The sequence below is a fragment of the Triturus cristatus genome, chromosome 7 (assembly GCF_964204655.1).
Source record: "Triturus cristatus chromosome 7, aTriCri1.1, whole genome shotgun sequence".
In the NCBI taxonomy this organism is placed as follows: domain Eukaryota; kingdom Metazoa; phylum Chordata; class Amphibia; order Caudata; family Salamandridae; genus Triturus; species Triturus cristatus.
This window is the reverse complement of record NC_140590.1, coordinates 619,250,543-619,827,258: the sequence shown is the minus strand read 5'-3', so window position 1 is coordinate 619,827,258 and position 576,716 is coordinate 619,250,543. Positions and strand designations below refer to the sequence as shown.

General features: G+C 46.6%; 1 protein-coding gene across 3 annotated transcripts; it reads left to right on the top strand.

Annotated features, from left to right (window-relative positions):
- The first annotated feature begins 95,791 nt into the window (after positions 1-95,791).
- Positions 95,792-517,393, top strand: COPRS (coordinator of PRMT5 and differentiation stimulator). Of its 3 annotated transcripts, XM_085617189.1 has the most exons (5): positions 95,792-95,895; positions 155,476-155,614; positions 244,607-244,697; positions 377,883-378,146; positions 516,169-517,393. In XM_085617189.1, exons 2-5 carry the CDS (start codon positions 155,498-155,500, stop codon positions 516,333-516,335), a joined length of 639 nt encoding a protein of 212 aa, XP_085473315.1. In that variant the 5' UTR covers positions 95,792-95,895; positions 155,476-155,497; the 3' UTR covers positions 516,336-517,393. The 3 variants fall into 3 exon arrangements, with proteins under 3 accessions (XP_085473315.1, XP_085473316.1, XP_085473314.1); XM_085617190.1 differs by lacking the exons at positions 95,792-95,895; positions 155,476-155,614; positions 516,169-517,393 and adding exons at positions 243,537-243,765; positions 407,315-407,658; XM_085617188.1 differs by lacking the exons at positions 95,792-95,895; positions 155,476-155,614 and adding an exon at positions 243,548-243,765.
- Positions 517,394-576,716: the final 59,323 nt, after the last annotated feature.

The following is a 576,716-nucleotide window of genomic DNA, read 5'->3' as shown; positions in this document are numbered from 1 at the left end:
TACTCTAATCTGATATCCATTGTATTTCCATCCAACAAATTCCAAAATAACCCAGTATCAGGCCTACCTCTATAGATGTTCGCCCTTTGATCCAGAGCTCTAGAATAAATAACTGAATTCCACCAGGCATTCCAAGACGGTGGAGCGATCTGACGCCAAAGTTTACATATCTCTCTCCTAGCCAGAAGGATCATATAAAACACCAGCTTATATTGCAATACGTTCCTATCTTGCCTCCCCCCAGGTTCAAGGGATATCCCAAAAAGTATAAGAGATAGGCTTACCTCTACATCTGAACCAAGCACCTTCGAAATACTCTTACCCACGTTTTTCCAATATTCCTGTATCTTAGAGCAGGAGGCAAATATATGAACATCATCCGCATTCAGGGAGCCACACCTAATGCATCTTGCTTCTCCCCCGCTTCTCATTCTTGAAATTTTCAAAGGGGACCAATATAGCCTGTGGATTGTAAAAAAATGGTTCTTTCTGAGTGGAGCAGATTTGACTATCGAATAAAGAGTATCTACTGATACTTGCCATAATTGATCTAACTCCTCTCTCGGCAAGTAGTTTTCCCAGACTCGCATTGGGTTATCGATCTTCCTGTCGGCTGCAGCTAGGAAATACCTGTACCAAAGAGCCACCTCCTTTTTCCTGGGAGCCACATCTTGTAGGTCACTTTCCATTTGACACTCCTCAGAGAGCGGCCAGGATTGATTCTTGCACCAGGAAACCATCTGATAGTATTTAAACCTGGACAGTGCCTCTAGTAATGGAATTCCAATACTCCCATGAGAAGCACTCATTGTTTAGGACAATATCCTTCCAGGTCGTGGCACCAGCTTCAAACAAAGGGCGAGCTAAAGCGTCTAGGAGGCACTCCGGAGTTCCTGGGGATCCCCACACAGGCGCCCACTCGCTATAATATGAGAGGCCGAGATAGTCACGACAGTTTAACTATAGCTTTGCCGCCATTTGTAAAGTCTTCAAACACACTTTTTTGAAGAATTTAGCAGAGCCGAATTTATACATAAATCCGAATGCATCTATGCCCGTTAACATGGCAGAAAACATACTCCCTATTAATGAATTGTCTGGGAAGAGCAGTAGCATCCTACAGTTCTTTAACTGGTAGGCCCAACAATAGAGTTGTAGGTCAGGTAAACCCATACCATAGTTTACGCCTTAGTTTTTCCAGGATAGACGGACCCCCTTACTTGCCCATATAAAAGACGAAATCTTGCCCTGGATTTTAAGCAAATCCGCTTTTGCAAATGCTAAAGGAATGTTATTAAACAGATAGGTAAACTTTGGTGAGGTTCACCCTTCCATAGTGTGAGAAAGGTATACTCTGCCACCTTTTCAACAAAACGTCGACCTCTTTAGAAACCCTATCTGAATTTATTTTTGGGAGTCTCTCCAGGTCATGGGTAATTGTGATTCCTAAGTATCTAAGCTCCCTGACCGGCTTGTTCTCATGGTCTGGGACATTCCATGCCATAACCTCCGTTTTATCTTCATTCACTTCGTACCCTGAGAATTTCCCGAACGCCTGTGCTTCAGCCATAAGCTTAGGAAGTGCAGTAGTAACATTAAGGGACATTAACACCAAGTCATCTGCATAAAGGGCGACTTTCCTCTCAAATCCATTTATAGAAAAGGGAGTTATTTTCTGGTTCTGACGGAGACTTTGGGCAAGAGGCTCAATATATAAGTCAAACAAAATAGGTGACAGAGGACAACCCTGCCTGGTTCCTCTACTTATTTTGACAATTGGGGAAGGGCTTCCATTAACTAGTATCTGGGCATAAGGTGACCTGTATATTTTTTTTAGTACGTCCCTGAACTCATCCGCGAGTCCAAATACCTTCAAGACCCTATCTAAAAAATGTCAATTTACACGGGCAAAGGCTTTGGCAGCATCCACAGTGATGATGGAGAAAGGCATATTCTGGGACACTGCCAATTCAGCTGCCCCAATTAAAGTGTATACCAGTTCTGATATCTGCCGACCAGGAATGAAACCCTTCTGGTCTTCGTGTATAATGGGACCTATAATTTTAGACAAGCGGTTGTTCAATATCCCTGCAAATACTTTATAATCAGTATTTAATAAAGAAATCGGCCGATATGACTGGCATTGAGTCGGGTCCTTCCCTGATTTTTAAAATGAGAGATATGAGTGCTCCATTCCAAGAGTCTGGCAGGGGGGAAGACCACCTAGAATATCATTAAATAGGTTCAGCCAAACTGGAATAATCTGATCTCTTAATATGGAGTAGACTTCAATTGGGATCGAATCTGGGCCGGGTGCCTTTCCCCTCTTAGATTTATCTAATACCGCCAGAATCTCACTTCCAGTTATTTTTGACTTTAGGAAGTTCTGACTATCCTCTGATATTTTCAGGAGTAATTTCTCAGTAAGCCAGTAATCTATATGTTCTTCTGCTATAAAAGAATCTTCCTGAAATAGCTCTTGAAAGAACTGCACAAAAGACTATTCTATCTCATCTTTATCCTCCGTGATATGTGCATGAAATTTTATCCTACTGATGTAGTTAAAGGATCTATCAATTCGGCTCTTTATCGCCAAAAGTTTGCCGCAGTTCTCCCCCTGCTCAAAGTCACACATCTTACTCGCTTCCCCTTTTTGAAGTATTATCTCCTCAGATTTAAGCCTAAAATTCAGCTGTACTTCCTCAAGTCTCCTTACTAAGTCTTCCCTCACTGTAGCAGTTATACTTCTAGACTTAAGCTCTACCTCTTCTTTTTTTATTTGTGACTCTAGGCCGGCCAACTCAGTCTTCTCTGCCCTAGACCAGCCCGCTACTGCCCCTTTTAGAGTTCCCCTCAACCAAGCTTTGTAAGTATCCCAAACATTATGCAGGGAGGTTGATCCGAGATTATCTTGTAAGAAACAGGCGGTTTTAGATTTCAAGAGATCAGGGGTGGAAGACTGCAGTAGAAATCTCCTATTTAGAGTCCATCTCCTCACAGGAGATTTTTGAGGAAGCTCCAAATTGAAAACTATAGCCCTGTGATCAGAGATATGGATGGGCATGTACTCTATGTGGCTTACTTTGTCCATCTCAGAACGCTCCATAAATATATAATCTAACCTAGAAAAGTGTGAATTCTTTTTACTAAAAAAGGAGTACTCTCTCGCCTCACCATTTTGTTTCCGCCATACGTCACATAAATTTAGATTTTTTAGAGTAGTCCTAAGATGAGCTTTGACATGGGGAGCCGCAATCTGTTTCCGAAAGGAAGATCTATCCAGCCCGTTATCCATAAGGACATTAAAATCACCACCCGGGGAGGAGCCAAGATGGCGACCGGGACGGCAGCGTAGACTCCCGGCTCCGTGAACCTCCGTATCCCGCACGGATATCCTGCATTAGATCCTCAGCCTGCGCTATGCGCCCGTGTTTGTGAATGAGAGCGGCAACCGATCGAGTGACTCCGAAGTTTCTGGCGGCCGTACCGCCGGAGAAACGGGTATTTGCAATTTGCGGCCTGTGCGGCCCTGGAGCCGGGACCTCGAGTGGACACCTTGGCCGGGTGGCAGTTTCACAACAGCGGCCTTTGGTGACTGGGTGGAGTCGGACTGCCGGATCGGTGTGACTATCGGCCTACATTTCGCCGTGGTCGCTTCCTATCATTAAGCGGAGCGGAACAAGTGCATGCCCGGGGTGGCAGTTCCACGACTCTCCGGTGATTGCCTCTGCCTTCGACGGTGAGCTGCCCGAACGCCGCCCGTAACTCGCTCTGATTCCTGCGGGCTGCTCCCGGATTTTCGCGGGCGCTGGTCCGTGGTGGGGACGACTGTTGCACGTGACTACATAACGGATACATTTTTGGTCTGCCTCCGGAACCCTGTTTGCCAGCGACATGGACCTTGATGCGCTTGCCCCTGGGTCCCGGTCCCAATACGGGTTGGACCTACCCGGCGGCCATCTTGTCACGATGAAGTCTACTATCCTGTCCACCAGGTCACAGCAGGATCGGGAGTGTGCGACTCTGGGGAGCGTAGCGGAGCGATCGCAGAGAGCTGTGCTGGGGTACCGGGACCTTCTCGAGGCTCTCGGTGCCCTTCATTCCACCTTGCTTCATGGCGTTTGGGTATTGGGGAGTAGGCTTGATGGTGTGGCATCAGCGTTGGGACAGTTGCGGCCTGCCTGTCCTCCGATACACAGGGACTTCCTGCACTGCACTCAGGACGACAACGTCGGGGCCACCCCTGTGCCTAGTGACCAGCTGGAAACTCCAGACAGTCTACTATTGTGTGATCGGCCGGCTGTGGATCTGATCTGTCCCGGAGGTATTGGACCTGAGTGGGGGGGGTGGCCTTGTCCGGTGTGCGGCCTCCGGCGACCCTGGGAAAACTCAAGCAACGGTTGTCTACTCTGGCTGATTCCGCCTTCCTGGACCTTGTGTGCAGTGCAGGTCCTGGGGCAGCACTGGGAAAGACGTTCCTCCATAATGCTGACTGGGTTGGTACTCAGAGACTTCCACCCCACCGGGGTGCGTCGCTTCCTGGTCGTTTTTGGACGCTCCTTTACCGTGTAGCATTGGACATGGCGCCGGGTCGAGGGGTATGCATGGGCGGATTTGCCAAGAGTGGCCAAGGATAAGAATGCTCTTTCAGTGGTGGTCGGCTAATAGGCGGGCGGGCTCGGGGTTGCGTGCTCTCATGGTATAACTGTCGGTATAGTAGGTGCAAAATGCTCCCCATCTTTCCTTGACATGGTCGATTTTGTGTTGCTTACTGTTTGCTTTGGGGGAAACATAATGTGCGGGAGGGAGACGCCGGGGGCATGTTTTGAAGGCCCTCCTCCAGTTTATTAATACTCTCTCTACCCGCCCTTCTGGTGGGGTTCTTTTCTTACTCCTTTTTCCCTGTTTCTTCTATATTTCGGGTCTGGTTCCAGGGCGACAGGCACACTGCTGGGGGGGGGGGGCCGTACTCATCTGCAGAGGTGCAGGGTGGGGGGTTGGGGGAGGGGATTCTTTAGTCTTTAATCTCTTTTTTCCATGGCCTCCTTTTTCTTCTCTGATTCTTCTTGTTTTCTCTTTTCTGGGATCAGCGTGGTACACCTCCTTTGTTGTGAATCGTTGCCTTTTCATGTGTGCCACAATTTCCGGGGTGTTCTCTGGGCTTTAGGGCAGGGGACTGCAGGCGCAGCTGGGCATGATATTCTTCCCTATCCTGAATTTCCTGTGTCTGCGCCATTGATTCAATAGATTGCTGTTTATTGCTTACGTTTATCATACTGCCTGTCTCTTATCGCTGTTGGGAAATTGTTCGGCACCTGATCCTTCTGTCTTTTTCCATTATAAAATGAAAACCCTTTTTATCCTGGTGTCCTACCTGCGCTTTTCACTGGCCAGACTATATTAGCATGAAGATTCTGCTCCCCGAGGTGCTGCCTGTGTTAACATTTGATCTCTGTTGTTCTGACTGCTTAGCGGCCGGCCCCGGGGGGTTGTAGGCCCATACTTGTTATTGATTGAACTGTCAATAAAGGTTTTTAAAAAAAAAAAAAAAAAAAAAAATCACCACCCATTATAAGTGGGGAATCAAAATCAGCCAGGGCAAGACAGAGATTATTTAATGGTCCTATGTCATCTTCATTCGGGCCATAGTAACTAACTATAGTGTATTTAAACGCCTGTGATTTTATTTCGGCTATGACCCAGCGCCCCATTGTGTCTACCTGAGATCTGATAAGTTCAATCCCCACATTTGGTTTCAAAATAATGGCTACCCCTTTCGAACAGCACTGTTGATCTGAAGCAATAATCTTATCTACCCATCTTTCCTTATCAAATAGTGCCCTGCACTCTGATTGTAAAAGATGAGTTTCCTGAATCAAACAAATTGAAGCCGGACTATTTTTTAGATATTGAAGGATCAGACGCTGTCTTCTCTTAATTCTAAGCCCATTGACATTCCAGCATATAAAACCCAAATCCTGTCTTGATCCCTGTAGAGGTCTATCCACCATCATTGTCCTTGTCCTGGTCTCCTCCCCTGCTAAGGCTACTGAGGGTTACTATATCCAAAAGGTTTAACAATTTTTTTATTTTTTTATTTTTTCCCAATGCTCCCCACCAACACATGTGCAACCCCCCCCGCCCCACACCATCCCGACTTAAGTTTAAGGGCTGCCCCTAATAGCTGCTCTTTTAGCAGATAGGATTGGATGCATATTAAGATCTTCCTTGGCTTCTTTCTTGCGGGATTTAGCCTAAAAGGGTCTCTATGGATGCGCTGTATTTCTTTCTCCCCTATTGGTGCTGAAGCAATTTGGGGAAATGCTTTAACAAGCATATCTATAACATATGCTTTCAGATTGTCCCCTTCCAGTCCTTCTTTTAAATCTAATACTCTTATATTGTTTCTTCTAGATACATTTTCAAGTCTCTCATCAACATCCCGCTCTCTCTCTTTTAGCCTGAGCACTTCCTGAGCATTATCCTTGACCTCCTGACCGAGTTCTCACACCTTATTTTCCAATGCCTCCAGCCTTTGTGTTAGTGCATCCAGGTTCTCTTCTAGTCTGGTGCATGTATCCTGTATCCTCCTCTGATTAACCTCCGAGGTAGAAAAACGAGTGCTCATCTCTGCAGATATCTGTCTCAGCATCCCTTGTATTGAGTCCATAGCGGGACTTAACTCCACCCCTTCTGCACTCTGCCTCAAGCCTTCCAAGTTGCGTTCTGTGTCTTCCACCATCGCATCCCCAAGTTCAGTTTGATTTTCATGTCGAACTTCCATAGTGGTAGGGGCTGTACCATTAATCTTTTCTAATACGGAGTATCTATTTGACAAAGGAATGACAGGATTCAGAGCTAAAGCCGAGTCTGCCACTGGGGTCCCCTTACTTAGGTCCCTTTTCCCCTGTGGGTTAGACATAAAGTAGGTCTTTAAAGAGGGCGTTATTTTTGTAAGAGGTTGGATTTGATCTCTTTTCCTGCCTTTCGCAAGCGCTGGCTTCCCTGTCCTAAAGACCGGCTTTTTACACTTATGGCCAGTTATTAAGGCCTCCGTGGGGTGAGGAAGCTACGTAGGCTGTATATACTGTATTGCCTGCGCTGGCTTTTGTACGAGGGGCTCTATCCCAAGAAAGTTTTGTGATCTTAATCTGTACCTCCTTCCCTGAGAAGTGGCAGTACTGGGCGTCTGTATGGTTAAGTTTGGGTCTACCCCTTTGTTCGGCTGTTGCCGTCTCCGTCCCAATAAAGCTGGGTCCTGCTCAGGCTGCAGTTTAACTGCCTCCATGTAGTAGCAAATGTCCTCGTTATTTATTTTAACCACCTCATAGCATATAATATAGGGCTTGCGCTGTTTATATGAAGATTGGGTCCTATATAAGCACTTCCCGGAATGAGTTTTGCCTCTGCCGCAATCTCTGTATATTTGGGGCAGCTTTTCAGGGGATATACATAGCCCACCTAGCGCTCCGAGTGTAGAACAACTAACAAACTGTGCTTGATTATAACACTGCGCACGTCTGCTGATCGATAATGCCCCTGCTGCCCTGAAGAGGGGAAATGTAAGTCTTGCACACATTCAGGCTACCGCCGCAGTCTCTCCAGTGCCCCCCCGGATCTTTACCTGCCTAGGACTGCTTCAACTCTTCATCTGTTAATCTTTTGTTTTCCACCGCAACCATTAAGCTCCTGGTAATGCCTCGGAGGCCGAAAGAGGAGTTCCCAGAACCCCAGCAGCTTCAGTCCCGAACCACCAGCCCAGACGACGCTCCGACGGCAAAAGAATGAGCCCCAGGCAAGAGCAATCAATCTCAAATGCAGGAGGCAGCCCCAGACCAACCACAGGGAGAGAGAACGGGCTGAAGCCGCCCGGTCTGAACGAAACACGAAATGCGCAAAGACCCAGGCACCAGAGCGGCAAAGCCACAAATCGGGATGCAGCGGCACCACTCCCGTAGGAGGCAGCCCCGGACCAACCACGGGGAGAGAGAACGGGCGGGCGGGCGGGCTGCAAGACAGCTGAAGCCGCCCGACCCGAGCGGCACGCGAAATGCACGAAGACCCAAGCTCCGGAGCGGCAAAGTCACAAACCAGGATGCGGCGGTGTCACTCCCACAGTCAGACACACTAGGTGAGCGTTTCCGGCATTAGTGTTGGCGTTAGTCGGTACCAAGAAAGAGGACGGGAGAGCGGACGACTCGCGACCTGCTGATTAGCTGGCCGCCATGTTCCCCATTGATCCCGAGCAAGAAATCTGGAGGATGGTGTCTTGGCGTTTTCTCCAGCTAGGCCCACTTTCTGCAGTTCCGCACCTGCCTACCTTGAACTTTACAGTTGTGGATATTGAAGGTGATGACTGTTCACTAGATTATGGGGTTATTGAGGTTTTTTGTAAGTAGATCAAGGAGCATGTGTTCAAGGACGCAGTGGTTCACCTCTGACACTACTTTGTGTTTCTGCAGGAAAACTCCCTTCCTCTTCTTAAGCCTCAATTTATGACTAGCATCACCTGCCCCTCTCTCACAGTAAGGGCATTTACAAACCCATTCTGCTTGAATGCAAGGATCCTGCAAAAGCTGCTGTTCCCTGCTGCTTGCCCAAGACATATCCATCCACTTGCTGTGTTTGACTCTGAGTTTCCTGAAGTCTCAAAGATTGATTCCCTTGTGCTCAGCTTCACTAGTAAGACCATGGTGGCTAGCGAGGATGCATTTCCTTTGGATTTAAATGAAGAAGAGACATGTAGCATGTAACCTTGCCTTCAAGGCTTAGACCTATGCTCTTACTCTTCCCAATTCCTAATGTGGGATTTACACACACCATTCAAAGTGGCTTTGTTTGATAGTGGTAAGTATTATGATCTCAAAGAGGGATTATCAAGAAGCAGGTTAATTCTCTTTTAAATGTCTCCATTGTTTGTTTGCATGCCGCCTTCACGTCCACTGTGTCTACTATGGCTACCCAGTTGCAGTTCAAGTTTTGGAGTTGGAAATCCAATCTTTCCCAGAAGGTGATACTGTACAAAATGAATAGACCCTTTCTGCAGGAGCTAAACAAGCAGCTCAGGATAATAAGCTGCATGTCCTTTTCTGTCCAAAGGAGAAAGTGGGAAAGGGGGATGGGCAGCTAGTGGCATCATTCCCTCATAATTTTCTGCCTAATCACTTAGGGACGATTTTAAATTTAGGAGCTCCGCCACTCATTAAGATTAGTAATATGTGTGTTTATATATATATATATATATATATATATATATATATATATATATATATATATATATATATATATATATATTCATTGAAAAAACCATAGGTTTCACACACGTTATAGTTAGGAATTAGCATTTAAAAAACCTTGCAAATTCACTGAAAAAAACATAGGTTTCACACAAGTTATAGTTAGCTGTACATTTCACTCGTAAAAAACCAATGAAATTCCACGTTATAGTTAGTGCAGGCAACTATAACTCACGCGACCGCAATCCTCTGCTGATGCTAATACTGTATTTAGACACTTATTTGCCCATGTCTTCTTCCATTAACCCTTTGGGTGCCAGGCCTTTTCCCCCTCCTGTGCCTGGCGATTCCCTAGTGGGTGGGTGTCATGACGAGATAGTCTCGTCATGGGCACAGCGCGACTGTGCTCCATGACGAGACCATCTCGTCATGGGCACAGAAGAGGTTAAATTTTAGCTATACATATATTACAAATATTTTTTTTTCATAAAGACACATATGTCATTAGCAGAGGATTGCGGTCGCGTGAGTTATAGTTGCCTGCACTAACTATAACGTGGAATTTCATTGTTTTTTTACGAGTGAAATGTACAGCTAACTATAACTTGTGTGAAACCTATGGTTTTTTCAGTGAATTTGCAAGGTTTTTAAAATGCTAATTCCTAACTATAACGTGTGTGAAACCTATGGTTTTTTCAGTGAATTTGTACGTTTTTTTTAAATGCTAAGTTACGCCGTTCGTGCCGTGCGCGCCCACTTCACGCAGTTCGTTCCGTGCGCGCACGGTGCGCTTCGCGCACGGTGCGCGCACAGTGAGCACGCGGTGCGCTTCGCGCACCGCGTGCCCACTTAACGCAGTTAGTGCCGTGCACGCACGGTGGGCACGCGGTGCGCTATGCGCACCGCGTGCCCACGTTAGGCTGGATGGGCCATGTACGCACGATGCCCTTCGCGCACCGTCCGCACACGGAGGACATATTATGCGCTTCATTCTGAAAGGTTTTCTGTTAAATGTTCACTGATGAATTATATGCCAAGCACAATAGGTGCCCTGCGGGCACCTTTTGCGCACGGGGGGGGGGGAAATATGGATTTTTTTGTTTTGAATTAATTTTTTACCGTACGCGTACGGTAAGCGTATTCGGCGTTTTTTCGAGAAAAAAAAAAAATTCTTTTTTGGCCTTGGATGGCCTTCTGGCACACCATAACCAAGGCTAGGTGGTTAGGAGCTGTCTAGCCTGCCCCCTTTTTATGATATCCAACTTTGTTTTTCCTCCACCCCTCCGAGTGCGAGAGAGAAAATGGCGGCCGACACTTCCTGGTTTCGACCGATTCGAATGTTTACTAAGATCTAACAGCCAATCAGAATCACGCTCGCGCACGGCACCGTACGCGTACGGTAAGCTTACGGTGCGCGCTCGGAGCGCGCTTACAGATATATATATTGATTTAAATGCTATTTTCTCAGGAACTACTGAACAGATTTACACCAGACCTACAAAAGGCACTTCCTTGACCTGAGGACTACCTCTCTGCCAAATTACAAGTAATTCTGTTCAGCCGTTCGGGCTGTAGCTGTGTCTAAAGGTCCTATGGAAAAATGCATGGGGAAAACGCGTTTTGGGACCCCCCTTTTTTCTCAGCCCCCGCTTGACGAATCCCCCCGAGACTTCCAGGGTAGGAGCGGAGCGTAGCGCCCAATTAGTTTTGAAAATTTCGCGAGGATTCGTCGACCGGCGCCAAAGTTATTCCAAATAGAATGTTGCGGATTTCCTATGGAAACAGGGTCCTAACTATAACTACCTACTGGCGACCGCCAGTAGGTAATATGGCGACAAAGCAATAAAGAATTATGCAAGCACAGAAGTGTGGTCCGTAGACATTTTTTGATGGATAAAAACCTGGAATCGACGGTGGTGGTGATATATATATAGTCCTCTCTCTCGCTCTCTCTCTCTCTCTCTCCCCCCTCCCCCCTCTCTCCCCACTCCCTCTCCCTTCCTTTCCTTTCCTTTCCTTTCTCTTCCCTTCCCTCCCCCCCCGCCTCTCCCAAATGGGGCTGGATTCTCTTGTTACGAGGTACACCCACCTGTTTGTTTCCACCTGGAAGCTGGGGGTGCTGAACTTTGGGCACTAAATAGTGTCCTGTGAGGTCTCCACCATTTTTACAGTTTTGGGGGTCATGATGGTGATAATATCCCTTGAAACGTAAGGCCCTCTGGGGGCACCAGGCACCTTCTTGCCAAGTGGGCCATTGCCCGTGTGCATGCCATGTGTACGCATGAGATACAGGTGTATTTTCTATTCTTTTTCTAACCCCAATGACTTTAGAAGACTTATACCTGATATTCAACTTCAAGTTACTGCTTATATTTACCGTGACAATTTCCTTCTGCATAGAGTCTACCTATCAGATTTCCTCGACTCGTTCATACTTCAGGTTACCAACTGCAATATTCCTGTTCATTCAATTAATTGGAGGTTCTTGTGGTTTGCTGCCCCCAACAGTCAGTACCAGTTTTCAGAGTTTCCTCTTGGCCTCACAACTGCCCTCAGGAGGTTGAGGAAAGTGTTGTCACCCGTAGTGGGTTTGCTGCATTTTCAACGCGTCCCTCTCCATCATTATCTAGAATAATGACTGTTGGTCCATCTAGCCATTAGGAACACTGCCTTGTCTGAGACCTCTTGTGTTCATCATCATTGGATTCCTTCTGAAGTTTGTAAAGCCAAGATGTCACCTTCAATGGGGCCAGGAGTGCTACTGTAGCTGGGAAATAGGTTCTTCCTCCTCCCAGGGATTGGAAACTGCTCTCTTACATCTGTGCCCAAACCCTCAATCTCTTCTACTCCTGTGAGGCAATGGCTGCAGCTTCAGAGGCACATGGTAGCCTCCCCTTCCAGAATAATTTACGTCTAGCTCCATTTGCAGTCCCTAACTCAGCGCATTTTTCCTATTGGTACCCGATATTTCAGGCCTCTCTGTTCCCATTTTATTGACTATTTATCTCAACGTTACTGGGAAGTTGACTTGTCTGTGCCCACCACCACATGGGACTGGATATGTGCACACCTCTAGCGCTGATCTGGAAGCCACCCTGAACTTACCTGGAAAGACTTTTGAGTGAGAGAGAGGACTATATATATATCACCAACAGGGTCTATGTTCTGGATGCTGGCCACTCCTCGACCTTGAGAGAGCTCTTGGGAACTCTTTGTGCCAGCCTGTTCTTTACCCCTCACTTAGAGGGGAAGGTCCTGCTGCTACCCATGGACAATGCGAGTTTCATAGCTATAGTATTAAAGGAACGTCCTGATTTTAATAAAGACACCTAGGTGAATATTATCCTTTCTTAACTCTCTACTTTTATTATAGCAGTCACGAATCACAGAAAACAACACTTCCCACCAAACAATGTGTGTCCAACTATAGGTTGAGGGTATGTGAAACAACCAATCAGTCATGCGCTTAGTCTTTGTATTGCAGTCACAAGGAAGTAACAGCTTCTTTTCTTGTTATGAAAACAAATTAATTCCAATGAATGAAACAGAATAACATCATTAGCAGTAACCCAACATAAACAATAAAGTAACTTCTTTCAAATCACCAGTTGAGTTGAAGCCTTGGGAAGAATCAGGAGCCGGAGCAATTGATGCTGAAAGAAAGAAACAAGATCATTTGTGGAACAGAATCTTTAATGGGAGGAAAATAAAACATCTGACGAGATAAAGACAGTGGAAGTATAATATCCTCCCCTGTGCCTTTACTAAAATCAGGACTTTCCTTCACTATTTTAGCTGGGAAAATCTGTGTTTATTACAGGACATTAGGTTTACTTGGTTGTTTAAAGCCCATTCACTGCTACCAATTAGACATGAGCCGCCAGTGTGCAATAGGTGTGAGTCACCAACCCTGAATGTTGACACTCTGGACCAAACAGTAAATCTAAGAATCTCCTCTAAGCTTGTGTCAGCTATATCGCTCTGGTTCTTTCTCCTCTAGTGGAATGAGCACCAAAGGTTTTGGTATCCCAACTAACTAAAGGAGAATATACAAGGTTGTGGGTTTTAGAAAGGTTAATAAAATCAGCGGTCTTTTAAATCATATTTATTAAGGCAACACTCTATACAACTTTGGATGAGAAGGGAAATAAGGACACTCAACATAACCAGAGGCTTTGTTTATCCGTCTGGTACCAGAAAAGAACACCCCTGAAGGAGAATAATGTCTTGAGAAAAACCTGGAGAACTATCATTTGAGACTCTTTCACTAGGCAATCAAGCACATTTGTGAGGTTAATTGTGCAATGATTGGGGTTCATTGTCAGGCCATGTTTGAAACCATTGTAAACTTAGTTTAACATCCCATGTTAAGGAATACCAGTTTCAGAGTACCACTCCTCATCAGCCAGGCTAGCTTGACTACAGTGGACTGGTGAGCAGGGGACCACGTCCGGGCATACCTGTCCCATTCAGGGTGACAAATGCAAAAAGAACAATTGATGGATGGAATGCTGAACAATGTCAAACATTCACCCCCAGTACAGTGATCTGGGCCTAAATCTGTCATTTTTTAGCTCACTACGCCATTCCAGTTTGGGCTCAACCATATGCAGATCAGTCTTGATCCTGCTCTCCGTGGGAACAGTCCAGCCCGAACTGGCAGTTCAGGCTGAATGTTCTCATGGGGAGCAGGGTCAAGACTGATTTGTATATGGCTAGGTCAACACTGGGGTGGCATGGTGAGTACAACAACAATGGATTTACCCCATATATTTGACTGGGGGCGGAAAATTTCACAATGTTCAATATTGTGTGCACCATCTCTTTGTGTTGCTATAGTTGCCGTAAGTGAGAAGTATATGCCCATATGTGGGTCCCATGCTCACTGTTCCACTGGACTCAAGCTAGCCTGGCTGATGAGAGGCGATACCCCGAAACTGGTCCCACAATGCTTGTTTTTGGTCCCGAGAGGACCTGGCTTGGAAGTTCGGGCTGTACTGTTCCCATGATGAGTAGAATCAAGACTTATTTGTATATGGCTGGGTCCAAACTGGGGTGGCATTGCGAGCAAAAAAACAATGGATTTAACCCAGATCTGTGACTGGGGGTGAATGTTTGACAATATATTTAGCATTCCGTCCATCATCTTTTTGTGTTGCTACAGTAGTCCCTTTATAATGGTCGTCTCACGTAATCAAACGAAAGAGTGGCATTCAGCATGGGGGCTTTTGGTATTGTTTCTTAGTACATTTGTTTTTTGTGGGGGTCTTCTCTGACAGTGCAATAGCTCCAATTGTCCCAGTAGCACCCTCCTGGCATCTGTGGGTCACAGTCATGGGCAACAATTCTGATCTTGTCAGATCCTCTAGGCCACAGCTCCAACAGTCTTTGGTGACCCCTCCTGGCACACTGGAGGTCACAGACATGGACAATGGCCCATAATCTCAGTTGCACTGGATGACAGCCCACACAGTCTCAGTGACAATAGGTGACGACTCCTGTACTCTTCAATGGTCCCCCCTGGCATATGGGAATCACAAACAATGAGATCAGTGACAATTTCAAGGAAGCCACAACAGCGGTTACCGAATACTACCAGAGAGCAGATGGCTCTCTCGCAACACTGGTCCCGATCCCCGCTGGGTTTCACTTCCTCCATGCTCTCTCCTCCTCCTCCTCCTTCTCACAGGATCTACTTGTCTTGGCAGGTCGGCAGGAGCTCTCCTTCTACGCAAAGGGGCCACTTGTTTTAGCATACACGCTGGTTGCTGGTGCTCCAAGAATAGGCCAAGTGTTCTTGGCTCTTAGGTGATGGCCTCCTCACCCAGATGAGAGACTGGTAACCCTTGGATCCCTGTCCTGGTTCTAGCAGCAAGGCAGTCTTGGATATCTTCCCTCTTGTGATAGGACAGTGCTGTTCAACAAATTATGGGACCCATGCTCTCACCTTTATATTCCAAATCTAGGTGCATCTGTGATTTAGCATCTGGCTTTTGAAATTTGTTAGGGTGTGAGAAATTGGGTTGTTAGTTGATGGGGGAGTGAGCCCTGGTCAATCAACAAGCACAATCCTTGTCAGGGTGAGGCACAAGCCAATCCTAAATTAACATGTGCGTGATCCTTTGGTAGCTTGGCACAGAGAAATCAGGCTTAACTTAAAGGCAATGTGTAAAGTATTTGTGCAACACTCCACACAGTAATAAAGTAAATAATACCACACACAAATTATCCCACACCAAGTTAGAAAAATAGAGTAAAATAAAATAAATGAAACAAGACCAAAATGACAAAAATCCAATTAGTAGAACCGGAAACATTAAATTTGAATGATTTTAGTGAAAATAGTGCCAATAAGTCCAAAATGCCCAGTGTAGATATCTAGTTGCGCCAGACTGGGGCAAAGTCACAAGTTCAACCCAACCGTGATGAAGCGCAGGCTGGCTACAGGGACCTAGTTAGGCCTGCTTAACAAAGTACCTTAGATCTTGGTTTGGAGAGCCTTGCGAGGATCTGCGTCAAAGATGTGTCATGCAGCTGAAGCGATGCACCCGTTCCGAGATACGGGTTGGCTGCGATACGAGGGCCTGCATTGTAGTCGAGGATCCTGTCAACGGAGTTTGAGATGTGAAGTCCAGCGTCAAGGATATGATGCACAGTCGGGCGATGCGTCTGTTTCGAAGAGCTGTGAGGCTGCGATATGGAGTCCAACATTATTTTGAGGCTGCCGTCGACGAGGGATGCGGGGGCCTGCACCAAAGATGTGCCGCACATTGGCAATTCTGAAAAGCAATGCAGGTCTTTGAGACGGGCCCAATCCACCCAGGAGCAGAGAAGCATTGGTTGTGCTCAGATTTGTGCCACACAGCAGACAAGATGTGTCGGTTCCATTGGTATCACAGACGGTCCAGGACTGGGGTAGCACCATTTGGCAGGATATGCACACAGATCAGGAGGCCAGCCAACTAGCCCTTGGAGTCACTCTGGGTTCAAGAGATGCATGTCCAGTCATTCTCATCCAGGCAAGACGGCAGCAGGTAGCAGGTCAGCACAGCCGGGCAGCAGTTCCTTTTAGAGCAGCAGTCCAGCAGATTGGTAGTCCTTTCAGCAGCACAGCAGTCTTTCATCCTGGCAGAGTATCCACAGGTCCAGAAATGTACTGAAAAGTTGGTGTCTTAGGTCCATTATTTTTACCCAGTTGTGCCTTTGAAGTCGGGAGAACATGCTAAAGGCATGCCTTTGAAGTGCACAGGTGCCCTGCCTTCATGGCTCTGTCTCCAGCCTAACTACAGGGGGTATGAAGCCCTTTGTGTGGGGACAGGACACAGCCTATTCAAGTGGCTGGGCCCAGCACATCCCTCCCATCCTGCCAGTGATGGCCCATACAGTAACATTCAAGATCCCCATTGTATGGGGCTGTCTAGGAGGAATACATAAAGTGTAAGTGTCACCCACACCCAGTCATGTGACCCAAGAACAGGCTGCAGGCACCAGATGGCTAAGGTAAGAAAATGCCAACTTTCTAAAAGTGGCATTTTCAAAATTCGAATTTAAATCCGACTTCACCGTAAGTTAGGATTTTATATTGTGATTCCAGAAACACCAAACATGAACTGGTTACCTATTACCATTTGGAAATTACACTTATAAAATGTAATAAAGTAAATTCAATGTTATCCTACGGGAGTGGTAGACCTTGAATTTGTGAAAAACGAATTTAAGAGCTTTTTACTACCAGGCTATGTAAAACTTAAAGGTACATATTCTACTTTTTTAATGCACTGCACGCTGCCCTCTGGGGTGTCCAGGAACTACCCTAGGGATGACATATATATTAAAAGGGAAGGTTTGGGCCTGGGAAAAGGTTTATTTTGCCTGGTCAAAATGGCAGTTTAAAACTGAAGACAAAAAGGCTGCAATAGCAGGCCTGCGACATGTTTGAGTTCTTCTTAAGTAGGTGCCACAATCAGTGCTGCAGGCCCACAAATAGCATTTAGTTTACTAGCCCCGGGCACAGGCAGTGCCACTTTATTGGGGACTTCAATTGGGTATAAGCCAATCTAGCATGCTTTAAGGAGAGAGCACAAGCACTTTAGCACTGGTTAGCAGTGGTAAAGTGTACAGAGTCCTAAAGGCAGCATAATGAAGTCCCCGAAAGCAGGAGTTCTGAAGGCAAAACGTTATGGGGAAACCACGCCAAGGATAACAGATCTAACACAGGGGGTGTCAGCTCCTTTGAAGTACTCTCTGCTCAGCCCTTTGTCAAAGGCACAGTCTGCCACGGTAGAAGTGTTTCCAGTTCTGTGTGAGCCTCAACAAAGGCAAGGGAGTAACTGGAGCTCCTAACTGCCTGTCAGCCTCCACTGAAATATGCCCCATTAAGGTTCGAAGGACTAAGCCTTCCTCTCTATCAGATTCCCTGGTAGTGCCAATAGTGCAACCTTATCAGTCCCACCATCTTTCTGACTATGAGCCCAGCCCCTACTGACCAATAACTCCTCTTGGAATCAAAGAGACCTTTAATGTGGACAGATGATGTGCTGCTCCTCTCTCTTCAGTGTGTGGGACCCACCCCAGCATTCAGGAAAGGCAGCAATACACATCTCCTGTCTGTGGGTTTCAGTCCTCACCTCTCCAGGCTCTGCAGGCCCTGGGACCCTGGAACTCACAGTTCTCCATGTTAAACACCATCCACAGGCACACACATGCAACCCAGCACACATACACAAGTGTCACGCTCTGTACAGTGTTACATGCACTCCATGCAGGTCAAGGGTGAGTTAGGTACACAGCCGCTGAACTTTTTACATGAGTGGGCAAGTAGTGCTCACTCCAGTGATGTAGGCAAAAAGGCCTGTTCACTATACTGATTCTACTGAACACAAAAATGGTTTTGCTGCCACCAACATGCTCATGTCACTTAAATCCAGTTAAGGGCAGTAGCCCTCTACCTTCAAGAGGGAGAGCCCCTCCCAGTCTAAACAGACTGTGTTATTCTGCTACAGAAATAGGTCATGGCACACAGGCATGATCCATATTGGCCCATACTCATAAATCAGTACCAGGGATCCAGAGATTTCAGCTGGGCCACTCAGGGTAACGGAGCACGTCCGTCAGTCTGCATAGAACGCTTCTGTCCCAACAAGGCATAAACCAAAGGAAATGATGGACGGAGTGTTGAACATTGCAAGCACTCACCCCCAGTCAACTGATCTGGGTTTAATCCATCACCGTTCTTTAGCCCACTCTGCCACCCCAGTTCAGACATGGCCATATGCAAATCAGTCTGACCCTGTGCCTCATGGGAACAGTCCAGCCCGAACTGCCAAGCCATGTCTTCCCTCGACCGGAAACAAGCTTCCTAGGACCGGTTTCTGGCATTTCAGCCGTCTTCAGCCAGGCTTGCTTGAATCCAGTGGCAAAGTGAGTAAGGGACTCACGTCTGAGCATACCCTGCCAATTTATGGCGAACAAAGCAAAAACCAAAGGAAATGATGGACGGAGTGTTGAACATTGCAAGCACTCACCCCCCGTCAACTGATCTGGGTTTAATCCATCACCGTTCTTTAGCCCACTCTGCCACCCCAGTTCAGACATGGCCATATGCAAATCAGTCTGACCCTGTGCCTCATGGAAACAGTCCAGCCCGAACTGCCAAGCCATGTCTTCCCTGGACCGGAAACAAGCTTCCTAGGACCGGTTTCTGGCATTTCAGCCGTCTTCAGCCAGGCTTGCTTGAATCCAGTGGCAAAGTGAGCAAGGGACTCACGTCTGAGCATACCCTGCCAACTTATGGCGAACAAAGCAAAAACCAAAGGAAATGATGGACGGAGTGTTGAACATTGCAAGCACTTACCCCCAGTCAACTGATCTGGGTTTAATCCATCACCATTCTTTAGCCCACTCTGCCACCCCAGTTCAGACATGGCCATATGCAAATCAGTCTGACCCTGTGCCTCATGGGAACAGTCCAGCCCGAACTGCCAAGCCATGTCTTCCCTGGACCGGAAACAAGCTTCCTAGGACCAGTTTCTGGCATTTCAGCCGCCTTCAGCCAGGCTTGCTTGAATCCAGTGGCAAAGTGAGCAAGGAACTCACGTCTGAGCATACCCTGCCAATTTATGGCGAACAAAGCAAAAACCAAAGGAAATGATGGACGGAGTGTTGAACATTGCAAGCGCTCACTCCCAGTCAACTGATCTGGGTTTAATCCATCACCGTTCTTTAGCCCACTCTGCCACCCCAGTTCAGACATGGCCATATGCAAATCAGTCTGACCCTGTGCCTCATGGCAACAGTCCAGCCCGAACTGCCAAGCCATGTCTTCCCTGGACCGGAAACAAGCTTCCTAGGACCGGTTTCTGGCATTTCAGCCGTCTTCAGCCAGGCTTGCTTGAATCCAGTGGCAAAGTGAGCAAGGGACTCACGTCTGAGCATACCCTGCCAACTTATGGCGAACAAAGCAAAAACCAAAGGAAATGATGGATGGATTGTTGAACATTGCAAGCACTCACCCCCAGTCAACTGATCTGGGTTTAATCCATCACCGTTCTTTAGCCCACTCTGCCACCCCAGTTCAGACATGGCCATATGCAAATCAGTCTGACCCTGTGCCTCGTGGGAACAGTCCAGCCCGAACTGCCAAGCCATGTCTTCCCTGGACCGGAAACAAGCTTCCTAGGACCGGTTTCTGGCATTTCAGCGGTCTTCAGCCAGGCTTGCTTGAATCCAGTGGCAAAGTGAGCAATGGACTCACGTCTGAGCATACCCTGCCAACTTATGGCGAACAAAGCAAAAACCAAAGGAAATGATGGACGGAGTGTTGAACATTGCAAGCACTCACCCCCAGTCAACTGATCTCGGTTTAATACATCACCGCTCTTTAGCCCACTCTGCCACCCCAGTTCAGACATGGCCATATGCAAATCAGTCTGACCCTGTGCCTCATGGGAACAGTCCAGCCCGTCCATCACCACCCCCTTTTGTACTGCTTTGTTTGCCATAAGTTGGCAGGGTATGCTCAGACGTGAGTCCCTTGCTCACTTTGCCACTGGATTCAAGCAAGCATGGCTGAAGACGGCTGAAATGCCAGAAACTGGTCCTAGGAAGCTTGTTTCCGGTCCAGGGAAGGCATGGCTTGGCAGTTCGGGCTGGACTGTTCCCATGAGGCACAGGGTCAGACTGATTTGCATATGACCATGTCTGAACTGGGGTGGCAGAGTGGGCTAAAGAACGGTGATGGATCAAACCCAGATCTGTTGACTGGGTGTGAGTGTTTGATTGGTTCTGATGCTCCGTCCATCACCACCCCCTTTTGTACTGCTTTGTTTGCCATAAGTTGGCAGGGTATGCTCAGACGTGAGTCCCTTGCTCACTTTGCCACTGGATTCAAGCAAGCCTGGCTGAAGACGGCTGAAATGCCAGAAACTGGTCCTAGGAAGCTTGTTTCCGGTCCAGGGAAGGCATGGCTTGGCAGTTCGGGCTGGACTGTTCCCATGAGGCACAGGGTCAGACTGATTTGCATATGGCCATGTCTGAACTGGGGTGGCAGAGTGGGCTAAAGAACGGTGATGGATCAAACCCAGATCTGTTGACTTGGTGTGTGTTTGATTGGTTCTGATGCTCCGTCCATCACCACCCCCTTTTGTACTGCTTTGTTTGCCATAAGTTGGCAGGGTATGCTCAGACGTGAGTCCCTTGCTCACTTTGCCACTGGATTCAAGCAAGCCTGGCTGAAGACGGCTGAAATGCCAGAAACTGGTCCTAGGAAGCTTGTGTCCGGTCCAGGGAAGGCATGGCTTGGCAGTTCAGGCTGGACTGTTCCCATGAGGCACAGGGTCAGACTGATTTGCATATGGCCATGTCTGAACTGCGGTGGCAGAGTGGGCTAAAGAACGGTGATGGATCAAACCCAGATCTGTTGACTGGGTGTGAGTGTTTGATTGGTTCTGATGCTCCGTCCATCACCACCCCCTTTTGTACTGGTTTGTTTGCCATAAGTTGACAGGGTATGCTCAGGCGTGAGTCCCTTGCTCACTTTGCCACTGGATTCAAGCAAGCCTGGCTGAAGACGGCTGAAATGCCAAAAACTGGTCCTAGGAAGCTTGTTTCCAGTCCAGGGAAGGCATGGCTTGGCAGTTCGGGCTGGACTGGTCCCATGAGGCACAGGGTCAGACTGATTTGCATATGGCCATGTCTGAACTGGGGTGGCGGAGTGGGCTAAAGAACGGTGATGGATCAAACCCAGATCTGTTGACTGGGTGTGAGTGTTGGATTGGTTCTGATGCTCCGTCCTTCACCACCCCCTTTGGACTACTCTGTCCCAACAAGGTCATCATCAGACTCACACACAGACGGTATTTAACAGTTGTGATGCTACATCAGGCAAAGGGTCAGTGCAGAATGACACCATCAGGCTTTTTAACGTTCGCAACGCTGTGTCCAAGCAAATGGTCTTCATTGTACATAACGCCTCAGCTGCGCTAAGTGTTCTGAGTGTCTGTCAGTTTAGTGTAACACAACACTGCTTTGTTTCTTGGACAGTGAAGAAATTAGAACGTTATTTCACCATTACCGTTTGTGAAGTTTCTAGTAAATCTATAGCACTGCAGCGGTTTCTCATTTTAAGCACTACTGTATCGACTTTTACATTTAGGTTTGAAGGGCAATTCCATAAAATTTTATTTCAACACATTTTTTTTCTGGAGAAATATTGGGAAAAGCTAAAGATTTGTTTTTGTCAAGCGTAGGGGAAATATTTTGCACCTATAACTTACTAGTGTCATTCTAGTCACTATGGCAAATATTATCTTTCCACCATATTTTTGTAGATGCAATGGGGGACTTGCCTATGGAGTGGAAGCTTTGGTATACAGTGTTTTCGGCACATGAGATACTCAAAGGTGTAGATTGTCTGCCTCAGGGAAAAATATATCTATTAAAATATTGCCAGGAGGTTTTGATCTCAAATAATACAACAGCTTCCCTCATTAGAGAATGCACAAAGTTTGAATATATTTGACTATGCCATCAAGCAAATAAAGACGAGAGTCGATACAGTGATGAGAACATTTAACTTTTATTCTTTTGCTCAGATAGATGATGAATCTATTGAAGTTTATGGACCTGATTCACGAAGTTAACTTACACTTTTCAGTAAGTTTACACTTTTGAGTGAGTTTACTACTTTTTGGTATTCACAAACTACAAGTGTAAGTTACTACTAAAAAAAAGCAGTAATAAGTACAGCCCTACATATAGCCAACCACAGGTACTATAACACCTTCTTCACTGAGTGTACTTTGTATAGTGAAGAAAAGTTTTGGCCTATATCCCCATTTTCTTTGTGAAAAGGTTGCTGAAAAAGGAAACCCTGAGCTGCTGGACTAGTCAGTGAGCTTGCAAGTTAACACAATTTGAAATCTGTATTAAGCAAAGTGACTTTGTGTCTTTCCAATTAAATAAACTCATTGGCATTTCAGAAAAACACCAGGCTAGTTTAGCTGAGTTAGACAAGACAGTCTACTGAATACCTAGACTCCTTGGCTTAATCTGTGCATTCAAAAATGTTATTACATGGATCTTTCACATTTAAAAGCATGTTCTGGCAGAACCCTTAGGCCCTTTCAATACTTTACTTTGTATCACAGAAACAAGCAACCTTTTACATGTTTCGTTCAACATTGAAGATCATTTTAGTGAAACAGACACATGACCATGGAGAAGCCAAGACTATGACCATTAACCTTTAGAATGAGAGGCTTACATCTTAACCTTTAAGGCCACAAGTGACCCTCCCACATTTGTTGAACAAAATGACCATTTCAGAATCTAATATGGGGCAGCTGTAGAAATGGGGTGCTAAATAAGAGATACAGCAAACATAAGATTAACATTAGCATCTGAAATGACTATCCATAGGGCCAGGGGCAATAGACATCTTTTGTCTTTTTGACAGGTCAGGACCAGAGCAGAAAGTAGTGGAATCATTATTTCTGTCACCATCATACATTTGTGAATTTATCAGAACATTAGGTCATTTCTTTGTCTTGCATCCTCCAGACATGAGGATCAAAGGATTAACAGTGTCATTATCTTTGGGTGGGCAAGAACCGCTAATCACAATACCAAAATCACTGAAATAATCCCAGTTAGTTATTTTCTGAATCGGTGGTATCATAATTTCTGATGGATAGATCTGCCTGTGGATTCCTCACCTTATGAATATCCCCCCTGCGCCAGCATTCCGGAAATTTTTCATAGCTCTCTGCGCCAACGAGGTCGTCACATTGTCATGGCTCCGCACGCGACTCCGCATGACGTCACAGGAGCCATAAGAAGACCACGTCGGCATGATGACGTCAGTTCCCTTTTTTCCGCGCTACAAAGCTAACGGATTTTCTGGGACTCTCCTATCTTTCTACTGCTACTTTGTTTCGAGACTTTACTTGTTACTGTTTTCGACTATGTCTGTTCCTAGGAAGTCGGGTTTTAAGCCCTGCAAGGAATGCGGAGGTCACATGTCAATCACTGACCCGCATGATGACTGTCTTTGGTGCCTTTCGAGTGATCACGACATTGAAGGTTGTTCATCCTGCAGAAAGATGAAACCTAAGGCGCTGAAGTAAAGAGAGGTTAAGCTCTACATGTCCAAGGTGAGAAAGGAGAAAAGGGGTCGTAAAAGATCGAAGTCAAGGTCGTCGACTTCGTATGGATCCAAGAGAAGGCACAAGAAGAAGAGGAGACATGGGTCTCGATGTCGTTCGTCCAAGTCTCGAGCTCCGAAGTCGTCTTCTCCAGCTCCTCGACGTCGTGACAAGGACTTTGTTTCTCCTTCACCTTCTGAGTCTCCACAGGCGTCGCCGGGCCGGTCTCCTGATGTGGGTACTCCGGTGCAGTCTACGGCGCTAGTTGATTCTCCGGCTTCGGATGGGGATTCGAATCCAGTGGAAGAAGAGTCTCCTGCTGCTCCTGCTGCTCCTACTGCTCCTGTGGCTCCTGCTGTGACTCCAGCGGATCTGACTCCGGAGACTCCTCGTAAGGAAGTCAAACCGGCGCAGTATCCTTTGTTCCCGGCGCCGGGTTCGGATCCGTCACACTTCATGAATGCGATGTATGGTATTTTTACCAGAGCCACATGCCCCTCTGGAGCACTTTTGGGTCCCATGGGCTCTTTGGCATTTAATATGGGAGTGCCTCAGCATTATCCTCCAGCCCCCTTTATGCCTTATATGCCGATGGCGCCGTCATGGCTGTTTCCGGCGCCAAGGGTGTCGACGCCGTTTGAGCAGTCCCCGGCACCGTCTGGCCTCCCCTCTTCCAGGGTTCGTTCGACGCGGGTCGCTGTCACGGAGCCTCCTTCGACGCCGTAGCTCTCGACGCCGTTGATGGCTCCGCCGACGCTGCTGCCGAGGATGCGTTCTAGAAGAGAAGCTCAAAGGCTGATTGAAGAGGAGCAATATCGGGCTGGTGACATGGAGGAAGGAGGAATTTATGAGTCTGAGGACTTATTGGAAGACTAATGTGAAGTAAGTGGTTTGGATGTCTCTTCAGAAGGGGATTTTGCATTACAGAAGGCTTCTCCTTCGAAGGATGTAGCTCCTTATCATGTTGTCATCAAGAAGGCAGCTGAACTGTTGGATCTGCTGCTTCCTATGGCTGAATATAAGCCCAATCTTCTAACAGAGGTGCTTCATTCTCCTTCTGCTGTGGTGGAACCTCTTTTACCCTTCAATGATGCCCTGACGGAGCCGATATTAGAAGTCTGGAGTAATCCTTTCTAGATCTGTTTCTAGAAGAAAAAGACTGGCACTAGGGGACCCTGAGTTTCTTTCTTCTCACCCGTCACCTCACAGTTTGGTGGTTCAAGCTTCATGTTCAAAACAGTCGGTAGGTTCTTTTCCTAAAGCACCGGCTGATAGAGACTCAAAAAAGCTTGAGCAAGTGGCAAAGAATTTTTTTTCGTCGGCCAGTATGGCATTAAAATCCACCAATGCAACTTGTCTATTGGGTAGATATATTCACGCCCTTATGGACTCTCCTAAGCAGATTCTCCCTAAGCTTTCGGAAGAGGATTGGAGCAATTTAAATGAGGTCTTGATGGACTCTCAGGCGGCTGCTCGTCAAGTAATCAAGTCGGGTCTGGAAACTGCAGATTCGGTGGCAAGGGTGATGGGTTCGTCTGTTGCTACTAGGAGGCATGCATGGTTAAGATCTTCAGGATTTTCACCTGATGTGCAAGATGCTCTTTTGGATCTTCCCTCTGACGGTTCTAAACTCTTCGGGGAAAAAGCTGACTTGGCGTTGCAAAGATTTAAGGACAGTAAAGCCACAGCAAAATCCCTGGGTTTACAGTCTCAGTCAAGAGGGTATGATTACAGAAGATACCGTGGTTTTGGGTAATCTTCCTTTCGTTCCAGTCAGCCTCAGCAACAACAACAACAGCAGCAAAACCCTCTGTATAAATCCTACAGAGGTAAAGGCAGAGGTCACCTTCGTGGAGCTGGATGACATCCCTCTTCCTCCTCCTCCTCTACCTCCCCTCCCCCTCCCGGTAATGCAGGAAAGCAGCCCTAGATCTGCCATCCTAGATCATGTGGGTCCTGTGGGAGGCCGGCTTACCCATTTTCTACAGGACTGGAAATTAATAACTTTGGACCTTTGGGTTCTAGATCTTTCGGAGAATGGGTACGCCCTTCCCTTCAGGGAATTCCCTCCTCCTTACCCTCCTTGCCAAGGGTTTTGCATGGAGGATCATTTGCTTCTCCTTCAGAAGGAGGTTCTCACCCTGTTACAAAAAGGTGCGATAGAGGTGGTTTCAGAGCAGGAAAGGGGTCAGGGATGCTACTCCCGGTATTTCCTGATTCCCAAGAAGGATGGCAGGCTATGTCCTAGCATGGACCTCAGAATCCTGAATCTATTTCTCAAGCAGGAGAGGTTCAATATGCTCACTCTAGCGCAGGTTCTTCAGGCCCTGCAACAAGAGGAATGGATGGTGTCCATCGACTTGCAGGATGCGTATTTCCACATCCCAATCCTGAAGTCGCACAGGAAGTATCTCCGTTTCACGGTTGGGTCGCAACACTACCAGTTTGCGGTCCTTCCGTTTGGTCTTACTACTGCACCTTGAGTCTTCACCAAGGGGATGGCAGTGGTGGCAGCCCATCTCAGAAGGTTGGGGATTCCGGTTTTCCCATGCCTGGACGACTGGCTTCTGAAGGCAGAGTCTCCAGAGATGGTGTACCGTCATCTGCAGGTAACAAACCAGCTGTTGTACAAATTGGGTTTTTCAATAAATTTTCCCAAGTCTCACCTGGTGCCCTCACAGCGCAACCTGTTCATAGGGGCAGTACTGGATACCACTGTGTGACGAGCAGTCCCTCAAAGGATTCTCGACATACAGGAAATGATTCCCTTGTTTTACAATGGAGCGGTTGCTCCAGTTCTGAAGGTCCTTCGCCTGCTCGGTCTGTTCGCTTCCTGCATCCTGTTGGTCAACCATGCACGCTGGCACATGAGGGCGCTCCAGTGGTGTCTCCGCAGGCAGTGGTATCAGCACAACGGAGATCTCAGGGAGTCTGTGAGGATCTCCAGAGAAGCTGCAGCGGATCTGTCTTGGTGGAGCGTGGAGGGCAATCTGTCTCAAGGAAAGCCTTTCCATCTTCCTCCATTGGTGGCCACAGTGATAACGGATGCCTCTACCCTAGGGTGGGGAGTACATCTGGGGGATCTGGAGATCAAGGGTCTTTGGTCTCCAGAAGAAAGGTTGTTTCACATCAACCTTTTGGAATTGCAGGCTATACGTTTGGCGCTGAAGGCCTTTCTCCCTTCCCTTCACGGTCAGTCGGTTCAAGTCCTGACGGACAACACTGCTGCGATGTGGTATGTCAACAAGCAGGGAGGAGTAGGGTCGTACCGCCTCTTCAGAGAGGCTTTGCGACTCTGGTCTTGGGCTCAGGACCATCGGATTTGCTTGATGGCAAATCATTTGGCCGGGGTGCTGAACGTGCGCGCGGACAGTCTAAGTCGGCAGTTTTTTCCGATCACGAATGGAGGCCTCATCCGGAGGCAGTTTAACATATCTTCCTGATGCGGGGAACTCCTCTGGTGGACCTGTTTGCCACTCACGAGAACGCGCACTGCCCGTCATTCTGCAGTCTCCAGTTTCCAGGGCAGGGAGCGTTGGGGGACGCGTTTCAGTTGAGTTTGGGCTCACAACTCCTTTACGTGTTTCCTCCCATACCCTTGATTCCTCGGTTTCTGAGGAAGATTCGCCAAGACCGGGCCCAAGTTATATTGATCGCCCCGGATTGGCCAAGAAGGGTGTGGTACACGGACCTTCTTCACCTCTCGTCACACCCTCCGCTCTGTCTCCCTCTCAGGGTAGACCTCCTCTCTCAGATAGAGGGGCAAGTTCTACATCCCCCACCTCCAGAGCCTGCTCCTTCATGCCTGGAGATTGAACGGGGCAACTTGAATTCTTTTTCTCTCCCGCCTGACGTAGTGGACGTTATATTATCAGCCAGGCGACACTCCACCAAGTCTGTCTATTCATACAGGTGGTCTAAATTTGTTAAGTGGTGCACAGAGAAATCTGTTGATCCCTTAAAAGCTCATCTATCTGATGTTCTTTGTTTTTCTCTTCATTTGGCCCAGCAGGGTTTTGCTGTGGCCACTGTAAAAGGGTATTTGTCGGCTTTGTCGGCATTTTTGTGTTTACCTGATCATCCTTCTTTATTTAAGTCTCCTATAGTCTTAAGATTTATTAAGGGGCTGACAAACATGTTTCCTCCCACTCCTTTCATTATGCCCCAGTGGGACTTGAATTTGGTGTTAACTTTTTTAATGGGTTCGTCATTCGAACCGATGCATAGTTGTCGTTTAAGACTTTTAACTTTTAAAACGGTCTTCCTTTTAGCTATCACCTCGGCCAGGAGGGTGAGTGAACTCCAGGCTTTGAGTTCAAAGCAGCCTTTTCTGACCATATATGCTGAAAGGATGGTACTTAGGACCACGGCTGCTTTTCTGCCTAAGGTGGTGACTCCCTTCCAGCTAGGTCAGTCCATTACCCTTCTTACTTTCTATCCTCCCCCTCACCCTCAGGAGAGACTTCATCGTTTAGATACAAAGAGGGCAATTAGCTTCTATTTGGACAGAACAAAGGACTTCCGTCAGGATGACCAGCTCTTTGTTGGATATGCTGGTCGTATGAAGGACAAGGCTGTGCACAAGCGCACTTTATCAAGATGGATCATCTTGTGCATCAAGATATGCTACTCCCTGGCTGGTAAGGAGCCTCCTGTAGGCATTCGAGCTCATTCCACCAGGTCTAAATCCTCTACTTCTGCATTGTCTAGAGGTGTTCCTGTTTTGGACATCTGTAAGGCTGCAGCTTGGGCCTCCCTCCACACTTTCGCGAAGCATTACTGCTTAGATTCCGAAGTGAGGAGGGATGCCCATTTTGCGCGGTCTGTTTTGCAGGACTTTTTGGTATAGAAGGGTGGACACCCACCTCCGGGCGAGGTACTGCTGTGGGATTCTATTCATAAGGTGAGGAATCCACAGGCAGATGTATCCATCAGAAGAACAAATTACTTACCTTCGGTTACGCTTTTTCTGGTGGATACAGTATCAGCCTGTGGATTCCTCACAGACCCACCCACCTCCTTGTTGTCCACCCTTTTATACCATAACAGCTGAGGTTTTAGTTTTTGGACATATTATGTGTACTCAAGACTTTGTTACCTCTGCTTGTTTACTATTGTCTTGTTTGAAGTGCAAGCTTTCTTCTTTCTGTATACACTGAGTATATTTGCGAGAATTCTGTATACTATGTATACGTTGTCTCTATGTCGGTCCGCCCGTTTTGCCTCTGTGTCACGGAAAAAATGGGTGGAACTGACGTCATCACGCCGACGTGGTCTTCTTATGGCTCCTGTGACGTCATGGGGAGTCGCGTGCGGAGCCATGACAATGTGACGACCTCGTCGGCGCAGAGAGCTATTAAAAATTTACGGAATGCTGGCGCAAGGGGGATATTCATAAGGTGAGGCAGATACTGTATCCACCAGAAAAAGCGTTACCGAAGGTAAGTAACTTGTTCTTATCATGCTTTTATGCATTCTTCAAAACAGTATTATGGTCCCTTCTTCATTTTGTATCCTCTAGACGAGATGGTCAAAGGATTGACTGATGTCAATATCTGTAGGCAGTTGAAAACCATTTATAGCAATACCGACAGAGTCAGAAATCTATTGTATAGAAGGCTCTTAGAGCTTATGAGAATGCACGTATTTAGATGTACCTCTTTTGGCTCAAGTCTGGTTGTAGAGATAGACTCACTAAAACAATGCACAAAACTGCATGCACCTTTAGAATTGAATGTTCACTGCCTTCTCCTACCAGCAGTTGAGAGTCAGGGTTTCAGAAATTGTGGACCCGAAATAGCAAAGGAAGTATATCATTTTTTTCAGTTCCTCCTCTCCAAAACGAGAATCAAATGAAAAAAAACAGGCACTTCATAACTGTTATTATCATAATCCCAAATATACATGAAAACCAGTTGCGACCACACACACACGCACGCACGCACGCACGCACACACACGTTACAAGGCCCGGTTTGACTCTGCAATTTGGGCTGGGCGTTGGGGACTCGAGGGAGTCCGGGACACATCAATAACGAGGTTCACCAACTGCTATAAGGCACCCCTTTTGCTAGGCAATATCAGTGCTCATTTGAGCATTATTTGGACTCTGCTGGCAGTACTTACTCGACCATGGTGCATGCTGGGAGTTGCAGTCCAGTACAGAGACTGCAGCTACTTTGAATGGAGCAGGGTCAGCTGTTCTCCCACCAATGGGAGCGCCACTGAATGTTCAAAGGAGGGTGGAGGTATGACCTCATGGTTAGCAGCATCTGATGAAGGCGAACATGCCGAAATGCATTATGCCACCAGCTGTGAATAAACGGATTTCCTCAAGTTCCCCTCTGTGTCCTCTGATGACTTCAAGCAAGTGATCGTTTTTGTGATATGTTTTGTGTCTGCCAGGAGCACGGTGAGAGGACCCGTCCATTAAGTGTCTGGGGGTTTGCTGGCAAAGTGACTTTTTTCTTCAAGGTATTGAATCACCCCATGACCCCCTCAAGACCAGACCAGGCAAGTGGCAGCTCCTAGATAGCAGCCCGTGACTACACGGGGAAGCGGGGTGACTTCACCTACGTTACACAGCCCGGTTTGACTCTGCAACTTGGGCTGGACGTTGGGGACTCGAGGGAGTCCGGGACACATCAATAACAAGGTTCACCAACTGCTACAAGGCACCCCTTTTGCTAGGCAATATCAGCGCTCATTTGAGCATTATTTGGACTCTGCTGGCAGTACGTACTCGCCCATGGTGCATGCTGGGAGTTGCAGTCCAGTACAGAGACTGCAGCTACTTTGAATAGAGCAGGGTCAGCTGTTTTCCCACCAATGGGACCACCGCTGAATGTTCAAAGGAGGATGAAGGTATGAGGTCACGGTTAGCGGCATCTGATGAAGGCGAACATGCCGAAATGCATTATGCCACCAGCTGTGAATAAATGGATTTCCTCAAGTTCCCCGCTGTATCCTCTGATGACTTCAAGCAAGTGATCGTTTTTGTGACATATATATATATATGTACAATCTGACATTCATATGCCCAATACCATCAACGTTTCCCCTTTCAAGTGTTTTCTCTAATGATCCTCAGAGAGACATGAACAGGCATCCCAAGTGCCGGACATAAATGCATGTTGTTAGCATAACCATGAGGACAGAAAGACTTGAACACTTAATCTTCAGACTGACAGACTCATTGGATCTATAATTAGTCTCATGGAACCTATTATTAGTCAACTGCTCCACAGATGAATCTATTCTACAAAAGTAATGCATGCTGGTCATTATAATGTATGTAAAACAAATTCTCAGTACATGAAATATAGTGTGTCAGTAGCAGGAGCTCAAGTAGCAGCAAAGAGAAAACATTGCCCAAAAACCTACCTCGATAAGTTAAAACAAAGTGAATGAGAAGTACAACAGCGTGAAACGTAGCCCAATCATTACAACATATTATTAGATATGCAATAAAGAACAGAATATAGTAAGAAGTGACATGGAGTATTTAACTTATGTCTGAGCAGCAAGAAAAGAGCATGTTGCTTCTTGTCTATATATTGTTGACTATATATAGACTAAGCTCATTACTGATTGATCACTTCACCTCAACAAGTAGTTTGTGACCCATGGTTTGCTGGAATGTATGTTTTTTTGTGGTTCATGGTTGCTGTAATAAAAGTGGTAAGTTAAGTAAGCATAATATGAGCATCTGATAGAGACATCTAGCCACAAACTTCTTATCTTTGAAATTCCCAGGAGTCACACTGGATCCGGTAGCTTTTCTTTGAGCAATACTCCTGCGTGCCAATAGGTGGTGTCGGTCAGCTCCACGTGACGTCATCTGTGCTGTTGTGAAGTCCATGACACCTATATAGGCACCACCTCAGCGCACTGACGTCAGTTCTTTTCTTTCCACGCCTTCCAGCACAGATCAGTGAAGAGAGCTACACTCTGTCACTTTTTGACAGGCTTTTTTTGACATTTTGTTTTTTGGTGTGTAGGTTTTTGATCATGTCTATGAAGACTTCTAGTTTTAAACCGTGCAGCACCTGTCAACGCACCATGTCGGTGACGGGCCCACACCTTGTTTGCCTCTGGTGCCTGGAGCGCAAACGCGTCTTGAGGTCATGCTCCGACTGACGGGCCATGGCTCTGAAAGCTTTGAGGGAGTGTTCCCTAAAGTTGCTTGCAGCCCGGGTTTCAGCACCACATCGTTCTCCTCCGAGATCTCATTCACACCCCCGGTCAAGTAGAAGATCCGGGAACTGCTCCAGGATTCCTAAGTCTTCATCCTTCCACTCAAAGTCGTCTAGTAGGGCAGGTAAGAAGCACAAAAAACACGAGAAGTTGAAGCTTGGTTCAACTTCTCCCCATCCGCCGGCTGCCGTTACGGAGGAGTCTCTGCATTGTAGGCCTCGTTCTTCTGGCCCTGCGCCTGGGTTGGCTCCCCGCCTTTCCAGGAGCCATAGTGACCCCCACCCAGCTTAAAGAATTTTATGATTCCATGTGCCTCATATTTGAGCAGCCTGCCCTACCGGTACTCCTTCGGGCCCCGGAGGCTGAGAGGGCCCACCATCATGTTCCACGCCTTTGGCTCTGGCATCGATGACTCCCCATGGATCCGGCGATGGTCGTGCCATTGCAACCTTCCCTGGCCCCAACATGAAACTCCCGTTGCCCCCAGCGGCTTCAGCCCCATTCCAGTCTCCGACAACCCAGAGCCTGATCGGCGCCTACCATTGCCAATACCATTGCTGACAGAACCCTTAGGTACTGAAGGGCTAGGAATGGAGGAAGATTGGGAGGAGACCCTGTACCCTTTACAAGACCAGCCTTACCTAGAAATGGCTATTCCCCTAAATTCTGCCCACCTGCTAACTACTCCGGTCTATCCTTCAGCAGAGTATTCTCCAGCGCCAGGAAGCCTGCAAGGTATCAGTCGCGCTCTATAAATACTTAAAATAAATAATAAATAAAATAAATAAATGGACTGATCTGAAGAACTGGGTGAGTCCAGCGGACTGGATACCTCTCCAGATTCCCGCTTACTTTCTCCCCCTACCGTGGCTACGGAGGAGGGATCATCATATGCTATGGTGCGAAGGGCAGCAGAGGTCCTGGACCTTCAGCTCCCTTCCTTGGTGGTCAAAACGAATATCTTGACAGAGGTCCTGTAGCCCGGTCTCTCCTTCTCAGAACCCTTTCTGCCCTTCAACAAGGCCTGAACTGATGTCCTACTGGGAAACTGGTCCACGCCCAGTACAGGGGCTCTTGTGAATAGGACAATTGCCCAGCGTCATCTCCAGGCGACCCATATTTTCTAATCAACCACCCTACCCCGAGAGCTTGGTGGTCCAAGACTAGACCTCCCACGACCCGTTCCCTTCCGCACCCTAAGACAGGGAATCCAAGAGGCTGGACAGTTGGGGTAAGAAAATGTTTTCTTCCGCCAGCCTTGCGTTGCGGGCAGTGAACACTGCATGCTTATTGGGCCGTTATTCCCTTTCCCAGTGGGAAACGGTTGCGCAAGTGCTGCCACAGGTCTCGGAGGAGGCCCGGACCATCCTCTCCGAAGCAGTATCAGACAGGAGAGATGCAGCAAAATTCACCATTCGTGTGAACTTGACATGACTGACTTGCTTGGCAGACAGGTTTCACCGAAGGTGGCTGGTCAACGCAATGCCTGGTTGAGGACTTTTCAAGGGATGTCCAGGCCTCTCTCATGGATATGCTCTTTGATGGCACTCGTCTCTTCGGAGACAAGGAAGACGTGATGCCGGAGTGCTTTAAGGACTCATGGGCTATGGCCAAGTCCTTGGGCCTCTCAGTGGCTACACGTCCCTTTTCGGCCTTTTGCCCCATTCATGGCTACAGAAAGGGGTTTCAACCGTGTCAGCTATACTCCAGCCACAAGTCTGCGCAAGTTCTGCAACCTCCACGCGGCCTTGGTCACGGCTTGTTTCGACCCTGTGGGTTGGGCAACCAGAGGTCATGTCAGACCCCTGCCCCCCAATCCCCCGGCTGCCTCAGCATCCAAACCTTCCTAGTCCAGGCTTTCCAAATCCTAGGTGGCCAGTTGGTGGCAGGATCAGCCACCACCTCCACCACTGGCAGAACATCACTTCAGGTGGGTTCTTCAGATAGTCCTTACGGGCTACTCCCCTTCGAGACTATTCCTCCCTCCATGCCTACAGCTTACTGATGGATGTTGTGCTGATGGAGAATCACCTGACTGTTTCAGGAGGAAGTCAAGACTCTCTTTGCCAAGGGCGCTATAGAGAAGGTTCTGTTGTCAGAAATAGACTGTGTTTGTTATTCCCTCTACTTTCTGGTCCTGAAAAAGGACAAGGATCTTTGCCCTATCCTAGATCTGTGAACCCTCAACTACTTCCTTAAAAAGGAAAAGTTCAGGATCCTCACTCTGGCTCAGGTTTTGCTTGCCCTGTACCTACTGGTGGTAGCGATGGACTTACAGGACACCTATTTTCACATTCCCATCCCGCCTGCACATCAGTGCTACCTGCGGTTCAGTAGCATTTTCAGTTCACTGCGATCCCTTTTGGCCTTTACCGGCTCTCCTAGGGTGTTCATCAAGGTGATGGCGGAGGTCGCAACTCATCTGCGCAGATCAGGGGTGCCAGTCTTCCCCTATCTCGACGGCTGGCTGTTGAAGGTGGGCTCACTCCAGGATGTCGTCTCCCACTTCCAGACTCCAGCGAACCCACTGCATTCGCCGGGGTTAACTATCAATGTGCTGAAGCCACACCTGACTCTCCCTCAGATGCTCCCTTTCATCTGAGCTGTTCTGGACACAGTGCAGTTACAGGCCTAACCTGAACAACGAGTCCACGATACTCAGGCTGTGATACCGATATTTAAGCCTCTATCCCAGATTGTGGTGAGAATTACTCTGAGGATGCTGGGCCTAAAGGCCTCCTGCATCCTGCTAGTGACACATGCCAGATGGCCTATGCAGGCTCTGCAGTGGGGCTCAAAGTTCCAGTGGGCGCAGCATCAGGGAATCTCTCAGACATGGTCCTGATCTCAGAGGGAACTGCATAGGACCTGCAGTGGTTGCTGACCAACCACGATTGGGTCAGAGGCAGACCCCTCTCCCTCTCCCTTCCCCAACCAGGCCACACAGTAGTGACAGATGCATCACTCCTGGGATGGGACTCTGGTCTCTGGCGGAATCTGGACTCCTCATCAACTTGCTGGAGCTCCAAGCGATTTGTTTGGCATTGAAAAACTTTCTTCATTCAATCAAGGGAAAGCTGACTCAACCAGTGGCGGATGGCTCAGGTAACCGCAGTGGGGTGGTGGGACAGGCGGGGCGAGGCGGGGTGGGAAGTCGACAGACGAAGGAATATGTTTAATTAAAAAAGTAATCTGAAAGAGACATGTTAGTGATAGATTCCTTACCTTAGAATATCCCCAGGCATCAGACTGGATCCAGTAAGTTTTCGTCAGCAGTACCCCTGCGCATCGGTAGGCGACGTCGTACGGCTCCGCGTACGTCGCTGGCGTCATAGCCGCAGAGATGACGTCATCGGAGCTACTTAGACGCGCCTACGCGTGCTGACGTCAGTTCTTTCTTTTTCCGCGCAGCAGTGCAGATCCGACAAAGAGCGGTACCCCTAGTTAAAAAAGTTTTAACTTGGTTTCTGACAACTTGTTTTGTCGAGTACTTGACTACTGGTGCAGTAGGGATGCCCGGGTTCAAGTCCTCTAGGGCCTGCTGCCGAAACATGTCAGTAGCGGACCCGCATGACGTGTGTCTCTTTTGCTTGGGGCACACCCATGACCCTGAGGCGTGCCCCGATTGTCGGGCCATGGTGCAGAAAGTTTTGCGGGAGCGTTCCCGAAAGTTGTTGGAGGTCCGGCAATCGGTTCCATGCCGATGGAGGTCTCGAGCCCGTGGGAGGTCGAGGGACCGGTCGCGGAGCCATTAGCATCGCTCGTCAGAATCGGGGACAAGTAAGTCTAGGCGCCATAAAAAGTCAAAGAAGTGACCTCGCTCTTCCTCTTCCCTTCACCGGTCGCAGGACGCGTGGAGGGGGCGGGCGGTCACCTCCCACAGCTCCGTTGGAGCCTCCATTTTTGCCTGCGACCTACCCACCCTTTCCGGGGGTTGCACAAGACTTCGGACGAGGTGCAGGCCTTCGTGTCAGCCTTGCGCCATTTGTGTGCCCCGTCGGGTCCCTACAGAGCGCCTTCGGGCCCCGCGTATCTGTTGGGAGGGTCTGCCTCTGTGCCGCTGCCTTTGGCCTCGGCTACGCCAGCACCATACCCTGCGGCGCCACCGGCTCCGGCCTTGGCGCCAGCTCCGGCCTCGGCGCCGGGTCTGGATTACCCCCCCATTCCATTGCTTGGAGGGGAGTTTATCCCATTTCCCAGGGCACTTCATCCTTACCAGCCTCTTCAACAACCGGTGGACGAAGGGGAGTACTGTGAGGGGTCTGAGGACCCTCTTGCAGCTCAATGCGAGGATGGGCCTGAATGGGAAGGCGATGTGGAGGGTCCGGTAGATCTGGATTTCTTTCCATACCCTGGTACTCTGTCCCCTTCTTCCAAGGCTACGGAGAAGGTTGGGACTTTTTCCAGAGGTGTTGCGTAGGGCGGCTGAGGCTCTTAACCTCGAGCTCCCTTCTGTACCCATCAGGACCAATCTCCTGACTGAGGTGCTGCAGCCGTAGTCCTCTTCTGTGGAGCCGTTACTAACCTTCAATGAAGCGCATACCAGTATCCTGTTGAGCACCTGGAACAAACATAACACAGGAGTTCCTGTAGACGAGGGTGTGGCACACCGCCATAGCCCGGCGCCGGGCGTTCCCAGCTTTCTCACACAACACCCGACGCCAGAGAGTCTGGTTGTCCAGGCTTCTGCCTCGCCAAGTGCGTTCCCTTCTGCTCCTCCGGACAAGGAATCTAGGAAACTGGAGCAATTTGGGAAAAAGATTTTCACTTCTGCCAGCTCCGGGTTGCGGGCGGTGAATACTGCGTACCTGCTAGGCTGCTATTCCCATTCTGTGTGGGACACAGTGGCACAGGTGCTGCCTCAATGCCCTATGGAAGCACGGGCGGTTCTTTCCCAAGCCATTACCGAAGGGAGAGATGCTGCAAAATGTACTATCCATTATGGGCTTGACACGGCCGATTCTCTCGGTAGGGCACTTTCCACAACAGTGGCGCTCCGTCGTTATGCTTGGCTCCGAACTACTGGCTTCTCTGGGGATGTTCAGAACACCTTGTTGGACATGCCCCTCGATGGCACACGCCTCTTTGGTGATAAGGTGGATAGCAACCTGGAACGATTCAAGGACACTCAGGCTACGGCCCGGTCCTTGGGTCTTGCCACAACACGTACTCCCTTGGGGCCCACTTTTCGCTCCTTTCAAGGTCAGGATCGGGGCACCCAGGCGCGTTCCTTTCAGACCCGCAAGCCTGCGCAGCCACAGTCTCAGTGTAGCCGCGAATGTGGGACCTGCCATGGTGGGTCCCGAGGACAGCAGGCGGGTCAATCCACCACCTCCCCTGCCGCCGGCTCCTCTAAACCTTCCTAGTCCGGTGTTTCAGGCCCACCTGATGCCAGTGGGTGGCAGGATCTGCTATCACCTTCCCCACTGGCGCTCCATTACCTCGGACAGGTGGGTTCTGCAAATAGTCCAAAGGGGCTACTCCCTTCCCTTCGAGTCTACCCCTCCAGCCATGCCACCTCAGTACTGCCACATGTCGGGGGATCACTTGTCACTTCTCCAGCAGGAAGTTGCCAAGGGGGCGATCGAGTGTGTCCCGACACCAGAAGTAGGTCGTGGTTTTTATTCTCACTACTTCTTGGTTCCAAAGAAGGACAAGGGCCTGCGGCCTATCTTAGACCTCCGGAACATCAACCGCACAGATCAGGGGTTTCAGTCTTCCCCTATCTACACAACTGGCTGTTGAAGGCGGGCTCGCCCCAGGCAGTCGTCTCCCACCTCCAGACTACGGCCCACCTCCTGCACTTGCTGGGGTTTTCCATCAACGTGTCGAAGTCGCACCAGATTTCCTCTCAGAAGCTCCTCGTCATCGGAGCGGTTCTGGATACGGCGCAGTTTCGGGTTTATCCTCCCGAACAGCGAGTCCGGGACATTTGGGCTATGATTCCGATCTTTTGGTCCTGGGTTTCGGTCAGGAAGACCCTGAGGCGGCTGGGCCTCATGGCCTCCTGCATCCTGCTAATCGATCATGCCAGATGGCATATGCGGGCTCTGCAGTGGGACCTGAAGTTCCAGTGGACGCAGCATCGGGAGAACCTGTCCGACTATGTCCAGATCTCGAAGGGCACTGCACAGGACTTGCAGTGGTGGCTCACGAACCAGTGTTGAGTCAGCGGCAGATCCCTCTCTCTTCCCCAACCGGAGCACACAGTGACGGACGCATCCCTCCTGGGATGAGGCGGCCACATGGGACGTGGCTGGAACGTCAAGGCATTTCCTTGGTGGTTCAACACCTGGCAGGTACCCTGAACGCCAGCGCAGACGAAGTCAGCCGCAGGTGCATGTTGGATCACAAATGGCATCTTCACTCGGAGGTGGTGCAAGGTCTCTTTCAGCAGTGGGGAGAACCTTGGTTAGATCTATTCGCCACCGACGAGAGCGCGCAATGTCAGCAGTTCTGCGTGTTGGAGTTTCCAAGGCGGCACTCGCGAGGTGACGTTTTTCGTCGCGAGTGGAGTTGCGGTCTGTTGTACGCCTTTCTGCTTATACCACTTCTGCCCAGAGTGCTGAAGAAGATCAGGCGCGACCGGGCTCAAGTCATTCTTGTGGCACCGGACTGGGCTCGAAGAGTTTGGTATCCCGAGCTACTCAGTATGAGCGTGGATCCCCGAACTGACTACCTCTTCGGGAGGATCTCCTGTCGCAGCAACAGGGGACGGTCCTCCACCCGAACCTGTCCAGCCTCCACCTCCTTGTGTGGAGATTGAGCAGCGACAGCTGATTTCATTTGACTTGCCTCCTGAAGTCTGTAATGTGATTCTGGCAGCCAGGCGTCCCTCCACTAAAAATGTATACGCCTGTCGGTGGAAAAACTTTGTGGCATGGTGCACAGCGAAATCTGTTGATACTCTTGCTGCCCCTCTTTCTGAGGTCCTATTGTTCCTTCTTTCTTTGGCCCAGCAGGGCTCTGCTCTGGGCACTATCAAGGGTTACCTTTCTGCTCTTTCAGCCTTTCTTAGGCTGCCTGATCAGCCTTCTCTTTTCAAGTCCCCAGCTGCTCAATAGATTTCTCAAAGGCATTACTCACCTTTTCCCTCCTATTCCTTTTGTGATGCCTCAGTGGGACTTGAACCTAGTTCTCACATACTTGATGTGCGCTCCCTTTGAGCCTCCTCCTAACTGTCCTTTGTGGTTATTAACTTTGAAAACTGTCTTCTTGGTGGCCATCACCTCCGCTCGGTGGGTGAGTGAGCTTCAGGCTCTTTCCTGCATACCTCCTTTCCTGGCGATTCATCCGGACAAGGTTGTGCTTCGACCGCGTCCCTCCTTTCTTCCAAAAGTAATCTCGGGCAAACTGTCACTCTGCCCACTTTCTTTCCACCTCCGCACCCTTCAAGAGTAGAGGAGAGGCTCCACCGTCTGGACCCAAAACTTGCGCTTTCGTTCTGTCTCAACCGCACACACCAGTTCCGGGTGGATGACCAGTTCTTTGTTGGCTATGTGGGCGCAAGTAAGGCCAGGCTATGCACAAGTGCACTATCTCCCGATGGGTTGTCTTGTGCATTAAAGGCTGTTACTCTCTGGCTAAAAAGGAACCTTCAGTTGGGCTGCACGCCCATTCTACCAGGGTGACAGCAGCTACTACAGCATTAGGACGCAGTGTCCCCCTGCAAGACATCTGTCAGGTGGTCACTTGGGCCTCGTTGCATACTTTCACCAAGCACAATTGCCTTGACAGTCATGTCCGGAGAGATGGCTTCTTTGGCCGTTCAGTTCTCCGTGACTTTCTGGTGTAATCTCACTTCACAGACCCACCACCGGCGTTGTTATTGCTTGGGTATGTATTCTAAGGTAAGGAATCTATCACTAACGTGTCTCTTTCAGATGCACAGGTTACTTACTTGTGTAACGATATATCTGTAAGAGACATTAGTTAGTGATAGATTCCTTACCGCCCACCCATCCTCCCCATTCTGCGAACTGTTCTCTAGGGTTCAGGTCATCCCTTTTAGGGCCCTAGTTCTATTGCACCAGTAGTCGGCCTCTGGCATGGCTCTGCGCTCCTGGTGCGGAAAAGTTGTGTACAGAACTGACGTCAGCGCGCGGGGGCACGTCTAAGTAGCTTCAACGACGTCATCTCGGCGGCTACGACGCCAGCGACGTACGCGGAGCCGTACGACGATGCCTACCGACACGCAGGGATACTGCTGGCGAAAACTTTCCGGATCCAGTGTGACGCCTGGGGATATTCTAAGGTAAGGAATCTATCACTAACTGATGTCTCTTACAGATATATTGTTACACAAGTAAATAACTTGTGCAATAATACCTATTCTGTCATCTGTCGGCTTCACCCTTGCTGCGCCCTTCCCCACCTCACCACGCTTACCTGTGCCGGCGCCGCTGGATTCAACTGTTCACGGACAACACCACAGCCATGTAGTGCTGCACCAAACATGGCGGGGTGCAGCCGTGGATCCTTTGTCGAGAGGCCCTGTGTCTCTGGACATGGCTGTAACAGCAGGGCATATCACTGGTGGTTCAACATCTGGCAGGTATTCTGAACACCAGGGCAGACAAACTCAGCCGCCGATGCCTAGCGGATCACGAATGGTGTCTCCATCCAGAAGTGGCACAAGGTCTCTTTTAACAGTGGGGAGAGCCTTGGTTAGATTTGGTGGAGCTCAGGCCTCCTGTATGCCTTTCTGCCTATACCAGTCCTGTCCAGAGTGCTCAAGAAGATCAGGAGTGAGTCATTCTTGTGGCTCCTGACTGGGCACAGAGAGTCTGGTATCCTGAGCTTCTCCGATCATGCTGCCTTTCGGAAGGATCTTCTGTCACAGCAGCAGAGTAGGGTCCTCCGCCCAAACCTGTCAACTCTATGCCTTTCTTGCTTGGAGATTGAGCAGCATTAGTTGATAGCATTCAACCTTCCTCACGAAGTTTGCGATGTTATTTTGGCGGCCAAACGGCCATCCACCAAGACCATGTATGCCTGCCGGTGGAACAAATTTGGAAAATATGGTATTGAAAGGTCTATTGATCCTCTTTCTGCTTCCCTCTCTCTAGTTTTACTTTTTATTTTGACCCTTGAACAGCAGGGCTCTGCAATGGGCATTCTCAAAGATCCTCAAAGGCCTTGTACATATGTTCCCACCTTCCCCTTTCCTTATGCCTCTATGGGACCTTAATTTGGTTCTTACCTTCCTGATGTGTGCTCCATTTGAACCTCTGCCTAACTGCAACCTCCAGCTGCTTACCAACAAAACAGCCTTTTTAGTGGCAATCACTTCTGCCAGGAGAAAGAACGAATTGCAGGCTTTGTCATTCAAGCCTCCTTACCTGACAATATTCCCTGATAAATTGGTGCTCCGCACTTGGGCCTCTTTCTTCCTGAAAGTGGTAACACCATTCCATGTGGGGCAAGCTGTCACCTTGTCCACTTTCTATGCTCCTCTGAATCCCTCTAAAGAAGAGGAGCAAGATGGCGGCCGTCCAGGCCAAGCTTACATAGCCTCGACCAGAGTGACCCGGCTCGCACCCTCAGATCTCCCTGGGGTCCAGACATCGCCCCGGCACCGTTGACTGCTGTTGGATGCGGCAGGGGCTCGGGACAGGCAACTCCAGAGCCTGACAGCACTACCGTGATCGAGGCCGCGATCTGCCTAGCGCGGTGCGGTGGGCGGAGCTCGCCCCCGAGTGTTAATGGCAAGGAGTGTGAGGCGCAGCCTGTGTCCATCGACGACGAGTGAGGAGGAGCGGCCTACCTGATGACGTGAGGTGGCACAGTGTCTTGCCCAACTGAGTGGTGAACTGGCGGCGGTCCCTACCGGTGTGGCCAGGTGGTGAGCTACCATTGCAGTGCCCCGATATCCTTTGCGGCGGCCTGCGTCATCCCTGACTCCAGTTTCGGATTCCTCCACTGTGGGACGGCTGAGCCCCAAGCAGCTGTGGCGGGAGGTGACAGGGGCCGGAGCCAAACCCTTGCAGAGTGAGGCCTGGGGGTCTGGGTAGCCCAGAAGTGAGTGAGGCCGGACTGGTTCCCAGAGGGCGGCTGGAGGAAGTTGCACAGCGCCGCACTGTCCTGGAGAGAACCGATTGGGGAAGCCCTGTATCTGCCATGCGGTGAGTGAGTGCCTGGAAGAGACAGCGACGTGTGGATCGAGCACCCCTCCCCACCGCAGCCCTGAGGTCCTCCCCGCTACAGACCCAGGAGGTAGGCCGGATCTGGTGGGCACACCCGGGGCTTGATAATTACTGACCTTGATACTCCTCCATCATCCCTGGGATACCAACGAGGAGGTGGGCCTTCCCTACCCACCGGACATTGGCAACGAGTGCTGGGTGGGGGTACCTTCTACTGCGCGATACACCACGCACAACGCATCCCCCGGGGAGTGCATCCTGAGACTTGCGCTTCATTTCCCCTCGCAACGTGGCCCAGGTACTGGTGGAGCCCTGTTGCAGGCTGGGCTTTGAGGCCTACTTCGCCGAACTAGCTGACACGCGATATCCCTGCACGTGACTCCCTAGCCACAGGCGGGGAGTGGAGGCTCCTACAAATGGCCGCTGCCAGGGCTCGCAAGGACCGAACTGTTAGGGACTTGTTACTTAAGGCAGGTACTGGTGGGGCCGAGACAATGCCGCACTCTGGAGGGGCTGCTGAGCGGAGGGGACTGGAGGATCTCGAGGGGGCCGTCACCCGTAGCATCCTGGAATCCCTCTTCGCGGACCTCACAAGAGAGTTCCACACCATGAAGAAAGACCTCACTGCTGAAATCCACGAGATGCGCAAAGACATAGATTCCGTGGGGGAGCATGTGGACGACCTGGAGAGCTAGACAGCGGCCAGAGATGAAGAGGTTTCCCAGCTCCAACAGGAGGTGCTCCGGCTACGAGATCAGCATCTAGATCTTCAATCCCAGGAGGAGAATCTGGAGAACCGCTCTCGCCGCAATAATATAAGGATCTGGGCGGTACCTCAGGGAGCAGAGGAGCAGGACATCGAGGCCTTTGTCATGGACTTATTCCGTCACATTTTGGGAGGTCCCCCAGACCAGGAGATCCGACTAGACCGAACACACCGAGTGGGCCTTAAGAGATCGCCAACGGCCCCTCCACAAGATATCTTGACATGTGTTCACGATTTTAAACTCAAGGAGCGCATTCTACGCGAGGCACAGTCTGATCACCCCATTGAATTCCGCTCCTGCAGGGCTCTTCTTTTCCAGGACTTGGCGGCTTCCACACTGCAGAAACAACGTGACTTACGCCCCATTACTACATTTCTCCTCTCCAAAGATTTTGCTTACCCCTGGGGACATCCATTTCATCTCATTTTCAAACGGAAGGGCAGACTCCGCCAGTTACGCTCTCTGGTGGAAGCGACCTCTCTCCTTCGGCTCCCGGAGGCCGACCACGCCGGACCGGAGAAACCTACTGCCTCTAACCGCCAAGCTGACAACAACCGCTGGCAGAGAGTCAGAACCTCGCCACTGGGTTCTCGCCCGGATCCAGATGTGATCGCCAAAGAACGCTCGGCAGTTCTTCGGTCCCTGTCAGAAGACTCCAACGCCGCAGACTGACTTATACCTCTGGTGGTGCCGATTTTTGCTTTTCTGTTTGGCTAAATCGGTTGTTATGGCAGTGACGGGGGTGTGGCGGCGGGGGCTCCTGCTATCCATCCCACGTCTCGCCACAGGCAGACCGCCTGGGACATTAGTGGACTATTCACATAAATGTTTCTTCTTTTATGTTCTTTGTTTGGTGCTTTTTCTTTTGGGTTTCCTCCTCCTCCTCCGATGTTTATTGCGGGTTGTACTATGCTATCCCACCATGCCTCCAACCCCTGCAGGGACAGTGCTGTTAAGTATAGTGTGTCTGAGTCCATACCCCTATGTCTCCTGAAGTTCATATGGTGTTCCTGAACGTGAAGGGACTGAATAATCCCACTAAGCGCCGAGCCCTCCTGTCCTACCTTGAGCGCTCAGATGCCCATATTTGCTTACTCCAGGAGACGCATTTGCTCCCTGCTGATACCCACTGGCTGAGGTCAAAGGCGTTCAATCACCAGATGTTCTCCTCCGCCACCTCCAAAACTGCTGGGGATGCTATCTTGGTATCTTCTAGGTTTTTGGGACATGTTGGTAGCAAACAGGCTGAAATTAAAGGGAGGTTCTTAGCTTACACCTTCACCTTAGATGCACGCACATTCTCGATAGCCTCGGTATATGTTCCCAATAGTGGGCAAGAGGGTTTTATTAAAACAGTAATTCAGGAGCTTACAGGTCTGCCAGACAACACGATTTTGCTAGGGGGGGACTTTAATATGGTATTAGATGGAGACATGGACCGCTCTGGGCAAAGATTGGGCCAGACAGGGACTCTGTTTAACACGGTGAAACGTTTACTAACGGAAGCTGGACTTATCGATATATAGAGGATTCTCCATACCAACACCAGGGCATACACATTTTACTCACACCCCGCGAAACATACAACAGAATTGACTATGTCTTTACCTCCGACCCCCTGACGCAACAGGTGCGTGATGTGGAGATCCTCCCCTGTCCCTTGTCTGACCACTCCACGCTGTGGCTCTCTCTGACCTTGCCCCCACGGCGTCCTACCCGCCGCTTCTGGCGCCTTCGTGAGACTATGCTTCAGCGTCCCTCAGTAGTGCAACAGATTCAGAAAAGCATAGTCGACTATTTAGCCACAAACGACACACCTGACATATCCTTGACGACTTTATGGGAGGCGATGAAGGCGGTGATTTGAGGGGTCTTCATTGGCATAGCGTCGGCCGACAACAGAGATAGATGGGAGAAACGGGACCGCTTGATGAGTGAGGTCACTGAGCTGGAGCGCATCCACTAGCGGACTGGTGCTCCCAGAGTCTTGAAGCTTTTAAAGATGGCCCGGGCACAGCTAGCGGGGTTGGATATCGACCGAGCTGAATATGCGGCTCTTCGCCTCAAACTTGTCTTTTATGTTGGAGGAGATCGCTGTGGGGGTCTTCTCGCAAACCGTCTTCAAGCGCAAAGGCATGCTCACAGAGTCTCTGAGGTACGTGACCCCCGGGGGGAGAGTGTGGGGAGTACACGTAGATTGTGGAGGCTTTTAGGCACTTCTACGAAACGCTATACACGGCCCAAGCCCTGCCTGAGATTGAACCGACTCGATACCTCTGTGAAGTAGCTACAGCCAGACTGCTTCCGACCCAGGCAGCTGACCTAGAGGCCCCCATTCGACTGGAGGAGGTCATCTCGGTGATTGCTCGCCTGAAACTTAACAAATCGCCCGGCCCGACTGGTTCACCTCTGGTTTTTATAAAAAGTTCTGTGGGACGTTGGCCCTGCTTTTAGTGCGCGTTTTAACTCAGTCGGGTCGTCACCAGCTTCTTCCTTTCCGCCCTCCATGTTGGAGACTTTAATAACAGTAATTCCAGGTAAAGATAAACGCCTCTGAGGCTCTTACCGCCCGATATCCCTACTCAACGTGGACCTAAGATCTTTACCGGAATATTAGCGGCCAGACTCACTCGCCATCTTCCTGGTCTGATAGACCCGGACCAATCAGGCTTTGTTCCTGGGCGACAGTGCTCCGATTATACCAAACGGCTTTTCCACTTGATGTACTGTTTGGAGCGCTTCCCGGCTGAACGTATGATCCTCTCGGTCGATGCCGAAAAGGCGTTTGACAGGGTTCACTACCCGTACCTCCGAGCGACGTTGGTCCATTTTGGCCTGCCAGACCGCTTTATTGATTGGATCTTCCAGAGCTATGTGAACCCAACAGCTACGGTGTGGGTGAATGGTGTGGCGTCAGCGGCCTTCTCTATTCGTAGGGGAACAAGGCAAGGGTGCCCGCTGTCGCCACTCCTCTGCGCTCTCTAAATGGAGCCTCTAGCTCAAAGAGTCCGAGACGATCCAACCATTAAGGGAGCACGCTTTGGGAGCTCGGAGCACAAACTCTGTCTGTATGCTGATGACGGGGTGGCGACCTTGGAGCATCCCCGGGAATCCTTACCGGCATTTTTAGATGAACTGGCCCGGTTTGCGCTCGCCTCGGGCTTTCAGATCAATGTGCATAAGTCGCAAGCTCTTAATTTATCATTAGAGCCCAAGACGCTGTAACTTCTCCAGCACACCTTTCAGATCCCATGGGTCCGTTATTCTATTACTTATCTAGGCCTTCGGGGGGCTTCCACTATCTCTGCCACTAGACAGTCGAATTACACGGCGCTTTTGAGACAAGTTCGGGATTCCCTCCGCAAGTGGAGACCCCATTCCCTTTCGTGGTTGGGCCGGATCGCGACAGTGAAAATTATGTTACTGTCCCAGATTCTCTACCTATTCCATACTCTTCCACTGATGCCCCCGTTTGGAGTTATACGGACCCTGCAGAGGGACATGGAGCACTTTATCTGGCGGGACCAGAGGGCTCGGTTGCGCCGTAATCTTACATATAGAGACCCGGTGGATGGGGACTAGGCGTTGCCAACCTCTTGGCGTACTGGCGGGCAGCTCAGATGAGAGCGCTGGTGGAGTGGTCACGCCCTGAATCCGAGAAACACTGGTTATTTATGGATAGGTCCCTGGCTGCCCAGTCAATATGGGGAGTCCCTTTTCTCTCACGCAAGGGACGCCCTCGCAACCTGTACCTCTCGGAGGTAACCCGGCCCATATTGCTGGCTTGGGATAGGAATGCTATCACCATGGGGCTCATGGCATTCCCATCTCCTATTACGCCCATTGTACAAAACCCAGACTTTTCACCCGGCCTAGACTATGGGGAATTTCACCATTAGACGACGGAAGCCTGCCGCTCCATAGGACATTTCTTTGACCTTTCCGGACCGCGCCCTTTCGCTGAGTTCCATACAGATCACGGACTTCCCAAAACGTAGCGTTACCGGTACCTACAGATCAGACATTGGGTGCTCCACAGGGAGATAAGGGAGGGTGCGGCGAGACTGCTCACACCATTTGAGAAATGGTTAATCACACGGCGCAGCAATGCACGATTGACATCAGGTCTGTATAAATTCACCCGAAACACCTCCGATACTGGGAAATCCCCTGGTCAACTGCGCTGGGAGGGGGAATTGGGCAGGGAACTCACACCGAAGGAATGGAGGGATATTTATTACCGAGCCCGCCACACGGCCGGCAATGTCGCATCTATCGAAACGGCCACTAAGTTGTCCACCTATTGGTACTTAACTCCAGTGAGGCTTCACAGGGGTTACCCTTCACGTAGCCCGCTGTGCTGGCGAGCCTGCGGCTCACCAGGCACCCTTACCCACTTACTTTGGCACTGCCCCATCCTGGGGACATATTGGCAACAAATTCTGGATGAGGTCGACTCCCACTTTGATACTCAGATCCCGAGATTCCCGGTGTACATTCTCCTGGGCCTCCCCGACGCTATCACCTTCCCGCTTACGTCTAGGAGAGGCAAACAGATAGCGCTAACCTTAGGTGCGGCAGTCCAAAATGTCCTGAGGCACTGGGGCACCGCGACAGTCCCTACGCACCTAGGCTGGCTTCATAAATTATGGTCCATTCTAGGGATGGAGAAGATTTCTCTTTCTTTAACCAACCCTGGGGCTTCCTTTCATGACCTGTGGGCACCCTTCCTCGCGCTATTGACATCTGAATTTACAGAGCTCACCTGTCCCAAATATCTTAGATTGTTAAGATTGGCGGATCCTCCCTCAACACTTGCCTCTGCTACACCCGTCACTCAGTAAACTAAGGGGGATTGGTCATTAGTCCGGCGTGCGTTCCTTTATTTATCGGGTTGGCTTTCCTTTGAGGTGGAGGAGGTGGTGGGGAGGTGTGGGGGGGGTCTGTTTTCCTTTTCGTTATTTTTTTATTCCTGAAATACATGACAGCGATAAGCCGGGTTGTAACCCGAGGATTGTTGAGCACATTGGCTCGTTCGTTCTCTTATTGTGTAAAATCAATAAAAGAAATTTAAACCAAAAAGAAGAGGAGCGACTCCACGTCTGGACCCAAAAAGAGAGTTGCCATTCTACCTTGACCACACTAAAGAGTTCCAGGGGGACAAACAACTCTTCTTGCGGTACGTTGGAATGTAGAAAGTTCAGGTGGTGCAGAAGAGGACTGTCCTCATGATGGGCTGTCCTCTGCATCAAAATTGGCACGGTCTAGCCAAAAAGCAGCCTCCTGAAGGCTTAAGGGCTCATCCACCAGAGCTAAGGCTGCTACCAAGGCATTGCAACATGGAGTTCCAGTCATGGACATTTGTCAGCTAGCAACGTGGGCATCCCTGCACACGTTTCCCAAGCACTACTGCCCAGAAAGTCAATTCTACAGGGACGGCCATTTTGGCCACCCTGTCCTGCAGGACTTTCTGGTCTAAAATTGTCTGCAGTCCCTCCTCCGGGGATGATATTGCTTGGGTATCTATTCAAAGGTAAGGAATCTGTGGCTAGATGTCTCTATCAGATGGGTTATTTACTTACCTTCGGTAGCACCTTATCTGTTAGAAACATGATCTAGCTGCAGATTCCTTACTGGGCCATTCATCCTCCCCGCACTGTGGACAGGTTTCTAGGGTCAGGGCTGATCCCTTTCAGGGCCGTAGTTGTTTAGAAGCACACCAATGTCAGTGCACTGCATGGCTCCGCTCTTCTGGTGTGGAAAGTCGTGAAAAGTAACTGATGTTCTCTGTGCCGAGGTGGGGGCTATATAGGTGACGCGGACATCACAACAGTGCAGATGACACCAACAATATCACGCTGAGCCAACCGGTGTTACCTACCGGCGCACACGGATATTGCTTGAAGAAAAATCTTTTGGATCCAGTCTGATGCTTGGGAGATTCAACGGTAAAGAATCTGCAACTGGATCATGTCTGTACCAGATAAAGCGTTACCGAAGGCAAGTAACTTCCTGTCCTGTAAAATCATTTGGTGTCAAAATGTTATGGATAACACTAAGGGGGCTACAGATCTCCCTCCCTTGTTCAAGTGTTTCTCCTCTGGTCCCGGGTGAATCTGCACCTTTATTCTCTTGCACCATGTATATTCTCTCTCTCTCTCACTCTCTTTCTTTCTTTTTTTTCTTGGATATTTACAGCTAGTTTGGTTCTCCTACCTTGGCTATCTTTACAGCGTCTGACATGTTTCCTTCCTACCTACTGCTCTTGATTGCCTGATAACAATGCTTATGGGGTAAAAACTGCATGCACATAGCACCACCCAATTCTTGAGGGCATTTTGCAGGGTGATGGTGGTGGCAGAGTTGAGGATAATGCCATCTGATTGCCACTAGCCTCACCTCCACCGCTGCCTTTTACTTGGTGGCAGGTGACACTACTTTGGGAAAGGGAGACTGGCTACCACCATGCTCTGCCAAAGTTAAAGTTGAGGATTAAGCACCAGTGGTAAATTCTACTCATTAAAACACCCATCGTTTGCTCGTTGCATCATATTTTTTACTTGAATAAGCCACAGTGATTGTTGTTGGAATCCAACTCACTATCCCCTGTCCCACTTTCACTTTTCCAAGTTTCAGCCCTGCAAATTATTTGGAGTGTTTTTCGAAATATTTGTATTGATTTTAACAATTTGAAATGCATGACTCTTAAAACGTTCAGCTACCATTGTATTGGCAATGCATTATCTCCCTTAAGTCATATATTTCATCTTAACAACTTTAAAGTGATGTATCAAATACAGTCAGTGTTTATGGCATCAGGGAAGACACTGGGCCCTGACGTATTTCCCACAGAGTTCTACAAGACTTATGTGGAGATTCTGGTACCCTGTCTTCATGCGCTCTTTACAGCAGCGCTTGATGATGCCGCCCCCCCCCCCTCTCTTTGCACAGCTAATGTCTCTCTGCTAAAACGTGGCAAAGATCCCACAGCCCTAGGATCCTACAGGCCCCTATCGATCGTAAACACAGACTATAAGATCCTGGCTAAAGCCCTTGCCAATAGGCTGGCCCCCTGCGTTCCCTCCCTGGTACATACGGACCAGAATAGCTTTTTCCCTGCCAGGAACACTGCGCTTAATCTTTGTCACTACTTCCGGGTTGCTGAATATGTCCATATGTCCCCCTGGACTGGCTTCGCTTGGGATGCCTAGTGCTCGATCTGCAGAGGACATTTGACTCCCTGGAGTGGAACTACCTTTTTGCAGTACTGCCAAGGTTTGGCATAAGTCCCTATTTTCTTAGTACGGTGCGGCTAGTATATAAGCGTCTAACAATTTGTGTTAAAGCAGGGCCCTTCATATCAAAATCCATTCGGGTGGGCTGCGGGACTTGCCAGGAATGCCCGCTCTCCCCTCTTCTTTTCTCTTTGGCAGTGGAGCCATTAGCAGCACTTATTTGTGCCCTAGTGGACATGGGCATCCCCTTGGGTGAAAGTACACATTCCATCTCACTATACACCGACGACCTTTTGCTATACGCACAAGATATTCACACTATTCCCCATGCACTGGATTCAGCGCTGTCACAGTTCGGCACAGTATAAGGACTTAAGGTTAATGCAGCGAAGTCGACTCTCTTGCCGTTTTTGTTGTCCACCGCATACCCAGGGGACTCAGTGGGAGGGACACCAGTTTCCTGGTGCACAGGTACATTCCATTATCTGGGTGTCCACATCTACCGCACTAAAACCGACCTATTTGATGGAAACATCACTAGGGCCACTTCCTCTATTTACTCACAGATGGCGGTCTGGGAGACGATCCCACTGTCTATTTCAGGTAGGGTGGCCCTTGCAAAGATGGTGGTTCTCCCGCACCTACTTTACTATTTCGCTACTCTGCTTCTCTACATTCCACCCCCTTATTTTAAAAAACTTGAGGCAAGAGTTCGGGGCTTTCTTTGGGGCACATCTAGGCACAGAGTCTCCATCAGGAAGTTAGATCTTCCGGCTGGACAAGGTAGACTGGCAATGCCTAACTTTGAACATTATTACTTAGCAGCTCAACTGCAATGGATAGCCAGATGGCTAGCATCGCGACACCTAACAGACACCGCCACTCTGCAACCTCCCATGGCCCTTTATGACTTGCTTCAATTGTTTCACACGTGTGCTAGACCCAGGAAACCGGACTCACTGCTGCTCTCCATAGCGTTCCAAAGCTACTGCAGAAGCTTATTCATCACTCGTGCCACCATACCGTATGCCCCTGCCATCCCTTTACTGGGGTCGCCAAAGGGGATATCACACATCACAGAGGCTGACATATGTGTCTGGGAGGCTGCGGACATACATGACGTAGGAGACCTATTTAGGGATGGCGCGCTAATCTACTATGCAGACCTTATCTCAGATGACGGTCTGCCCCCGCGTCATTTCCTGATGCACCGCACCCTCATAGCCTCACTTTCAGCTAGGTGGGGCAACTTAGCAACTGAACCTCCCATACATCACCTATTACAATACCTACATGTAATGGGCAAAGGAGGGCAGCTGATACGTTGGTTCGCTTCCTCACTTCGTCAACACACGGCAATATCACTGATCCCCTTGAAACAATACTTGGAGGAAGTCATACGTCGACCCCTATTAGAGAAGGAATGGGTGGCCATATTTGAAGGCCCCACGAGTATCCCACGCAACCAGCGCTTCTGGCAGATCCAATATTTTATTCTCCATCGTGCGTACCTTTCCCCTACTCAGATAAATAAGCTCTTTCACAGGGAAGACGCTGTATGCCCCAGATGTCACCTGACCAACCCAGACCTCCTCCACATGCTTTGGCGCTGCCGTGCGTGACTACTGGACAGATGTGGCAGCCACCTTGCTTCAATGTACCAAGCGTGTAGTTCTCTTCTCCTGGGTGGTGTACATATTGCATCTCTTCAAAAGGATAAAGACACACAAGGCTGCTATACGATTCTTAGATTTGGGTTTAATTACCACAAAGCGTCTGATCACCAAAAGATGGAAAAATCCTGCGGCGCCCCCGGTGCAGGCCTGGCGACATTCTCTGCTCAATTGGGCCAGGGCGGAGGGCATGGCACTTCAAAGGGAGGACTTACTGGGACTTCACAAGTTCCCACTTGCTACAGATTGGGGGCTATGGTGATCGATTTGCAGAGGTCAATCACACCTACAGCAGGCATGAGGGAAACAGCAGAGGTCACCTTGGTGTCACGTGGATACTCCAATTCCGCTAGCGCGGCGTCATGAACGGGGGGGGTTACCTCATGCGATCCTTGCATATCTCGCCAACACAGGGGGTCTTCATGTGCTGCACATGCAGTTGCTTAGTCGTTGTTACATTTCAGGGTCTTGGGTCACGGGCGGTTCTCCCCTTCCTTTAGTCGAGTTATTTTGTCCTCATTATGTTGCACCCAATTCCCACTGTTCACTATGTTGCAATATTTCGCTCACTTCATCATTGCGATAAGTAGTGCTTTATCTACACATTTGCTCGCACTACTTTTCAAGCGTTTCACAACCGTAGATACCATCGCTACACCATAACAACTATGGTACACTACTGGAATTGTTTTCAGGGAAACCTAAATGATTTACTGCACTGTATTTGTTTTGCAATTGTAGTGTCTGGCATATTGTTGTACCAGAATGTTAAAATACAAATGCCAATAAAGAGATTTAAACAAAAAAATCAAATACAGTCAGTATTTATTTCATGAATGCTCACTATCACGATGTGATGTTCCAACAAATGTAAACGTGTTCATTCTGATAGGATTTTTGGTCACTTTTTGTCATTAGTAACTCCTTGTGGTCTTGAAGTGTTATGTCAAATTAGAACTCAAATTGCATCTTGCCTCTCGTACTTAATTTTTTGTATTATGATCTGTGGTATCGGTTGTCCACGGAACATGGGCATGAGTTGCCTGCAATTCCATTTACTCACTTTCCATTGGTTATGTGCCTGAGTCTTAGTAGTTACTAATTTGCATAGGTGGGGATTTCGTAATTTGTCTTTGCTAGTGTCCCAGACAGGAACTCTTGTGCCTCTCATCCTATGTCTCTGCTGAGTGGAGATTGCTGTGTTCTCACCTTCAGCTCATTTCAGCAGTTATCTATTCCATGTGAAACAAGCATTTGCAATGCAATAGGTTTCGCACTTTCAAAACTTTGACCTATTGGTATTGTAAATGACAATGCCTTTTATTTTTGCAGGTTTTTTAAATACATAAATAAAAGGCATTGTCATTTATAATGCCAATAGTTCAAAATCTTGAAAATTCGCAATTTAGCACGTTTGTATGCCTGCTGTAGAGACCCGATTGCAACTTGCAAGTTACAAGTTATATTTCCTGCAGAGGGGAGACACATGTTCGATTACCACGATAATTTAATGAGTGGATTAATACTGTGATATGATAATAAAGCGCTTAGGTAGATTGTAATACGAAAGAAATGTCAAGCTTATGTATATAAACTAAAGCTAACATTTAGTTCATTCTGAAGCAATTTTTATGTTTTCAGATTTAAAAAATGGAGGCATAAGGAAATAAGATGACGATCAAACAATGCAGTCAAGTTGAGATGCCAGAATCTGCACCCTGGGTCTGCTGGCCCACAAGTCAGTAATGTCATTTTGATTACATAGATTGCCCTCGCACCAGCAGAATCTTGCACTAACATTTAGACCAAGTACCGGTTCATGACGTCATATTTGTGTTTGTCAGTGCACATTTTGGTGTAAATCGGCTTTGTTCTGCCCCTTTGTATCGTAGTAGACGTGGAACGTGATCTGAATTTTCAAATACCTTGAATACAGCCTCACGCACTGAGAGGTGTCGGTTTCAAAGTAATTATGAATGCCTAGAATATATTTCAAAAGATAAACCAAAGGGTGGGAAAAGTAACGGCCTTGACATCATATCAAAACGGAAGCAAAGGTCGATTTGTAGCTGTTAGAAGGAAAGAGCAGCAAGTAATAGCGCCTATGTTGAGGCCTGTATTGCAGGCACATGCAGAGAATACAGGGGTGCGCAGTAGTAAGAAGTTTATGGAGGTGACTGGAGATGGTTCTGGAGGGCTCTGAATGGGCTCTGGAGCCTCTAGAAGTGGAACGTCAGAAACCACATCTCCAGCCTGAACCCACAGAACTACTTGTGAAAGCCGAGCTATTCACACTTGGTTTTGCATGATTAAGCCTCAGAATAAGAGCATGGCCGAGGCACGGCTGTCACATGGGTCAGTCCTCATATCGATTAATTTTTTTCAGCATATACCATGGTGTTTAGTCGAATGCCCAGCAGTCGCAGTATACAAAACAGTGTAAAAGTACAAACGTCTGTCCCCGAAGCTGGATCCGTGGTCTCCCCTCTGCGTCTCGAAGCAAGGGTCGTGGTGAAGTAAATTTGACACAGTTACTCCATGGACCACCAATCAAACGTTACCTTGCACCTGCGAGAGTTCACACACTATAAACTGACTCCATCATATGTAGCACACACTACACACTGACTCGCCTCTAAGCGCTATCTAAGGAAGTACTAATCAAACGCATAGCACACAGTGAAAACTGACTCGCCTCTAAGCTCTACCTCTCCAAGTATTAATCACATACAGCACACACTGCAAACTGACTCGCCTCTAAGCGCTATCTCAGGAAGTACTAATCACAGGTATAGCACACACCGAAGTCTGACTCGCCTCTAAGCTCTACCTCTCGAAGTACTGATCACACGGATAGCGCACACTGCAAACTGACTCGCCTCTAAGCTCTACCTCTCCAAGTACTAATCACATACAGCACACACTGCAAACTGACGCTCCTTTAAGCTCTTCCAGCGATTCAGATCACTAGTTATTCTTTTCAATTTTAAAAGCGCGAACATGACCCAAAGGTATTGGAGCGCTTTTCAAGAGCACCAATTGCATACAGATTTTTTTAGGCAATTAGGATTTTTTTTAGCTTAAGTGACTTGCCCAGAATCAGAGAATGTTTCAGCCGACGCTGGGGCTCGAACCCGGTTCCCCACCGTCAAGGTCGGCCCCTCTTGCAGTTTAACAACCAGCTCTCGTTTTGTGGTCAAATTGATGCAGGAAAAGCGAAAACAAAGGTATCAAGGACAAATGAACGGCTAATAAGGAAAAGTCCAATGTGTGATTGGTGCAGCAAATTTGAAGTTTGCCTGGAGTCAACAGGCTTATTTTCGTGCCATGCCTTGCATTCTGGTACATGCAGTTGTATAGATTCACCCCGAACATAAAAATTCACTGAAAAAAACTAAAGAACAGAGCAGAGTGAAATAATTGCTGATGTGCCTGATAGTTTTTGAATCTCCATCTGTCCGTAAATTGCACAAACGGGCCTGTAATTTTAGCCTGAAGTCCATTATTGACATGATAGCGGACAGCAATTTGTCAGTAGTTGGATACTTTCTTTTTACGGCTTTTTTTTGTTGTTGCAGATTTATATAGCGCGAACTCGACGCAAAGGTATTGGAGCGCTTTACATGAGCACCAGTTATGTCACACAGTCTGCAGTGAAGACCTCCATACATTGAAGGGCCCTGTCTCCACTTTGCTGTGCATACCATATCTGCTGCGTGGAACAATGCTTCTACTTTTGGCCCGGTGTCTGTTCTCCTGTCAGTAGGGGAGTGGCTTCCTCATGTTCCCTGATATGAGGGGGGCAGGTGGGGACTGAAATGGCAGCGCAAGCAGCAGCGGCAGAAGCCCTTTCTCCTGAGGGGCAGAGGAAGGAGGCAACTCGAGTTGCAGAGAAAGCGGCTGTCTGCCATAAACTTCAAGCATGGCATGCCGCTGCATAATAACGTTTAATTTCAATAAAGAAATAATTTAGTGAGCTGCAGCTATCAGAGAGGTGAAGCAGGGTGTTGTGTAAATAGTAAAGTAACAAGGAAGTAGTCCCTAAATGAATAGTTAAGGCTGAGCAGCGGAACTAAACTGTAGTTGGTCAATGCTGCTTCTGGCAAAACGTAATCAAAACGGAAGTGGGGTATCGGACCACCAGCCAATTAATGAGCGAGATAAGAAGAGCAATGTCGGATGTAACCAATGGTAAGTGACAAAACAAATAAAAACATAATGGGTGGAGTTTCACCACTAATACTAATTACTTAATGCCTCGGAGAGGCAGTGCATGCACTGCCCTATGCAAGACCTAAAAATGAGAAGCATTTGATGCTTTCCATATAATGGCTATCTTCCTCTTACCTAACAGAAAATCCTGGTCTACAAATCTACACTCCGACTTTTTTCTTGGACTTGTCAATAGTTCAAGCAGGCATTTGTCAACTTTGTATATGTTAAATCTACCCACCCTCTAATGCATTTATAAAGTCAGAAATTGTTCTCCAATAACTCGCAATCATTGGGCAAGTACCCTGGGTACATTTCATGTAAGTGTGTGTGGAGTAAATATGGCTCAGTGAAATTATAGTGTACCAATATAAAACTTACATTTCTAGGGACTGTGGCAGTTGATAACAGGTACTGTTGTTTTGCAGTAGCACTATTGAAGCTTTTGAACACAGATGCCCTATGCAGGTTAAGAGGGTTACCACAATAAGCAGACCAGTGAGTGAGGAAAAACATCACGTTTATTACATACACCTCAGCCACAGCATACGAACTGCCAATTCCGGAGCACGCAGGTTCCTCACTTTACATTCTAGAACTTCATGGCCACAGATTTCCACTGTTCTAGTCTATTCTACAATGTTCTGGTATTTTCTACAGTGCAAGAGATATGGGTGACAGTCAGATACCACACATCTTCCTTTTTTCACAGAGATATTTTCCTCAGATTCTCATCCCAGAAAGCACATAACAGTGAATATCGTATTTAAAAAAGAAAAGCGAAATATAAAAACAAGTTAAGAAATAATTTCCATTTATGGCTTCACAAAGTTAAAATTAGACATGAGTAGCGCATTACATTTCTAAAGCTAAGGGGAATTTAACAATGTAATAACTGTCACTGTATCAGTTGAAAACAAAACATTTAGGAAATTAGAATATGGAATCTGGGGAGGGTGGTGAAGCATTGCTGGCCTGCACAAAATTGAGAGATGTGAGAACAGCAGTGAAGCAAGGTCAGAAAGTAGACATACAAATTACAGTCTTGTGATTCAAAATGGGGAAAACACTGCGGTTCGAGTTAGTAGTTAGAATCTTCGCAACATTCTCCAAAGAAAATGTCTATCCAGGTCAGCTGCTATGCTGAAAGTTTGGGGGTGATTCGTCAAGCGGGGGCTGAGAAAAAAGGGGGTCCCAAAAAGTGTTTTCTCCATGTTAATTTCTATAGGAAACTTTAGCCAAGGCTACAGCCCGAACTGCTGAACGGAATTACACCAAATTTGGCAAAAAGGTAGCGCTTGTTTCAGAAAGCGACCTTTTTTTTAAATGGTGTAAATCCGTTCAGTAGTTGCTGAGAAATTCAAAAAATGAAAGTCTCAAAATCAATTTTCCATAGGAAACTTTAGCCAAGGCTACAGCCCGAACTGCTGAAAGGAATTACACCAAATTTGGCAAAAAGGTAGTGCTTGGTTCAAAAAGTGACCTTTTTTTTTCAATGGTGTGAATCCGTTCAGTAGTTGCTGAGAAATTGAAAAAAATAAAAGTTTCGATATCTATGGCCGTGGTGGGTTCGCGACCCCTCCCGACCACGAGCTACATTCTAATTGGCTGCCAACACTCCAAACCAGGAAGTGTTGGCAGCCGTTTTGTGACTCAGTAGAACCGAGTCACAAGAAAACAGTAGAAAAAAAGATAAAAAACATCCGAATGCGCTCTGGGAGCTCAAATCCGGATGACTTTTTTTTTTTTAATGCAGCGGGGGGCTCCCCCACTTCATTTAAATGAGCCCCCGGGTGGGACAGGTCCAATCCTATAATTATATTGCGGGGGCCTGCGGGGCCCCCACAGCCCCAGGGACTGCCACCTTCCCGGGGCTATGTAAATTAGGTGCAGGAGGGCACACGGCCCTCCCGCAGCCCCAGGGACCGCCACCTCCCCGGGGCTTGTTTCGTAATTAGTGGGGGGCCTCCGAGGCCCCCCCAGGCCTCGGGGACCGCCACCTCCCCGGGGCTTTGAAAATAGAGGGAGGGGCTCCTCAGTGATGTCACTGACCATGTCATGAATTATGTAATATGTGACGTCATCAGCAGTGCATTGCGGGGGCGAGAGTTATAGGTAGCTGAGCTAACTATAACACCGGAATTTCTAAGGTTTTGTATGAATGAAATGTCCAACTAACTATAACGTTCCTGAAACCTAAGTTTTTTTTGTGAATATATATATATATGCAATCAACAGATGTATTTTTTATTTAAATGATTACAGACACGAGAATATATATATTTATTTTTTTGCCCAAGGGATGCCTCCTGCGCATCCACAGGGTACTGGTCTGTTGCGGTGCATTCATGTCTTCTCTAAAAACAACGCCAAAAGAAAAAAGTGCCTAGAATGACACGTTATGGACCATCTTGCACTACAGGAGCACTCAGTGTGGTATGTCTCCTAGTGGAGCTTCTAGAGCATGGGATCTGTGGAAAGTACTTTACTTGCCAAAATAAAGACATTTACATAATGGCAGTGTGCTTCCAATATACCAATGCGTGCCTGTGTATAAGTGCTCCTAGGAGCTGCACTCCCATATGCAGTGTACACTTTTTCTCGTGAAGGATAGTAGAAGTTCTTTTGCCAATTGACTTGAGTTGAAATGACAATATTTTATACATGAGCAAATAAAATTAAAGTTTAGAAATAATATTTACATCAACAAAACAGTGCATCTCCCTCCTAACTTGTGCCATGTATGCGAGTCCTTACTAGCACTGATTTCTCACAACCAAAAAACAGATGTCAGTAAAAATAGGCATGCTGAAAACTAGAATATCTTTTGTGCGAGGCAAGAAGCTCACAGTATCGGTAGCAGGTATGGACATTGGACAGATAAGTGCTCACCAGTAGCCCAAGTCTGAGTCCTGCACATTTACCAACACAGCGGCAGGGTAGGAGGAAGCTAAAGGGGGTCTACAGCTTGTCCCAGTAAAGAATGCTCAACCCCACATGGCTTACTTTTTTTAAATGGTAGATGTGGTGTCGGGGATTGCACATTCACTACCAGTATGGGAATATCTGTCCTAAACACAGAATTTTCAAATATAAGAAGCTATTTAGAGGTGCTTTAAACAGTGTGCCATCTCTGCCATCATTCAGATGTAGATCAGATTGAACAAATACTCCAGACACATAAATAATATTTAACACTGGAGCCTACTCAAGTGCTGTTATTTGTTGCCAAAGTATTATCAAAGAGGCAGGCCATTTAATTGTCGTTTTTTTCCTTTTATTTTCTTTGCTGTGGCTGTTGCCGACACTCTGAAAAACACATCTGGCAGCCAACACATATTTCGTCTATCAGGACTTTTTCAAGACTGCATCATATATAAAATATAAAATTGTACTGAGTATGTCTCATAATAAAAAAAACAATACTATATATTCTACTCCTATCAAAGCCATAAAACCAAAGTAAACCCAATAATAGATAAGACTGATTCAAGAGCAAACATAATAAGAATTGTGAAAGAAAAGGAAAATATATGTGTGTATGTAACGTTAACCACCACAGGAAACAGTGATAAACACTAAACAGAAAATAAGTACCAGACCCTGTGGCTGGGAAGTGTTGAAGTGGTAGGGGGTTTTAATTTCTCATTAATCAGTGATCTGTGTTGTAGAGCACAGCTTACCTTATGTGCATAGGGACAGACTAACAGCTCCCTTCCTTATAAAATGTCAGCACTAAATTCCTAAACGGGTTAATTTAAACAAGGGTTTACATACAAGAGATTAGATACATATTTTGTGAAAGGGTTTCAGGATTGCTTACTTTTCCCCTATCAGCGCAGTACACTTTGTTAAAAAATAAGTTCAAACATTTTCTTATGCGCCTCACCCTGGAGCTGCCAAACACTGGGGTTGTCTAATACCAAGGCTGCTTAGTCTTGATTCCACTTCACACCTATTTCTTCCACCACTCCATGCTTCCTCTCTCTTTATCTACAATGCTTACTACCAGGTTTAACCGTTTAATCAAAGGAAGCTTCAGGAGAAGTATGAGATAAGAGTTAAAACCGACCATATTCAGACTCGGAGAATCACAAGCACATGATCAAAAGGGGTAGTTAACAGTCAGGCATAACTTCAATGGCATTTAATTCCAGCTCCAACTGGTCTGTCTGTGGGCATCAGTTACTGGGTCATGTAAAGCACTACATGGTGACCCTCACTTGAGTCCAGATGAATTAGTCATTTCAGCGCCAGTCTCAGATGCATGCATTCTGTTGAAAGCAGGGATGGCAAGCCTTGGGAGTGAGCAGTTGTTAGAATTCGGGGTCTCTAGTTGGCAGAGGTAGGTACCTTTGACCAAGGAGGGACCCTTGCTTCTTGTCAGGGTAAGGGGGCTACACTCCTAAAATAACCCCTGCTCACCCCCTTGGTAGCTTGGCACGAGCAGGCAGGCTTATCTCAGAGGCAGTGTGTACAGCATTTGTGAACACATACAGTAATACAGTGAAAACACTACAAATGAACACCGCGCCAGTTTAGAAAAATAAGTAATCTTTACTAGACTTAACAAGACCAAATGACAAATATCCACAATACTGTAATCAAAAATAAAACTTTAAAATGGTAAAATAGCTTAGTTCAATGTAGATGGTAAATGCGACACTTTACTCTCAAAGTACCTTGGATGCGTCACACAATACAACAAAAAGGGTCGCAGGGACGGCGAAGCGTCTGATCCTTGCTTCGGGGGAGGCGATGCGTCTGTTCCTTACTGAAGAGGAGGCGGAGCGTCTGTTTTTTACTGTGATCTGATGCGATGCAACAAGATGGGGCCTCGATGCGATACAACGATCCAGTGCGATGCGACAACGTGGCTGCAATGTGTGCACGCCCGACGGCCTTGCCGTGACTCGGTGAACTCTTGAGCCGCAACAGGCCCTGCGACATGCTTCTCCGGTGATGCAACGGCGACCTCTGCTGTGGCGACACACTTCTCCGGTGATGCGACATGCTTCGTCGGTGATGCGACGGCGAACAACTGCGGCAGCGACACGCTTCTTCAGCGATGGCCAGCAACTGCTGCGGCGGCGACACGCTTCTTACGCGTTGTGTCGCGCTTCCAGCTCCCAGCGACACGCAGTCTCCAGAGGGCCCAAAACCACAGCAGGCACCTCTCTGCAGGCAGAATTTCCAGCAAGGAAATTCAGGGGGAGCTGGGGTGAAGTCTTTGTGTCCCTGAGACTTCAGAACAGGAGGCAAGCTCAACTCAAGCCCTTGCAGGTCTTCCTCAAGATAGTAAAAGTACACATAAAGGGGCATATTATCAAGCCAGGCGATAAAATTATCGCCGCTTTAGCGGCAGAAAACTGCCGCTAAAACGGCGATAATGGGCTTGATAATATGCTCTATGGTATTCCAATTGAAACCCATGTTAGATGTCCTTCACATCTAACATGGGCTTCAATTGGAATTATTATCAAGCCCATTATCGCCGTTTTAGCGGCAGTTTTCTTCCGCTAAAGCTGCGATAATTTTATCGCCTGGCTTGATAATATGCCCCAAAGTTCCTTTTCTCCTTTCGTTGGCAATAAAGTAACCAATGCAGGCCAACCCCAAGCAGCAACCAGCACAGGTGTAGTCTCCTCCTTCAGCTTTCTTGGTTGTTCTCCTTGGCAAAGGATTCGTCTTGATTCCCAGAAGTGCTCTAAAGTTCTGGGGTCTGGGCCCCAATATTTATACTGCAAAATCCTTTGTTCTCTGAAGGCAGAGAGTGTCTGTGCCCAGCCAAAACCAGTTCTGTCCTCCCTGGTGCAGCTTCCTGGCAGGAGGTGAAAACAGCATTGTTGAAAGCAGACCTGGCCCAGGTAGCTGAAAGAAAATCTCCTCCCCCTAAACTCTATTCAATGCAGGTCCTATTCAGCCCAGCCCTGACCCATCAGACTGCTGGAGCCAAGGCCCTCTCCAGTCCCCTGTCATTCACAAGCCAGACATGGAATACACAAACCTAACACAGGCATGCTGGATGGTTAGGCAAGAAAATACCTACTTTCTAAAAGTGGTATTTTCAAACACAGAATGTAAAAATCACCCACACTAAAAGATGTATTTTAACATTTCAGGCACACTAAACTTTATTTTCCTATCTTGTTCCTAGGGTCAGTTAAGATTATAAGATGTTATAATCAAACTGCCAATTCTGGCCTATGGGAAAAGATAGCCTTGCAATAGTGAAAAACTAAATTGGCTGTAATTCAGTACCAGGACATGCCACACACACCAGGGCATGTCCTACCTTTTACATACAATGCACCCTGCCCTTGGGCCTGCCTTATGGGTGACTAATATGTAGAAAGAGGAAGGTTTAGGGACTGGCAATTGGGTGCACTTGCCAAGTCGTCATGGCAGTCCCAGACTGCACACAGGCTCTGTAATGACAGGCATGAGTCACATTTTTCAGGCTGCTTCTGTGGGTGGCACAATCAGTGCTGCAAGCCCACCAGCAGCATTTGATGTACAGGCCCTGGGCACACATGGTGCACTATACTAGGGACTGAAAAGTAAATCAAATAAGCCAATCATGGAGTCACTAATCCATTACCACAATTTACAATAGGGAGCACTTGCACTTTGGCACTGAATAGGAGTGGTAAAGTGCCCAAAGCATCTAGACCATAGCAAACATAGCATAAAACATAGGAGACAACAGTGAAAAACTGGAATGGAGACCCACGCCAATGGTGCCAGGTCTAACACGTGGCCCCTCCAGCTGAAATATGGGGAGAACTACCCACCCTATTGGGAGTTCTCATCAACTAAGGTGGAAAAATCTGGACACACCATCAGCATTGGCGTGTTCTGTACCAGGGCGGTGTTCCACCGTGAAGTCCATCGCCTTTAGGGAAAAGGACCACCTCAACAGCTTTGGATTCTCACCCCTCATGTGCATCAACCATCTGAGGGGCCTGTGGTCTGTCTGAACCCGGAAGTGAGTCCCAAACAAGTATGGTCTCAACGTCTTCAGTGCTCAGACCACAGCAAATGCCTCACGCTCAATTGCACTTCATCTCTGTTCCCGTGGAAGTAACCTCCTACTGATGAAGGCTACAGCTTGGTCTAGGTCCTCCTCATTTATCTGTGAAAGTACAGCCCCTACACCATGCTCTGAAGCGTCTGTCTGCATAATGAATTCTTTAGAGAAGTTGGGCGACTGAAGCATGGTCGCCGTGCACATGGCAGTCTTCAGGGCATCATAAGATTTCTGACAGGTGCCAGTCCAGTTCACTTTCTTGGGCTGCTTCCTGGAAGTCAGCTCTGTCAAGGGTGCAACAATGTTGCCATACCCCTTGACAAACCTCCTGTAGTACCCTGTGAGTCCTAAAAAGGCTCTCACCTCTGTCTGGGTCTTGGGGGTTCCCGAGCCAGAATGGTATCAATCTTGGGCTGTAGGCGTGCCACCTGGCCGCTACCAACCTGGTGTCCCAAGTACACCACGGAACACTGCCTGATCTGGCACTTACTCACCTTGATCGTAAGGCCTGCCCTCCGCAGCGCCATCAATACTTCTCAGAGGTGGCACAGATGTTCTTCCCAACTGGCGCTGAACATTGCAATGTCATCCAGGTAGACAGCACTGAAATCCTCCAGTCCAGCCAACACCTGGTTGACCAACCTCTGAAAGGTGGCAGGGGCATTCTTCATCCCAAAGGGCATAACCCGGAATTGGTAGTTCCCATCTGGTGTGGAGAATGCTGACCTCTCTCTTGCCCTATCAGTTAAGGCGATCTGCCAGTTCCCAGATGTCAAATCAAACGTACTGAGGTACCGGACAGCCCCTAACCGATCAATGAGGTCATCAGCTCTGGGGATGGGGTGCACGTCAGTCCTGGTGACTGAATCGTGCCCTCGGTAGTCCACACAGAAACGGAGTTCTGGCGTGGTACCCGGTGCGGCAGCCTTTGGGACTAAGACTATTGGGCTGGCCCAAGGAGTGTAAGAGGACTCAATCACCCCTAACACAAGCATCTTGGAGACCTCCTCCTTGATGCAAGCTCTCACTCCATCAGTCACTCTGTAAGTTTTGTGCTTTACAGGAGGACTGTCCCCAGTGTCTACATCATGGACACACCAATCAGTGACACTGGGAGTCAGGGAGAACAGATCAGGAAACTGTACCAACAGTTGGCGACAGCCATCTTGCTGCACAGGGGTCTGGGTGGAAGAGAGGTTTACACCATCCACTGACCCATCTTGCTCTGTCGCAGACAGGAGGTCAGGAAGAGGCTCAGTTTCCTCTTCCATTCCATCATCTGTTGCTAGGAGCATGCCCACTTCGGACCTCTCCAAGTGGGGCTTCAGACGGTTTACATGCAGGACCAGCAAAGGGTTCCTAGGAGACCGCAAGTCCACCAGGTAGGTGACATCGCTCTTGCGCTCCACCACCTCAAATGGTCCGGTCCACTTATCCTGGAGTGCACAAGGCTCCACGGGGGTCATGACCCACACTTTCTGACCAGTCTGAAGCTCGATCAGAGTGGCATTCTGATCGTACCACCGCTTCATCTCTTCCTGGCTGGCCTCCAGATTCACCTGAGTGAGTTGTCTGAAACGCCGGGTTTGATTTCTGAAGGCCAGCATGTAGCTATATACATCCTGGGGAGGTTTAGTGGGAGCTTTCTCCCAGCCTTCTTTTACAAAACTCAGAGGTCCTCTTACAGGGTGTCCATACAGCAGTTCAAAGGGGCTAAACCCTAAGGACTTCTGTGGCACCTCTATGTAAGCAAACAGAAGGCATGGCAAGAGGACGTCTCACTTATGCCTTATAGGTTCCTCAAGACCCATAATCATTCCTTTGAGGGTCCGGTTGAATCTCTCAATCAGCTCATTACTTTGGGGTGTTAAGGGGTGGTGAACTTGTAGGTTACACCACACTCCTGCCACAGGGACTTCATATACTTGGATATGAAGTTGGTATCACGGTCTGACACTACCTCTCTGGGGAACCCCACATGGGAGAAAATCTCTATCAACGCACAACCCACCTTGGGGGCCGTCACCGACCGGAGAGGAATGGCTTCCTGGTACCGGGTGGCATGGTCCACCAAGACCAGGATGAACCTGTTGCCCATGGCTGTTTTGGGATCCAGAGGCCCCACAATGTCAATGTCAATGAGCACCCTTTCACAGGGAAAGGCTGGAGAGGAGCCTTTTGCTTCCTCCCACTCTTACCACTTGCCTCGCAAGTCTGACAGGTCCTGCAATGAGTATCTGAACTTTTGCGCATTTGGGGTGTAAGAATGAGATCAGGGGTAGAGATTTAAAATGGGCCAAAGGGGTTAGAAAGATATTATATTCGGAATGTGGGAACTTGCTTGAAGGTGAGAATATGTCAACAGACATTACAAGTAGAAGCTACTAAGAGTGAACTCAGAACTCTAGGGAAGGAACTGTCTAGGAAGGAAGACGGGGAGTATCTGAGAGAGAGAAAATCGGTGTAATTTATGTTAAATAGTTGGCAGAAGGAAGCCTGGTTCCCATACCTGGATACATTGCCAAATTGTTGGCTCCAATGTGAAGTATTAAGATTAATAATTGGTATTAACCCCTGGATGATAAATGAGAAAATAAAAACAGAAATGATGCAACCTGATGGCAAATGTATGACAGACACAAAATTTGATATTTTGCATATATATATATATTTTTTACAACCAGATTTTATTGGTTTTCAAGACATCGTCAATATACATAGACATTGTTCACGTCGTATCTAGCACATAATCATTACTCTCTGGCATGCCTATCTTAACATCCCCTTTCAACAAAACGTTCTCCCATCCCCCCTTGAGTTGTGCTTAAGTGGGCGTTTTGCAATCCCTCTGTGCAGTCGGGTTCTTGTGGGTCAATCTTCTGGTTTCAGTGTGATGCGGTGTTGGCAGTTCCTAATCTAGTTGCTCACCTCACCTGCTCCCCTGCTCTAGCGCCACTAGCTGTGGGGGGCTCGCCCCACTATTATTATCTTGCCTGCTCATCGTCAGTTCACTCACTAGGTTTTGCCACGCTCTGGCCCTGTCTATTTTGCCATCCCTCAGCTGGCTTCCCTGAGCAGCAGTCTACCTTCCGCTTCTGCCCACTTCTCGAGCTCTTTTTTCCAGGAAACTATGCGTGGCCCTCCTGGTTCCTTCCAATTCCTGGCTATTTCTCTCTTGGCCAAGACATAGGCCAGGTCTTGGAACTTCCCAGTCATCTTGTTTTTTACCCTATGGGGGAACCACCCTAGCTGGAAGTGCTCCGGGGTTTGCGGGAGCTCTTTATCAATGAGATCCCCCACCACTTGCCTTATCTCCTCCCAAAAGGATTGTAGCATGGGGCAGTTCCAAAACATATGGATGATATGTACCTCCCTGTCTCCACATCTTAGGCACGCTACTGTGTCTGTACCAAAGTATCTCCTAATTCGCGACGGGGTGAGGTATGCTCTATGCAATATGTAGAAATTAATTAATTTTAAATTGTGCGTTTCTAAATGCATTTGAGGTTCACTCTAGGATACTATCTCACTCTACCTCCGGTATCTGCTTACCCAGATTTTCTTCCCACTGTAATTTTAAGCGATATAGAATCATAATATAGATGTTTAAATATCGATATGCCATAATATGGATGTTTAAATATCGATGTGACACAATATCGACCTGCAAGAATATCGTCAACCACAATATCGACATGCAGGTAAGAAATATTGTTTTTGTTAATATCGAGTTAGTAATATCCTTAGTCAAAATATCGTTGTTAATAATATCGAAATTTATTTTAGTGTTCTGTATTTTAGTATATGTGTTAAAAGTATAGTTTTTTTTCTTTTGTATGTTTGAAATTTTTAGAAGTAATTTTTGCATATTTTAGTTCCTTAGTGGGTTGTGGGTTTATAGGGGAATAGGGTGGGAAGTAATTTAATTATAATATATTTATTAATACATCTTCAGAATTTTTTTATTTTTAAAGAAATTAAATATTGCGTTTTAGTTCCGTAGTGGGTTGTGGGTTTATAGAGGAATAGGGTGGGAAGTAATTTAATTAAAATTAAGAAATAAATAATGTTAATTAATTAATATTTTTGTATTTAATAATTCATATTGTGAATTGTGTTAAATATTTTATTAATTCGTTATTAATTGGATATTATTATTAATAATTAATTGGTAACTATTTTATTTGTGTCTTTTTTTAGGAATGGGTTGTGGGTTTATAGGGGAGTTGGGTGGGAAGTAATTTAATTATAATCAATGAATTCATAATTTTATTAATTAATATTTATGTATTTAATATTTTATGTTGTTAATAGTGTTAAATATGTTGTTAATAATTAGTTATTAATTGGATATTAATTATTAAAAATTAATTTGTAAATACCTTCATTATGTTATTTCTTTGAAGAGCGGGTTATGGGTTTATAGGGGAGTAGGGTGGGAAGTAATTTAATTATAATTCATTCATTAATCATTTTATTAATTAATATTTGTGTATTTAATATTTCATATTGTTAATTGTGTTAAAGAATGTGTTATTTATTAATTAATAATTGGCTATTAATTATTAATAATTAATTGGTAAATATGTTAATTGTGTAATTTCTTTTAAGGAGCGGGTTGTGGGTTGATAGGGGGTAGGGTGGTAAGTAATGTAATTATAATTAATTAATTAATAAGTGTTTTAATTAATATTTATGTATTTAATATTTTGTATTGTTAATCGTGTTAAATAGTTTGTTATTAGTTATTAATTGAATATTAATTATTAATAATTAATTGGTAAATATTTTAATTGTGGTATTTTTGTAAGAGTGGTGACGTCAGATGGCACGGTGGGACTATCTCGCCCCCCCCCCTCCTTTTGTGGATATGACACAGACAATGGCACGGTTTGAGTTTTTAATATTTTTTTGCCAACACAGGATAGTCTGTGTCTTTTCTTCTTATAGGGGAGTAGAGTGGGAAGTAATTGAATTATAGTTCATTAATTAATAATGATTCTTAATTAATATTTGTGTATTTAATATTTCATATTGTTAATTGTGTTAAATAATGTGTTATTTATTAATTATTAATTGGTTATGAGCGAGTTGTGGATATGACACAGACAATGGCACGGTTTGAGTTTTTTAATTTTTTTTGCCAACACAGGATAGTCCGTGTCTTTTCTTCTTATAGGGGAGTAGAGTGGGAAGTAATTGAATTATAGTTCATTAATTAATAATGATTCTTAATTAATATTTGTGTATTTAATATTTCATATTGTTAATTGTGTTAAATAATGTGTTATTTATTAATTAGTAATTGGTTATGAGCGAGTTGTGCATTTAGAGGGGAGTAGTATGGCAAGTAATTAAAAATTAATATAATTTTAAAGTTTTTCAGATAATATTTATTTCTTGTTATTTTATAGTCTTAATAGTATGAATTAATGTATTACTCATTATTTTAAATTGTATTGTTCATTGTTATTGGTTAATTCATTAATTATTAAGCAATTATGTTAATTGTGTCATGTTTTACAATAGTGGTGGTGTTATTTATAGGGGTATTTGGTGAGAGGTAAATTATTTTTTATTATTTAAGTATTTGTTAATTAATGTTTATTATTTTGCTGGAGTGGGAATAGTAATTTTATGCCCTCCGCTATCCAACACTTTCCCTACTGTTGCATTCGTTGGAGTGGAATAGTAATTTTATCCCCTACGCTATCCAACACTTTCCCTACTGTTGCATTCTCTGGAGTGGGAAAAGTAAATGATTCCCCTCCGCTATCCAACACTTTCCCTACTGTTGCATTCGTTGGAGTGGAATAGTAATTTTATCCCCTCCGCTATGCAATACTTTCCCTACTTTTGCACTCTCTGGAGTTGGAATAGTAAATTATTCCCCTCCGCTATCCAACAGTTTCCCTACTGTTGCAGTTGCTGAAGTGGGAATAGTAAATTATTCCCCTCTGCTATCCAACACTTTCCCTACTGTTGCATTCTCTGGAGTGGGAATAGTAAATGATTCCCCTCCGCTATCCAACACTTTCCCTACTGTTGCACTTGCTGGAGTGGGAATAGTAATTTTACCACCTCCGCTATCCAACACTTTCCCTACTGTTGCATTCTCTGGAGTGGGAATAGTAAACGATTCCCCTCCGCTATCCAACACTTTCCCTACTGTTGCATTCGTTGGAGTGGAATAGTAATTCTATCCCCTACGCTATCCAACACTTTCCCTACTGTTGCACTCTGTGGAGTGGGAATAGTAAATTATTCCCCTCCGCTATCCAACACTTTACCTACTGTTGCTATTGTTGGAGTGGGAATAGAAATATTATCCCCTCCGCTATGCAATACTTTCCCTACTTTTGCACTCTCTGGAGTTGGAATAGTAAATTGTTCCCCTCCGCTATCCAACACTTTCCCTACTGTTGCACTTGCTGGAGTGGGAACAGAAATTTTATCCTCTCCGCTATCCAACAGTTTCCCTACTGTTGCAGTTGCTGAAGTGGGAATAGTAAATTATTCCCCTCTGCTATCCAACACTTTCCCTACTGTTGCATTCTCTAGAGTGGGAATAGTAAATTATTCCCATCCGCTATCCAACACTTTCCCTACTGTTGCACTTGCTGGAGTGGGGATAGTAAATTATTCCCCTCCGCTATCCAACACTTCCTACTGTTGCAGTTGCTGGAGTGGGATTAGTAAATTATTCTCCTCTGCTATCAAACACTTTCCCTACTGTTGCACTCCTTGGAGTGGGAATAGACTTGGTCCGCCCGCCACAGTAGCGGTGATCGTGTCCGACCGCCATGCGTGTGGCGGTCCAGCATATGCAATTATGATGGGACCGCCACCGCTGTGGTCGGATTGCGCACCTTTAACATTGCAGCGGTGGCTGCTGACAGCAGCACCGCCGCGATGTCAGAAAGAGCATGTTGTGCATTTCACTGCACTACGTGGCAGGCACTACTCTGTGCCTGCCACTTGGTGCAGTGAAATGTAGGGGGGTACCATGGGTACCCTCCCAGTTCACCCACACCTCCCCCCAACACAAGGGGGGCCCGCAACGGGCCCCTAAAGGCATTCTCCACCAGCCTTTCAATGGCGATCCAACCGCCACGGAAAGGCTGGCTTCCCTCGGCATCATAAATGTGCCGGTGGAGCCTGCTAGGCTCCGCCGCCATTGTAAGTATGCTGACCACTCCGCCAGGCAATCGTGACGATTGCTACCAGCGGAAAAGCGGCGGACGGACTTTCCGTCCACTGCGATACCCACCGCCATCATAATGTGGCGGGGGTAAATCTCATGACGATGGCAAAACGATCGGCACTGCTGGCCCAGCGGTGGCTATTATTCCGCCATTGTAATGAGCCCCTATGTTTTTATTAATTATATTTATTATTTAATTTATTTTATATTATATTTAAGACATTTAAAAAAATATATATTTTGAACAACGATATTTTAAACAACGATATTTTGGTTTCATTATGTTTTTTACTTACCTTTGTATAGATAGGATGTCGATATTTTGTCCATCGATATTGTTAGCATGATATTCTGGTAGGTCGATATTGTTGTCGTTGATATTATGTCAGTGATCCATCTCAAGCGCTCTAGCGGCTTTTGCATGTCTTGCCTCATTGCCTTGTAGAGGCAGGACACTGTCTTGATCCTCCCCTCTGATAGCGCGACATATCTGCACCCTGCTAGCGCCCGTGGCTCCATATCCCCCACGCCCCAGTGTTTCCTAATCCTTCTAGTGAGGTCCTCATGCTTCAGGAAGTGACCTCCCGGGAAGTAATATGCGGCTTGTAGATCTTCAAATGGTAGTAGTGTAGAGTCTTGATACAGGTCCCCCTCACCGTCAGTCCTGCCTCTTCCCAGTCCTCTAGCCCTCCCTAGTGTTCTCCCTGTGGCAGACAGCGCAGCAGTGTGATGGGTATGTCTGGGGAATAGGGGGTCTTAGCGCCCACTCGTCTCGGGTATCTGGCCCAGAAGCTCACCACCACCCTGGTTTTGATTGTGTCTTCTGACGTGTTCCATCGCACTGGTAGCAGGATCTTCGCTTGGGTTGTGGCATCTGGTGCTGCTGGGTATTGTTCCCTTTCCGGGTCGCGATCTGCCGCCAACCATTGGATCAGCCAGAACAGCTGGGCAGCTATATAATAGCCCTCAAAGTCAGGGACCTCTAAGTCACCCTCTGCTGTGGAGTGCCGCAAAGAGGCCAGCGCTACTCTTCTGCGTCCCGCTCCCCAGAGGAATGACGACTAGTGAGTTAAGATCTTTAAATGTTGCTCTAGGGATCCACACCAGAAGAGCCCCAAAGTAGTATAGTAGAGGCGGGAGTGCTACCATCTTCAAGACGGCTACCCGCCCAGCCACAGACAGTGGCAGCGTTCCCCAGAAGTCCATCGCAATCCTCACTGATCTTATCGCTCTACCCACATTACCTTCTAGAAATTCTGCCGGGCTGTGGTATATTTTGACTTTAAGGTACTGCAGGCAGCTAGGTTCCCATTTCAGGTGTTCTAGATTGGGCGGTGGGGGGGCATTGGGCACCATAGAGTATAGGCTGGATTTCCACCAGTTAACTTCGAGGCCGGATACGGTACCAAATCTGGCCAGCATGCCCGCGCTCCTCTGTTCATCCGCCGTATCGCTGAGGAATAGTAAGAGGTCGTCTGCATATAGGGCTATAAAATGCTGCACTGCTCCTGCCCTCAGGCCATTAAAGTCCTGCCCGCTCCTGGCCCTGCATGCCAGTGGCTCCATGACCATTGCAAACAGGAGTGGGGAGAGGGAGCATCCCTGCCTCGTACCTCTCTCCACCCCCTGTCTGGGTGAGACGGTCCTCCCGGTGCGCCCTTGGACCATGGGGGATGTGTACAGTAGCCGTACCCATGCTAGAAATCCTCCTCCCAGGCCCATCCTAGCCAGGACTTCGTAGAGATAGAGCCACTCAAGGCTGTCGAAGGCCTTCTCAATGTCCACTGCAAACACCGCCCCCTCCTGCTTGTCGTACCCGTCGGAGCCCATTACAGCCATTAGCCGCCTAATATTTATGGCTGTGATCCGCCCCGAGATAAACCCCACCTGGTCTGCATGGACCAGATCTGGCATGTGGGGGAGAAGTCGCATCGCTAGGATTTTGTAATCCATGTTCAGCACGGATAGTGGCCTGTGAGCCATATAGTCATGCAGTTCTTTCCCAGGTTTTGGCACCGGGATCTCAAGGGTCTCCCTAGCACTCTCCGGCAGTATGCCCGCTTCCTGGGCCTTCTGATACATTGGGACCAGTCGGGCCAGCTCCTCCACATAGGTTGCGTAGAACTTGGCTGGTAGGCCGTCTGTACCATGGGTCTTGTTCCTTGCCATTCCCTTAATGGCGGCTCGCACCTCCTGCTGTGTAATGTCCATTCCCAGCTCCTCCACCTCCTCAGGTTTCAGCCTCGCCATCCGCAGGTCTGTGGGTTTGCCGTCTCGCAACCTTCTGTATAGCTTCGCATAGTAATGAGCAAAGACTTCATTAATCTTCGCCTGTGTATAGTGTCCTCATCCTCTATTTCCACCAGGGGTAGACCCCTGCTCACTGGGTTTGCAGGCCATGCCAGGAGTGATCCCGATTTGTCCCACTCAGCGTGAGTATTTCTTGTAGTCGAAGCATCTAAGCCTCTCTGTCTGCTTTGCCACTTCCTCCTTGGCCTCTAAGAGTGTCTGCTGGAACTCTGGGTGCTCTGGCCTTCTGCTTTCTAGCCTTCTAAGGGTTTTCTCTGCTCCCTCCACTTCTTCCAGGATGACACGCCTGACCCCTGTGGTACGCTTTATACATTGGCCCCTCAGGACCACCTTCAAGGCGTCCCACTCTGCGTTCGGCAAAGAGGCTGTCCCCGCATTGGCCGCAAAGTAGTGCGCTATTTCCTCCCTAATCTCTTACAAGATGACATGGTTGGTGTCCGGGTGGAGCCTCCATGGAGGGATCGCTGATATAGGGTGTATCCATTTCAAGGATATGACCAGTGGGGTGTGATCTGATATCGTTCGCGTGAGGCATTCCACGGCAATACGTGGCACTGAGTGTCTACTGAGCATAGAAAGGCATGTAGTCACGCATGCACTTCATAAACCACTGAGAAGTAGGAGTAGGCCCTGTCTTGGGGGTGTAAGGTCCTCCTGGCATCTAGCAGTCCCCAGCTCTGTCTGTAGGTGGTGAATGCATGTGAGGCATGCGCTGCTTGGGAGTTTCGCAGTGGAGGGTGGGATCTGTCTAGGAGCATGTTGTCCACACTGTTAAAATCGCCCCCATAAGGGTAGTGCCCATCAGGCACTGTGTCAAGCGGTGAGTCAGTCTCGCGAAGACGGCTGGTTGTTCTGCATTGCGTATGTAGATACTAATTATACTTTTCTCTCGACCCTCTAGTCTCCCCTTTATGGGTATGTATCGACCCTCCGGGTCTACCAGTGAGTCCGTCAGTTGGAATGAAACCCCCACTTGGATCCATATTAGCACCCCCCCGGACATATGCCGAGTAGGTAGTGTAAAAGAGCTGGCCCCTCCACAGCACCTGTAAGGCTTGCCCTTCTTTCTGTGTTAGATGCATCTCTTGTAATAGGGCTATCTGGGCTCCCCTCCGTCAAATTTATGAGAGGATTTTGTGGCGTTTCATCATTGTGTGCATGCCCCTGATATTCCAAGTCATGCATTTGTACTGTTGCTTGTCAACCATTAGAAGATGTTATTATGCCCAGACCACCTCCCTTCTTATGCTTCGACACCTGCCTGTTCTCCCCACTCGATACCGTGTGGGGTCCTGTGTGCTGCAACTCAAGGTGTCCCCCATGTCAACATTAAACATTTCTCCCAAATCCCACTCCCCAGGATAGGCAGGAAATCTCTCTCCATCGAAACTAAAGTTATAAGTCCGCAAGTGACTGCTTGCAGTTCTGTCAGTCAATTGCAAGGGGGGAAGGCCGCTCATCCGCCACTCTCCCAGTCTCTGCGGCTGCCATTCCGTTCCGTAGTCCCAAAGGAACCCCTCGCAGAACTCCCCTCCATTGCTGGGTAGGGTGTGTCCAGTGTTACTTTAAACCTGCTCACAGTAGATCTCTGCCCTCTCAGTCTAGGCGATATCGTCCGCCGTCTGCGTAGTTACATCTGGAAGCACCACACTCTGTGCCTCGGAGTCACTGGATCCATGCTCCGAGCCAGTTTCTGCTGCAGTCTCCCTGTCCTCAGAGGGCACGTGGCTTCTCCCTTTGCCACTGATCAGCGCTACCACTTGCATCATGTTCTGGCGCTAAAGCTGCGCTTCCTCTTGTGTAGTTGCTAGAGTCTCCCTCAAGGCTCGCCTGCCCCTGGAACGGTTCTCTCGTCTTCTTCTCCTCTCCAAGGCACGTAGTGGCACCATCCCTTTGTGCTTTTCCAGCCAGTTTGATGCCTCCAGCGAGGTCCTGAAGAACTCTGTGCCCCTCTCCGTGGTGACTCGTAGCGTGACCGGGTACTGCATCGCGTATTTGTAGTTCAGTTGCTGCTGCCTCTGCTTCACATCCCGATAGAAGCCTCTCTGCCTTTGCACCTCCCGGGGGAAATCTGGGAAGATTCGCACCACTGAGTTGTCCACCTCTATGTCTTCTCTGAGGTGTGCCTGGGTAAGGATGTGATCACTGTCACTGTAATGGAGGAGCTTTGCTATCACCACCCGCGGTGGCGCTCCTGGTATAGGTAGTTTTACAGCGACTCGATGCACCCGCTCTAGGGCAAAGAAATTCGATAGGCCGTCCGGCGCTTCTTCCTCCCATAGCCATTTTCCAGATAGTCTATCATGCTGAGGCCTTCTATTTTCTCCGGCTGGCCTATAATTCTGAGGTTACTACTGCGCGACCTATTTTTGGCCTCTTCGGCCCTGCCTTACAATGTTCGCACCTTCATCTCAATTGCTGCCACTCGCTGCTTCATTATTGCTATGTCCCGCAGAGTCTCGGATAATTGGCCCTCATTTGTCTTGACGCGGTCCACCAACTTTTTGTGGTCTTCCCTGAGTAGGCCCAGATCTAGACTCAGCGAGTTGATTTTGGTATCCAGGCGCTCACTGGAAAAGGTGTTAGCCTGCAGTATGTCTTGCAGTGTGGGGTCTCTGGGGTGCTCCGCCTGCGTTAGGGTCTTCCCCCTTTTCTGTCAGGGCCTCTTCCCTGTCCTTATTTTTGGGGATCTTCCCCATGGCGTCTTCTCGCTCTGTTGCGCTTCTAGTGCTGCGTGTCCTCATGGGTTGCTCCAGGCAGTCCTCGTCCCCCATGAGGTTGTCTCTTCTGGCAGGTGTTCTTCGGTCCCCATGGCACGCTATCGTCATTACAATGAAACTGAAACTTAGTTTCAGTTTCAGTTTCGGTGCTTGTGGGGCTATCTCAGCCCCCTGAGCACCGAAACACATGCGAGAGGTATCATTGGAAAGGGGAGAATCTCCCCTTCCCAATGGTACCCTTCTCTAGTGGATCCCTACTTGGAGATCACCCCAGGAGGGTGATCCCCAAGCAGGGACCCACCCACCAGCACCAGGGAGGGGGGAGCGGCCCCTTGGGCAAGGGCCTTTGCTCCCCCATACATTTTGGCACAGACAGTATTTCTGTCCCCCCTGGGGGGGCAAAAAGCACCTCAGACACCAGGGATTCTTTTTCTATAGGCAAGGGGTGGGGGCTGCTCAAAATTGGCATGCCAGTGCCCCTACCCTACCCCCCAAAAAATGCCACATTCTTTTTGCCCCCCCAGGCGGCAGATGGGGCAGCAGCCCCTGATCTGCCCCGGGCGGGCAGAAAGCCCACAAGGCACCAGGGATTTTTTGTTTTATTATACGTAGGGGTGGGAGCTGTCCAGAATGGGCATACCAATGCCCCCACCCCAAAACAATTGCCACAGTGTTTCCGCCAAGCGTGGGACCAAAAACTCATGTCTTACCCCTTACAAAACCAGGTTGTTTTCGGATACATAGGGAGAATCTGCGTTTTTGGTCCCGGGTTGGCAGCCATCTTGGGAAACCTACTTAACCCACACATTTCTGAAAACTAGACACCTGGGGGAGTCCAGCGAGGTATGGCTTGCGTGGAGCCCCCAACGTTTTTCTACCCAGAATCCCCTGCAAACCTCACATTTAGCTGAAAAAAACACATTTTTCACATATTTTTGTGTGGAATCCCTGTGCCGGCACAAATGTCCTACCCCACAGCGTTTCCGTCAGTCTCCTGAGTAAAAATGATACCTCACTTGTGTGGGTGGGGCAAGTGCCTGTGACTGGGCAGAGCCAAAAACATAGGGATTAAGGGTATAGCACCAGAATTCTAAGCGATGCATTTTTTTAAAAATACGTTTTTAGCCAATTCTACATTGGACACCCACACAAATGAGGTATCATTTTACTCGGGAGACTGAGGGGAACGCTGTCAGGTAGGACATTTGTGTGTCCTTTTTAGGTTGAGCCTGGGCAGCGCATGCACTGCGGCGAGGCATGCAGTAGTGGAGTATGGCTTTGAAGCGCTTCCCACTCCCCGCCCATATTTTTAATTGACTTGTGTCATTGTCCTTCGTAAACTCTGCATTCCGAGTCGTTAGTAGGCTTGTTAGTCCCTCCTTGGTACCGCCTTGTCTGCATTTGTTACCTCCCATAACGACTGGACCTTTTACTGTTGTTGTTACATGGTGTGCTATATCCGTTGGTGAGCACTATTTTCTTTAATGCTCTTCCTCTTTTCCACCCACGACATCGCAGCACACCGCAAGCTTTGACTCCTGTATTTATTTAAATTACTACCGGTCCGCTTTAACTATAACGCCCGCGCTTATTCAATTATTTAATTTATGTCACGGTCCGCTTTCAGTTTAGCGGGCGCATTATTTAATTATTTATTTTACAAGCGGACGCTTTCAAATGAACGGTGCTTATTTATTTTATTTATAGCGCGGACCGCTTTCACTTCCGCGGCCCCGCTGCTGAACGTTTCTAAATTAATTATTTTATTTTGTTTTTGCTTTGTGTGACAGCACACCATGTGTGATTTCATTTCTTTGTTTACTGTAACCTGAATACAGCGAGCAGTGTCTAAAGGAAGGGGTGCGGCCAACATTAAAGTGCTCTCGCATTTGTGAGAGTTTGAGCTATTGGCATTAAAAATAACAATGCCTTTTATATATCTGTTAAAACACATAAATAAAAGGCGCTGCCATTTACGATGCCAATCGCTTAAACGCTTGCAAAAGCGAGGCCTGTTGCATCGAAAATGCTTGTTTGTAGGTAGGAGAGGTTTAGGGGCAAAAAGAGGACTTGATTTATTTGAGTAGGCCCATGAAAAGGTAAAAAACAATTGAAGCATGGACGCTAAATTTAGTAATCTGCACCAGTGGATTCTTAAAACAACTCTTAAAATTTGCAGAAATAATTATAAAATCAATTGTCGAGGTAGTTGCTGCCCATTGGAAAGCTTGAAGCATTTGTCCCTTAGAGGGATGTAATGGATTTATTATAACTAAGTCTCAGATCATGCTGGTTCAAATGGCTGATCAGTAAGAGAGTCAATTACCCCACATATACGCTGATCAGTTCTCCTGCAAATACGTGTATTGAAATCTCCAGCCCATACAATGAAAATCGGTGTGGGATGATTCTAAAGCACATCCTCTAGTGGTTTCTCCACCTCTTTGGCCACTAAAGTATGATTAGCAAAATTATTATTATAGAAATGTATCAACATTAGGTCAGTCTTCCTACAACCAATAGCTACTATGATGTGGAAATATAAAGAACTATTTATGAAGATTACCTTTTCAAATGAAATGGTGTTAGCTATGAGTGTAAGTTGACCCCCTTTTGCTGTACCTGAGTTTAAGGGAGGGCTAGCATGAAGAAAGATCGATAGCCATTTAAAAATATAGGATTCTTTACCCAGGTTTCCTGGAGATAAATAATAATAGAGTTCCTCAAACTCCTTGTACCAATTCAAATGATCTTTTTTATTATCATAACCCACTATGTTCCATGTAAGGAATGTGGTATCCGCATAAGGCTCATGGGAGAAAAGCCCCCCTGGTTGAATTAGAGATAGTACACTAAGGGGGGTTAAGTGGGATATCAATATTTTGTGAGTCTAAAACTAGTAACTGTTCCCTCAAATTAGTTGCAACAGATAGTGCATTTAAACTTTTACACTCCAGTTCATTAAGAGACAGAGGGAAAATAGGAGTAATAGAAAGTAAATCACAAGAGTCCACATCCTCCAGTGGGGCAAACCTGTTAGCAGTGGGAAAAGAATTGTTCACCTGCTGATAAGCAGGGCCGGACTGCAAAAATCGGCCCTGTAACAAAATCGGATCGGACGAAAAACGGCCCTGGCAAAGAGCTCGGCCAGGGCCGGTTTTGGTTCCCAGTACGGCCCTGCTGATAAGGAGTGGTCAGAAATCTGTTTGATGGGTTACTAGGACCACCTGTAATTAGACCATGTATCACTGAAGGCTTATAAAAGAAACCCAATGGGATGGTGTAAATTTGAGAGTGTAATGAAGGCTTAGCCGGAAAGTGCCTTAACAGATCTCTAACAACACATTGCTAAGAATGGCACAATCGTTTTCAAATACTTTTAAGTCTGAGAGGAAGCCGAGCAAGGCATGGACTGTTCAGCCAAAACTGTTCCTTCAGATATTGTTAGTATGCCCTGGTACAGAGGGAGGTCATTAGTTCCCCATCCCGCTCCCACCCCCAATTATTGCCTCCTTTCTGTGAAGGCAATCTCCTTTTCTAGGGCTGTGGGGTTCTGATAAGCTGAACGGTAGTGGTCTGCGGAAGATTGCATTTGCGCTATTCTTGTCGGTTGCGTATTCTGTCATTTTGTAATGGTGCCTTTCTTTCTTTTGTTGTCTTTAATTTCTTTATTACACCTTTAGTTTTTAGTAATTTCCTTTATTTCTACTTTATTTCCTCTTTTTCCTCTTTATTGGGTGTAATTTCCCTTTGTATCCAACTTTTTCCTTCTTTTTTATTATTTTTGGTCTTTGCCTGAGTCCTCAATGGCCGCCTGGCCTTCTCTGGCTTCTCATTGGTTTCCCTGCCTGACTTCAAGATGACCGCCAAGCTCTCGCGATATTTCAGATTGAAATCTACACGCGGGAGGCTTGGGGCTATCTTTGCAGTCGGCGGTCGGCTTTTGTCACAGTCAAGTGCCCTTTTTCTCTCTCCTCACCTCACTTCCGTTGATGCGGCCGGGGTGGGCTCCCGATGTTGCTGCAGGTTCTTACACGCGGACAAGGGTGGGCTCCTGGCTCCGCTTTTCTCGCGATCGGGGTGGGCTCCCGATTTCGCATTTTCTTTCTTTGGGGGCCGACGGACCAGGGTAGGCTCCTGGTTTCGTTTCTCTCGACCAGGTGGACTCCTGACGTCCCGTTTTTGCTTCTTGGTGGTTAACGGACCAGGGCGGGCTCCTGGATCCATTTGGAATGTTGTAAGGGCACGCGCTTCTGGTGGTGACTTCTGATCCCAACTTCTCGTCGCCAGTTGTCGTGTCTTGGTAATGAAGCACGCAGAGACAGGTAGGCGATTCTATGCTTTATTTGTATCTTCTTGTCTGCCTCACATGCACGTCAGTCCCCGTGCCCTCGCTGCCCAGTAGTGTCCTCCCCACTCCCTGACCAGAAGTGGTGTCCGGTTCCTGTCCCCTACCATCAGTTGGGTGCAGGGTCCTAGTGCCCTCTGACCCAGGTCACTACAGATGTAACCCAGCAGCTTGAATACATCTGACGCGTCAAGCAATGGCGTAATAATTGTTAAAAACAAAAGACAGGCAGGCTGTGTACTTGTGCCCCTGGACAGAGCCACAGCTGCGAGAACAATTTTGTGTATGTTCTTTTTCAGAAGCCACAAGGGACAGCCCTGGTAAAAAGTCACCTAAACACATACAGGATTTACAAATCTGTGTGTGTCTGAAACGTACATTCCGACAGCAGGTTTATAATACTGCCAAGCTGCAGAAGCTTTTAGAAATTATTTTTAAAAAGTGCTGTTGTGCTTGGCGTTGGGGGTCATTTCACTGCTGCTGGCTCTCCACAAATGACTAAGTGACGTGTGGAGAAATTCTTGGCAGTTCACACTAATTAGCAACGCCTGTCTGCAGATCCCAGTGCTTGTAGTTCCTCACGAGGAAACTTCTGTTTTATGTTTATTCTAAGTGGGTGAGAGGTGTGGTGCAGTTCGGATCACTAAATTTCCCCCTGCTTCCACGGACAGAATGATTTCTCAGTCACACGCACATACACACATCACAAGCTGGTGGGGCCCATAACACCAACATTCATTCTTTCAAACTATCCGTGCCTACAAAGGGACATCAAATCCAAACCACAGCTGTTCGCTTTGATAGAGGAAACCACCTTTACTGAATCACCCTACCCATTCCTCCATCAGGAGGTCAATCGGATCATTTAGTTGTTATTTAGTTTAAGTATGCTTTTAACTCTCAAATTAATCAATAAACATTTCAAAGAAATAATCACCCGACACAGTAATTCAAATAATGATTTTCTTTATCTAATTCAAATGCAGGTTAAATCCTAATAATGTAATATTATCTTTTGTCATATTTACCTATTCTGGCTAAATGTCGTTCTCTAAGTCAGAACTGGTCCTCAGTAAATTCATCAGAGTTCTAAAGTCACCGTCCTCTTCCGTCAGCATAAGGATCTCTGATCATCGATTCTCCGTCAATAGCTTCGGCACAAAGTGACGTCTAGCGAAGAGCAGCCTCTTCCCTCTCTAGTCTGCTAATATTTATACTAAAATTTACATATAACAGTTACATTTTCTCATTTCCCAGGGCAACGATTGGCTGAATTCAAATATATCTCAATACATTAGGAAACATTTTCAAATTTTCTCATGTGGAAGAAGTCTCAAAGTGAATATATGGGAAAGACTAATCCCGGGTCCAAAATGTATCAGTTCGTTGGTAATAGGTTGAGTTCGATAGTTCACTTTTCCATTAGCAACATTTGCTTCACGTTCAGGGACATTGGCACCTCGCCCAGGGTAGTCTTCATGGGTATGGTCTGACAGGTCACACAAGGGACACGAACGAAGTCAGTGCAGGCGCCTTTCTCCATTGTTCAAATGATGAAGTTATGTACTTTAGTTAGGTTTCAGTCAGCGGCCATCTTTTGGTAGGCCAGAATAGTCAACTTTAAGCAAAGAAACACAAAATTGTAATTAATACATAGAAATGATTAAAACAGTGTTAAACCCTTGCTAATACCCTTATGTGTATGCATTTATCTAGCCATATGCAACATCCAAAGCCGTTAATGCTGGTTTATTTAAGCGCAAATCACAATAACATCACTTCAAGCAACATTTATCATTTTAATATGCATACAAACTTAGTTCACTTATTATTTTAGCCATGCAAATACATTCCCACGTGTATTCTTTCTGTTAATAAGGTTGGTTTAGTACCTTCACATCAAGCTATTAATTATTATAATTAATTATTAATCATTTTAATATAAACTTATATAAATGGATTGGGTATATAAAAAGAAAACATTTTACCCGCTCCATCAGGGGCACACTCCTGGATCCAGTTAAGAGGGCTTGCACCGTGCAAGACCAGGAGAAAAGCTGTGAATGGGGCTGCAATGCCCATACAGGAGGAGGGAGGAGGGATCATCACACGCTGTACTGTGTGATGGCCAAAGTGAATGTTCTCGGAGTGAAATGGCAAGAAAGACAGCTAAACACACGAAAGCGGGACTTTTACAGAAACGCACCAATAAGAAGCCAGCATTTCTAAATGCCACAGATAGTAACCAGTGGCAATTGGTGGGTTTTCCAAACCCCACAGAAGAGATATAACAAGTCGATTGAAGCTCAACCTAAAAATCAGTTGGAGTAGTCGGGTACAGGACCTGCCCACCCTAATGAGTATCGACAATAATGAACCCAACAACTTTTTTTCCCGGTCTCTTGATTGAGACAAGGTCCTTGTGAGCTTAGACATCTTAAACATTTTGGGGGCCATGTGCCCTTCCTGCTCAACTCTTAATCTGTTTAACCATTTTAGGCTCTCTCACGCCCTCAGCAACCACGGTTGGGCCATTGACAACCCTCTTCTTTGGCCAGCCTACTTATGGGCACAATCTTGGAGCAAACACTCTCTTTCGCACAACCAGACAAGCAGAAAGGTTAGAGAACTGAACAAGCCTGCTGCACATGGTGCAGTAGACTTGGGCTTCAAAATTTGGGCTTGTGCATATGAAAGGTGCTTTTTTGTTTTCAGAACTTTAGTTGCTGCTCCATGAGGAACAGGGACTCCGAGTTAGGTTGCACTGGGCTGTGATCGCACCAGTCCTGCAGCTGCTTGATGTCAACAGTGCAATTATGGAGGATGTAAATAATGCTGCTCTGCACTGCATAGAAGCAAATAGCCCTCCCCCAGAAAACTGAAAGACAGCTGTAATTAAACCTGCTGGCAGCAGCTCCACAAGGACGCTGCAGTCAGAGGGACCACACAATATCTAACTTTCATTTGCATAAGTGGTACTTGCTGAATAAAGACAAAAGCCTGTGCAGTTTAGCTGGGCCAGTGCACTTAAAATGGGTAGAGTGCTTGCTGAATATAACCAGACCAAACAGGTTTTTTTTAAAACACATTTTATTAACATGTTTTCAAATATGAAGGCAATCACTTCATTAGCGCATTTTGAGAATGTATGCATTCGTTATCAAAATTATATACTTAATATAAACATAACTAAACTGAAAAACTTCAATGCAGTTGTATATGCACGTTATATACATACTAACTTATCAGACGTCATCGCCAGTGCCGGCAAGACCAGCCCATGGTAGTCCGCCCATCTGCGCCATATTTTAGAAGGTTTCTGTGGGCAGCCGCGAGCCTGGAAGACCCAAATTTTTAATCCCATACAGAAGTCTATACCATTTTTCCATGCTCTAATCGCAGGGGGTTTATCTGATTTCCAGGTGCTGGCAATGTCGCGTTTGGTGATGGTAAGGCAAAGCCAAAGGAGATGGCATTTGTACTTATTGCCGCCTATTGTGTCTGTTATGTGCAGTAGTGCCAGTCTAGGGGATCTGGGTATTTCCAAACCAAGGACTTCAGCCAGCCATGTCAGCACTCTGTTCTAAAATCTGTCTAAAGCTGTACATGTCCAAACTGTGTGTATGAAAGTGCCGTCATCAGATTGACACTTCAGTCACACAAGTGATGCAATCATGTTTGCTCTCCATAGCCTATAACGCGTATAGTACGCCCTATGCATATATTTAAACTGAATAAGACGTAGTCAGGAGGAGATGGCAGCTCCACGGGGAGATCCCAAAGCCTCAGCCCAGTCGCCAGCGTCTAAGGGACCAATTTCGGTTTGCCATGTTTCTTTAAGTTTTTCAAGTGTAGTGGCACTAAGTGTGATGAGGGATTGATATAGTTCTTATGCTCTCCCCTTGAGGAGTTTACCTTCTAATGGATTGAATTCTGGGAATGAGTCAACCTTGTTAATGTCAGGTGTGATAGCATGACGGAACTGCAGATAATTACAGAACTGGGAATTATGTAGGGAGGAGTCATCTTTAAGAGTCTGGTATGATTTAAGTACAGTGCCTTTTATGACATTACCGATGGATGAGATGCCTATGTGATCTCATTCACGGAACTCTTGGAGCCCGGCCAAGTGAGATAATAGGTGATTATATCAAAGCGGTGTTTCCAAGGGAAAGGCAACCCCACCACCCCATGCGCTGTAAGGATTGTCGCCAGGTAAGCAACACCACTCTAGTGGCGGTCAATAGAGAGTGGTGATGTGAGTTACTATATAAGTGAGATGTAAGAGTGGGGTCGTTTAGTATCCATCCCTCAATTGCGTATGCTGGGTCATCACTGGGCCCATAGCACCAGTCATTAATTACCTGGAGGTGTGAGGCCGCGTAATAGGCCCGCATATCTGCGGCTGCAATTCCCCCAAAAACATGTACGAAGTGCCACCCGGGGTGTGCCTCCACCCCATAAGAACTGTCCCAGAGTAGCATTGATCAATCCAGATGAACCTTCGTGGTCAGATGGGGTAGTAGCCTATTCGCAAATATTTTATCGAGGATGTTTGCTTCAGTATCCTTCTAGTGTGATAGGTGTGTTAAGGGATTCTTGTGCATCCTGCGAGATTGTGGAGGGTGGTATGACAAACTAGGAATTTCTTTATCAATGAGACATATATCACCTCTTTTGGTTAGTGTAGTTCTTTATAGAACTGCGCAAAACTATTGGCAATATCGATGGGATCTGTAAGGGTAATCCCTTGTATATCCCGTATAGGGGGAGGGGTATGGATACCGCTGCCTGTTGGCACAGTCGATAAAGTAGCTTTCTAGATTTGTCGCACCATTGATATGTTCAACTCTGGGATCCCAACCACATTTGTCTGTCCTTTTCCATTAACATGCTTTGGTATTGCTGTTGAGCGAGAGTAAGATTCCTGCGTAATATAGGGGTTTTGTGCTTGTGACATTGCTTTTCTTGGGTCATAATTTGTTTTTTTAACTGTTTAAGTTCATGTGTCTTGCATTTCCGGGCTGCGGTGGTGTAGCTTATGTCAACACCACGTACGGTGGGCTTTAGGGCTTTCCATATTACCGTCGGCGAAGATGCGGTGCACTCATTATGACAGAGATAGTCTGCCACCGCATTATTATGTTCCTTATACTTCTGGTTTTGTAGGTGCCATGTGGACATTCTCCACCGGAATGGGCGTCTGTGTATGCCAGTTGTAACTGTTGATGTAATTGGAGAGTGGTCGGATAATCCGCGGGGGAAAATAGAAGTCTCAGCTACTCTCTGAGCATGAGCCCCAGATATAAATAAATAGTCCGGTCGGGAGGATGTGTTGTGAACTGAGGAGTGGCATGTAAATCCTTTGTCGTGAGCGTGGGGCATTCCCCAGGTGTCAACCCAGCCGAGCGTGTTTACAAGAGCTAGTAGTTTAGATTCCCTAGGGTTCACGCAATCCCCCTGGGGACGCCCCCTATCAATGAGTGCATACATGACATCATTCCAGTCGCCACCCATGATTGTGAGACATTTGGGCAGAAGAGTCCTAAAGCTGTCAATAACGTTTGGGATAATAGGGGAAGAGCATATACCCTACCCACCACTATGTGCCCTCCATTGAGGGAACTATGCACTATGATATATCTCCCATGGGCGTCTGTCCAGAGAGCTATGTATGTGAATGATATTCGACAATAAATTATAAGGGCCACACCTCTGGAACCTCGAGTAAATCCAGCATGATACACATGGTCATATAAATAGCAGGCTAAACATGGTGTTTTAGTGACCATGAGGTGTGTTTCCTGTAACATGATAATGTCTATTCTGGATATTTTTGCCTGTCGGAGTACTTCCCCTCGCTTAATCTTGTTGAGTACCCCTCTAACATTCCAGCTCATAGTATGTAGTTGACCCCGTGGGGTCTCAGCCACCGACATCAACATTGTCATGACTGACTGACTGACTGAGATATTTATTAAGCGCACTTATGCCGAGGCGTCTTGGCGCTGTGATAGAAGAGGTGAGGTTGAGCTGGACTAAGATTTGGTGAACAGCCATGTTTTCAAGGCCTTTCTGAACAGGATCATGCTTGTTCCTAATCGAAGTTCTGTTGGTAGGGTGTTCCATAATCTTGCTTCCTGGAAAGAGAAGGCCTTACCTCCCCATCGGGTCCTCTTAAATTTTGATGGGCAAACTAGGCCCATATTGGAGGATCTGAGTGTGCGAGTCATGTACTAGATGATGTATTGTGTAGGTTTGCACAGATGTTTATCTATCGAATATGACATTCTCTAGGCACTGCATATGGAAAACATAACAAAAAACACCCCCCCAACCCAGCCCCGCCCCCACCACAATACCTCATGAAACTTGAAGCATCTGTCGCGGATGGGACACCCGGCTGGCCCCAACGGGTACCAACGGTGTGTTCCTCCAATGGATCCCTAAACACCCAATGGCAACTGTACAATAATATGGGGGGCTGCATTAAGACAAGCCAGCCCGCAACTAGTCCTTAGGTGGCTCATTATTCGAATTATCCACATCCTAACACACTATGCTTTGACTTAAGGATATACTTATATAGTCAATTGTGCTGTGTCGAGGAACTCCCGGCAGAGGCGTCGTTTTGGTCTCCCTCTTGCGCCTTGGAACGCCACGTGGATCTGGAGCGTGCTTCTGCTTTTCCTTCTGCTGTGTCTGGCAGCGATGTGACTCACCCGATGATGAGTCCGAGTCTTGGCGAGGAGGTGTATGAGGTTTTGGATGTGTCTGTTCATCTGTCCAGCTGAAAACGGCATCTGGTGTATTGAAGAAGAGGGTTCGAGAGTTATATATGACACCTAGTCGGGCGGGCAATTGAAGTGAGTACACAATTTTAAGCTCCCGCAATCGTGCCTTGGCCGCCTGGAAAGACTGGCGCTGCTGTAAGACAATCCTTGTGTAGTCCGGGAATATCATGATTCGTTGAGAGTCATAAAAAAGATATCCTTTTATCTCCTTTTATCCTGGCGTGTTTATGTCTCCATCATGATAGTTGAGGATGCATGCTATCATAGGTCGCGGCCGTGCCCCAGGAGGTGGGAGCTGCAACAAGACCCTGTGTGCACGTTCAATGATAAAGCAGGAAGATAGAGCCTCCCCTGGCATCCAGGAGACCAGCCACTCGGACAGGAACTTTCCAATATCTTTACCTTAACAATTCTCTGGGAACCCAACAAAGCGAAGGTTATTTCTATGTGCTCTTCCTTCTGCGTCCTCCACCCGAGTAGCGAGACTCCTAGTGAGTTTCTCCAGAGACAAGACCTGTGTCTGCAGCGTAGTGACAGCATCCTCAGTTCCCGAGACCCTCTTCTCCACCTCCGCTATGCGTTCAACAGTCCCCCTAAGGTCCTGCCTCATCAGCGACACCTCCGAGCCCACCGAGCCTATTTGGGCCTCGAGTGCCATTCGGGTCTGGGTAATGGCCGCCAGGATCACAGAGTTATCCTGCGGAGCTGGGGAGTCTCCTTCAGGGCCCATGGATTTGGCACCCACCCCGGTGAACTTGTCTATGGTGCTTTGTTTGGCGGTGCCGCCAGACACTTTGTCCTTCGTCATGATAGTTAAATAGGATATCACCAACCCTTAATGCAGGCAAATGATCCCCAGCAAGGGGGAGAGGGAAAGGCTCTCCGTAGGTGCCCCCGAGACCCCGACCAGGCCACACACGCGGCCATCGCAGCCGGATCAGTGCAAGTCTCCGCCGGCGAGCCGCCACTCTGTGTCAATACACGGTGGAGTCCTGTGAGGAGTATACACTCGGCCTCACTATAGGGCGTTGTTCAGTCTCTGCAGGGATGAAGGTCTCAACGGTAGTGAGTTCAGAAGGTACGACACATTTACATTTACGTCTGTGCACACCTCGCTATTTCCTCCAGTAGAAAATGTCTGAAGGGTCCCTTCTCCCCTGGAGCCCAAGGGGCAGGTATTAACTATCAGCTGTCAGGCATGGTGTGGCTCAATAACTCGGACTGCCACAAGGGTAGGCCTCAGCTGTGTGTCCGCTCAGGCCCAAGGCCGCAGGTCCGGGATTCTCCACCAGGCTCTGGCCTCACTGCCACAACCCAACTGAGAGCACCCAGCAGGCACCGGGGCCGCCCCCCACTAGGCGATTCTCATTCATCTGCCATCAGGACCCATGTCAGGACCTGGGGCCACAGGCTATCCAGGGATCAAGGGTATATTCTGCACTGCCCCCTCTATGTACGGCCTCTTGTTACCTCACGGCTTCCACGGCACTCCAGGGGAAACTACACGCACCACCGGAATCCCCACGGCCCAGTCGATGGTGGTGAGAGCGCTGGTCGGCAGCGAGACCGGCATCGCACTCCCCCCAGAAGTGGGCCTCTGGTGTTGATTCTGCGCTCGCCGTGGCTGTCTTAGAGGCCCAGCAGCACCGTGTGCGGGTTTGCATTTGTTGCCGCCCTGCAGCCCGGGTGACTGCACCGAGCTGTGGGCTAGATTTGGCAGCCGTCCAGCACTCACTGCATCGAGCCCGCCTCTGGATCGCCGGTCAGCTCTGTCCATTCACGATTCGCCCCTGGATACCTCTGGTGCGTCCCAATCAGCACACCGCTGTGGAGTCTGCACCACCCCCCACCGGGGGTCCGACGTAGAAGTTGAAGACAGCCAGCCAAACTCAGATTACGACGGGTTTTAAACGCGGGCTGGCAAAGCAGATCTAGATTGCGTCTGCCATGTTAGCCTGCCTGGCCACGCCCCCCCCCCCCTCAAACAGGTCTTTTTCTTTAACACCCTTCTTTCCCTTACAGGGCCGGGCTGGCTGGACAGCCTGTGCTGTCTTAAAAAACAAGCATTTGCAATGCAATAGCATGTCTCGAAGAGACAGCGAATGTGCTGCCTAGACGAGACCTAAAAAAAAAGTAAATAAAAAATCAGGCTATTTTTAAACTCCACACACTGACACTTTCCCAACACTTTAAGTGAGGGACTCTTTGAAAGATGGGGCCCCTTGAAATATGGGGCCACGGACCAGTGCCTACTTTGGTTTGCCTTATAATGTCTCTGCCTGTGGGCCTCCAAAGAGGATCACATCACTTGGATCCCTTTTGTGACTGCAATGAAAAGAAGAACAATGCAGTAGAGTCTTTGGTGGAAAGCTGTTTGAATCCCAGAGCATATAGGTAAAGAAAGCCTCTTTAGCTTGGTTGTGAGTTGGCAAGCAAATAAGGTTAGTTATTGGTTATCTTGCTGTAATGGGAAGCAGTGCGACAAGTCTGGCGGCTGCATCTTTTCCCTTGTGATATGTTCAGAATAGGCTATGATCGTATGGAGGAACCAGCTTTTCCCTGAACATGAACACAAGTGCTGTGGGATTGCGTCTAGTCCTCCACGCATGTTCCAGGAGGCATTTATTGGTTTAGCGCTCTTATGTTTATTTAAGAAGCAGCGCTAAAACAGGTAAATGTGTTTTCTTTTGTTGCTTTCTGCTGTGATTATGGGCAAATACTCAAGAAAGACCAAGCACTATCGGGCTTCCGGTCCGGATTCCTTGGAATCCTAACCTAGGATCCCAGAAAGAAGTCCAGGAACCATAGTAGGATTTTGATGATAAATTAGGGCGAATCCTATGCTTTAAATGAAGTCTAAAGGAGGTTGCCAGAGAGAGGGTAGCTTTATTTGACCTTTCATCCGACTCTGAAGATGAGGAGTCTGTCTCTCCTCTGGAACGTAGTGGCAAATATATTGACAGGGAATGTTTGCCTGAGATTCTTTCAAGGATTCAAACGAACCAAAAAAGCAAAGTGTACACAAGGATTTTTCTATTTCCAAAGGTAATAAAACAATACAGGATAGACCAGAGGAGAGTCAACTAGTGGATAAAGAGGATTTGCTTCAAGATGGAGATGTTATAGAAGATTTCCTTTAATTTCTCCAGGTTTATTTTTAGTCACACTGGATGTGATGGACGCTTACTTTCATACAAGTGTAGCAGTGTCTGACTAAAAAATCCAGAGGTTTGCCATTTTTGGGAAGTGTTATCAATTCCAGGTCTTGCCCTATGGGGTCAGATCTGCTTCAAGAGTCTTTTACTAAATTATGGTTCCTCTGGTTCTATGGTTGCATGTGACATGCCTCTTAGGTCTTCCCTCATCTAGACAACTGGCTGTTTGCAAAACACACAAAGATGTTGGTTTTTAATGGGTTGGAGACAATGTTTAACTCTGTATCCAAGCATGGTCTTTATCTTAACTTTTCAAAATGTCATCTTCTACCTTCTCAAGATCAAGTATTCATAGGTGCAATTTTTAGAATGGGTATGGGATTGGTATACTTTCCACAAGAAAGAGGAGACTGAGGAAAACCCTGCCCTCACATTTGTCTCTGGGTCAAGCATCAGCAAGATTGTGTTTAAAGGTTCATGGACACATGGCCAGGTGTGTGTTCCTTGTATCTTAGGCCAGTTTACACCTAAAACCACTTTGATCCATCTGCTAAACTATTGGAGAGCATCATTTTTAGCATCTCTAGAGAGGTGAGCGTCTCCAGTGGGACATCACATTGTACTACACATTCTGTGGTGATTAAAAAGGATTTGTAGACGAGGGGATTTCCTCTAGCATCATATCCTATGCTCATAGTAACAACAGATGCCAGTCTGATAAGCTGGAGTTTTCCTTATGAGGAGCAGGGTTAAGACTGATTTGCACATTACTGGGTGTAAACTCGGGTGGCATGGTGAGCAAAGGAACAATGGATTTAACCCACATCTCTTGACCTGGGGTGAATGTTTGATTTGTTCCGCATTCCGTCCATCATTTGTGTGCCTTTGGCTGCAACGGAACAACAGCAAACATTTGAATTAGAGGGAAATGATTGCAGTCTAGAAAGCTTTGATTCATTTCAAAGGCAGTCTCCAGCACCATCATGTCCTTGTCCGAACAGACAACCATCTTGCAATTCCATATTTGAACAGACAGGTAGTGTCAAGGTCCTATTCCCTAAACTTGGAGGCAATGAAGATACGGAGTTGGTCAGAATCTCATCTGCTGTCTCTCACTGCAAAATATATAAGGGGACTTAAGACACTACATAATCATACATAAGAACCTCATGGCAGACTCTCTAAGCCGCGAATTCTCAATATCACAGAGAATGTGTTTGCCCTCTTCAGTATTGAGGGAGATTTGTCACAGATTTGGGAATCCAGTAATAGACCTAATTGCCTCTCTTCACAACACCCAGTTTAAGAAGTTTTGTTTTTAGTTTCCAACACATGGTGCACGGGAAGGGGATGCTCTAACCATATCTTAGCCTTCTCCTTTTGTCTATGCCTTTCCTCCCTTTTGAGGAAAAAGTTGTATGATATGAACACGAGTTCAGCCTTTTTAGGTCGAGCCTGGGCAGCGCATGCACTACTCTGCGAGGCATTCTGTATTCGTGTATGTACTTGAAGTACTGCCCATTCTCCGCCCATATTTTCATTGGCTTGTGTAGTTGTCCTTTGTAAATGCTGGCTTCTGATTCGTTAATAGGCTTGTTAGTCCCTTCTTAGTAGTGCCTTGTCTTTATTTGTAACCTCCCAGGAGGACTGGCCCTTTTACTTCTGTTGTTACACAGTATGTCTTATTTAGTCTGTAAGCACTATTTTCTGTAACGAGTTTCTCCTACTGCAGGCAGGACATGCTTGCTTTCCTGCAACATTTAGCTGCCATGCCTGCTTTCACTTTCCAAAGCTAGCCTCATAGAGCAATTATAAAATCGGCCTAACTTAATGGATGTCTAAATTAGTGGGTCAAAAGGTACAGAATACTTCTCTTTAAAAAAAATAAAAGGTTTTTCTAGTTTCATAGAACAGGCTAACAACAGTTCAACCGCTCGACGCAGACTTTAGTTGACATGAAAGTTTGTTACCAGACATCAGAAAGCATTAATGAATCTTGGGTTTGTCCGATTCACATATCCGTGTGGGTAGTAATGGAGGGCACGTTTGCTAATTTGTGCATTAACGTGTAACTACTGACCCTGGTGCTTTTCTAAAGGCAGGCACATCCGGTGAATCATGAAAATGCAGACATCCACTTCAAATATTGACTCTAACCCCGTTTGGAAGGAGTCTTACACTGTTGGGACGAGTTCTACTATCGATTTTTTTCGCAGAATGCTTCAAATTGGCAACAGATTGAATCACAGCACCTTGCCTGGGAACCACGCAGTACAGTTTTTACAACGTTCTGAATAAACTGTCATGGCGCACATTTTACAGGAGGACACTGTCATTTTTGTGAACATTACACATGGCAGCGAACTAACTACAATATTGTTGCGCAGTGTGCCGATGATGTCGCAGCTTGTTCACATTCAGCTGTGGCTGTGGTAATATGTTTACAACATGCTCTGGAAATTTTACAGTTTTTCTGGAATCGCACAATCTGATTTCTGCTCTGTCTCATATAAAATGTCTGCGTTGTTTTTGCAAAATTGTTACGTATTTGCCTAATCATAAGAAGTACCCACAATTCAGGCCTATCATTGACGTTAATCAGGTTCCTTGTAAGCTCTAGCGCTTTATGATCCATTTTTCTTTGAGCCTGTTTTTTTTAATTTTTTTAAATATTTGGTGGCCGTCGTCAACATTTGTTAGCAAACTCCTTATAGAACCCTGCATTTTCATGCAGCTCTCCAATGTTTCCCGGTGGCTATCCTGATGTTAATTAGATCGCACACACAAAGGGAAGTAGCTAGAAAATGTAAATACACCCCACTTGAACTATACCTCTAATCACACTGAGCACGTGAAGCAAGCAAACCTAACCCTTTTTGAGAGACTTCCCTTCAGCCTTTCACCAGTCCATCCATCTATCCGTCCATTCATCTGGCCATCTCATCACCTTTCCATCCACCTATCCAACCTTCCACCCATTCATATATAAATGTATCCTTCCAAGCATCCACCCATCGATATATATTCACATAGCCATTTATCCCGGTTTTCACCCTTCCATTCACCTTTCTATGCTTCCTTTTATTTTTTCTTCCTCATTTCCTCATTCTTTTCTTCCTTTCACCCTCCAGTTCTATCATTTTTGCTCTTACCTACCCTTCTTTTGCCTCACCCTTACTTTTTCCTTACCTTTCTCTGTCTTCCTTTTTGTTGTTGTTCACCCCCTCTGTATTTTCCCCTGTTGCCCTCATGTCATACTTTTTATTTTATTTGTTTCCTTCCCTGTACATTTTAGCCCACCTTCCACACCTCTCTGTCATGGTATTCCCTAACAGTGTTATTTATGAGCTTCTTTGTCTGCAGACAGAAGACACCCATAAACAACTAGTTAATGTTTTAGTGGTACCCAATTATCCTGCCCCTGGGGCCCAGGGCCAGTCCTCCCCACTTAAGCTGCTTAAGTGGGGAGTTCCCTACTCCGCAGGCACATACACATTTTGTTTTCTTATAGAGCAAGTTAGGTCTGTGGTGTTATTGCTGTAATTAGGAATACTGTGCTGCTCTTTCCAGATTATTTTTTTTTTTTTCTTATAGAGCAAGTTAGGTCTGTGGTGTTTTTGCTGTAATTAGGAATACTGTGCTGCTCTTTCCAGATATATATATTTTTTTTTTCTTATAGAGCAAGTTAGGTCTGTGGTGTTTTTGCTGTAATTAGGAATACTGTGCTGCTCTTTCTAGATAAAAAAAATATACAGTAGTTAACTACCCTTGACTTGCATCGTTTCCGCAGTGATGCCAATGATTTAAAGGCATCACTAATCTGTTTTTGAAAGAATTGATTTGTTGGAAAGCTTATGGTGTTCCACTGATAGAACTGTTTAGGCAACTCAACAATTCTTTGACAGCATCATCCATTTTCCGCATATGCCTTAGAATTTAATGGACGAGTACTCTATTGAACAGTTAATATTAACCATGTCAATACTAATGTTACATATTAAGAAAAAAATTGAAAACAATGTATATACTGATACTGTCTTACAACAAATAACGTAATTGAAAGGGAAGAGTTACATTAGAAAAGTAACACAACCGTACCTGCCCCCTTTTACCGCAAGTGAAACATCTAAATCTTTGTGCGTGATTATCATTGAACTAAAACGTCTAATATCTTCTGCTACCTTGCTTACAGCTTTCGTAAACTTTATGTAACTGCTAGTTAATTACTTATCAGAGCTGTTAAAACATATTGGACTCCATAATAAGGTCTCCATTAGCCCAGCCTGGAGATAACGGAATTTACTATAGTGGTCGGTATCTCTGTGTGATAGCAGGATTGCAATTTATTTCACCCAGAATGGAGATTAACCCACAGTCCTTGGCATACCGAGTCCAATTCCACATGTTTAGATCGAGCCTGGGCGGCGCATGCGCTGCTCTCCGAGGCATGCTTTATTTTAGTATGTACTTAAAGCCCCACCCACTCCGCACATATTTGTCATTGGCTTGTGTCATTGTCCTTCGTAAATGCTGGTTTCTGATTCGTTAATAGGCTTGTTAAGTCCCTCCTTTGTACTGCCTTGTCTTCATTTGTAACCTTTTACACTTTGCAGTACTCCACTATTATTCTTATCATGATATTTATTGTAAGAAGGGGAGGGAATGAGAGACAAATGTCTTGGAATATCCCTGTGTGAAGCTGTCACAAGTGAAGTGGAATAGGAAAAAACCTTGCTTTTATTTATTTTCCCTCACACACCCTAGTGGTGTCATGCTTCATCATCGGGACACCACGACCCCTATAAGTCGCGGTGGGCTCAACCAATATCTCAGGGAGCACTGATAATATAACAGGTCAGGGGATAAAGATTAAAAATTCACTGTTGGACCCCAGTTTCCCTTTATTCTTGGGTACAACAGGAATATTAAAATTAAAGACAGTAGGGTCGTATGGAGAATTATGGTCCTAAGACCCTAGGGCCAACATATTTCAGTCCTCGTGTGCCCAAAGAATTTGGTGCTTGGACTTTTTTCAGGGCTGTGTTATCCCCTGGTATAAACTGGAACTGGGAATTACCCTATCCTATTTATATAAAGGGCAGGTAGCTGCTCCTTTGTGTAGCATCAATATTTTGAAAGTTACGTTACTCCATCTGTAAAGAGAAATAAACATAACGAAAGAGAAAAAGAAAAAAAGGGTATGTATTAGCGTGCAGTAATCTTTGAACGCTGAACAACACCATGGTGTAAGAGATTCCCTCATGTTGTCCCAGGCTGTGCTCTTATAAATATTATGTCAATTTAAAACTGAGTTTTATCAAGAGCATTGACTTTCTTACATTCATAGTTTTGCAACTTGCCATTATACAGTGTGCCTATAGCCCCAGTGACGAAAACAACAACAAGTGCTTAGATCACACACTACACACTCACTCGTCTTTATATGGATCGCTTTATAGAACAATAAAGTTTTTGTTGAAACTCTGGTAAAATGATCTTACCCCGTTTAGAGGATAGTAATGGTCCGCGTGGACTCACACCTTAACAGGCGTATCCCTGGTTCCAATAATTTAAAAGCCACAATGTATATTCGTCCAACAATACGTTTGTAGTGTTTTGCGAGTTGTATATAAAACACATAGACAAACGAGACAACAACAAAGACAAGAAAAACACAGAAGACCCGTTTCAGGCTGCATATCATGACTGCTGTCTCTCTATTTGGAGTAAACAGTGAAAGAAAATCGTAACGTTTATGTCAAGGCTTTGTATGCGGTACTCGCGGTTTTACTGGTCTCACCCCTCTAAAGACCTATGTGGCGCAGAGTCCATCGGCTTGAACGATGGGACTCCCGCGCATTGCCAGTTTTAAATAACCCAGTCGGCAGAAATAATTTCCGGGTTTTTCACCGAACTATCGCGAGACTACCACGGAGCTCGCCGGCTTGATTAACGTAACAGTACAAAGTAAATAAACAAACAAGGGCTTTATTTTAATTCCTTATAATTTCATGGTGGAGCTATACCTTCACTTTTCTTCCCGTCATGCCGATGTACATTAATTGGCACGGGCATTTAATCATGTAGATGACTTTGTCGCTGTTGCAGTTCGTATGGGTTCTTTGCATGGTGCATGCCCAACTCAATCTCTTTTGTGTGTTTGGTAAATGGACATACCACACATGTCCCGCATGGATAGTGATTGCTGACCGATGGTTGTTGCCAAAGTGTGAGTTGTTTGGAAGTACTTTTTCTCAAGTCTGTATGTATCAAACTGTCTCTTAAGCTTTTATTCCTCTTAAATGAGAACATCAGTTTGTCATAAATGTAATTTGTTTGATGTGAGAATCTGCCATTTCTTGTTGATAATCTTTTTGACAGCATTAGATGATGCATTGTATGTGGTGACACAGATGATAGTGTCTTTGGATTCTTTTTCATTGTTTCCAAAAGGGCAGCTCTGGGTGTATTGCGAGACCTTTTCTTGGCTCTGTCAATGATGCTCTTTCTTGCAGTTTTTTTGCCAGTGACTCAGCTTCGACCTTGTATTCATCTAGATTTTCACAGTTTCTACGAATACGTAAAAATTGACCTACAGGAAGGTTTTCCCATAGGGAACGCGGATGTGCACTTTCAAAATGTAGGAGACTGTTTTTATCAATTGGTTTTGTGTATAAAGAGCTTGAAAGGCCTCCATCTTTAGCTCTGATTTTGACATCAAGGAAGGAGACTTCATTATGATGGTATGTCATGGTAAATTTTAGAAGGGGATCATGTTGATTTAGCCACCCGTAGAAGTTAGTGAGTGTCTCAGTATCTCCCTTCCATATCAACAGGACATCATCGATGTAACGCCACTATTTAAAGATGTTATTGGAGTAGGGGTTGGTTGACCAGATGTGTTGTTCTTCTATCTGGTCAACATACAGAAACGCTATGCTAGGAGCAAAGATGCTACCCATCGAAGTGCCATGGACTTGAAGATAGAGCTGATCTTCAAAGCGGAAAAAGTTTTCTGTTAGTGCTAAGCGCATAAATATGACGATTCAGTTGATTGGAGCATCCCAGATCCATTTTTCTTGTTTAAGCCAGTTTTCAATCATCTCAATGCTTTCCTTTTGTGGAATGCTTGTGTATACTTGTGTATAATGCTTCTACATCCAAGCATACCAGTAGATTATTCGTAGGGTCATATGTAATTTCCGATATTAAATTTAATAGATGTTTGGTGTCTTGTACATAAGACTTGATACATTTGACCAGAGGGCTGAGAAACCAATCCGTATACTGGGAGAGGGGCTCCAACTGGGACCCTACCCCAGACACGATAGGTCTTCCGGGTGGTGGTACTTTGTCTTTATGTATCTTTGGTATTGTATAAAATACCGGAATTCGTGGGTCATCAGGGTTTAGAAACTCGTGTTCTTTTTTTGTTGATCCAGCCACGGTTCAGAGCCTCTGCAGTGATTGTACTGATTGTTTTTTTCAAACGTACTGTGGGATCTTTGCTAATCTTCCTGTAGAATTTTGTATCTGTCAGAAGATTCATTCATGATGTTCTGTACGCAGTGATGTTCTGAATCACGGTTGCTCCGCCTTTATCCGTGGGTTTTATGATGATATCGTTATTCATACTTAAGGTTTTCAATGCACTTCTTTCTCTTGTGCTGAGGTTGTCGTAGGTATCATGTTTAGATGATAGTTCATCAATGTCTTTCTTGACACTTTCTTCAAAGGCAATCACTTCTGGAGGCATGAGAGATGTTGGAGGAAAAAAGTTTGATTTTGGACGCAATGTTGTATGGGAATTATCCATCGCTGGTGTTTCTTTTCCCATAAAAAAGGTTTTTACACGTATTTTTCTGAAGAATTCGCTTAGTTCACAACGCAATTGGAATTTGTCCAGATATGTTGTGGGAACGAAGCCCAGGCCTTTATTTAGAACTGCTATTTCTTCTGGATTTAACGTGTAATCTGAAAGGTTTACCACGAGTCCTTGCTGTTGTTCATTCCCCCTTGTGGTCCTTTTTTTCATGCTCCGTGTGTTCATTGGAGTGTTGTTGTCTTCCCATTGGACCTGTTTGTTTGTATTGGTTCTCCTGCCTCGCCTCCCTCTTCTTCCGCCCTGTCCTAAAAAACGGTTTGGATTGTAATTCGGTTGTAAAAAGGGCGCAGAATGATAGGGGGGGGCATGAAATTGAGGAGGTCCGTGAAACTGTACTGAGCCAAATGGACTTGGCCACGGGTACATTGGAGGTCGTTGAAACCCTTGATTAAAATTGCCTCTTCTTGGTCTTCTCTGTTTTCGTTTCCAGCTTTTAGCGGAACCATCAATTGACCAATCTTCAGGCTCAGACTCAGAATTACTTGAGTCTCCTTGATAGGAAGAGCCGGATTCAGTATTTTTCTGACCTTTATAATCATCTCGTATATACGGATATACCTTTTCATGGGCACATTTTTTAAGGTCTTTCTGTAGTTTTACCTTCCTTTGCATCAAGAAGTCTTTATGCTCTGCAATTTCTTTATTGACCTCCTCTAATTTCTTTTTAGATAGGGTACTCTTAATTTCAGTCATTAGAGCATCTTCGCTTGTTTTAATTTTAACTAGAATTGCTTCAGACAGACGTTTGGCAGTATTTATTATAAGAATTAATCAATCACGTGTACATCGCCACGCGATTAGAGACCATTCTTTTTGAACAGTGGGTCATCTAAGAATATTCTGGAAGCATTAGTTACCAAGAGGCCCCTTGGTGCAGCGTTCCCCCGTAAATATTCCGTAAGAATAGCTCCATGTAGGAGAATTTTCATCTGGGTGCGTTTAAGTTCTTAAAGTTCATCCCAATTTTGGGCTTGGTTCAGACTCTGATTAGTATTGGTGTCAGGAAATAGTGATGGGCCGGCTAAAATTGCTGATGCTATTTCATCTGTATACCCTATCCCTAGGGTTTCTATTTATGTGGAAGGACCAGGAATATTCATGGTGATTAAAAAAAGCGATTTTTTGAAGGCGAATAGAGAGTGTAAAAGGTGAAGAAAGAGGGGCACTAGATGAGGGAACTTCGTATAGAGGTCCCCTCTCAAATAAACCTCAAGAATCCAAAAATTCTCTCGATAACGAGGTTCCAAACAAATAACCCAACAGCTATGCGCTGTACTACACTCGTGATACACTAACTATACAGAACCGGATGGTCCTGTATATTTGAAGGGCCAAGAGGAAAAGAGAAAGTACACCCTCCTGATTCTGAATCTTTTACACTTTGCAGTACTCCATTTGTAACATCCCATTTGTAACCTCCCATGAGGACTGGCCCTTTTACTTCTGTTGTTACACGGTATGTCTTATTAAGTCTGTAAGCACTATTTTCTTTCATGAGTTTCTCCTACTGCAGGCACAACATGATTTCCTGCAACATTCAGTGCACCATGCGCGCTTTCAATTTCCAAGCAGCCCGGAACAATTGCAGCTGCTTCTTTGAAATGCAATAGGTCTCGCAATTGCAAGAGTTTGAGCTATTCGCATTGTAAATGACAATGCCTTTTATTTGTTAATTATCAAAACAGATAAATAAAAGGCATTGTAATTTACAATGTCAATAGCTTAAACTGTCGCAAATGTAAGACCTATTGCATTGCAAATGCTTGTTGTATCCACCCAAAATATTTGTACATCGTTATCTGTGGAGTTTTTCCATAACATTTGCAAATCTTTTGTGTACGTGCATATTCTTGTTCGCCATGCCCTTGGAAAGTACTGAATGGTTGCTAAAATAATTATATCCTGTTAACCATTTGTGCTGATCATAAAATGGAATACCACAAGCTCTTTCCGTACAATTTGCAGTTAGTCAAGCACGGTGAGTTTCTCGCACATTGTTTGCCTTGAAAATGTTGAGTGATCAGCTATTTTCTTCTTTGCATAACTGGAAGGAAATTTCCAATGAATTAGGGGTGACAAGTAGAGTTTGTTATATAGTATAAATATGAAAGGAGAATTGTTTCAAGTGTTCATTTCCTTAATGGACATGCTAATCCCGTGTTGGTTTGTACCAGCTTGAGCGTAAAAAACTGCTTTGTTTTACCTGTACTCTTTGGATTAAAGTATACAAGAGTAGCATTATCCAGGGCGCAAATGTATAATTTCCACAAATGGCACCCCAGATGGGACCTCTACACGAGACATCCAACAGCATTTGAGTCTGTGGCTGAGGTCGCACACCCCGAGACCGACTGATCGTGGGGCCCCCTGCAAGAGGAGACTGGTTTCTCGCAGCTGCCATCTGAAGTCCTGAACTGCTTTCGCTTGGCAACAGGATCTCTCCAGCAGAGGTTCTGAACTGATCAAGCGAAAAGTGGCTGAATTCCAGAGTACAGAGAGTCAGACGTCTTCAATAAACACCTGAGTTGTTTTTTAATAGTTGTATTGGATTATTGAGAATTTAATTGCATTACATTAGTTGGGTCTTAGGTTGGACCCAATAAATAGGCCTGTATTCATCGTATTGGAAAGTTTTCTCATTTAGATGGTCTCTGCCTTTGAAGGACAATGAGCAAACTGAAGAAATGCACTTTTGTGGTGGTGGTAATGCAGTTTCATTAATCCTAGTCTGGATAAGTCCCAATCAGTCCCTGTTGAGGGCAGTCCTGTCTGGAAGATCATGACAGAATATGGAACAGATGTGAACTCGTGGAACAGACTTTGGCATCGATATACTAAGGGAAATGAGGATTTGAGATGGCCACTGGACGGTTCATTTGATTGAAATAAAATTCAATATTTGAAGCAATGTTTATTTGAGAGAGAGGTCAGAAAAGCAATGTAAGAAACTTTCAATAAATGGGAAAAACTTTCTACAATGGAAAGATAAAATAAAAAGAGAGGGAGCGAGAACGGATAAAGGGAGTGTTGCGGAAAGCCAAGGCATAGGACCAACTAAACCAAACTCAAAGTATTGAGTGTATAGACAGAGAGTTTAGAGTAACCACTTACAAGACATATGTGATACAAGAAAAACAACATGAGGACCGGGACGAGGTATTAGAGAGACTACCGGAGAATCACCCACCATATGTCCCCTCAGGTTCCTGTACCTGCCCCACAGGCACAAAATGTACCACTACAGATCGGTCAGCAGGGAAATGCGCCTCTAGAACTTGTTTCAAATGTGCCAATTCTTCCTGCTCTAGTACCAGGTTAGCAATTGCCTGCCCCACCTGGGCCAATACTTAATCCACCCGCTGTTCAACAGCAGTCGCATGCAAAACGTACTTATCAAATATATGACTCAAAGGATAGAGGACTGTTGGACATGGTGTAATAAAAATACCCCACAAGAGGTGTTATGTTTGTGGCGTGATGCGAAAGGCCACATGATAACTTACCCCAGATGTCCCCCGGTCTGTTGAAAATTGTTTGCATTAGGGTGTTAAGTTCAGAAGAAAATATCAAGAAAGGGAAGGGAAATATTCCATGAGGGAAATACACCCCCTTCCTGCACCCCCTTGCTGCTGGCTAGCGTTGCTGCTCAGAACCTCATTCCCCAAATCGGCCATACCCCATGGAGTAGGAATTAATTAATGACAATAAAGAAAGATTTGCCAGACTTTAGGAAAAACTTGTAGGGGTTTTATGAAGCCCAGAGTCAGACACTGAATTCTGTGTAATTACATTCAAAGACTTGGATGTATTTTTTTATGCCCTACTCCCTATAGAAATATGGAAAGGAATGTGCAGACAAGAGGATGCAGTACACTTTGGGTATGCCTTGGGACATTTTTATAAATCTAGATTACGGAGAAGGCCTTGAGACCGACCAGATAAAATTGTACTCGATCTGACTGATTATGTTATTGCTACTAATAATACAGAGAGAAGACATAAATTGGAATAAAATAACAATATGTAAACAAAAGCCTACCGAAGAAATCTCTGACTATTTCACCAGGGTGGAGGAAATATTCAGGGCTCACAGAGATCAGGATTTGGCAACTGTCACGGGTAAAAGAATGTTTGCTGACAAATTTGTGAATAATTTGATTAAAGAATTAGTAGACTTGATTAAAGTGTCCAAGAGCACCTGGCCAACTAAAGAGCCTGCAGACCTTTTGGTAATGGCAATGTGTTATGAGAATTACCAGTAAATTAATAAAGAAAACAATGATAAGAAAATGAAAACATTAAAAACTAAGGTTTGCTACAGCAATCCTTCTCATATAGAAGATGACAAAGGGGTATGGGAAATGTGAGGGGAGGAGGACGTGGAAGAGGGGCTGGCAGAGCCTCATCGGCACCTGCACAGCAACAGAGAGCTTGATTAGGCCAAAATCATTGTTCCTATTGCTTACAGGAAGGTCATTAGAATAGTGAATGGCCAATTCCACAGGGCCAAGCAACTGTGGCGAGAGGAAGAGGTAGTTCGGTGTGAAGGGGTACAGGAAGAGGTGGCATAAATAGGCAAGATTTTAACCAGCGTCAAAATGACAATAGACGTCAGAATTATTTTGATGGCCAACAGGTTGACAGAAGTTTCTATAATGATGATTATTTTGACATTGATTACAATACCTTTGAGTATTCGCAATAGGACAACAGTGGAAAGGGGGTCATGATTCCGGTAGTCAAGCAGGTCGTTTGTCACCATGGGCGTAGAAAGGGGAAGTACGTGACTTCCTTGTTGATATGGGCGCCACTCGCACCTCTGTGGCTCATGACCAATTTCCAGGGGCTCCCCTCTCTGGCAGAAGGAATACATCAGTGGGATTCTCCAGAGCCCCATCTCTAAACCTCTAGATGTTACTATAGTCCCTTCACCACCACTGCCCCATTTATTCTCACTAAAAATTGTGCTGAGAGCTTATTAGGCCTGGACCTATTGAAAAGACTGAATGCTAAACTTTCTTGTTCTCCTGATGGTGTTTATATCTCGATGGCTTCTGATAACTTTAGCAAATGTTTTACAATGACTGATATACTCACCCACCATCTGAATTACAAGCGATTGATAAAACGGTCAGGGCATCAGGAGATAATGATGTTGGTAAAATGGACATCAATCAATCAATCAATCATGGAATTTATATCGCGCACTACTCACCCGGAAGGGTCTCAAGGCGCTTGGGGGAGGGGGTCTGCTACTGCTCGAACAGCCAGGTCTTGAGCTGTTTCCTGAAGGCGAGGTGGTCCTGGGTCAGCCGCAGGTGGACGGGCAGGGAGTTCCATGTCTTAGCCGCCAGGTAGGAGAAGGATCTTCCTCCGGCGGTGGCTCTCTGGATGCGAGGGACGACGGCGAGGGCGAGGTTCGCGGATCGTAGCTGTCGGGTGGGCGTGTAGAAGGTCAGGCGGTCGTTGAGGTACCTTGGGCCCAGGTCGTGGAGGGATTTGTGTGCGTGGGTGAGGAGTCTGAACGTGATCCTCTTGTTGACAGGGAGCCAGTGCAGGTCTCTCAGGTGGCTCGAGATGTGGCTGCGTCGGGGGACGTCCAGGATGAGACGGGCGGAGGCGTTCTGGATACGCTGAAGTCTTTTCTGAAGCTTGGCTGTTGTACCGGCGTAGAGGGTGTTTCCGTAGTCTAGTCTGCTGGTGACGAGGGCCTGGGTGACAGTCTTCCTGGTCTCGGTCGGGATCCATCTGAAGATCTTGCGGAGCATGCGGAGGTTGTGGAAGCAAGATGAGGGGACGGCGTTGACTTGTCTGGTCATCGATAGGGAGGAGTCCAGGATGACGCCCAAGGTGCGTGCGTGGTCCGTTGGCTTGGGTGCGGTGCCCAGGGCCGGGGGCCACCAGGAGTCGTCCCATGCGGAGGGCGACGGTCCCAGGATGAGGACTTCTGTCTTGTCCGTGTTCAACTTCAGGCGGCTGATGTTCATCCATTCGGCGACATCTTTCATCCCTTCGTGTAGGTCGGCTTTGGCGGTGTCGGGGTCTCTGGTGAGGGAGAGAATCAGCTGGGTGTCATCGGCGTAGGAAATGATGTTGAGGTTGTGTTGACGTGCGATGGCAGCGAGGGGTTTCATGTAGATGTTGAAGAGAGTGGGGCTGAGCGATGATCCTTGCGGGACGCCGCAGATGACTTCGGTGGCCTCAGAGCGGAACGGAGGGAGGCGTACTCTCTGTGTTCTGCCGGAGAGGTATGAGATGATCCATTCCAGAGCAATCCCCTGGATGCCGGTGTCGTTGAGGCGTTGGACTAGGGTGCGGTGGCAGACAGTGTCAAATGCTGCGGAGAGGTCAAGGAGGATGAGTGCCGCTGTTTCACCTTTGTCGAGCAGGGCTCGGATGTCGTCGGTGGCTGCGATGAGGGCGGTCTCTGTGCTGTGGTTGGCTCTGAATCCGGATTGCGATGGGTCGAGGGATCCGTTCGAAGGCGGCCAGCTGCTTGTTGACGACCTTCTCGATGACTTTGGCAGGGAATGGAAGGAGCGAGATAGGGCGGAAGTTCTTGAGGTCGGTCGGGTCCGCAGTTGGTTTCTTCAGTAGTGCGCTGAGCTCGGCGTGCTTCCAGCTTTCCGGGAAGGTGGCTGTGTCGAAGGAGGCGTTGATGATGTCTCGGGGGTGGGGTGCGATGGTAGAGGCGGCCTTGTTGAAGACATGGTGGGGGCATGGGTCGGTCGGAGATCCGGAGTGGATGGTGTTCATCATGCGTGTCGTGTCTTCGAGGGTCACTTTGGTCCATGTCTGGAGGATAGCGGCGGGGTGCGTAGGTTCGGTCGATGGGTGCGGGGGTGGAGCGCCGAAGCTGTTGTGGATGTCGGCGATCTTGCGGTGGAAGTACGAGGCGAGGGAGTCACAGAGGTCCTGCGAGGGAGTGATGTCGTTGTTGCCGGTGCTGGGGTTGGAGAACTCCTTGACGATGTTGAAGAGCTCCTTGCTGTCATGGGCGTTCTTGTCCAGTCGTTCCTTCAAAGATTTCTTCTTGATGGTGCGGATGAGCTGGTGATGTCTGCGGGTGGCGAGTTTGAGGGCGGTCATGTTGTCGGTGGTCTTGTCGAGGAGCCAGGCCTTCTCGAGGGTGCGGCAGGCCTTCTTGGAGTCCTTGAGTTCGTCGGTGAACCAGGGGGCCTTCTTGCTTCTGGGCCTGGTGAGTGGGTTCTTCAGTGGGGCGAGGTCGTTGGCACAGGAGGTCAGCCATTGCGTGAGGTCGAGAGCTGCTGTGTTAGGGTCCGTTGTCCTGACCGGTGGGTTCTGGCTGAGGGAGGTGGTGAGCTGGTCGACGGTGATCTTGCTCCAGTTTCTGTGGGGAACCTGCTTCGGGTGGTGGTGGACCGTGTTCTTCTTGAAGCTGAAGTGGACGCAGCTGTGGTCAGTCCAGTGGAGTCCGGTGCAGTGGCTGAAGGTGACGTGCTTGCTGGATGAGAAGAGGGGGTCGAGCGTGTGGCCGGCGTAGTGGGTGGGGGTGTTGACCAGTTGCTGGAGTCCGAGGTTGGCGAGGTTGTCCAGCAGGGTGGTCGTGTTGCGGTCGTTGTTGTTCTCCAGGTGGAAGTTGAGGTCCCCGAGGAGGATGTAGTCGGTGGAGGGGAGGGCATGAGGGCTGATGAAGTCTGTGATGTCTTCGCAGAACTGTGCGCGTGGTCCCGGGGGTCTGTAGATGAGGGTGCCTCTGAGGGTAGTCTTGGGGTCGGTGTGGATCTGGAAGTGCAGGTATTCGGCGGTGTTGAATGCGTCGGTGGAGTCAGTCGAGATGCGAATGGTGCTTTTGTGAGCGATGGCGATGCCCCCTCCGGTCTGGTTGTTGCGATCCCTCCTGATGATCTTGTAGCCGTCCGGGATGGCTATGGCGATGTCGGGGGCTGAGGAGTCGTTCATCCAGGTTTCCGTGAGGAAGGCGACGTCTGGAGATGCGGTGTCGAGGAGGTTCCAGAGTTCCACGGCGTGTCTGTGGATGGAGCGGGTGTTGATCAGGATGCACTTGAGGTGGTTGCTGTTGTCCGTCTTGGTGGGCGTGGTGCTTGTTCGGAGGCAGGAGAAGTTGCAGGATCGGCAGACGAAGGGTCCATGGGTGCGTCGCGGGGACGCTCGGTAGCATCCGGGGGCTCGGGCGGTTTTGAGTGCGATGAGCGTAGCGAAGTCGTAGGTTCTGCGGGGGGGCTGGCGGGCGCGGGGGCCAGGGGGTCTGGCGCTGGGCGCGGTCCAGGCGCGGACGGGCTTACCTTTGGCGCACCTTCGGCGCTCAGTCGGCGCTCCCGCTGCGCGCGTCCGCTGGGCGGTCGCTGGGGGGGCGTCATAAGTAAGGAGCCGGGAGGGAGGGTCCGCTGGGAGGCGGGAGGCTGGGTGGCCAATGGGCAGGGAGGAGAGGCGGGACTGCGGGATCAGCGGCGGGAAACCAGGAAGGCGAGTGACCGGGGCAGCGGCGGCGGAGAGGAGGCGAGGAGAGTGGCCAGCAGCTGCAGGAGGAGAGCGGCGTGAAGCAGAGGTCAGCGCTGGTGAGGAGGGAGCGGCGTGAGCGGGATCGGCACCAGCAGGTAGGCGACAGGCAGCAGCAGTGCGAGGGGAGCGACCGTCTGTGTGGGGCACAGGGGTCACACTGACCAGCCCGCCGCGGTCACCTTAAGTAAGGAGCCGGGAGGGAGGGTCCGCTGGGAGGCGGGAGGCTGGGTGGCCAATGGGCAGGGAGGAGAGGCGGGACTGCGGGGTCAGCGGCGGGAAACCAGGAAGGCGAGTGACCGGGGCAGCGGCGGCGGAGAGGAGGCGAGGAGAGTGGCCAGCAGCAGCAGGAGGAGAGCGGCGTGAAGCAGAGGTCAGCGCTGGTGAGGAGGGAGCGGCGTGAGCGGGATCGGCACCAGCAGGTAGGCGACAGGCAGCAGCAGTGCGAGGGGAGCGACCGTCTGTGTGGGGCACAGGGGACATGGATCCCATAGTAATAATTGGTTCCCTTACCTCGCATTCCTCAATAACAAAATATCCCGGGAGGGAGAGGAAGGTCTCAAAGATGTTATCTCTGATTTAATATATAAGGGTATAATAAAAGAAATGGAAGGTAGCACATGTAACAGTCCTATACTTCCTGTTCTTAAAAAAAGGTGCAGAGGGAATACCTGATAAATATAGATTAGTGATTGATCATTGAGCCATTAACAAAGTTGCAGTACTCCAACATCCTGTTGTTTCTGACATGAATTCTATTTTTACCATGTTCCCGCCTTCAGCAAAATATTTTACAGAGCTTCATTTGAAAAATGAACTTTTTTAGTGTGCCCATTGCTAAAGAAAGTCAATACCTATTCTCATTTTTATTCTGCGGGTTTTCCTTTACCTTCACTAGAGCACCCCAGGGGTATACAGAAAGCCATAGTATAATCAGCCGTGCTTTGAAGAAACAATTAGACCTTTTTACCCCCCTCAAAAGGCTCTGTATTACTCCAATACATTGAAGACCTATTAATTGCCTCAGATACAGAGGAAGGCTGCAAGGAGACAACAGTTCATTTGTTACATCATTTAGCACTCCTAGGACATATAGTGTCCTTTTCTAAAATGCAATATTGTCAACGGGGGTTGCCTATTTAGGTCACCTCCTGTCAACGGGGGGCTAGGAGATTGCACCCACAAAGAATTCATTTGGTACAGAAAATGAATCGTCCCCACCCCCAATCTGATGTTCGCGCCTTTATAGGTCTGACAGAAAATGGATACCTAACTTCTCTTTAATTGCAAAATCTTTGCTTGCTATAACATCTAAGGATATTGGTAACCCACTCCCTTGGACAGATAAGTGTGATCATGCATTTCAACAACGGAAGACTGCTTTATGAAATGTGCCTGCTTTGGGTAACCCTGATTATGCTAAGGAATTCTGCTGTTTGTGCATGAAAAAGATGGATGTGCTTTGTCTGTTGTGACACAATCCCATGGGGGGAGACTAGATCTTGTGCCTATTTTTCCTCCACATTTGATCCAGTAGCAAAGGCGTTGCCAAATTATTTGCGTGCAGTAGCAGCTGCAGCGATCAGACAATCTGAAATGTATGTTCTGGGTTGCAATTTGACATTTATGGTGCCGCATGCTGTGGACGTGCTTCTAAACAAAACTTAGACCCACCACCTGACCAGTGCATGTTTAACAGGATATGAGTTAACACTTTTTGCTTCAAATATCATTCTGAAAAGTTGCACTGTTTTGAACCCCGCCACAGTTCTACCCCTCCCAAGTGATTCAGGGGAAGAACACCATGATTGTGTGTTCACCACTGAAGAAAAGACTAAGGGATGGGTAGACCTAACAGATATTCCCATATCTGACCCACAGGAAAAGTTGTTTGTGGATGGTTCATGTTTCAAGTTACCAGACGGTACAAACACTGCTGCATGTGCTGTCATCACTTTGAAGGCAGTGGTAGTCATGTAAAATACCTCAGATGTCAGTACAAGCGTCAGAAATAATTGCCCTCCCAAGGGCATGTGAATTTTGTAAACATGTGATTATAAATATTTATACAGACAGTCCACACACTCAGTTGGGAAGTTATGGAAAGAGTGTTTTAACGTCTTGTGGTACTAAAATACAGCATGGGGATTTATTTGTGAAATTGTTAAATGCATTAGTTTTACCAAAATGTGTTGCAGTCATTAAATGAAGTGCCCATAAAAAATGTGATTGATGAGATAGGTCAGGGACATGCTTTTGCTGATGAAATAGCCAAGCAAAAAGCTAGATATGAATACAGTCTAATGTATGTTGCAGGACCAGCTAGATGGGTCCCTGAAGTACTGATGTTTAACAATACATTAGAAATTTGTTAGAAAGATACAACAAGAAGCCACCACAGTAGTGTAAGAAACATGGCAGAGGTATGGCAGATTAGACGGATGTTGGATAGACAAGCAGAGATGGATGCTCCCCAATTTTTAAGTCAACGCAGTTGTCGGTATGGCATATAGCCCTGCTCATATCAGCGTGAAAGGAATAACTAAGACCTTAGGTGATGATTGGTGGAATACCTTGATAGCCATAACAGCTGCCTCTTTGGTCAAGAATTGTATGATTTGTGTGATGCACAATGTGGGTAAAGGCGCTGTTGCACCACCAGGACATTTTGCCCCACCAGACCTCCCTTTTGAGAGCCTCCAGATGGAATTCATTGATATGGAACGAATAGGCAAACTGAAGTATGTTTTGGTTGTGGTCTGTGCCTTTAGCAGATGTGTAGAGGCCTATCCCCTGAAGGATAACACAGCCCTGTGTCCCGCAGAGGTGCTCTTCAAGGAGTACTTTCCAAGGTTCGTGTTGCCAAGGGTCCTCTGTGGTGACAATGAGCCACACCTTTTGGAGAAAGAAGTGGAACCGGTCTGTAATGGACTTCAAAAAAAGCAAAAATGTCATGCTGCTAACCATCCACAGCCTGCGGGCCTAGTGGAAAGGTAAATTGGCAAAGAAGTGCCACAAGTAAATTAAAATGACCTGACACCTTAACAGTAGCATTGCTTTCTATTTGCATCCATGCACACTCGAAAATGGGGTTATCTCCCTAAGAAGTAGTCATGGGGAGGCCTGCAAATTTGTGGGGTGTACCTAGACCAAAGAACTTTTCTGAAATTGAATATCCCTTGCTGGTTGACTATTGTGAACAATTGACTAAAGTAGATTTGCATCTCATTAAACAACAGGGCAAGGCCAGTCTCCCACCTCGCCTTGAAGGATCGGGACACGTACTGAGGCCCGGAGATTAGGTCTTGACCCAAAACCTCCAAAGAAAACCCAGCCTTGAGCCTTGCTGGAAAGGCTGGTTGCAATTTGCCACCCAGACTGCTGTAAAGTGTACTGGCCATAAGCAATGGGAACATGTCAGTCACGTGAAGAAAGCTCCACTGCCGTTGCCCGATGATCAATGGGTGAAGTAAGGGATTCCTGATTTTGAATATGAACAAATTCCACAGCAAGTACCTTTTAGTGATGGTGAACTGGTCGAAGAAGTAGTGCATCGATTGATCAACCTCACTCCCGTTAAGCCTGAATTGATACTAATACCCATGTTTGAGCATCCAGATTGTGATTTGTCTAGGTACAATTTGAGACCAAGGGCTGTCAAGAACTATAGACTTTGATTGAAGAATTGAAGAAACTATCTCTGGAGAGATAGCAACCCATACCGGTGGTCAAGACCACCAACATCCAGACCTGTACATAGGCTTGCCAGTGAGACTTTGAAGCAAAGGCCAATGGGAACTCTTGATGTTGTTTGGTAGAGTAGATATTGATTTTTTAGGATGTCTTAGCCATGTTACTTTGTTTTTGATTTGTCTCTTTTGTAAAAAGAAGAGGCATGCAGAAACATCTATCCAAGGAAAGCAAGGGTAGGAAAAAGAACGGTCTGCGCATAAAGACACGTTTTGGGAGAAGCATCAGATGCTCATCAAGAACAGGTATTTGTATGTAATACACAATAAATACATTGTGGGTAAGACTAGGAGTATTGAACTGAGACCGTTTGGGTGGTCACCCTCTGATCTGTGGCAGGAGGGAAAGATTCCAATATCTGGTATCCCTTATAAGTTACAACAAGGAGCGTTGCCCCCCCCCAACCACCATCACTTGTTTAAAACCAGTTTTATTATTGTTTTATTTAGCTTGTGCGGATACATGGGGGCGGGGCTTGGGTGGTGGCAGGCTGGAGAGGGAGTGTTTTTTACTGCCTTGACTGCCCAAGTAGGTTTGGCCGGCCGGACAGCCAAACCCAAATGCGCAGTGAAGCTCTCCAACCCAGCTGCATTGCTGGTTTGGAGAGAGCAGGCACAGACTCGCATTCTCTCCTGGAGTGCAAATCATTGGCGTGCAGGCCAATCCTGAAGCTGCTCTCGCATGAGCAGCTTCAGGATTGACTTCAGGGCAGGCTGAGAACTTGTGCCTGCCTGCAGTTAAGAGGAGCAGAAGAGTGCAACGTGATGCTGGAGGGCAGCAGGTAAGTTTGTTGAATTTTTTTTCTGTTTGTCTCCATCATCCCCCGTTCCTCCCCCACCCGCCTCTTTTCCCCAGTATGAGACACTCCTGGTTTCTATGCCTTCTGATAATATCAGAAATGCTAGGATTATTCTGGTGGTTATACGAAAATCACCCAATTGCCAAGCTAGTGCCATTAGTCACCAAACCAATACCAGAATATCATCACATAACCCTCTCCCCTCATAAGTGTATTGCTTCGCACTCCCAAATAATAGAAAATACAGCTCCCTCACATGGAGGTACACACACGGCGACGCAAGAAAACACCTGGAAAAGGGTTTCGCTCTCGTAAAATGAGGCACATCAAAAGACCGTTTTCAGAATATTGCGTGGGGTTCTATTCGTGCAATTCGTTCTAACAGAATGGTTTTCCCAGATGTCAAATGAAACAAACATATAAATGTATATAGAAATATATATATGTGCCTTCAATAATAACACACTTATAAGTAAGCAAATGTAACTGTTAAATGCACGGAATAAAACACGAGGAATAAAATACAAGTAGATAATGATAATACTGTATGTCCACTGCAAGAAATAAGCACTGTTAAATGCAAATAATCAGACACATGGAATCAAAGGAAAGGATGAAAAGATATATACACTACAAAAAAAACAGATAATTATACCCACTGGAGACTTGAATGTGCACACAGACACAATCACACATCGCAATGCCAATAATCTGAGAAGATACATCACCGGCTGCAATAACTTCATTTTAGCCCACTCCAGACTGTGGGATACACAGCTGGGGTCAAGAGTCTCAGCAAGCCGGGAACTCCTACACTGAATAAGACGCGTCCATCCTTTCAGGTCCAAAAACCTGCTTTCCAAGTCAACAAACCCCAGTTTTATAATCTAAGTGCACTAGTACCTCCTCTGCACCAAGGAAACTCACTGGATTGGCCACTCTCCATGAAAGCATTCCAAGGCAAAGGAGTTCTCATGTATTCTTCTGCGCTTCCACATGTTCCAGCCCCTTATCTTAGCGAAGCTTGAGAAAGTAGAAAATATCTTCAAAAGTACAGAAAACAATCTTGAACATGGATAGCCTAAACAACTTAAGTGATCTGGGGGCCCGCTTGCGTGCCCAAAGCACAAGCTAGACAGAGTCAGAATTTAAGATGACACGAGGGCATGTCAAAGCCAATAGTAAAAACTTAATAAAACTTCCCAATGTACAAGATAAAGCACATTTGCGCACCACTGCCTATAGTATCACACACTTCATATCCCAATGTACAACATAATGCACATTTGAGCACCACTGCATATAACACTACACTCCAAGACAGAGAAGTACATTCCACACCTTTCTCTCTCTCATGCTTTCAAATGCACATCGCACACGTTCTGTTCCTGGCAAGGCTGTTCTACTTTATGAAAATCTACCACTCAAAGGTCATCATGCGGTCCAAATACACTGGAGTGCCTCTGACACTACATTAAGCAAGCACACCGCTTGCATTATGTGAATAATGCATACATTCAGGCTTTACATAATGCCCATCTTGGCTATAATGCTATGGACTGTTGGATATGTGGCTTCCTGCCATCTTCAAGTCAAAACGAAGGTGCCTCTTATTCACCTACCTTTATCCTACAATGGGTGTTGCAGTGCCCAGTGGGAATTGAATTATGCATTCTACATCAAAATAACTCATAAGACTGTACAGAGCCCGCAGCACTAGGAAGGATGCCAAACTCCCGGAAGCATTGCAGGCATGGGGGCTGATGATCCAGGAGATAGGGAGGAGCTCCCCGACTTCGACACAGATAGTGGTGTCTGATATTAGTCAGGTGTGGACTGAATCCCCCAGGCGGGGGGAGAGACGGGAAGATACCCCTGGTTGAGATGTTGGTAGATAAACCTCTAGGTAGGTGGGCCCGGCGGGGGGGGGGGGTAGGGGGAGGGCAGGAGGGGGAATGTTTAGTTGAAAGTTCAAATGATGGTTATTGTTAATGTTCAAGCATATTGCCGGTTCGGTACACACTTCGAAGATCACCATAGATGGACTACCAGTTGCTGGACAGAGACTGGGAGGATTCTTATGCAGAATTGTTTGTAAATTGGAACTGTTTTACTGTGTGTCGTGAACTTCAAAACCGCAATGAAGAAATTAATTTTTTTTTAAAGTCTGTACAGAGCCAGTTTAGGGATCACCTCTATCATCTATACTGGCCAAATGCTGTAAGGATCTATGGCACCATGGAGGAGAGGGAGGAATTCACTGGCTATTATGACTCCTCTATGTTATTATCCTTTAATGAGAGAAAGATGTCCAAGGTGGCTATGCTCCCCATTTCTGTGCATGCCAGTAGAACCCCTTTTTGTGTTCAAGGTGAAGGGCCCCTTGCTGTTGGGAATAGTATTTGCTTCTGTTCAGTGATATTAAATTGCACTAGTTCCCCCATCATTTGTGGCCTCACAAAATATCACATTTCTTCTCCCTCCCACTTACATCGCACCCTGAGATTATCACAAGACATATCGACTAGGAAGCTTGGTTCCGGTCCAGGGAAGACATGGCTTGGCAGTTCGGGCTGGACTGTTCCCATGAGGCACAGGGTCAGACTGATTTGCATATGGCCATGTCTGAAGTGGGGTGGCAGAGTGGGCTAAAGAACGGTGATGGATTAAACCCAGATCAGTTGACTGGGGGCGAGTGCTTGCAATGTTCAACACTCCGTCCATCATTTCCTTTGGTTTTTGCTTTGTTCGCCATAAGTTGGCAGGGTATGCTCAGACGTGAGTCCCTTGATCACTTTGCCACTGGATTCAAGCAAGCCTGGCTGAAGACGGCTGAAATGCCAGAAACCGGTCCTAGGAAGCTTGGTTCCGGTCCAGGGAAGACATGGCTTGGCAGTTCGGGCTGGACTGTTCCCATGAGGCACAGGGTCAGACTGATTTGCATATGGCCATGTCTGAACTGGGGTGGCAGAGTGGGCTAAAGAACAGTGATGGATTAAACCCAGATCAGTTGACTGGGGGCGAGTGCTTGCAATGTTCAACACTCCGTCCATCATTTCCTTTGGTTTTTGCTTTGTTCGCCATAAGTTGGCAGGTTATGCTCAGACGTGAGTCCCTTACTCACTTTGCCACTGGATTCAAGCAAGCCTGGCTGAAGACGGCTGAAATGCCAGAAACCGGTCCTAGGAAGCTTGGTTCCGGTCCAGGGAAGACATGGCTTGGCAGTTCGGGCTGGACTGTTCCCATGAGGCACAGGGTCAGACTGATTTGCATATGGCCATGTCTGAACTGGGGTGGCAGAGTGGGCTAAAGAACAGTGATGGATTAAACCCAGATCAGTTGACTGGGGGCGAGTGCTTGCAATGATCAACACTCCGTCCATCATTTCCTTTGGTTTTTGCTTTGATATCGACTTAATAAACAGGAAGTACATGCTGACCAGACATATACCACTGCAGGGATGTGAAATTTCTATAGCACAACGCCCGGGACATATTGTTTGAGATCAAGGGCAACAAGTTTTCATGTGTATTTTGTCCTTGCCCCCTACAGCACAAACCATTTGGCTGCCAGAATATAGTGTCACATTTTGGATCAGGGAAGGGTATTGTCTGCAGTTAAGGTAATATTTGTGTCCATGTGTTAATGCTGTTCAAACCTGTATTTATGGTTCATTAATACAAAGTCTTTATTATTAGGGTGATGGCTCTAATTAAATGTTGTAAACTCCGACTGCATGACTGACAGTGGTTACAGTATAAAAATGTGTACACACCTTTTCAATGTTTTGCAATATGAGGCTATGTATAATACTCCCAGAATGCTCTATGATTAGATACAAATATTTGCAGAAGCTTGAACGCAAGATTGATGATTCTTTGCTTTCAATATAAAATGTTTACAAAAAAATGCAAAACCATTTCACTAAAGTGCTGTAATATAAGGTACCATTTCTTTGCTGCATTACTTAGTAAAATGTGTTGATGTATGCTAGTATTTCCCAAAAATATTCATACTGGAAAATCAGTGTCATCAGTTTTAATAAGATTATAGGAAACATAAAAAATAAACAAGCATTGGTAAAGCTAGTAGGTTCGAAATTGTTGGTCAGCCTTTTGATTTTGTCAATGCGTGACTTTTGTTGGCATGGCTTTTGTAAATCCTTATTGGTGTGGGAGTTGCCGGGCCCTCACCATTATAACAAACATTGGCAAAATCAAAAATTGTTTTGGTCTCAAAAAGCATTAATTCCCACAGTAGTTCCTGGCAATGAACAAAACATCAGTGTGTCGATATGCTCCTTGTAAAATAAAAGAATGCTGTCACTCACAGTGAAGCTAGCCGATAGACAGACAGAGAGAGAAAGGGACAGAATTTTAATAAACACAAAAGGTCATGGTTAACGCCAAACCTAATTAAATAAAGTCTCAAAAGGGCACCCAGGTCCTTGAATCAAGTGCAGAAATGCGGCTGAATTCACAAGACTTTACAGAAGTAGGCCAAGAAATAGTTCTCCTAGAAAATATTTATGAACTGCATTTTAGCATGAGCAAATATGCAGGTATATATTTGCTCATGCGAAAATCTGAGTTTTTGCAAGTTCACTTTCCCTCCAACCACTTTTTTCCCAACCCTGGAAGAAGTTTTATGTATGACATTGTCAGGGGTAAATTTCCAACCTTTCTCAGTTTGTAAAAGATTAGAGAAGACTTGGTGAAACCCTTAAAACATGCAAGGTAGTAGGTTTGCACAGACTCAAAAGGGCATTCCAACTCTGGAACTGTTGCTTACCATTACCTGCAGCCATAGTATGTAGATCTGTGGAAACGTGGTAATATAAGGGAATTGCTAGTATTCACATCCTACCATGGAAGGAGCCCTGGTATAATCAGAGAGGCTATTTCAGAGCTCTTATATAATGAGATTTGGGCCATAATTTGTTGCCATATCACATGACACAAAAGGGACAAGTGGATTTTGTTACAGGACAAGTAGATTTATGAAGCAACCTGTCCCATGGACAAGTAGATATTTTATTAAATTCTACACCCTTGTACCACCCTGCTGCAATTCACCCATTCAATGAACGGCCTGGTGCCTTTCTGGGGTCACATGGCCAATAGTGTTCAGGTCCGAAGATTGACCAGGGTAGTGGAAGCTGTTATCAATGAGACTGCTGGTGCCCTCGTATGCTTTTAGACATCCTATTGGCAGAAAAGGGGGAACAACCTTTACAACGCAACTTTTACAACGCACTACACTTACAACGCAATTTTTACAACGCAACATCCACTACAACGCATTCCATTACATCGCATGACACTACAACGCATTTTTAAAAACTACCTTTACAACGCATTCCATTACATCGCATACTACCTTTACAACGCATACCATTACAACGCATAATATTACACTACACTATCCAACACTTACCCTACTGTTGCACCCCCTGGAGTTAGAATAGTAATTTTTACCCCTATACTATCCAACACTTACCCTACTGTTGCACCCCCTGGAGTTAGAATAGTAATTTTTACCCCTATGCTATCCAACACTTACCCTACTGTTGCACCCCCTGGAGTTAGAATAGTAATTTTTACCCCTATACTATCCAACACTTACCCTACTGTTGCACCCCCTGGAGTTAGAATAGTAATTTTTACCCCTATACTATCCAACACTTACCCTACTGTTGCACCCCCTGGAGTTAGAATAGTAATTTTTACCCCTATACTATCCAACACTTACCCTACTGTTGCACCCCCTGGAGTTAGAATAGTAATTTTTACCCCTATACTATCCAACACTTACCCTACTGTTGCACCCCCTGGAGTAAGAATAGTAATTTTTACCCCTATACTATCCAACACTTACCCTACTGTTGCACCCCCTGGAGTTAGAATAGTAATTTTTACCCCATACTATCCAACACTTACCCTACTGTCGCACCCCCTGGAGTTAGAATAGTAATTTTTACCCCTATACTATCCAAAACTTACCTTAAATGCAATGTAATATTATGCGTTGTAATTGTATGCGTTGTAAAGGTAGTATCCGATGTAATGGAATGCGTTGTAAAGGTAGTTTTTAAAAATGCGTTGTAGTGTCATGCGCTGTAATGGAATGCGTTGTAGTGGATGTTGCGTTGTAAAAATTGCGTTGTAAGTGCATGCGTTGTAAAAGTATGCGTTGTAACGTCATACATCCGCAGAAAAGGGAAGGGTTGCCGCATAAATGGCAGCTCATTCTGTGTGTACATACCAGATAACGCCCCTAATGTAATTTGACTATTCAAAAGTTTCACAAAATTGCTGCTGAGATACATCAGGATACTGGAGATTGGACTTGGTTTGGTTGGTTTAGAGAAGTACTGCTTACATGGGATTGGAAACTTTTAGTGATAGCCTTGATTATAGGTGGGATTGTTTTAGAATGTTGTTAATGTGTAAATTGTCTTCCCATGTGTTGTACCATGTGCCTTTCAGCCTGCAAGCCCCATCCAATTTCTGTTCCACAACAGAATATGCTTATGATGCAAGATGAAATATGGGATTTAATGAACATGAGTGTTACTGACTTCACACATTAGCCTTCTTACAAAAGCTCATTTGTTTTCCGCCGCAGCGCTGGGGGGGTTTGGGGGGTTTGGGGGGTTTGCGGCGCCGCTATGCTCATGACGGAACCACGCCGTCATGAGTCACGGGCGAGCTGTGCTCATGACGGCGTGGTTCCGTCATGACTCCACCCACTGCGCTAATCGCCCGCACAGACGGGGAATTAGCGCCGCGTGGGAGGAGCGGCCGCCAACGGCCGCAGCATGACGGAACCACTCCGTCATGAGCACACGGCGCCCGTGGCTCATGACGGAGTGGTTCCGTCAAGGGCATGCAAGGGGTTAAAGGACCATTTGAGGAAAAGGATGTATGATATGAACACGAGTTCAGCCATTTGTGTATCTACCCAACATTTCTGTACATCTTTGTCTGTGGAGTTTTTCCATAACATTTGCAGATCTTTTGTGTACATGCTGACTTGTGCATATTCTTGTTCGCCATGCCCTTGGAAAGTACTGAATGATTGCTAAAATAATTATATCCTGTTAATCATTTGTGCTTAAAAAGCAAACACAAGGAGATGATGGACGGAGTGCTGAAACTTTTCAAACACTCACCCCCAGTCACAGATCTGGGTAGAATCCATCATCGTTCTTTAGCTCACTTTGCCACCTCAGTTCAGACCTAGCCATATGCAAATCAGTCTTGACCCTGTGCCTCATGGGAACAGTCCAGCCCGCACTGCCAAGCTATAATCATTTGTGCTTATCATACGATGGAATACCATGGGCTCTTTCGATACAGTTTGCAGTTAGTCAAGCCTTTTGAGTTTCTCTCACATTGCTTGCCTTGAAAATGTAGTGTGATTAGCTATTTTCTTCTTTGCATAACTGGAAGGAAATTTCCAACTGATTAGGGGTGGAGAGAGTGGAGTCTGCACACAGACCTCATTGTCATATAGCATAAATATGAAAGGAGAATTGTTTCAAGTGTTCATTCCATTCACAGACATGCTAATCTCATGTTGGTTTGTGCCCACTCAAGCATAATAAAACTGCTCTGCTTTACCTCCGACTACCTGTAATCCTTTGGATTTAAGTGGACAGGAGTGGTATTATCCACGGCGCAAATGTACGCTTTCCACACTTTCATCAAAACCCTTGTCTGCTGTTGAAAATTCGAAGTGAGGCAGCCGATGTGATCTTGGTTCCCTCTTCTACTCTCCATGGCTTCACTTCCTTCTTGGAAAGGTCCCCTTCTCCATCTTCTATTCTGTTACAGGGGTGTCTTCCCATTTGAAATCCAGTTCTATCATTATTTTTTTGTTTAAATTTCTTTATTAGTTTTACAATTTTTCGGTTTTCCAACAATCAAATTGTTCATTGTAGCAATTCCAATTCCATATTAACCCAACAAGGTAGTGAAAGAAAAAGGTCCCAAAAAAACGGAGGGATGGGCGGGGAGGAAAATCACATCTCTCAAACTTTTCATATCAGATATGGTTGGTGTAGCCATCTCAGTGTTGGTCATATAATTATTCGGCCCTCCCAGAGTCTGCGGTCCCTGTGGTCGTGTCTCAGTATTATGACCTATTGCCTCGGGTGTCTGTCAGGGGCATATGCCTCATGCTCCGATCCCTCATATCCTTCTAGAACTGTTCTCATGGGGGGGAAGAGTAAGTGAGAGAGGGAGGAGGATAGGTGAAAGAAAGGGTGGTGCCAATGTTATTATTGTGCTCTTTCCATGTCATCTCCTGCATTACTCAACACCTGGGATATACCTTGTGTTTCCAAGTGTTCTTGGCATGCCCCCCGGCGGTCTGTGAGAATTGTGTCCCAGGCCTCAGCCAGTGGTGTCTTGCGTATACCTATGGCATCTTCCCACCTTAGGGCCACAACTTCTGACTGTGCCCAACATATCATGGAATGGTACCATGCCGTCTCAGACGGGGGTCAGGTGACTTCCAACGTATAGTGATGAGTCTTTTTTGCCACTATAAGACCTAAATCTATGAATCATGTTGTTACTTTATGCTTTTTGCGCCTGCGATATAGCCACAGTTTACACACCTCCCAACTCCAGTCTATATCTCGCTCTGTGCAGCGCGCCAGGTATGCGGTAATGGTCTCCCAGTAGGTGGTCAGCTTGTTACATGGCCACAGCATATGTATTAGGTCCCCACCTATCAGTTCACAGCGGTGGCAGTGCACGTCAGCTCTATTAAATATTCTATTAATCGACGCCGGTGTCAGATATGCTCGCTGTATTATATAGTAGTGTATGATCTGAAACCGAGCATTCCTCGGTGTGTGAGTGGGGCCTTCCAGTATAGTTGTCCATTCCCTATCCGTGCTTTCCCTTTGTAGGTAAACATCCCAGTGTCTTCTCAGTTTGTTGAGTAGGGCTGCTGCGTGCGTTCGTAGGAACTCCGCTAACCACTTAATAAGATGCCGGCCTGTCCCCATTATATGTAAATACTGTAATGTCAAGTGCATTTTCGGTTCTTCCGACTCATCGCCCCATAGTGACCTCAATGACCGGATGAGTGCTGCATGTAACAGAAATTGGTCCCTCGGTAGATTGAATTCTTCTACAAGGTTGTCAAAGGGGAGCAGTTGACCATCTTGATACAGATCTCCCACTGAGAATGTATGAAGTTACAATGCATACATTTATATCGCGGTACATTACATCGCGGTTTTTACAACGCAAGCCGTTACAACGACTTGCGTTGGAGGGCGCTGGACTTAGGAGTAGTATAATTTACTATTCCAACTCCAGTCTACGTACAGTAGGGAAGGTGTTGGATAGTAAATTATACTATTCCTTGTCCTAGAGCGCCATCTAGCGCAAGTCGTTGTAACGACTTGCGTTGTAAAAACCGCAATGTAATGGCATCGCGATGTAATCCCCGCGTTGTAAACGATGTTCCCCCCCACTGATTGAAGTCCCGCTTCCTCCCAAGTTGTCAATTCCGCCGCTGTGGTTACTCGTTGTTGTCGTGGCGTGCCCAGTAATGGGATAGAGGGTGCATAGATGGTGGTCATTTTGGTAAGTTGCAAGACCTGCCGGAAGCAGACGTACGCTACGCACTCTATTTGCTGAGTTGGATTTGGGCCTCGTCTTCCCGGATGAAATAGGGAGATCACCTGCATCTGGGTGCGGCCTGGTTGTTGCGTGGCTGTGTCATTAAGTTGCTTGCCACTGAGCCAACGGGCCACCCATTGCAGTTGCGCTGCCAAGTAGTAGTGTTCCATGTTTGGGGTTGCCACCCCACCTCTGTCCGTGGGCAGGCAAAGTTTGGCTAGTGCCACTCTTTTCCGGCCTCCATGCCAAATAAACTGCCGCATTTCTCCCTCAAAGATGCGAAACACCGCTGGCCTGATATAGATCGGTAAGTTTACGAAATGGTAAAGGAGCCGTGGAAGTGCTACCATTTTCAGGAGCGCTATTCTGCCCATAGTAGCAATAGGCAGTGTGCACCAAAACCTCATCTGTGATCTGAACGCCGTTACTGTTCTGGTGTAGTTACCTTCAAAGAGGTCCGACGGTTCACGATAGATCCGTATCCCCAGATATCTGAATGCAGATTGCTGCCAGCGCACTTGTGTACCATTTACTGTTAGCATCGAGTTTGGGGTGGTCTCGTTAAAAGGATAGATGCATGGCTTTCCCCAATTAAAGCGGAGCCGAGAGAGTGCCGCAAAATCAGACAGCGCCTTTGCTATAGCATAGCAATGCTGCCAGATATCACGCAGATATATCAGGAGGTCATCTGCATACAGGGAAACCGCGTGCACCCCATCTCCTAGAGGTATCCCCCAGTCCTCTTTTGTGCTGCGCAATGCTGCCATTAGTGGTTCTGTAGATAGAGCAAACAGGAGTGGGGAAAAAGGGCAGCCCTGTCTCGTACCTCGGACAATTGAGATAGGTTTGGATACATAGGGACCTGTCTTTACCTGTGCAGTGGAATTTGTGTAGAGCAGCTTGACTAGCCCTATATATTCGGCGCCTAAGTTATATTTGGTCAACGTGGCGTTAAAAAGTCCCATTCAAGTGTATCAAATGCTTTTTCAAGGTCTAACACCAGACACCCCGCTGTGGCCACTGCTCCCTAGAGTACTGGGCGACCCTGAAGAACCTCCGCAGATTAAAGGACGTAGTGCGTGCTGGGACAAACCCATTTTGGTCTTCATGTACTAACCGAGGAACCACCCAGGCCAATCTATTCACCAATATTTTGGCAAATATCTTATAGTCCGCTTTTAGCAATGCCAAGGGATGGTATGAGCCCAGGAGCTCTGAGTCCCTATCAGGCTTAGGTAGAGAAACTATCAGGGACTCCCGGAGTGATCGGGGCAAGATGGGCTTATCCCGCATACTGGCATATAATGAGAGCAATTTTGGGGCTAGGAGAGCCCGATAAGCTTTATAATATTCCGCCGGCAGCCCGTCAGGGCCTGGCATCCTGTCCGTGGCCAACGATCGAATCGCTAGTTGCATTTCCAGCAGCATTATAGGTTCATTTGACTCCTGTTGCTGTGCGTCATCTACCGTGGGCAGGGGCAATTGGGCCAGGTATGCCTCCAGAACTTCTGGGTCTGCCTGAACCGCTGATTTGTATATTTCACTGTAATGGGTTGTGAATTCATTGTGGATGTCATTTTGCCTCATTAGCAGTTGACCTGTTCTATCCCTCAAGCAGTGCGCTGACTGTTGTGTGCGGTCTGGTTGGATTAGCCTTGCTAATAATCTGCCCGCCCTGTCTGCGGATGCGTGTGTTCTGGCCGAGTGCTCTGCGTAGTTCAGGCAACGCATTCGCTCTATCACCTCTGCATGCTTCTGCCTTTGGTCATCAAGTTCCTGCTGTGTGTTTGCGCCTGTTGTTAAACCCGTCTCAAGAGTATGCAGTGCATCTTCAATGCCTCTAGCTTCCCGGTCCAGTTGTTTGCGGATACTCCAATTCAGGCCCCTGCCTTACCAGCGTCCCACAATGTGCCCTGTTCTGTCACCAAGCCCTCGTTCACTTAAAAATATGTGGCTATGTCCGTGCCCACTGACTCACAAAATGGAGGGTCTTCCAGCACCAACAGCTGCAGCCTCCACAGTTTGGTCACGGGTATCGCATAAGTGCCACCCAACTGTATCACATGCTGGTTGTGGTCTAAGTGTGTGCGTCCCAGATAATCTGTGCCTATGCAATCCACCAGCAGTGTCCCATTACCTACGAATCTATCCAAGCGTACGTGTAGGCCATGGGGTGCAGGGGCGGCTGGTGACATTTGAAAGTGGTGGGACGTAAAATGATTGGTATACTTCACCGTTGTGAGCGAGCGTAGCGAGCGAGCCCGAACCCCTATAAGGAAAATTTTGAAAAAAGAGAAGAGAAATGGTGCATTTTCAAGCAAATTTGAGAAAGCAAGAATGTTAATAAAGCAATTGTGAAAGTGCAGTTATTACATTAATAAAGAGATGTCATATAACATAGGTAGATGCTTATTCAGTATAACCACAGAGCTTCATAAGAGACTTCGAGATATAATGCATTGCTGAGTAATATCAAAGGAAGCATTTTTTTATGAGCCACAGTGCTATACCAAGACTCCAAGATGCAATATAGAAAGAAGAAAAACATGAAAAAGGATCAAGGTGCTGAAAAATAGCCTTGAACATAAGCTTCCCAGCTCAGGACATGAGCTCAGCAGCACCCACATGTTTAACGGGCATACCTGCCTGGCCCAGGGAACTGGAAACCAAACACTGTGGAGTATTAAATGTTTAACACGCCAGAAACCAGCTACCCACCTTCAGTCTTCATGCTGAACAAATCAAACATTCACCCCCAGTCACAGATCTCGGTTAAATTCATTTTTTTTGCATGCCTGAACGTTTATGATCTGGAACAGGCCACTTGAATAAAACAGGTCAATTTCACAAAACATAATACATCCCTTGCACCTGCCTTACAGGTTAAACATATGGCTCACTATACATCATTGCATATCTAAAAATCTAAAAACCAGCCTGAAAAACACAATTACAAGGCAAAATTACAAATTATACGGAGAAAAAAGCTCAATCTTGCTTATAATAGGTGCACACGACAACAGTAATCGCCATATCGGTTGCTGATGCCTGCTCTAGAAAGTAGACTAGGTTCACTAAGTGTGACTGAGTGCCAAAGAGATCAAAGAAATTAGCAAAATCCACAAAAAGGATTTCCATACAGGTAAAACAGATGAATAAAAGAACAAAGAAAACATGGAAGCAATAAGAAGGTCACCAGACACCCCAAATCATCTGCAAAAAAGACCAATACAACAGGTGCCCAATAAAGCCCTTCAAATGTATTGAAGTGAAGGAAGCGTCCGATTTGTAGTGGAGTATTATTTTAATACCAGGGGCAACATCAGAAAAAGCATGGCTGAGACATGAGGATGTTGTATTTTGGAAGTGCCAGTCTTGCTTCTGGTCACTATGGCCACCTGCCAGATTTAAAACCTATTCAACAGGCTAATGTATAACAAGTACTTGTAAGTTAGGCAGCAATGTTCAAACAAAATGCAGGAGTGCAGTGGGAAATATTGCAAATTAAAATCAACATGAGTGGTGAGAGAGAATTTCAGCATGCTTGAGATAAGGCAGGCAAAGCATGAATCCATCCATAGAGACTAACAAACTTTTTTTTGCCAAAGCCATTCATAGAGTTAAACTAGCATTTTTAAATCTTTCACTTTTGCCAAGTCAGCCACTAAATCATATGGGACAATTATCAGCAAATTTCCTCCAACAGGCCCCACACCTGTTGAGGTAATGCAGCTGACAAACTTTAATGCGCCATGCCCGCGCACATTATGTTCACGTAGTGTGTACATCTGGGGGTAAGGGAAAACAAAAGATCTACTGCGTCATGTGGATGTTGCACACCATTATGGTACATAATTACAATCATATTACGTTTCGAATATATTTATATCGGGCACAGGGAGCGTAAATGATTTTCCCAGAATCCCAGGATTTTTATTTAGTTCTTGAAGCTGGCATCAGAACCCAGGGTCCCAGGCTTTAAAGTTAATAGCTTAGCCACTAAACAACACCTCAACATCACTTTCCAAACCTATATTTTAACTTGCAAATTATTGCGCACGTTGAAGTCCTGCAGCCATAAATGCCACAGGACTACGCATGACGCCACGGTGTGAGCTGCACATTCTCAGTAGCAGCATAGCGCAGTAAACAATAACCCTATGGCACTAATTGTATGCATTTGATGAGTCCGTCCAGTGCAATACATTAAAATATATAATAAATACATAAGTGTGTGCCTGCCCATATAACTACAAGCTCTCATTAACCGCCTGCATGCCTGTATGTTTCCTACAGAGAATAATTCTTAAAAATGTGACTAAACTTTGAAAAATGTCTGTCGCGTGCACTCCCCCTTTACCTCTGTGCTTATAATGTGTTGATTATATTACGCTATACCATAGTGGTTCCATTTCTGAGCAATGACTAGCATGTAATGCTAATTAAGAGGTTTAATTGTATGCCAAATGCCGGTAGCTTGTGTTATCTTTCAGCTTTTAAATGTCTGTTGTCACGTAGCATGTGTGCTGAATGCAAGCGGGGGAACATGCTTGCTCCATGGTAGCAGTCTGACTCCTCCATTGTCGTACGATCGACTTTTTAAGCCCTGCACGTCATACACATGAAACAGGATAGGCTTGTGATGTGTGCCCGGCCTCACATCACATTTTAAAAGAATATATGCTTCTTCTACACTCTTTTCAGGTGGGAGATTGCTGTGGCAGACAGGATAGAATTGACTAGAATTGCCTACTTATTCAAGACGTGTGCTCAGTCAGGCTTACGTTTTCAAAGCTCCTTTGCTTTCACTGGAGTTCAGGTGACACTGGGCAACTGGTTTAGTAGGCTAATAAAACGGTTATCTACATCCGTTTTCGGGACCACCGTTTTGATCTTTGTGCTCTTACAGCCAGATTGTTTTTCTGTTTATTTATTGACACTTCACATTGACGGGTCGCTTTATAGTTGGTCGTACACAGTAACATTTTGTGCAGAGAAGACTACTTATAGCGACTGACTGTGCTGTTGACTAGCAATTGGGACACAGGCACCCGGTAACTAAACTAAGCAAGTACCTATAAAACGGGCAACACAGTGTAACACTTTCTTGCAGTAAACCCTCCAAGTCTATATATCACAGTTTCTCGTGTTACGTACACTTCCTTTCAACAGCAGATGACATGTCATTCTAGTATGTCCCTAGTTTGTACCCAACATGTTGGATCCCTGGGTAGGGTTGTGTCTCCGAGGAGACTCGGTATCTCCTGGACGCCTGCCCATTGCTGTCAAATATTTGTCATAGGGGTTGGGGGAAATGCCTTTGCACGAGGCGTTTGTGCCTACTTCCGAAGTATCATGAAGTTCCCCCAACTTGAGTATACACACACGCCGTAATACAATACTAAGAAAAAAAAATACACAACCCCTTGTTTAGGACCGATTTTTGTGTTTCGTTTCAGTTGCGGCTCGCGGGGGGGGGGAGGGGGGGTGTATGTGTCGCGCGGGGGGGGGGTATTGCAGGGGGGGTATCGCACGGGGGTGTTAAAATAAATTTTAAAAAACTAGTTATCCTACCTGAGCTGAGGACTCCTGAGCACGTCCGCACCGCCTCGGGTCATCCGTTGGAATGGCGCCTACTGTACAGCCCCTCTCAGGCTCTCATTGGCTGTCTGGCTGAGTCAGCCAATCCTGGCGCTGCTAGCAGCGCCAGGATTGGCGAGGGCACGGGTTACTGCTCGCCCGCCTGCCCATTAGGGGATCGAGGTTTGAGCCTTTGCTCAACCCTCGGTCTCCTAATGGGCATGCGCCAGCCAGAGCAGACACAAGTGCGCATGGCTGGGCACGGAGCGAAAATTCGCTCCCCTTCCCCAATCATGCGCACTTGTGCTGCTGCCTGTTGCCCCTGCCTGGTCTGTCTGACAATCATGTCAGTCAACATGACGACGGACCGCCCACCCCCGGGTGGGCGGTCCGTCGTCATTCTGACTGACATGATTGTCAGATCTCCTCTTTGATGAACTTAAGTAAACTGATTACTTAAATTCAAAGACGCCGTCGCCGACGCTGCGGGCGGGGGGGCTACGCCCCAATGCCCTAATGGACGCACCGCGCCTGATGGGGTGTGAGTAATATGATTAGAGGCGTAAATGCGGATTCAACGACCTCCAAATATCTACTAATCCCCAGTTACGAAGCCAGTCATTTAGTCCTTTGGCACTGGATGCTGCCGTTGTTTGCTGTAGGGGCGGGAAGGATCTGTCTAATTCTGTGTCCAGCACTGAATTGTAATCTCCACCCTGTAACCAAGGAGTGTCACACCACTGGGATAGCTTCGCTGAGAGTATGTGCCAGAACGGAGTCTGATCAGAATTTGGTGCATAGATTGACCCCAGCCCTATCCGCCTACCATTAAGCCTGCCTTTTGATAGCACAAACCGACCATGTATATCAATCCCCGCTGCCTCCTGTATACAATGTGTGCCTGGCCTTACCCAGATTAGCACACCCCGTTCATATGAGGAGTAACCAGTGGCAACAATCTGTCCCCTCCATCTACTTTGCAACCTAAGTATCTTGGGTTGCAACTTGTGCTTCTTGCAGAACTGCGATGTGGGCTGTATGCCTCTTTAGATATGCATAGGTACTCTACCGGCGCGCTGGCGTGTGCATGCCCCTGACATTCCAGGAAATTATTGTTGTGGGAGGCATCTACTAATCATATAGTAGGTAATTGCGGACCTATTATGTGCTGCTCTGGGAGGAGTTTGAGCAGTGTGTGTAATCGATCGGCTTCTACGCCACCAATCCTTCACTCACGTCGCTCCATACTTTGTGAGTGAGATGCAATGTGGGGGGGAGATAACATTCGGGAGAACTTTGACAGGGCAGAGGGACAACAGGTATCTGCCCAAACTACAAACTTCGACTCTTGGTAACTGTCGGCTATGTGCGCCGTACTTCTTCGGGTGCGAAGGGGGGTAGCCCTCCTTGTGCGTGCACGGAGCAAGTGGAGCTCCGGCCCATGATTCTAAGTGGTTAAGCTGCTGTGCTCCCTGAGCCTTATCTAGTAAAGAGTGCAGCGCTACCCCAGCATGACCCCCTACACTGCCCAAACACAAGTGCTCTACCCTAAATCTTCCCCCAGCATGACCCCCTACACTACATAAACACCACTGCACTACCATAAACCCTAAAACACTACCCCCAGCATGACCACCTACACTACCCAAACACCACTGCACTACCCTATACCCTGAAACACTACCCGCAGCATGACCCCCTACACTACCCAAACACCACTGCACTACCGTATACTCTAAAACACGACCCCCTACACTAAACAAACACCACTGCACTACCCCAAACCCTAAAAAACTACCCCCAGCACGACCCTCTACACTACACAAACACCACTGCTCTACCCTAAACCATAAATCTACCCCCAGCATAACCTGCTACACTACCCGAATACCACTGCACTACCCTAAACCCTAAAACACTATACCCAGCACGACTCCCTACACGAACACCACAGCGCTGCCCTAAACCCTAAAACAGTACCCCCAGCATGACCCCCAACACTACCCAAACACCACTGTGCTGCCTAAACTCTAAATCTATCCCCAGCACGACCCCCTACAATACCCAAACACCACAGCGCTACCCTGAACCCTGAAACACTACCCCCTAAACTACTCTTTCTCAAGGGGACCTCCTTCATGCATGCTTTTCTGCAGATTATGCAGTGCTTGGATGGCAAGTGTCAAAGTTCCATTGTACATATCATTGCCTTGGATGAAAGTGCAGTGGGCAGCACTGATATTTGCGCAGACAGACCCCTCCCTCCAATGCGGTCATTAAGTCAAGCAACACTTAACACACAACTGGTGAGGGGGGGTGCCAAGCTGTCACACATCTTCCTGAGACCAACATCACCCACAAATAAGTACGGTGGCTCTAGGCAGAAGAGGATTAACTGTTTTTGTATTAGGGAACACAAGTGAAAGCCCAATTTGGACATCACAGAATTGCTGCCCACAGGGCCGGCCTGGGGACGAAAACTGGCCCTGGCAAAGTGCTCGGTCGCCCCCCCCCCCGGACTTGGAGGTGCCGCGGAGCTCTTTGCGAGGGCCGGTTGCAAAAACGGCCCTGTAACAAAAACGGCCCCCAGGGGCCCAAAAACGTCTCCCACCCGTGCAGCGCACCGGGGGATTGTCCGGTGCCCGCTACGGCCAGTCCGGCACTGGCTGCCCAAGGAGCGGGCTCGCCTAGGTGGAAAGACACAATCTACCTTTTTGAATATGTGGGACCATAAAGGATATTCTTCCCCTCCTTAAACAGGAAGCCTGTATCCCCTTAAATCTAGGGTCAGTAGATCTACACCTCAACTCAGGTAGGACTCACCGGGGTTTATCTGTTTTTTAGCACTCACTATTCGGAGACCAGGCCACTTTAAAAGGTATTTAGGGATCCTTGCCCCTGAAGAATGCGCCAACCCATTATGGCTATAGAATAAGGCAGAAATATGTTGGCCTAAAATTTGAGTCATTGTCCTCAACAAACCACCTCGCTTCGGTTTTTAGACATACCTGTCGTCCCCATTTAATAAAGGTAATTAACGGGGGAATCACAAGGTATTTTTACTTTATCAATCTGAATTTCGTCTTTGTCCAGTAGCTTTTCATCTAAGAAGTCCCTCCTGGGTGGAGTCCTTCAGGAGACTGAGTTCTCCCTTGTGGCATTGTCCGACCAGGGGGTGAGAGGTTGCTGATGATGAAGCATGACGCAAATGTGTGAGGCTTACTTTTCCATAAGAATTGTCTTCTCTTCCCTTGGAACTTGGACAGTAATTCTGTGATGTCTAAATTGGATTTTCACTTGTGTTCCTAAATAGGAAAACAGTTAATCCTCAGCTGCCTAGAGCTACCATACTTTTGTGTTGCTGATGTCATTAGGGTCAGCACATACTGATCCTGCATTAGCATGAGGCGGCTGGCTCGCATTTCTTTCGTGATCAAATTGAGGCTGAGCTCAGTGCTGTTGATCTTGAGCCTTACCCACTTGGTTATTTTGAGTCAGTGGGCGTTACCTTTTGACTGTAGGGTGAAGAAGGGTATCGATCCCCCTGCCCTCAGCTGTACCTCTGTGAACAGTCTAAACTCTTCTGGGATCCTTGATCCCAGCCAAAATAGCCTGCTGCTCTTTTCTCACGAGCTTGGTGAAGCAAGGTGGTCTTTTTCTTTAACAGGTGCTGGTACAACTCTGTTAGTTATACTCTGGTAATGACCAGGGTCGGGTGTGCACAGTCACTAAGGAGCACAGTTTCCTCCAACCAATTGGGTGTAGGCGTGTTCGCCGCAATGCCAGTGCAAATCATTAAGCATGGAGGTTCCCCACTGCATATCCGAAATGTGCAATATCACAATGCATTTAGCATTTGTGCATTCCTTTTCCTCTAAAACATAAGGAATACAGTGGGGGTTTCTGTACAATCAAGGGTTGACCTTTCCTTTCTAGCCAAGTGTATCCGCCTACCTCGATGTCCCAGATTTACTGACATAGGTTAGCCATACTTTTATTGAACCCTCCCCATGCGGCTGATTCCCCTTTTTATCCCCGAGCTGGACGGCCCTACACAGGACTTCCATGTCAGGAGAATACTTTTTGTTAAAGAAGACCATACCAGATACGCTAAGTGCCACCCTCTGTTCACAGATTGATGCAGGAGCAGACGTGTTTGTACACGGAGTTGGGGATTTGTTACCTCCAAGAATCTCCTTTCTGGGAACTCTTGGTACCAAACAGTGTCTTCTCGGTTTAGATGTCATTGAGTTCAGTGAAGAGGTATACCACTGTTAGGTTCATGTGATATCTGGTCAGGTTTGCAACCACCCCGGTTCTATCTTATTGGTCTGTTTCTTGGCCCTTATCCTGCATAAGTAAAGGTGAATAAGGCATTTGCTTTTTTGGGGGTTAGTTGGGTACCTCTTGGCATAGGTAAAGCCTATCTGTTCCTACCGCATGTTGGATCAGTGAACAGACATAATGTCACCTAGCTGATACTTGGGTGCTGACTGAGGTCATGTGTTGGTACTAAGTGCTATGTAACAGGGCGCAACATAGTGCATGCAGGACGCTAGTGTTTGGTTTAGTATAATTTTAGGTGACATACGAGAGTTCGCTACTCAGGCGCTGTATTTTCCCATTAGAGACTCTTTTGACTCTGCAGTTCTTCAATGGTAAGTAAGTGTAGGATTACCCATAGTAGACAGATGGTACATATGCACAGAAATATACGTAACTTTTGTCATGGTATAGTAGTTAGAGATGTGATTCCCTTTAGTGCCCTCATTGCTTTTCCGGTGGCTGTGTTTCTTCTGCCAATTGTAAAATGTTTGCAGTATTTATTTCATGGGCGTGATCGCCATAGAAGGGCTTCACACACTAGGGTGTTAATCAGGCCATGGATTTTTCCTCCTTTCTTTAGCAGCAATTCAGAAATTGGCCTTTTTCTCTTTCTTTCTGGTGTAAGTTGACATGTTGCATTGGTGTATATTTCTTTGTCTTCTGTTACCTGGTTTTGAAAGAACTTTGTTGATTGCTAACTCTGAAACATTACACATGCTCTGTAATTAATGGTATTTTTACCCTTGGGCGTGAGCTCCCTACTAACTAGTCTTGATCTAGTGTGGCACTGTAAGGTGACCCCTGTTGGGTGTAATTTTGGGGAGCATGGGTGATTAATAATTATCTAGACGGATCAAATATTTTTATAATCCATTGAGCCCCCCTCCAATCCTAACTGAATGCTTAGATTGGTGCTATATGTTTGTGGGGTGGTCTCATGAGTATAGGAAGGCATGGGCTTTAGCTATAGCCCTATGGCGATGGTAGATTTTGTCATGGGCACTTCACCCAGTGCCTAAGGGTCGGGCTGCTGTGCGGCCCCTTCCAGTAGTTTTTTCCTCAGATGGGAGCTACATCTTTTGATACTACCCTCAGTTGCGTTTGCTATGCCCTGTTTAGCTTAGTACCGCTATAGGTGAATGGAACACGTGGGAAGAGGGGGCGTATAGCAGCTGGTGTTGCTATTCGCTACCATGTGCCGTGAGCATGTTTTGGTACACGTGCAGCTCTTTGTTCCCAGCACGTGGTGTTTAACGTGGCGTGTCCCTCCCTCGTGGCTTTCATGTCCCTGTCTTTGGCTGATCTTGACCCAGCCTCTGTATCTGAAGTCTTCTTGTTGGGCTAGCTTTGGGCGGTTTTTCTTTAATTGTGGTTGTTTCCCTGAATCTCGCATAATCTGTTGATTCCCTTGACATGCAGGGGAGAGGGTCAGTGGCTGCACTGGGGCCCTTTTTCCTCTGTTCTATGCCACCTTGTGGTGTCTGAAGCTTGTGCCTACTGGTTTACCTGGATGGTGTCTGCAAAGTTGGAGCACTGTTGGTCACTATGCTTGGTATGGAGGTGAGCGCACCGTGTCCTACATTCGTCTGGAGCCGGAGTGGAGATTTGGGATCCACCCCATCCCGAGCATCCCCCTTTGCCTCGGACCACACCCTGCCACCTCTCAGCATACTGGTGGGCCCGCTGTCCCTAGCCTGTGGCTGGGGTCTCTATTGGTGTGCATTGCCTAATGAACTAGAAAATCTCTGGTAGATTTTTGGAAGGGTGTGGCAGGGTGACCGGACTTTGGAAATCAATAAACTGGACAGTTAACAAAACTTAGAAGGTGACTAGTTAAGTTAGCATTTGGCTTTTAACACCAAAAATTTGACCATGCTGAAAACCCGGGACTTAAATTGCAAAAGTCTGTTGGGTGGCAAAGGAAACTTGAGACTGCCTTAGCAAATCTGGGACGCCTGGTCACCCTGGTGAACCCCCCCCAACTAGAGGCTTGGATTTGATATCATGCTAAGGCCTCACAGCTTATTGGCTTTTCGTGTGTGTCCTGTGTTGTTTCAGGGTTTTATCAGCCAAGGCACAAAGGAAATATGGTTTCTGCCACCAAGGATATCTCCGTTTTAGAACTGAAGGGGGGGGGGGGGCTCCATTGGTGCAGAGGCTTCAAGCTTTTGGGGGCACTGTTGAAACTACACCCCATGAAGGAAACATTGGCCCCAGACATGGTGCCCTAGAATTAGGACCTTTTGACTTGGTGATTGAAATGTATCCCGTTTGACTTTGGATGCAGAACCTGGGTCATGCTTTTTAAACAGTTGTTGGTCACGCCGCCTCGTCAGACTGCCCTGCCAACTGGGCTTAGCCAGCCAACCCCGGCCTGAGGAATCAGCAGCAGCTTGGGGCCCCATGAAATAACTCCTTAACAGCAAGCTTAGTGCTAGCCCCTGATCGACTCAGCTCTTAGCCGCTCTGTCAGCTCTTATAGCCTCGAGTGGAATCCGTGGACCTCTTCAGGATTGGTTCGTTGCTCAAAAGGGTTCCACCTCTTGATCGTTTCCTCTCTGATAGCTATAATAGCACAAGAGACAGAGCGGATCAAGTGAGGGAAGGAAAGGAATGGGACAGCGGGGAGGGAGACCTGTAAAAATGTAAGCACAAGGTTATACACTAGATCTATGAGTAGTTGATACAGTACACATGGAACATGTAAAATGCCTGGAGTTGGTTCAACTACCTGTAAAAGAAAAAAACCAGGAATTTCATTGAATGTCATGAACAGTGCTGAGGTTCAGAGGTTAGCTGCAGCCTAGCTGCTTGTCAGTAATTACTTTCCCCAACTAAGAACCTGCCAAAGTACCAAAAGGATTAACACATCCATGAAAGTTTTGTTACATCCCCTTTTGCTTCTTGCATCACATCCACCGTTTCTCAACACGGCTTCGCCCACGGAAGATTCAGGCACATAGTTGCCGGTTCGCAACCCGGCTTCGTCACTCTGTGCTCCCCAAATTATATACAGTATGTACCGCCTCAAGGCTCAGATGTTTTTGAGTAAGGCGCAAATAGTTAATCCTATTTCCCTATCAGCGGGAATTCTCTCTCTCTCTCTCTCTCATTCACTCGGCACACACTTCGTCTTTATGGCCTAGAGTGATAGTGTTCGTAAGTTCCAAAGACTGTGGCAGCAACAGGAGCAATGCACAACGAACAACAGGATCCCCCCTGTATCATATATTACTCAGCGATTTCCAAAGCAAACATCCCGGTGCGCCAAGCACCCTTACCCCACCGCAACAGCCTCTCGCCAGAACGTACTCCACCTCAGGAACCGTTAGGAATATCCGGCACAGCCTTGCGCGTCCGCTCCCTTCTTCACCTACACGCCGCACTGAAAACGTCATCACGTGCCGGAAGAGCGAAGGCACGTCCCGGGCGCGACGCACAGACTACTGGGTAATGTAGTTTTCCTTCCAAATTTCCGCCGTTCGATCCTGACGACGACCCCACGGAACGGCTTCTAACAGTACATCCCTCCCCCGAGGGACGTCGTCAGGGCTTGGGCTTATCCGGATGCAGCTGATGAAACCGTCGCACTAGTCGCGGAGCGTGGACTGCTTCCGCGGGTTCCCATGAGTCTTCCTCCGGGCCATATCCTTTCCAGGATATCAAGTACCACACCTTCCTCCCTCTCTGCTTGGAGTCCACCACTGCACGTACTTCGTACTCTGGTTCATTGTTAATCAGGATGGGTTTTGGGTGTCTGGGTACTGGATTGTGAGCTGGTTTCAACAACGAGACGTGAAAAACCGGATGTATATGCATATGATTCGGTAATGCCAGTTTCACTGCTACCGGGTTGATGATTTTAATGATCTTAAAAGGACCTATATAGCGAGGGTTGAAGATACTGTAGCGCTGAAAACGTATGTTTCGAGTGGATAACCACACCACCTCTCCTTCTTTGTACCCTGGTTCAGGTCTTCGATGTTTATCGGCTTGTCTTTTGTACGCGGTCTTTGCCTTCTGAATGTTTCTTTGCGTGTGTTTTAGAACCCTTTGGATATTTTTGACCCTCGTTTGTACTTCTGGCACCTTTGTGGCCTCTCTTGGGAGGATAAAGGGTAGAAACCGGGGATGGAAGCCATAGGTGACAAAAAACGGGACTTATTTAGTGGTGCTGTGTTGTGCACTATTGTAGGCTATTTCGGCGAGCCATAACCATTCAACCCACGCTTCGGTATCACCGTGTACGTAAGATCTTAGATATTGTTTCAAGGTTTGGTTTAGCCTTTCCGTTTGTCCATCCGTCTGGGGGTGGAAGCTCGTAGACAGATTTGAATCAATACGTAATTCGGCGCACCACACTCTCCAGAACTGCGACGTGAATTGTGTGCCTCTGTCTGTGACAATCGTCTTTGGAAGGCCATGCAGCCATACTATATGCGTGAGTAGTAGTTGTGCTACTTGTCCAGCAGTAGGTATTCAAGGGCATGCTATGAAGTGGCCCATCTTGGTCAAGCTATCAATCACCACCAATATAGTGGTACATCCTTGGTCTTTCGGCAACCCCACAATGAAGTCCAACGTTATGTGTTCCCAAGGCAGATCAGGTGTGGGTAACGGTCGGAGCAGCCCGTAGGGTTTCCCCCGATCGGGTTTAGTTTGCATACATACGAGGCATGTCTGTATCAGGGAGTGCACATCCTTGGCCATTGTTGGCCACCAGAATTGTCATAAGAGCCTTTCTTGTGTCTTTTCTCTTCCGTTGTGTCCCGGGGTGGGAGAAGCATGACACCATTGTAGAGCTTCCTGCCTTAAGCTCGGGGTAGGTATGAATAACTGTTTCCCTTTCATAGGGAGGCCTTCACGGATTTTCCAATCCGGGTGGTCCACTAACCATTTTTTCCATTTTGGCCTCTCCATTTCGGTCTTTACTTTATTGAGGAATTGTTCGGACTTCACCACACAGATTGCTTGCTCTGGCGGTATAATAGATCGTGCTATAGGTTCCAGAGGCGCTGGAGTGCTTTCTTGTCTTGAGAGGGCATCCGCTTTTTTGTTCGCACTCCCCGGTCTGTAGGTGAGTATAAACCGAAATTCCTCAAAAAACAACATCCACCTGAGTTGTCGGGGGGAGAGGAGGCGAGCTGAGGTCATATATTGCAAATTCCGATGATCGGAATATACTGTAGTGGTATGTTTGGCCCCCATTAAATAGTGCCGCCATTCCTTAAATGCGTCACGTATGGCGAGCAGTTCTTTTTCCGCTATTGTGTAGTTTATTTCTGATCCACTGAGCTTTCGTGACATGAAGGCGATGGGGTGCAAAAGGCCGTTCTGGGGATCTCTCTGGGATAACACCGCCCCGATTGCTACTTCTGAGGCATCCACTTCCACCAAGTATGGCCTTTCCGGATCAGGGTGGGCCAGCACTGGGGCCGTTGTAAATGCCTCTCGGAGCTGGTCAAACGCCTGTTGGGCTTCTGGAGTCCAGGCGAATTTGATATTTTTCCGGAGTAGTTGCGTGATTGGGGCCACTATATCCGAAAAGTGAAGGATAAACCTTCTGTATAAATTGGCAAAGCCAAGAAAGGATTGGACATCCTTGACGTTTGTAGGGATAGGCCACCTCTGCACTGCCTTGATCTTTCTTTCGGCCATGGTTTGTCCTTGTGCTGACAACATAACCCCCAAAAATTCCACCTGGTCAACGTGAAACTCACATTTACTGAGTTTACAGTAAAGTGCATTGGCTCTCAAAGCACCTAACACCTTTCCTACATGTTGTTCATGCTGGTTGACATCTTCTGAGTATATTAAAATGTCATCAATGTACACTATAGCGAATCTATCTAAATACTCCCTTAACACCTCGTTCAGAAAGTACTGAAATGCGGCAGGCGCATTGCATAACCCGAACGGCATTACTTGATACTCAAATAATCCGTATCAGGTGCGAAAAGCCGTTTTCCATTCGTCACCCCTTCTCATGCGAACGAGGTGGTATGCACCTCGGAGATCGAGTTTGGTGTAGATTACAGCCTTTTTTACCTGGTCCAGTAGGACCGATATCAGAGGAAGGGGGTAGCTATTTTTGATGGTCACCTTGTTTAAGGCGCGAAAGTCAATGCAAGTTCTTAACTCTCCATTTGCTTTTGGTATAAAAAAAAGGGGTGACGCAGCTGGGGATTTGGAGGGCCTAATAAACCCATTCTCTTGGTATTCTTCCAAATAGTTTCGCAAATGCTCGTTTTCTTTCTCTGACAGTGCATAAATCCTCCCACAAGGCACTACCGCCCCCGGAACAAGATCTATCTGACAATCGTATGGGCGGTGTGGAGGAAGCTTGTTCGCCTGTCTTTCATTAAATACATCTACGTATTCTCCGTATATTTCAGGTAACACCACATCCTTTTCTGCAGCAGTGGCGATCATGTATTCCTTTCCTACTGACCTGTCTACGGGACTGTGTTCCGGAAGACAATTATGGTCACAGAACGAGGAATCGAAAACTATGCTGTGATCTGCCCAATGTATGGTAGGGTTATGTTTCGTTAACCAGGGTAGTCCTAGTATCACCCCATACGAGGGTGTCTTGATGATATTAAAGGTTAACCATTCAATATGGTTTTCCCCACAGCAGACCTCAAGTGAAGGGGTACAAAAACCAATGGGTCCTGAAACCAGGTTCCTACCGTCTACGGTCAGGACGGTTTCCAAATGTTCTTTAGCTACCTTGGGGATCTCTAACTTCTGCACAACGTCTTCATCCATGAAGATGCCTGTCGCACCAGAATCCAAAAGAGCGTTTACTTCTACTTTTTCTCCTTTGAGACGTAAGTGCAGACTCACAAAAAAATGATCTTTCTCGCCTATCACAGAAGGAATTTCATACAGGCCCTTGGCATTTCCTCCCCCAATCCCTGGGCCTATTAGTTTTCCGCCTTTGGTACGATCGGGGAAGTGGCCCTCGCATACCCTCCTTCTCTAGCCTTGGGTTTAGCCAAGCAGTCTTTTACGTAGTGCCCTTTCTTCCCGCAATACATACATAGGCCTTGCTTTCTCCTCTGTTCCCTTTCTTCCTGTGTAAGGGTCGCCCTTACGGACCCTATTTCCATAGGTTCCGTTACTGAACCAGATCCCCCCACCGGTAAGCGGGGTTTATCGCTCCTCACAAAAGGACGGTCATATTTCTTTCTATCCCCCCTTCTTTCTGACAGACGATGATCCAACCGTCTCGCTAGGTTAATGAGTTCGATACAGGATCGGGGTTGCGGGTCTATTTGGGCTATTACGTCCTTCAACTCTTCCCTCAGACCATGGTGAAAGATGGCTGCTTGTTTATCTTCGGGCCAGTGTGTTTCGGCCACTAAACGCTGAAAAGCGTTCACATACACTAATAATTCCCGATTCCCTTGTCTTAATTCCAACAATTCCCTGTCTACCGAATACGACTGGGTTCGTTGATCAAATACTCGTTCAAACTCATCCCGAAACCCATCCCAGTCGTACAAAAAAGGATCATCTTTCCTTACCAAAGGAACCGCCCATTGCGCTGCATCCCCTGCCAAATATGAGATCAGGAAGGCGACTCTCGCTTGATTTGTACTAAAGACCTTGGGACGACAGGTGAAATGCATCATGATTTGTGTTAAAAATACCTGGACCTTCTTTTCATCCCCATGAAATCTTTCAGGGGCTGCTAAGGGAATGGGCGTGGGAATTTCTACAGTAACAGGAGTGGGTTGCATTGAGGACGAGCCTCCTCCCCATGCACCTCCACCCTAAGCTCTACTCCCTACTGCGTCAAACGGATTACGCTGTAATCGTTCTACGCGCTCCTGCAACGCCGCTGTTTCTACTCTAGAGGCTGCTACCTCGTTTTGCACTATTTGTAAAGCGGCTATGACCTCTTCTAGGGTGGCCATTGTGCCCCGAACCAACCGGGAAGTAAAACTGGTTAAAGGCCGGATATTCTGTCAGCTCTTATAGCCTCGAGTGGAATCCGTGGACCTCTTCAGGATTGGTTCGTTGCTCAAAAGGGTTCCACCCCTTGATCGTTTCCTCTCTGATAGCTATAATAGCACAAGAGACAGAGCAGATCAAGTGAGGGAAGGAAAGGATGGGGACAGCGGGGAGGGAGACCTGTAAAAATGTAAGCACAAGGTTATACACTAGATCTATGAGTAGTTGATACAGTACACATGGAACATGTAAAATGCCTGGATTTGGTTCAACTACCTGTAAAAGAAAAGAACCAGGAATTTCATTGAATGTCATGAACAGTGCTGAGGTTCAGAGGTTAGCTGCAGCCTAGCTGCTTGTCAGTAATTACTTTCCCCAACTAAGAACCTGCCAAAGTACCAAAAGGATTAACACATCCATGAAAGTTTTGTTACATCCCCTTTTGCTTCTTCCATCACATCCACCGTTTCTCAACACGGCTTCGCCCACGGAAGATTCAGGCACATAGTTGCCGGTTCGCAACCCGGCTTCGTCACTCTGTGCTCCCCAAATTATATACAGTATGTATCGCCTCAAGGCTCAGATGTTTTTGAGTAAGGCGCAAATAGTTAATCCTATTTCCCTATCAGCGGGAATTCTCTCTCTCTCTCATTCACTCGGCACACACTTCGTCTTTATGGCCTAGAGTGATAGTGTTCGTAAGTTCCAAAGACTGTGGCAGCAACAGGAGCAATGCACAACGAACAACAGGATCCCCCCTGTATCATATATTACTCAGCGATTTCCAAAGCAAACATCCCGGTGCGCCAAGCACCCTTACCCCACCGCAACAGCCTCTCGCCAGAACGTACTCCACCTCAGGAACCGTTAGGAATATCCGGCACAGCCTTGCGCGTCCGCTCCCTTCTTCACCTACGCGCCGCACTGAAAACGTCATCACGTGCCGGAAGAGCGAAGGCACGTCCCGGGCGCGACGCACAGACTACTGGGTAATGTCGTTTTCCTTCCAAATTTCCGCCGTTCGATCCTGACGACGACCCCACGGAACGGCTTTTAACACGCTCTGAACTTCTGGACACAAGTAAAATATTTGGAACTCCCGCTGATGTATTTTAATCTTTTTCCCCCTTGATCTGGAAGCAGTTTGCGGTAAGTGGGTGCTATTTATTAACCACTGGGTTTTTAAGTAGTTGTGGTAATTGCTACTTGCGCTGGTGGTTTATTTTTACTGCACACACTGTCACTTCTCCATGCATTGGATTTCCTGTCTGTGGCTGCTGCTGCCACATGCTCGCCCAATTGCTGGATACCTGCTGTGGTTGAGTGGCGACCAGCGGATCTCCCTGCGACTGGAAATAGGTTGCATTCTGATTCCCCTGTGCCTGGTGCTTAAGAGGGACATTTGTGGAGTTTTGTTGTGGCTTGCCCTGTCTCATTGATCTCTGCTGCTTTGCTGCTCATGGTATGCCTTTAACCAGCATGTGTCTGCCATGTACCCCAGCCTTTGGCAATAGTAGCACTCCCTAGGGTCTGTTTTCTGCCAACCTCCCTGGCCTCTACTGCCATAGCCTGATTGAAACTCTGGAGTGTTGCGGTCGAACCCCCATAGAGACTGGTGCCAATGGCACAGTTGAGGCCATTGCTGCCCCCTTGAGGCCAGTCTTTTTCAATTTGTGTTGGACCAATTTCATAGTGGCTCTTTGGGCCTGTTCCTTTCCTTTTCCTGCTTCTTTTTGTGGTAATGGAGTATATGAGCTGGTATATCCCGCCAGAGTTTTTTTAATCTAACCCATCTACGCTGTCCAGCCCACTCCGTATCTTGGCGAGTACCCCTTTTAAAGACTTTTGAGGAAAAATTTGACTTGTACGCCTTATCGGTCCACGGCTTTTGTCCCCATTGTTTCCTCATTCTGTTCAGGACCTCGCTTCTACTTTCCTCTGGCTTCATCGTCGCTGCTATTATCCCCCTCTACATCTGAGCGGTCAGGGAATATTTCTCTAAGGGCGGTCCATATCCGGTGTCACTACAAATTACACACAGCCCTGTCATGCTGGGTCTCTGTTAAAGTTATTGCTGTAATATGGCTTGGGCAAACACTGTGTTTGTCTATTTACAATTAGACTGCTTAACAGACTCATAATGTCGCCTATCTCTAGGTTGATTCCTGTGGTGTTCTCGAAGCACGAAATCCATTTTCCTGCCTTGTCCAGCAACAACAGTAACCCAGCAACAACAGTAACTTTGTTTTTAGTCCTTCTGGGCCCATGGCATGTATATAACCCCTGCTGCAGCCTTCTGCAGTAGTGGGGTTTATCCTCGACATAGCGTACCCACTTTGCCAGGCATTGCTTTATGTAGGGTAAATTCAAGTTGGGATTACCTCCTTCATGTGTGATGCAATCCTCCGCTACTGCCATGTCCTCTGGCTCAAATAATTTTTCCCTTGGCCAAGGTTTACATATTGGTCCCTTTCCTCAGTCCATTCTGCTAGTAGGTCGCCAAACAGATGCACAAAACTCTTGCCTTCCTCTTTTGCTATTATCTCCCTGGGTGTAGGTCTGTCTTTGCCTTGCACCTGTGTGGAGCAGCGCATGTCCTCATCGCTGCTCTCCTCGTTATCATGTAAAGATGTTGATTAGAAAGTGCGTCTGACGGACCCTTGCTCCTGGACTCTTGGCCTTGGGCTGTTGTACTGTCTCTGAGCCCACTGTTCGCCGGACCCACTTCACGGGTCCCGCTTCACCGGAATTGCCGCTGGGGAATCTGTGGAGAGGCTGTGCAGTCTGTGTTGTGCTGGGGCTTTTGGTCAGGGCTGCGAGCGTTTCTGCAGGGACTCCGTTTCCCAGGAGTCCCTGCCTGGCCGATTGAGAACACCTGGCCCGCTCTCCCTGTCAGCCCCGCCCCCTGCGCACAGAGTGTGTTAAAGAGCCTGCCTGCCTCTTACCTGCGGGATCCAATGTTGATTAGAAAGTGCGTCTGACGGACCCTTGCTCCTGGACTCTTGGCCTTGGGCTGTTGTACTGTCTCTGAGCCCACTCTTCGCCGGACCCGCTTCGCCTCTCCCTGTCAGCCCCGCCCCCTGCGTGTCACGTCTGACCTATAACAGTGGTGCTTACTTCCGCTGCGCGGGAGCGCGCGGAAGCGTCCGGGAGAAGCCCGGGACAAGGGCGGGACCGTCTGTGGGCGTCAGGGGCTGAAGGAGGCTGGGCTGGGCCCGCTCTTTGACATTGCGCCTTCTGACTACTTGTTACAGTACGTTCCCTGTATCTAGAGATCTCTGGTGTTTGCTTATATAGTATTGTTCTTTTTAAAGCTCGTTGGCTGCAAAGTATGTCTTCTCCTTCAAATACCACTGCCCAGATCTCTACTCAGGCCGAGGTGGGGTCAGCCATCTTGGGTCCTCTAGACAAATACTTTAGTCGGGTAACACAAAATATTGACAAAGAGATCGCTTTGGCGGAGAGGTGCGCCGAGCGTAGGTTATCTATTGAACTCCTTAAAATTCCTTTGGAGAAACGGACACCTCAGGGTTTCCCGGCATTGGTTCCTCCCCTGTCATCCCTAACCCTGCCAGCTGTACTGGAAACGCCTTATGCTTTTCACCCTTCACTAGAGCTGTTGGCTGGCTCGTCTGTGGGTCACGACGTGCCCATTTTGCCTTCTACCTCGTCCACTATACCAACTTGCTTACCTACAGGGCAGGTGACCACTGCCCAACCGAGTGTGTCAACTCACATGGTTAAAACTAAACCAAGTAACAAAAGAAGTGCTGCCCCCAAGAAGTGCTATCTTCCCAAACATCCGAAAAAAATAAGGAAGGTTGGAATATGCCTGCGCCCTTCCTGCGAGCCTATTGGGGCTGGCTCTGGTGGGGTTAAGATTGTCCAGGACGGAGTTGTTCCGGCTAGTCCCGTATCTAACATGAATGACCCCTCAGCGATGGTATTGGCTGAGACCTTATCTTCTGCTCCACCCCTGCTCCTCGAGTTGGAGAGGCTGATGAGGTCTCTCCTGATTCCTATAGAGGAACGAGTTAAAAAATTAGCTGATCGGTTAGATCATATCGAGCAGGCTACTCTAGATAACTTTTTTTCTACCAAATCCCTAATCAAATCCCACCCTAGGACAGGGGATAGCATCAATCTTCTGAAACCAAATGGCCAGGCAAATGGTGTGTCCATCGCTGAGCCTCCTCCCCCGTAGTCAGCATTGCAAGTAGGCCTCAGTCGAAGGGACAAATCCCCATGACTAATTTAGATTTGTCGGACCGTCCAAGTAGTAATATCACTAAAAAAAAACAAGCTGCCTGATACTGTGGCTATGGGTAATAAAGATAGCTCCAAAAGTGGCAATCCTGTATCTAATGGTTCCCAACCCTCACCAAGCATTTCAACACCCCGTCTTGGCGTTCCTGTTAGGGGTAACAAAGACAGTTCCAAAACTAATAACACTGTATTGAATAGTTCCCAACCACCACCAAGCATTCCAACATCCCGTCCTGCTGCTCCTGCCATTAGCCTGCCTAACACCCTCCCGATGAAGGCACCTCGTAGGATACCTCCTATGAATCTCACCCCAGATTCTTATCCTTTCGTGGTTGTCCTCACTAATGTACCACCTTTGTTGGCCGGGCAAAGAGAATCCTTCCAGATGCTAAAAAACAAGGTAATGCACTGGTTAAAGGCAAATAGACCACTGCCCGGGGAAGTGGACGGGCTGATTATTGGAGTGAGAAGGACAGACTGGATAGGTTGTACTCCTAAGCACTTGGGGGGGGGAGTGTATAGTTGTTAATTTCCAAGATCCTAGGGTGGCACGTCTGATTACGAAGCAAAATTGGGGCACAAGCAGTGGTGGAATTGGTGTTGTTGATCTCACATTCTTTTATCCAAGACCAACAGGTGTTCAATTTGGTATGACCAGTGAATTAGGTTGCTATAACAATCTCTCCTCCCCAGGATTTGTTTCTTTCACTGTACCCTTACAACGGGGTAACTTTCATAATGGACCAACGTACAATCGTTTTGAAGTGATGAAAGATCCGGGGTGGGTTCATTGACCAAATTCCGATTATTCCACGAACAGTAGGGAAGGTATGACCCGTTGGGATATATGTGGGAAGCCTGTGTTAACTGTTTTGACTAAAAACGTGGAATCAAATGAAATGAGAACTGGTTGGGAGACTGTGATTTTGGAGGAAACATGTGGGGAGTGTATTCCAATTTCTGGGGACTCTGGAAATGAGGAACTAATTACACTTAGCACTGTTGGTACCCAGGAGGTTGATCACAACACTGAGGATACCATCCAAGAGAGGGAGGGGTATGACGGAATCTTAACAAACGACTTTGGGATGTCCTGTGTAGGAGTAGTACCCATGGACGGCCCCAGTTTAGGGAAGTTTTTTTCATGGAACATCGCGGGGTTGAGTAGCAAGCTGATGTCCCAAAACTGGATGGATTTCGTCAATGGCTTTGAAGTTTGTTTATTCCAGGAGACATGGGCTTGCGACCTTATATTTCTTCCTGGCTACTTAAATTTTTCAATCCCGGCCAGTAGAGGCGCTAGGGGTCGACCGATGGGAGGCCTTACAATCTGGGTAAGGCAATGTCTTCAAATAACAATCAAAGTGGTGGATCTGGGTTGTAAGGACATCCAAATGCTAAGAATAGCCTCAGAAAAGTGGGGAGGGATAGATATATACAACATCTACGCCAGGGGCAGTACCGCTGGGAGTTCACCCATTCTAGAGGCTTTGTCCACTTTTTTGGAATCGCAGTCCCTGGGTAACAAAGTTGTAGTAGCTGGTGACCTAAATAGGACTTTCGAACCATTGGATAGTTCGGATGATCCCCTAGGGCAAGAGGAGGATACGCAATGGGGTGTTCCGACTTTAAATCTGGCTCCTGTTAAGCGGTGGACGAAAGATATGTTACAACTGAATGCCATTTGCCTGGAACATGGGTTGAGAGCCCTAAATGGGAGGACGAAGGGCGATAGGGAAGGTGCCTGTACATTCGACAATGGTCATAACCAAAGTCGGATAGACTATGTCCTTTGCAGCCTCAATTTGTGGCAGTTGGTATGCGACATGAAAATCGAGGGTAGACTGGAAAGTGACCATAATCCCCTCTGTGTGACCCATAACTGGTGGATGGCCATATCAGGGAACCCTCAATCAAGTGACGGCCCAATGCCTACCATAGTCAATGACATGCGCAGACTTAACTGGCCGAGTGTATTGGCGAATGCAGAATCTATGGACTTTATAAGTTCCGAGGTGGATGCTGCAATCGCTGCTATGGAGGCTGCAAACCCCGTAATCCCAGGTTCTAGGGAAATAACGGACATACACAACAAGCTCTTTTCCCTTTTAAAACCGCATTTCTTGAGGTCCCGCAAGATAAATAGGAAACAACCACCCAAACCAGCTAGGTGGTTTAATCATCAGTGCAGGGAAGCCAGGTTAAGCTTGGGAAGAGCAATCAGGAATAGGGACAGGGCAGCGATTAGCGAGGCTAGGAAGCACTACAAGGTTAGCGTATCGCTAGCAAAAAAAACATGGGACGAAAAGTGTTGGGCAGAACTAAAGGAGGCCTCGGGGGCTAAGGATTCCAGGTTATTCTGGAATATTGTCAAGTGGGGTAGAGGTGGAACTCCAAATAAACCCGACAATAATGTCGCTGAGGGTGCCTGGGTGGATTATTTCAAACCCCAATATGCTGAGACTACAGAGTTTAAGGATGTGGAAGTAATTTCAGCTGTATTCCCCACTGGGAATTTATTTTCCCCTAAAGAAACTGAAGTTGCAATATGCACTGCCCAAGGGGGAAGGGCCCCGGGTCTAGATGGGATACCCTCTGATGTTTTCATAAATGATAAGGCGAGGTGGGTTAGGTATGTATTCCTTTTGGGAAACGCTATTGCGAAGGGAACAGCAGTCCCAGAGCTATGGAAGGGAGCAAATATTATACCCATATATAAAAAAGGGGATCGGTCCCTCCCGGCCAATTATAGGCCGATAAGTTTGATTGCCACTATCCAAAAAGTGGTAGGGAGAATGGTGGTAAACCTACTAATGGATTGGGTAGACGAGAACAACGCCCTGTCCCCTTATCAGGCAGGTTTTCGGCGGGCTACAAGCACAGTCGACCAGGTGTTTCGCTTTGCTCTGCTGCAGTGGGGGACGGTGGTGCTCGGCGAGGGCAGCCTGTATGTTGCCTTTGTCGACTTGCGGGCTGCCTTCGACCTGGTCCCAAGGAGAAAGCTCTGGGCAGTTCTGAGCAAAATAGGCCTTCCGGCTGAGTTACTCACCCTGATAATGAGGCTGCATGAGTGTAACTTCACCAAAGTTCAGTGGGGTATGAATGGTGAATCATCTGCCGACTTTCCGATTGAACGCGGAGTACGACAGGGGTGTGCTATGGCCCCCCTGCTTTTTTCCCTATTTATTAACGGAATTGTGGCTCGGATGCTGGATGCTAGTGTCGATGCACCTTCGTTGGCGGGCCTCAGGGTTCCGATCCTGATGTTCGCCGACGATTCGCTGATTTTATCCAAAACACCGGCTGGCTTGCAGCGAGCTTTAAACATCTTCGATCTTTTCTGTGGGGAACATGGCCTGGAAGTTAATGTGGGTAAGACCAAGCTGATGGCCTTCTCACCAAAACGTAGACCCCGGCCTAAAATACTTCTGAACAATTGTGAGCTTGAGGTTGTTACTGTATTTACCTACCTTGGGGTGCAGATAGCAAACAATCTAAAATGGTCCCAACATATAGAAAAGGCGGTCCTGTGGCATCAACAGATTTCGGGGGCACTTCGGGTGGAACACAAAAAGTCTAAATCAAAGCCTATAAAACCAGTCCTGGCAGTATATGATGCCAAGGCTATTGGGTCTGCCCTATATGGGGCAGAGCTGTGGGGTTTCGAGAGGCTTCTCCCCTTGCAAATATCGGAGAATAGGTTCCTCAGGGGAATCACGGGTCTCCCTCAGAGTACACCACTAATCCCGCTTGGTCTTGATTTAGGGAGAAGATCAGTTAGTGACCGAGCGCGATTGCGCCCGATTCTCTATTGGAGACGCCTCTGGACTACCCCAGAGATACGGCATTATGCAGAGGGGTTCCTTGCCATAATTAAAGCTGACACCTTTCATAAAATAGTCTGGTTAAAAAATCTTAGGACTGCTTTAGGTGACCTCGGCCTCTCCAATCTATGGGATAATCCATCTGGGGAACCCTTTCCAAACAAAAACATAATTAAAAGCTTATATTGGGATTGGATAGATGGCAGACTCTGGAGTAGAACGAGATCAGACACAATGGCGGGGCGTTTCTTAGAAATCAAACTGTGTCCTGCATTGGAACTATACTGGGACAGTATTACTAACCCAGGGGATAGGAAGCTTTTCTTCCAGTTAAGACGAGGTGCCCTTCCTCTGAGATCACTGACGGGTAGGTGGAGGAGTTCAACCACCTCGTGCTGCCCGGTTTGTGGTGCAACTGAGGAAAATATAGGTCACTTTCTATTCTTGTGTAAAGCTTATGCCACCCCGAGAAGAGTTTGGTTAGCTCCTGTTTGTAGAAATGTAGGGACATCCAGGGGTGTTGAGGCGCTACGAATTATTTGCACCGCCACTGATATGCCTATTGTTCTAGGAACAGCAAAGTATCTGGGGTGGGCATGGTCCATTAGACGGAGGGCAATTTCTATCAATGTAATATAACTGGGGTATCAAGTCATTAATGTGATGTATTTTAAATGTATGTTTGTGGTTTTATGAGTATATTCCTCGAATAAAGCTTTGAATACAAGTAAAGGTGCCATCTTGTTTTTCCTGCATCGTGGGTGGGTGAGCACCAGACTGCCTTGATCCCGGATTTCTTGGTCAGCCCTTTTTATTTGACGAGCAGATGGTGTAACTGAGTCCTGCTAGTAGCCTTCCATCAACCTCTGTTTCGTACCTATCTAGACTTCCCTCCTCTTGTGGGGGGGCGCGATGTCCTGTGCTCTTGGTCTAAATCCTGGTTGTGTGCACTTTCTCTCTCTCTCTCTCTCTCTCTTGCTCTCTCTCTCTTGCTCTCTCTCTCTGAGAGAGAGAGAGAGAGAGAGAGAGAGAGAGAGCAGGAGCTCACGCCTCTCTTCTTCACGCCTGGGTCCAGGTTTTCCCTAAAGACCAAATTACACCCTGTGTCACACCCTGGGGTCAAGCGTATGCACTGTATCTTTCGTGGCCAGAGGTCCAATTGGCCAACACCTCTCACTGCTTTCAGATATTAATAATGTTAAGAAACCTGTTTAGCACTACAAAATACTTTTTAACTAAACAATTGAGACTGAGGTGCCAACTCCGCCCATACAGAAGATAAATGTAACACAAAAATAGCGTCCTGGGAGCCATAAAGGGCCTTACAATAAATATTCACCTTCCTAGCGTGCTGACTATTGAAAAAAATTGAATTTCGGGGGATCGCCTTCGAGGACACCTATGACTGCTACAGTTGGGACATAAAAAATGCGTAATATACCAGACCCTGTCAGTGGCAGGGCGCTTAGGTTATCTTTTTACGCTTCTCTCTAGTATGCCATAGGCGAACTGCTTTAAAAAGACAATATTTCAGGTTTAGATGTAGTCTCTCTCTGTGATGACTGCTTCAGGATGGACCTCCACCCCACGGATTTAGCAGAATTTACAACAAATTTCGGTGTCTGCCCACCTTTGTCGTATTAACAGTCTTGATAAACAAACTGAGATGTCTTGATTAGAGATGTGTTAATAAGCACTTAATAGATCTAAAGTGGAGAAAACCATGGCGGTTGCTACATTTTACTGATATTGGTGAGCAGAAGGTAATCCATCCATAAACATTTGTTAACTTCTCAAATTAGTGCACTTTCTCAACTTTCCATTCTGTTTACGAGCTAGACCATAGAATGTAACTACTAAACACAATATTGTTCCCGAGCAAGTTGACAGATTAAATGTCCCAAGTCATATCACATCAATTTAATCAGTCCAAAAAAAAAAAAAAATCTTTCAGAATTCCAGTGTTTCTTAAGTTACAAACATCTTTATTTCCTTGTAGTCACATCTGTCGATATATAGATCACCACTTCTTGATGATGAAAAATAAACGGCATCACCAAATGTAGCCAATAGCCAACACGTGTTTCGTCTCGGGATAGATCACCCGATGACTTCCTCAGGGCAAGCGAGATATCAATAGCTAAATACACCACATCCCAGGTAAAACCTGTGTGTGGTCCCAACTATCAGTAATCTCAGTTGGACGATCAGTCTTGTCCAGACAGTTAAAATAGAATTCTAATAAGGGAGAGTACTCCCACCTTCATCTTTGTCCCGTAGATAGAATGTAACTAATCCACTTGATTCAGATATTCTGTTCTCATGCAATCTCTGTAATTCTTCCTTGAGAGAATATCTTAAGGCCAATGGTGCATTCATCAACTTTTGCATCTTAGGTACAGAGCAGTCTTTCAAAACAACACAGAAAGTGAATTCCGCATCCTTTTTGAGCACCTTTGGAAACTCTTGTCTTCACATATGCAGTCACATCGTGGTCAGGAACACTAGAGTGGTGTGAGTAGGGTCAAAAAATGATCCCTAACCTTTCTTGTTGTCTCCAGGCCAGACCACTTTTACCCCTCTTTGGTACATGCTCTACCTTGAGCAGCTCTTCCTTTAAAACCTAACCTTACTTGGAAATACTCTGCTACAGACTGTTTAAGAGCATCCCTCACAATTAGTATACTTTTCATCAAATACACTCCCTTAAATTTAGTGAACCTATCCATGTCAAAATATGTTTATGGTGAACACTGGTCCGTCCACATTTCAAAGCCTTGTAACCTTGGCAAAAATTTAAGGGATTGACACTTGACTCATACTGGGAAATTTTTTATCACACATTTCTTTATTGCTAACTACAAGAACTACAGCATCGCTGTTACTGTTTACCTCATACTCAACGTGCACAATTTTCACACTACCTTAAATCTTGCCTGCACACCCTTAAAACGCCCTATCTTTTTTACATTTGTAACACCTTCCTTTCTCAGCTAGACAGCTGCTTGACATAGCCATATGATTCTTCCCTGTCTATTTGTCTTTCTCTGCTATCCTTAATATATAGTAACTTAAGGAACCTGGGTGTACTCTCAATATACTAAGCAATATTTACTGCTTTCTCGTGGGTGGTTGCTTTCAAACTCATTGTTTCTTGTATTTTTATGCAATTAGTTCTGTTGGTCAACTGAGCTTTTCACATTTCTTCATGAAGATCCTCAGAATTGCACAAGGCTGCTGTGGTTGTTCCTGTTAGTATGTGGTGTGGAACATGGTTAGCTTTATGTGCTGGACCTGCACTGTGAGCTGCACTTCATTCATGTTTTCAGGAGCAAAAGAGGATGGAGGACTGTCCATTGATGTGGGCTCCGTCAGTACAGAAGTCATGTCTTAATGAGAACACTGTGTTTAAACGTGTGGGTAAAGACAAAGTCACCATGTGCTATCTTGAATGTCTACAATATAAGTCCCTTGTGGTCCAGAGCATCTTTAGGCAATTGTGAAACATATTTGCTGCAGGCAGAGCTACTTTAGCATAGAATTATTGTTGCGAAATAAGTATTTCAATAACTAGTTATCTTGAATGTAAGCAGAAGCATACAAAGGTATTGCATGGCACTGAAGGTAGATCAGTTTAGCAAACAATATATAAAGAACTCAGATAGTTGTTCACCTTGTCATACCAACTTAAATTGCATTACAGCTCAGAAGTATCTACATTTAATTTCAGTACAGTGTGGGAATTGCATCATGTCAATAGGTATAATACATATAATACATATAATACGAGCAGTTAATTTTGAAGGTCAGAAGTATAGCCATACTAAATGTCTTCTCTTGTTATATGATATCAGTTTTCATGCAGTACTGATTATGCCCAGCTATGCTGCTAGGCAATTTGACCATATTCAGCATCTTTGTTTCTTCCTCTTGTCTCATTGTCCGTTCACTGGGTCACATAGTCACACTGTGAGGTAGGCTGTAGGTTTTCGTAAGTGTGGAAGTTTCAGTTAGGTTTGTTGGATCTGGATTGAAAGGTTAGTGTGTCCTTTTAAAAAAAAAAGATTTTTTATTGGGATTTTACTGCATTTACATTGCACAAACAGCGTTACCCGTAAGACAGTGCGGTTACATAGGTTCAGCAATCATTTTTCATCATATACGGTTAAGTATCTCTTATACCCACTGCACTGCATCCATCTAGTGGCTAATGCCGTTCCTATAAGTGTAGAGACTGTGTAGGGCAGGGAGTGCTGGAAGCATTCCTATCAGTGTGGTGAGCTCTAATGTGAGGCCGGCCCAGGAGATCCCACAGGTGTACATATTGGGGTCTGGATCAGTGAAGCTGTCCACCAGGCCTTCCCAAGCACAGGCCGTGTCTAAGGTACCTATCCCTCAACTGGCTTCCCTCAGGAGCACTTTCCCCTCACATCCTGCCCACTTCTCCATTTCTCTCCTTCATGCATGTACTTGAGACCCCCAGAAGATTTCCAGTTCTTCGTGATGTCTCACTTAGCCAGTATAAAAGCCAGGTCCTGAGATGTACTCATGACCTTGGTTATAGAAGTGTGTGGGAACCACCCTAGGAGACTATGGCCAGGAGAGCAAGGGATCTCCTTCTCAATAACCTTTGCAATCGAACATGTAATCGCCTTCCAAAAAGTGTGCAGCGAGCGACAGGACCAGAGCAAATGTAAGAGTTTAGCTCCCACCTCCCGCGGCGTGGGCATGCTGCATCAACCACATGGAAATATCTACTGATACGCTCTAAAGTAAAGTATGCTCTGTGGAGGATATTATAGTTAATCAAATTTTATATCTGGCGTTTCTGGATTCCTTCGGTATTCTATCCTGTTTGGAGACCCAACCCCTGTCGGTGAAAGGGATTTCGGATTTTCCTCCCGCTGTGCCCACAGGGGCTCCAGCGGTCAATGCAAATCCTCCTGAATTGCACTTTTAGAAGCACAAAACCTTTTTAATAGTGCCTTGAGAAAGAGCCACATAGTGGCAGCTTTTGAGTGCCCGCAATTCAGAGGAGCCAGTGTTCTAGTGCTTGCGGATCGCCGCGTTGATCACTCAGTGCATTAAGAAGTGACCCTGTGGTAGGTCAAACTCTGAGCGAAATTCTTCAAATGGGAGTAGTTCTGACTCTCTAAATAGGTCTAGCACTGTTGTGGCGCCGGCTGCAGCCCAGACTTCTTGCCCCCCCCCCCACACACCCCCAGTGTCCACCATGCGGTATTTTGTCCAACATAGTGATAGGCAGGGGAATATGGGATTTTGCTATGTGTTTTTTGCAAGCATTGGTTCCAGCATTTAGCTACCACCTGAAATTTCTGGGTGACCCTGGTTGAGGAGTGCCTCAGCCTCATCAGCGCTCTTGTGAAGTCTGGAAGTCCTGGTACAAAGGGTCCTAAGGCTTTATTCGGGTCTAGTATACCTGTCAGCCACTGGACGAACCATTAAAGTTGGGCTGCAAATAATACGCCTTAAAAGTCAGGGACTACCAACCGTCTGGCCATTGTCAGGCGTTGTAAAGCAGACAAAGCCACTCTCCTATGACCCGTTCCCCACAGAAAAGCAATGAGTAAGGAATCAAGTTCCTGGAATATTACCCTAGGGATCCAGATTGGGAGGATCCTGAAGAAGTACAATAGTTGTGAAAGTGCCACGTCTTGAGGGTAGCCCTGCGGCCTGCAACTGACAGCGGTGACGTCTTCCAGAAGTCCATGTGTGAGCGGAGAGATCTGATGGCCAAATTTACATTGCCATCCAGCAGCTTGGCACGATCATGATAGATTTTAACACCCAGATAGGAGAGGCAACAGGGCTCCCATTATAGCTGTGCCAATCCCTCTGGCGGATACCGGTTTGGTGCTGCTGGGAATAACCTGGATTTTTGCCAGTTCTCTTTCAAACCAGACAAGGAACTAAAGTGTTTCAGCATGGCCCTGTCTAAATCCTCTGCTTTATTTGTAAGGAAAATCAGGAAGTCATCCCATATACAAAGCTATGCAGTGATAATGTCCTCTGATTTGCATTTCCGGAGTCCATTCCCCATTCTTGCATAGCTGTCCAATGGCTCCATAGCCAAAGCAAAAATGCAGGGTAGATAGATATCTCGTTCCACGGCCCACTGGGTAACCCTCAGAAATGGTCTGGCCTATGCAGACCTTAGCAACTGCGTCCGTATATCAACTTAGTCCGCGTCAGGAAGTTTCTACCTAGCGGCATATGCGACATCACATCATATAGGTATCTCCATTCCAGGCTGTCAAAGGCTTTTTCTATATCTACAGCAACCACTGCTGCATCTTCATGATCATAATCGCCAGCCTCTAGTAAGGCCAAGAGGCGCCTGATATTAAGCGCCGTATTGCAGCCAGGTATGAATCCTGTCGGATCAGGGTGGACTAATTTAGGCATAATGGGAGGATTCTGGATGCCATGATTCTACTGAAGATTATGTAATAGATGTTTAAAATCGAGAGGGACCTCTTCTTCTTCCATTAAGGTTTTTAAAATCCTACCTTTGACCCTCTAATTACGGTTTAAGATAGCCAATTTACATTTTGCTATAAGTGTCTCCGCCTGCTTTAATTTTTCCTCTCCATGATAGGTTCATAAGGGCTTCTTAAAAACATCAAAGTACCCACAATGGATTTTAGTATCTTAGTATTAATAACTTGACAGTTCGTGTTAACAATAAACCAAGACAGTGCAAGTAGTCATCATTGCCACCGGAGAAGCTTACAAACAAAAATAATGAAAATGGACACAGTTTCCATTGGTCGCCAGATGGATAGAAACACAAGCTCAAAAGCTTGGAGAATTTCTTACATAGAACAGTATTTCATGTATCTCAATGATTAAGTGGTTGCAGCAGAAATATTTCTGTCCCACACCATAATTCACAATACATTACATAGTGGTTCTCTCTTCCTTGGTATCCTAACTTTGGCTGACACCCACAGCACTGGCGACACTCGCATAGCAGTGCCTGCAGCATGTACTCCACTTGTTAAAGACAGGGCCCTTTTCAAGCGCTCCAACTAAATAACACCAAACTCTAAGCCAAAAATGGGCTAAGAAAGAGGGTGCCTGCACATTGGAATTCCTTGTCTCTTCAGACTCTTTCGCTGTTTGCATTGTTTTTGCAGATTTTTTTATAACACCCATTTGTTTGTCCCAGGAGTGTTAATGTTAGCCCATTGGGTGTGACATGCTTGCATCTACATTTGAAAAGTTTTGTCTACCCCCTCGCTCCTGGGCTGTTTAACTCTTGATTGCCCACAAAAAAAATTGGGGTTTTAAGAGACAAGGTTACCCCGATATATGAACCTGGGGTGATAATGAATAGTTAGAACAATGGTTCAAGTATGGCCCAAAAGGGTGCAATAGAAAAGGTGACCCAAGCAGGGTCACTTGTTTTTAAGAGAAGTGAAATCATTTCCGTAGGGAGCAGGAGACAAAGTACGTAAAGGGTCATGTAGGTCAAAAGATGACAGGTATTTATTTAAACAAAGTCAATTTTAGAGTGCTCACATAATATGAAAGCGTGGTGTGAAATAGTGATAGTATTTTTAACAAGACATCGCATTGACAACAATATAGTAGTTGAGTTCCATAATTGATCTTTACAAGTTATAAGGAATTCATGTTGTGGGGTGGTCGACGGCGTTTTGAACCCAATTATTGGGGTTCATCTTCACGACAGTGGTGAGCATGTATTTATGAAGTTAAACTGCCCGTAAAGTTACGGTGTAGTTCCTAGATGCTCCAAAGTGGGAGGCAGGGCCTTCAAAGGTTAATGATTTGAAAACAAGCAATTGTTGGGTAGAGCAGCTTGGCAATACATTCATCAGCCAGCCCCAGCAGCTGCAGGACGTCTCTGACTACTCGGCTTCAGGCTCCCATTCACTGCCCTGTCGCCCCTCAAAAGAAAATTATATTCTCCAGGCGGATCTATGTACTGCCAAGCTGCTCTACCCAACAATTTCTTGTTTTCAAATCATTAATTTGGTTAATAATGGTTAATTCCTAATATCACTACAAATGGCACCAACACGACTGAAGTGAGTACTGTATTTATCACAGTGTCTTCAGCAGCTGATGTCTTTTATACTGATTCACCTTTAGTGGACACTACCAGTTCTTTAACTGTACCTGTGGCTCCTGTTTTTCAATGAACTGCTTCTGATTATTCTGTGTGAACAGATGATTTTTCATCCAATACTTTCGACAGTTTCTCTGTTTTAGACACCCTGCCAACACAAGTCTGTGTTATGAGGCACTCACCTGTGCTCCAGTTTGTTTCACCTTGATGACGCCGTCTTGCCTGGATGATGATAATTCCCCAGACCCTCTATAAACTAGCAGCGTGACAATAAGGATAGATGACTTAGCGTCACACTGAAAGTCTCCAGGGGGAAAGTGGTTGGGACAAAAGAGACAAGAGAAAAAGGAAGATTCCAGAAGTCTTCACCAGTGGGCAGGCATTCCGCTGGACTAAATAGTGCACTGGATATTGGGAACAGGAATGCGACAGGATTTTCAGAAATATCGTGAACCTTTCACAAGGCTCCTAGAATACAGAGAGTTAACAATGTGTACATTTTCAATGAGTCTCTTAAATAATCATTGATTGTGACTACAGTTATTCATTAAGTCTTACCTAATAATTAGTACAGACTTTCTGATTGTGCTACAATCTAGGCATCAGAGAAGCAATCTGGAATAAACAATATGACTATCAATATTCTAATAATAATCTAAAAACAACCATCAATACACATCTATCATAACATATTATTTAAATGATACCTGACTCCTTCAATTGCATAGCCTGGATCAGATGCTACGATTCTTCTTTTGTTTCTTTTCTCAGGGTTAATCAGGATTAATCTAACCCAGAAATAATGAGGATTACATAATAAAGAAAATAATATAACAAATAAATGCAGCAGTACAATTATATCGAAAGTTCAATTGTCCTTGAGGCTGCACTGGCTTCGTGATAGTTATATGATTAACAGTGTTTGTGAAAGCCACAGTTAAAAAAAAGTCACAAGTCTCTGTTTCCTGATGTCAATTATTGTCAGGAAATACGGTAACTCCTCACCGTAATTTGTAAGAACTGGTTTCCTCTTCAAGTTCAAATTTTAAGTCCTTGTAAAAATCTTTTAATTCCAGAGAGAATGCGCGCTTGTCAATAAAATGTTTAAACACTCACCGAGTCTTTGTAGCTTGAAATACCTTGGTTTTAATCTTTTTCTGTGCTCTTCTATTGCAGGATTTATGGAGCGTAAAATGTGATGCCCGGAAGCTGCAGGGGAAACCCTCTGACTGACGACCTTAGCCAGATTCCAGGAAGTACTGAAGCGAAGCCTGAAGGAGCCTGCCCGGGGACTGGAGACAGGAGCTGGAGCCGAGTAAGTATAAGGGAAAAACAAGGCCAAGCACTGAGTGTGAATGAGAGCGGTTCAAATACCCTCTCATTCACGTTGAAGGGAAATTTACATTCACACGTTTTTTGGCAATTAACGCGTGTGGTTTGCTTAGCATATTCATGAGCCCAACGGTCTTCATCAAAACTATTTACAGGGCCCGTGGCTGCACACGTGGGGATGTCTTTGCATATGCATGAGTTCTACTGTTCATTACCAAAGTTTATCTTTACAAGGTCTATGCCAGCACGCGTGCTCACTCCTTTTTGAATATTCATTGAGCACATGTTTAGGCACAGGTTTCAAACTACATTCACATTATGTTCTTTTTGTAAAAGACATTTACAATTAAAATGTGTAGAATGTGAATACATAAACAAACAATATAGAAGTGCTCACCAAAGTAATACCCAAATTCTAATTATACAGGGCCATATGTTTAGGGAGTTTACCACTCAAAGAGGACATCAGGCAAGGCGGGCATGAGAAAGCACTCTCGTAACAGTCTGTGTTTTCTTTTCATACCGGCTTAAACACACTTATCGGGTCCCCCTTGGATATATGTTTGGATAACACTTTCCTTGGTTTTTCTTTTTCTGTAGATTGAATATGGGACTGTTTTCTTCTTTTTGATCAATTGCCAATACCTTCCAGAATGCTCTGTCACAGAACTGATCGAGGAGGTGTTGACACCTCATTCATCTTCACTTAAGCTAAAAAGAGACTTGTCCCGCGTGAACATTTCAGCTGTTCCAGTAACAGATAGAATTGATTGGGATAAAGTACCTTATGATATTTTCAGTCCTACAGAAATACTGCAAATACCTTGTGTTTTTAGGGTTTCTATGGGTGATGTAATTGTACCTGGTTTACATTCTCATGATTGGATGTTGAAACTGTAAATTCCATGCTCTCAATGTGACGTTCCTGTCAAAAGACGAGTGCTCCTCAGGATTTGAGTGATGCAATAAGGGTCCACCCCTTGTTCTCCTCAACTCCTACAATAAATGCACCGAGTATTGGAACGATCAAGTGAGGGAAGGGTAGGAAGGGAACAGCAGGGAGTAGAACCTGAAACACAAATACACACCATTAAATACAAAAAGCATGCAACACTACTCTCATGTAATTCTCACTAAGTATTCCAATTACCTGGGCGGCTATGCTACACACGCAGACTCTGTATTCCTTCTGACCACACGGCATTGCATCATACCTGATACCAAGGAAGATAAAACAAATGTATCAACATTAAACGGAGTAGTGCACCTAAGACTAAGGCTGACCCTATGCCCCTTATGCCCCTACACACCTGTCATGAGCCTATATCCTTATGTGCAGAAAAGCCAAGGTTCGCTGAAGAAGATTCCCATAGGATTAGTAAGATCAAAGTAAGTAGCACTACTGTTCCGGAAAGTAAATAAAGATTAATGATGAGTTGAGCCTTAATGTATTCAGGCTCCGTGTGATGAACCTAAGCAAGGCAACCAGTCGAATCGAATTCCTCTACCATGTCCCTCTCATCCTTCGGGCGTTAATGTCATGTTAAGGAATGGGGGAACTGTAGGCTCACTCATTGTGAACGTGGACTTGGATGAGATCACTCAAACAAATTACAGCTCCTGCCGCAGAGCAGTTGCCAACAAACAAAGTACTGCTCCTACCTCGGAACGGCTGTTAACAAACGAAGTACTGCTCCTACCTCGGAGCGGCTGCTAACAAACGAAGTACTGCTCCTACCTCGGAGCGGCTACAAATAAACAAAATACTGCTCCTACCTCGGAGCGATTGAAGAAGAGAACGGGACGACCTCCTCACACTCGCGGACAGGGATATGCTGCTGGGAGCGCCCGGTCTGGAGATCCGTCCACGGCTAAGAAGGGCAGGTCGTCACGCATACTGCCTCTGTTCTTGCGGCGACAGGCGGGACCAGCCTCACTGTCAAGGAGTCTCTACACGGGAATCCTCAAAGCGATTCCACTTATCCCAGGAACTTGGTGCGTTCAAGAGCAAATCCGACTGGAAACGCCATGAAACCGACTCAACAGGTCCGAATTCAGAATTACGCACGTCTTCCTGTGCGTGTCGCTTCCTGATATGGCTTTGGGTCTGCCTTCTCTCCTGGGGCTTCCTGGGATTTGTAGTTCATGTAGGTGCAACGTGGACTAAAACCTCACACTCAAAGCTGGAATATTATACTCTTTTTGAATCATACGATCTTTACTTAAATTCTGCTAATTGAGGGGAAATGTTCTGTTACCATCACCAGGAGCTAGTGTCCCACGTGCACTTTTTAATTATATACAATGGGAACATTGTCCGACTCCCTCCCAGGGGAGTTCAGAAACCTATAGGGATAAATGTACATATTCTTTCAGGATATGATACTTCTGACCCAAAATCTTTTTATTTTAAACTTGTTCCCACACCACTAAAGAAATATATGCTCAAGCAAACCAAACTAATATATACTGATTGTTTGTCACACAATTAGGGGACGATTCTGATCCTGTAAAAAGACCCTACGAATCGTCGTACGGAGCGTTTTCCCCGTACGACTCGCACCCGGTAAACTGTCCCTACAACCTAGGAAGTACGATTCGTACAAAAAGCCTATTTCCGTACGAATCGTACAAAAGACCGTACGTGGAAAAAATACCTACGATTCTGATCCGGAACAGCTTGTACTCGACGTCCGGATGTATTCAGGCAGCGGTTTCCGGCCCAGCAAGTACGATTCGTCCCTACGTCACTCCGTACGGCTCTTTTTCTATGGGAGTCAAACACAGCCGGAAAAGCAGAGTTCGGCGCGAACCGCTACGCAACGGAGCCCCGGTACGCGATGTACACGCCATGAACCCCATCGTACGTGTCATCCCGGTCCTCTTGGCCTACGACCTGGTGCACCGCACCCGACGCACATGCCGCAGAAGGTGAGAACAACACCCAGGGGCCAGGGTGGGGGTGAGGGGCACGAAACATACCCCATACTCAAACCCAAACCTATAATATGGAGGCCATACATTACCACCAGGGTCTGGTCACTTTGGGGGGCATGTCCAGCAACCCCTGCGTACCGCAACAACGGAAATGGACGTGTACGGTGCATACCACACGTACCCCTATGACACCATTACAACAGTGGCACGGACCATACCCACGCATGAATGCGTGCGTACGGTGCGTACCACACGTACCCCTACAGCACCATGACAACTCAGGTACGGACCGTACCCTGGGTACGGTGAGTACCACACGTACCCCTACGGCACCATGAGAACTCAGGTACGGACCATACCCATGCATGAATGCGTGGGTACGGTGCGTACCACACGTACCCCTACGGCACCATGACAAATCAGGTATGGACCGTACCCTGGGTACGGTGCGTACCACACGTACCCCTACGGCACCATTACAACTCAGGTACGGACTGTACCCACGCATGAATGCGTGGGTACGGTGCGTACCACACGTACCCCAACGGCACCATGCCAACTCAGGTACGGACCGTACCCATGCATGAATGCGTGGGCACGGTGCCTACCACACGTACCCCAACGGCACCAGGCCAATGCAGGTACGGACCGTACCCATGCATGAATGCCGTGGGTACGGTGCGTACCACACGTACCCCATTACGGCAGCAGTAAATTTGGGATAGGATGCGTACACACGCCAGGAATGTGGGCCTAGAGGACTGGCCCAGCATGTTACCTTCATATTGGTGTGAGTGTAGGTCCGGGCCAGCAGTGTACAGCCCCAAGGGGGTGCGTGGGTGGGTGCATATGACTCCCAGCAGCGTCCAGACATATGAGGGGTGGGTGCATATCACTACCAGCAGTGTCCAGACATATGAGGGGTGGGTGCTTATCACTACCAGCAGTGTCCAGACATATGAGGGGTGGGTGCATATCACTCCCAGCAGTGTCCAGACATATGAGGGGTGGGTGCAGAGGACTCCCAGCAGTGGACAGACATATGAGGGGTGGGTGCATATCACTACAAGCAGTGTCCAGACATATGAGGGGTGGGTGCATATCACTACCAGCAGTGTCCAGACATATAAGGGGTGGGTGCATATCACTACCAGCAGTGTCCAGACATATGAGGGGTGGGTGCATATCACTACCAGCAGTGTCCAGACATATGAGGGGTTGGTGCATATCACTACCAACAGTGTCGAGACATATGAGGGGTGGGTGCATATCACTACCAGCAGTGTCCAGACATATGAGGGGTGGGTGCAGAGGACTCCCAGCAGTGTCCAGACATATGAGGGGTGGATGCAGAGGACTCCCAGCAGTGGACAGACATATGAGGGGTGGGTGCATATCACTACCAGCAGTGGACAGACATATGAGGGGTGGGTGCAGAGGACTCCCAGCAGCATCCAGACATATGAGGGGTGGGTGCATATCACTACCAGCAGTGTCCAGACATATGAGGGGTGGGTGCATATCACTACCAGCAGTGGACAGACGTATGAGGGGTGGGTGCAGAGGAGTCCCAGCAGTGGACAGACATATGCAGGGTGGGTGCAGAGGACTCCCAGCAGCGTCCAGACATATGAGGGATGGGTGCATATCACTACCAGCAGTGTCCAGACATATGAGGGGTGGGTGCATATCACTACCAGCAGTGTCCAGACATATGAGGGGTGGGTGCACAGGACTCCCAGCAGTGGACAGACATATGAGGGGTGGGTGCAGAGGACTCCCAGCAGCGTCCAGACATATGAGGGGTGGGTGCATATCACTACCAGCAGTGTCTAGACATATGAGGGGTGGGTGCATATCACTACCAGCAGTGTCCAGACATATGAGGGGTGTGTGCAGAGGACTCCCAGCAGTGTCCCACTCCCAGGAGGATGGATGTATTTCACACACTGCATGACACACCACATGTGGGTGTGAGGACATATAACATATGCATACCCACCCATGGCGGATGCAGCACAATACACACCCTGATTTCATGCCAACAGACTGTATAGTCATGTAACTGCATACAAAACTAAGATAGCCAAAGGGACACACTGTCACGCACATCCCAGGACTGATAGGAATGTCCAGGTGCTGGTCCAGCCACCAAGATGTTGTCTCTTATGGAAGGAATAGCGTTCAATTCCACCAGATACAATGCCCACAATTGTGAGTCAGGTGCCCAAATACCATGCATAACAAGTACCATTTGTGTGGTAGGCCGTGTTTACTCACATGCATAGTGCTGAAAAGGGACAATTTGTCCCTGAAGGCATTCCTACATACCCAAAACACAAGTACAGTGACTAGCAAGGATGGCACAGACGGTTCAGCAGGAGACATCGGTGAGCAGGCATGGCCATTGTTGAAGGGATCCGTCACCAACACAGGTCAGCACAACAATTGTGCAACTGTTTGCAGGGAAGATGTCAGATGCCACAGTGGAAGGAACACTCCTTGGGACAATGTCTCCAAAGAAAAAGAACACACACTACCAATGATTCTTTGCAGAGACATTGTGATGGCACACAGATACCATGGTCCACCTCATGACCATCATACAAAAACATTTCTCAGAACACATTACCAGAACAACAACTCCAGGAGCCTCATCACCAACATCAAGTACCTGAAATGCAATAGTGTTGAAAGTAAAAGAAAAGGCTTTATTCAGCACACAAAAATAATAAATTAAGAAGACTCTATGTACAAAGACCAATGGCCAGTCCTTTTTAATAGTCCAAGGTTGGACGTAGGGGACCGTGTCCACCCCTACCTTGCCTGCACAAAGTAACCTTAAGGTTTGTCGACCGGGGGGGGGGGGAGCATCATCTGTGGCAGGACCAGGCACCGCAGGGACAGGAGGGGGTTGGGTAGGTGTGGTGGGTGCAGGGCTGGACGTCTCCACCACAGGGGGTGGGGCAGCGCCAAAGGTGGAGGTGAGCTCGGCGCTGCACACTGCTGCCAGGGCGTCCAGAGTAACCCCTGCACCTGAAGATGCCCCAGGGCCAACGGAGGGGGGGGGTGGCTGAGGGATGGGGTGCAGCGCTCTTGGGGGAGGGGGTGGACATGGGGGTGGACTCAACTCCCCTGCCCGGGGACTTCCTCGCCCGCTTGCGGGGTGGTGTCACAGTGGGGGTGAGGGCCAGCTCACCCATGTAGAGCTCTTTGGGTGACAGTTTTACAGGGGAGCTAAGGGGAGTGGTTTTGGAGGAACTGGGTTGTGCGGACTGCGGACTCTGACTATGGCTGCGTGTCTGTCGTTTGCCCCCAGACCCAGTGGGTGTGCCTACATCCCCCTGAGTGTGCGTGCCAGGAGGTGTGCGCTGTGCCTTACTTGGGGGTGTGCTGGATGTGTCTGTTGGGGTGCGTGCTCGTGACTGTCTGTGTGTGCGTTGGGCAGGCATGGGAGAGGGCAGTGTGGATGGGTGCGGGGTAGGGGGGGGGACAGAGCGCCGCAGGAGAGAAACTGCTTCCGTCAGTGAAGAGTCCATGGACCGCAGAATCCTGCGTTGCTCAGACATCATTGATGACATGCCCTCCACGAACGACACAAACTGTGTGAGCAGTTTAGTGTGTCCATGGAGGACATGCAGCACTGATGCCTGACCAACCTGCAACTACCGCAGTGTGTCCACAGACTCTTCACTGAGGGCAGCAGGGGTGACAGGGGGAGGGGGTGCGGTGCCTGGTCCAAAGGAGACACGGTGGGACCCTGCACGGACAGAAGGGACGGGAGCAACTGGGAGGGCAGAGATGTCAATGGAGGAGGCGGGTACAGATGGTGGAATGCTGCCAGTTGTTGTTGCATCCTCCGCCTCCTCAGGGAGTTCAGCCTCGGACCCGTCAGCGTCGTAGACGCTCTCGCCTCCAGACAGGTCCTCCGACTGACTCCCCTCGCCCTCCGTGCCACTGGCTCCTTCTGCCTCCACAGCACTGGTGGCACTGTCGCTGTGTCCCACCTCCAGGTCCATGCAAGTGTCTCCCTCACTTGCGGATGATGATGCTGTGGGTAAGGAGAAGAAACCAAAATGCATCAGTCACCTGTATACATCTGACACATGAGCACAAGAACAATTGGTCACAGTGCATATCAGGCAATGCATCATGAGTAACAGCTAGAGTACTCCGCACATATGTAAGCCCTGTACTGCCCAATTGGTAGACCCACCATGCCACTTTGACACCAGGAAAATACATACACAAAAGGCCACAACTTTAATGAGAAATACACTGAGAAGCTAGTGTCTGTGAACCGGTGAGCACAGCAATACAATGAAGTCATGACACCTCTTGTTTAGCATGAAAGAAACAGTAGTGATGCACTCAAGGTAAACTAACACACCTCAATACTCAAGGTGTCACCACATTCAGAGACCTGTAAGTCCTTTGGAACACAAAACAAACAAATGTTGGTACAATACTTTACCCAATCTACATGGTTTGAATGTGCCAATTGGCCATTTCGTGAAAAGAACACTCATGTGGCTGCATGCAATATGTCGCACAAGGCAGTGCACACAAAAGTACATGTACACTGTCATTGAAGAAGCTGGCACCTTTTCTGAGAAGCCACTGTTAGAAATAAATGGTGTTGCAGAAAGTACATATACATGGGCCCACGGAGGTCTTGATGTCTTGAGACTCGTTAGTTTCTATCACCAACAACAAAGGAGTCTCACAAAATCAAGACCACAGTGGGAACATGTATATGGAGAATCTGCAACACCATTTAATTAGAACAGTGGCTTCTTTGAAAAGGTGCCAGTGTGTTCCATGAAAGTTGAAATGTAGTTTGGTGTGCGCTTCCTTGGTAGACTTTTTTCATGCAGGCACATCAGTGTACTTAACACAAATCATCCAATTTCCACATTTAAAACATGAACAACTGTTGACAAGTGCTGTGAGTGCCAAGGTACAATTTTGTAAGTGTAACAACTTTAATTATGTCAGTTGTCACCAGGCCATCCGTCACCTGATTACACAGTTGGCTACACATATGACCTACTGCCTGTCATCTGGAGTGGCACACGTGTCCACACCCAGGACAATGCATAAGCTAATGGGCCTGCAATTGGTTGGTAAAAAAGCCCAGCTGTACTGTGGGGACTCACTCATGGCAAGCCAGAATGTATACACAGATGTCAGCACACAAAGTCCAAAATGCGTTGCAGCAGAACCACACACAGGTGCAAAAAATGTATGATCAGGATTCATGTTGGTAAAAATATGACACAGGCTGCAAAGCACGAACATTGAGCACTGGCCAGCATCACAGGGGCACTGCACAGTGTATTTTTGTACAGGCAATTCTCACTTACAAGTCAGACCTGGCAATGAAAAATCAGGGTTGCACATGTATGCCTCTCCCGCACCCCCCGTCCCCAATACCTGAGTCAATGTGATTGATACAGATCAAGAACTGACACCTCTTATTCTGGGTTACAACAACTATGCTTGAAAAATAGCTTCATTTACACAACATTACCTCATGGGGCTGCAAACACATATTTGTGACAAACAACCATCAACAGACTGTTGTGAATAGCCACACAGGCACTGCCCAGTGTGAGTATGCACAAACAAAATGGAGTATCCCTGTCCAGTGGACACAGGTAGCACACATTAGCAAAATACAAACTAGGCCAGGGAACAATGCCACAGAGGCAGACCTATGCAGAACACACAGAGAAAGTGCACAGTGTTGGAAGACACACATGATTAGGAGGCCAGGGTGTCTAAGGGGACTGTAGTGGGCACACTGCTCCGTGGTCCTGGAATGAGCTGACTGTACCATGTTCAACCGTCATGGCACTATGCATATCTCACACTCATGCACATCATGTCTGAGGCCACAACATTGGTCATGCATGCTGCAAGGGTGTCCAGTTGAAAGCTCACACACCTATGTGGAGAATCAGCATCAGTGACAACTATGGACCCCCAACATAGTGAACAGGTCATGGCACAGGCAAGGTACCAACCGAAGTCACAGACCACCCTCCCACATGATGCAGACAGCAATGTGCACTTAGATTTACTGGCACCCTAGATGACCATGTGCAAATGTGATTACACACAGACCAGGGGACACATGTCAAGGAGGGGAAGGGATCAAAAAGAGCAACAGGTGACATTGGGGAACAGAAAATGCACTGCACATATCAACTCTGGGAGTGTATCCAGGCTACAGAGCACTTCCAAAAGCTTGCCACACATAACACGACAAACAGCCATGTACCTACCCCCTCCTTGCCGCAGTCTCTCCTGTAACTGCCTATCGAAGTCTGGGAAGACCACTGCCAGGACACGTCTCATTTGGGGGGTCAGCTGTCGGCGTCCGCCGGGGGGGCGAAGACTGTCGAGCCACAGCTGGACCCGGGCGATCCGCCGGGTCAAGCACCGGATGTCCTGCCACCTCTTGCGGACCTGTGGCAGCTGGCGATGACGTTCCCCCTCAGATCTCACGGCCCTGACGATGTGGTTCCAGATCACCCCCTTCTCGTAGGCAGTTACCTGTCATGATGACAAAGTGACTCACCATCAATATACCTGCTCCATGTCCCCGAGACACACATTTGAACCTCTTAGAAATGTTGAACAGGGCATAGGATGCAGACAGGAATTACATCATACACAATAAGAAATTGGCCTGTGTGCAAGCCCCAAAGCACTACATGGCATTGAAAGTCAACCGGTTGGCATGAGGGTTCAACACACTCACTGATCATGCCACACACTGTGCAGCACATGCAACAGCAGGCTGATGGCCAGCACGTGCCAAGCAGTCACATGTCCCACTCCACTGATGCACCCTCAGCATACTAGACAGACACACCCAAGCAACTTCAATCTGTATGTCAGACCTCTTGCTGACATTGCTGACAAGGCTGGACTGTCTCTTTTTACATATGCTGACGATTCACAAATAATTTTCTCGCTTTCCAAATCAGACTCCTGTTCCATTTCTGCCCTTCAGTCGGGCTTACGCCAAATTGCTGTCTGGATGAGAAAAAATTACCTGAAACTTAATGCCAATAAGACTGAGGTGCTTATTTTAGACAAGCAGAAAGATCTTTGTGGCTCCTGTCATTGGCCGAATGAGTTAGGTACTCTTCCTCGGCCTGTTGATCATGTTCGCAACTTGGGCTTCTATATCGATGACTCTTTGACAATGCACCATCAAGCAGTCAAAGTTGCGGGTACTTGCTTTACCATCTTGAAATGGTTGCATAAAATTCTCTGGATGCTGCCGAGAGACACGCAAAAAAACGTAGTCCATGCTCTTATTACATCAAGGCTGGACTACGGAAACATTTTGTTCCTGGGTGTTAATAAGGCTGTATCCCGCAGGCTACAACTTGTACAAAACTCTGCTGCCAGACTCCTTTGTGGGGTTCCCAGATGTTCATCTATTTCTGAACATCATCGTGAGCTTCATTGGCTTCGAATTGAAAAGCGGATCGAGTTCAAAGCTCTGACCTTTATGTTTAAAATCAAATGGGTCTAGCACCGGACTACTTACAAACTCTTGTCTGTCCCTATGTTCCGACCCGCCATCTTCGCTCTGCTTCACTTGAAAAATTTCATATTCCTAGGTTTAGATTTTCCAGAATGGGAGGCAGATCCTTTTCCGTCCTGGGTCCTTCTCTCTGGAACTCAATTCCCCTTGCCATTCGTAGGGAAACTTTGTATCCCCAGTTTCGTCGTTCGCTGAAGACTTGGCTTTTTAATCAATAATTTCTCTTTCTCTTTTTCAGTTTAAGTGTCCAGGCGGCGGGAAACCCTTGTTGGGTAGCTGTTGCGCCATATAAATTAATTAAATAAATAAATAAATAAATAAAGCACAGATCACTCGCCTGTCATTGACAACAGCGGATACAACCCTCACTCTGCACATGTGCCACTTGCCAGTGGGGTGTCACAGGTGTCATGCTAGCTATGCAAGTCAGACACACAGCACAGCTTACTTGTCACATCAGATGGGTAGATTGTTGCCACCTCTATGCAGGTGTGGCGCAACACTTCACATAGACACTCACCCACATGTAAAGGAAGATTCACACACATCAATGTCCATGAGGTCGAACACATCATTTGGACACTCTCACCACAGATCCACTCAACTCATACACATCTGTGGGTACAGTCACCTGTCACACCGGGGGGACCACTAAATCACCTCTGGACAATAGGAAAAAAAGCCACCAAGGATTTCACAGGCTGAATGTGTCATGCACTATGCAGTGAAAGTCACAGTAAGCACAATGCAAGTGAGGAGTGCACACAGGAACTACATCAGGCTCTGCATGAGAGACATCAGCATGTCCCCCACCCTGGGACCCACTCTAAACAACATAGCATGTCTGTCCCACCTGGACACAATATTGACAGTCACACAACAGGTGCCTAGGCAAAGGTAGTGGACTCAGCACTCACCTGCTCCTCTGGTCTCCCATACAGCTTGGTGTACTGTGGGAGGAGGACGTCCAGCAAGGCCTGATTCTCCTCCTGGGTGAATGGCTGGGCCCTCTCCACAGTACGCGACATGGTCCAGAGGAAGCAGAGACAGCAGCAATGTTGTCAACTGGAAAGTTGTGCAGGCAAGTGCCCTCTCATGGGTTCTGGCTGCCTTATATCTGTCTTGCTGAGGGGCATTCATTTAGAGGAGTACATAGTGATTGGTCAGACTCATTAGCATCCTATGTTTACTCCAATCCCTTTAAACATGCACCAATGACACCATTCGCATCGTTCAAATTTTGAGCATCATGTCAAGTCAACAACCACTTTGCAACATTGTATTTTGTGGCCAACTGACTGTTCCAGGACACCTGATCGACACTTTCCAACTGAAAACTCTGTCTCCATGACAACCAGCATGCATTTAGGGCCTAATACTTGTCCCTTATGTGTCCCCTATGTAATTTTTAAATCCACACACAGGTACGGTGCGTTTCACACGTACCCCTACGGCACCAGTACAATGGTGAAACGAAGCGTACACACGCAATGATTGTGGGTGTACGGTGCGTTTCACATGTACCTCTACGGCACCAGATGTACAGTGCGTTTGACAGGTACGTGTACTACTAGTGCGTACACGTAAGTGTACTAAGGTAGTACACGTACGGGTACGCACTGTACTACTAGTGCATGCACCGTACGTGTACTACTAGTGCGTACCCGTACGTGTACTACCTAGTACACGTACGTGTACGCACTAGTAGTAGACTATGGGACTATGTCAGGTGTGTGTCATGTGTTCCCATGAGCTTGATGTCAGTGTCCCGTCAACTGCATCTGCTGTTGGTGTATCCGAAAGGGGTCTGTGTGGAGATGGGCATGGAACACATCTACGCACACCATGCCACATGTGGATTCCCACGGCTGTAGGGTCTGTGTGCATCGTGCATCATATTTTCCCAGTCAGACATGTGTGCGTTGTCTCAATGGCTGTGTTTTTTAGTTGTCATGTGTACCCCTTCATCGCAATGTGTTTGTTATGTACATTTGACATTCCATGTGACCTGTGCGTGTGCCTTGCAGTCAGCTGTCTGGATGAGATGACATCCTTCCAATGCAGCTATGTGGATGTGTGTCACTCTGGTGATATCTCTGGCTGTTCACTCAGACTGGCCCCCACCTCATTTCAGGGCATGTCATGTTGACTTGACAATCAACAGATGTATCTGCTTTTTGTAGGAGTGCCAGCAAGCTTGCATATGTGTCCTGCATGTATTGCACACAATCGACTCCATAGTTACCTGATGTGTATTAGCAGTGTAGCATGTGCTATGTTCATTGACATTGATGTTGGCCGACTCTCAATCTTCATTCATCCAAACAATGTCTTGCAGGGCACCACCTGGCCCAAGACTAATGCCAGACTTGGGTGCCATGAGGGAACGTGCCTGCATCCGACGTTACAGATTCACTCAACAGTTGATTGAGGACTTGACCGACAGGCTGGCACCACACCTCCAACCGCGACACAGGTATCCTACTGCACTGACCCCAAAGATGAAGGTGATGGCAGCCCTACATTTTTTTGCCACAGGTACATTTCAATTCACCATAGCTGATGTTGGTGGCATGTCACAGACAATGTTCAGCCGTGTCCTGCGTGATGTTTTAGCAGCCATGTTGGAGCACCTTGATGAATTCATCACATTTCCTACTCCTGAGGAGTTGACAGATATCAAGGGTGATTTCTATGCCCTTGGAGGGATGACCCATGTCATTGGGTCCATTGATGGTACACATGTGGCTTTGGTACCACCACAGGCACAGGAACAAGCCTATCGCAATAGAAAACATTACCACTCGATAAATGCCCTTGTGGTGTGTCTTGCTAACATGCTGATTTCCCATGTCTGTGCACGTTTTCCAGGATCAGCACACGATGCCTACATCATGAGGCGTAGCAGGTGCCACAAATGATGCTGCGGCTGCACAAGGAATGAGCATGTCTTGTTGGTGGGTATACTCTGTTTGTCCTGTGTGTTGCGGTATCTTTGGCTCTTACGGCATCTCCTGACCCTGTTTTTTACATGATGTTTCCATGTAGGGGACTCTGGATATCCCAACATGCCATGGCTAATGACACCTCTCCGCAACCCAAGAACAACTGCAGATCACAGGTACAACGATGCACACGGGCAGACCAGGCGAGTGATTGAGAGGACGTTTGGCCTCCTGAAGAGCCGATTCCGGTGCCTGGACAAGACAGGCGGGTCCCTCCCTTATGCCCCGGAGAAGGTCTGCCGAATCTTCCTCGTGTGCTGCATGCTGCACAACATGGCAGTTGAGAAGGCAGTGCCACTCATCCTGGATCCGGATGAGCAGGAACATCCACCCGTGGAGGATCAAGGGCTTGCTCACGAGGCTGGTGAGGAGGAGGAGGAGGAGGAGGAGGAGGAGGATATCCGGAGTCAGCTCATACGCAACTTCTTCTCATAATGGTGAGTCACTGGGTATGAGTGTGCAAGCTTGTAGCATTGAGTGGCATGTGTTGCAATGTGTGTGTCCAGCTGACTGAATGCAAAGTGACTTGGATGTGTGTTCTGATGTGTCACTAGAGTGATGCTGTCATGCCACACAGTTTTGTGCAGAGACTTTCTTTGAAATTTGCATGTGTCAAACATTGTTCATGTTTGGTAAATATCCATGTGTGCGGTGAGAATTGTTTTAGGTGACTTCTTGTGTGTCTGCCATTCCCAGGTATTTAGCGCCTGTTGTCTGCTCTTGTCATCGTTGTCCTCCTGCTATTCCTCATGAGGATTGCAACATGTGCTGAATCAGCGTTCCATGCACGGACATGTGGAAAGGTCAGTCGTGGTAAGGTTTGCAGCAAGGATTTTTTGTGGTGGTACGTGTTTGGAATGTGTGGGGACTGCTTCTGTGCATGTTGTGGTACCTTGCATACATGTCTTCTCACCATGGAGCATATAACATGTAGCATCACTCCCATGACATGATAGTCACCCTTCTTGACAGTCGTCTGTAGTGGAGTGTGGCGTCTGATGAAGGCATCAATGTGTGTAAACCTTGCCTCTTAAACATTGCAGATGCTACGGGTGGACATAGTGGGGGACATCACAACAACAGGCTCCATGGGGAATTGCAGCCTCTCCCTGTGCAGCATGATGTGTTTGGCTCATCCCCTTAATTTGTGTGCCAGTTCATTGGGATTGACATCATCCATGTTGTGAAGGGGGTGTCCAGCGTATGTCCCACATGCTCTGTCAACTGACCTGTGAGTCTGTTAATATGGATGCATATCCCTTTGTGTGTGTATGTGGAATAAAGGTGTTCAGCACAATCCAAAGTGCCTCATCTCTGTCACTGCAGCTCTCTTGACAGTTTGCATGCGTCATCTACGGCATAATTGTCAAAGATTGAGCATCTGTGTGTATGTGTACTTTGGCAACATGCATGCAGTGCTTTTTGGCTAATGATCTCTATTGTGCATGAAGTACCTTGTTGGGTATGTATTTGTGCAGCTTGCTCCCCACAACGGGACGTCAACGCCTGCTGATGGTGTGTCTCCTTTGCGCATCTCCGCATTTGTTGCCTGATCCAGTGGCTGTAATTCATGGTGATTGTTCATACATTTTCTCGTAGTGACCCATGAGTGACCTGACACTCCTTCCTTTACATACACCTGTTGCACTGTGCCTTTCAGACCTTGTCTTTGTGTGCTACTTCTTGCCTAATTTCTAACCCCTTTGACCTGCTGCTGCCTCACCTGCGGCACCGCCCCACCGAGTGTCCTGATTCTGCAACCCCCACGCCTCCAAAATGCTCTGCCCTTCCCCCTCCACCCATTCGAAATGCAGGCAGCAGCTTTTATGTGCCACTGTAGCCCCAGTGCCGTGCCAAAGGCAGGTACGTCTGCGCCTGCAACATGCACAGTGCACGACCCTCTAGTCTTTGCATGACCCACGTCACACAACAGGCTCATGCTGCAACCACTCTCCAAGCAATGTCATTGTGACAATCATCCTCCTGCTATCAGGCAACCCCTAAGCACACACACGACACCTTCGCATACTGAGTGTGCTACTCCAACTGCCTACACAGCGCTGCCCAGCCTACAAGACCCTGTCATAACAACCAGGTAATGTGCCTCCTACTCCACACTCGCTCCGTCCACCAGCACGCCATTGGACTCTGTTACCTCCTCAACACAACAGCCCCACACATCACCGTCATGACAGTAACCTGGACAAAGGCATCCTCAGCACATGATGTCTTCATTGCCATCTCAGACGGATACAAGACCAACCGCAGGGACGGCAACACCAATCCCGGGGGATGAATTGCTATTTATTCACAAGTACACCCTCAGAGTCACAAATCCGGGTTTGCAACAACTCCATGGCAACCCTCAGTGTAACACTCCTCTACAGATCTGCAGGACTACATCCACTATTCCGCTAAGCCATCAACACGTACATCTGCACGCACGCCCTCACCTCCACAGGCTACATGTGGCTGTGTGCCAGTAACTTCTTGCTGGAGGGGAACAACACCACCATCCATCATTGGTCCATCAACATTTGACTCCACGTCTCCGACAAGCAACACACTGCCCCACACCCCGCTACCGATCCCCCAAAGATGCTTGATGTAAGTCACCACAGACAAGCTGTGTGGGACACTCAAAACAACACCCACGCCACACACTGCAACCTCACGCACTGGATCAGCAACTGATCCAACAATCTTGCCACATTGACAGACTTTCCTGTGAAGCACAACAACAGTTCAGGCACCTGGGACAAGGCAGACCTACTGGACTCCTACAGACTTAGCCGGACTCTTGTGCAAACCTTGCAACACAAATAGCCATCATTTGCCTTACAGCCCTGGAAAACACCACACACAGCCATCACCATACCATCAGCAAGGACAAGTGGAGATACTTCAGATGGTGCCGAGACACCCAAACACACGAGATCAAAGAGCTCATCAGCATTGTGAGTGAACTGACAGCAGATCTCCATCCAAGACACCCCAGCCTTGCAAGGCAGATCACATCCCTTGCAACTTTGTACCACTGCAAGCTCATGGGCATACACGACAGCCTTGGCACACAGACGCAGACAGCACTATTATCCGCAGGACAAACCCCCATCAGGTTATGGACTCCCATCAGCAGCAATGACACAACTTTGCTCATTGCAACGTACACTCTGGCTCTCCATCAGGCCCCTTCCCACACAACATCTAAACCACATCATTCAACATCCTTGAAGCCCACGTCCAGCGCGTCCTGAATCTCTACTTTGAGTTTGCCACATTCCATGGGTGCAGGAGGCATGCAGAGACCCAGGCCCTTCTTAAACAACGTACGGCAGTACCGCAGGATCTCCTGGTACATCACCCTGCTTCCCTACCCAGCAAATGTCATCAGGAAGACACTCAACAAGCAAATTACTATTTTCCTCCATGCAACCTTCTCCAGGCAACCGGCACCAGACCATCTTCCACAGTAATCACACCACTGCAACCGTCAGCATTGCCACCACCAACCACAACTTTGCCATGCTCAACAATGGTGAGGCCACCACCCTTGACTTCTCAATGGCATTCTACACCATGTGCTACCACACTGTCAGCTCACACATCTCCAACACTGGTATCCAGAGGAGGGCCCAGGATTAAATCAGAAAGTCGCTCACCAGCAAGGCCCAGGGAGTCTGCCTCCACCCTGCAACATGTAGTACACTGGGGTCATCTGGCCCATGCCACAGGGCTCTTCTCTCAGCGTGACGATCTTCAATGTCTCCATGACCCCCCTCTCCACCATCACATGCGCACTTGACCTCATCATCATCTCGTATGCCATTGACACCCAGATGCTCCTCCAACTCACCAAAGACCCAGCCATTGCCAGATCCAAACTTCAAGAAGGCATGAGATCCGTTGAGGAATGGCTGAACATCAGCCACCTGAGGCTGGACTTGGACAGGACAGAGGTCATCATCTGAGGATTGTCCCCTTACAGCTGGCTCAACTCCTTGTGTCCCACTGGCCTGTGCACCGCACCAGCACCCAGTGGCCACGCACGCAAGCTGATGTTCATCATGGACCCATCGCTGACAATTACCATGCAACTCACCACCATCTGTACCTCATGATGCAACACCCCCCACATGCTGCAAATGACCCACAGATGGATCTACTCCAAGGCAAGACAGACCGTCCCCCTGGTCCACGACACCAGCCGGCTCAACTACAGCACCGGCCTCTACGAAGGACAACAGCAAAACTGCAGGAGAAGTTGTCCACATCCTGTGTGCATCCGCACACCTCATCTGCAACATCCCCCACCCCAGCCACATCACCGTCCACCTGAGATACGTACAATGGCTCACTGTGTGCTGCAGGATCACCTTCAGACTCCTCAACCACACTCAGGACGCAGTCCACAACCCCAGACCCAACACCGACCTTGGATGTCTGTCATCCAACACCCCGTTGGCCCAACTCCATGCAGCCCACCTTGCCCTGGCCACCATTCATCACATCCACATAAAAACTGCATGCACGAGATAGTTCTCCCACCTCGCAAAACAGACCTGGGACTCCCTCCCCGGGCACATCAACAGGACCCATGACCTCTACACCTTCATGATACTCTTCCAAATTGGTCTGTCTGAGCAGTATTGCAAGCCCCCCCCTCAGCATCTTGAGGCCATCACGTGTGAGTATTGGGCTCCATGTCTGTATTTTGTGATACATTGTGACCCATGTGTGTCCTCGACCGGACTCAGATCCAAGTGTATGGATGGCTGGAGTTTGTTCCACACTCAGGCATACTTCGACATATCCCCACACGTATGTTGTGGAATCATGCTAAATGACTGCAGCATAAAATTTAATGTCTTAATTTTTTATTTATAGCTCTGGGGTGTGATTTTTGCACAGAAAAAGGTGCTATGCAGGGACCATAGAATCCAAAGTTCACAGGGGGAGATGGGATCCTTGGCATTTGAAGTCATCAGAGTCCAGACCACAGTGTTTGGCATCATTGGTCAGACTGTGACCAGCAAGTCCATGTGACAGATGATGTCAGTCAATGAGGTGATGCTGTCGCACATGAAGGCCAGGTGCCAGGCCAGGTGACCTGGGAGATGTGGATGGGCCGCTGCCTCCCATGGTCTTTTCCGTGGACGACCCACCTTCCTCGCGGGACCCTCAGATGCAGGCCTTGACGATGCTTGGGACGCTCCGTCGGACGAATCCTCCTCCTCCTCCCTCCCTGTGGCTGGTAGTGGTCTTCGCCTGGTGGCACAGGGAGGGTTGCCCATGTTGTCGGCGATCCGACGGAGTGAATGGCTTATATCCCTTTGCACCGCCAGGAGCTCAGCCAGTCTTGCCTCCATCCGTCCTTGGTGTTCTTGTTGACTGGCGTGTTGCTCGGCCTGCTGGTTCTTGATCTCTGTGAGGGTCACCACTGCCTGGCTGAACTTGATGTTGTGGATGTGTGACATACCGGTCCCTTCAGCTGGCTGGTCAGGTTCTCGCCTCCGCCGTCCTCCACTCCCAACACCCCTGCCCACATGAGCCTGGCCTGCCGGTGTGGGCACATCGGGTCTACGGGACCCCTGAGTTGGCAGTGTTGGTGTTGTCTGCCTCCTCCTGGGTGCCCGCCGCACCTTGTCCCTCCTGGTCAGACTGGCTCAGTTGTTCACTGCGGGCAGGGCTCCTCGGTGTCTCCTGGGATGTGGCAGGAATGGGGGTGGTGGTTGGCACAGATGGTCCTGAACCAAGTTCTGCAGGGGCTTGGACACCAGAGGGTCCAGGTCAGTCGGGGTCATCCGCGGAGTGTTGAGAGGCATCGCTGCCGGTGGGATCAGGTTCCTCCCAAGCCTGTGACTGTGATTCTTCCCCCCATTGTTGAGGGGATATTCATCACGTTGCCCTGTGTGTGAGAGACAGACAATGTTAATGCTGTTTCATGCAACATGCATGTTTCATACACATTCAAGTTGGCACTGTTCCTCCAGGTAGTTGTATGTGCCTAGCATTCTCCTCAATGTTCACTTGTGGATGGGTATGTTGCGGGGGACAGATTGATATGTTCTCCTGAGTCTTTGACATGTCGATTTGTGGCTTGGATGCTTCTTGGGCTATGCATTGGTCTTGTTGTGTTGCATGTCCATTGTGACAGTGGGTAAATCCATTGCCTGTCCTGGTGATGTCTGCTTGTGTAAGGGGTGTGTGTGACACGGGACAGCTGTGAGATTGAGGGACTCCATAGATACCAGCAGCGTGAGGCAAAAAGCGGAAGGACATACGCATAGTGAATCACGCAGTGTTAGAATTCATAAAACAGGCGTGTGATTCTTGGTTATGTGTTACAGACTCACAGTAGGAGCTAACCAGAAGAGCCTAGAAGAAGTGCAGTTTATCGCATGCAAGAGCTCCAGGGTAAAGGTATACCCACGTTGGGTAGAATCCCGGTAAATGACACGGCTAACACGCTACAAGGGAAACAATACATATTTTCCATTGTGCCCGTTGCCAATTAATGTTGCTATGTGTTGTTGTTTGTCTCTTTATCTCTTGTCTCTTACAGAAGTGTTTTTACTAAAAGACAGGCGGAAATGCAGGGTTAGAAAAAAAAACCACACCCTGAAGAAATTGCCGTGAGTGTACCCAAAGGCAATGAAACATGTCGGCATTTTAATAGGAGTAGACACACAGCATGGAATAAAATTGTAAGCCAGTGTGTTCTAGCTCATATCTGTATATAGTTGTGGGGTTTCCTCGGTGCACATAATTTGGCACTATCTCTTCTTTTACACACACCTAAACACTTTTTGGTTTGTTACCCATTCTTCCTCCTTTACACATATTTTATTTTCGGAACGAGGGCAGCTGATGATGAGACCTTGAGGTAGCAGGCGAGTACCTTCCTGCTTAAACCTCCCTGGTGTTGCTACCGTGAGGCTCCCTCGCTCCTTTCCTACACTTTTTTTACCACTTTTGGGTGTTTAGAGACAGACACTTGGGGGCTACAGAGACCATTGTACCTCGTATGAATTTCTTCATTCTTTTTCTCTTTAAATTGGTGAAATCATACCCATAAGTAGCATAGATGGTGTGACCACATGCTGGATAGATTGTCTTAAAATATATGACAACGGGTATAGATGTTTAAACTGTTTTTTCACCTCGGGAACAGGTCACTTGTTGTATAGAAGTGTGTGTGACAGGGCCTGCTGGTGGGTGTAGTGTGATTTGGTCCTGGGGCTCACAGGTGATGTAGCTGTCCCTCCATGGAGCATGCTGCCATGACAGTGAGTGTGAGTTCCTGTCCTAGATATCTGACCTTGTTGTCTTGGAGTTTGTGTTTGCACTGGTCACAGGAGGGCCTTGTGCTGCCTACACCAGGGCCAAGTGTGAGCTATCTTGTCAGTACTTTCCCAATCCCTGTGTATTGCGCATGGTGCATGGGCATGTAGCTGGGCCATATGGGATGAGGGCAATTGTGTCTGATTTATGATTCAAACATGCGTTTTGTGCCACCCACCCTCCCAGCATACCAGACATCCATTCTTGGGTTGGTGCTTCATGTAGCATGGGACGTAGCATGGCCTTGCTTTCTCAATGGGGCAGCTATAACACTTGTTATTGGCATTAGCGTAGTTTTTGACTGTGGTTCTGGCCGGTGATGCCTTGGGGTAGTTGCGTGCATTTGGTGTAGTTGGGGTGTGGATGCCATTACCCCCATGTTACGTAAGTTGTTTGTGTACTCACCAGGCTCTGCAACTCCTTGGAGTACATGTACTCCCACCTGCGGAAGCATGGCCATCACCTTCTCCTCCCAGGGATGGTAATGTACTGGTCTGTGGGGCGCAGCACCTCCAGTGATGTTGCTCTGGGCGTAGTCCTCATTCATTTTGCACTTGACCGCCCTCCGCATATCGTACCACCTGGCTTGGCATTCATTCCTGGTCCTTCTGATGGGTGCAACAGCCGCTCAGCCCTCCACAGGGCTTGGTCGCCCCACTCACTGCTGCCGCTCCTGCCTGCCTTTGCCGCCTCCTGCCTGCAGATTTCTTCGCTCGCTGCCCGCTGCTCCTGGGAATTTCCCGCTGCCCGCTGCTTCTTGGAATTTCCCGCCGCTGCCTCCCTGCGGCCCCGCCCCCCTGTGATTCCATTCGCCACCCCGCTCCCGCCACCCAGCTGCTCCTCCCTCCCGGCTCCTTACTTAAGGGGACCGTAGGGGACCACATAGTGTGACCGCTCAGCCCTCCACAGGGCTTGTCTGCCCCACTCACTGCTGCCGCTCCTGCCTGCCTTTGCCGCCTCCTGCCTGCAGATTCCTTCGCTCGCTGCCCGCTGCTCCTGGGAATTTCCCGCTGCTCCTGGGAATTTCCCGCTGCTTCTTGGAATTTCCCGCCGCTGCCTCCCTGCGGCCCCGCCCCCCTGTGATTCCATTCGCCGCTCCGCTCCCGCCACCCAGCTGCTCCTCCCTCCCGGCTCCTTACTTATGACGCCCCCAGAGCGACCGCGCAGCGGATGCGTGCAGCGGGAGCGCCGATTGAGCGCCGAAGGTGCGCCAAAGGTAAGCCTGTCTGCGCCCGTCCGCGCCTGGACCGCGCCCAGCGCCAGACCCCCTGGTCCTCGCCCTCGCCAGCACACCCTGCACATCTACGACGCCAAAACCCTCCACGCACTCAACGCCGGCCGAAACACCGCCTGCTACCGAGCCACCCCGAGACGCACCCACGGACCCTTCACCTGCCTGACCTGCCGCTTCACCACCTCCGACCCCACACCGCACCTGCTAAACCGAGCCCCAGCAACAAAAACCTGATGTGCATCCTGCTCAACACCCGCTCCGTTCACAGGCATGCCGTCGAACTCTGGAACCTCCTCGACTCGACAGCACCAGACATCGCCTTCCTGACGGAAACCTGGATGAACGCCTCCTCAGCGCCCAACGTCGCCATCGCCGTCCCAGAAGGCTACAAAATCACCAGGAAGGACCGCGTCAACCAGACAGGAGGAGGCATCGCCATCATCCACAAGAACACCATCCGCATCACGACCAACTCCGATGACACCTTCACCTCCGCCGAACACCTCCACTTCCAGATACACACCGACCCCAAGACCACGCTCAGAGGCACCCTCGTCTACAGACCACCGGGACCACGCACACAGTTCAGCAAAAACATCACAGACTTCGTCAGCCCACACGCCATCAATTCCACCGACTACATCCTCCTGGGGGACCTCAACTTCCACCTGGAGGACAACAAGGACCGCAACACCACTGCTCTGCTGGACAACCTGGCCAACCTCGGACACAAGCAACTGGTAACCACCCCCACCCACTACGCCGGCCACACGCTTGACCCAGTCTTCTCATCCAGCAAATACGTCACCTTCAGCCACTCCACCAATCTCCAGTGGACTGGCCACAGCTGCGTCCACTTCAGCTTCAGTAAAACGACGACCCACCACCACCCTCAACAAGCCCCCCGCAGGAGCTGGAACAAGATCACCGGCGACCAGCTCACCACCTTCCTCAGCCAGAACCCCCCCACCAGCACAACGGACCCCAACGAAGCCGCCAACAACCTCACACAGTGGATCACCAACTGCGCAGACGCCCTCGCACCACTGAAGAAGAACCCCCCCATCAGACGCGGCAGCAAGAAAGCCTCCTGGTTCACCGACGAGCTCATCACCTCCAAGAAGAACTGCCGCTCCCTGGAGAACACCTGGCACACCAACCAGACCACAGACAACATGACGGCCCTCAAACACACCACCCGCAAACACCACCAACTGATCCGCGCCACAAAGAAGACAGCCTTCAAGGAACGACTGGACAACAACACCCACAACAGCAAGGAACTCTTCAGCATCGTCAAAGAGCTCTCCAACCCCGACGCCGGAAACAATGACATCACTCCCTCGCAAGACCTCTGCGACTCCCTCGCAGCCTTCTTCCACGACAATATTGCCAACATTCACAACAGCTTCGGCCCACCAACCACGAACCCCACCACCGAACCGATGCCCCCCACCGCCACCCTCCGCACCTGGACCCCAGTCAGCACCGAAGACACAACACGCACAATGAACACCATCCACTCCGGATCCCCTACGGACCCCTGCCCACACCACATCTTCAACACGGCCGACCACATCATCGCACCCCACCTCCGCGACTTCATCAACGCCTCCTTCAACACCGCCACCTTCCCGGAGTGCTGGAAACACGCCGAGATCAGTGCCCTGCTGAAGAAACCAACTGCAGACCCCTCCGACCTCAAGAACTACCGCCCCATCTCGCTCCTCCCGTTTCCTGCCAAAGGCATCGAAAAGACCATCAACAGACAGCTAGCCGCCTTCCTCGAGACCAACGGATCCCTCGACCACTCGCAATCCGGCTTCCGACCCAACCACAGCACGGAGACCGGCCTCATCGCAGCCACAGACGACATCAGATCCCTAATGGACAACGGGGTAACTGCGGCCCTCATGCTCCTGGACCTCTCCGCAGCGTTCGACACTGTCTGCCACCGCACCCTGGTACAGCGCCTGAACAACACCGGCATCCAGGAGAAGGCCCTGGAGTGGATCACCTCATTCCTCGCCGGAAGAACCCAGAGAGTCCGCCTCCCCCCGTTCCGGTCAGCGGCCACCGAAGTCATCTGCGGCGTTCCACAAGGGTCATCGCTCAGCCCCACCCTCTTCAACGTCTACATGAACCCCCTCGCAACCATCGCACGTCAACACAACCTCAAGATCATCACCTACGCCGACGACACCCAGCTGATCCTCTCCCTCACCAGCGACCCAGACGCCGCCAGAGCCAGCCTACACGAAGGGATGAAAGACGTCGCCGAATGGATGAAGAACAGCCGCCTGAAACTGAACTCAGACAAGACGGAGGTCCTCATCCTGGGATCATCACCCTCCGCCTGGGACGACTCCTGGTGGCCCCCCGCCCTGGGAGCCACCCCCAAGCCAACGAACCACACACGCAACCTAGGCTTCATCCTGGACTCCTCCCTCTCGATGACCAGACAAGTCAACGCCGTCTCGTCTTCATGTTTCAACACCCTGCGCATGCTTCGAAAGATCTTCCGGTGGATCCCCACCGAGACCAGGAAGACGGTCACCCAGGCCCTCGTCACCAGTCAGCTGGACTACGGGAACGCCCTCTACGCCGGCACCGCCGCCAAACTCCAGAAGAAACTCCAACGGATCCAGAACGCCTCAGCACGACTCATCCTGGACATCCCCCGACACAGCCACATCTGCACTGGCTCCCCGTCAACAAAAGAATGACGTTCCGACTCCTCACCCACGCACACAAGGCCCTCCACGACCTGGGCCCCAAGTTCCTCAACAGCCGCCTGACCTTCCACAAGCCCACCCGCCAGCTCCGCTCCGCCAGCCTCGCTCTCGCCACCGTCCCTCGCATCCGCAGAGCCACCGCCGGAGGAAGATCCTTCTCCTACCTGGCAGCCAAGACATGGAACTCCCTCCCCATCCACCTCCGGACAACGCAAGACCATCTCGCCTTCAGGAAGCAACTCAAGACCTGGCTGTTCGAGCAGTAGCGTTCCCCCCCCAGCGCCTTGAGACCCTCCGGGTGAGCAGTGCGCTATACAAATGCCTATGATTGATTGATTGATTGATTGATTGATCATTCACCCTATCGACAATCCTCTGCCAAAGGCGTGATTTTTCAGCTATGCTGGTCTGTCTGACCAATGTTCCAAACAGCTGTGGCTCGACTCTGATGACTTCATTGACAAGGATCTCCAGCTCCTCCCTTGTGAACTTTGGATTCTTGTCTGTGGGCATGGTGTGGGGTGAGCGTGTGGATGGTTGTGGGAGTGTGGGTCTGAATGTGACGGTGTGGGTGTGAATGTGTAGAGGGGGTATGTGTGAAGGAGGTTGTGTGAAGGTGTATATGGTAAGGTGGATGGGTGCAGTTGTTGGTGTGTGCTCTGTAGCTGCAGTGAGTCTGTTGCAAAGGATCATGGTTTGTGTGTGTGGGCCCTTTTTATTGGTCCATTTGTGGGTGTGGCTCAGTTTGAATTTTTGGTGGGTGTGTCATAAGGGGTGGTTGTGAGTTTGCCCCTCTGTTTGCCTGTTTGGATGTGTCCAGGTCAGTCCTTTCCATTTTTTGTGCAATGTAGACGTGTTTTGTGGTGTTGTGCGAGTCGAATAGACCCTCCTTGTGCTGTTTTCCAGTGTCCGTGGTTCAGTATGGTACAGGGGTACGAGTCGTACAGACAGACGCCCCCATGCGTTGTGTATGTACGGTGCTTACACCCCCATCGCTATGTACGGTGCGTACACCCCCCATTGCTATGTACGGTGCGTACACCCCCATCGCTATGTACGGTACGGACACCGACATCGCTATGTACGGTGCGTACACCGCCATTGCTTATGTACGGTGCGTACACCGACATTGCTACTGTACGGTGCGTACACAGACATTGCATTTGTACAAGTCATTCCCCGTGTACGGGACGGACGTTTTCCGTACAAATCGTAAATCGGTAAGCCGGTCCGGATCGTACTAGTACACTCGGACTGCATTTTTACGATTCGTACGGAAAAGTGTCCGGGTACGTCCCGTACAACTTTTCCCGATCTGATTCGTACGGATAGGGCTGATCCGTATGTACATTTTCCCGTACGAATCGTACTTCACGGGTCGGACGTGACTTGTACGATTCGTACGGAAAAAAATACAGATACGAGTCGTACGGGAAAAAAAAATACAGGATCGGAATCGGCCCCTTAATTGTGAAAGGCTCTGAGTATTGGAAGGATACAATTGACGTGAAATCACTTTGGGGTTCTAAATGCTGGCAAGTTCAGGATACAGATACTTTGTTTCAAGCCTGCTTAATTCCCACACAAATGATTTTTCTGTATGATACAGTTCAACGGACTACATGTCTGGGATTGGCAAAAATCTATGATATGAATGCACAAAGCATTCCTTCCATTGCCTGATTTGATAATTGGCAATATTTTACAGAATTTCACATTTGTGTTTAAGGCAAGTAGACCCAACCCTCGTTATTCCCACTCTCAACACTCAGGAATAGTCACCACCTATTCAGTGGGGAATTTGTTTCAACAATGATTGAAACATTTGACACTGACTGCATTAAAACATCTTTCTCTCCTGTTGGAAAACTTGTCTCTGGCTGATTTCTTATTGGGTCCTACGTCTCCACGTTCAAAAAGATTTATTTATGCCACATATAATGAAATGTGGAAAAGATCACAAATGGAAGCTTTCACAAGTTTAAAACCAATTGATCAAGATAATTTGGATAAAGTGCTTGCTGTTGTTGATAATAGTATAAACGTTGTCTTCTTGCATTTACAATCTGAATAATATTGTGTCATCTGTTATTGACATTCTGCAAAGTGACATGTCTGCATTATACCATGGGCAAAGTCAGCTTAGATCCATCATACAGTTTAGCTGGACACTTCAAGCCCTTAAGAATGGCTGCGTGCCATGGCGGTACCTTAATTCTACACAGCTATTTTTGCCTTTCAATCTGACATACAAACAACCACCCATGGCCAAAAAAAGATACCACATATACAATGTGTGGCTTTACAGCAGGGCGCGGTACGGTAGAACAGAACTTGAAGTATATCTACTGATCACTGAATACACTGTTGCCAGGCAGGAGGCATTAATTTGGCCTTCGTGGATTTCTGCTAGGCATTCGACACAGGGGTTAGATCAAAACTGTGGGCCGAGCTGAGGAACATGGGGTTGGATGAGGCCCTCATATCCTTTTTTGCACAATTTGCACTCAGGACTGGAAGTCTCTGTAAGATACTGTCCCAGGGGGAGGGCACATCGCACTTTAAATTGGGTAGTGTGGTGCGACAGGGTTGTATCCTGGTCTGTTGCTTTTTATTCTTTATATCAATCAATTAGAGAAGTTTGTAATTGAATAGATGTGCTGAAGGTAGAATCCAAATTGGTACCTGCATTGTTGTTCACGGATGATTCAGTTTTAATTGAGTGTAAACCTAATAGTCTGCAGTGTATAATGGATCGGTTTTGATTTTATGTATACTTTGGGCCTCAAAATCATTTATTCCAAATCATATATGATGTCATTAGACCCAAAGCAAATTAAATCCAGGGCTCTCTATATTAAGGAACACCATAATGGAAAAATGGACACATTGTTATCTTGGTATCTTGATAGACAGTAAAATGAATTGGGATTCTGTGATGGCTACTTGTGTCCAAAATTTCAACAGGGTTGCCCATAGCATAGATGTTTTGGATACAGTCATATTGAGTCTATTTTACACTGATATAAAGCAAAGTGCATTCCGACTGTGTCATTTGGGAGGACATTTTGGGATACAGGCCTTGTTCCCCAATACAAATAGCAGAAAATAAATGTCTTAGGAGGATATTACGTCTACCCCAATCTGTTCCCTCAGAGACTGTCCATGAGGAGCTTGGGATTGGGTACATATAACATTACGACCCATATTATTATGGTTTCCTGTTTGGATAAAAAGTGATTTCGATTTTATAAGAAAATGTTAATGGACTGTAGGGAAGGGACCATTGTTTATAGATACCGTGGGTCAGGTATATAAAGGCCACGTTTGAGGCACTGGGTAAACCTCAATTGTGTAGTGACCCTGGGGTAATTAAAAAGACAGACGTTGCTTGGGTCAAGATGGGCTTCGCGGCACACAGGCAGGGGGAAAGGGATAAATGAGTCTTGATTAAAAGTGTATATAACTATCATAGAATGGTGTCTTCCCCGAGTTAACTAGAATTGTATCTTACGATAGACTTGCCAGTTTTGCATAGGAGACTTTTAACATATTTCCTATTAAACATGTTTCCTCAACTCCTACAGGGGGGCATAGACCCTCTGATTCCCCAACCTGTTCATGTGATATGGGTGCTGCACTAGGCAGTTTATGCATTATTTTTATCTGTCCAAGGAGGGCAAGTTTACAACATAAGTATACTCGTCCCCTTATTTTACCCTTGAATTTCAAACAAGCTAAGCCGGCATTATATTTGCAGTTTTTAGAGAATTTTAATGTATGTTATTATATTACATGTTTTTTAGCTGTGTGTAACATGCAAATCTATGATTCTTAATGATATGAAATGTCTTTTTTAATGAAATCTGTACTTTTGTGATTTGTTTTGTCAAATCGACTAAAGTTAATTTGTTGATGATGATGAGCCGTCTACAGGTGTTTATAATGGACACAATTAAAAGATCTAGAGTTGAGGCTAAAGCCAGTGCAAATTTCTCGCTGCACCTGTCGGTGGGCCAAAAAGGTGTTGAGAATTTATAGTCAGCCAATCCTTTAGATTGTTTCTAGGGCTCACATTGGGAGCTATTCACAAAGCCAATACTGCTCACTTGTTTTAAGTGTATGTCAATTATTGTGTTATATATCTGGACGCAGTAACAAACTTTTGCAGCATGAATCCTTCTCTGAATTCACATGCTGTGCATCATTCCGCCGTCTAGTGGTTGGATACGTAATAGTCTTTTTTCTTTTCTACTGGGCACATCGACCACCATTTGGTGCAAGGTACGTCCCCTGTGGGACGTTAGACGGCGCCCTGGAAGTTGTTGTGCGTGGTAGCCATCTTTAGGTTCTTTTTTCCACCATTGGGTCTGGAACCAAGAGGAAACACTCCAAAGATTAGGGGAAAATCCCCAATAAGAACTTGAGATTTTGAATAAAAATGCTGATCTCGCAACCGTAGAACACAATTTCCACCTGGGACAACACCACCAAGACTGAAAGCCTCAAGGTTCAACAAATTGCGAGGTAGGGGCCATGAAAAATACCCCTTTAAAATGTTGCCCCGAGTGCGACCACAAATTCGCACAATGTGATCCACATGATGTTTGCAACCTCTGCCTACCCAAGGACCATAAGGACAAGGACTGAGAGGCCTTTGCAGCGTTCCTGCTGAAAGCACTCCGGACTCAGCAGAGAGATGCCCACTACTTAACAATGTCTCATGCACAGAAGACTTCCCTGAAGGACTTAGGCCTCTCCAGCGACAATGAGGACCAAGGAGCTCCAGCGGAATCGACACATAAAGGACCGGATGTCAAAATTCTGTAGGGAGACTCCGGAAAGATCCACGCCCACAAAGGAGGGCGAAGGACACAGAGAAGAAGGATAAGGTAAGACACCACAAACATCCGTCAGAACTGAAGGGCCACGATAATATGGTACAGCCTAAGGCAGCCCCTAAGCCGAAGGAAAAGACGATCGAGGGCCAGCCACGATCCCAAAAAAACCACAGAACCCTACCAAGGGACACCAACGAGGGAAGCTCGCCCAAGGCGCAAAAAACAAGGGTCGAACACGAACCCCCGAAAAGAATTACACCACCCGCAAAGACAGATGCGACTAAGAAGAGAAAATCTCCTGTCTCCGACACAGAAAGAGCCCTCGAGGTCGAAAAGAAAAAGAGATGGCTTGAAGCTGAAATCGCGGCATGTCTCCAGAAGGATAAGCAGTTTGACGCTTCATTCAAGGAATTCCGTATTCCAACGATTCCAGACGCTGACAAGGTCGAAACTGAGGGGATGGAAGATGCTGAAGGAGAAGAAGGGGAGATCCTCGAGTCACCTCCAACTCCCGAACCACGTGATGATGATCAAGAGGAGTACATCGACGCACTAGAGGAAGAGGAAGCCTCTGAAACTTTCGAGGACCAATGAAATGACCTCGAAGCAGAAAGCCCAGAAGAGGAGATATGCTGTTACCCCTCGAAGGCTTCTCCACCAGACGACATAGCCTACTACAATAGCTCAGTCAAGAGAGCAGCTGACACTTTCGGGGTCATCCTCGAGGAACAAAAGGGATACACATGCTTCCTCCTAGAAACATTAGCCCCAGTTAGAAAGAGCACACAATACCTGCCAATGCTCCCAAGCATCCTTGATCAGGGCAAAGAAGCCTTCAAGGAGCCTGCCTCAAGTAAGGGGGTAACACCACCGGTTAAAAAGAAGTACAAACCCTCTTCCAAGGACCCTAAATATACCCAAGGGAATACAGTGCTTGACTCCATTATTGTCATCACAGCAAGAAGGGCAAATGCCAACAGTGGACCACCTCTAGAGAAGGAAAGCAAACGGATGGATATGGTAGACAAGAAAATGGAGAAAGAAGCAGCTACGCAATGGCGCATCGCAAACTCAAATGCCCTACTGAACAGATATGGACGCCAGCAATGGGATACAATCGAGGAGCTCATCAACAAGCTCTCTGAAGATGACAATAAAAGAGAAAAGGCTATTGTCCAGTAAGGCAGCGGACACTGCCAGCAGATAAATGTACATAGGCACCACACTAAGAAGGCATGCCTGGCGTAGAATATTCGGTTTCAAGCAGGAGATTCAAACCTCCATCTTTAATTGAACTTTTACAGGAGACAAACTATTTAGAAAGGAAGTAAATGAGTCCCTCCAACATATTAAAAAAGACAATGAAACTGCAACAGCCATGGGAGCTCTGCAGCAAAGAGGTGCCATCAAAAGAGGAGGTTTTAGCACAAGGAAACCCACAAGATGAGGCACACTTCTGCAAGGACAGCAAATGTCTCATCAACAACAGTACCAGGGAAATGGTCAACAAACAAACCAGCAGGCAGGATACCAAAACTGGCCACAGCAGCCAAAACAGTCATTTCGAGGGAGAGGCAGAGGCCAGCCCGCTAGAGGCAGTGGAAATTGTTCCAACTGACTCCCACACAGGAAAGCACCCCCACGCGGTGAACAGTCTAAATATCGAATTTAAAACATCGAGTTGCCAAAATATCGAATTTTAAATATCGAGTTGCCAAAATATTGACTCACAAAAATATAGAGGTGCAGAATATCAAAATGCAGGTAAGAAATATTGTTTTTAATTATATCAAAGTCATAATATAGTTGTTTTAAGTGTTAGTATAAGTGTTAAAAGTATGTGTTATTTTTGTAATGTATGTTTCAATTTTTTTAAAGTGATGAATTTCATGTTAGTTAATTTTTGCATAATTTAATTCCGTAGCGGGTTGTGGGTTTATAAGGGAATAGGGTGGGAAGTAATTTAATTATAATACATTTTTTTAGAATTATTTAGAAATAATTAATTATATGTTAATTAGTTTTTGAGTAATTAATTCTGTAGAAGGTTGTGGGTTTATAGGGAATAGGGTGGGAAGTAATGTAATTGAAAATCATTCATTAATTATTTTATTAATTAATAATTTAGTATTTAATAATTGTAATTGTTAATTACGTTAATTAATTTATTATTATTTATTTATGAATTGATTAATAATAATTAATATTTAATTGGTAATATGTTAATTGTATTATTTTTTATTAATTAGTAATTACTTTTTTTAGGGGTGGGTTGAGGGTTGATAGGGGAGTAGGGTAGGAAGTACTTTAGTTTTAATGTAATTTTTATAATTTTTTATATTTATTAAAATATATTTTATAGTGTTAATTTTGTGAATTAATTTAGATTTGATGGTTATTCATTTTATTGTTAATTGTAATTAGTTATTTAATTAATTATGAATTAATTATGTTAATTTATTAATATTTTTGAAACAATTATTACTTGTCAATTAATGTTAATTATATTGCAGGAGTGGGTATACTAAATTATTCCCCTACGCTATCCAACACTTTCCCTACTGTTACACTTGGTGGAATGGAAATATTAAATTATTCCCACACGCTATCCAACACTTTCCCTACTGTTGCATATTCTGGGGTGGGAATAGTAATTTTTACCCTCCTGCTATCCAACACTTTCCCTACTGTTGCACTCACTGGAGTGGGAATAGTAATTTTTACCCACCCGCTATCCAAGACTTTCTCTACTGTTCCGCTCGCTGAAGTGGGAATAGTAATTTTTATCCACCCGCTATCCAACACTTTCCCTACTGTACCACTCGTTGGAGTGGAAATAGTTATTTTATCCCCAACGTTTTCAGTATTGTTATATTTAATGTAGTGTAAAATATTATTTAAATAAAAATTATTTATTTTAATGTTTTAAATTATTATATATAACTTATTTTATATTTATATTATAGGTATATATATATATATGAAAAAGGAACCTCCAACCCTTCAGGGCGGCCTCTGGCGGGCACGGAGAGGCCCGTAACTTCATGCCACATGAAAGAACAAACAGAGGCCCATCTCTGAAGACAAGAAAGTTTATTTCAGGACAATGCAAAACATTTGCTCCCAAATATCCAACTAGTTTCGGCGACTGCCTTGATCACGGATTAGGAAGCTGAAAACAAAGTGCATACGTGCAGGCATTTTATAGGTGTATTTCTGATCACATGACCGTAGTGCATATATAAGTTCCAGAATGCATCAGGGACATCACAATAAATGCTGGTGTAACGAACATTCCTCATAAATCAGGCAAAAGTTATTATTTGCTCATGACAGCTGTCCCATGCATCATATTTGAAATAAACACCAAATGGAATACAGTCACGGCAGTTCATATATCAGCTAGTGCTTAATAAACAACTGTCCCGGTCAAAAGCTTCCGTCCCCAGAGCGATTGGTGTCAGAAATCATCTGCACCAAATCCCTTCCAGCGCTGTAATCTTTTTGCATAAATGGCTTTACCTTGTTAGGTTGCGAAATGCAGCGAGTGGGTCATGTTCCTTAATTTAAATCCACAAAGAAACCTCCGAAAAAGGAACCTCCAACCCTTCAGGGCGGCCTCTGGCGGGCACGGAGAGGCCCGTAACTTCATGCCACATGAAAGAACAAACAGAGGCCCATCTCTGAAGACAAGAAGCTTGATTTCAGGACAATGCATGTATATATATATGTAATTATATTTTAAATTATGTTTTTAACATTTTATAATTAAAATATTGATCATTTTTTAATAATATTAAGTTAATATATATAATAATTTACATGACATTTATTATTTATTAATTTTAACGTTTTTTAATTATTTGTAAGTATGTTTTACTTAATTATATTTATTATTTAATTAATTTTATATTACTTTTAAGACATTTTAAAAAGTCGATATTTTAGCAAACTATATGATTAACAACGATATTTAGGATTCAATATTTTTGTACTTACCTGTTTGTAGATAGGAAGTCGATATTCTGTCACTTAATATTTTTACCTAGATATTCTGGCAGCTCGATATTCTTCTCCTCGATATTCTGTCAGTGATCCCCCCCACACAACACCGTGGGAGGCAGGATAGCACAATACCTGCATCAGTGGCAAAGGATCATCACAGACAATTGGATAATGAACTTGATAAAGTACGGGTATTCCATAGAACTGACGAAACCACCACCAGCAAACCCACCAAAGATTTTTAAAAAGTTCCTCAAATCAGAACTGGCACAGTTGAATTCAGAAATAAAGGAAGTTCTTCAAAAACAAGCAATGGAAATTGTGCCAAAGCAAGAACTTTTCAAAGGAAACTACTCACCGTATTTCCAGGTGCCCAAACAAGACCTTTCGCCAAGGCCAATCCTGGACCTACGGTTCATAAAAAAATTCATTTTGACACAATTTTACAAAATGGCTGCACTCCAAGAGATAATACCGCAAATTCAAAGGGGAGATTACATGGCAACAATAGACCTCAAGGATGCCTATCTACACATGCCCAAGAACAAAGGCCACAGAAAATATCTCCAGTTCCTGCACAAAGGAACACACTATCAGTTCAAGGTATTCCCTTTCGGTATAAAATCAGCACCACGTGTCTTCACCAAGTGCCTAGCCGCAGTAGCAGCACACCTGCGAAAAGGAGTTCACGTCTACCCTTATCTAGACGACTGGCTTATAAGGGAAAACACAAGACTCACATGTCTCAACCATGTTTGAAAGGCAATCCACACGCTCCAATAATTAAGATTCTCAATAAATCACAAGAAATCCTACACAAAGCCAGAAAAGGAAACAAGCATTGGCATAGCCAATAGGTCTCGCCTTTGGGACCTTATAAGTGTTTAGCCATGCAACAGTTGCATAACTAAATACTTATAAGGTCCCAAAAGCGAGACCTATTGGCTATGCCAAGCATCCGTGCGGCCACGAAGGTTAAAGTGATCGCGATCGCGATCAAACATCAAAGCGGCAGTCGGGCCGGGAAAGTGAAAATAATGGCGGTAAAGCGCGGCGCGCGTGCCCGCGCACATGCACTGTGGCTCTAGGCTGGCCTGGTAGCACTTTTTGGAGCCCTCTCAATAAGTCTCGCCAGACCAGCGCATGCGCTGGGTCAGGCGAGACCTAAAAACATTCTTAGGAGTAAGCCTCAACTCAAAACTCACACGGGCTTATCCAACACAAAACAGGATACAAGCCATCAAAAAAAAACTTCCCTCTACCAGAGGGATCAATCTCTGACAGTGAGGAGAGTCATGAAACTCATGGGCACGATGGAGTCATGCATCCCACTCATTCCTCATGCTTGCCTACATATGCGCCCCTTCCAGGAATGCCTTGCCAACAACTGGTCACACGCCACAGGGAGTTGGGAGGAGCTAGTGGTTGTTCTTCACAAACTGCAAGCAGAAATACAATGGTTGGCATCCAGGAACATAACACAGGGCAGATCTTTCAAAAATCCATCTCCTACTGTGACAATCACAACAGATGCATCCCTCAACTGATGGGGAGAAGGGGCATAACACAGGCCCCCGCAGCCCCCGCGGTGCGGGGGGGCCGAGCTCCAGGGGACCCCCTAGGCACAGTTCTCGGGTGTGGGGCCGGAGAGCTCCTGATTAATTAATGCGGGCGTCATTAAGAGGCATAGAATTATCCACATCGTTGTTTTTTAAGGGGGAACATTTAGGTCTTTTTCTTAAGTCAACTTGCTGGTTTGAAAATACTTCAGCGCACACTGCAAAACAATTAAACAATAATGATAATTGACCTGCCTGTTAAAAAACACTAAGGTCCTTCACATTGTAGCCATCATCCAGGACGGTGAGACGATTTAGGCAGAGATGCCGGGCCTGCATTGAAGCAAGTAAGTGCACTCTGCATTTTACAAAGTGCTATTTATTTCCTTGTGATTTTCAATCCGGAGCGCAATATATGTGACAACCCTAATCTGTTACTGCAAACGTGTCCCAATTGGGTATTCACACCTGAGGCATGTTTTACAAAATGTATTTTAAATGTATGCGTGTAATTTATTCTCATACACAAGCGCAGCAGATTTTCCACTAATCCTTGATTCACATCATGTTTTATGACGAGGAGTGTTCGTTTGCGGATCTCTCAGCCGAGTCCCACCAATTGGATAAATATATTTGTAAAAAGTATATCTATAAAAACAGCTATTTCCGATCGCCTTACACTTCCCAGTCTCTGGTCTGTTTTTTTGTGTTCGATGTTAGTGCTTAGAAGCAGGCACTCTATGTCGTGCATTATCCACCAGGAAGGTTGAATGCTTCTTTCCCACTCAGCATGTCCTTTGCCCCCTATTTGCTCCCTAAGTGCCCCTCTATTTATGGTGCTTTGCAGCAGTTTTAAAATCTTCTTAAAGTTTCTCATTGCTCAAATTGATTTAATTAATATGTTTCACTTGTCCTAATTGCTTGCCTTTTCACATGGGAAAGTGTCACTCATAGTTGCTGCAATGTCTCTCATAATTCCGCTGAAATTATGAAAATGTCACACATAGCATAGCAATCTGAAACCTTGGCAGCTATGATGCGCTATATAGATGTGGATGGTAATTATAAAAGCAATTACCATTAGCAAAATGGAAAATGGCCTGATGTCATAGCAGTCATGTGCTCTTAACAGTTACACGGTGCATGCTTCTGTGCCTGGTGTATTCTGTTTAGAGCTGTAATTGAGAGGCGATTTCAAGAGTTGCAGCTGGGCCCCATTGAAAGGAAGCACCGTGGACTGTTCTGATAAGACACCAGCACCTGGCAACATGACTACTAGTGACGGGTAAGTGCTTTTAGTCCTCCTTGGGTGTCGAAGTGTCTGCTTCACTTTCCCTCCCTAAACCCCTTCCTCTCTTCCTTTACCCCACTGCCCTTGGCATGTCGCTCTCTCCTTTAACCTCTATTTCCTCTCGAGTAGCAGCAGTTTAAATTAAGTGCTTTAACTGAAGTATCATTGAGCACGTCTCCTGTGCTGTATCCCCAAAACCTGGCAGACAGTGTGCCTTCTGCCTGAAAGAAATGTAAATGGGGCCTACTAGTTAATCTGCAAATGAAAAGGGAAACATCTGCAAATGTAAAGGATGCTTGGGAGTTAGTATGGGTACTGGCTTTAATTGATCAAAGGTTTATGATGGTAAAGACATTCTTTTTGAGTGGTAGTGTAAAGAGTTAACAGGTGAGTTGTGCAGTGAGTCTTTTTAATTGGCATGGTGTTGAAGGGATAGTAATGTAAAAAAAAATACGTACAGTCTTAGTATTATTAAAATATATATTTTGGAAACACCATTTCATCTTAACCTTTTAAGCATTTTGTAGCAGTATATCTTCTACTGTGTGTACTGCAAGTTTAAAAATTGAATGACATAATCTCAGTGCTTTGTCACAGACTGACCTCGTGGCACTAGAAATACACAAGTAACTATTCTCCACTGCACTAAGATGTAATTCTGTGGCTCTCTGGTTAAACACAGACCTCTGCAGTGTATTAACTAATAGACTTTCATAATGTACTACAGTGCATTTGCCACTAGCATTAAAAAAATAAAATAATTTAAGTTGCAAGTTATTTTCTGTGTAGCTACCTGACGGTAAAGCTTTCATAATATTTTGGCTTTTTTAACCGCACCTTTTGTACAACTGATATTCTGAACTCACATATTTAAAAGTGCATGCATACGTGATAATGAAGAAAATTGAGTTTTGGTAAAATAAAATATTTGCCTAAGATAACACCATTTAAGTGGTTTCGCTTTGTACAAATCGGCCACTAAATGAGTATCTATTTGTCATTCATCTTGTTAATGCTATGTTTTCAATCTCTTTTTGCAGTTTTTATATACCGCAAACTCGACCCGAAGTAATAGAGCGCTTTATGAGCACCAGTTACCTAACGCAAGGTCACATTTATTTTTTATAGACCCATGTGAAATTAACTGATATGCCCAGAAATGCAGACAATTCAAGTAGGAATTACACCTGGTTCCCCAGTTCCTAAATAGGCAGCTCTGGCCGTAACATCACATCCTGGATGCAGAAAGGGTGGCAGGCTGAAGCCAGTATTAGAACTCTGGGCCTGATTCAGACAGGGCCTCCACACTGTATGGGGCTTTGGAGCTCGAATATGGAACTGTAAGGCACATCGAAGGATCACAATTAAAAGTCTCTTATAGTTTTGTGGAGATTGTAAATTAAAAAAATCTATGAAGGCCCAGAGTTTTTTTTATACATGTTGCTGCTACACTCGGGCATTTCCTAAAATCTCCCCCAGGCACATATGCTCAGTGTGCATGCCTGTGCATTTCAGAAAGAAATTGCCTTGACTTCAGCCGTGAACATTCAGAAGTCACAGCATCACAGGTATCCCTCCTGTACCATTTTACATTGTCTTTCACACTCAATCTCTGCCATGGCAAACCTCCACCTCCCATCTGCCAAACATCTCGCTGTGTTAAAAATTGCTGCTGGACTGAAATGATTAGGGAGGCAGTGCTCTATAAAACATTTCACACTAAAGCTGAAAATCCCTGCAATGGCACATTTATTCTAGTTCTGATACATGTGCTTTAGGTGGTGTCATGTATCACTTAATGATTTCCTTCCAGGGGCATGCTTGTGTAAAGCTACAGACACATTGGCTCCATTTGGATTTGGTGTCACCAGAACTCCAGGTGTTCCTTGCTTTTCTTGTAGGGTAACTTAGTGGGTTAAAGTATCAGTAGAACACTGCATTAAACCTACAAACTATACTCTGAATACCTTCAGGACAGACTTAGACCTTCATCCTCCCAAGAGTGATAAAATTAGTGTACTGTGTGTGTAAAGGTAACAAATGTTGCAGTCCAATAGCATTTGGCATAAAGAGCTACATGTCACACAATGGTCTATGAGAGTGGACTCCTCCTCCATGGTGCTCCATATGCAGCAAATGTGAGGTTTGCATCCAAAGCTTCATGCTGTCTGCTTTCTTTACAGCTATGAAACCAACCGCTACATGTGGCAAAGCCAGGACCAGGACACTAGACAAGACCTGTGTACACGGCAGGCAACAGCACTACGCTGTTTCATATAACTTAGTTAAACAAATGGATGAGATGAAGCTGACGCAAACCTCTACTGTGCAGTCTCATCCAAACATGACCAAAACTGGAAACGCACATTTTAAAGGCAAGGCACATTGTGGGCATTTTTATTATGCTCCCTTTGTTAAGCATAAATTAACAACCATGTCAGTTCTTGACCATTGCTCATGCTTCTCCACGCCAACCACCCTACATGCTTTCATCTTTGAATTCTATCTACTTTCTTCTCCAGCCACCCTCAACTTTTGACTACATGCATGCCTTTTGTTTAATCTAAAAACCAGTCTTCCTTGAATATTCTCAAAACGTTTTGTCTTTGATCCTGCATCCACACATCTGTTTTTTGCCCACTCTGAATCCCAGTCCTCCTTCCCATCCAATTTATTTATTAAATCTCCCCTCCATTCTCTATTCAACTATTTTCCTTCCATGTTTTTGTCTTCATATCTCTCATGACCTCCTCGACTTGCCACTAGCATCCTTGAACTTTCAACCCTCATTGCTTTTTGTCCTCCACCTTATTTAAACTCCATTTTTTCATATGTTTCATATTTGCATTTATAGGGACATACAGTACTTGTTGATTGGATATACCAATAATGAAATTGCTGTCAGGTAATCCCAGTGCGCATACGTGAATTTGTGTAATTTCTGTTGCTCTCAATATTGTTTTTTCACTAGGTATATTAACACAAATAAGGCTCTTACGCTGCAGTTGCAGGTATGATTATCTCCCCCAACTAAGCCTATCATCTATCAGTCTAACATTAACATCTAACACATGGTTAACTATTCTTGCAGACACAGTGACGTATGGCTTTTAACACTGGCTGCTTCACCCTAACTGGTTGTTTATAAGTAAACTATATTATAGGTAGCTGACTTAGCCACAACCTTACATGCACTCATCACGCTCCATGCCAAAACAGGTAGATAAAAGACATTGTAATTTACAACACCAATAGCTCTAACTCTCGCAAATGCGAGACCTATTGTATTGCAAATGCTTGTTGATTTTAACTGCTGCTTTCACAAATCCACATGTGAAGCAAGCTAAGCGGAAGTTATGGAATCCAATTGTAACATTAGGTCAATGGAAAATGTTAGATATACATTTTTCTACCTGTAAAGTTACTGTACAATTTCAAGCCAGCTCGGTGCTTTATGAAGGGATTTTAGATTTTTCTGGTATGAATCAACTGGGCATTGGGCACGAGTGACGAGACAAGATCAGAGAGAGTGTCTGCTTTAGCACTGATGGCGCCTGGGGCAATATTGTTTGTTGACACAAAAAACTCTTCTCCACAGATTCCCCCCCACTACCACACTGACACTCCAACATTGCCCCTTATCTCTCCATAGCCCTTCTCTCATGCAATTCTGTTTTATACTGCTGTGTGTAGTGTGAACACTGTAGTTGTAGTGTAGGCTAAGGCGACTGCTAAGGCGTTATACATTTCAAAGTGAAGTAAAGCTGAAGACCAATGGTATGTTAACCTATGTATATCCTGCTGTCACAATCATTACAATACCCAGACTCTTAAAGCCCACAACAATGGTTTCAATGCTTAGATGATCAAGTTGTTGCATCAGTTTTGTACACTTTTATATTTCTTGTCTGGATGTGTGACTCCTGCTGTGGTCTTTTGAATGGTGAACTAAATGAGTCCACAATATGCATATCTTCTCTTATTCCACCCCCCCTCATGGCATGGGATTTGCCAGGTAGAATATCATATCACCATCATCACCAGGCAGGCAATACGTTAATCCTAAAATTTCTTCTTGAATGCTGCTAGTTTGTGACCTGTTTAGTTGGTTGTTTGTTAAATAAAAAAAATCTGTGAGGTACTCAGCATTGTATCTCGAAGTCTGTTATGAAGCGCTGTGGTTATACTGAATAAGCAGCTACCTATGTTATTATATGATATCTCTTTATGAATGTAATAACTGCACTTTCACAATTGCTTTATTAACCTTCTAGCTTTCTCAATTTTACTTGAAAATGCACCATTTGCCCACTCATTTTTCAAAATTTTCTCGGGGAAGAACCCCCCACAGACCCTCTCTTAGGTTGTTCGGGCTCGCTCGCTTCGCTCGCCGCGCTGCATTGAAAAAAATAATTTTAAGGCCACCACTGTCAAATGTCACCAGCCGCCGCTACGGGAGGGGGCCCCTCCACATACCTTGCAGGGGGGCCCCCTCAAGTTTCATTACGCCACTGATGGGGAGCACATTACAAACAACTAAAGATACAAGGCCAGTGGAACGACCTCAACTCAATAAAACACATCAATTACCTGGAAATGAGAACAGTATTCCTAGCGCTGAAGGCATTCCAGAAACACATCTGCAAGAAGACGGTCTTGTTTCATACAGACAACACTACCACCATGTTTTACCTCCACTAACAAGGAGCTACAAAATCATACACACTAGGCAAGCTAGCACAACAGATCTGGCAATGGGGAATCTCTCAGAGGATCAATCTCCAAACAATACACCTACCGTGAATATATAACACAACAGCAGATCAGCTGAGCAGGCAGAAGAACTGCGCCCACGAGTGGGAACTGAAGCAGAAGACAATACGGTACATCTTCAAATAATGGGGGACACCAAAAAGACCTGTTTGCTACAATAAAGAACCAGAAATGCCACTTCTTTGTCTTGTTGTTTCCTCACCACCTGTCAAAAGGGAATGCCCTGTCACTCGATTGGTCAGAGACATTTGCATACACCTTTCCATCAATACCTCTAATCCAGAGAGTTCTAGAAAAAGCAAGACAACCAGTAACAAACTTAATTCTCATTGCTCCATAATGTGTCAGACAAACATGGTACTCAAGTCTGCGAGGCTTGTCCAAGACACAAATACTCAGACTCAGAGTGGACAACGACCTACTAACAATTCAACAGGGCCAAATCTTCCACCCTTAGCAAATGACACTACGCCTAGCGGCCTGGCACCTGAATACGTAGAGTTTGGCCACCTAAACTTGCCTGAGCGAACAATGGAAATTCTAAAGGAGGCAAAAAAACAAACAACAAGGCAATGCTATGCTGCAAAATGGAAGCAATACACCACTTGGTGCACAGCAAAAAACTGAATGAGCACAATCAGCACACAAGAAACTGTAATCGTATATCTAACTCACCTCCTACACAGTCACGCCAACTACTCAAGCCTAAAAGTACATCTTGCTGCTATAGTAGCTTACACCAGAGGAAAATCATGCAAAAGTTTCTTTACAAGACCTCTCATAAAAAGGATCCTAGAAGGATCTACAAGAATTGTACCACCGAGAACAGCACCAGCCCCATGTGGAGTCTAAATACAGTCCTCACGCAACTTTTGCCCGAACCCTTTGAGCCCATACATAAGGGAGACCTCAAACATATCACTTTAAAGGCAACTTTTCTAATTACTATTACTTCTTTAAGGAGAGTAAGTGAAGTACAACCGCTAACTATACAAGAACCATACAAGACAAAGTTATCCTAAGAACTAATCCACAATTCTTACCAAAGGTTGTGTACAAGTATCACTGGAATCAATAAATTCTCCTACCAGTCTTCTTCAAAGACCTGCAAACAAAAGGAGGAAGGAGCCTCCATACCCTGATTGTAAGGAGGGCTCTGCTGTATTATCTACAGAAAACAAAAGAGGTTCGAAAGAGCAAACATCTGTTTGTTGCCCACTCACACACAAACACAGGGGTTCCTGTCACAAAAGCAATAATTTCACGGTGGATCATCCAAACCATCTTACTATGCAATGCCACCACAGGGAAAAGCCTAAGTGTACGACCAAAAGCTCACTCAACTAGAAAGAAAGGAGCAACTCTTGCATTCATGGGCAATGTTTCAATAGACACTAGGGGGCCGATTCCGATTCCGGCCGCAAAACGTACCGACTGACATGGACCCGGACCGGAGACCGACCAACACGGACATGCGCCGTATGACCCGTGCAGTCCGATGCAACGCACGTGAATTACAACCAACATGTACAGGATACAAGCCGTATGACAAAAAGTGATTCGGCCGGAAAACTGACGCGAGTTGCACCGACCGTCACGTACCCGGAATGAACCCGACTGACACGTACCCGCGATGTCCGATCTGCGCAGTACGATGCAATGCGTGTAAACCCAGACCGACTAGCACGGAGCCCAAGCCGCATGACCGACACGCACAGAAAACAGGGCCCTCAAGCAATAGAGATCTCCGCGACCAACGGGTATGAAACACAGAAGAAAGTCAATGTGAACGAGGCGGAGAAGCGCTCACAAGCCAACATCAGCGTCCATCTCGGTCAGAAAAACGTCTCCTTCATGCCTAGAAAACCCAAAGGAAAAAAGACAAAAAAAGGACCAAACAAGCAATGACAAAGCCAATAAATATATTTTAAAAAACTGGGACAAAGACACACCCACAACTCTACCTATCTAAAGAACATCAATCACTACCATGATCCTTTGCAAATAGGAGACAACAGCCAGCAGTAAACACCATCACACAGCAATCACAGACACACTCACAACTCACCCATCACACTACTCACACACCATTAGAACCTCACCAAAAGCACACACACATACAACTAGCAAAACCAATACTAACCCACCCTCCCTTGCACCCTCACACACACATCACTCACCACCACCACCCATCACCATGCCCCCAAAGAAGAATCCAAAGTTCACAGATGATGAGTTAGAAGTGCTGGTAGACTAAATCATCAGAGTAGAGCCACATTTGTTTGGTACATTGGTCCAAAGGACCCCCATGTCACAGAAAACCAAGATGTGGGCGAGGATTGTGGACAAGGTGAATGCACAAGCACCAACGTTGCGCACAAAGGACAATATCCAGAACAGGTGGCATGACGTGCGCAGGAGGGTCAAGAAACTCATCGAGAAAGATCACACCTTGAGTCAGCGCACTGGCAGTGGCCCTCCTGCCAAACCAGTCTACTTCAGGACCTGGGAGGATAAGGTGTGGGACATCCTACCACCAGAGAGCGTCCATGGTCTAGCAGACATACCAGAGCCTGGTGAGAACACAAACAACATACCAAATATTGTGTGGCAAGGGGACAGTGAAACCATGTACCGTTAGCAAAGCCACAGCAACCAATAGATAACCATCCCAAGATGTGTATGCTAGTCAGACAAACACAATACCTAATATCTCATAGTGACTTGGAACTATATCATGACATGTACAAACCTACCAACAAATAGAGCAAGGCCGTGGCACACAGCCAAATAAACCCTGTCAGACAGTTTGCCAACACAAACACACTACCTCACAGTGCAGCTGACTGACAGGAAGGAATAGTGGGTATGCAGGTGAAGTGAGTGTATCCAAAAGCATGATGGGGTTTGTAGTCACAGATAATGCTCCCCCTCCAAATTGGCCCATCAAGACCTCTCTGAAACATGCCCCCATCACAGGGAGTGGAAAATGACTGACAAGATGGCTGACACTGTGTCCTGCTGTGGGGAGCACAAGGCCCCGGTAGGGGTTGTGTGCAAATCAGAAGCAGGACACCACTGACTGACATCCTGCAAGACAACTTGCACGCCCTCCAATGGAAGCACGTTTCATGGTGGGATGTCTGGCCGGGGAGAAGAAGGAATGACAGCTCTGACCATACTTACCAGCATGTGGAGACACACACCCCCCTCAACACAAACTCCACACAACTCACCGGGTAGAATGCATTGACCCACACCTCAGTGAGATATCAGTAAAAGATACACCGTACTGGGTGCTGCTGTGTGAAGCACAGGGGCTCTCTTTGGACTTGTAGCCAAACAAACACCAGGATTTCACAGTCAGCCATCTTGCCATTGCTGTCACACCCCCTCACACGGAAGCAGAGTCAAGAGGAAGGAAGTATGGGCATGCTGGGAAGGGGGGTGTAGCCAAGAGCATGATGGGAGTTGCAGTCACAGACAATCCCCAGCCACCCACATGGCCCAGCAAGCTCACACTGAACCATGCTCGCCTCACAGCGAGTGGGAAGAGACTGACAGGATGTCTGACACTGGGCTCTGTTGTGGGGAGCACAAGGCCATGCTGGGAACTGGGCACCAACAAACACCAGGACTTCACAGTCAGCCATCTTGCCATTGCTGTCACACCCCCTCACAGGGAAGCAGAGTCAAGAGGAAGGAAGTATGGGCATGCTGGGAAGGGGGGTGTAGCCCAGAGCATGATGGGAGTTGCAGTCACAGACAATCCCCAGCCACCCACATGGGTCAGCAAGCTCACACTGAACCATGCTCGCATCACAGGGAGTGGGTAGGGACTGACAAGATGTCTGACACTGGGCCTGAGAAATGATGTGGCTAACTATCACACATATGCACTGGCCAAATGAAACCCTGTCGCACACACAGCCATTGCAATCATATGTTCAAAATCATTGTCTGGGGATGCAGTGTCCAGGGGTGCCCCCTGGCCGGACAGGGGAAGGCGTGTCTTGCAGATGACAAATGTGGAGAGCCATATATGGTACATTGCACAAAACACACAGGAACTCAAATATACATCGACAGGGGACATCTGACAGTGAATGGAATGGACACACCAATATAGCCGACACCATAGCATGTTCGCATTCACACTCGGTGCTGTAGTGAGCTGCATTCCACTCCTACATTGTGCTGAAACATAGGCATCCTTCACACAACACACCACTCACTGACATAGACACTGTAGACACAAGGTCAAACCTGGACAGCATTGGAGGAGACATGCTACTCACAGTAGCCAAACTGCAACACACACCACCGGCCCTCACTGTCATGAGCATTGAAAAGCCAGAGTGCTACCTTGCCCAATTCATGTCACCATGGAGAACATTGACAAGTCAAATCACATATGCACGTACAAAACTCAGCAAAAGACTGATTAACGATGGTGACATCATCACTTGTATGAAATGAGATGGGAACTAGGAACACTGTAAAAAAAACACTTCCTCCAAAGAGATCACAGGCATACCGGACTGTGACCATGTCGTGCCAATACACCAATGTGGCACACAAGGACTAGCAAACTCTGCTACCACACATGCCCCAATAGTACAACATATCCCCAATGGAATAGCATGTCCTTGCTAAATCTCACATGTGTACAGGGATGACACACCTGTGTCAGCAACGTGATGGCCCTTGAGTAGTAATGGTCATGTACAGACAAATCTATCCATGAGCTGGGTAGGCACACACTTCGACATGCACATTGAAATGTTTCATTTTGGCTGGGCAATATGCAACAACAATATCAATCTCTGTCCATGACAACCCGGAACAAAGCAGTGTACAGGCAGGCATCCGTTCGTACAGTAGAAAATGTCATGTTTGTGAACCATTGATGCCTGTAGAAACATAATTTACATTGTGTGTCTCTTCCAAACACAGGTGGTGCTGGGGACACAGCACCAAATGAAGAGGATTCCCAGTCCCAGACTCTGGTGGACACTGAGCTCTCTGGTTTGACTCTGTCTCTGTCCTCTTTGGATGATGACGAACAACCTGGCACCTCCGGTGTGAGTCATCATGCAGCACCAACATCTGCACCCCCTGTAACCACGCCTCCAGCATCTGGAAACAGACAGGGCACCCCCACCAACACGGACAGACCAAGGCCACAGAACACCGACAGCACAGGGACACAGGACCACCCGGAAGCTACAGCCAACACCACCAGCAACACCACCCAAGGGGTCCCAGTGTCACCTGTGCGTGCCGCCGCTGGTCCTGCCCGTGTGAATAGGGGTGCTGGGAGGGGTGGGAGGCAGAGGGCGGGCCTTGCAGTGGGGTCTGGACTGCATGATGATCCCCAACTGGCACGCATCATAGATGCGTACCAGGATAGCACCGGAGGATTTGGCCAGGTAGTGGGGATCCTCAAGGACATACAACAGGAGCAGGCTGCCCACCATGCCCGCATGGAGGCAAAGTGGGATGCACTTACTGCTGTGCATCAGGACATTCTCCAATGCCTCCGCCAGATCAGCACAAACATGTCCACACCTCCCTGTGTGGTCACAACATCTGTTGCCACACCATCTGCCAATGCCACAGGGAGGGAGGAGGACTCTGGCGGAGAGTCCCCTGCACCGCAGAGGCCTGCACCTGAGGATCCCCCTCCAAGAAGAAGAGGGGTCGTCTGAAGAAGGACATGTGAGACACAGATGTCCCTGCACATCCCCAGGGCCTCTAAACTTGTTCTGGACAATGTTCTTTGTGCGCAACCCGTTCACCTTGTCCAATCGGACACAACTCGCCCACATGACATGGAGGGTTCATGTTGGGCCAATGAAGCAGATGACTGTGGACTTTACTCTGGACATTTTCATCTACCAACACTTCCAACTCTACTGTGAACTTTGGATTCAAAACCCAATGTACAGCACCCACCATCCTGTGCACTTTCCTCACACATGTTCATAAATAAACTCACCAGTACACCATACTTGCCTCTGTTGTGATTCCAACTTGTCATGTGTCATGGAGATGTTGATCTGCTAAACAACACAGTGCATGCCAAATACTACAACAATGTGACCACTGTTATGTGAGTCAAGGTGATGTGACACATGTGAGGGAGACACACCACTATGACACCACAACACATACTCACCATGGCCATGTTACTCATCCCACACAATGATGTTGACCTGAAACACATTGGTATGCATAGACACAACACCTATCCACAGTCAATGGTAACAAGTCCAAAGGGGAGGTAAACAAATGTCACTGAGATGTGGGAAGACAGACAACGCACCTAACAAAGCATAGCACAGGTTCATTACACATCAGCAACATGTTTATTCTAAAATAGTTGCAAGGCGATTGTACGTTACGGTGGACACATGGTCACAGGCAATTGACTACTCCCACACTGGTGTTAGATTCTGGGTGTTGGGGGTCAGTGTTGACTAAACAACAGGCAAAGTACCCTGGGAAGGACAGACACAAGACACAGTCAAAAGCACAGCAGAACAGAAAAGAAATGCAATACACATGGACAAAACATGTCACAAGAAACCTACACAGAAACAAGTTAGCAGTACTACACTATTGTGGAGTACAGACCACCTGAATCGACACATCACTGCACGCATCCAGTCAAGTGGCACACAGACACACTCAGACAGCAACAGAGCAGCCACAACACATTTCAGGCTAACTCCATACATTGACATAACAACCCTGTAAACTCACATTCAGGTGAAGAAGTTGTTGATGAGCTGTGTGAGGACGTCACCCTCATCATCATCATCACTGGCATCGTGGCCCAGGCCGGGATCCTCCACAGGTGGCGGAGGTCGGTCATCGTCATCCTGGATGAGAGGCACCTTCTTCCGCACTGCCATGTTGTGTAGCATGCAGCATACAAGGATAATTTTGCACATCTTTGCAGGGTCATTTGGGAGGGCCCCTCCGGTCTTGTCCAGGCAGCGGAAGCGGCTTTTCAGGAGACCAAATGTCCGCTCAATCACCCTCCTGCTCTGACCATGTGCCTCATTGTAGCGCATCTCGGCTGGTGTCACAGGGTTCCTGAGGGGTGTCAGCAACCACGGCATGTTGGGATATTCGGAGTCACCTACACACAAGCAATTGAACAATTAGCTGAGTTTTGTAGGAGTGCGGAATACAACATTGCCAAACACACACAATGGTAAACAGTCAGTACACACCGACAAGCCAGGCACGGTGGTCTGGCATCTGTGACATCAGCATTGCAATGCGACTACTCCTCATGATGTAGGCATTGTGCGCAGAACCGGTGAAACGTGCACACATGTGTGATACACATGTCTGCAAGGCATACCATCAGAGCATTGATGGACTGGAAATGTTTCCTGTTCTGGTATGCCTGCTCATGTGCCTGTGGTGGTATCGGGGCCACATGTGTACCATCAATAGATCCGATGACGTTCGCCATCCTCCCCAGTGTATAAAAGGCATCCTTTATTTCAGGAAGTTGAGCTGGGCTAGGGAACTTGGTGTACAGGTCAAGGAAATGCAACATCCCCTCCAAGACATCGCGTAGCACACGACTAAACATAGTTTGCGACATACCACCAGCAGTAGCCACAGTGTACTGGAAGGTACGAGTAGCAAAGAAATGCAGGGCTGCCATCACCTTCACCTCTGGGGTCAGTGCTGTAGGGTATGTCCGGCCAGGTAGCAGATGTGGCGCCAACTGCTCTGCCAACTCCTCAATCAGTGGCCTTGTGAAGCGGTACTGTCGGATGCAGTCGCGTTCCTGCATGGTTTCAAGGTCTGGGAACGGTCTATGGACAGCTGGTGCCCTGCAGAACAGAGATGCACAAAGGAAGATTGTCAGTTCAACCACCCATGTGGCCATGACCAAGCAAAATATCACATGATACATCATGACAGTACACAATGTACTGAGGTGTGTGCTGTTGGGCATGGACACATATGTCACCTACATGGACATCACCTCACATCTCAAGTCCACATATCCACATAAGTCCCATTTAGTGCACCCTACCTATGTATTGCTGTGACGTTACAAACACTCACCACAGTGACAAGTGAGGCCTGATGTCTCCCAGGCATCACAGATCTTTGCCATGCAGATACCCGGGGTCCCTGTATTGCCACATCGACACTGGCATGACATGGCGTATCACATACATGCCACAAGGCAAGCGTGAGTCCCACAGGTAGTGGTCACTGTTGTCTCTGCAGGCCCTACATGTACTTCTCTTAGAGACACACACAACATCAAGGTTGCTGCACAAACCACATGGATGTGGAGACTGTCTCCCATTGGGCACATTTGATCAGCCACATCTGAGACACAACATACACATAGACTGTGGGTGTACATCATAATTGTGGCTACAGGTCTCACTGTGACATACATGCCATCACCCCCAGGACTCAGGGTGTGTGTGACATATCCGAAACATATCCATCCTGCAACTGTGTCCATGACTCATGCCCATAACTGTACAGTTGCACATCACAGTGGTAATGTGCACAACACACAAAGGATTCTGACCCCATGAACACGTGTACAGCCTGGGAGTGGCTGAACAAAAGTGCCACCCAACAAACCAAAGGTTGACGCCCCCCAACACGCAGGGAATGCAGCCTTACATGCCATGGGACACTGTGTGGCCAATGCTGTAGTGTGATAGGTGTGCACATGTGTCCCTGGCAAGTAATTGTGTGTTGAAGCCGTCAAATAGTCACACCAATGAGGTCCAACGCGGGTGACAATGCGTACGTATTGCACAGTTCATGACCGAGCCGTGCGTACGCTTTGCCATTGACTGCAATGAGGCTCGATGCGGGTGACAATGCGAATGCATTGCACGGTTCATGATCGAGCCGTGCGTACACTTTGCCATTGACTGCAGTGAGGTCCGACGTGGGTGACAATGCGTACACATTGCAAGGCTCATGATTGAGCCGTGCGTACGCTTTGCCATTGACTGCAATGAGGTCCGACGCGGGTGACAATGCGTACGCATTGCATGGTTCATGACCGAGCCGTGCGTACGCTTTGCCATTGACTGCAATGAGGTCCGACGCGGGTGACAATGCGTACGCATTGCACGGTTCATGACAGAGCCGTGCGTACGCTTTGCCACTGACTGCAATGAGGTCCGACGCGGGTGACAATGCGTATGCATTGCACGGTTCATGATCGAGCCGTGCGTACGCTTTGCCATTGACTGCAATGAGGTTCGACGCGGGTGACAATGCGTACGCATTGCAAGGCTCATGACTGAGCCGTGCGTACGCTTTGCCATTGACTGCAATGAGGTCCGACGCGGGTGACAATGCGTACGCATTGCATGGTTCATGACCGAGCCGTGCGTACGCTTTGCCATTGACTGCAATGAGGTCCGACGCGGGTGACAATGCGTACGCATTGCATGGTTCATGACCGAGCCGTGCGTACGCTTTGCCATTGACTGCAATGAGGTCCGACGCGGGTGACAATGCGTACGCATTGCACGGTTCATGACCGAGCCGTGCGTACGCTTTGCCACTGACTGCAATGAGGTCCGACGCGGGTGAAAATGAGTACGCATTGCACGGTTCATGACCGAGCCGTGTTGGACCTATCACTGGGGACACATGGCACAGAGTCTGCCTCTGCAGCACAGATATAAGGCTGGCTGTCCCCCAGGGAGCACACTTGCCTGCACTACATGCTACTGGACCACATCCCTGCTACCACTGCTGCTGTCTCTGCATCCTCTGGCTACTGCTATGGCATGTACTTTGGAGAGGGCCCCAGCCTTCACTGAGGAGGAGAACCAGGGCCTGCTGGACGGGCTCCTTCCACAGTACAGCAAGCTGTGTGGGAAACCAGGGGAGCAGGTGAGTGTGCAGTCCACTGCCTTCCTAATTATGCATGTTGTCTGACTAGCAGTACTAGCAGTGTGTACACCAGTGGCAAGCATACTCACTGAGTACTTTCATCCCCCAAATTGTGTAGGTACATGTAATGAACAGGTGTTCTGCAGCTAAAGTGCATTATGCAAGCTTAAACTTCCCAGGCATTGTTAACATGTCAGACATGCAGGGCATTTGCCCTTTTCCATGGATGCACTACCTGTGTTACTCATTTCCCTTTGTGATGATGACATGTATATCCAAATGTGTGCACCACAAATATGGGGCATGTGTGTTAATGGACTTTTAACTTTGTCATCCTCACAGGTTGATGCCCACCAGAAGCAGGAGATATGGCTGACCATAGCCCGTGCAGTTCGTTCGGTGGGAGTCTACAAGCGCCGGATCCGCAACTGCCAGAAGAGGTGGCAGGACCTTCGGGGCTGGACCCGGAGGATCGCAAGGGTCCAGCTGAAGCTGTCGCCTCCTCGCAGGAGGGGCAGACACCGGACACTGACCCCCCACATGCTCTGGATACTGGCGGTGGTCTTCCCGGACCTGGATAGGCAGCTGAAGGCCAGACAGCAGCAAGGAGGGGGTAAGTCCATGCCTAATCTGTGTACTATGTCTGACATGCTAATTGCAGTCTTTTGGCCTGGTCACACTTCCACATTACATAGGTCTTGTAGTCCAATACTCATGTCCCTCAATTGTGTGATGCACCCTCCTCATCTGATCCACAGGTGTGGCCCCTACATTCTGTTACTTGTGTCACTAGGGCACTGTGTCCCTGCAGTCAGCTATGCTTCAGCTTCCGGACAGCATCTGTTCCCGTGACTCTGTTGTGCGTTTCATGGGTGGGTCAATTGTTTACCCAATGCCTGAGATCTGACATGTGATCTGTGTGTGCCCTTGATATGTGTTCCAATTGCTGGTCTGAGTCACCACATGTGGCTGGGGTATTTCAAACAAACCCATGCAGGAGGGGACTTCAATTTGTGTGCCTCAGGAGTATGTATATCAAGTGTGTCACCCTTGCTTAGCCACCTGACTACTGTCCAGGGCTAAACACTGTTTCACGTAGACCTGGGCTGTCATGCCTACTCAAGGGCATTTAGAAACACTCTGTAATCCCACTTCTGTGTATCAATTTACAGGTTGTGCTTAGTGACATGTGCCTTCAGGTGTCTGCCTCTGTGTCATTGTGGTGTGGCTTCCTGTTACATACAACTGGGGTGTTCATGAGTTTGAGGGTCAGCAGGACATCTGAGATGTGACTATGAGAGACAAGACCTGTGTGACATATAGGTGTGTGATCATTTGACAGTGCACAATGGTGTATGCAACTGTGCACTTCAGGCAGCTGGGTTACATGCACAGCAGACTGTGATGTGCTAATGTACAGGGAGTTGTGTTCGCAGAGACTCATATGTCTGATTTGTATGATGTGGGCTCTTCTGGGTCCAGGATATGTTGTTTGCAGATGATGGGCAAGTGCACTTGTCAGCTGCAGAGTTTGCTTTACCCCTGAGCTATGATTGTGACACAGTGCATACTGTTGTTGTCCGGATGCCCTGCCCCTGTGACAGGAGACAGTGTTGAATGACTTTCCAGGCATGCCAGTGCCATGGCATTTAACTTGCTATGAGTGATCAAGTGTGCTCCATGCACCCCATTGGGGCATTGACTATCAGGACATGAGAACATCATAGTGTGTGTTGCTGGCATGCATCACAAGCATGTGAAATGAGTCTCTGCCCATCCCTTTATCCAGACACCTGTACTGAGTCAGTGGCAAGAAATGTGCTGTGTGTATAGTGACATACTCCTACATGTTCACTTGCATGTCCAACAAATGTGTGGGTGGTGCATGTCAGCACATTGGGGTATTAGCATCCAACATGCAATAGACATATGGGTGCAAGTCCTGGAGGGATATGAGTGCCATGGTTGATGGTGAGAATGACAATTGGCTTATTCTAAACAGTGTGAGCGCTTTGAGCAGTGTTCAGCTGATGATGCCAGGGCTTGCCCTGTGATGTGATGTACTCACTGTGGTGTGCGCAGTCAGTGCAGGTGATTGATGTTGTTCTCTTTTTTCCTATTTCTATCCAGATACATCCACGGCCACAGGAGGGGACAGCTCCACGGACTAGGAGGAGCCACAGACCCTGACTGGGACAGAATGCGAGGAGTCAGGGGGACCCAGTGGCACGAAGGGCAAGTGGAACCACACCGAGGAGTCCTCAGCACCATCCACCCCAGCTGAGGGCCACAGCAGCTCGGAAGATGACTCCCTTGTGGAGGCGGGTGTAAGCAGCCACCAAACCCCAGCTAGTGAGGCTGTCCCCGCCACCGCCCCCACCACCACCATCACCACCCTCCCATCGGCTCCCATCCCAGAGGTCCGTGGAGGCTCCCATGTTCGGGAGCATATCTCCTTTGTGCCAGGCACCGCACCCCCTGCCCCTGTGTCCCCTGCTGCCCTGAGTGAGGAGTCTGTGGACTTACTTAGACAGATCCATGTAGAGCAGACATCAATACTGAGTGTCCACCATGCACACACCAGTCTGTTGACACAACTGGTGTCGTTCATGGAGGGCATTTCATCGGACATGTCTGCCCTACAGAGGACCAATCAGTCCGTGGCCTCCTCCCTGATGGCAGCAGAGGCCCTCCTCCAACAGTCCCGCACCCCTCCTACCCCTGCACCACCCACGATTCCTAGCACCCTACCTGTCCCAAGCACACACACACCTGCACATTCTCACAAAGCCACAGACACGGGCAGCACACAAACACCCAAACCAAGGTCTAGACATGCACACAAGCAAGTGCAGGGGACTGATACCACACTCACAGGGGATGGTTTGCAGACACACACACAGTCATCCACAACCACTCCGCAGTCCTCCAATACCTCTCCCTCCCAGCCCCCTTCCCTTGTCTCACCTGCAACCCCATCTCCACAGAAGCTGTGACCTTGGCCTCTTCCCCACTGACCCAGCAGATCCATCTTACAAGGGGAATAGGAAGTCCCCACACACACAGGGGAGTGCCCCTCAGACACGGATACCCTCCCCCAGGCGCAGTCAGACTGAGGCCCCCACCCGCAAGTCCCCCTGGAGCCAGAAGAGCAAGATCCCACCCCCGCAGCTCCACGGCAAAGTCTCCGTCCTCCATCCCCCAGGCCACCACTCCAGAGGTTCCCCCGCCACACCCTGCCCCACATTCCCCCGCCACACCCTGCCCCACGTTCTCCCACCCACAGTTACACCATCCCCAAAATGCTGAGGCCCTCCCCCCTACCACTTGCTCTTACACCCCCAGTCAGACAGTTAGTGCCACTGTCCTGCCGACCTCACCTGAACCCCATTCCACTCCCATTGAGTTAGGCACTGCAGTGGAGTCCACAACCATCCCGTCTGACTTGGGCACTGCAGTGGGGACCCAATCCACTCCATCTGACCTGCCCACTGCAGTTGTGCCGGCACCCACCCCATCTGACTTGTGCCCCACAGTTGTGACTGCACTCACTACTTCAGTCAGCTCCACTGCAGTTGCCAATGACTCTCCTGCATCCACCACCCCTTCACTGCCTCCTTCTGCTGCGCCCTGATCCTGTCCCTGCGGTGCCTGGCCTGCCCCCATGTGTGCCCCTCTGAGGGGATGTCCCCTGTCCTTAGCAGTGCAGGCAAGCAACGTGTGACAGTTGTCACTCAAGTTCACTTCTTGTCATTTGATAATGGACTGGCCATTGGCCTTTGTTTTGAACGGACTTTTAATTTTTAATATGCTGAACAAAGCTTTTTTCTTTATCCTTGTGAATTTGATTTAGCTGTACATTATGTTGATGATGTTTAGCATGAACTGGCAGTTGTAATGCTGTATTTCAAATGTTGAATACTGAGGTGTTGATGTGAGGTACTCCATGTGGTCCATGAAATGTGTATCCTATTCTGCTCGTTATCCATATCATCCTTTGCAGCTAAATGGGTGTGTCATGATTAGCAATTAGTGGACACTCTGTAAACATTTCATTTGCATGATCACATCTGTGGCTTGCACACATGCACATATGATGTGCTTCCCATTGTCTAATTTGTCTATTCCCCTGACTGTGGGTGCATCTCTACTGGACATGTACGTGTGAGCATCATTGTTGTAGGAGCAACTGGGTCCTCTGTGCAACTTGCTGGACATATGTATTGAGTATGTGCAGATGACTTAAAGGACACTGCCGTACCCAGGCTGTTGTGACCAGAGCCTTCATTGTGTGGTAGCTGATGGTTGACTGATCAAGTGTTCTGCTGACATGACTGAGACCTGCTGGGGCTATGTTTGGCACAGCTGAGCTTCCACAGGAGTTGAGTCCCCTCAAGTAAGGGTGTTGTTCCGTTACATTGCCAGGGCCCATGTTGTGTGTTGTGTGGGCATGTGTGTGTGTGTCCACATCCCTTTTCATACACAGGCAGTGTTCCCTTGATATGTTCCTGTTGTTGATGCATGCTGAGTGGTACTGTGTTCATCCCACAACTTTGCCATGGGCTACCAGATGTGTGGGTGCATGACACACTACTGTTAATTTGTGTTTCATCATTGGGATTTGTCAGTTCTGAGTGGTGATGATGTTGTCAGACGCAGATGGGACACAGTCAGTGGTCCCCAAGGCACTTGTTTGTTCGCAATATCATTTAGTTGTCCCTAGGCGGTACCTTTCAGTGATTGAGACATGTGTATGTGTGTGTAACTGCTCCCACTTGTCCGGTTCAGGACTGCAATGTTTACAGGTGTCAGCATGTGTGCCTTGTGGTTCTCCTTGGCTTCTGCATTGTCCTGGGACTGTGGCAGGTATTCCGCAGGTTACGTGAGCTTTGACGTCATGGCCATGTACCGCATACTGTGCAGTATGTCTGTCATTCACCAGGGTTGTAAACTATCCTTGCGTGATGAGTCTGTGCACCTTAGTTCCTCCCAACATTACTGTGTTTGTCATGGGTGCATGTGCAATGTCACCTGTCCATGTGGTCTTCACAGATGCACATTGGTGCAGTTCAGGGTGTGTGGTGTTGAGGGTGGACTGATGTAAATGTTTGCATGGATGGGCCCCTAGCTCCCTTTTGTCCAAGGATGACGGGCCATGCTGAGTGATTGTGTTTGGGTAGGTAGGATGTACGTTTGTGGCACAGGACACATGTTTGGGTTTCACAGTTTGTACGACATCTACCTTTGTCAGCACAGTGGACGTGTCATGCATGCTTGTGTCACCCCAATGTCTGGTCCCTAGGGGTAGTGCTGTTGTGTGTCATTCTCTTGCTGTGTTAGTTGCTGTTCATTCCAGCTTGTGTCACATGTGTCTGTTGTGCTCCCTCTCATCTCACAATGCCTGATTGCCCACTAAGAGGGGCCCATTGATGGGTTACTTTTGTATGGCACTGTGTCCACATCTGTCTCACTGTGGTTCAGCCCCCCTCATGTGTTGTGTAGTTGCCTGGGGATACTGAGACACACACACATGTTGTGTCAGATGTGCAGTGTGAGGTTGCCTGTTTGTGTTAGTGCATCTGCACCAGTGCATTGGTATTGATGTTGTGGGCCATTGTCTGGATGTTGTTTTTGTGATTTACCCTGCTGTCCCTGTGAGTCATATCACATCATTGTGCACATTCATCCTGGTTGTCAGGTGCCATTGCTGGCATGGAATCGGAGTTTGTGACCTGACACCTACAGCCTACACAGGTTGTTTTGATCAGTGTGTCTATTTTCGAGATGTGTGTATGCTTTGTGATGGTCACTTCTGCTTTTGTGTCATTGTACACTGTATGCATAGTCAGCCCCCATGGGTGGTGCTTGTCTGCACATGGCCGAGAGTATGTTAGGTTATCACAGCACTGTTAGCCTCATCACATCTCTGTGGGTATGGGACACAACCACTACTTTGCCCCAAAAGTGTTTCATGTGTTGGGACCAGAAATCATACCTGCTGTTTGGCATTTGCAGCTTTGTCCATGACGATACTTACCTTTTGTTCACTGTGATGAGGGGTGTTTTGGACCCCATCACCACAATGCTATGAGTGGGGGTGGCAGGAGTGATGAGCAACATAAGCCCTATGATTGGGGGTGGCAGTAGTGATGGGCAACAGGTCCCCTATGGGTGGGGGTGGCAGGAGTGCTGGGCAACAGGTCCCCTATGGGTGGGGGAGGCAGTAGTGATGGGAAACAGATCCCCTATGGGTGGGGGTGGAAGGAGTGATGGGCAACATAAGCCCTATGAGTGGGGGTGGCAGGAGTGATGGGCAACAGTTCCCCTATGGGTGGGGGTGGCAGGAGTGATGGGCAACAGGTCCCCTATGGGTGGGGGTGGCAGGGGTGATGGGCAACATAAGCCCTATGAGTGGGGGTGACAGTAGTGATGGGCAACAGGTCCCCTATGGGTGGGGGTGGCAGTAATGATGGGCAACAGGTCCCCTATGGGTGGGGGTGGCAGTAGTGATGGGCAACATAAGCCCTATGAGTGGGATGACAGTAGTGATGGGCAACATAAGCCCTATGAGTGGGGGTGGCAGGAGTGATGGGCAACAGGTCCCCTATGGGTGGGGGTGGCAGGAGTGATGGGCAACATAAGCCCTATGAGTGGGGGTGGCGGGAGTGATGGGCAACAGGTTCCCTATGGGTGGTGGTGGTAGTAGTGATGGGTAACAGGTCCACTATGGGTGGGGGTGACAGGAGTGATGGGCAACATAAGCCCTATGAGTGGGGGTGGCAGGAGTGATGGGCAGCATAAGCCCTATGAGTGGGGGTGGCAGGAGTGATGGGCAACAGGTCCCCTATGGGAGGGGATGGCAGGAGTGATGGGCAACATAAGCCCTATGAGTGGGGGTTGCAGTAGTGATGGGCAACAGGTCCCCTATGGGTGGGGGTGGCAGGAGTGCTGGGCAACAGGTCCACTATGGGTGGGGGTGGCAGGAGTGCTGGGCAACATAAGCCCTATGAGTGGGGGTGGCAGTAGTGATGGGCAACAGGTTCCCTGTGGGTGGGGGTGGCAGTAGTGATGGGCAACAGGTCCTCTATGGGTGGGGGTGGCAGGAGTGCTGGGCAACAGGTCCACTAGGGGTGGGGGTGGCAAGAGTGCTGGGCAACATAAGCCCTATGAGTGGGGGTGGCAGTAGTGATGGGCAACAGGTCCCCTATGGGTGGGGCTAGCAGTAGTGATGGGCAACAAGTCCCCTATGGGTGGGGGTGGCAGGAGTGCTGGGCAACAGGTCCCCTATGGGTGGGGGTGGTAGGAGTGCTGGGCAACAGGTCCCCTATGGGTGGGGATGGCAGTAGTGATGGCCAACAGGTCCCCTATGGGTGGGGGTGGCAGGAGTGATGGGCAACATAAGCCCTATGAGTGGGGGTGGCAGGAGTGATGGGCAACAGGTCCCCTATGGGTGGGGGTGGCAGTAGTGATGGGCAACAGGTCCCCTATGAATGGGGGTGGCAGGAGTGTTGGGCAAAATAAGCCCTATGATTGGGGGTGGCAGTAGTGATGGGCAACATAAGCCCTATGAGTGGGGGTGGCAGGAGTGATGGGCAACAGGTCCCCTATGGGTGGGGGTGGCAGGAGTGATGGGCAACATAAGCCCTATGAGTGGGGGTGGCAGTAGTGATGGGCAACAGGTCCCCTATGGGTGGGGGGTGACAGTAGTGATGGGCAACAGGTCCACTATGGGTGTGGGTAGCAGGAGTGCTGGGCAACAGGCCCACTATGGGTGGGGGTGACAGGAGTGCTGGGCAACATAAGCTCTATGAGTGGGGGTGGCAGTAGTGATGGGCAACAGGTCCCCTATGGGTGGGGGTGACAGTAGTGATGGGCAACGGGTCCCCTATGGGTGGGGTGGCAGGAGTGCTGGGCAACAGGTCCACTATGCGTGGGGGTGGCAGGAGTGCTGGGCAACAGGTCCCCTATGGGTGGGGGTGGCAGGAGTGATGGGCAACATAAGCCCTATGAGTGGGGGTGGCAGTAGTGATGGGCAACAGGTCCACTATGGGTGGGGGTGGCAGGAGTGCTGGGCAACAGGCCCACTATGGGTGGGGGTGACAGGAGTGCTGGGCAACATAAGCCCTATGAGTGGGGGTGGCAGTAGTGATGGGCAACAGGTCCCCTTTGGGTGGGGGTGGCAGTAGTGATGGGCAACAGGTCCCCTATGGGTGGGGTGGCAGGAGTGCTGGGCAACAGGTCCACTATGGGTAGTGGTGGCAGGAGTGCTGGGCAACATGAGCCCTATGAGTTGGGGTGGCAGTAGTGGGGGTGGCAGTAGTGATGGGCAACATAGTCCTTATGGGTGGGGGTGGCAGTAGTGATGGGCAACATAAGCCCTATGGGTGGGGGTGGCAGGAGTGATGGGCAAAAGGTCCCCTATGGGTGGGGGTGGCAGTAGTGATGGTCAACATGAGCCCTATGGGTGTGGGTGGTAGTGGTGCTGACAAAGTGACAGGACAAAAAACCTGAGAATAGTGTGCACTGTTCACAGGAACATAATGTTCAAAATTTAAAACATGATGTAAAGTTTAACACACAGTAAGATAAACCATCATTTTATCTTGTTGAAATATTATAATTGATCAAACAGTTGTAAATAATATAATTCTTCTGAACACAACCGTTCTGTTTGACAATGTTTCAATTCACAAGAATTGCGTATGCGGGCACATGTTTGGACGTCTCCATGGTTGCCATGGGAGTTCTCTCCGTACGGTGTTTTTTCCATACGGTTGTGCATTCGGACGGGACGGATCGTACTTGCGTGCTCAGACTTCAGTTTACCGATTCGTACGTAAAACTGTCCGGGGACGTGTCAGACACTTTTTCCGACCCGAGGACGTGTCGGGGAATTTTCCCAATGCGATTCGTATGGATTTTTTAACATACGAATCGTACTTGCCAGTTTGTACGGGACTTGTACGATTCGTACGTAAAAAAATCCGGATACGATTCGTACGGGGAATTTTTTTAACGGATCGGAATCGGCACCTAAGTGTATTATGGGTGTTGTGGTTCAAAGCTGGTGTAAGATTGTCCGCAACTGACTGGCAATCTACTCAATAAAGATACAAAAATGTATCTTGAAGGCTGAACCCAAATACTTATACATAGAAACGCTAAAAAATATGTTGATACTGATGGAACTCAGAAATGCTCAATAATGTTCGGTAATGATGGTGTTGACTAACGACAAGGAATGGTGAGATAATACTAGATAGTGGTGGTATTGTGATAAAACATTCATCTGATTTAGACGGAATATACTGGAAGCAAACCGTGATGAATATGTGTGTTGTGGATAAAAAGGACCAGAATTGAACAGACTGTGTAGAAAGAAACAGAGAGAAATAAAGAGAAAAATAAAGAGAGACTCAGAAAACCTTTCTTTTATAAAAAAACAGGCTATAACAAAATACCATGCAGCTCAAACAACTATCTAATTACAAATAACAACTCATATCAATTCTGTCATTCAACCCCCTAGGGGATAGTGTTTGTAAAAAATCAAGCCAGAAAATCTCTCTTTGTAGTAGTTTTTGGTTATTATCTACTCCTTCTTTTTTGGGAATTACCTCAACGATCTGTGCTCTTAGTTGTGATATATTGTGGTGTGCTTCAAGCCAATGTGTGGCTACACTTGAGGTGATATTTTTGGTGCGTATTGTACTTTGTGTTCAGTTAAACGTGTTTTGAGATTGCGTTCAGTTTTGCCTATGTATGCTTTCCCACATGGACATTTCAAGCAGTATATTATATTTGTGGTATTGCAGTCTGAAGTATGTCTCAATTTTATTCTTGCGCCAGAGACCAGATGAGTTAGTATATCACCGCAAGTGATGTTACTAGAGTGCGTGCAGTTATGGCATTTGTTTGTACCTTTAAAGATTTGTGTTATTGCAGGTCTCTCAGACTTTTTTATTAATTCCTGAAGGTAATCGTGTAGCACCCTTTTTGAAAAATTCCCCCTTTTTGAAATATTCTTTATATAAATTTGAGTTTAGACAACCGAGAGTGCACCTCTATATCTCTCTCTATATATATCATGGTAGTGGTGCTGGCCATACAACCCCTATGGTGGCCTGTTGTTAGTGGCCAGGATATGGATCCCCTGTGTGTGTGTGACAGTTTGTGGGTACGTGGCGTTTGTTTGGGTGGTGGGTGTCTGACTTACCATCTGCGCTGTCCGCATCTGTTTCTGATCCGGTCACAGATGTAGAGTACTGGTATGACCTGCGCGATGGGATTCATGATGTGTTTGTCTCGTACGCGCTGCTTGTTGCTCCGTCTCGTACCCATTGCAAGCTGGTCTGTCTCGAAGCCGTGGATTGAGTTGTGGCGCGAATCGTACCTGATATGCTTCTTTTCCAGATGCTGTGATGTGCCGTACGTGGCGACCCATCCGGCGCGTAGGAAGTACGCATCGTACTTGTCCGGGCGGAAACTGCTATGGATACTGCTTCCAGGCGACTCGGTTGGACGTTAGGAGTTACGGCTCGGACGGAGAATGAAGCTTGAATCACAGCCTACGTGTCGGTCTGATTTTTGACAGTTATGTGCATCATACTTCATCAACTGGACGGACCGGCTCCGGGTACGGGTCAATCGCAAGGTAAGGCTACGAACAGCTCTCGGAGAGCTGTCCGACCCGGATCGGAATCGACCCCTAGATGTGCTGCAGCAACATTGGCATCTCCACACACTTTTACCAAACATTATTGTGTGGACATACAAATAAATAAAGAAGCACAAATAGGACAAAGGGTATTTCAACACCTGTTCGCAAAATCTTCCTTTAACCACAACCTCCAGAAGAATGGAGAAACCGCTACGTAATCAAATGCACAGCATGTGAATCCAGAAAAGGATTCACGCTGCAAAACAAAATGGTTACTTACCAGTAGGAGTAGTTTTGCAGCTTGAAGACCCACCCATCCTCCCCTACAAAGAATACAAACAGATGGGGAAGCATGTCTAATCTTTCACAAAGATACCATCTAAAGGACTAAAAGACTAAAACATTACAGAGAAAAAAGAATCAGAAGTTGGCTACACACACAACTTCCAGGGTGTCGTCTGTCATTCAGGGGACATACCTGTGGTGGTCAACGACGCCAAGAAAAAAACGGCGGAATAATGCACAGCATGTGAAACCAGAAAACTCTTCAAGCTGCAAAACTACTACTCCTGGTAGGTTACCATTTTGGTCAGAGAGACACCAAAATACTGGTCAGGTGGCACAATATGGGAATCATAGAAATTTAGTTTACATGGTTAAGCTACACCTATAACTACAAAGGTCATGCCCCTTTTATCGACGCCCCCCCCCCCCCAATGTTTTTTCATCCCACTTAAATCTCTGATCGGAAGTAGAGAAACATGGTTCAGAGAAACCGAGCTTAGGCATCTCAATCGCTAGCGATGGTGCTACAATTTATGTTGGAAAGTAATGCCCTGTCAAGACTTAGTGCTGCTTTGTGTCACTGTGTGACTTGCGGCAGTGCAAAGTCTTGATAAACCTGCCTCTTTGTCTTGAAGAATAAAAACTCCCCGCAGAGTTGTGCTTTAAAACTTGAGTGTATTTTATGTGTAACTATTTCCACAAGACCTCATCATCTTTAGTAAGTTTAGCCATGCATGAGACCATATCAGGTGACTGATCAATCCATGCTTGGCTTTGCAAACTGGGACATGAAGGCACTTTATCATCCTAACATGAAATGTAAAACAAAGCCATGTAGAAAACTAAAGGTCCAAACTGGTTTATTTGTTACTCAGGGTTGCTATATTGAAATGCTGCCATGGTGCGCTAGTCAGTGTTACTTCCTTCCTTTATAGCAGATTGTGATGATTGTGCATTTTCCACCTGCGCAGTGGTATCGATCCTTATCTCCGCCTGCAATCAGAGATAGATGTTTAAACTCTGAGACTGTGAATTATGCCTGCTCTGCTACTACAGTCAAATGGTGCATAATAAATAGGTACAATTGTATGAGGCCACTTGTACTTAAGTGAAATACTTCTCTTTAGGACTGGTGTGAACAAAGACATTTCTATGTTACTAAAGATAGATGTATTTCAGTCAACCCTTTTCATCCATTGGTCTATAATTGTGTCATTCACATTTTTGTTTTGTCCCGCACTACATCATGGGACGATGGGGGAACCACCTTCACTGTGAAGTTTTCCCTTTGACAAGTAGCGTACACACACATGCAAAATAGCTCTTTTGTTTGTCATTTTGTTGACGGAGGTGCCAAACAGTTTCCCCCGCAAAAATGTTTGCAAAATCCATCACGAAATGAGAATTGACCACCAATTTTATGGCGGGCAACATAGCTTTGCCAGTGCTTGTTGACTTTGATATCTGGTAGTTGAATGTCTGCATTTAAAATGAAAATAGTTTGGTGAGCACCTTCAATGTAAAAGCAATTCAAATTTGTTTCTCTCCACTTTTTCCATCCCTTATTATTCTCATCAAATGCAAGCAACTGCTGATTTCCGGATCAAAGCTCTTAAGGGGTTTGTCACTAATTAATTCATTGATTTCACCTCAAAAGTTGTGGAAATCGAAAATAATTGCTGTTAGCATGAGCTGAAGCCATCTTGTTTGCAGCATCCATTCTGTTAGCCTTGTGATTCTGCCGTCTTTACTGTTGCCTGCCTTTCTATTCTGCTTGGGTCATCAGCTTTAGTTAACTCCTATTCTAAGCTCAAGCAATGTATGAGCTCAGAAAGGCCTCTAGCTGCTAGAATGCACCTGTTTGAGAATGTGACTGTCTATCATATCCTACTGATGTAAGCAGTTCTGTTCCCCCTCCCACTTTGCTGACTAAGTGACCACTCATCTGCCCATGTCTGGCTGAAACTATTCCTGTGTATGCTTGTACCTTCTATTTGTAACTACATGCTTACCAGTGCAGTAAACACAGTATATAAGCACCATGGTCTTTGTATTCAAGCCACTACCTCCTGGAACACTTGAGGGTGTTGTATGGACGTGGTCTCACTCATGAGTGAATACACTTGTTATTTTGAATTTCAGCTTCAGTGCCAATCTCTACTTTGTTAGTCTAAGGACCCGTGGACAGAGAAGGGTGACCCCTGCACGGGTGTGCCCCTTAAAAAGGCACATTTCCACAGTTTGGTGCCCGACTCGTGGGGCTCATCTGAGACGCTGCCGCCCAAAGGAGGGGTCTTGACGGAGGAATGGAATCTTACTGAGGAGACGTCCTGCATGAGGAGACCCTTGTCTCTGCAGACCGAAGTGACTTTTCCGGTTTTCCCGATTTGACCCTCCAGATGGTGGCCGGTCCCAACTGAGATCTCCTTTGGCGCCAGTTTTGCAACGACCATTAGGTCGACCAAGAGATTGGCAGTTGGAGGTTGGAGACTTTTGTTTGGTAAGGTCGCTGAAGCGGCACTCTTGATTTTGGATTTGCTTGGCCAAGATTCTGGTTTTGTTTGTATGTTTATCTGTTGCAATAGATGAAGGCAGGTAATGTGGGGATTTTTCTCCTTATGATATTTGTTTGAATGGGTATACTTGGAAGAACATCCCTGCATTTAGTAAAATTCGTAAGTAGTGATATGTAGCGATCTTGAGAGTTCCGCCAGGCCAATTGGTAATTCGGTCTCTTCTTGTAAAGGCTTGGGGGTTTTACCCTATCTTGTTTTGGCTGGGTCGGTGGACCCCTGTGATAGGCATGCCTTCTGGAATAAGTATGATTTGGTAAAGACACAGAGTGTTTGCGAACACTCTGCCAGACCAACCGGTAATTCGGCATATTTTGGAAAAGGTCAGGGGCTTGAGCCTGTCTTCTTGAACATGGAACAGTCTTTGTGCTGTTTACTTGTCTTGGTGCAGTCTCTAGACTGCTTTTGAGAGCTCTTTTGTTTCTAAATATGATTTACAATTGGTTTGGTTTGAGTGCAGTCTGTGGGCTGCCTTTTGTTTTTGTCCTGGTGTTGATTTGTGGTTTGATTGTGTGTTTGAGTGTCTATGAGGTTTGTGGACTGACACCAGTGGAGATGCTTGTAAAGTACTTGTTTGAGTGAGAAGTGACTTTGCTCTTTGTGTAAGGTTGGATTGCCTTAGCAAGCTGTGTTGTGTGTTATGAGTGTGTGGCCCCTTCTTGAAAATGTCTGGAATGAGCTCAGTTCGGTTTGTTGTCCTCATTGTGTTCTGCAGATGCCATTGGAAGAATTACACTTTACATTTTGAAGAATGAATAAATAATAATACATAAATAAAAATATGGTTTGATCAGAAATACTAGTAACAATGTACATTCGTTTTGACATAGGAAAAGTGCAACTTTTGAAAAATGTAAAGAAGAATGCGTGTTTAAATTAAACAGTTTATTTCTACGCTTAAAAAGACACGTATTTTAAAAGTGCATGTAGGAATGTGCTCTCCCTCTCTATGAAAAAGAATGAGGGTTTGTTTCTAGCAGGCTTGCTCTGGTACTTCGACCTTGGAAGACATTCCGAAGGAGGGGGCCAGAGCATAGAGAGAGAGGGGAGGCTCTGCTTATTATTTTTGGCAAAAGACCAGGCAGGTTCTATGAAGCCATAAGAGAGAAGGAGGGGCAGCAGCGTCTGTGGGCCATGTGCAGCTTCTCACACAGAGAGTAGCTCTGCCATGCATACAGAATAATGGTTTCAATTTAAGGTTGCTGTGCCAGGGCCAGATGAGAAGGCAATAAAATAAAGTTTGCATTAATGCACCATCATGTTGAACAGCACAATAGCTAAAGGAATTGGTAGTTGGTCATTGGTTTAATGTTTTCTACTTAGCTCAATGTGCTTGTACAGCAAAATGTACAAAGTGGTACAGTCCAGTAGTATTGGACATGGCCTCCTTGGTGTGGTTTACCCTAGCTATTTACCTTCTACAAGTCTCTTCGTGCCCAGCTGCCAAAGGGGGTAAGTATTGTCGATAGGAGGTCACCTGCTTAGGTTACCTACTGTCGAAGGGGGGTAGGAGACTAGCTCCTGGGCAAATTAAGGGTAAGCAAAATTAAGTAACACACTGTGTTTTTTGTTTGTTTTTGTGCTTAGTATATGTATTATTGTGTCCTTTTTTCTTGGTTTATGTGCCTATTATGTGCATTAGTGTGAGCTATTCTGCGTGGAAAGTACGCAGGGCAGCTTTTTGTTGTGTACTCTCTCTCTCTCTCGAGCCTGCCTGAGCTGTCCAGGAATGGCCATGAGACAATCGGTTGGGCTTGCTTTAGTCAGGTTTCAGGTTTCAGGTTTCATACGTCTTTATTTCTATTGTTATATCATAAAAGACAATTGCATAAAAAGATATTAAGATCAATAAATCATACATGCAAATTATTTAAAACACCATATTAGTGCATAGCAATGCACGATTTAAGAAAGAATTAAACAGTATTTAAAGACGCAGTATAAAGTGGAGTAAAACCCAATGTTGAAATTGAAAAACCAGGATAATTAAGAGTGTCTGGCTCTAATAACCCAAGCCCACCCTAGGTACTTTGCTACCCCAATTACAACCAATTCTGAGGTGTTAGTTCTTAGGGCCCACAATGCCTCTATGCATCTACTGATGTTCATCCGTTGGAAGATGGGCCTAATCCATTTGTACCTTGGGGCATGATAAGCGGGACAAGCAAAGAAGAAGTGGCCCACACTCTCCTTTTGATCGTTACACCAGGGGCAGTACTCATTCGAACTACCAGCCCATTTTTGGGAAAAAGACCTTACTGGCAAACAACCTACTCTAAACTGGTGGTATAATTTTTTGTCCCGACTCTTGGTGATAACATGCCAGTAATTCTCCAGAGAGGGATCTAATTTATGCACCAGAAATCTGCCAGAAAGGGAAGCGCCATCGGAACGCACAACGGATTGATGTCTAACTGATGCCCAGTACAGTGACTTGAAGGCTTGCTTGGAAGGGAAAACAGAACTCCCCAGGGAATCCCACAGTTGGATAAGACCCATTTCATCCAGGATTTTTTTCACTTTTCACTTCACGGAACCAAGGGATGTTGCTAGAACCCAGGATAGATCTTACTTCCGCAAGTTCAGTAGCAAAGAGACTTAGATCCGGCGATATCCAAATCCGTCTCCACAACGCAACCAACCGATATCGTGCCATCTCTTTGATAGACTTACAACCCATGTCCAACAAGAGAGGTTTGATTGGGGTGGATTGGGGTAGTCCTACCAAATTACGCAAAAATTTGTTTTGGACTGTTACCAAATGGGATAGGTCCAAAAAACCCCACAGGTCAGCCCCATACAGTATAGCTGAACTAATTTTTGCATCATAGATCTTAAGTGCCGGTATTACCCTTTTGGTAAGAGACGTTTTTTGCTCCTGGATCAAACAGCCCGTGAGGCATGCAAATTTTAAGCGAAGAACATCAACCTGGGGCTTCCAACGTAGCCGAGAGTCTAGAGTTACTCCTAAATAAGTCATAACCTCCACCTGTTCCAGACCCACACCATTCATGCTTACACAACTCTTTATGGGGCGATTTTTTGTTAGAACCATAAATTTAGTCTTGTTCACATTTATTTGCAGATCGTTTAATTTACAAAAATCCTCAAATCTGTTTAGGGACGTTTGGAGGCCCTTACGCGTCTTTGATAGGATTAAAGTGTCATCTGCAAAGATGAGCAAGGGAAATTTAGTCCCACCCAGGGTCGGTGCATCAGTAGGAGTGTCTGCAAAGAACTTCACCACCTGGTCAATAAACAGTAAAAAGAGGGTTGGTGCTAAAACGCACCCCTGGCGGACACCCCGTGTTACGGGGAAACTATCCGTCACCTGCCCTTGACCTCCCCACCTCACCCTAGCAAAATTGCCCTCGTGTAATCTTACCAGGAGTTCAAGGAGTTCTTGTGGCATTCCTAAGGTGCCCAGAACAGCCCACAATTTTGCCCTGGGCACCAGATCGAAGGCGGACTTTAGGATCACAAAGTAGGCGTAGATAGACCCGCCGCCCAACAGCACCACCTTCCAGTATATCAGAATAAATCTGAAGACCTGGTCAATGGTGCTGGTACCTGATCTAAAGCCAGCCTGCATCGGAGAAAGGATGCTCTCCGACTCCATCCACCCCTGAACCCTGGCGAGGACCATCCTGGCAACAATTATTTGGAGGGACTCAATCAGACTGATGGGGCGGTAGTTTCCGGGAGCCGAGCGGTCCCCCTTTTTAAATATAGGAAGAATTTCCGCCCCCTTCCAGGACTCAGGGATCCTAGCCCCCTTAGCAATGGCATTTGCAAGCTGAGTAACGTAGGGAACCCAAAGGTGGGGGTCGATTTTAAGTAAGTCTGCCGGGATGCAATCCATCCCAGGGGCTTTTCCCGCTTGAACCGAACAAAGTGCAGTCTTGGAGTCATCATTCGTAAACACCAGGGGATGACAGGGGTGGTGGCAAAGGCGCGCAGATCCCCGGGTCAACAAGAGGTTTATAGTCTGGGTCCCTAAACTGGGTTGAATAAAAGTCCACCCATGCTTCTACTGGTACATGATTTGCAGGGGTTTGGGAGTCGGGGTTCCTGCCCCATTTCACGACTTCCCAAAACTTAGTCTGGTTAGACGAAAGGCAAGCCTCAAGCAAGTTTGTCCAGTGGGCTTCGTCCCACTCCCTCTTCGCCTCCCACTGGACCTTTTTATACCGTTGGCGAGCCATTTTAATATCGGTGGTCACCCTAGACTTGATGGCTTTTATTAGCCCACTATGAGCTTCCCTGCATTTTTTATTATACCATTTCCTACTAGAACTGGGAGTTTTTAGTTTCCCTAGCTTAGGTGGTAAGGTAAGGAGGGCCTTGAGTTTAATAAAACACTGCTTGTGCAAATCACTAATCCGGTGGATAACACCCTCGTTCGGAGATAGGTTCGCAATGGCATTCAAGGTAGATGATACTTCCAATGATATGCCGTTAAGCAGGGTGGGGTCCTCCACAACCCTGCTCCATTTAACCCTTCTTCTATCATTGGTTAGGATAGCCTCAGCAGTGATGCACATGGCTACAGGGGATCTAACAAGTCCACCAGGGAGCTTTATACTTAAGGACAAGGGGTTATGATCACTCTCGGGACGGTCAATGACAGCCATGTCTTCCAAGAGAGACCAGTACTCTATTTTAACCAGAATGTAATCAATTCTACTTTGGCTAACCCCATTGTCAAATGTGGATTTACCAGCCTTGTCAGATATCGTGCGACCATTAGCCGCTCTCAGACCCCACTCCAAACACAGCCCTGCCCAATGCAGAGCTGCTTCTGTGGCCTTTTTGATATTATTTAATGACAGGGATGGGATATTCCACACAGCATCCTCCTCAGACCCCAAATCCTCATCATCGCTTAACAGGGGTTCTAAAGTACAGTTTAGTTTCCCCCCAATAAGTATTAATTTATCCCTCCCAATAAGTTCAAGGTAAGAATCAAGCTCCTCTAAGATGACCGGACATCGCCCACCGGGATGTCCTCGAGCGTATATATTAAAAACAATGATTTCCCGATGTTTCTCCTTGATTAACTTAATTCCCAGAAGATCGAGGTTATTAACCAAAATTTCCACTGGTCTATAACTAATGGACTGCTTAACCCAGATTACCAGGCCCCCGGAAGCTCTACCCTTGATTGCTGGTTTAAAAAAATTAAGAAAGCCTTCCCGAAATATCGGTTCAGGGGCCCAACTCTCTTGAAATAATAAGATATCATAGTTGTCTATGAAATCTGTCCAGTCTTCTGAGCCAATTCGTCCCTTTAGGCCAGTGATATTCCATGAGGCTATTTTAAGTGAAGAGTCCAGCATGGTTGGAGCAGCTCGATTCATGTCCCCATGCTCTGATATTGTCTCTCCACCCTCGGGTGGTGGAAAACCAACCGACGAACTACCCCCTAGCACTCGCTCGGGGACCTTGACCGGCTCATAAAGCCCATCACCCTCACTGGATAGGCATGCAACCCCAATAGTGGGGATGCTACAATGACTCCCTCTGCCAGGTTCGGGACTAAGTCAATCGATACCCTCCAGGCCAGAGAGTGGTTCGAAACGGTTGTGTAACGGGGGGAGAAAAGGTGAGTATGGAAGCCTAACAACCGGTACACTCCCAACATTTCTTCTGGACATTAGGAGGTTGAAAAAGGGCACTGTGTTTCTTTTGGGATTAAAATAACTGAGGCCTAAAGACTGCACATCGCCCATCCTCCCAAATCTAGCATCCCTACGTATATGGTCCACCACCCAAGGGTCCCTGAAATTTATCACAATGCAATCCCCCTCCAGGTCCTTCGGACAGTGCCCCACCCAGTGTACTCTCCTCACACTCAATATTTCTGTGCCAGAGGACGGGGGAAGGGGTCTGTTTTTATTTAACCAAAAGACCACCTTGTTTTTAAGATCCTCATAGGATTCAGTTGTATCTTCCCTTGGGGGTGAGACGCCTGTTAAGACGATCGTATAAGGAGTGGCCTCAGGGGGTAAATCAGTGCAGGGGGGACCCTGTTTGTTAAGCTTCTGTGGGGCCACAGTGGGGTTAGTTTGATTGTTATGATGACTCCCCTGTACTCTATTGCTTGACTTAGTATGTGAGATCGACTTGGGACCACCCCTTGAAGAATTCAAAGCAGGGGCAGCAGCAGTGGATTTGGAGGTGCTTGGTTTGGGCAATGTGGTAGGTTTGGAGCTAACCTTCATGGTGGGCAAGACTTGTGCAGCAACACCTGCTTTGCTATTAGATGTTATATTAGTATTTGAGCTCCCTCCCCTAGGGGCCACGCCTGCAAAGTTGGTTAAAACAGTTCGGGTATTAGATTGTTTAGCAGAGCTGGAAGGGACTGCTTGATAGTACCTACGGCTCCTTGGGGGTTTAGAAGATCAGATAAAGTGGATGATACCTTTTGTGCATTTATTAGCTTGTTTAACATGCCCATATTACCATTAACCAGGTTCTCAAGAGCGTCCAGTTTCGAGTTCATAAGTCTAGTGCGCTCTAATAGTGGAAGCATAAGTGTTTTTAATAATATTTCTATTTTGCTTATAAGGCCATCATCTTTACAATTGTTACTGGAACTGGTAGCCAAGTTCCTAGGTGATTCATAGGGGGAAATAGGAGAATTGCTTATGATCATACGGGACTGATGACAGGTAATAGTTTCCGGAGCACTGGTGGGCTGGAGTGTACTATTTGCTTTCGGGATTTTTTTTTTAGTTGCACCCCCCCTCTGGCGGCCCTTCCTTCTCTTTCTCTTTCCAGGTATGTTCATCTGTGAGTCCCCGTTAGTAGAGTCCAGTAAGGCTGGGCTTGCTGATAGCACACTAACCCTCCCCCACTACCAGGCGAAACACTGGTGTGGGAGTTGCTAACTGATGAATTCAAAAACTTCCCCTCCACCACGGGATGAACATCCACCAGAACGGGAACCGATAACTGGGTGGCGCTCATAGCGGGTGCTTGGGGGCTTGGCGCTAAGGCAATGCGACCTAGAGATGAGCGTTTCCCAGTAATAAGATCTAGAGAAAGCCGTTTCTCCGCAAAGGCTATCTCCTTTTCCAAAATGCCCGTTGCTCTAATTAGAAAGGCATCTAGAGGGCCAGATACCACCCCACTAGATGTCTGCAAATTCACAGAACGTTCTTTCCCTGAACGTAAGGGCATGTTTTATAGGGGGGCTAAAACACCCAAGGATGGTAAAATACAAACAAAACCAGCAAAAATCCACAATACCACCCCATAGACAAAATGAGGCTATGGTACAAACACAACAAAACAGATCGAGGGGGGTGGGCCAACCCAACCACAACCGACCACGGACGGCCACAGACGGTCCCGCCCTTGTCCCGGGCTTCTCCCGGGACGCTCCCGCACGCTCTCGCGCAGCGGAAGCAGACGCTACTAATATAGAAAGTATGTGACGTGCAGGGGGCGGGGCTAGCCGGGAGAGCGGGCCAGGTGATGCAGATTGGCCAGGCAGGGACTCCTGGGAGATGGAGTCCCTGCAGAGACGCTCGCAGCCCTGCAGCGATGCCCCAAGACTCCCAAGTCGTCACAGCCACTGCACAAGCACAAGTCCCCCGCCGACTTCCTCTGCGATGCGGGACCCGCGAAGCGGGTCCGGCGAGCAGTGGGGCAGCAAACTAAACAACAGCCCAGTACAGGATTCCAAAAGGCAAAGGTCCGTGTAGCAGAAGGTCCAGGCAGCAAGAGGTCCCGCAGATGTAGGGGTAGGAAAGCTCTTTAACAACGACATGTGCGCAGGGGGCGGGGCTAGCCGGGAGAGCGGGCCAGGTGATGCAGATTGGCCAGGCAGGGACTCCTGGGAGATGGAGTCCCTGCAGAGACACTCGCAGCCCTGCAGCGATGCCCCAAGACTCCCCAGTCGTCACAGCCACTGCACAAGCACAGGTCCCCCGCCGACTTCCTCTGCGATGCGGGACCCGCGAAGCGGGTCCGGCGAGCAGTGGGGCAGCAAACTAAACAACAGCCCAGTACAGGATTCCAAAAGGCAAAGGTCCGTGTAGCAGAAGGTCCAGTCATTCATTTCACAGATTGCTGTAAATATGTTCTTGAATAAATAGAGACAAAGCACCTCACAAGTGCACGTCTAATTGGCTATTAAGTAATACTGTTTGAACAAATTGTTAGAATTAACTAAATGAATAAATAAATATGCCATGTTACTGCCCTTCTTTCTGTAAACTGATGAAATTGGAATTGGATAAGGATGAAAGGGTAGGTAGAATAGACTGATGTTCCCTTATTTGACCTTTAAGGGGAACTATATGTTGGTGGTTTTTGTTCCAAATTTCCAGGTGGCAACACTATTATTGTTTATGTTATTACAGCACTACATAAGTCGCAGAGGCACCACGAGCCCCTCATCAGTTAGTCTATGTAATCGAGCTAACAGCCCTTGCTAGAGCTGGTGAATAGGTTTCTCCCCTGAATATATTACATGGCCGGGATCGTGAAAAGTATGATGCATATGGTTCAAAATGCTAGGAAAGATGCCCATATGCCCTTAGCACACATTTTTAAGAACAAAATGTTCTTTTGCTTGTTTTCTTGTCTGCCACAAACAAGTTCTGCTGGAAACTTCATGTACCTACTAGGTTGTGTTTAATTATTCAGTTATTCATGTATTATGGATCTCTGTTACATTCACAGTTTTAGAGTTTCCCGCTACACCTATAATATGAGAGCATGGTCATAAGCGCAAAACATGGTTGTTCTTATGCAAGGAAAATAATTTTAGAGGTGTCTGCAGTTTTGCACAATAGTGAAGGTTCACAAAGTAGAAGCTGTATCGTGATTTCTATGACTTATTAAGTACAAGTTTGTTAAAAAGAATTGTTGTTTTGAAATTCCTGTTTTTTTAGGTTCTTCAGATAAATAATATAGGGGCATTTCTGAGATTGAATATCCTCTTTTGATTGATTATTTGTATGTTGTGTCTAAAGATTTCCGTTCTGTCCACTAACAGATATCTGCTGCCCTACAACCATTGCCAGAAGGACCAGGATATCAGATCCAACCAGGGGACTAAGCGCAAGTCTAATTTGTAGCCGAGGTGAAGGGACCCAACACAGGTGTTGCTGGCCATTACAACAGCGGTGAAGGTGGAAGGCCGGAAGAAACGTGTACCCCTACAACTGCCAGATAATTCTTGGGTGAAAGACGGGGTCACAAATCAGGACGGAGAGCTGATTCCTCGCTTTGTTCCTTTTTTTTTATGCCTAGCTAAGAGAGGCACAGAGCGATAACAAGATCAAGGAGGTTTTGCCTGAGGGGACCCCCTCAGAAACAAGGGTTGCTTCAGATACTCCAGTTTCCGTGCATCAGGCCTCTGAGACCCGGTCCCCAAGTGAATGCAAGTCTGCACCTTTGTTTGTTGATAAGGAGGTGCCTCGGCACACTAGGTACAATCTGCGGCCCCGACGAAAGAGCAGTGCGCCAGCAGGGCAACACAGGAGTTAGGGAAGGACTAGAGTTTAGGTTACAGGTGCTGTGTCTCTGGTGCCTGTTAGATTAGTGTGAAAAATACTGGTGCACTGGCTGAGACACTGATCAGGATCATTGAGGGTGATTGCCCTATCCTGAAAGAAATACTTTTCCTTAAACCTGGGCCGCGATTGTTTTTCTGGGTTGTAAGTTGTGCAGCTCCACCGTGGGAGAGTCAATACTTGATGAACTATAAGAGCCTGCCTGTGAGGCTCAGACGGGCACAGGGAGAAGACTCCCCTCTGGCTAGTTGTACAGTGGCTTCAATTCCCAAAGTATTTTATTTTTGTTTGTTAGCAATGTACCCCTTTGGTCGTCCCATTTTTGAGGAGGAGCAGCCCTTTGCAGCTCCTCGTCCAAATTCCCATGGCCCCGTTTGGTCCTCCTGGTCCCCCAAAACAAAAGATTGTTTTTGTGACAATTATTGTACTCGCTTTAATATTCGTATTTGGAATACTGTTTTTTCTGCAAGAAAAATATCTTGTGCACACTTTGATAAGTACTACTCCGCCCCACTGAACATATCATTGGTACTCTAGCCCTAAAAAGAAGAACACCGGAAGGTATACCAAGATAATGTTTTTATTTAGACATTGCATCAGACATGTACTATTGGTTATTTCTAAACTACATAAGATAACCACTGAAATCCATCAGGATTCAGGAACATGGACTTTGACTGGATGGCTATGACTATGTTTACTGAATGGGGCTGGAAAATATCGTCAGCCCTATGTATAATTTTTGCTATTCTCTTTATTGGTTGCCCATGTATTCAATGTGGCCCAATGCTCTGTTCCCTGTGTATTTCTGCCTGTACCTCATGTATACCGACTAAACAAAATGCCAAGAATGAAATGCCCACCTAGCAATGGATCAGGAAATAGATGAATTTATGAGAATAGATGTGCAGGATAACTTTCATGCTCCTTCCAAATCATAAAGATGTCTTCAGCTAACGCTAAAAGGGCAGTCTGTGTAAATCGAAAATAATTGCTGTTAGCATGAGCTGAAGCCATCTTGTTTGCAGCATCCAATTTGTTAGCTTTGTGATTCTGCCATCTTCACTGTTGCCTGCCTTTCTATTCTGCTTGAGTCATCAGCTTTAGTTAACTCCTTCTATTCTAAGCTCAAGCAATGTATGAGCTCAGAAAGGCCTGTAGCTGCTAGAATGCACCTGTTTGAGAATGTAACTGTCTATCATATCCTACTGATATAAGCAGTTCTGTTCCCCCTCCCACTTTGCTGAGTAAGTAATTACTCATCTGCCCATGTCTGGCTGTGGCTATTCCTGTTTATCCTCGTACCTTCTATTTGCAACTACATGCTTACCAGTGCAGAAAGCACAATATATAAGCACCATGGTCAGTGTATTCAAGCCACTACCCCCTTGCACACTTGAGGGTGTTGTATGGACGTGGTCTCACTCATGAGTGAATAAACCTGTTATTTTGAATTCCAGCTTCAGTGCCAATCTCTACTTTGTTAGTCTAAGGACCCGTGGACAGAGAAGGGTGACCCCTGCACCGGTGTGCCCCTTAAAAAGGCACATTTCCACAAAGTGCTGCTACATTTTTTGTTCAGGTGGAACTGAACATGTATTTAATTATTTGCCTTAAGTCATATATGAGACTGTCAAAATGTAAACCCTATCTTAAGTGATAGTCTGCCAAATCTACAAAGGAACAAAAAAGGAACTTGGGCCATTAAGACTGGTTATAAATGGTGTTGTTGCAATGCTTCTGACAGTCCTTTTCTAGGCTTTAGATGCCAGCATCTTAGCTTATGGCATAAATATGTCACAGATTGACCCCAGTTGTATGCTTGTCAATCTACGTCCCCTCAAGCCATTCAGAGCCTTTATAAAATTGTTATCATGTTTTTCCATGTCTGCTCCAGTAACCAATATAGTATCTTGTAAGCATGGAAACAGCTGCTTGGAGTAATATATGCTGTTAGGAGTCTGGAGGCACAGTGTAGCAGAATATTTGGTGCTGTTGTACTGAACTATTTAACCCCCTTTACTTCTACCTACAGTTCTCCTGTTGCAGGGTAGGGAAGTGATCTGCCCAAACGTTTAATTTACACATTTGAGGCACATGGTCTCATTATGCCATGTCAACTAAATGTCCACTTCTTCTCTAATTACCAAAGGAACAGCCTCATCTTATTTGATGTGGGTTCCACAGCATCCTACAAATATATTTTGTTAATAAATCCTTTTAGCTTCCCAATTTCTCATTTAGATGCATTTATTTTATTCAATGCATAGCAAACGTTTTCATTAATTCAAAAACCTGCTCTGTGCTATTAGGATGTACAACTAATATTTAATTTACCTTAATCTCTCCAGCTTAAAACTGATGGACCTCGCCCAAATGTATTTAACTTTCCCTGCACACATCATCAAGGAAGAAGAGATGTCGGTAAACACAGCCACATAAGTTATTTTCATATCTGTTCAGCAAACCGATTTTCAAATCTCTCGTGACACTTTATTATGTGGGGATCCCAAGCGTGCTTCTGTTCTCTTCTTGATACCATGTAGGAAGTCCTTTACCACTGGAAGGGCGAACTCATGTAAGCACTCCTATGCGAAAAAGATCGCTTTATACAGTCAACTCTCCATTTGTCATATTTCACATTAGTTTATTCAACAGCATATTCTAATAGTGAAATATCCATGCATTTACATAATTGTATTCTCCATTGTAGATAAGTGTCTTAATGTATGAAATCATCCATTGTTTAATTCACAGGAATTTCAACAACATCCCGATGCATTTTGGGTCTAACCCTTCTTCATCCCTATAAAGAAAGATAAAGTACTCTGAATGATCCTAGAGCAGAATGCGTAATTAGTTACAACATAGGGGCCGATTCCGATCCGGGTCGGAAGGGCACCAAACGCGATCTGGCCGGAAAAACTACGAGCCATACGCTTGTTTTCCGCCCGACTCATACAGCTGTACGAGCGAGCAAGTACGATGCGAGCTACGTGAAATTCACCGACTGAGTCGTTTCCAGGTCCGAACCACTCCATACGTCTCGGTCGTAAGCTAACCATGGCGTGTAATCGATGCAATTTACCACCGAGCCAATACGATGCACGCGTCGGACAGCCTGTGCAAGCCGGAGTGTCCGGCTCGCAAAACGTCCGGGTGGTTGCCTTTGGGGGTCCGCGTCGGTCCCCCTGACACCCGCAGCCCTATGACTCGGACACAGGGGGAGACCCAAGGGTCCCCCCAACACAGGCATGTACGATGCGGATGGCACTGACGAGTACCCACTGTAGGGGGGGCCCTTGCGCGAGACGTACCCATTCAGTCAATGGGAGCCCATGTACACGTCATACGACCGGCTCCCATTGACTTCAATGGGAGTCCGACCGAACCGAGTCCGGCAGCATACGGCCGCATCGTACTCGCTCGGTTGGACTGCAGGACTCCGGCTCGGTCGGAAAATATTCCGGATCCGGCTCGGTCAGAATGCTTTCCGACCCGGATCGGAATCGGCACAATAGCGTAGATCAAAAATGAGAATGCAAAAATAACAAAAGTGCTCAATGAACAAAACGGAGTGCGACCGTTCCCTCATTCTTATTGATATATTTGCTGCTGATCCCTACGGTCTGCACCCACAAGAAGAATGTCTTATGAAGAGATTGCAAACATTACTGGAAACAAAGCCGACACATTTGGTTTTTCATCAGAAGACACAAATCGCATTTACTCATTGATCCAAGAACCAGAATGTGTTTCCTCAAGCACAGGATCAGTACAATCAAACATCAAGCAGCTATTGTTCGCAGCCAAAAGAGAAATCAATCAGAGACTTCACACCAGTACACTAATACGTAATCATAAAGTCCAAAGGATAGCAAGAGGCTTGCGGATACCCTTAAAATCTACTTCGTGCAAAAATAATACACGTTTCACCGAAAGATGGTGCGGTATTTTAAATAAATGCTCACTCGACCTAATCCTTTTAATCATTGAGGAGTTGTTTAGAGCATTAGAAGAACTCGAGAAAGCAGTCACACAACTGAAACAAGAACTAAGTGATAAATTGTCTGTAGAAGAATGGAATAAAACCCTCAAAAATATCAATTCCCAACTAGATAAATATACCACAGAGATTAATTAAAGAAAACTCCGCAAATTCAAGTGGGATACTGTGGATTATAAATTGGGAGAGGTTTACAGTTGGGCTGAGGTTTATGCCTCTCGGAGACAACAAAGACCTTTCGGTAATTGATCCACAGAAGAAACATCCTCGTCTGACGAATCTCAATCTAGAACACACCAACGAGGACCTCCACCCAGAAACACCAACTTTGAGAAAGATAGTAGACCTTCCACTTCAAACACAGGAAATACAGCTACGGTTCCTTTTTTAGGGAGAGGCCGAGGTACGCCCGTCGAACCAGGAGGGCAAAGTTCAACAGAAACAGACTTGCCAATAGCCAAATCTACCAGAAGCCAGAGAGTTTAGTAATCAACATCTTTAAAACTCAATTATCTACATTTCAAACTCAAACTTTACAAAAAGGCATGTTTTACGTTGCTACATATGAGTCTAATGAATTGGAAACTCAGATTTGCCTATTCAATTTCATGAGAACTTTATGCCTCAAACATTTCTTCAGGAATATAATTGAACCTAAACCAACAGAAGACAAAGGGACACTAATGGATTTAAGAGCGAAAGTACATTTCTGGCACCGGTGAGCCATAAAGTCCTTGACTCATTTGAGACTGTTATACAGAAGGCGCTGCACGACACATTTAAAACTAATGGAACAAGAAGACCCAACTTAACATTCAAGGAACGCAAAGTAATATCACGTTTGGCTAACAATGAGACAATTACGTGTTGTAAAGCACACAAAGGTGGAGCACTTGTTATTCTAGATACAGAGTTTTACCTAGAAAGTGTACAAACACATGTCGCCAACAAAACCATTTACATGGAACTGAACTCAAATCCTACCCAAGAATTTACCAGGGTGTTGAAAATTATCAATGACAACGCACCAAACATGAGAACCATCAATGAACATGACAAGAAATTTTTAATCAAAGAGAATCCAAGCACACCTTACCTATACAGGATCCCAAAAATTCACAGAAGTCTGGAAAAACCTCAGTTTAGACCTATCGTGAGTACCAGAAATTCAATACACAAGCCCATAGGCAAATACATTGACCAACATCTACAATCCAGTGTTCAAAAGATGTCAACATATCTGCAAGACATTACTGACTTTTTAGTCAAACTTGAGAAGATTAAGCTTAGTGAGGACATAGAACCATTATTGTGTACCATCGACGTCTTGTATACCTCTATCCCACATGATTTGGGTTTACAAGCGATGGAATCCTTCCTTATCGAAAGTGAGAAAAATGAAGACCTCAAAATATTCTTGTTAGAACTCATGCATTTTACATTATACCATAGCTATTTCACCTGGCAAGACCAGTTTTATACCCAACTATCAGGTACATCTATGGGCAATTGCGCAGCTCCTGCATACGCAAACCTCTTTATGCATCGGTTCGAACTAGACCATATTTTATCCAAGACCGTTAGGAAAGATAATCTGATCACCTATTACAGGTACATAGATGATATATTTTTAATTTGGAAAGGATTAGAAAGTGATCTACTCCAGGCCATTAGTGAGATCAATATCATCGATGAACAAATCCAGTTCACACACACCTTGGATAAGAAAAGAATTTCCTTTCTAGATGTTGACATCATAATACAAGATCACAAACTGATTACGTCTGTGTTCAGCAAGCCAACTGATCAAACAATTTCCTACATTTTTCCAGTTTCCATCAAATGAGTTTGAAAAAACATCTCCCATATTCACAATTACTTAGGGCAAAACGTATTTCGTCACCTGAGGAATTATATCATGAGAACAAAGAAAAAAACAATATTGAAATTCAAACACAAAGAATACCCAGAGCTTATCCTACAACAAGCAGAAGAAAGAGCTAAACAGAAAGACAGGGCAGAACTGTTTAAACTTAAAACTCGTACAGAGAAAAATGAAGAAAGAATGGCATTTGTGTCAAAATACTCAACCAGGAGTTTTAAAATCAAACAAATTATTCGGAAATATTGGCCTTTACTACAGGTGGAAACTGATTTTAAGGGTATATTTCAACAATTCCACATCTTTGCCTATCAACGCACAAACAATTTGCAACAACTCTTACATAGAAATACGAACACTACTGATCACATTCACACAGGAACTATCCCGTGCCACAATTGTGGGAGTTGTAACAACATAATAAGGGGCACCACTTTGATGCATCCCACTCAAGGGACTCCAATCAAATTGCAAGTGACAGCTACTTGTGATACCAGCAACGTAGGATATTTACTTAAATGCCCATGTGGGTTACCCTACGTAGGGAAGACAGAACGGAAAATTAAAACTCGTCTTGTTGAACATAAAAGTAACATACGTTTGAAGAATCCCAAGTCAACAGTTGCCGCACAATATTCTGACAAGAATCATAACATCAGCCAATTAAGATACTTGATCTTGGAACAAGTAGTCATTAAGGAAGGAAGAGACAACAAAAAATTCTTGCTACAATGTGAATTTTACTGGATACACAAACTTAATTCACTGTGCCATAAGGGTTTAAATGAACGTTTAGAATTCAGTTGCTATTTATAATTATTTGCTATTGTACTGTGAACACATAGTGATGAATAATTTTTTCACTGTTTTCTAACATTATTTTATTTTACATTTTTCCACGTATCAAAGTACTGCAGTTTGACTCATTGAGTTAGTGGTTCTTTTATAATGATGACAAGTACTTTATGACCCATATAAGCGCTAATGTACATTCACAAGGTTTTTCATTGTTTTTCTTTAATTAACCACTTTTACTTATTCACTATAAGCTTGATTTTTTCAGCACACACACACTGGTGTTGTTTGACAATTTAGACTTGTATCACAGTATTGATTGGGGCAGCAGATTTCCTTTACGGATAGCATCGGTTTTACTTCGCACACAAGTCTGCTTTCTAACATTTACGGTCCACTGATTGTCTGTTTTCACTGGTTTCTTTTTGTTTAGAATTCTAAATCACCAGTTCTTCAAGATCACCTCGTGCATTACTATACTACGACGTGCACCGAGTCACCACCTCTTGCAGTTTTTTTCATTGAGCACTTTTGTTATTTTTGCACTGTCATTTTTGAACTACGCTATGTTGTAACTCATTACGCATTCTGCTCTAGGATCATTCATAGTACTTTATCTTTCTTTATAGGGTTTACCCCCTGAAGAAGGGTTAGACCAAAATGCATCGAGATGTTGTTGAAATTCCTGTGAATTGAACAATGGATGATTTCATACGTTAAAACACTTATCCGCAATGGAGAATACGATTATGTAAATGCATGGATATTTCACTATTGGAATATGCTGTTAAATAAACTAATGTGAAATACGACAATTGGAGAGTTGACTGTATAAAGCGATCTTTTTCGCATAGGAGTGCGTACATGAGTTCGCCCTTCCAGTGGTGAAGGACTTCCTACATCGTATCAAATTCACACACCTCAAGATCAGGAGGTGATACTCCATAGCACCCACACACTTGGAAACGTTGTTTCAATTATTACCTCTTTTTTTAAAACGGAGTGCGACCGTTCCCTCATTCTCTTCTTGATAGCACCAGTATATACCGTGCACATCGGTGACTTCTTTCTTTATTGTCTATCATCTGTGTTTAACTTTAAACTACTTCCTTCCACGTTTTGTTTTTGTAAGAGCAAATTAAATGATCCTCGTTTTTAGGTCTCGTCTAGGCAGCACTTGCGCTGTCTCTTCGGGGCATGATGTATTCAGGATATAGGCCTTAAGCAACACCCATCTAATTGGCTCCTTTTGCTGTTCTTTGTAAATGGCTGCTTTTCATTAGTTAATATGGTCACTAGTTTTTTTTTTCTTTTGTAACCTCACATGAAGACTGCCCCTCTTACATGTGGTGTTACTCGTCGTGTTATTTAATGCTATGTGAGCACTCTTCTTTTTAGGCTCTTTTAGGCTCAGGAACACACTTGCGCCCACGCTTGCTCCCTCTCCGTTATCCTCCTCTTAATTATGAACAGCTTCTCTTTATATTTGCTAACACTGGCCCCCACCCTCCCTGTTAAATATAGTGGCAGCGCAGTTTTTTTTTTTTACAATTTAAAGACAAAGTCTATATTTTTTTAGGCGCCCCACACCGCGCTTTCACTTTAACAACGGCGCCCGCACGCCTTTCCTTATGCGCGGCTCACCATATTACCATTGGAAAACATATAAGTCACTTGTATGTTTTCCAGTATGAAAACGGCGAGCCGTTCATACAGAAAGGTGCGCTGCCGCCATTGCTTAAGTGAAAGTGCGGCATGGGGTGCTTTGAAAAACAAAGACTTTGTTTGTAACACTCATAAAGCAAGTGTAATTGTTTGAGAGCACATTTTTTTTATATTGAGTGAACCTTCTGTCTCATTAGATGCATCATGAAGCGAGTAGCTGGGCTTTCCCTTAAGTGATTCTTGTGTAGCTCACATATTCCATTGGTGTGGTCTTCTAGGATTGTGGAAAGACAAGGATCTGCATGGATTGCATTGCAGAGTTGTGGGAATATCGCAGAGCGCACCCTGGTTCTTTCTATAGCTGGACTAGATGAGCTGACGTCAGAGCGCTTGACATTGGGATAAGGCCACTAGACCATACATACATAAAGTCAGATAGGCTGCTTTAGACTCAAAAAGTGCTTGAATGACAGGTGCAATTCATTAATATTCACCCTTTTATTGGCACTGAACCTTTGACCATCTGAAAATTACATTTGCTTTCTTGGTTTCCAACAGTTCGATCAATATTCACCGTCCCTGGAGTGAAGCTGGCACGGTTTGACTGGTGCTTTTGATGAATAGAAGTGCACAGGTAAGGAAACACTAAATTTTGTGTTGATTTTGCTACGTGCAAGCTAAAGACTAATAAAAGACAACTACTGAAAACAAGCATTTGTAATGCAATAGGTTCAGCTTTAGTGACAGTTTGAGCAATTAAAAATGTTTGTTGGATTTATTATTTTGTCAAAAAAAGATCCCAGCCATAGCATAAGCAATAAAAGAAATTCTATGAAGTAAGTAAAGGGTGTCCCTCTGGAGTTATAAAGGAATCTCTATTAGCCACATAAAGTACTGCACAATTAATGCAGTTACAGAGAGAGATTGTAGCTGAGCATGTTTCCATGTGTTTCTATTGAAAATGAGATTTCGTTAGCTTGATGTTTAAAAATGCAACATTGTTGTTTATGTATCTTTGTTTGTGAAATAAAGCTAAATAAACAACAATGGTGTATTTTACTGGTAATGGTACTGCACCCTTTCCTTGCTTTGTGGATTTTCTCTTATTACTTATGCTACTGTTGGGATATTTTTTGACATAAAAATGAATCTAACAAACGTCATTTGCAACGCTAATAGCGAAAGCTTTCAGTAATGCAAGCCCTATTGCATTGCAAATGATTGTTATATATGACACTATACGCTATGTGTAAGACGCTTCTTGTGATTGGTTAAGTGATCTACCCAGCTAAAGCAAAAACAAGAAACTTTGTCTACACAGTGTCTTAGCACAAACTCTTAATTTTTCATATCCCACGTGCCATTTTTCTTTTTATTTTGGCATTTCCCTACCTTATGTACAACTTCTGCTGAACATTTTCTTATTCACTCCTCTAACAACATGCATACATAATCCAGACATATCTACCTAGAGATCAACAAATATTGCTTGTCTTAGAGAGCATTCACTGATTACCATTAGCTTTTTAAAGATCTATTTTTTTTATTTCATCACATCTAAATTATTTTTGTAAAATAAAAAGCTACAATATGTAGCCATTGCCTTTATAGAAATGTAATATTCATCTATATTTCCATCCTTGCATTCTCTTGTTTCTTTTAAAAATATATAGTTATTGAGATCCACACCTTAGGTTCCTAATAGCTTTGCTGCCTGTTATCAATACCGTTAGCATTTCATGGACAGCTGCCGATAGATTTGTTTTTAATTTTGCCCTAAATTGTGTAAAATATCACCTTCTGATTTTTTTCAAGAGCGAATGTTTCATCATCAATTATACTTCTGTAGTTTTAAAAATACTCTTTCCACAACCTCCATATTAAGACATATTTTTCAGGTGTAATTTGGTATGCAGAGGGCTCCCATGTAGATACTATGTGATTTGCACGTGATACCGTTTTGCTGTAGTCTTTAATTCTGGTTTTTGGTGATTTTGCTTGTGAATCTCCATAGTCACCAGCCACTCTGTGGCAGCCTTTTTGCAATAGATTCACTCCTCTGGTAGGAGGGAGAACCTGCCTATTTCTGTGGTAACTCTTGCAATACCTTCTCTCCTCTGGTAGGTGGCACCTTTTGCCTCTGTCGCTACTCCATCCTGCCCATCAACATGATGACTAAGGGGAGCCCCATAAACGTGCCAGTTGGGTCCTGATATATATATATATATATATATATATATATATATATATATATATATATATATATATATATATATATATATATATATATATATATATATATATATATATATTTTATTTTGACAATCAAAGACACAAATCTGGAGCTTAGCTCCTGCCTATTTGTTTTTTTCATCACCGAAAATGCAAAGCCATCCACACTGTTTCATGCCACACAATTCAACTCCACACATTTCCAATCCAAACCACAGAATTCATCACCAAACAGAATTCCATTCAACAACACAATTACACAACACACCACATACATCCATTCCACACCCCAGAATTCCACATCATGCCACAAAACTCAACAGCACACCACATAATTAAACTCCACTACGTACCACTCCACAACACAAAATACCATTCTACATAATTACACTCCATAACACACAATCCCAATCCACATAATTGCAGTACACTCAATGCCACATAATTACTATCCACATAATTCCTCTGCACACCATGCCTCATAATTCCAGTACACAAATCCACTCCAAACAATTCCACAGCTACCAATTCCAAACCAACCCACATAATTCCACTATATACCACATACACACACTCCATAACACATGGATATAAAATATTGCAATTTACAACGCTAATAGCTCCAACTAAAGACAATGCGGGGCCGATTGCATTTCCAATGCTAGTTTTAGTTGGTACTTTGCCTTGGCTGGTGTCCCTCATATGCTGAGACAGTTTTACCTTATTTATGTCCAAACCCCAGGCAGGGCTTAATAGCTCCAGGCCCAGCTGGGAAATTGAGGGCTAGGCTTCACGGTCAGTCATGCCTCTATTGAGCCAGGAAGACCCAGGAAACTGTGCGTCGAATGCGAGAACGAGGAGCACATCTCCATAGGAGATCACTGCGGTGGAGTGGGAGCGCTCGCTAGTGTTCATTGGACCCCTCTGCATTCTCAGTCCTCCGCTAAAAATCAATGAATTGCAAACTGTGTGAGTAGGGAGATCGCTCCTGTGGGGTCACCTGTGAAAGAAAACACTTGTTAGCAATCATAAGGCATCATGAATAGTTATTTCGGTATAAAAAACCCAGACCCCTCACATCCTTTTACTTAACTGAAAGACTCCTGGAACAGCCAAGAAAGAGGGAGCCGCTAGTGCTTCATGCTCCTCTTGGGAAGCAGCAGTGGGGTGGGGAGGGGGAAACAGGGGTAGAAAAATCACTTATCTGCTGGCTCTCCTCCGTCCTCTCCGTCCTTGCTTCTTCTGTGCAATGCAGTGTTGCGATTGGTCTCAGCGCCCTGGTTCGGTGCTCAGCCAGAAAATGGAAGCCTGGGCATGTTCTCTACCTAGGCTGATTTACAGCCTGGAAGGAGAACATGTAAAGTGTGCATGACTGTTTGACCGGCCCTAGAGGGACAGCCAAACAGTCATGCGCACTTACATAGTGCCCACCACGCCTCTTCCTGCTCTGAGAGCAGAGCAGATCCGCCCCGCCAAGTCATCTCAGCGGGAACTCATGAAATGATAATAACGTCCAGTTATCATCATTTTGTTTTTCCTTTTTTTTTACAATGCAAAAAACAGTGGGGCAAAACTTAGCGGAGGAGCAGCCTCTGGCGTGAAGTGAGAGACATGACTTTAATGGGCATGTTGCTTGGATTGAACCTTTGTTTCCTTTACTGAGTTTTGATGGGGGAAGATAGTTTGTTGAAGTTCTGATATCATATGTTTTGGCAGCTGGAGAAAATAAAGTGGCGAAAGTGAAGCATAATCCTCTCCTCCGGCCCTAACATAGAATATTATCTTGCTCGTTGCATTTAATTTTTCTTGCTCATTCTTTTTTTATGAAGCTTGCTGTGAATCTTTAAGTTCTATATTTCGTAACTGTATTTTTTATTTGGTTGCTTTGAAGCAGAGAATTATTGAAACCCGTGTCTGGGAAGTGTGGTGGACGCTTAGTCACAGCTCGCTGGCTTGAAGACCTTAATGTCTCCGTGTCTATTTTCGTCAGTGGACTTTCCTAAATCAGGCCACCATTCGTTTTTAATGTTTTTCTTCTGTAGTTTCTTCCAGTTCTTGCTAGTGTTATAACATGAGGGAACCTCTATATGCAAATATCAGGCACCTCACTCTGGGTATATTACCTGCAGCTTCTTAATTAATACTTCAATTTACTCCCCTGGTAAACATGCCTCACTAAGAGTAGCACTTTTTCCTCCTTAGCCTCTCGTCCGATTATGGGTCAACTGTTATTCTCATAGATTGTGACATGCCAGACATTTTGTCGACATACTTCGTACGTGAGAGGTGAGCAAGAAAGACGTGTTGGATATGAAGGACTAAGTCAGACTGCAAAATGTCCTAAAGATCCCACAATAGTGACTTATTTCGGTGTCAAAGTATGTGTGGTTTAAAACCAATGAGAACATGGTTTTTGAAATATGCTTTGATCTGTAGAGAAGCCTAATAATCTCGTCTTGATTAACAGTGCTTATTTGCAATACTAGTGTAAAAGAGAGTTTTGAATCCTGCTAACAGAGATGACAGGTATTGGAGTCAAGTTACAGGACAGACCTTTCTGAGTAAATAAGCTTTGTAGATCCTTCACATAGTTTGATTGGAAGAACGAGGGGCCATGGTAGATTGTGATCATTCAAGGATGGGTACGTTCGGACTGAGGTAAAGGTTTTAATTCAGAAAGTGACAACCTGTTTGCCTCTATCTTTAAAAGAATAACATATTTTCTTTTTTGCGTGTAAAAATGCGGAATTACACAGGAGGCACCAAAAGCATCAACCATGTTTGTGATGAGCGCATCTTACGTAACAGTTTGAAAACTATTGTTAAGTCAGAGTTCACAACATTAAAAGATATTAGTTGCTGTATGAAAACATTTTCTTGAGATTGGCTTTTAAATAAAGTGCCTAATTTGTGCCGGTGCTTTCCGGTGCTCAGCACCGACAATTTATTTTACCGGGCCGGGTCCATACGATTTTTCTTTGAGTCCTGTCCCGGTAATTATTAAAAATAAATTCCTGCGCTGCTCTCCTTCTGTGACTGCCTGGTATGTCCTCGGAAGTCCCACCCTGGTCCAGGCATATTGAAGGAGCGTCGTCATCACGTTAATGATGTCACGTCGCACCTGATTTTCACGGACATTAGTTTATTTCCGGCCGGCGGAGTATGGCTGAGAGCGGGTCTATGGCTGAGCTGGGCCGGCATCCCATACTGGAAGTGTGCAGGACTGCCAATAAACGTTTTACATTATTACAAAGTCCAGCAGAAGTGAATATGTACGAGCGCCCGCTATCAATACAGGTATCATTTTAATTGATAGATTTTACTTGCTTCAAAAAAACGACAAGAGCCGCTCCAAAAATAAATTTCCGGCATTAAGGTACATGCTTTTAATCTCCTGTCTCCCGTGCTGACTGGACCCGTGCTTCAGACTTAGGGCCTTGTAAAATCCGGAGGATGGATGCCAGAGGATTCGTTTGTATCTCATCAATAGTTTTTTTTTTGCCAATTGCTTTTCTTAAGTGATGCCCTTTCAAGGTTGTTTTTGGTTTCCTGAAAGAAAACATGTTTTGAGATCATCTAATGAAAGATGATGTGGTTATGTGATCTGAAGATGGATAAACTTTGCTTTGGGATTTCTATCGCGAATGCCATACAACATTAGAGTGCTAAATTACGATTGGAGGGTGTTGTATGCAGAAAGTGGTACGTTCTCTAAGTATGCAGAAGTGAGAATTCAATGCCATGATGATACATATAAGGAACTATCGAAGTTGGATTACCTGGGAATCTTTTGTTTGAGACTTGTGGGAAAAGATAGCAATGTTGTAGATCCAAAATCGCGTGTTAATATCACATATTCTAAAGAACACAGTAAGTATGTTGAATCCCATCAGTCACTTTTGACTGGAGAAGATTACAAAGATGTGTGCATGGCAACTAGCCATTGCTGTCGCACACTGATCTGAAACGTTTTTAGAATTTACTTTTGGGTCCTTTACTTACGGTTGCTATGGGTGTGAATTTTAAAACAAGTCTACATTTGGAAGAATGAAGTAAAACATTGCATTCACTCATTAATTCCAATAATGTTGTGTACTCCTAAATGCTTATTTGTTAAGGCTAATTTTCTACTTTGCAGGTGAGCAGTGCTGCACCAGATCAAAGCTGTCTAGGTAGTCAAAAAGATCCAATTAAAAAAGCTAATTTTGATGGGTGGAAGCCCGGCCCAGGTAGGTTCGCATAAATGTTAAAATGTGAAAACATGCAAAATAAAAAAAAAGAAAGCCAATCAGGACTTTATATTAGTTTCCAGAATTGTGTTTCACAATAGCTTGATTTAAATTGGAATCTTTGCAGCATTTGTTGAAAAGGAGAAAAAAAGAGAATGACTTAACTAGAAACTGAATACATGTTCTCTGTTCCCCTTAAATTTGCTAAATCCTCTCTATTTGTCTGACTTATTTTATGTCTGAAATTCCTATTGATTGTGACAGAATTATGTGCAGCGCACTTCACACATGAATTAAATGTACACTAGTATGGGCATGTTGTATATAGCTTGGTATTCTAGTTGTGAAGATTTGTGGCTTTTTCTTTTTTTGTGTGTTTAAATTGTTTATTGGTATTTAATAAATATATTGTAATAAATACAGGAATGGGCAATGCCATGACGTGAATTACATTGGAATTACACAACCGAAATAATTAAATATATGAATTAAAAAAAGTGAAGACATCCATGAATCTGAAAAGAAAGTGGGGTTATGAGGTGGCTTTTTCGATATCTTTTGTGTCTTTACAATGTAATAATTATTTCCTTTCTGCCCTCTGACGTATGATAAACAGAATAAACCGGTATTGTATAATGAGCCACTTTTTCATAATCTTCGGGTAGCCTGCCACCTATTGACAAGACAGGTAAAATAATATCTGTGTACTTAGTTCTCCACATTACTTGGGACGAAACTCCCCCATGGCACCTTCCTTGTGTGAATGCCTAACCTCAGCTGTTCCCTTTGCCCTAGGTGAGCACTGGAACAAACTTACAGGGGCGTATCTCAGACAATAATGTTGGGGAGGTGGGGTGGCAGCAAGACTGAAATTTACCAAAAAGATACAAGATGTACCCAACGAAAAAGGTCAGTGGGTAGGCTGGAGTAGCAGGGCGTGGTAATAGGTGAAGTTAGGGGCAATTGTTTGGAGTTATTGTATAATATATATGTGATGTATTTGTGAAGTACAATGAACTGTGTGTCTGACTGAATTTTACAGCCACAGGGGCAGCGTTCTTTTACAGCCCCTTTTAGCGCAGTTATAGACTGTGGAAGTAATAATCAAAGATGTTGGACATAGCTGCCAAATGTCAACATGACATGTGTGACCCTCTAAGCTAGTGCTGTCTTTATCTTGTTGTATTTGCTCTGTTCGCATTAAGTGGCCATCGGTATGGCCAGACGTGGGTCCCTTGCTCGCTGTGCCACTGGATTCAAGCTAGCCTGGCTGATGAGGTGTGATGCCCCGCAACAGGTCCCAGGTTGCTTGCGGACCAGGGAGGGCCAAGCCCGGCAGTTGGGACTGAACTGTTCCCATGGGGAGCAGGGTAAAGACTGATTTGGATATGGCTGGGTCCAAACGGGTGTCATGCTGTGCAAAAGAATAATAGATTTTACCCAGATCTCTTGACTGGGGGTGAGTGTTTGAAAAATGTCAGCACTGCATCCGTCATCTATTTGTTTGCTATGTCCGCCCTAAGTGGTCAAAGGTATGCCCAGATGTGGGTCCCTTGCTTGCTGTGTCACTGGATTCAAGCTAGCCTGTCTGATGAGGGGTGATATCCCAAAACTGGTCCCAGATTGCTTGTTTCCGGTCCAAGGAGGTACCTGGCCTGGGCTGGACTGTTCCCATAGGGAGCAGGGTCAAGACTGATTTGCATATTGCTGGGTCCAAATTGGGGTGGCATGGTGAGCAAAAGAACAATAGATTAAACCCAGATCTCTTGACTGGGGATCAGTGTTTGAAAGGTTTCAGCACTCTGTCCATCATCTTGTTTTGTTTGTCTTTTTAGCAAAGAGCACTACGCTTGCCAGTATTTTTAAGCCCATACTTTAAATGATAAAAGCAAAAATAGATGTCCCAGGTAGGATGAAGTGTGTTGGTTAAAAAGTGCCCTTTTGTTTCAAAGTATCACACATCATACAAGGCTGCTATGGTTGTATGAAAAATGGAGCGGAGCCACTTCAGCCATGGCTGTTCAAAGCACCATTATACAGCTTTCTTCTCCCAACAGTCCCAATTAGCATATTGCATGTTGTGCATCTGTGTGTATGTGTATATATGTCTCCCAAACACTGCCCTGATGTAAGGTTGCACTCCCACAGGATAATGATTCACAGAATCTTTAATTAAGAAAGTGGCAAAATGCATTCCAAAAAGTTATTTGCTGACGCATTTCGAAGTATCCAGGCTTCTTTTTCAAAGGCACTGCTTTTTAGGTCTCGCCTACGCAGCGTGCATGCGCCGCATAGGCAAAAAGACCTTTTGGAAAGGCTTCGGCTTTTCAGCCAAAAACGTGCACGCGTTTCATTGCCTTCAGTGGTAATGCGTGCACGTGTGGCGATTGCCTTGCGGGAGCGAGCTTGACACCATATGTTTGTAATTAACTTACAAACACATGGTGCCCGTGGCTCGCTCCCGCAAGGGAAACGCTTTGTGTGCTCACGCACTCCCCCCACCCTTCCCACTTTCAGCGCGAGGCGCGCACTGGTTCTTTATTGCCATCACTCTCTTTCTTGCTCTTGTTCTCCAACTCTTTTCTCTTTCTGTCTCTCTTTCCTGTCTTCCTTTGCCCTCTTTCTTTCGCTCCTTTTTTTTGTCATGTTCCTTCGCTCTTTCTAGCTTTTTTCTTACTGTCTCTCTCTCCTTCTCTTCCCACCCCTATTCATTCTCCTTCTCTCTCACTTCCTCCCAATACTAACTGTCCAAATTGTCCAACCATACCTGTCTAAAGTACAAAGTGTCACCTCCACATCTCTGGCTCCGCGTTTTTCTATCCACAGCATATAGACAGCGCTCTGACGTTAACGGGAAGGTGACAAGGGGTGTTTTACAAAACTTTTAAATGACTTTTAAATTAATAAATATCTATCAGCAACAGAAATTAAATGAATGCCAGATGCTCTGGGGGCCACGCGAGGCATAGAGTCGTTAGCTCAGAAGACCATCCTGGGACGATACTTCTCACCCCGAGCGAGACCAGCCAATACGGCATTTAGAGGGTGTGCTTTTGTTGTGTGACTTTGCGCACATACTGTGTAAGTACATTGGACATTGCATTCAGGCGTTCCCTGTCTTCGACCCCAGGAGCCACGCTGGGATGCGCTTCACTGTTGTTTGAAGAAACGAGGACAGATTTCAGACTTTATTTTCGATGTGCATGGCAGACCACCTCAAACACAGGAAGGGGGACTCCGTCTGACACACATTTCAGGCGTGCTACTTCCTGCTTTGTTGGAAACATTCCGCCATCCTTGGATAACCTCAATTACAATATGTTCATCCGTCTCCCCCTCTCCGCTCAGCAAGCAAGCATGCCTCCCAAAGGCCGTCTGCAGGACACTCTGTTCCTCTTTTGTGAATTTAACTTATTCAGTCTATTTTTCATTGCAGTCCCCCAAATAACATTGCTCCAAATATTGGTACACTAGAACATGTGCTTAAAGTATAGATGTCACCTTCCCAGGGATCGTTTCGAGGACATTTTGGGAAGGCGCATTATTTGTGTAAGTATGTGAGGTGGTCTCCATAAAGCAGAAAAGCAAGGGGCCGGAATACTACGTCATCAAGAAGATGTGATCTCACTATGTAATGGCTGTGGTTAGTGAGTGGTGGCTCCTGTCCACGTCCTTCAGGAATGGCACGACATTGCTTTACAAACGAGCAGTGTTGAAGCCAACAGCTTAGTGCTTGCTTTTGAAAGACACGTACGCTTGGCTTTGCCAATGTTTTTTTCATTGTTTGATGTCATGCTGGCCAAAAACTCAAGTGTATGAAAAGTGTTCTCCTTCTCAAAGCCCGTGTAAAACAAAGTCAGAGGCTTTGTATGCAAGAAAAACAAAAACAGTGCAAGGTGTAAATGTATATGTAACTTGCTATGTAGAATGACAATTTATCTTGAATTGTATGGGAAGGTAGACGGATAGTATGTGTCCCATGCTTTCTATGTGAATCCCACGTAAATGTATCGATGCTTTGTGTGCATTCATATGGTTGCATAGCATTTAAAGATCACCAGCTTTCCCTCTCACTTGGTAACCATCCACACTTGGAAGATTACATGGTTTACAGACATCTGTTACATGTATTAGAAGTGTAGTGCTAAGTTTCACTGGGCCTTAGTGCCTAGAATGTGGTGATGTCAACTCAGTGTAGGCTCTAGAATGTGAGGTTCTCTTCCAGGCATTCGGTGAGTGGACATCGGTTAGATCTGTTTTGGCTGGCACTGACCTGGTTTAATTGGTCGGAGCATAAATCTTCAATCCTTCACCTCCTTCTTTTAGCCTGAGTTTAATCTTCTTGAAGTTCTTAACACAACAGTTTTGGCAACGAGTTGATACAGGAACCACCAACCTTCAACACCTTTTCTACACTTTGAGGATCAGCCTGACTATTGCAAAAGTGGGTACACAGTGAATTTGATGGGAACTTATTTGTATGTAATTTCGTCTTTTCTCATCTGGAGGTATTTGACTTGAACTTTATTTAGCGACAGTTTAGCTGTATCAACTTGCGTCGTTTTGAATTTATTAGTTTGGTAGTTGGTGCTGTGAGAACATTGCTTACCTCCTTGACTTTACACTCACGTTCCTTTGTGAGACCAAGGCTGTGAGAGCGTGCACCAAAAGTAGCACGCCCAACTTCCTGAGGAAATTTAAGGTCTGCACATCAGCAACCATCTTAAAAGTAGTGTATTCTCTAGACACACTATGTCGAAGGACAGTTCACTGGAGAAATAAACAAGCGCTATCTCACGTGGAAAAGATGCACATCGACAAAACTCGACATTGGCGCCAATTTTTATTGGGATTACTCCAAGTTAAGCCCAACTTCCTGTGGAAAACGACGCAAATTGACGTTCTGGGCTATTTTGTGTTGAGACTACTGCATGAAAGGTCGACACCAAGATTTAGAAGGATAACACTAGACTCCAAGATTTGAGGATAACACTACATCCTTACTTTGAGGGCTGTTTTTAATTCAAGCCAATGTTAGATGCTGGGCTCCTCTGAGTCTGAAGTCATTTTTGAGATGCTACTTGCTTTGTCTTAAATATGGCGTTCCTAAAGAAATTAAGATTTGCCTACCATCGTCAATTTATTGGTAACATCTCGACTATTTGACTATTTATGCCTGCTTTTTATATTATGGCCTCTGATAGTATTGTAGTGCAATACTGATTCCATCGAAAACAAGCATTGGCATTGCCTATAGGTCTCGCTATTGGGACCTTTTAAGTATTTAGTTATGCAGCACAATATCCTTGGTGCAACAACATCAACTGTTGCATTGCTATACACTTGTAAGGTACAACGTTTAGCCATGCAACAGCTGATGTTGTTGCACCAAGGATATTTTGCTGTAATACTAAATACTTAAAAGGTCCCAAAAGCGAGACCTATTGGCTATGCCAATGCTTGTTGAATTCTCTGCGGTGTTGACGCACATGTATTTGAACATTAGTTAATTGCCCTCCGGTGGGCTTCCCTCAAGGGTGAGTTCACAATGCATACTGGTATTTGTAGTGCGCGCCACAAACATTTCTTTCCCTTTGGTGGGTTCCGAGAACTTAAAAACAATTATGTAATTTTTAAAGACCTCCAGTGGGCCTCGGGCAGTATTCCGGTTTCCCTTATTATAGGATCTCCTGTGCCGATTCGGTGCTTGCCATGATTTCAGCTCCTCCGGCCCGCATTTCAGTCTTATGGTGGTACAGTCCTTCACGGCCTGAACCGCCGTGAATTTGTCTCCCAAACACTACCCTGATGTAAGGACGCACTCCCACAGGATGATGATTCACAGAATCTTTAATTAAGAAACCGGCAAAATGCATTCCAAAAAGATATATGACGACGCATTTCGAAGCATCCAGGCTTCTTTTTCAAAGGCACTGCTTTTTGAATTCTCGGCGGTGTAGGCGCACATGTATTTGAACATTCGTTAATTGCCCTCCGGTGGGCTTCCCTCATGGGTGAGTTCACCATGCATACTGGTATTTGTAGTGCGTGCCACAAACATTTCTTCAAGGGTCCGTGGTTTGGAACTATGCTGAATCAGATGGCGGCACAGCAGTTTGCGAAATTATTGGTAACAGGACTTTTAATCTGAGGCCCACTGGAGGGCTGTAGAATGTTTGTCCTTTCATATTTTTTTTTATTTGTAAGTTTTTTCCATTAAATGAAAAATCATATTCATGTACCATATTCATGTACATCATTAAGTCTATCATGAGCTATACATCCTTCAAATAATGTCTATATATCATAGCACATTTAGCAGTATTTAGTAGAATTATGCTACAGTCCAGTAATGTTACACATCTGTAACATATGCAGTATCTATACATTAGTCTTTAGGAGGTCAGGGTGCACCCTTAAGTAATTGGTAAATGGTTCCCAGAAGTCCGAGGGCTTAGCAGCTGTAAGTAGCTCTTCTGCATAGATCAGAAAATTGTCCTTGCAATAAATAGAGTCCAGTACCCAGCAAGCTACAGTAGGGGACTTCTTACTGTCCCATTGCATGGCAACTCTCCGTTTTGCTAGGAGTAACATATTGGCAGCGAGTTTTTTCTTGGTAGATTTCAAGGGTGTTAAATGCCCCAATAAGCATACTTGTAGCGTGAAAACTAATTTGCAGTTCAGCATCGTATTTAGCAACTGTACCACCTTCTCCCAAAAAAACGTCACTTTATTACTATACCATTCCAGGTGCACAAAATCAGCCTGGTCTGTCCTGCAGCGTTTACATTTTGCCTCCTCCCGTAGTCCATGTTTATGTAAATGGTATGGAGTGTGGTAAGTTTGGTGTAGGTATTTGAAATGTATTATACGTAAGTTGCCATTGGGCGTAAGGAGCTCTGTCAATGCACAGCAGGCTTGCCAGTCCTCCACTGCTAAAGGTGCATCTAACACGATATTCCATTTGGTGTGTGCTTTCTGCGTGTTAGCGTCTATCTCCGTCTGCAAAGACTTGTATAGTCTTTCCACTGTGTGTGAGTTGTTGGAAGCAGTTATTAATAACTGTAGCGTCTCCAGTGAGGGGGGCACATTTGGAAATGTGGGGTAAAGTTCCTGAATTGCTGCGTGCAGTCTGTGGTAAGCAAATTTGAACAGAAGCGTTTGTTTACTGACGTATGACCGGTCGGTAGGTGTTAAAAATGTGCCATTCGGGTACAGGTCGCCCATCGTGATACCAACTTGCTCCAGTAAGCCCATACTAGTCTTCTCTTGCGTTACCGATAAGACGGCGTGTTGCGCCAGTGGTAGATTCGGTGCGCATAGTGGGGTTTTGTCTGTGAGTTAACTGATTCTTCCCCATGCCAAGGATGTTGTGCGAACTGTATTTATTTCGTGTTTGGTCAGATGTGATCTCTTATATGGTAATACATGTGCCAGCTTAATTGGATGAGCATCTCCATCTTCCGCTGCAATGTGTGGCATATATGGTACTGGGTAAAACCAGTAGTAGGCATACTGCGCTTGAGCACATAAATAATATAGGTAGAGATCTGGGACTGTAAACCCCCCCCCCCCCCCCCCCCCCCCCAGGCGTACGGTAATGTCATTGTTTGCAGACCTATCCTGACTTGTTTGCCCGCCCAAATCAGTTTATTCAAAAGGGAGTGCCGGCGATTGAAAATGGGGGCCGGTGGTGTTATGGGAATTTTTGTGAAGAGGTATAGGAGTTTGGGCAGTATTACCATTTTTACAAGAGATATTCTATCTGCTAGGGATAATGGCAGCGTAATTCATCTATCTATTTGTGTTACTAATTTATCAATCACAGTGCCATCCAATCACTAGTTCAGAGTCACGATGTACCCAAATGCCCAGATATTTTATAGGTTCCTCTTGCCACACCAGTGGGAAGTCTATTTGAGCTGCTTTTGTACTGGTTGTCAGTGGCATCACTGCTGATTTGGACCAGTTTATCTGCAAAATGTTTGTCCTTTAAATTGTTGAAAGTGCACGGAAACCCCCTGAAGGGAGATTAAGCGCTAATTGAACCACAAGTCCCGTAATGCTTTTTAATAGTGAACCTGAGGCCTAATTAACTGAATTCGCATAAAGGGTGCATGTGGCAGCGAAGATTACTGTGACTTTCATGCCTTTGACAAAGGAGCATGAAGCTCTGAAACGCGTTAGGCAGAAGGACTGGAAATGTTCAGATTAAAATGCTTGTTTCCTGCAAAATAAATGCCTGTGACATTGACCTGCTGGGGTGTGCGTACTCCATTTCTGGGCAACGTTTGTGGATATATATATATATATATATTTCTTCACACATTGAGGTCTCAATGCGGTGTGCTCTTCCTGCTGGCGCTCGCGTGGAAGTGAGACCACAAGTCCCCTACTAATTATTTGCACAAGGGAGAAAAATGCTGCACTCCCAGACACTTCAATTCACAGTGTTGTTTATTTAAACAAGCGTTTGCAATGCAACAGGTCTCACATCAGTCAGAGTTAAGAGTTATTGGTATTGTAATTACAATCTTGCGTAATGTTTTTGTTTGTAGTGTAGTGAATGTATTTGAAAGAGAGCTGCGTGTATTTGTGGAGTAAGTATGTGGATTTATAACTGTAATGTTCCAGTTAGTGATGGTGGCAAGAAGAGTAGGTAACAATAGTGTGCAGTGTTTAAGTATTGCAATGAATAGTTGCCGTGATGATAAAACCATTTGTAGCATTAGCAAGGCTAGCAATAATGTGGAAAGACAGTTGTGTTAGAGAATCAGTTGTGTCAATCGATGGGGGTGCCTTATTATTTATAGGCGGTACCCTGCGTAGAGTGTTCAGCCTGCCGCATACTAAGGAACAAGAGGGACACAGTACCACTCGAGGCAAACTTCTGGAGGCTCTATAACCCGCTGCTCCTTACTGTGTGTCCAGCACCCCTCCTTCCACACCAACACCTGATGCACTGCATCACTGTGGCGCACTGCACAGAACATTAGGGGTACAGTAGCCCTCTCTGCAACTGAACCGTACAAAAACGGAGCATAGGTACAGAACACAACGGTAGGCAATCTCCCTAAAGCACAAGGATGTGGCGTAATGACCACAGCTGTCAAGCGGGAAGCTGGGGAACCAGGCTTGAATCACGGCATTGGCTCACCATTCTGTGTTTATGGGCAAATCAGTTATTCTCCCCGTGTCTTCCAAAAGGCAATGTGTTCTTGTGTAATGTAACTGGTTCTCCTGCAAAGCTCTCCACTACTTTTGGGTCGAGTTCGCGCTAAGAAACTTACCTCCCAGACTCAATTCAATTCAATTCAAGAGACCTTTATTCGGATTTCATAAAATCCATAAAAGTACAACAAAAGAAAACAACACTTTTATACAATAATACAATCCATAAAAGCACCACAACAATTCATTTTCAAATATACAGCTGACATAAATAATTTTCAGGGATTTTCCATCGTTTTGCGTGCGTGTACTATTAATCTCAGAAAAGTGCTGGTGCGAAAAATTAGTTCATCTGTATCCAGGGAAAATAATAATGAACAGGATTCCCCCAAGGAAAGGGGTCTTAATTTTCTAAAATAGGGAGATAAAAACCAGTTAATATATTTTAAATAAAATTTACAGAAGAATAGGAAGTGAATGTCATTCTGTTTGCTAGTTCCATCACATGGGCAGGGATTGTATTCTACTGTGTGATGATACCCCAAAGGGAAAGCCAACAGGAATTTTACAGAACCTGCCCTTAAACGAAAGAGCAGCGATCGTTCCCAATTGGACATGGGGAGAGTTAGATAAGATGGTAGTGGGTGCCTACACAAATCATACCCCATGTATGTGGCAACAGAAGATTTAGATAACTCCCTCCCCATTCTTTCTGAATTAAAAAGTGCATAAAGTGCTTGTTTAACTACGACCTTATCATTCTTCTCAATTCCAGTGGGTTCTAAGAAAAGATTGCCCTTATCCACTGCACATAATGTTTTAGAGACCTCGGCTAACCAGGGTATTGACATATGGTGATCACACTTTAGGCAATCCATTATAATGTTTTTTGTTAGGGTCGCAAAGTTATTTGTCCAAATCCTAATCCAGAATAGGGCTGGTCTGGCTCTAATAAAATCACATACATAAGGGAGATTTAGTTCTTTGTGACAGATGAATTCAGAAGCTGAAAAAGGAGCACCCAATATTTTTCTACAGAAACGATTTTCCTCACGTTGAATCCCTGAGTTTCTCCCTGAGCCCCAGACCTCAGCCCCATACGTTGCCACAGGAATGCACTGTAATTTAAAAATTTTTAAAATGGCCCTAGTGGCACCTATTTTCTTCGGGCGTTGGAGGCTCAATATAGAATTGGTGGCTTTCGAGAACTTGCCCATGGCGTGGGCAAAATGCCCACTCCATGAGCCGTTCGCAGCGAAAACCAGTCCTAAGTACGGAAAAGAGGTTACGGATTCTAGTTTATCCGAACCTACATTTATAGTATTGAGCTTCCTTTTCCCGGGTCCACAAGACATGATAAAAGATTTTTTAAAATTTACACGCAGATCAAGTGCCTCCATATGCTGGACGAATGCTCTAATGAGCAAACGAAGAGCATTAGGGGTGCGGCCCATAATGACCGCATCATCTGCGTATAATAAAACTGGTAATGAATTCCCCTGGATAATTGGGACATCTCTCGTCACTTGTTTCAAGGCTTTGGCAAGACCGTTAATATAAATAATAAATAGCAGAGGTGCTAAAACGCACCCCTGTCTCACCCCCCCTACCTATTTTTATGGGTCCGGACACATCGCCACCAGACCCGATCCTAACTTGCGCTTTGAGGTCCGTGTGGAGATAGGCCAAAAAATTAACAAGACTTGCATCCAGACCATAGTTAGAAAGCATAAGCCATAATTTGGATCTATTAACTAGGTCGAATGCGGATGAAAGATCCATAAATGCGAGATAGATTGGGCTAGAGCGGGCAATGTTATACTTATCGATAATCAGTTTCAAGTTTAGACACTGCTCCACCGTGCCCACACCACTCCTGAATCCCAACTGGCACGGATCCAATAGATCAGTATCTTCAGCCCACTCTATCATCCTGTTATAAATAACTCGTCCAAGGATTTTTAAAGTATTGTCCAAGAGCGAGATTGGACGGTAGTTGGCTGTATCTGACCTATCTCCCTTCTTAAAAATGGGAACTATGGTACTGGTCGCCCAGGTGTCAGGCATTGGCACCATAGGTAGACTATTAAAAACATTAAAAAGAATTGGTGCCCATAGATCCGTGTTATACTTGATAATATCTATAGGAAGCCCATCGGGACCAGGAGCCTTGTTACCAAGGCTTTCTTTAATGGCTGTGACTATCTCAGGGAGGTCAATCTTGAGATTGCATGACACCTTCAAAGAAGGAATGGTTACTTCCTTAGAAGGGGTAGCATATATTTTAGCAAAATGAGCCTCCCAACTACTACTAGTAATATTGCAGCTGATTGGGGATAATTGTTTCCCCATATCTCGCGTCTTCCTGACGGCTGACCAGAAGGGGCCGCTACTCTTCAAATTTGCACTCGCAACCAATGTTTCCCACTGTTCTGTCAGCAGGGCAGCCTTCCTTTCAGTTGTCTTTAACTTATAGTTTTTCCTGGCCAGCTGTACCTCTAGTATACACCTTGGGTTAGAAGACAATGTTTCACGTAGTTCCCTATTTGCCATAGAACAAGCTGAATCAAACCATCTTGGTTCTTTCACTATCTTTGGCAGTGGGACTGACAACAATTTTTTAATTACTAAACACAGTTTGCCAAAGTCAGTGATTATTCTATTATTATTTCCATTTAAAAATAGACAAGAATTAATTAAATCAGAATGATCATTCTGCACATTTTCTAAAATAGCTCCGCTATCAATCCCCCTCCATTTTAGCCGCAGACCATCACCTGATGGTGTAATGTCTCTTGCACCATTAGATTTCGCATATACAGGGCGGGAGCCTAAATGCAAAGTAACTGTGAGGGGGTTATGATCGCCAAAAGATGTCTTTATCACCTTGGATTCCAGTACGCGGTCCAATAAATCAGGGGACATAAAAATAAAGTCAATGGTTGAACAACAATCACGCCCCCTAAACGTGGGGACATAGTCCATGTCAGGTATTAGAGATACTTCCATGGCATTTCCAAGGGTGTGTTCACTCAATATTTTTGCTAATTCAAACCCCCTTTTTTCAGCTTGGTCTGTGATGTTGTTAGTGTCCTCGATCCAAGACTTCTTTGTTAGTTTGGCATTAAAATCTCCGCCGATTAGAATCCCTATCCCCCCCTCTGATTCCAAGTTTATTTCCAATTTTCTTAGAGTCTTAGAGAGGGCTATATAGTTTGTGTTGGGTGTAGAGTAAAAATCGTTATTATAAAAATTAATTATAAAAATCCTGGGTTTTAGTTTCAACTCAAGGACCTGAATATTCGGATTTCCTTCTGATAGGTCTTTGATGGTACCTCCCACCAATGTGCTGACGCCTATAAATAATCCTCCCACTGCACGGCCAAAAATGGGCTTGTTTGAAGTTACACTAAAACAATGGTAACCCTCAATAAATAAATTGCTGACAGCCCATGTCTCCTGGAACATAACAATATCTTTGTTCTCCAATAGCTTGATCCATTGAGGGTCAAACAATCTTGGTTCCAACCCAGCAACGTTCCAACTAAGGATGGACAATTTGGAGCGTTTTAAGGCACAAGAGGCATTATAGCCACTAGGTTGCTTAGGTTGAATTGATGGAGTAGTTATGTTCTCTTGTGTAACTGGGGACATAGTCGAAACAATGCGTGGTGCCCTTGTCTCAATTTCATTGCATTGTACATTAGAAGGGTTTTCCCTGATGGTAATTGGTACATCCTCACTCCCCCTATTTCTTTTCCCCAGTCAATCTTGACATTCCAAGTTGGAGAGAGCATGTTCAAAACGGTTATGCGTTGGTATATTATATATATACCTTGGCTCGTTCTGAGACATGTTAAAATTTTGTTTGGGCCTTGCGTAAGGTCTCTCCCTTGGGTTGGGATAAGAGGGAGTGGGAAGAGGTAGATATGGCAATTGATGTGGTGGGGGTATAATCCGTTGGCCTAGTGAACGACCATTCCTAAAATTAGTATTAAACTCTTGGTAAGGATGTTCATAGCCGTTAATAATGTTGTGGTTCATGCCCGGTTGATCTGCTAAAAAGTTAATCCCAGGGTTAGAGTAAAGGTCAATTAAATGTCTATAAAAATACCCAAGAGGAAGCAGAGTAGTATTAAATTCCCAGGGTGAGGGCAATGGGGCTTTTGAGAGTGTAGACTGCACCCATTGTGGGGATCTAAAATTTATAATGATGCAGTCTCCTTCAAACTTTTTTCTCATTGGACCCACCCACCCTACCCTCTGGGTATGAATAATTTCCCCTGCTCCTTCCATTGGAAAGTTGCAATTTGCAGAAAGCCAATGGAGAGTTCTATTTCTTAAACTTGTATGATTTTCCTCTTGGGTTTCCCTCAATTTTGGGACGTTGGCTAAAACCAAGACATACGGACCGCAGTCTGGGGGCAAACTGATGCGGGCCGGAATCTGTCTCTTACTGATCACTTCAATTATATCGGGCTTATCTGTTGAGTGGTGTTGGTTAACATCCTGCACTTGTCTCGTTAGTGGCCTATTGCTTATATCAGTAGATTTCTCCCTTCCTCCCGAGCCAACTGTTGTGGTGGTTTTGGTGTCTAGTACCTGTCTGGATAAGGGTTCTAGGTTTGATTGATCTTTACTTCTACTCAGTTTGGATGTGGAGGGAGAGGCATTAGTCTCCACTATACTTTTCTTATTGGCCATAGTGTGTTGTGGTTTATGTGTATTAATGTTGGTTGCACCATGGTGTGTTGTAGTTATAGAATTACACCCTGCGCCTAATTTCAACACATGATCATCTAATGCCTTCAACCTCTTATCGATATTAAGGACTTGTTGATTGATGGGTCCTAAAAGAGTAGTTATTAAGGTCTCCAATCTCCCCCAAAACTCTTCATTCCCCGGCAGTGCATTAGTTAATGAAGTTTGTTCATTATTTTTGCCAAAGTGCGCTTCGCTTTGAGTATGGTTTTGTATTACGGGAGTGAGAGGCCTCCTCAATTGAGGACGTCCACCATTCTCTCTGCGTTTATCTACTAGTGGCTCTATATGTTTCTCTTTTCGCTTTGCTTTTTGTTTTCTTGCTTTCTGTCCCCTTGTTCGTGCTGGTGTACTATCACTTTTTTCCCTATCTATAATCGATACATCCGTATCTAAGCATAGTTCTATCCCTTCCAAATGAGCCTGCTCATTAGTTAAGGATGGGGTAGTATCAATGGTCTTATTAGCGCTTGATCGTAACATAGACGGTGTTAGTGATAGTCTATTATCCAATATACGATGATTAGGGGATACGCTGTCCAGGATTATACAATTCACATTTAAGTCAGTACCTGGTAGCCCCGCGTAAGATGTTATATCCGATGTGGCCACCAGGGAATCCAATGTATTGTCCTGCAGCAAAGGTAATTGCGTGCTTAGTGGGAGCGAGAGGCGTCTTTCAGTGTTTTGAATGGCAGAAGCCACAACGCCGATCGTCCGCTGCAGCATTTTATCGATAGCAGTCAAACTAGGCAATGGAGTGGGGACAGTAGCAGTTGAGGGAGATGTTAACTGCTTACGAGTAGATTTGAGCACAGGTGGAGCTTTTTTCCCCATTTTCCAATATGTGTTTTGAGTATACTACGCAACAATAAATGGTTGAATCCCAGTCACAACATGTACTATACTCACACACTTGGCGATGGCTTACGATTGGACACCAACTTTCAATGAGCCAAGAGGGGTTGCCCGGCCCGACCTCCAGCGACCCCGGACGGCCACAGACGGCCCGCCCTCTGCCCGGGCTCAGCCCGGCGCCGCCCGCGCGCGTCCCGCGTCGCGGAGGGAGCCGCCGATTTTAAAGCGCCTCCGGGCGCGCAATCAGCCGGAAGGGGGCGTGACAGTGAAGGCTCACGGGAGCTGTAGTCTCCCCCCACCGCGGCCCTCGATGTCGTCAGGGCAGCGGGGGAGACAAACAGCGTGGGTGCCCCGCTAAAGATCCGCCGTTGAATGCCTCCGGTAGGTGCTTGGCCTGGGTAGCGTCAGTGCAGGTGCCAGTTCAGGTATCCCCCGCTCCACCGAGGGAGCCGCCGATTTTAAAGCGCCTCCGGGCGCGCAATCAGCCGGAAGGGGGCGTGACAGTGAAGGCTCACGGGAGCTGTAGTCTCCCCCCACCGCGGCCCTCGATGTCGTCAGGGCAGCGGGGGAGACAAACAGCGTGGGTGCCCCGCTAAAGATCCGCCGTTGAATGCCTCCGGTAGGTGCTTGGCCTGGGTAGCGTCAGTGCAGGTGCCAGTTCAGGTATCCCTCCCAGACAATAAACAAAGTTCTGAAGGCCATGTGCCTGCCTCGTGTGAAGTATCTAGGTAGGCAACCGTTTACTAGCCGGTGACTTTGATGTTACAAAGCATACTGAGGATGCCTCAAGGGTGAATTACAGCTTTTGCATACATCAAAATTTGCGTACTGCTACGTAAACACATCCTATGTGACTAAGTGTATTCTTTGTAAGTACTATAGTTAATTGCTGTGATGTATAAAAATGTACGCACCATGAAATAAGACACACACAGTACTACACCAACTAAAACTGTATCATGACTGGACTGATACAATGCCTGGTGTTGGTGAAGCGAAAGCGCTGTAAGATCAAATACCACAAACGCAAAATGAAGCTCCTCGACTTGGCAAAGTGTAAGCAGCATGAAGATGTAACACACCGCAAGGAAAAAGCTACTTGGCGAGATGCAGCAAAATACAAGCAACACGAGGTCCGCGATTTGTGAAAGCGATAAACATGACACCGAATTAACCAACCCCCGGCGAGGCCACTAGGACCGCACACCAAGGCGGAAGAGACGCTGCGAGCAAAAGAGACGCCGTGAGCGTGCACAATCTTCATTCCGGGTGGGCAAGCCGTAAAGGAGACGGGGAGGGGACCAAAATGCCTGACTGCAAATCAAAAGCGCACATATAACATTAAATGTGACGCGCGCCAATGAAAAGCAGAGGCGGCGCTTCCACCCGACGACAATAGATCTCGCAGAACTAGCTGCGCATGCGCTGCGACTATGCGAGACCTAAAAAGTAGCATATGATCCACGACGTGTTTCGATATCAAGTCATCTCAAGTGGTAATGCTCTTTCAGCTGTGTTGGAGTTGTAATTGAGCACTATGAATCCCAGCATGCCTTGGACTGCATATTAAGGCATGACAGGAAGGCCGTAATGAGCTTTACCACTTGAGAAAGACATGATGTTGAAATGCCTCGTGGATCAAATACTGCTTTATTAAATAAACAACTGTGTGTGTGTGTGTGTGTGTGTGTGTGTGTGTGTGTTTCGTGCCATGTACATTTTTTCATGTGCATTTGTAAAAAGGTGTTTATGGTATACCTAAATTAAAATGTAAGTGTTTAAATCTGTGCAATATGGTAAAATGACATTGAAGAACTCACATGACTAATATTTCATTCTGGTTGAATTCTGTAAGCTTAGCGGTGGCTGCGTTTATGCTCTATGTAGGGAGGATTGTAATGATATTTAAATTTTTTAAATGTATTAGCCAATTTATGTATTCATCTGTAGGGGTAATAAGATCTAGATATGACTGTTGGGTTATTTTATGTGGATGTATGTGTGTATTTAGTTCATGCAGTGTACATTTTTTCATGTGCGTTTGTAAAAAGATGTTTATGGTATATGTTGGACTTGGCCCTTTTTGCAGGGTCATCCCTAAACCTTTTGCCTTTCTCCTAGCCTTTTTTCCAATATGGTGGTAGTGATTTTAGGACTTTGGGCACTTTAGCAGTGCTGTCCAGTGTAAAGTGCGTGCGCGCTCTGTGTTACATTTGGTGAGATTGGCCTGCCCTCCCATAGGAATGCATGGGGGCGGGGGGGGGTTCCCTGATGAGTGTGTCAGTGGTACTTCCTGTTATGAGAGGAGCAGTGTGGTCAAGTTTAGTATGGTTGGAATAGTAATAAATGGTATGGTGTGTGTAGATTTATTCTGACTATTTTAGAAATGCCACTTTTAGAAGTTGGCATTTCTGTCTGCTATGTGTCTGCCTGCCTGATGTGAATTGCATGTCTGGCTTTTAAGTGACAGGGACTGGTGAGGTGTGTGTGGCTCCAGGAGGGGCAGGGTGAGTCGGCGCTAGGCTGAATGGGACACCTGCATTTGGAGTAGTGGGAAGAGAGGTCCCTGAATAGGTCAGTGCCTGGCCTGTACAATGCTGACTCCGCCCCCCCTGTGGTGTGTCTGATGGCAGAGCTCCAGCTCTGAAAGGAGGGTGTGAGCACTGTAAGCAGAGTTCTCCAAAACCCCTAGAACCAGTTGAGACTGGTTCCCCCAAGCCCTGTGCCAGGGCAGACAAAGGAAAACTAAGTATAAATGTAGAAATGTAGGGGCTGTGAACCCGTGTGTTGTGTGTTGTTCCTGTGCTTGTTCTGACGCTGGGGGCTGCTGGGCTCCAGGAGGAACCGCCACGAGGGACTGCCTCCCTGCGGGAGGACCCTGTGTGCTGGCCCGCTTGTGCCCAGCCTTGTGCCCCCTGACCTTTGCCCAGGACCTGGCGCCTCGTGTAGTGCTTCTGTTGTGGACTTGCATCACTGAGCTGCAACCTGGAGCCTCCCCTACACACTGTGAGAAGCGGGTTCCCACCCCACGTTTTTGCTAGGTTCTAGTGGGAACCCACCCCGCTGTTGTGTGCCTCTGTGACGCGGGTGCCTACCCTGCTTTATGCATAACTGGGCAGCGGGTGCCCACCCCGCTGTTTTGTGCCTCGCGGGAGTCCACCCCGTACTTTAAAATTGCTGGATGCTTATAAAAGCGAGCGGGTGCCCACCCTGCATCATGTGCCTCGCGGGAGCCCACCCTGCACTTTGAAATTACTCTGAGAGCCGTCCTTCCGGGAGCGACCTGGAAGCCAGACGGCCTTGCCTGGTTGTGGGCAGGGACGCGAAACAAAGACGAAGGAAGTCCACGCCTGCGTGTCACCCAAGGAGTCCTGAGGACAGCGCATCCCTGCACGGGGCTCCCGCATCGGTGGAGAGCTCCGCATGCTGCCAAGCCTGCCCGCTTATGAGGAGAAGAACCCGTTGAGCTGGGCTCCTTAAGGCCTGGCGGGAGCCGGGAGCGGCTCAGAGGAGACCAGCGAGTCCCCAAAGAAGCTCAGCTGAGTGGTGCTGGAGTCCAGTTTTGTTGGTGCCTCGGAGTGGTACTGGAAGGGCCTTAGTGTACCAAGGGGGCACTTTTTGGTTTCCAGTCCCGGAGCGGGACCCAAGTGGGACAGTGGTACCTGTGCCGCTTTGTTTGGTTCCCAGCTGTACCGCTGTGGCGAACAGCTGCAACGTTAGGCACCTTTTTGTTTTTCAAGTGTCCTGGAGAGGGACTCGGGCCCAGTGGTACCAGTGCTTACTTCACTCCACAGCTGCCCATACCGGACAGTGGGCGGCTGCAATGTTTGGGTGCATTTTGGTGATGAGGAGGGGGGTGAGTTACACTCCCCCAAGCACCAGTGCATTGCATACTTTTCATTATTGCTGCATTGGTAACTGAGCCCTGACATTTTTGGGACATAGGGCATTTGAGCCCCAGCGAAAGGCCAGTTGGCCAGGGGGTCAGTTTAGAGTGTTGGTAGGGCGCAAGGCCCTAATGTGATGACCAATGCATAATATGTTCATGCCTACTTTGATTCAGTCATAATGTGTTTATGCTGGTGATACCTAATGTGTAATGTATTTATGCTTAGGAGGCTAGTGCGTAGTGTTATTCTACTGTGGTTTTTGTCTACTATGATTCGGGTCTAAATGCGATTTATGTGGTGCGCAGGAAATGTGATTTATGCACCCTGATTTATACCTCTCCTGTGGTTTATGTTATGAGGTTACTTTCTACTGTGATTTATGCCCCTAGCGTGGTTTATGATTGAGGTTTTGCATACTATGATTTATGGTGCAGTATAATGCTGAGTACAGTATTTTGCCACTGATTGCTGGTTGTGTTCTACGTTATTATTGGTTCTACATTTACTATTTTCACTTTGTGATGGTTCTGACAGTGGCCCAATTGGCCTTGTCATGTGTATATAATCCCCTGTAAATATTACCTAGTGCCAGGTGGCACAGTGTATATTGTGTGATTATTATTCTAATGTGTTTGTGATAATACAAAGGCCATTTTTGATATAACCTTGTGTGGAGTTCCTTTTGTGGTATGCCTAGTGTGTTGTTGCTGTGGGTGTGTTGCGCAAACGCTTCACACATTGTCTCCGGGATAAGCCGGACTGCTCGAGCCAAGCTACCAAGGGAGTGAGCAGGGCTTATCTTTGGCGTGTAACTCCCTTGCCCTGACTAGAGTGGTGGTTTCTGCCTGGCTTTGGCGCAAGCCTTAGCCAACCAGAAATCCCATTTCTAACAGTGTACCTGAAGTAAAAGGCAAGTTTTAAATCTGTGCAGTATGTTAAAATGACGTTGGAGAACTCGCGTGACTCATATATGCACATTTTATAATATTCTATTCTGGTAGAACTCTGTAAGCTTAGCGTTTGCTGCGTTTTTGCGTTATGTAGGGAGAATAGTAATGATCTTTAATTTTTTTTAAAGTTTATTAGCTAATTTATGTATTCATCTGTAGAGGTATTAGGATCTAGATAGGACTTATTTTAGGTTTAAAATTTCTTAATTGGTTTTACAACATAAAAATAACGAAGTAAGCTGTTACATTCTATTAACCCTATCATCGAAGGGAAGTCTAATATTCCAACATTTAACTAGCCCAACTCGCTCCACCCCCCCCCCCCCCCCCCCCCCCGATGGTCACCTCACCCGTCCCCCACCCCCCTTCTGGCACCGCCCCTCTTTGGGTCATGTTTAGCTAGGGATTCTTCTCAAGTAACCATAAACTACAGCTACCAAGAGAAGGGAACCTCCTCCAGAGCCTCAAGGGCGGAGAGGATACTCAAGGTGGGGATACGTCCTCCAGTATTAAATCTTCTGCCACAAATAGTACTCCATGGAGTTCTACACAAAGTCTAAAAGCTCCAAGAATGAAATGGGAAAATGAAAGTGACCTTACAACTGTTGCCCACTAGATTGTGGGAAAGGAAGCAATTCTTTTTGTTAATATAACCCTCACACACTCTAGTAGTGTCATGTTTCATCATCGGGTTCGCCCTGACTCCTAAAGGTCAGGGTGGGCTCGACCATGTTTCAGGGAGCACTTAGGGAGAAATGGCCAGGGGGTATAAAGATAAAAATCCTCTTGCAGATCCCGGTATCCCTTTATTAGTGGAGCCGCAGGGGATATTAAAATACAAAGAAGTTATGTGGGTCACTTGACAGTAGTTTCAGTACGAAAATTGGCCTATAAAGGTCCCGTAATTTCTTCAGGGCAAAAAATGTCCTCCCTGGTTATTATAAATAGGGGGGGGGGGGGGGGGGGTGGTGTGTGTGTGTGTGTGTGTGTGTGTGTGTGTGTGTGGTTGTGTGTGTGTGGTTGTGTGTGTGTTCATGGTTGTGTGTGTGTGTGTGTTTTTGTTTTCTTGCATCTCATATTTCCCATCTGTGATGTGCTCTTTACACCCATGCTTGTCTAACAGGGAGTACACGGACACCGGTTCCTCCAACCAGGAACAGGATGAATGGTCCAGCGACAACTCGTTGGAGAGGGGAAACCCAGACGACCAAGAAGAGGAGTCTTTAATCAGGCATACCCACCACCACAGATGTACCCGTGGCCCGGTCCTTTCGGCCCACATCCATTCCAGGATCCACTACAATACCAATTGGCATCATTCTTCCAGCCTAACCAAAATCAGAATTATTTTTTAGGCCAAGGTGGGAGGAGAGGAAGACGTGGGAAAAGAGGAAACAGAAGGATCCAGTGGGACGACGACCGCCGGAGTGGCATGGACACGAGCCAAACACGGGGCCAACAACCGGGCACCAGCTCGATGTAGGAGTGGTTGTCAACCTTACCAAAAAAAACTTCAATCAAGAAGAACTTATGGTTTTTAAACAAAGGCCTGGGGTTCGTGCCTACCACTCTTATGGATAAATTGCAGGTGAAGTGCAAACTCAGTGAATTCTTTCGCAAGATCAGAGTCAAGACTTACTTTACAGGAAAGGAAGAACTGGACAAGGATACTGACCATACTACACTGCGCCCAAAATCTACATTCTTTCCCCCATCTTCACTGATACCTCTGGAGGTGATGGCTTTTGAAGAAGCGGTGATAAGAGAGGTGGCACAACTCCAACCAAGAAGGTACACGTATAACAACTTGAGCAGAAAGGAACGTAAGGCCCTAAAGTCTGAGTGTAAAAAGTGACATTATCATCAAGCTGGCTGACAAGGGCACAGTCACGGTAATACAAGACACAGAGGCCTACAGGGAAGCATGCCTCACCCTTCTGGCTGATGAAAAACACTACTAAAAGATCTCTAGAGATCCTACCACTCGTCTTCAGAAAATTATTGAGACAATGAGCCAGGAAGCATTTGACAAGAACTGGATCACTAAGAATCAACAGGATTTCCTTATCTCCAAAGGCCCCTTCGTTTTACACCATTCCCAAGATCCATAAGGGCAAGGTCCCCCCTCCAGGCAGACCTATTGTATCAGGAATTGGGTCGGTACTGGAAACGTTGTCCAAATACACTGACTGGTTTCTTAGACCCTTTGCTACAAAGATAAAATCATATGTAAAGGGCACAAAACATCTACTGAATCTCCTCACGGATCTGGAATATTACCCAGGAGTGAACACCATGATGTGCTTGGATGTGGAGGCACTGTATACCAGTATTCTGCAAGAGGAGAGTCTACGTGTCACGTGTCATCAAAGACATACTGCGGAATGAGGATTGGCAGTGGGACACACCGATTGAGTGGATCATCAGCTTGATGCATCTAGTGCTCACAGAGAACTTTTTCAAATTCAAACTGTTCCTCCAGGTCCATGGGACTTCCATGGGCAGCCCGTTTGCGCCCAGTATAGCCTGCCTGTACATGAGCCATTTTGAGGAACAACACATTTGGTTCAGCAATCCGTATTTAGATAGAATATGTAGATTGTTGAGGTATATAGATGATATTCTCGTCATCTGGAAGCACAATAGACTCCACCAGATAGATAAGCCTGTTGAACCCTCACCTCAGGTTTATCAAAACATCAAACAATGAGACTCTGTCCTTTCTGGACGTTAACATTCTGGCCAGAGGTGGGAGGCTGGAGAATTCAGTGTATACCAAACCCACGGACAAGAACAGTCTGTTACACTTTGAGGGTGCTCATCCCCGGGCACTGTGGGAGAACCTACCTATCGGACAGTTTCTCAGGATCCGAAGAAACTGTTCTGACTTAGAGACCTATAAGAAAGAGGCCGACAGATTGACCCACAAGTTACAACAAAAAGCCTATACCAAAAAGGTCATTGAGCAGGCCCGCAAAAGGTTCCGTAACGCTCCGAGAACGGCACTACTTGAAACCAACACAAGGGCGGAAGTCAATTCACTCATATGTGTCACCATGTACAATTCCTCATCAAACGCGATAAAGAAAATGGTAAATAACAAGTGGTCTATCTTGACATCTCATAAACTCACGTTTGACAAACCCATGTTTTCTTTTAAAAGAAAAGCTTGAGGCATACACTTGTACACTCAGACACGTACAAACCCAAACCTAACAACCAACTTACCCTGTGGAACCAACCTCCGGTCATGGGATATTACCCATGCGGCTCATGTGTGGTATGCCTGTTTACTGAAAAGACAAAACAGATAGACTTGGGTCTTGAATTTCCATGGGAGCAATGGATACATACAAATTGCAATACAGACAATGTTATATGCCTTATTACGTGTTTGTGCCAACTCAGGTACGTAGGTATGACTACTAGGAAGTTAAAAGTACGTGTGAGCGAGCATCGCAGAAAGATCAGACGTGCTGCTTCAGCCACTAAACTAACAGCTCACTTCTTAGAGAAGGGACACACAGATCAGGATTTGAAATCGACCATCATAGAGAAATTGAAAGGAGGTGGGAATATAGCTTGTAGGCTATTAGAAAGAGAACAGCGTCTGGTATACCGACTCGGGACACATGAAAAGGGATTACATGATTTCATCCCATGGTACCAACTGAACCGCAGATAAAACCAGCCGAGTGTGAGTTGTCCTGTATTTCAGGCGCGGGTAGTACCTGGAGGGGTGGGCGGGGCTATACTGTAAGAGATACCCCCCACTTCCTATTGAGACACTTAGGCACATATTAATGGCCATACTACTTGAGCAAGACGGGTCTGAGTTCACCTACTCCGTTATAATCACTTTCTCTGAAATATAAATACCGCCCTTTTAGTTTCTGTTACTTAAAGTGCACACTTAAGGAATAAGAAAAACAAATGGACAGGATTTAAAAATATGATTACCACCCTTGGAGTGTCAGTTACCTAAAGTGCACACAAAAGAAAAGTAATAACTATTGTACAGGTTTCAACAAACTAAAGAAAAGAAAAAACTAGTGTACAGGTTTTAACTAAATTCTGTATATAGTGATGTGCCATACACCAAAGGCTGCCCTGCCGGGACGTGTGACCCTCCATTATGAGAAGCCAGTCTTGATATCGTTATTTTCACATATGGTGTTTCCAACAACAGATGTACTTTTAACACGTACCCCACACACCAGGGTCTGGTAGTTTGCTCAGGGTTCACAGTCCAATCGAGAACTTTATTCACAACTTTATTTAATCCTTTTAAGCACATATACTGATACCGCAGACATTAAAACTATGAATCCCCAGATGTCCTCACGGTTCAGTAGTTTAACAGAGTCACGCGGTGTGACGTCACACCACGTGACGCGGTCGCGTCCACGCCCTCTTCGACCCGGCCAGTTCCCAGATTCACTTTAAACAAGCATTGGCATAGCCAATCGGTCTCGCCTTTGGGACCTTATAAGTGCTTAGCTATGCAACAGTTGCATAACTAAATACTTATAAGGTTCCAAAAGCGAGACCTATTGGCTATGCAAAGCGGCCGTGTGGCCGCGAAAGTAAAAGTGATCGCGATCAAACTTCAAAGTGGCCGTGCAGCAGCGAAAGTGAAAGTAATCGCGGTAAAGCGCGGCACGCGCTCCCGCGCACATGCACTGTAGCTCTAGGCTGGCCTGGTAGCACTTTTTGGAGCCCTCTCAATAAGTCTCACCAGACCAGCGCATGCGGTGGGTCAGGCGAGACCTAAAAATGAATAATGCAAAAAAGTACCACACATGCTGGTAACTTTGAAATAACCTCTTTGCGAGACTGCAATGATACTTGAAAATCCACTGATTAGACCTGTCATAAAGTCGGTTTCTATGTGGCATAAAAAACATGCACCATAAAGTCGAAGGCGTTGACTTCGGCCAGGGGACAATTAAGGTGCTAAGAAGAGGCTCAACAAAACTTTTTACCATCGTAGGAAACAAGGTTAGTTTTCCAAGGAGGACCTGAAAGTACATTCTTCAATAATATACTACTAAAATCTTTTAACTAACATTTTGCACCTATACATTCCTTCTCTCCAATATCTTTGTTTCAAATACTATGAATATTTTGCTTTTACTAGGCACCAGTGCTTAATTTGTGCCGGTATTGTTTATGCTCGGCATGGTACTTAATTGTAACACGGGCTCTTACTTAGAGGAATCCACCATATGGTGGCGCTGTTTAGTTCTATATGAAGCACATCATTTTAACTATCAGATGAACATAAAAAAAAAATTCCAGGCTATTTTTACTACTTTGGGTGGGCTGGAATTGTTCAAACTGTCATGCTTATAGTAGTGATATGTTTAGCAGGGAGAGTTTACAATGGCATTTAAAAGCAATTGCAGTTCCAGCCGGTGGTGCAACCTGCAGTGGCCTCCTGAGCAATAACTTGGGCCGTGGCACTTGCTTGAATACAAATTAAGCACTGCTAGGAACGCACGACCCCTCGCGGGCAGGAGGTGTGCAGTCAAATGGCTATAACGTATTTTCATGCCATTCCTGCACTTTATAATTGTAATAGCGGCATTTCAGCTCCAAAGAACTCAGCTCAGTATTTTACTCATTAGGCTCTAAACATCTTTTATAATTTACGATCTTTTCATACAGGAAAAACAGCGACTTCACAAGCTGTGCTAAAGTGAACATAACTGCATGATAACGAAAACCTATGGGATTAAGGCATTTCTTGAAAGAATGTGTGGAACAGGAGCAAAGAAGCGAGGCAGACCCAGTTTACAGTTTGTCAATAAATAAGCCAGCCTATTCATACATACATTTGCACCGCAAAGTTGAACAGAGCATGTGTGTTTCGACACTGCCTTGCATCTAATTAGTTAATTCATACACAACGGGCACCAGTGAGCAGATGATGGGGGCTTCGACACGGCCCAGCAAGCCCCAGTCACTATATAAACACGGTGCCGCAAAACAATCTAAGATTTATTGTACCGACACAGTTTGCAAGCCCTCGTCATTGCAGGCAAATAAACAGTAGCAGCAGGAACAGAAAATGCGTACTTCCACACAGTTCCAGTCATTGCACTAAGGGAAGAACAAGCGTTGGCCGCGCGCGAGCGGCCGGAGACGCAATGTGTGGTGGGGGAGGGGGAGAAGCGGGAGTTGTGTGTGCGCGTGCGTCATCGTGATCGCTCTGAAAGCGAAAGTGATCGCGATGACGCACGAGTTTTCAAAGTGCTGCTGGCGGCCGGCTTCGCGCGTGCACGATCGCGTGAACGCAAGCGTTAGGCCAGCCAGCAGCACTTTGAAAAGCCCACACACAAAATGTCTCTCCGAGCCAGCGCCCATCCGCTGGGCTCAGCGAGACCTAAAAATGGCAAGGGCAGTCTGGAAACGGTGCGAAAGCCCGGGGACGCAGACCGATTAGGTGTGCACACAGGGTAGGACCCTTGGCGTAGTACGTATGTGGCATTGCGGATGGTTGGATACTCACCATGCAGGTATGATGTGGCACTGTCTACTATTACGAGTCCCTAACAGCACTAGTGGCTCTCTTTTGTTTCTTCCCTGATGTCTTACTCACTTCTGTACCCCCGTCGGACCAAATAATCAGAGTTTGACTAAAGGGCTCCCCCGCAGTGCTGCGATCCCTCGAGAAACGGGCACTCTCCCGAATTGGGGTAAGGGGCTGTTTTGTTGTGAACTGTAAATTAAGACTGACGACGTGTGTGATGTGTAGTATGTGGTATGAGTGAAAAGGATGTGGTGTGGATACTATATTCAACTGAATACACATTTACTGCACTTGGACTAGTGGCAGAATGCGAGTCATATTGCCACTTCACTGGATATTTTACAGAGTAGTTAGGAATGTGAACCAATATCGCGTAACAAATGGTTATGAAGTATGATGACTCCTACACACCCTCCCTGTTTGACGAGCATAGGTGTACAGAGCACATCACAGATGGGGAAATATGAAATGCAAGAAACCTTTCTATCTATGTTTTTCCCCTCTCTTTGTTTTACTCATAGATGGAGTACTGCATACCTACAGTAAATCAGATAAGTTGTCTTTTTTCCGGTGTGTTACACCAAGGAGCTGTGTGTGTGTGTGTGTGTGTGTGTGTGTGTGTGTGTGTGTGTGTGTGTGTGTGTGTTAGTGTGTGTGTTAGTGTGTGTGTGTGTGTGTGTTAGTTAGTGTGTTAGTTAGTGTGTGTGTGTGTTAGTTAGTGTGTTAGTTAGTGTGTGTGTGTGTTAGTTAGTGTGTTAGTTAGTGTGTGTGTGTGTTAGTTAGTGTGTTAGTTAGTGTGTGTGTGTGTTAGTTAGTTAGTGTGTGTGTGTGTGTTAGTTAGTTAGTTAGTTAGTTAGAACCAGGGAGGACATTTGTTTGCCCTGAAGAAAGTTGTGGACATTTACAGGACAATTTTTCAGACTGAAACACTTTGGCACAAGGGTCATAGGACCATAATACTCCACGTGACTCGCATAACTTCTTTGTATTTTAATATCCCCTGCGCCTCCGCTACTAAAGGGATATCGGTTTCTGCAGGAGGATTTTTATTGTTATACCCCCTGGCCATATCTCCCTAAGTGCTCCCTGAAACATGGTCGAGCCCACCCTGACCTTTAGGAGCCAGGGCAAACCCGATGATGAAACATGACACTACTAGAGTGTGTGAGGGTTATATTAACAAAAGGAATAGCTTCCTTTCCCACAATCTAGTGGGCAACAGTTGAAAGGTCACTTTCATTTTCCCGTTTCAATTCTTCTCAAGTAGCCACAGGTGGAGGGTCCGTGAGTTTTAAAAGTCGCAGATATTTGGGGCATGTGAGCTCTCTGAATTCGGTCAAGAGCATCAACAGGAATGTCTTTCAAAGGTCGGAAAATAAGGCTCCTTTATCCGTTATAAGAGAGATGCGTTCCATGCCCAGGATGTTCCATACGTGATGCAGCCACCCCAGGTGTTTGGAAGACGAGTGGATCCCCAGTGCGCTAGAATGGTTTGAAGAGCTGCCCCCAGTGCCAATCCCATCTGACAGCCCTTTCGCGATTTTAGGGGGATGGGCTGGCCCAGAAGTGTGTAAGCTGGAAATCTAGGGATCTGTGTGTCAAAGTACTTATTTATGTCATCAAGCACTTCTGCCCAATAGTTAGCAAGCTTGGGACAGTCCCGCAGTATGTGTGTTAGGATGCCCGGAGAACCACAGTCTCGCCAGCACTGAGGATTTGTTGCAGGGTTTCCCCTGTGGAGTCTGGGGGTAGTAAGGTACCAGTAGGTGGCTATTTTAGTAGCAGTTTCTATGCTTGCTACATGGTGTGCCATGTACCTGGCCCTCTAGTGTATGTCTTCCCATTCCCTTTGTGTAAGTTTGCGACCCAATTCCAGTTCTCACCTCCTCTGAGCAGGGGATTTAGTGACCGCTGGGGGTGGTTTCACTAGATTCTATAATTCTGATATAAGATGGGAGTTTGTGTTTTTGGTTAAAAGCCACTTTTTTCATGTGGTTAGATGTCGTGCTCGGGGACAAACCTCAGGTGTATAACCCAGTGTCTGATTTGCTGGTATCTATATCTCTCGGACTCTGGACGCTCCTGCTGTATTCGAAGGTTCTCAAAGGTCGGAGGGCCCACCTCATCAAAGAAGTGCCCGATGGATCGGCGGCCCTCCCTCTTCCACTGGGTGAAGGTCTCCTCACTTAAGCCAGCGGTGAAGTCCAGGTTGCCTGCTATAAGTGTTAGTGGAGCCGGAAATGTTGTTAGCGCTCTCTTCTCTGCCAACGTGTCCCATGCCCTTAAGGGGGCCTGCGTGACACATGAGAGGTAGAGCCTCAAGGTTCTTGCCCTCTTGGAGAGGAAGGGAATCTTCCACAGCGGTTGACCGACCACTGTCCTGTCCACAAAAAGCCAGTGCTTTTCTGACTCTGAACGCGACCATTCCACAAACGTTTTGACCTGGGCTGACCAATAGTATTCTCTTAAGTTAGGGACCCCGAGGCCTCCCTCTTTGGGGGATCTATAGCATAGGTTCCTGTGTAATCTGGGTCGCTTGTCAGCCCATATAAATCGCTCCACCTCTATCTGTAGTAAGCTCAGAGGGTGGCTCCAAGTGGGAGAGTCTGGAAGAGAAATAGTATTTTGGGTAATATTGTCATCTTTACCGCTGCTATCCTGCCTAGCCAGGACAATGTGTATGACCTCCAGTGGCGCAGAGCGAACAGTGTTTGGTTGAACAACGTGGTGTCAGTTCTCTGTATGGAGGCGGTAAGCTCTGTCCCTAGATATGAGATAGCCTCTGCTGCCTATTGGAAGGGATGAGATTGTTGTAGTTCTGACAGCAAGGGGTCTTTGAGGGTCCGGTTGAGAGCGAAAGATTTTTGAATGTTTATCCTGAAGCCCGCTGCTAGGGAAAACTGCTCTAGTTCGGACAGGAGGGATGTCCGAGGATTCTCAAATGTTGCAATAACGTCATCTGCCTATAGACTAAGAGTGTGCTTGTCCCCCTCCAAAGCGTATACCCGTGATGAGGGGATTGTCACTGGCTCGCTGGGGCATTGGCTCCATATATAGAGTGAAGAATAAAGGAGAGAGCGGGAACCCCTGTCTGGTACCTCTTTGAATGGGAAGAGAGGTAGATGTGTAACTGTTAACTCGCACCAATGCTACTGGCTTTGTGTAGCTGCTTAAGGCCCAGTTTATGAATCTGACAGTGAGCCCAAAGTGTCGTAAAACGTCCTGTAGGTAGGGCCAGTGCACCCTGTCGAACGCTTTCTCTGCATCAATGGAGAGGAGCATGCGGTCCGTGTTATAGCGCTGCGCTTTATTGATAATGTGGAGCTATCTTCTAGTGTTGGTGCACTGACGGTTGGGTACAAATTCTGCCTGATCTCGATCGATCAGGCCAGGGAGAAGGGAGACCGTTTCGCTCCTAGAATCCCAGTAAATAGTTTAAAATCAACATTGAGAAGTGAGATCGGCCTATAGGAATGACACAGACGCTTATCCTTCCCAAGTTTGGGTATGTCAACCACCGATGCCTCTTAGCATTGTTGAGGGTGGTGATGAAGTGGCCCCTATAGCATTGTACAATTGGGGGAGTACGGGGGCCAGGAGGGTACTAAAGGTCTTGTAGAAGAGGGCAGAGAACCCATCTGGGCCCAGGGATTTAAGCAGCTTTTGTTTTGAGATGGCAGCTATCAATACCTCTGTTCTAATAAGGGACTCTAGCGTTACGGCCTGGTCAGAAGTAATTTTGACTGTCGCGACATTTCGCAGGTATTGAATAGGTGCTTCAGGGGTGAAGAGTTTGTGCTGTATAGTGTTCAGCGTAGAACTGATGAAATGTCTCAGCAATTTGCTGGTCTGTGTCTTTCTTTTCTCCCGCTGGGGTGAGTATTGAGGCAATCCCTGTGGCTTGCCTTTGCATCTGCAGTCTGTAGGCCAGCAGCTTACTGCATCTAGCTCCTCCATTGTAAAAGGTGTGACTGAGTATAAGCGCTGCGTACTCTGCCCTGTCTATATCTAAGGTGTTTAGCTGGGCGTGGATAGCTTCTAGCTGTCGCCAGACTCGTGGGCCACCTGTCCTTTGGTGGATGCGCTCCAGCTCTTGCACCTGGTTCGTCAGGAGGGCTCGCTTATCTCTACGGGCCTTATTGTCAGAAGACGCTATTGCGATAAATTCTCCCCTAACAACCACCTTGATAGCATCCCAGAGAATAGCCACTGGAATCTCTGGTGAATCGTTTGTTTCCAGGTAATCTTGTATAGTCTTTCAGATATGTTGGATTACTTCAGGGCGACTGTCCCTGCCTCTAGTCGGATCTGTCAAGTGTGTTATCAAAGACCAAATTCAGGTCCCCTCCCAGTAATACCATCCTGTCCGAGGACCCTCCAATCTCCCACACTGCCCTCTGAAGAAATCCCTCCAGACCCTCATTTGGGACGTAGATTGAGCCTATGGTGAGAGTATGTGCACCTAGCCTGAATGAGTAGGCTAATAGTCGGCCCTTAAGGTCTGCTTGTTTGGGACCTAGTTTCCCGGCAAAAGCAGAGGATGGCTACGCCCGCTGTCTTGGTGTGCATGGACGAGAACATTTGTTGGGGGAATTTCTTGGAACATAGCCTGTGGGTGTCTCCGGAGAGGAGTTGTGTCTCCTAGTGGATGCAAATATGTGCCCCTGAGTTTTCAAGATAGGAAAGAGCGCTGCTTAATAGGGTTGTTGAGCCCTTTAACATTCAACGTGAGTATCCTAAGAGATTGTGGTATGTTGACGGTCTGTTAAAGAGGCTAGATAACGCACTATTGTTAAGAGGTAAACGCTGCTGTGGAGCTGTAAGTAAAGGATCAGATGGTCTATGCCCGTGATGCGGCCTGAGGATAGTTTTAACAGTTAGATTTTGGGAGCATGGGTAGACCCAACAAACCCAATTCAACACAACAAACTGGGAACATTACACACAAAATACTGTGATTCACCCGTGGGACTTACCACCCAGGACAATCAGGTCGAGACTTGTTGCCCCCTCTCCCCACTGACCCTCCTTGGGCACAACCCCTCCACGGAGAAGCTAGGAAGGGACCCAGAGAGACTAGCAATTGTATAGCGCCAGGGAATCGATGAAACAGCAGAGGCCAGTTCATGCCGGGCCCACAAAGCCCACCTCCAGGGTGGCCAGCACCGCCTGTCGCTCCCCAGCAATTGTTTAGGGGTCCGGATGCATCTGAGCCGTAGAATGGCCCACCGTCTTCCATCTATGAATGTCCCGGTCTCTGCCCGAACCGGCAGTTGATGGTGGGCCCTCCAGAGGTTCGTCTGAGAGATTCAGCAGCTAAAGAGCCTCCGTTAGTGAGCCTATTTGATGGGTCATGCCATTTAATTGAAAGATATGTCGGAACGGGTGGACCCAGGAGTATGGCACTTTGATGTCACCGAGATGGGACTTAATTCGCCCCGGGTCCGTCGTCAATGCCGTATCTTGTAGTGAGTCTGGTGTGCGCACTCAGGCGAGCGGATCCGCGGGGGTACCAAGCAGGCTGCACGCTAGCTCGGGCAATCAGGTTTAGGCTACTCAGGCCCTAGCAGGATAGTGCTGTGGTGTTCCCGCAGCTGATCTGTGCATCACCAGCGATTGCGCTGGGCCACCCTGCTGTGTCCGAAGGTGCGGACTGGCAGGCTGACCAGGGCCGATGGAGCTGCGGAAATACTGCATCAGTCCGTGCCTCCCGGACCACGACACACCTCCATGGGCTGTCGGGCTTGATCCACTCAAGCCAGAGTCTCTCCAGCAGGCCCTGTCACTGAGTAGGACCGCGCCAGCAGCTCCTCTGCTGCATCTGGGGGTGTGGACCGGCGGGTCCACCGGGCAGATGGAGCTGCGTCAAAACTGGATCAGCCCGTGCCTCCCGAACTACGACATACCTCCACGGGTGGGCGGGCTAGGTCCGCTCAAGCCGAGTCTCTCCGGCTGGCTGCGTTAATGGGTAGGGCTGCGCATGCAACTCTTCTGCGCCACCTCACTACGTCGTGCAGTGCGGTCATCACTGGGCCAGTCTCCCGCAAGGAGCCGGCAGACCAAACCGTGCTCACTCCTTGGTCCACGAGCCTCCTTTCGGTTTCAGATCTCGGTGTTTATTTCCTGCACCGAACCCCCGGCCCTTGACTAGGGTTGTACCTGATCTTCTGGTTCCAGCTAGTCATTGCTTGGGCAGTGGGCCCGGTCGTTCCGTGGGGCAATGAGCAGGCAAGTCATACTCGCTCGCCATCTTGGCCACGCCCCTTCTTGGGTTATCTTATGTGGATTGTTGTGGGATTCATGGGATGAGAGGGTGGGGATTAGTAAGTGATATATTTTTTCTTTTTTTCATCGAGTGAATCTGTGTTAATCATATAAGAGGTTTATCTGTATTTTTTCTTTTGAAACAAAAAACTAAGTTTGTTTTGCCATGTTGGCGTAAAATCAAACTTAATAAATTGAACTGACTGTTAGTCATTGTAACATGCAATCTGTGAGGGAATCAACTGTGTTTTTCCCATGTGTATTTGGCTGAATTGTAAAAATAAATGTTTGAATGTATTATTACATTTTGTCTTAACATATTATTGGGCCACAAGTAAATTCACTGCAATGACTTAATGCTGGAGGAGTTTCATCTGTCTTGAGTAAAGAGGTCAACTTTCTGTGAGAGGGGTACTGGAAGTGTGTCTTTGCAAGGAGACATGGTTTTGAAAAGACCACAGTTGTGCAGGAAGGACCAAGAATGTGACCATCTGGAGTGGCCTTTAAGACTGTTCTGTGTAATAAAATACTTTAAACAACAAACGTGGTGCATTAGTTGTGGAGTCATGGGCTCCTGATTGATACGCTTGTGTAGTGTACCCTTGCCATTTTTCTTCTCTGACCCCCTAACATGAAGAAAAATGTGAATGTGTCGCCATGGGGCCAGAACTGATGAATATTCTGACCAGGCAGTCTCTGGGTTAATTGTGGAAGGCTGTAATATGTTACAATTGGGCTATATAGGGATACCGCTACTTTTGTATGTTAGTCCCTGTTGGCACACAGATTGTGTGGCAAGGCCCGGAGGCTAATATTATGCTTGTCACGTTTATTGCTCTCAAACACAGCAGCAATAAACACTTAGAATTAGAATACTCAAAACACCCTAGAACGCAGAACATGCATATAACCCTAGAACAGGCAGCCATCTTCCTCTTTTGTTGCTGCTCAAGCACAAGATAAGTACATTCAAATCTGTCATATTGTAATTAATTAATATGTTTGTTTTTAAGTGGAATAGAATGTTGATTTAGTGAGATATAATGTTATGTTTAATGATCTGAAAGGAAGAAATTTTAAAGTTTTGGAGAAAGAGGTTTATTTTAAAAAAGAGGAATAAACTTCTTTTGGGAAGTAGGCCGTTGAGATTTTAGTTTGCTTAGGATAATAGAAGTGGGGGGAGCGTAGCGCTTTTTAGAGCGCTTGTTATCTCGTTTAGTGGTAATTTGAAGCAGTTACCGTTATCTTTGGGCAATTCAAACGTCGTGTGCGTGATGGTTCAATGACGTAGAGCAATTGAATAGAAGAAAATAGGGTACAATATTAGCGCTCGTGCTGTAGTGCTCAAGCACGTCGTTCCCCTATCGTGAGCTTCGCGTTATGGTGCGCGAGGAGGGGAACATAGTAAGTTGTCAACAATGAGCCGCCGTATCCACGTTACGTGAGGCGGCCATTTTGGGAGATTGGGTTGTGATTCACATTAAATGATGAGTTGTTATGCGGCCATATTTTGGGCAATAAGGAAGCGTCTGACAGAACGAAGTCAGTTTCTGTCAGACTTCGGTCGCAGTTCCTGAGTGTGGTCAAAGTGAGGGGAACTTTGTTTTGGTGAAATAATAGATGCCTTGAGAATTTTAAAATTTAAATAAGGTATCTTTTGTCGAGTGAAATAGAGATTTAATATCCTAGGATTGGTAGGGGAAGGAGTAATAGTTTAGAGTATAGAGGTTTTGTGAAGAAATATTTAAAATTGAAAATGGAAGGTGTTGAGGCCAGTTTGGAAGAAAGAATGAAAGCATACATGGAGAAAATGTTTGGGGAAATGTCGGGCTCAATAGATATAAAAATTGAAAATACTTTGGAAAAATGTATTAAGAAAAAGGAGGGTGGACAAAGGTCTTGTGAAGAAGACCGCTTCTGGACAACCAAAGAAGTTGAGGTTGTCGCAGGAGTATCAGGTCAGGGTTTAAAAAAGAAAGAGAAAAGGAGGCATGTTGTGAAGGGCAAACCGACAAAGGATAACGAACACAAGGTTAAAAAAGGAATGGCTATAAAGGCCAAAGACAGCGCTATAAAGGCGCATAAGAGAAGACATAGTGCGGTGGCATGTGACTCTGGTTCATCTAGTGGAGATGTGGAGTTGACGTGTAGTTCGAGTTTGGAGGAGTCAGATGTGGAAGAGGTGCCTATTAAAAAAAGGAAGTTAGATGGGAAGGAAATTAAGCTTGAGGCTGGTGATTTTGTGGATCCTAAAGGGGAGGAGATGTTCGTCAGAGCAGTATAATGGTGGATTGGCATTTAATACTGTTAATTTAAGTAGGTCCGCGATCTCGGCAGGGCATTTTTTATTTGAAGGGGTACCTGTTGGGCAACATGTTTTGATTAAAAGGTTAGTGAAGAGTGTTAGGGTGGTGATTCCACCAAAGGCAAGGTATGATTCTCTCTGGGATGTTTCAGTGGTTTTGAGAGAGTTGGAAAGATGGGGTGCAAATTCAAGTTTGGATTTGAAGTTTTTATCTTGGAAGTTAGCTATGCTTTTGTGTTTAGTTTCCTTTAGAAGGGTTTCAGATATTAGGGTTTTAGAGGTTAATTCAAGATGTTATCAACCAGAGGGAGTATGTTTTGATATAAGGAAAAGGACAAAGACTATGTCTAGGACAAGTTTTTATCCTCTTTTGGAAGGTGATACTGTTTTGTGTGTGGTTAGTTGTCTTAAAGAATATGAGAAGAGGACTATAGGTTTAAGGCGAGATGATTGTTCACAATTGTTAATTTCTTATATGAAGCCTTATAAGGCAGTCTCTGCTCCTACTTTTGTCAAGGTGGATAAGAGGTGTTCTGCTTAAGGCTGGGGTAGATATTCGTGTATTTGGGGCACATTCAGTAAGAGGAGCTATGGCAAGTAAGGCATTAATGAAAGGTTTTAGTTTGAATGGAATACTGAAGGCTGCAGATTGGTCAAATGATTCTACTTTTAGAAGATTTTATTTTAAACCTGTGGAAAATGTGTTGGAAAGCGTATTGGATGAACTTTGAACATGCATAATTTTGGCCTCCGGGCCTTGCCATAAAATGCAGATTTTCCACCGTTTTAATCGGTAGAAAATCATGATTTTATTAAAGGCACGGAGGCTAATATCCCTCCGCTGTACCCGCCCGATTTACTATTTTTTTGTTTGTTTTATAGGTTAAAGAGGGGGAAGCAGAGCATCAAGGTCAAGTTTGAAGGCGGATTTATAGTTCGGAATACAGATTCAACAGATGGATTGTTGTTTTGGGACTTTGTTTATTTCGCAGCTACTAAAGAGGAAGATGGCTGCCATGTTCTGCGTTCTAAGGTGTTTTGAGTATTCTAATTCTAAGTGTTTGTTGCTGCTGTGTTTGAGAGCAATAAAGGTGACATGCATAATATTAGCCTCCGTGCCTTTAATAAAATCATGAATTTCTACTCATTTAAACTGTGGAAAATCTGCATTGTCATGAGGTTCCCTGCATAGGCCAGCAGACTAGATTAATAAGATGAATTCCTTCTATGATAAATGTTATGATTTGCAGCCTGTTTTTTCTGCAAAGCACTCGCTCTAGGAGGGGTTCTGATTTGGAATTTGCACTGAAAACGTATTCTCTATTTGGCATACTGTTTTGTCAATAGTACATTTTGTATCTGCTTATAATTTTATTTGTAGTATTTAGCTGTGTTTACATTAAAGTATTTTTCCTTTTTAATAATTAAAGCACTGACTGGACAACGATTTACTGAGTGGTATTGCCATGAGCTGTCAACCCACACCACTTCTCAAATGGAGCCTTGCAATGATCTGCCATCTCTACCTTCAAAGTCAAGTGCTGAAAGGGCATGCTTGGCTTTCATTTTGTGGTTCAATGGTAAATGACGTCAGTTGAGACAATAATGGCCCATCTTGAACCAGTCCTCACGGGTGCCCTTTCATAGTCAAAATGGTCTGTTGATATTGTATTTAGTTGTTCTACATATTATTTAGAGGTGAATCATTTTGGATAGCAGTCATGCTTGAACAGAAATGATGGGTTTATTGAATATATACTGTTATGGATCTGATTGAACATAATGTGCGTGGATGTATGTGTCGAAGAACATCTCCATTTGGTTTGTTCTATTATGTTGTAACGTTTTCAATTATTTGGGTTCCAGATGTTGTTCAATTTTCTTTGACAGTAATATGGCGTGGATGCCATTCATTGTTTACGTAGGTGTGGTAAGTTTGTTACCTTCTTCAGGATGGCTGATATGTCAAATGGTGACAGGATATAGATGTGTGAATATAATTTGAAATGATAAAATGTTGAGTTGGCTAATACAGACTGCTCTCATAGAGTGATGTGTGAATATAGATTGATCTGAATGGGCTATTGAGGTAGGAAAAGCTTAATCCCTGGAAAGCTTGGAGCATTTTTTTGTGCATGATGATTTAAGAAACAATGTGTATAAAGGGTAAAACTTTTGGTGTGGTGCTGGTGTTCGGTTTGCTACAATCTGCTGATCATAAAGGTTTACTGTTGGAGAGAAGTATAAGAAGAACAGCAATGTCTATGGTGACAGATGCATTCATCCCTCATCATTTGTGTAGTTAGCCTCAAGACACGAGCAAACGGTGAATTAATTAATAAACTGAAATTACTTGCTCTCCCGAAACCTGGCATGCAGGACCAACCTGCTGAGCAATGGATCCTACCATCTAGAAGCACAAACATTCTGTATCTCGTCATCCCTCCCAGCTTTGGTGTGGCACGTGCAAGTTTCCAGACAGAAAAAGTTGAACATATACAGTGTACAAATTTGGGATTACCAAAGCCAGACAAGGTTGAAAAAGGGTTTCTAACCTGCTAGAAAGTACCGATTACCAGTTTCCTCCCTGAATGCCCAGCCACATCTGATCCTGGGAGATCACCAACCCAAAGAAAACCACTGCCATTTTGCTCAATCAACCCCCCCCCCCCCTCGCCCACCCCCCACAAGAGGCTGGTACCAATTACCATTGATCATCCTCCATACTGAATGAACCAAGTGAAGTAACCTAGAAATAGGCTTCAAAAACTATGGCTGTTTTATCCCCCCCATGTTTGCAGGACTTTATGGTACAGGAGGTAGGCTGATAGCTCTAAAAATCCATAGTCTTCTGAAATAGAAGTTATCTGTACTGGTTGACTAACTTTAGTATTTCCTTCATATCTATTGTTCTGTGCACTTGCATGCTGGCTGTCAGCTAGCTTGCTCACTGTTTTTATCTTTGTGCACAGATCCATGTTATGTGTTCCTTCTCCATGGTTGCCAATGGAAAGAGGATCGTCAGGACATGGGCACCTAATATTTAATAAAGCAATCTTCTTATTATGAAATGTCAATTTGTCTCTTAGCCTGCTTTCTTCAGAGAAGATCTACCTCTTTAATACCATACTATTTAAAGAAAGTTGTTAATTAACCTTTTCCTAGCTAGCTACCGGCGCAGGAAGAAAATGTACCAAATACCACCTGAAACCCACATAAAAACTTTTTAAAGCATTCTTTGATTTCTATTTACTGGGCTGCTTACATCACTGAACAGATATGTTTTTTGTTGAAGTGAGATATTAGTGAGGTTACAGTGAGCCAAAGAGCTCAGAATCACTCATTTATATCATGGTAAATATTTTTCATTTGGTTATTAGGATCACAGTCATAACATTGCTTTCTCTGATCTGATCAGTGTCAATTGATGTGATCTTCCTGTGATTAAACCATTGATCCTTATGTCATGTGTTATCATCACATGTAATATAGGATTCTGCTAGTAAGGTTTTTTTTTTGGTTGTAGGAAGGTTGGAAGAATAAATCCACAATACTTACCCCCAACATTCTTTCTTACCTCATACCTTTCCTTGTAAGGAATGAGCAACATTTGTGTGTTAGTCAAAATGATGAGCAATCTCCAAAAAGTAACAGAACATTTGAGCTTAGATGTCTTTGTAAAATGTTTGATAGATAGTCGTCTAATGAACATAGTATACAAAATTAATATATATAAATCAAATGAAATAAAACTGTATTTGGTTAGATGAGCAATATCATAACACTTCATACAGTGAAAACAGTATGTAAACAAATACGAAATGCAAAATACATTTGATAAGTTCATATTCAAGGCCCCACTATTGCCTGCCATATTCCCCATATAAATATCAGTCTGACAATGCTTAAGATTATATCAAAAGCAATAGATACCCATCCTACATTATAATGCAATGTTTACTTGATTTAGCTACTTGCAAAAATAATTTTATTTGAGAAGGGCAACTATAACAAGAATTCATTTCTTGTAAAAATACCATAGCCGGCCTACATTGAACAATTATTTTTTTTAATAACCAACTTTATTATGATTTTACAGCAAGTGCATTCACCATTGTAAATAATAGGAGCAGTGCATTGAGAAACATGCCAAAACATGTCTTGTTCTCGAGAAGAAGAATCAATTACTTTACATCAACAAACCATAGAATGAACACCATTTCCCACGCACCCTTTCATGCTTATGAGGACATCCATGTGCAGCATAAATAGGTTTTACCTGCACAGCAAACTACTGTCATGTAGATCCTACTAATCCATCCGATCTGCGCATTGTTTGGACAACATAAACTTGGGTCTAGGTGCCTAGACTGATTCCGGACACACCCGCAGGATATGTTGGCTTATAGACCAGCTAGCTCACAGTGCCACTGCAAGCCCCCCTAACTTACTAAGTAGCAAACAGTTTCTGGCAACCACTGAACAAGACAACCAGGATTCCTACGAAATTGTGGAAACAGTACAGAACCTTTCGCTCAGTCACTTGTGCTCACTTGTTTTCAGAGACATGTACAGAGAATACACAATGGGACGTTTTAGATTATATTTGTTTGAACCAACGTTATTCTTGCATAAAATATGTGTGCTGCAATGATTAGGAGACAAAAGCAAATGAAGGAGATTACAAGCACCAAAAGAGTAAACAGTAGATATGTTTCTACCATGGTGCTAAAGCAATGAATATATGCAGGCATAGATGCAATATGGTAATCTAACATACACCTATGATGTGGACCCTACTCTAAGTGTACCTAGAGTGTGTGTAGGTGTAGAGTCAAGAATCGATCCAACCCCATTACCTGATGGGAGAGTGTGAAGGACCCCGTCTTGGTCTCCAGTTTGACACTCCTCATTGAATATCAGGTGCGTGGTGATTTCTCAACAGGCAGGCACCATCGATGGCAGCAGAAGTGCCTCCTGTACCAATCTATCGGGATGCCTATTATTTATAATAAAAATCAGCCTTCCCGATGTGCGCAGTAGATTAGTGATGTTATGGATATGTGGATAGTGCTGTCACCTGTGGACAAAGATAGGACTAATTTTGCACCTAGTGCGTAGAGAGGCCTAGTACATGATGTTCAGGGCATTGTGACAGTGCTGTGCGAAGCTGGATGTATAAACCGAGCAGTTCAGGGAAACTAGTACAACATAGTTGTGCATGCAAATGTGTGCAAAATTACACCACTGAAACATTATTTTCTAGGACAGTGTAAAGAATAAGCTGCCTTGCTATATGGGCCTAACTTAAGAATATTACACTAACCCCCTGCACCACCACGGATTCGAGGGAGGTATTGGTTGTTTCCATGCTTGTGCCATATCTTTTTTGGCCACCCCAATGAAAGTTCGGTTGACACGAGGGCACCTCCAGTAACTCGACCAGCCCAACAGGACATTGCGTGGAGACAATTCAAGGGCGACCCAAGAACTGCTGAAAGCTCCCTACGTACTCTGCCCCAAATGGAACGCAGAACCGGCAGTCCCAGACCATATGGAAGAAATCCGTAGCGGGAAGCGTGCATCGTATACAAGCGGCCAGGACATCAGGTGATATTCGGTGCAGGTAGTTGGGGTAGAGATCGGATGCATGGAGTTACTTTACTTTAATCATACGCATACAGGGGTAGGAGATTGCCCGTTCACAAGGCGCAAGGCAGGCCTCCCTCTAGTCATCCGAATCAAGATCACCATCCCAATCTACCCATTTCTGTCTGAGAAGATCAAAGCCGTTGAGGGCATGAATGACTAGGGATCAATAAATAATAGAAATGGCTCCTTTTCCCAGGCGCCCTAGGAAGATCTTGGCCTCAAGCAAACTGTATTCAGGAAGTGGAGTGTTTGGGGGAATGTGTAATCGCAGAGCATGCCGCAGTTGAAGAAAGTGTAAGAACTGTGAATTAGCTACTGCATAATGACCCTTTCGGTCTTCAAAAAACATCAAATGCTCTCCTTTTATATACGTCCCCTAAATATGAGATGCCGAAACGGTCCCATAGGGTGAAACCCTTAATAGTTGAAAGATGTTGAAGCCATACAAAAGCACCATAAGCAAACAGAAATTTACAGCATATTCCTCTGTATATAAGCATTTATTTTCACTATAGATATGTACCTATCTTTGTGTATTGCTTTGTATAAACATGTAGAATAATCATGTTGTAAATAAATAAATATCATCTTTGGTCTACATGTACTTACTTCCATTGTGCATCTTTGTACTTGGATCTGTGTGTCTGCTACCTTTCTCCTGGAAAATCATATCCAATGCACTACCCTATTTCTTATCCTGTACCTCCATCAATATCTTTAATCTATATATACTTACCTCCTTTATGCATCTATATACTTTCAATGTACTTATGGATCTATATATTTATCACTTTATTCTAATTTAGCATTTCGAATGCACTACCCTATTTCTCAGCCTATACTTCTCTCAATATATCCTCTGGTTCAACCTTCTGACTCATCTCAACCTTCTTTCTACTACTCTTTCCAATGCACTCCCCTATCTCTCACCCTATACATCTATCAATATGTCCTCTACATCCACTCTCTCATTTATCCCAAACCCCATACCACTACTATGGTCCCCAAAATAACCCTCTCTAGACTCTCTCCTACTCTATCCCTCCTTGCATCATCTGACACCTTTTTTACTATACCGATCCCCCAAAACAAACCTTTATAAACTCTCCCCTCTGACTCCTCCCCTCAAAAACCCCTTTTTAGGTCTCGCCTAGGCAGCGTGCATCCGCTGCTCTGGGAGGACCTTTAGCCATCGGTCTTCACTTTTCAAGCACTGCACTCGTGCTTGTGGCGGCATCCACCTTGCGGGAGCCAGCAGCGGCGCACCACAAGCACGAGTGCAGTTCTTGAAAAATGAAGACTGCTCTCGCTCTCGCGTTCACTTTTGCTTTTTTTTTCTCCTTATATCGTGCTCGTGTGCGCACACCACTCGCAGGCTAGCAGATGACCATGCAGAGACTTTTACTTGGTAGTGGCTAATGCAGATTAATATCTGACTAACTTCCATTGTTTAAAGTCTGTGAAGCTATATGGCTCGTTTCTTTCACGGAAAAAAGCTGCAGCTTGCAATTAACTTTACAAACGCAAGTATTCAAATGTGATAGCAGCAGATGTTCCAAGTTTTAAAAGACCGTCATGAGGGAAGCTCATGATTCCCGCCACCCTTTGAATATAATGGCTTATACTGACAAGTTTGGCCATGATTTGCAAGTACACAAACCAAGAAGTCCACGGGTCCAGAGAAAGAGGAGGGATAGTGAGACTATGAAAAACTGTATGGTAAAACACACCGGGACCACTGTCTAAATAGAGAGTCTTCTTAAAGAGGACCTAATCCCATCACCCACCGAAGTGGCATGCTTCATCATATGGGATCTCCTTTTAACCGCAGCCTAGTGCGATTGAGGAGCTACAACTCCCAGCAGATGTTTTAAGCTATACAGGGAGGGCTAGATCTCCTAAAGATCGATGAGGCTAACCATAGTGTGGTGAAGAATGTGTTGCAGTGTCAAATAAGAGTGAATTTAAAATTGACTACGAGGAGAAAAAATGTATTTAATGGGAATCTCCAGGTGCCAACATTAAAATAACAGCAGAAGTACGGTCTAAACAAATTGGCGAACTCGCAAATGGCAAATCAAAAAACGGTCTACATGTTTCAGCCACCTTCGAGCAAAACTGTGATCGTGGCTTTCTTCAGGACCATAAAATATAACTAATGCAGCTAATTAATGTGACTAAACCGCAAGTGTGTGAGAGTCACAAAGACAAAGCGTGAATAACAATGTGTACCTGTGTGTTGTATTGTTTTATAAAACACTACAGGGTTACTGGGCAAACTCCTGTTGGAAAAAGACAGACAAAAGGGAAAATTATTCTCAATCCAAGTGTATAAACCCAACAGTATTCCATCCATAACAAATGACCATAATTATGAACAAGGCCACACTTGGCCATTCTTACCCGTATCAAATCGGGGATGCCACCCACCGCTCCTGGTAACAACTCAGGGCGTGAGGCAACGCTCTGTGAAAATAAAAGAGAACTAGTATACTATTGGTATCTAGTTGCACAGTGGAAGTACTCAGCAAAAGTACATCCATTTGAATAAATAAAGTTCAGAAGGTAGTCACTCACTAGAAATGTCCAGAAAAACGGTATGTGGCTAATGTCTTAGAACTACCCAAGTGTCTCAACAAACATTGATCAATTGTGCCAAGGACAACGGGGGACTAAAACAAAAAGGTTTTGTTAAGTCCTTTCTAACAATACACACTGGTATGGTGTAAGAAGTGTCATTAAAAAATACTACAACAAGGTGTATAATGTGTAGAATATAAGTCTAGGGCTCGCCATAGGAAAACATAGAGAGAGCAACAACGTGTCCCCCCGCGAGAAACTCACAACCTAGCCGAAAAATTCCTCCTACTCAGTAGGGTTCAATAAAGCACCTCGTCCTAACTTAACTAAGCGGCGAGCACAATATAAAGCACAAAAGTTGTTGTAAACATAGCACAGCGACCTACCTGTCCGTTGTTACACCGGGCTTCCTTCCTGGTTGCTCCGAGCGGTAACCGGACACGGTTGGAACACAGCGTTTTGTAACGGTGGACAGATTGTTTACACCTGTGAGCTGAAGCTGCCACGTCGGCACGAGCCGTTTCGTAACCAATAGGGTACATAGGTCATGATGACGCGGCCATCGAAACAATTACTCAGCGGCCTCATGGGAAATGTACCCCGCTGCTTCAAATCAATGAAAAACGCATTGAAAAACGCACGGCAAAAATGTATATGGTGCCTAATTACACTTCATGTTAAAAACAGATGGTCATAAGAATTAATGTGAATACATCAAAATCGATGTTCAATCACAGTTGTAAACACCGTCCGCGACCTCACATGTTTCGGCACCATTGTTCGTGTGAATAATGATCGTATACATTTTTTGGGGAAGCAATCTTACAGGTCATAGGGCAGATGGTGAACAAAACTATTGGGTGGATCCATGTAAGGACAACATTTGTTTTTAACAAATGATGATAATGAACATAATTATGTCTCTGGAGATGATATTGTATAATAAGCACTGCGTGTTGAGCTAAAAAATACAGGTGGCGTGACAGCGCAAAACCAAAGCTATGACTTGTCCACAAAGTCAAAACTAGATGTTCTACATCAAGGAATAGGTAATTGCTACATGTTATGTTAGACAACTCTAGGGTAAAAATCGTCGAATTGCTGTACATGTGTCATATGGTGTCACCATATATAGATGTATTGTAATCAAATCCTATAGTGAGCAACTTGTGAATACTATATTGCACACAACATGGATCGTGATCTATTAAGGTATAGATGATAACACTACCACAGTGGGCTTTCTACATCAGAGAATCCTATATAGTTTTGAGGATGTACATCTTAAGTCCTATTGTACAAGAGTCCACGGAATAGCATCATTAAGCCCATCTTGATCGCTGCGCAACTTAAATACCCAACGTTGTTCTTTTTTAAAAAGAAATTTAAACGCGTCGGTAACGTGTGGAGGAATGTATGGTTGCTCAAGAATGGTCCATACAACTTGTTCAGGGCTATGATTCAGCTCAATGAAATGGTTGGTCAAACGAGTCGATGATTTTTTGCACCGAATGGTGCTCTTATGTTCCATGATTCTCTGTTTTAATTTCTCTAGTTGTCATTCCCACGTATTTCTTCTAGCATGGCCATGTGATTAAATAAATCACTTTCTCGCTATTGCAGTTAGTGTGTAGAGTTTGTTTCCATGGTTTAACCATGCCTATGTCAATCTCAGTAGTGTGTTTGGTTTGGGGGCATACAGCACAGCTCCCACATGGGAAATGTCCCTGGACGGGTGGAAGATTCCACAAGGTGTTGGGTGTGACAGTTGTTACATTCCTGGGTCTTTTGTGTACTAATGAGTCACGCAAGTTGGTACCTCTCTTAAAAGAAAACAGAGGTGGAGCTAGTTTTTCATTGCCTACATTTAAAATGCGCCAGTGTTTTCGTACGATCTTTTGGATATGATTGGAAGAGGTACTAAAAGTGTTGACAAAAGTCAACCTCTCAAGTGGAGCTTTAGGTGCAGTGGCTTCTAGCAAAGCTTCACGGTTGTTGTTAGCTGCTCGTTTGTATGATTGTCGTATCAATCTTTGGGGGTAATGTCTGGACCGGAGATTGTGAGACAGAACATCGGCATGTTTCTTAAACTTCTCATTTGTTGAACAGTTTCTTCTCAACCTGAGGAAATGTCCGAAGGGCAAGCCTGCCCGGAGTGCCTTGGGATGAAAACTATCATACATGAGCAGAGAGTTCTTTGACATAGGTTTGGTATAGAGTTCGCTTTCCAGACCCCCATCTGACTGGAAGATCTGGAGGTCTAGGAATGGCAAACTCAATTTGCTGAATTCCATAGTGAAGTTCAAGAAGTCATTCTGGACATTGAGCCAACCGTGGAAGGCATTGAGTGTAGTAATGTCACCTCTCCAGATGACAAAGATGTCATCAATATATCGTTTCCATTCAATGATGCAGCTGCGGAATGTATTAGCTGCAGTGAGTATGCAGTTCTGTTCAAACAGATGGACATAGAGATTGGCCAGGCTGGGGGCAAAAACACTGCCCATTGAAGTACCGGAGATTTGAAGATAAATCCGGTCTTCGAACTTAAAAAAGTTTTCTGTCATTGCCAGCCTGGCACAATCCATGATGAAAGGAACTGGGGTACTCTCAACTTCTGTACTGTTGTCCAGTAATGATCTGATAGCTTCAAGAGTCTCTACCTGTGGAATACAGGTATAAAGGGATTCCACATCGAAACTGACTAAATAATCCGTCTCATTGTTGAAATCAATCCCAGGAAGAATATTTAAAATGTCCTTCGTGTCCTGGAGATATGTAGGCATAGTCTTAACTAGTGGTCTCAAGAAAAAGTCCACAAATGTGGACAGCGGTTCAAGTAGTGAACCTAATCCCGAGATAATGGGTCTACCTGTGTGTGGGGGTGGGGGGGGGGGCGACGTGCTTTGTGCACCTTGGGTAATATATAAAAATATGGTCTTACTGGATGTGTATTCACCAAGTAATTCGCCTCATGAATGGAAGTCCACCCTTCAAGTTTGGCTTCTGCCACCAATTCTCCAATCTCGTTTTGAAGTCTGGCTGTAGGGTCTGTGCACAACAATCTATAAGAGCGTACATCATTTAGTTGTCTGAGACATTCCTCACGGTAGTCTGTAGTATTGAGAATAACAGTGGCGCCCCCCCTTATCTGCAGGCTTAATGGTGATAGCCGAATTTTTAGATAAAGAGTCGAGGGCCTGTCTTTTTAAGTTAGATAAATTCTGGTAGTGTTTCTTGGAGAACATGTCAAGCTTAGATAATTCAAGAGTGACTGCAGTTTCAAAAGCAAGGACGTGTGCTGGTATAGAGTGAGCAGGTGGATAGAAAGTGGATTTGGTTCTCAAACCGCTATCAACATTCTCATCTCTTGATATAATGTCATCCTGGGTTTTAACTTTAAAGAAAAAGTGAAGTCTAATCTTTTGGAAAAAACCCGCCAATTCACATTGTATGGAAAAGGGATTGCCTGGACTAGTAGGCACAAAGCCTAAACCTCTGTTAAGGACTTTCTCTTCCATGGTAGTCAGTGCATGTGTGCTAAGATTGACTATTGCAAGTGGCAGACGAAGTTCCTTGTTGTTCAATCCGCCTTCATACCTCTGGTGCACAATTCCAGACTATTCAGAGGTCGCACAGTTAGTTACCTTGAAGAACATAGATGCACGACCGTTTCTTTTGGTGAAAATTTCCCTGTTACGAAACGGCACATGTAGTAACATTTCCAATGTATTTTATATTTACCCTCCCTCCACCATCAAGCAGTCTGTCTTGGGTTGGCGCTAACCTGTGTAAGTGCGGGCACACGTTCCTTATCTGATGTACAAGAAATCCCATATACATTATTTACTTGCATAATAGCTTTCTCAGACACCTGCCATGTTTTAGTCACACTGCCTTTGTTTCAGGAGGTCATATGTAATCTAGAACTTATGCTCCATGTGGATTCAGATCAGCTGGAAAAATGGAATTTCCCTCATAAGGGGTAATGCCAAAACAATATATTACCTTCGCATATACTCCTTTGTGACTCACATTCACAGCAGAGAGGTGATGTCTCCAACATCTCATCCCCCAAGATTGGTAGAGGGCGGCACCCCCCCAAGCAAGGTGTGCTATATCCGCTCCCCCTACCCTCTACTGTGGCTTTAGCCCCCATCTAAAACCCTCCATCCCACCCACTGATGTGGCTAAAACCCTAAATCCCACTGTCTGTTTTGGGTATATCCCTTTCCCCCATTTTGCCTGTTTTGGATATATCCTCCACCATTCCCATGTGTGGACTTTCTGCTTGTATGCCACTTGTTACTTCTATGCTAGTCTCCGGCAAAACACTTATAAGGTCCCAGAGGAGAGACCTATTGGCTATGCCAATGCTTGTTTCTCATCAACAGACTAACATGTTCACTTCTCATTTCCATATTCCACTATACTAATTCACCACTAATCCTTTATGGGATCCAGAGTAGCGTGCTACACGCCAATGAAGCGATTCAACACCCTATCAGGGTTACCAGCGCTATATAAATGCAAACCTTTTCCCTTTTCTATCCCTCCCCAACCCTTCTCAATCCAAATAGCTGACGAACATATCCACCACTCAAATTACTTTCATGTTTCGCCATACTAATTCAACAGTAATCCTTATGGGTTCCAGAGCAGCGTGCTACTCGCTGATAAAACGCTTCAAAACCCCATCAAGGGGTAGCAAGCGCTATATAAATACAAACCTCTTTCCCTCTTCTATCCCGCAACCTACCCTTTTCTATCTAAATAACTGAATAACCTATCCACCACTTCCTCACTATACTAATTTTCAACACTAATCCTTTATGGGTTCTGGAGTAGCGCCCTACTCGTCAGAAAAGCGCTTCAACACCCATCAGGGGTAACAATTGCTATATAAATACAAACCTTTTTTTCCCCCTCTTCTATCCTTCTGCTATCCTTCCGAATCCAAATAACTGACTAACCTATCCACTACTTAAAATTTACTTGCATGTTTCACTATACTAATTCAACACTAATCCTCTATGGCTACTCGCCGAAAAAGCGCTTCGACGCCTCGTCAGGGGTAGTAAGTGCTATATAAATGCAATTACAATACAATATACCCTGCCACAGAGGAGTCCTCCCTGTCATGTAGCGGTTGCACCGAATAAGATGCAGGTCTGCCTTCTAGGAGGGTTGGGGGGGGGGGGGGGGAGGTGAAACTAAAAGGATTTTAAAAAAACATTCTGCTAGGGAGTTATGTCTGCCCTGTACATATTTGGAAACAAGTGACAAATGGTGCAAGTTGCTGCATTTTTATCTCCTTGCTTGGATTTACATACCATTTTTACAAGCAGGCTTGGCGGTTCTGTGTCGGGAAACTTTAGGGAAGGATAGTGGCAAATGGTATTTTTCAATCACATTCTGCCACCAGGATTCGTCAGACCTTGGTAGGATTGACAAAGCACTTTGCATGAAGGTGGTTGTGGTTTACATCAGTAACACTTAAGTGAATTCCGCGAAGTGCAAAAAAAATGCTATGCGGAGCTCTGCAAGAGGCGGAGTGCATTAGATAAATGCTACTCGCGATGATTTTCAGTGCCAGGTGCTTGTCTGCACTGTGCAATCATCTCGAATGGCACCATGCACAGTGCAAGCTGGTGCTGCTTCCGTTCTGAAGCTTGAGTAGATTTTTACTCGAGCGCCAGCTTTCTCAATGTGAAAGGACTGTTTCTCAATGCGAGCGGTCATGAGCATACGCGACCACTCGCAATGGGAAATCTGACCATCCGTATTGAGAAATCTCGTCGGGAGGTTGATTTTCTACGCTCGTGCTTGGCAATTTGATGTTGACTATCGTGAACGAGGAAAAATCTCGCCGGGAGGTGGATTTTCCTTGCTTGCGCTGGTCAACTTGACGTTGACGAACGCAAGTGAGGGAAAAAAAACTCTGGAGTGGAGTTTTTCGGAACTCTGCGAGCCCTGCCTAACACAGAGTGCGGAAAGCTCCGCAAACTCAGCGAGCGGAGTGGAGTTCACCGCCCAGACTTAGTCAAAATATGGTAGGGTATAAAGATAACTTTACAGGGGGTTTGGATTTTCACTAAGCAGATGGTGCATTTTGTTGCACAGCAATTGTGTGCTTTTTTTGTGAAGTACTCCTTTATTACTTTTGCCATTTCAGCTCTTTTGGCTGGATCACAGAGTAGTGTGGGCTGCAGCCTTCAGCTGCTTCTTTCATGCCTCCCTTCATCTGCCTCCTACTCTGTAGGTGTGTGTGCACGATCAGAGATGAAGATCTCTGTATTCATTAGTGTGTGGAATTCCCTTGGTTGACAGACAGATAATCAGTGCGGAAGTATGTTTTGTGTCTATGTACACATTTAAGGTGTAGTCCTTATCGTGCGGATGTGCTACCTGCCAGGAGTAATCCAGGCCGCAATCACCCAAGATTCTTTTCACTTTCTTGGAGAACACTCCAATCCTGCCCTTTGTTAAGTGGGAACTGTCTAGGTGGGCATCCTAAACCAAGTTGAAATCCCCTCCCCAATGTTGTCCCTACTGCACCATCCAGATGCTGCTCCAAAACTCCCGACATGAAAACATCCTGATGTGTTTTGAGAGCATAGACATTAATTAAGGTAAAGTTCATTGATCCTACCCAGAGCAGTACTCGTATGAATCAACCCTCTAAGTCCTTTCTCATCTGTGCTAGAGCCCCTTCCATTGAGTATTTTAAAAAGATGGCTACCACCGCCGTTTTGGATTTTGCAGAAGCTCATAGTTGACTGGAATATATTTCATGCACAATTGTCAGGGTCTTATTGAATGTAATAGCCCCAAACTTGGGGTGATTAAGCCATATCTTTCAAGAATAGTAACTTGGAAGCAGCAGTAGAATGTACGCCATATGAGTCTACTGCACTTCAATCTGCCCCTTTTATGTCTCCCAGAGTCTGGAGCAGATGAGCAGGATTCCACCCAACACGCCTGTGGAGTACTCCTAATCCAATGATAATCAACAAGTTCTCTCGTAGGGGATTTTCATGTATAAATAACACATATCAACGTGGGGGGAGGTCTAAGGGAACAATTCCCTTAGACCTCCCCCCACGTTGATATGTGTTATTAGTGTTTGAACGGCAATCGCCGTAGGTCTGGATACTGTTTTTGTCGAATCCAAAAATTTTGGGAATCGACACGCTCTTTTGCTGGTTTTTCCTCTGAGAATACATCCTGTAACCTACAGTGTCTGGCATATGGTCTTCTTCTTCTTTTTGTATAACAAAACTTTCTTTTTTCACTGATTGCATTTTTCCACGATGTCTGAGAGACAAGGTCTATCGTTTGATGACGCAGTAGCGTTAGACATTCTGCAGACACCTAGCATTATTGACTTACCACCCAACACTATCACTACTAAAGATGAGGACTGGAACAGAGTGCTTTTCCTTAAACGAACACATGCACGCACCCAAGTCCATGGGGCGATTATGACCGAGTATTTGCGGTCTGACTGCGCACCTACAGGCTTAATAGTAACTAACGCCCCGAGGTTATTTCTGGATGACAAGGGTTTCCTTAAAGATTGGTCCTTGGTGGCTTGGCGCTGTACGCGTGATTGGCTCATCTTGATTATAACAACAGCCAAGAGAATTGCAGATAACATCCTAGTTGAGATCCAACTCCTTGAGTCCCAGATCAAATCAGTTTTAGTGACTTCTAGCTTCAACAAACAGTCCAAAGAGACAGACAAAGCTACTAAGGAGTTTAGGGATACTATACTGGCAAGTAAAATAGTCAAATTCAAGAAGGATTTGGCAAAATTCTCCATGACTAAGATCTATCCTTACACCAGTGATTCCTACACTCCCCCGGTGTTCAACCAACAAGGGAGGAGACCCGGCTCAAACTATTCGACATCAGGGAGTGAAAATGATTCCTCAGATTCGGATCATGGTGGAAATTTTTCTTCTAGAGGTCGGAATTGGAACAAGCGAGGTTCGAGAAGAGGTAATTTCTATGGAGGTCCACAACAACCACAATGGTGGCCTCCCGGTCCCTTTAATTATCCACAACCTTTCTTTCCTCATCCTGGTTTTCAGGGTCCGTTTCACCACGAAAATTTTCAACAACAGCCTTTTTTAGGGCAGGGCCAACGCCGCTCCAGAGGACGGAGAAGATCAGCACAGCCCAATGTTCATTGGAGCCCTCCATCATCTCGAACACGGAGCAATCTGAAAGATCCTTCAGTAGCAGGTCCCAGCAACACGACAGCCTGATCGTGAATTTGACTAAACGGATACTCAATAAAGACGAGACCTCGGTCCTTGAAAAAGGACTAGGGTATGTTCCCACTCACAAGGGTGACCCTTTTCAGACCAGACAAGAACTTGCTGGTTTCTTTAGGAAAGTCAGATTACGGGCTTTCTTTAAAGATAAACCACTTGAAGACAATCAAGAGGATGGGTCCAACACTGGTCTACGTCCTAAATCGACCTTTACTCCACCAGTCCATATGGTCCCGCCAGAAATACTAACTTTTGAGAGGGCGGTTCTCAGAGATGCTGAAACCATTTTTCAAAATGAAAATCGCTACTTTTCCAACCTATCTAAAAGCGAACGTCTTGCCATCCGGTCGTTAGCAGATGACAAGTCTATTATCATAAAGCCTGCTGACAAAGGGGGAGCAACAGTCATTATGGATGCGGAGGCATACCAATCAGAATGCAGGAGACAATTGAACAATACGAGTTTCTATCACCGCATTAAGTTGGATCCCACCAAGAGACTTTTGGTGACCATTAAGAACCTGACAGATGAGGCCCTGGAACAAGGCTGGATCACTGGTCATGAGGCGCAGTTCCTTTACACAGCATATCCTATCATTCCGTACTTTTATGTATTACCCAAAATACATAAAGGGGTTTTTCCTCCTCCTGCCAGACCCATAATTTCGGGGATAGGGTCTGTTCTTGAACCCCTATCTACCTTTGTAGATTTTTTCTTGAAACCACTGGTGAGAACCATGCCCTCTTTTGTTGAAGACACGAAAGATTTGCTACGCATCCTGGATGGGATGCCATTTGATGTCACCCAAGACCTTTTGGTGAGTTTTGACGTAGAGTCATTATATACATGCATTCCTCAAGATGAGACATTATCTACTGTAAGAATGCTTCTGGAAGGTGCCTCCCTGCAGAGCCCTACACCAGTGGACTTCATCATGACATGTGCAACCATAGCCATGAAAGAGAATTTTTTCAAATTTGAGGAGGATCTCTTTTTACAAGTCTCTGGGACTTCCATGGGGAGCATTTTCGCACCGTCCTTAGCGAATCTGTACGTCCACCAGATCGAACAGACCGAGATCCTCTCTGATACAAACCCGTTTCTAGGTCATATTTTGACCTGGAAACGTTATATTGATGACATTTTTGTCATCTGGAGGGGCTCCATTGAGACAATCAGGGATTTTCACACCTGGTTGAACAATCAGAACAAGTTCCTTAAATTCACCTGTGATTTTTCAAGAGAAAGCATATCCTTCTTGGATCTACGGATTGGCCCAAACAATGGCACTCTCAGCACTGAACTCTACAGGAAACCAATGGCACGGAACTCCCTCCTACATTTCCATAGTTATCATCCCAGAGCCCTTAGGGAGAACCTTCCATTTGGACAATTTCTTCGCATTCGTCGGAATTGTTCTGAGGTGTCCAAATACCGTGAACATGCCTCTCTTTTGTCCATACAACTACAGGAGAGGCAGTACCCCATGAAGATCATAAAGACATCTATGAAGAGAGCTAGAAACAATCATAGAGAAGCTCTGCTCGAGAAAAGGACACAGAGTCCCACTGAAGACAACAAAAGAATCACCTGTGTCAACACGTTTTGCAACTACTCTAATGCACTCAAAAAGAGCATCCTGAAGAACTGGAGGATGCTCAAAATAGAGGGCAGCTCTTTACCTCCTCCCCTGTTTGCCTTCAAAAGGAGCTCCAATTTGAAAGACCAATTGGTGCACACACGCCCCAGGATAATGAGAAACCCAGAATCAACTACACTTTGAGGTTTACCGCCAGTTATAGGTCACTTCCCATGTGGGAACTGTTCAGTATGTCCTCAAACTCGACATACTACCGAGGTGGACATAGGGACGAATAGACCTTGGTCCCTTAAGACACACACGAACTGCAACAGTGAGAGGGTGATCTACCTAATAAAATGCCCCTGTAATAAGAACTATGTGGGCATGACATCACGAAAGATCAAGGTGAGAATATCGGAGCACAAGAGCACCATCCGGTGCAAGAAGAGTGCCACCAAGCTCACTAATCACTTTATATCAGTGGGCCACAAAGAGAATGAGCTGCAGTGGGTGATTCTAGAACAACCACACATTCCATCCCATATTACTGACATTCAGAAGTTCCTACTACTCAGAGAGCAGAGATGGGTGCACAGACTACACTCAGACACTGAGGGTCTGAATGATGAGATTCCTTGGCTGTTGCTGTAACATTTTGCCTATCCTTCTCTTGGTTTATTAATGATATAGATCGACCAGTATGCTAGATAGGTGATACCATAACACACCGAGTGATGGATATTATAGGTGGAACCCCGTCACACCTGGAGATATGCCATTCCCATATATGTCTGCTTGGGCTCTTAATATACAAGATACTGCCCCTTACTGAGTGTTTCTGTGTAGACATCTACAGAATAATATGGTATTTTAAAGCATCCTTTTCAAAACACCTTTCACACACCTTCGAGTGATCCACTTACTGTGTTGTCAGCTATTCGCTCTTATTTTACCATAGGTCAGCTGTACTGTACCTTTATGAGTACGGGTGACTAGGGTACTGTGCTGAGCGGCAGCTAGATGCTGCACACGCGCAGTGCGGGCGAGAGAGTGTGAGCTAGCGTTCCGTCCCTCCCTCCTCTGCACATGCGCGTTTTTCGATTACAGGCATCTCTTTGGACACCTAGTCCGGCCCATCTCACCTGCATTGACTTGGGCCTTAGCAAGGATAAATAGGCTTTGTCGCCCCCTCCGCCGACACCTCCGGTCTTAATTCAAAGACCGCCCCGGGGTACCGACGGACAGGTGAGCTTTCTATCTCAGCTCTTTGAGTTTGGATTTCGAACGTGCCAGGCATTTTGCGATCATTGTTTTGTTTTGTTTATTCATTTCTCTTGCGCATACGCTATCGAGTGGAGGTTGTAGAGATTATCCTTGAGCACTTCCTCCTTTGTTTACCTGTTGATTTGGTCCATTTGGCGTGATTTAAACATCTTTAGAGATCTGGGACTTGTTTTGAAAGCTTGTCTTTGAAGTCTGCGCCTCTATGTTTCACGTCTATTGGTCCAGATTTACCATAAAACCAGTACGGTAGTGAATAACTAACCGTTTTTGGACATATGGTCCAGTTTTCTTTACAAACTTTTTATTTTATTGACGTTTTTTTGACCATATTTGCCTTTCACTGAAATACATGGGTGTATTTCTCATGTTTTAAGCCATGCTTTTACGAGGAGAGTTTTTTCAGGTATAACCAGTTGCAACCTGTTTTCTCTTTCTCCTACTGTTCTGTTTTTCTAGACCGGGGCCCCTTTCCCTGAGTTGAGACCAGGTTGAGGTGAGGGCAGTACCCACTTGTTATGGGTAAGTGCAATTCAATTTACAATACTGAATGCCATAAAGCATTAGTAAATGCGTGTTTTTAGGTCATTTAGAATTTATGACCTTTGGCTGAGTATGTTTACACATTGGGCTATTGTTTCTTTCTCATTTCTTCCACAGGTATCCGGTTTTGATTGCTTCTGACCTGACCGGTGCGGTAGGAATAGTTCATCCACATACCCCTATTTTTGAATTCTTTTGTTTACACGTTTTCACATAGAAACCACAGCAGTATTATAGGTCCTGACGAAAGCCCTGATACTTTTGATCTATTACGGGCAGAAACATGTTGACCGATCTTGCTATGGACAATAGCATAATGTCAAATTTATTTATGCCATATTGCCATTTTGCTTTTTAAACGTGACAGGGGTCCTCTACCAATAAAAAACCTTTGAGCACCCTTAGCCATTTTTAATTCACACCATTATAATTTTACTGCTGACTTTAGGATCTCCCGCTTTGATCTAGGGTAGGATTTCATCCCAGACAATACCCGTGAGAGATCAGGTGACAATCCTCCTTTGTTGCTTCTTCTACGCTAGTGACCAGATCACTGCTTCATGAACTGGTCCAGCAGGTTGGAGTACACAGACCCAGATGATAATAACAATTAACCACCTTAAGTGATTGATGGGTCCTGTTGAAGGATTTGCTCTCTTAAAGAGTTGTCACATTGAGAATGGGGTTTACCTTGGCCAATTTGTGTAATTTCTTTGCTCAGCCCTAGACCCAGGTTGTCTTAGTGTTGTGATTTTCATGTATAGTCATAAGCGATGAATAGTCTCGCCCATGTGCGGGGACCCTAGAGCACTTTATGCAAATATGTTCTTAAGTGATGAAGTTCGCCTTTCTTTGAGAAGGCCTTGAAAAAGTCACTTAAGAATGTCATAATGCAGCCTAGGAAAAAGCCACAGAGTTCTTCATCTTGTAATGGCAAAAGAAGGGACTGCGAGAATATATGCTCCCATAGGCTGCCATTATCAGTATAGAAAAAGAAAACTGCCTTTAAGAGCAGAGAGACCACCAATATCCCATCATGCTCAGCCAGAGGCAGTTACCGCAGTTCTTTTTTCCGGCTCCTTCTGACAGGACCCTTGGCATTGAACTCTACCTCTTTAGTTTTTTTCTTCAATTTAACTCTTCAAATTTCATTGCTTTTTGCTTCACTCAACGTCTTTTGTCCTTCTCTGTGAAGCAAAGTGTTTTTCTCTGAGGAAAAAGGCCTTTTTCCTTTTCATAATGCCATCTCTTTTCGACAACTGCCCTAGGTGTAGCAGAAAAAAAGCAAAAACAGATTCTCATGAAGTCTGTATTCTGTAACATCTAAAATACCTTCTCCAGACGTGACAGGCAGAAGATTCGCCTGCAGGGAAGAGAAGAGCGAAAAAAACAGCAGGTAACCAGAGGGACTTCGGTGCGAAAGGGAAGAAAATCTCCCTCAGTGCTCTTACCTCGACACCTCCCTCCCACCCCCCCAGTGGTTGTGGGAGTCTGAGAGGCGTTTATCACCCAGAAAATGCTTACGGTCCCGATAGACGTCGAGGACGTCGCAGTCTAGGCGGTTGACGTCAAAAGGAGTTACGGCGCCGACATGTTCGCAGTCATTGACTGGCTCGACGTCGAAGAAACGCTGACGCACAGCGTCGAGGTCCACTAGAACAACATTGAGAGCCACTTCACACTGTCAAGTGTCGACGTCGAGGGATACTGACTCTCCGTTGCCAAGAGATAGAAGGTCGACGTCGACAGCTAAACTTGCTTTTCGTTGAGTGGTCGACGTTCGTCGTCGAAGTGATCATTGACGTTGAGAGGAGGAAAGCCCTCTAAAAGAAGGTGAATCTACTCCTCATCGGACTCTCACTCCAAATCTCCTTCATTGGTGGAGATACCTGAATCATCCACTCATGCATCACCTGCACCTGTCCTTTCACGGCCTCCTATTCCTGCTTTGCCGCCTCCGCCTCCGCTTCCAGTACCTCAGCTTACGGTGACACCAATAATACCAGCAGCGGTTCTTCTTGCGGCACCTTGGACCACACAGGCTCCTAGAAGATCACGTTCTAGATCGCACCGTCGATCTCGATATGGGCACTCATGATCCTCCACTAGATCACGACATTCGCGGGTCACTCTTACCGCAGGTCCAGATCACGTTCACGCCGTCACCACCATAGAGACACGTCCTCCTCTACTAGAGACTACTCTCCTACATTGTCCGATTCACCTCAATCTCGGTCCTCTCTGATTGATGACATTAATACCTTTCAAGAGGTCCTGGTTCGTAGTGCTACTAAACTGAACATTCCTATGGAGACTCCTACTCCAACGTCTGTTTTTTTAATTTCTTTTTTTTTTTTTATTAAGGTTATGGCATATCAAAGTCATACAACTGTAACACATTATTGCATTTGGTTGGTTCAGTTCTCTCAGATTGCATACCCATCCCTACTACAATCAGTACATAATAGATCACATTAATAATTCCACACAATTCTTTACATTTCTTCCCCGTTTCAATCTGAGATGTCCTCACTTGGTAACTCAGGGGGGTCACATATAAAGCCCCTATACTTGTTCCAGGCCCCCCACACCTTCCCCCATTTCCGGGGACAGCCTCGATTGACATACACTGCTTTCTCTGCGACCATGGCCTCATCCATATCCGTACACCATTCCGCGAGTGTCGGCAAGTATCTGGACCCCCACAGTCTGGCTATGTTTCGCTTTGCGATCATCATTCCCAAAGTTGCCCAGTCCTGCGCTGGATGGTTCAAGTCGTTGGGCTCCCATATATTTAACAAACCTCTTTTAGGCTCTGGCACTACTGACACCCCCCCCGTTTGGGATATGGTTCACATCACTGCCGTCCAGTATGGCATGATCTTCGGAAGTGCCATATAGTGTGGTAAAATGTTCCCTCATCCCCACATTCTTGCAGGCAATACTGATGTTGTGTCCTCCCTATTTTGTGTAGGGTTAACCTAGTGTAATACACCCGGTGCAATATCTTTAACTGTATTAATCTTAATCTTGAGGGTATTGCAACTTCTCATGGCGATGATAGTGCCGTCTGCCAGTCTGTCTCGTCGAGATCCCCAAGGTCCGCAGACCACTTGCCCCTCAGTGCTTGCGTCGGATCAGGTAGGTTATTAATTAATTTCCGGTACTTAAAGGAAGTGGCCTTTTTGGGCATATAGTCAGTCAGCAGCCTATCCTCTAGGGGTGAGGCCTCCGGCAATGTGGTGCTGGGTGGTATAACCGCCTGTAGGGCATGTTTAATCTGAATGTATCTAAATTGCTCAGAGGGTGCCAGTTCGTATTGCTCCTGTAGGCGCTCAAACGCAATCACCCCCCCTTTAGCCCAGAGGTCGCCTACCGTGGAAATGCCTTGTAGTGATGATCGTTATCTACCTATGTACAACGCTAAGTTAGCATAACCGCGTTTAAATGTTAGAAAGCCATTTTGCTGCTTTTGCACACGACACTGTAGTCACATGTTATTAGAATTGCGAAATGCTTACTCGACTTTGCTTCACATGAGAACTGTCTGTTGTTAACATCTTGAACAGTGAATAGCGACCTTGGTCTGTACACAGTGTAACAGAAACAGTCTGGATCGCTAGACGGTGCATGTTGTTGAGTTCAGGTTGATCGGCCCACTAGTTTAGCCATAACACGCACGCAGCTGCAAATACCTGAAAGTCGAATGCTTTTAATATTGCAGTGCTACATGTTTTCAACACATTCTGAAGAAGAGCGTTCCTAGGAGCAGAGCATAGCTGATCCTGTGATGTGAACTCTCTGAGCTGATCTATACGGTATGGGGTTCCCCATTCAAGCCTAGAGACCTTTTATTAGTCTAATAATACTATTAGTGTGTTAGAGAAAGGAAGGTGGCCTAGAGCCACTGTCATTTTAGTATGATTGCTCCTTTCATTTTCTATGGTATTGTAACTATGCTGATGGTTTTGATTTTAATTGTTTGTCTGCTAATGTTAGCCAAACTGCTGCATATTAGGACACGAGGTTTATAAAATAAACTCTTTAAACTTTTCCCGTGTCTGTTTATTCTGTTGTGGACTGGTACGAGAATAATTACGAAAAGGTGTTTCTGATTCCCACCACTCCTGAGAAATATACTAAGTCGCTTGTTCTGGGTTGTCTATACATTGGGACCGCCGAGCTAAATTTCGGATAACGAATGGGACACTGATGCTGGCCGGATAGGGGTTCTGGGTTCTGAGGTGAGTTTTTGGTACACCGCAATTCACTGAGGGCCTGGGTTCCTGCGCATAGTTCTGCGCATAAGCAGAATCCCTGCAACATGGCGCACCTAACGTTTGGTCTATTGATTTGAGACGCCTTAGTAGTGCTTGTATTAGTCCACAACACCCTCACTCTGGATTCCGGATAACGGGAGTGACGGTTTAACCTACCTGTGTTTCGACTAAATAGGTTCATTCAAGCTTGATCATTAAAAAGGTTATTTAATCTGAACCCTGGTGCTACTGATATATAGTAGATTTACTGTTTGTGTCCTAATGGCGGTCGATATTCCGGCTCATAGCCGAGCCCCCCTGAAACGTCATTTGGCGAATTATGGGGTGCCAGACGATGGTATGGCTGTGATTTTTGTAGTGAGTGCCGATGCGTTGTTTCCGTTTGAGTTGTTCTACTCTTGGGTTACTTTCCAGTCGATAAGTGATGACGATGATACGTTCCACAATTATACTCACACGGAGTTACCAGCCAACTATACGCCATATAGGACTCAAGAAATTCCTATTTCCGCTTGGCAGCATAACATTTGGTTTAATGGCGCCCTTCCCCATGCGGTAACACCGGCGAGAATGTCCATCCCAGGGGCCACATGGCCGGTGTTAGCCGGATTTACGCCTCGTCCCCGTTACCTGCAGGTAGCGGTGGCTGAGTTGCACGTTCTGCACACTGCCCTGATTACAGTACATAGGGCTCTAGTGCAGTACGTGTCACGCAACGTGACACGTACTGCACTAGACCACCACGAGGTGGTTATCAGTCCTGTTATGGTCAATTCGGTGGTAGGCAAGCGACCCCAGAATAGGGATGATTTCCCTTATTGGCTTGCTGAGAAATTTGATCAAATAGAAGCGGTTTATCCGCGTACATCTCCTGTGGAGAAGCACAGGATCCTTACCATTGCTTTGCCTAAAGACTTAGTCCCAGATATGGCAGATTGTGAAAACTGGGGTAAGGTCTTTGCAGCGACATACTCGAAGTGCTATGGCTCTCTGTCGGTACTGCCCTCCGTTATAAAACGTGTTCAGGAGAATCATGGTGTGGAGGTTGCTATTGAATTGGGTATGCGGCTTGTCGGGGTCTTTGATGTGGTTGCTACCATGATATTGGGCAACCTCAAAGGAGATGCTATGTAGTTCCAAGTGCTTAATAAATTAGACGCAGTGGACGAAGATGACAAGCCGAGGGAATTCGCAAAGATTATTGCGATGGCCTATAAACAGGTTGGTCGTAGCGCTTTAGGGGTAAGCCACCTGTGAAAAATCCTGATTCTCAGCAGACAAAGGAAAACTCGTCTGGTAAGGACGAGCGCCCTAACTTTCCTAAACAAAGTTGGAGGGCGAAAAAACAGGAAAAACAGCAGCAGAAACAGGGGTCTTGTCCTGCCTCTCCAGTTCAGTCAAGTAGTGAACGCACTTATGATTTGCGCGATCGTGCTACTATTAAGTCACCTGATAGGTTTTAGGTTTCTGAACAACGCTCTCCTCGTTCTTCACAGGAAACATCGGCTTCACAATCCGGTGGCGGAGTCGCTTGGAAAAGTCGGGTTGCACCGCAAGCACGTGAGCAATCCCGACAGACTGACGGCAAAGGCAAGCAAGAAGACTCTGCACGTCATCGACCCCCGTTTCAGAAGAAGAAAGTTGCTGCTCTGACAGCGAGGTATGCCTCAGATGGTACGGACGTAGCTTCAGAACCTAACATGGGCGCTAACGCTGCTGGACAGCGCGGCGGAAGTTACAGTAGTGCGACAAGCACTGCGTCCATATCTGGTGGCTACAGCAACTGATATATTCGTTAATATTGAAACTGCTGACACTCGTGTGTCTCCCCCTGATAGACTATATAATATAGTTCTTCACATTGAAGGTGACATACAACGTACAATTCAAGGTTTTTTCTGACCACTACCTATGATATTTTGTCGGCGGAGGCAGATTGGCCCCCGGCTTTCGTTTTAGCTGCTCCTAGAGGGGAGGAGGTAATCCTCCCGTCCTTTGCGCACACAGTGCCTAAGGTCCTAGCTGATAAGTATGCCGGGTAATGGGCTCAGGTGCAAGCGCCTGCGTTATATCGGACTCAGGTGGGCTGGGATAAATGTTCCCCCGGCCATGAGATTCCGTTACGGACTACGCCCCAGCCACAAGCTCAATACCCCATGCGTCGTGAAGCTAGATCTCACGTAGCATCTATCCTTGAACAATTGGAATATCAGGGAGTAATCGAAACATGTGTGTCACCTATGAATAATCCCTTGTTTACTGTGACGAAGCCTAACGGGTCGTACCGCCTAGTTTTGGATTACCGGCACCTTAACTCTCATTGCCGGACCTGTGCAGTACAGAACACCCATAGTTCGGCTCTCGTCGATAGTCTCGTGAGAAAACGGTTTAAAACCACACTTGACATTTCCAATGGCTTCTACAGCCATAACCTGCCCTCTCTTAGTAGTGAGTGGACGGCGTTTACCTCTGGTGGCAAATAAAAACAATTCAAAAGATTGCCAATGGGCTATAAAAACAGCCCGGGAGTCTTTGCCGCTTGCGTGGTCTCCCTCTTAGAGGGTGTAGACCCAGATGCGTACTCGTAGGTGGATGACATTTATCTCATGGATGACGAGTTAGTCCCACATCTTCGGCGCGTTGATCGCATTATTGTTTTATTTGCGGTCTTCGGTTACAAATTCAATTTTGCGAAGTCACACATAGCAGAGTATACAGTGTTGTTCTTGGGGTACGAACTCAACAATGAAGGTCGAGGATTGGCTCCGCACTTTCTAGAAAAGTGCGCATGCCTCCGTGCTCCTACTTCACTGAAGAAATTACAATCCCTGCTGGGTTTTCTGAATTTCGGTCGAACTTATATCCCAAATTATGCCCAGCGTATCAAGCCGCTTTACGCCTTGGTACAACCTACGTTTTCCAAATCCTGTTGGCTGCCTGAGCATTCAGCTATATTGCAGTTATTGCAAGCTGATCTTCTTGCTTCTAAGTACTTACTGACACGTGATAACCACACTAACCTGGTCATAAGAATAGTGCCCGGCGCAGTTGGTTTCACATACTTAACGTTCAATGAGGGAGACACCGTCCCCATTGCTTACAAATCTCACTTGCACACTTCAGCTGAGCTGCGTTTTTCCGCTGTTGAGAAAGTTCTGACAGCAGTACAGATGGTGATTCTGAAAGAACGAGCGCTGTCACAAGGGAAGCGCATGTTGGTGGTTACACCTTATCCCGCCCTGGAGGCGGTGACGAAAGCAAGTGTACCGAATTCTAAGGCTTTGCATCCAAGGTGGATACAATGGGCCACTTCCTTGACCTCGCCGGACGTCACCTTTATATTTGACGCGGCACTTCAGACTCCGGAGTTTTTGCAGTATGAATTCGTTCATCCAGCTCCTCTGTCCTTGCGTCCGCTCGAGGATTACCATTGTGTCATATACACTGACGGATCTGCGCAACCCGCAACTGGATCTAAGCACGCCTATTCAGCGGCTTGCGCAATTGTGGTTGGTACTTTCGTGAATGGTGAATTCATGTCCAATGTAGTGCACACGCAGTCATTGGGTGATTGTACCGCTCAGTTGGCGGAGCTACGTGCCCTGGTGCTCGCACTGGAGTTTGCTGATCCCCAAGTCACTACACTTATAGTGAGTGACTCCTTTTATTGTGTTCAATCTTACAACGACAATCTACATTTTTGGTCTCAAAATGACTACCATGATGTCAAAGGTAGCACTATAAAGCATAAACTGCTTTGGGTTTGAGTGGCAGATCTTAAAGACCGTCTGCCTCTCGTGAATGTAATTCACACTCTTGGTCACCAACGCGTTGGTGTCCATGCTGTCGGCAACAGCTTAGCTGACGAGGCAGCAAAAACAGCAGTGGCGACCTACTTAGTAGCAGCAGTTACAAGATCCAAAAGTAAGATCGATGATGACATCTTGGCAGCTGTTGCTGCTACAGAGCAGGGCACGAAGCCACCGAAGGGTTTCCCTGCTCGTTACCATTATCGCTTAAGTCCTGATAAAGTCCCATTAGTGAGGATTAATGACGTTAGTGACAGATTGATTCCCAACGCGGACTGCAGACCTTCTTTGATATTAGCGGCCTACGAGGGCATTGCGTCCGCGCATTCCGGCGTTGCGGCTACTATATTTTTGTTGCAACAACGTTACTGGTAGTGCGGTTTGTACAAACAAGCCAGGGCTTATGTTCTTAATTGTGATATTTGCCAGCAGATTAAACCTTCTTCTGCGGCGCACCCACCACAAACTCAGTTGTACATATCTAGTAAACCATTGGGTTGTGTTTATTTAGATCACTGCGGTCCTTTTACCTCTGATACTGCTTTCAAATACATCTTGGTTGCAGTGGATTCGTGCACACGTTTTCTGTGGGTATGGCCACAAAGGAGTGCTGATTCTCGCACTGTCATTAAGGATCTGCGTGTCTTTGTTGGGAGTTTTGCGTGTGGTACCTTTCATTCTGATCAAGGCCCGGCGTTCGCCTCTAAGGCGTACAAAGAGGCCATGAGAAATTTGGGGGTCCAAGTCAAATTTTCGTCTCCTACCGGCCTGAGGGCAATAGTGTAGTGGAGCGAATGAACCGTGACTTAAAGCAATCTTTGACAGCCCGAGTTTTGGGTACTGGCCGGAACTGGCCTGCCCACTTATATGACGTGCAACATGCACTTAATAATCTCCATAGAAGGTCTCTGGGTGGGCGGACCCCATACATGATGCTCTTTGGTGTTCGAATGTTTGTTCCAGACCTTGGTGGTCTAGACATGGCGGCGTCCGCCGCACCCTTTGACGTAGATGAACACTGTGCTGTATTGCAGACTCTACAAGAAGCCAGAAACAGTCTAGCGAAGGAACACGTACCCTCCTCATCTGAAACTGAGGTTCAGATTCCGGTAGTCGGCTGGCTACCCTGAGTTGGTGATCTGGTCCGTGAGAAGGTGGAGAACAAGAAGGAGTTCGGCCCTCTTATCGTGCACCGGTTCCAGTGCTTGGAGTGCAGGGTACAAGAACTGTCATTTTACCTCCTCTTCCTGGTCGAAAGGATAACGGGTACATTTCGATTGACAATGTCAAACTGCAACGAGTGGCCGATTCTTCTTAGTACGACTCCGGCAGTATCATGCCCTTCAATGCTGAGGCGTTCTGTTGTGGCCCGAGCTTCTGACATAGTGCCTGATGTTGCCATCGAGATGCATGCCGTTACTGGTCCCTTGTTGCCACTAACACCTGGTGGCGTGCTTAAAGAAATTGAGTATGCTTATCCTGCGGACGTTACCTTGCCTGTTTTACAATCCACTACAGTTGCCCTCTCACAAGACTCTTTTGATTCTCGTTCAGTGACTTCCATTGCCCCGTCCAAGGTTTCGATTTTTGTGGCTTGGTTCAAGAGACATTTTTTGATACCCCCTTGGACTTCCATTTGGCTGGTGCTCATATGTGTTTTTTGTTTATGTCCATTGGCTTTGTGGTAGTGTTTTTTAGACTTATCAATGGACACTACCTGAATGAACGTTCTACGATTCGACTAATTAATGGAACTTTGGCCCCCCACTCCTCATCACATATAATGAAGAGGGACCAGACTTTTGTGAACATTACTGCCTGGCCTGTACGTGATGGGATCGCTTGGGATGCTGTTAAATTTCAAATTCATGGTCCCACTGAAGTGATTAATGTGCCAAATGTATTTCGTGTTTCTATGGGTGATGTCGTTAAACAGAACATTCACTCAGATGATTGGGATGTTCAAGCCATAGAAGCGCTGTTTTCTGATTTGAAATATTATGCTGCTTTTGATGCTGAGGATTTGTATTTAGATACTGCTAATTATGATGAACAATTTTGTTATCAACATTATGGCACACATTTCCTGCACAAGGCAAATACGTTTAGAAATTTTGTAAATTTTACACAATGGGAACACTGCCCTGTCCCTAGAATGGGCAGTTCTACCACGCTGGTGGAGCAGTTCACTTATTTTTCTGATTTTAGTGTAGCACATCCAGCGTCCTTTTATTTTAAGGTTGCGCCTGAGGCTGCTTCTAAAATTAGGCTGACACACACCAAATTATTGTATTCCAAGTCCTTTAGGGACGAGTTGGCAATTGGCGGGTATGATCTGTGGAAAGCTACAGTCGATCTTAAATCGGTTTGGGGTTCCAAACGATGGCAGGTACAGGGAACAGAGGCTTTGCATCGTGCCTGTCTTATCCCGAATCACATGTTATTTTTAAATTCCAACATTTTTCAGACGACCTGTTTTGGATTGGCTACCACTAAAAAATTAAATTCTCCCTCCATGCCGGATCTGGGTGCTTATCCTAATTGGGGTAATCACACGGGTCTATCCCTTGATATGTTACGGACACAGGTTTCCAACACTTCCTTCAATATTTCTACATTGAACCCGAAGGGGTGGTTGGTGTGGCAAACGAGTGCGGACTCTTGTCAACATAGGTTTTTGGATTTGAAGCAGGGGTATACACAGGTTCGTGTGGACCCCCGTTTTGAATCCTCTCACACTGTAACTACATACTCTGTAGGGAAGTTATGCCAGTCTTGGCTGCAACATTCCACTTTATCGTCTGTTAAGCTCAATTTAGCGCGATTAAATGACAAAATAGATTTGAATGATTTTGTTAAGGGTCCTGCTGTTGGCAGACCCAAGAGATGGGTGTATGCTGTTTATAACGAAGTTTGGAAGTTGTCACAAATTGAGGCTGCTTCCAGATTGCGTGCTATTGATCAGGCCAATATGGAAAAAGTGCTGGCTGTTATAGATAATAGCATTAACACCCTGTCTTCCAGAATCTATACTTTAGATAACATTGTTTCATCAGTAGTGGACATTGTGCAGGATGATTTATCTGTATTGTATCATGGTCAAAACCAATTGCGTTCCATTATGCAGTTTGCATGGACATTGCAAACATTGAAGGCAGGGAAAGTCCCTTGGGATTACATGAATACTTCATCTTTATTCCTTCCCTGCGAAACAGCAATTCATGTCCATGAAGGATGCTACATATTCATTGCTGCACATTGAAAAGTTAGAACCTTTGCCTTTCTCTGTTGCCGAACTGAATTCGGCCGTGTGGCTTGTACATGGGTTCATCACTCTACCGTTTCCACTGTTTAAGTTTAGTTCGTGCATGAAACATTATGCTCTGGGCAGGTACGAACAGTTAGGTACTGCCTTCTTACATGAAGTCTGGTCGCTCCCTTTCACATACAGATGTGTGAGGGACGGCAAGGAGGTTTACTTGAAAGGTGAGGAGTGCACTTCTGCACCGGATCACTCTGTTGTGTGTAGACACATTCAATTGCATGGTGCATGTAATGTTCAGGCCCCTAATTTAGCTTGCGTCTTGAAAGGGATCCCTGTCCCTGTTATAACCCCGTCTTTTACGCTGCTTGCTAACGGTAGTTATTTGCTGTTAAATAATGAAGCTTGCTGTGGGATGCTAGTGGGAATTCCCTACATCATGACTGTATCACAGAGGGTGGTTTGCTGTAATAACGTCCTTTTCCCACCCCCGCATGGCCGGCTGGATGTCTCCATATGACCTTCAATTCCAACCTTGAAAGCAGAGTTCAATAAGATGAGCAGAATAAGGGCTCTATTGTCTCAGAAAGAGGTCGCTTTGACTTCATCCCGGGAAACATTTGTCCTTCACGTAGCAAACACGCGCACTGAGGTGCAAGCGCTTTTAAATACTGATCTTCCCCTTCATTTTGGGACCTTGATACAGACTATCTTCAATGCCTCTTCCACAAATGGCATAGCTCATTTTTTTTTAAATCGTGGGCTCCGGCCTCGTGACCTCTTTTCAAACTATTTTTGGAGTGATCCCGGCCTTTTTTCATTCTATTTTTTCCAGTGTCTTCGGAGGTCTCCCTTTACTTCTTGCCCTCGTAGCTGGAATACTGTTGTTGATCTGCGCCCTGCGCTATGGATGCACAACTTGCGTGGCACAACAACGTGTCCCGGCTGCACCATCTTCGTGACCAGATGATTGAATTCTATGGCACCTTACCACTGGCGACTCTGAGCGTAGCCTATGGATTGTCCTTCCGGTTTGCCTACTTTACTTGTGTGCAGCCTGTCTTTCATTGCCTAGATTGTCCATTCCAATGGGCTCTGGATTTGTGTCTGTCAAACCCGGTGTCTCCTGATCCGGATTATGATCGGCTTATGAGCCCCCTAGTGGCCCACGAGTCGGACTGTTCTGGCGTCCGGATTATGGCCTGTGCTGCAGCGCATGGAGTTCTTGGTAATTGGGACATCGTAAATGCAGCGATTGACTTCTTGACGAACAGTTATCTTGAGATACCCACCGGTTGTCCTCGCCAGGTGCTGGTGGCTCCGGTGGTTGAAGAACACGTCTGTTCTTTCCCCGTCCTGAACTGGATGGCCGATACTTTTGCGGAACGTTCCAATGATTTCCTCTTGGAAGCAGTAGCAACGTATTGTGCATACACTTTGATGGATTGACTTTTGTACTTTCGTTCGGTCCTCAGTCCTTGATTGTGTTTTTTTTTTTTTAAGTGTGTGATTTTTTCACCTCCCTTCTACGTTTTAAATCTTTCCATTGAAATTGTTTTTCTCGTAGTTTTTCACTTCCCTTATATGGACTGCTAGTTCATGCCCTTGGGTCCGTTCTATCGAAATTGAACTCTGCGTTCTTGCTAGTGCGCCCCTAGTGGTTACTGGTCCGATCATGGGGGGGATGTAGTGATGATCGTTATCTACCTATGTACAACGCTAAGTTAGCATAACCGCGTTTAAATGTTAGAAAGCCATCTTGCCGCTTTTGCTGCTTTTGCACACGACACTGTAGTTCGTGGGTTCCTGCGCATAGTTCTGCTCATAAGCAGAATCCCTGCAACAGCCTATTGCGTCCCAACTATTGAATCCCTTACTTTTCCTAAGTCTCCCAAGTCGCTGTGTGTCCCAGAGTGGGGTGAGCTGTGTTATGACCCCGTTCCATCCCAGTTTCCTTTGTGCCAAGTACCATATGGCCACTGTATGCGCCGTCAGTCCTATCAATGGGTTAGATCGTTTTTGTTTGTATAGGGCCGCCATAACGCCCCCCTCTCCCAGTGCGCATCTGTCCGCCTGGAATGCCGGGTCCGTTTTGCGGGGCGTGAAGCCATTGGTTTATTATTTTTAACTGTGCTGCCCAGTAATACATTTGTATATTTGGGAGTGCTATTCCTCCATTATACCAACCCCCAACCAGTTTATCCATTGCAAAACGCGCTGGCTTGTTCTCCCACAGCAGACTTGAGACCTCTGCCGTTATTGTTTTAAAATATCTCGCTGGTACCGGAAATGGGGTATTTTCTAAGGCATATAGAAACCGTGGCAGCGCCATCATTTTAAAGAGTGCTGCCCTACCCAGCAGCGATAAGGGCAAAGCACGCCAGTGCGCTGTATCTCGTTTTAGCCGTTCCATGGGGGTATAAGATTTTTTTTTAAGGAATTCATCAGGTCTAGGCGTAATATAAATACCCAAGTACTTGAAGCACTCTGTTGCGATTAGACAATCGTAATCTTTAGGAAGATGCGGTGCCTGGCCAGAGAGCACAAACCTGACCGACTTGGAACAATTAATAGTGTAGCCAGACACTCGCCCATAATTCTCACAGATATTCAGTAGCACTAAGATTGAACGCCTGGGGGAGTCCAGGTAAAGCAAAACGTCGTCAGCATATAAGGATATGCGGTCTTCCCATCCCGCAGCCCACTTAAGTCCCCGGATAGTCGGTTCCCACCGAATCGCCGCCGCCATTGGCTCCAACACAAGTGCGAATAGTAGTGGGGATAGGGGGCAGCCTTGGCGGGTTCCGCGCCCTAGCGGGAAGTCCTCTGACATATGACCATTTGCTGTGACATGTGCCAAAGGTTTCGAGTATAGCAGGTGCACCCAAGCACAGAATTTAGGGCCAAAGCCCAGATGCCGAAGGACCGCAAACAGGAAGGGCCACTCCACCATATCGAATGCCATACGTGCATCCAACGAAAGGATCACAGCTGGTTCTTGGATATAGGGTACACGGACTATCGCCCCGTGAAGGTGTCGCAGGTTAAGAGCCGTGTTACGACCTGGCATAAATCCCGATTGATCTGGGTGTATTAGGGCCGTCGTATGCGGGATTAACAGAGTCGCCAAGAGTTAAGCGAGTATTTTCGCTTCAGCGTTAAGCAATGATATTGGGCGATATGAGGTACATTCCTCAGGAGGTTTCCCAGGTTTAGGAATCGCCACTATGGTGGCTGTTCTTTGGTCCCGCGGGAGTTCTCCCGCTTCTAGACTTTCTAGATACATATTGAGTAGGTATGGGGAGACCACTGCCGCCATTCTTTTATAAAGTTTGATGGGTATGCCGTTCGGCCCCATCGCCTTCCCTGGCTGCAGGGAGCCGATCGCTAACTGTAGTTCTTCTGTCGTAATGTCAGCTTCCAGCGTGTGGTATGCTTCTGATGTTAACGTGGGCATCTTGATGTCTTTAAGGTAAGCCTGCGCCTCCTCAATCGTATTCGTAGCAGAGGACCCATAGACCTGGGTGAAGTGAGTTGCCAACTCTCTTACTATAGCTTGAGGGTCCGAAATTGTTACTCCTTCTCGAGTTTTTATCTGTGCTATCCAGTTCCGTGCTCGCTCTTTTTTGTCCAGCCAGGCCAAAAGCTTACCCGCCTTATCCCCAATTTCATATATGGAGCGTGGCCTTCAATCTGGACCCCGTCATCTCTTTTAAGTTTTCTCTATACTCTCGCTGCATAATACACAGGGAGTGGGATGTTTCCGCCGTCGGGTTTTTAGCGTGACTTTCTTCAGCCTGATGCAGTCTCAATTCTATGTCCAGTACCTCTTGTCGCTTTTCGCGTTTATGACCTACTATGGAGGTAATAGCTTGCCCACGAAGAACCGTTTTATAGGCCTCCCAGAGGGTGATTGGAGACTGGACCGATACTTCATTTTCTTTAAAATAGTGTTGCGTTGCTGTGTGGAGGTCTTTAAAGATTTTGGGGTTGTGTAGATAACCTGGATGTATGGGATAAATGTGCCGTCTAATCGTGTGACAGCATGTGTATGTCAGTATCACTGGGGAATGATCCGATATCCCCCTGGGCCTAATGTCTATGTCCACTACGTTTTGTAAGCTATCTGCAGTTGTCAAAAAATAGTCTATCCTAGATAGACTATTGTGCACTCCCGACTGGTACGTGAACTGGCGTGTCATGGGGTGACGGCATCTCCAGACATCCATAAGACCAAGGGCTTCTAGGAAACTCTCTATGTGGGATACTGTGTTGGTGAGAGGTTTGGAAGGATACCGGTCAAGAGTACCGCTGATTGCTACATTAAAGTCCCTCCCAATTATCATTTCCCCCTCTAGGAGGTCGAGCAGAAACCTACTGAAGGCCGGGAGGGCCACTGCATGGAGTGCCGGAGGGATATATACCGACAGCACATTAAAGGATCTCCCCTCCCACTTACATGATATAGCCGCATCTGTCCATTTCCGATTAACTATCAGCGGAAACTGTTTTCTCACCAATATACCCACCCTGCGTGATCCAGAGGAGAACTCTGAGTGTACAATCATTTTAAACCCCCACCGGTCCAGCGCTTTACAGGTTGCTCCCGCTAAGTGTGTCTCCTGTAGGAGGGCCACCGCTGGTGCACATCGTTTCAGATACTGTAGGACAAGACCTCTTTTGATCTTATCCCCCAACCCACGGACATTCCACGTGACCAATGACAGAGGAGTAATTGGGGACACTGGGGACGCCATGGACTGTGAATGATCTTGCACCATCAGTCCTGTCCGAATTAAAGCGTGTCGTTAAGGATGTAGATCGCATGCATTTCCTGTAACCAGCCCTTATAAACCAGTTTGTAGCCACTACTCAACAAAGTATTAACCAATAACATCCTAAACTGTGTTAACCATCCCTTACCCCCCACCCTCCTCCCTGCCTCCCTGCTTGACTGACTTACAACTACCCGCCACCCCAACAGTGCAGAGTGCTTCATGTCCCTTCCCGTTACCATAACTTGGGGGTGAGAGCAATCGTCCGCTGTCCGTAGACACCTATTGTCCCTCTTTATCCATAGCGGCTCTTCTCCCTCTCTGATGGCCAGCGCAATTAAGTGGTTGAAGGGCCTAGACCCTTTCCAATGGGCCGTCCCCATCCCGACGAGCATCCTCTCAAGCCCTTAAGCGCAGTTTGTAGTGCAGTTACAGCATCGTCGTTTCGGGCAACAAGACTGGCCGGATTAAAGGCCTCCGTTATATTGCATGTCTGTCTTGTTCGCCCTATCACCTCCGTTCATTCCTTCTGCACTCCCTTAAGCAAGGTGTCTCCCCCGTAGAGCCGGCTATTCCAGTTGTTCTTGCCTGTCAGTTTCCTCTCGGCGATCTTGGTCTTCCCTCCGGCGATCCGAACGTGGGGCTTTGCGCCAACCCTCCAACCACTCCTGGGTGGCTTCTGGAGACAGGAAAAACCATGTTTTACCTTCTGCCTCCACCCTCAGTTTCGCGGGGAACAGCATTGAATACTTGATCCCGCGTTCACGGAGGGTCTTTTTTATATCAAGAAAGCCGCGACGCTGCTTTGTGACCGCTGCAGTATAATTTGGGAATATGTTAATAGTAGCGTTGTCGAGTCGTAGAGGGGAAGCAGTTTGTGCGGCCTGCAATATTGTGTCTCTATCTCGGTAGTTGAAAATGCGGGCCAGGATAGGGCGCGAGTGGCCCCTGGCGTGGGCTTGCCTCCCGGGACTCTATGTGCTCTTTCCACAGAGAAATAGTTAGATAGGCCTCGCGGGCGGAGATGGTTTGTAATAAGATCCTCAACAAACCGGTCAAGAGCTGGGCCACCTGACCATTCCGGGAAACACCTACAAGGCGTATGTTATTTCGCCTCGATCGTCCTTCCTGGTCCTCCAGTTTGGCGGCAGACACGCAGCTCCCGTCCTCCTCGATTGTTCAGCACCGCTCGTCCCCTTCCACCTGGCACTACGAGTCCTCGCCGTCGCTCCACCCCCGGCTCACCGCGCCGCAGGAGGTCCCCTGCTGGAGAAACGTTCGCGCCACCTGCATCCGTTAATCCGCCTCGGGCCGGGCGGAGCACATGTTGAGGCTGTTCTCCGCAAGGATCCTCGGGCTGCCGAACGTAGTTGAGGACAGTCCAGGTAAGATGGCGCCGTGCACCGCGTCCTGCCGTTCTAGCAGTTATGGAGTGATGCCGCAATCTATGGGTGCACTTCGGGACGTTCGCTCCACCAACACTTCACCGTCTCTTGGCGGCGTGTGCTCCGTACGTGGTATCGGCACAGCGGGGCACGCACCTGCACCTTCTCTAAACCACTTCTCCTAATAGTGCCACGGGAGTCGCAGCGCGCCCCCGGAGCGGTACTCAGCTCGTCACCGCCCTCGCTGCGCTGTCCTCCACTATTGTGTCCCCGCCTCTGGGCTCGCACCACTGCCGGATTACTGCCGGTGGGGAGGTGGCCCCTCACGTCCTACCCCACGCCTCTGTATCCTGCGCTCTCCTCCGCCCGTCACTTAGGGTCTCCGCGATCAGCCCTGCCGGCACTTTACACCCCGGCTCACCGCTCCGGGGTAGGCCCGACTATGCGCGCTCGTCGTCTGCGCCGCCTGGGATGTTGAATCTGCCTTAGCCTGGGATGGGCGTCCTCCCCTGGATCTCCGGTGTCTCTGGCTGCAAGTTGCAGAGAGGGAGCAGCCGGATTAGTCTGCGGATTAATTAGAAGGTGTCCTCGGAGCCCGGAGCCTCCCTAGGTTGCAGCCATGTTCTACGGCCGCTAGTCACGCCCCCACGTCTGGTATTTTTTAAATACTCCAAGGCACAGCGTCTAGACCCCTACTTCCTCTAGTGCCAGGCCTGCTCGATCCAGCCATGGAGTTGTTCCTTACGCCGACAGCGGCAAAATCTGCACCGTTAAGGCTCATCAAGAAATACCACCCAGCGGAACAGGATCCTCTGTTCTTAAGGTCTGATCCTCCTCCTGATTCGGTGGAAATTCTGGCTGCACGAAAGTCTCGTGCTACTTCTCCATCGGTGACATGTCCCCACCCACCCACCCCCGCAAGGAAAGCAAAAAGATGGACTCATCAGGATGCAAAATCTGCAACACAGCCACAACATCAATGAAAGCAGCTAGTGCCATGGCCCTCTTAGGACATTATGATCGCTCCTTGTGGCACTCAATCTTGCACTTCCCAGACCATCTTCCTAAAGAACATAGGCAATATTTCCTAGAAATGGTGTCCAATCAAATAATCAGCGCGGCTGCAGACTCCTGGCTGCTCATTGCTACAGCCATGGAATATCTCTACGTCTCTGAAACCAGACGCACAATTACGCCTGCAGAGATTACCATTTTCTGGCTCCAGTCTTTTTGGTTCACACGCTGACGACGAGATGTCATGTATGAAAACACAGATGGATACCTTGAAACCTGTGGGGCTAGAGAAATGAAAAGAACAGTGGCGCTCTTTTCGCCACTACCACCAACGTTTCTCCGCTCAGAGGGTTCAAACCCCTCAAAGGCAACCAAACAGATCACAACAATACCAGCAGCCGTACCCACAGTGCAAACCGCAGAGAGGTCGTAACTCCCAACAAACTGCTCAAGGAGGATGACAAACCGCTGCACCAAAACCATAAATCCTCACTTGCCCCTCTTCTGTTACCCACTCCGGTAGGTGTAAGCATGGTAAATTATCTGGCAGAGTGGAAAAGCATCACAACAGACGCCTGGGTCTTGAATAGTGTCAAACATGGCTATTGTCTCAGGTTCACTGCCCCACCTCCTGCTGTCCCTCCGAAGGCATCAGTGTCTCGCCTGAAGCTCTTACAGGAAGAAGTCAGCATCCTGTGCCGCAAAAAGGCGATCAAACCTGTCCCGCGGAACCAACGCGGTCAAGGTATCTACCGCCGATACTTTCTAGTGCAGAAAAAAGGCAGACTTGAGTTCAGGCCGATTCCTGACCTTCGCATCGCAAACAAGTGGATCAAAAAGGAAAAATTCAGAATGTTGACCTTGCATCATATTTATCCACAACTTCAAAAGGGAGACTGTCTCTGTGCGATAGACCTATACGATGCCTATTTTCACATTCCAATAACAAGATCTCATCGGAAGTTCCTCAGGTTTGTTGTGGGACACAATCGCTACCAGTATGCGGTTCTCCCATTCGGCCTCAAGTCAGTGCCCAGGACATTCTCCAAATTCATGGCTGTGGAGGCAGCACATCTTCGGAAACAAAAGATCTTTGTATATCCTTACCTCGACGACGACTGGCTCATCAAAGCAGCCACATTCTCAGAAGCCCAAGAACATTTCCTAAGGACGTGTGATCTGATTTATCGCTTGGGTCTACATATCAATATGCAAAAGTCCACAGCAACGCCTGTTCAGACTCTACATTACTTAAGAGCTACAATCGACGCACTACAGTAAAAGATGTTTCCTTTGGAGGAACAACGGTTATCCATTCTCCAAACATGTCTCAACCTTCAGCGGGAAAACCCATCCATCAGTATGCATATTCTCCTCTCTTGTCGGCTCGATGGCCTCCTGCATATTCTTGACTCCCAATGCTTGCCTCCATATGTGTCCTCTTCAGGAATGTTTAGAGGAACAATGGAACCAATTCTTGGGGAACTGGAAGGACTATCAACTCATGCAGTGGAATCTCTTCAGTGGTGGTGCTCCCGGAAGACTCTCCTGTGCGTAACGCCCTTCCACCCACGCCGACACAGACAGTTGTCATGGATGCTTCATTGATCGGCTGGGGAACACATATAGACCACTTACAAGTACAGGGTCTTAGGTCCCCCAGAGAACAAGAGTATCACATCAACCTTCTAGAGCTACGAGCACTAGACCTGGCTCTCGAGGCTTTTCACCCATTATTCACGACCAACCACCTGCTTGTTCAAACGGACAATATAACCACCATGTACTACCTGGACCAGCGGGGTGGAACGAGGTCCAGACCTCTGTCACAAGAAGCTCAATCGATTTGGCATTGGCTCCTTGCCAAGAATCTAACACTGGTGGTGGCTCACCTTCCAGGGGACCAGAACATCCAGGTAGACGCACTCAGCAGGATTCTCAACGACAACCATGAGTGGGTTCTGAACAAAGAATTTGTGGAAAGTATTTTCAGTCTGTGGGGCACAACTTCTATAGGTCTGTTCGCCACAAAAGAAAACAAAAAATGCCACAACTTCGCCTCCAGATTTTACCATCCGCAATCTCTTGGGAACACCCTATGGATCTACTGGTCGAGCGCATGTATTTTCCTCCAATACCGTTAATACCGACAGTCCTGCAGAAACTGGCATCCACAGCAGCCCAGAGGATACTCATTGCCCTAGAATTGCCGAAAGAGCTATGGTTCCCGGACAACCTTCACTGGTCTGTCCGTCCACATCTCAGGCTACCTTGCAGACCGGACCTCCTCACGAAGTTCGAAGGCCAATTACTACATCCCAGCCAGTCATCCTTGAATTTGGCAGCATGGCTCATGAGATAATTCAGTATGGTCATTTACACCAGCCTCAGGATTGTAGGGACATCCTAAAGGAAGCCAAGCAACCACCTACGCGAACAGATTATGCCTTTAAATGGAAGCGATTCTGTATTTGGTGGTGTTCTATCCAGTTTGATTCCACTTCCTGCCAGGAAGAAGCTATTCTTTCCTATTTATTGTCTCTCACCAAATCGGGCCTTCAATATTCTTCAATAAGAGTCCATCTTTCTGCTCTTACAGCATATAGGAAAAGTCCTTCATAAATCTTTCTTTACAATTCCAGTCATTAAGGACTTCTTAGAAGGGTTAAAGAAGGTTTTTCCTCCCTTTAGACCCCCTTCCCCTCCATGGGAGCTGAACGTAGTACTGTCTCGTCTCATGCTTCCTCACTTTGAGCCCATCCACAAAGCTTCTTTACAGCATCTCCCATGGAAAACCGCTTTCCCACGTGGCCATTACATCAGCAAGGAGAGTTAGTGAGATTCAGGCTCTCTGCACTCATGAACCTTACACGGTGTTCCATTCCTCCAAGTTAGTGTTACTCACACATCCCAAGTTTCTTCCTAAAGTGGTCTCAGAATTCCACGTGAGTCAGACCATTGCTTTGCCCATTTTTTTCCAAACCCTTCTTCTCCAGCGGAGAGGTCTTTCCATTCGCTGGACGTAAAGAGGGTATTAAAATTCTATTTGGACAAGACTAAAGCCATTTGTAGTTCTCAACAATTGTTCGTCAATTATGGTCCAGTCAACACAGGGTTAGCGACTTCTAAACTATCAATCTCTAGGTGGATTGTCTCTTGAATTCTCTGCTGCTATCAACTAGCCAATAAATCCCTTTCTGGTAGGCCCAAAGCTCACTCTACCAGGGATAAGGCAGCTACTGCTGCCCTTATGAAGAATATCCCTTTAGCAGATATCTGTAAGGCAGCGACATGGAGGTCTATCCATACATTTACTAAGCATTACTGCCTTGACACAGATGGCAGAGCGGATGCACAAGTAGGTCAAGTATCCTTCAGGAATGGTCTTTTCTTAACAGGATTTCACATTTGGTGCTTTTCTGTCTACTCCACCGCCTTAGGGGAGATAAGCTTGCTACTCTATTAATCGCTTATGACTACAAAAGAAAATCCCCTACAAGAGAAGGTATAGTTTCTTACCTGTAGTTCTAGGTCTCTCATAGGGTGATTTCCATGATAGTCATAAGCATCTCTCCCTCCTCCCCGGTGGAGTGGACTCATTATCTCAGGCTACGTTTACTATCAGGTATCTCTAGCCTTCAAAAAGAACTGAGGTAACTGCCTCTGGCTGAGCATGATGGGATATTGGTGGTCTCTCTGCTCTTAAAGGTACAGTTTTTTTTTCTTCTATACTTATAATGGCAGTCTATGGGCTACAGGGTCGGTCACTTCTTCATATCTTTCTATACTTAGCAAAAGGCTTTGTGAAGGTTCTTTTTCTGTGCTATTACAAAAAAGACATTTTCTGGGAGCATATATTCTCATAGTCCCTTCTTTTGCATTACAAGATGAAGAACTCTGACCTCTGTGGCCTTTTCCTAGGCTGCATTACGACATTCGTAAGTGACTTTTTCAAGGGCTTCCCGAAGAAAGGGGAACTTCATCACTTAAGAACATATTTGGATAAAGTGCTCCAGGGTCCCCGCACATGTGCGGGACTATTCATCGCTTATGACTATCGTGGAAATACCCCTACGAGAGAACTAGAATTACAGGTAAGAAATGATAGCTTCCCGCTTATAGAAGCAAAAATAACACGCATCATCTCTGCATAGTGCTCCTGACTCTCTTGAATGCCTGCCCAGTCAGTGTGTCCTAAAAATTCCAATAGGGTATGGTGTAGGGTCCTTTGTGTCTCTTGGAAGAGCTTGGTCAAACAGACCTAGATGTTGGTGCCCTCTTGTTCTTCCTTCAGATTTTCGATGCCTTGATTGTCCCTTCTGGACCTATTTCCAAGGTCTTCACATTTCTTCTTCATGAGCTGAACTTGTCATTTCAGTGAGGCCACACTGAATTCCGCAAGACAGTCCTCTAAGTCCCCTTCGGACAGATAGGAGGCCGCAACCGGCAAAGACATCTGTGTCTTACACTCTGGATGTGTTTGGGCCACGTTTACTCAAGAATTTGCTGATAATGCCACCTCCTGTGTGCGTGGAGGTTCCTGGCATGAGGTTGTCTCATAGTGCTGTTGACTAGCACCACCGACCCTCTCTTTCACAGGGATTAACAAGGAGGCAGTGGAGGGAGGTGGAGCCTCATAGGGGCACACTGGGTCGCAGCTGAAGGCCGGTACCCTTTGATGATCCTTTTTATTTCTAAGGGGGTAATTTCTCCATCTGATCTGTTATCAAAAAGGAGGGATCAGCATACAATAGGCCCCTTTGGGACGCCTTATTAGAGTCACTGCATTGGCCCTGCTTGGCTTTTCTCTGTGAGCCCTCCATCTTGGGGCTCATGCTTCTGGGGTGGCTGTTTGGCTTCATATGTATGTGCCCTCCCTAGGGCTGAATCCATTACCCGATTTGTGTCCATGGTGAAGCTTTTTGGCTTCATATGATGTGCCCTCCCTAGGGCTGCATCCATTACCCGATTTGTGTCCATGGTGCAGCTTTCTCCCTGATGCTAATGTCTCTCTATCATGTTGTCACCACAGTGCTGATGTGCCATCTTCTTGCACCTGGTCAAGATGCTCATGTGGCCGTTTTTTAATAGAGACTGCCAGCCGCAGATTACGCGCCTTTTGAATATTCCCCAGGCGTCGTACTGGATCCGGTGACTATTAAGCAATGCTTCTGTGTGCCGGAATATGGCCCCTTCTGACTCCGAATTGACGCAGTTAGAAAATAATGTGCAAGTCTTTTACCGGTGCCACTCCTACTCCCTAACGTCGATTTCTTCCTTTCTGCGCCACCAGATTAAGAACTGGCTTCAAGTCAAAAGTCCGATCCCAGTCCTGCTCCCATTCCTGGAGTCGATGAAGCCTTTCTAGAGGCCAGTCTTCATCACGCTCCAACTATTCAGGTAAGGTAAAAAAAAAAATAAGTTGAAGTTTTGTTTTTTTCTTACAATTCATGGATACCCTTCTCAGGGCCTGAGCTAAACCTATACCAACCTCCAGTTTACTGGCAAATTTCAGTGGTGCCACTTTCCTGCCGTGGGCAACCTGACTCCCCTCTCTGTGCTCCTCTCCAGAGAGTTTTATGGTTCAAACTTCGACTATCCAGACCAACTGTAGCAATTTCCATACCACTCCCCCTAACGGGTAAAATTTAGATGAGAGACTTTTGGAAAACACTCGTTCTCCTCCGCCAGTTTGGCTCTACGGTCAATCAACGCCTCCTGTTTATTGGGCTGTTATACTCCTGCCCTTTGGGCCTTTGGCACAAGTTCTACCCGGTGTTCTGGAATACCTTCACCCTGTTCTATCACAGGCAATCTAGGATGGCTGCGATGCAGCCAAATCCACAATATGTTGTGGTTTGGACACTACCAACTCTGTTGGGCGGGCCATAGGCACTAGTGTTGCTATTTGCCCATGATCAAACTGGGTTCCCGGGCAACCTCCTTTTCTCCCTTATGGACATGCTGTTCAGTAGGATTTGCTTATTCCGGGACAAGGCTGACTCTACCCTTGAACATTTTAAAGTGAGTAGGGCTACTGCTTGATCTCAGGGCCTTTCCATCTAGCCTCACCAGCAGCACTTCCAATATTCCTTTTGTGGCTTCAGCCAAGACATTTCCCATCGCCAACCTATCCCACTCCAGCAGGTTTGCAGGAGAGACCGTTGTACCCACTGTGTCCATGGCCAATGTCAGCATGCCACTCAATCCACCAATCTCCTGCAGCCCCACCTGCCAAACCCCTAACTGTCCCCTTACAAGGTCACAGCCCCCGGCGGGAGGCAGGATCCACTGATTCTATCCGGTTTGGCAAGCAATCACTTTGGACAGGTGGGTCCTCCAGATTGTTAGGAAAGGCTATGCCATACCCTTCCTTTCATCTCTGCCACACATTCCACCGTCAACCAAATGGCTGACACATCGGTCCTCTCTACCTTTTGCGGCAGGAAGTGAGAGCCCTTTTGGCCATAGGGGCTATCGAGAGGGTGCAGGCGGCAAAAGTAGGATGTGGTTGGTCTTCCTGCTACTTTCCGGTGCCGAAGGAGGATGGAGGACGGAGGCCCATTCTAGGTCTGCTCTTTCTCATTTCTCAATTCAGATGCTCCTTCTGGCACAGGTCTTGTCTGTCTATTCCCGTCCTGCCGTCCCTTCGGCGCTACCTGGGGTTGAGTGGAGCTGTTCTTCCCTTTGGTCTCACCAGCGCCCCTCGGGTTTACACAGAAATTATGGCAGTTGTGGCAGCGCACCTTCGAGGCTGCCAACCTTCCCTTACCTCGATGACTGGCTATTGAAGGTGGGCTTGCCAAGGCAGTTGTCAACCACCTCCAGACTGCAGCAAATCTCTTGTCTTTGGGGTTCACTGTCACCGTGCCAAAAGCCCCACTTGACTCTTTTGAAAATGCTCCCTTTCATCTGAGCCATTCTGGACATGGTATGGTTTCAGCCTGTTCTTCTGGGAAAGAGAGTTGAGGACATCTTGGCTATGAGTCTTTGAGTCTTGGGCTTGGATTTCAAGGTCGACGCCGAAGCTGCTGGCAATGATGGCATCCTTCTGGTTGAGAATGCATGGTGGCATATGTGGGCTCTGCAGCGGGATCTGAAGTTCCAGTGGGCCCAAGATCAGAGGAACCTCTCCGACCACATCCAGATTCCAGAGGAAACTGGAAATTATTTGCAGTGGTGGCTACTGACCTGCAGCGATCAGTGGAAGATCCCTCTTTTTTTCCCCACCCAGAACTGGCAGTGGTGACTGATGAATCACCTCTGGGCTCGGTGGAGATCAGAGGCCATATCTACCGTCTGGAGCATCGGACCATACGCTTGTTGCTGAAAACCTTCCTGCCACCCATCAAGGGGAGGCTGGTATAGGTTTTCACAGACAACACCACTGTCATGTGGTACTGCAACAAACAGGGTGGGTTGGGGTCATCGAGCCTGGCCGGAAGGCCTTACACCTCTAGAAATGGCTGAATCTCCAAGGAGATTTCCTAGGGTGAGCCATCTGGCAGAATCATTGAATGCCAGGGTGGATGAGCTCAGCCGTTAGTGCCTAGCAGATCACAAATTGCATCTACATCTGGAAGGTGGTGCACGGTTTCTTCTGCGAAGGGAGAGAACCATGGCTCAATCTGTTCACCACTGCAGAGCATGCGCAATTTCAACACAGGTGTCCTCTCACTCTCACTCAAAGACTTATTCCACCTCGAGTGGAAGTCGGGACTCCTGGATGCCTTTCTGCCAATACCTCTCCTGCCATAATTTCTTGAAAAGAGACTGGGCCCAAGTCATGTTTGTGGCTCCGTAATTGGCACGGAGAGTATGGTATCCACAACTCCTCAACTTGAGCATTTGCCCTCCGACCAAGCTTTCCCTCCTGGAGGGTCAGCTCTCGTAGCAGATTGGTCTGGCTCTCCACCCCAGACTTTGCAATCTCCACAATCATGTATGGAGATTGAGCAGCAAAAGCTGAACATCTTCGACCTTCCTCTGGAGGTGGTCTTTATCATCTTGGCAGCCAGGAGTCCCTCGACAAAACTGTAAAGACCTGGTGTTGGGACAGATTTTTGGTCTGATGCGATGCTTGCCAAATTGAAGCCCTACAGGCGGAACCGTCTGTTTATATGGTTTGTTCAGTCTCTCACCTGGCAAGGCCTTGCTCTGGGCACAGTTAAAGGTTCTCTTTCGACCCTCTCACCCTTCTAACTGTTGCCTGATCAGCCTTCTTTATTTAAATCACTTGTTGGGCTGCAATTTGTTTCCTCTGTGTCTGTTTGTGATGCCCCAATGAGATCTCAATCTTGTCCTTACGTATCCGATGTGTATTCCATTTGAGTCTCTCCACAGATATCCTTTATGGCTTCTTAGCATCAAAACTGTGTTCCTAGTTGCTATCACTTCAGCATGGCGTGTGAGTGAGCTTCAGGCTTTATGCGTTCATCCTCTAAACACTACCTTCTTTCCTGACAAGCTGATTCTACATACCGTGGCATCCTGTCTCCTGAAAGTTGTGATGCCGTTCCCCGTTGGCCAGTCCAACATTCTGCTGGCATTCAATGCTCTACCCCTTCTCTTTTAGGAGGAGGAGAGGCTGGGCCCTATGAGAGCGCCCAGCTTCTAAATTGATCACACAAAAAAGCACTGGGTGGACGACCAGCTCTTTGTGTGGTTCGCTGGAGTGAAAAAAGGCAAGGCTGTACAGAACTGTACCACCTCACGCTGGATTGTGCTCTGTATTAAGGTATGCTATGCACTGACGAAGAAGCAGCCTCTGGAAGGACTGTGTGCGCATTCCACTACGGTCAAAGCTACCACTGCATTACCCCGTCAAAGTCCCTGGCCTGGTCATTCACCTGGCAGTTCCATGGGCGTCCATCCATACGTTCACAAAGCCTTATTGTCTGGATAGCAAAATCTGCAGAGAAGGGCACTTCTTGGTTTGAGTCCATCTAAAGTCCTCCTCGCCTTAGGTGCTGCTCTGGTGTCTATTTAAAAGATGAGAAATCTGCACCTAGAAGTCTCTGTCAGAAGACCAGTTATTTGCCTTGGTAACGCTCTTTCTGATAGAGACTCTATCTAGCTGCAAATTCCTCTCCGACCCTTCCATCCTTCCCGTTCTGCATTTTAACTCTACCCTTAGTAAGATCCCAGGTCTAGGAATCTGCAAACTGTCTACCAATTTGCATTTGGTGCTCTATTTCTGGAGGCACTGACGGTCTCAAAAGCACATAAAGTCAGCCTGCGGGAATGTTCTCAATATAGGCTTCTCACATAATTCCTGGAGCTGAACAGCATCAGTATGGAGCTTCAAGGTGCCACCTTCCGATACACAGAAGCATTGCTGAAAAGTTTCCAGATCCAGTCCGGGGAATATTTGAAAGGTGAGGAATTTGCGGCTGAGTCTTTACCACAAAGATCGTTACCGAAGGTAAGTTATTTGCGCTTCTGTCCTAGGGCAGGAAGCCCCATGAAGGTGCGCTGCACCTTCTTGTTCGTCCTATTGTAAGGAGAACAATCTCCTCACTTTGGTGCCTGGTTTAATTGAGGAGGCTGATCCTAGTGTTGCTGAGTTGAGGGCTAAGCCTCCAGTACGATGAGCAGAAACCTGCTTTTCCTATAGCCTCGGCCCAGGCCATTTCTGCTTGTGAGAGTTTCGCAGGTAGTTTGTGTAGTTTGTGCGCTCCATGTGCTGATGTCTCAGTGTGCCCAGATGCCGCTGTGTAGCTCAAGCTTGGTGGGTGCTACCACCTTTTCAGTCCGGCGTCCAGTCAATGACCGCCATGGAGTCTGTGCTCCCTGTTGCGTTTAGCAGCCCTACGTTGGCCAAGGGCCTGCAATTCAGGATCCATGGAGTCCTTTGCTGCTAAGTTAAGGGCCATGCCTCCAATGCAGCAATGTTTAGTCCTCTTATAGACACATAGCCCCCCACAGACCCTGGCTATCACAGCTTGTTTGGGGCTTGGTCGAGGTAGATAGGTGCTGTGCTCTCCATGCACTGATGTCTCCCTGTCCCAGGGGGATGGATTGCATCTCCCTCTAGGCGGGTGCTTCCCTCTTTGTTTAGGACGGTGTGTGCCTGGCTGAGCATGGCTCTCATGTGCCTCCAGAAGGTGGTTGCAGCGAAGTCCGTTTCTGCATCATCACTTAGCGGCCCATGGGTCTGGTACCATCGGTTTTGGGTCTCTGGTGGCTGAGGGTCCCTTTTGCGGCAGGGGTGAGAGGTGCTCTTTTGTGATTAGCGCACCCTGTTTTTAATCAGAAGTTGCTTAGTTGAATTTATTCATTTATTTATATTTTACTGAAATTTAAATATTGTTTTTTGCAGTCTGTGACTGTTTTACGGTGTTCACGTATGAGGTTTATTATAATTTTTAATATCTCCAGGATTGTAACTGGAATTCACACACCAGGCTTTGGAGATGCACGCTAATCCACTTGAAATAAATCTCCTTGTGGACGTTTTACCTCCGCATGACGGAGTCTGAAACGGTCTTAGAAGAGCACTGAAAACCTGGCTGTTTAACCTCCCATAGTTCACCCCTTTGTCTCTCCTCAATGTGAATCTGCAACCCTGGGCCAGGACATCTCCGTTGGAGGCAACCTGTGTGCTCTATAAATCACACTTATTATTTTGTGTTATACGAACATTCACTGCTCTGATTTTGTTATATGGCCATTAGGGTAATTGTCGACATTGCTAAGTTAGCATGAGCTTTGCTGCCATGGTGCTGCTTTTTTGCACGTTACTACATGACTTTATTTTTGCAAGACTCTGTTTATGCCTTTCACATGAGAACTGTCTGCCTTTCACGTTCTCTGCCAAGTTCCTGGAGTTTAGTCTGAACACGATGTGCAAGGTCGATAAACCATGCCCCTTGTTGTTCTGTTCTGGTCAGTCCCTAGCACCTAGACAAAGCATTCTACACCCACTTGCAGTTCTGAAGACTCGTGCTTTGACATTACGGGAATGCATGTTGTTTTAACACACACTTGGAGAGAGCCCTTTCCATGGAGAAGAGCTATGCTGTTCCTATGATGTAATCCTTACATCCAGGCTTTAAGTTATGGGGTCTGCTATCAAAGCCCAGGGATCTTCCTTTATATAATAACCTTCTTCCAGTCAAGGGGAGGGTGGTTAGGCCTTGTAGTCCTTTTTCCACTGTCTTTATATAATGACTTCCCCCACCTTCGTACTCTATGGAATTGTAACAATGCTAATTGTTTTAAGTTTATGCATTTTGCTGCTGGTATTGGCTCGTATACTGTATTATAGAGCACAATAGTTAAAATAAACATTTTAAACTATTCTAGTGACTGCCAATTCTTATTGTGGACAAGTACGAGTGAGCGAGCGAAAGGGTATGCCTTGCTGCTGCAATTCCTGAGAGAGTCGGGAATGTTGTTTTCTGGGTTGTCTAATCGTTTGTAGCATCGTGAAATTTTGGAGGAGAACGAATGAGACTATATAGCTAGTCGGTTTGGGTATTTTGGGCACTAAGGTGATGGGTTGGTACACCCCTATACACCGAGGTCCTGTATTCTTGCGCATAGTTCTGTGTTGGTGTAGAATCCCCGCAACATGGCGCCGCCAACGTTTGGTCTGGTTCTTATCTGCGAGACTCTTGAGTAGTGCTTGCGCTTGTCCATAATCCGCTCACTTCTGTTTCTTAAGACAGCTGTGACAGTGTAACCTCCTATAATGAAGTTTTATAGGTTCTTTCAAGCTTGAAATCTTAAAAGGTTCCTTCTCTTTCTTTTTAACCCGTCTTGTGCTGCCCTGCTTTAGGTTGTCGTTCTTATGGCGGTTAATATTGTGCCACCTAATCGGGCTACAGTCACAGCTTATTTGACTCAAAATGGAGTCCCTAATGCTGATGTTGCGCTCATTTTTGTTGTAGAAGCTTGTGCAGCTTTCCGCTTTGAGGTGTTTTATTCTTGGGTCACCTTTCCGGCGAAGGATGGAACAGATAATTTGTTTCACAAATATACTGCCACGGCCCTTCCTTAAGTTTCAGCCTTATAGGGCTCTTGAGGTTCCACTAACGGCTTGGCAACACCAAAAACGGTTTAATGGCGCCCTTCCTCACCCAATAACGCCAGTCCGTTTAGGCCCTTTATCGATAGATGGGGCCACGTGGACAGTTTTGGCTGGGTATACCCCACACCCACGTTTTCTGACAACTGCAACGCTTGCAGAGCTCCGCATATTGCATACATCCCTGATATGTGTGCATAGGGCTGTTATACAGTTCATGTCGCGCAACTTTCAGGCGGGACCACCTGGCGTTGTTCCACAACCCGCTGGACCTGGTGGTGTGATCCTCAGTCCTCCTATGGTTAATTCAGTGATGGGCAAACGTCTGCAAAACAAGGATGAGTTCCCTTATTGGCTTGCTGAAAAATTTGGACAGCTAGAGGCTGTTTTTCCAAATACCACTCCTGTGGAGAAACACAGGATCTTGACTATAAGTTTGCCTACATACTTAATTCCAGAATTAGCTGATTGTAACACCTGGGGCAAGGTGTTTGCGGCGGTTTGGTCAAAGGGTTTCGGGACTCCCTCCTTGACCGTACTCCCTTCCATGGTAAAACGTGTTCAAGGTAACGAAGCGGCTGTGGAGTTGGGGATTAGATTGGTGGGGGTGTTCGACGTGGTTGCTGAAGTGATCCTTGCTAATGTAAAGGGTGATGCTTTGAGCTTTCAAGTGGCAAACCTCTTGGAGGCTGTCGCAGACAAGCCGTGCAAATTACCCAAGATTATTAAAAAGGCTTAAAAAACTATAGGCTGCAATAGTCTGGGAGTTAAGCCTTTTACTCAGACGCAGACGCAATCTCAAACACAACAAAAGCCCAGACTTCAAGACGGGCGCCCGTTCTTTCCTAAAAAGAACTGGAAAACTAAAAAACAGGAGCAGCAACAACAACAGAAGCAAGGGTCGCGTGCTGGCTCACCAACACCCGAGTCTTCTGAGCGTACTTATGACTTGCGCGACCGCGTGAAAATTAAGACTCCCGATAGATTTCAGGTCCCTGATCAGTGGTCTCCTCTTTCTTTACAGGACGCATCGGACTCTCAAGTCGGTGGAAGAGAGCGCCAGGATCGTGGCAAAGGTCTGACCACTCAACAGGGACGAGATCAACCTCGACAGTTTGACGTTAAAGCCAAACAAGAGGAACTGCCTTGTTTTCGACCCCTGTATCAGAAGAAAAAAGTTGCAGCTTTAACAGCAAGATATGCCTCTTACGGTAAGAATGCGAAGACTGGACGTGGGCAGTGACCGCTCGACAGCGCGGTGGTGGTTATCATAGCACGGGAGGCTCTGCGTCCCTGTCTGGAGGTGACAGCAACTGATACATTCATTACAGTAGAGACCACAGATACCTGGGTTGCCCCCCCGGATAGACTCTGAGATTACTTTCCAAATTGAAGGTGAAGTACAGCGTCCAATCAAAGCAGTTTTCCGGGAAAATTTAACCTCCTCATACGATATTTTTTTGGCGGAGCCAGATTGGCCTCCACCCTTTGTGTTAGCCGCTTCTCGAGGGGAAGACATGATACTTCGAAGTTTTTCGCATTACGTCCCTGAGGAACAAGCAAAGGCTTTCGCAGGTGAGTGGGCTTTGGCCCTTGCCCTGGCGGTGTACCGTAATCCGGTTGGCTGGGATATGGATTCACCAGCTCATGAGATACCTTTATGAACTATGCCACAGCCACAACCCCAATATCCAATCAGACGTGAAGCTAAAGCTCACGTTTGTGACATTCTAACACAGTTAGAGTATCAAGGGGTGATTGAATCATGTACATCACCGATGAATAATTATCTATTTATGGTATCAAAGCCTGACTGTTCATATCGCATTGTATCGGATTACCGAAATTTGAATAGTCATTGCCGTACTTTTGCAGTGCAGAACACGTACAGCTCCGCGCTGGTAAACAATCTTATTAATAAAAAATACAGAACTACACTGGACATTTCAAATGGCTTCTACAGTCATAATCTCGTTCCTGAGAGACGTGACTTGACAGCATATACTGCCGTCTGAAATCAGAAAAAATTTATGCGTTCGCCTATGGGGTATAAAAACAGCCCGAGGCATTTGCAGCACATGTTGTGTCTGTTACACGGCATTGATCCAGTTGTGTTCTCGTAAGTTGATGATATTTATCTAACGGACGATGAGCTTATGTCGCATCTTGTCCGAGTCGACCGCATCATTTTGTCGTTTGCCGATTATGGATATAAGTTACATTTTGCAAAATCTCACATCGCTCATTTGGCGCCACTCTTTTTGGTCTATGAGCTCAATAATGAAGGTAAGGAGTTAGCCCCCCTCTTCCTAGAGAAATGTGCACAGTTGCAACCCCCTTCTACGCTGAAGAAACTTCAGTCTTTGCTAGGATTTTTGAATTCCGGGAGGACATGCGTTCCCGATTATGTCCAGCGTATAAAACTACTTTGTGTGTTGGTACAACCAACATATTCTTCTGCCAGCTGGCTTCCGGAACATATCTCTATCCTACATTCTTTGCAATCTGATATGCTTGCAACTAACTACATGTTGACACGTGATAACACCACGAACCTGGTGATACGTATAGTACCAGGGGCAGTTGGTTTCACTTACTTGATGTTTAATGAGGGAGACATAGTACCTATTACAAATAACATTTCTACACTGCAGCTGAAATGCGTTTTTCAAATGTTGAAAAAATCTTGACAGCGGTACAGATGGTGGTTCTGAAAGACCGCTCTCTGGCACAAGGTAAACGCATTCTTATGGTCACGGCCTTCCCTGCTTTGGAGGCCGTGACAAATGCAAGTGTGCCCAACTCCAAGGCACTACATTCCCGGTGGATACAATGGGATACTTTTTTGACATCATCAGATGTCACATCTTTGACCCTGCCCTACAGACAGAGGAGTTTTTACAGTATGAACATTTTCATCCTCCTCTGTTGTCGTTGCTTCCTTTACATAAGTACAAATGTATCATTTATACCAATGGCTCGACTCAACCGGCCACCGGCTCCAAACACGCCTATTCAGCGGCTTGCGCAATTGTTGCTGGCTCCATTGTCAATGGAGAGTTTAAGTCTTCCATAGTGCATACTCCAGCGCTTGGGGACTGTACGTCACAATTGGCGGAGCTGCATGCTCTTGTTCTTGCTTTGGAGTTTGCTGATCCTAGTGTGAGTACTCTTATTGTATGTGATTCTTACTACTGTGTCTAGTCTTTTAATGCCAACTTATTCTTTTGGTCTCAAAATAACTATCGAGACTCTAAAGGCAGCGCAATTAAGCATAAAACGCTTTGGGTTCGAGTGGCAGACCTTAAACAACATCTGCCCCTCACACATATTATACATACTCTTGGCCATCAGCATGTGGGATCACATGCTCTTGGTACTACTTTGGCTGACGAAGCGGCCAAATCTGCAGTAGCCATGTGTACTGTAGCAGCAGTTACAAGGTCTATGATTAAAATAGATAATGATATTCTGGGAGGCAACTTCTTATCCTCAGGGTTTCCCTCTGAAATAATCTAATCATACATCTCCCGAACATGCTAAGATTCCATTTGTTGGGGATCGGCTGATTTCCAACATGGACCGCAGACTTCCTTTGATCAAAGCAGCGCACGAGTTAATGGCTTTTGCACATGCCGGGGTGTCTGCGACAGTCTCGATTCTACAGCAACGTTATTGGTGGCGTGGTTTGTACAAACAAACCTGTAATTATGTAATTTCTTGTGACATTTGTCAACAAATTCAACCCTCTACGGTCACACTTCCACCTCAAACACAGCTGTGTATTTCTAATCAACCGTTTGACTGTGTATATCTTGATCACTGCGGTCCATTATCTTCTGATACTGCGTATAAATATATATTTGTTGCTGTTCATTCGTGCACTAGATTCCTTTAGGTTTGGCCACAACGCAGTGCTGACGCTCGGAATGTCATCAGGGATTTCCGTGTCTTTGTCAGGAAGTTTGCCTGTGGCACCTTCAATTCTGACCAAGGTCCAGCTTTTGCCTCCAAGGCGTACAAGGACGCGATGAAGTCAATGGGAGTGCTGGTGCAGTTTTCGTCTCCATACAGGCCTGAGAGCAATTCAAATGAGGAGCGAATGAACCGTGACTTAAAGCAATCCTTGACAGCTAGAGTCTTGGGTACTGGCAGGAACTGGCTGGCCCACTTGTATGATCAACGTGCACTCAATCTCCCTAGAAGATCGCTGGTTGGGTGGATCACATACAAAATGCTCTTTGGCATTAAAATGTTTGTATAAACCTCATGAATTAGGGGGGTCAAAGGGAAAAAGTTTATAGACCAGCAAGATGAAGTTTCCCCATATACTAAGTAAACACAGAGGTCCTCTCTGGTCTAAGAAGGTAGTGAACACAAAAGACCAAGGCAGGTGAATTGAATCCCCACAGGGATAATCCCGAAAGAGGGCTGGAGCCCTCACTCACCAAGAGGTGACATGCTTCATCATCGGGTTCGTTCCTCCAGTGGAAAAACCTAGTTCCAAAGGGGGCTACAACCCCCTCACTAAGATGGAGGATTCCAGGGATTTTGTTCAGCGAGGGTGAGGCTGTATGTACAAGGAGTAGTGTTCCTTATACTGTGAGTGAGGTAAAAGAGAGCAGTGCTAGAGAATCAGTGGTGAGAAAACTAGTGGTGAGAAAACTAGTGGTGAAGTTAAAACTGGCTAGTGAATACCAAAAAAAGGGCTGAACAAAATCCCTGGACTCCTCCCTCTTAGTGAGTGGGTTGTAGCCCCCTTTGGAACTAGGTTTTTCCACTGGAGGAACGAACCCGATGATGAAGCATGTCACCTCTTGGTGAGTGAGGGCTCCAGTCCTCTTTCGGGATTATCCCTTTGGGGATTCAATTCACCTGCCTTGGTCTTTTGTGTTCACTACCTTCTTAAACCCGAGATGACCTCTGTGTTTAATTAAAATGTTTGTGCCAGATCTTGATTGTCTAGACGTTGTGGTGGCTGCCACAACCTTTGGTGTAGATAATCACTCTACTGTGTTACAGGATCTTCAAAAGACCCGTGATAGCTATGCAACTGAACATTTATCCTCTTCCAATGATGCAGCACTGTTGATCCCGGTCGCTGGCTGGCTTCCTAAGATTGGAGATCTGGTACGAGAACAGCTAGAGAACAAAATAATTTGGTCCCTTTTATCGTGCACCAGATCCAGTCCTTGGATTGAAGGGTACTCGTACAGTCATTTTACCACCTTTACCTGGTCGCAAAGACAACAGATACATCTCAGTGGACAATGTCAAGTTACACCGTCTGGACGATTCTGAATAGTGTAACACCTGCAGTTTCCTGCAATGCTATTTCTTTGAATCCGGTAATCTCAGCCTCTATGACTACAGCCCGTACTGGTGAGGGTGAGATGGAAACTGCTGTTGACCTTTCGCCTGTTCTGCCTCCATCTTTTTTTACCACAGTTGTCGAGTATACATATCCCACAGATGAGTCCATGAGGGAAGTGCCAAGCAATCCTTGACAACATCAGGCTGGTACATCCCACCCACCTTTAATATCGAGGGATACAAGCAGTTATTTTGGGGACCATGCTAGCTTCTCTTGTGACTCATCCTCCTCGTCTTCCAGTTTGGCAGTCCCACCGACTAAATTAAGTGTTTTCTTTTCTTCGTTCGAAAAGACTTACCTGGTCCCGACATGGACCTACATTTGGTTGCTGCTTATCATGATTTTCCTCTTCATGTTGATTGTATTTGTGACGGTGTTCTTCTTACTCATCAATGGTCATTATTTGCCAGAATGCTCTGCTGTGAACTTGGTCGATGGAATTCTGGCCCCTCACACATCGTCCCATATCATGAAACGTGATCAGACACTAGTGAACATTTCAGATTTCCCGGTTGTAGATGGCCTTGTTTGGAATAAAGTAGCTTTTGAAAATCACGGTCCGACTGAGGTGCTCAGGGTGCCATACGTGTTTTACGTCTTATTAGGAGATGTGGTAACACGGGATATACATTCTGACGATTGGGATGTGCAAGCAGTAAATGCATTGTTTTCCGATTTTAAAATATTATGCTGCTTTTGATGCAGAAGATTTGTATCTAAAATTCTGCCAGTTATGCTTATCTCTTCTGTTATCAACATTATGGGCATCATTTTTTGCATAAAACAAACACTTTAAGACTGGTTTTAATTACACTCAATGGGAACATTGCCCTACTCCCATACAAGGAATTCGAAAACTCTTAGAGATAAGTTCACATATTTTACAGATGATGATAAATCTAATCCGGAATCCTATTTCTTTAAACTACAATTATCATTTCAATCCAAACTTATTTTGACCCACACTAAATTGATTTACTCCAACTCTTTAAGAACTAAATTGGCCACGCAGGGTTATGATTACTGGCAAGACACCAAGTTAAAATCGATCTGGGGTTCTAAACAATGGCAGGTTCAGGGAACTGAAGCATTACATCGTGCCTCCCTGATCTCAACTCAAATTTTGGTTTTAAATGATAGTGTACCAAACCGCTTGTTTGGGCCTGGCCACTGTAAAAAATTTAAACATCCCTTCCATTCCGTCCTTAGTGGAATACGACAATTGGCGTTCTCAGACAAATCATACTATTGATGCCTTGCAGGCTTTGCTTCGAAATGAGACTTTCAATGTCTCTGAAATTGACTCATCCGGGTGGCTGGTGTGGCAAACAAATTCAAATGCATGTCAATTGCGTTTTTATACATAACACCTGGTTTCACACAGACTAGACCGGATCCTCGTTATCCACTTACACATTCGATCACCACGTACTCTGTGGGTAAATTATGCCAACAATGGTTGGAACATTCCACCTTTTCAGTAAAACAACACCTCACACACTTGTCAAATCAGTTAGGCTAATTTTATATTAGGACCTAGGGCCCCTACATCCAAGAGATTTATTTATGCCGCTTACAATGAAATTTGGAAACTTTTGCAGATTGAGGCAGCTCTTCGTCTGCGTCAAATTGATCAAGCCAATTTAGAGAAAGTCCTTGCAGTGGTCGACAATATTATCAATACACTTTCATTACACATTTATACATTCGATAATATTGTTCTGTAGTAGGGGATCACTGTGTATAGTCATAATCTATGAATAGTCCCGCCCATGTGCGGGGACCCCGGAGCAATCAAAATATCTCTTAAGCTGTCCTGCATTTGCAAACCTGCAAAGACACTTAAGAGACAGACAAAAATAATACAGCCTAATAACAACACGGCTGCACTGGCCAGCACTTCCTCTGAAGTGAACACAAAAGCCAAAATAAAGTTTAAATGTCATTTTTATTCACATCTGACATGTTCCTTTATTGTATCACACTCCCTTCACCAAAATCCCTTTAAACAATAGAGAGGAAGGGGTGGACAGACAAGCCCTATAGGCTGTCATTATGTGTCTGCTAAAGGGATACCGTGCCTTTAAGAAACTCTCCAGAGACCCCCGGTATCCCAGGATGCACAGCCCAAGCAAGTTACTTTCAGTTCTTTTTTCCGGCTCCTGCTTGCAGGACCCTGGAACTTGAGCTCTACCTTTTTGGGTGGATAGTTGGATAAAATTTGATATTTTTGGATAAATACTTTACTCACTCGACGTCTAGTGCCTTCCTCTACTGCATCCTGCAATTTGGGGCAGTTTGGCCATTTTTAACATGGCTTTATTTGCTAAGTGCCCTGAATGTGGGAGGAAGAAGGCCAAGACGGACCCACATGATGTCTGCATCCTCTGCTTGTCATCCTCACATGTCCCTGCTGCGTGTGCCATCTGCAAGACCTTCTCTAGGAGGACCCTGAGGGACAGGGAGAAGATTCGCCTCCAGGGACAAGAGGAGCGGAGGACAGGTGGGACTTCGGGGCACGGAGGATCTCCCCCCCCCTTCCTCTGCCCATGCTTCAGCCACTGGAGGGACCTCCGGGCAGAAAAAGGGGCAGAAACGGCACCTACCGGCTGGTAGGTCGCGTTCGACGTCGAAGGCGACGACGTCGACGGCGAGGGATAAAGCAACGGTATGTTCGCCGTCGATCCAGGGCTCTGGATCTCGGCATTCTCGGCGTTCGACGTCGAGAGAGGGGCCGGCGGGACCGAAGATTCCGCAGTCGACGTCGACACACCATCGACGTCGTACCGAGCCCCCTGGCCAGCCATCGACTCTTGGCTCGACGCTGACGACATCGACGCCGAGACATCGGCGACTGCCATCGAGGCGCAGTTCGCCGTCGAGGCGCAGTTCGCCGTCGAGGCGCAGTTCGCCGTCGAGGGACAGATCGCCGTCGAGGGACAGATCGCTGTCGAGGGACAGATCGCCGTCGAGGGACAGATCGCCGTCGAGGGACAGATCGCCGTCGAGGGACAGATCGCCGTCGAGGGACAGATCGCCGTCGAGGGACAGATCGCCGTCGAGGGACAGATCGCCGTCGAGGGACAGATCGCCGTCGAGGGACAGATCGCCGTCGAGGGACAGATCGCCGTCGAGGGACAGATCGCCGTCGAGGGACAGATCGCCGTCGAGGGACAGATCGCCGTCGAGGGACAGATCGCCGTCGAGGGACAGATCGCCGTCGAGGGACAGATCGCCGTCGAGGGACAGATCGCCGTCGAGGGACAGATCGCCGTCGAGGGACAGATCGCCGTCGAGGGACAGATCGCCGTCGAGGGACAGATCGCCGTCGAGGGACAGATTGCCGTCGAGGCACAGATTGCCGTCGAGGCACAGATTGCCGTCGAGGCGAAGGAGATCGCCGTCGAGGCGAAGGAGATCGACGTCGAGGCATGGCTCGCAGGCGGGGCGAAGACGGTCGACGTCATGGAGACACCGGTCGACGTCGAGAGGCCGTTCGTCGAGGGGGGGACGGCGATCAGCGAAGAGACACCGTACGAGATCGACGTTCAGTTCGACGTCGAGAACAACTGGTAACACGTCTTCGGTGATCACGATCTCCAGTCGTGGATCTAGGAGAAGACGGCGCTCCCCCTCGTGCGTTTCGACACGGGACAGGCCCGCCAAGAGGAGATGGGTGGACGAGAGTCCGGACAGTGCTGGTCCGGGTTCTCCTGCACAGAGTGATGGAGCCCCGCAGCCTCTCTCTCAGCCGCTGCCTCAGCGTCCTCCTACACCACCACCTCCGCCTCCTCCTCCTCCTCCTCCTCCTCCTCCTCCTCCGCCTCCTCCTCCGCCGCCGCCGCCTCCTCCTCCTCCTCCTCCGCCGCCGCCGCCTCCTCCTCCTCCTCCTCCGCCGCCTCCTCCGCCGCCGCCTCCTCCTCCGCCGCCTCCTCCTCCTCTTCCTCCTAAGAGACCTACGCCGCCGATGCCACAGCTCCCGCCGTCTCCTCGGCGACCGGCGACTCCTAAGGCTCCACGAAGACCGAGGTCTCGCTCTTGACGGAGGTCACGGAGTAGGCGCAGATCGTCCACTCGCACCAGACACGGACGGCGGAGATATAGATCTCGTTCCAGAGGCACGAGAACAGACTCTTCTGGCACTGGACGTTTCTCTCCCTCGCTGTCGGAGACACCGCCTACCCGAATCTCGCCGGTGGAGGATGTTGCCACGTTCCAGGAGGTGCTGATGAGAGGGGCGGCGAAATTGGGGATCTCGGTAGCAGTCCCGGTTCCCACTACCTCGGTGATCTTTGAGACATTGCACAAGGCTCATCTGTCACGCCCCCTCCTTCCTTTGGTCCCGGGGTTGGAGGAGCAAGCCATGGAGGTCTTCTTGACACCAGCCGTGGTGAAGTCGGCTCCCTCAAGGTTGCAGAAAAAGTATAGGGCCCCTGATTCTGACCCGGCGTTCCTCAGGGTGGACCCTCCCCCGGACTCTGTCATTGTGGTTGCGGCTCGTAAACAACACTCCACAACGCCCTCTTCCACGGCTCCTCCGGATAAGGAGAGTCGCAAGATGGACTCCTTGGGGAGGAGAGTGTGCTCCACGTCGCCCACCACGATGAAGGCTGCTAGCGCCTCCGCTCTGTTGGGTCGATATGACCGGTCACTCTGGGACTCCTTGCAACAGTTTGCTGCCTCCCTGCCTAGGGATAAAAGGGAGGACTTCCAGGAGGTTCTGAACGAGGGCATGATGGTCTCCAACCAGATCATCAGTGCTGTGGGGGATGTGTCGTTGCTGGCAGCCCATGGGTACTGTCACGGGGTACACATGAGGAGGCATTCCTGGCTGAGGTTCACCTCTCTGAAGCCTGAGGCGCAGCAGAAGATTGCCAATTTGCCTTTCTCCGGCACAACGCTGTTCGGGTCTCATGCGGATGACGAGATGGCCCGCATGAAGGCCGAAGCGGAAACCCTGAAAGCCGTGGGGTTGGAAAGACCCAAGAAGCAGAAGAGGTCGTTCCGCTCCTATGGCAGGCGCTATTCGAAACAACGAGGTCAAGGGCGCCAGTCTGGTCACCAACAACAGCACCAGCAACAACAACAACAGTTCCCCAGGCAGTCCTTTCAAAAGTGCCAGAGGGGCAGAGGACAGCATCAATCCTCGTCGGGGAACAAAGGCCCGGCCGGGTCGAAGCCCTGAAGGATCACTTCCCCCTCATCCGTTACCCGCTCCGGTGGGGGGGAAGTATTCAACACTACCTGGCAGAGTGAAGGACAATAACTCAGGACAAGTGGTTGCTGAATATTGTTTGCAATGGATACAGTCTTCGTTTCACCAGCCCGCCTCCACAGATTCCACCAGTGCGCTCTCCCTTCATGGTACGGGAGCTCCAGGGGGAGGCGGACGTCCTGTTAAGGAAGAAGGCGATAGAAGCTGTTCCTTTGAGGCAAAGAGGAACAGGCCTTTACTCCCGGTTCTTTCTCGTCAGAAAAAAGGACAAAAACGAGTTCAGACCTATTCTAGATCTGCGTCAAGCAAACAAGTGGATCCGCATGTAGGAGAGTGGCACCATCAAGAGACTACCCTTTGCTTTGCTAAAGTTCTACGAGGGACCGACTGCAGAGCCTTGACTTCCAGACTTCTCCGACCCTGATCCACATCCACAGCAGAGCTGAGATCCGTGGAGGCGACGAGAGACGTGGGACCGGCTACCTGGGAAAAGTGGCTAGTATCTTCAAGCGCAGCTTCTGAGGCACCCTCGAAGTTGTGCACCGGGCATTGAGAAGCCCCACCCCCAAGCACCATCTGCACCGAAGACCAGCCCCCCACACTCCACGAGTCCTGCGTGGGGCCCTTCTGCATTTTCCTGCTTGCCGCGTCTGTCCGGTTGCTTGCCCGCTGGCTAGTGGCCTTTGTGACGACGCATCCTGTAATCTTCAGCGCTGGTTTGGCTCCTCCAGACTGGCTCCTGCTCCTTTGAAAAAGAGAAGCACCCCAGACCTTCCTGGTCTGCACCAGAAGCAAGTCCTCCGTTCTTCGTGGGTTCCGCTTGCCAAGGCTTGGTGAGTCCTAGTCCAACTTCGACGCCGCCGACAGCAAGAGCCTCGACGTTCCCTGGTCCTCGTGGCTGCAGCGACAAGCTTCACCTTCACCTGCAATCTTCACGACATCGCCTAGTTCCTTCCTGGTTCCACTTGGTCACTGGCTAGTGACCTTGACTCTGTCCCTTTGCTCTTCCCCCCTTTTTTGCCTGCTGTTTCCTTCTTGTGTCTATACTCCCTATACCTTCTTTTCAAACGCTCGGTACAGGACTGTGCCGTTCGCCATCTCTGTTGTGCCTTGTATTTTGTCCATCCTGTTATCTTACTTGAATAAATATTCCTCTGTCCGGCTGGACATTGGAAGAACCTCCATAGTGCTCATTGTAGTCTATGTTGAAACATTTAAACTATCTCCTCTTATGCCAAGGACCTTTGTTCTTTAAAATAAGTTATTACCCGAGGTCCCTAGGCTACCAGAACGGGTCCCCTTGTTCTTTTCTCTACACTTAGCGCAATCGCTGGATTGCAAGGGTTTGATTCCCTCCCCACCAATCTCTTGGTTCGGCCATCCTAGTTTTTATGAGTGTCTTTCAATTTAACCTTCCATTTTTGTTTCGAGTCCCCTTCCTTACACCACAGTATGTCAGCTTTTGCACCGTTGTATACTGATGATTACATTAAACAACTTTGCTCAGGTCCATCGTTACTCTCAGATGCCCCCGAAATACCCACCCCTTCCAACTCCTCAGTCCCAGATCAATTGGAGAAACTCAGAAAGAAGCAGGTCCGTTTACAATTAATGATCCTCAGGCTCACAGATTACCTCAAAGCAGAAGTCATCCCTCTAGGTCTGCAAGTACGTAATATCCCTGGGATCTTTACCGACAACCCTAAATATATTTCCAACTTCAGCTACATCGGAACCACATGTTCCCGCCACTGGCTAGTACTCGGAATAGATATCGCCACTGAAACTCTGAAAGAGCTAGAGACCGAGATCTCAGATATACTCAAACAAATTCAAGATTCTAACGCAACCTCTGATGCCAAAAAACTGTTGGAACAGATTGAGAAAACTGTTGCAGATTTCCATAGAATCGAACAGAACAAGAAAGCTAACAAAATAAAGAAAGACATAAAAACCTATAACATTCAGACTACCTACCCTTACTTGCAAAAAGACTTCTACACTAATAGGTCCTACTCTACACATCAAAACAACCGTCCGTGGGGCCGCTACAACAGACGCCACAACCTAGTAGGCTTTTCAGATACGTCAGCTGATTCATCCGACAACTCGGACCCAGGTGAGGGAACTAGTACCACCAGACGTGGAGGCTTAAATCAAAACACTTTTTTAGCCAGGGGCCAACAAGATCAACCCCAACGAGGCAGAGTGAAGAAAACTCAGCGGTGGTACAATCCACCGGGAGAGAGACGCACACGCAACAATTTTTACCAATGGTAATGACAGATACTTCTGCCAACCAACATACTGACGTGATTCCCATCTTCAATCTCTCTTCTCACTCATTGACCCCCGACGAACTCTCTCTCCTTAAAAAAGGTTTATCCTTTGTTCCTACAATTCCACCCAATTTCATGGACCTACAAACCGAGCTTCTCAGATTTTTCCGGCGCATCCGCCTACAAGCATTTTTCCAACTGCACCCTATGCCAGATCAAGTGGCCAATACTCCCTTCCGGCCCCCATCCACTTTCTCACCATCAGCCAGTATGGTACCCCCAGAGGTAATCACCTTTGAGAAAATGTTATTGAAAGATCTCTCTAATCTACAGAATAACAAAAGGTTCATCCCATTTAACATTACACGCAAAGAGAAACAAGCTATCACCCAGTTAAAGAACACCGACTCCTTGATAATCAAAAGTGCAGATAAAGGTGGTGGAATAGTGCTCCAGGAAAAAACAGCGTACATATCGGAGATCCAACGCCAACTTGACAACACAGAACACTACCTGAAGTTAGCATCGAATCCCACTAAAGAGATTCAGGGTTTGATCCTCAAGACAACCACAGAGGGTCTCCATGCTGGCTTCCTTTCAAAAAAGGAGTTTAATTTTCTCAATGTCAAGTCAGCTCGTACACCCGTTATATACACGCTCCCCAAGGTCCACAAAAATATTTCAAACCCTCCAGGCCGTCCCATTGTTTCTGCCTGCGGCTCAATCTTAGAACCACTGGGGTCTTATGTAGATTTCTTCATTAAAGACTTTATCCCCACCACTCAATGTTTTGTCCGAGACTCGATGGCAATGATTAACATGATTGAGCATCATCCATTCGATCCTTTGACTGATACTCTGTGTACCATGGATGTTGAGTCATTGTACACTAATATCCCTCAGACTGCTGCCCTTCTAGTAATCCAAAGAACATTAGATTCACGTCCACGCCCACATGCTGTCCCCAGCAATTTCATACTACAGCTTCTTGAACTTTGCTTAACCCGTAATTTTTTCAGCTTCAATAACACCTTCTATCAGCAAATCAAAGGCACGTCAATGGGGGCTATTTTTGCCCCAAATCTGGCAATACTCTTCATGGACCAACTAGAGACTAATGTCATTCTGACTGCCTCCAATCCGTTCTTCCCAGGCATCGTGTTTTGGCGTAGATACATCGACGACATCTTCATCATTTGGAGACAACACGTCGATGTTCTACGCCAATTTTTACATTGGTTGAACAACAACTGCTCTGGTTTATCTTTTACCACCACCACTGACACCGCCTCCATAGCATTTTTAGACCTTACGATTTTTCATGACAATGGTGAACTACTCACACGCCTCTTCCGCAAGCCCACAGAACGCAACACCCTTTTAAATTACACCAGCAATCACCCTAGGGCTCTAAGGGATTCATTGCCGTACTCTCCATTTTTGAGAATAAGGAGAAATTGCTCCTGTAGGGCTGACTATTTCAGAGAATCAGCTGTTTTGGCGTCCAAACTAAAAGACAGAGGCTACCCAAAAAGAATCGTAAAAAATGCTTCAAAAAGAGCCTGGTATTGTCCCCGGGAGGTGCTTTTGACTCCTAAACCTAAAAAAGAACTGCAGAGAATTGCCTGTGTGACCACTTTCTCTCTGGTATCCAACAAATTGAGAAAAGCGATACTGCACCACTGGCCCATTCTAAATGCAGGGAATCTCACTATTGATAAACCACTATTCGCCTTCAAAAAAAGCAAGAATCTGAAGGACCATCTGGTCAGGGCTGCACTACCTGTCGCTCCCAATACTTCTCTCCTTGCCAGTTGGGGTCTGTCCCCCATCATTGGTCATTCAAAATGCGGCTCTTGCAATGTCTGTGTGTTCACCATTGAAGGAAAAAGTTTCACATTTGATAACATTACAGTGCATTGTCAAGCTTTCACAAATTGTAATTCCTGCAATGTCATCTACCTTATCCAATGCCCTTGTTTGAAAATATACATTGGACAGACCACCCAAAGAATCAAGACCAGAATCTGTCAGCACAGAAGCCGTATCCGATGCAAGACACAGAACGCCCCCCTGGTCGAACATTTCACTGAGGCCAATCACAATGAAGATGATTTGCGCTGGACTGTACTCAAATCACTGAAGTTGCCTCCAAGAGGTGGCAATATGGCGCAACTTTTAAACCGAGAGGAACTAAAGACAATCATTCTGTTTAACTCCATCAACACCGGACTCAATAGGACAGAAGACTGGACATCCTTACTGTAATCAAGTGCAATTTGTGAATCACCTGTTTTCCTCGCCCCAGTCACTCTAAGATAGCCTCACTATCGTTGTTGGAACTCCATGCCTAAACCTAAAACGTAAATTCATGCAAACAATGTTCAGCTGTCTTTTTTTCCCCCCCGCAACCCTATTGCACCCGACCGTTGACAATTGCTATAATTAACCTCTAGGTAAACTGTGATTACCTTTTATGTGTTCCTTTGCTCTATGGCTTTTCTCCAAGTGGTTCAAGCTATCAACTTCCAGTGACAATTCGCTATTCCGAAAAGCATGCTCACATAGCCCCTCACCACCTTTCCTTCCCATTCCATCATGGCCCCCGGCCTTTCTCGATCCCTTTCTTAGTCCTCCCTCGATTTCGCCCACCCCCCTGGCCCGCCTTAAAACACCCACAGTCCCGCTTGCCCTTTGCTATCACGCCGAACGGAAAAGCAGATCCTTGCTTCCTCCGGCCGCCAGCTACTCATCGAGAGGTAAGCCTTGCTCCACACGCCATCCGCTAGAGCGCAAATTGTGTGCTCCTCCCTGTAATCACTCTAAATTCATTTTCTCCCAGCTCCGGTCCCGCGCTGTCTGGCAGCCCCATCCGCTGCATATACTCTCTACCTCTGGCCATTGAACACTCGGTTCTGGCCCCTTGCGCCCTGTTTGTATCTACAAGGTAAGCCCGTTCTTATGACGGCCCCGGAACTTACTAGCCGAAATTGGTTGGGGTCCCGCCAACACTTTCCTTGCCTTCCCCAGCTCCAGCCCTCCTGAACGCTTGGTTCATCCGTCGCCCACTGTCCCACAATACGACCAACTGTGGACTACGATCAAGGTAAACACCTCCCTGGTCTCATTATCCTACGGACCACGCCCTTACCAGGCTCACCCCTTCTTCACTCCTCCATTCCAGCATCCAGACGCCCTCGTGGGGCTTTCGCTTACTGCCGACGAGCTCCAGGCACCCATTGAGCTGCTCCTGGCACCCACCGAGCTTTCCCAGGTCCACTCCGAGCTGCTTCCCAGGTTAGCACAGACCACCCCTTCATACTTGAGCCGTGTCCATTTAATTCACACGGATCCCTACTCGCTCCCAACAGCACTGCGCCACCCCCTTTCGTTCCACCATTAGTGGTTTTACCCTCGTTTCTCTCGGTATGACATACATCATTTTCTGGTCGCAACTTCCTTCCTTATTGGGTCACGCATCGTTAACATCCTTTCTCACTGATCCCTACGGGTACTCTTCACGTCTCTTGTTGCTCCCTCACCGTCATTGACCTCCTCGGTCGTGTCTTCACTATGTGCGCCTCTGCACCCAACAACGCTGCCATTTCCTTCCGCATGTGTACCATCACATTCACACGCACTCACCCTCTTCACGTAGCGAATTGTTACACCCCTCCAACGGTCTCCTGACTAGATATGCTCAAAGTAAGGCGGACTTGCTTTATTGTTTATTTATCATTTTTTGTTGTTTCTTTGTTTCCTGTCTTACTACCCTACAGGCTCCTTGACACTATCTATCAGGCAACAGTTCATTTTCTAGTCCTGATGATGATCCCATAGTATTGAGAGCTAGGGATCGAAACGTCGACCTTTGTAGCAAACACCACTATTCTACCATTGTGACAAAATGAGTGCGTTGTTTGTTGGTTTGAGCTTACACAGTATTATTATGTAAATGTAAGCCGCCTTTTGCTCTTCCCCCCTTTTTTGCCTGCTGTTTCCTTCTTGTGTCTATACTCCCTATACCTTCTTTTCAAACGCTCGGTACAGGACTGTGCCGTTCGCCATCTCTGTTGTGCCTTGTATTTTGTCCATCCTGTTATCTTACTTGAATAAATATTCCTCTGTCCGGCTGGACATTGGAAGAACCTCCATAGTGCTCATTGTAGTCTATGTTGAAACATTTAAACTATCTCCTCTTATGCCAAGGACCTTTGTTCTTTAAAATAAGTTATTACCCGAGGTCCCTAGGCTACCAGAACGGGTCCCCTTGTTCTTTTCTCTACACTTAGCGCAATCGCTGGATTGCAAGGGTTTGATTCCCTCCCCACCAATCTCTTGGTTCGGCCATCCTAGTTTTTATGAGTGTCTTTCAATTTAACCTTCCATTTTTGTTTCGAGTCCCCTTCCTTACACCACAGTATGTCAGCTTTTGCACCGTTGTATACTGATGATTACATTAAACAACTTTGCTCAGGTCCATCGTTACTCTCAGATGCCCCCGAAATACCCACCCCTTCCAACTCCTCAGTCCCAGATCAATTGGAGAAACTCAGAAAGAAGCAGGTCCGTTTACAATTAATGATCCTCATGCTCACAGATTACCTCAAAGCAGAAGTCATCCCTCTAGGTCTGCAAGTACGTAATATCCCTGGGATCTTTACCGACAACCCTAAATATATTTCCAACTTCAGCTACATCGGAACCACATGTTCCCGCCACTGGCTAGTACTCGGAATAGATATCGCCACTGAAACTCTGAAAGAGCTAGAGACCGAGATCTCAGATATACTCAAACAAATTCAAGATTCTAACGCAACCTCTGATGCCAAAAAACTGTTGGAACAGATTGAGAAAACTGTTGCAGATTTCCATCGAATCGAACAGAACAAGAAAGCTAACAAAATAAAGAAAGACATAAAAACCTATAACATTCAGACTACCTACCCTTACTTGCAAAAAGACTTCTACACTAATAGGTCCTACTCTACACATCAAAACAACCGTCCGTGGGGCCGCTACAACAGACGCCACAACCTAGTAGGCTTTTCAGATACGTCAGCTGATTCATCCGACAACTCGGACCCAGGTGAGGGAACTAGTACCACCAGACGTGGAGGCTTAAATCAAAACACTTTTTTAGCCAGGGGCCAACAAGATCAACCCCAACGAGGCAGAGTGAAGAAAACTCAGCGGTGGTACAATCCACCGGGAGAGAGACGCACACGCAACAATTTTTACCAATGGTAATGACAGATACTTCTGCCAACCAACATACTGACGTGATTCCCATCTTCAATCTCTCTTCTCACTCATTGACCCCCGACGAACTCTCTCTCCTTAAAAAAGGTTTATCCTTTGTTCCTACAATTCCACCCAATTTCATGGACCTACAAACCGAGCTTCTCAGATTTTTCCGGCGCATCCGCCTACAAGCATTTTTCCAACTGCACCCTATGCCAGATCAAGTGGCCAATACTCCCTTCCGGCCCCCATCCACTTTCTCACCATCAGCCAGTATGGTACCCCCAGAGGTAATCACCTTTGAGAAAATGTTATTGAAAGATCTCTCTAATCTACAGAATAACAAAAGGTTCATCCCATTTAACATTACACGCAAAGAGAAACAAGCTATCACCCAGTTAAAGAACACCGACTCCTTGATAATCAAAAGTGCAGATAAAGGTGGTGGAATAGTGCTCCAGGAAAAAACAGCGTACATATCGGAGATCCAACGCCAACTTGACAACACAGAACACTACCTGAAGTTAGCATCGAATCCCACTAAAGAGATTCAGGGTTTGATCCTCAAGACAACCACAGAGGGTCTCCATGCTGGCTTCCTTTCAAAAAAGGAGTTTAATTTTCTCAATGTCAAGTCAGCTCGTACACCCGTTATATACACGCTCCCCAAGGTCCACAAAAATATTTCAAACCCTCCAGGCCGTCCCATTGTTTCTGCCTGCGGCTCAATCTTAGAACCACTGGGGTCTTATGTAGATTTCTTCATTAAAGACTTTATCCCCACCACTCAATGTTTTGTCCGAGACTCGATGGCAATGATTAACATGATTGAGCATCATCCATTCGATCCTTTGACTGATACTCTGTGTACCATGGATGTTGAGTCATTGTACACTAATATCCCTCAGACTGCTGCCCTTCTAGTAATCCAAAGAACATTAGATTCACGTCCACGCCCACATGCTGTCCCCAGCAATTTCATACTACAGCTTCTTGAACTTTGCTTAACCCGTAATTTTTTCAGCTTCAATAACACCTTCTATCAGCAAATCAAAGGCACGTCAATGGGGGCTATTTTTGCCCCAAATCTGGCAATACTCTTCATGGACCAACTAGAGACTAATGTCATTCTGACTGCCTCCAATCCGTTCTTCCCAGGCATTGTGTTTTGGCGTAGATACATCGACGACATCTTCATCATTTGGAGACAACACGTCGATGTTCTACGCCAATTTTTACATTGGTTGAACAACAACTGCTCTGGTTTATCTTTTACCACCACCACTGACACCGCCTCCATAGCATTTTTAGACCTTACGATTTTTCATGACAATGGTGAACTACTCACACGCCTCTTCCGCAAGCCCACAGAACGCAACACCCTTTTAAATTACACCAGCAATCACCCTAGGGCTCTAAGGGATTCATTGCCGTACTCTCAATTTTTGAGAATAAGGAGAAATTGCTCCTGTAGGGCTGACTATTTCAGAGAATCAGCTGTTTTGGCGTCCAAACTAAAAGACAGAGGCTACCCAAAAAGAATCGTAAAAAATGCTTCAAAAAGAGCCTGGTATTGTCCCCGGGAGGTGCTTTTGACTCCTAAACCTAAAAAAGAACTGCAGAGAATTGCCTGTGTGACCACTTTCTCTCTGGTATCCAACAAATTGAGAAAAGCGATACTGCACCACTGGCCCATTCTAAATGCAGGGAATCTCACTATTGATAAACCACTATTCGCCTTCAAAAAAAGCAAGAATCTGAAGGACCATCTGGTCAGGGCTGCACTACCTGTCGCTCCCAATACTTCTCTCCTTGCCAGTTGGGGTCTGTCCCCCATCATTGGTCATTCAAAATGCGGCTCTTGCAATGTCTGTGTGTTCACCATTGAAGGAAAAAGTTTCACATTTGATAACATTACAGTGCATTGTCAAGCTTTCACAAATTGTAATTCCTGCAATGTCATCTACCTTATCCAATGCCCTTGTTTGAAAATATACATTGGACAGACCACCCAAAGAATCAAGACCAGAATCTGTCAGCACAGAAGCCGTATCCGATGCAAGACACAGAACGCCCCCCTGGTCGAACATTTCACTGAGGCCAATCACAATGAAGATGATTTGCGCTGGACTGTACTCAAATCACTGAAGTTGCCTCCAAGAGGTGGCAATATGGCGCAACTTTTAAACCGAGAGGAACTAAAGACAATCATTCTGTTTAACTCCATCAACACCGGACTCAATAGGACAGAAGACTGGACATCCTTACTGTAATCAAGTGCAATTTGTGAATCACCTGTTTTCCTCGCCCCAGTCACTCTAAGATAGCCTCACTATCGTTGTTGGAACTCCATGCCTAAACCTAAAACGTAAATTCATGCAAACAATGTTCAGCTGTCTTTTTTTCCCCCCCGCAACCCTATTGCACCCGACCGTTGACAATTGCTATAATTAACCTCTAGGTAAACTGTGATTACCTTTTATGTGTTCCTTTGCTCTATGGCTTTTCTCCAAGTGGTTCAAGCTATCAACTTCCAGTGACAATTCGCTATTCCGAAAAGCATGCTCACATAGCCCCTCACCACCTTTCCTTCCCATTCCATCATGGCCCCCGGCCTTTCTCGATCCCTTTCTTAGTCCTCCCTCGATTTCGCCCACCCCCCTGGCCCGCCTTAAAACACCCACAGTCCCGCTTGCCCTTTGCTATCACGCCGAACGGAAAAGCAGATCCTTGCTTCCTCCGGCCGCCAGCTACTCATCGAGAGGTAAGCCTTGCTCCACACGCCATCCGCTAGAGCGCAAATTGTGTGCTCCTCCCTGTAATCACTCTAAATTCATTTTCTCCCAGCTCCGGTCCCGCGCTGTCTGGCAGCCCCATCCGCTGCATATACTCTCTACCTCTGGCCATTGAACACTCGGTTCTGGCCCCTTGCGCCCTGTTTGTATCTACAAGGTAAGCCCGTTCTTATGACGGCCCCGGAACTTACTAGCCGAAATTGGTTGGGGTCCCGCCAACACTTTCCTTGCCTTCCCCAGCTCCAGCCCTCCTGAACGCTTGGTTCATCCGTCGCCCACTGTCCCACAATACGACCAACTGTGGACTACGATCAAGGTAAACACCTCCCTGGTCTCATTATCCTACGGACCACGCCCTTACCAGGCTCACCCCTTCTTCACTCCTCCATTCCAGCATCCAGACGCCCTCGTGGGGCTTTCGCTTACTGCCGACGAGCTCCAGGCACCCATTGAGCTGCTCCTGGCACCCACCGAGCTTTCCCAGGTCCACTCCGAGCTGCTTCCCAGGTTAGCACAGACCACCCCTTCATACTTGAGCCGTGTCCATTTAATTCACACGGATCCCTACTCGCTCCCAACAGCACTGCGCCACCCCCTTTCGTTCCACCATTAGTGGTTTTACCCTCGTTTCTCTCGGTATGACATACATCATTTTCTGGTCGCAACTTCCTTCCTTATTGGGTCACGCATCGTTAACATCCTTTCTCACTGATCCCTACGGGTACTCTTCACGTCTCTTGTTGCTCCCTCACCGTCATTGACCTCCTCGGTCGTGTCTTCACTATGTGCGCCTCTGCACCCAACAACGCTGCCATTTCCTTCCGCATGTGTACCATCACATTCACGCGCACTCACCCTCTTCACGTAGCGAATTGTTACACCCCTCCAACGGTCTCCTGACTAGATATGCTCAAAGTAAGGCGGACTTGCTTTATTGTTTATTTATCATTTTTTGTTGTTTCTTTGTTTCCTGTCTTACTACCCTACAGGCTCCTTGACACTATCTATCAGGCAACAGTTCATTTTCTAGTCCTGATGATGATCCCATAGTATTGAGAGCTAGGGATCGAAACGTCGACCTTTGTAGCAAACACCACTATTCTACCATTGTGACAAAATGAGTGCGTTGTTTGTTGGTTTGAGCTTACACAGTATTATTATGTAAATGTAAGCCGCCTTTTGCTCTTCCCCCCTTTTTTGCCTGCTGTTTCCTTCTTGTGTCTATACTCCCTATACCTTCTTTTCAAACGCTCGGTACAGGACTGTGCCGTTCGCCATCTCTGTTGTGCCTTGTATTTTGTCCATCCTGTTATCTTACTTGAATAAATATTCCTCTGTCCGGCTGGACATTGGAAGAACCTCCATAGTGCTCATTGTAGTCTATGTTGAAACATTTAAACTATCTCCTCTTATGCCAAGGACCTTTGTTCTTTAAAATAAGTTATTACCCGAGGTCCCTAGGCTACCAGAACGGGTCCCCTTGTTCTTTTCTCTACACTTAGCGCAATCGCTGGATTGCAAGGGTTTGATTCCCTCCCCACCAATCTCTTGGTTCGGCCATCCTAGTTTTTATGAGTGTCTTTCAATTTAACCTTCCATTTTTGTTTCGAGTCCCCTTCCTTACACCACAGTATGTCAGCTTTTGCACCGTTGTATACTGATGATTACATTAAACAACTTTGCTCAGGTCCATCGTTACTCTCAGATGCCCCCGAAATACCCACCCCTTCCAACTCCTCAGTCCCAGATCAATTGGAGAAACTCAGAAAGAAGCAGGTCCGTTTACAATTAATGATCCTCATGCTCACAGATTACCTCAAAGCAGAAGTCATCCCTCTAGGTCTGCAAGTACGTAATATCCCTGGGATCTTTACCGACAACCCTAAATATATTTCCAACTTCAGCTACATCGGAACCACATGTTCCCGCCACTGGCTAGTACTCGGAATAGATATCGCCACTGAAACTCTGAAAGAGCTAGAGACCGAGATCTCAGATATACTCAAACAAATTCAAGATTCTAACGCAACCTCTGATGCCAAAAAACTGTTGGAACAGATTGAGAAAACTGTTGCAGATTTCCATCGAATCGAACAGAACAAGAAAGCTAACAAAATAAAGAAAGACATAAAAACCTATAACATTCAGACTACCTACCCTTACTTGCAAAAAGACTTCTACACTAATAGGTCCTACTCTACACATCAAAACAACCGTCCGTGGGGCCGCTACAACAGACGCCACAACCTAGTAGGCTTTTCAGATACGTCAGCTGATTCATCCGACAACTCGGACCCAGGTGAGGGAACTAGTACCACCAGACGTGGAGGCTTAAATCAAAACACTTTTTTAGCCAGGGGCCAACAAGATCAACCCCAACGAGGCAGAGTGAAGAAAACTCAGCGGTGGTACAATCCACCGGGAGAGAGACGCACACGCAACAATTTTTACCAATGGTAATGACAGATACTTCTGCCAACCAACATACTGACGTGATTCCCATCTTCAATCTCTCTTCTCACTCATTGACCCCCGACGAACTCTCTCTCCTTAAAAAAGGTTTATCCTTTGTTCCTACAATTCCACCCAATTTCATGGACCTACAAACCGAGCTTCTCAGATTTTTCCGGCGCATCCGCCTACAAGCATTTTTCCAACTGCACCCTATGCCAGATCAAGTGGCCAATACTCCCTTCCGGCCCCCATCCACTTTCTCACCATCAGCCAGTATGGTACCCCCAGAGGTAATCACCTTTGAGAAAATGTTATTGAAAGATCTCTCTAATCTACAGAATAACAAAAGGTTCATCCCATTTAACATTACACGCAAAGAGAAACAAGCTATCACCCAGTTAAAGAACACCGACTCCTTGATAATCAAAAGTGCAGATAAAGGTGGTGGAATAGTGCTCCAGGAAAAAACAGCGTACATATCGGAGATCCAACGCCAACTTGACAACACAGAACACTACCTGAAGTTAGCATCGAATCCCACTAAAGAGATTCAGGGTTTGATCCTCAAGACAACCACAGAGGGTCTCCATGCTGGCTTCCTTTCAAAAAAGGAGTTTAATTTTCTCAATGTCAAGTCAGCTCGTACACCCGTTATATACACGCTCCCCAAGGTCCACAAAAATATTTCAAACCCTCCAGGCCGTCCCATTGTTTCTGCCTGCGGCTCAATCTTAGAACCACTGGGGTCTTATGTAGATTTCTTCATTAAAGACTTTATCCCCACCACTCAATGTTTTGTCCGAGACTCGATGGCAATGATTAACATGATTGAGCATCATCCATTCGATCCTTTGACTGATACTCTGTGTACCATGGATGTTGAGTCATTGTACACTAATATCCCTCAGACTGCTGCCCTTCTAGTAATCCAAAGAACATTAGATTCACGTCCACGCCCACATGCTGTCCCCAGCAATTTCATACTACAGCTTCTTGAACTTTGCTTAACCCGTAATTTTTTCAGCTTCAATAACACCTTCTATCAGCAAATCAAAGGCACGTCAATGGGGGCTATTTTTGCCCCAAATCTGGCAATACTCTTCATGGACCAACTAGAGACTAATGTCATTCTGACTGCCTCCAATCCGTTCTTCCCAGGCATTGTGTTTTGGCGTAGATACATCGACGACATCTTCATCATTTGGAGACAACACGTCGATGTTCTACGCCAATTTTTACATTGGTTGAACAACAACTGCTCTGGTTTATCTTTTACCACCACCACTGACACCGCCTCCATAGCATTTTTAGACCTTACGATTTTTCATGACAATGGTGAACTACTCACACGCCTCTTCCGCAAGCCCACAGAACGCAACACCCTTTTAAATTACACCAGCAATCACCCTAGGGCTCTAAGGGATTCATTGCCGTACTCTCAATTTTTGAGAATAAGGAGAAATTGCTCCTGTAGGGCTGACTATTTCAGAGAATCAGCTGTTTTGGCGTCCAAACTAAAAGACAGAGGCTACCCAAAAAGAATCGTAAAAAATGCTTCAAAAAGAGCCTGGTATTGTCCCCGGGAGGTGCTTTTGACTCCTAAACCTAAAAAAGAACTGCAGAGAATTGCCTGTGTGACCACTTTCTCTCTGGTATCCAACAAATTGAGAAAAGCGATACTGCACCACTGGCCCATTCTAAATGCAGGGAATCTCACTATTGATAAACCACTATTCGCCTTCAAAAAAAGCAAGAATCTGAAGGACCATCTGGTCAGGGCTGCACTACCTGTCGCTCCCAATACTTCTCTCCTTGCCAGTTGGGGTCTGTCCCCCATCATTGGTCATTCAAAATGCGGCTCTTGCAATGTCTGTGTGTTCACCATTGAAGGAAAAAGTTTCACATTTGATAACATTACAGTGCATTGTCAAGCTTTCACAAATTGTAATTCCTGCAATGTCATCTACCTTATCCAATGCCCTTGTTTGAAAATATACATTGGACAGACCACCCAAAGAATCAAGACCAGAATCTGTCAGCACAGAAGCCGTATCCGATGCAAGACACAGAACGCCCCCCTGGTCGAACATTTCACTGAGGCCAATCACAATGAAGATGATTTGCGCTGGACTGTACTCAAATCACTGAAGTTGCCTCCAAGAGGTGGCAATATGGCGCAACTTTTAAACCGAGAGGAACTAAAGACAATCATTCTGTTTAACTCCATCAACACCGGACTCAATAGGACAGAAGACTGGACATCCTTACTGTAATCAAGTGCAATTTGTGAATCACCTGTTTTCCTCGCCCCAGTCACTCTAAGATAGCCTCACTATCGTTGTTGGAACTCCATGCCTAAACCTAAAACGTAAATTCATGCAAACAATGTTCAGCTGTCTTTTTTCCCCCCCGCAACCCTATTGCACCCGACCGTTGACAATTGCTATAATTAACCTCTAGGTAAACTGTGATTACCTTTTATGTGTTCCTTTGCTCTATGGCTTTTCTCCAAGTGGTTCAAGCTATCAACTTCCAGTGACAATTCGCTATTCCGAAAAGCATGCTCACATAGCCCCTCACCACCTTTCCTTCCCATTCCATCATGGCCCCCGGCCTTTCTCGATCCCTTTCTTAGTCCTCCCTCGATTTCGCCCACCCCCCTGGCCCGCCTTAAAACACCCACAGTCCCGCTTGCCCTTTGCTATCACGCCGAACGGAAAAGCAGATCCTTGCTTCCTCCGGCCGCCAGCTACTCATCGAGAGGTAAGCCTTGCTCCACACGCCATCCGCTAGAGCGCAAATTGTGTGCTCCTCCCTGTAATCACTCTAAATTCATTTTCTCCCAGCTCCGGTCCCGCGCTGTCTGGCAGCCCCATCCGCTGCATATACTCTCTACCTCTGGCCATTGAACACTCGGTTCTGGCCCCTTGCGCCCTGTTTGTATCTACAAGGTAAGCCCGTTCTTATGACGGCCCCGGAACTTACTAGCCGAAATTGGTTGGGGTCCCGCCAACACTTTCCTTGCCTTCCCCAGCTCCAGCCCTCCTGAACGCTTGGTTCATCCGTCGCCCACTGTCCCACAATACGACCAACTGTGGACTACGATCAAGGTAAACACCTCCCTGGTCTCATTATCCTACGGACCACGCCCTTACCAGGCTCACCCCTTCTTCACTCCTCCATTCCAGCATCCAGACGCCCTCGTGGGGCTTTCGCTTACTGCCGACGAGCTCCAGGCACCCATTGAGCTGCTCCTGGCACCCACCGAGCTTTCCCAGGTCCACTCCGAGCTGCTTCCCAGGTTAGCACAGACCACCCCTTCATACTTGAGCCGTGTCCATTTAATTCACACGGATCCCTACTCGCTCCCAACAGCACTGCGCCACCCCCTTTCGTTCCACCATTAGTGGTTTTACCCTCGTTTCTCTCGGTATGACATACATCATTTTCTGGTCGCAACTTCCTTCCTTATTGGGTCACGCATCGTTAACATCCTTTCTCACTGATCCCTACGGGTACTCTTCACGTCTCTTGTTGCTCCCTCACCGTCATTGACCTCCTCGGTCGTGTCTTCACTATGTGCGCCTCTGCACCCAACAACGCTGCCATTTCCTTCCGCATGTGTACCATCACATTCACACGCACTCACCCTCTTCACGTAGCGAATTGTTACACCCCTCCAACGGTCTCCTGACTAGATATGCTCAAAGTAAGGCGGACTTGCTTTATTGTTTATTTATCATTTTTTGTTGTTTCTTTGTTTCCTGTCTTACTACCCTACAGGCTCCTTGACACTATCTATCAGGCAACAGTTCATTTTCTAGTCCTGATGATGATCCCATAGTATTGAGAGCTAGGGATCGAAACGTCGACCTTTGTAGCAAACACCACTATTCTACCATTGTGACAAAATGAGTGCGTTGTTTGTTGGTTTGAGCTTACACAGTATTATTATGTAAATGTAAGCCGCCTTTTGCTCTTCCCCCCTTTTTTGCCTGCTGTTTCCTTCTTGTGTCTATACTCCCTATACCTTCTTTTCAAACGCTCGGTACAGGACTGTGCCGTTCGCCATCTCTGTTGTGCCTTGTATTTTGTCCATCCTGTTATCTTACTTGAATAAATATTCCTCTGTCCGGCTGGACATTGGAAGAACCTCCATAGTGCTCATTGTAGTCTATGTTGAAACATTTAAACTATCTCCTCTTATGCCAAGGACCTTTGTTCTTTAAAATACCTTTGAAAAAGAGAAGCACCCCAGACCTTCCTGGTCTGCACCAGAAGCAAGTCCTCCGTTCTTCGTGGGTTCCGCTTGCCAAGGCTTGGTGAGTCCTAGTCCAACTTCGACGCCGCCGACAGCAAGAGCCTTCGTGGGACAGCTCGCCTCCTGGTCCTGGTCGTCCTCGACGTTCCCTGGTCCTCGTGGCTGCAGCGACAAGCTTCACCTTCACCTGCAATCTTCACGACATCGCCTGGTTCCTTCCTGGTTCCACGTGGTCACTGGCTAGTGACCTTGACTCTGTCCCTTCTGCTTGCAGGTCTCCTCTCTTCTTGATCCCAGCCTTGGGATCCACCGGACACTCTTCACTGACTGCCTGTCAGCAACTTTCCTTCAGGCATCCATAGAAGTCCACGACGAAACCCGACGCAAGTTCACACCTATGCACCCGCAGCCTGTGGGCTAGGTAACTTGGGTACTTCGGTGCTCACAAGGGTAGTGACTATCCTAGGGTCTAGTTTCCGAGTCTCGACTCTCTAGCTGCTTTAGAAGTGTCCTTAAACTGTTAATTTCTAACAACTACTATTTCTATCGACTTTTACGCATTACGCGTGAGTGTTTCCACTCTGCACCTGAATCCCTTGGGCCTCCCACTTCCTAACTGTTGGTAGTATAGTGTAGCCCCAGCGATTCCCTAGGCCTATCCTATTTCCGTGACAGTGGTCCTTGTACCACTTACTTAGTATATGGTTTGCGTGGCCCCTAGGGCCTAACTGTATTACTTACCTGTGTGACTTAATGTATGCTTAAATAACTGTGTTGTACTTACCTCTAATCTCATAAAGAGTGCTGAGGGTTTGACTAGAATAAATACACTTTATTTTATATATATCTGTTGTGGTGTCCTTTCATTTGGTATTCAAGGGATTATATATGGTATCACAGCTGGCTTCACATGCCATTCAGAGTTTAGCCTAAGACTGCTCTTGTCCATGCTACCACTAGGATAGCTGGTCTATAAGGTTGACTTTACAACCAATCACCATAAGGGTATTTGGACTGATATAAGGTGTACACTAGAACTAGTGACATCATACATCAGGCCAACTTCTCACATTGGTGAGCAGCGGTTGGGATCTGAGCTTGCTGTTGTAATACCATTGTAATCTTGAGATACTAAATTGAAAGATCACACAGATATTGTCTAGGTACATATAACATAGATTATAATACTTAAGTCCTACTGGACTTAGTAGTTGTAGGTTGAAGGGAGTAACACACCCTGACTACAACTACCAGAGAGGTTTAGTAGAAACAACTAGTGTAGGTAGGTGCACACACCACACCCTCACTAGATCATGTCACTGGGAGGAGATCAAGTAGATGCTCTCTCAGGAGGGGCAGGTCTGCAGAAGACCCCCTCTAGATATGATACCCTAACTTTTCAGGAGATGAGACAATTTTGTACCTCCAGAAGAATAAAACAGGGTGCAAACCCTACCCTTCTTCAGCTAAGACAACTCCTAGAGGAGTATGATGCTCTTAAAGCCTCACCGGCAGGTACCCTAGGTACAAAGGAGGGTCTACCCACCACAGATGAGTCAGATGGGACTTCAGATGAAGAGGTAGACAGCCAGGGCCAAGTAGGAAGACTTAGCCAGGCTAACCTAAGCTTACATGGGAGTTTGCATGGGGTCCCCCCATACAGACCCCCAAGTGGGCTTACACAGAGAAGCAGGAGGGACAGATCCCCTTCAAGGGAATCCATCCACTCCCATGTCTCTAGCATCTCTAATGCTTCCTCTCATAGGGGAATGACTTCCCCTGAGAGAAAGGAGCATGAAGCCAGAATGAGGGAAGCTAATCTGAGGATTCAGAGGGAAGAACTTGCCCTTGCCAAGGAGAAGCTTGCTCTGGCTAGAGAGCAAAAGTTAAGTGGGTCAGAACCCACTGGTGGCAGCAATATCCCTAAGGATAGAGACAGGCACTATGATAATAGAAACCTGAGCAAGATTGTCCCTCCCTACAAGTGTGGGGATGACATCCACAAATGGATAACTGCTTTGGAGAGAGCTTGCAAAGTACAGCAGGTACCCCAAAGTCAGTGGGCAGCTATCTTGTGGCTCTCCTTCTCGGAGAAAGGTAGAGACAACTCCTCACAGTTAGTGATGAGGATGCAGATAATTACACTGTCCTGAAGAGTGCTCTAATTGATGGGTTTGGCCTAACCACTGAACAATACAGGTTGTTGTTCAGGGATACCCAGAAGACACAGACTCAGGACTGGCCTGACTTTGTAGATTGCGCCACTAAGGCTCTGAAAGGCTGGCTAATGGGAAGTAAGGTTAAGGACTATACAGGATTGTATAATTTGATCATGAGAGAACAAATCCTTAACAACTGTCAAAACCAGCTTTTGCATCAACACCTGATTGATTCTGATCTGACTTCTCCCCAAGAATTGGGAAAGAAGGCAGATAGATGGGTCAGGACTAGAGTTAAGCAGAAAAACCAGAACCAGGGCGGTGATCAGAAAAAGGCAGACCAGAAGGGTAATGATCAGAAACAAAAAGACCAGAAGTCTTCACCAGGCCCCCAAAAGGCTCAGGGGGAGGGTGGTCCCAAAAAGGATAAAAAGAAAGAAGGCCAAAAGAAACCATGGTGCAACTATTGTAAGTCCAACTCACATTGGTTTAGTGAGTGCACCAAAAAGGATAAGCCCCCAGCCACCATTGCCCCTAAGGCAACTGTACCCCCTAGTTCAGCTGTAAGTGGTGGTTCCCAGCAAAAGGGTGTAGTAGGGTTAACCCTGGGAACTGAGGAGGATTCTGGCCTAGTCAGAATACCTACTCAGGCTGTTCTGATCTGTGATGGGGACTTAGCTTTGTCCTCTACTGTAGGCCCCAGTAACCTGGGCAAGTACAGACAGACACCTTTTATCAACCAAAGAATGGCTCAGGCCTACAGGGACACTGGGGCTAGTGTCACAATGGTGACACCTGCTTTTGTGGACCCTGGACAGATCATACTAGGTGAGAATTACCTAGTGACCAACGCTAGCAATGCCACTACCTCCCATAGTGTGGCTATTGTTAACTTCTCCTGGGGAGGGGTAACTGGCCTCAAGAAAGTTGTTGTTAGTTCAGACCTTCCTGTAGAGTGTTTACTGGGCAATGATCTTGAAACTTCAGTTTGGTCTGAAGTGGAGTATAGGACCCATGCAGAAATGCTGGGGATAGATGCAAATGTCCTTGCTGTGACCAGGTCACAGGCCAAAAAGTGCACCACTGAACAAGTGCTGGATCCTGAAACTGGACCAGTCACAACCCAAGAGAAAGAGCAGTAGGGTTAAGGCTGTGCCTTCCCCCCTGCCTCAGGTGGTGGATCAACCCTCCCAGGAGGATGATTCTGAGAGCCCTGAAGGAACTGTCCTAGAAGAACTTGAACCTGATCAGGTTGAGTTTCTTGGGACAGGGGGACCTTCAAGGGCAGATCTGAGGCAGGCTCAATTAGACTGCCCCTCTCTTGAACCCCTCAGACAGCTGGCTGCTGCTGAGGCTGCAGGGAATGCTCAAGGTACCCATAGAGTGTATTGGGATGAAGGGCTACTGTATTCAGAGGCTAGAGACCCCAAGCCTGGTGCATCCAGGAGGTTGGTCATACCACTGAAGTTCAGAGGCTTCCTTCTTACCTTGGCCCATGATAATCCCCTTGCAGGACATTTAGGCCAGAACAAGACTTGGGACAGGCTTGTCCCTCACTTTCACTGGCCCCATATGTCAGAAGATACTAAGGAGTTTTGTCGCTCCTGTGTCACCTGCCAAGCCAGTGGCAAATCAGGTGGCACCACAAAGGCCCCCCTCATACCACTACCTGTGGTGGGGGTCCCCTTTGAAAGAGTGGGCATAGATATTGTAGGACCAATGGACCCAGAAACAGCATCTGGGCACAGATTCATACTGGTGATAGTGGACCATGCCACCAGGTATCCAGAAGCAATTCCCCTGAGGACCACAACAGCTCCTGTTGTGGCAAGGGCCCTGCTTGGAGTATTCTCCAGAGTGGGCTTTCCAAAGGAGGTCATTTCTGACAGAGGTGCCAACTTCATGTCAGGATACTTGACTGCAATGTGGAAGGAGTGTGGTGTGAACTACAAGTTCACCACACCCTATCACCCACAGTGCAATGGGCATGATGAGAGATTCAACAAGACCCTAAAGGGAATGATAAAAGGGTTACCAGACAAGCTTAGGCGAAGATGGGACACCCTTTTACCCTGCCTTTGCTTACAGAGAGGTCCCACAAAAGGGGGTTGGCTACAGCCCTTTTGAGCTTTTGTTTGGGCATCCTGTAAGAGGACCCCTGTGTTTGGTAAGGGAAGGATGGGAGAGACCTCTCAGACAACCCAAACTGGACATAGTGGATTATGTACTTGGTCTCCAACCAGGATGGCAGAGTATATGAAGAAGGCTTCTAAAAACCTTGAGGCAAGCCAAGAACTCCAAAAAGCTTGGCATGACCAAAAGGCTGTACTGACTGTTTACCAGCCAGGACAGAAAGTGTGGGTGTTGGAGCCAGTGGCCCCAGCAGCACTCCAAGACAAATGGTCTGGACCCCACACTATTGTTGAGAAAAAGGGAGAAGTCACCTACTTGGTGGACCTTGGGACTCCCAGAAGCCCCCACAGGGTGCTTCATGTCAACAGATTGAAGGCATATGTTGACAGGGCAGACATGGGGCTACTCATGGCTACAGATGAGGGGCAGGAGGAAGAGAGTGGCCCTCTCCCAGACCTGTTGACTCAGAACCCTGATGATGGCTCAGTTGATGGTGTGGTCTTTTCTGACAGCCTCACTGTCCATCAGCAACAGGACTGCAGGCAAGTTCTGCAGTCCTACAGACATATGTTCTCTCTGACCCCAAGTCAGACAAACTGGTGCACCCATGAGGTGGACACTGGTGACAGTCTGCCTGTGAAGAGTAAAATCTACAGGCAACCTGACCATGTCAGGGACTGCATAAAAGTTGAGGTACAAAAGATGTTGGAGCTGGGAGTCATTGAACCTTCAGAGAGCCCTTGGGCTAGTCCTGTAGTCCTTGTGCCAAAGCCTCACACCCAAGATGGTAAGAGAGAGAATAGGTTTTGCGTGGATTACAGAGGTCTCAATGCTGTCACTAGGACAGATGCCCACCCAATACCTAGGGCAGATGAGCTCATTGACAGACTGGCAGCTGCTAAGTTTTTGAGCACATTTGACCTAACAGCAGGCTACTGGCAAATCAGACTAGCTGAGAATGCAAAGGCCAAAACTGCTTTCTCGACCCCAGGAGGACATTATCAATTTGTGGTAATGCCCTTTGGTTTGAAGAATGCACCTGCCACTTTCCAAAGGTTGGTGAATCAAGTCCTTACTGGGTTGGATGATTATTGTGCAGCTTATCTTGATGATATTGCTGTCTTTAGCTCCACCTGGGAGGATCACCTGGTCCACCTGAGGAATGTTTTAGAGGCCCTGCAAAAGGCAGGCCTCACTATCAAGGCCACTAAGGGCCAGATAGGGCAGAGCAAGGTTGTATACCTGGGCCACCTAGTTGGTGGGGGTCAGGTTCAACCACTGGAGAGCAAGATCCAGACCATAAAGGACTGGACTCCTCCAACTACCCAGACTCAGGTCAGAGCTTTCTTGGGCCTGACTGGGTACTACAGAAAGTTTGTTAAGAACTATGGGTCCATTGTGACACCACTTAATGACTTGACCTCCAAGAAGATGCCAAAGAAAGTTCAGTGGACAGTAAGCTGTCAAAAAGCATTTGATGACCTGAAGCAGGCCATGTGCAGTGCACCTATTCTGAAAAGTGCAGACTACTATAGTTCATTGTCCAGACAGATGCTTCTGAGTTAGGTGTGGGAGCTGTTCTTTCACAACTGAATGTAGATGGTCAAGACCAGCCCATTGCTTTTATAAGTAGAAGGCTGACCCCTAGAGAGAAACGTTGGTCAGCTATTGAGAGGGAGGCCTTTGCTGTGGTTTGGGCCCTGAAGAAGCTGAGGCCATACTTGTTTGGCACCCACTTCAAGATTCAGACAGACCATAAGCCCCTCTTGTGGCTAAATCAGATGAAGGGTGAAAATCCCAAACTTCTTAGGTGGTCCATTTCCCTACAGGGGATGGACTTCACAGTGGAACATAGACCTGGGACTGACCATGCCAATGCAGATGGGCTCTCCAGATATTTCCACTTAGAACATGAAGACTCAACTGGTCCAGGTTAGTTTAATGTCCCTAAGTTTGGGGGGGGGGGGTTGTGTAGGAGAGTAGGGTCTGCTTTCTATGTTCACCCCCACTTTTTGCTTTTGCTTTACTGGTTTTCGACTTAGATGTGGCTGTGGGCCTGCTAATCAGACCCACAGCCCTGCTGTTCTCTCTCTAAATTGATACTATGTACTTTAGGTGCATAACCCATTTGGATAGGATCACCTTATTGGCCCCTGTACAGTGTACCCTAGGTACCCAGGGCATAGGTGTACCCTAGGCCTACCAGGGGCTGCAGCATGTATTATGCCACCCCTGGCCTGGCCTTCCATTTTGACACAACTGGCTGATCACTCAGCTGGGGCAAGGTCGTGTAATCACCCCTTGCTTAGGTGTAGTATTCCTATACCTAACTTACATATAGACACATGTGTACCTATCAGCCACTCCTATGGCAGGCCTTAACAATCCTGGAGGCAGAGTGCTTGGTAACATGCGAGATGGTGCTCTAGCATGAGCTGAGCCTGTCTGCAGCTTTCGGAACCATGTCCTTATAGCTGTTCTATGATATAGCCTACCATATACTCTTAAAGTGCCTTATAATCTTAAACGGTTATGGTAACTATGGTTTGGCTTTATCGAAACATGTCGTGTAAGGTGTCTAACACTGTGGAATAATACCCCCATACCATTTCTGGACATGAGGATATTATTCCCCCCTTCTAGAGGGAAAGATGTTGAAATCATACTTTACTGTTAGCCTCTGACCAAAGCCTCAGCATCACAAAATGGATGCTGCTGCCACAACACAAGTCTGACCTCCTGCTGCTGGGAGTGATCCCAGCCAGGGAGGCCTGGACAATAGGTTTCCTGCTTGGGGAGGTGCTAGCACCTCCCCAGACAGCCTTTAGTGTATTGGGGCAGGGTGGGCTGAAAGGAATGAGACATGCCTGGGGCACACAAGGTGTTCCTTGCATAGTCCAGTTCAAACCGGCGCTGGGGCACTCCAGCCCCAGCTCTGGCGCGAAACTGGACAAAGGGAAGTGGGTGTAACCACCCCCTCCCAGGTCCCACCCATAAGGCGTGACCTAGCAGGTATCCCAGCCCCCCAGATTAGTATAAGAGTGGGAGTTGGGCCTCAAGACTTTAGATTATCCTGAACCTGCAACTTGAACAGAAACTCTGGACCTTCGACATTCGACGAAAGAAGAAGACTGAAGAATCTCCCTTGTGGCCAAGGAGTGGCTACCCTGTGCAAACAGGCACCATCAAGAGACTACCCTTTGCTTTGCTAAAGTTCTACGAGGGACCGACTGCAGAGCCCGACCAGAGCCTTGACTTCCAGACTTCTCCGACCCTGATCCACATCCACAGCAGAGCTGAGATCCGTGGAGGCGACGAGAGACGTGGGACCAGCTACCTGGGAAAAGTGGCTAGTATCTTCAAGCGCAGCTTCTGAGGCAACCTCGAAGTTGTGCACCGGGGATTGAGAAGCCCCACCCCCAAGCACCATCTGCACTGAAGACCAGTCCCCCCACACTCCACGAGTCCTGCGTGGGGCCCTTCTGCATTTTCCTGCTTGCCGCGTCTGTCCGGTTGCTTGCCCGCTGGCTAGTGGCCTTTGTGACGACGCATCCCGTAATCTTCAGCGCTGGTTTGGCTCCTCCAGACTGGCTCCTGCTCCTTTGAAAAAGAGAAGCACCCCAGACCTTCCTGGTCTGCACCAGAAGCAAGTCCTCCGTTCTTCGTGGGTTCCGCTTGCCAAGGCTTGGTGAGTCCTAGTCCAACTTCGACGCCGCCGACAGCAAGAGCCTCGACGTTCCCTGGTCCTCGTGGCTGCAGCGACAAGCTTCACCTTCACCTGCAATCTTCACGACATCGCCTAGTTCCTTCCTGGTTCCACTTGGTCACTGGCTAGTGACCTTGACTCTGTCCCTTCTGCTTGCAGGTCTCCTCTCTTCTTGATCCCAGCCTTGGGATCCACCGGACACTCTTCACTGACTGCCTGTCAGCAACTTTCCTTCAGGCATCCATAGAAGTCCACGACGAAACCCGACGCAAGTTCACACCTATGCACCCGCAGCCTGTGGGCTAGGTAACTTGGGTACTTCGGTGCTCACAAGGGTAGTGACTATCCTAGGGTCTAGTTTCCGAGTCTCGACTCTCTAGCTGCTTTAGAAGTGTCCTTAAACTGTTAATTTCTAACAACTACTATTTCTATCGACTTTTACGCATTACGCGTGAGTGTTTCCACTCTGCACCTGAATCCCGTGGGCCTCCCACTTCCTAACTGTTGGTAGTATAGTGTAGCCCCAGCGATTCCCTAGGCCTAGGCCTATCCTATTTCCGTGACAGTGGTCCTTATACCACTTACTTAGTATATGGTTTGCGTGGCCCCTAGGGCCTAACTGTATTACTTACCTGTGTGACTTAATGTATGCTTAAATAAGACTGTGTTGTACTTACCTCTAATCTCATAAAGAGTGCTGAGGGTTTGACTAGAATAAATACACTTTATTTTATATATGTCTGTTGTGATGTCCTTTCATTTGCTATTCAAGGGATTATATATGGTATCACAGCTGGCTTCACATGCCATTCAGAGTTTAGCCTAAGACTGCTCTTGTCCATGCTACCACTAGGATAGCTGGTCTATAAGGTTGACTTTACAACCAATCACCATAAGGGTATTTGGACTGATATAAGGTGTACACTAGAACTAGTGACATCATACATCAGGCCAACTTCTCACACCGCAGAGAAAAGTTCCGTATGTTGTCCCTGCATCAGATTTACCCTCAGTTGCATCGAGGAGATTGGCTGTGCGCCATAGATCTGCAGGACGCTTACTTTCATGTGCCGATCGCACCAAAGCATCACAAGTTCCTGAGGTTTCTGGTAGGCAACAACCATTACCAGTATACAGTACTCCCGTTTGGTCTGGAGTCTGCCCCACGGACGTTCTCCAAGTGCATGGCAGTGGTGGCAGCACACTTGCGGAAGACCAAAGTGTTTGTGTATCCATACTTGGACGATTGGCTGATCAAGGCGTCCACGTTCCGGGAAGCACAGTGTCACTTCAACAGGACAGCTGCCTTGCTTCATCGCCTGGGGTTGCACATCAACATGTCAAAGTCAGTACCGATTCCTGTGCAGTGTCTCCAGTACTTGGGGGCCTCAGTCAATACCTTGAACGCAAGCGTGTGTCCTTCGGAGGAGAGACGCTTATCGATCCGTGGGAAGGCCCTGCACCTCCTCTCAGCCCACTCTCCTACAGTGAGGACGGTGTCCCCCTTACTGGGGTCGATGGCTTCCTGCATCTTTCTCACCCCCAATGCACGTCTGCATATGAGGCCTCTGCAGGAATGTCTGGAGGATCAATGGGACCAGAAGCGGGGGCGTTGGGAGGACAAGATTCATCTGTCCCAACACGCTCTCCAATCTCTGAAATGGTGGTGCTCCTCAGAGAATGTTTGCAAGGGGACTCCTTTCCACAAGGATATTCCGGTCCAGACCATAGTGACCGATGCGTCTCTCCAGGGCTGGGGAGCGCATTCGGGCCCTCTTCAGATTCAGGGGATATGGTCGCAGACGGAGATGACTTACCACATCAACTTTTTGGAACTCAGAGCAGTACACTTGGCCCTGAAGGCGTTCCATCCCTCCTTCACGACGAACTCCCTGCTTGTTCAGACGGACAATACTACTACCATGTACTACCTCAACAAGCAGGGGGGCTCCCGGTCACGCACGCTGTCTCGGGAGGCACAGACGATCTGGAATTGGCTGGTGGCCAGGAACCTGACGATCACGGCAACCCATTTGCCGGGAGTGCAGAATGCCCAAGCCGATGCACTCAGCAGGCTCGTTCAAGAAAATCACGAGTGGGTGCTAAACGACGACGTGCTCAGAGACGTCTTCGCAGAGTGGGGCACTCCGGATATCGATCTGTTCGCTACGGCAGAAAACAGCAAATGCCGCGACTTCGCGTCCAGGTACTACCAACCAGGGACACTGGGGAATGCCCTATGGATCAGCTGGTCCAACAGCTTTCTCTACGCCTTTCCACCCATTCCCCTGATTCCGGCGGTGCTGATCAAGCTGTCGCAATCCAGAGCCAGGATGATCCTGATTGCTCCGGAGTGGCCGAGGCAATGGTGGTTCACCGACCTTCTTCACCGGTCTGTTCTGCCACACCGGCGCCTGCCATGTCGGCTGGACCTTCTCACGAAGTTCGGAGGACAGATGGTCCACCCCAATCTCTCATCCTTGAGTTTGGCAGCATGGCTCCTGAGCTAGTACAGTATGGACACTTGAACCTACCTCAGGACTGTATGGAGATCTTGAAAGAGGCGAAGAGACCGTCTACGAGGACTTCTTACGCCTATAAGTGGAAGAGATTCTGCTTATGGTGCAAGGCAAAGGACATTGACCCTACATCCTGTAAAGAAGATGTTATTTTGCCTTATCTGCTGCAGTTAGCTCAATCTGGGCTTAATTTTCAGTCTATTAAAGTTCATCTCGCAGCTTTGACTGCGTACAGAAAGGGCCCTTCCCAAACCTCATTTTTTCAAATCCCTGTGATTAAAGATTTTTTGGAGGGTTTGCGTAAGGTGTTTCCCCCTGTTAGACGACCTTCTCCACCATGGAAATTGAACGTGGTGTTGTCCAGATTGATGAGGGAGCCTTTTGAGCCTATTCATAAGGCTTCTTTGCAGCATTTGTCCTGGAAGGCTGCCTTCCTTGTGGCCATTACATCGGCCAGGAGGGTAAGTGAGATTCAGGCTCTGTGTGTCAAGAGCCGTGTACTGTATTCCATGCGTCTAAAGAAGTGATGCGTACTCATCCTAAATTTTTGCCTAAGGTGATATCTGATTTCCATGTAAATCAAATGATAACTTTGCCTACATTTTTTCAGCATCCCTCCTCTCCGGCGGAGAGGTCTCTGCATTCACTAGATGTGAGTAGGGTGTTGAAATTCTATCTAGATAAGACAAAAGACATCCGCAGGTCGGATCAACTGTTTGTAAATTATGGTTCAGTAAGAACTGGTCTAGCTACCTCAAAACAGTCCATCTCTAGATGGATTGTGTCCTGTATTCAGCTTTGCTATCAGAAAGCTAATAAGACGTTAGGGGGTAAGCCTACAGCGCATTCGACTAGGGGCAAAGCAGCTACTACAGCTTTGCTTAGGAATGTTCCAATTGCTGACATTTGTAAGGCTGCCACCTGGAAGTCGGTCCATACGTTTACAAAGCATAACTGCCTGGACTCTGATGCTAGGGCAGATGCGCAGGTTGGACAGGCTTCGCTGAGGAATTTGTTTGCACAGTGATTTGTTGGTGTGGGAGGGTATGCTCAGACGTGAGTCCCTTGCTCATTGCACCATCAGGATTCAGGCAAGCCGGGCCGACGAAGGCTGTGATGCCAGAAACCGGTCCCCGGAAGCTTGTTTCCTTCCCAGTATAAGAATTGGCTTGGTAGTTTGATTTGCCCTGTTCCCATCATGCACTGGGACAGGTACAGACTAATTTGCATGTAGCCAGGTTCTGAGCTGGGATGGTGCAGTGAGCTAAAAAACGGTGATGGATTAAAACCATGATCTCTTGACTTGGTAAGAGTATTCTGCATCATTCAGAAACTCTGTCCATCACCACCCCCTTTTTCCCAAATCGGTGTTTGGTTCTTACTCCACCGCTGTTTGTTGGTTGGGATGGGCTTGCCATTCTATTCATAGATTATGACTATACACAGAGATCCCCTACTACAGAAGGAGTAGTTTCTTACCTGTAACTCCAGTTCTGTAGTAGGGGTATCTCTGTTATAGTCATAAGCGACCCTCCCTCCTCCCCGGTGGAGTAATTCTGACAGTATCAGGCCTGTTGTTATACACCTTCAAAAAGAACTGAAAGTAACTTGCTTGGGCTGTGCATCCTGGGATACCGGGGGTCTCTGGAGAGTTTCTTAAAGGCACGGTATCCCTTTAGCAGACACATAATGACAGCCTATAGGGCTTGTCTGTCCACCCCTTCCTCTCTATTGTTTAAAGGGATTTTGGTGAAGGGAGTGTGATACAATAAAGGAACATGTCAGATGTGAATAAAAATGACATTTAAACTTTATTTTGGCTTTTGTGTTCACTTCAGAGGAAGTGCCGGCCAGTGCAGCCGTGTTATTAGGCTGTATTATTTTTGTCTGTCTCTTAAGTGTCTTTGCAGGTTTGCAAATGCAGGACAGCTTAAGAGATATTTTGATTGCTCCGGGGTCCCCGCACATGGGCGGGACTATTCATAGATTATGACTATACACAGAGATACCCCTACTACAGAACTGGAGTTACAGGTAAGAAACTACTCCTTTCTTCTGTTATCGATATTGTTCAGAGTGATGTATCTGTGTTGTACCATGGTGAAAATCAATTACGATCAGTTATGCAGTTTGCATGGATGTTACAGACCCTTAAAATGAGAAGTCCCTTGGGATTATTTGAATGCTTCTGCTTTGTTATTACCATTTAATCTGACTGATAAACAGAGATTTATGTCCATGAAAGATGCCGCATACACACAGTTGCATATTGAACAATTAGAGCCCTTGCCGTTTTCTGTAGCGGAAACAGACTCTGCTGTTTGGTTCATTCATGATGTTAGATCTCTCCCACTTTTGCTGTTTTTTTTTCTTCTTTTTTTTAAACAAATTTTATTTGTCAAATTGCACATAATCAGCAGGGCCCTGTAACCCTGGAGCGTCTGCACAATCAAATCATGCAATGTTGTACTTGAAATTTTCAATAGTAATGCCCCAGGAAAGGAACCTGGAGGGAAATAAAATCAATCTCCCCCACCCCCCCCTCCAACCACCTGATCGCACCATACACCAACTGTCTGACAAAACCATTCGAGTACCGCAGTAATGATATCAACCGGAGTTCCTCACCCCACCCCACTCCCTGAATCTTCCCCGTGCAATCTTGAGCTCAGAGTGTGTGTCTTGCGCAGCTGGAACTGGCTCCAGGAATTGTCCCCGGTAATCTGCCCACCTTTTCCAAATTTTGAAATGTTTTTGGGGGCACCCCCTGGCAACAAAAATGGGCCATGCAGAAATCCAAACCATTCTTCCATGCTGCCTCTGTAGGGGGCCCCGGTGCCTTCCACGCCCTGGCTATGTCCCGTTTTGCTAAAGTAAGGCTCAATAATAATAAATGGTGTTTATGTATGTTGCCGCCTATTCCCTCCATCACGTGTAATAAGGCAAGCTTCGGTGAGCGGGGGAGGTCCCACCCCAGAACTTCCGATAAACAAGTGTGAACCCCCCTCCAAAAACGATCTAGGGAAAGACATTGCCAAATTATGCACTAGCGTACCCTCCTCCAGATCAGATCTAAGGTACTCCGGTGAGGCAATCAGCCCTGCCTTCCACAGATGCTTCCGTGTAAAGTAGGCCCTATGAAGGTATTTAAACTGGATCAGGCTCAGGCTCAGGCGCAGCCGCACCGCTATAGCCGCCCCACGCGGAGAAGCCAGGGCCTCCACCCAGTCCTCCTCCTCCAAGGGACCCACATCCCCCTCCTAATCCTGCCGAAGTTTCTGCAACGTGTGTGAGCAATGGATAACTTGGGTCTGGTGTATTCTGGAGATCTTACAATCCTGGAGCTCGCCCATAAAAACTTTGGCCTCCAGGGGACTAAACTCCGCCACTGACTCCAAGCATTCCAGGCTGAGAGAAAGGGCATGTCGGAACTGAAGATATTTGAAGAACTGGGATTTTGGCATACTAAATTCCGTCTGGAGATACTGGAAAGACTTCAAGACTGGACCTCTCAGAACGTCCCCCAATACCGATATCCCTATATGATCCCACCCCCGGAACCCCCGCAGTGCGACCAATTGCAGGAAAACACCCATTATCCCAGTTAGCTCCAGGGGCGCAAGCACAGGTCAAACATACGTCCGGTCAGCTGAACAGTGGGCGGGGGGGTAGAAAGCACGGCACAGGGAGTCCCCACACCAGATTCACGTGGCCCGACGTAGCCACCGAGTAGCAGTGGATAATACCCCGCAAGGGAGGGGATGGCAAATGGGCTGCCGGATAGCCCTGCCCAGGGATCCCTGTCCCACGCACACCTCAGGTCACAGCTCCACCATCCAGGGATCCCGATCGGGCACCAATGGTCAGGACACCGCACTACATTCCAGGGCCCCTGCCCGGAGGCCCGAAGGAAGCCGGCACCGACCTGAAGTCCGCCAACCCACACCCCCCGCTAGGAACAGGCTGCAGTGATGACCACCAAGCACCCCCACCGAGGGGGGTGGGATGAAAAAATGGGGGGGAAGCAGTAGCCCCCACAACATCAAGACTGGAGGAGGCGCCACACCCCAATATCCAGAGACAGTCCCGCTTCTGCCTCCAAGTTGTGGGCACCCCCGAACCTGCAGCCAGCCGCCCAGCACACCGTCCTCACTGAGGGCTAGGCCGGGCCCTCCAATTACTGCCAGAGCCCCCCATCTGGCCCGAGCGGCCACAGATGTACACCCTCCAGAAACAGTGAGGGGGGGAACCACTGTCCACTGTCCAGCAAATCCCGTAGGCCCAGCGAGGCCGCCAATATAACGCGGTCTCCCCAGCCGGGGGCCGCTGCTGCACCACCCCACCTCCTCCCGCGCGGTCTGATATAACTGGCGATGTCCCCCGGCGAGCTGCGCACGGGGAGGGGGAGAGATCCCGGGGCGTCCAGGTGAAGTATACAGTGCCCACGGGCAGTTGGCCCCCACCGTCCAGTGGACACCCAAGCGTGCCAGGCCACCACCGGGTCAGGGAAGGCACCGTCTGCTTTATGCCCCCTCCGTCAGTGCAGCAATGGCGGCAAACAGTCTCCAGCTGCTGTCACCGCCGCAGCCCGACACAGCCGCCGAATCTCGTCACCGCCCCCTCACAGCCACTGCTGGGAATGGTCCGATGCTTCCCAGGGGCTCCCAGCCTGGTATCACTCATTGGGGCGTGGATCGCCCCGGTCCCGCTGTGCGGCGACCCCACCGCTGAGACAACTCCACCTCCGGCCGGCCAGAGGAGTCTGGCAATGCCCCGGCCCCACACGAGGCCACGTCTTCTTGCAGGCCCCGTCAGCTCGCCACCAACCTCCGCCGGCCACAGCCATATGTACAGCATCAGGGTCACAACCGGGAGGTGCCGCCGATATACTCCAGCAGCAGAGCAGGTTTAGGGCACAGGATGTCTACGGAGAGTCAGGATTTTGCAGGATAAATAGTTGGGCTGGACGGAGCGCTCTCAGCCCATGTCCGCCATGTTGGCTTGCCAAGCCATGCACCCCCATTTTTGCCTTTTTAATTTAAATCATGCATGCAACATTTTCCGATTGGCCATTTTGAACCCCTGGGTAGTGCATTTCTCTATGAATTATGGTCCCTACCATTCAAATACAGATGTCAACGGGAGGATAATGGAGTTTTCCAAACAGGGGAGTACTGCGATTCTACAGTAGGACATTCCCTGGTTTGTAAACACGTTAAGTTGCACGGCGCTTGTAATGTGTCAGTGCCTAATCTTGCATGTTTTTTGAAAGGAACTCCAGTCCCGTCAATAATTCTCGCTTTTACCTTGCTTTCTAACGGCAGTTATCGCATTTTGAACAACCGAGACTGCTGTGGTTTACGGACAGGTATCCCATATTGAGTAACGGTTTCACAGCGTGTTACTTGATGTAACAATGTGCTTTTTTCGCCCCCACATGGGAGTATAGATAGTTCCATTTGGCCTTCCATACCGACTTTGAAAACAGATTTCAACAAATTGAGCATGCTCAAAGCGCTATTATTCCTTTTTTTAAATTATTTTTTATTGAGCAGAGCAAAAAAGGGTACATACAGAATTTTCAAGAGCAACATTCAAAAACACCATAATTAAACCAACCGTAGATGTTGATTTGATGGTGGGCTACTTACTAAACAAGCTGCAAAAGTGCAAAGTGCAATAAGTTATTCATATTTTTTTAGGCAGTCACATGAAAGAGAGAAAAAAAAAAAAAACAAAAAAAAAAAAAGTGCAGATGCAAAGATATAACAACAAGTTGACTTATAACTCAGCTGAGACACAAGACAGACACAATATTAACTCGAGGCAGAGATTAAATTCCCGATTAAAGTGCCCAGTGCAATTAGCAGCCGGAGTCGACCTAGGTAAATACAGTACTCTTAGCATCACGAATAAAGTGCAAATGCAATAATTGAAACACCAAAATTAAACCCACCATTGATGTTGGTTTGTTGAAAGGCTACTTACAAAATGCTATGCATTTTCCTATTTAGTAGGCAGACAAATATCGTTCCATTGTCAAGTTGGCAAATAAAGTGCAAATGCAGAATATGACTACAAGTTAACATACAACACAACAAAGAAACTCATCTTGAATCACACAGGACAAGATAAAAAATCCAGGATGATATGCCCAGTGCAATAGCGACCGAAGTTAACCTTGACAAATACAGTACACTTGGCATCGAATAAAAATATAGACGCATAAAGTGCAAATGCAAAATAAAGCTGCAGAATCGAATATAGCTCCACACATCCTAGAGCTCTAAGGACCTAATTGGGTTCTAAGTTAAAGTGAAAATGCAAAAATAACAAAAATCTGCCTATTAAAATACAATATTATTAACATTATTACAGTTTAAAGTGCAATTGTGCTAGCAGCAAGTTTTGTTGTGAAATACAAGATATCAACGAACAGGGGTAAAGTGCAATTTCAGATGACAGCCATTTAAAAGCTAATAAAAACCACCTAAGGAGGAGAGCAACATTAACAACATTGACCCCAAAAGATTGTACTTTTTGGATAGTGTAAAACTTATACAAGTAGGAAGTCGTTGCCCTGGTCCATTTGGGGATCAATAGTTTATTAGTGATTGAAACTGTATTCCTCCTGACCAATTAGAGAATCCACGCCATCTCTAGGGCCTATCCTTGAGTAGAAGTAATTCTTCAAATTTATCCCAATTTTTCTTAAATTTCCTTATACCCCCTACTCTTTTGGCATATGCCTCTTCGAATTTCCAGATCCTTTTCATTTTATTAAACCAATTCAAATGATTAGGAATCTCGTTAGATCTCCAATTTTGAAGTATCAAGGATCGTGCCACCATACAAGATATGGCTATAAAAACCCTATCGGAGCTAGATAAATTGGCCTCGTCCCTTGAGTATCCGAATAATGCAGTTTCAACCTGGGAAGGACACTCATGCCTAAAACTGAACCCATATCATTGAAGATCCCCCCCAGAACTGTATCAGTTGCGGGCAAGAAAAAAAAATGTGAAGCCATCCACCTTCCTCCTCCTGGTGACAGCGAAAACACCTATTGGGATGATCGGGATATCGTTTCTGAATCATTGATGGAGTCCAATATGCGAGCCATCTTGATAGAAAGGACATTCTTTTAAAATTAGCGGCACGTAGAGACCTATGCCCTAGAAGGCATATTTTTTCCCATTCCCTGAGACTAAATCTGGAGCCCGTATCCTTTGCTATTTTTTCGATATGGGAAACTATCCCCTTTGCGTGTTCATCCTTCCGCAATGCAGAATACCATTTCCCAAGTCCCGAGAGCTTAAGGTCATAAAGTTCTACCATGGTATAGTAAAGCGCTATTATTCCAACAAGAAGTGGCTCTCACTTCGGCTCGACAGACCTTCGAGTTACAGGTGGCTAGAACATCTAGCGAGATTCAGTCACTTCTGAATACATCAAATATTCAATGCATCTGACACTAAAGGCCTTGCACATTTTTTTAAACAGGTGGAGTCTGGCCTTTTGGCTTCTTTTCAGACGATATTTGGAGTAATACCGGCTTTTATTCATTCAATTTTTTCCAGCGTCTTCTGCAGATTCCCTTTATTACTGCCGTTGGCTGGTAGAATCCTGCTTCTTCTGTTCCTGCGGCGCAGTGGCTGCTCATCTTGTGGTAATGCACAGACCAGGCCAATTGCAACTGTACCGTGATCGAATGCAACAGGTTTTTGGATGCTTGCCATTAGCAACGCTTGGCGTGAGTTATGGATTAACTTTTCGCTTTGCCTACTTTACTTGCGTGCAACAATTGTTCTACTGTCTGTGGTGCCCCTTCTATTGGGCTATGGATTTATGATTCTCCAATACGTCATGTCCCGTCCCGGATTTTATCAAGTTAATGGGTTCCTAAGAGGCTCATGACCAGGCTTGTTCTGGGGATGGCCGTATGGCACGTGCAGTGGCACTTTGAGTATTGGCTGAATGGGATATCTGTGCAGGTGCGCAGAATCTCCTACATCAGAGTTTCATCGAATATCACACATGTTGCCCAATTATGCTTTTGGAAGCATCAGACTACAAGGAGCACGTTTGTTCCTTCAACCTACTTGATTGGATGGCATCCCTTTTTTCTACTAACGATAGGGATGATCTTTTGGAGGAAATTGCATTCTTAAGTTAATGTACTTTGATGGATTTAACACCTTCTTCATAATAACTTTCTCCCGGAGGCAACACTTTTTCAATATTCACAAAGACTATATTGAATTCTATTTTGGTTTTTGATTTTTTCCAATTTGTTTTTTTCAAACGCTTTGAACTCTGCTTGACTTTTGAACTCTGTTTTTGTCCTTGTCTATGTCCTGTGACCTTACCAAGGGGAGGGTGTTAAATGGCAATTAGGCGCATTGTCGAAATTGCTAAGTTAGCATGAGCTTTGCTGCCATGATGTTTCGCATGTTACTAAATGACTTTATTTTTGCAAGACTCTGTTTATGTCTTTCACATGAGAACTGTCTGCCTTTCACGTTCTCTGCTAAGTTCCTGGAGTTTAGTCTGAACACGATGTGCAAGGTCGATAAACACTGCCCCTTGTTATTATGTTATGGTCAGTCCTTAGAACCTAGACAAAACATGCTACACACAGCTGCAATGCTGAATACTTGTGCTTTGATATTACAGGAATGCATGTTTTAACACACACTTGGAGAGAGCCCTTTCCATGGAGAAGAGCTATGCTGTCTCTATGATGTAAACCTTACATCTATGCTTTAAGGTATGGGGTCTGCTATCAAAGCCCAGCGATTGTCCTTTACATAATCAACTTCTTCCAATCAAGGGGAGGGTGGATAGGCCTTATAATCCTTTTCCCACTGTCTTTATATAATGACTCCCGCTTTGTACTCTGTGGAATTTTAACAATGCTAATTGTTTTAAGTGTATGCATTTTTCTGCTGGTAGTGGCTCGTATACTGTATTATGGAGCACAATAGTTAAAATAAACATTTTAAACTATTATAGTGACTCTGCCAATTCTTATTGTGGACAAGTACGAGTGAGCGAGCAAAAAGGTATGTCTTGCTACCACGATTCCTGGGAGGGTCAGGAGTGTTGTGTTCTGGGTTGTCTAATCAGTTGTAGCTTCGTGTTTTTTAGAGGAGAACGATAAGACACTATAGCTAGTCGGTTTTGGGATCTTGGGCACTAAGGTGATAGGTTGGTACACCGAGGTCCTGTTTTCCTGCGCATAGTTCTGTGTAGGTGCAGAATCCCCGCAACTTAATTCATCCATCAGCATCTTTCATTCTGACCTTTCTCCTAGTATTCTCATGCACAGGAGGGGATAACTGTTAGATTAGTGCTGCTCTATCTGGGGAATCCTGGCAGTTAATCAGAAATATTTACTTCAAGGTCCACCCCTCATCCAGCAGTGGTTCTACAGAGGAAGGGAGGGGGGTTCATTAAAACACATTTGTGGTATGAAGAACCTGGAACCCCTCTCATGATAAGCATGAGTGAGGCCCTTGTTCCCAAAATATGAGTTACTGCTGGGGCTATCTGTACAATAGCTTCTATGAGAATACCAGTATGTAAATTGAGGCTTTTGTCCTTTTCTACTGTTTGCTCGACTCCTATCATGTTATCATGTGACACAGTTCATAAGACCTATGTGCTGTTTAGTTCATAGAGCCATTGATGTTAATCCATGATGCATACTACTTAATGATGAGTATCACATTTAATTTTAAGCAAGCATATTTTGCTTTTTTGAATGTTCATGTAATTCAAATATTTGCAGTGGTGTCTTCTTTCAAAAATATTGTAATGTTTTTTTTCATAGAGTTTGTGAGCTTGGTAAACCACAACTACTTTGATGGCCAGATTCCCCTGGGACAAAAGCTTGAAAATACCGCCTGTGTTGATGGAAATCTTCAGGCAGATTCAGATACACATTCTTGCACATCTTTGAGTTCTAGGTATGATGATACGGAAGAAGATCTTTTGGACTCAGACTGGGAAACCAGACCTGTTGCAGAACTGGAAGATGACACTCAATATGAGAAAGAAGACTGGGATAAAGAGCTAAGTGATGCTTGTCCTTATGGTAGGAATTCGGATATCTTTCATCGTTACTGTAATTTAAGCAGTGCCATGAGTGTTGGATGGGTCCTTATGCATAACGTTTTAACTGGTAGTGCAGAGTAGTCCTTGTATTTTTAGAAGGCAGGGATATGATTTAACTTTGGCTTTGTGGTTTCTCTAATAGGACAAGAAATGTGTGTATTGTGTGACGACTCTTGGGGTATTCAATTAATAAATCATTTGGCTTCCTATAGTCCCAGATATAAGGAATGGAAGGGAACATCAACTTGTATGGATCACATATTTTTATTGTAATTTTAGTATCAGCTAGCTAGATTATATAGTGGTCCGCGAATGCTCCTAAGGAAATTGCTAGGATAGTCAAACGTATTAGTCCCCCCCAGCCTGATACTTCATCTGATTCCTCACCACAAAGATGCACAGAACTGGCAGAGTTCTTCGACAATAAGATTCTGAAAATATATAATGCCTTCTCTCCGGCCACTATATCTGAGAACCCATTCTCAGCTCAAGTGACGGCAGAGAAGTATTCTAGAAGAGTTTCCCTTGCTAGATCTCTCTATGCTTTCCCAACTTTGGAACCCAATTAAATCAGGCTCCCCCTGTGACCCAGCGCCAGTACACTTGTTGCACAAAGTAAAAGGTGCCATTTTCCCTCCTCTTTTAGATGTTCTCAATTCCTCCATCCTTACCTCTCTAGTGCCCGAAACATTGAAACATGCGCTGGTCAAAGGACTTCTTAAAAAATCTAACTTAAATCAAGAGATATGGAGCAATTACCGTCCAATCTCTCTTCTACGTATGACTAGCAACATTTTGCAAAAACATATCAATAAAACTCTTACTAACTTCTTAGAATCCCATGCAATCCTGCAAACCTCCCCATGGGACGGAAACCGCGCTGCTCGCAGTGTTGGAAGAGGCACACCAACTGCTCGATCAGGGTGGCATGGTAGCAATCATCCTGCTAGACTTAAGTGCCACATTTGACACTGTAAATCATAAAACTTTAATAGACCGACTCAAAGCGGTAGGAGTGGCAGGGCAAGCCCTCTCCTAGTTCCGATTCATCCTTACGGAAAGAACCTTCCAGGTGTTCGACGGCACTCATTCCTCAAAATCTATCCCACGGTTGTGTGGCGTCCCGCAGGGATCCTCATTAAGCCGCACCCAGTTTAATGTGTATCTTAAACCTCTGGCCGACCTGGTCCTTCCCTTTGGAGTGCAGATCTTGACATACGCAGACAACACACAGCTCGTACTGTCCTTTAACCACCCTAAAAAACGAGATTGACCTAGAAGCCTGTTTGAGTGCAGTAGCCACTTAGATGAACCACTCCTTCCTCAAACTGGATGGGGAAAAAACGGAGCTAATGATTCTAGGGAACAATAACAGCTCCCACCAGTTGAAATGGCCCATCAACCTAGGTGGCCCCCCATTCCTAAAGAGAGAATCAAAAGCCTAGGAATATGGCTGGACAAATCCCTAAATCTTGAACATCAAGCAGTACAGGTTGCAGTCACCCGCTATGGTATTCTAAGACAACTACGGAAAATTCTGCCACTGCTTCCAGACTCAGCCTGCAGAACACTAGTCAAAGCCCTGGTATTGCCGCGACTGGATTACTGCAACTCCTTATATTTGGGTACCCCTAAAGCTACCACAAGGAGATTGCAGGTGGTTCAGAACTGTGCAGCCAGACTTCTGCACAATGTCCTCAGGAAACAATCGGCCAAGCCAGCACTTAGGGCTTTGCACTGGTTACCAATCGTAGAACAAATAAAGTTCAAATCACTCTGCATAGCGCACAAAACTTTGTGGGGTACTGGTCCTAAAATCCTACAAAACCTGCTGTCCTCCTACTTACCATCTCGAAACTTAAGATCCTCCAATCTCTATCAAGCCAGGGTCCCCAAGATCAAGAGATCAAGAGCGGGCAGCCGCCTGTTCTCAGTCAATGCCTCTGTGCTCTGGAACACGCTACCAACCCAGCTCCGCTCTTTGAACAACCACCTCGAATTCAGGAAGAAGCTAAAAACTTGGCTCTTCATGAACTTGCAGTAAGTCTCCTGTTATCTGTTGATGGTTCGCGCAGAGCGTGGAATGCCTACGGGTAGCCATGTGCTATATTAAGAACGCATTAATAATATATTCACTGACTGCAGAAAGCAACACAACTGAATGTAATACTCCAGCTCCCCACTCTTATCCTTGTTTAGGTCTTTACTAATAATGGTGTAGAGGACAGCATGGAGATGGGGAGGGTGGTTTCCCATCACTGCTCTTGGCCATGTCACTGAATGCAGGTGTCTACTAATAATTCTCCTTCAGGAGTCGCTATTCACTTAAAGCTTTCCTGAGAATGTAACTCTTGTTTCTGTGAAGAGTTCTCTGTTTTACTCTTGCAACATTGAACTTTATTCCATACCCAGGAAGTCTCACAAGCTATGCAGCCAAAGCCTCTAATCAGACAACCTGGCCTTTTCACACAATGCTGATATCTTGATTTGCTGATTGTCACAGGTCAGAAGTGTGATGTGGTCAGCAATTATTTATCCGTGCACACTGGTTCATACTTTGCTTTTATAGCTGTTTTCCCGGTGAGAAAGTAGAGCATGTGTATGTGCGTTTGACAGCCCAGGACTATGTAGGAGGTTAATCGAAGTATTTCATTGACACAAATCCCATCTGGCACTGCTTCTCAATGTGACTTTGGTTTTAGACAGTTTCATTATAGTTGTACTAACGTGCCTACTTCCTCACATCTACATCAGCAATGTCCTGCTTTCTGAGAATCCAAAGCATGCAACTGTGGTGTTATACCAGTAGGTAGCAACATTCACCATTGCTTCCCTTAGTTAATGTGTCCCTAGCTGTAATATAGTGCAGGCCCTGTGTTAAATGTTTTCCTACTCCTTCTTTGTACATTTTATGCCTAGTTCCTTCTCCCATCTTCTCTGTCCCAATGTCTTGTCCCCTTCCCTCACCCCCATAAGGAATCCAAAACTCTAAAACAAGTTTCCTATCTCCGTCTTAACTAACAATCAAATTTTCAAATTGTCAGACCTGGCTACCATATGGTTTTGTTACATTATGTAGGACCCAATGCCTAATCTGGAAATGGTGGTAGCATTCATCCTCTGCAAGTCCATTTCCTTTCTTAAATTGTTAAAATTACTTAATGCCATCCCTGTCAAAGTACTCTTTTCTTTTACAACCCTTCGCTTTCCAAACGTCCAATTATCCTGGTTTTACTGCTGGAGTAAAGTCAAGCTTGACTGGGGACAGAAATAAAGAAATAAATGACCCTGCCACCCTCTCTAATACAAAGTAGTGCATGTTACTGATGAGAAATATAGCCCTCATGGTGCGTTTTTCAATGCCCTTCATGGACCCCTCTAAACTTGAGTGTCTGCAATTATTTGGTCTAGCCAGCCTTATTTTCTTTTCCTCCTCTACAAAGATTTCGATAGAGATATGAAGATTCGTCAATATTGCACATGGAGCAGGCATTGGGAGTGTTTTAAAGGTGTAAACAATTTTGGTAGTATAGACATCTTGACAACTTCCTACTTCATAAGGGTAAATTGAGAGGGTTTACCCTGGTCTTGCCCCTCTACGTGTAGGCATTGGTAATGACAAGCTCTCATTCACCTCAACTATGGCTTTAGGTTTTTTCTACCTACTAAGCTGCAGAACCTGGGGTCAAAAGCAAACATCTCTAGTGTTTTACTCATGAATCCCCAATTTATGCAATCAAATGCATTCTCTGTCCAGCGATAACATCAGAGCATTCATTCGTGATCTCTCCTTATTATCTGTGGTATATTTTATTTGCTTAGTGTTGTCCCCACTGTTCATCCTTGGACTAATGATGGAATGTTCCAGGCCTTTGAAACCACGAAACAGTGCCCTAAATATGTCTACCAGGATGCCTATGATTGACTTTGCATCTACGTTGAGTAGGGATATAAGCCGATATGATGTGCACAAGGAATAGTCCTTGCCTGGGTTAGGGATGACTGATATGAAGAGGTCAAATATGGATAGCGTCATGGAGCCCGAATTTGCAAATTAGTTATACAAGCTAGTCTATGACAAACTATTGTGTAAAATGAGGTGTGAAGTCATGTTGTGTGGTGCTTTGTTTAGTTTGAGGTTAGCTGTGATTAAGATAATCTCTTCTAGCTGGAGGGGCTGCTCTCGAGCAGACCATGACTCGGAATGTTTTTTTTTTGTTTTGTACCTGCTAGGTAGTTGTCTATCTGAAGTTGCAAGATTACATCAGCTTTGTATAATTGGACATAGTAGTCCCAAAACACATTTTCTATGTCATTAACCTATCTCATCATGATACCTTTTGAGTCTCTTATTACTCTTTTTCTAGTCCCATTGGCTCGTAGCTTGCAAGCAGTTTGCCTTTCTTATTCCACCCCTCCCTCTCTGCTAAACTATTTCTTGATATGGAGAACGGCATATTCTGCCCCGTCCATAGCCAGCATCTTAACATGTGCTCTGAGGATTGCTGTTTTACACTAGATTGTGTTGGAGCTTGAAAGTTTATGGATTACTTCAAGCTCTTTTATCTGACTTTCCAGTGTTTCCTTTTTCTCCCTTCTGTCTCTATTTATCCTGGCTGAGGCAGACGTCCAGGTACCCCCTAACCACAACCTTAGGTGTATGCTCACCCACCTACCCTCTACCATTCTTCAGGTAATGATAAATACTGTCCATATTATCCTCTTTGGTGCTTCTGTTCTGTAACTGCTCTCCTTCTCCAAAGGCATTCTCTCAGCGGGTTCATAGGCTTGTTTAGGCATGATCTGAGAGCGCTGAGTGACCTTTCTGAGAATGTATGACTCTTGGAATAATTAGCTGTGTTACTACCAACTGGTCCAGCCCTGCGTATGTGCAGTGCTAGGTAAAGTAGAATGTATGTTCTGTTGTGTGGGGTGTTTACGCCTAGGCACTGAAGCTACAAAATTTTGTTTTTACTGACCAGGCCACTGTCTGACCACTCTGTGTGCCAACTTGTTTTTAATATTTTCCATAACAGCATTAAGGTTGCCACTAATAATAACCTTTCTACCAGTCATTTGTAATTATTTTCTTTAGGCATTTCATCTATCCTGTGTTAGGCGCATATATGAAGGCCAAGGTGTAGTCACCATGACCGATTCGAACGGCTAATGTTCTCTTGTATTCTTCTGCTACTACTTTCTGGACAACGTCTCTCCAAGCCTTAGGAAACATACAGCTTTGGAAACCATTTCCATCTCAGCTGGGACCAGTCGTTCTTGAGTAGGCGAGGCTCTTGTAGGGAGCATAGTAAGAATCAACAATCTTTTTTGGTGGGCATGTTAAAGCTGTTTGCATTAAAACTGACAGTTTTGACCCTTGTGTTGTATCGGTTGGTTGAGGCTATAGTCTTTCTTGTATTTCGTTTCCACCCAGTATTCCCTGTTCCTCCCTGACAATCCTCCCCTCTTCTTCAAACTGCTCCCTGTGCTGGCGGGTCAACCTCTGACTTCCAAATTTACAATAACAATAGCCGGTATTTAACCACACCCAACTGAGTTTAACTTCTTCTCACCCTCTTTATACCCCTTCTAAAACATTTAACATTTTGAACCATGACTAACAGTCAAACCAACACTTATAGTTAACATCCTCACCTCTTCTTGACAGTGTCTCAATCAGATTATCAAGTGTCTTTCTCAACACCTTTGCCCACCCATCCTCTCAGTATTCCCCATGAACTAATGCCTATCCATACTAACTCCTCCCTATCTCAGCCTCTAATCAAGCTCGTGGACCCCTGTGTTAACTCCAGCTTCTTTATAGGTGGTCATTGTCCTCTAAGTCTCTCCGAGTACCTTCTTTTCTTGTTTCCTGGTTGCTGCTGTAGGTCTCAGATCCGTGTGTCTGACTGAGAGTTTCATCTGTTTCTCAGACCTTGAGACCCTTACAGCACCTTGCAGCCGGTGCGCCTGTTCTCTGTTCTTCCGTCTGACTCTCTTCCTTCAACCCATGATACACTTCAGTTCTGCGAAGTTGTTGTTGGTGTTTATTCCTTCCCTTTAAGATGTAATGAATGACCCCATTTGTAGGCCATCTCTCTGGATCAGAGAAAGCCTGCTAGTGAGCGGAAGGCAAGTCTTTTCTGATATATCACCACTGAGAGGTGCTGAAACATCAACACCCTGTTGCCTTTGAAAAGGACATTACCTTGTTAATGTGCAGCACCAATTGTCTTTTCATTCAGCCTAAAGTTGTGCACACATTTCTCACTTGTGTGGCTATTACTGATGCGTGATGTGTGCTGTATACCTATGCACTCTTCTTCAGGAAGCAGTTGGTGGAGCAGCTAGTGCCCATATTACTCAATGTCCTCCCCCTCTGCTTCCCAGGGCACTCTTCTAATCTGCCCATGATTGTGTCTGGATCGATTTTTCCAGATCCTATGTACCTTCAAAGCCACATTCTTTTCTTTGACGACGACGTGCTCTTGTCTCCTGCTAGCCCACCCATGACCACAAGTGTCTTCCAGTGTTGCTACCTGGCATCACAGGGCAGCCAGGGAACACTTTTGACCTCTTGATTGTCTTCGGTGAGATCTTCTCTCACTAACCATCCTGTCCTTCCTGAATCAGGTCCTCTTTTTAAATTATCTTGTCAGCAGTACTTCATCATCTATCTTGATCGGTATGGAGGGGATCCAAGTATTGGGCATTTGAGTGCTTGGCTTTGTGCTCATTTTCTTCATCTGTTAAATTGTTCTTCGTTGCAATTCACACCCTTTGTGTGACGTGTATGAACAGACTTGGATCCTTTGCCCACTCTGTCATAGAACTCAAGCTACATCCTACAGGTGAGGCCCAAATAGTAGTAACATTGGCGGTTGGGACAAGCAAGCTCTCCTTGGTACTTTGGAAGCATAAGAAGTAAAGCGGATTTGCGTGGGTGCTTCCCTTTCCATATGAAAGAGCTGAGATCTACCTGTAACCGTGTAATATCTTCATAGGGGATGGGTGTGGGCAAAGATTGAAATAGATACAGAAGCCGGTGAAGGACATTAATTTTTACCATGTTGATATGGCCTAACCAGAAGATGTGCAGTGTCTTCCATCTCCGAAGGTCCTCTAGGATCGCTTTATGATGGCGTGGCCAGTTCGCACTAGTCCAGGCAGCTGGAGAGTTTGTGATTGTGAGACCTAGGTACTGTATAGCGTGGGAGGTCCTTTGAAAGGTGTAGAGCGTTTGCAAGTGGAGGAGACGGGACGGTGAGGTTGAGTGCCTGCGATTTCGCCAGGTGAATCTCATACACAGAGTCCCGCTCGTAGGCCTGCAGAATTTGAACAACTATGGGGAGGGAGGTGTCTGGCTCCGTTAGTGCGAGCAGAAAGTCATCTGCATATAGTAAAACCTTATAGTCTTGGCCTCTGAAGGGAATACCCCCGATATCTGCTAAGTCTAGTAAGTGGGTGGCAAGAGGTTCCATTACAAGGGTAAACAAGCATTTGCAATGCAATAGGTCTCGCATTACTGAAAGTTTGAGCTATTGACGTTGCTAATAATAATGCAATGCCAATAGCTTAATCTTTCAGTAATACGAGAACTACTGCATTGCAAATGCTTTGCTTTTAGTACTTCCGAGCGACCAATGTGGGTACTACAAAAGCCTTGCAAGAAGGACATAACTGACCTAATAAAAAAAAAATGCGTACACAGAGGAGTACAACCTGGGTATTCCATGTGAGAAGTTTGAAGATGACGACACCATGTTTAAGGAACCTCTTGGGCTGCAGTAGGTCAATGTTTACTTGCTTCAGTCACATACCATTGAAACCTAGGCAGCGAGTGCTGCATTTGGGAAGAGCCTATGGGCAGGTGCAGCTTGAAGGAATGACTGACCTGTGAGGTAAAACGCTGGTAATCTTTGTCCCACTAGTGAGTGTCATCACTTCTCTACCAGCCATCCTGTGAAGTGGGAAGGCCCTGTGCACTCCTGCCACCACGCAGGACCTGGGAAGTACTCATTTCGCTTCAGCAGAGCCGAGTCCATAGGCACCCACCCAGGATTTTGCCCACCTCTGCTGTAGTGACGCAAACCTTTCGGATGAAGTCATCTGACGCTAAAAGACAGGACACGCCCCTTGCCTATCAAAGCTGTCATGACCCACGCAACAGCGCCAACTAAGTACGAAAAGCACAGTAAAAAGTTTCAATTGTCAACAAGGATATTGGAAAAATTAAGTTAAAAAAAAAAGCGATACAAAACCCTAAGGGTGGGTGGAAACTAGCAATCTGAGATGGAAAGTGGCCAACAGGTCGCTCTCTGGTTCAGTGCTTAACTAATAAGAAAATAAAGAAACAAGCATTTCTGCCCGTGTCCAGTTAATGGATGAGAGTGCTTAAGGTGATACCTCTGCTCATCACACTCTGCTCACCACCGAACGCAACAAGTTGGAAAAAATGAGCAGCACCATCAGCTTTAAAATGGTGGCTGTGCTTTTGAATTGTTCTACGCGACTCGCCAAAAACAACTTTTACTATACTCCACATTAAAGTGTAGTAAAGGTTGTTTTGACAAGCAGTGTAGAATAAAACAAAAGCGCCGCCGCCATTTTAAAGCTGTAGGCGTTGTGCCCATAACTAACCCGATTTCATACGCCGCATTTTTAAAATTAATTTAGTTTTGTAGCAATGATGACATACCACGGTTTAACTTTAAATGTTTAAAGCTAAAGCGCGTTTATTTACTTTTTTAGTAATGGTGGCACTTGGGCTGTAGCTTGAAACAATTAAAGATAAAGCACAGCATGCTGTGATTGCTACAAAAGTAAATAAATGGAAAACAAACGCAGCGGCCACACACCTTTAATTTTCTATTTATTTACTTTTGAAGCAATCACGGTACGCTGCCGTTATTTTTAAAGCATTACCCTGTTAATGGAATAGTAAAGCATGAGTCTTAGTGAGTCAGAGAATGAGTCACACTTAGTGAAAATGATTGTGTTTCCTCTGTTAAAACTACTTGGTTTGAGGCAATGTCGTCCAGCCCTTATAGCTTTACAACAGTTAGAGACACCATATGTGATAGCCTCTATATCAATCTTTTAAAAAAATGTTTTTAGGTGTAGGAAATCGATCCAAATGTAAGATGTATAAACATAATGTCTTTTTAAAGGGCTAACTGTTTTAAATACAATGTAATATATGAATTTTAAGAATCTTTGAACTGTAATTTCGAGATGTAATGTTTTGCACTACTTTGATTCAACTCTGCACATTCAAGCACTAGCACTTTGCCCCCCAAAAGATAAATGTATTGCTCCTTGGACTAATCTTATACGCTATACTGCACCCTGAGTCTACATGGGACATTATGAGTCCCCTACTGTATCCTTTTTATGTATTTAAAAAAAAATTAATTTAATATATTCACATGAATTAATGATGTATAAATATGCTGTGAGTGTACTCTTTTATGATGTGATTTTTTCACACCGAATAAAGATGATTTGATTTGATTTGATTGTGTTTGAGTGAGTCAGAATGAGTGTGAATGAGTATGACTGGATCAGTGAGAGTGAGAATGACTAAGGCTGACTGGGAATGAGTAAGACTGAGTTACACTGAGCGGTTACGAGTGGGATTGAGTGGGACAGAGTAGGAGTGAGTGAGACTAGGTACGAGTGAGTGAAAGTGAAATCAGATTAGAAGGAGTAGGACTGAGTGGATAAGGGAGGATGAGTGAGTTATGGGGAGACTCAGGGAAACTATGTATGAATGAGTGAGACTTAGTGGGAATTAGACAGTCGGAGTGAAACTGAGGGAAACTAAGCGAGACAAAGTGAGTCAGAGTGAGATGGAGTCAGACTTAGAATGAGTGGGAATGAGTGAGAGTAAATGGGAATGAGTGAGAATGGGTGAGCCTTCACGACTCCGTTAAACTGAGTTACAATAAGCTAAAGTGACTGCAAGTGTGAATGAGAGTAAATGACTAATACGGAGTGAGAATAAGTGAGAGATTAAGACTGACTGCAAGCGAATGTGAGCAAACCCCCTCTACCCCGAACCCTCCAAGTAAGTAAGTCTCGCTCACTGGATTTCAAACCAAGAATTAAGCCCCACCACATTTAATGGTCACCAGCGCCACTGCTTACTGGCGATGTTTAACATGGTAAAACAGAATACTCATAGTAAAATCTTTGTTCTAAATACCCATGTAAAAGAGAACCACATTCACTTTGAGTATTAAGAAATTAGCAGCAGATTGGTACTGTCACTGACAAGATTGAGGAAGGCGGTGTATGTATCGGTGCTCCATTTTGCTGGCAGCATTTCCTCGTTTACTTCAAATTCAAAGAGAGCTGGCTCGCCAAAAGACTCATTATTCATGGCTGGTGCTTTTTTTAGAATCTTCTGGACATTAATTATACAAAGAATAACATAATACTCATTTCCTATCTCTTGATGGGCCTTCGAATAGCTAGTCTTTGACTGGCTGCAAAATGGTGGAGCAGGGATCATTTTTTACCGGAAAGCTCCAGCTGGGCTTTTCCACCAAGGACCCAAGGTAGCTGGGGTCTCAAGAGCATGACTGGGTTGCCCCAACATGAAAAAGATGTAATGTCTGTGTTTTACAGTCTGGAAATAATTTGTGCATACATAAAACAGTGACTTACAGTTGTTCTGATCAGTCAGTCTATTTAACATGTCAAACACTTTAACCACGTCAAACAAAATCTCCCAACTGCCTCACAGAGACTTATGGTATTCTCTACAGAGCTGATGCTACACATACATTGCTTGCCAACTCATCTATCTATTTATATTAAACAGTGGCGATCACCACTGTGTATTTATAGTCAAACTCAGTTTTCAAAGGAAGAGCATTTCTATTTTTTCTAATAACGTTTGGTGCCCTTTGCAAAATCTTCACAAATAACACACACACATATGTTAATTTTCCTCAGCACCTTAATGTAAAGTTTAACGCCCAACTGCAAAGCAGGAGATTAAACTTTACATTAAGGCGCCACCTGGTGTGGAATATCCAACTGCAGCAGCCGTGCGAGTGCAAGGCCGGCCACCAGAAGTGCACCTGCCACCAGCCCGGCAAGAAGGAGACCTGGCTCTTCTCACGCTTCTCCACGGGCTGGAGGTGTGGATTGCACGCCGACTAGACCGAGCTCACCAACTGCGTTCCGGCCCTGGTGGACAACAAGCGGGAGGAGCAGCCGAGACCGTCCAGGTGAGTCTCATCCGTTGTACCCCGAGAGCGCGGGTCCCGCCGCAATGCGGTCAGTGGTCTTGTACGAATCTCATAGCAGACGGTCCCGTTGTGCACTGTGCACCATGGGACGCTAATGAAACCCTTGTGCTGAGCGCTGACCCAGCACATCATGGAGCGCAGTAGACGACATCCCAGGGCCATGTGTTTGCACTGCAGACTGTTGTGCGTTATTTATGTTATCAGTGACAGCAGAGCCATGCTCTTGCATGCTCTTTGACGGAGATCACACCTAGGGCAGAACGGGACGCTGCTGTAGCACCAACACTGCAGAAAGTGGGATGGAAATCTAACATCAGTAACATGCTCTAACAGTGAAAATCAACAAAATGATAGACATCTATGACAGCACACGGATGTACTTTGGCATATCAGACCAGGGACAGTAAGGTACTCTATCCATCACTGTGCGCCGTCAGCCTATGCTTCTGTGTTACAGAAATCACACCTACAAGAGCACAGGGCGCTGTTTATGCAAGTGGTAAACCACATACATGATCATGTTCTCACACATTGGAGAAGGATGTGCAGTTCTGGATGTTTAACACCATGCATTAATACCATAGAGTCTAATAATTTCCCTGCTGGTACTGGAGCACAAGTGCACACACTGACCGCATAGGGCCTTGCCCTGCTCCTGCACGTCATATGTTAACTAGACAGCTGCGCAGTGAAAGCGATCGCGAAAGCGATCGATATTGTGAAGAAAAAAACACGCCTGCGAGTGGTGCGCGTGCGCCACAGCGAAACGTGTTTTCAATTATCGCGCCCGTGTCTGGGCACGATAATTGAAAGCACATGAGGGCCCGTGCTCGTAACAGACACCAATAGGCCGTGGGCGGAGCTATGTGCCCGCCTTTGCCCAATTGCGTGCTGTCTTTTATAAAAAGATGCACGCAAAGGCCAATAGTGGGTCACAAAAGGAAAAGCACAGGCATGAGCGTGTGCGATTCCTAGGTCAGCTTCAAAACCCCGTTTTTTACCTACTAAATGTCTCGTGCTGCGCGAGCAGGGCTACGCACTGCAACGCTAGGCGCGAGACCTAAAAAGGGAGCTAGAGGGCAACCATGTAGGGTGCCCCAAGATGAGTGAATAAAACAGACTTGTAGAGCGCAACAATTGCCAATGGCGTCAAGGCGCTGATAGCAGATTGATCTTAGAGATGGAGGGAAAGAGTTAGTAGTTTGGCCATTGATGCAGATGGAGGCGGTAGGAGCCAAGTATGAGGCCATGATTTTGCTAATTATGAAGAGGCCTAACCCTATTTTCTGAAAGCTCAGCTCCACCAGTCAAATCCTTTTTGGCATCTAAGGAGAGCAGAAGGGGGGAAATGGAGTGTTTTTTGTGCCTTTTCTACAAGGTGCGCCAGGCGTTGAATGTTGTTGGATCCCTGTCGATATTGTATAAAGCAAGACAACGTCTCCCCATTGAAGACAAAAATGCCTCCCATTCATGCAGCGGACCTCCCGCTTCATAAATGGGAGGCATTTTCATCTTCACTTTAAGTTCACTTTTTTTGATCAAGTTGCTTGCTCTTTTTCTACGTGTACATGGTTGCATGTTTGTTACCTCATGTTTTTAATGGGGTATCTGCATTGCAATACATTGTTGGTAACCCAGCCCTTTCATGCTTCACTCACACAGATACTGAATATTCCCCTGATGAAGGGCCCCAAGAGCCCAAAATGCATTGAGACTGACCATTTGGGATCTAACAATTTTGTTATTTTTTGAAAATATCTTTCCTCTGTGAATTTATAACAATGTTTGCTTACAACGAACCAAAAAAGGAATTTATGAAAGAGTAATAAATTCAATTGATGAAATCCATATATGTAAAAGCATTTTGAATGGAATTACTCCACTCATTTGGAGACATTGCTGTGCACTGAGGGGACGTCTCCCCTGGGGGGACACTGTCGTGTTTTACAGAGACGCTCGTGGACCAGTGAGCGATACCCGATCTGCATGCAGAACTTTATGAATTTGATGCACTTATCTTTTTAAATATAGGAGTGCATGTACCACCCTTTATTGATGTTGTATAAAGCCCACCTTATCTGGGTCTATTAGTCCAGGTAGGATGTTTTCTAGGTGGTTGCCCAGCATAGTATAGAGCTTTCCATCAGTGTTTAGAAGGCAGTCGGACGGTAAGTGGAGCAAAGCATTGGGTCCTTGCCTGGTTTGGGGACCAGTGGGATTTTGGAATTGGACACGGACGGCGTAAGGCCTGTGACGTGCGTTAAAGAATTGTAATGTGTAAGCAAGTGGGATTGCAGCTGGGGTATGCAGATCATGTAAAAATACGCTGTGAGGCCATCTGGGTCAGGAAATTTACCCTTGGGGAATTCGTGGAGAGCTCTGTGGAGCTCAGCATATTAAAAAGTTTCCTTCAGGTTGTGCCCTTGGGAAGGATCTAGCCGCTGCCAGTAAAAGTTCTGGAGATACTTAGCAATCTCAGTTGGGTGCTCACCTCCAAAGCACACAGGTTCTGGTAATAAGCTTGGAAAGCCTTCTGCTAGTCCGCCTCCCTTACAGCCCTGTCCGAGTTGCCCATCTGGAGCTTGGCAATGTGAGACCAAGCGTGTTGGTGTCATAACCTACGGGCGAAGAGAGATCCTACTTTATCCCCTCCCTCATAATACTTTTGTTTGAGAGTGAGCAAGGAGAGCTCGACTTTAATAACCCTTTGCGCCCAAAGTTGGCCCCCCCAGAATAGCCAATTGAAGCTTGGCCCGCAGTCTAGGATGTTGCTGATCAGTGTGCTCAAGTGAGAGAATTTCGTCAGTGAGTTTTGCTTCAAATAGGCTGCCTCCTGAATCCACGTTTGGGTTCTACTGACCTGGTCCACGAGACGCTGTAGCTGCCGGACTTACAAGATTCTTCATTGACACCAACAGGCAGGTCCGACACTACTTCATACTTGTACCCTGGCTCCCTGTTATCCACGGGTGGGGTGGCTCTTGAACCTTCCTGTATCCAACTAGTTTCCTCAGGGACACTTGGGAGGGGTCCTTAAACAGTAATAAACCAACTGTGACTTTCCCTGTGTTATCCAATGGACATATGACCTGGTGTAACACCTCTGTACCCGGGCGCCTGGGAGTTCCTAGCTACCCACCTTAGGTTGTTCCATGCCTCCCTTGGCTCCCTCGTCCATGGGTACCAGTCTTGTTTGGTTACTTACCTCACATCCCAGCTTCTGAAGCATTTCTTTGTTTGTATTGATATCTCAGAGTAGGAGATATACCAAATCGTTCTTAGTGTTATGTTTAATAAATACACAGGTATTTTTTTTATAAGACTGGTGTGGTTATTTCTTGTGTGTAAGCCTACAGACTGACTAATGTGGTAAATGCACCCACTTTATGCCCTCTTGGATAAGCCATAGCTGCTCTCCACAGCTACATTTTGAAAGCTTTGGTTTTCAGGGATCACTACAACCATCACCAAGGGTTGCCTGGACTCAGTGCAGGGTGCTTCACCTATAGGTGTACACCATGTACTGAGCGAGCCTCCTACACGCAACGTACGCCACTCATTAACAATGTAGGCCATAAGAAATTCAAAAACACATCGGATATTTCCAATGATATTTTCAGTCACACTTTTGCTCCTGAGAGCCGAGACCGGACCGTTTTTAGCACCCATGGCTTTCAAATGCACTATGCATGAGTTCCCCTGGGCTATAAAAATAGCCCAGGATTTTTTGCAGCACGATTTTTCGATTCTTCATGATATTGACACTGATATGCTGTCCTACGTAGATGATACTACTTAATGGATGATGAATTAAATCCCTACTTGGCCTGAGTCGATTGCATAATCTTGAGATTTGGTGAACTTGGCTACAAGTTCAACTTAAAGTCTAATATAGCTTTTCTAAGTGTCCTTTTCCTAGGGTATGAACTTACACATGAGTGAAAGTGTTTTGCCCCTCCATGTTTTGAGAAATGTGCACAATTGCAACCGCCAAACACCCTCAAATAATTAATTGCTAGGATTTCAGAATTTTGGCAGAACATACCTGAATTTGCACAGTGCATTAAACCGCTTTATACATTGATATACCCTGATTTTTCCACTGCATGTTGGGCACCAGGACACAGATACACTCAGAGCTTTGCAATCTGACTTACTTGTAGCATGCCACTTACCACAATACCACAAGCCTTGTCCTGAGTATTTTGCCAGGTGCAATTGGATTTACATAGATTACCATTAACGAAGGGGAAACCATGCCTATAGCATATAAATCGCATTTGTATTCCGGAGCAGAAAAGCGTTTTGCTTCTACTGAAAAAATACTGACTGTCGTGCAGATGGTGAACACTGAAGAAAGGCCACTTGCTCAAAGGAAACACATTGTTGTCCTTACTCCCGTGCCAGCCTTATAGATTGTCACCAAAGCTAGTGTTCCTTATGTTAAAGCCCTCCATCCCAGATGGATACAATGGGCTACGTCCTTGACTGCTGTTGATGTGGACTTTGTCTTTGACCCTTCTTTACAGACACAAGAATTTCTGCAATGAGCAGGTTTACTCTTTGCCATCACTTGTTCTACCTCTTGATTAATATAAATGTTATTTACACGGACGGTTCAGCTCAACCTGCTATAGGTTCTAAGCAGCAATATTCAGCCGCATGCGCAATCGTTATTGCTGCTATGTGGACGGCATGTTTCAACCTCATACAACTCACATGCAGTCTTTAGGAGACTGCTCTGCGCAGTTGGCTGAACTGAAGACTTTGCTTCTTGCACTTGAAAATACCCGAATTCCCCACTCTTATTGTGAGATTTTGTTTTTGTATTACATTGTACAGTCCTTAAATGATAATCTTCATTATTGGCAACAAAATGAATTCAGAGATTCAAAGGGTAGAACAATCAAGCATAAACTGCTTTGGGTTAATATGGCAGACATTAAAGATAGTTTTCATGTAATACATACTCTGGGCAATTCTGTTCAAGAAAGAATGAACCGTGACTTAAAGCTGTCCTTAAAGGCTAGAGTATTCGGTACTGGGCATGGTTGGTTCACCCAGCTCTGTGGGGTTCAGTGATCTCTCAACAACCTCCCTAAATGATCTCTGGGTGGGTAAACCCCATACAAAGTACTTTTTGGCATCAAAATGCATGTTCCAGACCTTGACGGTCCAGACATTGTGGTGGATGCAGCAACCTTTGACGTAGATAAACACTGTGCTGTCTTACAAGACCTACAAAAGTTTTGTGGCGCTCAATGAATAAAGCAAACACTAGCTCATGTTTTTTTAACCAGCTGCAGACGCAAAGCCTGTAGTTTCCGGCTGGATACCAAAAATTGGAGATCTTGTTCAAGAGAAGGTAGTGAATAAAAAGGAGTATGACCCATGCTACCATGCTTCTGTGCCGGTCGTTGAAGTCCTGGGTATGAGAACTGTGGTCCTGCCACAGCTTCCTGGTTCTAGAGATAAACGCTTTGTTTCCATTGAACATGTCAAACTGCACCATGTGGCTGATTTTAAATAGTAAGCCACTGGATGTTCTGAGACATTCCTTCACTCCCCGGCTTGGTGGGGGAGGGGAGGCCGAGTACTCGAACGACCGACATAATGACAATTTCTTTTACTGCGTCTTTTACAGCTGAAGTAATTTATACTGTTTTACCGTTGGTGGATCCACCTCTTTTGGATTTTTCGACTCCTGCTATTGAACCCAGGCGTCCGTTTTTTCAACTAAGTACCTCCAGGTATTACATGGTTCAAGATGATTTTTCTTTAGACAGTTTTTCTGTTTTGCATCTGCCTGCAGCACAGTTTTGTTTTTTTATTTCATGGTTGAAACGCACTTATTTAGTCCCGCTTTGGATAGATGTCTAGATCATACTCTCCTTGGTTTTCCTGTTCATGTAGATTGGATTTGTGACGTTTTTCCCTGTTAATCAGTGGCCACAACCTCCCCCAGCATTTTTTTACTCAATTGGTTGAAGGGGTGTTGGCCGCTCATTCTTCAAACATAAACTGAAGAGAGACTTGTCCCTCTTCAACATTTTTTGAGCCGTTTCAGTGACCGATGGGATTGTTTGGGATAAAGTTCCTTTCAATATATTCGGCCCTACAGAGATCCTGCAGATACCATATGTATTCAAAGTTTCTATATGTTATGTAATAGTACCTGGGTTATATTCAGATGATTGGGATGTTGAAACTGTAAACTGTTTACAGAATTGGAAAATTGAACCGGTTTTTTAATCAATTCTGCTAACTATGCTGACATGTTCTGTTATCCCCATTATGGGCATCCTCTCCTACACAAAGCCAGTGGTCAATGTCCACCTTTAAATTGAATACAACGGGAATATTGCCCGACTTCCCCTCAAGGGAGTGCTAAAACGCATAAAGACAAATTCAAGTATTTCACAGGATATGACACTTCAGACCCCATGTCATATTATTTCAAATTGGTCCCTACCCTACCAAGAAAATTCTTACACAGACCAAGATCATATATATAGCTTTGATTGATAACCAGTTAGCGCTTAAAGGCTATGATTACTGCAAAAATACAATTGATTTGAAATCAATTTGGGGAATGAAATCTTGGCAGTTTAAGTTAACGGAAACCTTATTTCAAACCTGCTTAATTCTCACACACATGATTTTCTAGAATGACACCCATGTCTGGAATTGGCAAACATTAAAGAAATGAATGCACCAACAATTTATTCCATTGCCCGCTTTGAAAATTCAACTCAATAGCATGGTGCCGAATGGTACATTCAATTCCACACCTTCAGGCCCTAACGGGTGGTTATTGTGGCTAGAAGACACCAATGGTTGCCATGCTTGTTTTTTCAGCTCCACACATGGGTTCAAATCTAGCAGCACCGATCCTCTCAGTTACAACGTTCTGATATTGTTATTATCTATTCAGTAGGATAATTATGTCAGCAGTGGTTGGAACATTACACACTGTCTTCTGTGAAACAACATCTTTTTCTTCTTTCCAAAGACATAGATTTGTCAGATATTCTTTTTGGTCCCAAATCTCCATGTTATAAAAGATTTATTAATGCTACCTATAATAAATTTCGGAAACTGTCCCAGATGGAAGCTGCCGCACGTTTAAGACAAATTGGCAAAGATACTTAGGATAAAGTGCTTTGTGTTGGTGATAATAGTATTAATACACTGTCCTTTCGTATTTACAATTTGAATAACATTGTGTCATCTGTTATTGATATTAATCAAAGTGATCTGTTAACATTGTATCATGGGCAAAGTCAGCTTAGATCTATTATGCAGTTTGGCTGGACACTTCAAACACTTAAGAATGGGCGTGTACAAAGGCACTATCTAAATTCCAGTAGCCTATTTTTAGCTCTCAATTTAACACGCAAACAACAACTAATGGCAATGAAAGATGCAACCTACACAGTGCTGCTGTCCCAACTCCCAACTGCTGAACAAAGAGGAATTAAAGTGGATTCTGAAAACTGGCACGAGGACTGGACTTCTTTGCTATGAACTCCTTGGATTTACTCATTCCTAAATTTATGTGCACCGACCAGAACACCACGGTCCCCATTCGCCACCCTTCTGACGTTTAAGTGGCAATGCTGCACACCGCCTTGAGGCTTGGACCTTCTTGCTATGAACTCCTTGGATCTTTTCATTCCTAAATTCATGTACACCGTCCAGAACACCACGGTCCACATTCGCCACTCTTCTGATGTATAAGTGGCAATGCTGTGCATAATCGATTGTTTTCGACTCTTAAATGTATATTGTTGTGACACAATTGCTTTCCTAAAAATCCACTTTATTTCCATAACACTTTTGCTTTTAAAAGTTTCTGTCAAATCTTTCTCCATTTTTCGTTCCTTGGCCGCCCTGGCTTTCATCTAGCAAACCCTTGCCTTTTTACTCTCCCAATATGGCGCCCAGATATGCCCACATCTCTCCCCCCATCCACACGGCACTCCTCGGGATCACCTGACCTCCCATATGACCGCCCACATGACTTCATTCTCCTACAACATGACGGCGGTTCACATCCACTTCACAGTCGATCCGGCATTGTCCGAACACGCTGTCCTTCGCATGGCCACGGAATTCGTTTCTCCAATCACTTTGAGGTAAGAATCGCTACTGTATTCACCATGTCCTCACAACTTGATCACTCCAGGGCCCCTGATTCCATTCCTAAAATCCCTTTTTTCCCCTACCAGACGAACCTTTTACCGTGTCCCCCATTCCGGAAATTAATCATCCCAGGTAAGCCCATTACCCTCTCCACCTCTTATTAACACGCCGCTTCCTCCTAACCACCTCATCCCAGCTCCTTTCTCCTTAGGCATTGTACCGCCCAAACGCGTCCTTCTGAATTTTACGAACCCGGTTCCCGCCTAAGACGCGGCGCCTCCGTTACCTTTAGTGATTGCACAAGGTAATTCTCTCCCGCCCTTCCCTTGCGGTGTAATTGCAGCATGCTTTTCATACCACGTCACCTTTCGCCATCTCTTCGCGGCACTGCTTGATAATCTACTCGGCATGCCTCCGCTTCACTATTCATCTCCGCCTCACATTATTTCGACTTGCACAATTTCTTTTCGAACCATGCACATAGTGCTACTCTCTGTGTAATTCCTTGCCTTTGTTTTTACATACCAACCGCTTACGCAGTACTTTCCTAGTTCTCACCTCTTCTCTCGTGTCCTGCAATATTACCTCTCTGGACGTTTCTTGTCCACAAATGCTACTACTGCAAAAGATTTCAAATGTAGATTACCTCCGATCTGACACGATTGTTTTCTATGACGCACTGTGCTTCACCGCCAAAACGTAATATTAACTACTATGTTGGGCTTTTTTTCTCCCCCTTCTCCCTGCATTTTTTCCCCAACTTTTGTATGTTTCGTTGTTTGCCTTATTATTTCATGTAAATTCAGGCATTTAAATATGGGCAATTTTACTGATTAGTCCTGATGATGATCCTAAATCCCCCTGATAAGGATCGAAACGTCGTCGACTTTGTTGTCCACCTTACACATTCAAATATTTGGATATAACGTATTGTGAAGGTGGCACTATTTGTATTAGATGTTTCACTACTGATTATTTTCTAAAACAGAAACATCATTGTAATTGCCTGAATGTGTTCCACATTTGTTTTCCTCACGATATGTAAGTCTCAGGATACAGGCTTGTGTCCCACTAAGACTCTACTTACATTCTTTGGATCACTGCTAACTATTTCTACTTATTAAAGTTGCCGTGTCCGGCTGGACATTGGCTATAATATAGTACCAATCTTGGCTATATTCATTGTATGTTTAACTATTGTTTGCTCTCAGGGACCACTGTTTCCTGTAATACATAACCTCCCAAGGTCCCTGTCGAATTCCTTTGGGTGCCCTTGTCCCCTTTTTACATACGTTAGAGAAGTTAGAACAACTTCAGCTGTGTGGTCAATACACAACGTTATCTCTTTACCTATTTCGACATTTCTTTTTGCAGCTTGCATGAAACATTTTCCTGTTGGTAGACATGAACCCCTCGGAAGGAGCTTTATTCATGAGTTGTGGTCAGTTCCCTTCTCCTGTCGTTGTGAACGTGCCAATAAGGACGTTTTCCTTACTTGAGAGGAATGCAACTCTTCTGTTGGACATTAAACCGTTTACAAACATGTTAAAATCCACGGCGCATGTAATGCCTCAGTGCCATATTGGGCCTGTTATTTAAATGGAATACCAGTTCCCGCAATTCTTCCACTTATTACGGACCTTTCAAATGGAAGCTATTTACTGCTTAGTGATCAAGATTGTTGTGGTATGCGAGCGGGAGTTCCCTGCACTTTGTCCTTTTGCCAGCTCGTCACTTGTTGCAAAAACATCCTATTCTCCCCCATGCATGGGATTGTAAATGGCTCATTGTGGCCTTCAATTTCAACTTTGAAGACAGATTTCAACAAGCTAAACAGACTCAAGCTAAACAGACTCAAAGCACTACTGCTTCAAAAAGAGGTAGCGACCACATCTGCCTGCAAAACCTTCGAACTGCAGGTGGCTAGAACTTCTAGTGAAATAATAATTGTTAAACGCCAATCTTTCCCCGCATTTCGGGGAATTAGTGCACCAAATTTTTAAGGCCTCCAGCACTGCAGGGTTCGCACACTTTTTTAAAGTTGTCGACTCCAGCCTTGTCAGTTCCTTCCAAAGTGTCTTTGCAATAATACCGGCTTTTATTCATTCTATTTGTATCTAGTGTATTCTAAGCATTTCTGTTGCTGCATACTCATCCTATTTCTGCTTCTTCGCAATGGATGTTCCTTTTGTGAACCCTCTGGAACTACAACCGCTACAACACTATCGGGAGCACATGTCTCCGTTTTTGGGGATATTTTTACTAGAAGAGCTGGATCTTGATTGGTCCTTAACATTCCTGTCTGCTTTACCTGCACACAGCCTATGTTCCACTGCCTCTGGTGCCCCTTTAAATGGCCACTGGATAGTTTCCTGGCTTCGTTGAAACCGGCTGCCATGGCCATTGAACTCCTAAAGAGTCCCTTAGCGACCCCTGTTCAGGACTGCCCCTTAGGTTTGCAACCTCTCCACAATGCACGGTTTGAAACACTCACCTTCGAGGAAATATGCACATCGCCACATGGATCACGGAATACAAGCTCTACTAACACGGATGCAGCTTGCCCGGTGACTATTGTAACACCAGCTAAGACCGAGGATCATGTCTTTTCTTTGGAACTTGTGACTTGGGCTGTTAACCAATCATCTTTTGTGGAGTTTGATTCCTTTATGGAGTCCCTAGCCTTTGAATTTGCGAGTCACACAATGGATTCCTCTGAAGCATCATAATTTGACTATATTTTCTAAATTAGTCACATTCTTAAATATTTTAAGTGTAATTGTATGGATCAAGCTTTGAGTTTGTTTATCTTTCTATTCCATTTATATTTTTAGTGCTTTTTCTTGCTGTTATCCTGACCAAAGAGAGAGTGTTTGTTTTTCATATGGCCCATTGTCGTTTTCCCTATGTTAGCCTAATCATGACGCTTTGGTTCTGCGCATGGTACTAAATATCGCGCTTGCCTTTGTGCCACATAATATGTGCACACGTAACCAGCACGCTTTTGGATTTCATTATTTTCCTGGGATTTAGTCTCAACAGCCTAGGTGAGGTCAAACAACATTGCCCCATGTTATTCTCTCTCGTTAGACACTAGCACCTAGACATAATAAAGGAATGCAGCAGCTGTTTTTAATGCACATATCTTGTCATTTAACGGAGGACATTGTTCTGGAAAAACACACAAAGCGAAGGTCCTGATACAAGAGTGCTGCACCAGCTGTGATGTAGAGCATCCACCTATGTATGCTAAGGTATGGTGTCCTCCACTAAACCCAGAGATCTTTAATATATAACCACGTAGCTTCAGTAGTACGTTGGGGGTTAGGCAAATCTGTCAGGTAACATGACAGGGCTTCTTATGGTATATTGTTTATTAACCATGCTGATATCATCGACATGTATTTGCTTTCTAATTGTGGTGCAAGTATGAGTAAGAGAGCGAAAGGGTGTGTCCTGTTACCTCGATCACTGAGAGGATCGAGAGTGTTCTGTTCTTGGGTGCCAAATTTCTTGACTCTCTGGAAAGGTTAGAAAGGCAAGTGAGGCACTATAGCTAGGCGGACTTGGGCTCATAGATACTGATGTGGTATGTGACTCAGTCCCTACAGGCTGATGTTTTGTGGTCCCAAGCATAGTTCTGTTTCTGAGCAGAATCCCTGCAATGCATGGATGAGATCTATAAGGCTCTCTGGGTATGTGCAGGCATCCCTTATAGATGAGCCTTTCGGTGGATCTTTCTGTTTGGTGAGAAGGCCGATTCTGCCCTGGAACTCTTTGAAGAGAGCAGGCTATAGTGCATTCTTTGGACCTATCAACCCCTGTCACACAGTTACCTCAGCAATTCTGTCCCTTTCCGGATTACCTACTCCAGGGCCTTTGCATACAGGCAGCACCAGTCCCACCGCAACTCTGTGCCACCACAGCAGATCTTCCATTCTTTATGGGTATGGGTTTCAGGGAGCCAGCATACAGATCATTAGGGGCAGAGACCTTCCCAGTACCTCACCGCTGCACCACGAGCTTCCCAGCTGCTTCAGTTTGCCCTTGTTGATACACACCACTGTTTGAGACCGGATTAGACATTTTCTCCCAGGGTGGCAGTGTCTTTCACATGCAACAGGTGGGGCCTCCAGATCGACCAGCATGGTTATGCCTTTTCTTTTCTTTCAGACCCACCACACCTACCTCCCACATCAGAGTAGCTTCCAGAGGGGCACCTTTCCTTCTTGCTGCAAGAGGTGCAGGCTCTACTGGCCAAAGGGGTAATCTGTCACTCCACAGGCTGAATACAGTGCTTGTTGTTATGTATATCGAATTTCTGGTTCTTTACAGGACATATTTATTATGTCCTTTTTCTGAACCCCTGGAAGTCCACCACTCCAGAGGATAGGCTTTTGATGAATGCGTGTCTTGACCGAGGTCTTGTGAGAACTAAAGAGTGGCAGGAATTTTTTGTGTCGCTACTATTACATTGGTCAAACTTATGAGCGTTGCTTGGCTTCTATCCCCTTGATAGAGAGTGATCTGCGTCCAGCATTTAGTTTTTCAATTTGTTTTTGCCATTCACAACATTTCCGCTATCTTCACAAACCCTAAAGAATCAAGCTACATGGACCTCTTATGTTTTTGTCCGCATCTTTGATCCTGCACTGGTAAAGAAAGAATCAAAGAGCAATTTGTACTTTGGACGGGTCAGAAAGTCATTATCAGGTTCAAGTCAATGATGAAGGAAGACTCTGAAAATGAAAGGTTGGTGAACAAGACAAGAGACCGCCCTAATTGCTGCCTCAGAAAACATCAGGACCTTCCTGGACAGGGCAGAGACCTTTGCCCTGTTCCTCCTCGACCTCTTTGCTGTATTTGACATTGTGTCCCACCACACGCTCCTGCACGGTCCCCACCAAATCTGGATCCAAGGCATATCCCTTCAATGGGTCTCCTCCTTCCTCTCCGGACGAACTCAAAGTGTCCACCTCCCATCTTTTCCCTCAGGACCAAAAAAACATATGTGGCTTTCCACAAGAATCCTCTCTAATCCCAACCCTTTTCAACACTTACATGGCACCTCTGGCAACCCTGGTCTGATCCCATGGCTTGAACATAATCTCCTACGCGGATGACACTCTTCTCCTCCTCTCACTCTCCTCCGACCAGACTAATACCAAACCAAACTTCCCCAGGTACATGACCAACATTGCAAGCTAGATGCAAAATAGGTGCCACAAACTCAACACAGACAAAACAGAAATACTCCTCTTGAGGAGCAACAACTCCCTGTGGTCAATGGAACTCCTGGTGACCAATGCAAGAAACCACTGAATAATACTCAACAGTAAACTCTCAATGAGGAAGCAGTTCAACGCTGTCTTATCCTCCTGCTTTCTTACCCTCCCCCTGCTCAGAAAAATCTTCAAATGGCTCACCCTCGACATCAGACGAATCTCACCCAGGCCCTCGTCACCAGCCACCTGGACTATGGCAACTACTTCTACGTTGGAATTACTGGTGAACTACTAAACAGACTCCAGACCATCCAGAACTCAGCAGCCAGGCTTCTTCTCGACCTTCCAAGGCAGACCCACACCTACCTCAAAGCTCTACACTGACTCCCCATCAGCAAACAATGCCAGTTCAAACTGCTCACCAACACCTACAAAGCCCTTCACTACAAAGTCCCTGCCTATCTCACCCACAGGGTGAACTTCCACCAACCTATACACAATCTTCGTTCCTCATCCATCGCCTTCTGTCACCTGGCCACCAAGTCCTGGAACTTGCTCCACCTCCGCTCATCACCCACCCTGTTGGAATTCAGGAAGGATCTAAAGACCTGGCTCTTCGATTAATCCATCCCAGCATCTCCCCAGTGCATAGATACCCTCAAGGGTGATAAGCAGCGCTCTACATATCCTATTTGAATTGAATTGAGTCAAATTATGGCCTTGAAACGATTTGTTCTGTCGGGAACAATCCAGAGGGACTCAGTCGGGACAACCATTGCAATTGGACAGCAATGCTGCTTGCAAGGATTAAATATATATATTTTCTTTTTTTGTATCCAGACGCACTGCTTTGATGTGACAGCGGCGATGCAGACGCTGCATCGATTCCACAGCCGCCGACCAGGTTCTGCATTAGAGTCTGAGCGGGTGTAATGGACATCGGTGACGAGGTGCTCTGGACTGCCGCTGTGGCGATTTTCTGACATGCTGCAACAGCGAGCTCGGGCCAGTGGTGAAAGCTGTGGTCAATGCGCCAATCGAGAACCACACTTTGGTGCGGGCAGCAGCGATATAGGGAGAAAACGGGTGCTGGGATTCGATGCTTGGATTTTCTCTTTAGATCACCTGGTGACACTTCCAAGGGCCCAGGAAGTAGATTTGGCACCGCTTGGTAAGTCAGGACTCTTAGCAGCAGAGCCTAAACACTGGGATGCGAAGTCTTTGATGACTCTGAGACTTCTTATCAAAGCCCTTGGAAGCAGGATGTAGAAAGAAAAATTCAGTCCTTTCACTCCTAGAACAGATGCAGCAAGCAGCAGGCTAGCACAGGACAGCAAAGCAATAGGCAGATTGGCAGTTCTGGCAGAATGTCCTCAGTCCGGAAGTTTTCTGGTTTTGGGGTGTCAGAGGTTCGATACTTATGCCCCTTTCTGCCCTTGAAAAAGCCAAGGATAGTCTTTGAAGTGCAAAAGACCCTGCCTTTCCCTGACCTGGCTCTAGACACACTACAAGGAGGTGGAGACAGCTTTGTTTGAGGAGAGGCACAACCCTACTCTGATGTCCCTGACAACTCCTCCCACCACTCTAGCTCAGGAAGGTTCATCAGCCTAGTGATGGGTCATCAGGATATGTAAGGCACACCTCATCTCCCTTTGTGTGACTGTGTAGAGTGAATGCAGAAGAGCCCAACTGCCAGCCACCCCAGACGTGTATTATACAGACAGGCAGAGGCACAGAACGGTTAAGCAGGAAAATGTCTACATTGGCAAGACTAATAAAGAATTGAGACAACAAATCATCCAGCATAATTCACGCATCAAAACGAACACTCTAACGGCACCAATGGTCAACTATTTTAACCAAATAGGTCACACAGCGAAAGAATTCCACTGGACCATTCTAAGTGCTATTCAAGCAGATCCCAGAGGTGGAGATATTGACAACAAGCTAACTCTCAAAGAAGCGTATTTGAATATGAGATTCCACACGGTATTAAGAGGTCTGAATTAAAATGTCTGAAACAAACAGATTATTGCCAAGCCCAGATTCCACCTTTAATTCACACTCGGTCTCTTGTGCCTTTAACGTTCTTCAAAAGACATTGCTTCATTTTATTTTTTAAACAATTTTTATTGAGTTTTCCAAAACAGCGTACATTGACATTGTATTGTCCATTGGCACGATTATCATAAATTCACATTGTAATTTAACCAGTCCATCAGGGGCTTGAGAGGGTACATTCTTAGTGAGATTAGCTATTAGTTTCCATGTTGTGTCCGTGCCATGTCGTGGTGTGTCTTGCTATAGCTATAATAGGAGTCATGTCTCTTGTTCAGTGTTTGGTCTCCGTAACTACTGGCTTGCGTAACAAACTAGGGTGGGAAACTGGGGTAATTGCGGCAAGGTGAATGGGGTCATATTCATCTGTGGGCGTCCGGAAGTAGGAGAATTATATTGTTGTGTGTATTGTTGGGGGATGGGGTGTGAGGGGGCCAGCTGCAGGTTATGGTGAAGGCAGAGGGTTGAAAAGTTGTAGCATTCCTCCCCACCCCCAGGATTCACCGGAGGAGGGTGGGAGATGGACCTCCGCAGCCGCTGGCACACGCACCCAAGTGTTACGTCGGCCTGAAATCTGGGTGAGAAGTCGGTGACAACAAACGATTTGGAGCACAATGCTTGGCGTATCGTGATTAGTGAGGTAAAAACATGGTGTACGTGTTCCACCCTAGGTGAGGTGAGTTAGCACATTCTTATTGCAAGGGTAGTTCTGGCAACAGACAGAAGAGTGCAAACTCTGATGTCCTCGGCTGCAGGAGGCAACAGTTAGCTATTAAAAGTCAATCACTCACACCCTCGCATGCCCTGTACAACAGTACAAGCTTGAGCATTTGACTAGGAAGCGGGAGGTCAAGGGATGGCAGAGAGCTGGCTGGCACTGCCGCTGTTGCAGCAGACATAGGGATGGCAGGTGGCACAAGCATTCCAAGGGCAGGTGTGTGAGGGGAAATAAGAGTCAGAGAAAGGAGGTACACTAACCAAGAGGAGAGGCAGGAGTCAGGAGCGAGATGGAAGTGGGCAGGAGCTTCGTGTCTGACTATTTGTCTGCATTATAAAAGTGCAGTACGACAATAATGTTACGCGCCACCACTTTCAAACGTCACCAGCTGCCACTGGGCAGAGGGAAGCAAGGCTCTCCTGTAGCAAGGCGCTGACAGGTATGCGCGCTTCGCGCCGATCTATTCCATCCCATGGAGGCTATGCCAGGTCATTAGTTATCTCTGTGTCTGAGGGTTTTAAAAGATATTGCTTCATCTGCAAGTTTTTGACAAATTATACTGCTTCCCGGTCTGTGGTCCATTTCAGGTTTTCAGAGTGTATAAAGTTTTTATACACTACATAATACACTTTGTTTAGAAAATTCAAAACCATGCCTGAATGTACGAAGAACATGTTAAAACAAACATCTTGAGCTTCTGCCAAGTCAAAAGAATCATGAATTGTATGCTAAGAAAGGTTTTGGTCACAATACACTACGTCTCCCAGTATTCTTGGGCAGGTCCGGCCCCTGAGAGAAACGCCTAGTTTAAAAAAAAAAAAAAAGATCAAAAGGAATGCGCTAATCTTTGGCCGGCCTGGAGCCTTAGCAGCATGAGCGCAATGTTATGTTTCTATGCGCCTTTGTTAAAAATCAACAAGATTTGGTCCAGCTCGTGCACGTTCTTGAAACATGTCAAACAAAATGGAACACTTAGAATGAACAGCTCATTTATACGTCAAAGGCGGATGCAAAGGAATAGCAATAGCTGCACGAAAGACAGCGCTATACTGTCACATGAAGGTCTCGGCAACAAGGTGCCTCAAACATTATTAGCATGCCTAAACAGCCAGCCCCGAATGCGAGCATTTTTCCAAGTTGTAATTTTTTCATTGATTTCAAAAACGTGATTGAAAAAGCAACAAATGAAATAAGTCTGTTCCGTTTTTTCCAGAAAGGAATCAGACTGGGCTCCTGAATCTGCTACCGGACACAAAAATCAAAGAAACACAAAGATAAACTTGAAACTGAAGAATTGCGAACCATCACAAACATTGTGTTTCACTACCAACTCACTCCAAAAAAATCTAATGTATTGAAGTTTATTCCTTTACTTCTTTTCAGAAAATTTTAAAAAAATCCTTATAAGCTTCTCTTGCCCTCTTCATTTGGTGTACGAGTGTAAACCTCGATAACCCAAGGTACATTAATTTCTATAAGTAGTCTAGAAGCAGCCTATTCAATTATTTGATATTGCATTGATGTGTATCCATGATCCATGTGTCCCCTTACAGTACCAACATTTCAAACCAGAGGCACTTGATTGATCATGCATTCAATGAGCTACAGTTAAGATGGACCTCAATCTGAGTCCTTGCCATTTTTCGTGCCCTATAGGTAAATATATGATAACCATGCTATACTAAAGAAACTGGAGTGTGCTGATCACTTAGTTTAAAAGTCTTTCCCTTTACCCTTACAGAACTCAACAAACCTTTGTCCTGAAGAGAACCTGCAAAGACGTCTTGGGTTCGAAACGCGTAGATCAGGATCAATGGGGGAGCCCAGTTCAATGAGTATCAATATGGATGTTTAAGATTGATTTGTTCAAAAGCAATTATTTGTAAGCCCGTAATAGATACATCTGGACCCTCTTAATGTCCTAGCACCAAGAGCGTTTTCTGTGAATGTTTTGCTCTTGTTTTACAAGTTTTGGATTGGTGTAGACTGAATTTTAGCAAACTTATGTATTTATTCTGAGTTACAATATTTTTTGTTTCAGTATCTTTTCAACACTTTGCTCATGGTTTTTCACACATTATTCACTGTACATCCATTGAATTAAATGTGGATTTTCTTTTCTTTCACCACACCAATTGTGAAAGTTTGAAATGTTTTTTTCAAATACTACTAAAGTAATTTGAGGTCATGTTTATTGAGTAAGATGTACCTCATGCATAAGTAAAGATGAGTTTGAATCTCACAACCACCTGATGTTGTATTGTGTTTACACTTTCTAAAAGTGGCATTTTCAAACATGCAATTTAAAAAACAACTTCATGAAAAGATGTATTTTTAAATTGTGAGTTTAGAGACCCCAAAGCTCTATCTGCTGCCAATGTGGAATTACACTTAAAATATAGTTCAAGGCAATTCCCATGTTACCCTACGAGGGAGATAGTCCTTGCAATAGTGACAAAAAAGGTCTGAGACATGTTTTCAGGACTACTCATGTGCGTGGCACGATCAGTGCTACTGGCCCACTAGTAGCATTTGATTTACAGGCCCTGGGCACATCTGGAGCACTTTACTAGGGACCTACTTGTAAATCAAGTATACCAATTGTGGATAAACCAATCGCCAATAAAAAATTATACAGGGAGCACTTGCACTTTAGCACTGGTCAGCATGGGCAAAGTCCCTCAAACCAGCAAAAACTAAATGCAACATACAGACAAAAACAGGTGGTCAGAAGCAGAAAGAGGAACTCCCGCCAAAAGATGCCTGGTCTAACACTGGTGAATAATATTAGTTTCCGCGTAAACCTGTTGTTCAGGGGAGTGGAACTTGGTCTTAACACCATCAAGAAAGTGCTGACGTCTGATTTGGATTGTTATTCCAGCTATTTCCTTCCGAAGAAGGACAGAGGCCGTTGTCCTGTTTTAGATCTTTGGTTGCTGAATGCCTTTCTACGGAGGGACAAATTAAAAATGCTTAGCCTGGCTCAAGTTCTATCTGCCCTGGATCCAGGCAACTGGATAGTTGCCCTGGACCTACACATTGTGTACTTTGCTGTTCCCTTACTGCACTTCCATAGGTGCTATCTGCAGTTCCAGGTCAAAGAGAAACATTTTCAGTTTGCCATGCTACCCTTCGGCCTTACCAGTGCCCTTTGGGTGTTGATGAAAGTGATGGTAGCCTACCATCTTCGGAGGTTGGGGATACCACTTTTCCCCTACCTCGATGACTGGCTGTGGAAAGCAGTCATGCCACAGTCAGTTGTATACCACCTCCGTACAAAAGTGAGCCTCTTGATGATGTTGGTGTTCTAGATCAATAAGCCAAAGTCACACTTGTCTCTTTCACAGAAGCTCTACTTTATAGTAGCTGTTTTGGAAACGGTGCAGTTCAGGGCTTTTCCTCCACTGCAGTGAGTCAGAGACATTCAGGCGCTGACCCTGAAGTTTAAGCCTCGGTCCTGGATCTCAGTGAGAGACATTTGTGAGACTTCTTGGTCTGTTAGGTTCCTGCATCTTGCTTGGTGGCATAGTCAAGTGGCATATGTGGGCTCTGCAGTGGAATCTGAAGTCACAGTGAGTACAACACAAAGGAACCCTGTTGAATGTCGTCCAGGTTTCGGAGAAATCTGCTGTGGTAGCTGCTCGACTGCAACCTGACTAGTGTGAGAACCATATCACTTTCCTACCTAGAGGGGTTGTGATGATGGATGCTTAAGTGCTGGGTTGGAAAGGTGGAGTTCAGAGGCCCTTGGTTTCTGACGGAAGCCTAACTTCCACATCAGTCTGTTGGAGCTGCGGTCCATTTGCTTGGTGCTGAAAGCCTTACCGATTTCATCAAGGGAAGGCTAGTGCAAGTACTCACACACAACGCCTCCATGTGGTACTGCTACAAGCAAGGTGCAGTGGGGCCCTGGGTTCAGTGCCAGGAGGCCTATAGGACATAGGTCTTCAATCTGTGGGGCTAGGCCCCCATGGGGGCTGTGGAGTGCTGGGAAGAGAGGCACTCGTCCCACAGCCTCTCTAGTGCCTGCAATCCAAAACGTTTGCTTTCGTTTAGGAAAAAGACTACTGTCCCAGGGCTGCTAATTTCGATCGTTAAAATGCTTCCGCTGAAGTTTCATTAATTTAGTCTCCTCTGCTGTGAAAATCTTTCATGCCAGGGTACCCGCTTACCTAAATGAAATGCAAATGTGCGCTATTTGTTAATCTGCAAGTGTAACTGGTGCTTGGGAGCCGGTTTTGGTGTTAATTGATGGAATCACTCCAAACTTTATTACAAATAATTTTTTTTTTTGAGTGGTAGTGGAAAGAGTTAACAACGTTACTGTGAAGTGCATGCTTTTAATCGTAACTGTTTTTTACACAGCCCTTAGTACCACTAAGGAGGTGTTGAAGGGATAGTTATGCAAAAAATAAATTGCATTACATATGCTATGGTATTACTAAAATCTACATTCAGGTAGCACCATTTTATCGTAAAACTATTTGCAAATTTTGTATCAGTCTGTTATACTGTGTGTAATGCAAGTATAAAATAACGACTTGCGTATTCACAGTGCTTTCTGTCACAGGATGTGACCTCGTAGCACTAAAAATATACAAGTCACTATTCTCCACTGCACCGACCAAGATTTATTTCTGTGGCTCTCTGGTTACACACAGACCTCTGCAGTGCATTAACTAATAGAGGTTTAATAATGTACTACAGTGCATTTCCCACGGAGTAACAACTTTTTAAAATGTATTTTTCATTTACACTGCCCATTATTTTATATGTAGCTACCTGAGGGTGAAAGACTTGAAAACATACAGAGTATTTTGGAGCTTATTAATGAGAAGCTGGTGCCGCAAAAGCATCAATTTTTGTTTTTTACACTCTGGCGGCTCAATCACACCCAAGAGGTGGCGTAAAGTTACCCTGCATGGCTTTGTAGGCTTTGTATGGCCTTATAGATCTGGAGTAAGGCAAAGCAGGGAAAGTCAGTGCGTTGCCTTACTCTGTACCAAGGAGGCGTTTCATGGGCGTTGTGTGGGAGTTTCCACGCAACACCCATGGATTTTGATGCTGCCCCAGATTTACAAAATCACTTAAACCTGGGGCAATGCCAAGAACCTACGGCTCCCCAGCGGTGGCATAACAAGGAGAAATGTCTTAATTTCTCCTTGTTTTTTCCTCTTTCCATGTGTGCTGCTCTGCAGGTCACATAGAAAAAGAAAAACTCCTCTTGGGATTGTTTAAGTGGAGGAAGTAAAGGAAGGAGGCCTTTTTTGCACAAAAACAATCCTACCTATGTTGGTGCTAGGCAGCAATTTGTGCACTACCGCAAGGGAAAAGGGCAGGCATGCGCAGTATTTCATAAATACGATGCATTCCCTCCCTTTCATCTTGCGGCGCTGCCCTAAGCCAATTCCTTATAAATGAGACCCTTTGTTTTTAGCTACACCTTTGATCACGCCCCCACTCTCACTGATCTTAGGTTTGCTAAACACTGTTTAATATTATTTCCCCACTGTAAAAATGTGGGAATTGGGGGAGTTTATGGTTGTCGATTAGGAATACCAGGTTCTCAAACTTTTTGTCAGGTGTTCTTGCGCCTAAAAAAATTTGACAAGGGGTTCTCAGCATCAAAAAGTTTGAAGACCTCTGCTCTAGGACAACTTGTTGAGAATATAATCCCTGAGGAAGTTAATGGTGTAGAAGTGAAACAAATTAGCTGCATGGATTTATTTTATGAAGAATATTTGAAAAAAAGTGAATTTTCATCGCAAATGTGTCTCAAGAAGCCTGAAGCTTTGAATATCCACAGGCGTCAGACTGGATCCGGAAAGTTTACTGTAGCAGTACCCCTGCGCGTCAGTAGGTGGTGTCGTGCGGCTTTGCGTCCATCACTAGCGTCGCGGGCGCCGAGGTGACGTCACGGCGACTACTTAGGCGCCACCCATGCGCGCTGACGTCAGTTCATTTCTTTTTCCGCGCCAGCAAGCGCAGATACTGATAGAGCACGCACCTTAGTCACTTTTTAACAACTCTTTTGAGACTTTTTGTCTCCCCTTTTTTCTCCTGGTGCACGTAGGGATGCCTGGCTTTAAGTCTTGTGGGGCCTGCCGTAGCAACATGTCAGTGGCGGACCCCCATGCTGTTTGCCTCTACTGCCTGGAGACCGACCATGACTCCCGGTCTTGCCAGGACTGTCGAGCCATGGCCCCAAAGGCCTTGAGGGAGCGGTGCCGGAAGCTGATGGAGGTCTGACACTCATCCCAACGCCGCTCCAGGTCCAGGGACCATTCCCGGGACCACTCGCGGGGCCGCAGTCGTCGCTCCAAGTCTTCGCCCTCGGATTCCGGGAAGCGACGACATAAAAAAAGTCAAAGAAGCGTGTTCGCTCTCCGACGTCCCCCAGTCGGTCCTTGGATGCGGATAAGGGGGAGAGGAGCCGGGGAGTCTCGCGGCCTACCCGCCTTACCCGGGTCCGTCGGTGACCCCCCCCCCGAACAGGTGCAAGAGTTTCTTGCCACCATGGACCGCCTTTTTAGGCCTCGGGCTCCCTCCGGCGCGCCTTCGGGCCCCGCGGTCCCGTGTCCAGATCCTGTTGGCCCGCCGGCAGATCCAGCTTCCTGATGGTCCGAAGAGTATCATGGGTAGGTCGGGGTGTGAAGAATATCAAGGGGGATTGTATAATCGTGAATTTTAAAGATCCTAGGGTGGTAAAGTACGTGGGTGAGGGTGGTTGGAATAATATGACTGATGGAATTCACTCCCCCCTCCTTTCATATTTTTACCCGCTGGGAGCACCAAACCACAGGAGGAATTTACCTATTGCTCAACTGCCTGCAGAGAGATCATGCATAGGCCATAACGGAAACCAAGAGACCGATTTACATCTTCCCTATTTTAACGTTCCTTGTCATAATAGGTTCAGTCCCTTGGATTGCATCGACTGACTGGAGCTGGTTGCTGATCCCAGGTCCACTCCCATGACCCAGACAGAGCCAACTGAGAGCCTGGCTGTACTTATACAGCCTCAGGCATCCACAGGCCCAGATAATTCGAAACACCTCGATGTTGCCTATGACCCTGGCCCACGGGGAAAATTTATAAATGGGCCTGTATCGTCCCTCGAATGTCCTGAATCCCTAGACGATAGGAATTTTCTATCTCTAGGTACTGACCAGGGCACCTCCCTTGCCCTGATTTCGACCCTGTATCTAGGTGGATGCCCCAACCCAAGGCTACTGCGTCAAATGGAATTGAAGACAACCGAATCACCACTCCTTGAGCCAATAGTGCCCCGTCCTGACATCACTTTTGTTAACCCCTCCTCTTTTGATCCCTTCACGGAGCTAGGCCTAACATCTAACACTGCAAATGGAAACCCAAGAACTCCATTGCCTATAACACTTATCTCCCCTAGGTCCTACCCTGCCCAACCCCCTCACACAAGGCTATGGGGTTGAAAATGTTGTCCTGGAATGTCGCAGGACTATCACGGCTGTTAGATCTCCCCGATTGGGGGGACTTCATTGATGGCCATATCATCTGCCTCTTTCAGGAGACATGGGCATTGAAGCCCTATCATCGTGTGGGGTTTGCCACTTTCTGGGAATCTGCAGTAAGGCCAAATGGGGGAAGGCCCTCTGGAGGGCTGTCTATTTGGGTTCGGACCCATCTGGAATGTGCATTCAAGAGAATCAGCACTGATTCGCCGGATATTATGTGTGTAGTTATGTCCGAGAGGGAAAACCAGGTATTGTCCATCATAAATTTATACTCTCGCCCTGTGAGGTTCGGCCAGGAGTCCCCCACTTTGAGTAGTTTGGACTTTCTCTTGAGCTCCATTATTAACACTGACACTCTGGTAATCGGTGGGGACTTCAACTGTCACTACGAACCCTTAAATGGGCTGACCTCCCCTGTATCCCAGGTAGAGGATCAGGAGTGGGCTATACCACCTTCCAACTCCTATCCCACGAAGGCCTGGACTCCACTGGTTCTCCAACTTACTCAATTGACATTTACCCACTCACTAAGGGCATGTAATGGTAGGTTCCCCGCAGATAGTCCAGGTAATCCAACATTTGTGAGAAACGATCAAACGTCCATCATTGATTATATGATGCTTAGTATGGGACTGTGGCCAAGGATTTTGGACTTACGAGTTTACAGACGCAGCGAAAGTGACCATAATCCCATCATTGTCACCTTGGAGGGTTTCACAAACCATCACTCTCCTCCTATAGTTCCACCTAGTGTTGTTCCCTTGACTATATCTGATGGCTCTCGAAGAGTTAGATGGGAGAAGTTTGCCCTATCCGATAGAAATCTCGGTGCAATGTACTCTGAGATCTATCCTCTCTTGGAGAAATTGATGGTAGTCCCAACCTCATCAGAGGCTCATTTAGACTTTGAGTTGATAGGAGCCACACATCCTATGTGCCAGCCTCGAGTCCCACCTTAGTCGGGCAATTAAGAGAAACTTACCATCCACAAGGGAGATCCCTACTTGGTTCAACAAATCATGTAGGGAAGCAAAGTTATCGCTTTTGTCAACGCTTAAAAATGGAACCAAGCTAAAAATAAAGGAAGCTAGGGCCCTTTTTAAGAAAATTACTCATGAAGCCAAAAAAGAGTGGGAAATTAGCAGATGGGAGGAAATCTCCCATGCATTAAAAAACAGGGACCAAAGATCATTCTGGAATTTAATTAAAACTGGAATGTCACGCCCAACCCAAGCGCTTCAACCTAATCTTGGGCAAGAAATCTGGCGTACTTATTTCAAAGAATTATACGCAATCCAGCCCTCACTACTGTCCACCTCCCTTACCCACACTAGTTTGTGCCTACCCTCAACTCAGGCTTTGACCCCGATGTGTACCCTCAGCGAGGTTAGAGGTGCTCTTACAAAAGTCCAACCCAATAAAGCTCCAGGCTTAGATAGGATCCCAGGTGATCTTTTTAAAAGTGAGCCCGATATCTGGGTTCCATATCTATTTGGCCTCTTTAATGCAATTCTAGCAGGAATGCCGTTACCATCTACCTGGGCCGGCGCCGAGATCATACCAATACATAAAAAGGGCTCGCCACTGGATCCGGCAAATTACAGGCCAATTAGCCTAATAGATGTTGCCCAGAAGATTTTTGCCCGTATTCTCTTAGGGAGATTACAAACCTGGATTGAGGAAACTAACATTCTGACCCCCCTTCAGGTGGGATTTAGAGCTAGAATGTCAACTGTGGATCAATTGTTTAGGCTGCAAATGATCCACTGGAAAAGTATAATTTTAGAAGGGGGCAGCCTTTATCTCATGTTCGTTGACTTAAAGTCTGCCTTCGATATGGTGGACCGCAGCCAACTTTGGGAGCTATTAAAGGGGATGGGCGTACCTCTCTACCTCTGTGATCTATTATAACGCCTCCACAAGGACACGTTTGCTAGAGTCAGGTTTGGACTCCATGGAGATCTTACAGATCCCTTCAGGGTTGAAAAGGGAGTTAGACAGGGCTGCGTTCTAGCTCCAACACTTTTTGCCCTCTTCCTGAATGGACTTGTTGATGACATCTTGGCCTTGAGTGACATAGATTCCCCTAAGCTGGCAGGCAGGAAAATTCCCGTACTTATGTTTGCGGATGATACTCTGCTCCTGTCCAGATCACCTATGGGTATGGTGAGAGTCTTGGATGGCTTTGCCACCTTTTGTAGGAAAAGGAACCTAATTATTAACGTGAACAAAACCAAATACATGGTGTTTCACGCAGATACCACCAACCGTCCCATACCGAAACTGGATGGACTGCCCTTAGAACGGGTGAATACTTTTGATTACCTTGGCCTGACCCTCAATAATAAAATGACCTGGGCCGACCAGATCTCAAAAGTAAATCTAAAACTCGCCCAGATATCAGGGGGGATCCTAAAGATGCTCAAAAAAAGCCACTTAAAAATTAATCAGCCCTTTGGTAGAGATCTACAAAAGCCAGGCAAGGGGGATGGCAGCTTATGGTGCGGAACTTTGGGGCCACAACCCATCTTTGATTTTAAATAAGTCAGAAAACAAATTTTTTAGGCAGTTATTTGCACTCCCGGTGAGTACCCCTATACAGCCGCTCAGGATGGACCTTGGTATTCAACCAAGTGCGGACATGGTCGCCTCCAGACCAGTAATGTACTGGCGACGACTATGGAGCACTCCTGAACTTGCCATCTTTCAGGAAGAATTGAAAACCATCTTATTGCTACCAAAGGCAGGTGCTATCCCCTGGTTAGCCCATGTTAGGAAATTACTCAGAGATATAGGGAGAGAGGAACTTTGGCTTTCACCTGAGGATACTTGTCCCTCTTTACCCAAAAGATCATTGGCAAAAATATTGCAAGATTTTAAGCTAACTCAGATCATTCGAGCTGTTAACACCCCAAATCTGACCTCGGCTTTTCTTGAGGTCAAAATCAGCTATAGCTTCGAGCCTGCAATCGACTTGATCCAACCGGTACTGGCCAAAAAATTGTACCTACAATTCAGATATGGCTCTCTCCCCCTTTTTTCGAGAACAAATAAATGGGCTGGCTCACCCAGGCAACTTTGTCCTGGGTGTGGTGCTACTGAGGAAACTGAGGTCCATGTTGTAATCTTCTGTTTGGCATATAAAACCCCTCGTAGGAAATGGATAATTCAACTCGCTAAGAATATAGGGGTTACAAACCAGAGATCTTTTCAGGTTGTTGAAATATGATCCTTCCCCCCTATACGTCACTGTGACAGCTAAATTTCTCTTTTCCATGTGGCTAACTAGAAGACAACTACTACCTCATTAAGACAACTATATTGGCACTAATTTTTGTTATTAATCTGTTTTAATTAATGAATTGTTGAACTGTATTTCCCAAAGAATCATGTTTTAAATTTGTTAATATTATATTATGCAATTTTATGATTTTTATGGCTTGTAGCCAAAATAAAGTTTTTCTGGCTGACTGACTGCTTCGGAGCCACAGGATCCTACGCCATTTTGGCTCCGGCCCTGGCACCACGAGGTCCAGCTCCGCCTCTGGTGCCACAGTGCGTGCCCCTTTGTTTCCCCCCTTGCCCCGATTCCAGGACCATTTCGTCCCTGCCTGGGATCCGCATTGGGAGACTGCGCCGGCCCGGCCCCGGCCTGCGCGGTTCATGGTGCCATTTCCGACGCAGTTTGTCCCCTCTGCAGCTCCAGCTCCGCCGCCACGACCGGTTCCTCCTGCTACGGAGGTGGAGGATGACTGGGAGGGGTCCGAGGACCCTCTTGCCCGTCAATGTGACTCCAAGCAGGACTCGGTGGACGATCTGCAGGACGCCGGCGACCTCAATGTTTCTTCTGTCCCGGGGTTTTCCTATCCCCCACCTACGATGGAGGAGGGCGCTTCCTACACGATGGTGCTCCGTCGGGCTGCTGAGGTCCTCAATCTTGATCTTCCTACGGTAGCCCTCCAAACTAACCTCCTTACTGAGGTGCTCCAGACGGCTTCCACTTCGTCGGAGCCCCTGCTTCCCTTTAACGACGCCCTGACTGACGTCCTGTTGGGCACTTAGTCGCGGCCGGCGACGGGGGCCCCTGTGGATAAGAATGTCGCCAGGCGTCACTGCCCGGCGCCTGGTGACCCCGCGTTTTTGACCACTCATCCCACGCCGGAGAACCTGGTCATTCAGGCCTCGACGTCGCAGAGTGCCTTTCCCACGGCTCCACCTGATAAGGAGTCTAAGAAGCTAGAGCAGTTTGGTAAGCGGTTGTTCTCGTCGGCCAGCTTGGGGCTGCGGTCGGTGAACACAGCCTGTTTGTTGGGCCGCTATTCCCATGCGGTGTGGGACACGGTTGCTCAAGTGTTGCCTCAGTGTCCTGAGGAGGTCCAGGCTGTGCTTTCCCAGGCAGTTGCTGAGGGTAAGGATGCGGCTAAGTTCGCCATTCGGTGTGGTTTGGACACCGCTGACTCGTTGGGCAGGGCCATTTCTACCACTGTGGCGCTGTGTCGCCACGCTTGGTTGCGGTCCACTGGGTTCTCGCCTGACGTCCAGAGCTCGCTCATGGACTTGCCCTTTGATGGTACTCGCCTGTTTGGCGATAAGGCTGACATTGCGCTGGAGCGCTTTAAGAACTCGCGGGCCACGGCCAAGTCCTTGGGTCTTGCCACTAAGAGCCAAGGCAGGGGCGCCCAGGCACGTTCTTTCAACAAGCTTGTGCAGAACCAGTCTCAGTGCGGATGCGGCTTCCACAGGGGCGGCTCTGGGAATCAGCGTGGGGGGCATTCCACCTGCGCCCCCACTGCTTCTACCTCCAAACCTTCCTAATACGAGCTTTGTGGAGCACCCTACGCCGGTGGGTGGCAGGATCCGCCACCACCTCCACTACTGGTGCGATATCACATCGGACGAGTGGGTGTTGCAGATCATCTGCAAGGGTTATTCTCTTCCCTTTCAGTCTTCCCCTCCAGCCAAGCCACCTCGGTGCCACTGCATGTCGGGGAAACACTTGGTGCTTCTCCAGCTGGAATTTGCGGCCCTTTTGGCCAAGGGGGCCATTGAGCACGTTCCTGGGTCAGAAGTAGGACGTGGTTGTTATTCCCACTACTTTCTGGTCCCCAAGAAGGACAAAGGGGGCCTGCGCCCCATCTTGGACCTCCGGAAAGTCAATGGCTTCCTCCGGAAGGATAAGTTCAAAATGCTGACTCTGGCTCAGGTCCTGGCTGCGCTTGATCCTGGAGACTGTTGGACTTGCAGGACGCATATTTTCACATCCCCGTCCTGTTGGCCCACCTGCGTTACCTGCGGTTCACAGTAGGCCAGGAGCATTTTCAGTTTGCCGTGCTCCCGTTCGGCCTTACCAGTGCCCCTCGGGTGTTCACGAAGGTGATGGCGGTAGTCGCAGCTCACCTGCGCAGGTCAGGGGTGTCAGTCTTCCCCTACCTCGGCAACTGGCTGTTGAAGGCGGGCTTGCCCCAGGCAGTCGTAAACCACCTCTAGGCTACGGCCGACCTCCTGCATTTGCTGGGGTTCTCCGTCAACGTGCCGAAGTCGCACCTGAGTCCCTCTCAGAAGCTCCCCTTCAACGGAGCGGTTCTGGATTCAACGCTGTTTCGGGTTTATCCTCCCGAGCAGCGAGTCCGGGATATTCAGGCTATGATTCCGAACTTTTAACCTCTGTCCTGGGTTTCGGTCAGGATGACCCTCCGGCTTCTAGGTCAGATGGCCTCCTGCTTCCTGCTGGTGCAACATGCCAGATGGCATATGCGGGCTCTGCAGTGGGACTTGAAGTTCTAGTGGGCGCAACATCAGGGCAACCTGTCCGATCATGTCCAGATCTCGGAGGGCACTGCACGACAATTGCGGTGGTGGATCACGAATCGCGATTGGGTCAGTGGCAGATCCCTCTCCCTTCCCCAACCGGAGCACACAGTGGTGACGGATGCCTCCCTCCTTGAATGGGGAGGCCATTTGTGAGAGGCGGTGATCAGAGGACTCTGGTCTGCGGCGGAGTCCCGGCTCCATATCAACCTCTTGGAGCTTCGGGTGATCCGGCTTGCACTGAAAGCATTCCTTCTCTCTGTCCGGGGAAGTGTGGTGCAGGTGTTCACGGACAACACCACCGCCGTGTGGTATTGCAACAAACAGAGCAGGGTGGGGTCCTGGACCCTATGTCAGGAGACTCTGCGCCTCTGGACGTGGCTGGAACATCAAGGCATTACTTTGGTGGTTCAACACCTGGCAGGTTCTCTGAACGCCAGGGCGAACGAACTCAGCCGCCAGTGCTTGATGGATCACGAATGGCGTCTGCACTCTGACGTGGCGCAAGGTCTCTTTCTGCAGTGGGGAGAGCCTTGGTTAGATCTATTCGCCACCGAAGAGAACGCGCAATGTCATCGGTTCTGCACGTTGGAATTTCCAAGGCGGCACTCGCTCGGCGGCGCTTTCCGGCGCGAGTGGAGTTGCGGTCTGTTGTACGCCTTTCCGCCTATACCACTTCTGCCCAGAGTGCTGAAGAAGATTCAGCGCGACCGGGCCCAAGTCATCCTTGTGGCTCCGGATTAGGCACAAAGATACTGGTATCTCGAGCTACTCAGCATGGCGATCTATCCCCCGATCCGTCTGCCTCTTCGGGAGGATCTTCTGTCGCAGCAGCAGGGGACAGTCCTCCACCCGAAGCTACCCAGCCTCCACCTCCATGCGTGGAGATTGAGCGGCGACAGTTGACAGCCTTCGATCTTCCTCCCGAAGTCTCTGATGTCATTCTGGCAGCCAAGCGTCCCTCCACTAAAACGGTATAAGCCTGCAGGTGGAACAAGTTTGTGGCATGGTGCACATGAAGGCTGTGGATCACCTTTCTGCCCCTCTTTCTGAAGTTCTTCTGTTCATTCTTTCTTTGGCCCAGCAGGGCTCTGCTCTGGGCACTATCAAAGGTTATCTTTCGGACATCTCTGCCTTTTTGAGGCTTCCATATCAGCCTTCTCTCTTTAAGTCCCCGGTTGTTAAACGTTTCCTTAAAGGCATTACGCACACGTTTACTCCCGTGCCATTCATCATGCCTCAATGGGACGTGAATCTCGTTTTGACCTATCTGATGTGTGCTCCGTGCGAGCCCCCTTTATACCTGTCCTTTGCGTCTTCTTACTCTTAAGACGGCTCTCCTGGTCGCTATCACCTCTGCCAGAAGAGTAAGTGAGCTCCAGGCTCTTTCTTCCAAACCTCCTTTCCTTTCTGTTCATCCGGACAAGGTGGTGTTAAGGACCCGTCCTTCTTTTTTTGCCAAAGGTGGTCACGCCCTTCCACATCGGGCAGACCATCACTTTGCATACCTTCTTTCTGCCTCCGCATCCTTCGAGGGAGGAAGAGAGGCTCCACCGTCTGGACTCAAAACGCGCGCTTGCATTTTATCTAAAGCCTACACAGCAGTTCCGGGTGGATGACCAGCTCTTTGTTGGATACGTGGGCGCCAAGAAAGGTCAGGCTGTGCAGAAACGGACCATCTCTCAGTGGGTCGTTCTGTGCATAGAAGCATGTTACTCCTTGGCTAAGAAGGAGCCTCCTGTGGGGCTGCGTGCCCATTCTACCAGGGCAATTGCAGCCACTACTGCCTTGGGACGTGGTGTCCCCTTGCAGGACATTTGTCAGGCAGCTACGTGAGCCTCGCTGTACACGTTTACCAAGCATTACTGCCTTGACAGTCCGGTCCGGAGAGACTGCTTCTTTGGCCGTTCTGTTTTCCGTGACTTTCTGGTGTAATCTTTTCGCAGACCCACCACCGGGATTGGTATTGCTGTGGTATCTATTCTAAGGTAAGGAATCTATCACTAGCGTGTCTCTTTCAGATGCACAAGTTACTACTTGTGTAACGATATATCTGTAAGAGACATTAGTTAGTGATAGATTACTTACCGCCCCACCCATCCTCCACGTTCTGCGAACTGATTCTAGGGTTAAGGTCATCCCCCTTTCAGGGCCCTAGTTTCATGGCACAAGTGGTCAGTTTCTTGCATGGCTCTGCGTTCCTGGTGCGGAAAGTCGTGTACAGAACTGACGTCAGCGCGCATGGGTGGCACCTAAGTAGTCTCCGTGATGTCATCTCGGCGCTTGCGACGCCAGTGACGGACGCGGAGCCGGACGACGCCACCTACTGACACGCAGGGGTACTGCTACAGAAAACTTTCCGGATCCAGTCTGACGCCTGGGGATATTCTAAGGTAAGGAATCGATCACTAACTAATGTCTCTTACAGATATATCGTTACACAAGTAGTAACTTGTGCTTTTGGACTCAGTGGATTAATTGTGGACCATTGCCTCTCCATTGTGTTGTTTATGAATTTGTGCTTATTATGATGTATAATAGCTGTTACTTTTTCCATTGCGTAGATGGTCCAAATTATGGATTGACAAACATGGTGTGGTAGGTCTCACTTCAGAAACTGCGCTGTTGACAGTCCAGTAGCCAACAGCAAGTGTGTAAGTAGTTTAAGCATAAGCGTTGTGAGGGTATAGATAGAATCTTCCCCTGGGTCTCCTAACAACATATTGCAGTTCCAGAGGGAGCCGAACTGCTGTGATATCCTGTATGTTTTCAGCTATTTCTCCCTACAATCCCTGTTTGAGAGAGCAGGGGAGTGACTCCTTCACTCCAAGGGAGATTACTTTGGCTGTACCTGATGCTTCACAGGTCTCGGAGGGTTTCTGTATGATGCACAGGCACAGACTATGCAGCAGACTAGAAGGGAGACATAGTCGGGCCCAAACAAAGTCCAGCCAAGTCCAGAGTGCCCAGACGGTAGAAGTGCAGTGGTTTCAGTTCTGAATCTTATCCCACGACGAATCTAGAGACCTACACCCAGGTAATCCCTCAAGTACCCTAGGGAAAGGGTTGGGAATATTCAGGGGACCCTCCTAGGGGAGGTTACTCCCATGTCCTTTGTCCAGTTCTGTGCCAGAGCGGAAGCCAACAGCTCCCAGGACTGGTTTGAACTGGACTATGCACAGGGACACCAAATGTGACCCTCATGCAGACTTTCAGGTGCTGGCAAGCGCACCCACCCAGCACTAATACACTAAATGCTGTCTAGGAGGTGGTCACACCTTCCCGTGACAGGATGCCCATTGTTCTGACTTCCCCTGCTCGAGCCTGGCTCAGCAGCAGGAGGGCAGAAATGTGTCTCTTGATGGCAGTACCCATTTTGTGCTGTCTAAGACTAGAAGGCTGGTACCGGGAACACTGAGAACCTAACGGAGGGCTCTTCCAGTCCTTGGAATCATACCTCCTACACCGATTACGGTGTGAGGGTATGAGTCCAACATGTTCGGTGCCAAACATGATAGGATTCGTTGCAGCTGTTTTCAAGATGGTCATCACGCAATTACCCAGTACCCCTCTACATAGTATATGGCGGCTTCACTGACAATCTGGGAGAATTGACTCCGTAAGCTACAGGGGTGTCATTCTCATGCAGGGGCACCCTCTCACTTAGCACCAAGCACCTTGCCCTGAGGATTACAGGCCTGCTATAGGGGTGACTTATAGGTTTTAAGTGCTGTGACCCTTTGATATAGTAAACCTCCATCTTTAGTAAGTGGTGCATGCACCGCCTTCCACAGGCTGCAATGGTAGGCCTGTAGTTCCATTTTGAATGGTCTCTCATGGGTGGCATAACACATGCTGCAGCCCATGGGAGACCTCTGGGGTACCTATGCCCTGGGTACATGGGTACCATATACCAGGGACTTACAAGGGTACCCCAGTATCCAATCTGGGGTGTACCTAGGTACATACCACAACAGTTTAAGGAGAAAGCAGATAGACTGGGTTCCTGATTAGCAGGATCCCAGTAAGACTAGTCGAAAACAGCATCACATCAAGCAAAAAGTGGGGGTTACCATAAGAAGAAGATCCTACACCCTGTGTCCCTGGCATTCCTCTAGGGCTGGCTCTATGGCCCCTTTCTGAAACAGAGCCTGAATGTTCTCTTGTAGGAGTATTAAGTGTTCTCTTGACTCTGTTTGCGGCCGGTGTGGGATATTGGGTGGAGATGACATGAGTTCGAGGCAATACCCTGCTTTTACTATTGAAAGGACCCATTGATGCAAAGTTATCTGTTCCCATTGGGTATGAAGGTCCTGTAGCTTTACCCCTACTGGTGTTGGGTGTTTGTTGGAGTGTGTGCGGGGGGAGGGGGAGAGACAGTGTCACTGCTTATTAGAAGTGGTTCCCTCGGTAGAGGATCTATGGCCTCAAACCATTTTGTTATTGCCTTTATTGACCTCTGTGGTTAGACCCTCTGGTGTTTTGGGGTTGATTCTGTGGCAGTTGTTCCTTTGGGTGTGTCTCTTTACTGACACCTACGAAAGGACCCTCTATGCTGGTATGTTTTACGGCACCCAAGGCTTTCTCCTTGTCTTTTACAATTTTTTCTAACATTCCGTTCTTAGTCTGTGGCATCTAATGCAGATTGGATTGTCGCATTAGAGATGGCTTTGCCCTCCTCAATTTGTTCAGTTCCTCTATGCTTGTTGGCCTCTGGAAGAAGCTGTAATAATTTCTGCATTTTGTCCCACTGAGCTCAATAGTACCTGGACAAGAGTCCCACTGAGTTGGTAATTATATGTGGTTTGTCGCCTGTACTTCAACTTGCTTTCCTGCAGCATCAAATTTTAACTCTAGTCTATTGGAGGTGCGTCACCTGTCCCTTGAAAGTTAGCTCGTTTTCTGTGGTATGTACTGCAAGAGAATCTGGGGGATGTAGCCTTTAACATATGCTGGGGCAGTTGGTGAGGGTTTGTATTTGTTATCAACCCTAGACGTTGAGACCTGTGACTTGACAGGTTGTTTAAATATGTTAACAGTGCAGTTAGCATAGGTAAGAATTGGAGAGTTCGCTGTGACTTTGACAGTGTCTAGACCAGAAAGTATTCCTCATCTTCTAGTGTATGCATATCAACTTTGATATTAAACAGCCCTGCGTAGTACCTCTTTGTATGTGGTGGAGTGATCAGGTGGGGAGGTCTTAAGGGGGTATAAGTCGGAATATGTATTCCCTTGTGGGTCAACGGTATAGTCCTCCCAGTGTTCATCTAGTGTATCAGGATCACTGTGTGGATCTGGTAGAGTACGGGTCTGTTTTCCACAGTGCTGTACTCTCCTAAAGATGAGGTGGTGGATGGCCCTTGTGGGCGAATATGAAGGGAGGTTGGTAAAGGAGGATATGTGGATGACTTTGCTGGAAGCGGAAGAATATGAGGAAGAGGAAGTGGAGAGTGATGGGAATTGAATGGGGCTAGTGCCCTTGTCCTTGAATGTTTTATGTGGGGCTTTGTGTGATTCAGGCCCCTTAATCTCAACTGTCTTCTTTCACTTAGGCAAGGTATGTGTAGGTGGGAGTGGTGGCCTTTTGTATTACCCTGCCTGTTTCTGGATTGATGACTAAAATCTTCTGCCTGGCATCCAGTTGTTCTTTACGTTTTAATAAAAATGGGCTCCACAGGCTGTTCTTTGGGTTCAGCATAGGCCTTTGCGTCTTTAGGTGTCTTTGTTGCTGGTATTGTTTGAGGCCTTAACAAAATATTTGATGCTAGGGGCGTTTCCGATGGTGGCGGCTTTTTTGGGACTTATGGCGCTTGGAAGTCCAATCAAGATTTCAATCCCTGCTGTGGTTTCAGTTCAGAGAGTGCTTTCGGGACCGAGAGCGATATAGGCTCTAAAAGTGTTCAAGGTCTTTCAAGGCCCGTGTTGGGCTCCGAAGGAATCTTTGGCGTTGCTGGCTTCAAAATGGTCTTAGACTTCAAAGGAGTCGGTGCCTTGGTCTTTTCGGTTGACTTGGAGGCTGGCTTGGATGGAGAGACAGGTGTCTGTTTCTTTGTCTTATCATACTCCTCCATGGACTGAGGGCAATGGGGTTCTCTGAGTCTGTCTCTGGTCGTCAGGTTTCGCTTGGTATGTATGTGTGTGTGTGTGAAGCTTTTGCCGTCGTACTCGCGTGCCCGTTGTGCCGATATCATGGGCTTCCTCCCTTTCTTGGTCGCAGAGTCTTCTTTGACTAAAAGGCACGGCAGGCTTCACACGGTTTTGTTGTCTTCCGGAGACAAAGGGTGGGTGAATACTGGATGGTGATTGTGCCTGGAGTACTTAGTGTGGCATTTGGGGCAGAAGCTAAAAGGTGTTTTTCCATTACTCCGTATACATCGAGCGAGAGGAGTCGACTGAGAATTGTTGGAGCGGAGTCAGGTGGGTGAAAAGTTGAACTTTAGCAAGTGGCTGGTGTTGTATATATTTCTGTTGATGGGTGATGTATAGCAGTCATGGAAGGGTCGGTGAAACCGCATCAGAGCTCAGATTCCAGAGCTCTGAAAAATACGTCCGAACCCAATGGTGGAGAAAAATCATTTAATAAAGGAACTGATGATCATGCGCAATGCAGACTATAGAAGGAGTCCCTATGCCTTGTGACTGGAAAGACTTGCAACGTCCAAGCTCAACACTAGATGGCAGGAGTATGAGTACATGTATCTACAGCTAACACATGCTGCGAATACCAGAGATATTGGTGATCGGTGTGATGGTGGAAGGGAATGTTGTAGTATTCTTATTCATTGCAAAGATATGTCACTAGTGAAGCAACACCGTAATCGAGGTAAAGAAGTTAACTTTGTGAGGCATATGCTTATGGGGCAACCATAGCACGTATGATAATTGGGCTGGGGAGTAAGATTGCCTAACAAGGCAAACACAAGGAGATGATGGACGGAGCACTGAAACTTTTCAGGCACTCACCCCAGTCACAGATCTGGGTTGAATCCAGCATCATTCATTAGCTCACTTTGCCACCTCAGTTCAGACCCAGCCATATGCAAATCAGTCTTGACCCTGTGCTTCATGGGAACAGTCCAGCCCAAACTGCCAAGCCAGGTCTTCCCTGAACCGGAAACAAGCACCTGGGTAACACTCTTCATCAGCCAGGCTAGCTTGAATCTAGTGGCAAAGTGAGCAAGGGACCCACGTCTGGGCATACCCTGCCAACTTAGGGTGAACAAAGCAAACACAAGGAGATGATTGACGGAGCGCTGAAACTTTTCAGACACTCACCCAAGTCACAGATCTGGGTTGAATCTATTATCATTCTTTAGCTCAGTGGCAAAGTGAGCAAGGGACCCACATCTGGGCATACCCTGCCAACTACGGGCTTGACTACAGTCCATTGTACTGTGGCTTAATTGCAGTGCCAATCAAGTGCTGGGCACAGCTGAGCCGCATATCTACATAATTTTAAACATTAGGAAGTCCTACCCTATGCTGGCTTTTTTGTACAACGTTGACCCCAGTTCTCTGGGAACCTTATTTTTCTAGATTAACAAAAGTAGTCTATTTTGAATTTCTGCAGTCATTTTAGTGAGTTTGAACTGTAGTGCTTTTAACACATGAATGAGTTGTGGAATAGTTTGCCCAACGACGTGATCTTGAACGTCTGCCACCTGTACAGTTCTTTATACAAGATTTCTAGTAAACGAGATGTATTGTATTGGTCATTATCCTTCGCCACTCTTGTGAGGTAGCCGCCCGGATACTGTATGGATCTCTCATTCCATTTCACCTCTACAGAGTGTATTATGTCTCTGCTTATACTCCAGGGTCCGAGATCCACCATCACACCTGATTTAGAATAGTAGAGCTATCTAATTTTTCCAGTTCCCGCAATAGTGCTGGATTTGACGTTTCAGGTTGTGTCATCCTCAAAAACTGCAGTTTTTAATTCTCAGTCTCTGGGTGTTATTTCTTTAGTACTAGGGTTGTTTTTAATCTTTTGACTAGGGGTTCCATTGTCAAGAGGAATATCAACAGAAAGAGAGGACACCTTTGTCTTGTACCTCTAGTTAGTGGTATTACCAGGAAAAACTCCCCATTCATCCTGAGTTGTGCTGAAAGGTTTTTAAAGGTAAGAATTGTACTCTTGGTCAAGATTGTACCTACGTCACTTTTGGCAAGAACTTTCTGTATGAACCTCCAATGTACCCCGTTGAAAGGCCTTCTCCACTTCAAGCAAGAGAAGGACCATTTGTTAAATTGCAGGCCAGTCTAGTGTTAATCTAATTTCTGTTTTTGATGAATCCTGATTGTTCTTCCTGATTTGAGTGAAGGCCATAGGTCTTGCAGACGGTCCAGGGGTATAGACGTTAATTTCTGTTAATCAAAATGTATTAAGAATAGAGACCTGTATTATCCACAGTTAAACTGATCTTTATCAACCTTTAGTATCAATGAAGTGGTGGATTCTGAAATGTTTTTTTTTTAGTTGTCCTGTTGACATAAATGTCCATTGACCGGGGAACCTTGTGGCTTTAAGAAGTAATGTTGTATCCAAGTAAATAAGGATCTGAGCATGATTACATAGTCCTCTTGTTCTTATGTGAGAATCTAGTATCTGAGAATCAGTACGCTGTTTACCAAAAAATAAACATTTTCGGGTAAGATCTGTGAACATTTGAGAAAAAACATTTAATCTGTCTCACCTTTGTGTTGCGCTTCTCCAAATATCTATGAGTTGGATCCTAATTGCAACAGTAAGGGAAAGAGGGGTCTGTTTACTTGTTTCTCCAAGTGTCCACCTGTCAAGCAAGGGCTTCAGAATGGTATTGAGATCTCCACCTATTATTTTCCACCCTCTACAGAGTTGAACTATTTTCGGGAGAGTTCCCTTGTAAAATGTTGTTGTTTTTATTATTCAGGCCATAACTGAAAACTGGGTTAAAGTTGTGTGGCCAATTTTGTTACAGCGGCCCAATATTCTACCAATGTTATCCTCAACCTTTTCTATCAAGGTAAAGGGTAACCCCCTCCTTAGCAGTATACCAACCACTTTAGTTTTGGTGTCTGATGATGGGTGGAACTGTACCAGTATAACTGCAGTCTAGCAACGTCTTTGGCCAACAAGCGTGCTTCGTGGAGTAGTACTGTCAGTATCCTTAAAACATACCCATCAAAGTAACACTTTCTTTTTGTTATGTTAGTTAAGGTCCTGCACATTAAGAATAGCAATCTGGAGAGGATTCGTCTGTGATGGTTGTCAACGTTGCTACTGACTACTGGGCTCCTTATTGACGGGAGATGTTGCAAGTGGGCTTCACTATATGCCTGGGGAATGTATCTTATGAATCCGGTACTAGGGGGAGTGTGTGATTAATTCACCATGTGCCCTTGTTAGAAATAAATTGTGGTAAGAGGTTTCTGTGAAAGGTTGAAAACGTAAAGCAACAGCCAAGTAGTAATCAAACTACACATCAAAACATACAACCAAAAAAAGCAAGACATGCCATCGAAGTGGCAAATGTCCATCAAAAAGTCTTTAAGGGTTCATATCAACAGGATATGGCTGGGGCAGCGACCAACTTCTCCCTCTGGTCCCTTGAAGTCTTCTGCTACAAGTTTGAAGCTCGCCACAGTTGGAACAACACTAAGACTTAATAACAATATGAAAGCTTACCCATACAACACTTGCATAATAGAGTAGGATGTATTGTGCCATCTGTTTTTTCTAGTGAGAATTAAAGTTTTCATTTAGTGGAACCAGTTGCATGTTTTAGGATACCCAAGAAATGTCTGGGGAAAGATGGGGATCAGCTGGCCTTTGTCAGAGGAGTCAGCCAGGATATCTCAGTCTATACATCTCTGAATTTGGAGTGCTAGTCTCATCGATCAGTTAGAGTCTTGAGTTTGCCATTCAGGATGTGTCTTGCCTCGAACAGAGTTTGGGGCCTGCGTTGCAACACAACAGTGTTCCTTTGCTTGTTTCTTTGCTCCTTCCACTTGCTGATCCTGACTCTTCACTCCTGAAGAAATCCACTGTTAGATTCCTGAATCCTTTTTTCCTTCAATCTTTTAAAGAGTTTGTTCAGCAGGGAGCGATTTTACGTCTTTGGCTTGTCTTCCTGAGAAGGTGGCAGCTTCTTGAGGCCACTTGCATACCACATATACCAGTATATGGTGGCATTGTGGTTTCCGGAAACAGTCTCCCATACATCAGATAGCAGAGGACCCGATTACTTGTAAGCATCTAGACCTGAACAGGTTTCAATACTGAAAAGCCTGACTGTTTCCGACATGGATCCTGGTGTAGACCTGGCCTTTGTCCTTTAGCAACTAACTCTGGATTTGTAACAGTTAAAGACCCAGAAGGTGTCAAGAATTCCTGTCATGCGAGGGGAGGAAAACGGTAACCAGCGTAAACGGACTACATCTCCCAGGATGCTTAGCGGTTGAGAGGTTATGTAAACAGGAGAGCTGTTACATAACTCAAGGAAAACACGCCCTTATGTAAACAGGAGAGCTGTTACATAACTCAAGGGAAAACACGCCCTTATGTAAACAGGAGAGCTGTTACATAACTCAAGGGAAAACACGCCCTTATGTAAACAGGAGAGCTGTTACATAACTCAAGGAAAACACGCCCTATAAAGGGAGGAACCGGGAGGTACAAGGCTGTCGGATATTGTGTTTACACCGACGTACCTGCTTCGTGAAGAGCAGTGTTCCGGAGTGGTGCTCCAGTAAGGCAAGAACGGAGGTAGGTCGAGTCGTTACTCCCTGGGCCGTGTCTTGCCCCATCGTCACCTGTGAAGGACCCGGAAGCTCTACCGGTCAACCATTGAGCTTCGCTTTTTGACTCGGCTGAGTCAAAGCGCAGTGGCGCTTTTGCTGGTTGGAGTCGTAACTCCCAGCCCGACCAGAGATACAGGGACTGCCAGCTGTAACGCACACCAGGAGGTGTTTGCCGCGTTACAGACTCGGAAGTCCACAGGATCGATCGAGCGGCTGCTCTCGGTTCAGTCTTCTTGCTTTTGATTGGGGTATCGGTGACGCATCACCAGGAGGTGACTCCGCGTCCCGGTGCAGTCTGAGGAAGAGGTTGAGCGGCTGCTCCCTTCAGGTAGAGACCCCGGCTGGGTGTTTCCCTGACTCCTCGATTCTCCCCAACACTCGTCGTGCCCCTCACAGCCTACCGATTGGCATTGCCGGCCATTTCATTTCTGCCCTCTGTTGGCATACGCCGGGATCGGCGTATATGCAGAGGACGGTTAGGACCATCCGTGCTGTGGGCTGGTAACGTACTTAGCCTGGAGTATTCCAGTGACTATAACTTTTGTTTATTCGTTGTATTGTTTTGCCTTCATTAAAATAACTAACCCTTCACAAGTGGTTGCGTCCTCATTATCGTGTCTGTTAAACGATCCTGGGACGTTCAGGGCGTTACAAAATATCCGACCGTAATAACACTAACTGTCTCCCGGTCGATAACAGACATGGCAACACTTGATAATGTGCTGGCTGCTTTAGCGACCGTGCAAGTTGAAGTGGCTGCCTCTAGGCAAGAAACAGCCGATGTAAAAGCCAGACTGGATGCTATCCAATTGGACCCGCTCACGCCCAGCACCTCCCTCACGAACCAGACCCCTGCGGTAGTAGTGGAAATGCCGGTAGCCATCCCCTTGGCAACACCAGAGAGGTACAGTGGGGATCCTAACACAGTGCAGGTATTCCTCACACAAGTGGCGCTACATTTATCGTGCAAACCAAAGGCGTTCCCCACGAGTCAGGCTCGTGTGGCTTTCCTTATTTCCTATTTGGCTGGAAACGCGGCACAATGGGCCGTACCTCTGGTGAGCAGGGACGACCCCATCTTATGTGATTGGGGTGCTTTTCGCGAGGAATTCCTGAAGGTATTCGACAGAAGGGCTGACTCGTACACGGCGGACCGTGAAATGCTTGAGTTGAGACAGGGATCCAACGACCTGGTGCAGTATCTCAACGCGTTCCGACGGCTAGTTGCGGAAACCAAGTGGCCTGTTGCTAAACAGACGGCGCTCTTCCATCACGGGCTGTGCGATGAGCTCAAAGACGCCGTGGCTCATATTGACCCTCAACCCAAGACATGTGAGGGCCTTATCAACCTGGTATTACGGCTGGAACATAGGCTGAGTGAAAGAAAAGGGGATCATGGGAGAAAAGGAAAATCCCTTCCATCCTATGTGACGGTGGGAAGTCCTGAAACTTCCACCGCATCCAAGGGAGAACCCATGGACATCGGCGCAATACGAGCGAGCCTCACAGCCACGGAGAAAGAGTCACGCCGTAAACAAGGATTGTGCCTATATTGTGGCAAAAAAGGCCACTACGTACGTGAATGCCCTGCCAAACCGAAGACGTCACGTTATCGGGCCAACCGGTCGGTAACAGCCGTGGTGGACATACCGGCGGAAAACTAGAGGACTCCCAGACCAAAGAAGGGGCATCTCGGAGTCACTCATCCATCCCTTCACTCTCCAACTCGGTCACTAAGGGACACCGACACCTGTTTCTCACGGTGCACGTGGGAGTGCATGACCAGTGGATACCCGTTGTGGCCATGGTGGATTCAGGGGCCACTGGCATGTTTATGGACCACAACGAGGCATGCAGGCTAGGGCTAGTGCTTCTTCCCAAAGCTGTACCCGAAGACGTCTATGCTGTAGACGGAAGGCGATTGGTGACGGGGCCCATCGGGCAGCACACGGGGGTCCTTCCGATGAGATATGGGAGGAACCATTTGGAACAAATCGATTTTAACATCATCCGAGCGCCCCAATATGGCGTCATATTGGGATTGCCGTGGCTACAGAAACACAACCCCTCTGTGGATTGGCCAACACATCGCGTCGAAATGACGTCACCGTATTGCATCCTGCATTGTGGAAAAAGAACGGAATCCCTTGACGCAGATGAGAGCGGGAGTCAGACGGTGGCTACAGCGGCAGAAAAAGATGTGGCTCTCCCCCAGGCTTATCACAGTTTTGAGGATGTATTTGATGAGGTGAAGGCGGACGTGCTACCACCACATAGACAGTTTGACTGCCAGATCGACCTGGTGCCAGGGGCCAGCGTTCCCAGCGGCAGGCTGTATGCCCTGACGGAGCCTGAAAACGTGCATCTCCGGGGGTACCTGGATAAACTCCTCAAGCTAGGATTCATCCGCCCGTCCAAGTCTCCGGCCGCCTCGCCACTCTTCTTCATCCCGAAAGCTAATGGGGAGCTGAGAGCCTGTGTGGACTTTAGGGCATTGAATGCGATAACCATAAAGAATCGGTACCCCTTGCCTCTCATCAGTGTACTGCTGGAACAGGTCAAGAAAGCTCGTATCTACACCAAGTTGGATTTGAAAGGGGCATACCATCTGGTGCGCATGAGGGACGGAGACGAGTGGAAGACCGCCTTTAAGACCAGGTTCGGCCTTTTTGAGTACCTCGTCATGCCGTTCGGTCTGTGCAACGCCCCGGCAGCCTTTCAGTACTTTTTGAATGAGGTATTCAGAGAGGAGTTGGATATCTACGTGGTCGTATATATCGACGACATCCTCATCTACTCGTCCAGTGTGGAGGAGCACGTACACCACGTCAATGCTGTGCTCCAAAAGCTGAGGGAAAACAAGCTGTTTTGTAAACTCAGCAAGTGTGACTTCCACGTCACGTCCGTGGAATTCCTCGGAGTGATGCTGAGTCCAGAGGGACAGGAGATGGCAGAACGAAAGATCAAGGCGGTGAAAGAATGGCCGGTGCCCCAAAGCGTGAAGGACGTCCAAAGTTTCATTGGCTTCGCCAACTTTTACAGGCGGTTTATAGATGGATTTTCAGGATTGGTGGCCCCAATCACACAGCTACTGAGGAAGTCCAAGGAGTTTGTCTGGTCCCCTGAAGCGAACACAGCCTTTGAGGCCCTGAAAAGCGCCTTTGGTAAGGCGCCGGTGTTGGCTCACCCCGATCCGGATCTCCCCTACGTGGTGGAAGCGGACGCTTCGGATGTGGCGCTGGGGGCTATCTTGTCCCAACGCAACCACGACACAGGGGTGCTTCATCCCGTTGCGTACATGTCCCGCAAACTCAACGACGCCGAACGCAACTACCATATTGCGGAGAAGGAGCTTCTCGCAATCAAGGACGCCTTCACCGAATGGAGGCATTGGTTGATGGGGGCAAGACATGTGGTATCGGTGTACACGGACCATCGGAATCTACAGTTCATGACGGCCACAAGACACCTTTCTCCCAGGCAGCTGCGGTGGATGATCTTCTTTGCGGGGTTCAACTTCCGCATCACATATCGGCCGGGGACGGAAAACCGGAAGGCGGACGCCCTGTCCCGTCAATCTGCAGTTAAGGAACCATTGCCTGCGACCGAGCGTTCCATCATTTCCCCGAGGATGGTATTGGGGGTTATCCAACCGGATACTTTCCTGAGGGGAATAAAGAGAGGGATCAGGTCATTCGCATGGCGGAGGTGGCTCCTCAGTCACAGAGAATGGCAGCTGAAGGACGGGATACCCCTGAAGGGCAGGTGCCTGTTGATACCCACGCCTAGGCTAAGGAAACAAGCATTCATCTGGTGCCATGACTCTCCATGCGCAGGTCATTTGGGCTTTGAAAAAACGGTGGCTAGCATGGGACGGCATTTCTGGTGGCCAACCATGAGAGTGGATGTCAGGAGGTGGGGACAGGAGTGTCCTACGTGTGCTACCATGAAGGCCGACCATGGCCGAACCCAAGGGCTCTTACATCCACTTCCGACCCCGGATAGACCATGGGATAGCATATCACTGGACTTCGTGGTGGGCCTACCGGTAGACCAGGGGATGACGGCAATACTGGTGGTGGTGGATTACTTGACGAAAATGGGGCACTTCATCCCCTGCAAGAGAGTCCCTACGGCCGGGGAATTGGCGTCACTACTCCTAAAGAATGTGGTACGACTGCATGGATTACCTGGGGTGATCGTGTCGGACCGGGGGTCGCAGTTTACTGCGCAATTCTGGAAGGCTTGGTGCACTGCGCTGCATGTTAAGACCGCCCTGTCCACCAGCTACCACCCTCAAACGGACGGCCAAACCGAGCGCCTGAACCAAACGCTCAAACAGTATCTGCGATGTTTTGTGGACCAGGGCAGGGAAGAATGGGTCGACTTGCTATGGGTTGCAGAGATAGCCTATAACAACGCCACTCACAGCTCCACACAGTCATCTCCGTTCTATAGCAACTATGGCCAACATCCCAGGTTCTTGCCATTTCTACATCCGTTCAGAGAGGACAGGATTCCCGCCACAGCGGACAGGGTGGCACACATAAAAGACACGTTGATGCGCTCAAGGGCTGTCCTAATAGAGGCCAAGAGACGATACAAGGCTGCGGCCGACAGGAAGAGAAGGCCCGGGCCACTGTACCGCACTGGAGACTACGTCTGGATATCCACAAGAAACATGAGGTTTCGAAAGAACAGTGTGTTCCATCCCAAGTACATGGGCCCCTATCGCATTTCCAAGTGTTTGGGTCCCGTAAACGTGAAGGTGTGCTTGCCCCAGTCATTGCGGCTACACCCTGTCTTTCATGTATCATTGCTCAAACCAGCACCCTCCAAGCCGTCTGGGACACCTAGGCCGGTATGCGTGGAGTCGGAGGTGGAGTATGAAGTGTCGGGCATACGGGCGTCCAAATGCCGCAGGGGGAAGCTGTGGTACCTGGTTGCGTGGAAAGGCTATGGCCCGGAGGAGCAATCATGGGAACCGGCTGAAGGGGTTCATGCTCCGCGCTTGGTCTCCTTGTTCCATCGGCGTTTTCCTGCCAGCGCTGGACCCGTGGGGAGCCGCTGAGAGGGAGGATGTACTGTCAAGAATTCCTGTCATGCGAGGGGAGGAAAACGGTAACCAGCGTAAACGGACTACATCTCCCAGGATGCTTAGCGGTTGAGAGGTTATGTAAACAGGAGAGCTGTTACATAACTCAAGGAAAACACGCCCTTATGTAAACAGGAGAGCTGTTACATAACTCAAGGGAAAACACGCCCTTATGTAAACAGGAGAGCTGTTACATAACTCAAGGGAAAACACGCCCTTATGTAAACAGGAGAGCTGTTACATAACTCAAGGAAAACACGCCCTATAAAGGGAGGAACCGGGAGGTACAAGGCTGTCGGATATTGTGTTTACACCGACGTACCTGCTTCGTGAAGAGCAGTGTTCCGGAGTGGTGCTCCAGTAAGGCAAGAACGGAGGTAGGTCGAGTCGTTACTCCCTGGGCCGTGTCTTGCCCCATCGTCACCTGTGAAGGAACCGGAAGCTCTACCGGTCAACCATTGAGCTTCGCTTTTTGACTCGGCTGAGTCAAAGCGCAGTGGCGCTTTTGCTGGTTGGAGTCGTAACTCCCACCCCGACCAGAGATACAGGGACTGCCAGCTGTAACGCACACCAGGAGGTGTTTGCCGCGTTACAGACTCGGAAGTCCACAGGATCGATCGATCGAGCGGCTGCTCTCGGTTCAGTCTTCTTGCTTTTGATTGGGGTATCGGTGACGCATCACCAGGAGGTGACTCCGCGTCCCGGTGCAGTCTGAGGAAGAGGTTGAGCGGCTGCTCCCTTCAGGTAGAGACCCCGGCTGGGTGTTTCCCTGACTCCTCGATTCTCCCCAACACTCGTCGTGCCCCTCACAGCCTACCGATTGGCATTGCCGGCCATTTCATTTCTGCCCTCTGTTGGCATACGCCGGGATCGGCGTATATGCAGAGGACGGTTAGGACCATCCGTGCTGTGGGCTGGTAACGTACTTAGCCTGGAGTATTCCAGTGACTATAACTTTTGTTTATTCGTTGTATTGTTTTGCCTTCATTAAAATAACTAACCCTTCACAAGTGGTTGCGTCCTCATTATCGTGTCTGTTAAACGATCCTGGGACGTTCAGGGCGTTACAGAAGGCTTTCCTTTGCCAAGTAATCCATTCCAGATCTTGTGACCTATCTGTTATCAGCCCTTCATTTTCTAAGTGTTCTGGTGATTCTTCAGCTTTGATGGAGTTTTTGGACGGCCTGGTGGCTAATTTTGCATTTCAGCCTCAACAGTCCTCCTCTGACTAATCCAAAGGGAGGTATCTGATTGGTCCCTTGACTTGTGCATGTTTGGCTTTGCAACGTACCATTGTGTCTCCGAAGACTCATGTCTGAATAATTAAGTCACTTTTTTTTTTATTAGCAAACTTCTAAAAGATATTAGAGATCCCCGTAGGTGAAGCTTCAACAGAAGACAGCTTGTGTGAGATCTCTCAGTGAAATCTGATGTACACAATTTGTTGCGCTTGCTGTCAAAACCACTTGGGTGAAAATCAGTAACATGACATTGTTCTGAAGTGGGTAAACGTAGGAGCTAAAAGATGAGCTGGAAAGGTCTCCTGGACATTCTCATTTGCTAAACTCCTGGATCAAGTCTGCTGATTGAATACAATCTGGAATGAAAAATTAGCCAGAAATTGCATTCTACTCCTACTTTCTGAGTTTTTAGGCAGACTGAGTGTCCTGATCTTTCTCCTGTTGTGCGTGACGAACACATGTAGCTCGGGTCTGCTGGAGGCCCACTTGTCCAACACTGAAAAAGTTCAAAAACTTAGAGGAGGTTTGTGTCTCTATTGTGCAAGCCCAAACTCTTCCACAAGACTATACTGTTCGACCTTCTAGGCCACCAGTAAAATGCCAGATCCTGTCCCTCTAAGGGCGATAAGACAAAGGATTCTACTCTCCCTAAGGTTTACAATTCTTCTGGTGGTTCTGTTTCACTGTATTTGGTTGAATTTATTTATTCAAGTCCATCCCAGCCTGTCCATCCCTTTTCCAGCCTTGTTTGATTCTTTTTACATCGGAATGTGTATAAACTGGAGTTGCGCCTAAAAACTCAAAATTCCAATCGGGAAGATGTCTTCTCTGGTTCCTGTACAAACTATTGGCGGATCTTCATTGGCATCGAGTCTTCTGATCTCCATCATGTTTCCCCTCCTAGTATCTTTAGACCTTGATAGAGATGGTTACCTTTGATCTAAGCATGATTCCTAACCATCCCATAGTGCTAGGATATCCTGGCTTGAGCGACACAACCCCTATGTCAACTGCGAGACGAGAGTCAATTCTCTTTCCTCTCAGTTCTGTAGAGACAATGGTCATTCCCTCTCCTTCCTCATAGGGATTTGGATTTTCATTCTAATCCTACTCTGAGCCATAATTCCCTGTAGCATGATATGTTAGATATCTCAGCATGCAAAACAGGCTTTGAGGAACTATCTAGATAAAAACCTTAAGAATGTCCTGATTGTTCATTCAATGTCCCCTGCTAGAATGCTTCTCTTCTCCTAAAGAAGTCCAAAGAGCTAAGACCTTGCATTGATTACTGCGGATTGAATGAGGTTACCATTAAGGGCTGTTACCCGCTTCCACTCATCAAAGACATCCTTGAGTCCATTCAGGATCAAAATATTTCACAAATTTAGAGCTCCGAGGAGTTTCCTATCTGCTCCTTATAAAGAAGTGTGATGAGTGGATGACAGCCTTTCGGACGCCCTCTGGGCATTAGCAACATCAGTTCATGTCCTTTAGCTGTGCCAATGCTCCAACACTTTTCAGGAGATTCATTAATAGCATTCTCAGAAGTCCTGAATTAGTTTCTTGTCTTGTACCTGGATGACAGCCTGATCTTCTCAGCTATTCTTCCTGAACATCGAGTCCATGTTCATTCTGTCGTCCTTTTTCTCAGGGAAACCACTTATCTTGTAAAGCGGTGTTTGAAAGATCAGAAGTGGAGTATTTGGGGGGTATCGCTGTTTGGGGTTTCCCCTCTGATTGTGAATTATCGATGGATCCTCTTATGGTCTCTGCCATCTTTGACTGGCCCACCTCTATGTCCATTAAGGAGACCTAGAGTTTTTTAGGCCTTGCTAACTTTTATAGACAGTTAATGAATAATTTTGTCGGCAAAATTTATCATGGGCCCATAAAGCCTAGGAGGCTTTTGTCAATCTCAAGAAAGCTTTCACACAAGCTCCTATGATCAGATTAACAGATCTGAATAGGCAGTTAATAGTGGTTACTAATGCTTTAAGTTTTGCTGTTTGTGCAGGGCTTCTTCAGCTCTAGGAGGAGGACACCTGGAGAATCCTATATTTGATCTCTCTCATGTCTTGAATTTGTGTGAGCAAAGATATTCAGATGTGAAATGTGATCACTTGGCCCTCAAGCATGCTTCAATATAGTGGTTTCATCTGTTAATGGGAGCAGTTAACCATTTTGAGGTTTGGGCGGACCATAGAAACCCTCGGTTTCTTCAGAGCATGCAATGTATAAACAGCAGACAGGCTTGCTGGGCCTATTTCTTTTTGAAATATGATTTAAATGTTACACACCTCCCTGGCGCACAGAACATTTTCTCCAAATGTCTGTCAAGAAAAGTCCTTTTTAGTGTGTGAGAGACACCCATTCTGACATCTGTCTGGAAGACCTTGATGCTCCAACAGACCTTGTGGATCCCTACTAAGGTCCTTCAAACCGACGTTCTGGGAGTGTGACAACACTGCAGTGGCAGGGCCTCGCGGGGCTAGGTCAACCTTAGAGCGAGTCCTATGTTACTTCTGGTGGCCTGCTGTTTGCAGGGATAAAGAGCTATATGTTAAATAATATCCAGTTTGTTTACAATCCAAGGCAGTCAAAGATAAGCCTTTTCGCTTTCTCCAGCCTTTGCCAGTCCATCATCCATGGCACATGATTCCCACCAACTTTATTGTGGACTTGCTTCTTTCAGCAGGAAACCGTGATCACGGTTATAGTAGATTTCTTTTCTAAAATAAGCCGGGTAGTCAGCAACCCCATTTTTCAAATATGACACTGTTGCAGTAGTATATATTTAGTTCTTCTATTTATTAGTTACTTCAAAAGGTAAAAATTCAAGCCAGCCAACCCTTGTTTCGTCCCGGTCTCTGTAAGCAGTTGGCTTTGTCCGTGCTTTGATGGCATATAAAATTTTCCTTCATGATGATTATTTATCACCTCTCTAACTCTTCAATTGCATATTAAGCTGAATTTTACCCATTGGCATTGTCTTTAACCAGTACTGTAATTGGCTGGGTGACCCAATCTGCCATGTATATTTCTGCCATTTATATCTTAGATTTATTAAGTGATGTAGGTACGTTGAAAGAAATATCTTGGAATGGTTAGTTTCATAGTAGGCTTGTCTCTTCCGGAATGATCATTAGACCATATTTTGCTGACAAGTTGTTTCATACAGACACAGCTCAGGGCCTGATGTAAGATCACCACAGTTACCCCCCTGAACCCTGACCCCCTTCCCCCAGGTCTCCGTCCACACGCCACCCCAATTGTTGATAAATTGGTCTCTGTTTCTCATGATTGCAATAGCGCGCCTAAATGAGTCATTAACTGTGAATGTGGACAGTGTAGCCCTGTTGCAGTGCCAACTATTAGAGAGCAGAAAATTACTTAACAATTGATTTATGACTCACCTGAGGTGCCTTAAATCAATGTTGATTCATCAGTGCCACACCTGGATAAAGAGCACCATCTGAAATTAAGCCTACTCTATTTGGCAGTGGAAAGAAATACATTTGCCTGACTTTATTAAGCTCCACTGATATAGAGCAAGCTGTGAGGACTGGTAGGAACCAAACTAGACCTACCCACCCAAAAAATGTGTGAACTTAAAATATGTTGCTTAATGGAAAATCACGGACAGCAGGACATTTATCTAATTTCCTGAATTTGACAAGATTCGGCACAAGAGCCTTGCACTTCTCCGTACCTCTGGTGGAGCTAGCAACTAGCTTACTCTTGCAGCAACTATTTCCCATGTAGAAAAAAGTCCCAAATATGCTTCCCCCAAAAATGTCAGAACTCACACAAATTAGAGAAAAAACAAAGGGGTCAACACCTTTTTTAGGAATATATGCTAAGGGCCATCGGTCTCCCATCCACATGTTGTTTTTAGCGGGACACCTTTGCTTTTAGCGGAGCAACAGGATTTTTGTAAGAGACAATTTGATTTTTAATGTATTTTTAACTTCAGTGTTGGTGTTGTCCAAGTACCTTGTGTGGTGTTAAAGATTTAGGATTAACCCAGCAAATAGAAATCTTCATGTTATGATTCTTGTAGTATCCATAGTATTCCTAGACACTTTAAAGTATTAAACATATGTTTGGCAGGTTAGATTGCTTTATATTCCCTGTACTACCACTTGGTAAAACACAACTCGGGCTGGGGGAAAAACAAGGCGGGCGTAGGGTTCATAACCCAGAGACATGGCTTAATACTTGCTCCGCATAATCAAACTGAGATCAATATCAGAAACCATATTAGTATTAAATATGAATGAGCATACCCCCAGCAAAGTCGGTTATTAATAAGACTTGTGTGCCTCCTACTCTAACGGATTCCTATAAATTTTGATTCCACATCAAGCTGTTAATTAGCAAGATTATGCTTAAGCAGTTGTTCACTGATAAAACATTTGGACACTATCGAGACTATTACAGGCTTGAAATATTTGTCTACTTTTTATACACCTCCACTTAAATAGAGTGCAATAAATAACGTTTAAGAAAATGGTTTTAATAGATTTGGAGACTCTGGAAAGGAATCAAACCCAGCCTTCACAGAATTATGCTGCAGACGTTAGCTCGAATACGTTTTGGGTAAGTTTCTGGCCATTTGTAGTGAGATGTACAAAGAAGCAGCACATAGGTGCCTGTCACACAGGCCTAGCTCAAGAGGGTGTTCATAATGCTGTAAAGCTCTGCCAGCGCCTGAAACATTTGTTAACTTGGGAAAGTATCCCATTGTATGTAAAGATTTTCAATAGACATATTTTGTGATAAAATGAGCAACACCAGGATTTAGAGGTGGTCCTCTTAACAAACGTTTGTTTACGTTTGTTTATAATCCAAGGCAGTCAAAGATAAGCCTTTTCGCTTTCTCCAGCCTTTGCCTGTCCATCATCCATGGCACATGATTCCCACCAACTTTATTGTGGACTTGCTTCTTTCAGCAGGAAACCGTGATCACGGTTATAGTAGATTTATTTTCTAAAATAAGCCGGGTAGTCAGCAACCCCATTTTCCAAATATGACCGTGTTGCAGTAGTATATATTTAGTTCTTCTATTTATTAGTTACTTCAAAAGGTAAAAATTCAAGCCAGCCAACCCTTGTTTCGTCCCGGTCTCTGTAAGCAGTTGGCTCTTAACAAACGTTTGTTATTGGCCCACCTCTATTACCTAAGATTCTGGCATTACTCTTGCATCTAGGGTCGAAACATCAAGCTTTTATGTTACATCTTTTTAATCACTCCAGATCTGATTAATTTGGTTGTGATTTCCTGCTTTCACTATCTTTAGTTGTTTTGAAATATCAGCCCTTTTGTAACAGAGACATTTGGCTACTATTGCCGTGTCAGCTGTGGGTGCCTGATTGGACTATTGCGACACCATGTGAAAAAAAAGGGTTTTATAGATTGCATGTTTTCTCAATTAGGAGAAAGCTGCACTAGTTACGCATATATTTCAAAGTCATGTCTACCACCCATTGAATTGTGTAAGGCTCATCCCAGCATTTTAGGATTCAGTTTGAGTATTTATGCCCCTGCTCATGGACTTAGATCTCATGATAAGATTTTACTTTCTGTCAGTGTTTCACAGAATTTAAACAGGTTTGCTTATTTTGCTTGGCTTTGGAATGACTTGCCAGATTTTGTTATAAAACGTAAGGACCAGGTGATTTTCAGAAGACTAGCTATGTTTCCGACTAAGTTTTTCATTTTTTCAGGGAATTCAACCCTCCACTGGCCTTTCAGTTCTTAGCAGTTGGCTGCATCTGGATCTTGTAACATTGGACGGCCCTGACAATGCTTCCTTTAGTTTAGCTCAAAATATGCCACAAGCAACGCCATAATAGACCGCATTGGGCAATCAGTCATACAGTACTGATAGGAGGGACTTTAAAAGACGCTCTGCTCATCACCTGAGGGTATCCAGGCGCTGTCCTGCGAAGTCAGCCGAAGAGCCAGGTCTTGAGTCCCTTCCTGAAGTGGGTCAATGAGGGTGAATTGCAGAGGTGAAGTGGGAAAGTTGATCCAGGACTTAATGGCAAGTAGGGAGAAGGAGCATCCTACGGTGAGACAGCGTCAGATGTGTGGTACCTGAGTGAGGGTGAGGTGAGTGGAGGTTCCTGGGAGGTAGGTGGAAGTTCAGGTGGTGGTTCATATAGGCAGTACCTTGGTCATGGAGGGTTTGTAGGCATGGGTCAGGAGCTGGAATCAGCATCTTTTCTGGATGGGGAGCGAGTGGAGGTCTTTCAGGTGCCGGGTGATGTGGGTCCTCTTCGGCAGGTTGAGGGTCAGTCTGGCTGCTGCTTTCTGGATCATCTGGAGTCTTCTCATGAGTTCAGTGGTGGTGCCTTCATAGTGTGTTGTTGTAGTCCAGCCGGCTGGCAGCCACCTCTGTCCGTTTTTCTGATGCTAATGGGGAGCCATTGTAGTGTCCATGATAATACCCTGCTCCAGATTAGTACTTTGACAGAAAAAATTGGGCTATTGATGAGAACCTAGATGTGTGGAGACCTCTATGCTGGCTGACTTCAGAAGTGGTTATCCCCAAGCTAAAACGACAAAGACAGGGTCCCAGGAGCCCAAGCACACAAAAGAAGGGGGACTAGGAGCAAATGGATAAAAAGCTTCCGTACCGAAGCTCCCACAGTCTATGTTTCAATAACTAGAGGGTAACTGTTCCTAGGAAACAGCGGGCCAGTTAGGTCGTTGGAAGGACAGGTGAAAGGAACTCCTCCAAGGAATATTGGTTGGAAATATAGAGGTCAGAGGGGGGATTCCTTTTTGTTGAAGAAGTGTCCTCACACCCCCAAGCGGGTGTCATGCTTCATCAATGGGCGTTGCTCTGAGTGGGGGTGGCGCTGCTGTCCCCCACAGGCCCCGCGAGAGGGCTCTTTGTGGGAGATCTTTTGGTGGAATGCTGCAGTGGTGAGTGCCGGTGTGTGAGCAGTGATGTGAGTGAGTTAAAAAATATCGCACTGGTACCCTGGAAACTTTATTCTGGGGTCCGTGTGATATGGTTAAAACCTGGAGCCAAGAGAAGTACTCTTGATCTGGTAGTCAGAGTTGGTAGTATTTTCCTTCTGCGTATCTCAGTGCTTGTGTTGATAAAAATTGATGGTATGAGGTCGACATGTTTCACGTCTCCCTAGTGGATCCAATGCTGTTTCTTCAGGACCGTGCAAAGGTAAAGTGTGGGAAGTGAAGTACAGGGGTTTGAGACTGCAACACTCAGTACACCCTGTAGTAATACCTAGATTTGGGTGTGGTCAGGGCGACTCTGCACCCGAACTGATACGACCACCTAAATTTCAAAATCCAACCTACAGAAAGGAGAAAAAGAGAAAGAGAAAGCAACACTTGCCCTTAAAAATAATCATACTTAGTAGTGCTCTGAAGATCAGATGTGTCAGATCATACACGGCATCCGTACTTGATAAGGATATATTGGAAAAGAGCTAAATTGCCATCTCAACGTGAGTGTGGTTTTCAATTTAAAAGAAGCTTGGTAGCACACACACAGTCCACCAACACACTGCTCATCTATGCCAAAGATTGAATGAAAGGCAGTGAGTGACAGAGACGTGCCCATACACAAGAGATGTAGGAGTGCCTATCCGAGTTTGGCGTGTAAGCCGTGATCAGTGGTGAGACTTATTAAAAGGCATGCTCATCAGAGCACAAACAATTATCCAGAGTGGTGGATTTGTGACATAGACTTAACCGACACACAACACATAAACACAGATACTCCTACCCCAAAAAGTCGTTTAGGAAAGCCTCATCGCCGTGGAGCGCGACTTTGAGAAGTATACCTGAAAGTGACATATTTGCAATAAACATATTGCCACTGGTTTTTTAAGTGGAAAAAAACAACTACTTGGTGTCGATAGCAGGATGAAAATACTCACATTTACTTCAGCAAGAAAAAAGCTTGTTACCTGCCTTCCACTGCTGAGTCGCTTGTGGGAGAGAGGAAAGATGCTTCCGCTTTTAACCAGACCAGACTGCTACCGTGTCCACTCCAGTGTGCGGAGTGAGGCGGGAGAATGGAGCATAACACGGCAAATATGTGTGGAAAGCGTGGGGGCTATCTTGTGAGTCCACAGAGTTACCCCATACAGCTGGAAGGGTGACCTCACAAGGAACCAGCGTATGGGTGTTGCGAGCGCCATATTGGGAGGGAGGCAGAGTGGAAGAGGTTTACAAAGTATGGGGAATCCGTTTTAAAGTTAGGGACAAGCGCAAATGGTGGTAAGCACTGCCTCAAGTGTAATGTAGAACGGTCACAACTAGGCCTGGGCCAAAATTCCGTTCCGTTCGCGGAAGTTGCGATATTTTGGCATTCTCGCGTTCCGCGGAAAGCGCGAAAATGTCAAAATTTCCGCATTCCGCAGCTTAGCGATAATTTTTTTCTTGCTCGCGCTGTAAAACAATACATTCTCGCGCGCGCGCGATCGCCTTACCTGAATCCCTGCGTTCTCCGACAAGTTTTCTTGACCCGGTCGCGTTCTCCACGAGATGTTGGATTTTGGTAGCCATTTTGCGCTGTCTCGCGAGAGTTCGCGGCCGCATTCAAGTCATTTTTCACGCGATCACGTCATTTGTCGCGCGATCAGGTCTTTCTTCTCGCGATCATGCACCGCGCGAGTATGAGAAGATTGAGATCTCGAACATGTCATTCTACATCGCGAGCCAGAGAATGAGGACGCGGGCACATGAAATCGAACGCGAACAGGAGAAAGAGACCGCGAACACGTCATATCCAACGCGACAGGGACAAAGAAGAGAACGCGATCATATCGTTTTCGACACGCCGGCGGAAGTAATGTGAAGCTGGAGAACTCAACAACGTAAAATTTACAATTTGGAGAGGAATATCGGCTCTAGCAGCATGAAACCATCTGCAAATACTGATTTTGGATGAAAAGAACTCCTTACATTCACATTTGGCTTTCCTTTTTTGTGCAAGGACTCCAGGAGTCATTTTTTTTTTACAAAGTGGAGAGAGGGAGGAAGTGACACAGATTCTCCAACTTCCTGTTCCTGTCCAGCAGGCTCCTCCCAGTGCTTTGTCCATCTCCTGCTCATTCTGCCTTTGGATTTGGAGCTGGAAAGATCTCTCTTTTTGTCTGCTGCATCATTGCAATTGGATTTCAGGATTTTTGGAATAGGATATTTTACAAGTAAGTGGTTGTTGTGTTTGATTGTGGGCATTGCAGTTGTTGTGTAACTACAATTTATTTTTGATAATTAATTATCATCATTCCTTTTTTTTTTTTTTAATTTATTTTAATTTTGTGGGTTGTAGTAGTAGGCCCGAGCTAGCCATGGGCATGGCCTCATGGGTGTGTGTGTGCATGATGAAGCAACTGTTCCTTTTGTTTTTTGAATATATTTCATTTTCAATCACATTTAGGGCATGGATGGCATTGGATTGAGTTGGGGAAGTGTGTTTTTTGGGGTGGCCTTGCTGATGTTGTTGGGCCTGGACATGTGGCTGGTGGCCATTTTGAGGCCTAGGCCTGCAAGCTTGCCTGGCCTTGTCTGCCAGCAGGCCTGCTTTCATCCACTGCTACCAGAGCAGGTAGCCACAGCTTTAGTAATCTACTGTTTTCTGTGTGCTCTGTTGAATTTAGACATCATTTTGGGCATGGATGCCATTGGATTGAGTTGGGGAAGTGTGTATTTTGGGGTGGCCTTGCTGATGTTGTTGGGGCTCTCCATGTGGCTGGTGGCCATTTTGAGGCCTAGGCCTGCAAGCTTGCCTGGCCTTGTCTGCCAACAGGCCTGCTTTCATCCACTGCTACCAGAGCAGGTAGCCACAGCTTTAGTAATCTACTGTTTTCTGTGTGTTCTGTTGATTTTAGACATCATTTTGGGCATGGATGGCATTGGATTGAGTTGGGTAAGTGTGTATTTTGGGGTGGCCTTGCTGATGTTGTTGGGGCTCGCCATGTGGCTGGTGGCCATTTTGAGGCCTAGGCCTGCAAGCTTGCCTGGCCTTGTCTGCCAGCAGGCCTGCTTTCATCCACTGCTACCAGAGCAGGTAGCCACAGCTTTAGTAATCTACTGTTTTCTGTGTGTTCTGTTGATTTTAGACATCATTTTGGGCATGGATGGCATTGGATTGAGTTGGGGAAGTGTGTATTTTGGGGTGGCCTTGCTGATGTTGTTGGGGCTCGCCATGTGGCTGGTGGCCATTTTGAGGCCTAGGCCTGCAAGCTTGCCTGGCCTTGTCTGCCAGCAGGCCTGCTTTCATCCACTGCTACCAGAGCAGGTAGCCACAGCTTTAGTAATCTACTGTTTTCTGTGTGTTCTGTTGATTTTAGACATCATTTTGGGCATGGATGGCATTGGATTGAGTTGGGGAAGTGTGTATTTTGGGGTGGCCTTGCTGATGTTGTTGGGGCTCGCCATGTGGCTGGTGGCCATTTTGAGGCCTAGGCCTGCAAGCTTGCCTGGCCTTGTCTGCCAGCAGGCCTGCTTTCATCCACTGCTACCAGAGCAGGTAGCCACAGCTTTAGTAATCTACTGTTTTCTGTGTGTTCTGTTGATTTTAGACATCATTTTGGGCATGGATGGCATTGGATTGAGTTGGGGAAGTGTGTATTTTGGGGTGGCCTTGCTGATGTTGTTGGGGCTCGCCATGTGGCTGGTGGCCATTTTGAGGCCTAGGCCTGCAAGCTTGCCTGGCCTTGTCTGCCAGCAGGCCTGCTTTCATCCACTGCTACCAGAGCAGGTAGCCACAGCTTTAGTAATCTACTGTTTTCTGTGTGTTCTGTTGATTTTAGACATCATTTTGGGCATGGATGGCATTGGATTGAGTTGGGGAAGTGTGTATTTTGGGGTGGCCTTGCTGATGTTGTTGGGGCTCGCCATGTGGCTGGTGGCCATTTTGAGGCCTAGGCCTGCAAGCTTGCCTGGCCTTGTCTGCCAGCAGGCCTGCTTTCATCCACTGCTACCAGAGCAGGTAGCCACAGCTTTAGTAATCTACTGTTTTCTGTGTGTTCTGTTGATTTTAGACATCATTTTGGGCATGGATGGCATTGGATTGAGTTGGGGAAGTGTGTATTTTGGGGTGGCCTTGCTGATGTTGTTGGGGCTCGCCATGTGGCTGGTGGCCATTTTGAGGCCTAGGCCTGCAAGCTTGCCTGGCCTTGTCTGCCAGCAGGCCTGCTTTCATCCACTGCTACCAGAGCAGGTAGCCACAGCTTTAGTAATCTACTGTTTTCTGTGTGTTCTGTTGATTTTAGACATCATTTTGGGCATGGATGGCATTGGATTGAGTTGGGGAAGTGTGTATTTTGGGGTGGCCTTGCTGATGTTGTTGGGGCTCGCCATGTGGCTGGTGGCCATTTTGAGGCCTAGGCCTGCAAGCTTGCCTGGCCTTGTCTGCCAGCAGGCCTGCTTTCATCCACTGCTACCAGAGCAGGTAGCCACAGCATTAGTAATCTACTGTTTTCTGTGTGTTCTGTTGATTTTAGACATCATTTTGGGCATGGATGGCATTGGATTGAGTTGGGGAAGTGTGTATTTTGGGGTGGCCTTGCTGATGTTGTTGGGGCTCGCCATGTGGCTGGTGGCCATTTTGAGGCCTAGGCCTGCAAGCTTGCCTGGCCTTGTCTGCCAGCAGGCCTGCTTTCATCCACTGCTACCAGAGCAGGTAGCCACAGCTTTAGTAATCTACTGTTTTCTGTGTGTTCTGTTGATTTTAGACATCATTTTGGGCATGGATGGCATTGGATTGAGTTGGGGAAGTGTGTATTTTGGGGTGGCCTTGCTGATGTTGTTGGGGCTCGCCATGTGGCTGGTGGCCATTTTGAGGCCTAGGCCTGCAAGCTTGCCTGGCCTTGTCTGCCAGCAGGCCTGCTTTCATCCACTGCTACCAGAGCAGGTAGCCACAGCTTTATTGATCAAGTGTTTTCTATGTGATCTGTTGAATTTTTAGACATCACCTTCCTGAGAGTGTAGTGTGGCTGTACACAGTACTAGTAGTATAACATAGCTCTAGTTAAAAAAAATTCATAAATGGCTAGACTATCTTTTGTTTGCACTAGTACAGTACTAAGTAACTGAACCACAAAAACAAATGCAACATTTCACTGATGTTCTTCTCCTGTCTTCTTTGCTTTTAGGTGCACAAAAGACAGAGTAGGAGGTGTCATCGGCATCACCTGGCTACCCGTTGTACTGCCAGCCAGACAGAAGTCCTGCTGCGCATCACGCCCACGTGTGACCAGAACTTGTTGTGCATCTGCCTCCTGCCTGACGTCGGAATAAGATGGCCCCAAAGAAAGGTACCAGGTCCAGTACCAAGAAAGTTGCTGGTGAGAAGAAGGAACAGAAAAAGGAAGTGCCATTAACCACGACTGGTGGTGTGCCGGCCAAGGTTTTTTTTGGCACCAAAGCGTTGTCCGGGAACCAAGCTGGGAGCAGCACAGCGGTCCAGCAACCCCACCAACCTAGGCCCAAGGGCTTTACTGTCGCAGAGGTAGCCAGTCTACTAACGGGCAGCGATGTTGAAGAAATGTCATTACCGCAAAGTAGTACACAATCAAGTTCAACGCAGGCGCAAACTCAGCAGATCAGTGTGCAGCCGCCGCAACAAGAACAGCAGCAGCAGCCGGCGCAACCAGAACAGCAGCAGCAGCCGGCGCAACCAGAACAGCAGCAGCAGCCGGCGCAACCAGAACAGCAGCAGCAGCCGGCGCAACCAGAACAGCAGCAGCAGCCGGCGCAACCAGAACAGCAGCAGCAGCCGGCGCAACCAGAACAGCAGCAGCAGCCGGCGCAACCAGAACAGCAGCAGCCGCCGCAACCAGACCAGCAGCAGCAGCCGCCGCAACCAGAACAGCAGCAGCAGCCGCCGCAACCAGAACAGCAGCAGCCGCCACAACAGCCCACCATAGTAGTAGTTGCTCCTGACGTAGGGGCATTTCAGGAAATCGAGCTTCCTGCAGACAAAGCGGAGCGAAGTCAAACCACTGTTTCAGAACATCTATTGTCTTCCAGACCACCAGCAAGGAAAAGGAGGCTTAGTCCATCATCTTCTTCTTCAAGCCCCGCTTCTGATGATCGTGATGACACTTGGGTCCCACCAGCTCGGTCTGAGAGTGAAGTACGCCACAAGACATTGCTTCTGAAAAGGAAGGTCCCAGAAAAACTTAGAGTTATGGAGGTAGATGTAGAAGAGGGGGGTGATGATGTTGATGAAGACGAGCCAGTCATCACGCACATTACTCCCGCCCCAAAGGGATTGGAGACCGACATTCTAACCCTATCCAGAAAGGCTGCTACTGAGTGGGATGCAGCACGGATCTCACCAACACAGGTTACACCACCACTACCTCCAGCTGCCATATTTTCCAAGGCCCGGCAGGGACCTACATCCAGCTCAACCACCTCAGTAGGAAGTGGTAGTAAAAGTCACAGTGTAGGTGGACAGGGTCACATATTTTCAAGGACCCCCTCAAGTTCATCTGGTGTTGAAAGTGGCACATCCAGCAGTGCCAGAAAGTTCTCCTCCCCAGTTTGGGACTTCTTTTCTGTTAGCGCCAAGGAGGAGAACATTGCTATATGCGCAATTTGTCGGCAAGGTGTTCGGCGTGGTAAGCTTGGTACAAACTATGGTACCGGAGGACAAGCAAGTCATCTCAGAATACACCACACTATTGTGTGGGAGGATCACCTACTTAAGTTAAAAGAAAGTAGGAAAACTAAACCCTTTGAAGTTGGTCAGGAATCAGGGAGCGATATTATTGTGGTGGCAGGTGAAGAACAGGGAGGCATTTCTAGCCCTGTCTCCAGTAGTGCAGTCACTGCAGTGGTAACGCCCACATCCTCCTCAGTAACATCAGAGTGGCACCGCAGTAAGAGCCATACTCAGAGTGTGGGTGAGACACCAAGGCGACCGGCGGCGAGTACCTCAATGAGACAATCTGTGTCGTTGAGCCTTAGTGGGTTAATGGCACCACTAAGGAAAGTAAGCCAGCCTACCATTGACAGCATGTTTAGGTTGGAGGGGCAGTTCCAACGCAACCACCCAACGGCACGATTGTACAATGCGAAGCTGGCTAAAATGTTAGCGCTGGACCTTCTTCCTTTTTCATTTGTGGAAGGGGTGGGTTTCCTTGAATTTGTGTCTGCTATCTGCCCGAAATGGAAAGTTCCAAGCCGGTCCTATTTCGCAAGAATTGCTGTTCCGGCACTACATCATGATGTGCTGGAATTGGTTGGACAAGCTTTGCAGAAGAGTGCTGTGCACAATATCCACCTGACAACAGACATGTGGACCAGTTGCCAAGCCACAGATTACATGTGTATCACTGCACACTGGATCTCTTTTGTGGGGGTTAAAGATCAACTATCTGCACGAGGTGTTGTTGACACAGCTGCGATTTTTGAAGGTACTCGGAAACATGCAACTGTAGCCATGTTCGCCATGGAGAAATCTCATACGGCTGAAAACATTTTAGAAGAGTTTCGCACCAAGGTTTTGGAATGGCTGCAGCCCAGAGGGCTTGGTATTGGTTTTGTTGCCACAGACAATGGCAGTAATGTACTTAAGGCCATGGAACTTGGTTCCTATTTCAGGGTTCCGTGTTTGGCACACTGCATAAACATTATAGTGCAAGACTTTCTGAAAAAAGAACCCATAGTAAGCAATTTACTGTCCATCTGCCGAAGAATATGCACTCATTTCAGCCATTCTTTTAAAGCTCGGAAGCAGCTGAGGATCCTCCAACGTGAGCGTAGGGTGCCAGTCAAGGCACTCATCCAGGAGGTGGCAACACGTTGGAACTCAACGTATTACATGCTTGATCGTCTGTACGAACAGCACAGGTCACTCAATGATTATGTCTGGTACAGAAGCAGTGATGCTAGTGTTAAAGGCATGACCCTTCAGAGGGAGCAATGGACCCTAATTCAATGCCTGACTGAGATGCTGTCTCCTTTTGAGGTCTTCACACGTGAAGTCAGCAAGGAGGACTGTACAATGGGCCAAGCGATCCCATTGTTGCAAATGCTAGAGCATGAGCTGAATAATGTGTCTGAATCCTACAAAGGTGTAGAGGACAGAAGGCAAGCCCATGACTTGGTGGAGAGCTTATCCAGGCGCTTATCAGAAAATGTAAGGATACAAAATAAAATTTTGTCACAAGACCATTACATTTGTGCCACAATTCTGGATCCACGTGTAAAATTAGGACTATTCCTTTCTTTTTCCGACACTGATGTTGCCCGCTACAAAAGTTGTATAGCTGAAGCAGCCATCAAGTTTGAAAACGAAGGGCTGCTAATTAAAAGCCCGCCACATCAACCCACAACAAGTACTGATACTGAAGCAGGCCATGCAGAATCAAGTGCAACTTCGTCGGCTGAGGGCAGTGCGGTTGGCTCACAATCGCAACACTCACCATCACCATCGACTACAAAAACAATAACTGGATCATTCAGCCGAGTACAATCATTATCAGATTGGTATGTAAAGATGGGCCGTAAGCACAGTGCTGATGCACAGAAAAAACAGCACAAAAGCTTACCAGCAGCAACCCTGAACATTGAGCGGATGGTCCAGGCCTATCTGGACGACCCAACAGAGGTGTACGTTGATCAAAACCCAGTGCAGTATTGGTATAGGAAAAGGTCTGAATGGCCACAGCTCAGCAGGCTGGCAATAAGCTATCTGGCTTGCCCTGTCGCAAGTGTCTCTTCCGAACGTGTTTTCAGTGCTGCTGGTTCCATTGTAACCTTGAGAAGGACCAGTCTATCTCCCAAAAACGTGGAGAGGTTAACAATGATCAAAATGAATCAGCACTTCATACCACCGAATTACACAATGCATGAATCAACAGAGGAAGATGAGGACAGCGGCTCAGGTGACGGAAGTATTGTGTCAGATGATTACCTACTACTGGACGATCCCCCAGAGTTTGAGGACGAGCTATACTTCCCTGACAATTAGGCTCGCACTTACTGTCTTCCTCCCTTTTTTCCCCCTTTGTTTGTGTCTGTTGTTCCGGTTATAAACTTGTGAATCGCAACCAATGCATTATCACCGTCTTCTAATCTTCTAATTTAAGATACAAGTTTCAGGTGTCTGCCATTTGACACTACAGTCCTCAGAATCCAGCTCCTCCGCTCGATCATACTGCATCTCCTGGTCAATTCCATTTCCCTCATGAATGATGATTGGATGATGGTAACAACAAATTCAAACTTTCCTCGTCCTTCCAAAACAAGTGGACCATGAATCTGATGACTTCTATAGCTATCCTCCTTCAGAGCCGAGAGAGACTGGCCATTAACTGAAAATAAGATGCAACAGGTAATGATTGATGCCATGCATTGTCCGCAGAAAAGCAGACTGAGTGATGTAGATTTTGTTGTGTGTGTTGCGCATGAATGAATTGATGTAATTGTGCACTGCCACTAATCAACTTTCTACAGAACACACTAGTAATTACTAATTTTCCTCTTCTGGCAAACAAGAAATGTGTACTTCTCTCCTGCATCTTGGTGATACATTGCTTTTAATTCAATACAGGAAGGGCACTCACTCAATCTGCGCAATGCAAATGACTGTGACTTAACAGCACCGTCCATCATGATGATGGCGAAAGAGACGGCCTGCAGCGTTAACGAGATGAGATGCAACAGGTAATGATTGATGCCATGCATTGGCCGCAGAATAGCAGACTGAATGATGTAGATTTTGTGGTGTGTTTCGCATGAATTGATGTAATTGTGCACTGCCACTAATCAACTTTCTACAGAACACACTAGTAATTACTAATTTTCCTCTTCTGGCAAACAAGAAATGTGTACTTCTCCTGCATCTTGGTGATACATTGCTTTTAATTCAATACAGGAAGGGGACTCACTCAATCTGCTGCGCAATGCAAATGACTGTGACTTAAACAGCACCGTCCGTCATGATGATGGCGAAAGAGACGGCCCGTTAACTTAAGATGAGAAGTAACAGGTAATAAATGATGATAATTAATGGCATGCATTGGACACCTGACTCTGAGCTATTGATCTTTGTGTTTGCGTTGTTTGTTGTGCACAAAGTGAATGATGTCAAAGTGTACTAGTGTTAATCTATCTTTCTGTACACAATAAAGAATGACTCAAGTCAGTAATATTTATATTTCTACTCTTGTTGTGTTCTAAAAATTACACTTGTACTGCAGGCCGATCTTCAGTCAGTAGAAGTATCAGAGCTGATGATGAAGTCAGGAGGATGTTTCATGAGTGGCATAAAACGGAAAAGCCTAAAGGTAAACACGTGAACCACAACCACAGCACACCCAAATGTCTGTGTAGAAGTTGAATAGAGTGTAGCGGTGGGATGACTGCAGTGCATTGATTTTACTAACTTTAACTGTAAAATGCTATGTCTGGAATGGATAATGTGCTTTGCGTTTGTCCAACTCTTTGAGAGAAAAAAAAAAAGGACTCTAAAGTGTTAACGTAGGATGTGCTAATGGTAAGCACTGTGGGCCTGATCTCTCCTGTTACTGTTGAAGGTCTATGCTGGAAACAGACTACAGTAGAGATGATGCATATGCATACATGCCACCTCGGAAAGTGTTCTTGTTGCACTACACCATCACTTGTGCATTTGTTTTCACTTTCTTTCTGAATATCCCCTTTGGTTTTCAATCTAAAATTACAGGCCGGGCCTTGTCCAAAACTTTGTAAAACATTACAATGCATATTAATTACCTTACCAATCAATCACCTTTTTATTCCAGCCGGGCAGTGGCGAGTGGTGAGGCGACACACCCAAGATTGATGGACGAGAGGAGCAAGAGGAATGCCGAGATGCAAAAAACCAGTCCACATTTTTGACCAGGATAAGACAGTAACAGTATCCACTTTTCACTTCTTTTAAATAATTTGATTAATATCTTGTATACATTCTTTACAACAGTGTGTTCTTGGAGTTGTTATTATCAATCATCATTACGTTTGCTCTGTGTTTACGATTCTTCACTACCAATATTTAAAATTTCTATTTGCTATCTGTTAAAGTTTTAAGGCCGGAACAGAACAAGAAATAGAAGTGTATGTAATCCGGGTCTCATCATGCATGCATTTCCTTTTTTATACCTTAACATATGGAATGGATATGGTATGGTAGTCTTCAATGATTGTCGTTTGTTTGTCTATGTATGCATACTGTTTTTCTATGTCAAACCTTTCCCAAAATCCCCCTTCCCATCCAATCAACGGACCCTAACCCTCTTCCCCCGGGCTGTGTGACTTATTGTCGAGGTGTAACTAAATTAAATGTACACCAATACTTAATCACACACTTGCTGGGGCGGATGTGGTGAAAGCAACACTACTTCAATTTCAATGCAGAGCGATGATCTTCTTCTGCTTGCCCACCCATGAGTAGGATATTTCACAGGTTATTTTATTTAACAAAGGAACATATACCTCAGCATGAATTGCCGGCATTGATTTGATTTGTTTGTTGTCATTCCTCATATACAGCACTAACTGTTAGACTGTAGGCATAGCCAAGTCGACAAAACTATAGTTTGTAACTCTGTCTAGTAGGCTATCCTCATAATATCCAGCATTCATTTTTTTTGTCAAATATTTGAGCATATAATTGTTGCTCGGTAAATTCTGTGATGTACTTCATTCAACTACTCCTCTAACAGTCTCTCAAAGGCGATTGACTATCTCCTTTTCTTTTTTTGGAAATGCTGCTACCCTGCCAGTGTATACTACTACTATACTACCACCACCACCCCAATCATGGCATGTATGAAAAAGGAAACCATCTTCACCATGCAGCCAGTGCTGTGCCACAGTTGGACATAAACATCAAGCACCGGTAAGAGAGAAGTTTGGGGGAGGCAGAATCAATAATGGACATGTTGTCAATGATGTCAGTTTCAAACACCACTCCAAAGAATGCATAGTAGGACCAGTCAATGAGTGAGGTGTGTCGCATCTATCTGTTTGTGTCTTATACAGTCAGCAAATTATTGAAATCAAACACACGCTATGGGCGGCCATGCACCAGCAAAGAAACAGTGTGATGTAAAACAGTTACCCCACCTACAAAACATTAACAACATTGCATGTAACATAGAAAAATATATTTAATTGACCCTAACAAATAAACTAAACCCACAAAAGCTGACCCACCCCCCTCCCTAACCCCAACGACTGTCCATAGAAATAGAGAACGCCCAAACGAGTGAGGAAACAAACAGGAATTAAAAAAGGGGCAGTGACAGGGACTAACTGGTGGGGCGGGACTGGAGGAGGACACGAATCTGGTCCTCTAAATGGGCGACGCGGCGTCTAAGGCCGCGGCAGTTGCAACCACAGTGGGGGGGGGCACCGGAGATGGCACGGTGGCGGCGGGCAGCCGCCAGACGGTGGCGCCGTACCGCTGGAGGGCGGTGGCTGGGGACCGGGGCACTGGAGGAGGCTTCAATTGCTGCTGCACTCTCCTCCTCCTCCTCGGCTAGGACCACCAGCCGCCGGTATTCCTGCTGGATTGCCTCCAGCTTCCGGCGCCGTGCCTTGGCGGCCAACTCCTTCCGGTTGATTTTCGGAGTAGCTGTGTATCAAAAAGAAAAAAACAAGACAATTGTAAAATATAGTCTTAATAAAACAGTAGGACAAGGTAATTATTTATACACATAGTGGCATGGTAGAGTAGCACTATAAAATAAAGCACAGTAGTACATAACATTTTAAATGTCGCCCGTCCTTCTTCCTTCCACCTGTCTTACACTTTTTAGTTGAACAGTGCACCAGGTGCTCTTCTCCATAAAACTTTCAAAGCGGAGTTGAAATCAGATAGATGAGGCCATTGGTTACTCAATACTCTGGCTCCTAGTCCTATACCAATTAAAGGGAATTCTAGTCTTCTAGTTCACTCTTCAAACGTCCCCAAGAACTCATACTTACTTACGACATCGGATAGCGGGCGGACTTTGTCCGCCCGCCATCCGACTGCTAAAAAGGGTGGGGGTCCCGTGGGGACAATTAATTAGGATGATGCGCCCGGCACAGTGGCGGGCGCACCCTGTTATTTTAAATTTAAATTCTGGTTGGCTTTGCTGAAAGCAATGCTAAAATGTTGTGCTGCTTTTCCAAGCACAACATGACGGGCCTCGCACGGAGCCTGTCACGTTTTGCTTTGAAAGTCGGGGGGTACCATAGCATCGGTAGGTACCCTCCATGGGGGCCCCCAAGCATACTCTGCAATGTGTGCATGCCTTTCCGTGGCGGACGGTAATGCCGCCACGCAAAGGCATTCCAAAATGCAGATTATATGGCTGCCGGTGTGGTGAGAGAGACACCACCGCCATATTGAACCCTTTTCCGCCTAGACATGTCTGAATATTTTCTACAGGGATGGCGGGAGGTTTGCCCCTGCTGTGACGGCAGTGAATTCCAGCCAGCCCGGCGGGGGCAATACGCCCACCATCCTAATGGGGCCCTAATTCACAACTTTACAGTATACATATACATACAGTACACCTTTGCAGTGAGTGTGCTGTCAAGTTCAACAATAGTTAAAGATTATGAATCTAACTTACCACCGCCTGCCACTGGTGCTGCCACTCCCCCTCCGTTGCTATCTGCAACTGCCGCATCCTCGCCCTCTGCGTCGCCTTCGCTGGCCCCAGCAATGGTGGTCGGTAGTGCGCCTAGAAAACATTACACATTTATTAGGCAACATATACACCTCCCCCCTATTGATCAGTAGCAAGGTTGAAAAATGAGTTAATACTAACATAAATCACTAGTACAAATCAGGTAGTAGTAGAGTAGACACTAAGTTATATGATCATTGTAGCATTTGCTTGATTAGCCCTAGCCATGCACATGTGACGTTACCTTTACCTTGCAGCTTCTTAAGACACCTTTGAGCCCACATGACCTGCCTCACACTGCTACTGTCTAGTCTACGCGCTGCGTACAGGCGGTCAACAAACATTAACAAGCCACTTTTTTAGGAAGAACTGGTGTACTACTGTTACTGTTAGTCCATATTGCTTATCCATAGATGCTACACTTTTTGGCACGGCTGAGAAATGCTTGCAAGTTGCAATATACTAACGCACACCATTTCCTTTTTTCGCATTACAGACGCAAGATTCGCTTCTACGAACCAGAGCTTCTGAACGATGCACCAACTACCAGTACTAGGTTCTTCTGAGGTGAGGGGTCCCTTCACTCACATCTTCATTTATAAATGTATATAAACTAAATTGCTATGGGATGGTGGTGCTGCCTTCCACCACTTCAGTTATCATGATTTAATTCCCAACTGTATTAGTGTAACAATGTATTTTGTTTTAATGTTATTGATTTGCCGGTTGGTGCTGCTAAGATAACAGTGTACAGACCTTCTCAAATTGAAATAAAAATTTTAAACTTACATAGACTTTGTGGTATTTGGTGTGGAGTGGACTAACTTACACGATTGAGCAAATTAAAGTAAGGGTGTGCATGTGAATTGCTTCCACGACAGAGGTAGGGTGTGTTAATGTTCTGGGTTGTCTACTTGTTGGTTGTCTTGGGGGGAGGGTTCCGAGACCTAATAGGTATGACAAGACAGTACTATAGTCAAGCAGTGGAATTGTGGTGGGTGCGGAATTTCTGATTGAGGTGTGCAAGGAAGGTCCAACCTACCATCACCAACATCCTATTTTCTGGTGCAAATGTATGTGCAAGATCCCTACAACAGTTGTATGTCCTATAGGGTATCATATCAAAATATTAAGAAATCTGGTAGGGCTGTTGCTGTGAATTTTCAAAGCCTAAACATCAACAAGAGTAAAAAGTAGTACAAGACAACGACCCAACGGATTGTACGAGCTACTGGTGAATATGAGTTTTATATTACAACCTTTCACAAAGAGTGGCACTGGGCAAGACTAGCTACTACAGTACAGACAGACAGACTGATAGTATGTAGTAGTACTCAGTCATCATAGCGGAGGCAGGGATAAGCTTTTTGAAACCGTACAGATCGAAGGATAATTGGTGGTAAAAAAATAGCATTTGGAAACACACTATAGTTCGGGAGAAATGGGGCAGTAAAAGTTATGGAATAAGAAATATTATTAAAAACAAGAAGACTTACTGGGGCCAGCAGAGGAGCCCTCAGCGGTGTCCTCCTCGTGGTGTTCCTGTCCCGCCGACTGCCCAGTCCCTGCCCGTCTGCCCCTGGGTGCTGATGAACAGGAAAGATATAAGAAAGACAAACATTGATGGATGGTGTCAACTTAAGCAAATACAATTTTTTTCAACAACGGTCAAAAAACACTTATGTAAACAATTGCAATAACTACATTGACCGATCTCATCTGGTCAACATGTAATATCGGGGGATTCGCATTTCGACTACTTAAGTTACTATTTATCAACAGTAATCCATTCTTCCATTCTGATTCCAGAAAACTAAGTTACAAGTAAGCCTAAGTATTAGTACAACCTACCACCCAACCTAGCCCACCTATTCCAGGCATGCCAATTGTACATTAAGTATGCATTTCGACTGTATTCCTCAACAATGTGTATGATCCAATCATGGAGGACACATTAACATGACTACATTTTTTGTATATACACAATTTTGGTTTGATTGATGCTCATCTGCTACTGCTAAGTAACTGCAAAGCCTACCTCCACTCATTGAACAAACTAGAAAGGTTCTAAAGACTGGCGTACTAGCAGCACGTCACGTAACTGAGTGAGGGGGCATCACGCATACCACTAACCAATTAGAAGCTCATACAAAAGTACCTAAACCTATGTATCAATCCGCCCCTATCTATTAGTGACAGGACAAAGTAAGGAGTGGACATGAGTCACTGTAGCATTACGTAACTTAATTTCTCTAAAATAAACTCGTAAAGAATCACGCTAAGCAAGCGCAAACGCAAAGCTGCAAACAAGTAAGATTAGTAGTAGCGCAGAAGAGCACCTGTGTCATAATCACAGAAGACTTTTAAACATTATTAACCTGGAATGTATTGCAAGCAGCAACATTCTATCTGGTTGGAAGGAAAAAAAGATATTCGCAATATATAACATAGAGCAGAAGAACAGACACAAAGTTGTAATAATTAAATAGGTACTCACCAAGCCCCGGGACCTCCACTCCTAGCAGGTCCAGCAGGTCCTGCTCACGGTCCAAGATGTCGGACCACCGGTGCGTCAGCTGTGCCTGGGTGCGCCGGACCCCAGAGATGCGAGACACTGCCCGGCGCACCTTCCCCCACCGCTGCCGACGCTCCCGGAGGCCGTACCCGGACCCAGGCCTGCCACCTGCTGCCAGGGTTGAGGGGAGGTGGCGCTGCACAAAGAAAATTAGTGCAGCCAACTCCGCCTCCCCAAATAAGGCCCGTGCATGCACCCCTTGTGGGCGCCGCCTTCCGCAAGGAAGGCGGTCGCGGCTCTGGCTGCGCCGGCGAACAGCCCTGCCCTTGGACATGGTTCTGGGGACGGGGCGGGAAAGAAAAGGTAAAATAAATAAAGGAGTAAAGGAAATAAATAGCAGGCAATACAAAGAGAAAAAGTAGCTAAAAAACAAAAAAAAAGGTACACAAAAACCAAAAATATAGAGGCAGGAAAATAGTTAGAGAAATAATAAGTAATAAAGATCCGAAAAAAGTGGCTATAAACAAAGGATTGAAAAGATTTAGGGAGGATTGAAAATCAGGCCCCAGAACCATGCAATAGAGTGGAAAACAAGATGGCCGCGCCCGTTGCGACCACGTGCGCAAGTTCGCGCGATATTTTCTCCCTGAGCAAGCAAAAAGCAACGCGATCAAGTAAAAGCGATCGCGAACAGGAAATATCGACCGCGAACATGCATTGCGCGACCCGGAACAGGAAGTAAACAACGCCAGAGGGCGGGACAAGTGAAAACAAGATGGCCGCGCCCGTGAGCGACCGCATGGGTAAGTTGGCGACCCGCGAACACGCAAAAAACACCGCGAACAGGCGGCAAAAAACTTCCGCATCTTCGCGATATTTCCGGCGTGTTTGCGGAGATTTTCTGCATTCTCGCGATAATTTGCGGAGGTTAATTCCGCAAATTCCGCCCACCCCTAGTCACAACACAATCAAGTAGCGAAAAGCAGGTAGCCTACTTTCCTTAATAAAAAAAGAAAAAGGATGTATCAAGGTAATAGTCCACCCAGTAATAAAGGTGGATGAGAAACATGTGTTTTGGGTGCACATCTGGAGAGGGGTGTCTAGTTACTCATCAGTTTGCAACAACAAAATGGAATATTTACTTTAATGGAAGAAAATTAAGGTAATCGTCCGGAGACTGTCTCAGGATAATGTTAGGGTAGTCCAGCAGGTGAATAGATGCACTCTGCTAGTCCATACTGCCTAGGGTGGAATTACTGCCTAACATCGATGTCATGGTCAATGTTTGCAGACAATACTGAGCGGTTTATAGAGCGAGATAGTTAATAAATTCAGCCCATGGGATATCGTCGTTAAGGCCTTGTGTGTTAGACTGTAGTCAGCACACCCAGCGTTGCTCTTGCAAAAATAAGGTTCTTGTCGACCAGTTGTGATTGGAGTCGATGATAGTCCACTGAAGATTGTCTGGTGTGCCTCTGAGAAATGACTTCGCATTCTGGTATTAGTTTTCCTGCAACGGATTGTGCTCCGGTGTGCAATTATCCGTACCTTCACAGGTCTTGTGGTCATGCAACGTAGCGGAGATTACATGGGCATGTGATCATGTACACACAATTTTTAGTGTTGTAGTTAGTGTGTCATTTCTGATGCCAAGACCTCTGTAGTCCTAGGTCTTTGTGTTTGGTAGCAGTGGCGAGATGGCAAACCAAACATGAACTGTGAGAAGTTGGCCTGGTATAGGCTGTCCACTAGTTATAGTAAGCACCTTGCACCAGTCCAAACGACCCTTATCGATGATTAGGTTAAAGACAACCTTTATCGAAAGCTATCCTAGTGGTAGGTATGGAGAGCAGCCTTCAGGCGAAGTGTCGAAGGAATGTAAAGCAGCGTGGTTTACCAGATTATAACCTCCTGAATGACCAAATGAAAGGAGAATTACACAAGGAATATATAAAATATATGTATTTATTACTAAACACTCTCTACTAACCTCTATGAGATTAGAGACCGAGGTACACAGTATTAAAGCACTAGAACGACAGTAAATAGCACAATACACAGTCGGCTCCAGGGGGAGACCAAATCATATACTAAGTAAGTCGTATAACAACCACGACTTTACTAGACACAGTGCCTAGAGTACCTAGAATCTCTGGGACCTCAAGGAACCACCCAAGGTAGTGACACAGGGGATCCACGGAGGACACGTGTAGTGTGAGAACACAGGTGCGAGCTCCGTACAACTCTATGGGAAAGTCGCGGTTGGAATTTTAAAGATTAAGGACACTTAGGAGAGGACTTCAAGCAAACCCTTTGGAACATAGAACGTTCTAAGGCCCGCACCCTTGAGAGTACCCAGGTACCCGTGTTACCTATCCCAGGAGAGCCGGGTGCATAGTGGTCAAATGGTGTCCGAAACGCTTGTTGACTTCAATGGCGTGATGCGAAGAAGGGCTGCTGCCGGGAAGATGAGAAGTGTCCGGTGTGAGCTGAGAAGAACCTGAAAGCCGAGGGAACAGTGTTTGGGTCACTTCAAAGTGACCAGGGGCACGATAGACGAATGCCCACCAATGTCTGGTGTTTTAGGTGAGATGAGGTGAAGCTTGACTCTGCGGCCACAGGGACCAGGAGACGTTGACGACAACCAAAGTCGGCGGAGAGCCGGAGGTAGGGGAATGGTCTCCAACGGATTAGGTTTGTGGCGGTATCCCGTTGATTGCTACGCCGCCCTCCCTCGCTGGATTGATTCCGCTTCCTGAGGTCTCCCCCCATCAGTTCCCATACAGTGGGACACAGAGGAGCCTCCTATTACATGCCGCCAATGTTCACCAGTGACACGGCACCCGCATTAACCTTCCGATGTTTGATGCACCAAGGATCTCCCTAATCCGTTGGAGACCGTTCCCTTACCTCCGGCTCTCCGCGCCACACGTGGACACGGGACCGTGTCCTTTCAGCACCGCCTAAACTCCCAACCCGGTCCTGAAGATGATCCTGATTAATAGGATCGAAACGTCGTCGACTCCTCAGCGCAACTGATGGCGCACCTCCTTTTGTGGTTCAACTGAAATTGTCATTTTTCATCTAAAACATTGTAAATCATTGTCGTGAACCTCAATAGTCACTGTATATACTTGCTCACATCCGCACCTTGCGCCGTTTTCGCTGATTGCACATTGTCACTTGCGTCGCCACTTTTTGTGTCACGTACACAATTGAGCAGCAAGTCCAATTCGGGTTGTTCACACAAATGTTTGCCTACAGTGCTGTTACAACTGTACCTTTTCAATTTTGATCTTAATTATATGATGCCATGTGCACATTTAAAAAAATTTGCTCAGTCTCCCGTGTTCTTTTCGTGTAATGTATTGTACATACATGTCTAACCGTCCTTCCTAGTGATACCAGTTGAGATACTGTTGCTTGGTTTCACGTACCTACCCAAATCTCAACGTGGTTTATGGGTTATACTCCTGTTGTTAAATACATAAACATGCTCTCAAATGAGACCATGCAAATACAGGCCAGACTAAGAGCAAAGGTGCTTCCCATGCTTGTACCTGATGGTAGAGTTGATTCTGGAAAGCAAAAAAGTTCTCTTTCAGGGCTATGACTGCACATTCAACAATGAAGGTGATCAGGATTTTAAATGGCCGTGGGTCTGATTCATGAAGTATCATCTCCAGGACTTCAAGGGTGGCGTCCTGGGGGATGTTGGTATACAAAGCGTCGGCGTTCAAAGTCACCAGGAGATCGATTTTGTCAGGTGTCGTAAAGGACTGTATCAAGTTCAAGACATCAGTTGTGTCTCTGAGGTAGGTGGGGGTCTGCATCACGATAGGTCTCAGAAAAAAATCGCAGAATTTGCTCAGGGGTTCGAGGAGAGACTCAATACCCGAAACTATGGGCCGTCCTGGTGGGGGGTTCACTCCCATATGATTTCTAGGGATGGTGTAGAAATACAGGATCTGTGGTCGGTCATTATTCAGGAATTCCGCTTGTGCAGTGATCCACCCTTCTGTTTCTGCTTCAGATACCAGTCTCCTTGTCTTGATGGTAAGGCGCTCAGTGGGGTCATCCTCAATGGGAAGATAGTAACTGGTGTTCGCCAATTGTTGTTGGCACTCATCGTTGTAGGTGGTGACGTCCTGGATGACAATGGCACTACCTTTGTCGGCTGGTTTGATCACGATGGTAGTGTCATCTGTAATCCCCTTGAGCAGGTTCCTTTCCTGTTTGGACATATTGTTGAATGGTCGGTCGTTGGTCAGAGTGGAAACTTCTTCAGGATAGCCTGTTCAAAGGTGAGAATCTCATGTGGATTCGTAGTTGTAGGAGACTTAAATCGTGACTTTTTCTGTAATCCAGTGCCCTCTTCAGGAGTGTAGGACTTGTTCTGAAAATAAGCCCGTAATTTGACTTTTCGGAAAATTTGATGCAATTCCTGGTGGAGATGGAAGGAGTCTTCTTGCGGTGTCGGGACAACTCTCAGGCCCTTTTCCAAAAGGGCAGTTTCCATTTCACCAAGTGGACGTGAAGATAGGTTCACTACGAGTGTTTTCGACCCGTCGTCTTGCTCCTCGGTGTCATTTGGGCATCTGGCTCCTGCCAGTGTAAGTTCTTGTTTGCGTCTCTTCTGCCTCTTCCTCTGCCCCTCCCTCATTTGAAAAAAGGGGGTTTCGGAAATTGTTGGTATATTTGGACTTGTTGTGGATGACCAGGTGGTATGTTCCACATTGGTGGTGGTCACATCCATAGACCCGGAAACATGTGGGGTTGGTAAGGATGTGTAGGAAAGTTGTGGAAGAGAAGGGGAAGTTGGTTACTCTGGTTGCCCCTAGGTCTTGTAGAGTAGTTCCTGCCTTCGTAGCTCGAGTCACTACTCACTGATCTGGATCTTCTTGAGCGGTTGCTGGTGCTTAGGTCAGAAGACGTGTCATTTGTCTGAAACCAGTAATCTTCCTTGATGTAGGGTTATATCTTTTCTTCGTCAAAGTGCTTCACATCTTTTTGCAGTTTGGCGATCTTCTGCTTGTGAGGTTCTTCATTAACCTCTGCTAAGAGAGATTTGAAGGCCGTGATAGTAATGCCTGCCTTAAGTGCATTTTCTACTATTGTAATTTGAATGGGTAGGGTGTCTTATACGCGTTTGGCTGTAGTGATGAGGACCAGCCAATCGAGTGTGCATTTCCAAGCAATCTTGGAACATTCCCTGCGAAAGGTGATATCTTCGAGGACGTTTCTAGGGGTAAGGGTGACAAGAAGGCCATTGGGGGCTATGTTAGTTCGAAGATACTGTTTTAATGTGTTGCTTTCTACGAGCTGTCAGAGCCTTTCAATCCTCTGTCTAGCTACCTGTAAGCATGTTGCCATCAGCAGTGATGGTGCTCTCAAAAGTTCAGCTACGGTATCGTCGTCGAAGCTGAGACCTGGATTATCCATTCTACTCTATGTTGATTCTAAACTGTTAATGGAAATCCAAGTAGTGTCTGCGTATAGCCCAGTGGTAATGCTATAGTGGGTGCAGGGTGTGTGAAATGCGGTGTTGTGTGATAAGTAAGGTAAGTCGGTAGAGAGACAAGAAAGATAGAAGTAAACAATGTCCCACGGCTGGCTGCCTGGCTATGTCTCAAGCACACAAAAGAAGGGGGACTAGGAGCAAATAGAAAAAAAGTCCAGTACCCGAGCTCCCAAAGTCTATGTTTCAATAACTAGAGGGTAACTGTTCCTAGAAAAAAGCTGATTCCCCATACTTTGTAAACCTCTCCCGCTCGGCCTCCCTCCCAATATGGTGCCCGCAACACCCATTCGCTGGTTCCTTGTGAGGTTACCCTTCCAGCTGTATGGGGTAACTCTGTGGACTCACAAGATAGCCCCCACGCTTTCCACATGCATTTGCGGCGTTATGCTAAATTCTCCTGCGTCACTCCGTACACTGGAGTTGACGCGGTAGCAGTCTGGTCTGGTTAAAAGCGGAAGCATTTTTCCTCTCTCCCACCGGTGATTGAGCAGCAGAGGGCAGGTAACTAGCTTGTTTCTTGCAGAAGTCAATGTGAGTATTTTCATCCTGCTATCGACACCAAGTAGTTGTTTTTTTCCACTTAAAAAACCAGTGCCAATATGTTTATTGCAAATGTCACTTTCAGGTATGCTTCTCAAAGTCGCGCTCCAGGCCGACGAGGTTTCCCTAAACAACTTTTTGGGGTAGGCGTATCTGTGTTTATGTGTTGTGTGTCTGCTACGTCTATGTCACAAATCCACCACTCTGGATAATTGTTTGTGCTCCAACGAGCACGCCTTTTAAAAAGCCTCACCATTGATCACTGCTTACACGCCAAACTCGGATAGACACTCCCACACTTCGTGTGTGTGGGCGCATCTGTCACTCACTGCCTATCATACGATCTTTGGCACAGATGAGCAGTGTGTTGTTGGACTGTGTGTGCGCAAGCATGCTTCTTTTTTTTAATTTTATTTGTATTAAAGTATAACAAACATACATATATTACCGATTGACAATATTGACCGGTTGCTCACATCATGATACAATAGACATGGGTCATCAAAGTAATCACAGTAAATTAGTCACATCTCTGTCCATAGTTCTACGGAGTTTCAACTCTGCCACTGGGGATAAACACAGGGAACCCCGGTAAGCATTCCATTTAGCCCATTTTCTGTCCCATTTTTTAGGACACCCCCGGGTTATGAAGACTTCTTTCTCCGCAACCATGCATCTATCAAGTTACGTTGCCCATTTGGATGCGGAAGGCGGGGTTACCCCCCCCCCATCCCCTTACCAATTCCCTTTTCACCAGCGTGTACCCCAATGTCGCTAGTCGTTGTTCGACTTCAATGAGGTCAGTGGCCTCCCATATATTTAATACGCCCAGTCGCGGTGTTAGTGTCAGTGTCTTCCCCAGTGCAGTTTACATGTGATTTGTGGCTGTCTCCCAAAGGTGATGGGCCGCCGGGCATTCCCAGATAATGTGGTAGAAGGTGGCCCGCTGCCCACAACCCTTCAAGCAGAGATCGTCCTGTCGTGCGCCTAGCTTAGCCAAGGTTATCCCTGTCATGTATGACCTGTGTTGATTCTTAAGCTGTATTAGTCTGAATCTAAGTGTGATAGCCGCCTCCCTAGGTGACATCAGGGCTGACCGCCAATCCTCCTCACCAATCGACCCCAGGTCTCTCTCCCATTGCTCCTTAAGTTTGCCAAAACTATCAGGTAGGTTATTGCTAAGTTTCCTATATGTTAAAGATATGGCCTTAGAAGCATGCTTCTTTTAACTTGAAAACCACGCTCATGCTGAGATGGACAACTTAGCTCTTTACCAACATATCCTTATCAAGTACGGATGCTGTGTATGATCTGACACATCTGATCTTCACAGCACTACTAAGTATGATTATTTTTAAGGGCAAGTGTTCCTTTCTCTTTCTTCTCCTTTCCGTAGGTTGGACTTTGAAACTTAGGTGGATTATCCGTTCGGGTGTAGAGTCGCCCTGACAACACTTGAATCTAGGAATTACTACAGGGTGTACTGAGTGTTGCCGTCTCAAATCCTGTACTTCACATCCTACACATTACCTTTGCACGGTCCTGAAGAAATGCCATTGGATCCACTAGGAACTACAATAGGCATGAAACATGTCAACCTGGTACCATCAATTTTTTTCACCACAAGCACTTAGATACGCTAAAGGAAAATACTCCCAACTCTTCTACCAGATCAAGAATACTCCTCTTGGCTCCAGTTTTTAATCATATCAGACGGATCCCAGAATACATTTTTTTCAGGGTACCAGTGTAATATTTTTAACTCATTCACATCAATCCCCGCACACCGGCACTCACCATTGCGGCGTTCCTCCGAAAGATCTGACAGAGTCCTCTTGCGGGGCCCATGGGGGAGAGCAGCGCCACCCCCACGTGGAGCAACGCTCAATATTGAAGCATGACAACCGCTTGGGTGTGGGAGGGCACTTTTTCAACAAGGAGGAATCCGACCTCTATATATCCAACCGATATTCCTTAATGGAGTTCCTTTTACCTGTCCCTCCAGTGACATAATTGGCCACCTTTTTCCCAGGACCCCAACCCAGGACACAGAGCAAAGGAACCAAAACCACACTAGCCCGCTCCTCCCTGCCTTGCCGGCCGGGGACTGAAGAATATTATTACTACTGTGGGCAGGAACCAAGGATCAAGGCTGCTCTCATCCAGTGGTAAAAAGAAGAGGATGCAGCCAGATCATTTGTTGAAGCAGAAATGCGTCTTGGGATGCAGTGGCCTTTGCTGTCCCCCTGCGAACCAGCTGAGAAATCAGCCTTGAGTGCTCTGGGTGCAACTGGGCGCGACTGGGCAACCCCGTAAAAAAAAAAAGGAAGAAAAGCAATGTGGTCCAATGCCACACAGTGGGTAACCCACTTATTAAAATTCACTGCTCCACGGAGGGAGTGGCCCATAATGCCCAGCAGGCCTGAATTTGCATATTTTTGTCCGCTTGTGGTGGCCCCTACACTGAAAGGGAGGTCACCAGGATCTCAACAGCCCCTTTCCGGCGTACGTTTTGAAAGTAACCATATGTCTTCCAGATCCCAAAATGCATGACCTGGGCAGACTTTTCATTCTGTTTCAAACACTCCTAAGGCTGGTACTTATGTTCTGTAGCTTGGAAGTGCAGGAACCTATAGTTGTTAGTTCTGTGGTTACATTTATGTGGCCTAATTGTGTGAAAGAAAAACTGTTGGACTTGTCACTTTTTGCTGGGTCATCCCAGATCGTTTTGTCTTCCTATGGTATTTTTCTGACCTGTTGTTGGTAATTTTAGGACTCTGGGCACTTTATCACTGCTGTTCAGTGTTAAAGCGGCTGTGCTCTCTATGGTAAACGTGGTAAGATTGGTCTACACCTGTTTGGCGTATTTAATTTACCTATCGGTCCCTTGTAAAGTGGTATCTCATATACCCATGGCCAGTAAATTGAATGCTTCTGGTGGGCTTTCAGCGCTGCTTGCACCACCCACCAAAGTAGCCTTTCAAACCTGTGTCAGGCCTACGCTCACAGTTTACTGCTGCTGTGACGTGGCACTTAAAGTGGGTGCCACGTCTGTGACTCCCATTTTACTACATATTAGTCACCCCTAAGGTAGGCCCTAGCTAGCCCTATGGGCAGGGTGCGCTGCAGGTAAAAGGTAGAACATGTGCATTAACTCTGTGGCATGTCTTGGTAGTGACAAACAGCCTATTTGGTTTCTCACTACTGTGAGGCTGCCCTCTCATAGGAATGCATTGGGGATTCCTTTATTTGTGTTTCAGTGGTTATTCCTGACATGAGGAGTAGCGTGATCAAGTTTGGTATGTTTGGAATAGTAGTAATAAATGCTGCGTAATGGTGGTTAATGATTTATTATCACTATTTTAGAAATGCCACATTTAGAAGTGGGCATTTCTGTGTGCTGTGTGTCTTTGTGTTGTGTATTGCATGTCTGGCTCTGGATGACAGGGGTTGGGGAGGTGCAGTTGCTCCAGAGGGGCTGGGTGAGTCAGCGCTAGGCTGAATAGGCCGATCTGCATTTGGAGTAGTGGGAGAAGTAGCACCTGACCCTGAATAGAACTGTGCCTGCCTTCTACAATTCTGGCTCCGCCCTCCTGTGATGTGTCTGGGGCCAGAGCCTACACAAACATTGGGGACTGTTGTGCACTTGATAAGTGCCCCTATGAACTGGTTTGGACTAGGTCCAAGGCCATGTGCCAGGGCAGAACAAAGACTTGAGGGATATAAATGTTGGGGCTGTGACCCCATGTGTTGTGCTTACTTGAAACTAGAGGACTGCTGGACACCAGGAGGAACCGCCTCAAAGGACTTCCCCTCTGCTGGAGTGCCCTGTGAGCAGGCTTGCCTGGGCACAGCTCTGCCCTGTGTGGCCTGACATCCAGCGCATAGTGAGCGCTTTATTCGTTTCCCTGCTTAAGTTCCCTGCCTCTGGACTGGAGAGAGATAATGCGAGGGGAGCACTGTGCTGCTGCCTCCCCTCACTTATCACGGTGTGGTGGTCCGCTTTGGCCTGACCCAAGAACCAAAGGTGAGGAGGGGTCTGCCAGTTGCCCCACATCGCTGTTCCTCTATCCAAAGAGCGTAGCGGGCGCTGCACCCGCTGCTTGTTGACCGTGAGAAGAGAGCTCTTGTGGTGAGAACAGCGAGTGTAGCCGCACTACGAAGTGGAAGACAGGCAGAGGACACCTAGACGTGGGCAGGGCTCCCGTAAGGAAGGGGAGAGCCCCTCATGCTGCCTAAGCCTGGTGGTGGGAGGAACCTACCACCGCAAAATGGAAGTCAGGCGGCAGCTACCTGGTTGTAGGCAGAGCTTCCTTCCCCAGACGACACCGGAGACTTCACCCTGGGTCCTGCTTCTGTCTTGCAGGAAGCAACAGCTTAAGGATCGTCATTGGAGGCATGGTGCCTCCACAGGAACCTCATGGGCCCTGTGAAAACGCCCCAGTGAAGCGGGTGAGTGTCCTGGGCCACGCTGTGGTTTTCCGCCAGAGGGGCCATTGGTGAGTTTCCCTTGGGTGCTGAGGTGGCACGGACTTTCTCCTCGCATTTCCGGCGTTGCACAGCTGCGCCGCAAGGCCGCGGGCAGCTGCACGTTATTGATGTTGGGGGCATTTTTGAGGGCAGTGCGGGGCAAGCCCAGTAGAGGCCCCGGATTCAGAGATTGCCACGACGTTCCCTGGCTGCACATGGACTTTAGTTTGGAGGCATCATGTTGGTAGGGGGTCAAAGGGGATAAATGCCACCCCTACGGGGGAGTGCCTGCACGACCACGATATTTCGTGGCAATTCAGGGCTATGGTACCTTGGTACGGTACGGTCATTGCTAGGGTGCACTGTGGATTACGTGCATACCTAATGTGTCATGCCCTGATGTAAATGAAATGTGGATTGTATTCACAGTAACTGGGTGGTGCTAATAGTGATACCTATGACAGTGGTCCCATTGGCCTACTGTGATGTTCTGCATAATGAGCTATGCTGGGTACTGCTACTGATGGTTTAGGCCTAATGTGTTCATGCTAAGTGTACCCTTACCAGTAGTTACTGGCAGTCTTTGCAAATGGTGAGTTATGATGATTATGACAGTGGCCCGATTGACTCTGTTGTGTATATAATCTCTGTAAAGTCCTACCAAGAGCCAGGTGGCACCGTGTATATATGTGATTACGTTCTAATGTGTTTTATGAGTAATGGAAAGGCTATATTTGATATAACTTTGTGTGGAGTTTCTTTTGTGGTGTGCCTAGTGTGTCGCTGCTGTGTGTGTGTGTGTGTTTTGCGCAAACGCTTTACACAATGCCTCTGGGATAAGCCCGACTGCTCTGCCAAGCTATCAAGGGTTGTCTTCAGTGTGTAACTCCCTGACCCAGACTAGAGTAGGGGTTTCTGCCTGGCTTAGGCGCATGCCCTACCTAACCAGAAATCCAATTTCTAACAAAAACATAAATGCATTATTGACAGTATAATGTAGACCAGGGTTACTCATAGTACGGCCTGCGGGCCGCCAGCGGCCTGGCAAGCCTTCCTCGGCGGCCCGCGGACCTTGCAGACATCCTACATGTGTTTAAAAAAAAAATTCAATAGTGTTAGCAAACACTGCCGGTTGCAGCAGCCCGGACTCTGAGACTCTGCTCTGTGGGGGCCAGGGGATTCCAGTGATTGTCAAAGTGGAGATGCAGGGGCCCAAGAGGTGAAATACAACAAAGGTTTATTAACATGTAAATGGTCTTTTAAAGACCTGTGAAGTACTCGGGTGCGGCTGTGTGTGAGTGCTGGGAAGCCGTCTGAGGGCGGCTGTGTGTGCGCACTGGGAAGCTGTCTCAGGGCGGCTGTAAGTGCGCGCTGGGAAGCTGTCTCAGCCCAGGCTGAGGGCTGACACACACGGGTGAGATGACAGAGGGTGATGGAAGGAGGGAGAGGGAGATAGAGGGAGGGAGACAGGGAGACAGAGGGAGGGAGGGAGGGAGATGGAGGGAGACGGAGGAAGGGAGATGGACGGAGACGGAGGGAGGGAGATGGAGGGGGACGGACGGAAGGAGGGAGAGGGAGGGAGGAAGAGGGAGGGAGAGGGAGGAAGAGGGAGGGGGAGGGAGGGGGAGGGAGACAGGGAGGGAGACGGAGGGAGACGGAGGGTGATAGAGGGAGGGAGGGAGACGGAGGGAGAAGGAGGGAGGGAGAAGGAGGGGGAGGGAGGGAGAGGGAGAGAGAGAGGGGGGAGGGAGACGGAGGGAGACAGGGAGGGAGACGGAGGGAGACGGAGGGAGACGGAGGGAGACGGAGGGAGACGGAGGGAGACGGAGGGAGACGGAGGGAGACGGAGGGAGACAGGGAGGGAGACGGAGGGAGACAGGGAGGGAGACGGAGGGAGACAGGGAGGGACACGGAGGGAGGGAGACGGAGGGACAGGAGGGAGGGAGACCGGGAGATGGAGGGAGACAGAGACAGAGGGAGAGAGAGAGGGAGGGAGACAGAGGGAGGGAGACAGAGGGAGGGAGACAGAGGGAGGGAGACAGACAGGGAGGGAGACAGAGGGAGGGAGACAGACAGGGAGGGAGACAGAGGGAGGGAGACAGACAGGGAGGGAGACAGAGGGAGGGAGACAGACAGGGAGGGAGACAGAGGGAGGGAGAGGTAAGGAGAGGGAGGGAGACAGGGAGGGAGACAGGGAGGGAGACAGGGAGAGAGACAGGGAGGGAGGGAGACAGGGAGAGAGACAGGGAGGGAGACGGAGGGAGAGAGATAGAGACAGGGAGACAGAGGGAGACAGAGGGAGAGAGACAGGGAGGGAGACAGAGGGAGAGAGACAGAGGGAGGGAGAGAGACAGGGAGGGAGACAGAGGGAGGGAGAGAGACAGGGAGGGAGACAGAGGGAGGGAGAGAGACACGGAGGGAGACAGAGGGAGAGAGACATGGAGGGAGACAGAGGGAGAGAGACATGGAGGGAGACGGAGAGGGAGAGGGAGGGAGAGGGTGGGAGAGGGAGAGGGTGGGAGAGGGAGAGGGAGGGGGAGGGAGATGGAGGGAGGGAGACGGAGGGAGGGAGACGGAGGGAGGGAGACGGAGGGAGGGAGACGGAGGGAGGGAGACGGAGGGAGGGAGACGGAGGGAGGGAGACGGAGGGAGGGAGACGGAGGGAGGGAGACGGAGGGAGGGAGACGGAGGGAGGGAGACTGAGGGACGGAGGGAGGGAGACAGGGAGGGAGGGAGGGAGACAGGGAGGGAGACAGAGGGAGGGAGACAGAGGGAGGGAGACAGACAGGGAGGGAGACAGAGGGAGGGAGAGGTAAGGAGAGGGAGGGAGACAGGGAGGGAGACATGGAGGGAGACATGGAGGGAGACAGGGAGGGAGACAGGGAGGGAGACAGGGAGAGAGGGAGACAGGGAGGGAGACAGGGAGGGAGACAGGGAGGGAGACAGGGAGGGAGACAGGGAGGGAGACAGGGAGGGAGACAGGGAGGGAGACAGGGAGGGAGACGGGGGGAGAGAGATAGAGACAGGGAGGGAGACGGGGGGAGAGAGATAGAGACAGGGAGACAGAGGGAGAGAGATAGAGACAGGGAGACAGAGGGAGAGAGACAGAGGGAGGGAGAGAGACAGGGAGGGAGAGAGACAGGGAGGGAGAGAGACAGGGAGGGAGAGAGACAGGGAGGGAGACAGAGGGAGGGAGACAGAGGGAGGGAGAGAGACAGGGAGGGAGAGAGACAGGGAGGGAGACCGAGGGAGGGAGAGAGACAGGGAGGGAGACAGAGGGAGAGAGACAGGGAGGGAGAGGGAGGGAGAGGGAGGGGGAGGGAGACGGAGGGAGGGAGACGGAGGGAGGGAGACAGGGACGGAGGGAGGGAGACAGGGAGGGAGGGAGGGAGACAGGGAGGGAGACAGAGGGAGGGAGAGAGGGAGGGAGGGAGACAGGGAGGGAGACAGAGGGAGGGAGGGAGACAGAGGGAGGGAGGGAGACAGAGGGAGGGAGGGAGACAGAGGGAGGGAGGGAGACAGAGGGAGGGAGGGGGACGGAGGGAGGGGGACGGAGGGTGGGAGACGGAGGGAGGGAGGGAGACGGAGGGAGGGAGACGGAGGGAGGGAGACGGAGGGAGGGAGACGGAGGGAGACAGAGGGAGGGAGAGAGACAGGGAGGGAGACAGAGGGAGGGAGAGAGAGACAGGGAGGGAGACAGAGGGAGGGAGAGAGACAGGGAGGGAGACAGAGGGAGGGAGAGAGACAGGGAGGGAGGGAGAGGAAGGGAGACGGAGGGGGGAGGGCGACGGAGGGGGAAGGGAGACGGAGGGGGGAGGGCGACGGAGGGGGGGGGCGACGGAGGGGGAGGGCGACGGAGGGGGAGGGCGACGGAGGGGGGAGGGCGACAGAGGGGGGAGGGCGACAGAGGGGGGAGGGCGACAGAGGGGGGAGGGCGACAGAGGGGGGAGGGCGACAGAGGGGGGAGGGCGACGGAGGGAGGGCGACGGAGGGAGGGCGACGGAGGGAGGAGGTGGACGGAGGGAGGGCGACAGAGGGGGGAGGGCGACGGAGGGAGGAGGTGGACGGAGGGAGGGCGACAGAGGGGGGAGGGCGACAGAGGGGGGAGGGCGATGGAGGGAGGGAGACGGAGGGAGGGAGACGGAGGGAGGGCGCCGGAGGGAGGGCGACGGAGGGAGGGCGACGGAGGGAGGGCGACGGAGGGAGGGCGACGGAGGGAGGGCGACGGGGAGAGGGTGACAGAGGGAGGGAGGGGGAGAGGGGGAGAGAGAGGGAGAGAGAGGGAGAGAGAGAGAGGTGTGTATGCTGGGTCTGGTGGCTCAGTGGAGAAAGGCGTCTGCTGCAGGGACCTTTGTTCAACCTCATGGTCAAAATTTATCTTTTTTGCTTTAGCCCCGCCCCCTCTGACCCCGTCCCCACTGGTGCGGCCCTCGGCCACAAACCACACTGTAAATTTGGCCCCCGAGAGAAAGTTTGTGAGTACCCATGATGTAGACAGTATCTTTTGATGAGCATTGCAATATTTTATTGAGAGTAATGATTGCATTTAACATGGTTATTGATTTCAGTAATATAATATTTGACATGTGGTTATTGACCTTTTACTAGGGTGTCCCCTTTATAAAGCCAGGAGGTGTGCCTTATATTATTGTTGTGATGGTCCATTACCAAACAGTAGGTTTGCTTTAAATATTGATGTGGTGACTTTGACAAAGCCAATAGACCTGCTTTAAAGTCATACCACCTTATAGTGTGATGTTCTATCTGGTCTGGGGGGGTTACTGGAATTTTGGGGGTCATGACCCAATAAAGATCAAATGTGTTTTCAGAATGTCAAGGTATCCTGATCTGCCTGATGTATACATTTAAAAATAAATGCATAGTATTTAGTAGTGTGCATGTGTAATAAATGTACTTTTTCCCCAAAGAAAAATCACTAAATGGACAATCATATATGGAGTGGTGTTATTCTGTGCCTGCGTATACTGGTTACTAACCCACATCACATCCCCTGTCTGCTCTGCTTTGCTACCCTGATAGAGTCAAGTCCTCCAAGAGGGTGCTTGGTTCCAAATAAGGGGAAAGTCTGGACCTATTACTCGTGCAGGCCTTAATTCCTTCACAACTAATAACCCAATTTCTTACAGTTAAGAAGGACACGCTTAAACCCAACCCCTTCTTTGCTAATATAGGAAACAGTGGTAGCGTGTGGCTAAACTTACTGGGCAAATATTTGGAAATAATGTGAGATGTGTTTGCTTCCATGGTTCCTACAATGCCTTCCTTGTTGTGGTAATGGATGCAGCTGGCAATACATATAATTCACACAAGGACTTTCTATTATTGCTATGACTAGTCAAACGTAGCTGGTATGGCCCGTTGGAACGGACACACTTTAGAAATGTAATCTAAAAGCCAGTGTCATCTGTATGGTATACTGTGAACACAGTTATGTGCAAATAATCATGTTTCAGTACGAGCCTACTTACAGGATTAACTTTGATAGAATTAAATGGAAAGCTCCTTGAATGTGCCTATCCCTAAAGTGTTGTTTTCAATAAGGTCAAGGCCATTTACAGAGAGGCTTATTAAAGCTGGAAGACCTAAACCAGTTACGAAAAATGGGTACTTGGTGCAGATTTATAAAACCTAAGTCAAAATGTGAAGTCGTTACACTGCAGTAGCTCTTGTTTATATATAGTGATGATGTGAAAAATATCCAACGTGTGTGAACCTTAGATACCAATCTGTGGGACTGGTTTACTTGATTGTGTCTGGTGATGTAGCTGAGGTGCATAGTCTGGTGTGGTTATATATAACAAAAACATACAACATTGTCCTAAAAGGGAAATGAAAAGATGCAGTGATGAGCATCAAAACTAATTACCACATCATCATGGTGAATGTGTGGTGCACTCGGCAGGGAGACGGACGTTTCCCTGCCGAGTGCACCCCACATTCACGTTTGGCACAGCGAGACAGTACAAGAGCATGGAGAGTGGGTTTGATATCTCACTTTAGTAAATGAACCCCTTTGAAGTGAATAGGGTCATTGAACACCTGACCGCCCAGTTCCTGTGGTGGCCAGTATATCTACTTTCTTTATCACATATACAGAGTGACTAATCAAGGTCCTGATGAATGCCTCTGGATCTCTATAGGGGACCAATGAATGTTGACCATGATCTAGGGATATATTGGTTTCATCCCAAGCCCTCTTGCCTTTTAATCGTGTCCGGTGACCACCTAATAAAAATTCAGTGGAACCAGAGAGACACTTTTAAATCGCTCACTAAATTTCTTTGCACTTTGCCCCTCATTCACCTGTATTTTCATACGCTCATCTTTGAGAAAACACCTCAGCTCCTCCCCTCGGGGTGTCGTAGCCCACACCATGGTGTGAGGAGGGAACCCATATGATGAAGTATGTCACCTAACGGTGAGTGTGGGTTCCTGTCCTGAAGGAAATTTTTCTTTCTATCTTTCCATAGATATTACCCTACCTCTATTTTCCACGTATAACTGGGAGTACTTTGTGTGATAAGAATTTTTTCTTTTGAGGGATCAGTACCCTCTGGCTTTCTCAGATCCCCTCTGATCCGAACTGTGTTTATGATAACAATCATATGGATCACAGGTCTTAATTGTATGTTGCCGCTGACACTGCCCAGTCTTTAAATGTTAAGCCCATGCAATCATTTGAACTCAGATGCAATTTTAGTCTCATTAGGGTTGTTGAAAACAACATTAGTCAGAGGCTGCTGTTGACAAAACAAAATATGTATAGATTGATAGTTACTCCAAACAGGCCGAAACTAGTTGACAACCATAAATAATTGTCAGTGTAAATGTACAAAACAAGATAGTTCAGTTATTTGAGTCCTCTTGTTGACAATCATTTATTTTAATCCATACCTCTTTTTGTAAAAGCAATTGTCTTAGGTCAGTGCTTGGTTTGTTGTCTCTTATCTTGATATTTAAGCTGATTTTATGTTTTGGTTAAACTCATGGAACTGTGAGTCCACAGTGGACTTCATGTTTTTTTTATTCATTCATATCTTGCTTTTGTGTCTGTATTGCCTCAGATGAGCTCTCCAAATTAGTAATGCAGCCCAAGTCCACAATTCTCGGTCAGGACCAGAGGCGATAATTACGTTTTAGTTTCCTTCACTTTTTATTACAGTATTTATTTTATTGACATCTCCACATTAAAAAAGCAAATAAACTACCAGACCCAAGAACCCCAGGGAAGGTTTCAAACACAACCGCCAATCAAAATATAATAAAGTTCCCAAGAGCTGTCCAATCAGGTTGAGTCCATGTTGCCCATAATCCTTCCTCTATGGTGTGACCTCCTCTTTCTTCTCTGCTCACAGCCCAGATAAGTCACGTTTTTCATTGCCTTCTTAAAATATACTGGTAATGTTGTACATTGTAAGGATATTGCCTGCAAGTGTTTTTTCACATAATATTGTAGCGCTTCTGTCCCTATGGCCATGGGAATGCATTTTACGCTCCTTCGTGGCCGCTTGCTTGGTGTGGCTCCGTAGGCCTACCATCACACTTGCAATTGCGCCACCCTCTGCCCACCTGGTGGCGCAATTGCAAGTGTGATGGTAGGCCTACAGTGCAAATTCGATCAGTTTTTCTTCAGTGAGACTGGAGTCGCATGTTGCGGAGCTGATTGCCTGCCCGAGCCTTGGCCTGGAGAGTAACGCCTCGGTGTGTGAGGTCTGTACTGCCCGTATTTGCACATTATGTAATGCCCGTAATGGTCTGTAGTTTTTCTCCCCCAGAACGCCCCAAGGGCTCTGTATTTTCATGGCCACAAGGGCCTCACTTGGGAACTCACTCCCAGGCCATATAATCCCCAATAACTATTGGCATTAGGGGAGAGTGTCCCCGGGCTCTGCGCTATAACTGTGTGGCTCCGCCCCACCCAAAACCTGCTCTGGAGTACCCAGTCCCTAATATGCAGAATTCTGACTACCTACATTGTCTCTAAGTGCTGTGAGGCACTGCATATGCTGATACCAGCGCGATACAACTTTGGCTACAGGTTCCCTGCCTCTTTATTGCCCCTATTGTATATACTGTGCCTGACAACCTCCATTATGGAAGCCTCAAACAGCGGGCACATAAAGGATGATCTCTTGGCCTACTTACCTTCAGATGATTTTCATGATGCAGTGGACGCCTTCATCTATAAGTAGTCGAAGAGACCATGGTACCCATTGAACTACACCTGGCACAATTAATTGAGTGTGAACGTTCAAAGAGCCCCCACACGGTGCAGGAGACCACTGGGCCCTCCATGGCACCCCCAGTTCTGCCGAACTCAGATGAAGCCTTGACTGAGCGCCCCGCGATGACGGCTTGGACCATGATGCCTTTGCCTGTCTTAATCAGGCCTTCATGGTACAAAACCTGCCAATTTTCGCCCCTTCAGACTCCGTGGTGGTGGCGGACCCTCAACCTCCCCACTCCTCCGCCCCAAGAGGACGACTCCCACTCTGATGAGGCTGAATCTTCAAGACCGTGGCGTCCTTCCAACCCCCACCCCTTCAAATCTGACCCTAGTATTGTGGCTACAGGGTCCGATATGCTGGAGCCTGATTACGTCCTCCACCCCTTGTCTTCAGCATGGGTCCCGTGGGAGAAAGTGGCACATTATGTGTCATACCGCCTCCGCAAACCACTTGACAAACAAGCATGTAGTTGTCTGCGGGCAGAATGTTCCCATCCAACTTTCGACAGCAAGGTCACTTTGAACCCAGAAATTTGACCCCAAAATGACCACTTTTCTGGCCAAATTTATCAAAGATCCCAAGAAAGTCATAGAATGAGCCTGGATGGCATGCCAGAATAAGCTCCTGGATTCAGTTGGTCCCTTAACAAAACAATTGGGCATGGAAGAAGATGGCAAATATTTGTGCATTCGCATCTCACCAGAAGCACTCTCAGGACAGGCAAAGTGGGTGCTTATCTTCCTTGGTAATGCCAACTCTGTGCTGTCCATGGAGCGGTGTCGCTCTTTGCTGACCAAAGTTTGGGTAACTCGCATCCTCGGAAGCGGGAGAAGTGGCCCAGGGGTGTTCTTTGGGGAACCTTTCATGAAGGAACTGGCTAAATTTCCTAATACCTTAATATCATTGGACAAGGCCGATTGTCCATCAAGCAGGTTTTCCAGGGAGCCGGCCATGGTTTGGGCTGCTCGGCCAGCCGTGGTACTCTTCACACTCTCTCCAGAGGGCAATGCTCCAGGCTAGGCTACTATCAAGACCAGCGCTTCACCAACTTCTCACTCACCAGGGGTCAACAGTTCCGAGACAGAGGCTTCAAGGGAAAGTCCCGCAATGCCAATTCCGGTGAGTGTTAGTCCTTCTTCCCTGGTACATGTTGGGGGCAGGCTAGCGCTTTTGCTCCACGCATGGAGAGCTATCACGTCCGACGTGTAGGTTTTGCAAACATTGCAGTACATCCAGATACCATTCTATGGCAACCCGCTTGAGCCCACTGGCTCAAGAACGATACATTTTTCTTTTCAGGAGGCTGCTCTTATACACGCAGATGCCCATTCTCTTTTGGTGAAAGGCATCATTCAACCATCGACCATCCCTCCTCGTGGGTTTATCAGCATAATTTTTCTAGTGCACAAAAGCGACGGGGGCCCGACGGCCCGTTATCTGCTAGAGTTCAAGGAGCGGCTGATCTACTGCTATTTCGGAATGGAGCAGTTGCACCACTCAGGACTGGGTGGTGTCCCTCCTAAAGCACAACCACTTGTAGGCGACGACGTCGCAAATCCAAAGTAAACCAAAAGTTTGCAGAAATTTGAAAATAAATGATTTATTGTTGATAGTTCACCATAGGATACTCTTCATTGTAATCATGAGATTGTCCAAAGTGCAAAAGTTTGGTTTAGAGGACGACTCCTCCCAGCACGCCCAGAACATTACAGACTTTCAGTACTATTGAGTAAAACAATTTGAACAGGTGTGCGTGGTATATCACTGTGAGAAGGAGGCGGACGGACGCCCCAGAATATCATACCAAACCCAGGGGCGGACTCACGAAGGGGTCGGGGAGGCACCGAAGGAGTTAACTGTATTCAGCCCTTCTCCTCTGCAGGATGAAGAACAACCCCTTGGAGTCTCAGCCAATCCCCTACCGCCACGCAAGGATTGGGGGCGGAGTCAGGCACAGAAAGAGGAATCCCGGAAGACGCCGAGATGTGCGCGTTCAGGAGTCAGGAGACGGAGAGAACAGGAGACAGCACCCAGGAAGAACGAGGACTAGAAGTAGACGTACCGGACTGGAGCCGAGGACGAGAAGCAGACGTCCCAGACTGGAAACGAGGACGAGAAGCAGACGTACCGGTCGGGAGCCCAGGACGAGAAGTTGACGGTTCGTATTGGAGCCCGGAACAAGAAGCAGATGAGGGGCCTCGACATCACACAGAGAGAGAAGGCGTGGAGCGGGAGGAGTGGACGGAGGAGTGGTGGACGCCCCCAGAGGACGCGAGCACGCCGCCGTAGCTCAGGAGAGCTACGGCTTCCGTGGTAGGTGGACCGGAATAAGGGTCTAGCACACAAAAGGAAGAGAGAGGGAGGGGGGAAAGGGGTGGAAGGACCAAGGGATTCACGGGGCACGGTGTAGCGTTTTCACTTTCCTTTTCCCTCACTTTCTGGTCACACCAATATTTTAGCGTCTTTTTCCTGCCACAGCTATCTACAACCTGACAGAAGGAGGTGGCCTAAGCCTAGGGACCCCTGGGGTATACAATTGACTAAATGAAGTGATTGCGGAACACGGGTGAAATAGCGGCTGAGTTCCATCGATATTTTTAAAGACTCGCTTCCCCGTTCCGTCTACTCCCTCCTTCCTTTTGTCTGTCCCCTTGCCTACCCCTTTGACCTAAATACACGGTGACGGCACGATTCACATTTGTGATATCCCCATTGCAACCGGACAACCACACTCAAACCGCGTGTTTTGTTTTCTCTTTCCCTCTTGCCTGGGGCGCTGTCATCCACCAACGGAGTGGACGAGGAAGAAAACGCGACAGCCAGAGTCCGGGATACGAACACCAACGGCTCCTTCTTCTGTTGATGTTTTTGCTCTATTTCCATTTTTTTTTGTTTTGAACAATAAATGAAGCCATCATTCAACAGCCAATAAGACCTCCTCGCTTTATTTTCCGCCCATCCCTCTCACACCTGGTGTCAGAAGTGGGATCGGGGAAAATGGAGGCAGCCGTAAGAATGATGGCTGAGAACCAGGAGAAGTTGGAACGCTGCATGGAGAAATTTCTCACCGTAGCGGAAGAGGACAGGGCGAACCTGCATAGATCCCTAGCGGAGCAAGGGCAGACCCAGGAGGCTGTGATCGTCAAGCTGGCGGAAACCCTGGGTCAACAGCGGAGCACCGCAGGGTTCCCTTCCGTGGTCCTCCAAAAATAAGTCGAAGGAGAGGATCCCGACTTCTTCTTTGCAAACTTTGAACGGATGACCAGGGCAGCTGGATGGGGGCAAAAGAAATGGGGCCAATACCTCGGTCCATTGTTGTCTGGGGATCTCCAAGCGGCCTATCAAGCGGTAAACCCGTTAGGCATTACGCCTTATGAAGAGGTGAAACGAAACATACTCGAAAGACTTGGTATAGACGATGACACGTATCGCCTCCGTTTACTGCAGATTAAGGAGGGACCTCAGGAGACACCTCGTGCTTTGGCCTACCGGGTACGGGATATGGCTGATCGATGGTTAAAACCCCAATTGTCTACCAGGAACGAGATAATGGAGAAAGTGTATCTCGAACAGTATTTATCTTCCCTACACCCCCAGGTACAGAAATGGGTGAGACAACACACGGGGTTGACTATGGACCGCGCTATCGAAATAGCCAGCGCATTTCATAGGGCACAAGAGTCCCAGAGGGGACGCGAGGACACCCAATGGAAGCCTTTAGGAGGTTCGACGAAGGCACCCCGACCTCCCCCACCTTCGCGCAGACAGGAGACTGTTACCCTTCATCCTGGGACTATCGCGATGCCTCCTCGAACCCCTTTCCCTGTAGGCCCTAAATGCTATAATTGCGGCAACCAAGGCCACATAGCCCGATTCTGCCCTCAAAAGGAGGAACCGATGGAGGTAGGGCTAGTACGCAATTACTATTGCAGTCCTTCTGGAACACCCCTCTCCTACCACCGAAAGGTGAAGGTGAACGGGGAAGAAAGGCAGGCCCTGATTGACGCGGGCTGTCTGCAAAGCGTGATCCAACCCCAAGCTGTCCCAGGGGGAAGCCCGATTCCCACAGGATACGTCACCATTCAATGCGTTCATGGAGATAGCAGACGATACCCCACCACAGACATCGAAGTACAACACGACCCCTCCCTGACCGCCTTACCCATGAAAGTAGGTCTTGTGCCCCGCCTACCCGAGCCATTCGTACTTGGGACCGATTATCCACACATGCCCACTCTTGTGCAGGAAACTTGGGTAGAGGGGGAGGAATGGAGGAAGGCCGCCCCCTTTTCCCAGGAACCTGAACCAGAGTGTCCCCCAGGGAAGCCGCGGAAAAGTGGGAAACAGAAAAAAAGAGAGAAGAAGGACTATGGGAGACGGGTCAATCTGACTCAGACCAAGGACATATCAGTATGGCAGTTTGAACCAGGGTTTCGAGAGGCACAACGAGACGACCCTGCTTTGCGGGAAGCTTGGAACAAAGCTAAGAAAGCTGAAGATCCTTTACAAGTAGGTCCGCAGTTCATTGAAAAGAAAGGGCTTCTTTATCGAAAGGGGGGGAAGGGGAGGAACACTACAATTATTGGTACCACAACCATACAGAGAAAAGATATTGTTCCTGGCGCATAGTCACCTGTTGGGAGGGCATTTTGGGGACCAAAAGACGGAAGATACCATAACCAAGAGGTTTTACTGGCCCGGTATTTTTTCCCAAGTGAGAAAGTATTGCAGAGAATGTGCAATATCTCAGAAAAATAGTCGAACCAGGCCAGCCAGAGCTCCATTACACCCATTACCCATTATACAAGAGCCATTTTCTAGGGTCGGCATGGACATCATAGGGCCTCTTTTACCCTCCCGTAGCGGTTGTCGTTTTGTGTTGATGTTAGTCGACTATGCCACCCGCTTCCCGGAAGCAGTAGCTTTGCGACAACCTAATGCATCCCAGATCGCCAAAGCCATGATCACCATCTTCTCCAGGGTAGGCTTCCCTAAAGAACTGATCACGGACCAGGGAACGCCCTTTATGTCCCGTCTCATGCGGGAGGTATGCCTCTCTCTAAATACTAAGCAAATCCGAACCTCAGCGTACCACCCCCAGACAGATGGGTTGGTGGAGCGCTACAATGCCACCCTCAAAACCACCCTAAAAAAACTGTTAAACCTTGAGACCAGGAAATGGGAGGACATGCTCCCATTGGCTCTTTTTGCTATTAGGTGTCAAGTACAGAAAAGCACTGGGTATTCACCTTTCGAACTCCTGTATGGTAGACCGCCCCGCACACTGTTAGATATGCTGCGGGAAGAATGGGAAGAAGAAGGTGAAGGCGCAAAACCATTACCAGAATACGTACTAAACCTAAAAACCCACTTGGGACAAGTAAGGAGCATAGTACAAGCCCACATGGAGCAAGCCCAGTCCTCCCAAAAGACCCAATATGACAAAAAGGCCCGAGCCCGCTCCTTCGACCTTAATGAATACGTACTGTTGAGGTTGCCTACATCCGACCATAAACTATTGGGGCAATGGCAGGGACCCTACCGCATAATAGAGAAGGTTACCCCAGTAACATATCGGCTAGAACTAGATCCCCAGAAAAAGAATAACATACAAATATTCCACGTCAACCTTCTTAAAAAATGGGAAGGGGCTGTGCCAGTACAGATAGGGCTCACCCAAAGTCCTGAACCCCTGTTTACACAGAGCATAGACCCAGACCTACCTGCGGACCAAAAAGAAGAGTTCATGATCCGTCTGAAACCCCTCCAACAGGTGTTTTTCCTGTGCCCGGGAAGAACCCACCGCGCGGAACAAGTTATTTCTACCCCCCCAGGCGCAAAAATTCAGTTACGCCCCTATCGTATACCCGAATCTCGCAGGGTCGCCATAGAAAAAGAAGTGCAACAGATGTTGGACTTAGGCATCATCGAACCATCCAGCAGTGAATGGAATTCACCCATAGTACTCGTCCCGACACCTGATGGGTCCCTCCGATTCTGTATAGACTTTAGAGAGGTAAATAACATTTCTCAGTTTGACTCCTACCCCCTCCCAAGAGTCGATGAATTGGTGGAACGGTTGGGAAAGGCATCATACATCAGTACCCTAGATCTCTGCAAGGGATACTGGCAGGTGCCCTTGAGACCCGAAGACCGAGAGAAAACGGCCTTTTCCACCCCTAGCGGGTTGTATCACTTCACGGTCCTTCCGTTCGGGCTTCATGGGGCACCTGCCACTTTCCAACGCTTGATGAATACGATACTGCAACCATGTGCAGCCTTTTCAGCAGCATACATAGATGATATTGTTATATACAGCAACACTTGGGCCGAACACATAACCCACTTAGAACAGGTGATTTGGGCTTTGAGAGACGCAGACTTACTATAAATCCAACCAAAAGTAGGCTTGCAGCCCGCTCAGTCAAATACCTAGGGCACCTGTTAGGAGAAGGGTACATAAAACCCCAAGCCGAGAAGGTAGCCTCCATAGCTACTATTCCCTTTCCTCGAACCAAAAAGGAATTAAGGGCATTTCTTGGGATTTTGGGATATTACAGAAGATTTGTCCCCAATTTCTCCCAGACAGCTTCTCCCCTGACCGATCTTCTTCAAAAGAACGTACAAACGGAAAAAGAGTTGAAACGTCCCCCTCCCGCTCTTCTCCAAGCCTTCCAAACACTTAAAAGCGCCCTGACCTGTCACCCTGTCTTACTTAGCCCCGATTACCACCAACCCTTCATCTTACAGACGGACGCATCCGATGTCGGTTTGGGAGCGGTATTATCCCAGTTAGACCCCCAAGGACAGGAGCGTCCCGTCCTGTATATAAGTCGGAAGCTGTTCCCTCGCGAGAAGCATTATGCAGTTATTGAGAAGGAAGCACTCGCTATTAAATGGGCAGTAGAATCCCTGAAATATTACCTTGAAGGGAGGGAATTCACTTTATTCACTGATCACGCCCCGCTGGAGTGGCTGTCCAGGAACAAGGGACACAACGATCGAATACTCAGGTGGTTTCTCGCGTTACAGCCGTATCGGTTCCAAACCAAGCATAGGAAAGGAAAACAACAGACGAACGCAGACTTCCTTTCTCGGTATCTGCTTGATCCCATTCTTGCGGGCAAGAATGTAAGGGAAAGGAGATGTGAGAAGGAGGCGGACGGACGCCCCAGAATATCATACCAAACCCAGGGGCGGACTCACGGAGGGGTCGGGGAGGCACCGAAGGAGTTAACTGTATTCAGCCCTTCTCCTCTGCAGGATGAAGAACAACCCCCTTGGAGTCTCAGCCAATCCCCTACCGCCACGCAAGGATCGGGGGCGGAGTCAGGCACAGAAAGAGGAATCCCGGAAGACGCCGAGGTGTGCGCGTTCAGGAGTCAGGAGACGGAGAGAACAGGAGACAGCACCCAGGAAGAACGAGGACGAGAAGTAGACGTACCGGACTGGAGCCGAGGACGAGAAGCAGACGTCCCAGACTGAAAACGAGGACGAGAAGCAGACGTACCGGTCGGGAGCCCAGGACGAGAAGTAGACGGTTCGTATTGGAGCCCGGAACAAGAAGCAGACGAGGGGCCTCAACATCACACAGAGAGAGAAGGCGTGGAGCGGGAGGAGTGGACGGAGGAGTGGTGGACACCCCCAGAGGACGCGAGCACGCCGCCGTAGCTCAGGAGAGCTACGGCTTCCGCGGTAGGTGGACCGGAATAAGGGTCTAGCACACAAAAGGAAGAGAGAGGGGGGGGGAAAGGGGTGGAAGGACCAAGGGATTCACGGGGCACGGTGTAGCGTTATCACTTTCCTTTTCCCTCACTTTCTGGTCACACCAATATTTTAGCGTCTTTTTCCTGCCACAGCTATCTACAACCTGACAGAAGGAGGTGGCCTAAGCCTAGGGACCCCTGGGGTATACAATTGACTAAATGAAGTGATTGCGGAACACGGGTGAAATAGCGGCTGAGTTCCATCGATATTTTTAAAGACTCGCTTCCCCGTTCCGTCTACTCCCTCCTTCCTTTTGTCTTTCCCCTTGCCTACCCCTTTGACCTATATACACGGTGACGGCACGATTCACATTTGTGATATCCCCATTGCAACCGGACAACCACACTCAAACCGCGTGTTTTGTTTTCTCTTTCCCTCTTGCCTGGGGCGCTGTCATCCACCAACGGAGGGGACGAGGAAGAAAACGCGACAGCCAGAGTCCGGGATACGAACACCAACGGCTCCTTCTTCTGTTGATGTTTTTGCTCTATTTCCATTTTTTTTTGTTTTGAACAATAAATGAAGCCATCATTCAACAGCCAATAAGACCTCCTCGCTTTATTTTCCGCCCATCCCTCTCACAATCACATACTGAACATTTCGGAATGGAGAGCATTCACCTTCTGTGCGACATGTTGCCGCAGTTGTCCTAGATGGTCCGCCTGGACCTCAAGGACGCCTATCTGTAGGTTCCAATGTTTCCACCTCACCGGCAGCTCCTCCAAATTCTTTGGCGCCACCAGGCATTCAAGTTTTCTAGTCTACCATTCGGGTTCTTCTCCGCCCCTTGGTGTTTTACCAAGGATCTTAGATCAGTGGTAGAAAACCCTCAGGTGCAGGGGCTGTACCTCATTATCTAGTCGGACAACCTGCTACTTATGGCCCAGTGACCCCAGCAACTATTGAGACAACTGCAAACAGCGATAGACCTTCTAGAGGGTTTGGGTTTCGTGATAAGCGAGATGAAGTCCCTCCTGGTACCATCCAGGAAAGCAGCCTTTCTAAGTTTCATCATCAACTCGACAAAGTCCTCTCTGAGCTTTGCCTCTTGGAAAATAACAAATATTAAGCACGAGCTAAGGAGAACACTGGCGAGACCCTGCACTTCATCGTGGCAGATCGCCTGCCTGGTGGCGCTCCTTTCCTCCTCCATCCAAGCCATCTTTCTGAACCCTCTTCACTATCTGGCCCATCAATGACTCCAAGCCTGTCACCTTCGGAAGAGACTCACTTTCTCCCAGACAGTAGCCATTTCAGACAAATCGAGGCAGGCGATCTCTTGGTGGCTTTCACACATGGAAGCGTAGAATGGGAGAGCGATCTTTGGGTCAGCTTCAGATAGAGTCCAAAGCCAGCAGGTCAGGCTGGGGCACAAGATGTGGTGAATTCTCCACAGGAGTTTCTTAGTCTCAGGACAGACTTTGCATATCAATTGCTTAGAACTTCTGGCCAGCTCTTTTGATATCTGTTGCTGAATGAGGGACCGGATTCAATTGTCTTCTCCTCAAGATAGACAATGTATTGGGAAATATATGGCATTAGAATGCATACCATTGCAACACATAATTTTACATCTCAGTTTTTACAACGCATTCTACCATTACAACGCATGTTTTTACAACGCATGCCATTACAACGCATGTTCATAGAGATATGCAGTCTACCATTACAGCGCCTATCATTACAAAGCATAGTAAGTCTCCTATGTTAAAGTATAATAAATGCTACATTTATTTTTTGTAGTCCTCTTCTGGGACGGTATGCAAAAAAAATGAGTTTTTGGTGGGTGAGTATATTAATACCCAGGGATAAATGTTTAATACTTGTGTTTTCATTTTAATACCTATGTATTAACAAATATAGATTTTTTTTAAAAATGCGAACTCATTTAAAAAAATAATAATAATAATCTGACATTTGTGTATATACTATACATTAAAAAAAAAACTGTACAGACAATGAAAAACGCTGCAATTACATACAACTCATACAAAGCTGAGAAAACAGGTGTCCTTCCACTATTTCATTACAGCAGCCGAGCCACCATCTCAAAATGGCTGCCATCCTGAGACAAACCAACATTTCACACAGCACATAATAAATATATATTCTGTCAGGTTCTGATTCACACGGAAAAATCTTTTCAAAACATATATTATTTTTAATTTTCGTTTGCGCCTAAAAAAAGTATAAATTAACTCCACCACCATTTTTTGCACAGTAGAGCACTGACTTCCTTGGTGACCACACACAGCTGCAGTAGGAGAAGGCAACTGAGACTTTGGCAGTGTTTGAACTGCATCTAGTGACTGAAGTAAGTGTAAATTCAAAACCAAACACATCAATAACAAAAATAATTTAATGATATACCTAAAACAATATTTTCGTTAATTCACAACTCGAAAAATAGCCCCAGCACTGCAAAACATGTTTCCTATCGGAAGTGAATTTCAAACTACATCTGAATCTAATATAAAACCGAAGTCTGAAATTGCAATTTACATTTTTGCATAGATTGACCATAGACATACAACAATCACATTTTTAGAACACATTCCTTTGGATAATCATCTGTAAGTACACTATAAGATGTATTTTGTACCAATATTTTAACCTTTAAAAAAATCAAATTGTTTTGTGAAGCTTCTGTTCAGTCCTATAAAGCAAAATTTATATAGTAACTCTACTGGGTAGTTGCCTCAGGGAAGGTGCTGGTCAGTGCAGGGGGTCAAAATTACTGTTCTTAAACCACCTGAAACTCGCCTCAGGGAAGGTGCTAGTGAGTATTTGGGGGCAACCTTACTATTCTATCTCTATCGAGTGCTTGCATCAGGGAAGGTGCTGGTGAGTGTTGGGGGGCAACCTTACTATTCTATCTCTACCGAGTTCTTGCCTCAGGGAAGGTGCTGGTCAGTGTTGGGGGGCAAACCAACTTTTCTATCTCCACCAGGTGCTTGCTTCAGGGAAGGTGCTGGACAGTTGTGGGGTGTAAATTTACTATTCTAACGCCGCAAGCTGTTTACAACAGGGAAGGTTCTGGACAGTGATGGGGTGCAAGATCCAATTTTAACTCCACCAAGTGCTTGTCTCAGGCAAGGTTCTGGACCATGATTGGGGGGGGCGGGGGGGGGGTGTTACTATTCTAACTCCACAAGTTGTTTGCCACAGGGAAGGTGCTGGACACTGGTGGGGGGCGGCATTATTATTCTAACTCCGCCCGGTGCTTGACTCAAGGAAGGTGCTGAACATAGTTGGGGGGGCTAATTGACTATTCTATCTCCACCAGTGTTTACCTCAGGGAAGGTTCTGGACAGTGTGGGGGGATTACTATTCTAACTGCAGAAGGTGCTTGCCTCACAAAAGGTGCTGGACACTGGTGGGGGCAAACTTATTATTCTAATTCCACCAGGTGCTTGACTCAGGGAAGGTGCTGGACATAGTTAGGGGGCTAAATGACTATTCTAACTCCACTAGGTGTTTACCTCACGGACGGTTCTTGACAGTGTCGGGGGATTACTATTCTAACTGAACAAGGTGCTTGCCTCACATAGGTCCTGGACAGTGGTGGGGGGCAAAATTACTAGTCTAACTCCACAGGGTGCTTACCTCAGGGAAGTTGCAGGTCACTGGAGGGGGGCAAAATTACTATTCTAACTCCACCAGGTGCTTGACTCCGGGAAGGTGCTGGACAGTGTTGGCGGGCTAAATTACTATTCTAGCTCTGCCGGGTCTTTACCTCAGGGAAGGTTCCATACCGTGGTGGGGGCACAAAATTGCTATCCTAACTCCGCCAGTTGTTTGTCTCAGAGAAGGTGCTGTACAGTGGGCTATGTCCAAATGACTATTCTAACTCCGCCAGGTGTTGGACTCTGGGAAAGTGCTGGACAACAGTGGAGGTCAAATGTTCTATTCTATCTACGCCAGATGTTTGCCTCATGGAAGGTGGTGGACAGTGTTGGGGCACCAACTAACTAATCTAATTCCAGTGTGTGCTTGCCTCAGAGAGGTTGCTGGTTAATCCTGGGGGGTCAAAATTACTATTATACCCTCCAGAGGCTTACCCCAATAAAGGTGCTGGTCTGCTGATGGTTTAAGACATGTAAATATTTTACAGTTAAACATACAGTAAATGTACTTTTTTCCTCCTTTTTTAAAATAACCATCACAAAAGCATACAGGCCAAACCATCAGCTGGACTACAAAACCTATTCAGCTGCATGTGCTCCGGATTCAAAAGACATTCTGAGGTAAAAAAAAATCAAAACCCATTGGTAAAGCCAATATTAACCAAATCTCTTCTCTTCATTACCCCAAAAGCAAAAGAAACGACAATCAGTTTTTAAAAAAACAAGAAAATACAATTGATAAAGAAAATCTTTAAGTAACAATCACTTCCAAAAACCTCAATTAATGCAAACGTTTCTTTTCAGACCTACCCAATAATAACCAGTAGCAACACAATCAAGCAAACCTTGTTGCCCTAAACTAAACTAATACCACCTAAAGGACAAGCTATAAGCCAAAAGAAAGTGATCAAAGTAAAGCTTAACATATTAAGAAATTGAAAGAGCTCCCTTTCTTTTCACAGGAGTCTGCAATAAACCATAGTAACAAATCATAGGGAGCATATTCATAGTCAAAAAATAAATAAAACATAATCTTTAAATAGTCAATAGACTGTTAAAGAAATATGAATCTTCTTTTGCAGATTTAGAAGAATACCAGCTTGCAAGTAATATAAACATTCACTTTTTTCTTTTCTTGTTTTTCAGAAAAAAACACTATGACAAGTGGAAGAGGCGCTTCTTACATCAAGTCCAACAGAGGCAACAGATAAATAAAGTACATCTATCTTTATTGTAAGGAGAGATTAACTGCGCCCATGGGTCATTGGAGTTGTGTGCAATTCTACTCAACCCATTGCACAGGCAGAGCATTACTCTTGGTGACACAATTGAAAGTACCACATAGCATAACCACCCTGCCTGTGCAATGGAGATAGAGGTTAGAGAAAACATAAATGAAATGAAAGAACTTGCATCCACCTCCAATGAACCCCGTGGCTGAGTTTTTAGGAAGGTATCCCAATCCATTCCTATGCATGTAGTAAGTTATATCCCCACAATCCCTAATTTAAGAAGAATTATCCAAAGGAAAAAACAGGCACGTAACCCTCAACATATAACACCACAAACAATGTTCTGATATTAATATTCCCCATGAACTAACTGTTACAGTTACTAATGACCTTTCTTTTGAATGAAAACAACCCTCAGAAAAGGATACTAATCATTAGCACACCACATAACCTTGTAAAATTGGAGTCTAGTGATATTTGGATGCTGGATGGGACGTTTAAATCTACACCCCATCCATTCTGCCAAATATACACTACCTACATTAATAACACTGTAGTCCGCTTAGTATACAGTTTACTCCCTGATAAGCAAACCTCAACATACACTGAACTTTTAACAGTGGTTAAAACAAAAAAGCACAGAATAAAAGTCCTAGAAAAGGGATTTATTGATTGTGAATTACCCGTGATTAACACCATCACCACTTTGTATCCTGAAACCCAAATTCAGGCATATTAAAGAAAATTTCAAAACTCATCCTTAGTTGAGTATTACATATAAGACAGTAAACTGCAATTTGAGTAGAAAAAACGCACTGCCCTATGCTTTGTTCCTCCTGACTGTGTGGATGAATACTATACATCAATTTCTGAATCAGAATATTTTACGACAAATGAAGACAAATTGGCACCCCTTCTAAATTACTTTGAGGACACATGGATAGGGCATCTAAGCAGGTCGGGTCACAGGAGGAATCCAGGGTTTCATGTGAATTGGTGGAACTGTTTAACATCCTGCTTGGAGGGAGGAGCAAAGACTAATAATGCCATAGAGGGATGGCACAACTCCTTCAACAAATCAATCGGAAAATCTCACCCAAACTTTTATCATTTTTTGGAAAATTTGAAGAAGGTGGAAGGTTACCAAGAAATTAGAATTGCACCATCATTGACTGGTAGTCTGAACCCATGAATTTCTAAATGAACCAAAGAAATGTCCGAGCGACTATTGGGTCAAATTCAACAATTTTCGTTGATGGTGGCTTCAGACTACCTAAACCATATTGCACACATAGTACATTTTTTACCTACACTAACACCTATTCAACCTTAATTGCCTGTTTTTTCAATTAAATTGTATTAATCAAATTGGCCTTTTCCAAATTGTATTTATTTTAATTTTTGTTTTTTAAAGCTGGGTTTCCTACCTTCAGTTGTTCTCTATCTCTGACTCTTGTAGAATTCCACAATTCACCAAGAGTCTTCAGCACTCCCAAAATCCATAGTAACAAATCCATAATCCACAATGTAATGCAAATTCTGAGTTAAGCTATCAAAAATCCTGCAGTTTGGCATAACCATATTTTACAGGAAATGTACTGCTGCAAAAAAATCTGTTAACTAAATAAATCGCACCCCCCCCCCCAAATAAATCCCGAAAATAGATTATTTTTGGAAAAAATGCAACAAGATATCCATCGCTGCAATCCTTCCCAAATTTAGCATTGGATTTTCAAAAACAAAAGAAAAGTTTAAATGCAGTAAAATTACAGCATATACTCAGAAACCTCATAGGAAAACTTCATTTATGTCCAAACCTTCCATTCTGTCGTACTTCCCATTTTTTTCCTCGAACCTTCCACGCGGCCGAAAACCGACGCAATACTATCTTAGAAAAACGGAATGCAACAAAAAGTTAAAAATAAAAAATCTAGCTTTTTTTTATACGTATGGTTTAAAAGAAATCGTAAAATTTCTTTTAAAATATTTTTTTTAAACCAAAAGTTTCAAAAAAGCAATCAACCCGACATGGGCCCTCAACCGCTACCTGCAAAGGGATGAAAATGGTGGTTAAAACATCCCAAAAAATACTTCAAAATACAAACAAATTTCTAACTACCTTCTTCCTCTCTCCTTGCAATAAACTGTGCCACCCCCAATCTATATTTAGTAATTAAAATAAGAGCTACCGGAGCTCAGCTCTTCCTTGTTTCCGATCTTGGCCGCGACAATCCACCAACGGTAGACATAGACGTACAACCGACAACATCATCTGTAAAATGAAAAAAGGATGATTTCTCTCATTCATTTCAATGGAAAAGCATGAGAAGTTCTACAAAAAAATCATAAAAAAATATATTCATTTACAGTTTTGAAAACATGATTTTTTTGTAATTAATTTTTAATATAACCAATTTGTATATACCTTAATTCAAATTAATATAAATAGTTTTATATTTTTACCTAAGAAATAAAGTTTGAATATTTCATTTTATGAGTCGTATTATATAAGTACTTAATAAAAATGTATTAAACTTTTAAAATATTTTTTTAATTCTTTTTTTCTTAATTTGACTGTACATATATGCATGTTTACGTATTATTTGTTTTACACTTATATTTTATAGTTAATAAAATGTAAAGATATTATGATTGAGCATTCCCCTACTCCAAACCCATTTGTACTCTAACATGCCATTTTAGATGGTAAGCAGTTAACCCTCATATCAAGAAATCACTTTAATATTCTTTTATAACATAAAGTAATGTTATTAAAATACATACCTGTGGATTACTACTTTTCCACTCCCTAAGCCCCTAATTACCTAACATCCCATCTCAGATAAGGAGTATCACACCTACATAATTTTCATTTAAAACTATTTTAATCTATTTAATAAATAAATTCAAAAATATTTAAGTACCAGGTAATAATATTAATATCTTGATGATTATAATACACTCCCCTTTCTAAAATCACCATAACCCTTTGAATAAAAATTATACTTAACATAATTTAACAAAAAAGTAAATTAAAATCTATATTAATTAATGCACAAGTAATAAAATGAATACCTGGGTATCAATACACTTCCACACCCAAAACCCCGGTTTCCCTTGCAACCCATTCCAGAGGATGGATGTCATATCCTCATAAATAATAATCACTTTTGTAATCATACAAAAATAGTACACTAATGTTAAAAATAATACCTGTGTGTTAATGCACAATTATTTAAAGTAATACCTGGACTTGAATACACTTCCCCAACCAAAACCCTTGTTTCCCTTGCATCCCGTCCCAGAAGATGGATGTGACCTCATAATCATCAATCATAATTTAAAAAAAATAAGAATTAATAAAATATCACTCTGATAACATGAATACAAAATTACCCCAAACTCCTAATTCCCTTCAATCTCATCAGAATAGATGGGTGTGACATCCTCCTAATTAAGAATCTTAATTATTGTTAAAAAAAAGTATTAAAATGAATACCTGGATATTAATACACTTCCCCGCCCAAATCCCCTATTTCCCTTGCATTCCGTCCCAGAGGATGGATGTCAAACCCCCCTAAAAAATTGAAATATAAATCATCAAGATAAAACCAAAAATTATATAATAAATCTTATTTAGAGTACCTGCCTCAAAAGCGTACCTTAAAATTTGTTGTAAAAGCAGGCGTTGTAATGGCATGCGATGTAAAGGATGCCTTGTAAATGCATTGCGATGTAATGCCAGCATTGTAATGGACATTTGCCATGTATTGGCAGTTTGATACATCAATCATATGGGGGGCACGCAATCCAAAGTCCTTTCCGACATGGCAACCAATTTTTGGTAATATTGCCTTGAGCATCTGGTCTCTGTGACAACTGAATACCTTCCGGGCAGGGAGAACCAAGTGGCGGACTGGCACTCACAGCACCTTAGGGATTCCAGTCTGTGGAGGCTCCATCCAGAGGTCTTCGCCGGCCCCCCTAAAACAGTGGGGTTCCTTTTTGGTGAACCTGTTTCCTCTCGGCTGGACAACCAGCTCCCCACGTTTTTCAGTGGGATACAGGACCTGCTAGTGGCATTGACAGATGCCTTTTTACAGGATTAGTCTCCTGAGAAGGGCTACTTGTTTCCCCCGTTTGTGATCACCTGGGCCTCGGCCTGATCAGATTGCAGCGGGAAGAGGTGGTCTTATCTCTCTGATGTGGAGATTTAAAATATTTTTTCCAGTTCTTCTGGAACTTTCTTGGGATTCTTGAATCTGACTCCACATGTTTCCGCATCTTCTCAGTCTGAATCAACTCCTGCACTGTCTGGTGTTGGAGGGCTCCTTATGTCTAATGGCCCGGTGGAATACAGGGGACGGTGGTCGGTCCCAGGCCTTTCGAGACAGGCTGAAGACCTCTTATCCAGAGCCTGGCTGATAGCACCATCGAGTGGTACAAGTAAGCCTGGACTAGATGAACATGTGGTATCTGCGAGGGAGTGTTGATCCCGTGGTCGCAGACATAGTTCAGGTCCTCAATTTCCTGGCTAGTCTGGTGACAGAGGGCTTAGCCAATAATTTATAAACACTTTCCGTTCCTCCATATCTGCAGGCCACGTTCTGGTGGAGGGCTCTCTGGTGGGAGAACTCCCTTTCTTGTGTCATCTAATTAGAACAGTAAAGCAACAAGACTGGTTCATATCCAGCTTTTCAAGATTCCCCTAAGTTGTGTGTGGTGCAATGTCTTGGGGCCTATGAGGAAATGTTTCAGGAGTTCAGACCCTCCTGGGAAAGGCAACTCTTATTGCACTGCGTAAGCCACATTGGGCGGTGTCTTCTCCTACTACTGCCCAATGGATGCTTTTGGTGATGTAGAAAGCTGGCATTGATCTTGCGTTTTTTGGAGCCCACTCAGCGAGAGAGGCTATAGCTTCTAAGGCTTTTACCCTTGGGGCACACCTAGAGGACGTTATGAATGCAGCAGATTGGTCCTCGGATTCTACCTGTAAGAGGTTTTATTTCAAGCCGGTGCTGCTTATGGTTTATTTGGTGGTGAGCAAGCTTTGAACCAGCATAATCCTCACCTCCGGTCGTGACATAGAATGAAAATTGTTCCTAACTAACATGTAGGAAAGTTTCAGTTCTATTAAGGACAAAGAGGCAAGGATTATCCCGCCCGGAAGTTTTTTCTGTCTGTGGATCCCACCCTATAAAGTAATTAATATTTTTCCTGATGTAGAGATGAGTCATGTCATGAGTTTTAGAACTGCCATGGTCCCGTTCTTTAGAATGGTACTTAAGTATTACAGTTCCGTTTAATGGAGAGGCATATTAGAATAACTCTTTGCTCATAGGATCAAAGTGTACGAAACAGAACCCAAAAGGGCAATTACCGGGGCCTGACTCCGACGAAAGAGGAGGTCACGACACAGAAGAAAGACTATTGGACACCTCTTGAGACCTTTATTGTTATTTGATTGGCTGTTGTTTGAACCATTCTCTGGTGTTTTCAAGTCTGGTATTTTATTTGCTTTTTTAATGTGGAGATGTTTAGAAAATGGCTGCTGTATATAAAAAGCGATGGAAGTTAAAGCATAATCCTTGCCCCTGTGTTCTTAATTGAATTGAAACGTCCCTACACTTTATCAATTCTAATTTTCACATTTTGTAAAGTTACCAGTGGTCAACGTTTTGTTGCTCTTATAATTTTCCTACCACTTTATACCTGAACCCCAACTTTTTAGCTAATGATAAATTATTTTCAGCCTACACAGGTCAGAAAAAGCCACTGGATACTGTGCTTCTTAGAACCCATCAAATAAACAAAACCATCTATTTAGCCTCTGAGCCACATTTAACACTGTTGACCAAGCCTGTTACTGTGATTTCAAAACAATTAAGTACTAAATTGCTTGTCCTTCCTCTTTCATCGCAACCAGATGCCAGTGGTGTGTGCTGTTTTCTGGCTTTAAAGAAGTTTATATTTTTAACCCTTCAGCTCTCTAATTATTAACTTCAGTGTTGGCATTCACCAGTACACATCCATTACAGACATCCTTACCCTCAGATTTTGCATTATGAAAGTTCAACAGTGGATGTCAAAAATATTCCTAATATTAAACCTTTTAAAAAAACAGAGTTCATCTAATTTATCTTTTCCATTGGATCCTATCCTTCTAGGTGAGCTCAATTTGTGTTTTTTGTTAGCAACATGCAGGAGCGACAATGGGGAGGAAAGGGGAGTAAGAGAAGAGGGGAAAGGGAAGGTACAGGCAGCATATATCACAATAGCTAATCATAGCAGGTTGCATAATATGGACTTCACATTAAAAGCAATGCTCTGTTTCAGGCATGATATAAGCTGGAAGCGGCTTCAGAGGGTATGATAGGGAAATGTATTCCTTGGGGAACATGTCAATGTAGACGGGAAATAAACAGCAAAGCACTGGTCAGTGTCCCCCGAACAGGGACCCCCCCACGCTGTTCGAAATGTAGACAAACAATAGTGAATATTGATGTGTGCACTTGAGATTGGGCAGTGTCTTGCAGTCGCAGATATGTTAAGAATGGCTCACAAATGTCTTTAGGGTGGGATGTTGGGGGCATCACTTCCCAGTAGGTTCCCAATTATTCCTGGCAATATGTTGCGTCCTGCAGCCAGGATGTGACTCTGGTTCCAGATTTCCTCCCCCAGTGCTTGGCTAGTTGGCACTTAGCCAAGAACAGGGGCATAGCAGTTAGGCGTTGATGTGCAAGTGTTATGTCTTTAACATAGCTAGTAAGTAAGCTAAATGCTGGTGTTTGTGTTGTCGGGTGACCGATGATCTGTTGGAGAGTGCAATGTACTGTATGCCAGTGGTCTCCTATTCTGGAGCATTTCCAAGCTAAATGTAAAAACGAAGCCTGGTGTGCCAAGCACCTCTTAGCGTGCCTCCTCATTCAAGCCCATGTGTTGCAGTTGTGTAGGTGTACGATATAACCGATGGAGGAACTTGAAGTGTATGAGTCGTAGTCTAAAATTGGGTGAGAGCTGCAGTTTGTTGGCAGCAATATGTCCACTGTTCAGTAGTTAGAGGTGGGTCTGTGTCCAACGCCAATTTAGCATGGCCTGTAGGGGTGCGAATTTGCGCCTTATCTTGCATAAGTGTAGAGGCATGTGACCAACTTGCGGTGTGTAGCATTCGTCCACATGTGCTCCAGCGCATGTAACATGGGCGGTGGCTCCTCTGGGAAAGTGGCATGTTATGCACAGCATGAGGCTCGGATCTGATGGCATAGTAGGACATCCAATGCTCTAGGGCAGTGGGTATCTGTCATTGCAAATGGGGGGAGAAACGGTCTCTCTGGATACAAATCAGCATAGGTAAACTGGTTCCGCCTGGGTGCATTCCGTACTGGGTGGTAGCATTGGGTTGCGCGCTATGGGGATGGAAGGGGTGTTAATACACTGTAAGTTAGCACGACTTCGCAGTTCGTCACATGCCCATCTAACACAGTTCAGTGTCAGTCCCTGTGCATGTAGCCTTGTATGCTTGATATAGTGCTGTTCACAGCGAGACCGGCAAAGCCAAGTCAGCCTCCACCACCCCATGGTGGGCTATAACCAAAAATGTAGGTATTGGGCGTAGAGGGAGTGTAAGGATTTCCCAAGCAATTCTGGGCTGTTTTCAATCTCATGCCAGCAAAACCAGGTTTGATTGCAGAAGTTAAAAGAATTCTGAAGTATGTGGCAGGAGAAGATTCGGAAAGGGGTACAGGAATTTAGGTAATACACCATTTTGGTTCTCGCCAGTCGCCCAGACAATAAAATGGGAATTCGATTCCACATTGGGATTCTATCTTCTAGCCAGTTCATTGTCCTGCCGTAATTCACACGTCACAGCTTGTCGTTGTCGCGGCTGAGCCATATGCCAAGATACTGCACTGGCTTCGTTGCCCATTCCATGTGAAACTCAGTCAAACCGCGGCGTGTTGTCTGTTAGGGGGAATATAATAGATTTGACTCACTTGATCTTTATGCCCGACAGACCGTCATAGCGAATGACCGCCCAAATAATGGGGTCTATGTTTTCTTGGGGTTTTGGAATATATAGTTTGAAATCAATTGCGTACATGGAAATCAATATCTTACTCAGTTTAAAATTGAGCCCCCTATGAGCATGATGTTGGTGCAGCTGGGCTGTGAGGGGCTCCATAGTGATAGTGAATAAGATCAGGGATAACAGACCGCCTTGCCAGGTGCCCGTGAGATCCGAAATAAATCCCAAATCATCTAATTTAAGTGCAGCTTTGCAGTTGGGATGTGTACAGCAATTTAATGGTGCTCACAAATTGAGGACTTGGGCCCAGGCGAAGAAGAAGGCCAAACAAGAAGGACCGTTCTTAAGAATCGCACACCATCATGGCATCTAAGAGAGCTTCAATTGAAGCCAGTCTGGGCTCTACGCTATACATGATGGCAAACAATGTGCATAGATTGTGTGCCAGGGAACGATCAGGCACGAAGCCCGACTTATCGGGTCGAACTAGAACTGGCAAGAGGGGCAGAAGGCGTTTGGCGATAAGTTTGGCCAATATTTGTTGTCCACATTTATCATAGATAGTGGCCTGTAGGAGTCATGCTGGTTTGCCAGGTTTTAGTATTGTGACAATAACTGCTTCTCGAAGCGACTGTAGTAGTTCAGTTGATTCCAGAGAAGCCTGGAACATAGATTGAAGGTGGGGGATCAGTAAAGTAGCATATTCTTTATAGGAGGGGGACATTAGCTTGTCCAAATAAGGTGTTTTTATCATTTGGGAGGCTAAATATCACTTATAAAACCTCCTCTTCAGTGAAGGGTGAGTCTAAATAGAAGCAGTATGCTTGATCAAGCCAGAGGCGTTGTATTAAATCTAAATAGTTTTCAAGTTCCTCTACAGGCAGTGTGGATTCAGTCTGATAGTCGAAAGTAAAAAGATGTAATTGTGGTGAGTATAGAAGTTGGAGTAGATTGGCATCCTTCATGGTCATCCAGGAACTCCACCATGTAATCGTGAGGCTTGGGAGTGCAAGAATGTTAGCCAGTGTCCTACCGGGCTGATCTCCCTCACCATACCGGCGCGTCGTGGCTTCACAGGACAGAAAATTCAGTTCACGTCCTGCTTTCTCATCGTACTCTGAGTTTTTCACCTATAAGCGCCATTGTGGCAGGAGCTTTGGAGGAGTAATAGTCGAGTTTGAGCATCCGGAGTTTGCGCTAAACGAGTTCTTACCGCCTTGAGGACACCTGCTTGTTTTGCAATGCATGCCCCCTTGATAACTACCTTGGACAACTCCCAGAGGAATAGAGGGGAAGTGACCGAGCCCTCGTTAGTCATGAAATTGTCAATGATAGCGGGGTGGATATCAGTGAGAAATACATTGTCCCGTAATGTACCAGGGGCAGACACTAAGTGAATGCATGCAAGATAGCTAATAATAATGAGAGTTTTAAGAGTACAGGGGTATGGTCTAATAATATACAGGAGAACTGCAACATGCTGGTTGAACGACAACCAATAGTCGAGGCATGACCAGGCCTCATGGGGCAAACGACACTCGTTCCCACCCTCTGATTTCCATTTAGGTGTCTCCATATGCCGACCAAGCCTTGATCATTAATCAAGGTGTGGATTAGGGCAGCCGCGTTGTGATTGGGTCTTCCCCATATTACAGCTCCTGGTTCCAGATTTGCTATCTGTTGCCACACTTCTGCAAAAAATTTCAGGCAACCTTTATTTGGCCCGTACACACAGGCGAATATTATCAGTTGGTGATGTAGAGAACCAGCTAAAAGGACATATTGTCTTTCCTTATCGCACTTGACTTGAGTGAGTTGCCACGCGAGGCTCTTGCGTATTAATATAGCGGTTCCACTTTCATAATAAGAGTAGAATTAGGAGTGTATTTCTGGCACACCAGCTAGCTTGAAGGTGAGAAGAAGTTGAGGGGGTAAGGTGGAGTTCTTGCAAAAAGCAGATATCAATATGATGTCTGGTAAGGTAAGTGTTTTGGAGATGGGCCTTGCGGGGATCATTTAACCCTATATATATTCCAAGTCAGACATTTAATAATTGAAGTCATGGCATCTGGTCTGAGGTCATAATCAAAGTGTCTGGGTATGGAGCGTACTGTAAGAAGGGGGTATGCCCTGCTTAGTAGAGTCTTGAAGAGAAAAAAATTAAGTTCCAAGGCCTCGCATGTCGGCTGTGTGAGTGAGGCAGAAGGGAGCAAGTCATCAGGTCGGGTCTGCCATAGGGAGAAGACCATAACATAGAAAGAGAACATGATAGATCAGTACATCAGAAACCTACCCTCTCCCTCACCAGCCCCCGAATATGGTTGAGTATCCCAATACCATCTCTAAACAAATACTGCATATGTGGGACTCATCCCAGAGGGCGATGGAGAGCCGAGTTAGCTTCCCAGCTAGAAGTGGACTGGGTGGCTGAAACTATGGAAACCAAAGGTGGTGGTGTTTTACGCCCCGAGTCCATGCTTAAATGAAATCTACGTATGGTGCGACACACAAAACTTGGGTCTGGCATTCATCAGGTCACATCTGCGTCTCCCGTAGGGAAAAGGCAGCATTAAGGCGACTATCACAAACCGCAAACTGATTAATCATCGTCATCCAGACGTACGTCCTCGGCTCCACGGGCACCCCTGGAGCTATCTTGTTGCAATACTTTTGGCATACTTGAGGGCAGCTTTCGCGTAGGTAAAGTGGTATGTTTTTCCTTCATACATGACCTCTAGCTTGACGGTATAGTGGGGAGCTTATTTGATCTCTGCTTTTTTAAGGATTTTTTTGGCTGACAGGAATTTTCTACAGGCAGCTTGGACTGCAATAGTAAAGTCCGGGCAGAACAAAATCGCATTACCTTAATAGTGTGTTTCACCACGTTGTCTGGACAAACGCAAGTCCACATCGCGGTCCTTATGATATAAGAGGTGCACAATGATGGGGCGAGCTGGTGTATCTGGTGGCGGCCGTGGCGCGAGGGGTCTGTGAGCGTGCTCAACAATAAAGACCGGGGTCTGGGCCTCCCTGTATAGGTTCCGTGGCACTGTTGCAACATAATCTTGCATGTAGTTGATGGCAGTAGATTCTGGGACCCCCATAACATGTAGGTTGTTGTACCTCGAGTGCACCTCTAAATATTAATTTTTGGCCTTAATTAGTTCAAGGACTTGGACAATTCTGAGCAGGTGTTCACTGGTCGTGGCATGGGTATCATCTATTTTGGAGACTCTGGCCTCGAAGTGATCTAAGCGATCATCATGTTTATCAACTTGTTCTTATATTCTGTCCAGGCAACTTGCCATGAGGTTTAGCTTGGCATCAGTTGCCTTCAGACTGGTCTTTACATCAACAAGGATTTCTTTAATATCATTGTCTCAGCTGACATTCTCCGTGGAAAGGGCAGAATGCATCTCCTGTGGCTGCTCCATATCTGTCTGGCGCAAGGATTTCTTACTCTGGAACGGTAGTCTGGAATGACGTGTATCGTTTTTGACCATCTTTCCTCCAAGTCTTAAGGAGCACTCTGAATATGGCATCAGTGAAGACCGTGTGCCTACTTAAAAGTTCAGTTTGTAATAAATGTCAAAAGGGGCCCAAGTGCAGGGGCAATGTATCTAGGGGGGCACTCGTGTTACATTACCTGCCAGAGCTCTGTCACACCCCTCCAGCACACTGGGCTCGATTGGTAAAAACGGACCTAAATTGTAAGCTGGTATAGTGTCGCTAAGGGGGCCACTAAGTAATCACAGCCAGCAGGTAGGGAGCACCCTGCCTGATGACATGGTGAGGTCCGGCCTCAGAAAGCTAGTCTAACAGCATGATCCCAGGCCCCGCCACTCCCCTGATAAACAGCATGTACCGGGGTCAAGAGCAGGCCCAATACGTCTGCAGTAGTAGCCATAAGAATCAGTGTAGTCAGCTGCCACAGTTGCCAGGTGCGTCATCAGTAGGGCAACCAGTGAGTAGATAGATGCCTGTGGAGCTCGCCGGTCAGAGTAGGCCTACCCCATGCAGTACCTCTGCAAATCTTCACTCAGGGGCCAAGGGCATGGAGGGTGACCTGAGCCACGGCCGCCACCGGCACATCGCGGGCCCTCCAGCCATCACGGCATGAAGAAATAGGGCTTACCACCAGCTGGATCCAGGCTCCGTATTTGGCTGGATCTGCACGGTAGGTTTGAGCTGATTCTCTCGTGCTGCACCACGTAGCAGCAGACGTCGGCCGGCAGCAGTGAAGCTTCCGATGCATGTAGACCAGTTGGCACCAAATACTCCTTGGCGCAGAGGCGGCGCTCCCTCAAGTTTGGCAGCAGACAGGTTGCCGCTCCGACCATCCGGCTCCCTGCAGGGCAGCCAGCAGTGCAGCCAAGCTGCCACTCAAGCCTGGCATCACACATGCCAGCCCATGCCACGGCCCTCGCCCCTAGCGATATGCTCCGCCAACGCCCCAGGGGGCCGTAGTCCACTCAGATTGGAGCCACACCCTTAGTGATGAGCTGGGTAGTGGTATGTCACAGATTGAACTGCCAATGGGGCAGGATTAATTTGGAATATGCTTTCAGCTGGCCGAACCGCTCCTTGACTTGGCTCTGCCCCCTCCAAGTGAACTTAACATTGATAGCTCTGCTTCGTTCTTTCCCCAACTGTAAAATCTCTGGGTTTTATTCATCAATCCCTTGTCATTTTTACTAAGTCTTGGCAGTGAACTCCGCTCTGCTCGCTGAGTCTGCAGAGTTTTCCACACTCTACATTACACAGAGCTCGCGAAGTTCTGGAAAACTCTGCTTCGCGTTGCGGAGCGGAGTTTTTTTTCCTCGCTCGCGTTTGTCAACGTCGAGTTGGTGAGCGGGGAAAATCCACCTCCCAGTGAGATTTTTCCTTGTTCGCGATCATTGACATTAAGTTGGCGGGCGTGGAAAATCAACCTCCCGGTGAGATTTCTCAACGCAGGCAGTCAGATTTCTCATCGCGAATGGTCGTGTGTGCACGCGACCACTCGCGCTGAGAAACCATCCGTTCGCGTTGAGAAAGCTGCCTCACGCGTAAAAATCTATTTGAGCGGCAGAAAGGAAGCAGCACCCGCTTGTGCTGTGCATGGTGCTGTTCACGATGATTGCACAGTTCGGACAGACACCTGGCACTGGAAATCACAGCGAACGGCTCTTATCAAACGCAGTCCGCTGCCCTCGGAGCTCCGTGTAGCGCTGTGGAGTTTGTTTTGCAAGGAAATTCACGAATTACGCCCAGGTGTAATTTTTCCTTCACATCAACAGGATTGCTCAATTTACTATCTTTTGTATGCATTCACTTGAAAAAATTATGGATCTCATCTGTGGCGATCTGAAAACAGCTGCCGCATTCCAATCATTTTGAAACCCCATACTCTTCTCACTCCAATTCAGGGTGTCATTCATAGAACAGTTCCATCTTGCCAGTATTAAGAGAGATATGCTGATTTAAATTTGAGCCCAGCGTGAATTTTAGCTTATGCTGTCTTATGTACAAGGCCCTCTGTCTAATAGCGCCCTTATATATCCAACCTTCTGAACCCCAGTCTGTTTGATCACAAGGTCTCGGGTACAAAGACCCTACACGTGAAAACCACTAAATTCTAAAGGACTCTTGCTTTGACTGACTCCTTTGCATGCCTCTGAAATTTCTTTCAACCTTAAGAAGCCACCCAATCTTTCGTCTTTCACAAAACTACAGAAGACTTATCTTTTCAGACCTCAATCTGAGCTCATCTGAAAAAAACACAACAGCTGTTTTCTTCTCTTTTTTTTAAAATTTTTATTTAATTTGTACATATCACAATATAATCATTTGGAGTTGTATTGGATGCATATAAGTAGCGTACATTTGTATCAGCAATTCAAACCAGAACTAAACATATGTAACATCTGCTGGACATTTACCGTAATAATGCTTATATACATATGGTGCACAATTATAAATGTACATGTCTGTGACACTTCTGATACTATAGCACTGTCTCCCACCATTTCACACACCTCGGTCCTATGTGTATAGCGTTACCTACTTGACCTCTTTTCGATTCTCTTTAACTATCCACCTGCACCTCCCTACCGCTCTGTTAATTTGGCTGCCCTAATTAATCCCTCACCTCGCTCCCTCATGTACCCAACCAGGCTGTAAATGGTTCCCATATATCTTTTGGACGGGACTTGCTTGGCATTAGCTCCCAATAATGAGACTGTTGATCTTTGCAGTAAGTGGCACTAGACACCCATTCCACCACGGTTGGGGGGGCCTGTTTTTTCCAATGTATCGCCACTAGCCTCTTAGCCAGGAGGAGCAGAATAGCTATTAGTTTTCTCTTTCCTTTAGGTGCATCTAGAACATAGCCCTGCATTGCAATCAACGGAGTGCCCACTATGGAATGACTCGTCATTTGTCCAATATGCTTAAAAACTGCTGACCAAAACGTCGCTATTGGTCTACATTCCCATGCCAAGTGGGTAAAGGTTGCTCTCTGAGAACCGCACCTCCAGCAGCATGTGTCCGGGTTCAGCCCCATACAATGCAACTGTAATGGCGTGCGATATAGACGATGTAAGTAATTAAAATGAATCAACCTAAGTCTATAGTTCGGTGATAAATGCTTTAGTTGAGTACAACAGAAGGTCCATTGTTTATCTGTTATTGTAATGTCTGCATCCTCCTCCTATTCTGTTTTTGAGTGGGCTACAGTGATAGGGGACTCTCTTTGAGTAACACTATAAAGGTGTGTGATTAGTTTCCGAGCTGATGGCACCGAGATAATATGCTCCAGTGCCGGAAGCATAGGGGTGATTTGCGGAAAGTCGGCATATCTAGCCCTGAAAACTGCTCTAATCTGATAATAAAACAGTGTGTCCAGCGCTGTCGGTGGTGTCTCCTTGCACATTTGCTGTAGTGTTATAAATTTGTCCTCAGGGAATAGGTCTTTACCTGTCAAGAGCGTGTGGGATGCCGCCCTCTGTTTGGTGTCAGCGTCCAGCAACGGTGCTATTGATGGGTTTCCGCCTATCGGCATGGATGGTGCAAATAAAACTTTGAGGTGTGCTCTCTTTGCTAACCCCTGCCATGCCCATCTAAGTGTTTCAACGGTATCTCTCTCTAGGTGAGGGCGCGTATATTTGTGATAGAGTGCTGTAGTTAGTCGGAGGGGAGCCACTTTATCTAGTTCTATCGCCCCGTGTGGCTGGTATGGTGTGGGATGCTGCCAGTAATGGAGGAACTGCGCCTGTGCGCAGTACGCATACAGTTCAAAGTCTGGGGCCCCTAGGCCACCTTGTGTAAACGGCAAAGTTAGGATATTCCAAGAGATTCAGGGTTGCTTACCCGCCCATATCAGATCCAGTGCGCTAGATCGTAATCTTTTAAAAAAATGAGTATTTAAAGGCATTGGTATATTTACGAATAAATGCAACAGCTTCGGCAGTATTACTATCTTTATGATGGCTATGCGGCCTGCTAAGGACAAGGGTAAACTCCCCCATCTTTGCACTTTGCTCTCCCCCCAGTCTATTGCTCTTCCATAGTTAGCCGTCCACATTTCCTGTAAATCCCTGCTTATCCGTATCCCTAAATATCTGATCGGGCCTTCAGCCCATTGTATTGGGAATTCAGTATCGAAAGTCGTGGAGCTTTCTGTCAGGGGCAATATCGTTGATTTGGACCAATTTATCTGAATGCCCGTTAGGCCTCGATAACGTACCAATACCTAATCACTGGTACAAAATTTGTTTCTGGGTTTATTAGATACACCGTCATGTCATCTGCATACATAGATAAAAGTAGGCCCCTGGATGTGAACCCGATGCTACGCTGTGTATGATGTTGCCGAAGCTGGGCTGCCAGGGGCTCTATAGCCATTGCAACAAGCATTTGCAATGCAATAGGTCTCGCATTATAAAAGTGTGAGCAGTTGGCATTGCTAATAATAATGCAACACTAGCTATTGGCATTTTAAAAGATAATGGCATTTATTTATGTGTTTGTTTTATAAAATAAAAAAGGCATTGTCATGAACAATGCCAATAGCTTAAACTTTTGCAAATGTGAGACCTATTGCATTGCAAATGCTTGTTTCAGTACTAGAGGCTTTTTAAAAGTTTTAGTCACTACTCAAAATGAAATCCATTTTATCAGCGTTGCCAGTGCTCCTTTATGTTTAATGCTATAAATGAAACACAATCTTCTAAGTAGATTGCTAAATAACATCTCCAGCCCCGATCATAATGTCTCACTTCATGCTGGATATTGGGCACCCTGTTTTCATGCAGTGCCAAGACTGGGTGAACTAATGCACAGACTGAGGTCTGTCAGCCTGCGAGGCTCAAAGCATTCCTTGCAACAGTCTGCTGTGTCAAGGTATTGCCATGTGTACAGCACAGCAACAGCAAGTGGTTTCAAAGTTGGGGGTGACTTCCCTAACGTTCCCGAGGTGTTCATCATGTTTGGTGACAGCGTATTTATGCTGACAGCACAAAAAACTGTGTGTGGTTGTGTGTGTGGTTGTGTGTGTGGTTGTGTGTGTGTGGTTGTGTGTGTGTGGTTGTGTGTGTGTGTGTGGTTGTGTGTGTGTGTGGTTGTGTGTGTGTGTGGTTGTGTGTGTGTGTGGTTGTGTGTGTGTGTGGTTGTGTGTGTGTGTGTGTGGTTGTGTGTGTGTGTGGTTGTGTGTGTGTGTGGTTGTGTGTGTGTGGTTGTGTGTGTGGTTGTGTGTGTGTGTGTGGTTGTGTGTGTGTGTGGTTGTATGTGTGTGTGTGGTTGTGTGTGTGTGTGTGTGGTTGTGTGGTTGTGTGTGGTTGTGTGGTTGTGTGTGGTTGTGTGGTTGTGTGTGGTTGTGTGTGTGTGGTTGTGGGTGTGTGTGGTTGTGGGTGTGTGTGGTTGTGGTTGTGTGTGTGGTTGTGGTTGTGTGTGTGGTTGTGGTTGTGTGTGTGTGTGGTTGTGTGTGTGTGTGGTTGTGTGTGGGTGTGTGTGGTTGTGTGTGTGTGTGTGGTTGTGTGTGTGGTTGTGTGTGGTTGTGTGTGGTTGTGTGTGGTTGTGTGTGGTTGTGTGTGTGTGTGGTTGGTTGTGTGTGGTTGGTTGGGTGTGTGTGTGTGTGTGTGGTTGTGGTTGTGGTTGTGTGGTTTTGTGTGTGTGTGTGTGGTTGTGTGGTTGTGTGTGTGGTTGTGTGTGTGTGGTTGTGTGTGTGTGGTTGTGTGGTTGTGTGTGTGTGTGTGTGTGGTTGTGTGTGTGGTTGTGTGTGTGGTTGTGTGTGTGTGGTTGTGTGTGTGTGTGGTTGTGTGTGGTTGTGTGTGTGTGTGGTTGTGTGTGTGTGTGGTTGTGTGTGGTTGTGTGTGTGGTTGTGTGTGTGGTTGTGTGTGTGTGTGTGTGGTTGTGTATGTGTGTGTGGTTGTGTGTGTGTGTGGTGTTGTGTGGTGTTGTGTGGTTGTGTGTGTGTGGTTGTGTGTGTGGTTGTGTGTGTGTGGTTGTGTGTGTGTGGTTGTGTGTGTGTGGTTGTGTGTGTGGTTGTGATTGTGTGGTTGTGATTGTGTGGTTATGATTGTGTGGTTGTTTGTGTGTGGTTGTTTGTGTGTGGTTGTGTGTGTGTGTGGTTGTGTTTGGTTGTGTTTGGTTGTGTGTGGTTGTGTGTGTGTGGTTGTGGTTGTGTGTGTGTGTGTGTGTGGTTGGTTGTGTGTGGTTGTGTGTGGGGTTGGTTGTGTGTGGGGTTGGTTGGTTGGTTGTGTGTGTGGTTGGTTGGTTGGTTGTGTGTGTGGTTGGTTGGTTGGTTGTGTGTGTGTGTGTGTGGTTGTGTGTGGTTGTGTGTGGTTGTGTGTGGTTGTGTGTGTGTGTGTGGTTGTGGTTGTGTGTGTGTGGTTGTGTGTGTGTGGTTGTGTGTGGTTGTGTGTGTGTGTTTGTGTGTGTGTGGTTGTGTGTGGTTGTGTGTGTGTGTGGTTGTGTGTGTGTGTGGTTGTGTGTGGGGTTGGTTGTGTGTGTGGTTGGTTGGTTGGTTGTGTGTGTGGTTGGTTGGTTGGTTGTGTGTGTGTGTGTGTGGTTATGTGTGTGTGTGTGTGGTTGTGTGTGTGTGGTTATGTGGTTGTGTGTGTGTGTGTGGTTGTGTGTGTGTGTGGTTGTGTGTGTGGTTGTGTATGTGTGTGGTTGTGTGTGTGTGGTTGTGTGTGTGTCGTGTGGCTGGTTGTGGGTGTGGCTGGTTGTGGGTGTGGGTGGCTGTGGTTGGTTGTGTGTGTGTGGTTGGTTGTGTGTGTGTGGTTGGTTGTGTGTGTGTGGTTGGTTGTGTGGTTGGTTGTGTGGTTGGTTGTGTGTGTGTGGTTGGTTGTGTGGTTGGTTGTGTGTGTGTGGTTGTGTGTGTGTGGTTGGGTGGTTGTGTGTGTGGTTGTGGGTGTTGGGTGTTGTGTGGTTGTGTGTGTGTAGTTGTGGGGTTGTGTGTGTAGTTGTGGGGTTGTGTGTGTGTAGTTGTGGGGTTGTGTGTGTGTGGTTGTGTGTGTGTGGTCGTGTTTGGCACATCACATGGACGTTTAATTAAGGAAATGCATCGTAAAGACAGACCCACTTCTCCTTTAAACCAGGCAGCGGGGTCTTGTTTTCAGGTGAACTGACCCCATTCTCCCCAAGCCCACCAGTAGAAAACAAACGCTCATTAAAGCTTTTATAAACACATGGACTCTCCGTAGAAAAATAAAAAAGAAGAATGGAGCAGGCAATAGCACCAAGCACAGGAAACTCTTTTCAGGCTTGAAAACTATGCAGAATATTAAAATTCATAAATACAAGTTAGACCATGCGAATCGTCCCTCAAAAACAACAAAACTGTTTAATCTTTTTTATTATGTGAGGATGTTTTAATTAAAGTTTAAACATTTGATCATACCACAGACTATAAAGGGGTGGAAGGCGAGCTTTAAAAAAAATGTGGTTTAATTACTGAAAAACTAAGCCGACAGCATCTTATTTGCTTATTTGTTCTACTGTTCTAAAATACCATGCGGGAATGCGTGGCGAAAAAGTTTAAGCATTTGAAGATGCAGACAAACGTATGCAAACAAAGTTTTGAAGTGACTGGCTTATTTTAATTTTTGTACAAAATATTAACTAGTCAACGTACATTTACTGAAATCGCCAGTGAAACGCACGTACACTTATTCAGTTTGGCTCAATGTGGTCTTCTGCCACAAAAAAACCTGTATTAACTTTCCAGATGTGCACGCCATCAAAACCGTTTTCAAGAGGTCCGCTGTGGGGTAAATTTAGTTTTCGTCACGTTTTGGTGCATTCTTTCACATGTTAGAAGGGAGACAGGAAGCACGGCCAGAGTGGTCCAGGTAGTGTTTAATTACAAGAAAAAAATGCTACCGCCGGCCACAGCTTGCAGTGAATGTGCGCAAGTGGTGCGCGCGCAGCAGTAATCACGCCATATGGCGCCTCTACTGAAGCGCGCACCCGCGCACATGCACTGCAAGCTGTAGCCAGCTGTAGCATTTTTTGAAGCCCTTACTAAAGTCTCTCCCAGCAGCGCATACGCGCTGACTCAGCGAGACCTAAAAAGGACAAGTAGTCACTAAATATTGTGCAGAATAGGTACATAGTGAGGATCTAGTCTGAGGGTCCCCAAAAAAAATCTGTCCTCTTTTATCGAAATCATCTGGAGGAAAAGGTGTTGGATGTGTTATATAAGCAAGTGTTGAAACCTGTTCCTTCTCTTCAAAAATCTAAATACAGTTTAAAATATACCACCTTTTGGCAGCAAATCTTACTTTGTTGCTGCCACCCCCGTTTTCAATTTGAAAGAAAACCAATCTAACTTCAGAAAAAGACTTAAACCCCTGTTTTTTCCCTTACTAATACATCTCAAATGCAGTCTCCGTTCAGCAAAGTCAATCAAGTGAGCATTTAGTTTGCATCTTGATCTCCAGGGTGGCAATGCCCAACTTCGCACATACCTAATTACAAACAGACAGTCAAAGTTACCTGTCCTCTGCCTACTGATGAAAAAGAAACGAAAAAGCAGGAAAATGCTATTTCTGTATTTAAATTTAAACAAACCGATGAGAAGTTTTAGGATGCTAGCATTGCATTCAAGTTTACATAAGCACCATTAGATAGATTAGATATGCGTAATACACCTAAAGAATTCATACTTGCATATTTCTAACGCAGCAAAAATCAGAGGTTGTTGTATGTTATCAAAAAATAGGAAATAATGCATGCAATCTGCATCACGTGTTTTCTCTGACTGCAAGGCAGTAGCAGTACAAATATTCATCTAGTTGTACTACAGAGACTGGCTAATAAAACCAGTTACTTTTTTTTTTAAAGCCTTTCAATCACCTTCCAGACACTGCAAATAGACATCAGCAAATCCACATCATTCCAAGTGCTGAGGATTCAAAACCAGGGGGCTACACTAGACACACAAGAAGAATAACTGTTTCACACGAACAACAGACTTGCTGCCATCTGGAAAGTATGCTTGTTTCTTAAGTTGAAACATCACTTACTTGGCTCCAGGTTGCCTTGCACTTTTCATAGTCCTACATGCATGGTGAAATATTTGACCACAGCAATTACTGCTTGTTGACTAATGTAGTCAGTGGCCAGACAAATGGAAAGACGAACTTAATCTACCCCTTGGAGCTCTGCACAATTTGCCATGGTGGTGTCAACAGAAAAACTTGATGAAAGGTGTCTGCCCCAAGAGTAACTAATCCACTCTCTCGGTCTGTAAACCATAACAGATGCTTCAATTATCTGATGTGGTGTTGGGGGTAGGCGGTCGCATTTTTCCCCCCAGCTTTTTTCTTTGTAAAGAAATAGATGATTGTTTCTATTTCTTTACTTTTGCTATAATCGCAACACCGGCGCTTTACTTTTAACAATTAAAGTAAAGCACCGGTGCCGCGATTATAGCAAAAGCAAAGAAATAGAAACAAGCATCTATTTCTTTACATAGAAAAAAGCTGGGGGGGAAAATGCTACCGCTGGCAACAGCCTGCAGTGCAAGCGCGAGCCCGTGCACATGCACTGCATGCTGTAGCTGGCGGTAGCATTTTTTGAAGCCCTCCTTACTTGAGGTCTCCGCCAGACCAGTGCAAGTGCTGGGTCAGGCTCGACCTAAAAAGTAGTGGCGAGAGCGGACAGCCTTGTCTTGTTCCTCTCGTTATATTAATAGAGTCTGAGATTTGGCCATTCACCCTTACTTTTGCTGAGGGAGCGGTGTATAATAGTTGGATTTGCTTCAGAAAAAGGGGACTCGGCCCTTTCGTGCCAGTATTGTGAAGACAAATTTCCACTCCAGGGAATCAAACGCCTTAGTGGCGTCGAATAGGGCAGCTATGGCCCGCACATGTGGAGCCAGATAGTGCAATAGAGCAAATATGGTTTGTAGGTTATGTGCTGTCGAGCGGCCTGGTATGAATCCCGACTAATCAGGAAGTGCTATGATTGGAAGAAGGGGCTGTAATCAATTTGCCAATAGTTGTGCATACATTTTGGCATTCAGATTTATCAAGGATAAGGAGCAATATGAATCTGGTTGAGTTAAGTCCTTATCTGACTTGAGCACAGTAATTATTGTGGCCTCTCGCATGGTTTGTGGCAACAGTCTGGTGTCTTGGGCCTCCTGATAAACCTGCATAAGTCTCGGGGCAAGAATATCTACATACTCTTTGTAAAAGGCTGCTGTCAAGCCGTCTGCCCCTGGGGCCTTGTCTGCCGGCATGCTGTTGATCACTTGTCTTACATCATCTACTGTAAATGCCAAGTCCATGTATTCGCGGTGCCATCGATTGAACCATACCATTCTGCTAGCTTTCGAAACTCAACCCCCCCCCCCCCCCCCTCCCTCCCCGAGCAAATCATGGCTGTCAGACTGTTCAACATGTACTTACAGATTTCGAGATTGCGGTCAGCATGTTCATCTGTGTGTACTGCAGGCAGTCGCCTCTTTTCAGCTACTCTCCATTCATGCATATCCTCCGTTCATTCCCGAACCGTAGGTGCAGTGGGTAGCCACTGCAGCTTAGGGAGCACTAATCCCAGGAGCACAAACCGGAACTCATCTTGGCACCACATTTGGATGTCCGCAGTACCCTGAGGAAGCACACAGGCCCCCAAGTGACCTCTCGTAGAGCCGGCAGGACCATCCCCCCCAGAATCCCCTTAATTTTCTGCAGTCCCATGTCATGTGACTAAAGGCCGCTGGAGTTTAGCCACAACTGGGACATGCATCTGACTGAGTAGCATTGATCCTATGTAAAAGTTGTCGGGTCAGATATGTTTGGCGCAGGTAACAGAACTTGGTGAGTTTAAATCTCGCATTACTGGCTACTTTCCTGTCCTGAGCTAACGCTTTCTTCAAGGCACTCTCGGAGAGTGGTGTTGCCAGATCGATTGTCCATGTGCTTCGGACTCCTGTTAGGTCAACTCGGTGGTCTGCTTTGAGAGCCTTATAATCACGTGAGATCAATTCCCAGGTAGAACCCGGGTCCAAAAATACTTGTAGTACCTGGGATTCTGCGCACTCATTGTGGAAATTAACTCTTTAAACAGCCTTTTTGGCACCGATTCGGACAATGAGAATTTCGATAAAGGGGTTGATACCAATTGATGTGTGGAACAAAAAAGATGCAAGTGGCCTGGATACTTTGCCAGATACTAGCCTCATTTCTCCTCCCAGCCCTGCCACCGAAGAAAGCTCCACCTTTGTTGTCTTTATACAGTGGGTGGCAGAAGCACTTGACTTGAACTACCTTCTATGAGGGTGAAGAGCAATTTTCTTACAGATGTGCTCCAGCCTGGCCAAGGACCTACAAAACATATTTTATAATTTAACAAAGTTCTCACTGAGACTGATATTTGCGAAACCATGTTTATGACCAACCGTCCATAGGCAGGTCGCTCAGCGCCATCGATCAGCACCAGGTGACTCTGACTTTTCGTACTCAACGTGCCACACTAGAGAGCTTGGTGGGCAGACATCTGCCAGTAAGGTTAAACCTAACACCTTGCCCAACACCCAACCTAAAAGGATAGCAAGCACATCTCATCCCTGAGCCTTGCACTGTGGTCTGTTCTTACCAACTGTCTTCTATGCTGCTACTCTTGCCCTATTGTGAGCATGGTGGCCCAAGTTGTACCAGCAGTTCTAGACAACCTCTGGGTATCCCTAATCCAAGGTATCCAGGATGGACGTGACTGACTGTTTAAATCGGGGTGATTGACATGACTGTGGTGCTTTGACTTCCAACCCTAATGGAATTGCCTTTAGATGGCTCTTTCCTTTTTGGCGAGAAATTGGACTGATCCATGGAACATTTTAAGGAAGACAGGGCAACAGCACGTTCCTAGCACCGGTCTTCCCCCTTCAGACAGTTACATCAACCATTTTGCCCCCTTGAAGCTACCGTAGGGGTTTTCAATACCGACCGCTTCAGAGCCCTCTGTCAGTCCGACATGCCTCCCTGTTTTTTTGTGGCCAAGGCTGGGCCTCACAAAGACAATGCTCAAGGCAATCCAAGACAATGGGCATTTTAGCCTCCCTCCCCTCCAGCTGCAAAATCTGTTTAGTGTGTCCTTTGTGGCACACATCCCCCTTTTCGGCAGCAGGATTCGGTATTTCCTCCAAGGGTTACAAGCCATTATGTCAGACAAGTGGGTCCTCCAAATTGTCAATCAGGGCTTTTCCTTTGTCCGTCTTGCAGCTGGAAGTGCAGGCCCTTTTGGCTAGAGGGGCTATAGAAAGGTTTCCGGCCATGGAAGTAGGAATTGGATGTTTCTCCTCCTACTTCCTAGTACCATAAGGAGGCCTTAATCCTATTTTAGATCTTACTCCTCTCAGCAGCTTTTTGCAGAAGGACAAATCCAAGATCCTCAGCTAATCCAGGTCTTGTCTACCCTAGACCCAGAGACTGGATGGTAGAATCAGACCTGCATGACACCTATTTCCATAACCCTGTCCTGCAGGCCCACTGGCACTACCTGTGGTTACAGTGGGCACAAGTGCTACCTTTTTGTCTCACCAATGCCCCTTGGGTGTTCACAAAAGTGATGGCGATTGTTGCAACACACCCTCAGAGGTCGATGTACCAATGTTTTCCTACCTGAAGGAACGGAATGTTGAAGGGGGGGGGAGGGTTTGCCTCAGCCAGTCGTCAACCACCTCCAGATGTTGGTGAACCTCCTAATGTTGTGGTTCACTGTCAACGTGCAAAAGTAACACTGGACTCCTTTGCAGATGCTCCAGGGGGGTGTCTGTCAGATTGTATCTAGATTTTGAAGGAGACTCCAAAAGACAAGCATTGGTGGCTACTGGACCACGATTAGGTCAGTAGCAGACCCATCTTCCTACCCCAGACTGATGTGACAGTGGACTCTTTTCCATTTAAAAAGGTCCCACTCTAGAGATCTGCACACCGGTCATGCCAGTTTGCAGATGGGGGTCTGCGTCTTAGGGCACAGACAAGCCTAAGAGAGCAACTGATGTCAACGCACAAAGGTAGTACTTGAATGCGGCTCTACTTGTCACTTCTGAAGTGGAACAATGTTGGTATGACGTATCACTACTCCGTCTACCAGCCTGCAGGAGTACTGCTCTAAAGTTTCCGAATTCATTCTGCCACTTGGGGAAAATTCACACAGTGGGGAATCTACAGTTAAGAGTATCCACCAAAAAGAACGATACTGTAGGTAATTAACTTGTGCTTTTGCACACAACAAAAAAATCTTTCTACAACAATTACAATTTACGTTCTGTTGAAGGATTCTTGCTTTCTTGCCTTACTGCAGTTTAGTGAGGCATCCTACATTAAGAAATAAGGGAGCAATGTCTACTATTGGACTGTGCACTAAACAACTAATGGGAAGCCACAGTTTTTGTGTTTATAAACTACATGCAAGTATCAATGATATCTCTACAGAGAATCCGTATGATGTCATATTGTTTGTTGCTTCATGGGCAGCTAGAATCCGTCACTGCAGTTACATTTTTCTGAAAAGGGATTCTTTTTAAATAGATTATATGAATGAGACAGGAAGTACCATTTTTGAACGAATGCTGTTTATCAGTTTTTGGTGACCACCTGCACTAGAAAATGTTCACTTACGCTGAAGTTACGGTCTGTATTTGCATGTTACAATCACAAACTTTTCCTCCTAGTCAAAACCTCCAAATCAATTAATCTTTGAAGTTTTTGATTACCTGTCCTGTCAAACGCTTGGCTTGAATTGCAGTCTCTCATAGTTGTTTGCCTGTTTTCGCTCTACTCTCTAATCCTTTTGTTTCTAGGAGTGATGACATAAAAATATTTAGATAGATAGCCTATGTTTAACACCTCATTGTTGGCCCTCTCTCCAACAGTAGCTTGTGAGCTCTGTGACTGTGTATGATTAGTTAATTGCCATGTATGCATGCACTAAAGCATAAATGTATGTCCATCAATTCCTTACACTTTGTAAAACTATTAGCGATCTTCGCATCCTCTGCAAAATTCCAGAATTGGGATGTGGCTTGGATGCTTAGGATTGAACAGTCCCAGTAACCTTTATTTTTTTTTTTCCCCCACTCCTTCTAGATAGTGAAGATGTATTGGAAATTGAAAGGCCTCAAAATGATCTGAAGACCTATTACTGTGAAGAGAGCAAATCATATGATCCTAGTTGTCATCATGCTGAGCCGGTGACTTTAATTGTACCTGCAAGGTGGTCTGAGAAGGGCCAGTTTGATGACGCTGATGATTGAAACTTAATATTGAGAAATAATTTGTTAACCTCTAATTTTGGGTACTTTGTGTTAATTCTGATGCCCTGCCGCATATTTTTATTTTCCAGTCATTTGAAGCACTTGGAATACCTTGACCTGATAAAGCTTAGTCTATGTGCATTTCCCGGTTTGTTCATCATTGTCAAATGTTAAATCCTGTGCAGTGGGAATCCTACCTTTTCTTCCATTCATGTAAGAATATCAAACATGCATTTTATTTTACTGAAAATGATTACTAATTGGAGAGACAGCTGTGTTTAGCACTTTCCTTTATGACCGAAGAGCAAGTTTTTCTTTCACAACATTATGCTCCCTTCCTTGGATGTAGGCCGGCAATGATTCTACATCTTACAGATGAAAACGTATTTATTAGGTTTATTGTTCACACTTCACACTTAAGTGGAAAGGTGTCTTTTATATGATAAAAGGTGAGCAAACAAAAACTTCGTGTTGAGTAAAGTGTTGTATTTGCATGAATGTTTTTAGTTTAATACAATTAGTTCCAATTTCATATGTTAGACAAAGTTTTTAGTTTTCTAAAATCACTTTCTAAGAGTTCAACTGACTTAATCCTTTCAATTCAGTAATAGTATGTTGGCCATAAAGTGGAAAATGTATTTTGTAACATTATTTACTCGGCCGAATTATTTATATTGACACTGTCTGAGGGAAAAATAATGCATGTTTGTTTAATTGAATATTTTTGTAAAACAGTGCAACCAACTGAATAGCGTATTTCGATTGATCGAAGGAGGAATTTTCGTTGTGCAACCAAGATTTGACTGCAGATGGTCACGAATAATAAGCATCTTTAACATGTTTTGGTCGTGTTTTACATGTATTGTTTTTTTACAAAACATTCTTTCAAATGCAGTCGTAGTAGTTTATTTTTCACACTGCCTTTTCTTACCTTCATCAAGAAATTACATTGTGCTGTTCAGTACACAAGAAATTGGCCGAAATGACAACACGAGCTTTACTTTTCAGTGAAACCTGTTGATACTTCCTCCTACTCAAATGGATACGCTCAGAATAAATGAGTGCTGCGCTACTACTTCTAAGATTTTTTTTGCTGATTTTCGGAGATCAGCATCCGCATCCGAGAAAGGCCCTCTGTCATGCAGACATCATCTTTACATCTGGACACACGGCCATTAAGTTTCTTATAACCCCAGTATGAGTCATTGTGTGTATATTTTTTAGTACCACTACTGTGCCATCTTCAAATTGATGGCTGGCCACTTGTGATCATCTAAACCAGCAGATGCAGTCCGTTTGTTGCAGCTGCCCATGTGTTCTTTTCGTGCATTCAGAGGAGAAATGCTCGCACTTCAGATTTTCTGGGTTGCTAGGTTTTCACTGTTCGCTTTGGTCTCCCTGCCTTTACTTTATTGTCCTCTGTGCTGGAAGAAATTCTAGTGATGCACAATGCCAGAGCTTGTAAATAATGTTTTGTAAAGGAAAGTGTCAAAGTATACATTCTAATAATGTTGCACCTAAGCTCTGGAGCTGTTGAGAAAAGTGCATTGCACGAAAGTTTTTTTAAAGCAATTTTTATTGTTTTAATTTACATTATAGCACATTTCTTACAGTATCTCGCCAACCACTTTGCAAAACATCATTTACAAATTGAATATTCACTCCGCTATAATTGTAGTCAATCTACTGCATAGATGCACTACACCACACAACATGGAGGGGGCTTCCACCTGTGCCTCTTCCAAGTTTGATGCCCTACACCACTCCTGTGCCAACATGACCCAACATCCCGCCTGCTCACACAAACAAGCCACTATCCACACAGCAAGCCATGTATGCATGTTCCTTAACACCTGTTAACTCACCAAACATGACATGGAGATATGGGGCCTGCTGCTCGACCATGCCACAGACCTCCACCAGACATCGCTACAGCCATGCCTGCTAGCTACAGATTGTCAGGCAGGACTGTCGGCACAAGCCAGGAGGTGGAGTTGCTAACATGTTTGAAGATAGTAGGCTGCACCATATCCACAGACACCTCCACCAGCTATAGGGAAAACCGCACTTTAAAGCTAAACATCACAGCCAACGTCAGCCTTTGTGGAACCATCATATAAAAAAAACACAAGGACCTTGTACCAACTTCGCCAGTGACATCACAGACTTTATTGCACCCCCTTAATCTACTCCAGCACCTTCATCCTTCTTGGAGACCTGGACTGGATTTTCCCAACGATCAGCAACATCACAGTTCTCACGCCATCACCGATGACCTGGACAGACCATAGCCATGTCAGTTTTTTTTTTTTTTTTTTTTTTTTTTTTTGAAACCGTTTATTGCAGTTCGTAAAAGTTACAGGTATGGGCCTACAACCATCCGGCCGGCCGCTAGAATGACAAAAACATATTGCACACATACAGTAAAAGTCTCTAGGCAGTGTAGAGCAGTGAAACAGGAGTAATCAATGGTGCAGGCCACACAGCTCCAAGCCCACAGTACGGTTCCCTTTTCTTGAAACAAAACAACACCAAAAAACCACACCCGCAAGGCAACCCGCGATCCAAAATAACAGCACGTGCTCCATAAGTGGGGGATCCAAACCAGCAGCAGAACTCTGGAGAGGGGAATGGGAATAGATCAGGGACTGGGGGACCGCGCGCCCGCGGCTGAGGGAGGGGGGCCGTCTAGGGAGACGGAGCAGGCGAGGCAGCCTGTAGCAGTGGTGGCTCACAAATACCCCCGCGGTAGGCGTTCCAGGGGCCCCAGATTTTCACCCACGCCCCAGGCTTACCTCTCGCCACATACACCACCTTTTCACGAAACATACACCAATCCATATGCTCTTTCCAGGCCGACACCGCAGGGGGCCTCTGGGATCCCCACAATTGAGCAATGTCGCGCTTGGCTATCATGTATCCCAGAGTCACCCACCGCGTCTGCGGGACCGAATAGTCATTCGGTTCCCATACATTCAGCAAGCATCTCCTCGCTTCAGGCAGCAGCGCAACACGCGTCACCACACGCAGGACCTCATGCACACCACGCCAGAATCGCTCCACCTTCGGGCACTCCTACAGTATATGCATGAAAGTCGCCAACGCACCACAGCCACGCTTACACATTCCGTCACCAGCAAAACCCATACGCAGAAGCCTTGGCCCCGTCACGTAAACCCGGTGAAGGATCTTGAGCTGGACGAAACGAAGGCGAGCCGGGATGGCCACCTCTTTCGGAGAGGCCACCGCGGAAATCCAATCCTCATCGTCCAGCTCCAGCCCGTCGGCAACCCAAGCCTCGCGGAGACTAGTCAGCAGGCACGATCTATCGTTGATCAGTTTTTTGTATATGAGGGAGATCGTGCTGTCCGGGACATGGCCATCTAGGACTCTGTCCTCCAGGGGGGAAGACTCCGGAATGGATGCGACATCCGGGAAGACGGAGCCCAGCGCATGGCGGACCTGTAGGTACCGAAAGTACTCACTGCCCTGCAGCTGGAACTCCGCCTGCAGCGTCTCAAAAGTTTTGAATCCCCCCCTCGTCCAGAGATCTCCCACCGTGCTGATTCCGATCGTGTCCCACTTCTCGAAGCCCTTCGACGTCCACAGGGAGCCCAACCTCTCAGACGCATACAGCGGTGACGCCCGGGTCAAACGGTCCTTCCACCCCATAGCTGCATTAGCCGCGTGCCAGACACGCACCATGACACGCGTCGGTCCCGTCAAACGGGAGTCGGGCGCGCCAGCGTAGAGCGCTCGATTGTAATCGCCACCGGGCAGGAGCATCTTATCCATCTCGAATGCCGGGTTCAAGGCGGGCCCGTAAAGGCCATGATTAATTGCAGCTAGTTGGGAGGCCCAGTAATACCGTTTAATGTCAGGGAGGGCGACCCCCCCATCGTACCACGGGAGCGTCAATTTAGCCAGAGCAATGCGCGGCCTCCCGTCCCAGAACAGGCGCCGCTGGAGGCCCTCCACCTCACGGAAATAGCGTGCCGGGACCAAGTCCATAGTATTCTGGAGGGCGTAGAGGAAGCGTGGCAGGGACATCATTTTAAACAAGGCCGCTCGGCCGAGCGGCGAGAGCGGCAGACGCCGCCAGCGCACCACGTCCTCCCTCAAACGCCGAAGGGGGGGTAACAAATTCCGCTCGTAGCGGGCCTCCGGGTCAAGAGTGATATAGATACCCAGGTACCGAAAACCTTGGGAGGCAATCTGGATCGGACAGTCCCGTGGTAGGGCCGGAGCCTCCCCGGAAAGCACATATACACAGGATTTCGCCCAGTTGATGACCAGGCCTGAGTTGCGACCGAATGAACGCAAAACATCAACCAGGACGATCAGTGATTTACGCGGGGAGGCGAGATACAGAAGGATATCGTCAGCATAGAGGGACACACGGTCCTCATGCTCGGGGGTCCAGCGGAGACCACGGATAGAAGGGTGCCACCGCAGCCACTCCGCCAGGGGCTCCAGGGCCAGGGCAAACAGGAGAGGCGACAGGGGGCAGCCCTGTCGCGTACCCCTCCCCAGCGCGAATGGGGCCGAGACTCGCCCATTCACTACCACCTGCGCCAATGGGCCCGAATATAGCAATTTGACCCAGCTAATGAAACCCGGGCCAAACCCGAATTTTGCCAGCATCGCCCAGATGTATGGCCATTCAAGCGTATCAAACGCCATGGTGGCGTCCAAGGACGCCAAGATGGCCGGCTCCCGCACAAATGGGACACGCGCGAGCACCCCGTGCAAGCGCCGCAGATTGAGCGCCGTGTTGCGGTGCGGTATAAAGCCAGATTGGTCTTGGTGGACCAAATCGCCCACCACGCCAACCAACCTGTTGGCCAACACCTTGGCGAGGATTTTGGGCTCCGCGTTCAAAAGCGAAATCGGCCTATAGGATGTGACCCGTTCACGGGGCCTCCCCTCCTTGTGGATCACCACAATTGTGGCTAGACGCTGGTCCGGCGGGAGGGAACCCCGCGAGTGGGCCGCCAGGAACATCGCGCGCAGGTGGGGCGCCAACACATCCGGGCGTAGCTTGTAGAGCTCGATGGGAATACCATTGGGGCCCATGGCCTTGCCGGATGCAACCGAGCGAATAGCCAAGGCAATTTCGTCCGAGGTGGGAGGGGCGTCCAGCGAATCCCTGTCCTCCACCGTTAGGGAGGGCAGTGCGATGTCCCGAAGCAGGGCATGGGAGTCTGCCTCCGAGCAGGGGGAAACCGGGGAGTAGACTTCGCGGAAATAATCCGCGAAGCAGGAGACAATGGCTTCCGGCTCAGTGACACACGCACCATCAACACTCTCAATCAAAGGCACCACACGGCTCGCTCTCTCCCTCTTATCCAACCACGCAATCAATTTGCCAGCCTTATCACCCACATCATACAATCGCCCCTGCTGCTCTCTACTGAGGCCCCTGGCCGCCTCCGTGACGAGGGCCCGATAGGCCGCCTGCTTTAGGTGTAGAACATGCAACTTGTCGTCTGTTACCCCGCTTCCCAGGTCACCCTCCAGTTCTGCAATCTCGGCCTCTACCCGGGTCACCTCCTCCCGCTCGCGCCGCCGGGCATGGGAGATAAAGGAGAGGGCCTCCCCTCTAAGGACTACCTTGAAAGCCTCCCACAGGGAGATGGCCGAAGAGACCGACCCCACATTCTCATCGAAATATCGCTGTAGGGATTTGATCAAATCAGCACGAATGGTGGGGTCGCGCAAATACCATGCATTGATTGGGGCCACCCTGCCATCCCCCCTCGGGAAGACATCGAGATGCAACAACAATGGGGAGTGGTCTGAGATACCCCGCGCCAGATGGCGCACCTCCCCCACCCTCCCTGCGTGGGCCGCCGGGACAAGGATGTAATCAAGCCGCGAGAGGCTACCATGGGCACCCGAGTGGAAGGTGTACTGTCGCAATGCCGGATGCTTTAATCGCCAGCAATCCACCAGGCCCAGCGTGTCCAGAAGGCCGGGCAGCCACGCCTGTGCCCGGGGGAGGTCCCTAGGGGGATGGCGATCCATAGACCCAGAGGCTACCGCATTAAAATCCCCTCCAACCACCAGCAGGCCACTCGGAAGGTCCAGAAGGAGGCGCCCCAGGTCCGCAAATGTGGTGGCTTGTAACCCAGGCGGGACGTACACTGATATAAAGATAAACACTCTACCCTCCATTCTTCCCACCAGAACCGTGTAACGTCCCCTCTCATCATGGCGCACCTCATCAATCTCCAACGGGAGCGAGTTCTTGATCATAATACCCACCCCCCGCGAGCCCGAGGTGAAGCCAGAATGGGCCGCCAAACGATATCCCCGCCGGTTCATTGCATGAAAGGAGTTACCTATAAGGTGCGTCTCCTGCAGGAAGACAACATCTGGTGAAATACGTTTTAAGTACTGCAGGACCACACCACGCTTAATCCTATCCCCCAGGCCATTAACATTCCATGACAACACAGCCAAATCCCTACCCCCCATCATACGTCGAAACAATCGGTCGTCCCCCATCGAGCATCCTAAAAACAACAACATAGTAGCGGGTTTGCCCTGCGGTGCTAACAAACAACACACCCCCCCCACCCCCCGGTCCCAACAAAACTCCCCCCTCCCTGCACCCCTGCATGAGCCCAGACAGCCCCCCCAAAGTGCAGTGTGCCTGTCGCCCCATAGCTAAAATACTAACTAGTCCCCCAGAGGAGGAGGGAAGCCCCCAACAGACCCCGCACGACCTCCATAGGAGGGGAAAATACGCAATCAATAAATGGTGAAGGAACAACGTCCAGAGCACGGCCTATGCAGTCACCCCTCAATTCTGCTCCGGCGGGCCCTCCTCGCCAGCCGCGCCCCCCCCGCCCCCCCGGCCCCGATCTCCAGGCAGAGTGTCCAGCCAGTCCCCAGCCGCCTCGGGCCGGTCGAAGAAGTGCGTGCGACCATCCACCTCTACCCTCAGCTTAGCTGGAAAGAGCATTGAGTACTTGAGGTTCAGGTCCCTTAGGCGACGTTTAACACCAAGAAAGCTCTGCCGCTGCTTCTGGACCGCCGGGGTAAAGTCTGGGTAGAAATGTACCTCCATGTTGTCAAGCTTGACCGGTCCCTGTTGTCTGGAGGTCTGGAGGATAGCATCTCTGTCCCGGAAATTAAAAATCCGGGCAATGAGAGGCCGCGGCGGGGCACCAGTCTTAGGTCTGCCCCCGGGGACCCGGTGAGCACGCTCCACCGCAAAAAGCTTACTCAGCCCCCGGGGCTGGAGATGGGTCAGGATCAACTCTTCCACGAAAAGATCCGCCGCCTCCGCCTCTCGTCCCTCCGGCACCCCCACAATACGGACATTATTCCTCCGGGCCCGACCCTCGGAGTCCTCCAGTCGCCGGTCCATCAGGGCGCTCGCCTGGCCAAGCCGGCGCACCTCCTTCTGGAGGGCCACCACGTCTGTCGTGAGGCTCGTTGTGGTGTGGGCCAGGGAGTCGACTCGGTCGTTTGTTTTGGACAAGTCTGCCCTCACAAGGCTCACATCCACCAGGACCGAGTCTATTTTTTGCGCTAAGGTGTCGAAACGCTGGTCCACCGAGGCCTTCATCTCTGCGATGGCGCCCATGACGTCCCGGAGGGTCAGATCCACCGGATGAGCGGATGCCTCCGTCGGGCCCACCGGGGATGCACGCGATGTCTCCGGAGAACCCTTCTGGAGCGTGTAGCGGTCCATACTGTTGGCCTGGTGTGCCGTGCCACGGCGGGTCGTCTTCACCTTCGCCCGGTCGCCATCTTGTTTGGTGGACATGCTGGCTCCTCCACCGTCGTGCCAAGCACCCCAAACAGGCCGCTATACCAAGTCACGGGTGCCAGGGGGGGGGCAGGGGCGACCACCGAACCGCGGGTCAACCCACCGCCGGCGGGTCAGCCGGGCTCCTGGACAAGGCCACACCACCACACCCCGCTCCGCAGTCCGACCCCGCTTGAGAGCTAGGAGGGCGCAAAAGCGAAAGTGAAAGTGCGGGGTACGCCAGTCGCCCAGCCCCGTTCGCCGCTGTTATTCACTTTGTCCCCGGATCGCCCCACTACTCCAATCCGGGGGGCCGGCGAGGAGAAGGCCACAACCTTCGATCGATGCTCCCACCGGCGTCCGGGGTCTGATTCGAGCCCAAAAAACGGGTGGCGCCTCAGCTCCGGTTCCCCAACACAGTCCCCTCAACAAGGACAGGATATCGCCAGGATTAATTCAGGAGGTCGCGGAGGTCCTCGGGAGCCTCGCACCTACGCGGCCATCTTGGTTGTGCGCTAGGCTCCTCCTCCAGCCATGTCAGTTTTATTATTTTTGTCCTGCACCACTGCAGACCTACTACCACTGGTGCTGGAAAAAAAACAGTAGAGGACTGGACGTAAGCCCTCTTCTCAAACCTGCCGAAGCACACCAACAGCTTGCCAAAAACCATCAATAACCTCAACAGATTGATCACTTCATACTCCAACACCCTGGATCCCTCAAATGCAGTCCAATGGCGAAAGCCTGACTATGTGTTAGCTGGTTCACAGAGGAACTCGGGTAGATGAAATGTCACTGCAAGCAACTAGAGTTCACATGGGTAACACTGCAGACAAAAACCTCTTCAGTTCTTCCCTGGGATGCTACTGCCAGCAGATCAGGAACACCAAGCACAGAACCCTTGCAAACTGCATCAATGCTGGCAAGAACAGCAGCAAATAAATGTTTGCAATTGTCAAAGTTCATAGCGCCTTCAGCTGCCTTCAGCAATATTGCCCCCTCACAAGATCTCTGCAACAAGTTCTCGTAATTGCTATGTAACCAAGTCTTCTCCAGCAACTCATTTTTCCCTCATGGCCGTAGAAGGAAGACTGACCTTGTAGCCCGCCGTTAACCACTGATGAAACCACCACCATCATTAAGTCCATTCACTTGGGGGGGGGGCATCTGACCCCTACTCCACCATGCCTTCACCAAAGAACACCCATCCTCAAAAGCTCCATCGACTCAGCTACATTCCCAGACACTTTGAAATACCCCACCATCACACCCATGCTTAAGAAACCATCTGCTGTCCTTTCCACGCTCACCAGCAAGTGTGTTCTCCATCTACCACATCTGCCCAAAGTCTTAGAGAAGCTCATCAACTGATGCTTCATGACCACCTCTGCAGCTACTAGCTCCTTGATGACACACAGACCGGCTACAGGCCAAACCACAGAACAGAAACAGCTTTCATCACTCCTACAAATGAAATCCATATGATCCCGGACAAGGGACATTCGGCAGCCCTCCTTCTGGACTGCTCTGCCGCATTTGGCACAGCCTCCTCTTCAGACGCCTACATGCGTGGCATCAAAGGATCCACTCTCCGCTGGATCTGCTCCTTTTTAATGTATCGAAAACCAGCTGTCAGCCTAGCATCTTACTCCTCTGAAGCTTGCATACTCCTCTGTAGAGTCCCTAAGCCTAACCCTCTTCAATGCATACATGATCCCTCTGACCAATGTCATCCACGCACAATACATCGACATTTCGTATGCCAATGGCACGCAACTTATACTCTCCCTCTCAGACAAGACCCCCAACACAGGAAAGAAGTTCACCGCCTACATGGCTGAAGTTGAAATCCAACTTTCTCAAGCTCGACACTGACAAGACAGAAGTAGTGATCTAAGGTAAGAACACCTCACTGTGGGACTGCAACAGGTGACTTGCTGAACTCAGACCCACGCCCAGCACCCAAATCAAGAACCTCTGAATCATCATCGACAAGTCAACACTGTCACTGGACCCTACTTCCTCACCGTGAAAATACTGAGGTAGAGCCTCAAATAGTTCCCAAGTAACACCAGAAAAACCATCACACACACTGTCATTAGCAAATTGGAATACGGAAACACCCTCTACACGGGAATCACCAAGCATCTCACCAGAAGACTACAAACCATCCAGAACCTAGCAGCCAGACTCATTTCCGACCTCCCACCCAGCATTCACATCACACTACACCTCAAGGAGCTCCACTGGCCCCCAATACACGAAAACACTCAATTCAGACTCCTCACTGACACATACCCGCTTACCTGAACAGCCACATTTACTTCCACCAACCACCTTTGATCTGCTGGACTCCTACATGCATACTTCCCACTCATTCACAGATCTAGAGCAAAAGGCTACATCACTTCTAAAGCGTGGATCAACCTCCCACTTCACACCATAGCCGCCTCCTCTCTTGAATCCCGCCAGAAGCCCAAGACCTGGCTATGAGACTAGCCACCCTGCTATACGCAAGGCAAGGCCCACACTCATGCTGAACACCAGGATAGCCTAGCGGGTAAAAGTGTGCTCTACAAATACAAATTACATAACATAATATACTCTAATATTTACATATTTTACTGCTCACCTGTTCCTTGTGGGCCCAAACTCTCTCCTTCTCTTGTGGCAGAAGGGTTAATGCTGAGTCCTCTCCGTTATTTGCTGTCCTATACCAGGGGTGTGGAATTTAATAAAATATGTACTTGTCCATGGGGCAGGTTGGTTCACAAATCTATTTGTCCTGTAACAAAATCCACTTGTCCCTTTTGTGTCATGTAATGCAGCAACAAATTAGGGCAGCAATCTCATTATATAAGATCTCTGATTATGCCAGGCTCATACCATAGTAGGATTTGAATACTAGCCATTCCCTTATGTTGCCACGTTTCCGCAGGTCTACATACTGGGCCTGAAGATAGTGGTAAGCAATAGTTCCAGGGTTGGAATGCCCTTTTGAGTCTGTGCAAATCTACTAACTTCCAAGTTTTAAGGATTTTCACCAACTTTTCTCTAATCTTTTCCCATACTGAGAAAGGTTGGAACTTAACTCCTGACCATGGCAGATGTGAAACTTCTTCCAGGGTTGGGAAAAAAGTGGTTGGAGGGAAAGTGAACTTGCAAACACTCAGATGTTGGCATGAGCAAATCTACACATGCATATTTGCTCATGCTAAAATACAGTTTACAAATTATTTCTAGGAGTACTATTTCTTGGTCTACTTCTGTAACTTTTTGTGAATTCACAAAAGTTGTATATCTGCACTTAATACAAGGACATATACCATAGGTGCACTTTTGAGACTCTTTAATAATTGGGCCCCTAATTAGGTCTGGCATTAACCATGGCTGCTTGCGTTTATTAAAATTCTGTCTCTCTCTCTTTCAGCTGGCTTCACTGTGAGTGACAGCTTCTGCTCTTTCACAAGGAGCATATCGGCACACAAAGTAGTTTTGGTCAGTGTCAGGAACTACTGTGGCAATGTGTGCTTTTTGAGGATAAAAACAATTTTTGCTTTTGCCAATGTTTGTTATAATGGTGAGGAACCGGCAGCTCCCACACCAATTTGGTTTTAGATAAACCATGCCAAACCAAGTCAGACATTGACAAAACCAAAACGCTGACCATCAATTTTAGACCTGGTGGCTTTGCCAATGTATGTTTATTTTTGTTTCCCCAAATCTTATTGAAACTGCTTACACTGCTTTTCCATTGTGAATATATTTGGAATATGCTAGCATAAATCAACACACTTTACTAAATGATGTTGCAAAGAAATGGTATTTATATTTTTACAGTAATTTAGTCAAATGTTTTTTTCCTACTTGCATTTTTTTGTGAACATTTCATTTTGAAAGGAAAGACTCCTCAAGCTTGCTTTCAAGCCTCTGCAAATATTTACATCTAATCGGAGAGCATTCTGGGAGCATTATATATGGCCTCATATTGCTAAACTTTGAAAACGTGTGTTCACATTTTTATACTGGATCCACTGTCAGTAGTACAGTCCGAGCTTATAACATTTACTTAGAGCACTCGCCCTTATAATAAAGGCTTTGCATTAATGAACCATAAATACAACTTTGAACTTCATTAACACACGGACACAATTATTACCTTAACTGCAGATATTGCTTTTCCCTGAACCATAATGGGTTACTGTAAACTGGCTGCCAAAGAGTTTGTGCTGTAAGGGGTTAGGCCTACTTGTCCCAAGGACAAAATGCACATTAAAACTTGTTGCCCTTGACCCCCAAAAATATGTCCTGGGCGTCGGTCTATAGGAATTCCACACCCCTGCCTAGACCTCTATTTTGCGTCAGGCACGGGTATGCCACCTGACCTGACTTGAGTACAGGTGCCTACCTCCTTGAGATAGATTCTCAGTTCTCCCAGTCAACTCTTGCCCCTCATGTGTGTGCCCCATGGCAGCACGGCATGCTCAAGGTCACTTCTACACTTAATGAGGGGCCTACCGGTTGTGTTTCGTACTGACTTCTCAATTTATGGGGGCTCTCTTCCCATAGCTACTTTCTGTTTTTCAGACTCCGGGGGACTTAATACACAACACTGCGGGTGAGCACAGTCTGACTCTGTGGCATTCAACTGCCGCAGCCCTTATTAGTAACTAGTTAGCCCCCCATGGCACTCTCCGTCTCCCCTCGGTTTGGAGCCCGGGAAGCATGGTTTGACATGGGACTCTTTGTGCCGCTCTCTCTTTTCAGCTTCACTGGACTGCCTCTAGTGACATTTAGTGCTTTGACCCCCGTGAGTGGTAGATCTTCTTCAAGGTTGATTCTCCACTGTAATGCATTCTGGGTCATCCAAATATACACTAATTGGGGCAGATGATGTCTTTCTCTACCATTTGCTCTTGCTATAATGCGGGATCTCTGAAGATTGTGTGTTACTCTTTTTGACTCCAGACCATGGCCCTCCATTACACTACAGTTTTGAGTAAAGTGGAGGTAAACATAAAATAGCCTTATTGTGGCGTAGGACCTCCGTGGTTTAACCCCCCTTCTTGCCTCTGGTCTGTGTGTGTTTAACCCTGCTGTATATATCTTTTCTCTGCCAGTTGTTAAGTGGCGCGAGTAGGACCCAGCTTATGTTTGCTCCTTTAAGTTATTACAGAATACTTGATGAATGCGTTTGTTCAGGAAATGAAGCAGACACTTCTACAGTATGGAACCACAGGGATGGGTTCCCGACTAGGTTTACTGCCAGCAGGTTACTCCTGGCAGATCCTTCCATGGCGCTGTCTGTCCTCCTTGGGTCCCATTACCAGACCAGTACAAACTCAGGTACAGACTTCTATTTAGGCCCTACGATCCACTCTGGTTCCTGCGACCCACACTCTGGTGTCCGAAGATGATCCAGTGCCATCGCCCATGTCGGACCCTAAACCTATATGGCCTTAGTGTGGCCAATGTCGGGCTACAAATTTACAAATGCACAACTTCTCATTAAGCAGCCTGACTAACACATTACCACCAGTAGAGGCCCCACTATCTTTTTGCTTCTGACTCTGATCCTGTGCCATAACAAGGCACACCCCAACATGTTGATGATAGGAATGGGTTGCTTTCCCTTACAATGGTTCCTTATACACTGGTTCCTAATTCATTGATTTACAGAATGCCTGCGAGCTCAGCACCTCTCTTGAGACCGAGCTTGACTCCCCACTTGGGCCACCAATGGAAGTGAATGGCTCAATTGCAGAGGTGGTTCAAGAGCAGCTGACACTAAAATTGTGTTATCCTCCATTAAGACCAAAACAAATGTCCAGACAGTAATTTTGCAGCCTAGGCCAGCGACATCTGAGGACTTACTTCCTTTTAATGATGCTTTAATGGTTTCTTGGTCAAAGACTTATTCTTTCCCAATCGTGAATAGACAGGTGGAGAAATGTAACCAACTGGCACCTGGTGTTCCGGATTTTCTCTCCAAGCATCCCACCCTAGCGAGTGTTATTGTACAGGCCTTGACTAGTGGGGTGAAGCCAAACACTCTTCTGGATAGGCGATGCAAGAGGATTGATAATTTGTGCAAGCAAATGTTTTCTTCCGCCAGTCTTGCACTGGTCTGTCAATGCTACTTTTCCACTGACTTGCTACATACATGCCCTTTGGGACATAGTGAGCAAGATCCTGTTGGCAGTCCTGAAACACCTTCGGGCTTCTTTGACTTAGAGGATCTATAATTGATAGGATGCAGCTAAATATGTTATCCGCTAAGGCCTGGATACTATGACTTGACTGGGAAGGGCAGTTGGTACCAATATTTCCCATCGTAGACATGCATGGGTGCAATTTACAAGTTCCAAGTGATAGGGAATGTAGAAAAGCTTCCAGGGAAGGACCTCACCAGACCCTTACTTCAAAGAGAAAATTACTGGATTAAGAGACTTGACACACAAGACCCCAGGGGTCTGAATGAAAAAATTGATTATAGCTGTTATCTGTAAAAGTGTATACCTGTGTGAGGCATGAGTACTAATGCAACTATGTAATGTATTTCCACTATGCTGACGAAGAGTACCTTCTCTCATAGGTCTCCCAGTTTGACTTATTTCTTTTTTCGGTTTTATGTTTATATGTGCTCATCTGCATCTTTCTGACTCCTTGCAACATGTAGGCAGTCTCACCACTAATAGAAGGTACATTTAGAGTTGGAAGTCCAATAGAAGAACGATCCGGCGAAGATGGCGCTCATGGTTTACTTCGGTGGAGATCTATTTTAAGTGAGCCGTTTATTTGCTAAAGCTGAGAATATGTTAATGTTAATGTTAAATGGTTCTTATAGAGCGCTTATCACCACTGGTCTCTAAGCGCTAAACAGACAACCACCAACATCGTACCGCCTCCCCAACCACATGCCAACTCCAATTAGCCTGAAGGCGTTACTGTGCCAAACAAAAATGTCTTCAGTTTTTTCCTGAAGGAGAGAAGGTTAGAATCCTCCTTCAAGCTAGAGGGAAGGTCATTCCAGAGTTGAGGAATGAGCACTGAGAGAGCACTACCGCCTTTAGTTTTTAATTTGAATCTGGGTTGAACCAGATTTGGAACAGCCCCAGAACGTAGGGGCCTAGCGGGAACATACTTCCTCAGGCGCTGTTTAACATATTCCGGGGCATTGCCGAAGAGTGCTTTATGGGCCATGCAGAGGCCTTTAAACTGGACCCTAAGCTTCACTGGAAGCCAATGCAGTTTACGAAGGAGGGTGGATGCGTGTGCACTTCTAGGAAGAGAGAAAACCAGTCTGGCCGCGTCGTTTTGCACGACTTGCAGTTTCCTCATCAGCTTCTGTGACAGGCCCAGGTACAGAGCGTTACCATAGTCTAGCCTCGAGATGACCGTTGCTGAGACAATAGTCTGCAGCGTGGAGGCAGAGAGAATGGCAGTAAGTTTACGCAATTGCCGCATCACGGCAGTACAGGAGCCTACCACAGCCGACACCTGGGGGGCCATAGTGAGAGCTGCATCGATCTTTAAGCCAAGACTCTTCACTACCGACCCCGGGCTGGGGGATTTGCCAAGTTCAGGGGGCCAGTACAAATCATCCCAGGGATTGGCTGTGTTGGTCACCACCAAAACCTCCGTTTTATCTGCATTAACTTTAAGGAAGTTGTCAGTCATCCAGCTGACCGTGAATCTCAAAAGATCTCTGACTGACTCCTGGGCCTCCGGAGTATCACCCAGGTGGACCAGTAGCTGCGTGTCGTCTGCGTAGTTAAAGACCTCGCAGTTCTTACACGTCAGTTCCTCAATCAGGGGTTGCAGATAGACATTGAAAAGAAGGGGGGAGAGTGCAGATCCCTGAGGCACCCCCCAGGTTACATCCCTACTCCCTGATAGCCGGTCCCCCATCTGGACCCTCTGAGTACGACCCGACAGGAAGGACTCCAACCACTTGTATGCCTGGCCGGCAATCCCCAGCTTCGCGATACGGCTCAGCAAGATGGAATGGCTGACCGTATCGAAAGCTGCCGAGAGATCTAGCAGGATCAGAGCGCAAGGTTGTTTATTATCAGCTCTTAATAGTCCGTTATTTGTTTGTTTGGAGTGTAACATTTCCTGCATCAGTTTGTGGTTATATATGTTTAAGATGGAAAGGTTGAACTATACGTGTAAGATGGCGTTTACGGTATATTTCGATAGAGATGGACTTTGAAGGAGGCGGTGATTTGTTGAGGCTAAGGGTAGTCCATCATATGTTTTCCGTTTATTTGGAGTGTAACACTTCCGGCACCAGGGTGTGGTTAGATACGCAGACGAACATTGGGATTTTTGAATCCTCAATGGAGGTGCGTTGTTTGGATCTGTGTTTACGAGTGTGCTACGCCGCATAAAGAGGTGAGAAGATGCAAGCGGTCGAAGTATGGGGTGAATATTTGATTTAGGTAGAGATTGTTAATGCAGATCCTGTGTAGTTTTTATAGGACCCAAGCCGTATCGAACTTTACAGTGGCGCTGTCCAGGTATCGGTTTGGAGAAGACTTTGGTGTATGACAGTCAGACATGTAATCTTTAACGGAGACGTTACGCTGTGAGCCGTACGCTATAGAGTGTGCTTCGACATGGAAAAAGGTGAGAAGATGTCGGCGGTCGGAGATCGGGGTAAACGTCTGGTAACAGTACTGATGGTTTATACTGACTCCATGTGGTCTTTTTAGGCTTCAAGTAGCATCGAACTACTCAGCGTCATTGTCCAGGAAGTGGTTGGAGAAATCTTTGATACACACCTAGAATTGTTGATGCCGTGAGTATCACAGATTGGATATAGAATGATGTTGTGAATATCGTGGTTCAGACATAGAATGTAGGCATCATGGAACCGGATTCTTATTTATTTTTAACTCTTTTCCCTACAGTGTTACATCAAAGAGTTCACAAACAGTGAGTACCTGACAACCATAGGGCAGTGGATAACATGCCACATTATTGGTGTTGAAATACATTTATATGACACAGAGCCCCCTGAATTTACGCCTTTGTATTCTTAATTTTCTTTTTTTTTTTCTGATGACCTGTCCTCTTTGTATTTCAAGTCAGCATGCACAGAGGTTTTCTTTCTCCCTCGTGATCGAACGCATTAACTATAACATAGGTCTTGTGGTTGACTCTAATAATGTAATGTTTGTGATAATGACTTACTTGTACATTTTGTATGTTCTGACTACAAGAGATTTATTTTAGTATTTTTAGATCTGAAAGAAACACGTTAGTTAGATTCCTCACCTTAGAATATCCCCAGGCGTCAGACTGGATCCGGAAGATTTTTCGTCAGCAATACCCCTTGCGCGTCGCTAGGCGTCGTCTGCGGCTCCGCGTCCGTCGTCGGCGTCGTGCGCCGGAATGACGTCGTCGGAGTACTTAGACGCCGCCCTCGCGCGCTGACGTCAGTTCTTCTTTTTTCCGCGCCAGTAAGCGCAGATCCGGGAGAGCTACCCCTTTAGTCAATTTTTGACTAACTTTTTTGACTCTTTTTGGTCAATTCTCGACTCTGGTGCCGGTAGGATGCCTGGTTTCAAGGCCTGCGACGACTGTCACCGACTGATGTCGGTGACCGATCATCACCGCCGGTGCCTGTACTGCTTGGGCCTCGACCACGACGCGGCGTCGTGCTCCGATTGTATGGCCCTGACCTCGAAAGCTAGGCGGGAGCGGTCCAGCAAGCTTATCGAGCTTCGCCACTCGGCTCCGCGTCGCTCTCGATCCCGGTCCAGGAGGAGGTCCAAGGATCGGTCGCGGAGCCGCACTCGACATCGTCACTCGTCTGGCTCGAAGTCTTCGGGTAAGCCGAGGCACTCCAAGAAGTGACACCGCTCTTTGGACTCCCCTCGCCGGTCGCGCGACTCGGCCGAGGGTCCGGGTGGTTCCACCCCCGCGGCTCCGCAGGAGCCGCAGGCGCCGTGCAAGTCCCCATACCCGACGGTCCCTGGGACTGACGCGACACCGTCGGAGGTCAGTGCCTTCCTCTCGGCCATGAGGAGCCTGGCCCCGCCGTCGACGCCCGCTGGCGCGCCTTCGGGCCCCACGGACTCGACTGGGCGACCTCGCATGCCGGCGGCTCCGGCCCCGGCGCCGTTGGAGGCTCCGGCCCCGACACCGCTGGGCCCCCGTCGACGCCGGTCGACCTCGTTACGCCCCCGGCGCCGACACCGATACCACCCCCGACGCCGGCTCCGGTCGACGTCGATCCCCGGTTCAGCCCCTGTCCGGTCCCGACGCCGATGAGGCGCCGCCCGACGCCGCATCCGACGCCGCTAGAGACACATATTGTCTATCGACCGGCTCCGATCATTCCTCCTGTTTACCAGGAATTGGATGACGGGGCGACTGGGAGGGGTCTGATGACCCTATGGCCCTTCAGAGCCAACTTGCACAGGACTGGGCAGATGAACTGGGGGAGGCCAGTGGGTTGGATACCTCTCCGGACACTGGATTCATCTCTCCTCCGATTGTGGCTTCGGAGGAGGGTGCAGCTTTTTCTGTGGTGCTGCGCAAGGCGGCCGAAGCCCTTGGGCTTGAGCTGCCTGCCGTGGCTGTGAGGACTAACATCCTCACTGAGGTGCTTGTCTGCCGCATGCTCCACTGAGCCTCTGCTGCCATTCAATGAGGCCCTCACTGACGTTCTGCAGGGCACCTGGTCCAAGCCCTCCACAGTCCCTCCTGTGGATAGGAACGTTGCCAGGCGCCACCGCCCTGCTCTGGGCGACCCCAGTTTTCTGTCCCAACACCCCACCCCCGAGAGTCTGGTTGTCCAGGCTTCTACCTCCCAATCCTCCTTCCCGTCCGCTCCTCCGGACCGGGATTCCAAGAGACTGGAACAGTTTGGTAAGAAGCTGTTCTCTTCGCTCAGTTTGTGCTTGCGGTCTTTGAACACCGCCTGTCTCTTGGACCGTTATTCCCACTCTCTGTGGGATGTGGTGGAGGACGTGCTGCCACTGTGCCCGGAGGAGGCCCAGGCGCGGCTTTCCTTGGCCCTGGTCGATGGGAGAGATGCAGCGCGCCATGCAATCCGATGTGGACTCGACACTACGGACTCGCTGGGTAGGGCGATTTCTACCACGGTGGCGCTTCGACGTCACGCCTGGCTGCGGTCCACGTCCTTTTCAGGGGATGTCCAGAGCACACTCATGGACATGCCTTTTGATGGCGCTCGCCTTTTTGGTGAGAAAGCGGACAGTGCGCTGGCTCGCTTCAAGGACTCCCGGGCTACGGCCACGTCCTTGGGCCTCTCGGCCCCGCGGCCACAAACTTCCGCTTTTCGCTCCTTTCGTGGCCAAGGAAGGGGCACCTCCTCACATCCGCCTAGCCACCGGCCGCAGAACCAGCCTGCACGCGGTCGCGGACGTGTTTTCCGCCAAGGCGGTACCGGAGGACGACGCGGTCAGTCCACATCCACCCCGGCAGCATCCGCCTCAAAGCCTTCCTAGTCCGAGATTTCAGGCCCGTTCCACGCCAGTGGGCGGCAGAGAGCGCCATCACCTGCTCCACTGGCGTTCCATCACGTCTGACAGGTGGGTGCTGCAAATCGTCCGAAGGGGCTACTCCCTCCCCTTAGAGACGACCCCTCCAGCCATGCCACCGCAGCACCACCGTATCTCGGGGGATCATTTGAATCTTCTCCACGAGGAAGTTTCGGCCCTCTTGGCCAAAGGGGCCGTCGAGCACGTTCCAAGCCCAGAAGTAGGTCGTGGTTGTTATTCCCACTACTTTCTGGTTCCCAAGAAGGGCAAAGGGGGCCTACGCCCTATCTTGGACCTCCGGAACGTCAATGCCTTCCCCCGGAAGGAACGGTTCAAAATGTTGACTTTGGCTCAGGTTCTAGCTGCCCTAGACCCTGGAGACTGGATGGTAGCGTTGGACTTGCAGGATGCATATTTCCACATCCCCGTCCTGCCGGCCCACCGGCGTTACCTGCGGTTCACGGTGGGTCAGGAGCACTTTCAGTTCACTGTGCTCCCCTTCGGCCTTACCAGTGCCCCTCGGGTGTTCACGAAAGTGATGGCGGTGGTCGCAGCTCATCTGCGCAGATCAGGGGTTCCAGTCTTTCCCTATCTCGACGACTGGTTGTTGAAAGCGGGCTCGCCCCAGGCAGTCGTCTCCCACTTCCAGACTACGGCGGATCTCCTGCATTTGCTGGGGTTTTCCATCAACGTGCCGAAGTCACACCTGAGCCCCTCTCAGAAGCTCCTCTTCATCGGAGCGGTTCTCGATTCAGCGCAGTTCCGGGTCCATCCACCGGATCAGCGGGTCCGGGATATACAGGCCCTGATTCTCATCTTTCGGCCTCTATCCTGGGTTTCGGTAGGCTAGTGTTGCGGCTTCTGGGGCTGATGGCCTCCTGCATCCTACTAGTGCATCACGCCAGGCGGCGCATGCGGGCTCTGCAGTGGGACCTGAAGTTTCAGTGGGCCCAGCATCACAGCAACCTGTCCGACCATGTCTTGATCTCGGAGGGCACTGCACAGCAGTTGCAGTGGTGGCTCACGGACCGCGATTGGGTCACGGGCAAGAGCCTCTCCCTACCCCTACCGGAGCATGTCGTAGTGACGGATGCGTCCCTCCTGGGATGGGGTGGCCATATGGGAGAGGCGGAGATCAGAGGCCTCTGGTCTCCGGCGGAGTCTCGCCTCCACATCAACTTGTTGGAGCTGCGAGCGATCCGACTTGCACTGAAAGCCTTCCTTCCCTCTGTCCGGGGAAGTGTCGTGCAGGTGTTCATGGACAACACCACCGCCATGTGGTATTGCAACAAACAGGGCGGGGTTGGGTCATGGACCCTTTGTCAGGAGGCTCTGCGCCTCTGGACATGGCTGGAACACCAGGGCGTCACCCTGGTGGTTCAACATCTGGCGGGCTCTCTGAACGCCAGAGCAGACGAACTCAGCCGCCGGTGCATGATGGATCACGAATGGCGTCTGAACTCCGAGGTGGTGCAAGGTCTCTTTCAGCAGTGGGGAGAGCCTTGGTTAGATCTATTCGCCACCGACGAGAACGCGCAATGTCAGCAGTTCTGCGCGTTGGAATTTCCAAGGCGGCATTCGCTCGGCGACACTTTTCGTCGCGAGTGGAGTTGCGGTCTGTTGTACGTCTTTCCGCCTATACCACTTCTGCCCAGAGTGCTGAAGAAGATCAAGCGCGACCGGGCCCAAGTCATCTTGGTGGCTCCGGATTGGGCACGAAGGTACTGGTATCCCGAGCTACTCAGTATGTTGACCGATCCTCCGATACGATCTTCTGTCGCAGCAGCAGGGGACGGTCCTCCACCCGAACCTGTCCAGCCTCCACCTCCATGCGTGGAGATTGAGCGGTGGCAGTTGATGCCATTTGACTTGCCTCCTGAAGTCTGTGATATCATTCTGGCAGCTAGGCGTCCCTCCACAAAGATGGTATACGCCTGCCGGTGGAACAAATTTGTGGCATGGTGCACAGCAAAGGCTGTGGATCCCCTTTCCGCCACTCTTTCTGAGGTTCTCCTCTTTCTTCTTTCTTTGGCCCGGCAGGGCTCTGCTCTGGGCACCTTGAAAGGTTATCTTGCTGCCCTCTCTGCCTTTTTACGGCTTCCTGATCAGCCCTCTCTTTTCAAGTCCCCTGTAGTGTCACGCTTTCTTAAAGGCATTACTCACACGTTCCCTCCTGTCCCTTTCGTAATGCCTCAGTGGGACTTGAATCTTGTCTTAACATTCCTGATGTGCGCTCCCTTTGAGCCTCTTCACAATTGTCCTCTTTGTCTTCTAACTCTTAAGACTGCTTTCCTGGTAGCCATCACCTTGGCTAGACGGGTGAGTGAGCTCCAGGCTCTATCGTCTAAGCCTCCTTTTCTATCTGTTCATCCGGACAAGGTTGTCCTTCGGCCTCGTCCTTCCTTTCTACCGAAAGTGGTGACCCCCTTTCATCTTGGGCAGTCTGTCACCTTGCCCACCTTCTTTCCGCCTCCGCATCCTTCCAAAGAGGAAGAGCGGCTCCACCGTCTGGACCCAAAACGTGCGCTCTCCTTTTATTTGGACCGCACTAAACAGTTCCGAGTGGACGACCAGCTTTTCGTTGGCTACGTGGGTGCAAAGAAGGGAAAAGCTGTGCACAAACGGACCATCTCCCGGTGGGTCGTTTTGTGTATAAAAATCTGTTATTCCTTGGCAAAAAAGGAACCGCCTGTTGGGCTGCGTGTCCATTCTACTCTGACCACAGTGGCTACTACTGCTTTGGGACGGGGAGTCCCTTTGCAGGACATCTGTCAGGCGGCAACGTGGGCTTCGCTGCACACATTTGCCAGGCATTATTGCCTAGACAGCCAAGTCCGGAGGGATGGCTTCTTTGGCCGTTCTGTCCTCCAGGACTTTCTGGTGTGATCTTGGTTCGCAGACCCACCACCGGGGTTGGTATTGCTTGGGTATCTATTCTAAGGTGAGGAATCTAACTAACGTGTTTCTTTCAGATGAACAAGTTACTTACCTTCGGTAACGATGCATCTGTAAGAAACATTAGTTAGTTAGATTCCTCACCGACCCACCCATCCTCCCCGTTCTGCGAACTGACATCTAGGGTTAAGGCTATCCCTTTCAGGGCCCTAGAATTTTTTGGCACCAGTGTCGGTCTCTTGCATGGCTCTGCGTTCCTGGCGCGGAAGGCTATGTACAAGAACTGACGTCAGCTCGCGAGGGCGGCTTCTAAGTACTCCGACGACGTCATTCCGGCGCACGGCGCCAACGCCGGACGCGGAGCCGCAGACGACGCCTAGCGACGCGCAAGGGGTATTGCTGACGAAAAATCTTCCGGATCCAGTCTGACGCCTGGGGATATTCTAAGGTGAGGAATCTAACTAACTAATGTTTCTTACAGATACATCGTTACCGAAGGTAAGTAACTTGTTCATCTGAACCCCTGAAGAAGGGCCACCGGCCCAAAATGCATTGGGCATGAATGAAATGGGCAGAAAAGAATCTGTGAACAAATTTGGATGTGTTTATTGTCATTTGTTCGTTGAACATATATTTATATCATTAAATTAGATATGAGTTATTGTGTAGTAATCAAGTGAGTTATGTATGTTCTTTGTTGTACAAAATATATGTATATATTCTTGGAAAACTTGGGATAATGTTTTGAAATTTGAGTTTGAAAATGTACAGTGCAGCTGCATTGAGCTAGAGTGCACAGTGGTCAGGTCACTCCAGACATGAAGTTGGGTGGTGCAATTCACAGGGTCCATGAGGATGTATAGGCCTCCCTAATGGATATGCCTTTTGATAGGTCCCAACACTTTGGTGAAAAGGCAGACTCTGTGTTGGAAGGCTTTAAAGGCACCCTAGCTACAAAGCACTCCTCATTGCTGTTAACTCATCCTCATTTGTTTGTGTCAATTCCGAAAGTTTAGAGGCTATTCCAGAGGGCTGGATTATAGACGGAGACACCATTCCCAACTAGTGATGTAGATCTTGGTGGAGATGAGGGGACTCTGTTCTCCTGCGGTTAGCTGCTCCACATCAGTCTGCTGCAGTTGCTGGCCATTCATCTGGCTCCAAAGGCATTCCTGCCGTCTACAAGTGGGATGCAGGTTCTCATGGACAAATCCACTGCCATGTGGTACTTTCACAGCCAGGGTGGAGTGGCATCCTGGATCCTGTATCAGGAGGCTCTGTGCTTGTGGAGGTGTTAAGAGCGCCAAAGCATTTATCTGATCTCAAACCACCAGCATGGTCCCTGACTGCCAGAGCAAACAGACTGAGCAGGCTGTGTCTGGCAGACCATGAGTGGCATATATATTCCAAGGTGACGCATGGTTTAATCCAACTGTGGGCACCATTTTAACTAGAGCTTTTTGTCACTGTTGAGAATGCGCAATGTTGAAAGTTTTGGGTGCTGGAACTACTGCAGAAGCATTCATGAGAAGATGCATTCTAGCTGGAATGGAACATGGGACTCCTTCCTGCGCCACCCCTCCTGTGCAAGTTTTTTATTTTTATTTAAATGATCACGAACCACTGGGCCAAAGTCATCCTAGTGGTTATGGATTGGTCAGGGGAGTATGCACCAAGACCTTTTAGGCATGAGCATCTATCCTCCTATCACACTGCCACTTTGTAAAGACCTCCTGTCTCAGCAACGGGGCAAGGTCTCTGACCCACTTACGCAGTCTATATCTACTTGCGTGGAGAATGAGCATCTGCAATGGAATGCATTTGACTTGCCGCCAGAAGTTGCGGATGTCACCCTTGCTGCCATGTGCCCTTCCACAAAATCCATTTATGCCGGCCGCTGACAAAATTTGTCGCCTGGTGTGGTGTTTCCAAGACTGATCCCTTTTAAGCGATGCTGTCAGATGTCCTTTTGTTTGTTTTGCCTTTGTCCCACCAAAGCCTTTCAGTGTGCACTATCAAAGATTATTTGTATGCCCTTTCCAATTTTTCTCTCGTGTGATGGACTAACCATCCTTGTTTAAATCACCTGTTGTGGTGAGGTTTATTAACGTTTGACTCACATATTCCCTTTCAAACCGTTTGTGATGCCACAGTCAGATGTTTACATGGTCTTGACGTTTCTCATTTTACATCCTTCGAGCCGATGCATAGCTGCCTTCTGCTTCTCCTGAGCTTAAAGGCCACCTTCCGTATTGTGATTGTCAGCTTGCCACATAAGTGAGTTTGTTGCATTTTCACAGCAACTGCCCTACAACATATTTTTCCTGAAAAACTTTGTGACAAGCTCGGGCAGCCTTACCAAAAGGTACGACTCCCTTCTACTTTGGGCTGTCCATCACTCTAACAGCATTCATAATCTCCCTGACCTCGGGAAAGAAGAGTAGAAGCTCCATTAGTTGGAGAGATAAACTCTAAGAAAATACAAGGAGAAAACATTTACCTTAAGATACCCACGCGACTCCTTTAATGCCGGAGGGGGACAGGGGCTCTCAGTAAGGGTAAAGTAAAAAAGTATTGCACAGTATATGTACCCAAAATTCTGATGTTGGTAAAAAGGAACCTCTTCATTATGGCAGTGTAAAACTCCTAAGATGTAGTCGTCAGGGTGTTGTGTTAAAGAATGCTGTTAAAAATAAAAAGAAAACGGGATAGGAGTAGGTAATAAGATCATTAAAAGTGAAACGCTGAAAACTGACAAGATGAGGAAGAGCATGAGGTATTCGGGAATTTCCCGATATCACCAACGCATGATAGGAGACAGGAATTTGTCAAAACAGAATAGAAGATGAATCCACTATATAATATAGAACTATAAAAAGAGAATACATACAGCGCTTACTAGCCGGCCAAAGGGAGAAATAAAGACTCAAGTGAAGCTTAAAGAAGCGCCTCATCTCCCTCTTATCGAGAAGGGATACTAGTGACAAAGAGAAAGGACATGGAGAAGTTGTTCCTGTACATTGAACTTTAAAAAAAAGAAAATTGCAGCTACTGCATGCCTTTAAAAGTTGTACCCTCCTAGCTATCTCCTGTAAAGACATCCGTCAGCTAGGGTTTATATTAAATAAAGAAGGTAAGGAGGTCACTAGAATATGGTTAACTCCTTGGTGATAAAAGAACTAGTACCGAGCTCTGCCACCGAATTAACTTCCCAAGGTATAAGATTAGTCACAGAAATAGTAGGCGCTGGTAAATAATTTTTAAACAATCGTGTAGGGTTTAGTAGCAATCATATCAACCTGTCCCTGGATGAAGAAACCTGGGAAGGAAGTACAAAGGCAATTGGTGGGACTTGGTAGAGGAAACCTGAAAGCAACTATCCCATACTTTGGATATTTATGGCAAAACCTACTCTAAAAGACAGAAAAATCTTTATACAGGTTTCAACCGGTGTTGTGAAGAAAACAGACGCATTAGTAATTAGGTTAGGATGCGATCCACCTATGGGTGTATTTCTGAAAGTTTCACGGGTTAAATATGCTACTGGATACACAATGTTTAAATAAAATGTGGGAGAAAGATATGATCATTGGCTTTCAGGAGACCTCGTCTTGAGAAAATCCTAAATTTGATGGTTTGCACAGATTATAAATCATGTAAGACCCATTGTGTCAGGGCGTCTCTCAGGTAGTCTAATGACTTTCATTTCCACAAAGGTTGCAAAAGGGACACAACAAATGGAACCTTAAGTGACTGGCTTCAGACTTTCATTATTAATTGGTTTTAGAACTATGCATCTCTTTGCACATGAATAGTGATGTATATCTATGTGCTACTGAGGGACAACCTATGTAATAAGAATTAATTGTACTTATTCAATGTTTATTTAAGTTGAATTTGCACTTTGTATTTGAATACTCCAGCAATTATTTTTTTTTAAACATGCTTTATTTTAATCCCCTCGTCAGTGTAAAATTAGGATCATTTGTGATACAAAAGGTATTTTGTTTTTGTTGTTTCTATCTTATACATATTTGACCATGAGAACTTCTGATTACAAATGTAGTTTATCAGTCGTCCGCCGTTGCAGCATGAGAGGTACTTTCATATAAGCGGCCAATAACATTACATCAGGATCAATAATACAAAGCATGTTTATGTTTAGACTAACTTTAACTTACTAACTGGTCCCCACCCACCTCCCGACTCTCCCTCCCTCCCGGTCTGCTGTTCCCGAGTCATATGGTCGCCTGACAGGGTTATTAACGTGGTACCGTGTGTCCTACTCCGGCTCTTAATCTGTGGTATGTGGACTGGTGTCCGTGTGGGTCTAGCTATGTTTCCAGAAAGAGTGAAAGTAGATTATTGCGTGGGAGTGTGTTGTGCAGGGATTAGATCTAATTGTTTGAAGTCCTCTAACATGATGTCCCATTCCTTAGAGATAGGCAGTTTCCGTAACCCCCTTGCCTCCTCTCTACAAAGCGCTGTGCTCTCAGCACCACCCCATTGTATCATATCATCTTGACAACTAGACAATGTCGGGCATCTAGGGGATTTCCATCTCATAGTGAGGGCCCTAATGGCTAGTAAAAGGGCAAGGTCCAGAAAACATCGTTGAACTTCCTGTGCTTTATTGCATCTACGGAGCCCCATAAGACACTCTAGGGCATTGTCCTGAACTGTCATATGTGTGACTTCTCCCAGGTAATGCTGAGAATACACCTGCAAGTTTAATGTGGGACATTAATCTACGTCTGAATCCATTCAAGGAGGATATTGTTCTGGCCGATATATTGGCTCCTTATAAGATTCTGCAGGCAGTGTTTCTTAAAATGTATAACATATAGGTTGTCGCGCCAGATGCAAAAGTGTGTGAAAGACTAGAGCTTAATCTGCCTAAACGGTCACTTTGTGACAAATGCTCCAGCGTCCCAAACATTTACCTTAGGACAAAAGAAATGCCTTATTGAGTATATGTGTAGACAACTAAGGTATTTCGGCCTCATTAACTTTCAGGTTGTGAGCGATTATTTCAGTGACCATTGGTTTTTAGGCGCTTGGCTAAACATGAAGTTCCGTAATCATAATCAGTTGCTACCACTGCAAATGACGTACCTAAAGACGAGTAGGACCTTGCATTATTAACTCAGAGGGAAATGAATTCGGAAACCTGGAAAATTGACAAAGAATAAATAGTAAACAAGTATATAGAGGTGTTAATGAGGGTTATAAAATGTTTGGAAATTGATCTAAATAAGATAACCAGTAATGTGAGTCTTTGGCCTCTAAGACCTACTAAGACTGCTAAATAAACGACAAAAGGGCAAAAAATTAAATGCTGGGGCACACACTATCGAGTTATAAAGACTGAATACTAAGTGGAATAAGGTGCATTATTAGAACACAAACTGGGAGGAAATGTTAAGAGTGATAGCCTCAAAGAATGTGTGCAACTTCTAAAGTTTGGCCCAGAAGGGAAGAGTAGTAGATTTGATTGCCCATATGCTATGCTAGGTTCCATAAAGCACATGTAGGCATCCCAGCGCTAGTTAAGAAAGAACTGTTCCACTGATGCCATTAAGTGTTACCCGGGAGGTCAAATCTTAAAAAGCCATGTTTTGAAGAGTTTTTGAAAGCACTGCTCATTGTCTATGGATCAGCTGGCCAGAGGATGGGAATTCCAAAGTTTGGCCACCTTGAGGAAAAAACCTATCCTCTACTTAATGGGGCCGGTGGCCAGGTGGTAGTTGGTGGATCTAAGTCGTATTTTAGGGGTATAAGGGTTGACAAACTTGCGAAGCATGGAAGGACCCGAACATGTAAGCCTCTATCTGCAATGCATAGGACTTTGAATTTAATTCTTTGGGCAACTGAAAGCCAATGAATATCCACCAAGCATTATCTAACTGACTCGAACGCTGATAGCTATCCCTAGGTCTGTGTGGCAGCATTCTGCATGACTTGTAATTTTTGGAGTAACTGCTTTTGGGGCACCTAAGTAGAGCGAGTTGCTGTAGGCCAGGCGAGAAAGAATCAGTGCCTGGGCTTCCAGCCTCCTTTTTTATTTATTGATTTTTTGCACAAATTAAGTCACAGCAGACAGGAGAAAACAAACCACATTACCACGAATGTTCAATTATAGGTACATGCAACACAGCTGTAGCAAATCTATCCAAGTTCGGCAATGAAGTACCAGTCCGTGATAGAAGGTATAGCATTATACAGCACATTACATTATTGGTTCATGACACTTGACAACTTTACGAGAGGATAATCGTGAATTATTAACTGAGAATAATCATGAGAGCGTCAGGGACCATATTGTGCATGTGTATAGGCATTGCACGGTACTGGGCGCCAGGCAAGTCACTGATCCTTCCCAGAGGACTAGGGGGGGAGGCGCAGGCATCTCGTCAAGTCTCAACGGGGTGTTCCAAGAGATATGATTGTAGTGGCCCCCAAATATCTCTGGTGCGTGAGGAGATTGGGAGTAGTTCGGGATATGTGTGTGTTTGCTCTTGCCAGAGTATCAGGTCTGCAACCCATTCCTTGAACTTAGGTGCCCTTCCACGACCGCACCTGCAGGCCACCCGCAGACGAGCCAGTAGTAGGGTGAATGATGCAAATTTACGGTTAGCTACGGGCAGTGGTTCGGTATACCCAAGTAATGCCAGTAGTGGGGACTTCTGAAGTGTCGTGGAGGTCATCAGACCCAGTGCTGTAAACACCTGTTGCCAATATGTATTAACCAAGCAACACTTCCAGGCCAAGTGTAGAAAGTCTGCTCCTTCCACTTGGCATCTGTCACATCTGTTAGTGTCTCTCAGCCCAAATTTGTGTAGTAAAACCGGAGTGTAGTAGGTGCGGTGCAGAAATTTATAATGTATAAGACGGAGCTGACTACTAGAAAAAATCCGCTCCGTCTGCTGGGAGAAGTACTCCCACTGCTGATCTGTGAGGTCCTGCCCGAGCTCTGCTGACAATTCATCCCGAGCAGCGCATGGGAGAGAGTCGGCGTCATTGTATAGGTTATGGTAGAGTGTAGAGAGTAAATGAGAGGTGGAGCTCGCGTGTAGTGTGAGATGTAATGGAGGGGAACAGTCGGGGGTTCGTGAGGGTATGCAGGAGTACAGCCTTTAATCCCTTGGCGCAGGTGAACGTATAGAAAGGTTTCCATGGTAGAGGGCGGGGGCGTCCGAGCATAATTGTTGGAGTGTACGGAATGTGCCGTTCAGGTTGAGGTCGCCCCAGCACTGTATACGTCACTGACGTTTAACTCTTTTAAACACTCCTTCCTGTAGTAGGGACAGCTATGGATGATAAGTGAGTGGAAGCAACGGGGAGTATAGCATGGGAGAGTGGATGCGGCGAGAAATGCGGGTCCATGCCTTAATTGTGCATTCAACAGAGGACGGGCAGGGGGCTCTGGGTGCTACCGTGGACAATATAACCCCGTCCAGCGGGATTGGGTTTGCGAGCCAGTGCTCGGTTGCTACATGTGACGAGTATATTGGATGGCGGAACCAGTATTGGGCACAATGAGCCTGGGCACATAAATAATACAATTTGAAATTGGGGACATCAAAGCCGCCTTGGGAGTACGGTCTCGCAAGTGTGTCCCATTGAATACGGGGTTGCCGGCCCCCTCACACGAGTTGAAGCAGCTCTGTACGGAGAAAACGTGATGACCAGGGTCGTACGGGATATTTAAAAACGGGTATAAAAATTTCGGAAGGATAACCATTTTTATAAGGGAGATACGGCCCGCCATATTAAGAGGTAGTGCGTTCCACCTAGTGATGTAGTGTGTTACTTGGTCAAGTGTTCGCCCGTAGTTAAGCCGCAACAATTCCTCGCAATCAGCTGTAACATGTATACCCAGATAATTGACCTCAGTAGAGCACCATTCTATGGGGTAGTCCGTATCAAATGGCGTCGCTGACGCAGTTAGTGGAAAAATCTGAGATTTAGTCCATGTTATATGAATACCGAGGAGCCCGCCAAACTTGACAAATTCCCGCAGGAGTGGATTGATGTTCTGTTGGGGGTCTTTCACATATAGGGTAACATCCTCTGCATATAAGGAAATGAGAATCGGGTGAAGGAAACAACGAAGACCCTTTTCCTAATGGTGTTGTCGAATTTTTGCAGCTAGGGGTTCTATGGCGAGGGCAAAGAGGAGGGGAGACAAGAGGCAGCCCTGTCGGGTGCCTCGCGAAAGGGATAAAGTGTGTGTGACGTCCATTAATCAAAAGCTTCGCCTTCGGGGAAGTGTAAAGGAGACGAATATACGCTAGAAACCCAGTAGGCAAACCCATGCATTGAAGAATAGTAAAAAGGTAATCCCATTCAACCGAGTCAAATGCCTTGGTGGCATCTAGGAAGATTGCCACAAGAGCTAATTGGGGGTCCACATTTTGGAGTATAGAGGAGTGTTCGGAGATTATGGGATGTCTCTCTCCCAGGTATAAACCCAGCCTTGTCCGGTAACAACAGCTTCTCCATCAGGAGATTGAGGCTTAGCAAGGATTTTTGAGTCAGTGTTGATAAGGGAGAGGGAACGATAGGAATCGCACCGGTCTGCGGGTTTGCCGGGTTTCAAAAGCAAAGTAATGTGTGCTTCACTCATTGTGGTTGGAAAAATTTGAGTCTCCTGGGCTTCAAGATATACCTGCTTTAGCACTGGAAGTAATTGGTCAAGAATTTTGTAAAAATCGACAGGGAGTCCGTCGGACCCTGGAGCCTACCCTGATTTCATTTGCATAATGGCTTCACTGAGTTCGTCCTCAAATGGGGCGGATAAGAACTCCCTCTGATTGTCTTCCAACTAACTTAGAGTGATATCCTGAAGATAGTGAGATAGATCCGGGGGAACAGTTGTACGAGAACTGTAGAGATCAGTATAAAACTTGGTGAACGTGGTGAAGAATCTTGAGCGAATCCTGGTGCCACATGCCAGTTCCATCTACAATTTCTGTTATGTAATTAGAGAAGCGAGGAAGGTGAATCTCCGTTGCAAGAGCCCTACCAGGTCAGGCCCCTTCTCCATACCGTCGGGCCATAAAGTATTTGCCCTGGAATTTGGCTTGCCGCTCGGCCGTGGAGGTATAGTCAGTAAGCTTTTCCCGGAGCAAAGCTCGTTGGGCACCCAATAACTTGCTCCATAGACTATTCTCGAGGTGTTTTAATTCACCCTCCAAACGTCTCAAATCATGTCGGATATCACGAAGGACTCCGAAATGTTTGGACATACATGTGCCACGCATCGTAACTTTGAATGCCTCCCAGACCGTGCCTACATCTGTGACAGTGCCTTTGTTGCGGTTAAAAAAATCCAACATCTCCTCACCAAGATCTGTCTGAAAAACAGTATCTAACAATGCCTCGGGTATTAGCCTCCAGCAGAGTGGAGTCCCAAGAAGATTGGGAGGCGCAATTTTTACACAGACCGGTGCATGGTTGGAAAAGGGCCAAGCTAAATGCTCAGCCGAGAAGATCCAAGGGCCAACCCCCTGGGTACCTAGCCAGTAGTCGAGGCACGACCATGACGAGTGTACCGTGGTGTAGTAAGTACCTTGCGGGTGAACAAGACGCTAGGCATCAATAAGACCGTGGTGCAGAATATGCCGGGATAGCGAGTCTTGGGTTTTGGTGTAATGATGTGGGAGGGGATTAGACCTATCAACTGAGGGACGTAGAGTAGTGTTGAAATCACCCCCCCATAAGATGTGTGTAGATCCCACCTTAAGAAATGTGTTCCCAGAGGGTAGTAAAAAAATCAGGATCATCCATATTGGGTCCATAACAGCAGACCAGCGTAATGTACTGGGTACCCAGCGTGCCCCAGAGCATGCAGCTTCTCCTGGATGGATCACTGGAAGCACCGCCAAAAATGAAGGGGGTGTTTTTTTATTATTAAAATCAACGTGCCGCGCGAATACGTAGAATAAGAGGGAAAGACCCGATCACTGGCCCATGTGGTTCCAAAGCACTGGGGGCGGCGGGGGTCTGTGTTTGTTTCTTGCAGCCATGCGACTTGTATGTGATGCCTATCAAGGTATGCAAGGATCTGCTTACACTTACGTGGGTCGCCAAGGCCCCTGACATTCAATGTGAGTAATTTTAAACGTAGCTGATCGGAGTGTAGAACCATACCAGATTATACTGTGCTGTAGAAAAAATGTCTTATTGTGTGGTGAGTGTACGGATCGTGCAGTGTGAGCTGACATGTCTATCTGCTGATGTGACAAAAATACAACAAATAAATACAACAATTCCAAACGAGTCTCTGATCGCAGTAGCACACCAATCGTGCCTACAGCGTAGCGGGATCTCAAAGACAGAACCAACCATATCAGCACCCCAATCGTGCTGTTGCATGATTGCCCACCCCAACCCCAAATCCCTCTGATTTAACAGTCCCAAACAAATGAGCCATAAGAGGCAAACAAAAAAATATGATGCCTGGGGAAACACCCATGTGTGGGGGGGGGGGGGGGGGGGGACCGGTGGAACACGAAACTCTCTCGTCCCAAAACTGCGATGCACTGTCCCAGATCCATAGGGACCGAGTAGGGGAGAACACTGGGGGGAGGGTGCTTGGCAAGGTCCAGAACAAACCTACCAATAGGAATCAATAAAACCCACCAAAGTGTAATATACTGCTTACAATTCAAAGGGAGTATACAACTGTCCGTGACTAAACACAGGAGAGTAAAAATAATAAAACAATAAAAAAACAGCACCTGACTACATTCATTGTGTCCACAGCACGTGCAGGCAGTGATTGCACCAACTAAGATTAAGCAGAGCGTAACATTCGATAGTGAGGGTAGTGAGGGACGTTGGCAATTTACAACTTAACGGTGAAGCTTTCAGTTCAACTCCCTGCAGGGGATGAAGATCTGGAATCCTGGTCGGTGGAGTCCTGGCGTGGCGATCTTTGCTTAAGAGAATTAAGGAAGTCCTCGGCTTACTGCGGATTGGTAACAAATGATGATTTTACCTTGATGAGTGATCTGCAGCCGTGCCGAGTACATGAGGGCATAGTCAACTTGGGCTTTGCGAAGCTTTTGCTTGACTTGCAGAAATTTCCGGTGGGCTTACTGAACCGTGACAGTAAAGTCTGGGTATATGGTAAACTCATTACCCTCAAAGGACAGCATTTTTTTTTTCCCTCGAGCCATCTTCTGTGCGGTGTCTCGGTCCCGATAGTTAAGGAGTCTAGCCACGATGGGACGTGGTGGGCTACCAGGAGGAGGGCGAGGGCCAAGGGAGCGATGCGCACGTTCCGCAATGAGTTGTGCTGAGAAGGACTCAGATCCGATGGCAGCCAACAAGAGGCGTTTGATAAAGTCCTCCATGCGGCCTGTGTTCGTGTTTTCAGGTATACCACGTTATTGCTGCGGCTGCGGGCCTCGAGATCCTCCTTTTTTGGCGCAATGATTTTCAGGAGGTTTTCCATTTGCGTCATTTTACGTTGCATCTGGGAGCTTGCATCCTCCGTGTTGGAATACGCTCTTCCACCACTTTAAGCTGTTCGTGTTTGTCCACTTTCTGCACAAGAAAGTTGACGCGGCTATTCATAGTGTCCATCTTACCAGAGAGATCAGTGAGGCTGTATTGCATAGCTAATAATAGCGTTTTAACCTAGTCTGCTGGTGCTGTCAGTGTCTCCTGCGATTGTTCGGGGCCTAGTTGGCTATTGTCATCTGTATTGGACTGTGTAGCCATCTTTTTGGAGTCAAAGACCAGCTTGGGCTGGCGGCCATCAGGCTGCCCAATTGTTGGGACCAGGGAGCTGGCAGGAGTAAGCCGGGAATTGTGTGGGGAGACTGGACGGAGGCTGATGCGCCCAAGGGATCACATCAGGAGTCTGTGTGTGGATGGTGAAGCTCCGGATGTCCGGATGCAGGGTGGACAGTATTGGCGAAATGGGCAGTCACAGAGAGGAGCCAGGGCAGCCCACAACATCAGCCTCCAATATGGCCTAAGATGGATTCTGCGCCACAATGGCAGGGGGGCCAGCAGTTGTAGTAATTCAGTGTAGGGTGGTACAGCAAGCACAAAAAACTGCCATTATGAGGATCCCACAGACGGTCGGCAGGCCGGTATCAGTGACGACCTCCAGGGAATGAGTGAGCCCTGAAGCGTGACCGCAGAGGTCGGAGAAAGCGTCGGAGCTCAACACCAGCGGCGCAGCACATGTAGGAACAGACTGCTAAAGACACCATGCACTTCTAACAACAGCGGAACCCTACTCACAACGGAACCAGGGTAATGGTTATATATGGAAGAACAGTGGTTCCAGTGGATAATAGAAAGAATGATTTAAGCAATGAATACGCACAATGGCAATAGATTTGAAAGGACTTTGTAATGTCAGAGGACAAAATGAAATCTCTACACAGTTGAATCAATACAGTATTTTATATAAAGCAGTAAATAGTATATACACTTCTTTTAAATCACAAACGTAAAGAAATTTTTGTGCATAGTGTCCCCAGGTGAAAATTGGAACCAAAAAGTGACTGTACAAAACCAAAATGCTTTTTAGAAAAGTGGGTTTCCATAAATGAAAAGAAAGAACGACCACGTAAATACACTTTTTCAACAGTCTACGTATGCAATGATACAGGCTGGATTGTGGTCTGTTCTATGTGCTTGTCAACGGCGTTTCGACGCTCCTGTGAATGCGGGGTCTCTTCAGGACTAACGATGCAGGGACATCTACAATAAATTAATGAAGGTAAGCATGAGGCCCGTGTACCGGCACAGATGCGAGAAACTGTACTGAAAGGCTAAGCTAAAGGATGGTTACCGGGATGTGGAAAAAGGGGCAGCCTGAATGAAGTGCCTTCGTGAAAAGTGAAACAAATAACTCACGTGAGAACCCAGCCGGGTTCTACAATGGTAATCACAAAGGAAAAAAGGTAATGTTTACTTATTGGCACTGCAAGAATAGTGGTAATTGCAAAGAAATGAAGGTAAATACTGCGGCATTGGTTAGCTGTGGACAGTAAGAGCCATGACTGAAAAGAGAAAGTCTGAGTTTACCTCGCGGAATGGGCGGCCGGCTCTTTAAAATGGAAACAGGGCTGAAAAGGCTCCTCAGATGTATTGCTACAGCCGTAGCAATTGGATTCCCCTTATCTCATCTCAGCGTGCAAGGGTGTAAAATGAGATGGTACCGCAGTGAATGGCTGTGGGGAAAATAATAGCAGGTCGATATAGGCTGAATTAATGGAGGGAGAATTAGTGAAAGGGCACTGTTAGGCAGTGCGCACAGGTACTTACAATTGAAGACGGACCGATCTCCGCGTATACCGTAGCAGCGACCTGGATATGCTGCAGGACATTGAGCGTGCAATGCGCTCTTGGTATAATAACGAGCGGTTGTTGTCCGCTTCGTTATAAACCTGAGTTGCCGCCAATACGACCTGCCGCTCAACACGTAGCGTTGTGGAGCGCTGATTCATCGTACTGTCGGGTGATCGGTGTGCCGGTAGTGTGGAAACTGAGGAAAGACTTAGCCCCATGACGAAGAATACTACGGTGCAATGCGTGCAGCGAAATACTGGTATTCTTGGCAGATGGAGTGACATCTATTAATTGTATGAGCGCTTGGCTACTTAGTGAGGAGACTTGGAGCATGTAATGTGGGTACTCCTTGCTCTATTGTGGCATTAAGTAAAATACAATACATAAGGACAATTAACCTTGCATCATGGGCACAATATCTGTCATATATCCTTAAATGAAGGAAATATGCTCACATTCTTCATATTAGAGTCTGAGCCACCCTATGTAGGATATAAAGGATATAGGAATAACGTTATGCTAGACATGATGCGTGGAAATGTTATTAACATTGTTATCATAAAACTGCTGTGAACAAGGACCTTCAAATGCTGTGAACATTAATATGGTAGCTGTAATTAGCGTGATCATATGATATGATGCCTTGTGAGAGTACAGCATGCAAGGGCACTGTCCAATGCTCTGGTACTAGATAGATGGAACGTATGTCATTACTGTAAGGTGGTTACATAGCCTCTCCATTCCTCAGCGGAATTCAGGCCTTCTTCAATCGAATTGACCTTGTCTATCCATCTACATTCTATGCGTTGTAGCATGTTGGTTATGTCACCACCTCTTTCTGGTAGGGAGGCGATATCGATCACTTGCCATTTCAGTTCATCGTCCGTGTGGTTTTTTTCATTGTAGTGAGCGACCATGGGAGCATTTAGAACAGATCTGCGAATACGGCTTCGATGCTGGCAGATCCTGGTCTTAACAGGTTGTTTGGTCTGACCTATGTATGGGAGGTTACAGGGGCACCAGATGCAATACACGACGTTGTGTGTGTTGCAATTTGAAAAGTTTTCTAGTGTGTGTTTGAGTTTGCCATGCTCAAAGGTAGAGGTGTTGAATGTAAACTCACAGGAGACACAGTTACCACATTTGTGGTGTCCCTTAATTTTGGGTAGGCCCCACGCATTTGTGAGAGTATTGGGTGAATTCACTTTCTTGTCCGTGGCTGACCTAACAAGATGGTCTTTTATGTTTTTCCCTCTTTTGTAGGCAAAAAGTGGTATCTCGAAGGACGGGTCTATGCTTCTGATAATGCTCCAGTTTTTAGTAATGAGGTTGCGTATTTGATTGGTATGCGTGCCAAAAGTAGTGACGCATACTACTTTCTCCATCTTGGGTTTCTCTTTGGTTTTCAGAAGTTCCTCCCTTGGACAGTACCAGGCCCGTTTGAGTAATCTTTTGACTAATCTATTAGGATAGCCTCTGTTGACTAGTTTCCCTCTGAGTATATCAGCTTTTCTCATGTAGTCTGCCTTGTAGGTACAATTGCGGCGGATTCTGAGAAACTGCCCGAATGGTAGGCCGTCTCTGAGGGCTCGAGGGTGTTGGCTACGATATGATAGTAATGTGTTCCTTTCAGTGATCTTCCTGTGAAGTGTATAGTATACCATTCTCATGATTAATGTTGAGATCTAGGAACGCTATGGTGGACGCATGTGTGGTAGATGTAAATGTGAGATGCGTCTGGACAGTATTGAGATGTGTGACAAAATTACTGAAATCAGTGGCAGTACCTGTCCAAATAATAAAAATGTCGTCGATATAGCGCTTCCAACATTTAATTTTTGAATGGTACAGATTGTTGTCGTTGAGGGCGAACTTGTGTTCAACATAATGCATGTAGATATTCGCTAAATTTGGAGCAAAAATTGCTCCCATACTGGTACCAGAGCACTGTTGGTAATAATGTCCTTCTGAAATAAAATAGTTGCTCTGTAGAGCGATGCGCAATAGGCTAATAATGAAGCTAGTGGGTACCTGTATTGGCCTTGGTCTTGTCTCTAATAAATTCTCTATAATCTTTATTCTGTCTTCCTGAGGTATGTTGGTATAGAGAGAGCTTATATCAAGGGTGGCCAATAGGTCCCTGCCTAGGTTGAATGGCATACCATCCACTAGGTTTATCATGTACATTGTGTCCTTCACAAATGTATCTTGTAGAGGAACGAACCCTTTAATGAAATGGTCTATGTAGGCGCCTATAGGTTCCAGCACGGAACCGCATCCTGATAGTATAAGATGGCCTGGGGGATTGGTGGTGCTCTTATGTATTTTAGGTATGGTGTATAGGACCGGGGTCCTAGGATCAACGGCATTCAGGAATTCAAATTCTTTTTTGGTAATGTAACCCTCTTCGTTTGCTACGGTGGTAACCAACAGAATATCTTTGCTGATTTGTGGTAAGGGATTGGTATTGAGCCTTTTATAATGTTTTTTCTCATTTACTTGTGTTTGAATTTCTGCCTCATAGTCTTTGCGACTTTGCACTACATTGCCCCCTCCCTTATCTGCAGGTTTCAGAATAATGGAATCATCATTTTTCAATGCCTCGAGAGCTTGGCGCTCTGCTAGTGTGATGTTGTATGGAATGTATGATTTCTTTGTTTTCATGTTGTCTATGCCTTGTAGGATCAGTTTTTCAAAGGCTAGTAGCTCGGGAGGCATCATGCCATTGGTAGGGTAAAAATTTGAGGGGGGTCTAAGTCCCGTACAAGAATCTTGAATCGGAGGCTCCTTATCTTGAAAAAATATCTTAAGCCTGATCTTTCTGAAAAATTGATAAATCTCTGTTTTAAGTGTAAAAAAGTTTGTCCTTTCTGTGATGACAAAGGAGAGACCTTTACTGAGTAGTGAGATTTCTGCTGATGACATTATATGTTGTGATAGGTTGAAGATAGGGATAGTCTTTGATAGGGTGGTATTACGTGTTAGTATGGTTGTGGACCCCATTGGTAATGCTTCCTGTGGGTTTGTCTTTCCCCTGGGTGTTGATACCATGTCTTGTTTTTGGCTTTGCCTCCTCGATCTAAAAAAGACTGACCAGGGTGATAGTCAGCTCGACTGGGACCTGCCTGTGCGTCTGAGTCGTCTGAACCGCCCGATGATTCAGAAAATGTGATTGGCTGGTTTCTTCGGAACCTACCCCAGGTGTTCTGTCTATTTTGATTCCCAATAGTGCTATAATAGTCTTCTCTAAGGTAAGGGTATGCCCTTTCTTTTGAGTAGTTTTTTATATCTTTAGAGACTTTATCTGCTTTTTTCTTGAGCTCAAATGTATTGAAGTCTTCAATAGTTTTATTGAGTTTATCAAGTAATGCTTTGGATTCAGTTATTGCGTCTCCACTTTGGAGTTCTTTTTCTAGTTCTTCAATCTCTTTTAATTCTGCTTTTGCGTGTTCTAGAGCTGTTTCCACGCCGAGCACCATCCAGTGGCGTGAGCAGGTCGTGGAGATATTACTAAATTTACCCTTAAATTTGGGATCGTCTCTGAAGATTCCCGGGACGTTTCTGATTTTTAGCCCCTGTGGGATTATACCAGCTTTCAGGTATTCTGTTAGCATACGAACATGAAGCTCGGTTCTAACGTGTTTCTTTTTAGCCTTTTCTAGTTTCTCTAGCAGCTTCTGCCTAGGGTTAGTATTTTTACTGGGATGTGTAGAAAAGAGTGACGGTCCACTGGTTATTTTCGCAATGTAGTGTTCTGTGTAGAGAGGAGCTTCATCCTCGGACATACTGGCCTTTAATAGAATGAAACCCTATTTTGAATAGGGTAGGAAGGAAAAAATCTGGGTAAAGAATAAATCCCTCGCACGAAAAGTCACTTCTAACAACAGGGGAACCCTACTCACAACGGAACCATCAATACCTCTCTAGTAACAGGTGGCCTTCTTATACACGTTGTAGCACAGAGGCCACATAAAGCAGGACCACACTGGACACAGAGACAGCACGAAAACAGGAGAACTAAAGCAACCCCAATGACCATCAGAATCTTCCATCCCCACGCAGATAATAAGTTCCAAAACCATCCATTTAGCGACCACTCTCCTTCATCCATATGTATAGAATCAGAGATCTTATGCAACTTGGAAATGGCCTCATAAACTGTCGGAGCATTATCCGGAATGAAAACACAGCAACTCGATCACTTTACACACTCCACCTCGATCTGCAAGTACCACATCTAGAACCATACGGTTCTGCAACGTCATAAGGCGATCCGCTTGAAGCTCAGCTGTCAAGTTACCAAGGGCACCAGCCGTTACATTAACAGTGGATTCAACTACACGAGTCAGTTGTCTCAGGTTCTTACTATTGACCATAGGTCCCTTGAGGAAGTCTCCCACTTCCTGACCAGCAGTGTCCTCCTGACTAACAACACCCCCTCACAATTCTGGCCTTGTGATAATCAGAGGCAGCCTCGAATGTCGGCGGCAGTAAGTTAGCAACATAACATGTTCCCGAAAAATCAGGGGGCAACATGTGTATGCTCGGTCATAACAGACAAAGTATGTACCCTTGGCAGCCAAAAACGCAGGAGAAGACTGTGATGGAAAAACGTACGTTTCAGTACAGTCACTCTTCCCTAGTTGAGCTCTCAGATTCTGACCATTGCCTTGCAAACAAAAACGACCTAAGTGTGGTACGACCCAAATCGGAGACGAGCTCTTGCGCTGTTTCTCACCCAGACTAATGCTATACCCAGTCGCATTCCAACCCACATAAGCTCGCAACGCCTCCTTAGGAATGGATGAATATGCATCGATATCTCTACTCATATCGGCAACTCCTCTTACCAAGGCTTTATTGCTAGAGCTATATCTTGTGGAGCGCGGTGGTCGCGGGGGATAGGTCTCAAGCGCAAAGAGGAACATAGTCTGGAATGCCCACGATGACCCATTATAGCTAAAAGGCAGAACTAAATACGGGATACCTTTATCGACGGTATGCGGCATCAAACCACACACCCAGCAATTAGTCATATTCATCACTAGTTGGTGTTGGTGCAGGAGTTGAATAAATGAATTGTTCACGAACTCAGAACGTCTGGCTTGTTCGTGTTCAGGTAAAGGGTGGAAAGAGTGCGAAGAAGCAGTGGTAACAAGAAGGGAAACGTGAGGAGGCACCGTAGACATAACAGGTACAAAAATTAACTGGGCACCAAAAACAATTCCACCCATCAGAGTCACCAAGACAATCAAAAACATTAGGGCACACTGGATCAGGAAACATTTGTTGTGCAATATTTCATGCAATTTCACTTTACGCTCAATCACAGTATTAACACCTCGCAGCGCAGGAAGCTCCATCCTCTACTCGAGCCGTCCGTGGCAGTTGGTTTGTACCTGTTCGGAAATGCGTCGGTTAGCCTTGGGAGTTCCCAAAGACCAACCGGGGAAACCGACCTAGTGTCTGGTAACCTGCAAATCAAAACTAGAGACACGTCACGGCCCTACGGCGAACCCGGATGGCCGGTTCAAAAACACGCACACAGCAAACTTCCTGGCTGAGGAGAATACAATTGTCCAAAGATGAGTTGTCAGGGCAGAGGGGGCAAAGGAAAACAAGAAAGGGTATTCACTTTATTAGTCCTTGGAATGGGAGCGTAAAGAGTAACAATGTCTTCCAGGTTGTGTCTGCTCTTCGAACAAGGGACCAGATGGCGAAACAGTGTTCAATTGTTCAGGTGAATGTTTGAACGGAGTAATGTTCGAATCCAGGGGCAAAGGCACAGTTCCAGGTGAAGCAGCAGTGTTCTTCAGTTTAGCAGACTCAAGACCTTTAAATTGTGCATCGCTGAACGGGACAAGCCTAGGAACACACTCTGTCTCAGAATGGCCAATTCCCTGTCTAATCCATTTGTCATACGGTAAAGGAAGCGGTACACGTTTCGTATGGGCAGCGTGTACCCAATGCTTTCTTCCAGCCAATCGAACAGCAGTTCGTGCTGACAACAGGACCTGGAACGGTCCGATATATCTTGGCTCTAAGTTTCTTGATTTCCCAAAGTTCTTTACGACCACAAAATCGCCAGGCTGTAACTTGTGTCCTGGTCCCTCTGTTGGTTTTGGCAGAGCATCAAAAACCTGTTGATGAATGGCACGTAGTTTAGCAGTCAAGTCATAAAGGTAATCGATCAACATGGGATATTCGAGCTGGGTGAATTCCTTAGGTCTAGGGACTCCCCAAACATTCGCAGGACGACCAAACACAATTTCATACGGGCTAAGCCCTATTCGAGAGTGAACGGTCGCCCTAGTGGATAGAAGAGCCAAAGGCAATGCATCTGGCCATGACAATCCAGTAGTCGTTTGGATCTTGGCTAACTTTAATTTCAGAGTCCCGTTATAACCCTCAACAAGACCTGCGGACTGTGGGTGATTTGCACTATGGAACTTCTGTCTAATCCCCAAACCCACACACACACTCTTCATAACCTTTCCCACAAACTCACTTCCATTATCCGACCATACAATCCGTGGCATGCCAAACCTAGGGAAAAACTCTTTGAGAAGGACTTTGACTGTGGACAGGGCTGTATTATCCTTCAGGGGGTAGGCTTCAATCCATCGTGAAAATGCACAAACTACAACAAGGACATACTTAAGGTTGTTACACCTTTCCATATGAATGAAGTCTAATTGGATAATCTCAAAGGGACAAGTCGGGGGAGCAAAATGACCAGCTGGAGTTGGAGTTCCCTTGCCAGGATTATGCATCAGGCACACTATGCAATTCTTAACCACCCTCTCCGCACACTTAGAAATTCCATCATTCTTCCATACTGGGGCCAACAACTTGCAAATTCCTTTCGCACTAATGTGTGCCATTGTAACTACTGCAAGCACATAGGCATCAGGTAACATCCATCTTTGATGTTCAGACAGATCGATCCAACAACCAGTCGAATCCAATTTACCCGTACTGTCTTTCCACACATTCTTCTCACTCTCAGTAGCCTCATTCTGAATTGACTTCACACTCTCAATCGTGTCTTCACACATTCCAGCATCCGTAACCCATCTTGCAGAACTTGCAACATACATTCGACTCGTCATGTTTTTTGCCGTCCTTTTCGCAATCTCATCTGCAAATGCATTACCACGACCAACATCATCCGTGACCTTCCGATGAGCACTACACTTCACAATCGCAACTTGATTTGGCAAAGTAAGTGATTCCAGAAGCTCATTCACCAATTGTCCATGCTGTATTTTTGTCCCGTGGGACGTCAAAAATCCTCTCTCTCCATAGTCGTCCAAAACTGTGTGCAACACCAAACGCATACTGACTATCGGTAAACACGTTCACTCTCTTTCCCTCAGCCAAAACACACGCTCTCGTCAACGCAATTAACTTTGCAGCTTGTGCAGAATTCTGACTTACTCTCGCAGTCTCAACAATCGTACTCAATGTCGTCACAGCATACGCGGCAGTCACATCACCATTCGGCAACTTAAAGCACGAACCATCCACATACAAAGTACCATCCGAATCTGACAACGGGGTATCTTTCAAATCGATCCGACCCTTCGTTTCTTCTTCAGGTCGCAAACAACAATCATGTGGTTCTGAATCACTCGACTCTACAGTAGTCGGCAACAGTGTGGCTGGATTCAACACGCTACATCTCTTAATCTGAATATGACTTGCCAAGAGTGTCAGCTCATAGCCTGACAACCTAGCACTCGTGAGATGTTGAGTTTTTGTTCTGTTCAATAAAGTATCTACTGCATGTGGAACCATTACCGCTAACATATTATTCATGACCAGACCAGCAGACTGTCGAATAGACACAGCAGCTGCCGCTGTCGCTCTAAGACAACTCGGCAATGCTCTTGCTACTGGATCTAAGGTTGAAGAAAAATACGCACACGGACGCTGTTTATCACCAAATTATTGCGTCAACACGCTCAACGCGCAACCCTCTCGTTCATGAACGTATAGTGTAAATGGTTTACTGTAGTCGGGGGTACCCAATACAGGAGCTGAACACAACGCATCGCGTAGCTCAGAAAAACTCTTCTGGCAGTCATCAGACCATGGCAGAGGATTCAAAACATCCTTGCACGTGAGAGCTAACAAAGGCTTTGCTAACAATGAAAAATTCGGGATCCATTGTCTGCAGTATGATGTGATACCCAAAAAGGCACTTACTTCTCTTTGAGTGTTTAGCACAGTCATTTGGGCAATTGCTCTAATTCGTTCTGGGGTCAACCTTCTTCCCTCCTTTGACAAGAGATGACCTAAGTAGGTTACCTCTTGGCAACAATATTGCAACTTAGAAGGTGACACCTTGTGATGTAAATCGGACAAATGCTGTAGCAAAGAAATCGTAGCTGCTTTGCCAGTTGTTTTGTCATCAGCAGCCACTAAAAGATCATCTACGTACTGGATCAAATCAGCCCCGACAGGCAATACAAAGGTATCAAGCTGGCTTTTCAGAACCTGACTATATATCGAAGGACTTTCACAATAACCTTGAGGTGCGCGCTTGAATCTGAAGCTACGACCACCCAAGGAGAAACCAAAAATGTCCCTACTTTCTTCTGCTATCGGGATGCTAAAGAAGGCATTCTTCAAGTCAATCACCGAGAACCAGGTAGCTGAAGCAGGAATCAATGTCAATAAAGCTGTGATATCGGGAACCACAGGAAACTGCGGAACCACAATCTTGTTCACTTCTCTAAGATCAATTACGAAACGATACACAGGAGGTTGGGAAGAATCGGTACGGTTCAAAATCGGCAAAACAGGACTATTACACACGTTACCTCGTGTTTCTTCGATCACACCCTTCTGGATCAAATCGTGGATGATCGCTAAGAGTGCTCGTTCACCATCGTTCGAAATTCGATATTGCGGAATTCGCGGTAACCTAACATTCGGTCTGAGCTGAACAACATATGGAGGAATTTCCAGAAGACCCACATCATTAGGACCCGTAGCCCAAAGAGATTCGGGGAGCGAACGCAATTCTTGTGGAAGCCTATCTGTCGACACATACATAGGAGAGATCACTTTCCTGCCCAATGTAAGTTGTACTCCCGATGGGGAACAATGCAATGTCGCATACAATCGTTTCAACAGGTCCAAACCCAGCAAGTTCTCACCACAACCAGTAGTCAAAATCAACGGTGCTTCTAACTTACATGGTCCAATTGAAAGGGACAAAGGACTAAAGACTGGATTTCGAACAGGGGCGCCAGAGAATCCTACTGAGACATTAGTTAAGCCAGACAAGGGTGCGCCAGGGAGTTTAGAATGTATGATTGAACTTTTTGCCGCACCAGTATCCAACAGAAAAGGCTCAACCACACTTGATAAAGTTACTGAAACGTAAGGCCCACTCTGATCAACTGGAACTGACACTACTCCCTCTCTTTGTCCATGGCTATCCTAGCAATCATTGTACGCAGTACTCTCGCCCTCGACATAGTAATCATCTACATGGTACTGCGGAGATCTATCAGATTGCACCTTTGATTGGTCAAAACAATTAAGAGAACTTTGTGACGGAAGAGAACGCTCATGCTGAGAAGACGTGACACCACGTCCTCTACCTCTAGAGACTTGTTGAAAACGACGACCTCTCTGAACTGGCACACCATTCATACGCTGTCGCGAAGCAGGGCACTCGTTCTTATAATGACCTTCTTCCTTGCAGTATGCACATTGATTCAATCCTAATAAGGGTCTGGAAGCGAAATACTCCGGTCTCAGTTGTACTTTCGGATACGGTGTCTGTTGCTGAAATTGCGTACGTTGCTGCGAATCGTTCTGATTCGAGCGAGGCGGATACGCCTGCTGCAACAACACCTTAGTCTTCAGGTCCTTCGTTTTCCTCTCTACACGTTCTTTTTCTTCCTTATCTCTGTTCTCGTAATATTGGGCTGTGGCTAGAGTCTGAGCCGTCGAAGAGACAGCCCAAGCACTTTCTGAGTCTTTCAATTTGTTGGACAAGTCAGGCAGCAAGTTAAACACGAACTTATCAACAAATAGTCTCTGGCCTCCCTCTGAACTCATATCTTGACCGCTGTGGTCCACAAACATCTCCTCAAATCGCGTGAAAAAGTCGGACACACTTTCATCCTTCTGCTTACAAGCCGACAATTTATCCCAGTTTACTCTCAACGCTGGCATCAGCGTCTTCATTAAATTAACTATCCTATTTGGTAACTCCGCTACTAGCGGTTCAAGCTTTGCACCTCCTACTTGGAGAGCATCCGCAGCTAAAATAGCAGTCCAGGTACAACCTAACTCGTTCGGATGATCCTCATGGCGGATCTTTGCCCATATCGGTTGTGGCACTACATTGCCAAACAACATCTCAATATCTGCAATGTTCATAATACAGGCGTCCACTGTCTGGGACAATTCCTTATAGTAACCAGCGGGATTCTTACGTGCGTCTGGCAAAGTCTGTTTTAATGCTAATACTTGAGACCTTTTCCATGGAACATGTATCCAAACTCTCTGAAAATGTGCCGGAGCAGCCGCAATACCTCTCCCTGCATCAGCCTGTACTGCATCACGCCATACTGGCGGAACCTCTCTCATAGGATACTGTCCTAACGTCTTCTTTGCCGAGGAATCATTCGCAAACAAAACTCTAGACGGTAATACAGACCTATAGGCAAGAAGCCGTTCTAACACATGTCTAGCATCAGAGCCCACAATCATACCTTTCGCAAATTGACTCTGGAGTTCGAGCATTTCAGCAGGGGCTGAGTCTAATTCGTCGTTGTTCCATTCGTCTCGCAACAATTTACACATCTCCTCAAACACATATCTCTGAGTCGGTTCATTCCACTGAGAAAATGTATCGTAAACTATACGACAACTATACCTATCGGGTTTCAAAATCCACCTATGAGCCATCGAATCTAATAATGCTCGTTCCCTAGACTCAGGGAGCTGGCTACGTCTCTGCATAGAATCAGAAACGACGGGCGCAATTAGCGACCCAAAAAGAGGAGTCAGAAAACTAGGGACAGTGTTGGTTACTCGCCGACGAGCGGAAGGTGAAGTAGACATAAGAGCAGGAGAGACAGCATCCAGCGAAAGCAAAGGAGCAAAAGGGGTAACAGAAACAGGAGTGACAGACGTAGTAAGGTGAGGTGTAGCAGTTAAAGACGAAAAAGGCAACCCAGGAAGAGGGGGTGCCGGAGGAACATAACCCTGCTGAGGAACAGGTGGTGGTGGAGGAATTACCACGGACTGACCAGCAGTCGGTTGTACAGCAGGGGGAACCAAAAGGGCTGTAGCACCTTGTACATAAGGAGGTGGCGACTTCAATAAATAAGACATCAGAGGATCCTTTTCGGGGTCCTCTTTCGGCTTATCGGGACATGATGGCAAAACAGGGTAGCACTTATCAATTGCCATGCTATGTTGTCTAGTGAAAATCTCGGTCGCTTTCTCTTCATCTTCCTTAAACTGCCTAGCAGCTTGCATAACCGAGACACCTTTTTCTCGTTTATCCTTTTTAGCCTGTTTGATTTCTTTCTGCTTGGCTTCTTTGCGCCATAGACGAAAGGAGTCAAACATCGCTGGTCGGGCTTTCTTCTTAAATAACTTCGCCTCCAAATTATCCAAAATTGCAGTTTCAAAACTACCATGTAGTGGCCATCTGAGAACACCATCTTTCCTCGTATAGCGGACCCATACCTCGTTATACGTGATGGGGCCCACACCATGCTTCGAATAGAGCTCATAAGTCGGAGTTCCAACCGGAGGTATCGGACACGAGTCCTCCAATTGGCAATCCTTGTTGCAACATCCAAGACAAGACAAGAAACCAAGACTACGGTTAGGCATTTTCGCTCACTAACCGAGTTTCGAACTTCAAGGGGCTATCTCTACCGATACACTCGTAAATGTACGAGACCCTCGGTTTTTGGGAACTGCAGCTACCAAATAATCCTAAGGACCAAACTAAACCAAATGCAATGGAACCATGCAAACCAAAACTAAGGACCAAAGAACTCGAGTTACCAAAAAAAAGAACAACCCTAAGGACTGGGAGCGACCCACTTATACTTAACTGAAAGATCAATGACGTCACCAGGAAGACCCGTCTATCGTCTCGCCGTACTAAGGACTACGCCAGGCTCCAAAACAGGTCGACAGTCAGGGCGCCAGTCTTTTGCAGCCGTCTGGAAGCGGGAACCTTCGCGGGGAAAGACCTTCGGACCACTTATGCGACATACATGGATCGATGAAGTGGTGTGTACCTCCCTCGGAAATTTCACACGAAGCTCCTCACAATCTTCAGGCTAGGACCGGAACCGCTCGATGTCGCACCACGCTAGGGCGCCAACTGAAGGACTGGGCAATTTCTAAGACCCAGCGGTGCCAGGGGACAACACCTGAAACCTTCGGGGTTCACCTGTTTTGGCGTACTTAACAAACAGAGACACGGGACTCTTCCTCTGGTGTCAAAAGATCATCTTTAATGACTGCAGTCAGGAACAGAAGTCACAGAAGTATCATACGAGATGGATTCTAAGGAGACTGCTCGATTTGTACAAAACAGGTCGCTCCTTAAATACTGAATATTCTGCTTCGAGCAAACATTCCTACAAGTTTACAATTATTCCCGTTTCTGTATTCCAAACAATAAGATCCCACAACATCACATTCCCATCTCCAGGTGTCCGGCCTTCAATCACATGTTTCTGACATCCCTCTATTGAAAGGCCGGACCGCCCCATAATAAAATTGGTCACCTCCTCATCATAAAAGGCTAAAGGGAAATGCAGGAACAGATGCAGAAAATAGAAGAGTCAGATAAGACATATTCGTAGGCAAATAAAAGAAGCGTGGTCTATTGTATCAGGGCCAGTAATCTTGCTCAGGCAGGACAGGACAGAAAACCAGTACGGCAGGGTCCGCCTCAGGCGACGGGGTCAGCTTTCGCCAAGTCATGCAGAATTTGGCAGAACGCGCACTAGGGACTGCGTGCCCTCGAGGTTACCTAAGCAGGGTCATTGTTCGGACATCGCCCATTCACTGACTATGTGAGGGCAATGATACAAAATGGACGTCGTGCACGAAATGGAACCTGTAGGTTCGAACACAAGAATCAGCAATACATGACGAATCCTTCAGTGCAGCGTTGCGAAAACGCTCGCTTATATTAGACTCCTCATTTGCGATTTGCTAATACCAGAATCGTCACGGTACCATTAGTTCAGAAACATGGGTTCAGTTTTCACGGAACCTCAGTCACTCCATCTGCCAAGAATACCAGTATTTCGCTGCACGCATTGCACCGTAGTATTCTTCGTCATGGGGCTAAGTCTTTCCTCAGTTTCCACACTACCGGCACACCGATCACCCGATAGTACGATGAATCAGCGCTCCACAACGCTACGTGTTGAGTGGCAGGTCGTATTGGCGGCAACTCATGTTTATAACGAAGCGGACAACAACCGCTCGTCGTTATTACACCAAGAGCGCATTGCACGCTCAATGTCCTGCAGCATATCCAGGTCGCTGCTACAGTATACGCGGAGATTGGTCCGCCTTCAATTGTAAGTACCTGTGCGCACTGCCTATCAGTGTCCTTTCACTAATTCTCCCTCCATTAATTCAGCCTATATCGACCTGCTATTATTATCCCCACAGCCATTCACTGCGGTACCATCTCATTTTACAGCCTTGCACACTGAGATGAGATAAGGGGAATCCAATTGCTACGGCTGTAGCAATACATCTGAGGAGCCTTTTCAGCCCTGTTTCCATTTTAAAGAGCCGGCCGCCCATTCCGTGAGGTAAACTCAGACTTTCTCTTTTCAGTCATGGCTCTTACTGTCCACAGCTAACCAATGCCGCAGTATTTACCTTCATTTCTTTGCAATTACCACTATTCTTGCAGTGCCAATAAGTAAACATTACCTTTTTTCCTTTGTGATTACCATTGTAGAACCCGGCTGGGTCCTCACGTGAGTTATTTGTTTCACTTTTCACGAAGGCACTTCATTCAGGCTGCGCTTTTTTCCACATCTAGGTAACCATCCTTTAGCTTAGCCTTTCAGTACAGTTTCTTGCATCTGTGCCGGTACACAGGCTTCATGCTTACCTTCATTAATTTATTGTAGATGTCCCTGCATTGTTAGTCCTGAAGAGACCCCGCATTCACAGGAGGGTCGAAACGCCGTCGACAAGCACATAGAACAGAGCACAATCCAGCCTGTATCATTGCATACGTAGACTGTTGAAAAAGTGTATTTACATGGTCGTTCTTTCTTTTCTTCTTTTCATTTATGGAAACCAACTTTTCTAAAAAGCATTTTGGTTTTGTACAGTCACTTTTTGGTTCCAATTTTCACCTGGGGACACTATGCACAAAAATGTCTTTACGTTTGTGATTTAAAAGAAGTGTATCTACTATTTACTGCTTTATATAAAATACTGTATTGATTCAACTGTGTAGAGATTTCATTTTGTCCTCTGACATTACAAAGTCCTTTCAAATCTATTGCCATTGTACGTATTCATTGCTTAAATCATTCTTTCTAATATGCCCTGAAAGACACCATGCAGGCACATCAAACTCACCAGGGCAGGCCCAATGTCCCCCAAACGACACAGCGCTCACCAGCGGCCCACCGGCAACAATATGCGCAACCAAAATGGGTCGGGTGCAAGCTCACAGTAGTGTTCGGAGTGCCAGGAATAAGGCCCCCAGATTACGTGCCCTAACCTCGCCTCTATTAGCCCCCAGGGAGGACAGCAGGCAGTCCAGCGCAGCAGGTGGGGGTCACGGGCGGCCGCAGCGGCAATGAAAAAGGGGCAGGGAGCACCACGGTGCACCACAGGAGTCCAGCGCGGCAGTATCAGCAATGGCGGCAGCTTCGTTGCTGTGAAAGTCGCCAGCGCATGGCAGGGAGACAAGGCTTCACTGCTCGTATGGAATGACGTCCGCTGCAAGCAGTTACTAATTAGCAGGTGTCAGAGGCTGGGGCGATAATGAGGCCCCGGGATCCGTTCGAGCGTGGCCGGCGGGAGGTGTAACTAAGTAGCGTGTAGCGTTGCTCGGTCAGGGCCCTGGGATCATCAATGGGCAGCAAGCACCTCGCCGTGTGTCTCCGAAGGCACTGATGGATCACCGCCTCACACCCTCCACATGGCAGCGGCAGCTGGGTTTGTAGTCGGGCGGGTTGGCAGCAGGCATGGTGAAACAGCATGTGCCGCCGGCAAATGGGGCCTACCGCCACGTGGGTTCCCCGGGACTCCTGTAACAGTGATAGCCGCGTCGGCCTCCAGGAGTTGCAGCACGCTCACCTCTCTATACACAGAGGCCGATCTAGAGCCAGTCAGCAGCGTCTGGGGGCCACGAAAATCACCACAGCGTCGCAGAATACATCCAGAAGTGAGCTGCAGGTATTTCCGTCTGGATTCATGTGTTAGGGGTAGGATTTTTGACTGACTTTTCTTGCCAAGCTGCCAGAGCCTCACCGGCGTGCGGCCATCTTGGTCGTGCGCCACCTAGCGCCCCCTGGACTACCAGCCTCCTTGCAGACTGGGGGAGCAGATGAAGGATCTTGTGCAACATACACAAGATTCCGATGCAGCCGGCTGATGGTTTGGTGGCCTGGGGTTTCATAGAAATTGATTTATCAAGCCAAACCCCTAAACTGTTTTGTGCCGTTTTGAGGGTGGGGTGCCGAGGCATACCAGCCAGCCCAATGCCCGTTGAGGAGAGTGATTATTCCCAAGGATCATAAGCTCCGTCTTGGCTCCATTCAGCTTAAGACAGCATTTATTCATCCAGCTGGCTACTAGCTCCAAATATAGTACCAGGGTGGGAACTGAGGGATCTTGGTCAGCGTTGTGCGAGAAAACCAGCTGGGTGTCACCCGTTTTGGAAGCTATAAAAATCCAGAAGGGAGTTATGATATCTGTAAGGGGTTGCAGATACACATTAAACAACGTGGCACTAAGATGAGCCCAGTGGAGCTCCACAGGTAACTGGAAAAATCTCAGAGGACCATGCCCTTGAATTGATCTATCCTTCAAGAAGGAGCTAAGCTAGCTCCGGGGTTTCCCATCAACCCCGGCCTTGTGTATCCTATATTACTGGCTCCTATCCCAAAGTATAGTATGATCAACAGTATCAAATGCCACACTGAGGTCAAGAAGTATAATGGCAGGCATACCCCCTTGATCTAGTCTCCTTTTAGCATCCTCCACCATCGCTAAGAGTGCGGGTTCGGTACTGTTTGGGGCAGAAACCGGTTTGAGTGTGGTGCAGGAAGGAGTTGACCTCAATAAATTAAAATAGGCCTATTGACATATTTTTCTGCTACTTTACTTAAGCTTGGAAGCACAGAAATTTGACGGAAATTCCCTGGGTATGAGGAATCAAGATTAGACTTTTTAAAGATGCCTTTACACATGGCATGTTTCCATGGCGGAGGGATCAGTCCCTTCTCCAAAGAGAGGTTGACGATCTCAAGTAAGAGGTGGCAAATTATTTCTGCTCTAACGGTTAGAATTCTAGCGGGGGCAGGATCAAGTGTGGATACAGATTTGATTATACTAAAAAGTGCAACTAAGTTTTCCAAAGTAATGGGGGGATTCTGAGAGAGTGGATGAAGTAATCTCAATACCGTTACTTGAGGGGGAGGATTTAGGAGTTTCATCGACCTCTTGAAAGGAGAGGTAGATGTCTGATATTTTGGTTTCACAGTAGGTGACAAGAGCATTACACTTGTTCACAGGGGGGTCTGTTAGATGTGGGTTCTAGCAGTGCTTAAGTGATTTTAAACAGCGACCTAGGGGAGTTAGCAGCTTCATTAATTCTGGTTTCAAAGTAGGAGGTCTGAACAGATTTCATTTGTTTATGGTAGGCCCTGATCATAGATGGATGGTCTTGAAGAAAACTGGGTCAAATTCCTAGGCGGCCTTTATAAGGGTAGTAACCGGTCTAGCCAAAAAGATGTGTACAGATGTACACAGTAAAAGAGGGCTTATTGACATATCTGTCTACCTATATGCTAAAAAAGATAATCTGATAGAGACTTCTAGCCACAGATTCCTTACCTTCGAATTATGCCCAGGCATCTGAAGTTTTTCGCAAGCAGTACCTCGGCGGACCGGTATGTGCCGTCGTTCGGCTCTGTTTGGTGTCGTCCGTGCCAGAAGTGATGTGTGCAGTGCCTGTTTAAACGACACCCCAGCACGCTGATGTTAGTTATTTTCTTTCCATGCCAGTCAGCGCAGATCCGGAGAGACCTACCCCTCGTCACTTTCTTTTGAGAAGTTTTTCTGGTGGTCTAGGAAGGTCAGCTTTAAGCCCTGCAGCACCTTTCACCGATCGATTGTCAGTGACTGACCCACATCTTATTTGCCTCTGGGGCCTCGAGCCCGAGCATTACGTGAAAACCTGCATTGACTGTTGCGTGATGAATCCGAAGGCTTTGGGGAAGTGATCCCTCAAACTCCTGGTGGCTGGATGTGCGACACTGTGATAGTCTCTATCCTGGTCGAGCGGAAGGTCACGGGATGAGTCGTGCAGCCCAAGGTCTTCGTTGCACTCGAAGTAGTTGGGTCACTCTGGTAAGTCCCATCGCAATAAGAGTAAGATGGCAAAGAGGGACTTTAACCGACGAGAGGGACTTCGACCGATGAGACCGCCTTGCCATTCTGAGGCCTGTTTACGCGTTAGTCCAGTGCCTGGGTCGGCCCTGCGCTTCCCAGAGTATCCGGAAGCAGTAGTGAATCCCGCTCAACTCCAGGAGTTTTATGAGGCCATGGGTCTCATATTTGAGTGTCTTGTTCATGCTGGGGTGCCTTCAGGCCCCGCTGGTCCATGAGGTCCCCCTATGCGTTCCACGCCAGTGGCTCTGGTGCCTATCAGGCCCCTTGGATCCACGGATGGATCCGGCCTGCAGCTAGTCATACCACCTCTCCCTTCCATGGTGCCGGTCCTGATGCCCTTAGTGCCGAAGGTGGCGCCATCCCCATTATGATACCTTACTCCGACACATAGCTGGAGTCGCATCGTCTGACTCCGGTACCAACTAGACCCATGCCTTCCAGGCCAGAGCCTGATCCCTATTCCTAGGACTAGGCGAGGAGTGGGAGGTGTTGCTGAACTGAAGAATACTAGCCCTTAGATACCAACATGGACTGGTATGAGGACTTGGCAGAGGCCAGTGGACTGGACGCTTCTCCAGATACTGGCATGCTTTATCCCCCTACTGTGGCTTCAGTGGAGGGAGCATCATTTGCAGTGGTGGTGAGGAGGGCTGCTCAGGTCCTGAACCTTAGCTTACCCTCAGTTGCAGTCTAGACTAGGGTCTGACTAATTTGCTTCAGCTGGGAGTGACCTCCTCAGAAGCGCATTTCCCATTAAATGAAGTCCTTACAGACGTCCTGCTTGGGACTTAGTCCAAGCCCAGCACTGGGCTCCTGGGAACAGGACGATTGCCCGCTGCCACCGCTCCGACCCAGGGACCCTAATTTCCTAAAACACCATACCTTAGAGAGCTTAGTGGTCCAAGCCTCTACCTCTCGCGTAAATCCTGGCACATTCCCTACCACCCCTCTGAATAGTGAATCCAAGAGGCTGGACACCTTAGGCTAGAAGATGTTTTCTTCCACCAGCCTGGCACTGTGGTCCATGAACACTGTGCTTTTGGGCCGGTACTCCCATGCTCTATGGGATGAGGTTGCGCTGGTGCTGCCCATGGTTCTGGAGTAGGCCTGGGCCATACTCTCCCTGACTGTTGCCTTCTGGAGGGATACCACCGACTCGCTGTGCTGAGAAGTCTCCTTGACAGTGGGCTTACAGCTCCACGCCTGAGTACAACTGGCTTTTCAAGGGATGTTCAAGCATCGCCAATAGACATTCCCTTCGATGGCTCCTGTCTCTTCGAAAACATGGCTGATTCAGTGCTGGAGCGCTTTAACCCCTTCAGTGCCACGCCCTTTCCCCGCCCTGTGCCGGGCGTTGCATTAGCGGGCGGGGTTCATGACGAGATAGTCTCGTCATGGGCACAGCGCAACCGCGCTCCATGACGAGACCATCTCGTCATGGGCACTGAAGCGGTTAAGGACAGCAGGGCTACGGCCAGGTCCTTGGGCCTTTCCGTCCCCAATCTGCCTTTTGCTCCTTTTGTTGCATCGGAAATGGCTTCTAGCCGTGTTTATACCCTCCCAACCACCCCGGGACGCAAGTTTTCTACCCTCTGCAAGGCTGAGAATGCAGTACCCACAGACCCTGTGGGCCAGGAATGCCAGAGGTCTGGCCAGTCCTTCACCTCCATGGCAGCTGCAGTCTCCAACCCATATAATCTGCCCTCTTACCATCATGGGAACCCTATGAGAGGCAGGATACTGCATCACTTGCCCCACTGGAGGTCTGTAACATCAGACCCATGGTCTCTCCAAATTGTCCAGAGTGGATACTCCCTGCCCCTTCTTGATTGCCCCTCTACCCATGCTACCAGTCTGCAATGGGCTGACAGAGTAGCATCTTTCCTTGCTCTGCCAGGCAGTGATGGCTCTCTTGGCTAAGGGAGCCATAAAGAGGGTGCTCATGCCAGAAGTAGGTCGCTGTTGCTTTTCCCGCTAGTTGCTCTGCTCAAGAAAGACGAAGGCCTTAGTCCTTTCCTAGACTTGCTCCCTCTCAATTCCCCCCTCAAGAAGATCTTCAAAATGCTCATGCTTGCTCAAGTCCTGTCTGCTCTGTACCCGGGACACTGGATAGCGGTGGTTTTCCAGGACCCACATTTCCACATTCCTGTCCTGCTTTCCCACAGTCATTATCTGTGGGAAAGCCAACATAGCTGTGTTGCCCTTTTGGCCTTGCCAGCGCCCCTCGGGTGTTCTCCAAGGTGATGGTGGTGGTTGCAGCTCATCTACAGAGATCAGGGGTGCCAGTTTTCCCCTATCTCGATGACTGGCTGTTGAAGGCAGGCCCTCCCCAGGCTGTCGTCTCCCACCTCCAGACTACAGTGGACCTCCTGCATTCACTCGGATTCACCATCAAAGTGCCGAAATCACACCTGATTCCCTCTCAGACGCTCCCTTTCATTGGAGCTGTTCTGGACATGATGCAGTCTTGGGCCTATTCTCCCGAATGGCGAGTCCAGGATATTCCGGCTTTGATGTTTCAGCCTCTATGCTGGATTTCAGTGAGACTGATTCTTCTGGGCCTCATGCCCTCCTGCATCCTGCTTCTGACACATGCCTGCTGGCATATGCTGGTTCTGCAGTGGGACCTGAGGTTCCAGTGGTGACAACATCTGGAGAATCTCTCTGACATGATTCAGATATGGGATGCAGATGCAAAAGAATTGCAGTAGTGGTTAACAGACACTCCTGGGATGGGACAACCATCTGGGACAGGTGGAGACCAGAGGTCTGTGGTTCCTGGCAGAATCCTGACTCTACATTAACCTTCTGGAGCTCCCCGTGATCCGGCTGACATTAAAAGCCTTTCTACCCTCCATCAAGGGAAGGCTAGTGCAGGTGTTCACAGGCAACACCACTGCAATGTGTTACTGCAACAAACAGGGTGGGGTTGTGGATCTTTTGTCAAGAGGTCCTACATCTCTGGACATAGCTGGAACACCTGGCTGACTCTCAGAAAGCCAGAGTGGATGAACTCAGCTGAAGATGCCTAGCCTATCACTAGTGTCGTCCCTATTTGGAGGTGGTGCAAGGTCTCTTTCAACAGTAGGAAGATCCTTGGTTAGATCTGTTCACCACTGCTGAGAACATGCAATATCAGCAGTTTTGCACCCTGAAGTTTCCAAGGCAGCTCTCACTCAGAGGCACTTTTCATCTCGGGTGGAGCTCAGGCCTCCTATAAGCCATTCCTCCCAAACCACTCCTGTCCACAGTTCGCAAACAATTCAGGAAGGACTGAACCCAAATCATTCTTGTTGTTCCGGACTGGGCTCTGAGAGTTTGGTATCCCAAGCTGTTAAGCATGGCAATCGGTCCTCATTTCAGGCTGTCATCGAACCTGTCAGCGTGCTACCTTCTTGTGCGGCGATCGAGTGGCGACAGTTGGAAGCTTTCTACCTTCTGCACGTAGTCTGCAATGTTTTCTTCGCACCCAGGCGACCTTCCACCAAAACGGTATATGCTTGCCGTTGGGGCAAGTTTGTGGCATGGTGTGCAGAAAAACAGGTTGACCCCCCTTTTTGCTCCCTTTCTCGGGTTCTTATATATAGCCTAGTATGGCACTACTCTGAGCACTTAAAGGGCTACCTTTCTGCTATGTGAGCCTGTCTGCATTTGCCTGACCAGCCATCCCTCTTCAAAATCCCTATTGTACATAGGTTCCATGAAAGGTTTAAAACATGGATTGCCCTAATTTTTAGACAAGGACGGGAATTGTAGCTGTAGCCTTAGAGTTGGCTGTTGTACTGTACACATTTTGTGAGATTGTTTACACACTTTAGTAATAAGGTGTCAGTTAAAAACTGGTTCTAATTAAATATGAGATTAAGATATCAAGAGATGCAGTAAGGTTTTTATTTGATATGCACTTCTTAGATGTCATATGTGCAGTAGGTTGATTTTTAATAGTTTTCGCCACAATTCAAGTTATTAAATGATTTTTAAGGGTTATGCTTTTTAACAATATCTGTAATATTTATAAATCATTGTGAAAACATTTAAAATACCACGGGCTAAATAAACTAATTTTATTTACTGCTACTCACTGACCAGAGAGCAGCCTCTTATGGGTCCGAGAGACAATTCCACAATGGCTAAGGCTGCTATCACTGTACTGTCTCATAGAGTGTCTATCCTTAACATCTGCCAGGCTACGATGTGGGTATCGATATGTAGGTTCATGGAGAACTACTGCCTTGACAGTTAGGTCTGACAGAAAGGACATTTCCTCTGCTTGTTCCTGCAAGACTTGTTGGTGTCTGCCCATGCCTTAGACCCTCCACCTGGGGAGGTACTACTTTGGTATCTATTCTAAGGTGAGGAGTCTGCGGTTAGAAGTATCCATCCGAAGAACTTTCGGTTCTTCTGTAGGACTTTTTCTGGTGGATACTCCAACCACAGATTCGTCACAGCCCTCCCACCTCCTCATTTTGTGGAGCTGCCACTTTTGAACATCTAAAAAGTCCCCAAGTTAGTATTCAGCACTCAGTTGTAACATTTGTTGGTAACAGAGATAAACTAAGGTCACTGCATTGGGGTGGTGCTTAAATGCAGCTTCCTGGCCTGTGTGGCGTCAGTTCACACCTCTATGTATGAGTGTCCGAATCCAATCTGGTGCGTATTATAAGGTGAAGAACCTGCAGTTAAATAGAGTATTCACTAAAAGGAGCATTACTGAAGGTAAATAACGTGTTCTTTAATGAACTATTCAGTCTACCACTCCAAACTACTGAGGGCTGGGCTCCTGTTGGGTAACTTTGTACATATTTACTGGACCTGCACATTTAACAATGACTGTTTGGGAGAAGTTGAAATACTATCCAAGAAATTGAGATCACTATGCTATCCCAAGCCTTTAATGCATTTATCCATGAAACTGGCCTAGTATGGCTTAAGAGACACCCTTCTTACACCCAGACTTAAGGAACATGGTATGTGTAACCACTTTTAATCCTCTACACAGCATTGTACTACAGGCCAATAATTTTGTATTGCATTTGCCTCCTTTTCTTTTAAAAAGATTGCAGCTTGAGAGATCATTTGGTTCATAGCTGTGACGAAAGATCACCTGGATTCAGAGCACTCAATAACATTTTATTTAATCTACCATTGTTCTATACCATTTTAAATGTGACCACTGTGTTGTTTGAAAGTATACAAAAGTTAGAAACGTTTTCAAACACAATGGTGTTGAGACTTTCTTGAGAAATGTATCTGTGACCCAGCAATGTTATTTACTGTATTCTGTATCCATGCAACCAAAACTACTATGGACAAACAACCTGAAAAATCAAAACCCATATTGACCAACACAGAAGAATGACCTGAAGCAAGATTTCCAATTCTTACAAAAACAACACCATAAAAATTACATCAGCTGGCAAGTGATCCAAGTGGTCCACAAATCGAGAATAGGTGGTGATTTAGGACCCACTCTGGTAAATAAAAAGAACTACAGTGGATCCTTAAATGTAATTCAACTGTAACGGTACGCAACTTAGTAGAGGACTACAATGATTTGGGTGATGCCTCCCCTTCAAATTGACTGTACCTTCTGTAGCTGTTTCCTATGGAACATGCTTTCCTGTTTGCGGAAAACAATATAGCATTGTGCCCCGATTTAATTCTTGTTTATGCAGACTACATTGGCTTGCTTAATGCTATTTTTTCTCTTTTTTTGCTAATCTCTTGATTGCATGTAACAGCATAACTAATATTAGCTATCAAGTGACCCTAAGCATGCAGAATCTTGTGATTTTGTTTTTTTTTTGTTTTTACTCCTGTCCATCTGCTGTGCTCATATCCATACATTACTGTTTTCTTGGTAACGGGAGTTATTTATTTTGTTTCTACTTGTTTTTCTCTCTTTTTACCTTCTCTCTTAAGTCGCTTTCTCCTTTTTGTTTTAATCTTTTTGTTCAGTTGTCTTTTTGACTATTTTCTTCTCTGCCCCATTTTTCCTTTCTTGCCCCTTTTCTGTTTTTATTTTCCTTTTCACCACTCAACCCCACCGTTTTCACTTTTCTGTGATCTAGCCTCTCTTAACCCCCAAGCTCTCTGTATGTGGTTTTTCTTTAATTCCCTTATTTACGGACATTGAAATATGCACTGCAGCTTCCGTGTTCGCTGTACCTAGCATGACTGGTCTGTTCTCTTTAACGTCAGAGAATGTGCGGGGCCTGCTCTCAGCATATTGCCTGCTATATTTACAGTGATCCGTCCTTGGAATTTACACATCTATCTCTTGGTCAGTACCCTTCGGGCACTCTGTTTTTTTTTACTCTTTCTTTTTAAGAATCTCAGCATTACAATAAGTTAGCAGGTAAGTCTCAAGTCATATCGGTAGTACACACTACAGTTTGTCTCTCTAGGTTCCGGTAACATCTCATACATGCATTTATCACACTTTACAATAGCAGTTGATTGATCGCAACCCTCTCTCTTCGCAGTTCATCTGTGGGGGACATGGAAAGTCCACCCTGAGATATACGTTCCATTTAGCGCATTTTTGATCCCACTTTTTAGGTAGCTTCTGTTCTCGAATACCTCTTTTTCTGCAATCATGGATCTATCCATGTCTCTTGTCCATCCCCTTAGCGATGGCCTATCCCCCGTGCCCCATTTTTGGGTAATATTTCTCTTAGCCAGTGCAAGCTCCAGGGACACACCGGATCGCTCTGTGTGGGTCAAGTCAGTGGCCTCCCATATATTGAGCAGTCAGAGTTGTGGGGAGTTGGTAATCTCTTTCTCACAGGCCGCTTTTAGTTTGGTTATGATTCCCTCCCAGTAGGGTTGAATCACTGGGCACTTCCAGAGCGTATGGAGGAACGTACCTTCCTGAGAACAAAATCTGAGGCATTCAGTCTGTCCTCTTCCCCATCTTGACCAGGGTCCCTCCCGAGAGATATGACCTGTGAAGGATTTTAAGTTGAATTAGTCACGGTCTCATTGTAATAGGTACTTCTCCTGGGGAGGATAGTGCCTCCTGCCATTCCTCATCTTCTAAACTCCCAATATCTAACTCCCATTGTTGTCTAAGGCGCACTAGTGGGTCCTGTCGGTAATTTACCAATTTTCAATACGTCTGGCATATTGGCTTGCGGGGCATAGGTTCCGTTAGCAGCCTATCCTCCAAAGGGGTCGCCTCTGGCAAAGCCTCCCCCTTTGGGACAGCGGACCTTATAGTGT

Excerpts from the sequence above, each read along its gene's own strand:
- COPRS (XM_085617188.1), top strand. The coding sequence starts at position 243,631 with ATGGCTGAGAGCGGGTCTATGGCTGAGCTGGGCCGGCATCCCATACTG. Across the intron at positions 244,698-377,882 it reads TGGGTGGAAGCCCGGCCCAG|AGTTTGTGAGCTTGGTAAAC; the intron begins GTAGGTTCGCAT and ends TTTTTTTCATAG. Across the intron at positions 378,147-516,168 it reads AAGTGATGCTTGTCCTTATG|ATAGTGAAGATGTATTGGAA; the intron begins GTAGGAATTCGG and ends CACTCCTTCTAG.